We start from the raw sequence: 576716 nt of genomic DNA on the forward strand, positions 1-576716 counted from the left end.
AGTGATAGGAGCAGCTTTCTTATATTTAGAAACATAACTGAACATGATTAAATGTGTAAGTAAAACATGTTCACACTTATCTGGAGGTGTTGAAGGGCAGCAACTAGCTAGTGAATGATGATTTAGTCAATAACATGTTAATAGAACAAACAGCCAATAAAACATGCAGGTTTGGGTCACCAAAACAGTAATTGTGACATTATATAACAAGAGTACAAGTTCTCCAGTGGAGAACAAAAAGGCCACTCTTTGTTCTTAACAGGTCAAACTGAACCATCTTTGAACGTAATAAAAACAGCCTCCAGGTGACTGCTGTATAGTTCACTACACTCATCATACTAATTTAAACACAAGACATGTACAGTTGCTTACCGGACAGCAACTTGCCAGCACTGCATTATGGATCTTTGTGGTGAGTGTTCACCGGTACGTCCAATGCAAGAAAAACAAAGTCTTGAAATGAGGAGACATCAGGTCTGCACATACATGTTGTTTTTTTAAACTGAGGCTTGCTATTGTGCTGCATGTTCCAGCTAAAGATGTGTTTGCTGGTGTATGATGCTTATGGTTTGGTGTTGAATAACAAATGATACAATTCTGTCAGTGGAGACGTAGTGTGATTTGCTTGATCATTGCCAAGCGCCTGTTGACGATTGGTGAACTCATCCTAAAAGCACAACGACTCCTCTGAAGGTCCGCTGGCACCACAGAAAGTCCATAAATATGTGGTTCGAATGGATGTTATAAATCAGGGCTGCACATAACTGGTGCGCAGGTGCGCATGCGCACCTCCGCCAAAAAAAGAGCGAGAGAGAGATATATATATATTTGCGAGTTGCATATGAACCATGATATGAACTCAGGGCCGGCCCATAGCACTGGCTAGATCAGGCATCCTCAAAGTCCGGACTCTGGTCCGGATCCGGACCGAACCACAACTGTCTCTGGACTCTGAGCAAATTATACTTTTCATATGTATTATCTGTGTTATCTGCGAGACATCGCCACAACACAACGAGTCAAAATTCTCCGCTATGTCCACTGTAAACAGCGCTCTGCTGCATGTCCGACTGTTGCACTGTCTGTGTGTGTCTGTCATTTGTCCAATCACATTCAGCATCCCGTCAGCGTTTTTTCCCCCCACCAACAGTCTGCGAAGCAGAGGCACAGTTGGGCGGGTCTTCGCGGAATGCGAGTGGGAAACATGCGTGTGTCGTCTCTTTCAACCTGTCTGAGTCAGAGCGAGAGTTTAAAAAAAAAAAAGTCAGAGCGAGAGTTAACAGCTCATCTAGTTGCATCTGTACTGTAGCTAGTAGCCTATAGTTTCACCTACCGGGGTGGCATGGGGCAACTGCCACCCCAGTTGGCAGCTTTGTTTTGAAAGAAAAGTTGTGGCTCATCGGAAATGTATGAGAGAAAGTCTCTAATGTCCGAGTGCAAGTGAATGCAGCACAATATGCACGTCTTGTAACCCCTCCCCCGGCCCTGGCACAAGCGTGGAAATATGATTGACGGCGATTTCATTTGAACGGGACGGTGCAAAACGAGAAGCATTCGGACCCAAGCACTGAAGGAATGAGGTATTTTGCGGTCTACAATGACAGATAAGAGACTGTCAAGTTTGGCTGTACTCAGCATTGAATCAAAACTCACTAAAGCTGATCTTAATCAGTGTTGCTAGATGGTAATCGCCGCATTCAGCTGTAATAGACATGTCAACTTGATGCTCTGCTCACGGATGAGCATACAAAACTGTTAAGATGATGACCTTACGTGTGTAACTGTAAATATATTTTTTTCTTTGAGGGGGTCTGCCCCCAAAAAAACAGTTTTAAGTCCTGAGAAAGTCAAATAAGACGGTGTGTAAAACTACACTGCCCAGCCAAAAAAAGTAACCACTTTGATTGAACTAGGCCAGTAGGTAAGGACTTTCCACTGGATCATAACTGAAGTATAAAAGAATGCATGACTGAAGTGATGGAGACCATGTTGAAGGCAAACAAAAAGAGGAAATAACAGGTCAAATCAAGCAAATCCCCCTCTCAGATTCCACAGCAACCAGAAGAACACAAATACTGGCTGGTGATTTGATTCATCACTTTGTGATGGAATAGAAAATGCACAGTGCATTTCCTTAGCTGTGGGTGAGCACTGACACCACTGACAATGCTCAGTTGCTGGTGTTTGTGAGTTTTTATGATGAGGCAAAGTTGTTGAAGATGTGTTGGGCCTGACTAACCTCAGTGGACACTCAAGGGGGCAAGACATTTATAAAGCAATAATGGGAATGCTGAATGAAAGAAGGTGCAGCTGCCTTTATTCATAACTGTGCAGCTCTTACACTGCGACTCTGAGGGATCAAGCACAGACACAATAACAATGAAAACTGATGCATACAGATTACTTTTGTTTTTGCAACCTCGTGTTAAGAATCTTGTTGCAATTGTTTAAAAGTTTGAATGACCGTAATAAACCGACCTTTGTCTTCTTGAAAAAAATGGTTTGGACCTTTAACATTTGTATTTGAGTACCCCTGGGCTAGATGTTCGCCTAGGGCGCCAGATCTGGGGAGGTGCTGCGCTGGCAGTTGTGGGAGGGAAAACAACATTTTGACCGTTGGGGCTCATCCTAATTTTCGGCCTTGATGTAACAATATTCATAATTAAGTAAATGTAACACCCTTTTCACCCCGGTTACACGTTTCATTTGCCCTGTACGATGGGCGCTGTAAGTGATGAAAATGGGGGATGTTGGCTTATCTGGCACCCGCAGCTCACAGCCAAAATGCGAGTGAGCGAGGGAGAGAGGGAGGGTGCACCGGTACCGGCGCTGTTGTTATTCGAATCTGGTGCCGTGCTAGCTGCTCTAACGGAGATAAGAAGAAGATGTTTCTACAATAATGTGGAGAGAGAGTCCTCTCCAGTCAGACTGAGAGGCTGATGACTACAGCTCAGTGAGGTAAAGGACTCCCGAGTGTTTAGATAGTTAACTTTAGTTTAAGTTCAAACGGTTTGGTCACAATTTATGTAAACACATATTTTCAAGGCACTCCTTTATAATTATTGGGATAAACAGGTTTTAAATCATTCCAATGTATGCTATAGGACAGCAACCAAAAATATCCTTTAAAACTGGAGATACAAAAAAATGCATAAATAAATCAATGTTAAGGTAAAATAAGAACACAAATAAAATAAGTTACATTAATTTGTTAATGGCTATGGTAGGTTATTGGTTATGTTCACATACTTATTTGATTACATCCACTTGTCTAAGATGACAACAGAGACTTTCGACCCAAAACCAGCTGTTGACTTGTGGATGCAAGCAGCTAATCGCAGACTCAACCAGAGAGAAAGTAGGCCTACATCATCAGCTACCATGTCTGACAGTCAGGAGGGTAGTGATGACAGCTTGTAGGATTACTGGTCGTGCTAATGTTGTCTTGTGTTCACCTCTGCATGCGTGTTCTGTGTTCACCTCTGCACGTGTGTTCAGTGCCGTGTGTCTGGCAAATAAAGTCAAGACCCCCTCAAAAGTTACGGTTTATTTCATTTTAAGGATGAGCACCAAGCAACATCTCCAGGTGCTCTGTTGAGAACCAGGGCAAAAAAGTTATGTGCACCCCTGGTTATAATCAACAAGCCCCTTATGTAAGAGTAGACGTCACTAGACGTACCTTTTACTCTCAGGGCAAAAACCACTACATCTCTCAGACAATGTTCTGCATTTGTTCCCCATCTGATGCATCCACCTTCTGGCACTTACAAACTGGCTGCAGGCACTCTGTTCCACTCCAGGACCCTGCTTGTTTTGCTGCCCTAGCTTAAGCACATACCGAGATGAATACACGTGATGAGGCATACATTACTTAAGCGTGGATGCTAAGTCGTTAACAAGAGATGTGGTACTCAGGATATGCAGTAAGAGATGTGTAACTGGAGGTTCACAGCTGTTTTTGCTTCGTTCATTACGCTAACTTCCTCACTTACATCCTCAATCAATGCTCTTGGCATTACAGAGCCATTTTTGGCTTTCTTTAACCCTTAGATGCACAAGTGACTGGACCCTACACTCTTCCATAAGTGGGTCAAAAAGGATCCGTATTAGAATATGTGTTTTCATGCCATTTCTGTCATTTTGGTTAAGAAAAATCACTTTGATAGTCCTATACCCCCCACCCTAACCTTCCCTTATAGTGTAAAGTGATTTTGAATCCTTGAAAAGCCCTATAAAAATATAATGTATTATTATTATTATACTGACAGGTTTCAGATCTTGCTGTGTAAAATAATCTTCCTGAGAGGTGTCACTTGTGATTTAGTCTGTGTGGTCTACAGTGAATGTGTTCCTGACAGCAACAGGTGATAAGAATCAAAGGTTCCCATAGGATCCCATAGAAAATGCATGCTGGTCATTTTTGACCCACTTATGGAAGCTTGGGGTAGGAATACAAAAACTACAATTTCTTAAAATGTAAATTACAAATTTGAATGGCATGATATCCAAAACATGTTTTTTGAGGAATAGCTGGAATACTAAATGATTAAAAAATGTAATTACAAAGATACAAACCACCTCACGGGTCAAAAAAGACCCACTTATGAAAGCTTGGGGTAGTAATACAAAAACTACAATTTCTTAAAATGTATAAAATGTAAATTAAAAATGTGAAAGGCATGATATCCAAAACATATTTTTTGAGGAATAGCTGGAATATGAAATGATAAAAAAAATGTAATTACAATGATACTTCAATAAAACCACCTCACGGGGTCAAAAAAGACCCACTTCTGCATCCAAGGGTTAAAGAGCCTGTGACACGAGTTTCCCCCATCATCCAAACCCATCAATTTGAGTAAATATTGACGTCACAGCAGGCATAAGAACAGCCGGTGTTTCTCCTGAGAGTTTCCCCCGGGAAACAAATGCAAAAATACACAAACACACACGTACAGTATACACACACACACACACTCGCAAGCTTCCCCCAGACCAGTAATCCAAACGAAAATATCTTCCCTCCGTACTACTTTGATCATTTGCTCCGCTAATAATTAATCAGATCGATCCAGAGAAGAGGAAACTTTAAAGGCCTTTTTCTCAAAATGATGACTGTGACAGTCATTATATAATGTGACATATTTTGCATAATATTTGGAGTACAAAAACAATCCTGATATCATTAGAAAGCTAGGAATCTCCTCTTTCCAACAGTGTATAAAACTCAAAATGTGTCTTCGGATCAATGCGACTGATTTCGATGGAGCAGGTCACTTTGCATTAGGTAAAATACAGCAGGCACACATAACAGGAAGAATATGTACATTTTAATCCAATCAAATAGGACATTGTCACACCATGACAGGTGACGTGCAACAACATTAACATTAACCTTTCTGTTGGTCGCTTGTTAGCAGACCCTTCACGCGATGGCAGAGCGAACAGGTACAGGCAGGGCCCATAATGATAGCCCTATAGTTTAAATCTACTACCCGCACATGAACATATGGAAATGGGTTACTATTTAAAAAAATTAATGTATTTATTAATGTATTTAGGAACCTATCCATGTGATTTTTAGTGGGGGTGGACCTCAAATCCTCTAGGGGGGTCCAGGGGCATGATCCATGTATACATTACAACCTATAACAAAGCTTAGATGTGTTTATTCGTTACGTTGTTTACGTTATGTGTTACGTTGTTCAGTGTGTGTTACGTCCCCAGCTCGCTTAGGGTAAAAGGGAAGCAACACGAAACCAGGTGTTCTTGGTAAGAGGTTGATTTTAATAATAAACTCAAAATAAAGATGATATAACACAACTTCAGGCTCTTAAAACCAGCTGTCTGTTCAAAATAACGCTACACAAAACGAAGGCCACAGATTATCACAGTCATGGGCACTTACGGCTAAAATAGTGAGGCGCCTCGCACAAGTTTGACGCCGTCACAAATCACAGAATACACACATCCTAACTAACCACTATATCAGAACTAGCACAGTGCTACACAGAACATAAGGAGAGCACCGAGAGACGTCTGACACAGATTCAGACCTCTCCCGTCTAACTGAGATGCACACACTCTTGTAAGAGTCCCCGGAAGGTGTGGGCAGGGATTGGTGAGTCGGGCCCGACCTGCTCCAATCCAGATCTTCGGTCACGCCTACCGGAGGAGGGACAGGAAACTGGCATCCAATGGCGTCCGGGCAACGGCGCATCTCATATACATATTACATACACAGCTGAAAACAATCCTAGACAGGTTAACGAGCAGACAGCAGCAGCAGCAGCCGTGACAGTGTGTGTCAGCCGTTAACCTAGATAGATAAACTTGCAAACATGTCAGAAGAACCGGCGCATAAGAAAACAAAATACAGTCAAACTAAGCTGAAATTCAACAACTTGAATGTCGCATCCCTGACATCCACAACTCCGGAGCCTGGTCCTTCAACCATAGAACCAGCGCAGCCAGATGAACCCCAGCAGCAGCTCTGCGGCCGCAGAGGCTGTCAAAACCGCCGCCGCCGGCATCGTTGAAACCGAAACAGGCTGGTTCCGACTGCATGGAGGTTTGTTGTCGGGACATTGTGACGGGCAAATAAAAGCTTATTTGGGCAAAGAGAAAGTACTTCAATGCAGAATGGTACAAAAACAGAGAGTGGTTAATTATTTGCAAAACCACTAAACAAGCCTTCTGTGAAATATGCAGATGTGCTGCTGTCAAACGGCTTGTAACTTTCTCCAAATGTGGAGATGACAGCTTTGTAAATACCGAGTTAATAACTGGAACTTTTCACAGAGCTTACTTCAGTCAAACACCCGTCAACATTCAGCTTGTCAAACAAGAGCGTAGCAGGAAAAAAGAAGAGATGGAATGAGCAACTGCGCTGTCATATGTGTGGGCTGGTCTGTATAGTTTAATTTACAGGAAAGGAGTGAGCAGAGGGTCGAGTTGTCCATTCTTGTTCCGTTTTCTCTGACTATCTTCCTCCTGAAGACCCTCTCAGTCTTTCATTTGCTCGCGCTACTAAAGAGACACGTTACCATGGAAACCAAATAATGGTGTAGCTGTATTGAAGTCCGAGTGGAAACGGTAACATTTGGTGCGTTATGTTAGAATGAAACAAATCAGATTTAGTCAGAAATCGGGAGAAATGCGAGATAAATATGACCCCGGGAGGAAACCGGGAGTCTCCCGCGAAAATCGGGAGGGTTGGCAAGTAGGCTATGTCACATACACACGCACTTTTTGCCCCCCCCCACTTCTGAAATGAATCCGGCGCCGCTGCAGCCCAGCCCACGTAAACTGTCAACGGGGGAGCCTCGCTGCGGGGAAACGGTGGACCTAGTGTCCCGATCGGAGTGGGAATAATAATAATCCGTGCATTTTATCCATTAATTTCCCCAACATTGTGTTAAAAAAAAAAACACACGTTTAATCCATGTTGGTGTACTACAACTACAAAAAGCATCGGTTTGTTTTCTCATCAGGAAATTCAGACCGGCTCAAACAAACGATTTTTAAATCATCCTCCTCACGATCATTTAATGTATAATATGTTCGCCGAATTGACATGAAAGCACTAATAAATGTAGTTTCATCCACTTGAGTTTACAAATACAAAAATAATCGATTTGTTTTTATATCACATCCGACGGGAGGAAATTCAGCAGCTCCGATTTTAATCCTAATTTAATCATCTTCACCACGATAATTGATGTTTATGTTCGCCGAATTGACATGAAAGCACTGACAAATATGAATATACTGTAGTCAACTTCATTACAACGTTATTAACGTGCCTAAACCCAGTAATTCACCATTTATACGCATGACGACACACTTTGTCCGTGTTTGGCTCTCTCGCCGCACAGTGAAGCGTTCCCGCATTGACGTCACTTCCGGCTTCCCCCAAAACGAGTCGAAGGAATTTCCCCACGATGTTCGAAATGATTGATATTTATCGGAACGGTATTGCACCTTCTTTTTTAAACTGACGGTTCGAGATGACTAGTAGCCCAATATTTCATTGCACAACAGTTGTTGGGAGGCTGTCACAGGCTCTTTAAGTACTCTTGAAACATTATGTACACTTTGGGATAAATGATTCTACCTTAAGAAATACAGAGCAGCATAAATTAGTTTATTAACTATTGTAGTATAACGTTAGCCGTGATAGCTCTGTGACGTTATGGATGGCACTGATGGTCTGCCCACAACTTCAGTCTAAAATCAATCATAAATAGAGACACATTCAAGGGGAAAATGGAGTACACTATTTTGTTACACTTCCAGGATTAAACAACTTGTTTCCTCGAGTTGGTGTGCAGCAGGTTTGGAGGTTTGTTTTCACTTGTTTGGTGGGTGTGTAGGAGGTGTTACCCAATGGACAGTGATGTGTTTTGCTTGTCAGCCTGTCGTGAGAGGCACATGTTGAATGGCTATAATTAGGAATCAGTTTTCACATACACCTATATATGATTGTGCTGTTCTCTGCTATTCTTCTGAGAAAAAAAGGCTTAAAGATTGCTTGAATGTGTAGTGTTCAACACACATTTAAACCACTTTCATCAGTTACAACGCTTGTACAACACAACAGAGTGTTTACACTATATTTTACCTTTCACAAAACGTTTAGCCTTTTTGTCAGTGATAAACATTCACCTGGTCAATATTTGTCAAACACTGTAGTTAGTGACCAAATTCCTGCAAAACTAATTACATTCCCATCAGCCTCAGCTTTGTACTGCTGCTAATCAGCAAATGTTAGCATACTGACATGCTAGACTAATGAGGAACTGGGTAAACAAACCTGCTAAGTGACAGCATGCTGGCATTGCCATTGTGCATACAGTATGTTAGCATGCTGATGTCAACATTTACATCAAAGAGTACAGATTCACAGAGCCGCAAGCATGACTGAAGACTTGTTTTGAAAATGTGCTATTGCTACAAAACCGAAATGCATCAGATGGTACGTTGGCAATTGCCAAAATAACCTACAAACAATACAGTAATCTATTTACATGATGTGCAAACACAAACCATATGAAAGGTGTGGTCTAGTCCATCCCTCCATGGTTTGAAAAATACTTTGCTGTATAGATGCTAGGGCTGTAACATTTCGGTTCGGTACGTACCTCGGTTTTTAGGTCACGGTTCGGTACGTTTTCGGTACAGCAGAAAAAATTATCACAAAACATAACATATTTTTTAAAAATTATTATTAAACTGTGAATAATGTATTCACTCAAATAAATACAAAAAATATATAATAAAATAAACATTAAGGTGCAGCATTTCGATGAACTGAAATAATCTGTATTTGAACTTTACTGTAGTACTCACAAAACATAAACTATTAGTTTTGGGTTTTTAATTATTATTAAACTATGAATATTCACTCAAATAAATATAAAATATAATAAAATAAACATTAAGGTGCAGCTTTTCGATTAACTGAAATAATCTGTATTTGAACTGTACTGTACTAGTACGCAGCCAGTTTGACATTAGGACTTGCTTGTCATTGTATTTTCATGTTTTTTTAAAGAAAGATGAACTTGTCCACATTGCTTGCTGAAAGGGCAGATCTGCTGGCACTAACAATGTCTCCTGCTGTGGAGAACACCCTCTCGCTAGGGACAGAGGTAGTAGCAGATACAGCCAGGTAGCGCTTTGCTAACATGGCAACATAAGGATATTTGGCGTTTGTAATAGCTTTGGCTCGGTCTGAACTTTTTGCGAGTGGTGGAGGCTTAAATGCTAGTGGGAGTTGGGTTTGCACTTCAGTCTTTTGGTACCGGTGATATTCACGTTCGGGTGAGGCCTTTTCAAATGAGTGTGCAAGTTTGATGTATTGCCAGCCGCGTAACCAATGTTAGTTGAACAATGCCGACAAACAGCTTTGGTTCGGTCCACCTGTCTTTGTCCGTCATCCTTGTACGTAAGTGCGAAACCAAAATGTTCGCAAACCGGAGAGACTTCAATGATGCTGGAGGATTTCCGAGCTCAACTTTATCTGCGTTCGCCATTTAGAGAGTTCCTCAAATTACTGACTACATTTGAACGCATCCCTCTGACCAGCTCGTCCAATGAAATGACTTGCTCGCTCTATGACGCGTTGAACACAATGGGAGCAAATTACTCTGAATGCTGCGACGCAGCACCTGAGATTACTTCCAAGAAGTTGTTCACGTTCTCAATTTTTTACGTTTAACGTTATATTCGTTCGGTACACACGTACCGAACCGAAGGGCCCGTACCGAATAATTTCGGTACAGGTACGTGTACCGTTACACCCCTAATAGATGCACATGTTCCTGCCTGAGCTATTACCACAGTAATGACGTGCATTACTGTTGAGGGGAAATCTTTTGCACTTGCACAATGTGTGATAACAACAGGCAGAGCAGGTAGGGTTGTAGACAGTGAAGTGCTAATGTATCAAATTGAAGCTGCAGGGAGGATCAGGGATAAACACCCGTACATTTCTCAGATGAGCACACTTATCTTTCTCATTCCTTGGATTAAAGAGGCTTGTAGGAGGATAGCACACCGAGACTGAACAGTGGCAGAGGAGTCTGTGGTCAGAGGATGTGGCTCTGTGGAGAGGGAGAAATTACTTGTTTTATAAGCAGGGCTCTTTTTCTACAGTAGATGGATTACACATGGAATAAAAATAAACGGCTTGGAGGTGAATTGTTTTTTCCGCTGTCACACAAAAAGCTCCCTTGATTTCCCTTTTTGGATAAAACATTTGAGCCTTTGCTGTGTCAATATCAAGGATGCAACCTTAAGTAAAGAGAAACAACTCGTAAAGGCTAATCAAGCAGATTCAAAGAGGACGCTGGGTGCCAGATAAGCTGAGACATGTTTGGCCTTTCATATATTTTGTCTTCTAGTTTGATTGCAAACAATGTAATATAAATAGAATAAAAATAGTGGTGAAACTTTTTATGTCATTTTTTATTGAGAAACATCAATAATATATTTGTTAATACAAACATTAATGCATATTTATATTGATTTATATCAATAATCATAACTCATTATCATGCATTTGGCTGTAAACTAAATAATGACCACTTACAGTGACATGTAATTTATAGTTATATCCAGGGGTGCACATAACTTTTTTGCCCTGGTTCTCAAAGGAGCACCTGGAGATGTTGCTTGGTGCTCATCCATAAAATGAAATAAATCGTAACTTTTGAGGGGGTCTTGACTTTATTTGCCAGACACACGGCACTGAACACAAATGCAGAGGTGAACACAGAACACACATACAGAGGTGAACACAAGACAACATTAGCACGACCAGTAATCCTACAAGCTGTCATCACTACCCTCCTGACTGTTCTCCTCACTGTCTTCCTCTCTGCCAGACATGGTAGCTGATGATGTAGGCCTACTTTCTCTCTGGTTGAGTCTGCGATTAGCTGCTTGCATCCACAAGTCAACAGCTGGGTTTGGGTCGAAAGTCTCTGTTGTGATCATCTTAGACAAGTGGATGTAATCAAATAAGTATGTGAACATAACCAATCACCTACCATAGCCAATAACAAATTAATGTAACTTATTTTATTTGTGTTGTTCATTCATATCTTATTTTACCTTAACATTTATTTATTTATGCATTTTTTTTTATCTCCAGTTTTAAAGGATATTTTTGGTTACTGTCCTATAGCATACATTGGAATGATTTCCAACCTGTTGATCCCAATAATTATAAAAGGAGTGCCTTGGAAATATGTGTTTACATAAATTGTGACCAAACCGTTTGAACTTAGACTAAAGTGAACTATCTAAACACTCAAGAGTCCTTTACCTCACTGAGCTGTAGTATCAGCCTCTCAGTCTGACTGGAGAGGACTCTCCCTCCACATTATTGGAGACACATCTTCTTCTTATATCCGTTAGAGCTGCTAGCACCAGATTCTAACAACAGCGCCGGTACCGGTGCACCCTCCCTCTCTCCCTAGCTCACTCGCACTTTGGCTGTGAGCTGCGGGCGCCAGATAAGCCAACATCCCCCATTTTCATCACTTACAGCGCCCATCGTACAGGGCAAATGAAACGTGTAACCGGGGTGAAAAGGGTGTTACACAGGGTCGGCGTCATGGGGGGTCATTCGCGGGCCATGCCCCCCCAAATGAGTCACTGTGCCCCCCCAAAGCAGGGTGGGCAAGCCTTGCCACTTTGCCGTTTTTTTCTTTTTTTAATCATATAAGTGAAAACGTTTCCACTAAAGGTTTTTTGTGTGAAATACATCAGAAATAAAGAATACAAATATAAAACACAGCCTGATGTGCTCACTGCTGCTCTCTGATTGGTGTGTTGCTTGACCAATGACCCCCGACCTTTTTTTTGTTATCATTACGTGGCTGTGTGTTTAGATGAAAGCCCAGTGGCGATCTGTTCATCTGTTACACTGATTATACAGTAAAGCCATCGAAAATAATATGATACACTACAGTAGAAGTACATGGGTCTCTGTGTTTCATTCAAGCTCGGCTCTGTGTGTGTGTGTGTGGCACGAGCGCATTTTGTGAGTGCACAAGTGGTAACGCCGAATGTTGTTGTTAGCATCTGGTTAGCTAGCTATGCTAACGGATATAAAGGGCTGTTTCTACACCAAGGTGGAGGAGAGTCCTCTCCTGTCAGACTGAGAGGATCTTATAACTTCAGCTCAGTGAGGTAAGGACTCTCTCAGTGTTTAGATAGTTCACTTTAGTGTAAGTTATCTCAGTGGGTCTCAAACGGTTTGGTCACCATTTATGTAAACAAGTATTTGCGAGGAATACCTTTATAAGATCATTATAGTTATTAAAGAGAATAAATGAAAAATGGGTATGAAATACTATAGGACAGTAACACAAGAATACAGTTTAAAAGGGGAGTGATTAGTAAAATATCCATAAAGAAAAAGTAAATCTGTGTACAGTTCTGTTTCATATGGAATGCTGAGAGATGTAGGCTATCCATAGATCTCTTCATTTTGCTCTCAAAGTGCACCAGATAGATGCATTTAACTTCCATATTTAAAAAATAATCTTCCCGGGGAGCATGCCCCCAGACCCTCCTAGAGGAGGTTAGGTCCCCCCCCACCTAAAACATGTTCACATGGATAGGATACTAAATACATTTGCACACTTTTTATATGGTGGCCTATGTTCATATCAAATCAAATCAAGTTTTATTTATATAGCAAATTTGTCAACGATTTTTGGTCGAGCCAAAGTGCTGTATATACAGTATAATACAAAATAACCTACAGTAAAGACACTTTACAGCAAATACAACAGCACAGTTTGTGCAGAATATCAGTATGAGAAAACGACACCCTCTGTCCTTATATGTTTCTGTTTTTGTGGTCGTGCCACAACCGTGCATGTATGCACAAGTCATATGTGCGCTATACAATAGCACTACACCCCTGCAATGTGTGTGAAAGACAATAGACTTTACAGCATGTTTTTTGAAATTGAAGTTGCGTTGGTGTTTGTGTGTTGGTTGTTGACGGCAGTGTGTGCCCCCCCTTGGTAAATGATTTCCCCCCCCCATTCGATTTGTTCTAGAGCCGACCCTGGTGTTACATTTACTTAATTATGAATATTGTTACATCAAGGCCGAAAATTAGGATGAGCACCAACGGTCAAAAAAAATGTTTTCCCTCCCAGAACTGCCAGCGCAGCACCTCCACATATCTGGCGCCCTAGGCGAACATCTAAAACGCCAGTGCCACGGGCCGGCCCTGAGTTCATATGCAACTCGCAAATATCTTTCTCTCTTCTCCCTTCTCTCTCTCAATGTTGGTGCGCAAATGCGCCTTTTATCAAATGACCCGGTGCTCTTTTTTTGGCGGAGGTGCGCATGCGCACCTGCGCACCAGTTATGTGCAGCCCTGGTTATATCAGTGATTATAATGAATTATGAAATTATTATAATGCAAAACAACTATAGGAGTATTATTACACTTTTTCAGGGAAGATTATAAAGCATGGTGATACTTGAGCCTATGGTCATTATAAAAAACAACTTCATTTATTTTAACAGGGACAGTGCACATCAATCAACATTTCTGTTAATTTGCCAGAGTTAGCCAAGAGGCTATTTTTCATCTGTAGTCCCTGGACAGATTTTGTAAGTCACCCTAAAGACACATTTAATGGGGAATAATTATATTGATGAATTATTATGAATATGAGTGCTTATCACTATAATTATTGTCAAGTTCCACTGGTTTTTTGCAGACTCCCCACTTGAAAGGGACTCGAGGCATCTACTGGACGTTAATAACAGGATTCCACTCCGCAGCTTTTCTTTTAGACTTTTTATTTAGTAGATTATGCAGCAGCTTTCAGCTGCTTTAATCAGCAGTTTTATTTAGCAGCTTTAATCAGCTTCATTCAGCAGTTTTATTCAGCAGCTTTAATCAGCTTCATTCAGCAGTTTTATTCAGCAGCTTTAATCAGCTTCATTCAGCAGTTTTATTCAGCAGCTTTAATCAGCTTCATTCAGCAGTTTTATTCAGCAGCTTTAATCAGCTTCATTCAGCAGCTTTATTCAGGTGAAAAACCTTTAAACAAGAAAGGTGCATTTTAGTGATCAAAACAAACAAAACATGTAAATAAACCTCATTATCAAATGCTTCTAACAAACAAAATGAACATTAATGAATAACTTTCTCCCCTTTTTAGCAGGACTCTTCAGTGGGTCAAAACAACAGGATTCTAAGTCAATCAAAAATTAAACTTTCCAAATATAAATCCCTCTCTCCCACCTATCCCTCCGAAGATAACCAACAGAGCGTCCAAGCACAGAATGCCCCCCACAACCAGCGCACCACACTGAAACCTACTCTCTGAGCAATGCTGCGCAGAGTTTTGACAAGACACGTGACACACACGCAAACAATCCAAACAGAACATAACATCAGCAGCTCTGCGGAGCTCTTACACAACATTTTGATCTGCTCTTACACAACATTTTGATCTGCTCTTACCGGCTGCCTGTCCTGACTTAGTAGAAAAATGCCTCCCGTCTGCATGCTTCCGTCTCCCTGGATCGCACACAGCAACTATTTAAATACCTTCTTCCTACTGCAGCTGGGGCTCTCTGATTAGGGTGATTGCACCCAGCTTGCTAGAGGAGGCAGGACTGCCTGCGATCGTTTACACCTGTTGACTATCCCTACTAATTGGTGACTTGTTTTCTGACTACTTGTAGTCTGTTTTTACTCTTGTATTTATTAAAGCCTTAGGCTCTGTTTGACTTTACAATTATACAGTGAGCCTTATTTTCATGCTCATCATACAAAATATCATCAATATAATTGACTATTTTGGAGTATTTGAGCAAGTTCTACTTTTTTCACTTTGAATAAGGAGCTTATAATTGATTTTCTTCCATTCGCATGCTGCTTTTAAATGACCGAGGACAGCAGAAGGTAAATCCTGTTTGACTGGACACTAATGAAACGTCTGATTGAAATACAGAAACTGCAGGTGACTCTCGGTCTGGCTTTCACAGTCTGCAACACTCCTCAGCCCTGAAGCGAAGATTAGACACACTTGTAAACCCTTGTAATAGCAGCAGGGATTAATGAGCACATGTGAATTCAAAGCAGGCAAGTGTCTGTATTTTGCTTAAAACCACCTGCTTTGTTTATGAGCAGACAGTCCAACTCCCAGCAGGGTATCATACCTTGTTACTTATTTGTTGTACGTCTCGTAGGGCTTAGTGTTGCATCGAGCCTCAGTACTCGCACACCATGCAGGCTCAGGCTGCTGGGTAAATGCACGTGCAGAGAGCCGTGGAGACTTCATCTCCTGCAGCTTCTGTTCAGCAGACCTGTTTCCTGAGTGTGAAGCTGCAGCACGAAACAGAGCGGCGTGATGCTAACCTCTCACTCAACTGTCTCACTAAGTGTTATAAGGCCACACGGATATGACATGTATGTTCTCACTAACTCTTAGGTAGCAGCAGGTTATAATACCGTGAGCAGGAAGTTACATTTGGTGCTTCAGGCGAGGGGTGTATCCACGGATACTATAATAAAAAGGTCAGAGTACCATTAAGAAGGTCACACAGATGTCAAGCTGTTCACTTCAGGTCACGAGGCTAATCGATTTCAGTGGTTTGGAAAAATCTATTTTAGCCGGGGAGTCCATGCTCAATTTTGGGTGTTTATCCAATTATGATTTGCACTTCCACATTGAACACAACGCTTTTAATGATATAATCTTTGGTTCGGATGGAGCTGAAATTCAATACTCAACAATTATGATGATGCAACTTAATCTGGTTCCTAACTTATTGGTGGAAAAGCATCACGTCACCAGGCAAGCCAAGACAATGGCTAAAAAGTACTTCCACATGGATGAGCTATTGGCGTTGGGAGGGGGCTGCGCTCTCTGAGTGCCATTCTAGTTTTTTTAAATGGTGGTTATTTTTTTCATGTCACTTCCCTCTTAATAATTACACCCTCATCTTTTCCTTCATTGAAATGTCATTTTTGACAAGCTTTTGTATATAATTGTTTCGTTCTAATGAAAGGGTTTATGGGTTTCTCCATAAAACAACACAATGGTCAGTACTTTAATAGAGATGAATCAGAAACGTTCAGATGGAAACAAAATTGTCTTCTTTTTTCTGACTCTTCATTTCCTTATCTTTTGAATACGATTCATTTTGAACCCAAACCAGGTCAAATGTTTAAGACCATATAAATGTCAAAGTCTTATTTATGCTTATGTGGAGAGTAATGTGTCAGCGTGGGTAAGGTGACATACAGATCATATCTAATGTGATCAAATGTTTTCACTGTACTCTCGACAGTAAAGCATAACAAACAAACTGTAGCCTTTGGATGCTTAGAACTAACCTTATGTAAGCCACAATAAACATTTTAGCTGCACTATGTCCGCACTCTATTTGCATGCATTGGCGTTACGGGAATGTTTTAGCCGTACAAGTTACAACTGGTCCCTAGCTGACTTCTAGTAAAGGTCAGGACAGAATAAAGTGTATTTTGTGTCCTCCAAGTCTTTGAGGTACGATAGTTTCAGTGTCAGTCTCTCCAGGAAACTCTGCTCGGTTGCCCCATCAATTATGGCTACAGTCATTCCGCAGAAACCATGAAGAACAGTTGCGTGAGTTTAGCTTCCCACACTATATGGGATGTTTGCCATTCACCATAATTGCTCATTTCCTTGCAGCAAGGTTTTGTAATTCAGTGAAAAGCATTGTAATGATACCCCCAAATCTTTCTACATTGAAAAGTGATGAAAGGCTGTAAGCCATACTGTATAGTATAATATGATTTTTCCTGAAGTGTTTTGCCAAAATGAAATACATAAAGTACCTACTTGTTGAACATTATAAATAATGGATTTAATTTAAATATTTTATCAGGCTTGCTTCCCATCATCCAACCCGGGCACGGAAATCAGAGGAGAAAAACAAGTTTATATAACATCAGAATAGATATGGGACAATATAGTCATGATTGTCATGATAAACAAAACAAAAACCCGGTGACTTGAACCAGCTGTCCAGCATCACGGTAGAGTACTTCAAAATAGAGCATTACTTTAGAAATACGGGATTAAATGCAATACAATAATTTGACTCTTAACACAATACAAGGTGAAATGATGACAGTTTGTTTTGCTGCATTGGAGTTATTTAGGCCTGTACAATCTTGACAATAATCTTTTTATATCTTTCCCCATTAGATCATATTTTTTGATGGCCAACAACGATTTCCAAGTGTGGAAGTTTGCTAAGAAAAGTGAAGATTACTTCAGGAAGAAAGAAAACATTACTCTTCTCTAAGTCTCTTCCTGACCTCACCCTGCAGCCTCCGTTGAGAATCAACGTCGACAAATCTGACTCGTTGTTGCTGCTTGAGTTGCTGCTTCGACATCGATGGAACTCAGCAGATGTAAAGTGGTTTTCTGACCAAGAAATATGCACAAAGTTTATTGGGTAAAAAGTTGTGTCAAGTCAGTAAGTGGTGCCCTTGCAGTATCAGATGAGATTGTGTTGTCACTTTGAAACGTGGACAGCTTTAACCTAAAACAACACCTCAAAAGAGTGTTGGGTTGTTTGTTTCCACTCTGCAGGACAGGTCTCTTTTGAATCAAATGAATCAAATCTCTGGTCCACCACAGCTGAAACATACTGTATTCACTTACAAATACTGTAAGGCATATTAAACCTACTATTAAATGTATGATCATCATCATTATCATGTCTTTCAAAGTGAATTATTCGGTTAGTGGTCAGAAAAAAGCACAAAAAATTCATCATGGGTCAACTGCTGAATGCCCTTCATAGTGTATGCCAGTCACAAGCTGTTAAAAATAGAAAGTAATTTATCATCTAACAATTTGGTTGAACTGTTCATGGACAAATTATATAACACATTAAAGAAGATAATTATAGTAGTGTCTTTTGAGTAATAGCAAGATGAAAGCAATTGAAGGAACCGTTTATAGGATGTGAAATTGCCTCTTAGTAGAACCTGAATGAGGATTTCTGGCTGTACTTCACCTATAAACGTAACGTCATATCTTAATGTATACCCCAAATGTTCCCGGAGTTTTAACTTTCACCACAAAATTGCCTTTGTGTCACTGTCATTTTTGCCTGAGGCTATTACCAGTCAGTCATCATTTCCCCTGTCATTATATTCTGATTTCAGAGTCCGGCTTTCTTTTTTTATTATTCTAATCTCCTCTGAACACCGATAATTGAGAAGAGGTAGACAAAAACGTTTCCCGCTATTACATTGTCAATGACTTCTTGAATTAGGAAGTCTATTTCTTCTGAGTAATATGAGAAGATTGATGCCTCTTTCAATATATATCAGAGGCTAGTTAGCTAAGCTCTGCATAGAGAGGGAACCTTGCTCTGATGAAAGGTGGCAAAATCTTTCTTCCAAAACTCACTATTTCTTAAAATGTCAAACTAAGAATGACTAAAACTTGTATCAAAATATAACTATGGGATATTGTCAATGGCCTTTCATATAATTTGCTACTTCGCTAACACTACAGAGCACAACATGGTACCAGCTCTCCTTTTAATCTTCCACTGAGAGAAGCTTTTGGCTCTCAGACTCCCATCCAGGCCTGTGAGTTAACCCAGAGCCACGTCCCTCACTCAGTGCTTCCGCTCCCACCATCACACTGTCTGAGATATTGGATTTATTCGACCTATTCTGTGTTTGATGGGGATAATCTGATTGCACATGTAGTTGATTTAATTTGGCATGCTTGAGACCGGAGCGCGCAGGGCTGTTGACAGACTATTAGGCCGGTGAGGGGGGATTTCTCAGACGAGGCTGTGTGTGTTTGTGGTGTGTAAACTGAGAGGGTCTTCTTCATATTACATGGGGATGTAGTAGCTTTGGTAGATTGGGTTGCTTCGACGCAGAAAGTGTGTACCCAGGGGACTGTACTCAAAGATAATGAGCTCTAACAACCTGGCGGATGACGCTTGTGCATTAACCAAACCCCTAAATCCGGATTCTCTCTATCTCTGTGCTCGCCTCTTGTCTCTCCTGCTCTCCTCTACACTTTGTGTAACAGAGTGAATTATGCTAATGCATGTGAGCAGCAGAAAATGTTTTTGTTTAGGTTAGCTACACTTTTGTTCCTGTCATGTGTGTCAGCTTGGTTTGAAAGTGGATCCAAGCACAGCATATAGACAAAGAGGCAGGCTGGTATAGACAGGCATCCTGGAGCACAGGTAGCACAAGCAATATTAAAGGTCCCCTATTATACTGTTTTTCATCAATATATTATACTTCTCAGTTATATACAAAACATGTCTCTGAAGTGTTTTGCTAGAAATACCAAACTGATCATGCATTGTAGCATCCCATAATCCCCTCTGTTTCAGCCCTGTTTCAAAAGTGCTGATTCTCTGTCTGTTACTTTAGATGAAAGTAAGGAGCCAGCCATGCTCCCCACGCCCCTCTGCGAGATATTTGGTTAAAAAGAACACAATGGTGCTCTAGGAGGAGATTCAGGTGATGAGGAGGGGGGGGGGTACCTCTGTTTGATCCTGTAAAGCACTTTGAATTGCATTACTGTATGAATTGTGCTATACAAATAAATTGCCTTGCCTTGCCTTGCCTTACCTTGGTTGGTGATTGGCTAATGGTTACACAAGCCAAAAAACGTTATGACATCATAAAGTGGCCAAAATCTAATCAGTTCATTTTCAGACAGGTTTTTATATAAATGGATCAGGACAAAAAGTGAGCAAATCTTTTTTCCTGAAACTTTCAGAATCTCTTTACTCAGAGACATGTTGATGTATACAATACATGAAAAAGTGGATTTTGCACAATTGGTGACCTTTAACAAGAAACTCCAGGATTAGGGTTTGGGGAAACTCAATACATATTTTTGCCCTTAAAATAGAAACTCTGATAACAGCTAGCTTTTATTTGCATGAGCTGCTCGTTGATGGTTTAAAGACATTCTTTGTCATTCTTCACTTTACACTCTCTTTTGATGAACAGATGACATTGACAAGCATTTCTTACCCATATAGAAACTACATGCAACAACACTAAAATAAGATAAGATATACTTTATGAATCCCAAATTGAGAATTGTTTTCATTGCAGCAGCATGTAAAACAAAGTATTGCACATAATTAGATCAATGACAAGACGGAATTGTAGTTGTATTTATTTTCTTTAACTTTTTTCTAAGGGTTTTCAGCTGTATTGCTTCAATGTTTCAACCCCAAATCCGACATATTCTTTGTTGTCTTTCACTCAACATAGTTACTAGTTTCCTGGTCACTCTGAACATAAGGAATAAGAGTAACCTAATTATAGAGTCATTATTTTAGGAACTAGGAATGACTGCAATATTCAGTTAATAGATCATACAAAGAAACACACAAGTAGACTACCCCCAACTCCGAAGTATACCCATTTGAAAAAGAAATTCTGTAAACGCTAATGTAATCCGTAGTCCTGCAATGATTTCATATGGCCGGAGGCACATGTCACAGTTCACTCAGACTGTTAAGTAATTTGATATGATGCGCCGTGTTTAGACATATATAATTTGAGTAGCGTGTCGTGGTGACATGATGAGATATGTTGGTGTTAAATATGTATTCACAAACCCTGTGTGCACTGTGCCCTTCCAGCTGTGCCACGCTATGGGTCCTGGGAACTGATGATAGCACGGGCCTGTCAGGCAGAGTTGAGGGTGGAGGATAACACACCGCTTTATAGCCCAATCACACACAATCTGTTTAAGCACATCAGGGCTACACGTAGTTCTAAGGCCTCAGGGAGTAAACATAAACATTACATCCATTGACCCTTACCCCAAATATAATTACTTCATGGGCATTTTTGAGTGTGGAATATATGCCTTTGCCACCACTTGTAATCTTCTCATACACCCCCGAGAGCAATAAATTGTTCCGTGCTGAGAAAAGCGCCTTTGGTCTTCACATGTCTCAAATATATATATGCTAGGTATTTTTTGTTGGTTTGATTTTTGTTGGGGTTGCTATTACACAAGAAATGTGTCATTTGAGACATTTCTCTAGCATACATAAGTCTTATTTTGTTGTACATTAAAATGTCCAACCACATTTCATCAGTTTAAACATCTTCACCACGGTTAAATCAATTTCGTACACATTGATGCGCTATGGTCACACATTTACCTAAATAGGAAAGGTTTTGAGAGAGGGGCTTTCCAAAGTATTTTATTATTTCGACAAGCAGGCCTGGAAGATACCGGTAAATTTAAACTAGGTGGTTTTAATGAGTTGATGTGAGCTGACCTATCCAGTGGCCACAAAAGGAATAGCATGTGCTGTGAAAGGCAATAAGACATCATGGCATTCAGCCAGCAGGTCCAGCTAGCCACTGCAGTCACCAACAAGACAAGTAAATCCCCACATGCATTCTCTCTTTTATTTATGACACTTAAATGTGCACTGATACAAAATACACAGCAAAAATACTCTTTCACATACATTGTAGTTTATTCTTTCACTATTAGGACAACGTTTGATAAACGGACACAATATATGATTAACTGTATACACCTGGACACAGTTTACTGATTGGTTCCTCACTGCAAATATATTGTACACAACCAGCTTTAAGAGAAAATGAACATACTGATTTGGGCCCCTTATAGAATACATTCATACAGAACCACTTTGGTCCAGATAGGGGAGAGACTCAAGCTGCTGGCTTCAAAAACATACGTGGTCACAGCTTAAAATACATGTATTAATTTGAAATAAAATCAGCAATATATTTAGACCATACTTACATATAAATACTATTTTACTCAAGGTGCACAACATTCCTCTGTTACCGTATCTAATCATGTCTCCTGCTCTGGAAAACAAGAACACCACTGAGGATTAACTTCTGGGCAACAGCAGCACCAGATGTGTTTCATGCTCCCAGCTCAATTCTGACTACCTGCTCATTACTATCCTCAGCATCAACTCAACACCAGCTCCTGGCTGAAGTGTAAATGCACAGAGCTATTATCTGAATGACAAACATGCTGCATGTTGTGCTCTTATTTTGCTCTGAACTACACAATTCTTTACAGGAACCACAATGAGAGCAGCTCCCATAGTAAAACACAAAGCTCTGTTCTTGTTATTCCTTATACAGGCATTACTTTTTCATGTGACGCACACTGTTTATGCTAGAGTGGGACTTGCACTGACCACTGACCTCCGAGCTCTGTTTGAACGGGGTCATATCAACACATCACTTATCTGGCTGATGCCGCTGATTCATCTTTACTGCAGCACATCCACAAATCTGGAATATTTAAACCACACGCATTCATACCCACTTGAAAATATACAAACACGCACACGTAAGCCAAGAAACAATCAAATATTGACAGCTATCAAATAAATCACCTGTATAAACACATATATACACAGTATTTAGCAATTATAAATTAACATTGTGCAAATAGTCATACATACAACGTCAAGATGAAGCTCAAAAAAAATAAACGTTATGAAGGAGGCTTCCCTCTTTTGAAAAGAAATGCAATGTCTTCATAAGCGAATGTACCACTGCTAATTTAGCTTTTATTTGTCATTATAGGTTTTGTTCTACTTTTAGAGATTTGTCCACAGCCCCTGCACACACGGGGTAAGGCTGAATAGTAAACACTGTTTGTAGAGTAACTGGGCACAGAAAATTATGAACACAAACGGTTTTTCTTCTCTTTTTTGCATTTGCACAGTGGGGACACTAATGTGATGGCACTGTAATAACCTAAACTAAATCTGCCAAATCTGCATGCACGACAGCCTATATTTAAACCGGCAAAAACACCCCTGTGCCAGAAACGACAAGTTACTTTGAGTCACAGTGTTAGATGTATTCTTTATGCATGTGCCTCTACAGGCCATGTCTATATGCTGTTCTATATGCTGTGTATTTGTATCCTTGATTTGAGTGCACATTTTCCTCTATCAGCTTTCATCTCAAGGGTTGAGTGGGTTATTATGTTGAGGTTCAGGGCATGTGAGTCAGACAACATCTTGATGGCTAGGGGAAAAAAAACATTAACTTTCACAAAATTGAAAATACACCCCCTTGAAAACACACCTGGCACATTTACACAGTTACAACTTAAGCACTCGACAGAATCCATTGCTTAGACCTATATAAAAAAACACTTATTTTCTGTAAAACACCTAGTCAAGCCATTTTAACTGATTTATAATTCATCTCATACCATCACTTGGCTATATGTAAGCCAGGAATGATCTGGTGAGAGCAGCTGCCAATTTCCACGTCCCCCGGGACAGCACTGTGGTCACCGCATGAGGTACAGCAGAATGCTTATTCTCTTGTTAGACGATAAATCAGATATCAAAGCAAAGCAAAGAAGCATTTTGTTTCCTACCATTTGTTATGATGAACTTGTTTGGTCTTTTGGTGTATGCAGTTCAATGTCCAGTTTGTCTTTAGCCTCCAGTACCACAAAACACACATTTGATACACATCACAAAGTAAAGCAGAGGCGTTTTTTGTTTAGTTTCCATTGTTGCTATTTGAGGTTTTTGTCTTATTATTTTACATGGCTTATCTGCCTTGAGATGCTATTGTTCAAAATGCAGCAGTTTCTTCTGCTGTCCGACAAACATGTACAGAAATCAATTTACACGGCTCACAGCACATCTCAGTGTGGGAGGCTGCCGTATTATTCTGCGTTCTCAGGCTGTGGAGAGGGCTGTTCTCCGTTCAGTTTCACCAATCTCTGGGCAATCTCTGGGCAATCTCTGGGCAAAGACACTCAGACTCAGATGAGTTCATCAGCCCTGCTCTTCACAGCCACCCAGGGCAGTATGACAGAGCCAGAGGAGAGCTCAATAAGGTCTTGTTCCTGGTACCTTTCACAGGTGGCTCTCCACATTCTCTCTCTGACCCTCGTAACAATGCACCCTGTCCGTAAGGCTCATGTCCTCCAGTAGGGTGCAGTTTGTTCCCTCGTGAAGCGGGGAGGCACACTGGCCTGCCCCCTTACTGTTGACCATACCGTTGTGACATCCAGCCACAAGCATGTGCGTCTCCTCAGGGCTGCAGACCGGGGAGGAGGTCTTAGCGATGTCGGGGAGATGAGGCAGACGAGAGACGTGGTTCAGCAGGCTTGCTGTCTTGGTGTTGGGGGTATTGCTGTAGGTGTGCCGGTATTCCTCCTCTATGTTCCTCCCTAGCTTCCAGCGCTTCCACTTCTTCAAGATCTCCGATTGCACCTGAGGAGAGGAGGGAGAGACAAGCAGCTGTTATTAAAGTGATGATGGTAGGAAAGTCTGGGGCTGTCAAAGGGTTTCTGCTGTGCAAACGCAAATGAGGACGCCTACTTCTTTGTTGACAAAGCAGTACAAGATGGCCACCAAGAGACCCTGTGGAGAAAAAACGGAGTCAGTCTCCTATCTTTAATTCATGACAGATACAATATTTAGAGTACTTTGAAAATCCATTGTTTAAAACTATGAAAACATGTTTTGAACCATATTAATGCATGCACTTTTTTGTGTTTGTAAATGTGTTGCTCTATGACTAAATCAATCACAAGCACTGCACATCAGAGTATCTTCTGTCTTGATTGAACTTGTGCTCTTTGACTTTGTATTATTTTCCTCTCTCTTTCGCTTTCTTCATCAAGGCAATTCCCCTGGTTGTTGTCTGTTATCTCGACACACGTCATCGCTGTCCCCGTAGCAAAAAGGTCACTGTCATTATGTCACACTGTGACACAGCCAGTTAGAAGAACAGAGAGCACATTATGTTAATGTGATCCCTGCAGACAATACAGCACTTCTCAATTGTCTGGGGGAAGGGAAGCTCTGACATGCTGCGACTGATTAAGCTCATCTGGACTGACACTTAGACAAGATGAAAGGAAGATGTTTACTGATTTGGCGTAGCGTGAATTTTTTGATTTTGATTTGATAACATGAATGCTTTTCTCAGCTGCAGTTGTGTGCCTTCCATTTAATTCTGTATGTTTCTTTTTCAATGTTGTCTCAGCATTATGAACTACAAAATTCCTTAACTATGTTTCAACTCTCACTTGATCCCAGGTCAGTGTCGTTGTCGAGTAATTTCATAAATGGTGTCGTCTTAGTTTTAGAAAATTGCAGTAGCTGATGTTCTAGAAGTAATTTTTTCAGGGTCCGACCTGGAAGGAGGAGAAGAAGAGGTCGCTGAACAGCTTGGTGAGACGCAGTCCTATGGTGGCCTTGGTGGACTCATCTGTGACGAAGATGAAGACCACCTGATGGATGCCCAGCAGGGGGATCAGGGTTAGAGTCGACTTAGCCAACCTGAGAGGGATGAGAGACATAGAGAAAGAACAGATCTAATAAGTGGACTTTTTTTATGTGAATAGAAAAAAATACATTGTTAACGTTTAAACTCACCTGAATTTGTAATCTGTATACCTCATTTGGTGTGCTCTAAGTTTTGACACCAGAATTTTGATGATATGGATAAAGATAAGGAAGTTGATCTGTAAAAGACAGAGACATAACCGTTTTTAATGAAAGCCAAACAGATCTTAAACATTGTACACATTGGTGTATGACATTATGCTGCTCAAAGCATTGAACAATCATATTTGTGAAACTGAACAGCAAAATATGCTTTTTTAAAAACACAATATAAACCACATATTGCCATATTCATACAACAAATAAATTCCAATGAAAACTGTCAAATCCATTTGCAGTTGAAACCAAAATATTCTGAATGGATTAATATCAAAAATGCTACCGGTAATCACAAAACATATTTTTTTACTTGAGTAGCCTGCACCTTTAACCTTATTGCTCATAGCAGAAGCACATTGTGGACAGGGAAACCCTTTCACATTAGATGCCATCACAACAGCGGGTGTTTCTCTAATGAAAATCACTTATGATGTGACCTTTTCAGTGTATTTAAAAAGAGGGTTGTTAATTTGAAGGAGCCTGGACAAAGGAAGTGAAAAGGGCTCATTCGTAAACAGAGTCCATGCCAGATATCCATGCCTTTTTTGATCAGTACACGCACGTAGCAGATATTTTCAGTTTTTCCTGACACACGCCAAAAGTTTCATGATGGATGAGCTTCCTCCATTTCCTCTTCTTGAAGTGTATGTGGATTTCACTCCATACAGTACACTGCAAAGAGTACATACAGCACATGCTCTTTCTATATATGTGTGTCCTTCTGTGTTACCATATATTTTATTAGGGAAATCTGATTTTTGTTCACGTACACACGCATATTAGTGCTTACTGCTGAGCGTAGTTGTATACTCCTGAGCACCTTAAACATGGTGGGATTAGGACAAAGAGGGAAACACTGAAATGGGAAGCAGCCCTTCTGTCCCTGTGGCAATTCAAACACAGGAATTCCTGTGAGATACAGGCCACTTAGCTGGAAGATTAATTCATGGTAAATACCGTCTGTGTAACAGGCCTGACATAAGAGCCATGACAAATGGGACTTATATAAAAGCTCAGAACTGACCTTTGCAGTGCTCATCTACAATAATAAGGCAGGTTGCCGTATGGATAGGGGTTAGGTCAACTTTGCAGTATCAAAGAAAACACATCTCTTTAATCCAAAGCCTATGACTCTCAAGATGTCTCCCAGATGTTTGGCCTAAAGCGCCGACAGCCTTTTACACATCATGAATAAATGAAGTGTGTTTAATATTGTAGTGTATGAATGCAGGATGTAGAAATACAGTAGTGGTGGGTAAATGTGGAATTTTGATGGGCGAATGCACTTATTTCCCATGTATTTTCAAGGCAAAAATAATAAACTTCTTCGGCTTTTGTATTCAAATGTAGGATGTATGATGTGAACTAAAGAAACCTACTGGTTGAAAAAAAGCAGAAGACAGCAACAGAGATAACAAGGGGAATTACCACAACTGCTAGCAGTATGGGGGAACGGATGATCCACCAGTAATGCATGTTTATATTTTGTCCCCAGCACCTGAAAAGGAAAGTGTAAGAGGAACAATCAGTCAGAGATACCCAGACACACCTCATATGCTTTCAAACAAGGTTCACTGTGTAGCAAATGTTGTCACACTGCTTTGCAACTCTGCTAAAGTAGAAAGATGTCCTCTCCCTGGCTGTGTGAGTGACACACGGCAGCACCATCAAGGGTTTTTAAAGTTTGAAATAACAACACAATGTGTCCGTTCTTTAGAAAGTGTAGATTTAACCCCCAATTGCTGCTTAGACTAGAACCTATGAGATTGCATAGTAATGTTTGGGAAGTATTAAATAGCAAAAACGTGCCAAAGCATCTGCTGTTCTCAGAGATTTTCATATTCCCACAGAAGATTAAATGTGCCTGTGTGAAAAGTATAGTTGCAGCCAACGCATTGAGTCGTAATCATCATCAAATTGGCCTGCTGAGTATCAACATTCAAGAAAGAACACCATCTGCCAGTTTTTTTCTGATTTCTGAAAATGTTGTAGGCGAGTCTGATAGCAGCTAGGGAAGGTAGGAGTGAGGGAATAGAGTAAGAGAGGCGGAGGGCACTGTGGAAACTTACTCTTGGTTTTCATACAGGTATTTAGCTATCACCCAGGGCACGAGGAATATTAACGGGGTACCTGGAAAGAAATGAGAGCTGTCTAAATGCAAAACAGTCATGATGTACACCAGCGTTACAGTCCTTTTTTTCATTTATCTGCTCTCGTTTAATTTCCTTTCATGCAAAAAGTATAATTAAGCACATCATATTAATAACTTGCATCCCCTGAGTTTTTACTTCACATAGACACACACTCATATACACACTCGCAGACCCCCAGCTCACCCCAGCCAATGCACAGGTAGATTTTGAAGTAGTTCCTCTCTGTGAACACAGTGATGACCAGCAGGTTGTGGAGGTAGATGCCTTCCACCAGCAGCCAGTAGCTGTTGGCCATTATACTGTACTGCATCATCACCATGGCGATGCGACAGCCCACAGCAGTCTGTAAAACAACAGCAAGGTCTGTTTCACAAATGATAACACATCAAGCCGTCTGACGTTAAAACATTTTGTAGTGAGAGTGATGTGGACGGGGAGATCAGTGCCGCAGCAGATGGGAGTTCCTTCTGCCGCCAGGATTCAGATTGTGTGCCTACAGCCATGAGAGGAACTACAGCAGGAACTTCAACCCGAACGTCAGCCAGCTGTGATCCACAAACACAACAAACACACAACTATACTACACATCAGCACACGTGGTTCTGCCATCACTGATTTATGTTTTTTAGCTTCTACAATTATCTTTGTGGTAACCTTAACCCTTCACCATTATTTCTTTCACTACAAACAACACCTTTTTATTTCACTTATTGATCTTGTCAATGTAATATTATAATTATGTCAGCACTAACCAGGTTATATTTTGTGTACAGTCATTTACAGACTTTATGTTTAAGTACATGTTTTGTCTTTGAATATAAGTTTTTCAAATACAATCCTGCATCATGTGCCATGCAAAGTTATTTATCATTTTTATTTTTTATCTTTGATTTAATCCTTAATTGTATTAATCTGTGTGAATCTGTGCTGTCCTGTTTTTCAATCTTAGCCTGTTGCCGTTAAACTACTGAATTTCCCCACGGGATTAATAAAGGTACATCTTATCTTGTCTTTATTTTAATGATTAAGGTTGCAAAATGCCCCTTTGGAAATACATTTGCAAAACATCTCAAGGGCTGAAAACAAATATATATATATAAAGTATTCTTTTTAATATAAGAAATCCCTCTGTACTCATAAAAGACACATTTCACTCTGCTTTACTAATGGAAAAAGGACATAACACTGGTTATATATAATACATTACACTCCACTTTAAAGGTTGTTGTCTAACCACAGATCACTGACCTCATTGTTGACCAGGAGCTCCACTGGAGGCATGGACGCCTGCGGGAATCCCTGATCCTGGTCCCCCCCGAGGTCCTGCGATGTGAGGTTGGCCTCCATCAGAGCATCTTTAATGAGGATAGACATCGCTCGCAGGATGAAGGAGGCAAACAGATTCATGTGGATGTTGTTCCTCATGCAGTGCAGTTTCCTGATGAATAAGCAGCAACAACAACTAGATTATCCTTCTATAATTCACAAACACACTGCTAACTGCAATACAACTTTAAATAGGGGAATGATACGTTTAAGCATGCATTATCATCTCACTTTCAGCTGGTCTGCTCTTGTTATTGATGAAACTGATTTATTAGACACTGCTGTCTATCAAATTGTAATGATTGTATGTATTACTTCATGGATTTTACAGCCTGTACGTGCGTTGTCCTGTTTGTTTGTCATGCTTTGCTTTCTGTTATTTTGTTCATGTATGTCTGTAAGACGTTGCTTTTGTCGGGACCACCTTGAAAACAAGATGGTGCAAATCAAGAGGTTTAATAAATACATTTCTATATGATCCCACTCTTATGTCTGTATGTTAATAAAAAGCAACAAGTCTAAATGTTACTACTGATGCCTCTGATCTACATTAGAAGAGAGTTCATCAGCGATACATTTAGATAATGTAAAGATATAAAAGGATTTCAAATCAATACAATTTATATTTGTATTAAGGCCTATGGATTACATTGCTAAACACAATACGAAAGTTATTTGCAGTTACATTTCTTTATCTTTTACTTAACCTTTTAATGTGTATACATTCTGAAATGTAATAAAATAAATTCCCCGTTTTACCAGAGATAACGTGCCAGAATACATGTTTCATCTAGACGCTGTAACCAGCAGATTGCTCAGAGCCAAAATAGTCCAGCAATCGGATATTGCACTTTGATAACATGTGTTAATAGGGGAACTGTGGGGGTGCTGGTGGCAGATGGTGTTAGTTTTGGATGGAGGCAGGCTAGCTTTTCCCTGATGCTTCCAGTCTGTGTGCCAAGCTAAGTGGTTGCTGAGCCTTGTGTTTAAGGAACAGATATTTATGTGGTATCAATGTTTTTCTTCGTCTCCACCAGAGAGTGAATAAGCCCATTTCCTAAAATGTCTAACTATTACTTTAATGGGTTTCCCCTCCTCCCTGCTGTGTTTGATACACATTCTCTCCATTTCTTAGAGATGATTCAAACCACAAATCCTTCTTACCTAAAGAATATCAGGATGCCAAGCGCCAACACCAAAGCCACCAGTGATAAGGAATATCCCACTGTGTACATGATCCGAATATGGCCGTAGTACTGCTGCAAATTAAAACACAGAAAAACACACAGACTCAAAAATAGTTTCCCTATTTGAGGGGGTTCGTTAGTTTTCAAATCAAAAATATTTTTATTTAGTTTCGGCAATCAATAAGCAGTGTTTGTCATATAGTAATGGTAAACATAATATATGCCAATGCAAATGAGCGGTTGGTCTGTGCTGATTATATGTACAAAAGGAAAAAATAAAAAACAAAACAAGAAAACCACAGACAAACAATAACAACGACTAAAGTAATCCTCTATCACTGCCAGTGATCCTTATACACACAAATATATGCCAGACTATTGTTGGATGAGTATATATGCATGTAAAACAAAGCATATACACACATGCAACCTACACATACACATTTGCTGTATACATACACATACATACATACATACATACATACATACATACATACATACATACATACATACATACATACATACATACATACATACATACATACATACATACATACATACATACATACATACATACATACATACATACATACATACATACATACATATGCTGCACTTAAGCTAAACCAATAACAGAATGATTTATAGAGTTTGGAATGCATTTATAAAAGGTCCCCAGGCTTCCTGAAATGTGCTGTTTGAGTATAGAAGTGAGTATCTGATCTTTTCAAGTTTCATACAGGACATAACATCTGTCAACCACTGTAGATGAGTGGGCGGGAAATTGTCTATCCATCTAAGCAGGATGGCTCGACGAGCTAAGAGGAGAGCAAAAGACAGAGATCGCCGCCGTTCTGCAGTTAAACGCATCTCCTTTCCTATTACCCCAAATAGGGCAGCCAGAGGATTTGGATCCAGTTCAATACTGAACACTTGGGATAGAGTTTGGAAAATCTCCGTCCAGTACATGCTTAGGCGGGGACAGGACCATTACATATGAATGAGAGAGGCTTCATTAATTTGGCATGTATCAGGATACATTTTGGATAGTTTGACTTTTGAAATATGAGCTCTATGTACCACTTTGAAACTGAATTAAGCAGTGAGCACATAGAGAAGTTGAATTAACCAGTTTAAGTATAGCATTCCATTTATCTGCTGGAAGGGGAAGGCCCGTATCCGTCTCCCATGCTGCCCTGAGCTTATCTGTGGAGAGACACCTTAGATCTGACATCTTGTTATAGAGGGCTGAAATAAGTCTCTTCTGGAATGGATTTAAGGAGAGGACAGTATCAACAATGGTTGCATCGGTAGATGAGGGCCCTTTCTCATTTCTCTAACTCCCCTCCTCGACTCCCCTCCTCGAGACTTAGTCCCGCCCACAGGAGATGCGAACGGAGGAGTCGAGGAGGGGAGCCGAGGAGAGAGGAGGGGAAGCAGCAGGCGGTTAGAGAAATGAGAACTCCTCTCCTCTGAGCGGTCATTTTAAAGAGACGTCCATTAATGATGACAGGAGGTACAGCAGCCCTCTGTCTGATGGACAGATGTGTTCATGACGACTTATATATTTACTTTTAATTCATTCACAGTGCGGTATAATGAGACAATAACAGGCTACAGATGCGGACACACGCACACACACACACACACACATATATATATATACATATATACCATTTCAGAATCAAACAGAGCACTCTCATAATAACGTAACACTATCAGAGACTGGATATATACCCCCCCACCCCCCCCCCCTCTGGTCGCTACAATGAGGGAAATAAATTACGGGCCAAAAGTTTTATTTACAAGTATTAAAAGTAAGCAAACCAACTGAGACTTGTCTGTCCACTGCATCTACGCACTGTACAACACACACACCTACACACTGTACAACACACACACCTACACACTGCACCACACGCACCTACAGCTGCTAAAGCATATCAGGCTACAGCCGTTGTGTATTTTATTATGTGAAGCACTAAATGGTTTTAGAAAAATATCGACTCTTTGTTTGTAGTTATCTACTAAACTACAGCAAATAAAGAGAGTAGGCCTGTTATACTGAGTGATATATATTTTACACACTGCTCTGCTTTCTGCACGGACCTCACAGCTGTTCTCTCTGTAAACATCGCGTTGCGATAAGAGCAGTTAATAAAATAATATCCAGGGGATGCATGTAGAGCTGTCATTGGCTGAGATAAGTCCGGCCGTGCGTCACGACGCTTTGAAACATCTCTGTTCCCGGAAATGCATCCACGAAGGAGCCGTGGAGGACCGTGGAGGACCCATCAGTGTATCCTCGGTTATAGCTCCTCCAGAGAGCCTCCTCGACGCTCGATCCTCGGTCCTCGAAGTGCATTTAGAGAAATTAGATGTCCTTCAACATGGCGCGCTCAAATTCATTTCCGGGTCACTACCGGAGGACCGAGGAGTCGAGGAGTCGAGGAGGGGGATTTGATGAAATGAGAAAGGGCTATAGAAAGGCTGGGTGATTGAGAGAGCATATAATGCCTTGCCTGTAAATATCTAAAACAATCTGATTTGGGAAGATTAAATGTCCTGCTCAACTGCTCGAATTATGCCAGAGTGTTATCTATGAAAAGATCTTTAAAGCGAGTGACTCCTTTCCTGCGCCATTCTAAAAAGCCACAATCCAAAACGGATGGTTTAAATAAGTGATTTTCTGTTATGGGACTCAGATGAGAAAAGTCTGACAGGCCAAAGTACTTCCTAAATTGAGCCTGTATCCTTACAGAGTGTTTAACCACCGGGTTTCTGATAGATATGATTAATAGTGGAAGTTTGGATCCAAGCAGTGCAAGAATATATATATTACCCTCTGAGTGCAATTCCATGGCCACCCAGTTTGGGGGATCGAGGTGGCCGTGGAAGTGAGACCAAAATGCAGATTAATTGACCAGTAGTAGAAACAGAAGTTGGGAAGGGCCATACCACCATTAGCTTTGTTTTTTTGCAGGTGGGCCTTGTTGAGACGGGGACGCTTACCCTGCCATATATAGGAGGTAATAAGATAATCCAATTTGTCGAAAAATGATCTAGGGATAAAAAGCGGTAGGGCCTGAAAAAGATAAAGAAATTGAGGTAGGATGGTCATTTTGATTGAGTTGACACGGCCTACAAGGGACATTGATAGACCACTGTGTTAGGGTTTGTTTTACCTGATTTAAGAGAACCAGCAAGTTTTCTCTGAATAGGTCTTTGTATTTTGTAACTGAGACACCCAAATAAGAAAGTTTGTAGCTTTCAATTTTAAAAGGCAAGTAGGTGAAGTTCAAGGTTTGTGCTTTGTCATTGATATGAAAGAGCTCACTTTTTTGAAGGTTTTGTATCCTGACAGGTTCGTTAGTTTTGACAGCAACATTGCATCTAATATGTGTTGTTGAGATAAGTTAATGTAGACAAAATGTTAGTTTTGACTTTAATAAGAACATCGAGAGACATTTCTTACCAGACTTGGATCATTAGAATCACACTCGCTGGTATTCTTCATAGTCGCCCACTGGCCGCTTGCATCACATTCCTGATAAACCATGCCATGATGTACTAAAAAAACACAAAGACACACACAGTCTTTATAAGTTACTCTGCAGAATCTTTTGACAAGCTCTTCAACATACAGTGTATCTCTTAACCACATGTGTCTTACCTTTATTGTGCCACGGAAGATACCATGGACACGTCACACTGACTGTAGCGTTGGGGAGTCCATCAGGCCAACAGGCATAATTGTCAAATAGCCTGTTGCACACAAGACCTGGAGATAAAAAAAAGACATTATAAAATATGAATAATTGTCTCATATATCTAAAGTCCTTACATATCATGTCTATGGCGGAAGACGTCTATGTCATGTAGTCATGTCTTTGAAGTGATGGCTGCTGGTCAATTTGGCATCTCTACACTCCATGTTCTTTCATCTTGACGAAGTAAAGTGAAGTGCCCTATCAATGACCTTCTTCCCAAACCATACCTTTCATCTTCTCCACAAAGGATGTAAACCATGCTGGTGTATGGACAGTTAGAGCTTCATGTGAGTTTCATCTCCTCTACTGACCTAATAGGGTGACAGTGTGAGAGCATATATGAGTGGTGTGATTTTGTGTTCAGTGTAGGAAGCTGTCTTTTTGAAACTTGGAGCCTCGCTGTTCTCTAACAAGTTAACAGACCATAATGCAACTGAAGGGCAGCATTCGCCACGTAGTTAAACACTGCTGCTGGAGCAAACTGGGGCCACAAAGCAAAGAGTGGGATGCGGCAAATAGCACAAAGGTTTTAGCAGGGAGCGGAAATTGCTGTCGCTCCATCTGGTGACAGCGCAACCTCACCATTAACAGCTCTACAGCATTCGATAGTTCCCAATGTGCTACAAGGTGAAGGCAATTACTCTACTGCCAATTGTAAAAGTGCATCCCTTTTATATGTGTCTCCTCAGAAATGTTGTCAGAGCACTAATGGTGATTTAGGAATCAAACATTATTATAATGTTGCACTTCATTGTTTTTCTGTATAAGAAAATTAAAGTGAAAATGAATGTCAGTGTTGATTATAAATATAGCAATACATTCCTGAACTGAGCTCTAATATCTGCATTTTGCACCATTAGACGCTACAGTGACTGTACTGTAATTGAATGCAATAAAGAAGTACTTGAAAGATGTTGCGCCCAGTAACAAACCTACTTTTTTTGGTGGAAACAAAGGAAAATATCTTAAAGAACAGGTGGCTAGAATACTCCAAATAAATGTTGCTCTGTATCAGCTAGTTATGTAAAACTGGATGTCTTTTTAAACTATATCAACATTAGAAGATGATTTCATGCTAGTATTGTTTTTATGGTTAGTTTGCGCTGCACCCAGGTGGGCCAATAAAACTGTTCTTGTAAGTTTAAACATTGAAAACAGATACTTGTAAATCTCACCGGTGCTTGGCGGGTCTCGGCTGTTGTTGCGCTCACACTCGTCCATGTATAACTTCCAACTCTCCTTCAGCTTATCCAGAGAATCAGCAGGAGACACCTAAGGAAACATTGAATCATTGCAGCAATACTCCCAATAGCACGAGGAAGGTCTGTTATTCCTCGACTTGCTTGATGTAACACAACAGGTGGGCAAGAAAAATGTTGACTGTGTGCTTCATACAAACCTAGTAGACAAAATGGATTACTTTTCTAAATTGGCATTCATTTGTTTTACTTCACTTCATATACACAGCAGATTTAAACAACCCATTCTCGCAATGGGAATATTATCCATCAATGTGATGCAGAGTCCCACTTGAAAGTGTTTTTATAGAGGGTTTTGCTACTGTAAGGCTGATTTATTGTAGACTGCAACACTCACTGTTATTCAAACAAAACAAGGGCCGAAAGTTTGTTTGAGCTTCAACGTCACTACTCTCTGGTTTGTTTCAAAAGGCAGCAGAGTTTAAGGAACAAAACACCACCCCCACACTGTAAATAAAGCGAGTGACTAATGAAAGTTCACACATACATAGAGGCTGTATCTCTGGGGGGGAAAAAGCGAGGACATGTGTGTGTGTGTGCTCTTACTTACTTCAATGCTGCAGGAGACAATCAGCATTGCCGCAAAGAGGAACAGCCGTGACATCCCTTATTCCTGTTGTTGGTGCTGGGGGGGATACTGCAGGACAGGGGAGGGTGTTCACCTCATAAGGGGGCTTATCTACCCTCGCCACACTACCTGGATGACAAAGAGACACACGATTAATTAATGTGGATTGCAAACACACCACTTAGTACCTCATCTTGGCCTGCAAAAAAAAGGACCAAAACAATAAAAGGCAATGATTGATTTGAGATTTGCGCCAGGATGTGCAAGGTGTACATGGAGGGAGGGAATTCCCAGAACGAGACATGTCACAGGTGATCAAATGCTACGGGAAATGCTATTCATCCAAACAATACGACAGCTGTGGCTCAGCTTAGCAGTACCCACTGAGAAACCTACAGTTTGCTGCTGTCCACCTTCATCCAAAATCCTGTCAGTGCTCGGCCCAGCGTGGAGTCAGTGTGTGCCAGAGGTCACTCACCTGTGTGTCCGTCAGACTCTCAATTTCCTCGGAGAGATTTGGTTTGAAGCCGGAGAACGGAGCGAAATCTGAAACGTTTCTGCAAAAAACACCTTGACCATTGAAACATTTTTGGCGAAAACGTTTCAAATTCCATTCTGTTCCAGTCTCGTGGCAGGTAGGAGGATGCAGCTTGATGTGATATGTTTAGAATTATGGTGTTGTTCAAGAGATTTGAGCACAATGTGTCATGACAGATGTACAGTATGTAATGTGTGTACTCAAGAAAACCTTAAATTCAAGTGATTTGGTCTGCGTTTTGACTGAAGATGTCAACGAGCTGCTATAGTCTGGGTTGAAGTAGCCTCCGGGAGTTTCCAGACACAATGTAGATAACCACCCTATGTATTACAAAGCTCTACTGGAAGTCATGCTTTAGATACAATCTAAATCAAAGAGCCCTACTTGGTAAATGGCCTGCTCAGTGTAATGACTACAGGATGCAGTTAGCATTAGCTGTAGTACAGACTGACTGATTGCCCTCGGCGCCTGAGGGATCAGAGCTACTCTTGTCTGCTCTGACATCGGGTCAGGACCGGTCCAGCTGAGGTCTCAGCACTGACTCGTCAGCCATAACGCCATGAGACATGTTGCAGTCACAATTCAGTTTCCATTACTGTAGCACTTTATGACAGTTTTATATGAACACATGGGGCTTAAGACAAATATGTATCTCTGGTATGAAGGGATGGCTTTGATTCAATAACTCAACTCCATTACGTCTCATTAGAGAGTTAAAGGCAAATCTTCGTCATGCTTCACAAGCAAGAAGCAGCAGACAAGCTTAGGCATTCAAGCCAGAATATAAACTCTGCAATACAAAACATTCCTACTGTAGTGTAAGTTCCTAACAGAGAAAGATCTCAGGCATCATTCTGCGTGCGTATTGCATTTAACATTTAACCCATGATCTTGCTGACGGCAACTTAGCACCGACTGTAAGCAATGATTAACCAGACTCAGTGCTGTAGGATGACGAAAGAGAGGAAGGTCAAACTGAGAGAGCAACGCAGAGAAAAATGTTTCTGGCCCCAACCCAATGCCCCATCTCTTAAATATTTCTGAATGTGTCTGTCAACCAAAATGTAGAGCTCACATACGTTTCTCTAAAAATAAGGACCATATGTAATACATTGAAGCATGTCCTTTGATTACATGACTAACTAACGCCACATTAAATACCCCTCTCTATCTCATACTGTGTCTCTTATCCCCCTTCTTATTTTCATCTCTCACCTCACAGGTGAGCTATGTCTGCTTTTCTTAAAACGAACCTTCACTGCTTGAAATGCATTAAAAAAAAGGCAGAACACGAGAGGCAGGGTCGGCTCTAGAACAAATCGAATGGGGGGGCAATCATTTACCAAGGGGGGGGCACACACTGCCGTCAACAACCAACACACAAACACCAACTTCAATTTAAAAAAACATGCTGTAAAGTCTATTGTCTTTCACACACATTGCAGGGGTGTAGTGCTATTTTCTAGCGCACCTATACATAGGCCACCATATATAAAGTGTGCAAATGTATTTAGTATCCTATCCATGTGAAAATGTTTTAGGTGGGGGTGGACCTAACCTCCTCTAGGAGGGTCTGGGGGCATGCTCCCCCGGGAAGATTATTTTTAAAATATTGAAGTTAAAAGCATCAATCTGGTGCACTTTGAGAGCAAAATGAAGAGATCTATGGATAGCCTACATCTCTCAGCATCCATATGAAACAGAACTGTACACAGATTTACTTTTTCTAAATGGATATTTTACTAATCACTCCCCTTTTAAACTGTATTCTTGTGTTACTGTCCTATAGTATTTCATACCCGTTTTTCATTTATTCTCTTATTTTTTTAATAACTATAGGCTAATGATCATATAAATGTGTTCCTCGCAAATACTTGTTTACATAAATGGTGACCAAACCGTTTGAGACCCACTGAGATAACTTACACTAAAGTGAACTATCTAAACACTGAGAGAGTCCTTACCTCACTGAGCTGAGGTTATACAATCCTCTCAGTCTGACAGGAGAGGACTCTCCTCCACCTTGGTGTAGAAACAGCTCTTTATATCCGTTAGCATAGCTAGCTAACCAGATGCTAACAACAACATTCCACGTTACCGCTCGCGCACTCACAAAATGCGATCGTGCCACACACACACAGAGCCGAGCTTGAATGAAACACAGAGACCCAGAAGTAGGCTACTTGCACTGTATATCATATTATTTTCGATGGCTTTACTGTATAATCAGTGTAACAGATGAACAGATCGCCACTGGGCTTTCATCTAAACACACAGCCACGTAATGATAACAAAACAAAAGTCGGGGGTCATTGGTCAAGCAACACACCAATCAGAGAGCACACCTCAGGCTGTGTTTTATATTTGTATTCTTTATTTCTGATGTATTTCACACAAAAAACCTTTAGTGGAAACGTTTTAACTTATATGATTAAAAAAAAAAAACGGCAAAGTGGCAAGGCTTGCCCACCCTGCGTTGGGGGGGGCACAGTGACTCATTTGGGGGGGCATGGCCCGCGAATGACCCCCCATGACGCCGACCCTGACGAGAGGATTTCTTCCTGAGGACATATGTTAGTATGTATCTCATGCTTTATTTCTGCAGATTTGTCATGTACATGCTTGAATGCCTCTGATGCCGGGCAATGGGAATCACCCAGCCATTTTGTGGGAGCTGGGGTGGAACTAATGGACTTGAAGGCGGGAGGCTGATTCAGCTTGTATATGCTGCTGTTATGATATCGGGCTGGAGCTTCGGCTCTGGGCTCCCACTAAGCTGTGATACGCTCGCCCCGCTGTGGATCAAGACCAATCAAGTTCCTTTGTAACAAGTGTAAGCTCTCTGTTGCTGGAAATAACCTGGAGCTCTCATCACTCTTGTTACACGTCTGATTTAGGATGACTGAGGGACCTCTCTGCCAGTTAAGGCTTGTTTCTTTTGGTGTTTTTCATCCTGAAGTACAACCAAGATGTTTTCTGGCTGCCTGGCGATGAGTTTAATGTGTGAAAAATGCTGTGATGCTTAAGTTTCTTTTTTAGTGCAGACATGGCAAGTTTTAACGGAAATACTAAATGCTCATTTTGATTGCAAGGACATACAGCTATTTGCTTTGAATAAAGCCTGGTCATTTATATGATTTGTGTAAAAATACTGTATATTGACAATAACAAAGGAATGACGCAAACGCTGTGAATGTCCCAAACTGCTCTTTGTTCAAGTGCATTTTTGGAACGGCTCGGTACAATGGCCACTAACAATTACTGTTGTTTGTTTTGAGAGTACTTACCTTTCATTTGATTGCACTGTCCAACAAATAAAATTACAAAAGGGGTAATCAATGCGCAAATAAATGTAGGCTGAGGGGAGCAGCAAGCATGAAAAAAACAAACCTCTTGGGAAATACAATGACTGTCCGGTTCACAAAATGCCCCCGAGCAACAATCTGGCATGCTGCTTTACAAATGCGCAGGTGCTTGTGACAGTAAAGGCAAATCCCTCGTGCATCACCCATTTTATACAACTTTCCTTCGATTGATGAGACCTTTGTTCATGTACTAATGCTGAAGTCACATTCGAAGAAATATCTGAGACATTAACAAAGTAAATGCAAAACATCAAATAAGTTACCTCTTTGCGGATTCTTCGCGCTTCATGTGGTTTGACCAAGCGGCAAACTGTGGGGTAGAGCCGGGAAGCCAATACGGAAGTGCCACACACTGCAGTTCATATATTGGCCGATAGGCGATGGCTGCAGAAAGGAGCAATTTCCATAGACCCCCATGTTAAAATGCCCAACTTTACAGCAGAAAAAAACATGTTTCTACCCCTGGCTCCATACATGTTATTAGTGATATAGTTAGATTCCACCTTCATGATTATGGATCTGTGAGTGAATTGTTTTCTAACGCGACCCTTTTATTTATATTAGGTCTTAAAGTTTGTGCATAGATTAGGGCGTGGTCACATTGAGTGACGGCTCTGTCAAGTGCCTGCCGCTGTTAGCTTTTTGTCTGTCTGCTAGCTGCTCCGTGAAGCTAGCTACAGGGACTCTGCCTGCTCAGCTCATCCAGGAAACACAACTTGTAGCCGGCCGTGGTTGTTTGTTCTTCATGCTTATATATCGGACTATTGTGACTCGCTCTGCGGTTAAAACAGATGGTGCATGAATGCGGTAAGTGAAATTCGAGTGCTTTATTTATGTGTTAATGATTGTAATCGGCTACGTAATGAATGGTAAGGCTTGGGTTAGTTAGTGGCTAGTGGTAGCTACATCGGTGCTAACGATTGTAATCGTAGCCTCCAAGTTAAAATCATAGACTGTATATATAAAGGTTAAAACTAAATAGACAAGTGTTAAGTGGGATAATACTGTTGAACAAACGGCTTCTGTTTGAGGTTGATAAAATAAGGTTACATCCTTGTAACTTAGAGATATTTTATTATATAGGTAGAACTGTATGCATCTAAGGTTAATTTAAATTGGCTATGCTCAAGTATGTAGACAAGCTAATGTCGAAGTAGTGTATGTGAAATCAACCACACAATATATATATAGTAATATACACACATAAGATGTGTGTATATTACAATTATTAATGTCATATTTCAAGATGATTACTTAGATATTACAATATGGTTGGTTGAGCTGGAGTTCATTATCGAGTTTACACGTTAACGTCACAGTCATCTGAAGAACGAACCCAAACCTTGAAGTTTTTATTAATTGCATTACCAAATGGGTATCAAATAAACAGTAAGCATTGGTAACACAACTTCCAAAGTTACAGTAAAATAAAAAGGACCCTGACTCGTACAATACACAATCCAACATGTTCAACAGAAGAGAATCAGTTATATTGTTTGTACACATGGTACTTTACATATATATCTGTTTGTTTAAGGTGTCCAGGTGATGCAGACAGGCTGGACCAGAGAGTGAGAGACAGAACTGGACTCCTCACAGCAGTGAACTTCAGCACAGGTACAAAGACTCTTTTTTCATACTGTACAAAGAATCAAGAAAGATATTGGTTTAAATGAATGAAGTATTGACTTGAATACACTGATATACATTCCATTAAACAATACTAGATCACCTACACATCAGTGAAGTTGAGGGTTTTTTCCATGCAAAAAGTTACATTTAGATATTTAGCAATATGACTTTGTCAGCTTTCTAATTTAATGTATTGAAGGCAAAGATATTTAACACATAGTGAGAACTGCTGCTATTTATCTTTCAATATTGTCTGAAAAAAACGTGGTAAAAGTTATTCTTTCAGTGAGACAACAGAGCAAGCTTCTACAGTTGCACTACGTTTTGATAACAGTTAAATATTATTTTGATAATAACATATATTTCAATGTTGATGAACTTCATACTGTTCATTCATAATCTGATTGTCTTTGTAGCTCATTGTTGAAATAAAAAAAAACATTACAATTACAAAATAATTATATCTACAGCCCCTAAACACACAAGCACACTGCTTTCATAAATAACACACTAGTTCTGCAATAATATGTTTTATGTTTCCTGTCATTTTTGTTAGGAAAGGACATGCCTGAAAGACAGGACATTTTCTCCTTCTCTGAGGGTCAAGAAGAACATCCAAGAGGAACATTAAAAGCTGATGTTATGAGATTTCAAGACCAGTACAGGACATTCACTAAGAAACTACTTTTATTGTAAAAACAGTCAGCTGATCGAATGCAGCTATTTCCACATCTACACTCCATCAGCTGATTATTTATATTTGCCTCACTTTATGAGCTTCACAACATGTACCTTGTTTTGCAACGTCATAAATAAATGGGGCCAATCTTCAGTCAGATGTGAATGTGTAATCTAACATTTTCAGTAAGAATAATGGACAAAAGGAGTGCAAATACAAATACAATTTATTGAAATGTGAACCAAAAGCACATATGGACAGAAGGTGTAAACCTATTAAATGTATAAGTAAACACATTTAGTCAAATAAAGTGACAGACTAGGCCTGTGCAGTTTGGTATCAGCTTTGCCCAGCATGGGCTCCTCCATCAGGCCTGGTCCTCCTCGCAGAGGAAAGACCCTCAGTCCTCCTCGCTGAGGAAAGACCCTCAGTCCTCTCCAAACCAACAGACAGGACGTCCATCACACGGAGGTTTCTCCCTGAAGTCTCTGCAGCTCTCTGGACATCAGACTGTCTCAATCCGTCCACACTGAATATGAGATTGGGAAAATGAAAATAATAAATGCTTTAGACAATAAGAAACATAAAGTTGACTGTTGAGTTGCTCAGTTTTTTTAGATTGTCAATACTATTACTGTATAACTAATATCTCAGGTTAAGAGGCACATTCAAATAAAGATTGGTCTTTAAATACATTTTGTCTTTTGAATTGTTTGTCTAAAGTCAATGATCTAGAACTGGTACTTAGTTTTAATGATATAGTCTGGTTATTATGCTGTTTGGAGGAGGCCTCACAGGTAAGAGCACTAACTAGCTACCATCACATGTACCTTAGCTTGACTTAAATGTATTAAACGTATAGTTAAGTGATATCAAAATATAAATAACTAATGTCATGCAAACATATTAATATTTGCTTGATTCCAGTGTTGAATTTAGCACAATTGCATACAAACGTTAAGGGGTTTTAAGATTCTGAAGTATTATGCTAAAAACTCAATAACTTAGATTATTATTTATAGTTTCATGTCCGCTTACCTTAGAAACGTAAATGTTAGCTTAGCTTCAGCTAGCTCTGGAACTTTCAGCTCGGTGGCAGCAGGTGCCGCCTCGGCTCCGCCTCTTTGCCCTTATTTGGAGAAGGCGGGAGTTGAACTCTAACGTCACTGTCGAGCCGTTAGTGGCCGACTCCGCCTACTAAGGGCTTCACGGCAACTGCAGAATCCTATGGGTGACGTCACGGACCCTACATCCATTTATATATACAGTCTATGGGTTTGACTAAATAAGCCGAGAGAAGCATTCTACGCTCAGACCTTAGGGCGGTTCCACTGAGCATGACAGTTCCTCACTATCTGATAATGGGGTGATGCAGAGTTCAGAAGAGACGGTGTGTCCTCTGACTCTGCGAGGAAGACGGGACATCACTCAAATCCAGGCATTTCACTCTGCATGACTAACTTTGATTCGATTAGATATTACATTTATCTATTACTGTTAAAATATTCCATCAAATTCAGCTACTTCCCTTTTTGTCTCTAAGAGTCAAGTTCTTTTGTGCAGTAGATATAGGACCAGCGAACTAACCTCAGCCTTAGTGTAAAGCAATTATTAACAAATTGAAGATCATATCACCATGGATTCGATTTCTTTCAGAGCTTATCCGTTATTATGTTGTGCCTGATCTGCTATTACCTGTCTACTTTTACTTCAGTAAGTAGCCTACATATGAATATTCCAGAGAACATTTTTGAATATGTTTGAAAACCTCACAGAACATGCCTATAAATCCTTGCACAGTTTAGAGCCTTGTTTTTGATTTGGTCTTAAAGTTATATTTTTTTTGATTTTTAATTGGAGCTTTCTGAACAGATATGCGAGATAATAACTATTATCACCAAATGACAAAGACAAAAACAAAGTATATTTTAATGACAAACAGAACCTCGGTACAATCAAGGCAGAGTAATATCAGATCACTGTGACTCAAAATGAAATGTAAGCCAAAGAAAGCTTTGTGCTGATGTCCTGCTTTACCTAAAAACATATCAGCAAAAGCAGAACAGAAATGTGATTTGCAGTACAGCACCACTTTAAAAAGGTTACCCAAATAAAGCACCTGGGTTCTCCCAGGCAGCTTTTTGGAGCTGAAAGTCCTTCAGCCGTAAAGATTAGATTCACACAAATCAAAGAGAAAGATTTCCCTCAGCTGCTCGTTGAATTCAGACTCACTTTTTTCTGGAGTGTTTGATTGTCAAGGAGTGTCTTAAACATGCATCAACGCTGAGAGCAGCAGTCCAGTGTCATCCAAACACATATTATATTTGTTCTCTCTGCAGCCGCTTTCTGCCAAACATTACACAGTGTATAGAGAGGACAATAGAAAACACACAAAGGATGACTAACTAACTTGATTTGCTTTTAATGTTGTAACATCCCAGTTTGCATTTGATACGATCTGTTATTAGTTTAAGATGCAACAAAGGGACTAACACAGGCCCTCTTACAACACCCTCTGTACAGTTGAATGTGTGTGATGTTGCTCCACATAGACTTGCTGAATTATGAAAGAACCTGTGTGATTCATGCCCCATGTCTCCAAACCAACATGACTGTATTGTATGTTGAGCTCTTATGGATGCTTTGTTTACGTGCAGTAATCCCCTGAGCTCCTCAACATGGCTCCGTCAGAGCACTATAAGACTGGAATTTATCAAACTTGGTTTGTCAAACACAGTGGCAAAGCAGCACAGCATTATGAAACCCATACAGACACACTGAATCTCTTAAACCTCTGATTCTATGTGAATCTATAAAAAAAAAGGCTGCCATTGATTATAAGGACAGAAAGTTTAAAGTCTATTATCAATGTTTATATATCTTAAAATCTATTTTGCAGTCCATCTGCAGTTCTGCACCATACCTGTGGTTGAGAAGTGGGAAAGGCACCACCACACAGCAAAACTAGAAGGGCACTTAGCATAGACCTCTGCCAAGGCCGTATCTGTTAGTGAAAAATAATATGCGTTTCCAACCCATTATTCGGATCGGCTCCAAAATATAATTGTATCTACATTGGCATTTGCTACACACTTCTACCAAGATTCATTAAATTCAAGCTATAACTATTTCCAAGACCCCCAACAAAATATACACCATGGCTCACAGAGCTTAAGACTTTTTTATGTCTTACCAAGTCTACATACTTTAACGGTGTGCCAGTGGGATAGCCCCCTGTTAAATCAATGTGATAAACAGTCTTTACGACAAAGTAACCAGGCTCACAATGGTTATAGCCTAATTTGGTCAAACTGTCTGTTGGATTCTTTTGTCCGGTCTGTTGGATTTGTTAGAGGATATGAAATACACTGCTCTAGTTTCTCTGCTGAACGGTGTTTGGAACATGTGTCAAGTCTAACGTGTTGCTTGTCATCCATCTCTTACACAGGCTTGTACATTTTTCCTTTTCCATGCCTCTGCGAATATGATTATTTCAATGTGTGACAGTTTTTTCCACCCTGCTTAAAATATTCCATAACTGTGATTGAGCTGCTCTAACATGCATGCATTACAAAAAACGTATCATTGTACTTCACTGCAAGTCAAATGTGTCAGCAGGAACAGTTTTCAGTTTTGTAGGATCAACACATCCAAAAAAATGTGCTTTGTGTTTGCATACAAATGTAAAGAGAGGAAAATCTTCAGCTTTTTAAGGTTATTTTTAACTTTCTAATTCCTCCAACATCATCCAAGTTATAAAATGTGTACAAAAACCGACTCACTAAATGCTAATAGTAACACACAGTAGTAACACAAGTATTTGATTATTCATTCCCTGGCTCCTCTCCCCAGCTTCCAGGCATAAATAATGGAAAGCCTCCAGTCATGCAAAGGGTTTTTTCATTGGCAAACACCTAAACTATTTCCATAATTAAACATGGAATGGAAGATGTATCTTTCTCACAGGACAACGATAGTATGTGGGGTATATGGAGTGCTAAGCCTACAAATAAAACACATATATAAATAAAAACAGTGGTTCATATTTCAGCAGCTGTGGCTAACCTCTGAACTGCTCAAAATATCATCTGCGTAACATCTGTGTGCATCTGGGTCACGACTCCCCTGACCCGCAGCTGGGTGCGACGAGCCTCCTCTGTAAATCATTATCTGCATCGTTCACGGTCAGGTCTGATGAATGTGGGTGGGAAACAATGACGAACAGTTGGATAACACTCGAGGTGTACCTGTATTGTGTGAGTGAGGGGGGGCTCTTTTGTGTTGTACATGTGTGTAGGAAGCGTTGGATGTTGTTTCGTACATCCTTTGATGAGGTGCTGGATCTGTGATCGGTGCCTGCTGTGAAGCAACAACAATCCCACAAGGACCTTACTGTATGATCTGTTTCACCATCCTCCACTTTTTCTACTGTTCCATATACTGAGTCATTCAGTTTAAATGAGTTATGCCATCACTGCAGGGGATGAGCCCACATTGCACGTTTTAAAGATGCTGGAAAAGTTCAATGATTGCATAGCAGAGCTCTGTTGTGATATATAGACCATATTCATATGTTTTAATTGTAACAGTTTTTGACTATAACAGATGTTGTCTTTGGTTTGTCACACCTATGTGCCATACAGAGCGAGGGAAGGGGAAATATGTAAAGACAGTAAGGGTAAGAAAGAGCTCTGATGAAAACCATAATGCACATTGATAAACAACAATACATTTGTAGACTTAAGTTAAAATGATCCACATCCAGTATTACACGCAATGTAGATGCTTGTGACTTTCTTATGAAAAAGTATTGAAAAATACGACTTTGATCACAAAAAATGATGATATTAGCGTACTGAACATATATTATTAAGTTTAAAAAAATGCGGTACAAAAATAGTTTGAGGTAATTTAGCTTGGATGAAGTTCCTGCATTACTGTTTGCAGGCAGTTCATTCATCAGTAACTTGTTGACTGTAAAAACGTCCTGCTTGGTTTGAATCTTAGTAAATTATCTGCTGGGAAATGCAAATTATTCAAAAGTGTTTTGCATATGAGTGCAAGTTTGCAAACATATATTTCCAAACTATTTCTGGCACTGTTTGAAATGAACAAACAATAAAAAGGCCAATAGCAAAGTCCCCAAACCAATGACCTCATCCTCTCACTGCTCTGGCACTGATCTTGACAGAAAGCAGGAGTGTGTGCTGACAAATTGCTCTTTCTGTTGGCTGTGATTTTCTCTCCCTCTTTCCTGTTACCCACTGCGTAGTTTGGCAACTTTAACAATGAAGCCCATTACAGTGCAGCTTTGTTTTCAATGACAGTTTTCTTCTTGTATCAAGACAACATGGTGCCATCATACTTCCATGCTAGGAGAACGTGTTTTGAGCTTTTAATCCCAGGATTTTCATTACAAGAGGCACACTGATTATAAAAGTGGATTAATAGATCAATCACACCTCCTGACAACACAAGCAAACATGTTCTAACTGTGCCGCAGCCTTACACCACAAAAAGAACAGAGATTAGTTGTCTGAGATGGAAACCTGACCTCGAAACAACAGCATAATTACAGATCCACTATAGTTCCCAGTTTGAGCAAAGAGCATGACTCCCATCCTGTATTGTTTGTGGTAAAGCTTCAACAGCCCTTAGCTTGTTTGTGTCTGCCTGTGAACTCACTATATTCACTGACCTGGCTGGTACAGACAGTCAGGGGAAAAGACGTAGGTAATATCTACATCACATCTTGCATTTACTATTTCTGTGGTAAAAACCTCTCGTTCCAACAGCAAATTCAAAGTTCAATTCACATATCAACAGGTGTGAAAATTGATAGTCTTTACAATATATGCAAGAACAATATGTCATGAATCGAAATAAGGAAACAAATGTGTTTGCCACTGAAATATGCTTGTAATAGTCGAATTGAGAGACAGAAACACTTCATTGGTAAGATGTTACAAGTGCACTTAATTACCTTCAAACTCATCACAGGAGTCAAAGTACTATGTTCATGACAGTTCTCATTCATAACACTCCGTTCGATGTCTCACTATGGGATGCGCCTCATCGCGGCGCAAACAGAAGCATCAATCTCATTACGCCAATCCTGATTGGCTGGTGATCTTGACGTCAGCGTCAGGGAATTCACCCCCTATAAGTAGCTTGCGCCACGACGCATGCGTCATTCAAACACCTCTTCTCGCTTCAGAGCACATCTCTATAGTAGCCGGACAAGCTTAACGGTCCACAGACTGAACCCAAATATAACCATTTCGGTCGACGGGCGCTCGCCGGCTACTACTTTTGCTTCGCAAGAAGACGGTAATACTAACGCCAGTTAGTATTAAAATCGACTTCGCCGTTTCTTTCCCCGGAAAGTAAGGTGAGGTTTTGATTTTTCTCAAGCTAGCTACGCACCTGTTGCTAGCAAGCTTCCCCTTACTACCGACACCACGGTAGCGAGGACGCTTTTCTTTTTCTCTCTCACGGAGGAGAAAAGGATTAGAAGTATATTGACACACCAGTCAATATTCTTTGAGAACAAAGGACCCACACCGTCCCTTTTTCTCCAGATTAAGGACGGGTTGGTAACACTTTTTCTCTCAACGACGTACCTGTTACGAGCGGGTCCTCTCCACGCCACGAGGCGAACAAGATGGACGCCTCTCCCCCTCACACCAGAGGAGTCAGGGACTCGGAGGCTCGGTCATGCGGCTGCGGGTTGAAGATAGCAGGCACAGACTCACACCAGGTCTGCTCGTCCTGCCTCGGGCTGGAACACGCCCAGGAGGCTATCGACAACCTCGGCTCGTGCGGGCATTGTGCCCTTTTCACCCGAAAGAGCCTCCACCGACGGCTAGCACACCAAGCTAGCTTGTTGGAACAGGACTCCCTCATGTCCACTGATTCGCCGTTTGGCAATCAAGACACGGGGGCGTCCGCCGCAGAGACTGAGCCCCTCACTGTGTCGGTCTGGGGCTCACTAACAGCGGCAGCTGCGGAACCGGGATCCCACGCCGTGTCAGGCCGGGACCCGGTGGCGGCAAGAGACGCGGGAACGGAGCCCCACGCCTCGCCCATGGTCTCGCCCGCAGAGGCTCGGCCTGCTCCGCATACCGCCGATGGAACTGCTGGTGGCAGCCCACCTCCTACCGAGGATGGGCCCGTCACCAAGCAGGAACCCCACGCTGCCAGCGAAGGTGGACCGTTTCCAGTCGACCATGACTGAACGGTCCTACAGAGCCGCAGCGTTGTCCGCCAGGGCTCTGAATGTTTCCTCACTGCTAACCGCATACCAAGCGGAGCTCTGTGAGGATGTGTTGAGTAATCCTGGACCGGCCGTTCTGGATGAGTTGGCCGCGGTCACAGACATTTGTCTCCGTGTCCAACGCTGCGCCGTCCAGGCCACGGGCAAAACAATGGGGATCATGGTGGTGCAGGAAAGAGCTAGATGGCTCAACCTCACCAACCTCCCAGACCGGGAAAAGGAGGATGTGCTTGACATGCCCATCGTTCCCGAGGGGATTTTCGGCTCCGCTCTTGCCTCCATGCAGAGGAGATGCGAGTCGAAAAAGAAGGAGGACGAGGCCCTCCACCTCTGCCTCCCTCGAAGGGCCCAGCCGCTGCCTTCGCAGCGGCAGCCCTTCGTCCAAGCTGCTCCGAACCCTGCTCGGTTAAAAATACCGAAAACGCAGAGGTCGCAGTCCGCCCCGAGTCCCCAGCCCAGGCAGGGGACGAGGGCGAGCTGGCCTAGAAAATCTCCGGTTCCGGCTGCAGCCCAGGCGCAGCCAACCCAGAATTTCGGCCAGCAGTCGAGGAAGAAGAAGCGAGCGGCGTGACAGCCCCTCCTTCTCCCCTCTGTGACAGAGCTGGAAGTCTATACGGTTCCCCAGCTCTAAATGTGTTCCCCCGCCGCCTCGAGAGATGCCTCAACACCATCCTCAAGTCCGCGTAAACACATGTCACACACTTATTGATTTTTCTGTCATAAAACATTTTCCGCTGACGCATCCAGGCTTCGAGCCAAGGGCGCAGCTCGAAAAAATGAAAAGAAAAACAATAAAAACAATAAACAGTCCGTCAACTGTTCCCCTTCTGAGAGCAGCTACGGCCTCTCTCAAAGGGCGGACAATTGACGGGTCTCTGAAGGCACCACCGTCACCCGCATGCGCAGTGCCGGCTGGGGCTGTAAAGGCACCACCGTCACGCGCATGCGCAGTGCCGGCTGGGGTCGTGAAGGCACCACCGTCACGCACATGCGCAGTGCCGGCTGGAGCTGTAAAGGCACCACCGTCACGCACATGCGCAGTGCCGGCTGGAGCTGTAAAGGCACCACCGTCACGCGCATGCGCAGTGCCGGCTGGGGTCGTGAAGGCACCACCGTCACGCACATGCGCAGTGCCGGCTGGAGCTGTAAAGGCACCACCGTCACGCGCATGCGAAGTGCCGGCTGGGGTCGTGAAGGCACCACCGTCACGTGCATGCGCAGTGCCGGCTAGAGCTGTAAAGGCACCACCGTCACGCGCATGCGCAGTGCCGGCTGGGGTTGTGAAGGCACCACCGTCACGCGCATGCGCAGTGCCGGCTGGAGCCGTAAGGGCACCACCGCCACGCGCATGCGCTGTGTCGGTGGGGATTGTCGAAATGGGGCACCACAGTGCTCAGACACTGGAGGGCCCCATAACACAACAAATAGAGACTCAGAGGGGAAGAGACGTGACATCTCAGCTGGCTCTAAGGAGCATACAGCGGGAGATGCTCACGACATCTGCTTGGGTTTCTCAAGACAGTTACACGGAGCTACAGACTCCAAGTCACCGTCACCCCCCCCTCGCTTCTCGGGCATTCTGCATTCGCAGGCCCGAGGAGAGTCAGCCCATATTCTGGAGAGAGAGATTCTCTCTCTCCTAGAAAAGAGGGCTATATCTATTGTACCCGCCGAGCAGAGTCAGGGCGGCTTCTATTCCAAGTACTTCCTCGTTCCCAAACGGGGAGGGAACGGAATTCGGCCAATACTTGATTGAGGGCTCTGAACAAATATCTAAAAAGATATAAGTTCAGAATGCTCACTCACACATCTCTGCTGCGGCTCGTGCGACAAGACGACTGGTTTACATCAGTCGACCTGAAAGATGCGTATTTTCACATCCCAGTATATTACCCACACAGGAAATATCTGAGATTCGCATTTCAGGGGATCTGTTATGAATACAGAGTACTCCCCTTCGGTCTGTCTCTCAGTCCAAGGGTGTTTGTACGATGTACGGAAGCCGCGATAGCCCCGTTAAGACAACAGGGTATTCGCCTGGCGACCTACCTGGACGACTGGCTGCTTCTCGCACAGTCGGAGCAGGAGGCTGTTACGCAGACAAATGTCCTCGTAAAGCACCTGCTCAACCTGGGTTTCATAATAAACACAGAGAAGAGCATGTTGTGCCCCGCGCAGACTATACTCTTCCTGGGTTTACGCCTGAACTCGGTGCCCTTTTTAGCTCGCTTGTCAGCGGAAAGAGTGAAAGCTTTCAGAGCTTGTCTCGCTCTTTTCCAGCTGCGCAAACATGTTCTCTTCAGATCATGCCTGCGATTGCTGGGGCTCATGGCGTCAGCCATCCTGGTCGTACGACTGGGACGCTTACACATGAGGGAGTTTCAGCGCTAGGTGGCCGCCCTAAAACTAAACCCCGCACGCCATGGCGCGCGGAGAGTTATGGTTACTGTGAAATGCGTAATGGCACTGCGCCACTGGCTGCACCCGACTTTTCTAGTACGAGGTGTGCCTATGGGTGCTGTCCTTTCACGGAAAGTGGTCACCACGGACGCATGTCTGACAGGTTGGGGAGGTATTTATGAAGGTCGCCCGGTGAGGGGTCTCTGGAGCAGAGACCTCCAGCGGGCGCACATAAATTACCTGGAGCTTTTAGCGGTGTTTCTCACCCTAAAACGCTTTCTGCCTTTCCTCAGGGGACATCACGTCCTCGTGAGGACAGACAATACGACCACAATATCGTATATTAACCGCCAAGGGGGTTTGCGTTCTCTCCAGTTACACACACTGGCGCGCAAACTGATCCTATGGAGCAGTAGACGTCTCCTCTCTCTGAGAGCGACGCACGTACCGGGAGTGATGAACCTCGGGGCAGATCTACTGTCCAGAGGTATACCACTTTATGCAGACTGGACTCTACATCCAAGGATTGTGAGCCAGCTGTGGGTGCGTTACGGCAGAGCCGCGGTGGATCTGTTCGCATCGAAAGACAACGCTCAGTGTCAGCTGTTCTTTTCGATGCGCGATCTAAATGCACCGTTAGGCGTGGATGCACTCGCGCACGATTGGCCCCCGGGCCTTCTGTACGCGTTCCCACCCCTAGCTCTTATACCCCCAACTCTGGCCAGAGTGAGAGAGCAACGCCACACACTTATCCTGATAGCTCCGCACTGGCCAGCTATGTACTGGCTAGCGGAGATATATCAGCTGCTGTGCGGGCAGCCATGGCAGCTCCCACTACGCAGGGACATACTGTCCCAAGCAGGGGGGGCGATCTTTCACCCACACCCAGAGCGCTTGGCTCTATGGGCCTGGCCCGTGAGTGGTACAATCTGAATACAGTGTGACATGAAGCTGACCCTGGCAGCTGCCAAGCGAGCCAGTGGCACTCATGCACTATCTGTACAGTCTTCATGCACTCAGTTCGCCCCAGGGCAAACAGAGTGTGGTTGAAGCCCAACCCTGCCTTTATCTTAAGGCGGTTGGTTCAGGTACCACATTTGACATTGAGGCATCCTTCCCGCCACTGTATTCCTCCGGGGAACAGCGGCCGGATTTGCCGTGTCCAGCCCGTGCTTTACGCACGTACAGGGACAGATCAAGGGTGCTTCGTCATAATGACAAACCCCTTGTGTCCTGGGCTAACCCTTATAAGGGCAAGCCTGTTACTAAGCAACGGCTCTCCCACTGGTTTGTGGAAGCAATTGCTTTGGGGCTCATGCGAGTCAGAGTTCGCAGGCACCCTCGGGTCCGCGAGCTCTTTCGACTCAGGGTCTGGCTGCATCCTGGGCTCTGTCCAGGATGTCTCCCATCCAAGACATTGGTGCAGCGGCGAGCTGGTCCTCGCTGCTCACTTTTGTCCGCCTCTTAACAGGCTGGACGTTCTGCTCCCAGTGTGACTCAAGCAGTGCTGGGCACCTGGTTGAGTCAGAGCTCTACCTGTTAAGTTCTGGTTGGTTTGGTGATTTTCGAGATAAGCTCGTCTGACAATACGGGAGCTACAATTTCCCATAGTGAGACATCGAACGGAGTGTTATGAATGAGAACTATAGGTTACTTACGTAACCCCAGTTCTCAGAGTAACATGAAGTGAGATGTCTCACCAGACGGCCCTCCTTGCTATGGTGAAGCGAGAAGAGGTGCTTATTTTGAATGACGCATGCGTCGTGGCGCAAGCTACTTATAGGGGGTGTATTCCCTGACGCTGACGTCAAGATCACCAGCCAATCAGGATTGGCGTAATGAGATTGATGCTTCTGTTTGCTCCGCGATGAGGCGCATCCCATAGTGAGACATCGAACGGAGTGTTATGAATGAGAACTGGGGTTACGTAAGTAACCTATAGTTTTGAGTGTTTTGTCAGCTTTCATCACAAAAAAAACAGAAGACATAACATTGCATTGCATGTGCGACTGTATCATTCTACAAAAGCACAAAACAGCAATTCAGACGTGACATTCGATTTGTCGCAGTATAAATTGCCCTGTGCAATTTGCACCAATTACCTGAGTTTTGCACAAACAAGCGAGCAAGGAGTGAAGCAAACTGTTTCATGTGTCAACAGTTGCAAGTTAGCATGACACACTTGTTCAGCTGTCTTGGAATAAAGAAAATCTGTTCTTTGTGCAACATTTACTAAAAGCATTATCTGTGGCAAAACGGTGTTAAGCTGTTCAGTTTGTGGCGTCAACAGCCTTTAATGATCCAACAGCTGAGTGATTCAATGATGCTGCTGCTAATATTACATTACAGTGAAAGTCAGAACCAGGACTGAAACTAATTAAAGTCTGTGCTGCTTTAGACTTTAAGCATGACTGTCAAAGGCTTTCTTCTGATACTTTGACACTATACAAATTAGCTTAGTCCTAATAAGGGCTCCAGTTGAGAAACAAGAGCCACTCTTTAAATAAACAACAACTGTTAGAACCACTTGATGAAGCTGCCTAATTAATTCCAATGGGGACTGGGATCTGTTACGGAAATAAACAAACACAGATTTTAAAGAAAGAAAAAAATACCTTCACTGTCTCTGGGCACAGTTTGTCCCAAGGGAAATACAAAGTTTCTATGAAAGCAATACCCCACGCAAAAGAGTTAAATTAAAATTGGCAGAGTCGCAAAGCAGATCCGAAAATGTTAAAGAGCCACAATCAACACTTTGAGGAGGCACAAGGACACTAGTGGGGTCCTCGTGATAGATTATGTGCAAACAATACAATGATGAATGAGAAAATGACCCTCTCAAACAATAGAGGGAAAACATTACACAGTGTATAGAGAGGACAATAGAAAACACACAAAGGATGACTAACTAACTTGATTTGCTTTTAATGTTGCAACATCCCAGTTTGCATTTGATCCGATCTGTTATTAGTTTAAGATGCAACAAAGGGACTAACACAGGCCCTCTTACAACACCCTCTGTACAGTTGAATGTGTGTGATGTTGCTCCACATAGACTTGCTGAATTATGAAAGAACCTGTGTGATTCATGCCCCATGTCTCCAAACCAACATGACTCTATTGTATGTTGAGCTCTTATGGATGCTTTGTTTACGTGCAGTAATCCCCTGAGCTCCTCAACATGGCTCCGTCAGAGCGCTATAAGACTGGAATTTATCAAACTTGGTTTGTCAAACACAGTGGCAAAGCAGCACAGCATAATGAAACCCATACAGACACACTGAATCTCTTAAACCTTATTTAGAAAGGCAGAACAGCCCGAAAAGAAAACATAATTTACAAGGAAAAGGCTGCAGGGGATGAGGTCATACTGTGAGCTCAGAGGCTGCTTAATAGAAACACAGAATGTTTGTGTGGAGGTAATTAACCCTAAAACTGGTCTTTTTGACATTAGTGCAAAGGCAATATTGCTGAGAATTTTTGACTGAAAAACACATTTAGTTAAGGTCAAGTAAACAATAAGACAGCCAGTGCAGACTGAAGCAATCTATGGTTCATATTGAGGTCTAAACTGTTTAACTTTTCACTTTTGTAAACATACTACACTTCTCCTCCTGTGCAGCAGGGAAGAGGAAGCCTCTAAGAAGTTTTAAACCATCACTGTCGAAGCATTAATGAAGTGGATGTTGGATGAATCCCTACTGTGATAGAGGATAAGCCTGGTAATGTTTTATGTTCGAATCAACAATGCATGCTACTAACTCTGTGTAGTCTCTGTACAAGAACATTCATGCTATACGATTGTTGCCCTGCATGACACATTGCTTTGATACAATTAACATCATATGTTAAGCTTGATCGAAAATAACTCCACAAATGCATTTTCTAAATCTCCCGCTGAGAGGCAGAAACGAGAAAGTGAATTACTTAGTATACCTTCTTGTTATTTAAAATGATTAGAATTACATAGCCCTGATTGAAAAATAACAAGTTGCTAATACTCCTATCCTTTATGATATAATACCAAATATAGACTTATGTCACACACAACATTATGGCTGTACCATATGTTTTAAAAAATGTATACAGGTATAAATCAATAAGCCAAAACATAACATGTCGTATATCAGTCTTTGGCAAATGCACAATACCTATACAAGTTAAAGCCATTGTTGGTTCTGGTATTTCGTGGGATTTACTGATAATAACATAAAACAGCAGCAGTCTTATCTTTTCCAGGAAAAGGCTGTGAATTATTACTTTGCTTACCAAGATTTTCCCTAGAGGGTTAATTTCTCTCCCCGAGGCGGTCCTCTACAGTATTCAGTGAGAAACATAAATACTCTATAATGAATCCTTTTTAAGAAACAATCACCACCATTACCCCGCATAACCATAAGATCTTAAGGTTGTTAATCTTAATGTTTAATCTGTTGGTATAATATTCACAAATGTGAAATCACTGTGATCTGTCTCGGTTTCACTTGGCTTGACAAGCTCCCGCCCATCCTCTTCTTTATCACTGGTAATCGTCATCTGTGTTATCTCACTCCATTTCCCCTTCATCTGTATCATCCTCAATCTAAATGAACTCAATTCCTCACTTCTGCTTGTCAGAGAAAAGCAAATCGACATGTCTGCTGCTCCATCTTCTCTGTTACACACATTATGCTCTGCCATTCGCTCTCTTTGACCTCTGAAACACACCCACACAGACACACACTTACAGTAGATGCTTCAAGCCTTCATTATGTAAACTTTGCTTCAAGTGCACTGTAATGTTTCCAAATTAAATGTGGTTTTGCCAGAGGTGCCTCATTTGTGTTTCTCCATGCATAGCTAAGTTGTTGTTCTCTTGTTGACTCTAGCTGCTTGTTAGGAACAGAAAAAGAAAGATGCCTCTGTGTGTTTAAGTTTACAGAGCAGTCTGTGTGAGGACTGGAAGGCTATGCTAACCCTTTGGTTGTCGTCTGAGCTGCACTGCAGCAGGGAAGTCTAAATAGGCCTCAAGTGTCATTTATTCTCCCATGAAGAGCTTTGAATACATTTGCTACAACTGACCCCACTTATAAATGAATTACCAACACAAACAGTTGGGGTCACAGGAACAGACTGTACACGCAACAATCAGCCTGGAAAACAGTAAAACTCAAAGAGAGAGCTGATCCGTGAACTGTCCTCAAGTGCTTCTGGCCTGGTTTGTTTTCAGTCATTTAATAAGTCAGGCAAGGCCTTTGGCGTTATCGTTTCCCCCATCCTGCATCTCATCACAGTAGAAGGACTGACATGTGGTGCTCAGCGTCAACATCTTCAGTCAATCATGAGAAAGTGTGGGGCAAGGCAGACAAGATATTAACATGACATGGAACAGCGAGCAACAGCGTGGGCGAGGGATGCAGATCTGTGTAGATGTAATGTAGGTCAAGAATGTTAAGAATAAAGCCTCCTACACATAGGGGTTATGTGCTGCTATAATACAGTCAGGTCACTATAATATGTAACTGTTGTAAAGGACATACATATAATACTATTGTAAGTCGCTTTGGATAAAAGCGTCAGCTAAATGTAATGTAATGTACTGTACTATAGAAAGTAGGGTTGGAGTTTTAATTATTGTCATTATTCATCATTAATCATTTATTCTGTAAAATGTCAGCAAATAGAGGCAAATTGTAACAGTCCAAAATCAAAATGTATTCTGTGGCCTTTTATAGACAACAACAACATTTTTTACTGACTTGTCATTTAAACTTAATTCATATAAATATATATTTAACAAAATCTAAAGAGTTTAAGAGTATTTGCTTTTTACGATGATAGCAACAACAGAAAAAGCAATGAAGAACACTTCCATGGAAAATCTTACAATTAAAAAAAAGTATACAATTAGTTCACAAATGAGGTTTCTTACCTTCCCTGTGGAGTATTTTTCGCTTGTGTTTGACGTGTAATGTGCATACAAAACAAACATTCTACTAATCTTTTCTTCATGAATCTTTTTTGATAAAAAACTGATATAAAAAGGAAATGACGAGCATTGGATGTGGTGGTATGAATAAATCAGTCAGTTTACTGTCAACCGTTTCAGCTGCTGTTATGTCAGCCTGCTAAATCATGCCTATTACAAACGTTTGGGTGGTTCTGTAATACAGGTAATGTCATCGGCAAACAGAGACTAATTAGGCAGTAAACAGATGAGCACACCAAGATAAACACACACACACACACATTCTTGTGCGTATATCCTCATGCGGACCCATGCACTGGCAGGGCTTCACATGGATTCTTCCCACCAACACAATTCGTGTTTTACATATCAATGCTGTAGATGGATTGATCTACTTTATAGCTTCTTTGAGAAGTATTTAACCCTTTAGTGCATGTTAACCTAACAAACTAAAAAGAGCATACAAGGATAGGCAGATTGATTTTTTAAATACGTCGGCTTCCACTTCTGTCTGTGCTGTTGGATGGTTTTTATGTGAGGCTTTTCTTGAGCTCTTCAAAGACCCTGAGCAGTTCATAACAGGTATTTGGAGAGCCTGAATAATACTCCAAAGAAGTAGTGTGCCGGTGTGTTATGAATAGTTGATGTGTTTAGTTTACGTCAACGCAGCATAGCTGAGGAGATGAGGTTGGACAGGAGAGAGCTGCAGAGACGAGAGGAATGAATCACGGAGCAGCAAGAAGAAGCCAACAAGTCAATCAGCTATAGACAGGTGAGGGAGGGTCATGAAAGGTAAATACATCTCTGTATTACATATAGTGTTTAAACTCAGTACAGACCAGATGTACCTGCATTCAGGAAAGCTGCTGATTTGGAATGCATGGTGATTATGCTTCACTTACCTATAATATAACATTTTATAAAAGATGATAAATAATAATCTACGGATCTATTAAGGTGTTCACTTTTTTACTGCTTCTGTGTCACATCTTTGTTGTGCATGTATATCATGTGGTTTACGGAGTTGGTTTTCTTTGTACATCTGTTTTTAATTCAGCTTGGGGCCTAAAATAACTTGACAAACTTTCTTATTTTTGGCCTAATGTCTGCCACAGCTATTGAAAGAATTGTCATAAAATGTTAATAATTGTACCCAGAGAATTGCAATGTTGTGATCTGCTCTACCATTACATTTGTTCTTGTAGCTTTGAGTGAAATGACTCAATAACAATCGGATGGATCGCAATGAAATTTGATGCAGACATTTATATCACCCCTTTGAATTAATTGTCATCACTTTGGGGTACATGTAACAGTTTCCATTTTTGAAACTTAACTTTGTGTTCAGTACTGAAAATAAGAATATTTGCATGCTAACTTGCTAGACTAAGATGTCGATTGTGGTGAAAATCGTCTTTGATCGTGGACGTTTAGAAAAACAATAAAAACTCGATTTTTGATGAGGTTAAAGATATTCAACTTGAACTATATACTTATTTTTGAACTTAAATCAGCCTATTTGTCTCGTCCATCCACAATCAGAAACAAAAATGTGGGAGCAGGTTGTGAAATGACCATACATCTTACATGTAAACAGTAAAGAAAGAGTTTTATCACAGTACCTGTAATTTGCTGCGAGTGAGACATGCAAACATTTTGTCCTGTAAAAAGTTATCAAGATTTGTTTTGGTAAAGCATTAACAATATTACAATATTTGTTGGTGGCACTAAACCTTGTGGGTTTCTGCTGTGTTTTGTGATAGCTCTCAGCAAGGATTGTGTGTGTATTACATGCGTGATGGAGGTCAATGTCTCCCGCTGTGTACACAGCACGTGGAGCACAACCCGCCCCTTGGGTCTAAACACACTAACATCAGCAGTCTCTTTGATGACGCAGGAGGACATGTTGTTTTCTTAACTTCAGTAACTATCACCGCCACTAAAAACCAAAGAGAATTACTCCATTCATTCAACAGACAAAAACACTTTTCTCCAAGATATTAAACACCAATTGAAATATTTTCATTGATGTCTAGACCTCATGCCAAACAATTGACCTGATACAGCCCTTATGTACAAGCAGTACTGAAGGAACATTTGGAATTCCCTTTTAACCATTTATTCAGCTGATATCAAGAAACTAAGTCAACAAACAAAGTATCTATTTTTATGAAATACAATCAAAGTATAGTATTAGGCGTAAAAATTACTAGGTGGAATTCTTTGCCATGCTTTTGTTCTATTTCGAGGAGAGTTTCCATACTAGCTTTCAACTTGATACCTGTCATTTCTAGACTTGTTTAAAGATTAACTAAAAGTAATATCTTATATTCCTAGAATTTTTTTTGAATAAAAAAATGCCTAAAATATAGTAAGGAGTTTGCTCACAATGGCCAAGAACCAAATTCAGAAAATAACCCTTTAAGTCTTGTCTTATTTTTAAGGGTAGAATCTCAGGTCCCTACAAAATGCTTGTGCACAAACTATTCTAACTCAAATTCATCTCAAATAGTGCGACTAAATCTATCTTCCCGTGACAAAGTATTAATCCTTTGGTTGTATCCATTGGACCCTAATACAAAGAACATACTAAATCTCATACTCAAAATGTGTGACGTAGTATTGCCTATTTGTATTTACTGAACACATTTTTTCCTCAAAGCAGGAGAAAAGCCCAGTTTGCCTCTTTGGTTTCATCCTTTTTAAAGTGATTATTGGTAGTGATTAGATCTTTGCAGTCAGAGCCTATGAAACAAAGCTGCATTTACCAATGTTATACTATTTTGTTTGTGATTGAATTTTCAACTGTATTTCCTCTGTGCAAACCAAAACACTGTTGTTTAAAGAAATGCTTTATCTCTGACTTATAGAAGACATAATCAGCAGATAATGAATGTTTGTGACTTTTCTCTTCACTTTCTTTTGCCGGAAGCATTTTCTGAACTGCTCGTTGCACGAACACCTAATTTACAGCAACTAAAGTAATTTGATTCTTTCCACTCTTTCAGATGGAAACACAACAACATTAAGATGCCCGAGGACATGCAATCTGTGTGCAAATCTTTTACTGGCCGATTGATTCTAACTCTTCTGAACACTTTACTATGAATCTTATACCATTTTAGATGTATCCATTATATATACCTTTGAAAAGGTTCATATTTGAAGAGTGATTTTTATGATTTTTGTATATATTAGGTACTATTAGAGGTTTCCAATTGTGGGACAAAAGCACCTGAAAATTCACGATAGAGATAGTAGACATTTAAAAAATGCCAACGGCAAAGGCATGGTTGGGACATTTTCCAGTTGAGCTGCGGAGGACATAAAGCGACTGTTGTTTGTGCTCTGTACTGTGATAATAGGATGTGTTGGGGAGCAAAAGTAGCTACACTTGACCCTCGACCCATACACGTTGCGAGGGAGGAGGGGTTATTTTTAGTGCCTCACAGTGTTGATCTGAACAAACACAAAAAGGCTCAATACCGCTACCCCCTCCAGGGTTTACAAAGCAGTTCAGAGAAAAGCAAAACCTTTTTGTGCTCTTTGTTTCTTCCTCAGCTTTTATTGATTCTCATGCGTTAAATATTTTTGCTCCAGTCTGTCCCCTGCATAGAAATGTTACAGTGTGCACTGAGGAGGAATTCACTTCCCACAGGACAGGCAGGTTAAGTGAGATGTGCCAGAACGACAGGAACTCAAATGCAACCTTTCGATTCTGATCCACAACTCGACCAATAATAGTGACCTGTGAACAGCCACGTACACATGGCCTCTGTTCAGTCAACACTGGAGCGTGTCCATTGGTCATTAGTGAGTAATCATATAAGCCACATTGAGCCCGATTGTGTGATTCATCATAAAGCAAGACAGCACTAGTGATTTGTTTCTGTCTTCACAACCCACTGGCTGCTCTCAGGCCAACATGACTTATTGGAGACCTCTGCGATCCCAGTCATGACCTCTTGAGCATGAAGCTACAATTCTCAGTCCATGAAGACATACACTCAGATACACATTTGTAATGGGCATGTTGATTGTCTGTAGATTGATATTTACCAGAGACCCAAACATGTTAAGTATTAACCGATGGGAGGGAGCCTTAAATTATTATTGGTCCACATGTTTTGAAATCAAATATCAAAGAAAGTTGGCTCTCTACTCTCACTATCTACATTGTTCATTTTATATAAATCAAAGGCGTTGACAGTTTAATATTCGACTTCAAGATACTATCTATAAATTACAACATGTGCTGTTTTTACTATGCATCCAGTAAGAAACCCATAACCCAATGTCTTATTTCAGCCTAACTATGCCAAATTAGGCATTAAAGACAATGGAGCATGATGTCCTATAATAACACTTATCAGGTCTTTGTGTGAAGCAATCCTAAAAAAACGTTTTTAAACTTAAACAAAATACAATTATAAGAACTCAATATGTGGGTGTGAATTTGTGGTTGTGACTGACAATGCTGGTACTGTAATGTGATAGGTCTAATGTCTGTGTACTGTGCACTACAAATAGTTCATTCACTTCCTAAAGTTCAAACAGCCACACAAGCAGTGAACCAGCTGTGATTGTTGTGGTTGCTGCTGTTTTTTGGTGTGACTGTAGTACCATCTGTCATTTATGCAAAGTTACTCTGTGTGAAAGCTTGCATTTCCTGAGTGGAATACAGTCTAATCAGCACTATGGGTCCTCCGAAACATTTCATTTAGAGGGAAAACATTATTTACATCCCTTACAGTACACCAATCCTATGTGAGCTTGCTGAAAAAAGCAAGCCTGTCTTTTATCAGAATCTGAGAGCTATGACACACTTTAGTACAGAAACTGACAGCACATCTCACACACACGCCCTCAGCTGTCAGTTCTGTTGAGATGGTCACCCCTCAAATCGCGAATCCTGGTGAAACTCTCACAAGACTGATATAGTAATATTTAAAGTGTAAGGAAAAGGCAATGTTTTTATTAAAATAATAAAAGAATGCATTCTGCAAAAGACTCATCCCTCTAAGCTATTACATATTATACGTCATCAGAAAGGCATAAATACATTGGAATAATGGAACAAACCACCTGTGAGATACGACAGTAAGTAAAGCTCTGGGGTCTGCAGAATTAGTAGGATGATAAATACAGGATGAGCAGTTATTAATGGCACTGACATTAAAGGTGAGTGTATTGATTTAAAATAATGGATTAATTAATCCTTGTATCTGCTTTAACAGTGCCAGCTCCTAATATACGCTTTGAACCTCATACACTGGGACTCTGTAATCCTCAAACTATTCCTTTCAGGACTTTCTTGAATTTATTGAACTGATGGAGACTTTGATGTCTGACTTAAAGAAAGAAGGAATGTGGTAAATATTTGTGAAAAAAACAAGAATGAAATGATGCATTAGGTTTGCAATATTAGAATAGATTAATTCAATGTGTTTTAGAGTGGGAAAAATGAAGGACACAACGTTTTCTGACTTTAAACAAATTAAAAAACACTTTTGACCAGCGCTGTGAAAACAATTCAGCCTGTCTATCATGAGGGGACAATCGACTCTGACAGTTTGATTAATCTTGTCATTTTCCCACTGAAGAGCAGGCAAACTAAACATTGTCTGGATGAGCTCGCAGGGCAACCCAGTCTCACGGCATTTCGTGTTCACCAACACGATTTTGAATCTATTGATTCGTGTTCACCAACACGATTTGCCCCTTTTTTTCGTGTTGCACAGCACGATTTTAAAAGCAATGTATTTCTACTGCCTGCAGCACGTCTTTTTCTCCGGTCGGGTCGTGGGAGACCGGAAGCTGTGTGGTTCATAAAAACATGTTCTTACTCAATATCAAGCCACAATTATTGCTTTTATTTGAAATCGTATAATTTTGGACTTTTGTTGCCGTCTGTGAGGAAAATAAATGGGGCTCAGAGCCTCAGAATACGGAAATCTGTATTTTTAAATATTTTGTTCCTTCTAATTGGTTAATCTTTTCAAAATAACACACTGTTATTTACTCACCAATAACACACAATTATCCTTGCTTTTATTTATTGGATTAATTCCATAATCTCGGGCTTTTTTGGCGTCCGTCAGGAACTGAATTTCAAAATAAAAATAACCGGAAACATACGTAGGCCTATAAGGGACATTTCGAGCATCATTGCGATTGTCAACATTTCTGAGTTTAGGATGGCCTAAAAACAGGAAAATGTCAGCACCGAAAAAAAAAAAGCACTGAAACACCGGCTGTTGTTATGCCTGCCGTTCTCCGCTTGTAATTATGCCGAAGCTTCAAAGTTGTATTTCATCTGAATTTGCCGAAACAAGTTTAATATTCTGAAAGCCAAGACTTTGTTTAATTGAAATCAGATGAAAACAAACTGTATCAAAAAAAAAATCAAAATCAAAAATCAAACAAAACACCCGAACCCCGAAAAAATAGTTTTTTTTACGTAAATCCACGTTTATTTTTGAGAGATTCTGCTCTGACAACTAAGCTAAACTTTTACCTGTTAAGATTGTGCACGGCACAACAGAAAGTTACAGTAATTTTCAATGGACTTTTTTTCTGTGAAGAACCCAGAGAGGGTTATTTGGTTATTATTTATTTCATAAATAGTGTTATTTATTTCATTAATAGTGTTATTATTTATTTCCTGACTTTTTTTCTGTGAAGATCCCGGAAAGGGTTATTAATATTTGGTTATGTGTGGCTTTCTAGAAAACAATAAATGTTTACGTTTAGACACCCATGCGATCGTCACACTTTTTCTGTTACAAACTGACCCGGCCCCCATCAGAGAAGGGAAAAGTTATGTGGCCCTCACAGGAAAAAGTTTGGGGACCCCTGACTTAGAGTATCTTCTTGATTTTTTACATTCTATATTTATACTTTCCCCCTATGAAAGTATGTACTCTTAATATTTTTTTAATCAAATATAACAATAATTCAATAACGTGCTTTAACCACTAGGAGGTGCACACAAGGTACACACAGCCATAATAACTTTGTATTATAAATGTAGGACACTTATGTTTTCGTACAACATCTGAAGATGTGTAGTTTTATTCGTGCTTTCACATAATTTTACAGCATATTGCTATACTATTTCAGACTCAGTATTTACATTCTTACATTCAAAGAAAATCAGTAATATCTTTAAAAACTACAGTCCTTTTATATCAGCTGTGCACCGTTATGGTTTAAATATAACCTATCTGTGAATTAGATCAAATGTAAAAGTCAGCCGAATTAGTGTTGATACGGCAAGGAGACGTATTGTGTGAAGATAAATTGAAGATGTTGTTTAATTGTTGAATATATTTATGATCCACGTCAAGTATTCAGTTTCGGCGGCATTTTCTCAGTTTTTCCAAAGGTCTTCTCATCAGGGCTCTATAAATAAAGAACTACGGCAAATCTGTAATATACAATGCAGCCGAACCGTGTATTACAATGCCGTTATGTGATGACTTTCAAAGAGAAAAGCAAGAGCGCTCGGAATCAAGTATTATTTTATTCTTTTAAAATGTTTTCCGGATTTCATATCATATAAACACCAAATCCCAGCATGCATTGCGGCTAAAACATCCAATAAACGAGCTTAAAACCATAGCTGAGGATCTTGGGTAATCGCTCAAAATGCCTACGTCTGTTTCCGGTTATTTTTATTTTGAAATTCAGTTCCTGACGGACGCCAAAAAAGCCCGAGATTATGGAATTAAACCAATAAATAAAAGCAAGGATAATTGTGTGTTATTGGTGAGTAAATAACAGTGTGTTATTTTTGAAAAGAATAACAAATTAGAAGGAAAAAAAGATTTAAAAAATACAGATTTCAGTATCCTGAGGCTCTGAGCCCCATTAATTTTCCTCACAGACGGCAACAAAAGTCCGAAATTATACGATTTCAAATAAAAGCAATAACTGTGGCTTGATATTGAGTAAGAACATGTTTTTATGAACCACACAGCTTCCGGTCTCCCACGACCCGACCGGAGAAAAAGACGTGCTGCAGGCAGTAGAAATACATTGCTTTTAAAATCGTGCTGTGCAACACGAAAAAAGGGGCAAATCGTGTTGGTGAACACGAATCAATAGATTAAAAATCGTGTTGGTGAACACGAAATGGTGAGACTGGGTTGCGCAGGAGCAGGAAAGTAAGCTGTTGGCAGCCACACAGACCTAAGTAAGTGATGGAATGTGTTGTCCATTATATCTGATATCTGAGAACATGGAGGATAGACAACAGAAGCTACTCAGAGACTACCGAGCCCGTTAGAGCCCAATCTGCTCCGTGTTGAGCCTAACATGTTCAGCCTAAGGGTTATAGAAAAAAAATCATCTCTTAAAATCCCGACAATGTTGTAAGGAAACAACTTTGTGTGTCCTCCATGTTCACGAGTGGTTTGACGTTGCTATAGCAAGTGTGTCTTTTTATTGCTCTATAAACTAATTTGATTCTTCCCTAGAGAAGTGGAGAGGTTTCATTAAAGGAGCTGACAGTTGTTCTGAGACTGGCACACTGCTGGTTGTACTTGGGAAGATTTAATGAACCTGTAACTTATCCGTTTAATCCAGCACATGCCTGAAGGTTGAACAGTACACCAAAATCACCGATCAAATCGTGGCTCGAAGTAACATGGGAGTCGATGTCTATTCAATAAGCAGTAGATGTTTCCTGCCGCCAACAGGAAGGGATTGGCTCTGGTCCTTCCCATTCAATTGTGTATATAAACACTGTGTACCTGTACATATACAGTGTGTGTGTGTGTGCGTGCGTGTGTGTGCGTGTGTGTGTGTGTGTGTGTGTGTGTGTGTGTGTGCGTGTGTGTGTGTGTGCGTGCGTGCGTCACGTTTTCGAGAGAATGAGGGAAAGAAAGACTGCACATGTTGTTGGTTTTAAGACATGGGCGAAATGAATTGAAGAGAGACGCATCATCTTCAAAGGGATGTCTTATTTTGCCAGGCTTGTTTTATTACCACCTTAGTTTCATGCAGGCTGATCTGTAAAGTACGGTGCTCGACAGGTGCAAATGCGTTACAGCAGCCAAACACATTTGCATAAGAAGAAAATGATGCAGTTTAAAAAATGATGCAAACACAAATGTGACAAAACACATTCAAATGAAGAAACATCATTTTCACCAACATGACAACATATACAGCATTTAGAAAACATTCACTAACTTCTAGCACAAATATTTAGCATCATTAGCGACCGCAACTTTTAAAAACATTTATTCGACCCAGAAACTACACCTGACACAACGTACACTCCACTGTACAATACATACAATATCTCTGTTGAAATGATTTCACAGCTTTGCATTGGAGAAGGAAACAAAGAAAGGCTACTGGGAGAGTTGTACCATGCAGTGGAAAACAAGGCATTAGTGTGTTTAAATCTACGTGTTTACCAAGGTGTTAAGAGCTGGATGGCACACAGGGCTAAGTGGAGCCCAGCGGCAGTATCCGGATCGACCCTTATCGCCACTCTGTCACAATCCAGAGTGACAGCTCTTTGTAGTAGAAGCTAATTTTAGCCTTCCTGGGTTCATCACCGGAGACCGTTTGAACCGGAGTCTGTGGAGCAGCACAGGAAAGTCCATAGTCTCCAGACCTCTGCTAATACTTAGAATCCCCCTCACAAGTGTCCTCCGCACCACCACAGGCCTCCAGGCAGCTAAAGATCCCTGATCGTATCTCTCTTTGGTCTCTTTTGTTTGATCCCTCAGATTGTCTCTTTGTCGCGCCATAATTGTTTCAATCTTTTTCTCTTTCTTTCTTAGCTCTATTTTCTGCACCAAAGAAAAAGCAGAAGCAATAAATAGGCAAAGGCATTGTGTATCTCTCTTCTCATTTATACAACTTTCATTCACTCTCATCTTGTCATAAGCTACTGTTACGACCCTGGACAGTGGGGAGAGTGCATTTTATGCTGCGCCTAGGTTCCCCTAGGTCTGGGCGTAACACTACTGAGGAAATGTTGTTTGCCCTATCTTCCAGCAACAGCTCTAAATGTCCTTGACTTCTCTTTCCATTATTTCCATCAATACACCTTTATATACCGCCCAAATGCATTTTCTAGTGTTAGACAAACATATTTCTTCCTTCTTTTCAATTTGAAATACTTGACAGTCTAACAGAGGCAATCAACTGTGAATATGTACTGTAAACTTAAGTCTAGAGAATTCATTGATCTCTGCCATAAGTCAAACCATCTTTGATTTTATTCTCAATTAATGTCTTATATATTTCTCACAGCCACAGTTACCAGGGCAGAAAATAAGCTGAATGTTTACAGATAGGATAGCTCTTGTCTCTGCAGCCTGAGTACTAGACTCAGCGAGTTAAAGTTCAGAAACGTTCAAGACAAGCACATGTTTGTGAGGAAGGAAAGCGCTAAAGTGCTTTGGAGACAGATCTATGATATATGTGTGTCTGACCTGGATCTGCATTCAAAGGCTGTAGTTTAAAAAGTATGAAAACATCTCCATATGTTTCTTATTGTATCTTTTATCAGGGATTGTATGAACATTATCAAAGAGGAGAGCGGATCATAAGACGTGGAGGGTTTTTGCATTATTTCTGCTTGCTGAAAGCTAAATGAATATTTCATTTGCACATAGTGAAGGAAAACATGTGAAACCCTTGGGAGTCTTGCTTTTTTGCAATGTGAAACACAAGGTTTAGCCCCCCCTACACAATTATCTTCACACTGTCTCCTCAGTCTTTTAAGTTACACAAATGTACCTGCTTGGTAGGACTTTTTCATTTAACTCCAAAACAAATGTTCTTTATATAATAATGTTTATATATTTCAATGATTATTTCACTGTGATTGTTTTAGGTTTTAACACTAATGTCTACACAAAGTCCTGAAAAGTCAAAAAGGCTCAATGATTAAAAGACTTATTAAGACAGTTAAACTTTTAAGGACACCCTGTCCTCATGTAGGACATATAGGAGTAAACTATACCCACCTGTTTTCACTCATCTCAGTGGTGATAATAAATAATGTACTTGGATGTAGATATTGATTTGAGACCACAAAGCCTCGCTCTACAAACAACGATACATTCATTAAAAGTAACCATTATGAAAAGCAACGTTGACTGTTTTCGTGTACAGAAATGATCGACCTCATGACAAAATCGCAGCAGAGCTCACACTACAAGATACCAATGATGCTTTTAAAGGCAAAAAGTCACAGTTAGGAATTTAGGATGTATGTGCTTTTGTCCCATAAATCCAGTGCAATAGACCTCCAGAGGCTGGAGCTGAACAGTCTCAGATGCATACTCACAGAGCACTCTAAAGCGTGAAAGATCAGAAAGCACTCTCTGCTTTTAATTCTAGCCCCATAACGCAAATCACATTCTTATTCATTTAGCTGGCCATCTTTTCAAAAACGCGATGTGCGGCATGTATATGAGGGCCAAATGTATATGTGACAAATGCAACCCCTCACCCCTAATTGATCATCCTGCATTTTTCTCCACATACATAATGGAAACCGCGACTGAGAAAAGTTCACACTGATTGTAGTATAGCACTTAGAAAGAAGAACATTGCCTAATGCATTACAAAACTGCATTCATGTGTATTTTGTATGCATTAAAGCACCTGCACCACCTGCCAATGATTGCAAATGAGTATTAAAGACAACATACAGCGAGGCAGCACTCATTCATGAAGTGCATCTCGGGATGATGCTTTAGCAAGGAGTGCACATCTCTTATATCACTGCGTAAGGGTAGTAATTCATGTGTTTGTGTAGTAATGTGTGAAAGGTGTTTGCCTAACAATGTATTTATCATCAACACTGCAGTGGAATACAAGACGCACAAGGGACTGAGACAGGCTGTTCTCTCAATACGCTGCCCAAGTGAGTCTAATTAGGATCAACATCACTCCAACATAATTATCTCCACTAACAATTAAGTTCATATGCATTCTGTTTACATAAAGTGTACACATGAAAGCACTGAAGTGTTCAGTCTGCCGGTTCGATTATTAGACCTCATTTTCTGACGTACTGAACCAGATCCCAACGGTTAATTTGCCTGCCAAGTCCATTGTAAAACAAATGTATGTCATGTCACACATTTCTTGAATATGTTTTCACAATTCTGCATACGTATTGCAATTATTTGAATTATTTATTTGTTATTCCAAACAATATTTGTTTTGGTCCTTAATAATGTTACATTCCAGAAGTCCATTATATTCGTTTTGATTGATTCTATGTGGTCTGTAGAATGCATCGCAGCATTTCAACAAACAGTACACAAATAACAAAACAACTATTATGTTGGTATAATGCATCCAGTCCAAGTATTAAACTGATAGAATGAAGCGTGTTGTTTTTGTCCCTTTTTAAAAAAAAAATTAATAAATAAATGAATATTGCATTTCCACAGAAGTCAATGCAAAAAAGACACAATTAAACCTCAATATGAGTTTAATGTAAAGTTTGCCTCTAATAAAAATATATACCCTACCTTACATTTGCAAGCTTTTCTTTTAGATTTGTTGCTTTTCATTGAAAAAAAAAGGTTTCATAGACTCAGTGTAAAGACTTTTGTTTAATAAAATAATATATGTCACTTGTGCAGCAATAACTAATCTTGCATTTAAAATAATTTTAGAGATGTTGAACTGTGTGAACTGGTGATTAAAGCCCAGTCAAAACTCTTACGTGCAAACCACAATTTCTTTATATAAAATCCATAAATTAGGGAAAACTGCTTTGGTGGATTGGTGAACAGAGAATGTCACAGCTACCTCACGACAGAATCACCAGCCTACAGTGACCAATTATGTTTTAGCTGTTGAGGCTTTTATAAATAGATGTATGGGTAGTTAAAATTGCTTTTCGAACTAAATCACATTTGCATTCTCCCTAGTAGACTTGTCCATTGTATGACTTGAAAACGTATAATGTGTATCAAAGTAAGTGACATGTCTGCTCACTCAAGGCACACGTGGAAATATCATGAAACAAGATGAAATAAACAGACACTAATTACCGTTGACAGCCCGGGATTCCGCTGATTTCCCCGATCTGTACTTCGCTGCTGCTCATCTTCTGGGCAGCATCTGGCACACACTATTCCTCTCAGTTCAAGAGACTCCGCTGTATTCCAACTTTCAAAATAAATTACCGCATGACTTCAGCTTCGGAGAGAAGTCCTCTCTCCCATCAGCGTTAACGGCTTCTGGGATAATTATAGAAAGTGAATTTAAAATTTAAAAAAAGTAATCGGTTGGCTGAGTGAGCGCGAGCCGCACGGCTGCTAACTTGCGTTTCTTACACTTGTGACGTAACAGGGAGGGGGTACCAAAACCACGACCTGGTGTGTGTGTGTGTGTGTGTGTGTGTGTGTGTGTGTGTGTGTGTGTGTGTGTGTGTGTGTGTGTGTGTGTGTGTGTGTGTGTGTGTGTGTGTGTGTGTGTGTGTGTGTGTGTGTGCGTGTGCGTGTGTGTGCGTGTGCGTGTGCGTGTGTGTGTGTGTGTGTGTGTGTGTGTGTGTGTGTGTGTGTGTGTGTGTGTGTGTGTGTGTGTGTGTGTGTGTGCACTTCGTAACTTGGCATGTTTCTGTCCAAAGAAGGATAGACTTTAGGTTTTAATATTCTTTGTAGGCTCTGTCTATGTTTGTTTGATCTATATGATTTATAAATGATATGATGTATTGTCTGAGCAGAGTGAGGGGGCTATGTGTGTTGGATTTCTGCAGTATTTGTATAATATATATTTGGGCTCTGATAATGTTGGTAGCTTCTGAGAGTACCATAATGATTCAATTTACAAAAGCCAATAATAGATGTATTATTCGTGAAATAGTTGCGTGTGTTTCTAAGAAACTGAGATCTCTTTACTTCCCTCCAATTTACTAAGGAATAGGTTCCTGGTGCCTCATATCTCTGGTGTGCTCTCAGTTGTCATTTTAAGAAACGTTTGTGCATTGCTTCCCTCTGCAAAGCCATTTTCATTTTCTATACTCAGCAGAACTGATGCTTCTATTATGGGTCATTGGGGCAGGACTATATCTTTATTGCAAATTGGATTGAGTTTGGTCCATGTGGTCACCACCACAATCCCAAGCGGTACTAATCAATGAATGTGTTAGTGATATATCCATACTCAGCTGAATCTTAAATTACGTTTTGAAGCACGAATGAAATGTGGACTGTTGTACCAGGTGGTCAGATTAAAGTATTTACAAAGGATTAAATTGAGCAATCTACTCAAAAGGCATTAAAAGCTGTCAGCATTCTCAGAATGAATGGGGAAATGTTATAGTTTTCCAACTAATAAGGTATATTAACACTCAGTCTGGGGCATTATTGGACTCTTCACTAACAAATCAATTATTTGAGCCTGCACTGACTGCACAACACAAATAAAAATGAGGCATAGACCACTGCTGCTGCAGTAAATCCTTCAATAAAGCCCTGTGCTTCTTCTTGCAAAACACTCTCAAACCCACACACAACCCCCCCCCCCACACACACACACACACACACATTTAGTTTTAACATGAACTTTGCACATATAAAAGTTGAAGGACCTTCTACATGTGTCAATAAACTCTGCAGAGCAGGCGCATATAGAAAGAATTGACCCTCAAATGTTGTTATACTAACACACTTGTCATACATTAAGGCTCTACGGAAACGTGCACAATTATTTAAGTATTATCTAACTAATGTGCAAAAGTTCACAGAATGAAGGATAAAAAGAATGTGTTCTGTGACTTTTGTCCTGTTGATGGGAAACACAAGATAAGTAAGAAAATGCATGTGTCATGTGCGATAGCGTTCTCTTTAGCCAAGACCAGGATGTACCCCCCCCCGCAATGATCCTCCCAATGCCCGCTTATTTCCCCCCCATTAGATGTTATAAATAACGGCATCTCAATTAGCCCACTGCCCCATTTATAAACCCTAATTTACTTTTGAGTTAATTGTGGCAGTTTATGTATTCTTTATTCTGGAATTAATCCATACACAATTAAACTGAAATGTCTGATCATTAAATACAAACAACTGAAACATGTCTTAATTCTTGAAAACAGAACCTCAGGGCTCAAAATGGGGGAAAAAACACATTAAGTCTATTTTCTTATGCAAGAGAGTTCTGCCTAAAGATAGCAAAAGCCATGTAGTATTAGTGTGTGGACTGCTACTTGGAGAGGTCCCAGTTCACCTCCTGCCCTGCCGTGGTGCCGGACACCGCCCTTCCCCTATCACTCCCATTGCTCCCCGGGCGCTGTACAATAGCTCCCCACTGCTCCTAGTACCAGACTCCTGGTACTAGGATGGGTTAAATGCAGAGAACACATTTCACAGTGTGTGCTGTGTGCTCTGCATGTGTGACCATTAAAGAGGGTTTCATCCCTCCCAATTCTATTCTATTCTAATATGGAGAAGTGTGTGTGTGTGTGTGTGTGTGTGTGTGTGTGTGTGTGTGTGTGTGTGTGTGTGTGTGTGTGTGTGTGTGTGTGTGTGTGTGTGTGTGTGTGTGTGTGTGTGTGTGTGTGTGTGCAGCAGTCTCCAGACCATCCAAGAGAGGGAAGCAGTGAGTTAAAGCCAACACAGTGTGACACAAAGCTAAATTACCATAATTATAACAAAGATTCATATACCCTCATGAAATATTTAAACATGGCATACAAATATACAAAGATAATATACTCCCTTTTCCCAATATATCAACTATCTCCACATTTTCTGCACTAGTCACATTCACGAACAGCGCGCTTTGATATGTTTTCTGTTAATATTTGACGAGAGAGATTATGTAATGTAAACACGGGATGTATAGTGGAGATAATTATATTGTGGTCTGGTTTTGGAACAGGTTACAAAAACAAACTGTAGCCTGGATTAACCCAGAGCAGGTTTTATGTGGTTTTAAATTCAATTGCATTTATTGGCATAGTGAGGTGATGTGAGATGCAAGCACCTAATGCCACATAGTTTACCAAAATAGGCAACTTGATGCAACAAACAGATTTTCTGTGCATATTTCCTTCAAAGCCAGAGTAATCTCCAGCCATATCACCATCAGTAGTAATGGCAGGGTGTTCACAGAGGAGCTGATAGATGAACAGTCATGTTGAAAGGCTCTGATCTCACGCTGAAGCTACCTCTGTCAGACAGTTGGCCAGAGCGTGATCCCCTGGGGGGGGGGGGGTCTAAATGCAGGGTCATTGGCATTCATTGATAGAGAGGCTACACTAGTTCATATTTCAAACCAGCTAATAAACCGATATTTGTTGTGTGAAACGTACACACACTGGACTTTGAACCAGGACACTGCTGTTCGTCAATTATAAAAAGTGAATTGACCCAAACCATATTTTCCCGAGTACTATTGTTTGGATTTACCTGCATGAAGGAGTAGAAAAATATGCTAATGTACCAACTTATCTATTTAAGATCAAAATAAGGGAATTATTTGATTAATATATCCTTTCAGTTTCCATTTTAAACAATCCACTGCATTGCAGAGCATCTCTTCTAAGAATTACATTCCTATCTTATCTAGGGTCACTAAAGAAATGTGGCTTCTCTCCTGGATAGGGAGCTCTGAGAGGGTAGCTCAAACAGTGTGTATAATTATTCTGAGAACAGCAGCAGGTGTGTGTTCCTGCGGACTATGGAGGTACAATAGAGCCCAGCGGCTCCTGTCACAGAGTTGGACCATGTCCCTGAGTGTAAAAATAGCCATTTAGCATATGGCTTTATCTCACTTTTCCTATCTTTTACTCCCCCTTGTCGCTTTGATGGCAGGTTTCAATGACAAAATAAGTGAATTATCTGAATGGAGGTTAAGTGGTTTATTGGTCTACAGTAAATAAATATAAAACACAAGAAAGCCACATTTTCTTTCTTAATTTATTCCCCAAAAATGATGGCTACTTAGTTCACTTAGTACTTATTTCGGCAACAAAATATTTTTTCTAAATTCCATCTACAAATCACAAGCTCCCATGATGGATTTATTCAAGTATCTAGCAGCAGAGTGTGTTTTGTGTTCCCTCTGTTAAAGGGTGGGTTTATGAAAGGCGCTGTATACATTTAAGCTATTATTATTAGAATTACTATCAAGCAAAACCTTGGTTTGGTTAATTTGGGAATATGACAAAATTACAACAACATACAGATTAAAAATGAATAAGAAATGTTGCATAATTTACCGGTTAACAATGTTAACATGTTAAGAAATACCAAAACAGACTGCTGTTTGAAGCCACATACTTTTATGTTTCATCAATAACACATCTTGTATATGTCTGTCTAAATGCTTTTCTTAGTTCTGAAAATGGTGGCCTACCTTTTATACAAAATTATGCATGCCTTTATTCTTCTGACATAAATGAAATAACTGGGATACGTTTGAATACAATCCTGTTATTATAACACACTGAATCAAATTAGCATATTATGTATTTGAGCTTTTAATGGATTGGATAGACTTGAAAATGCTTATTCACATCCCTTAACTTCTATTAAGAGGAGATGCATTAAACTATTGTTTGTTTGTTTGTTCGTATCTTTGTTTGTTTGTTTGTTTGTTAATTGGTTGTGACAAGACTAAAGGGCCATAATTATGGTGATAACCACACATTTAGAGTAGCATAATTGTAATAATTGGTCGAAAGCTGGGTGGATGCCCATTCTTCCTATGTTGGCTACAGGCCATTAATTCCACAGTATGTAGAAAGTGAAATCCCATTCAAAGGAGTCGGTTTGGCTGCTATCCCCAAACAAATGCTTTTTCATTTTCTGTAGCTCGACACATTGTTAATGATCATGTTCATGTTCATAGCAGTATAGAAAGTAAAATGACAGCTGCACTGATTTATAGACTGGTGTAAATATACAATGATGAAAAATAATAACTAAAACCTTAGACCTTAATTAACATGTATTATATAAAAATAAGTATGTTGCCTTCTTTTTTTCACATTCTCTCTCTCTGCTGGGGTTCTGTGACAGTAGGGTTTTGATTAATGATAGGTTCTCCAGGGTGTGTGCTTTCACAGAAAACCTTCAGTCCTGTTTCTAATTCCAGCTCTCCTTCTCCGGGCTGCCATGACGCCCGTAGGTTTCTGTTACAGCCAATTTAATGTTTCGCAACCATTATAGAGAATGGCAGAAAAGGGGCTCAAAAAGTAGAGTGTACAATTGTTGCATATTTATATCTAACCATAAAACATCATTTATCTTTCACCTTTTAGTTCTTGGATTTGTTTTAACTTTCTGAGGTGTGATATTAATAAACACTGGAAGCTCCATAGATAAGCCCCATACATTAGCAATATTCTCTTACATTTTTTCAAGCTGCTTTTACTGCTATAATTTTTCTGATGAAAACTATTAAACCCAGATTTTCTACCAAATAAATTTAAAATAACATGTCAAATGATGGTGATTGTACATGTAAAACAATACAATCAAAATTAGAGTATGATAGGTGCTATGTTGCTGCATATGCATGCTAACATGCTAATGCAGACAAGTTTGCCACCTTAGTTTAAGTAGTGTTAGCATGCATAAAGTACAGTCCTTTTTTAAATTGACTAAAGTTTGAACATTGACCCACAAATGTTGTGAAGCCGCATTTTCTCGATCAATATTGTTACATTTTAATACCACACAATACATGATGTTGTTAGTGTCATGCTGTCCTTTCTGAACTAAAGATATCACTATGTGTGCTGATCCAATTTGTGCGGGTGATTTCTGCACTGTGTCAATAACTACACACACAGGCTTTACTTTTGGTTTTGGCATATTTACAGTCTGCAGTGAAATATATTCAAATTCTTGCTCATGACTGATACCAAATATGGTACTGCCTCCTGCTAACATTAATACATTAATCTAAGACAGAAATGAGAGAAAGATGTTTTATAACAGCATGACTTTCCAATGTGTTTATGTAATATGTGAATCAAATACTTCTCAACAATTATATGAACTACTGAAGCATATATCCTGTTCCAGTACATTTTGATATAAATAGATTGTATTTTGAATAAATTCTAAACATATCAAATTGAAGTTTATACTAGATTTAAACTAGATTCAATTAGAAAAAAGCGTGGAATACACAACACTGCAGGCGGCAAGAGTCCCACAGTTGAGCATTGCAAATTGAGAGGAAGTAAACATGACAGATCTCAGAAAATTTAATATTATGTTAAAATCATGTCGTGTCTTCAAAAGTTATGTTGGTTAAATACTGCTCTTCGCATTGAAAAATCGAGGTGCTCTACTGCCCCCTTAGTCCAAAAAGCGGTAAAGCAACCAAATGACAGCATGTCCTCTGAGATTCTCTTTCTATTTGGTAGTTCAGACATTGATTTGACAATAGATCAATGTGGGTTTGTCATTGTATTTCCATAAGGGAACAGAACATTGGGTTCCATTCACCAAAGCAGAGACTCAAATGCAATCACCACCCAGGAAACTACCCAATACACCCTGACACATACTCACACACTTTATACACTTATTGTGTCCTTTCCTTCCTAGTTGTTAAATGGTGGACACTTCAGCAGGAGTCTTTGATAGCTTTGATCGTTTTTTAAATTGTTCTTGTGCAGGGAAAAAAGGATGACGTGCTGTGAGGATTTAAACCCTCAGCAGCACCAGATCGGTCCCATGATGCCCCCTGAATACATTTATCAAGCCTAGATCGAGAAGCCAGGACACCAGGGAATAAGAGAGTGGCAAACATCAATAAGCCCTTGTCAATAACATTCTAAAAATCAAACAAATACATCTTTAGTTCGTTTGATGATAAAGGTAAAAATGGTATATTGTGTTTTTTTGTTGATTTGTTTTCTCAAGTCTTTCACCTTGGAAGAGTTCAAATTGCACTAAAACGTACAATAAGTTGACTCTCAAATGAAGTGGAATTGTAAAAAAATTGAAATAATCAAGTACAAGTGACTCAAAGCAAAATACCAGGTCTTCAGGATCAGGTCCTCAGCGTTGTAGGTTTACTGTAAATGGCCGCTGACAACACTTGGCACCTCAAGTAAGGCATCTTTATAAACAGTTAGGACTGGGAGAATCATTATTCCCTCATGAAATCAAAAACTCCAGGAGATCCTCCCCTCCTGGTCAGCGTCAAAGTCACGACACTTCGGATAACTTATAAATGAACCCTTGAAACACACACACGTCATCCTACATACAGAACAGAAGAATATTCAACACTGGTGAGTAAAAAAACATTTGAACTTTTAAAAACCTCCACGGGTCCTTTTGGTCACAAAGTTTTAGTCTAATCGAGGATCTTTAATCAATACATGGCATTAAAAGAGGCAAGACTTTCTAATTGATGAATTAATATAATATACATATATTTTAATGTGTTAATTACTACCTAGAAAAATGGTTATCTCCATTTTGCATGTCATTTTGGATTAAACAATGTAGATCAATTAAGTTTAAGTGGGTTTTCCCCTTTCATTGCTCCTGTTATTTCAAAATATACGGACTGGAAATATTTGAGACTTACTGATGATCATAGATCAATATGCATGGCATACTAAACTCAATAGCATCCTAGTTTTTGTAATGATACTCTAACTGTTGAAATGTTTGGCATTTTTAATCTTGAGTAGGAAAATGCGATCATTTGAATATTTTCTGAAATCTGCAAAGATAGTTACACTGAATTTATTCTCATATAGTTTTTTCCTATTGTTGCTGTCTGGCATTAGTTTGTACTTACAATAGGCAAAAGTGATATATGTATATTTCACTGTCATTAAATTGTATTTAAAAGTTAAAACTGTAACAAATATAAAAAACAAGTTACTTTTACCAAACAAAAAATTCCGGAGTGCATGTAAAACAGCATCTAATTAAATCCTCCAAAAAACATTACAATAATTCTGTTTTGTTTATTTCGTTTTCATTAGATATGCCTGAAGAAAAACACAATTGATTAAGTCTGCTATCTCCAGGGACGATTATCTTGGCAAATAACGTCTCCCTCCTCCATCAGAGTGATTAGCCCCACAGGAGTGTGTGTGGCCTGAGGTGGAGCCGGCAGCACGGGGAGGTGAGAAGCCCTGTCCACTGAGAGAAGGAGGGCACGAAAGGCCCACATTAAACCAGAATAGGCCCCTTGATGGCTGTACAAAGAACAATGACAGCCTCTGGCTCCAATAGTCCATTCAGTGGAAGGAGCTCAGGTGTACTGCATGTGCAAAAGACTAATGCAAATCAGCCTGACTCAGAGCAGCTGCACGAAGTCCCGGAACATGTAATGTTCCCGGAGCCTAGAACAAAACCTGACATTTAGGGATTTAAAAAAGCTCCCCAGATATGTGATCTTCCTGTAGGGGCCAAAGACAGAGACACTGAGCTCAAGGCCCAGTACACCTTTTAATGGTATCCTTCATATCTGACTCCTGTTATTATTCCATCAATCCAGCCATTATTGCATTCATCTTTCGTGTTACCATCCTTTTCTGGTCAGAAATTAGCTTTAGGAATAGCTAAATGTCAGAAACAGGCTTTCAAGAGCTCCAGGAAATGACTGCTCTTAAGAATCTTAAACAATTGTCTACGTGCAACATATGAACTCTGCCATTTTAATTTGAGTATAGCTGCCCTTTTATTCTGCAGTAAAAGGGTGGGGCTTTTAGTATGAGTCCCTTAAGTGAGTTAGATGTCCCTATATACGGGGAGTCAAGCTTCCCAGAGGAAGGTCCACACAGACACAATAACAAGATAACAGCCTGAGGAGAAGCCCTGACGCTGTTTGTAACATGTTTTTGTTGCTCTCTGGGAAATGTCTCATTTACTCTGTGGCGAGTTGAACTCTATTGAGAATTAACTTCTCAGCAAACTAGAAACAAGGCTTCTAATGTGCTTCAGAGCAAGAACACAAGATGAAATACAAGTTTCCATGATAAACACCTGGGCCCAGGAGTTCAAAACTTTTAATCTCAATCAGATCCGATCAGATTTTGAAATCCCATTTTTTGTAATCCAGGATCAGACAAATCGGCCAAATGTTGTCCCTGGAGTTCAAATCAATTCAGGATAGGATTACCCTGATCCAGATTACGACTTTTCAAGATGACTAGATCCTGAATATCAGTGCTTTAATCCTACCGAGCGCCATCTAGTGGATATGAAAAATACTACAAGGAAGACAAGAGACCACATTGCAGAGACATCTATAATGTCTAATTATATATTTTTATTTGAAAGGTGATGACAGATGATGGACTTTTTTTTTGTTGAAGATATTTTTACTTTAATCTAAATTACATTTGTGATTGACAATCTTTGCTGTGATAATTTTATGAGCATAAACATTTATGTCATCGACATTTGGTTGAAAACAAAATAGGCCACCACAAACGTGAGCAAAAATGGAAAAAATACAATGTATTTCCCATGAAGGCTAACAATTGTGTATTATTTCAGTTAACAAACTTTGCCATCTAATTTAAATTGAAACATATTTTAAAATAAATTGTACAGTACATTTTGCTCTGGTAATCCACTGGAAATCCACCCCTCTGGTGGGATCAGGATAATCCAGTTTTTTGGGATCAAATTGATCCCAAACCTGTGTTGTCGGTTTGAACTACCCGTTTTGAAGATGTGATCCAGATTAAAGCTTGGATTGGATTTCCTGATCCGATCGGATATCAAAGTGATCCTAATCCTGTTTTTTGGTTTTGAACTCCCCAAAATCCAAATCTGATCCGACCAGATAGGGATTAAAAGTTTTGAACTCCTGGGCCCTGGTGTTAATGGGAAATTGTATTGTAAGTGAGTGAATGATGTCTAGAAAATGGTAAACCCTAACCACTATTAATTTTCCTTTTTCCACCAGGGTCCTTTTGCAGTGACAAAATCATGGAGAGAAATTTTTCTTCAACCACTGTCCAGACTCTACTCCCTCTTAACACCACTGCTGGCACCAATGCCACAGCAGAACCCTTCAGTGTGTTTGACGGATGCGACCATCAGGTAGAGGGTATTCTCTTTGATCTGACCCTCCAGAGCATCAACGTTATCGTGGGATTCCCAGCCAACTTACTTGTCATTGCAATCCTCATCCGAAATCGCAAAGAACCCACAACTTCAGACATATTCTTGGGCTGCCTGGCTTTCATGGATGCCTATTTTAGTGCCATACCCCCTCTCATCTTCCTTAACCTGTACTACTGGCAGAGCAAAGAAGTTTGGTCAGCAGTCAAGTTTTCTTATGGTGTAAAAGACACTAGTGGGCCATTGTTTCTATCCTGTATCTGCCTAGATCGCTTTGTAGCTGTGATCTTTCCAGTAAGGTTTGGGCAGTTTAAACCCATCATTTATAGGTTAAGCCTCTCATTGCTGGTATTCTGCCTTACCTTTGCTTACTCTGCTGCCAAGGCTGTGGGAGGCCTCCCCAACTTTGAAAAGGTGTTCACTGGTGAAATGCTGGCAACATTTACTTGGATGGTCTTGTGTAATGTGAGCATACTGTGGGCCCTGAAGAAGTCCAGCAGGGCAGGAGGGAAAGATGAGATGCACCCCATGAAGAAGAAGGCCTTCAAGACAGTGCTGTCCATCCTTTGTATCATTGTGTTTAACTACCTGCCACCTGTAGCACTGTTTCCTTTTGAAGACGTCTACTCCCCTGATGTGTTCCGCTGCTACGTGCAGCCTGTGGGCTTCGCTTTCCTTAACATCAGCAGCACCATCCAGCCGCTTATCTATCTATGTCGTCTGGACAAGGTGCCTTTCTTCTCAGACACCTGCCTGAAAAAGTGCTGTATCTGTGTTAATGCAAAGAACAACAAAACCCCAGCTGCACAAATCCCACCTGCTTAGAAGAAATAATACACATATTGACCCTTGGTTTGATTATTTGATACATGTGTTTCACTGATTAGATTTATTTTATGTAGATTGAAAAAAGATAATCCTGAAAAAAGATGAACCTCATAAATAATGAGTCAACATTTTTACTATAATGTTTTCATAAACTAATCATGTTTAAGATACATTTTCAAAAACAGCACAATATTTATTTGTGTGATACAGTCGACTCTACACAATGAACACCTTTATTACTTTGGTTTTGGCGCCATCATGTGTACAAAAGTGACCAATAAACTCAACTGTAAAGTCTAATCCTTCCTTGTGTGAAGAATGTGATTTGTGTGAGTTTGTGTGTTTTTCTTAAAGTGCATTGTGCTAAAAGGGTTAGACACGTATCCTTCATTCAAAACCAACATAAAATAAAAATAATTACCAATAGAACAATCATAGAAAACATGTGCATCAGTATTATACAATCAGACATAAGGCCATTCAAAATGATTAAACATAAGGAAACTGCAGGCCACAAACCATAACCCACTTATGGATGGACTCAAACTTCATATTTATTCTTTTTCATTTTGTTTAGGAACTATACCTGAATGGTTCCCAAACTTAAAGTGCCGGTGGTGCTGCACCTCGTTTGGAGGCAGGACCAAACCAGCTGCAGCTTGTTTTAAAGGTTTGAGCTTTCATTTATCCAGCATTTTAGGATGTATGACATAAATTGTGATTGGAAGAGCCATATTGGCTGCTTGACCTTCCAGAGAATAACCTAAGCCAATTTTGACAACTTTTCCAATGGCAGTTGCTATAGCATCCACTCCCAAAGTTGCAAAATCTAGAGTGAAAGTTGTCAAGTTTCAGGCCTATATAAATGAGTGACGACAGCCACTAATATTATTTACTTTTTTTTGTTAAAGCTTTGATATATTGGTTGCTGTTTGAATGTAGCCTAATTATAATTACAACAAATAAAACAGAACATGTTTCTAAAGAACATTAACATTTCAGCCAGTAAATCACTAAATACAAATATCCCTGTCCTTCATCCGCTTATTGGCGCAACATTGTGATGAGTACTTTCTCTGGCATTATTGTCAATGGATGACTGTTTTGTGTATAGAAATATGGAAGTAAAGTTTCTGTGAACGTGTGTGTGAATGCATAAATGAGTGTGTCATCAGCAGGGTCAAAGAAAGACATTGTCCCTTTGTTGTAATCCAGTTGCATTTTGACCTGTTTTGGCACTCTTGTAAGTGTCAGGGGGGTCGGGGGGGAGGTCATTGCCCTGAACTCTCCGTCCCGTAAACACAAAGCCCAGAAGCCGTTTTCAGGCCGAGCGCAGACCTCAGAGTTTCTAGGTACAGACAAAGAGGCCACGCCCAGGAGCCAGTCCTGATTACTTCCTGTTTCCACGATCCAGTGGTGGCTTCCTGAGCCCAGTGCGTCCATGCCAACCACTTCTGCGCTCATGTGGAAGCGCTCTGGGTTGTCAGGGCAACCAGTGTGCTGCTTTGAGTAGTGGAGGGAAGTGAGGTCGTCTGACAGGATGAGGCAGGGGTGTGCTGTGTTTGGGTCCAAAATAACAGGGGCTAAAAGACAGGATATTAGCAGAAAAATTGATGAGGAAACACGGTCTGGGTTGAACAATTTTACTCTCTTGGCCTTGAAGCCTTATAGCTATGACATGTACTCACTATAGTCAATTTTGTCCAGCATTTTCTCCCATACTTTATATTTGAGGTTGCAGAGATGCTTTGTCACATCAATTAGTAACCCCGACAAGTTGTCTGAACCAAGAGGTATGCTTCTTTCTCTGTGATAGAAACACATATTTTGGACTGAGAATATGGCATTGTCAACTCAAAGAGTATAAACCCATAACTGTGCTGACCTACCTCTCCTGGGTGGCCTTGAAATTCTGGAAAACAGAAAGAATCACAGTCAAGGTGGGAGGTTTTGGGGAACAATATTAAAAGGTTGATTTATACCTGACTGTACAGACCTTCAACAAGATCATATCTTCTTCTTCCAGCTGCTCCTGTATGATTGAGATGGTCTCTGCGAGCGATAGCACTTCTGCTGACAGTTCTTTAATCTTATCCTTCAATCCTGCAATCTTTTCTTCTTCTTCTTTTTTAACAGCAGCTATTCTGGCTGACTCTTCCTCGTAGAGGATTTGATGCAGTTGCTTGAACTGGCTCTCGATCAATGTCTGGGTTTCTTGTGCTTGATTCTGAGGAAGATTAGGCAAATTCTGGTTTATTTGACCAAATTATTTTTCATTCAAAACCACACATCTGACATCTCATCACATTTACCTTGATAAACTTGAACATGTCTGCAGAGGTCGTCTGAATCCTTTGGAGGCTGTCCATTTTATCTTGTAAGTTCTTGAGTGATAAAGCAAGTTCATCCTGAAAGACAAGCAGGTGAGAGTCAGCAGAGATCATTTCATTTTATATAAGGATGTATCAGAATTATGAGTGCTTTGAATATCTGGGCCCTGGAGTTTTTTCACAATCAGGACAGACTTGCTGGGCAGCATTCTACCCTTGGGTGTTACCTTGAATACATCAGGTGGCCAAAAACAGCAGAGTCCGTTTAAAAGGTTGCTTTTACGATAAAGTCTGGAAACACATTGATTTTTTTCCCCCTTACCTTGCAGTCCAGCACTGCCTCTTCTATAGGCGAGCAGTCGTGACCCTTGTGCAGTTTGGAAGACTGACACACCACACAGATGGGTTGTTTGTCAACCAGACAGAAAAGTTTTAACTTCTCCCCGTGCAGAATACAATTCAAAGTTTCTTCCACCAACATTGAATTCTTTTTGGCCTGCAAAAGGGCTTCACAGACGTTTCTCAGAGCCAAATTGGTGTGAGGGCTGGCCGTAGAGGCTCTTTTCCTGCATACTGGACAGTCACGTACGCCTCTTTCCCAACAGCGCTTCACACAGCTCCTGCAGAAGCTGTGGCTACATGGCAGCAACACAGGGTCTGTAAAGATGTCACAGCAGATTGGACATGTGAGATCCTCCTCTGGGAGAGACATGATCAGTAGCTTGTCACGTACAATGCAGTTAATCCACAGTTCAAAACAGCACAAATCCTCCGGTTTAAGTCCTCATGTACTTATAATGGTTCCTCTGGCAGTAGCATAATAATTTAGCGTGCCTCGTTAAACTTGTCTCTCTAGCCCATGCTCTAGCCTCAGAGCACACTGACAGCCTATCTATTGTTCTTGACATGAAGTAGCAAAGGCTCTTGGTTTTCCTGTGCATGACTTTTGTGGGAGTAACTCAAATCATGCAGCACTGAGAAACAACCCAGTATGTAGCCAAGCTGGGAAACAGGAAATTAAACCCTATTGGCCAGTTGTGGGTGAGCTTAAAACGGGTTGTTACTGCATGTTTGAAATGTCGTGATTCAGGAAATGAACGGGAATGTGGCACAAATGTTTTTAGTCTAGTAAATAATTAATTGGGTAGTTAGCAATTCACCATTTGAAAATGGAATGACCAGGTCAAAACAAACAAGTCATTTCCTATACACCAGTGAACTTAGTGACGAGCATTGTTTCCTAAATGTGTTTACAGTGTGGTATCCATCTTTAAGACCCAGACTGGCTACGCCAGCTCCGAAAGAAACAGGATTTTAATGAACTAAAAACAAAACACTTGCTTCTTGTTAATATACTGTAATAGGTACTCAATTATATTGGCATTGATAGTACATTGTATGCGTCTTAAGCATGTGTGTTACATAATTGGTGAAGGTCTTGAAATAATAACAGAATATTTGCTGCAGGTGCTCACTGTTTAGGATCAGAGGATTGTAATCCTTTTTTATATTCTGAAAGACTGCAAAGAATGCAATCCAAAAAAGGCAGAATTTCAAATAGCAATAAAAATAGACTGATCAAAACAGTGAACATGTCTTCTGAAAGCCTACTTTTTCTAAGGTAAGTTGTAAAGTGGGATTGCAATTGGGGGTGCATGTTTAATTTTAGAGTTATCCTTGATTCTGTATGAAAAAAAACAACGTGCAGTATAGCATTTGTCTTTTAGTGCAAAGGTTTACAATTCAGTGTTCATATTCAGTGTTGGCCAGGGCCGGCCCTTGGCATAGGCAGTATAGGTGAATGCTAGGGGCGCATCAACCCATGGAGGGCGCCAAAAATTGGGGGAAAGAAAACATTTAAACATTTAAAAATGTTAGAAAATGTTTTATTTAAATGTCATAACAAAACAATTTCCCGATTTTGGATCAACAAAGTACATCTCATTATCTTATCTTAAAAGAACTACGCCTATATTGCGTACAGCGCCCATAAACTATGGTGCACCCCCCCCCCCCCCCCCCCCCCCCCCAAATCAGGTAAGTTGAACTGCCCCAGCCCAGCAGCCCCCGGGTCAGAAAGGCAAGGAGAGTCAGGCTAAGGTAAGGTGTTGAGGTGTGAGATTGAGGCCTTTAGTAGACAGTTGGAATGAATGTAAATAGTGGTAAAAACCAGTGGTTTCTGTAAAATCTATTTTTTTTTGTTAAATCGTTTTTGTGTCCAGTTATAAAAACACGGGCACCACAAAATTGAAACCACATTTTTTATGTGGAAGTAGATTACAGCCCTCTCTTCACTTGATTAGGACAGCTCCCTCTGCTGTAATTAATGTAAATTACAGTACAAACCAGAAGTTTATGTGAAATAGTTCTTATTTTGAAATAATGGTTTTTGTGTGCAATTATAGGTTTTAATTTTGTATTTGTGTTCATTTAAAAATAAATCAAACTACCAAAAAACGTAGGGGGGGGGGGGGGGGGGAGGGGGCCCCAGCAAAAATCTTGCCTAGGGCAGCAAATTGGTCAGGGCCGGCCCTGGTGTTGGCGTTCACATTAACTTAGAAACAACATCTAAGAACGTGGGATAATAAAAAAGTTGATACTTCAGAAGATGTTCTCAAACTCCAGTACAAATGTTACTATCTTTGTCCTTTCGAGCCAAGGCTGATTGATGCCATGCTTCAAAGTAATGAAATCATGGAGCCTTACAATCGGCTACACTGTTAACAATGCAAATGAGAGACCTTGTAGACCTCGCTCGCTACAATAGGCCGTGGGTGTGTGTTTGGCGCCGCCAGGGATTTTGGGCCCCATGAAAATATATCACATTGGTTACTTAAACATTCTTAATGTTCTAAAATAGTTTGAGCCCCTGTCAATCACGGGCCCTTAGAATCGTCCTAACTTTTCACCCCCTACGGCGCCCCGTGTGTGTTTGTTTTGTGTGTGCGTGTGCGTGCGTGTGTGTGTGTGTGTGTGTGTGTGTGTGTGTGTGTGTGTGTGTGTGTGTGTGTGTGTGTGTGTGTGTGTGTGTGTGTGTGTGTGTGTGTGTGTGTGTGTGTGTGTGTGTGTGTGTGTGTGTGTGTTGGGGAGGGGGTGTGAGTGAAGTAATTTTTGGAGAATAATGAGAATCTTCGATGGCTTATGTAGCTCGTATCCTAGCGCCCTATCCGCCATTTCCACGGTTCTTGGTCCCTCCCTCTCTCCTCCGTTCTTTGGTTACCATGGCGATGACATCAGGTTGCGCCACCGATTCAGCCCAGTAGACTTTATGAGAGGCGGTGCTGCGAGAAAATCCCGGACGATCGAGAGCAGCAGTCATCATCATCCTGTGAATTTCTGCTGCTCAGATTTCTCATCTCCTACTCGGCCATCCTCGTATTTGTCCAAAATGTGCGAAATTGTGCACTTGCAGTGCGGAAACCAGATCGGTGCCAAGGTATCTTTTGATTTACTTTCTGTGTTTGTTTCGTCAATTTGATGAGACTGGTGCAGGCGAGAGGACAGAGACGTCTAATCCATTCCATCCTCTGAGAATTTCCGAGAATAAATCAAATGCAGTGTCCTCTCTAGATTGACTCGTTGTGCAATGAGTACAAAATTAAAATGTTAGACGATTAGATCATTGATTTCTCTGCAGGGTTTACAGATGGTTTAAGATTCGTGCAACCGTTTAATTATGCCAAAGAAAATAAAAAAGTCAATGTTTATAATTAAATGCAAACTTTATATTTTACTTTTCTACTTTTTTTGTGGAATTCTGAAAGAAATTACATTAAGGATTTACGATAGATGTAAAGTTACAGTGTGCACTCGTCATAGCAGCCTCCTCCCCCCCAACCCCCCCCCCCCCCCATATGACCTATTTACATAATTATTTTGGTGCCAACCCCAGCCACAAAATATCTATTTTACAGCAATCCATGATGTTATTTTGTTGTTTTAACATTAAATAATGTTTTGTTTAGTAGTTTGGAGTGTGTGTGGTTGTCGAGAATGGAAGACACTGTTACTTATCAGATTATTGCCATCTGCTGATTACTCCTGAGACATTCTGCATCTCAGACTAATGGACTACTCTTTTGACCTGCATTTAATCTGATAATTAAACAGACATGTTAGCTTTGCATGTTTAAAAATAGCTTCGTATAAAGTAGCTATAGTATGTGCTATTTCAGTGAACTCAGCTACTTTTAGCTATATTCAGTTTGTACATTTTTATTTTTACCTTGGCCTATATTAACATCATTCTCTCTCTCCTTTCCTCCTACGTTTCTTTTTTCCTTAGTTCTGGGAGGTGATCAGCGATGAGCATGGCATTGATCCCACCGGTGCCTACCATGGAGACAGCGATCTACAGTTGGACAGAATCAGTGTTTATTACAATGAGGCCACAGGTAAGTTACATATTCAGCTTTAACACACATAGCATATTCAACAATCTATTTTCTTCCTTTACCTACCCAGCCCCAGATGCAAAATGATTTACATACACGTCTGAGTTTTACATTAAACACAGCATGCTTAACAAGCTTGTTAGATTGAGGAGTGACGTTGTCAACCAGATTTTAGGTGGAAAATATGTTCCACGAGCCGTCCTGGTGGATCTGGAGGCCGGCACAATGGACTCAGTCAGGTCGGGTCCCTTTGGGCAGATCTTCAGACCCGATAACTTCGTCTTTGGTAAGCTGTGTGAAGAATAAGTGAATATACACTGAGCTGATATTAAAACGAAGATTTTTTCTTCCATAAGAATAGCTTCCGTGTGTTTCCTCCAATAATTAACTGTATTCACTACATCAGGTCAGAGTGGAGCTGGAAACAACTGGGCCAAGGGCCACTACACTGAGGGAGCCGAGCTGGTGGACTCCGTCCTGGATGTCGTGAGGAAAGAGGCGGAGAGCTGTGATTGCCTCCAAGGCTTCCAGCTCACTCACTCCCTGGGTGGCGGTACTGGCTCTGGCATGGGCAAGATCCGCGAGGAGTACCCCGACCGCATCATGAACACCTTCAGCGTGGTGCCTTCTCCCAAGGTGTCCGACACCGTGGTGGAGCCCTACAACGCCACTCTCTCCGTCCACCAGCTGGTCGAGAACACAGATGAGACCTACTGCATTGACAATGAAGCTCTTTATGATATCTGTTTCCGTACACTCAAACTCACTGAAGAAACACACTCCTCAATGTCAGTTTCGGTACTTTAATGACAAGGGTGACGACACCCTGAAACAGAGCAATGCCGCAGGATAAGCTGACAAAGTACTACATACATGCATGTCATGACCAATACACATATATTCAATTACATAGAGTAAAGACACACCAAACAATAGTGAAAACAGTCTTACATGAGTGAGTGGATGAACGTCTCAACTCGAGGCGGAGTGAATGAACAACATGTGAACTAAAATGGCCGCTCGGCACTTCCGGGTCAAAGCACGGCATATCTGGACAGCGACAGCAGTGACGCTGCCCTCTAGTGGCCGGCGATAAACTCTTCATCCCCCCCCAGACCGGAAAACTATGGGCCGGAATAGATTAACGGTCTAAATCCAGCTGCCGGACTCGGGCTCGTAACATGCAGGCGGCCTCCTCACGCGGCCTGGCCGAGTAGGCTGGGGCAGCGTCGCCGGTGACTGCGGCACCGGTGCGCCCAGGAAGGCACCCGTAGGAACGGTGAGGTCAGAGGACGCCTCACCGGCAGGTGCCGGTGGGGAAGCGCCCATAGCTGAGTCGCGGGGTCCAACAGCCGGCCGCTGAGCAATCCCCTGGGGCGTCGCCCATCACGGGTGGATAGGTGGGGACTGATGGCCCAGAGCAGCGGGCGGCGGCAACGGCGCAGCCGGCTGCTCACGGGTGCAGGGTGTGTCCGGCGTATAGGCACGGAGGAAACGCCGGTTGCGCAGTGTCAAACGTCCCGAACCGTCAACCCTGACCCGAAACTGGTCGTGGCCCGGCGACTCCACCACGACCCCTGACCTGTCCCATTTGTGGGGGCTCGGGCCTTGCTGGTTCTGGAGGAATACCCTTTCGCCGAGTGCCAATGGGCAGAGCGGTCTTGAGTGAGTCCCCAGAGATTCGGTGGTACGGGACATACGGGTCCGAAGGGCGTCCTCCTTCGCCGCCCATGCCTCGCGCCATAGCAGGCGGATGTGCGGGTTCGAGAACTTCTCGAGGCGGTTCACGAAGGAGAGCGAGCCACGAAGGGGGCGGCCGAAGATGATCTGCGCTGGCGAGAGGTTGCAGTCGGGGTCAGGCGTGTTTCGCAACTGCAGCATAGCACGCAGGAAGCGGTCCTGATCAAGGCCGCCCGATGGGCCGGTGTTGGACATCAGGAGGCGCTTAGCGGTCTTAACCGCAACTTCCGCCCTCCCATTCGACTGCGGAAAGCTAACGGACGACACACGGTGTTTGACGTGCCATAAGCGGAGGAAGTCCTCAGTGTGGCTCGCCTTGAATTCTGGACCACCATCGCTCGAGAGCTCCTCCGGTACGCCGAAGGTGGCGAAGAACGAACGGAGGTGTTGGACCAGGCCAGCTGAGCCTGCCAGTACCCGCCGTAGAGCTCAGGACCTCTACCCAGCCCGAGAGACGGTCCCCGACAACTAGGTAGTGGCGGCACCCATAGTCGAAGAAGTCAGCAAACACCGCCTCGAATGGCGTGGACGGGGGTGAGGACGGCAGGGGGGGTGTAGCCGCCTGTGACGGAGCATTGCGGTTGCAGTCTGCACACCCGTCCCTGATGGCCTGAATGTCCCCGGACATCCCGGGCCAGTAAACTATGGCTCGGGCATGCTTCCCCATCGCTGAGGTCCCCTGGTGAGCGGCATGGAGAGGCCGAAGGACTCTCCCACGGAGGGATGGGGGGACCACGACGCGGTCCCGATAGAGCAGGACACCGTCCTGTGCGTAGACGGACTCACAGACCGATGACAGACTCGCCAGGGCAGGGTCATTTACGTAAATCCCACCCTCCTGCTCGATGAGTTGGAGGAGGTGGCCGAGGCATCCGTCAGCCGCTGTCTCCCGTGCGAGGAGGGGCCAAGAGACGGCTCCGAGCTCCCGTGGGTCGTCGCGGATGGAGGCCATGAGTGCTGACTCCACGGCGTCAGGCCCGCTCGGCAGCCCCAATGAGAGGCCGTTCGCTGAGCCCGAGGGGGAAGGATGCCTCAATGTGACATCAGCGGCATAGTTGCTCTTGCCAGGCAGATGCACAATGTCAAAGCACCATGGGAGGGTGCACTGCTTGAGTCTAAACAGACGCGAGTTTGTTATCTCATCCAGCGTACGGTCGCCAAAGATCTTCACCAACGGCTTATGGTCGGTGACCACGACGAGGTTGTCGGACCCCTGCGTGAAGTACCGCGTCTGTTCCAGACCCCAGGCCACAGCTAGGGCCTCTCCCTCGACGGCCGCATAGCGCTGCTCCGCGGTAGCCGTTCCAGGCGTCCGTGACGGTCTTCCAGGTGCCCTTCGGGACGCGGCGTGCAAGGTGGAACGGGGACTCAGTGGCGAAGGTCTCACGTTGGCAGAACTTGTTAAGGGGGGAGAGGTCCACGGTCCTGCGTGGGGAACCGTCGTGCTTCCGAGTGACTACCATACGATGGCACCACGTCACTGGCTCGCCGTATGGCACACGTTCAATGACCCCAAGGGCTTTGTCCCGCAGGAGGTCATCGTGGACCCTCCGCTGCCAGTGTAAAGGCACTGTAGCCGCTGTGTGACATGCCCTAGGTATAGCTGCGGGGTCCACGTGCATCTCGATAGGTGGCCCCTCCATGCATTGTAGTGCTCGATGGGGGCAAGTGTTGAACGTCGACGAGGCATATCTCCCGAGTAGCCAATCTTTCATCCTGTTATTGTTCTCTGGCTTACAAGGGAACGGCAGATACGGGGCGCGCCGGGGGGACCGTGCGCTGAGGACATGTGCACTGGGCGTCCCGGGGGTCACCTGGCCCCACGCAGCCGCCATTGGCTGACCTCGTCGCATTGACGGACAAGGGCTGGTCTGGCGTGTCAGCCGTGTCAGGGCTACACCTGTCCTTGTGCCCCCCTGCAACGTCGTCCAATGGGAAGTTCACGGGCAAGAGGCCGAGGTTGAGCAACGACTCGTAGGAGAGGTACATGGCCCGGACCGAGCTGCTCACATATACCATGGAACGGCAGGATGTGACACGCCCCCCGCTGCAGGTTGTCGAGAGCCTAGCGAAGAACGCTCCCTCGATGGTTATGGGGGAGTGGTTGGCGGCCGACAGGCTGAGGCTGACGGGTCGCAGGTCGTCCCGCGAGAAACCGCAGGCCAGGAACTCCTCCAGCGACCAAAGGTCCGACTGCGCGCCAGTGTCCGCGACGGCGGATATCCGAGCTCCATCGGCCGAGCCCCGGTTGCCGGTGCCATCCCTCAACCCGACTGGCATGTCCATCGAGATGGTGATTAATGCTCGGGGGTGGTCTCTCAGCCTGGCCCGTCTCCATTCGCCCTTGGAGAAGATGTGGTGCTCGAGTCTGATAGGTGCTTGCCTGTTGACACATCCGTGCGACGTAGGGGCGCGGAGTCGGCGATGGCTCCTGTGACGTCGGCCAGGGCGGGCCCCAGCTTGCACCGATGAGACCTGGGAGACCGGCTCCGACCCCATGGCGGCCTGTTGACTGTCGGACGACGGCTGTTAACGCCTCTGTCGTCGGCGGGCCCTGTAGCAGCCGATGCACACCTAGTGAAGCTTAGGATTCCACCCGCGAGGCCCCTCCGTGAAGACGTTAAAGACGCTCTTACATTCTGGGCACGAGGCACGTTTAGCCCCGTCCGCAGGGCTCAGGGCGGGGCTCGTCTGTGGAGTCGTCTTCAGGCGCCGGAATGACGACATGGCTGATAGGGAGGACGACGGGGGAGCGTTACGGGCCATCTCTCTGTTCTCGACGAGTGCAAATTACTTCATTAACTGGCTTAACCAGGATGTCAGGTGTCCCCAGCGTCTCGCGGCGTATGTCCGAGTCATAAATGCCATTGAGCAGAACATCACGGATGATGTGGTCTGTATAGTCCACGTCCTTACCACACTCGCATACCGCATTATATGCGCATGTCTCTGCTTTACCCCGCACTCTGGCAGCGAATGCACGGAATGCCTCATCGCGTTCCTGGCGGAACTGAAGTAGCTCGGTGCGCAGGACGCATGTAGCGACTGGGATGACAGCTAGGTAACGCATGACGGTGATTAGGTCTGGCAAGGGTCCGGAAGCGGCGTCGGGGGCGGCTTTCAACAGGCTGTCTCCAAGTACAGGCCCAGCGCATTGAAACAGCTGGAAGGGGGCCTGGGCATCCCCTATGCCTGAGCCGGCGCGGAATACGTCCCAACGACGGATGAACACGTTCCATTCCTCTATCGACACGCCCACATTAACTTTGGGCCGATCGAGTCTCGGGCCGTGAGGGGCTGGGGCCTGGGCTGGCGTGGCCATGACAGGCGCTGCGTGCTGGTGGCTAAATCCATGAATCGTCAATATAATAATGACGAGTGCTTCAGACAAGTCTTCGGATTCGAACTCGCAGCCGGGGACGGGGCATCCAACAACGACCATGGTGTCGTCATGAAGAAACACACTCCTCAATGTCAGTTTCGGTACTTTAATGACAAGGATGACGACACCCTGAAACAGAGCAATGCCGCAGGATAAGCTGACAAAGTACTACATACATGCATGTCATGACCAATACACATATATTCAATTACATAGAGTAAAGACACACCAAACAATAGTGGAAACAGTCTTACATGAGTGAGTGGATGAACGTCTCAACTCGAGGCGGAGTGAATGAACAACATGTGAACTAAAATGGCCGCTCGGCACTTCCGGGTCAAAACACGGCATATCTGGACAGCGACAGCAGTGACGCTGCCCTCTAGTGGCCGGTGATAAACTCTTCACTCACCACCCCCACCTATGGAGATCTCAACCATTTGGTGTCTGCCACCATGAGCGGGGTGACCACATGCCTGCGTTTTCCCGGCCAGCTCAATGCCGACATCCGTAAACTAGCCGTCAACATGGTGCCCTTCCCCCGTCTGCACTTCTTCATGCCAGGCTTCGCCCCCCTCACCAGCAGGGGCAGCCAGCAGTACCGCGCCCTGTCCGTGCCCGAGCTCACACAGCAGATGTTCGATGCCAAGAACATGATGGCTGCCTGTGACCCACGCCACGGACGCTACCTCACCGTGGCTGCCGTGTTCCGGGGACGCATGTCCATGAAGGAAGTGGACGAGCAGATGTTGAACGTGCAGAACAAGAACAGCAACTATTTCGTTGTATGGATCCCCAACAATGTGAAGACCGCCGTCTGTGACATCCCGCCCCGTGGCCTCAAAATGGCTGCCACGTTTATCGGCAACAGCACCGCCATTCAGGAGCTCTTCAAGCGCATCTCTGAGCAGTTCACCGCCATGTTCCGTCGTAAAGCCTTCCTCCACTGGTACACCGGGGAGGGCATGGATGAGATGGAGTTCATTGAGGCAGAAAGCAACATGAACGACCTGGTGTCCGAGTACCAACAGTACCAGGACGCCACCGCTGAGGAGGGCGAGTTTGAGGAAGACGGAGATGAGGAAGTCGCCTAAGAAATCTGCCATTAAGGCCTCCAAACTTCATTTTTCCTCAACTGTTCCTTACATCCCTTTCCATCAGGAATTTACATTCACACTCTGAAACATCATCTAATCCATCGCTCTAGTATTAGACATTGATGTGTACCAATACTAGTACATTTAATGCTTTAAATGTTTTTGAATGTTGTTTTTGCACTGAATTACTGCCATCCTTACATTTGTCCTGTCATTGCCTTGCAGAATTAAAAACCAAGTGATTTTAACTGTGAATCCTTGAATTTGGAGGGTAAATCAAATGTTAATAAAAGCCACTTTTACTGCCTCTGAGTATTTTATTGGTTCACTTAATCTGACATAAATCGAGAATTTACAGCACTTCAGTGTATGTTCTGCAACCCCCCCGACAAGTAAAGTAAATGTAAGTCACAACATGCCATGTTTTCAAATTATTATTCTATTTAACTACAGAACAGTATATGTAATTCTTTATAATTGTTTATTTGACAAAAGGCATAAATAAACATGTTACATTTTAAAACATCTGATTAATCATGACGCATTATGAAATGCATGGTTGATCCAATTTAATTTAACTACAGAGGGAATACTTATAATACGTAGTGTAAACAATTTCTTGATTTAGCTTAATATAATTTCTCAGCATAACTTTTTATTGTACAGCTGTCTATATAAAATATAATATACGTTTTTAAACTGTAATAAGATGTTGCATTGTTATTATTATTAGTCTGAAAATTATTTGTCTTGATTTAAAATGCAATGGACTCATCAGGACTAAAAATATATTGCTTTTCCCTGTATCAAATCAAAAAAAGCTACATAGTAAATGGCAGCCTTGATAAGAAAATACATCTCTAAACTAAAAGATTAGTGGAGATAAAATACTGAAAGTCTTAATTTGTGCGAAATAAATGTTCAAAAACCTCCTTGAAAATGTTCAAATCTGTGAGATCCATACTGTACATCCAGGTGCATTTTTTCATAATGCCACACAGGAACCATTCAATGCCCATTGAAATGAAAGCAGTAAGTAAATGCATCATGTGAATAGGCCTCAAACCTGGCAATAATGTCCTCTCTTTATCTATGCTATCCTGGCTCCAAAATGGTGGAATGAGCTCCCCATTGAAATCAGGACAGCAGATAGCTTGCACATCTTCCGGCGCAAACTGAAAACTCATCTCTTTCGACTCCACTTTGAGCGATAGAATTACTAACAAAGCACTTATATACTAATAAAACACTTATATACTAACAAAGGACTGGCTTATCTAAAGCCAGTTGAGTAGCACTTGAAATGTTTTAGCTCTATGAAACCTGATGTACTTATATGATTCTGTTTTCTTCAAGTTTGTATCTTGTTGGTCGAACGCACTTATTGTAAGTCGCTTTGGATAAAAGCGTCAGCTAAATGCAATGTAATGTCATTATCCTGGGAAGGTGTTTCTTTGATTGATCAGCTGAAGGTAGACACCACAAAAAAATGTCATCCTTGAAGGATTTTGTAAAAACACAAAGCTTAAGATCTCAAATGAGTCTTTCCTCCTTTGGTAACTTTAGAGCATCTGGTGCTGCCACACCATGTGCACCAGACTGTTCCTCAGCACTGGGTCTATACGTCCCTTCAGTCTGCCTCCTCTTTTTCACCACGCAGAGGAGCCAGCCAAGAACGGCCAGGACTATGGCCAGAACACCCAGTGTGACTGTAGGGGCCACGATGGCTGCAATGTTGGGTCCGTCCTAATAGAAAGATACAGAACATTTGAAAATCTGGTGACACTGGTTACTCTTGTTAAAGTCATTTAGTGGTCAAGATCATTTCTATTTACTTACATCGGTGGCATTAGAACGGGTCTCGCTTGCAAGCATAGTATAATTTCCTGTGAAAAGAAAAGAAATGTCAGAAACACTGCAGTTAAGCCTTTCTTTTCAAAACCTTTCAAAAAGTTCTACATGCTTGCCTGTTTATTGTACATACAACTGAAGATGGGCTTTCTCACTGCTGGATAACTGGTAACCTATTAACTAAAACAATCCCCCATTCACAATAATCTACGATGCATTTCAACAGTTGTTTAAATGCACAAGCATGTTAACTGGTGTTATTGAGTAAGGTTACTGCATTTGTATGGAGATGTTTTAAACTTCAGCCGTAACCTGGTTTCACCTAGTAATGTAGTCTAGTGGACTCAAAATAATTAATTCAGTTTTTCGGGAAATGTACTTTTTGGCCGAGACAATTTTCAGGCAACCGGCTCCAGGATGGGAAGTAGCTGCCTGTAAAACTGCAAATTGTTGTTTTTATTTTTCAGTTCTAATACAAGATGTAAAACATGCTTAAACCCTTTAGTGTGTAAACGCATTCACTGAAAAAAACTATCAATTCATGAAGAAAGGAATGTAGGCTAAAGAGGGATCCTTTAAAAGTAGTTGATATAAAGTGCAAAATGGATTTAAGTGAGGTGTGACTAACCTTTTTTAAAAAAAACTCATGTTCAAACTTACTAACAGGAGGCAGATATTGACCTACTTTGAACTGTTATCTAGTCACATGAATTTCATTTATTTTTAATGCAGGGTTAGAAAAAAATGGAACCAACAGCACAGTAGAAGTAGTTTCATGCCCACAGTGCAGCATATGATATCCAGACAGCCTATTGCTGTTCCCAGACATTTTCTCTATGACCAGCCATGTGATTAGTCAGTGACATCTCGAAACTACAAAGTTACTAAGTAGAGTGAATGAGGAGGAGGAGCTCAGGAATGCCGAGTGTACTGCGGTTTTACAGTCAGCTCAGTCAAGCAACATGCTAGTTTGAAATACAAGTAAAATACACACAAATAGCTCTTTCGTTTGTTTGTTTGTTTGTTTAGGGAAAAACTATTTAACATCATTTTCATTCAAGAACATTTTGTTTTGGAAACGTAAACCCTCCTTTGAAGTTTTTCGAGTCAATCATTCACTAGGGCAAATAGTAAACTTTGCAAGGTCACAAGTAGGCTAACTTGATTACAAGCAACAGGGGTTACAGCGGGGAGCCGAACACATTGTGAAATTGAATTATTTTGCATGTGTAATTGTGGATAAGATAACACCACATATACGTTAAGCTCATTCAAATATGGCAGTGTTTTTTTTAATGCATTACTTAGTCTAATACTCTTGCAAAAAGCTGACAAAACTGTGCATGTTCTAACTTTGTTCTGGAATGTAGGCTATCGTTTGTTTTTATTTATCATGGCAGGCTACAATGGTGAGTGTGAGTGCATGTGTTAAGGTGTGGTAAGATGCTCATTTGTGTGGGAGTTTTGAGGGTGAAGGGATGGTCACTGACTCACCCCTGACAGGATTACTGCTCAGGAGCAACAGTATAACACTCCTGACCACAACTCCAGGCCTGGCCAGCACATCCGGACACGCCGCCATCTCTACCCGTGACCAGCAGGGCAAAGTGAGGGCTGACATGGGACTCTGGGACATCAGCTTGGGTCCATCATTAGTTCCAACATTCACTGTGTGGATTTATCGCCCATCTGGAACAGCTGAAGGCACATTATTGTCAGTGGAGTAACGATATTTGTTCCTTTTATTCTATTTCTTAGTTCACTTTGACACTGACAAAACTTGTTCCTTTAAACTGTTGACTCATAAACACCATACAACTACTGAGTCACACATTCAGTCTGATGTTGAATCACCATTAAACCTGCTCAGACCACAGGGAAAGAATAAGATATAAATAGCATTTTAACTGAATACAGCCTAAATGTTTAACCCCTTCTCATTGGCAGCATTAGTATGGTATGTGCAACTAATAACAAAGAAAATATGTTGTAAAATTAATTTAGCAAAAGCTCTGTTAGACACATACCATTGATCCATTCAGGTGATCGAATCAAAACGGGAAACATCGAGCAGGTGTATTCCTCGCTTCCGCCCCACCTTGTCATAAACTGCAACAAATGGTTTAGTCCAACAGGTGAAATCTCGAGAAAAACACCGTGCTTCCAAAAAAAGCTTGTATAGATCAAAGATTGGACTACATCCTCGACTGTCTGCTCTACCAGTGGTGTTTTATGTAAAGCAGTTTTTTTGTCTACTCTTCAGATCGCCATTGGTCACATGGTTAAGTTTCGTATTACATTACCTGAGCGCAGTTATCCACCTGCAGCAGAGTGAACAACAGATACTCCTTTGTACAGAGTCAAAGAAAAGCGTAGTTTACTGAAGCACAGCAGACCCGATCACTCCTGTTGCCATGAAAACAAAACTCCTTGAAACACACATACTATCAAAAAGATCACTTTGATCACAGGTGTGTCAAATAATGCCAATTTACCTCCTGATTCTGGATTTAAACTGAAGCTTTTTTTGAATAGTATGATGCCAGGTCGCTCTCACTTGCTCCAACCTGCTTGAGTAGACAGTGTTTTACTGTATTCCCCTGCACAGCTTACCTAGCAACCTGGCTGCGGGTGGTGGGATGAAACAGCGCCTCCCTCAGGTTTGATCAGGTTACCCAACATGAGGAAGGATATCAACATTCCTGAAATATTTTAAGGATGAATTCTGCGGCCAGCTGGTCCAGTGGACTCTAATCCTCACCTAATCTCCCCCTTCTCATACTCAGAGGGGCAGGGAAAATGTAGGCTGCTTCAAGCCTAATCTGCATAGTTTTTCATTTGAACAGTGAGAGCAGCGAAGCGTTCTAGAAAAGCAGATAACTGCTATTGAAAATGACTCCCATATTACTGCAGTTTTTAGTATGAGAAGATGCCAAACCATTATTATGAAATGTCTTATACTGTGGTTTTATTTAAACTACCTATACTATTTGGTAATGACAATGGGCTGTGTCAGGCAGACAAAGTTACTTTATAACATAACCTTAATAGTGAGAGTTATTGTCTAACCACAGTATAGTAATGCCTAAGTATATGTGTTGGGGTGGTGGTGATATGGAGCTGAACATTTAGCTTGCTGAATAAGGCATGCATTATTATTTTTAAGTTTTTATTCACTTTCACAACAGCTTGTGGCCGTCTAATTTCATGAATGTGCATTACATTTAAAATATGGAAATACTAATTAATTGAAAATAAGGCATTAAACTCCCATCAGCAATTGTTTTGAATGTAGGAAAGATATGAACAAACTGTCGGACTTTGTTTTTTTCATTTCTTTTTACAAAGGCTTATTTATTTTTGGAACCAGCCTTTAGAAAGCCTGCTGTTGTCTGTTGTCCCGCATACAATTACTGCAGGCATGTGGTGTGTGGAACCATGACTAGTAGTACATTGACATGTGCCTGATCATGATGTAAGCCCATATTGAAACAAATGCAAGCTTTGTGAAGCTGTGACACATCAATTTGTGTTCTGAAGAGAACTGTTTCAATTAAAGTTTCCAAAGATGTATTGTGGCATTGTTTTTACTTGATTGCATTAATAGATATGTGTGAGGTGAGAAACCACATATTTTTATTTCCCTGCACCTCTCAGTCCAAGGTAAAGCAGTGGGCTTAATGTTTAACAGTTGGAAACCAAAACAGTAGCAAAACATATATGACCTTAAAGATGATCAATTCAAAGTTGAAGTTTCAATAAAGCTTCCAACTTGATTAAATTAACTTAGCTAGTCAGGAGATAATGAATGTTCTGTTTATTATCTGCTAAGAAATAATGCCACTGTGCCACTAGGGGCCGATTGAGGCACTTTGCTTTTCCTTTTATGGGTCGGCTCCTGTTTCACCTACCGCTTGCCGTAGGCGCGGTAGAGCCTACAGTAAAGCGGCGGGAGAACAGAATATCTGTCCTCAAATATAATAACAGTCCACATTTATACACAATAATAAGTAAATAGTGTGCATTGCGTCGTTTCAAGAAGGTTTTAGTTTGTTAAAACCCTTCAGTGTTTGGCAGATAATACCGTTGACCGCGTGCATTGTTGTACTGCATCTTTTTAAACCATTCGCCTGGAATCAGCTTTGGACGTTTGTTTTTATTAGCCCGTTTTAGCGCTCCAGCAATAATGGCGAAGGTACAGGTGTTAAATGTGGCTGTCCTAGATAACCCTAGTCCCTTTGGAAACCCCTTTCAGTTTGAAATAACTTTTGAGTGTATGGAGGACCTTCCTGAAGGTAGGTGTCGTTTCACAAAAGTTGTTATTTGAGGCTATTTGAAGCTTGAGCATGTTGCTAACGTTGCGTTGGTTCTGTGTTGGTCTGTACTAGAGATTGCTAACGGCTAAAGCTAGGTTAGCCACGTTAGCCAACTTAAGTCAGAGAGTCACATTTTTGAAAAGTAACCAAATGTTATAAGGTTGTAGCGAAGTAATATAACACAGCGTGACTTGATAGGTAACCTGTGGTTGACAGATCTCCAGTTTGTCTAGCATAGGTCAATTCTTTGAACAAACCTGAGTTTATTGTCCTAGTGTAGACTACTACAATTCAAATGGCCTTACAGTGAATTAATCTCATTCCAGTGATGTTAGTCAAATCCTTTGTTACTCCTCATTTACTTGTAAAAGTGTTATGCAAAGGTTACAGTGTAACTAAAGTAAATGTCACTAATAAGCTTTAGGGGATTTTAATTAAGGGTAGTTAAGCATTTTAGAGTTATCTAATAGATATTTTATTCTACTTTACAGCATAGTCAAATAATTGGGTGTCAGTAGTAGCTACAAGTGAAACACGTTTTTAAGTGTTCCATTCAGTACACCTTTATACTTTTATATTTGTTTTTTTCTCCTATAATTAGGATTATTAGTTATTTTTCAAATGGCTATAGTTTATAACATTAAAAAGAGGTTTGCAGAGATAATACTGACACATCTCTGAACTCAAGCTCCTGGTATAAACAATGAAAGCAAAAGCACAACATATGTGTCCTAACAATGTGAGAATCAGAAAATCATTTATATATTATTGACTATTTAAATATTGTAGTATTTCTACTAAATGAGTGATGCATATGATCAGTTAGTTAACAATAATGGCCAGCAACTTTCCTGTTCATCATCTATTTGATTAGTGATATCATTTTCCCAGCACACTCTTCTGTAACTTTGAGTGGTAAAGTGAACCTAACTTCATTTTCTTTTATTTGTTTGTTTTGACAGACCTTGAATGGAAGATCATCTATGTTGGCTCCGCAGAGAGTGAAGAGTATGACCAAGTCCTCGACTCCGTCTTGGTCGGCCCAGTACCTGCTGGGAGACACATGTTTGTGTTTCAGGTATGTTTGGCTAGGGAAAGAGGAAACTGTGACGGCACTTTGTGTTCCTTTAGCCATTTAGCATATACTGGGTACAGTCATTTTTTAAATAACATGTTATATTACTCAGTTCAACATCGTCAGTTGCATCCTCTTTGTCCTTGCATTTTTCCATTTCAAATGTTGGACATTTCTTTTTTCCAGCATAGCTTTTCTAATTGTTCATAGAGCCTTTTTAAAGATCAGCAAAATTGCAAACAGTCACTTTTACATATTTAGAAAAACGCAGTCCCTACACTACCTGCTCATCTTGTCATGTGACAATAATGCATCCCCACAGATTTGACATAATGTTATTGGATAGTCATAAAACCATGCCGGTTTTAGCTCATTGTAGATTTATCTGGACCTTTATTTACATGATGTTGTTTCACTGCATTATCTGTAACCTGATTAATCTATACGTTTTTTGGAAGCAGTTAAATGCCCATTTTCTGATTTAGGTAAACCATGTTCTAATCCTTTTATTGACAAATAGTGCAAGACTACTTATCATATCACAACCCTGTCGCCATAGTCTCCACTTGTCAAGTGGACATTTCAATTCCTCAAAGCATTGTACACCAAAATGTTGCCTTGTATTTTACACAACGACTTGTTGTGTTCCTTTTAACAGGCTGACGCTCCAAACACTGGACTGATTCCTGAAAGTGATGCTGTTGGTGTGACTGTAGTCCTGATCACATGCACATACCGTGGACAGGAGTTCATTCGCATTGGTTACTATGTGAACAATGAATACACAGAACCAGATCTTCGTGAAAATCCACCGATCAAGCCAAACTACACACAGGTCAGACAAATGGTTGACTCTGGATAAAGTTCTGTTTTCAATATGACTGTTTAATGCTTATTTGTTATATGAAATAATACTTTGGATAACGATCTTTTATCAACTTGAATGTGTAATGTAATTTCTGGTTGAAAAGCAGTTTTAAAATAATTCTGTGTGGGGGAAAAAGTGAACAAAAAAATATGTACAAACATTAGATGAAATACCGTATACACTACATCAGAGGTGCCCAGTACGTCGACCGCGGGGGCAATGCTGGTAGATCGCGAGTCATTCATAAAAAAATCCAGCTCCGTTAAAATAGACAAAACAGGTTTTGATCCCTCCTCCCTTGGCCTCCCTGCCACTTAATTCAGGAGTTTACTTGACAGAAAAAGCGACCTATCGCTTTCCAGTCTGTTAACCCAGAATGCAAAGCGATACAAAGTCAGTCAAGTGCTGGGAAAACTCAAATTAAGTTAAAGAGACAAACAAGAGACAAACCACAAAATGAGTGCGGGACCGAGCAAGAAGCTAAAGACAAACCACTTCCACCCAGAATGGGAGGAAGAATATTTGTTTGTGATGTCACATTCAAAGGTTATTTGCCTTAGTTATTTGTAAAGCAAGCGTCGCTTTGCCAAAGAAAGGTAACGTGGAGAGGCATTATCGGAGTGTTCACAAGGCATATGACAGCGACTTCCCTCCGAGTAGCGAGTTGAGAAAGAGAAAGGTCATGTATTATTGCTACACAAACATTATCTCGCAGTCTTAGTGTCGCCAACTCGTTTCTAACATGCAAAAAGACAAACAAATGCGTCTATGGTCGGTGTATTTTCGACCTTTCCAATCGAGACGAGATCTCTCTCCCCGTCTGTGTGCGAGGGGGCGGGGCAGTTTACACACACGCAGCTGCTACATGCAGCAACACACGGAGGAGATGGCGGAGAGAAGCGCTCCAAGGGCAAGGTATGGTTAAATGATGTGGACAATGCTCCATGTAAGGGCAGTAACACGAGCAATTTATCTAAACATTTAGCAAAAGTGCACCACATTCAGACGCAGGAATGCACCGGGTTCCACTGTCTTCTTTCTAGTAGCTCTGTAGCCCCCCCCATCCACGAGTAACGTTTCCACGTCAGGTGTTATGTATGCTAGCAGCACCACACAGAGTTAACACAATTATACAAGCATGGGTTAATGATGAGAGGAAACAGAGTTACTCTTTATTTTGTTAAAGTTTCAGCTATTCTGTTTACAGTTCTGTCATCAGATTATTTAATACCATTTGTTAAAACACTGTTGTTTCTTTTGATGTGAAATATTATTGATTTAATTAATAAAAAGCAATGTTAGTTTTGTTCACAATTTGTTTAGTTAATTTAATAATATATGTATTTTTGAATCAAGTATTCATCTTTATTGTCTTCATTGTTAGTTTCCACATGCCTAAAACAACCTCAAGCTAAATCTAAAAGTTGATGGCTAAATAAGAGCGTTTGAGAAATTGTGCAAGGCATAAAGTCCGAATAGTCGATTAATCGTTTCATTAATCGATAGATTAATCGATTATCAAATTAGTCGTTTGTTGCAGCCTAGTTATCCCATGTATAAATTAAACGTGTTATTCAGCAACCCTTGCAATTTGGGATTTTAATTTTGGTTGGTAGACCTCGGTGAGCTGGTCATTTCAAAAGTAGCTCACCAGCCAAAAAAGTGTGGGCACCCCTGCACTACATCATTCAATGTACATTTGTTTTATATATTAACCTTTAAAATATAATAAGAAGGCAGCATGGTGCACACATACTCTGCAGAAGTGAGGCTTTTCTTTCTGTTCAGCCTGTACTTTGTAACATCATTTTTTATCCTTAAAAAATGACTAGTAATCCTATCAAACTCCCTTTGTTATATAACTAGTTAAACAGAAATGTTACTACTGCAAGCAATGTTCTTCAGTGACAGGCCACTAGGGATGGGTATCGTTTGAAATGTATCGATTCCGGTTCTGCTTATCGATTCCGATTCTTATCGATTCCCCGTTTCGATTCCAAAATTGTAAAAGAAAGAGGTCAAACGTTTAGATAACAAAAATATCTTTATTTTTGTTAAGCTTTAACTGACATTTTTACAAATAAAAAATATACATGCGATACAAATGTATTGCACAATAGCTGTGCTTTATTTTAACTGAGCTATGCCTTTGTCAAGCTATTAGCAGGCATTACACTGTGCCTTGTCTTTTTCTTTTTTAGTGTAGTGGAGCCTCACTTTAGAGCGTTTACCGCGACCCATCTTTGGTGTTATGAAGTGACTGAGCTTGTGAACTGTCTACGGGAGGGCAGGGGGAGCCTTGCTGCGGGGAAACTGTGGACCTCTGTCGCCGCAACTTACATGATGCCGTTTAAAAAAATGAAGGGCGGTGCCGGCCGTCAGCGTGCCGAGCCGGCCGTCAACGTCCCGCTGACGACCGGCTGTTCTGTGATTCTCCAGAACACACAGATAGCCAGTCCTCCCTTACTCTGATGTATTCCACCGGGTCACCGCGGCGCAGATGGACCCGGTGGAATAGGGTCCACCGCGTTTAGGAACCGTTAAGCAGAACCGAAATTGTGTATTTTGTACGGGTACCCGGCATTTTCTTATTGGTTCTCACCTGGAACCGAGTTTCGGTTCCCAACCCTACAGGCCACTGAGTCTTTGAATGAAAACCATTTGGCACCTTTGTACGGATCTTATCAACAGAGTTCACCTTTTCTGTACTTGAGGCTGGATGCCAAACGAAGTGTGGTGATGTCTCATGAGTCTGCAGTGTGCTCATTAGCGAAAAGTACATGCAGCTAATGGATTAAGATTAAGGCTTCTGGGGAAAGGTTTTCCAATTGCTGTCAGATTGTTCCCATTTAAGTTGTAAATTGTGTAGGCAGACAATTTATATCTTTCCTACTCCCACTGGTGATTTGCATATTCTGTACTGTGCTGTGACCCAACTTAGATATGGTTTTACGGTCTGAAATCTCTTGTCAGTTTCTCATAGAAAACATATTAATATTCACAAGTCATTTAAATATTTACAAAATGTATATCTATTTTCTTTTTCAGCTTCAGAGAAACATTCTGGCATCGAACCCACGTGTGACGAGATTCCATATAAACTGGGAAGGCTGTGCAGAGCGGATGGAGGACTGTGAAAATGTGGATCCCTCATCAAACTCCATGCTCCCACCATCATGTCTCCCGGGCAAGGCCCCCCCTTTAGGGATACTACCAGATAACTCCATGGACTGCTTATAGAGCCCCAAAGTTAATACCTCGCAGCACAAGATCTTCTGAAGAATGCCTATGGACATTCGAGTGTGGATGTAAAGACATCTTTGCCTTGCAGCTTTCCTTATTTACCTGAAGCTTGTCAAAACGTAACTCTCATCTTGGGATTGAGATGATTGTTTGTTTTAAGGAGGATCAAGAACATCTTACTGGTATGTGCATCACTTATATATGTGAAATGTTCTTACCATAACATTTAAAACATTATTTAACTCATGGGAGGGTGACTGACATGAGCTGAACTGAAAGAGGAAAGAAAGCCGATGTGTGATTCACCTTCCTTCCTCTTGTAGATGCAGAACTGATTTGTACCAGTTTGGGAGGATTTCAGAGCTCATGCTATAAAACGCAGTGTTGTTGCTGTACAGGAATTTGATCATCTGCCATTATATTTGGGTTCAAATTTATTTTGCACTTAAACCTTTTTCTTTTGGAGTTTTGAATGGGATACATTACTTTTCCATGTTTTTTTGTTTTGTTTCCAACTTTGTGTTCAAATAAAAATTGATGTTATCTATCTGTGTACAAATGTCTGTAATGGTAAGATGTTGTTCTTATTTCTCTTCTTTTTTGCCTTTACTTATTTTATTTTGATTAAACAAGCAGGGGAAGAATATTGCTCCTTTTTAAATGTGTCTGTGCTGAAAACAAATGTTTTCTCTTTTGTTCTTGTTAAGAATGTCACAAAGAAGTAATTACAGTTTGAACATGGTCGTTTTAAACACAAGAGTGGCAACTCTGTAAAACAAATGTCACTGTGTGCATCCTCTTATATTTCCCCATTTGACTAAAAATAGCCTGTGTTAACGTCACACCCAATCACAGATCGCTCGGGTAAAAGGGGTGGTTAAGCTACAGAACAGACTTTGTTAAATACTGCTGTGCAAGTAGGATTATTGTTGCAAGATGCTAAAGCGGATGATTTGTGCCCTGCAAGAAACTCGTTCTTATAAATACAAACAGCTGATCATTTAAAGCAAAACGGAAAAAAACAGTCATAGTTATGGGCGTATTGGCTGCAAGCAAGTCCGGGAGGCGGGACAAAATAATTTGATGGACGAATCGCATCAATGCAATGATTGGATGTATTGACGCTCCTCCAATCAGCATCTGAATTGCGACGTCTCTCATGTAAGTGTATGTGCAATGAGCCAATCAGAGCCAGTGGAAGGAGGGACCCAGTGGATGGATGACTGGAGTTTCCCTTGCGGTCTGAAGATTAATGGAAGGGGTCTGTTGATCTTAGGAATCGACTATCAGATGGTCGGTCCATGGAAACCATTGCACTTGATGCCTGGTTTAGAAACGAATGGAGATAAATACAATTAAAATATCCAACAGCGGAAAAAACGACTAACCTGGACACCACTTTTGTTATTCACGTCTCAACTGAAAAGGCCTGCCTTCACAGAGATAGCACCTGGTTAGTTCAGGCCAGGATACTACTGCGAGTGACGCTAAAAGCTAACACTAGCTTGCTCGTACGATAGGCGGAAAGCGAATTTGACGATCTGTCTAACGGCACGGACTCGATTCTGGATAAACCAAGCTATCACTGGAAATAAAGGACAGTCGAGTGACATCTTGATTTGCCACTGCTCGCTTGGAAATTGACGAGCCAACACTCCGAGGCTAACATCCACTGGTTGCTAGAGTTAGCTTGTGTGCTAGCCTAGCCAGCCTACAGCGTCAGTGTTAGCTTCAGACTTGGATATACTCGCTCGGGTTGAGTTTCCGAACTCCCTAAGGAGGGGTATTGGAAGACATTTATTTACACACAGTCCAATAATGATTGCTGTTAGCTAGTAGCTAGCTGTCAGCGTCATTGAGCCCAGCGACAGCGTTAGCGGTGTAGCAACACTCAACGACTTGCAGAGGAGCCCACCATCAGCCTTCATCATGGGCAACACGCCCACCGCAAAGAAGGGCAATGAGATGGAGAGCGGTGAGTACCCTTTACCCGTAGCAGCAGAAGCTAGCTAGATCATGCTGCCTGGATCGTTTGCCTGTATTGTTATTTCCTGTTTCCGATAATGGGACTGAAATACAATTTATCACCTGTACAATACATCAAGGCCCAAAGACCCTCCACACTGACACCACATTATTTTGATTTCGACCCCCTGTTCTAATAATGACAATATGCTAAACTTTCCTGGGTTGTCAACTTCAGATGGAACATCATAAAAGATACCCGAGGCCATTGACTTCCACATATAAACTTCAAACAATCTGTGACACCATGATCATTTCAACTGAACAGCAGAGGATGTTATCCATTCTCTCCACTGATTTTGTGGGAAAGCTCGTGATTCAAAGCCCCAGGTTATATTCAGAGGAACTGATGGGGATGACAACAACTGGCCTTATACAACAGTCTTAGGTTTCTGTGTGGTTCACGTGTTTCAGATGTGTGTATTTCCTCCTATCAAAAGGTTATGAAAGCCTGCAGTAACATTGTTTGGAGTTTTCTTGTGCAGTTTTGATAATCCATTCAGGGCAGAATAATACTTAGTGCATAGTGCATACTTAAATTAAATGTTAAGAAATGCAGATATTAAAGCAAGAGTTAGAATGCAAATATTTGACATGTGTGTGTAAATGATGGGATCTTGTTAATATAAAGTGGACCTGAGCATTGATTCCCGCAGGTTACTTTAACAATGAGTAGAGGGGAGTTGGTTGTTTTCAGAGAAGGAAAAACCACCAGGATGGTGGTCATATGATGCATGAGGGTGATCCTCTCCAGGCAGAAACTTAGGAGTTCAGGAGTCTCTTGAATATCATGTGATGATCAGCATTTAGAACAAGGACTTGTATGTTTCACTTTTTGTGTTTGTGCGTGCATGTTTGGAGAGGACAAGACCCCTTTTAGAACTTTTTATTTTGTTGATGACCTTCATTAGATCTATTTATATAAGATATAACATAAATAGATACTCTTATCTACTACAATATGATCCTCAGGTTCCTTACTGATTGAGGGAAATTGTAATCCTAATCCTTTAACACACTTATTAACTAATAAAAGTGCTTTATATAGTGTTTCCAATTAAGGGTCACAGACCTTGGATACGACTTGGGAGGACACCGTTTTATGTTTTATCCATGACACCATAAATAACGCTCAAGTGTGCAACGTCTGAACAGGTATCTGCAAAATGAGTGTCAGCCCCTTGTTGCTGGTATAGAGTATGTGTGAAGAATGGCCTCCAGTCCTTCTGTAATATTAACCCACCAATAGAAAACCCCCTAACAAGGACTTTCCAGAGCACAGAGATTTGTTTTTTTAATAGAAATGTGAATTAGGGGATTACTTGGTTAGGGAAATGTGTTTACATGTCATGCTTCACATCCTTATCAACCTGATCGCAGAGGATCCACCCTGATCCCCAGAGACAGGTGGAGACCAGGGGTACAGAGCCCACACACAGGAGTGTCATTTTCCACAGAGCAGCATGAAATTAAGGAGAACATGGCAGCTTGTTTTGGTTTCAATTGAAAGAGAGAGTGTTGATAGCTTGCGCTGGTGTGCAGGGTCTCTTTCCCCTGAAGTTCCCAGGCTGCAGAGTACGAGCACAGAGCTGCTGCACAAGTAAAGCTGATATCTGGCCCGTAGGAGGAAGCAGGGCGGACAGACACTCAGTGAACTGCAACAGGAAGTGAAGGAGCAAGGAAGGTCCAGCCCAGGCTTTTCACAGTTGGTCATCGCCTCTCTATAAACTAAACACAGCTAACCAGGGTAGCTTGATGTTTTGACCCTTAAGAGGCTGTTGGTGATACATATTCTGGATTTCCAGCTTGTGAGAACCTCCGGACATACTGCAGTTTTGAGATTCTTTTCTGGCTATCAGCTGGTTTCCTCCTGCCTTGTAGGATGTCTGTTATTCACAGGCTGGCAGGAAGGCTTTTTCACCGAGCCGGGCCCGGCCTAGGAGACACGGGCAGTGGAGAAGGCAGACATTACCAACCACAGGAGGAGCTAGAGGCTTGCTGCTGGCGTGAGTTTTCATTGTGGACACGGACAGGAGTATGGGTTAGCAATGGAGCTGTAGTCCAAGCTTTGTCCTGCTTGCTTATAGCCAGTCACAGGCTGAGCTTTCTCGTATAGTTTACAAAAAAATATCAAACTGTGTTTTTCTTATGAATGTAACAAAATGCATATCTTGACCTGGTGAGTTGAGTGTCTGTTGGCATTGGTGGAGAGATCTTTAATACAAATAGACACACAGAGCAGCCTGTTGTTTGTCTCTGTTGCCTACAGCTTCTTCAGTTGCAGTTCAACGGAAAGCATTTCTCAGTTATTGTGGATTTGGGGGTTACGTTACACAGCATAACATTGTTAGCCTAAATCTGTTAGACAGTGTAATAACGAACCTTATCTAACCCGTATGTACTTAATGTTTTGTCTAAGCTCTGGTGTTATTGTCCTTCTCACTTGTAGGGCAATTGGCTGGCAGTATAAGTGTTTGAAAGCCTGGAAATCTGTTACTGAACTTCACTTTTTAATCATTTAAGCACTATACTATTGTTATGACCCATCCCATTCTGGTGCCATGTTATGACATGAAGGATTGTTGTATTGAATCTTTTGTGTTTTGAAATAAACCTCATATAATGAGGTGGCACCCTGTCAAAGTGCAACTCCCACTATCTATAAATATCTCTGTGCTCCATGTCCTGCCCCTGCTCTGCACGCAGCTGGTTTGTGTAACAGAGGCAGGTTTGTGTTTGGATCGGTCATCACTTCCTCCAGTTAAAGTGGCTTTGTTAAAAGCCTGCACTGATTACCAGTGGACCTTACTTTTGCAATGCCAATCAGCCACCTCCGATAAGCTTATCGCACTGAGTTGGCAAGTTTACATGCTTCCAGGGAACAATCCCAAGAGGCAAAATGGAGTTCAGTAAAACAGGAAAAGTAGTTTCCTTTTTGGATTTTCACAGCAACAACAGCAGTATTAGTAATCCTTGTGTCTGGTAATATGTTAAAGCTGCCGTCACATTTAAAGGCACTGATAGTCACTTGTTCTGTGCAACAAATAAAGCTATAGCATACTAATGGCATGCAAAAGAAAGGAGGTCTCCCACAAGATTACCCTCATGCTGAAACAATTTATTTATTATTGAGGTGACGTGCCTTTGTGACGTGCAACAACATTAAAGGAATGGTATGCTCATGACACTCATTTTTAAATAATTATCATCCGATAAAACAGACCAGTCTCTGCCAGTCTCTCTTTTTTTTTTTTTTTAATCCGATGACATTATCAGTGATTTTAAACTGATTAATTACCGAAATAACATCAACACTGTGGGCGGCGCCATTTTACCGGACGTGACGTAAACCATGCGTTTGGTTTGGAGGACACGTTGATGTTCATGTTATTTACTGTAGTTACTCTCTTCAAATATGCCTCATTGTATCGCGAAACATTGCCACAATTCTGATAGGAACAATCCACGGAATGCTCGGTTCCATCTGTTGCCAAAAGGTAAGCGTAGGAAGTACGTTTGGAGGCAGTGGCTAGCGAAATGTGGCCGGCCCGAACCGAAAGATCCACAGGCGCATGTATGCAGCGAACATTTCAAGTTTCCGGATGACTACTATGAGTATGATAAAACATAGCATGGGATTTATTGAACAACCATTACTTAATGGAGATGCAGTACCATCGGTCTTTCTGGTGTCATCACCGACCAGGACACCAGTTCGGCCAGTTGAGAAATCGCCCTCTGCAAGTGTGAAGCGACGGAGGACCAGAAGTAGTGCTCGGAGTAAGAATAAGGTATGTTATGGCGCATTTCCATTGCAGCGGGTAGCCCCGTTTAAACGTCCTTTATCGTCCAGTTCAGGCCAGTTTTTGGTGGCCTTTCCATATAGCGTAGTACCGGCTAGTGGGTATTTCCCCCCAGTTTTTCCGGCCCCATAAAATCGTGGTTCTAGGGCCAGGGACAACGAGGCTGAGTATGCTAAACTAGAGAGGGAATCGCTAGCAAGGGTGGTACTACATGCATACATATCTAGTAATCAAAATCATTGTATCTACTAAGTAGTACTAAGTAGGCTCGAACCTGTATGGCTGAATTCCCCCATCCAATCTCTTCATATTGCTCAAAACTTCGCCATGTTTTCGTGTGTTTACAAAGTGAACGCATGGATGACGTCACGACCATCACGTGACTACTGAAAATGGGCAAAATGGCAGCGGCCTGACGGAATATACAGGTTTTGATAAAAAAGAGCTATAAAATCATTATTTACCGGGGAATATAGCTGATTTCTTCAGGGTATGGTTTAAACATAATGTTTCACTAAATACTGAAGTTTTGATTAATTATCTAATGAGTGGAGCATTCCTTTAACATTAACCTTTCTGTTGGTCGCTTGTTAGCAGACCCTTCACGCAATGGCAGAGCGAACAGGTACAGGCAGGGCCCATAGTGATAGCCCTATAGTTGAAATCTACTACCCACAAATAAACATATGGACATGGGTTACTATTTAAAAAAAAAAAAAAAAAAAAAAATTGTAAATGTATTTAGGAACCTATCCATGTAATTTTAAATCCTCTAGGGGGGCCCGGGGGCATGCATGCACCAATATTTTGGAGTTAAATGCATCAATCTGGTGCATTTTGAGGGGAAAATAAAGAGACTAGATCTATTGGAACAGTGAACACCTATATGAAACGGAACTGTATACATTTTAATAATCATAACATTATGGCCATAACCAATAACATACCATTTCATGAATAAACATTGAAACTTGTATATTTATTTATTTTTGGTTCATTTATAGTTGTGAGTGTGTCTGACCTCCTGAAACAGTCTCACCTGTCTCCCTCCTCTCCTCCCTTCTCCTCTTTGAGGCAGCAGCAAAGACTAGTTTTAGCTCTCCACAAGTTTTAAAAGTGTATCTTACCTTTTTTCACCTAGTTAACTTTTTAAAATTGTATTCATGCATATTTTACTAATCACTACCCCCTCAAATGGAAATATGTGTTTACATAAATGGTGACCAAACCGTTTGAGACCCACTGAGAACTTAGACTAAGTTAACTATCTAAACACTCAGAGGGTCCTTAACCTCACCTGAGCTGAGGTCAGCGTTTCCACCAGGGGGGCGTCTTGCCGTCATTTGACGCCCTTATTCAGTTCGGGACGCCCTGAACGCGAGCCGAGAGCGTCCAAAAATATTAATAATTCGAGAGAAGATCGAGAGTTTTTATCGCTTGAAATGACGAAAAGGAAAAAGGACATCCCGCTGTTGGAGGGGCAAAGGAATCTGGTGGAATTATTTTCGGAGTATTGAAGATCGTTTCCCCGACATCGAAGGTGCCTGCTACAGGACAACACGGAACGTGCGCGATTTGGACGCGATGAGCGCGGGGGTTTTAGTGTAGCACGCGCGTGAGCTGCGACCGCCGGAGCCTCGCAGCGGCGAAACTGAGGCTCCGTGGTAAACTGTGGTAACATGAAGAGCCGAAACAGCCGGCTCTTTAAGAGAGCCGAGCCAAATGATCCGGCTCACTAACGTAAAAAGACAGTATCTATAAGGGACGGCTCAAGTCAAAATTCAAAACACCCCCCCCCCCCCCCCGCTCTCGGTGTGGACGCCCTCTCAGCCCTGGTCTGGTGGAAACACTGGCTGAGGTTATCCCGAGCTTGAATGACACACAGAGACCAATCAAGGGTTTTGATTTATGATCTGTATGACAGTGGCCATGTCGGCAGGCCACATCATGTAGACAGCCAAGTCACCCTGTGTGAGACAGACCCACATTTGCGCAGCGTTGCGTTCACTATACATAAACAAATAAATAAAATAATCCTCAGGCCAGCAGGCCACTTAACAGGCCAGGCCATCGGGAAACCCCCCGGTCCTCCCGATGGCCAGTCCGGGCCTTGGTACAGGAGGCGTAGAGCGAGGGATCATTGTCCACAAGTTAATCGATCACAGATGTGGTCACGGATGGAGAAAAAAACAAAGCTAAATGGGTCGCGAAATATACTTGGGCGGCCGTTAATATACCTGGGCGGCCCGCCCAAGTAAAGTCTATGTGTGGGAAACCCTGTAATCGCTTAGTGAGCTTATCGTAGATATATTTATGAGACAGATGGATGCATGCATCTAACTTGTTCTTCACATGCATGTGACTACAGGAGAATGGAACATAAAAGTGTGATGTGATCAGTGTTTCCGCCAGGGGAGCGCCTTGCCGTCATTTGACGGCCTTATTCAGCTCGGAACGCCCTGAACTTGAGCTGAGGGCGTCCAAAAAAAACCATCCTCTGTTGGAGGGGCAAAGGAGCCTGGTGGGATTATTTTCGGAGTATTGAAGATCGTTTCCCCGACATCGGCCTCTTTTCAGTTTTTCGTATCTTGGACCCACGGTGCCTGCCACAGGACAACACGGAACGTGCGCGATTTTGATGCGATGAGCGGCGGAGCACACGCATGAACTGCGAGCGCCGGAGCCTCGCAGCGGCGAAACTGAGGCTCCGTGGTAAAAAATAGTCGGCTCTTCTTCTTATGGGGGCGGTGTGTGGCGTGCTGCAGCAGCAGTCTGCTCTGCACTCAGGCTTCCTCCAAGTTTACAGTAAAACAAACTGGTGGTGTGACCAATGGCCATTTACAATTGTTAATACTATTACTATTATTAGCATTATTCTATATTTTGGTTGAAACTAAGCCATAAAAAATAAACATAAATAATAATAAAAAAAATATATAAATAAAATCGTTTTTTAAAAATAATATTCGATTATGGAGACTGTAACGATTAATCGAATAATTGCTGGCATCCCTACTACCAAGGCCGTACTAAGCCGTGCGAGGCCCTGCAGTGGAAATGCGCCATTAGTGAACCGAGCCAAATGATCCGGCTCACTAAAAAGAGCCGTAATTCCCATCAGTAACGTAAAGAGATATTATCTGTAAGGGTAGGCTCAATTCAAAATTCAAGTAACGTGACACAACGTGACGTCAGCCCCCCCCCCCCCCCCCCCCGCTCTCTCGGGGTGGACGCCCTCTCAGCCCTGGTCTGGCGGAAACACTGGAGGTGATAATTAATGTAGTTAGGGATTAGGGATGCACGATATTGGTTTTTTGAAACCGATACCGATAACTTCCTGCTTCTCAAGACCGATACCGATAACCGATAATACCATTTTTTTTTTTACGCCACTAATTATTTTAACGTGATTAACGCATGTGTATTTTTTTTCCTCGGCCGCCCCGTAGTTTCAGAGCGCATCGGGTTTAAAATACCATCTACAAGCTGATGCTGACAGCCGCTCCTGCCGCCCGCTTGTGGCAGACCACACTTCCACGCTCACCGGCAGGCACCGACTGGCCATCTGGAGGACCGGGAGGGTGTGTGTATGTGTGGTCCGAGCAAGCGAGAGAGAGACCTTACGTGCATTGTTGTTGTTAGCATCTGGTGCTAGCTAGCTGCGCTAATGGATATAAGGAGCTGTTTAAATAAAAACAGAGGAGCGACATTTCGCCACAACTGCGCCGAGCACTTGACTTTATGCAGGCAGCCAGACAGTGGGACATTGTACGAAAAGTCAGCACACTCAGCACGGATAGTGCGCAACATGATTGCAGCGTCCAGGCAGCTCCGGTTCGAGCATATGCCTTGAGTTGCACATAGCTCCAACGCCCATACCACCGACGACATGTTTGTTTACTGTCCTGGCTTCACGGCCGCACACCATTTACGTCACAGCCAGGCATGAGTTAGGGAACGCTGGATTTGTGAAGAACTCCCCTCTTCCTAAACCACTAATACAACACTACTGGCAAAACGGGAGGAGCCGAGTGAAAAACAAGCGCCCCTCATCCCAATCCACCCACACCGCAGTATTTTTTTCTTTTTTTTTACCCAAAAAATATATTTTATATTATCGGGGCTATTAATACTGGTATCGGGTTTATCGGGATGACGTCATAATTCCTAATATCGGACCGATAATTATCGTGCATCCCTAGTGGTGATTCTAGTAACTGCTTGCTAACATGTCAAATATCTACTGTCAGTATTGAGCCGATAAAAACGATTTTTTCTCACTTTCACACACATGACACACACAAAACACCATTCTAGTTTACATGCATCCCTGTTTTCCCTCTGACTGATTTATTATGTCCCACATGGGGATGTATGCTCTCCGAACAAGGCCCGGTGTAGTCTGGGACCCGATTGGGCGCACTTCACAGTTAAATGTCGGTCAGTTCGCCCTAATATAACCCCTCTGTTCCTGCGTCAGAGTGGGCCTGTGGGGCCCCGGGGACAGATGTAGCATTGATTTTTGTAGGATCGATGGAGCACTGGAACTACATAGACTCTCTGGTGCATTTTGGCACGGAAAAAAAGTTTCACTGTGGTTGGAGCGTTCTTCATTTGCTTGTCTCTTTTTTATGTTTTTGAAAACATCCAGATCAACTCCTAAAGCTTTCCATCTGTGACATCCAATTGGTTCTGTTAATTAGGATAAGTTTCTAGAATATTGATGTATCTAGTTCATCTCATGGTCTTCACTTAGGCCTAGTTTTCCATAGGACTTCCTCTCTGGGTCAGATAAATATGCCAGCTGGTGTTTTACGCCCCTCCCTTTGATGATTATGCCCCTGTTTTGATCAATATATAGCCTCTGTGTGTATGGTTGTGTCTGATATGGGAGGGAACGGCAGGGAGTACTTTGTGTACAGAATAAATATTGATACAAAGCAAAGCAAGGGTCCAATTGATCTGTGTGAGTGTAGGGGGAGGCAGTGCTGGTCTCCATGCTATGTTTGTGGATACTTTCTGAACTTTGGTGAAGTGACAGTCGCAGGAAAGACTGAAGACTCCCCACTGGCTGGGACACTTGGTTTCTGTGGATGAGGGGGGGTGCTGCTGATCTGACCACAGTGCTCTCAGAGGGGAAGGAAGGGTCATGATGAATCAGTGACTCTGAGGAGGAGGCCAAGGAAGAAGAACAGGGGAGACTTTGCTGGGCTAATGTGTGACAGGAAGAGCTCCAGAAGGCATGCAGGAAAGAGGGAGTCATCCTCGCGCTCAAGTGAATCAGGGTCACGCTCGGCAGATGCTGCTGCAGCACCAGAGGTACCCATAGTCATCCCAGATGGTAAGGAATTTGGGGTTACATGAGAGTTGAGGAGTCGATCAATTCACATAGTAGTTATACAAGCCTGGCTTCATAAAAGACAGAGATTTGGTCAAGATAGGTTTCCTCAAAGGCAGCCTTTCATGCGGCCATTAGGCTTCCAGCTACCTGAGCAGCAGCATTCACGTCTTTCCTCTGCAGCCGCTCCAACTTCTGACAGTAATCGCTTCATTTGTGGCTCTTGCTGCTCGGAAGTGGGAGTTGAGCAATTTTCACGGGAAATGTTTTCTCCCCTGTTGACCAGCCAGCCCCCAGCGCTCTTTGTGGGAGCAACAGTGCTCTCGACATGTTTATGCGAACTTTGGTCTCTGCCGTTCTCGCTGGCTTTCTCCCATCCTATTGTTGGAGCTGCTGGTCTTTGGAGAATTTGCAGGAAATCACATTAAGTGGATGAGGATTAAGCCTTTGTGTAGCTTTTCAAGTGTATGTGTGTATCGGATAAACACATTTGCATGAGACATTTCTAGTTACTATTTATATGTTTCATAATATTTATCTCAGTTTATCCAATTTAAACATATCTAAAAGCCCTTTTAGTTTAACGTTGGTGATAACATGCTCTTTCACTATAGACAGGCTGTGGCTTTATTAAGGCTTTGACCTTGGCTTTTTGTTTTGCATCGACTATCTTGGCAGATGGACATTTTAAATGATCCGGAATAGCTTAACGTAGTTTGTTTTTAGCTGTTTATATATAGATTAGTTTAATAACATTAGTATTGATGGATACATCCACTATTTCTACTTTGAACTCATTTATATTTATGAACTCTTCCATTCAAAATGTTTTCATATCATTTGAAGCATGTGCTCTTGCTTTAAACTTACTGTAATAATTCAATTACAAATATTGTCCATTTGTTAAATGTAGATCGTGTGTCCCAGGCCAATGGTAGAAGCTGTCCTAATTCATCTGCTATGGCAGTTTGTGTCCTCAACTAGTAAGGAGGAATGAGGAAGGACTGGTTATCTACATGTTCCCACAGAGCACTGTGATTAGCCTCATAAAGATAAGGTCAAGAAAAATGAATGGCTGCATATGATAGTGTGTGTGCCAAGCTGTCAAACTCAGTCCACTGGCCTATGTCTGTTAGTCTTCAGTGGCATGTATGCACTGTGTTGCCATGTCATAAACTGTGTTCAGAGCTCTCATGTGTAGGTGTATTCTGAAGGCATTGTAGCATCAACTGCTCTCTTAGCATAAACATGTATTTGTCCACTACATTACACCCCTGGCTGAAGTCCTCTTCTGAAGAAAAATCCTTATTTTACTAATTGAAATCAACTTGGATTATCTCAGAAGGAGGTTGTGCAGATCCTGCTGTTCTGTGTTGTGGGACAGTGGCTTCCTCCAGCTTATGTCCAAGGTTGTTTTTGGAAAACTGCTCAGTTGTGTCAAGCTGTATTGGCACCTCAAATGATAAGCAATATTAAAGTAACGTCCCAAACTCTTGATAGGAATGAGGTTTTGACTCCGGCACCGTCCCTCCTTGCTTGTTTTAGTCTTTCCTGTGCAGCCCATTGAACCTTCCTCCTGTCTCCAACATGCCTCCTGGCTAACATTAGCTGAGATATCACGCGCCACTTTCTTTTGGCCGCTCTCCAGTGAAGCTGAGACTCCAGAAGCAACTGTTGTTGTACGCCTTGCGTCTCGACTCCCTGTAGCTTCTTCAGAGTCGTAATTGTCCTCTAGTAGATAGATAATAGACCTGTTTTGCTGACGGTTTTTGGAGTATACTTTGCATCATTAATATTTAAAGCTGTGTCATTATTTATCCCTCAGAGTACAGCAAGGTCATTCATTTAAAAGAAATGGATTGGCAGTGCATTAGAAATGTGATGCACCCCTCCACTGATTGGTACTGCAGGGGACCAAATGATTTTGTTTGGAACTTCCTGTGTCCTCATACATTGTGGGTTTAGCAAGTAGATTGATTCACCACCAGATTGAGCTTGCACATACAGGTGTGTCGGAACATCTCCCGAGGGCCTCGCACTTATATTGTAAGAACAACAACATTGTGGTCTTCTCCGGGTCTTGGTGATTATGTCTGGTGACCTATTGTAGACACATACGCTCTCTATAATGAATATGCACATGTGTATTTAATTACAGTGAAGGAGTTTCTTGCCAAAGCCAAAGAAGATTTCCTGAAGAAATGGGAGAACCCAGCACAGGTGAGAGTGAAAGAGAATTACTTCTCTTTTAGATGATGTAAATCTTGTTATTTTGCAGTGGTATTGTACTTTTGCTAATTACGTTTGTATGTTGTGATTATGCATCTTATCAACTTTTCACAGACTAGTTCACTCTCAGACTCGTGAAAATAGTCCCGCTCATGAACAGAATGAGTCCTATTTATTTCGGAGGGGCAGTGCACCCTCTGCTGGGCTAATGTGAAATACATATATTTATGTTTTTAGTATGATATATCAACTCTAATGTAGAATCCAAATAAATTCAAACATTTCTAAATAACTTTAAAACGTTTTACTGACATTATGTTTATTTGATAGAAGGTATCATGAAACTGAAGTCAGGCTTTCCCCAGTATGTCGCTGTAATGTTGTTATTCACCCTTTCCTCTTCTTGCCATCTCTCCCACCCCTCAGCAAACTGCGGCATTGGACCAATTTGAGCGTTTGAAGACCTTAGGCACCGGGTCGTTTGGTCGAGTCATGCTGGTGAAACACAAAGAGTCGGGCCAGCATTTTGCCATGAAGATACTTGACAAACAGAAGGTAAATAACTTTTAGGCATAGAGAAACTTCCTGGTAAATAAATGTAAATGCTTCACATGCTCCAGCTTGTATTTCTGATATGAGGGCAATGTCTCTATGTAGATATTGTATAGGTAAGTGTACCAAGGCTTGGATATACATTTAGAAGACACTTACTGAGCACAGAGCCAATTATAATCTATAAGCACTGACAGCCTGGAGACTTTGTAGTCAGAAGTGTATCGAAGAAACCTAACCGAAAGACATCACCAGGGTTATTGTCTCAGTTATTTTTAATGTGCGACGCCACGTTGGCTAGCTGCTTCATGACTGGGACAATATCAAATATTTTTTTTTTAGCTCTCCAAGTGTTTCTTTGATCTCGAGGCATAAAGCTCACTTTGTTGTCAAAGTTAAAATGTCCTACAGTGCCGTGAACGTTCTCTCCAGTGTGTTTTCCCTGAAAGACTTCCTGGCTTGTTTATATAAGCGTTCATGTCTGACATGGATCAAACCTGGCGTTGGAGAGATTCATTGTTTTATGCTAGTTTGGTCATTTTAGCACATACAAATAACATGAAGTACTATTTCACAAGAAGTTATCATCTTTTTTGTTTGTATAATGGTGTGGAATGAGACCTTTTCCACCCTATTTTTTAAATGAGCCTCCATCCTGTTCCCTGTAGGTAGTGAAGCTGAAGCAGATAGAACACACACTGAACGAGAAACGCATCCTGCAAGCCGTCAGCTTCCCCTTTCTGGTGCGACTGGAGCACTCTTTTAAGGTATGTATTAAACACTTTATCTGGTTATCTACTATGAATGAGCACATTATATTTGCATGTACGTTTTGCATTTGGAGCTAAAATTGTTCTGATCTTTCTACAGGACAACAGTAATCTCTATATGATAATGGAGTATGTACCCGGTGGAGAAATGTTCTCGCACTTAAGGAGAATCGGTAGATTCAGGTGAGTTGATTTTTGTCAGCATTTATCAACTATTTGAGGATAGTTTTTGTTAATGACTACTGCTATAGTCTTCTAGTCCTGCGAAAATGTTTCCTTGTTTCTTTCTCAGAAAAATGAAATGTTGTCGTAACTTATCAAGTTAGTCTTATCCTCCTAAGGCGCATGCATCACAGGAAACATATTTTAACCTGTTCTTTGTTAATTAAAATAAAAAGGGATTTTGATGACGTTGTTATTTATTAATCTACACTTAGGTCATTTATTTCCCACTAAACATAATTGCACGTCACATTAGGTGTTTAATGATGTCAGTGCCATCTTGTCTTACGCGAAACGCTGACAAACATGTGCTCAGTTTTTGTTAACAAAATAATAACTGTTTTTAGAATAGAATGGAAGCATTTATTGTCAATATACAAGTACACCGAGAAGAGTAAAGCTACTCCTTTGAAGGTGCCATCAAAACATTCAGAAAAGACAACATACACAGAGATAGGCAGCATTCATACATACATAAAATATTAACAAAGTAAAGCGCAGTAAATAATTCAATTAGTATAGCATAATAAATGTGTGTGTGTGTATAATATTGCAGATGTATGGGTTATTGCAGAGGGGTGGTAATAGTGCAAGAGTTCAGTGCCATGATTGCTCTGGGGAAGAAACTGTCTTTGAGTCTGTTTTTCTTTGCTTTTAGGCTACTGAAATATTTAATCATATCACTGGTTCGCTGTAAATATCGCACCCCTGATGTGTTTTGCAGTGAACCGCACGCGCGCTTCTACGCAGCCCAGATTGTACTGACCTTTGAATACCTTCACTCGCTGGATCTCATCTACCGAGACCTTAAACCTGAGAACCTGCTCATTGACCAGCAAGGCTACATACAGGCAAGGAGTGCATGTCTGTTTTCTGATCCTCAACAATAGTTACGTTTGATCTGTCTCATGCTCACAGCTGTGCTTTCTGTACCCAGGTAACAGATTTTGGATTTGCAAAAAGGGTGAAGGGCCGAACCTGGACGCTTTGTGGGACCCCAGAGTACCTGGCACCGGAGATCATCCTCAGTAAAGTGAGTGCTCGGCTCGGCCACTTTCTTTCCATGTCACAAGGGCAGGGACGTTCTCCACATATACGTTAGGAAACCATTTTGTTGTCCCCAGCTTTTTGCCTATGGTTCCTCAGCGTGATGGCTATTGTCGACACTTTAAAGCAGAGGTGGGAGTAAGTCCTACATGTGCAAGTCATGAGCAAGTCTCAAGTCTTGACCTACAAGTATCAAGCAAGTCCCAAGTCACTGTGGTGAAAGTCAAGCAAGTCAAGTCATACGAAATTCTGATGAATAAGCCCAGTTTCCACATTTCCGCATCAGTTAAAAGACAGTGGTTATGAAAATGGATTTAACCCACACTATGATCTTCATTACATACACAGTTAATCATTTGAAATCTAATTTAGACCGATGACAATCATATTAGATTCATATTAACCCAAGAACTGCAGACAATATAGCTAGGACTCAAAAAGTCTGTTCAAAAAGGTAAGAAAATCATATATGGCATTTGCCATTACACATATTTAATTTAAATGTCTGTTAAAACTAGAACCGCCAACAGCGTCAGCACCTACATAGATATCATTTTCAAATCATTTAACTTGTTCCTCTTCATAATTTCCTTTAAGTAGGACGATTTAAAACTCACTTAATTGGGTTAATTTAGAAATTGCTTCAGTTTATCATCATAACAGATCAAAAAGTTCAGATTCATTTTACAATAAATCAAGGAATGATGCACTTCTACAAACAAAAACAACATAATTCAAACATTTAAACAAACTACTAAAAGTAGATGAACTACATTATTCAAAAGTTTACAGTAACTTCTGATAATAACACAGGGGAAATAAACGAGGCATCTCTTTTCCTCTCTCTCTCTCCCTCTCCTGGCAGCCCGTCAGTATCAGGGTTAGTCAAAATGAATCCCTTGGCGGTTCTAGTGTTCATTTACCGTGTTGTCTTCTCTTTGCAATGCTTAATCGATTTGAAACCAAGTCTAACGTAGCTTAAACTTAACGTTAGCTTTCTAGCTAACACAACACATGCACGCACCTTTCTCTGTGGGTTTTTTTGTAGTGACGAATGAAGTTGGATGTTGTGGTGGTCGTGTCACTGATCTTTATGCTGCAGACCCTGCATACCGCTGTTCTCTTCTTATTACTGTCATCGACAACATAATCCTTGAATCCAAACATCACTATTTTTGGAGTAACGCTAGCCGCTGCCATGTTAACTGACACTCCTGCCTTCTATCAACCAATCACATTTTTCGGAAAAACTAAACGTAATATCTCACTACAAAAAACAAACGCAAATATTTAATTTTAAACAGTCAAGTGTGTCAATGTTAGTCAAGCAAGTCTCAAGTCAAAAAATATGCGACTCGAGTCTGACTCGAGTCAAGTCATGTGACTCGAGTCCCCACCTCTGCTTTAAAGGTCACCTATTGTGCAAAATCCACTTCTTCAAGTCTTTGATACATAAACATGTGTCCCCTCTGTGTAAAGAGATTCTGAAAGTTTCAGGAAAAAAGACCCCCTCTCTTTTTGTCCTGATCCATTTATATACAAATCTGTCTGAAAATGAGCTGATCAGATTTTGGCCACTTTATGATGTCATAACGATTTTTTGGGTTTGTGTAACCATTCTAAAGTAACAGACCCAGAATCAGCACTTCTGAAACAGGTCTGAAACAGAGGGGATTGTGGGATGCTACAATGAGTGATCTGTTGGGTATTTCGAGCCAAACACTTCAGAGACATGTTTTGTATATATCTGAGACCTATAATATGTTGATGAAAAACAGTGTATTAGGGGACCTTTAATATGTGGGAGTTTATGTTTGAGGACACATCTGAACACCCTTTATCTCCTGTGTGTTTTCCAGGGTTACAATAAAGCCGTGGACTGGTGGGCTCTGGGAGTGCTGATATATGAGATGGCTGCCGGTTACCCTCCCTTCTTTGCTGACCAGCCTATTCAGATTTACGAGAAGATTGTATCAGGGAAGGTGAGTTGAGAGAAGCCAGAGGTGGGGGTTTAAAACCAAAGGTCCATGATTCGTTAGCTGTGCAAACCATTTTTCAGTGATGATATTTTCACAGTGCATCAATCTTTACTTATATGAAGAGGATCGTGGTGACTGTGTTAAACATTTGCAGCTAAATTGTAAATACATTGTAAGGATACACAACATGAAAGCATAACGTTTCTGATAAATGTTAGTTTATATTACAAATCACCTGGTTGTTTGTCTGTGGGGAAAAACGTATATCAAATGTCCTGATGACCTCACAGCACATGTTCAACCGCAATTTGTCACAGTTTTAGTATTGGGTACACTACATACACCAATGTCCTACAGCAGCGGTGTCCAAACTACAGCCGTTGTCCATTTTGAATTGGCCCTCAGCAAATTAAAAAAGTATAATGGAGTATGGCCCACACGTGAAACTTGTGCTTGTCTTATATTGTGTACTTCTTAAATATATATGAAAACATATATAACACGGTATTCATGTGTTAATAAGCCCACTTTTCAAATGAAATCAGTCAAATAAAGTTGAAAACCTTTCCAAACTAATCTTACTTGAAGTATTTGATTAACAAACTTTAAATATATCTTTCATATTTCCCCTTATTAAAAGCAATATGAGACTTCTGTTTTAATAGATGAGCTGCAAACACTTTTTGTAACAAAATAAATTAAACCCTATGGAAAGCTGTGATGTAGGCAATTTCCTGTCTTAAAGCATATTCAAGGATCAAGCATAATTGACTTACATTTGATTGATTTGTGCTAATGTATAACCTAACCTATGAGGCAATAAACCTAACCTAGCTGAGTGGCCCATTCCTTCAAATATTGTTATTTATGTGGCCCACAGTGAAAAGTGGTTGGACACCCCTGTCCTACAGCATGTATTATAAAACGTAGCACACCTTCACACTGTTCTCTTCTCTTCACTGCTTTCAGGTTCGCTTTCCCTCCCACTTCAGCTCAGATCTGAAGGATCTGTTGAGAAATTTGCTGCAGGTGGACCTTACCAAGCGCTTTGGCAACCTCAGGAATGGAGTCAACGATATCAAGGGCCACAAGTGGTTTGCCACCACCGATTGGATCGCCATCTACCAGAGGAAGGTGAGAAGGCCAGCCATTATTTGAGTGTTGTATGTTTTTGTAATAATGGACCAAGAGTCTCTTTAAATAAAGATGATGATGATTATACAGCAGTACTGTGTACAAATACAGCCCACCTCCCAAAGTAACAAGGAACGATTGCTTTAAGGGGTTTCGGTCAGAGGTGACCTAAGTCTGTAGCTACTGGACATTTAACACCATCAATTCTTTGCTTTTGGGGGAAAATGTCTAAAACACCCAAAGCATGTGTACTAGTAGTTTCTTTACTTTAAACTTCCAAATGTATAGGATTACCACAGCATTTCCACAACATACCAGAAGTGGAACCAAGTCTTTAACCATTTGACTTTAAAATCAGTAAACACACAGAACCAGATGATTTGGTCCACATAAACGTAGGTTTGTTCATATAAAAAGGGTCCATCGCGGTTGTCGGATGATTTCACGAGGGTCACTTAGTGAATAAAGAACAGGATGAAATGAGCCCTTCTTAGCCTTGGACTCATCAGGAAACTAGCGGAAACACAGAGGGACCCCCTCCAGTGCAGTCAGGCATGTAATGAGAACCGACAGTGGGCAAACAAAGGTTAGAATTGTATACTAGTACAGACTATATACAAACATACATACATTAATTATGAATACATTACTTACACATAACAATACACACTTTGAGAATGTGATTTACTGTAAAACATTTAATTATTTTTGTCTGGGAAGATAACCGCAACTAATTGAGTTGGCTTCAGACAAGTAAATGACAACACATGATCAAACATGCTGTCCTGCTATTCCTCTCAAGTATTCAATGAAATGCACAATGCACTTTACTCTAATTTAAGATTAGACTAATAAAACCAATATTTGTTTGTATTTTTCCTGCATTTGCTACTATTTTTATGAATTCATTTTATGGGATTGACTGAAAGTTTTGATCTCTTCTGTATCCCTGTTTGTTTGGTTGTATATTGTTTACCTAATAATAATAATAATTCCTTACATTTATTATAGCGCTTTTTCAATGACTGCTTTTACATATACACACATTACACATATATTATACATGCAATGGTCAGATACTGTGGACAATACCCACAGGAGCAAGTTCAGGTGAAGTGTCTTGCCCAAGGACACACCGGCTTTATAGACGCAGCAGCGGCGGGTTTCACCCCTTGATCTGATGATCATTGCACAGCGCACTGCGCCACACCGTCCATCTTCACGCCTCGAGGTCATCGAGGCGCTTTTACAAGTACACATTGGTATTATACATGTACTGTGGACAATACCCACAGGAGCAAATCCGGGTGAAGTGTCTTGCCCAAGGACACAACGGCCTGACGCAGTGGCGGCAGGAGCGGGTTTCGAACTGGAGTTCCCCAGCACTCCCCCTTGATCTGATGATCGGATGCACAGACCACTGCGCCACCCGTCCCCAATATACCTGAATATATTTTTTTTTTTTATCGTTGCTACTTTTGGGTTTTATTGTATGTAAAGCACTTTAGTAACATTATTATTGGAAGGTACTTTACTTAGTTAAAAGTTAGAACTATGTATGACTATACATGAATATTTATCTATTTGTAAATGTCTCAATCTACTGGAACCTATGTCATCCAGTTCTATATAATAATAATAATAATTAAAGCTGCAAGCAGCGTTGAGCGGGTCTTCGACGCTCTGCAGGCTGTTGTCCGCACGTCGACGTTTGTGTCTAGGTGTCTCGAGGACTCAGCCGTTGGCAAACGTGGGAAGTTTAAGGGTGATCGGACAATGTCATTGTATTTGATGGCGGGTGATCTGTTGCCATGGCAACGTCATTTGATGACACCCCATAATACGCCTAGATGTGTTGAGGGCTGCATCGTTATGCAACCTGTGAAGTTTGGAGCATGTTAACTGGAGTTATGAGAACCGTGTTTCATGGCGAGTGATCTGTCGCCATGGCAACGGCATTTGATGATACCCCATAATACGCCTAGATGTGTTGAGGGCTGTATCGTTATCAAACCTGTGAAGTTTTGTGCTGTTTGGAGCATGTTAACTGGAGTTATGAGAAAACCGTGTTTCACGGCGAGCATTGTGTTACCATAGCAACGATATTTGACGAAATCTCAAAACTGACACATATATGTCTCGAGGGCTTGACGGTTAGCACAAGTGAAATTTGAACACTTTTTTACCATTTACACAGGAGTTATAGCAATATCGTGCTTAACGGCGAGGGAATTGAGGTGTTGAGGGCCGGACCACTAACTGTCATCTGAAGTCCGGTGCAGTTTGGACCATTTTCCATTGACTTAAGACAACACTGTGTTTTAGGGCGAGGGATGCGTTGCCATGGAAACGGCATATGACGACATCCCATAATTGGCTTAGAGCTGTTGAGGGCCGGACCATTAGCCATCATATGAAGTCTGGTGCCGTTTGGACGATTTCCCATTGAATTACGAAAACACCATGTTTCATGGCGAGGGATCTGTCGCCATGGCAACGGCATATGATGACATCCCCTAATTGACATAGAGCTGTTGAGGGCCGGACCATTAATGATAGTCTGTAGTCTGGTGCTGTTTGGACGATTTTCCATTGAATTACAACAACATCGTATTTTTTGGCGAAGGATGCGTTGTCATGGAAACGACATATAGTGAGATCTCAGATTTCATGTAGAGCTGTTGAGGCATGGACCGGTGATATAAAAGTGAAGATTGGGGAACGATGGGACCGTGTCCATTGGAGTTACAGTGACATCGTGTTTACTGGCGAATGATCCGTTGCGATGGTAACGCCACATTAAGTAACATCAGATTTGACCTAGAGCTGTTCAGGGCCGCAGTGTTAACCATCATGTGAAGTTTGGTGGCGTTCTGAGTATGTCAGTTGGCGTTATGACATCATCGTGTTCCATGGCGAGGGATCGCCTAGCATCGAGCGAACGCGAACTTTGGCGCCAAATCACGGCTACGCCGTGCGAAAGAAAAACATTTCCGTGATACGCGACCGATTTCAATAGGGTCTTCGCCGACCTCAGGTCTCAGACCCTAATAATACACCTTTCATGCAAGGTGCAGCCCAAAGTGCTTTACAGAGTAAGACAAGATAGAACATAAAGATTTGAGAGTAACATAATTTAAAAACAAGTGATAAACAAACTGAAAGAGTTATATCACAGAACCATAAAACATAAACAGTGATGCCACTAAAAGTACCCTACATGAATAGCCACATTAAAAAGATAGGTCTTTTAATTTACTTCTAAAAAATCCAATGGAGTTTGCTGTTCTAAGATCCAATAAAGACACAAAGCAGCCTCCCCAGATTGCTTGTATATAGCACTCTCTGCCATGGCTCTGGTTCTCTCTATTAGTCAATTCTGCATCATTCTGATTATTTCATTGTCCTTTTGTTTCAGGTGGAAGCTCCCTTTATTCCTAAGTGCAAAGGCCCCGGTGACACGAGCAACTTTGACGACTACGAGGAAGAGGAAATCAGAGTCTCCTTCACAGAGAAGTGTGCAAAGGAGTTTGCCGAGTTCTAGATTCCATCCATGAGAAGCAGAGAGAGAGAGAGAGAGAGAGAGAGATTTTAGAAAGTAAAATGGGGTCTGAAGGAAAGAAGCGCTAGGGTGGACTGCTAACTTGCTTATTTGTAATGACGACAACAATGTAAAACCCCCCCTTCCCCAATGGAAAGGTAGGCAAAGTGAAGAAAGATCCAACAGAACCAGCAGTGTTGCCTTTTCTGATTGTTTCTCAACTGTTACCTATTGATTTTATTTATCCCTCTTGTGTTTGTGACGGGCTGGAAGAGAACAGGTATAGGTAGTGGCTGTCCAGCTGTACGTGTATCTTTCTGACGGTGTAATGACATGTTTTCAGTCTTTGCAGGTTGAGGCATTGATTTTCTTTTAGGTACTGAATCTGCTAGGCTCTTTTTTTTTTTCGAATGGACCCTCTCTACAAGCTTCTCAAAGAGTAATTGTTGTATCTTGTCACCCTGGTTCCCCCCCCCCCCTCCATCCCTCCATCCTGAATCTGTCCAAGCAATACCAAGTCCAACAGATGTGCCTATCATAATGCCAACTGGTTGGAAAACTTTGTCGAAAGCACTGGTGCAGAGCTTTGGCTACGGTGGCATCAGCCCTTGTGCCCGTTTGGTTTAAAGCTTGAAAACTCTCTGCACCTGCCTTTGTCTGCTAGATATGGCATGATTATTGGGTGGATGATGCGCTCACTGCTCGCAGTTGAAGCAGCGGTGACCTCTTTGATCGGAGTGAGAATGATTTATCACAGTAAACTTCATCTAGGTCTTACTCCTTTTGGGGACCTGTGAGAAATGGTAAACATGAGGTTTGCATTTAAGTCTGTCTTTCTCTTAGCTGAATTTATTAGAGCATTTTAAGAATCCTATTGGTGATCATGTGTCCTTCTGTCAATCTCTGTGCTTGTGTGTTATTTAGTGCTCAAGGGTGGGTTAAAAAGCTGTGATTTAGCAGCAACTAACATTGTGGTCACACTCCTGACTATTGTTTATTTAATTCATAGTACATTTGATTTATGATATATATATATAATATATATGATATATATGTATGATATATATATAATAGAGTACATGAACTATCCATCTTTTTCAACATTGTCTCATAGCTGTGAAACTGAAATTAAGATTTCATAAATAAACAAATATAAATTCTGCCAAATTTGCAAACTGAGAACATTGCAAAGTGTTCTGTATGTAACTACGACGGTGGTGGATTTTAATACGCAAAAAAAGTAGCAAAACGTTTCAACAAAATGTGCATGTTATTTTTGTACAATATCACTTTTAAAGAGAGATAGCATTATGGTTTTGTGCTGAGGTACACGAGCTCATGGATAACATGCTTAACTATTAAATGGACTCTCAGGAGCTCGATTTTAAAGATGGAACAAGACCAAGTCCAATGTGTCAGAAAGTTCTTCTAGGCTTCTCACCTTGATAATTATGATTTTTCCTTCCTCCCTTTTATCTTGTATATACCCTACATGTAACACCTTCAGATAGATTTGCAGTCCAACCAAACATTTTGGGACTGATGAGATTGGAGTGTTTTGTTTCAGTTTTCCAGCTTTCTATGTAACAAATTAAACTAAGGAAGCTCTCCTAAAGCTGTCCCCTTTTGCCAAGTTTATTTCTGTGGATGCAAGACAATCGCAGACCAATCTAATTGCTGGTTTGTTGACTGAACACTTGGTTTTGATGAAGGATGTTTGCTTTCGCCCCTCCTCCCCCTCCATAGGCCCTAGGTGCTAGACTTTGTCCATCTCACTGAAAAGCTTCTGTGAATTGTTAGATGTGCATCAATTTGTCATAAAGTCTTGTAACATGACATTTTTTTGAGAATGTTTTTCAACTCTAAATGATTTCAGTAGGCTTGAGTTATTATTTTGGCTGTCTCTTAATGTAATTGAGATCAAACACAGGATATATTTTTTTGAATGTCTTGATGGAGATGGTTCAACACTGTTTGGAAACATGATGTGTATTTTTTATAATACATGTTTCTCCAGTCAGCTTGGTTTTTCTTGCATGTGGTAAAGCAACCCAACGACAAGACATCTCCTGGACCTGGAACGTATTTGAGTATCATTGTTTCCACTGCCGACAGTCTCATCACTGTTTACCCATTTCTTTGAGCGTCACATTGAACAATGCAGTGGATCACCAACCAACTTGTCCAGTCCTTTGCAAATACTGAAGCACATGCCACATCCTTTCAAATCTCCTATTTAATTGATTTGTGCTAATTATTTGAAACTTTTAAGACACTATTTAATGCTTTGAAGAGAGCACATGTAATATCTTTATGTTCTGACAAATGACTAAATCAGAGTTGGTGGGTGGAAGGCAAAGCCATTCGATCCACTTCAGACACTGAGGCCATCACAATGCATACTTTTTGTTTCCCATACAAAACTTCTTGTGGATTGTCTTTAATTATCTTTTATCAGCTGAACACTATCAACTGCTCTGTGCTAATTTTAGGTTTTTTCTCCTGTGTTTGCCTTCTAATTTCATCAAGTTTCCACACTCTTCATTCAAACATAACACTTTTTACATCTGAGATGTTTTGCGTTCATATTTTCTAATTGTATTTTCAAAAAAAAGAAGCAAAAAAAGCAAAAACAGAACATTAATCTTTTCCTCATGACCTGGGTACAGTGATTGTGTAGTCTATTGTACCTTTTGGGAAACAATACTGTATATCCTTGCCTTCGACAGTCTTAACTATCTTACCCTCTGGAGAACTTGACAGATACCCTTAGAACACAATGAGTATGTTAAAAAAAATATACATAAAGTAATATTTTGCAAAATGTATCATTCCAATAAACTTTTACTTGTTAAGACTAATATGTCTGGGTTATATGTAAGCTCTCTTCACCATACACAATGTCACACTGATTTAGGATTGTCACATTTTAAAGTTGTATTTTTTTACATCCAGTATGTCAAGGAAGGTACTCGCAGCTTCAGGCTGCTCACCGGATCAGAAGAACATACTTATTAGTAGGGGGGGGGAACAACTGTATTGTCTTTCATGGTCAATGTGTTGGGAGGCTGGCAGCTGCAATTGAATAATGTAGTTGTGTTCATCCTGTCACATTATGGGATCAATTACTAGCTTTCAGCAACACTCAAAATGTATTCCCACCTTCAGGGTTCTCCTATTCAGGATTCACAAATGGGACATTTGAGATATACATGTTAAAGAGCAAGAATTTGAAAATATTAAAGCCACCTCATTATTGTAGACAACAAACAATAATGAAAAGTGATTTTGAGAGTATAATAGGATACATATATTTGATATGCATTATCCAGTTATTGACCAGAGACCTACGTGTTTATAAAAATGACTAAGGTAAATCATAAACTAATCTTGAAACGGCTTTTACTGTAAAAAAAAATCAGTTTCAATCAAAAAATCTAAAATATTTACAATTTTGTATTCAATCACTTATTGTATTTCATAATAAAAATGCATTATTATATATATATATATATATATATATATATATATATATATGCCGATATATACTGATTAATTAAGGTGTTGGCTTTTATGAACATATTTTATTGTCTACCTCCACAGCTTGATCTAGAGTAGGGCAACACATGGAGCCCAAAACACCAGCGCACACGCCTCTGGCTCTTTAACCCGATTTTGCGAAGCTCTACGTGAAAGAGATGGACCACATGTGCCCCACCTTCAGTCACTACTTCAAAGGCGTTACCACACTTTCTAACTCTTGAAATAAATGGCCACCTTTTGCACCCTTTATGGCGCACATGTATCCGGGTACGCGCGCTCGTCCTCGTCCAGGACAGCTATTCCACCTTAAAGCCCCTCAAGAGTGAAACTTTTCCCTGCAACTCTGTCGGTCCACCTTAAGCGCACACGCAAACGCAGGAGGCGTACAGCGAGGTTTCCGCTTCTCAGTTGGGCTCGGACCGCGGCTCACGAAAAACACCGTGTGTAACGTAGAAGGTTGACGCACTAAGGTAAGAAAAAAAGCAAGAAGCAAGCGAACCAACCGAGCACAAAAAAGATGTCTGAAGCCGAGTACCGCAAGTGGATCCTGGACACTATCGACTCGCTACGGTCGCGAAAAGCCCGGCCGGACTTGGAGAGGATTTGCCGAATGGTCCGGAGACGACACGGGTCCGAGCCCGACCGAACCTGTGCAGAACTGGAGAAACTGATTCAGGAACAAACCGTGCTCAAAGTTAATTACAAGGGCTCTATTTCATACCGGAACGCCGCCAAGGTTCAGCGAAGAAGCAGAAAAAAAGACGATGTAACCACGACTGCGAGAAGGAGCGCGGTGGAAGAAGCCAGTCATTCTGACCTGAGCAACGGGGACAGCGCTTTCGGTCCCGTGGACCAGGACGAGGAGGATTTGGAGGTACGTGGAGGTTGATGCGAGGAGGCACGAGCTCGCATCTCATTGTCATATCAAATTAACAGGTGGAAGAAAAAACCTAGGCACATATATTGTTTGGTTTGGCGAGAAAAACACGTATGTTTGTGTCTACACGGGGAGTGGTGAGGGGAGTGATTTGCAAGTGCACCCAAAACTGCCGCAGACGGGGAGCGGCGGTTCGAGCGCTGCCGAGGTGGAGACGAGAGAACAAGACAACAGAAGGTGCGCTTATCGTGAGAGTGTAGCATTGTTAAGCGGAAAAGCACTTTTAACGGGCGGGTCAGAAGTGTAATTTGTAGACAAGAAAAGTTGCACCGTCCTGCCCGTCTGCAACAACCCGAGCCACCATTATCGGCAGCAGAAAGCGCTTTTCGAGCCCCAAACTCGGCGTTGAGCGAAGGGGAGGAGGACTCTGCCAAGCTAGCGAGAGAGTAGCAGACGCACCCCGGAAGTTGTAAACATTCGCCTTCAAAACAAGAGCGTCAAATCATGTGCTTGCTAGTGAGGCTTTTATTTTGGAAGCCTGGGCAGGAAATACAGTTTTTCATTATTACCACCTTAGTATGTGGGAGTGAGAGAAGGAAAAAAGTCTCAAACACCGCGGATGTAGGAACCTGATGGGGGACGCTGGGACATTGTATGGTTGTTGACGAGGACATCCATTCCATGCAAAACATCAAATGTCACCAGAGCCATATCCTTGCCATGTCTGCCCGTGACGAAATCACCCCTACCGTCTGGACTTTAAAATATGCCCATCACTATGTTTTGCCCCGTAGAACAGCAACACAGTCTAATATTATCATTGTCAAAGTACTCACTATACAGCTATTGTATGTTTATGAATGCACATTGTGGCTGTATTTCAAGTAATGCACGATTGCAGACGCAGTGCTGCCAGTGCATAAAGTCGAACCCCTAGATCCACTGTCGGACACGCAGCCCAGCCCGGTCATGTCTAATGCTTGGTGCTGGATGTTTTTATGGCCTCTCTCGTCCCGCACACAATGGCATCACTTCTCAGTGTCTAGAAACGATGTTGCTGAGCATATTTAAGACGAGCCACATCACTGCAAAGTAATGATACACGTAGGAGCCGGTCACACTGTTGGGACCTGAACTAACGTGAAGCGACCGCAAACTGTTCGTCCAGCAGCGATGTAGAGCGGATCCGATTTGGGTTAAGCTGAGATCAAATTGACTTTGTTCTCTAAAAAGGCGTGTGCGTCGCTACCAAAAACGAGTACGATTACTTTAAAACAGGCTGCTACTCGGGGCTTGTAATGCAGAATTTACTTGAATACGAGGGTGAGATGTAGACAGTGACGTGTCCGATAACAGACTCCTTTACTCTACTGTAAATCGTTGACCCGGTGCAAAGTCAAAGTGCTTGGTAAACGAGGCGGTTGATGCTCGCTGCCCGTCGAGTTAAAGCTCGTGTTCTTCCTCCGGTGTGCTTTGCCGTGGCTCGGCCCCCGGGGAGCGCTCCGTTAAAGACCTCGGACACAATGGCGAGGTTTTTACCGCGGCTCGTAACTCCATGCGCACTTTGGAGGAAATTTGAGAAAAACCTATAACGCCTCCCATCGGCTCTTTATCTACTCCTTGTGTTAGAATAATCAATCAAGTAGGCCTCTAAAGATCGGAACGCACTGAGCATATATCGCCTGGTTTCATATGAGCCAGGATGAAAATCGTGCTGGGTTAAGATCCTACGGGGGGGCATGATGTGCTTTTGTGACCGTGTCTCCGTGAAAGTTATGTGAAATGCAGTGCGATGGGTGAACGCCATACAAGCGGCTCTTTTCTCAGGAGCGGGGCGGGCTTTAGTGCGCTCTTGTGCTCGACTGCTGGGTCTTGGACACGCAGTCGCAAACAAGGTATTTTTTTTTTCTTACTCAGGGCGCCGTCGACAAACCCCCCCCCCCCCTCCCCTCCCACATAACGAAAGGAATGAGTGCGTATGTTAAAAACTACTTGTATGCAACCAGACACCTACACATCCAAATGTTTAATTGCGTAGAAACGCGTTTGCGGTTGAAGGACAGTCAGTCTGCGGAGTGAACACTGCACCGCGGAGAGCCTTCAGGGGCAATCATTCACCAGAGCGGTCACATTGCGACATATGTATGGTGTTTTCATGTGACATTCGCAGCCTACAATTAGTGCTCAGGCACAGGCTTCACCAGCTTTTTAAGTTGTTGTCAAAATAATGAATTAATTGTTGAGTGTCTTTTCTCTCACTGGGTTAATGTTTTCTAATCCCCTCAAGCTGTTAGTCTTTGATTGAATCAATGGAGACAATCAGTCATGCCTGACTTGTAATTATTTAGGTTTTTGATGGTGTTTTTGTTATATAGATTATAAATACAACGGAATGAAAATCATATGTTGCACTTCTGCTGCTAGGCTGACACTTCAATGGCAATGGACACGGACAGTAATGCAGACGAGGAGGGGGCTGATGAGAGCCGGGATGGACAGGACGGACCCTCTCCTGGCCGCCCTGAGGCAGATACCAGCGTGCGCTGTGCCCCTGTGCGTGCCACCTCGGCCCCCTGCTCCCCCTCTGGCACTCGGCCTGGCCCCGGCTGTGGACCCGTCTCCGGCCTGGACAGTGCCTCTGTACAGAAGGCTGGTGAGAGGCCCAGCTCCTTGCCCCCCCCCAGCCCCAGGGCCCTCACACACAATGACTGGGCCTATCATTCTGCTGTGTGCCCAACGGAGCGCCAGCACCCAGGAATGCAGAGAGACAAAGGTATTCACACGGCTAGAGACTGTCTAATGTGCACACCCGGTATTATGGGGCTCTCAAATATTGCTTCATGTGCAAGACGTATGCTTAGTTGTGAATTTGGATGGTAGCTGGATGGGTGACATAGTTGTTTGTTTATGATACAAATGCCTCACTTAATGTTAGCAATACATTTCCCTGGCTAGGCAATCACTTCCTGCAGTAAGACAAGCAGTCATCCATCAGCATATTTTAACAACTTAATAAACAGTGTTAAAAAAATAAACACATTTAAGAAGTTTAAGATGCTTTAGCTTTTGATAGGCACTTACATTTGCATAGAATGTAAGTCAGGTGTGACAGTAATAATGATATCAGCATGTGCTTACTCTGTTGGCAGCAGCCACAAAGCCAGCCGTCCACTCTGCAGCTACCAGCCCCTGCGCTTTAAAGAACAACGTGAAGAAAGAAGATGGAGGCCAGGCGGTGGAAAGTGGCCTTTCATCCGACCAGTTGGTACCAGACTATGCAGCAGGGCTGGTAAATAACAACACCACTTCAAAGTCTGCTGCTCTTTTTACTTTCCTGCTTCAGACTTGACATTTCATGTATCTTTTTTTGTTCTGTTTTGTTTCACCAGCAGGAAGAAACCAGGAATGTATCGGATGGAAGACCACAGGCACTGTCTTTGCCATCTGACAACTGTGAGTAACATAGTGTCTCATGTTTTGTCTTTATAACTGCTGTGTAGTAGCATCTGTTTGGCCCAGAACAAATTGATCACTAGTTTGCTCTTTAATCTTTGGAAAAAACACACCTAAGGATTAAGGTAATGACAGCTTATGTTTCAAATACCATTCTGACTGGTTGGCCTTTTTGACTTGAGCTTGCCTTGAGGCTTGCTCAAGATTTTCTGAATGCCTCTCAAGCTTCTCCCACTACCTACTGATCCAGATGGTGCTTACTTTGACAGTTAAAGGTTGTTGCTCAAAACATGCAGCACCTCTCTGCAGTAATAGAAGCTATGCTAGTAGAGATGGCCTGTAGACACTTTTAGTCAATTAAGAAGATTAAAATGCTAAAAGCTTTAAATGGCTCTACGGCAATCAAAGTGCTTACAAATGGTTTACATTTAATAAAAAATACATACAAAAATAAAAATAACAACATGGATTGTTCCCTCCTTAGTGGGACATTACCAAGACAATTCATAGCAAAAAACTAGCATGCCATATAATAAAGTAAACTGCCATGCCACAGTACTTTTGAATCTTGAATCTAGAAGGATCTGCACTCACCTAAAAACGAGGCCTTCTTCCTTGTCATACATCACATGCATGCGGACAGTCCTGCCAGCATCTTGTGACGGTGGGCAGGTTCTGTACAGTAATGGTGCTGTATCAACTCCCATTCACTGTACCCTCATTGTACTGAACCGTGAACAAACTCTAATGGAAAAACATACTGTACCGTGAAGGGGAGGCCTCAGTGTGGGATACTAGTCCCATGGAAAAAGCATCACTTCCATTTCATCACAACTCTGCTGCTGTTTGTTTGCACCACTCAATAACAGGGATAGGAGGCTGCACATTTTAAACTTTTATCAACGGGGGCTCAGGGTTGGACTCTGGCCTGAGGGCCTTTCTGCATGTCATTCCTTTTCTCTCTCTCCCCTTTAAAATCTATTTATCTATATAAAGGAAAAATGCCCAAAAGATAATAACAAAAAAAATAACAACAAAAGTTACAAATATGGTTCCCATGTAGGCCATTGTCTTTGCTCCCATATCTTTTTCCAAGATTAATGTACGTATGCCGTTTTGGAAAAAACAGTAAAACCAGGTAAAATCAGGAAATAGACCCTATAAATAAATTATAATAACTGTTCAAATCCCTGTTGATTTGATATATAAACCTCAACAGGCGTCACCTTGCGTTAAAAATGATAATGTAATGTTTCCATCACTGCCTATCAGAAATGGAGCTGAACACAGCTTGGATTCAGAGGCCGAATGCACAGAAGATGTTGACTTGGATTTGATCATTTATTGGCAATGTTTTGTTCTCACTTTAATGTAATAATGTATACTTCTATTTTGTTTACAGGTACATTAAAGAACAAGTTAGATATAACGTCCTTCCCAGCAGAAGAAGTCAGTCTTCTGAATGGTGTTAAAGATGATGAAGTGTGAGTATCCTTTCACTAAGCAAATCATTACGTCCCCAACTGGAAATGCATTTTACCAAACAATAAGATAATGTCACTTATCTTTCTACAATGTGTTATACACTTTTGACTTTTATTCTTTGTTAGTTGAATCATTGATTTACATATTTCTTAGGCACAGTCATGTCAATAATTACGTGACCACACAGAAGGTCACGTAAAGGCTTGTACAAAAAACAGCAACAAAGTGAGACATTAGCTTTTGAAGAAAGCTCACTCTGTTGTCATGTCTCTTATTCCTTTGTCTCTGATCTAACTCCAGCTTTGTGAAGAAGGAGAACATGAGCCAGAACTTGATGCAGTGGACTGTGTCAGATGTGGCCAGCTACTTCTCAGCTGCAGGCTTTCCAGAGCAGGCTGTGGCGTTTCGAACACAGGTTAGTGCACCGCCTCAACGCTGCCACTGGGGGCGCTACATGTAAACTGAAAACCATGCATATCCCATCGGCCAGGGCATTTCTAGAGGCAGATTGTATTTAATGTTTCGCACGGTCCAATAGTAATGTATGCTGTGGCGAGTAACCATTTATTAGTGAGAAGAAAACTGGCTGTGGAGAAGTGACTAGGAACAATTCTAGCCATGATTTTATAAAACATGATTTTAGGGTTGAATTAGCTACTTTAGCTTTCTACACATTGTGTCCTGGCAGCTATTTAATAATGAAATGAGTTACATTAAAGCTGGAGTGCAGGGCTTTTCCATATAAATCAGCGTCTGTTACATTGAAGCCCTTGCCAAACAATTCTTGCTATGTTGATCAAGCCTATGCCCACCAGATGAATCTCTCTGTATTTGGTAGAACAATGGAGTTGTGGTGTCTGCCATCTGTGGCGACTTGGCCGTCCTGGCACTCGTATGCCTGCAGGGTTACTCGCAGCATCTCCCTAAACCTCCAGTAGAGTCTTCCAGTACAAATCTTTTGAATGGAATCCTTTCTCTAAACACCACATTTTCTTATTTTTGCTTGATCAACCTCTACATACACTTCTGCCACGCTCATATCTGCTGCTGCATCCTTTGGTCTCTCCCTTATGGTAATCACTTTCACAGCCAGAGGGAGGAGACAACACTCAAGGTTTAATAGATGTTAAGCCTTCAGAACATGCCTTTTAACCATATGCTCCCGATGCTAACTGAGCTCTCTCCCACAGGAAATTGATGGGAAGTCCCTTCTCCTAATGCAGCGCAGCGACGTTTTGACTGGCTTGTCTATCCGACTCGGCCCTGCCCTCAAAATCTATGAGCGACATGTGAAGGTGCTGCAGAGGACCCACTTCCTGGAATACGACGACGTCTGAAGTGGGATGCACATAAAAAACAGACAATGCTGCATCGACCCAAACATTCATGCAGTGCCCTCTCCCATCTATATACTACCACCCACCTTCATATACTGAATATGTAAAGGGTGAGTGGGGGGCGGCCTGCGGTGGAATGATCTTTCACTGTGAATGATCAGAAACTGAAAAACAGTCATCCTACCTCTCATTATGCCGTTTTAGTTTTCAAATGGTTTTAATTTCAACCGTGCCGTTGAATTGCATCGTCAAGGGAATGGACCGGTATGTTTAGATTCATCTTTGGAGGAGCAATGACTTTTTCTGCAAAAGATGGATAATGCAGCCATTGAGGCGGACTGAGACCTGCACCAAGTGGACCATCTATAGGTTAATATACCCACAGACATGCTGCACTGCACCGTGCTGCCAGCAAAGCGTTACAGCTTTTGGTTCACACAAAACTGTCGGTTTCTATCTGACTCTAAACCTGATCGATCTGTTATGATACCTTCTAGGAGTCCAGAAGCTCTTTTAAGTCACACAGATACACATAGTTGTGAGATTTCCTTCAAATCCGTTTGTGCTGGGGAAGTCAGACTATCCATATCTGCATCACAAGTCTGATTCCTGACTCATCATGCTACCAACAGCTGCTGATGTTAGACTATGTCATGTGTAACCAATATGATATACCACTGGGAAGGCAATATGTTTGTTTGTTTTCATCTATTTTTTGTTATCTTATTCAGATCTGACTGTGGTCCAACTATTAACATTTTGGGGAACAATTGCAGACCAGAGAAATGCGGGGCCTAATGGAGTTTGCTTACATACATGTTATTGTTATAATGAATATATTATTTGAAATGAAATACAGCTGCTTAGTGCCTGTTTACAGAGCAGGTATCTTGATCAAATGCAATATTTGAATGTATCATCCATTCATAAATTGCCCAGTGTCTCTTTTGTATGTAAGCTAGCCTCTTGAATTGTAACATTCCATAAGCTGTAGTCCACATGTCCGATGTGTTTTGTCCCCTTTTTATCTGTAACGAAACGCTTCTTCCAGATTCACGAATAAAGCTTGTCTGTCTGTTCAGTCAGTTATTTTCTTATTTATGACACTCCTCATATTAACAATATGCATAAATATATGGCTACAGTAGGTCAGAGTTGCCCTCAGACTGTGTAAGGGCACACTCAAATATTGTAGACAAACTTTAGATTCAAGTTGTGCTCAAAACGGAATACTCTCCTCACACAAACAATGCAGCAGGACACCAAATACAATAAATAAAAGTTCCTCATTTTATTTGAAGGTTCAGTCGGCGCAGCGCTCTGTCATGCACATTAAGTGAAAATGGAATTGCAAAGTAAACTATTTAGGATGTGTTTTCAATGACCTTATCCAATCTTGGAAAGCACCACCATACAAAGTTTAAGTCTTGTATTTTGGAAACTCTTTAGATCAGTTCAAAAATAAAAGAAAGGTGCAGCAACTTAATATTAAGTATGTCAAACTATGAAGATAATTTAATGACAGTAACTTTTCTTTTCACTACTTCTTAATGAACATTATAATCATCTGTCATCAGAGTTTTCTTACTAAATGAGATATGCACTTGTTCCTTTTACTTAAATACAGTTGTATCTTCAACCATGGTGGAAATGTGGTAATTGGCATACATTTTCTGGACCAGATAGCTCTAGTGTAAAGGTCACTTGAAACAGCAGAACTCTGCATGAGGCCACAAAGTTGTCAGCTCCAGGCTGCACACTAGTTTGACAATGCAGTTTAGCTCTGTGGGAAACTCCACTGATCAGGTTGTTATTCTTACAATAAAATGAAACAGCACATCAAACATGTTAAAACTTATCAAAGTAGCAAAACAAATGTTTCATCCTCTTTCTCTTCAAGATCACATTCAACATTAAATTAAGACTTTGTTGCATTTAACTCTGATGGCTTCTATTGCCTCTCAGTCCTGCATTCACCGTTTGAACACTCAGAGTAACCATAACAGTAAAATGGAGTCCAAATGACCAAAATCCTTCCGACCTCAGAAGACACTTTCTGGCATCCTGTGGATGGAAAGGCCTTCAAAAAGTAGCCCATCAGAGAGGGGTGGTTGTGGGTAGAACCTGTTGTTTTCTCTGGCAGGCTTTAGAGGATGAAGGGGAGTATGGAGGAGCGCAGGGTGGGATAATCTCTGTACTCCTTTAGGTAGCCGTAATGTTTGCCTTTGGCCCACACTGTCATCTGGATGAAGCCCACAATGGTGAAGAAAGCCACAGGCACACACTGGGTCATCAACGTGAAGCCGATCCAGGTGCCCAGCTGTGACACACACACACACACACACACACACATTGAGATTTCTAAAACAAGTGACAGGCATAACCAGTAGATGGCAGCAACAGTTCATTTTATAGGGCAGGATTTTGCTAGTTGTTGAACAGACAGGCAGACAACAGTTGCCATTAGTATTTCAGGGTTTGAATGTGCAATGCTACTCGCTGCAAAATACAAGAAATAACCTAACAGAGAGAGCGGGGAAAAAAACTGTGATAAAGAAATTATTACAAACAGATTCCTAGTTTTAAAGATGTTCAGAAGATAATACATTTTAAAAGCCATCATTTAGTATGGCATCAGGCCATCTTGTAGTTTTACTGCCTGAATGTGTTGGTTTGTGTATGTTGAGGTGGCTGTTGGTGTGCTTATAGATTTGTTTTTTCGTTAGTGTTATAAAGACATAAATTAATGTCATTTTTCCAGTCAGAGTATAGGCCTACTTTGCTTTACCTCATATGTGTAGTTTGGACAAGAGACCAGCCAAAACATCCATGTGAAGGGATTTTTCGTCGGGTAAGGAATCTTCTTTGTTTTTGAACCTGAGATGAAGCGTAAACACACAAAAAAACATTGAAGTGTTCTGTACAATCTGATGTTTTTTTTAATTAGAAAAATTACGTTTATGGCTAACCCCCATGTGCCTTGTCAGAAAAGACTTACCTGGTTGTTTGAGGTTACGAAGAGCCACATGGATGGAAAAGTTTCCTACTTGACAGAACTGTGGGAGTAAAGACATCCAAAGATGATCAGTTTAATGTTAGGAATATTATTAGAGACATAAATATATCAGATCTAAAACTTACCAAGAAAATATAAAGTCCTGTATTCACCTGCTGCTGCCCATAATCTGTGGATGTATAGCAGAACCATTGATGAACCCACCCATGGGCACCTGGGACTACTGTATTCTATACATATTTCATTGTGTTTCAGAAAAAATAAGTAGTGTAATGGGTCCAAAGACTAAATATAACATGATAACAGATGGCTGTACCTCAAAAACTTCAGAAACACAATGATCCAATTTGGTATCTATGCACTCATAACAAGATGAATATCTAAGACTTGCTGAGATTAATCTGGGCAATATTTAATAACTAAATGTTAGCATTTTCATTCATTTTTTTTTATTCTGATGTTTACTATTGACAAAAGTGGGATCTTTCGTGTAATCTAAAATTCCATTATGAACCGTTAGATACTTGCCCAAAGTATGGCTGTGCCCAAAGTATGGCTGTACCAGATTAAAGGACTGAAGGCCAATCAGAACACATGTTGCGGTATTTTCTTCTTATCATATCTGCACTTACAGGGAGTGGTGTAGAGAGGGTGGTTAATGTAGTACGCCATCCAAGCTGCGGTGCACCAGTAATAGCCACAGTTCTGAAATAGAGGGACAGACACTATTATAAGTCATACTGTTCCGCATATGGTCAGATCTCTGCGAATAAGAACAAAGCAAAACATTTTAACACACCACTAATCAGACATTCAGAGATCAAAATAAAACTATGGAGCTCGCTCACCTTGAATATGTTTCTGAGGGGCATGGTCCCATGGGAGATACGATGGACAAACATGGTCTCCAGGATCCTCTTGATGTAGTGGAAGGAGTGACACATGCAGGCCAAGCTGCAACAGGACACACATACATGATGAGCTGTGATTAATACATCGCCAAGCTGTACTCCATTACCCTGACTCAGCAATAACCTTTATAAGTGTTTGTCTTCTGTGATACACTGCAGCAACATCGAAACAAATCCCCCAAAGAAGCTGACACTCACTGTACGACCCAGTGCTTGCTGCTGGTGAAGTCATATTTGGGGGAGTAGATGAAGGGAAGGTGGAAGTAGAACATTAAGTAGATGATCAGTGGGCCAACACACTCTGTCAGGAACACCTGAAGTGAGCAAGAAAAGACAGAAAGGCTTTGAATAATCTAGCAACCAGTCGCATGAGAAGAAATACAAAAAAATGCAGAACTCATGAAAACAGTTACAATAAACGGCTGTAATGATTAAAAGCTCTTAAAAATACAGCTACTAGTGGAATTAAGTATGTTCTCCTTGTTAGATCAACACTCTTAACTCTCTGTCAAAGGGAAGAATGTGCACCTGACACCAGTATGGCTCAAGCTTCTCTAGTAACCCGCGTCATGACCAATGTCAAATCCGTCTTAAAACAAAAACAGTCTGTGTAGTTGTACGACCATTTAGTGCCATAATGCCCATGGAAAAAACAAGACACTAAGGCAGCTTGTAATACCAATTTTCCACAAATGATATGATCAAGCGCAGCAGCACAGCTGACAGTGAAATAGATCCCTGAATCAGCACCTCCAGCAGAGCCCTGGCTCAGCATGGCGCGGCCAATCGCTACTGGTTATCTCTGCGGGGGCACAGCAGGCTCCTCCACCCACAGTGGCACAAGTCGGCAGCCTGGCAGGGTGCAGGGTGCAGGGGGTTATATCAGTGTTGCTAAGCACAGGGAATGGATAGACTGGGTGGGCAAGAGTGTAAAGAGGCACAGTGAAACCCAAGTGAGAGGTCAGGGGGATAAACACCTTAGGGAGAAATAGAGCTGTGAGATTATATGTCCTGGGACAGAGGACAGGCACTGCGGCAGGAGGTGAGAGAAAAATGAACCACGGCAAATCACCTCTATCTGTCACTGTCTGTTGAGAGTTATTGAGTGGGTGAGAAAGTTTCTGTATATATTTAAAGTACAAGAATCTTAAAAGGCCATACCGGTGATTTTGCATGTTTGAGCCTGTTAAGTACAAATAGTGTATACTTTGCAGGCCATTACAAGCAAGCCTCTTCTGTGATACACTGAAAAAACTGAAACGTTGACTTTAATTAAGTGAATTATGTCAACAAATGTCACTTAACTGTATTTGGTTAGCTGAAAGCAATAATAGTAAGTTGAACCTAATATTTTGTATTTAAACTTCAAGCATTCTAATTCAGTGATACAAATAAAATGTTCATTTAATTTATTCACGTTGCTGTTCAGAGCATCAGATCATGAACATATCCAAGAGTAATTTCCACACTAAAATCTTGAAATATTTGTTTACAGAATCACAAAGGAAGGTTGAAGAACACAATGTACTTGAAAACAGCTGTTTTTACTGAAACAGCTTACAGTAATGTAAGGCATGCAGGACTTCATTCATTAACTTAAACACGCAACACATTTGTATGTTCACAAATATTGTGTCAGTGTGTACTCACAGTTCCCCATGTGAGCTGGGGTCCGAGGTCACTGAAGTAAAAGCTGGCTGTGGTTCCCACCGGAAGCGTCTGCAGAATTTCCTCATCCCTGAGACACTTGCCCTCTGAAAACATGGCAGTTGAGACAATGTCACAAAACGTCCCCACAACACTTTACAATCAATGTGGATTAATGAGGTAGTTATTGTAAAAAAAGCAGACGCACTTGCATCCAAACGCAGGGATTGTCTGGCTGGATACCACTTTGGATCTGTTCAAATGGAGAGGAACTTAACTCTTGGCGTGTTTAAGAGATTCAATAAAAAATACAAATTGGTAAAAATATTACTTTTTTTTCTTAAACTTACTCACATGATTTGTGAAACAAAGCTTTTATATCCAAAACAGTGGCAGTTGGCTCCACCTGCAATGTACAAAAACATACTTAGATAGTGTGACATTAGTAGACTACCAAGTTGACATTTACATCTCAATTCACAAGACATGGAGTTCTACAAATACAAAAGTATCTGCAATTCTGTCTTTACTGCAAACATTTGTATTCCCTTTAAAAATGTTCATACATGCATTTACATCTGCAATGAGATCCCTCACGTTTTTTGACAGGACTGTGCACATTTATACAAGGTTGCTAATCATGTGCGCCTGCCCTGCCTACTTTTGGCCCAGTGCAGCACAGGCATGTACTGTAGCAAGAACAGAAAATTCCTGTCAGTCGAAGAGGGAATTCTCACCTCCTAACTACAACCCTCGCTCAATAGTAACGTAACTGATAATGGCTGCACTTGACCGAGCCGTCTGTGAAGTACATGAATATCTGTACAATTACCCGTCAGCTCACAGTGACAACCGAGTAGTTATTGAGCTACAACAAACATGTTTCCTCTGACGTCCCTGCAAAGTAATCACAGTCTCTGCTTGAGCTACTTTTAGAACAGACATAAGATGTAACTTTAAAAGGAATGCACCGGGAGGTGATAAACCGTAGTAATTGATCATAAAATCTATGGCATGCACGTTTTTTTGAACTCATTGTGGCTTTGTCATGCACTAGTTGTAGTAAGTATTATCAGTCGTCGAAAATCATTACTCAGAAACCATTTTTAATCATCCTGACACTGACCTTATCGAGCAGCAGCAGTTTCTCTTTAGTCTTTAGGTCCACAATCTCCACCTCAAAATAAACAATCCTTTTGGCCTTTTTTGGAGGTTTTGGTTTTGGCCTCGAGGAAGACTTCTTATCAGAATCTCCTGCATTTCCAGTCTTTGCCTCTAAGGCGAGTACATCCATGTTACTGTTAAATCCCAAATGTCAGTAGGCTTGTGAAATATTCTCTGTTATGTCCAAGCACGCTGGCTGTCCTCTGGTATGAGAAGCAACTCCCTGCTCCCCCTCAGTGCAACTGTCAGCCCAACTCAAGCTTGTCTTCTGTGGTGCCTTTCGGACTCTCTGAATAGCCCTCCACCTCCAGAAGAAGTATGTGAGACCATAAAAACGTTTGCCCCCTAGAATGAGCGTATGTATTCAAAAGAGGAGGCAAACGAGCAGGGGGGAGAATTAGAAAAAGTGGAAGGAGAGCTGGTCTCAGAACATGAAGTGAACCTGCTCCTCACCTGAGTAGCAGCTTCTTCATGATCCACAGCCCCCCTTCACGCTGCAAAACGCACTGAAGACGAAACCGGATAGCACCAAGACATAATCCACAGAGCGCTATTTGCAAGGCTAAATATAAGTTGCCTGATTTGCTCTACACCAGCTTGGTAACCTTGGACAGACACATACTAGCCTACCCAGTGACAGATGCCAATGTGCTCTCATTAGACCTATAAGACACATCTCCTCTCTGCCCTGCTCCTCGCTTGGTTACAGTGACGGTCCCCATTAAAAGCCTGATCCATGGGATGAAAGACCTCCACATGCCAACACTTCGCCCCCTTCCCCCGGACCACCTGTGTTGGTGGTATTCTCTTCTCTTTCTGACCTCTCCCTGACAAAAGCAGACAGGTTTATTTCAGGGCCTGCGTGGTTCAAGGTTTGTGGGCTAAATGAACAACACCGCTTCTAAAATACTTCAAGGAGGTTTGTGGTAGGAGGAGGGCAAAGAAAATGCTGATTGTGAGAAGATCAAAGATGCCGTTAGTAGAACAGGGTCAACTGATCATCGCACATAGCCAACTGCATAATTCTGTGGTCTATGTATAGCCGGCAGGAGCTGTCAAATCCAGCAGCAAGCAGAGGTATCACTGTATGGATTCCAAGATAGTTTTTGAGTTTTGTATCAGAAATATCCCTGTGCTAAATACGTATTTCACTGATGATCAGAAACATCAATGTATGGGGAAAAAAACTCAAATGTTGAATCCTGACGTAAAGGTGGTATCACTAACATCTGATGTCAGAGGAATGCTGTGACATAAGACTCCATAGGATCACTTATCCTGAGACTGTCAGTCATTTTAATTCTCTTGCAGATACATTGTCACATTCTGCAAAATAGCCTCTTATTCCTACTGAAGATTTGACAATAAAACATTTGATGTGATCCAAGATTTTTTTAAGAATGTATGTGAATGGTTTATCCTCAGAGTGTAATCTCTCAATTTTCTTTGAGATTTTGTAAATTGTATTCTGTAACTTTATTGAACCTACCCATTTGCTGGTAAACTCAGTAACAGCAACAAGTGTAGAAAATAAAAAGCCACGTAAAAGATATTTACTTTGTTGAGGTTTATATTTGTTTGAATTGTGTCAGAAAGCTTCAGATTGTACAAATGATGCACATTTAGGATATCTGTAGTTGTGAATACAGAGAAGATAAATGATGCCAACCTGCCCTCCCCTTCCAGTCTGCGTACATTTCCTGAGTCAGGAAACAGGCTGTGAAAATCATTTCAGACCATTGACACTCAGGACATGACTTATTTTAACTAGCCCCCTCTGGTGGGTGCTACAAAGCATTTTACAAAAAGTGCATCCAGTGGACAACCATGGGCAGTTACTTTCCACAAACAAAGTTAATTTAGCCACGCCAGTCTCAGAAAGATCACTGTGCAATAACCCTGCAACACTAAACCGCCTCACTGAAGTAACACATTATTTATACACACTGACAGTGCAATCCCTTTAGTAAGCAGATTGCATGATCTGTATTCCCATCAACAGAGTTTACTCATGAACTACCTATAACTATTAATTAAAACATTAGCCCCACAATATTTATTTCAACATCATTTGAACAGCCATCCACTTCTTGAACAAAACCAAACATACAACTATCCTGTGTGTGCAATTCACAATATATGACAGTACACACTGTTTGTTGTATGTATGTTCATGCTGTATGTTTGTTTATTTGTGTTAAGCTTTGTTGATGTCTATGTTTAGCTTTGTTGATATCTATATTTGTTCAGGTGTACTTGTACTACTTGTGTACCAAGAGCCACTGGAAAAAGTGTCAAATTACTTGTTTGAACATTAACATACTTGCAAGAGTTGTTTGTGATAGGGCTTATAAGGATTTGTCAGAGGGAAAAAGCAGCTCGACGTTATGACCTGCGCATGCGTACAAAATCAATATATTACTAAAAGGGCCGATGCCAGATTCAGAAAGTAATGGATATATTCTAGACCCCCAAACAATGCCAGTATTAATCGGAAGAGTTGCTAGTGAGTGTTTTCGTGTCATTAACTTAAATGCAAAGACCAAACCTGAAACTTCTTGATCTCTGTTGTGGTTCAAGCGAAACCGGAAGTTGCTGGCAGTGAACCCTCTCGACTCGGTAGTGATGATGACACACATCATCATCAGCAGCACCAGCCTCTTCCAGAAGTTTCCTCGCACGGTTTCCACATCGGTGGGAACACATGGGTGCTGCTGTTTTGAAGGGGTGTGTTAGTTAATGTTAAGTTTGTGTAGTATAAGTTGAGTGACATCGTCTCGGTGAAGAGTAGGACGCTGTCTACGAACAGTGACTAGGGAAGCTAACCTTGACAGTTAGCTAGCAGCTAGTGTCCGCAGCAGGGACAGCTGTAACCTGGCCCTCAGTCGGTAGCAGTGGAGAGAAACTTAAGCGTCATGATGTTTTTTTGAAGTGAAAGAAGAAGTGACCGGTTGTTGACATGGGTAAAGATTACTATAAAGTGCTAGGAATAGCCAAAGGTGCCACCGAAGATGAGGTAAAAAAGGCATACAGAAAACAGGCCTTACGCTTTCATCCCGATAAAAACAAGTCTCCTGGAGCAGAAGACAAATTCAAGGAGATAGCTGAAGCCTATGATGTCCTCAGTGATGCCAAGAAAAAGGACGTTTATGATCGCTTTGGAGAAGAAGGTAACTGAACTCACCACACAGCTTGCAAGTGATGCTGCAGTTTATTTTATACAACTTGTGATGTTAAAACCCACATAAAAGCATGCATTTGCTCTTGATCAATGTGTATGTGATAATGTGTTCTGATAACTGGTCATTGCTGCTTCTGGCATCTTTCTCCAATCACCAGACTGTGTGTGTGTTTGTGTGTGTGTGTGTTTGTTTGTAGGCCTACAATAAGTTTGGCTGGAGAACATGCTGGAAACAACGAGTTCTTGCCTGTCAGTCTGTCACTGTAATGATAATGCTGGTTTATACATGGGTTTTTATTTATAGCAGCAAACAGTAGCTCTACTACTATTACTTTCTTGCAACTGTTTTCCCAACTGTCCAATCATTATTTTAACTTTTGGTTTTTAATTTAATAAAATGTCGTATGTAAGTTTGAGAAACCGGCTCGAGATCGCTAGAATTTGAAAATCTGCCACTTCCTTATAGAGCCCCTCCTCCAACACACGAACGCGCACATGACCAATGAGGGCACGAGATAAGTTTGTGCACAGATGGAAGGCTGACAGGCAGGTAGGCCATCCAGTTACTTTAGCCGGGTCGGCTAAAATGATTGGCCGTGCTTTTTACAGTAGGCCTATCTACTGTGGCTTCCACAGATGACATTTTTTAATGGATTTTTTGTCAAAGCACTTAAGATATTCGTTGTTAAGAGCATTCCATGGAATATAACAAAAAGTGTATCTCGAGCCGGTTTCTCAAACTTACATACCCTACCTTTAAGTTGCAAAAGTTACTTACTAATAACTTTTCTACTAGAACCTGGCTGATACTGGATTCATTTAAGCAGATTCGTATTTTTAAATATAGTTAAAAAAATCCTATGACATATTCCTATCCAATCTTCGATTTCAAACATAGACACATTTGTTGTGGTTCATGTGGTTATAAGAGAATCGTGGTAACGGTGACACCGCCTCTAAATGACACACTCCGAAATATTGGCCATTATCTTTTTTCTAACATAACCTCTATTTCCTCTGATGTTTGGTTCAGGATTAAAGGGTACACCTGCTAGTGGAGGACACACTGGTCAAAGCTACAACTACACCTTCCATGGAGACCCTCACGCAATGTTCGCTGAGTTCTTCGGTGGCCGCAGCCCTTTCGATCATTTTTTCCCACAAAATGGGCACAATGACATGGACATCGACGACCCTTTTGGGCAGTTTGGCATGGGAAGAATGGGAGGCATGGGTGGCATGGGTGGCTTCCAAAGATCCTTTAAATCCCAACAAGGTGGCCCCCGCAGAGCGCACGAGAAGAAGAAGGACCCGCCCGTCATGCACGAGCTGAAGGTGAGCCTGGAGGAGGTCTTCTCGGGCTGCACCAAAAAGATGAAGATTTCCCGCAAGAGACTGAATCCGGACGGCTGCACCATGCGCAACGAAGACAAGATTTTAACAGTCGACATCAAGCGCGGCTGGAAGGAGGGGACGAAGATCACCTTTCCTAAAGAGGGAGACGAAACTCCCAGCAACATTCCTGCAGATGTGGTGTTTGTAGTAAAAGATAAACCCCACCCGGTGTTCAGAAGAGAAGGCTCAGATATTATCTATCCTGCAAAGATATCCCTCAGAGAAGTAAGTGAACATTGATCGTATTAAATATCAAAGGCTTAGAGATACGCACAAACATTGCTTGCTAATTAAGATGTTGATTATGATACATTGTTTTTCTCCAGGCGCTGTGTGGATGCACAGTCAACGCCCCTACACTCGATGGAAGGACCATCACTGTGTCCTCCAGAGACGTTGTCAAACCTGGGATGAAAAAGCGAATTGCTGGAGAGGGGCTCCCTCTATCCAAGTGCCCCGAGAAGAGGGGCGACATGGTCCTGGACTTTACGGTGAAATTTCCTGAAAAACTGGGCCAAAGCACACGAGATGCACTCAAGCAGATCCTTCCACCGTAACAAGTGGACATTTCCAGCAACACACTCCTCTGCTTTTTAGACCGGACAACTGAGGCTCAGGGCAGATTTGGTTCGCTCTAATGAGCGTCTAAAGACTTGGAAACTGACAGAGCAGCTTACATAAGGGTTTGTGTGTGTGTTCAGTGGAGGTTGATTAACAGGTTTACATCAAAATATATCACACATTTCAAACAAATTTGCAAAATGAAACGTGAATGAAAACGAGTTCCATCCACTCCCGTTATGCAATTATGAGAAAATGGGTTCATAGAGATAAGCAGCGGAGCAGTCCGGAAACCATTTGACCTTTTCAGAAAAGGGTGCAACAGTAGGTCATTTAGAGCAGTGGTTCCCAACCTGGGGGGCGCCAAAGATCGCAGGGGGGGCGCCAGGCCTCATATGATTTGAGGCCAAATATCATATTTAGACTTTTTTTTTTTTTTAAGGCAATACATGATTGTCACTAAAAGCCTTGTCTCTACATTACAATAAAATATAAAAAAATATTGATGAATTAATTTTAATAAAAATTCAAGTTGCTATTAAAGGCATAAAAAGACAGAAATGTATAATTCTTTCTATAGAAATGTTTCTTCTGCCCGTAAAGTGTCCAAAGCGCATTTTTAAAACATAGTCATTGTCCATGCCGGTTTCAGTTGGATTATTTGTCAGTTGCTCCGATCAGATTGGTCTCCTCCATTTTGTAGATATTTACGACTTTTGAATCCACATAAACACATCGGCAAAATCCGGCTTACTTTGAGCATGTGTTTTAAACAGTTTAATCCCTTTGTGAATTGTTTCCACTTCCGCCGTCCTTTAATTTCTTCATACAGCGGGAATCCAAATGAATTAATCCAGAGTCCAATAAATCACTCCAATAGTGCTCCTTAATTACGCTTTCATCCTCCTTTAACAAAATACTTCACATTCATCCAGTTGTGACAGTAGTTGTAGCATTTTTGAGACTTTTAAACTTGAATTACCGCTGTTGCGCCCCCCCCCCCGTGTGTGTGTGTGTGTGGGGGGGGGAGGGGCGCGCAACTTCCAACAGGAGTCATTTGGGGGGGCTCTTGGGAAAAAAGGTTGGGAACCCTGATTTAGAGCACCAGTCAAAGCTGAAAAACAGTGTAGAAACTGGATGGAAATAACCCATTTCTGTTTGTGTCCTGTATTAACGTGAGGAGGCATTACACCTGGCCTGTGTGGAGCCATTACATTCAATCTGCCGCTCATTCTCAGCCCCTTTAGTGGATGTTGAACTTGCATGATTCATGTACGTCATCATTTATTTGCTAAATCTGTTTCCATTGCACTTTGTCAAATGTAGTTTTTATCTTCACACCATCTCTTTCAGCTGAGCCTAGCATTAAAATATTTGTTGCGGTAAATAGAGGAAGGTGTATATAGGATAAGTCTGTATAAAGATACTTAAAAAGTTGTCATGTCAGGTATGGTTGCAAGAAAGACACTCAGTGTTTTTAAAGTAACAGTAGCAGTTTTTTGGAGTGTTTTTAAAGGAGCACGGAGCCCGCTGATTAACAATACCTCAGGTGCAGTGACGCATGCTTTTATGTGATTTGAACTACATTACCCAACAAGACATGAGTTCTGGTTGCCTTAAGATCGAGTAAAGGCTAAAATACATCCTGAGAGGTGAAATCATTGGATCTGACCCTCGGTATTAGCACCAAAAAGTACTTTTTGAACTGATCAGTGTTAGCCAGATGTAACTGATTAACGTTAAATAATATACATTCTTTATCAATTTAGTGTTTTAGTTACTCTTTGTCACAGCAAACGGCAGTTTTTAGGGCCCGATCTCAAACTGACTTTAAAAACCCATACATTTTCAACCGCCTATCACGAGTTGGGTTGCGTGGGTTTAAATTCCAGCAGAGGGCCCCAAACTTCCCTTTCTAGAAACGTATAATAAAAAAATATGCACAACCTAAAAACGTGTTCAACATTATAAATGTTCATTTAAGATAAAAAGAACTGATAGGCTCTTTGTGTTTGGTATCAAACGGCTATTATGAAGGAAAAAATGTATCTCTAATGTTTACTTTAACAATACCTTGTTTATCCAGCTAATTAGTTATATAAAACATTTGTGGGAAGACTTTTTGTGCCAAATAAATGTCCATATGTAGTTAAAATATGTCTAAGTATGTTGAGAGCATGTGTATATCCTGTAACAGTATGTGTGACTGACAAAGCTTTACTGCACTCGTTCCCTTTGAGGATGCTTAATTTACAGTATGTATTATATTTTAGTTCCCTATGTTTGACTCCTACAGCCAGCGAACACATTAGTCGTGTCCCGGCTAAATATTGCAGAGAAAAAGATGTGAAAACAAACCCTCAAGGTTTAAAGGCCTGCATTAAATATTTGTGTTTGATTATTTTATCCCGTATCTTTGAATGATCCAGGATGTTTAGCTTCTGGAAATATGTAGTGAAATCCCCTAAACTCTGCATTATTCAGCCCTGTTCACCTGGACTGTCTGATGGTGGAAGTTAGTCAATCAGTGTTTATTTTCCACTTTCAGTGTTTCGGTGTGGCCTGCTCCTGTGGGAGTTGTATGTTTCTTACTTGTGGTTTAACATGAATGTAGAGATGTGTAATCTCTGTTTGTTTTTTCTTTGCACACTTTTTTCTTTTCAGAGGCAAACAAAATGTGTAAGCATCATCTTGTTTTACCTCCTGTTTATGTTGTTTTTAAAATGCCTCAGGTTGGAATTCAAGATATTTTTATGTTTAATGACAAAGCTTTTATGAATTGATATTGAGATAGACATTTTCGATAGATCCTTCCTATGCTGTGATGATTTGCATTTCCACATAAAAAAAACTGGCAAGTATCTAATCAATGATGGCCTACGTGTTGTTATTGAGAATGTTTTTGCATCTTTTAGCTGAAAGGTGAGATTTGAAGTTATTAAGCTCCAAATGTGTTTTAGTCAATATTGTCTTGTGGAAAAACCGGATTCCATTAAAAAAACAGACTCTGCTTGCACCATTTTTCAGCCATTTACTCAACATCTTCTATTGTTTAATATTTTCATAAAAACCCATCTAATAACATTATTCTTGTGTTTCACAAAGATAACTCGCAGCAAAACCCGCATTAAAATGTGAGCTTCATAAGCTACATTGGAGTTTGACTAAAGCAGTCATGTACCACTGCCCTCTGGTGTTCAAGATGTAAAACTACACTGACTCTTTTTACATGTATACAAACACATAATAAGGCAAGTTGTGCATCCTGAGGAGAATGGCCTTAACAAAAAATGGAGCTCGCATAATTGAATTTTAACCCAAAAAAGATTCCTAGTTCTCTAGTGGCAAAACACTTAGCTTGTAATCAACACTAAAACGTGTGAGAAAATATTGCTCAAAAGGAAGAAAGAAATATGAGAAATCTGTTGTTTATATTTCTTTATTACAGAATACCATAAACAGCTTTTGTGATACTGTGTCTTCAGAGGTGGGAAGTTACTAAGTACATTTACTCAAGTACACTCAAGTACAATGTTGAGTATTTCCATGTTATGCTACTTTGTGCTTCTACTCCACTACAATTCAGACGTAAATCGTGTACTTTTACTCCACTACATTTATTTTGTACATTTAGTTACTTTGGATTAATGATATAAAATTAAAAAGGACCTAAGTTACACCTGGAGCAACATTCACAAGCTACCCTGCAGTATACAAAGTCATTCAAACTAGCTGCACCTTTAACAGCTTTGATATGCATCAACAATAATAAGCAAAACATATGATATTGGGAAATTGACCAATTTGCATAATGAGTAAGCCTACTTTTGGTACTATAAGTATATTTTGATGCCAATACTTTTGTACTTTTACTTGATTAACCTTTTGAGTGCAGGACTTCTACTTGTAACAAAGTATTCCTACACCTGTACTTTTACTCAAGTACAAGATCTGAGTACCCTTCCCACCTCTGTGTATCTTGCATATTTCTTGATCTTGACAACTTGTATTCACGTTATAAGAACAATTCCTTTACTTGGAAACGGGGATTTACGAGTGAACCTGAATGCGGCATTGTTCCACCCCTGCTGGGCTGGCAGAAGCTACAATCCTCAGCAGCAGCATACCGACACTCAGACACCACACCGGGATACCTCCCTAAAACCTGCCCAGGCCGGGTCCACCTGTCAGCAGCGGAGCAGCAGAACACATTGGACTTCCTTTGCAAGAGGACATTTTTTCTGACAACTCGCCCTAACCCCGTTAGCAGGCTAAGCTAGCAGGAAGAGCTAACGACAGTTGGCTAAAACTCCGGTGAGAACCACCATGTTTACTCCCTTATGTTCACACTTAGCGACCACAGTGTAGCTAGCTAACAGTCCCCAGCTGTGCGAACAATTTAAGAAAATACCTCGCTTCTAAATGTGAAATTATCTGTCACTGATTTGATTAGTTTCCGTTTGTAGGAGCTACATGCTAAGTGGCTAGCTAATTGAGAGTTGTCAGTGTTTGTGTTACTAGAAGATGAGTGGGAAATGTGCCTCACAGCTAACAGCTAAGAGCTCTGTGTGATGTTCTGACTGGCCAAGCTGAGGAAACGTTTTAATCTTTAAAAAGAGCTAATGAGTGCTAATAAAAACCTACTTTATAAACTATGACAATGAGATGTAATGACACAGCGAGTTTGAATGAAATTGATGGGAAAACCCAGATGTAACTGCTTTGGTAAATGTATGAAAGTGAAGGGTTGCTGTCCCTAATATTGCATATTGGTGCACTAAAATACCACTTCTAAAACATGCACAGCTCACACATATTGCAAGCATGTTTAAGGTATTCTGTATAGCATAGTATTCAAATGATTGTTCCTCCTATATTCTAGTATTCTATGTGTCTTGGTTTTTGTGATGTTTTTTTTTCTTTCTAATTTCCCTTTCTGCAACCGTTTTTTTATATATACATATGCACCAATAGTGAAACTTACTTATAATTAAACCTGATTCTGTATCTCTTTGCAGCTGAAGCCCCCCCCCCCCCCCACATCAGGCTGTTGGACATGACAGGTCAGGCTATGTAAGCTGCTCTGATGTTTGGACTTGAACCTTCATTCAGAGCCTGGTTGAGACAGCTTTACAGCTTGTCTGGAGGACCACACTATAACTCTGACATAAATCACCCTACGGACCTGCAGCTGGTTTGGCTGTTGGTCTGGATTGTAGCAGAACTCTCCAGAGCAGCGCCTCCCCTCTCCCCCACCTGCTCTCCCTGTATCACTACGATGCCTCTGGGTCTGGGAAGAAGGAAGAAGGCGTCCCCGTTAGTTGAGAACGAGGAAGGGGAGCCTATCCGCGCAGGTCTCCATGTGCCGGGCATGGAAGATGGAGGTGTGTTGGGGTTGGGAGAAGGGGCCACCTCTGAAGGTCTGCCCCCCCCACACAGCAGCATGCGACCTCGCCTCATCTTCCACACTCAGCTCGCTCATGGCAGCCCCACCGGCCGTATAGAGGGCTTCAGTAATGTGCGGGAGCTCTATGCCAAAATTGGTGAGGCCTTTGGGATACCGCCTGCTGAGGTGAGTCCTTCTGCTGATGTGATGGGAGTATGGATATACAGGTTTGCTTAATTTGACCAAAAAGACATAATCTAATCTGACTCGTCTGTTGTGTTCCTCCACAGGTTATGTTTTGCACACTGAACACTCACAAGGTGGACATGGATAAACTGTTGGGAGGGCAGATTGGGCTAGAGGACTTTATTTTTGCCCACATTAAAGGACAGCGAAAGGAAATCGAGGTGTACAAAGGAGAGGATGCACTGGGTTTGACGATCACCGATAATGGAGCTGGCTACGCTTTCATCAAGGTGAGAAATGTTCAAATAGCCGAGAACATTGATTTGATTTCATTCAAAGATCCACAGGGGAAGGCATGAACCTGGACTATGTTAGGGAATGTTTTCTGCACAGAATATTGAATAGATTACACGAGACAGGGAGATAGTGCTGGACAGTGTATTGGATTTTGTATTCAAACTTTTATATATATCTTTTTTTAGAGAATCCGCGAGGGGAGCGTCATCCACCAGATACAGGTCATCAACGTGGGCGATATGATAGAGTCGATCAATGGCCATCGCCTGATTGGATGTCGACACTATGAGGTGGCCAAGATGCTGAAGGAGCTGCCCAAAGGGAAGGAGTTCACCATCAAGCTCACAGAGCCGCTCAAGGCCTTCGGTGGGTGGCTAACAAGCTCAGCACAACATGGGCCTTTCTTCAGGGCGTAGACTCTACGTAACAGAGGCAGCAAAAACGGTGATAAATACACTGATTGAGAAAACTCCAAATAATATTGGCATTACTCGCATGTTTTTATTGGAAAATGTGCATTTAAAATAAGGCCTAATTAACATTATCCAAATGGAATATCCTTTGATATGGACATTATGAGATTAACAATATTCATATTATAAGAATTATATATTTAGTCACCATACAATATTTGATAATAGAACAATTATTAAATGTATTTAAGTTATTGCATAGATTGCTTGACGTAGGGGCCCTTAATGCATATATAAAACAAAGTGATGCCTCTTGGGTCCATTTGCAAATAATCCTAAATGACTTGCGCTATATTTTTGGACTTACAGCTCCACTAACAATCGGCAATGTTCAGTGAGAGCAACATGAGATTAAGTTTAAAAAAAAGTATTAATTAATGGGGTGAGTAATGTGACGAGGCATGATGTTAAGCTCTGTACAAAGTGTTTAAGGGTCTCTTATGAATCATTATTCATAGATATGATCGGGCAGCGGTCTGGAGGGTCCAGGTCGGGATCCGGGGTTCAGCTGGGGACCGGCAGAGGAACCTTGCGGCTGCGATCTAAAGGTCCTGCTACTGTTGAGGAGCTGGTGAGGGTTTTAACTATAACTAGCTATAGACTGACACCAGCTCTCTGTGATGGTCAGAAAACAGAATCCTGTTGCATTGCCTGAGTCTCTGCTGTGTTTGTTTTCATCTCAGCCCAATGCATTTGAGGAAAAGGCCATTGAGAAGGTGGATGACCTGCTGGAGAGCTACATGGGCATCAGAGACAGCGAGCTGGGTGCGTGTGTGTTGTTGTCTCTACAGGTGTCGGCATGAGTTTGTCACTTGTGTGTGTGTTCACTAACTGTTGTCCTCTCTCCGTCTCCTCAGCGGCGACCATGGTGGAGCTAGGAAAAGACAAGAAGAACCCTGATGAGTTTGCAGAGGCTCTAGACGAAACCCTCGGAGACTTTGCATTCCCAGACGAATTTGTTTTTGACGTCTGGGGTGCCATCGGCGATGCTAAGGTTGGGAGAGTGTAACCTCCGGAGCAGAACAACCTTTGTGTGTGTGACACCCACAACATTCAGCACTACTAGGAAACACAACACTACCGTCATTTGTTTTTATTCCAGTGTATACTATTTTTAATTTAGAGTGCACTCTTTTGGGACTCTGCCTAGACAAAGAGGATAATGGGAGAAGAAGGACTGCAATGACTTCCCAAGTGCTTTTATTTGTCTTCCGGCTTTTTCCAGACAAAAGCATGATGATGAGCTTTCCCTTTGAGCGCATCACATGAACCTGCATGTTGTTGTTGTAGTCGCTGTCAGTGGAACAAGTACAGCACACGTCTCTAATATGGGAGCAATTAAAGACAACTAAGTAGATATTTGATACTTTAACAATTAGATTTTTGTTCACACTTTGCACTGTGTTGCACCGCGCTGAAAACCAACAACAGACGTGAATAGAAATTGCACTCTACAAGGAGTCCTAAGTTACAGTGTCCTCAACCACTCGCTGTTACTGTTGAGGGTCAGTTTTAAAAGCATGTTTTATTTTTATCTTCATAATGAATTCTGCTGGTTTTATGTCTGTTTTTTTTCTCGCAAAAAGGGTCATAGTGAGTAGCCGACTAAAAGACCATTGGTGTTCGTTCACCTTAACACACTCCATGCTGTAATGAAGCTAACTGCAGCAAACTACATTTTTATTTTAATACGTTTGACAATGTTACAGAAAATCAGTGTAACAACCTTTTTTATGAAGGTTTGTTGTGTCTACTTATTTCTTTTATAGCTAGTGTTTTTATATAAAGTGATGTCTATTTTAAAACAGGGTTTGTGTAATGAATGAACAATTTGATCTTGTGACGCAACTAGCTCATTCTGAAGCATTACAGAAGGCAGTATTAAAAACGTGTGAAATTGAGTAGTTGTTTAAAAATAGAATTTGGTAAAGATACAACTCACCCATGAATCAAAATACATTTTTCTTAACATCTTTCCTTAAGTGATATTTATCCATCTAGATTATTTGTGTGTGATTTGCCCAGTGTTTTAAGTATCAGAAAATTCTTTATTATGCTGAAAGCGCCAAATAATACATTTGGAAAAACTCACGAGCGATGGCTCTTTCCCGAAATATGACCTATCTATTTGAGGAAAATCTACAGACCTAGTTGGGAGCAGTTTCATCCGAGGACTTTTTTTGTTTTGTTGCAGAACTACACCAATATTTCCAAACACTGGGCATCTAGCACTTTTACATTCTGGATTGATAAATAGCGCGACAGTTAAGAGGGTAAATGTATATTTTTGATTGTGAGGTGACCTGACCCTTTTAAGAAAGAAAAGGCCTTAATTTCTTCTAATCTCGTGCAAGCTTTTGTTAGAAGTATCTATTCTGGTGCTGAAAAATGAAGTATCCCCTCATTGGAGCAGAATCATTCAAAAACGATTTCACCATGTAACTAGTGTGGTTTATAGAGTGAAAACAACAGGCAATGCAGCACCAACTACTCAGCGTAGGTAAACATGTCTTTCATTTTTTGTTGGTGTTAACCTTTTCAGTATTCCCAAATGTATGAAACAATTTTGTTATTTTTGTTCTACTCTTCAGAGTTAATGAATATCTAAATGTAATGAAACTGATGCTAGAACACTGAAACACTGACACATTATTTTGTTGGCTTTGTATAACACTGTTGTCAATGTTTAATTATAATGCAATAATAACATCGACATGGCGGTTTTCCTTCTTTTTGGTCTTTCCTAAGTACTGCTGCTTTATGCTGTCACAAAATAATGCTGTGTGTAAATGTTTTCACAACAGTCACAGAAACCTCCCCTCTTTGTTTGCACCGCTTCACTCCTTTCCTCCTGAAATATATATGACATGTAACTATGAATCTCTTTAGGTGTCAGCAGGCCATCAGAGGCAATGTAATAAAATACGCCTAAGTAAACCTGATCGGGCGGGTTCAACTCTAGGCCTCCGTCCCAGTTCAACACGAAATAACCTTTGCAGTAGATTATTGCAAGAAAGTTTATACTGCTATTTCCAGTTCCCATTACCCTCTGAAATCCCTGCTGCCCCACTGATATACCTTGTGTCTTTTATTCCCTTTTTCATGGATAAATAGAGCACTTTCAGCAGCATTCACCTTTTCATTTTTAGAAGAAAAACATGCCTTTTTGACTCAGCTGGAGACAGCCCAGTTATATAAAGCTCTGTTGTGGCTGGCAGCTGATTGGTCGGGACATGTCCTTTATTTATAATTGCAGAAAACCTGTTATTCGAGTCCCTGTTGATCTATAACCCTGGTTTTTCATAAACAGTGTCCAGATTACTCAGTGGACTCCCTGCAGAGAGGAGCACTTCTTTTTCCCCACAGTGCAGTCTACCAGGAACCCCCCCATACCACCAGGAACCAGCCATGGCGATGCGCCCACGTGCTTCCTCTCAGCCTGGAAAGCTTTCCTTCTTCCACAGTCCCAAGGCAGCTTCAGCCCTTCGACCGCGGGCCATGTCCTCGCGCTCGGGCTCCATGCTGGAAGAGGAGCTGTCCTGTCCTGTCTGCTGTGACATCTTCAGGGACCCCGTGGTCCTCAAGTGCAGCCACAGCTTCTGCCGAGACTGTCTGCAGCAGTTCTGGAACAAGAAGAAAGCCAGACGAGAGTGTCCCGTCTGTAGGAGGAAGTGCTCCCTGACGGAGCCCACGGTCAGCCTGGCCCTGAAGAACGTGGCCGACACCTTCCTGAGGGAGCAGGAGCGCAGGGCAGCTGGGACAGGAGGAGGGCCCGGGGGGACAGGGGAGCAGGAAGTGGAGGAGAGGTGTATCACACACGGGGAAGTTCTCAAGCTCTTCTGTCTGGATGACTTTGAAGCACTCTGCTGTGTGTGTCACACCTCCAAAAAGCACCAGGGGCACAGAGTGTGTCCTCTGGAAGAGGGAGCGCAGGATCTCAAGGTAATGTGTTCTTTTATTTTGTAGTTTGTTATGGGTTAAAGTATTGTGATCTGCCGCTTCATATTTCAAAAAATGGACCTCCCTTCTATGCTTTAGTCTGTGTAGACCAAATGGGATGGAACACCAAATGTCTTCTGAAACTTTGACCCTTTCTGTCCCCTCACCCTTAAGGCAGAACTAAAGAAAGATCTGATTCCTCTGAAGAAAAACCTGCGCTGCCTGTATGAAGCCAAGCAGGAGTGTGATGACACAACTGTGCACATCAAGGTATCAATAAACAAAGAGATCCAGGAAAAAGGAGAGGACCAGCATGACCGCTGATGTGACTGTAACTGGAGTTGAGGCGCGCACTGTTAATGTGTAAACATGTCAGCCTGGGTGTTAGAAAGCCGATCCTCCGCAATGAAACATTTTCTCAATTTGATTCCATTTCCTGCCTTTCTACAAATATATTAGGGACTAATACGTTTGCCGTTGTTAACAAATCCAAGAAAAATGTGTAGTGTATATAATGAGTGCGCAAACTTATCTATCCTATCCATGTGAACCTGTTTTATTTGTGATGACCTCACATCCTCTAGGGGGGTCTGGGGGCATGCACCCCGGGAAGATTTGTTTTCTTTAAATTGAAGTTGAATGCATCAATCTGGTGCACTTTGAGGGCAACATTAAGAGATTTATGGATACAGCTCTCAACACTCATATGAAACAGAACTGTATATATTTCAATAATCAAAACACCATTAGAATATGCTCACAACCAATAACAAATCATTGATAAACTCCTCTCTCCTATCTTTATCTTACCTAGTCTGCATTCTTTCTTTTTATTTATGCATATTTGACTAATCGCTCCCCTTTCAAACTGTGTTTTTTTATTTTTCTACTGACCTATAGTACACATTGGAAGGATTTCTTAACTTATTTTATATTACATAGATGGAAATATTTGTTTACATAGATGACCAAACCGTTTGAGACCCACTGAGATAACTTAGACTAAAGTTTACAATCTAATCACTCAGCGAGTCCTTTATCTCCCTGAGCTGTAGTCATCTCAGCCTCTCAGTCCGACAGGAGAGGACTCTCCCTCTCCTTATTGTTGAAACAGCTTCTAATCTCCGTTAGCTCCGAGCTAGCACCAGATGCTAACAACAACCCCTGTAAATCTCTCTCTCTCTCTCTCTCTCTCTCTCTCTCTCTCTCTCTCTCTCTCTCTCCTCTCTCTCTCTCTCTCTCTCTCTCTCTCTCTCTCTCTCTCTCTCTCTCTCTCCCCCTCTCTCTCAAAGTCTGACAGGAAAGAGCTCTCCCTCTCCTTATTGTTGAAACAGCTACTAATCTCCGTTAGCTCCGAGCTAGCACCAAATGCTAACAACAACCCCTGTAACTCTCTCTCTCTCTCTCTCTCTCTCTCACAAGATGCACTCGTGCCACACACACACACACACACACACACACACACACACACACACACACACACACACACACACACACACACACACACACACACACACACACACACACACACACACCTCCGTGACGATGAACGCTTGCGTAAAAAAATTATAATAAACACATTTAAAAAGTGGGGGGGACACAAATGGGATTTTGAAAAGTGGGGGGGACGTATCCCCCCTGTCCCCAGTGGAAATTACGCCCATGGGCAGAGCAGCCAATTAGCACTTAAAGAACATGCTTTTGAATATAATATATTTGAAAGGGATACTGTGAAAAAACATGGAAAATAAGATTAAATCCAACAGCTATTTCACAGTGATGCTTTTTAAGATGCCAAAAACAGGAAATAAGGAAATTCTTAATATGGTGTTATGGTGTTCATATTACTTTTGTATTGGCCAGATAAACATAAAATGTACAAGACACTTACTTTTCAAGGTGTACTTTGGTGAATAAAATCTAAGTAAAGGTAAATATAATTTGGACATGTAGTTAAACAAAGGCTTACATATAAAAGACAAGTACACTCCAGCCATATCATTGTACATTCACTTTATTTCTGTGTGCTAGAACCAGACTGAGGCCACAGAAAAGCAGATGAAAGAGGAGTTTGAGCAGCTGCGGGAGTTCCTGCAGAAGGAGGAGACGGCTCGGATGGCCGCCCTGCTGAAGGAGGATGAGGAGAAGAAGGAGCTGGCGAGGAAGAAGTCAGAGAACATCACCAGAAGTATCTTCACCTTTTCTCATGCTGTCATTGCCATTGAGAACGAGATTGGTTCCAGTGATGCTCTCTTCCTTAAGGTAATACATCTTTCTCTTTCAATTCATCCTATCATACAAACAGTTTCTAATCCCCTTTCTCTTGATTTCAGAATTACGCCAACACAAAGAAAAGGTCATTTTTATTGTCTTCTGCATCTTCTCTGTATATCAGATTCAGCTTACTATATATGTATTGGATTCCTGTGTGTTTTTTTCTTCCCACAGAGCACAGATCCCACCGAATATCCCAGAAAAGGTGTGGAAGGACGCTCTTATAAATGTGGCCGAGCATGTCGGTTCCCTCAAGTACCACGTGTGGGAGAAGATGGCGAAGCTGGTTCAGTACAGTAAGCACTTATTTGACTCTCTGCAGGATGTTTTGTAACATGAAAAACTGAATTTTGTTAAACAAGTCAGCACACTTGTTCAGTAGCAAGTGTTACTGAATAGTTTGACACTGAAGAAGGCAAGTGTGGAGTGAGTATGCTCTGCCATTTTTATTAAAAGGTAGATTCACCATGTTTTGTGTATTATGTGTATATGTTTTGTTGACCTTTTGTCTAATCAGTCAATTGAAGCAATAAACTCCTCAGTGCATCCCCAGAAAGCCTCCTGTTTCCGTTGTCATGCTGGCATTGCCTTCGTGTCCCAAGATGCATTGCGTGTGAGCTTCTGACGCCTGAAGGGTACCTGCTGGTCATATCCTCCTGAAATCCAAGCTGAAACAGCCTGTAGTTCTTCCTTTCATCAAAATAGGTCACTGTCACATCAAAGGATGCAGGGAGAACAAGAGATTTTGCAGCTTTCTCTGTCAATATAGCACTCACAGAGGAATGTATTGATTCAATTGACTATGTCATCCACATAAGAGGTGGCAGTGTTTCCCTTTAACCTGGTAGGCTTGTCTGTTAAAGTTCTGGAAAATGTTGTTTTTAAGCAAAGCAGTGTGCCTTGAAATTTGGGAGGAATTAATCACATTTTTTTCTAACTCACGTTTTTTTCAGCGCCCATCACCCTGGACCCCAACACCGCCTACCCCTGGTTGTCCCTCTCCTCAGACCTGACCTGCGTCACTAACAGCGGATGCCTCCAGAATGTCCCGGACAATCCTGAACGTTTCGGCCATTTTGTGTTCCTGCTGGGGTCAGAGGGCTTCACCTCGGGCCGCCACGCCTGGGAGGTGGAGGTGGGGGACAAGGCGGACTGGATGCTCGGGGTGGTCAAGGAGACCATCGACAGGAAAGGCCACATTTCAGGTTGTCCCGAAGGTGGCTTTTGGATGATTGCCCACTACGAGGGCGAGTACTCGGCCATGACGAGGCCCAGCACCCCGCTGCACCTGCAGGGGGAGCTGACCCGGGTCAGGGTGCAGCTGGACTTTGACTCCGGACAGGTGATCTTCTCCAACCCTGTGAGCATGATGCCCATCTACACCTTCAATGATTTCTTTACTGAGAAGATTTACCCCTTTTTCTGCCCTGGAGCCAACATTAATGGGAATAACCCCAACCCGCTGAAGATCTGCACCGCTAAGGTGGCTGTGTGGAACAGTGCTACATGGTGAATTTGAAAAAAAATCTAACCATATTACAACACAAATTTCCCAATTGTGTATCAAATCATTTGGGTGCATGTTTATGTGTAAAATGAGCATGATACAATCAGAGTAATTAGAACAAGTATTGGTTTATTTCATTTGGATTAATTCATTAGTTTATGAAGTGCTTTAAAGCTACCAAGGAATGGGATTTCCTTTGTAGTCCAGGAAGGCTCCGTTCTGCTTCTCAGTCAGGGAGGCCATCACGTCACACATACCCAGCACACTCTCCTGAACATCAATTTCCCCCTGGTGGTCAGAAACACACAGTTCACAAGAAGGAGTTAAAAAAACAAGACTGCAATTCTGTCATATTCATTCCTGACCTTGGACACCTTCATATTTGATCCAAGTATGATTTGTTTCAATATGACCTCAATGTGAACAGCTCATGAGATATGTCATTTGTATGTAATTCTTTGTTGTGTAAGCATGCAGAACAGCTGCAATCGTGGAGGTTCATTTTAAGGGAAAGTAAAATGTTGCAAAAATAATCTCAAGTGATTTTCTCACCATGAGAGTTGCGACATTTTATTAGTTTTTTTTCTGTGAATTCTCTTGATTCTCAATTATTTACATTACCCCTAAAAGAATGTGTGTGAAATATGAAATCATACAACATGATGTTAATGTCATACTTCTCTATTAATAAATTAAACTATCAATCAGAGCTGACTGGTTCCTGTACATTGTTACATTGTTTCCTGTTTCATTACAGCAGACTCACATCCTCTCCACCCATCTCAGTGCGCACCCAGCCTGGATGCAGCAGAGAAAACAGGATCTCGTCCTTCCTCAGTTCTTCTACAGCACACATAGTCAGCATGTTCAGAGCAGCCTGAGGAGAGAGGGAGGGAAAGGAGCTCCATTTATCAAGTTTAAGATGGAGGCTTTAAATAGCAGATCACTAAGTTGGCATGTTGTCACTCACCTTGCTGATGCGGTAGGAGACGGCGGGTATAAACTCATATGTTTGTTGAATACGTTGCATTGAAGCCAGAGTGGAGGAGATGTTGACGACGGCTGCTTTGCTGGTGGACATCCCTGGCGTCCCACAGGCCTTTGCCGCTGAACGCAGGTGAGGCAGGAACTCCTAATGATGACCAGAAGCAAAGAGAAAATAAAACCTTGAAAATACTATGACCCCATTTCTGTATTGCATTATAAACCTACACAAATGTGTTATTATCTGCCTATAGCAATGTATCATGGCAGTTGTAAGCACCCTTTAATATGTGTAATGCTTTATAACAATGATGTACAGCCTGTTATAAGGACTTGTAAGGTTAATTATCATACATTGTATTTTATAATTGTTAACCTACTAATATGTTGTGATGATGGAATTGCATATAGTATTTGATTATAAAAAGATTGTAATGTATGAATTTACAAGTAAGGAAATTATCATTTAAAAAAGTCTGTGTGACCAGCAACCAGTGGCGTAGCTGTGGGTGGGCCCGGGCCCACCCACATGCACGTCTGGCCCACCCACAGCCGATCAGCGCTTCATAGCGCAGAGCCGGGAAGCCCAGAAGGAAGTGCCACAAACTGCAGTTTATCTAGTGGCCGACAGGGGATGGATGCAAAAAGGAGCAATTCCCATAGACCCCCATGTTAAAATGCCCAACTTTACAGCAGAAATGTGTTTACAACATGTTTCTAGCCTGGATCTAATAAAACGTATTCTGGATATAGTTAGATTCCACCTTCATGACAATGGAATAGGGAGTGCATTTTTTTACCGTGAGTTTTTATAGCAAGTAAAGTAACTTTTGCCGTGAGTGAATGAGCGAGGAGGCGGGGCAGTTTACACACACGCAGCTGCTACATGCAGCAACACACACACACGGAGGAGATGGCGGAGAGGACGCGCTCCGAGGTGTGGTTAAACTATAGCCGTGTCGATGTGGACAATACTCGTTACCAAAAGTGGAATAAGAGTTTAGCATGTAAGGGCGGTAACACGAGCAATTTGTCTAAACATTTAGCAAAAGTGCTCCACATTCAGACGGAGAAATGCACCGGGTTCCACCGTCTCTCTAGTAGCTCTGTAGCCCCATCCACGAGTAACGTTTCCACGTCAGGTATGTTATGTATGCTAGCAGCAACACACAGAGTTAACTAGCCTACATTATACAAACATGGGTTAATGATTAGAGGTAACTGAGTTACTCTTTATTTTGTTAAAGTTTCAGCTATTCTGTTTACAATTCTGTCATCACATTATTTAATACGATTTGTTAAAAACATTGTTGTTTCTTTTGATGTGAAATATTATGTATTCAATTGAAATAAAAAGCAATGTTAGTTTTGTTCACAATTTGTTTAGTTAGTTTACCTTATTTTTTTCTCCAAAAGAACCGATAAAAGTAATGTTAAAGGACCGGATCGATAAGACATAGACATACTTTATTGTCATTTCAATAAGACACAGAGTGTACTATTAAAACGAAATTTCGTTGTACTGGCTTACAGGAACAGGATAATATAAAAACTTGCTAAAATTGTACATATAAATAAATAATAGTGACGTGGTGCTGATAAAATTAAAGATAAAGTGTGCGTTTAATATATAAAGACTTACTACATATAAATAAAATAGACATACTATATAACAAGTGCTCTTTACACAGCGTAATGTAATCTTTATGTTACTGGTCTACTTGCTGTTCAGCAGTCTGATGGCATGGGGGAAAAGCTATTACAGAATCTGGCTGTTTTGCTCTTAATGCTGCGGACCTCTTGCCGGAGTGCAGCAGGGAGAACAGAGCACCTCCTCCATGTAGGCCTGTTCGTTGTTGTCCCTGATGAGTCCCACCACTGTTGTATCGTCCGCGTACTTTATGATGTGGTTGGTACTGAACCTGGAGCATAAACATAAGCACTATCGATAAAAGTAGTAGTACCGTTAAAGCCTTAACGATACCCATCCCTATGTGGATGTCAGTTTTACACACATTTTGAGGCCGCCGTGCCTATTTTTTTTGTTTTCACTGCTAATTTATGCTTATGTTCTATTAGTGCATTAAAAAATCATTAATGAAGTTTCAGCTCAGACCCCACGCTTAATATGTCTCCCCCTGGCCCACCTACATTTCTCCAGGCCCACCCACACAATAATTCCTGGCTACGCCACTGCCAGCAACTAGTAGGGGAGAGTGGGGTAAGATGAGCCAGTGGGTTGACCCACCCCTTTAGCTCATGTGACCATAAATTCAGGAAGCACCCATCATTTATATTTGGCTGTGATAGAAAAAATCACATGGTTAAGTGGTAAATGTGTTTTCTTTCACAATAAACCATGTTTTGCTTGTCAAATTAAATATTCAACATGTCAGGTATAATTACTGTTAAGTCAAAGCGAATTTATCCAGGTCTGAAAATCTCAAGTTGAGCCACAACACCTCTTTTTTTGAGAAGTCATATTGTCATGGCCCTTTGTGATTGATTGACACAAGACATCCTGAAGTAAAGGTTGCTGTTGTCTTCTGACTTATATCTCATTTATCCTTGTCTAGAGGACAATACAAGTACAAATTGGCTCATCTTACCCCACTCTCCCTTACTAGTACTGAAGTATTATGACACTTGACCTTATCTGGTTATACCATTATTTAATAGTGTGTTATGTTTATAAGATAAGGTAAGATAAGAAGTACTTTATTGATCCCAGTTTGGGAATTTTTTCCGTTTAAAGCATTATGAGGATTGCTTATCATTTTAATTATACAGCAAGCACTGGTAATAATGCATTAAGGGTCTATGGACAGGGTACATATTGTAAAGCCCCCTGTCATTTGTGATATTGGGCTTGCAATAAAATGTAATTGATTGATATTTATAATGCATTATGGAATTGAGCCTCATACAAAGGGTTACAAAAACGTTCAGTGCTGTATTGAAATTCAGTGTTTCAGACTTCCCTCTATCTTACTTGAAGGATGCTCATCGGGCCTATGACGTTGGTGTTGAAGGTTTTCTGCATCTCCTCAGGACTTGTTTCCTGCAGGGTTTTTCTGAAGATGATGCCAGCGTTGTTAATCAGCAGGTTGAGACCCCCCGTCCCCACCAGAGAGCCCACATGCTGGGCGCACTGTTTTATGCTGCAAAGGTCATCTGCGTCTGACATAGAGGGAAAGAAAGTTGAGCATCAGTGGTTGTCAGATAAATATCAGAGCCCAGGGTTATTCATAAGCCATTGCATGCCGGGACATGGTAGCAGGACGGAGGGTTTAACAGAATCTAAGAGATCTTACCAAGGCGGACGACAGAGATGATGTCAGGATGCTTCTTTGCCAGTGTTTGCAGAGCCTGTAAATACACAGAGAAGAGACATTTGTAATCCATCACATTGTTGATCACTTTAAAGGGGACCATCATGCAAAATTCACTTTTTGAAGTCTTTTATACATAAATATGTGTCCGGTGGGAACTCATGCAGCGTCAGAAAATAAAACCCTCTCTCTCTCCATACCCAAATCTCTAAAAACGGGGGTACAACGGAGCTTATCCAGATTTGCGTCCGATATGACGTAAAATCGGAAATGTGGACCCACGTCACTATCAGAAAGTTGCTATCAGATTTTAAAGCATTATAAATCAGCAGTTTTGAAACAGGAAGTGAAATAAAGGGATATGAGCAGGGGTGCACATCACTTTTTTGCCCCGGTTCTCAAAGGAGCACCTGGAGATGTTGCTTGGTGCGCATCCTTAAAATAAAAAAAACCGGACCTTTTGCAGGGATTGGCAGACTCCACAGGAGAGCGAGAACATGTTGAAGTTTTCAAAAGTAAGAACTCAGCTCTGTCTGACCTGCTGGGGTTTTCTGCTCAGGGTGCTCTGGTCAGATCCCGGTTTCAGAACATCGTGAAAATGGATGCTCCCTCTCACTTTTTCTTTGGTCTCGAGCGTAAGAATGGTCAGAGGAGGCTGATGCACTCCCTGCGATCCAATGCTGGGCAACGTGACTCTAATTCGAGATGTTTTGGACCTCTCCGGTTCATTGGGCTGTGAGCTTGGTCTGATTTCTCTAGACCAAGAAAAGGCTTTTGACCGAGTTGAACACCAGTACTTGTGGCAGACGCTGGAAGCTTTTGGGTTCAGCTCTGGTCTCATAGCCAAGATCCAGGTCTTGTACAGGGACATTGAGAGTGTACTGAAGATAAACGGTAGTTTGTGTGCTCCTTTTGAAGCTCAGAGAGGAGTCCGACAGGGCTGCTCTTTGTCCGGGATGCTCTACTCCCTGGCCATAGAGCCCTTTTTACACCGGTTAAGGTCAAAGTTACAGGGTTTCTCTTTTCCTGGCTGTAGGGATGTTTTTAAATTGTCTGCGTATGCGGATGACATAATGGTCTTTGTTAAAAAACAAGATGACATCAATGTTTTAACTGAAACTGTGAGCAATTTTTGCAAAATCTCATCTGCTCGAGTCAACTGGGGAAAAGTGAGGCCTTAGCAGTAGGAGAGGGCAGTATTGACAGCTTGTTGTTACCTGGGGGCCTTGGTTGGAAAAGGGCAGGGTTAAAGTTCCTGGGTATTTATCTTGGTGATGACACGTTTTGTTTGAAAAACTGGGACGGGCTTATAGAGAAAGTGGAAGGCCGGTTAAAGAAGTGGAAGTGGATCCTTCCCAAACTTTCTTTTAAAGGGCGTATCCTTATTTTAAACAACCTTGTTTCCTCCATGCTGGCTTACCGACTGGCATGCACCAATTCACCCGTAAACCTGCTGTCCAGGGTGCAGGCTCTCATGGTGGACTTCTTCTGGAACCGCATGCACTGGGTCCCTCAGAGCATCCTGTTCCTGCCAAAGGAGGATGGGGGACATGGCCTGGTTCACCTGGCAAGCAGAGGGGCGGCCTTCAGGCTCCGGTTCGTCCAGAGGTTCCTGACTGGACCTGCTGACCTGGTCTGGAGACCCGTAGCTCGGGCCTTATTGGAGCGCTGTGGTGGGCTGGGTCTGGCTGAGTCGCTGTTCCTAATGGACCTGAAAGGATTACGCCTGAACAATCTCTCGGGTTTCTATGGAGGTCTCTTCAAGGTGTGGGGACTACTCAAAAAAGAGAAACCAGAGTGCTGTGGCTCACTGTTCTGGCTCCTCAGAGAGCCGGTGGTCCGTGGATCTCGGTTTGTGTGTGGAGTAGGGCCTTCTCTACAACAGAGACTCTGTGAGGAGAGGATCCTCACGCTGGGCCAGGTGGTGGAGGTGTGTGGCCCCCGTCTGGACAACGCTGCAGGCCTGGCCTCACGTCTGAGCCTCAGGTCAGTCCGGGTGGTCAGCCTCCTGCTGCAGAGCTGGAAGCAGCAGCTCAGCCAGTCAGAGCTGGCGCTGATCGCTGCTCACTGTAACGGACTGAAGTCTCCAAATGACAATGACTCTTTTCCAGAGACGCAATGTTTTCCTGATCTCAGTTGTGAGGGTTTTTTGTTAAAGTTGGACAATTTTACTGATTTTAGGTTTAGCAACATGTCCAACAAAACATTTTATTATTTGGTGACAAAGGTGCTGAATCAGAGCAGACTCCAGGAGCGAGTGGACACCCGGTGGAGAGCCCACCTGGGCCTGACGGAGGCTCAGAGGCCTGAGTGGAGAGCGCTCTACAAGCCTCCGCTGACTAAGAGGGGTGGGGACCTCCAGTGGAGGATTCTCCACGCTGCGGTAGCTGTAAATGCGTTTGTTTCAGTGATCAACCCTACAGTGTCTGACGCCTGTCCTTTCTGTGAACAGAGGGGAACCATTTTTCATTGCTTTACGGAATGTGGTCGACTCCTTTGTCTTTTTCAGTTACTCACTCAGTTGTTTATTTTGTTTAATGTGGTTTTTTCTAAGTCTATGTTCATTTTGGGTTGTAGGTACAGCCAGAAGCAAAAGTGCAAAAGTCAGCTTTTGAATTTTTTATTGGGGCAGGCTAAAATGGCCATTTACCTCAGCAGGAGGAATAAAGTTGCGTGATCATTGGATACCGATGCAGTTTCGATTTTCAAGCGGATGGTTAAAGCAAGACTGAAAGCGGACTACGGTTACTTTTGCTTAACAAAAAATGTGGGAGAATTTGAGGCCATGTGGTGCTTTAAAAATGCTTTGTGTTCTGTGGAGAATGAGGATCTTATTTTCAGTCGTTGTCTGAACTGACAATGTGTGTCAATGTGTCCGTTTGGTTATTTGCTTTGTGAATAAAAGTGGGGGGGGTGCAGGGGTACAGTGCTACCCCCTGCCTGGGGGTGGACCGAACATCCTTTAGGGGGGTCGTCGCCTCCTCTTGGGGGGTCCGGTGGCATGTGCCCCCGGGAAGATTTGTTTTTAAATATTGAAGTTGAAAGCATCAATCTGGTGCACTTTGAGAGCAACATTAACCCTACCTTAATAACACCTTAAAGCGGACAAAAGGCACTGGAGAACACTCATTAACACCCTTTAATGAAGCAAACTAATGCCTTCACTCACTCAAATAGTCGTTTACTTATTAAGGTGAAACGAATGTGCATAGAGTTTTAAAGGATGCGGATAGTCTCACCTTGATTCTGGCGCATTTCTTATCGTTTTATAGATCTATTCTCATCCACCATCTTTGTTTGTGACGTAAAACATTTGTAAGAGTCACGTTTCTGAATCGGACACTCTGAGTGGATGCAGTCACAGCCAATCGGAGTCTGATTCAGAGGGTTGCCTGTCAGTTCCGTTGTTATGTGTACTGAAACGAGAGCCGGTATAATTCCACGCGCGAAAACAAAATAAAAAATTGGAATACGTTATTTTAGTGTCTTAAAAGTAGACTGAGGTATGAAGGGTTAACGTTACATCTTAGGATAACTTTTAGTCATGTTCTGTATACATACTAACATATAAGGGTATACTTAGTGTAAGAGAATATTTTAATCCGATCTTGATTGTATAGAGTTTCTCAGCTTTTCTTAGAATCTGTCTTATTGCAAACATGCTTTTCGTTAGTCATATGATCATCTCTATAAGTTGAGGTCACAGGTCAAAAGCTTCTCTGCTTTTCCTGTGGGGGAGGGTTTCCTGTCCCCATGCATTTGCGAGACAAACAGACCTTTGTCCCGACATCTGGCATTGATTAGGTAAAGCGCGGGTTCTGTGGTTCCGCCTCTTCTCATGTTGGTGCGCGGTGTCTCCCCTTTTTGTTCAGAGATGACTTGGTGGCTGCACGGCGGCTGTATTAATTGTACTCTTTAATAAACTCTCAGTGTTTTGGCTAACGACGACCCAGACTCCATCATTTCACCTCAACATTGCTACACAGAAGTTTTCCTCACACTTAGTGTGGTTACTCCATGTTTACTAGCTATAACATTAACGTCACATCACTCTTTTTCACTTCTTACTCAGTCAGCCAGAGTGCAGATATCACCATTAGATTCACAAACCTGAAATATCATCAATTTCTTCACTGCTGGTGATGACATTGTTGTCAGCTGCTGATACTGCTGCAGCTTGTGGCGCCTGCTTCGATGACAATAACTTTCTAATATCCATAACTGTATAGGCCATTAGCTTAAAACTTGTTAGGCACTAGGAAGGTTCACTTCTACTTCAGGGCAGGCTACGCAGTACGCAGGCTAATGTCCCGCAGCGGATGCCTCTCTGGTGGACTCCGGTACTGCACATTACTCCCGAGACGTTTTTTTAATTTTTTTAAGTGAAACATCCGGGGCTTTTCAGAAAACATCCGGGGCTTGAGCCCAAGTAGCCACCCCCTAGCGCCGCCTCTGATGCAGACGTTCGGCAATGATTGAGAGGACGCCGCTGGATCCAGAGTGAATTTCTGTCGAACATTAAACCTAAAACTATGGGCATAGATATGTCTCATAATTATTTGTGTGAACATAAAAATAATTTGTGTGTAAATATGTGATTTGTAAATGTAAAACAACATCCACAAATGCATTTAAAAGATTTGCAAACTCACAAATACATTTGCAAGTGTAAAACGGATCTGCAAATACGCTAAATATGTTCACAAATTAAAAAAAGATCTGTGAATATCTCTTTAACATTTACACCTTTCGATCAGGCATTTGTGAATCCATTTTGTATTTGTGGACCAAAAATGCGCTTGCGGATCTCAAATCTCTGTTCACGGATCTCAAATCTCTGTTCGCGGATCGTCTTTTTACACACACGGAATTTTGAGACATATTTTCCGCCGGTCTCGGCTCAAATCTACTCGTGTCACTCGGTTATTTTCGGAAACCACGTGATGGCCTGCTGATGACGACATTTCCGCATGATTTCAAAGTAAGAGCATGATGGTTTGTTTAATGCTCTGTTTTTGTATTATAATGAACAGCGGAACGTTAGATGCATTCTTCATCACCATAACCCTGACCTAAATATGGTGCTTTTCTACAGATTACTTTATTACTGCACTGGTAAGGTAAAATTAGGCCGATTAATAAGATGTGAAGTGCTTTGTAACTTCGACCCGCTTGACTGAATACACAACAAACAATGAAGAAAGAGTTTTATCTGGGCTGTTTCGCTGCCAGCTGCTCCCCCGGGACCCGAAAGTGGCGTATAGCCTGCACTTCAACATCAACGAAAGTGCTCGATATATGCTATATTGAACCATTGAACCAAACTAACTGTATCACTATAACATGATGATGAAGAATGCATCTAACGTTCCGCTGTTCATCACGTGGTTTCCGAAAATAACCGAGTGACACGAGTAGATTTGAGCCGAGACCGGTGTCAGTACCAGATATGTTCGGGCTACCAGATATGTTCGGGTGTATTTCCGTCGCATCCGTCATATCCGTCATATACTCACCTCCCTCTGCTCCCAGCGCTCTGCTGCCACACACCGGCCGTCTGCGTAACTGCAGCCGGAGGAACTCGGGACAGCTTGTTATGTGTGGGGTGCTATGGTGGGGTCCCATGTACTTGTGCACATAAATAATGTTTCTAATTATTTACAATTAAAAAATATATATATTCTGCGTTACTTTAACCAACACTTTTATAAGGCCACTAGATTAGATAATTACGAAATGTGTAGATAGAATACATATATTTCAGATTGTTATTTTGTCATTATGTTTAATGTTTTATTTACCTTTTAGTATTTTTATATAGTATCTGAACTTTGGAAAGGAGTTGGGAGACACACGACACCTCAAATCACATCTACAGATCAAGGCGAAGCGAATGGATGTACTCCCATACTCCTAGCGTGAAAATGTTTGTGAAAACGTGTGCAAAGTCTCCGAAAATCCTAAAAATAAGCTCATATTTGAATTCCCCATAAAAAAACACATCATTCAGTAAAAACAAGGCCCCACTGATCATCTACTCTCTGAGACTATTCCATGGATGTCTGGCTTGAGTTTCGGCCACCAGGGAAAGTGGACAAAAGTGCCCGAGATCAGCCTCTTAATTTACCCAGGGCCTAGTGCTTGGCTTTGGGCATGAAAATTCAGGAAACTCCCCTGAGTATTTTATTAAATATCTGAACTTTGGAGAGGAGTTGGGGGACACACGACACATCAAATCACATCTACAGATCAAGACGAAGCTATTGGAAGTACTCCTAGCGTGTGAAAATGTTTGTGAAAAACGTGTGCAAAGTCTCCGAAAACGGAGCAGTGGCTGTGATGCTAGCTTTGCGGCTAGCGGTTAGTTGTTATTGTTTGAAGTTGTTGCTATGGAAACAACATGACGGAGAACAAATTAATATCTTCTACATATAATAACGGACAAAGTAAAGAATGAAGTGTAGGCTATGCCTGTTTGAAGTTGTTGCTATGGAAACAACATGACGGAGAAAAAGTATAATCTTCTACATATAATAACGGACAAAGTAAAGAATGAAGTGTCGGCTTTGTTTAAATGTTCGGAATTTGACCGTGTTTGTTGGCCCTCTTGAGTTGCCGTACAATCCGTCATATGACGGATAACGGATGCGACGGAAATACACCCGAACATATCTGGTAGCCCGAACATATCTGGTACTGACACCGGCGGAAAATATGTCTCAAAATTCCGTGTGTGTAAAAAGACGATCCGCGAACAGAGATTTGAGATCCATGAACAGAGATTTGAGATCCGCAAGCGCATTTTTGGTCCACAAATACAAAATGGATTCACAAATGCCTGATCGAAAGGTGTAAATGTTAAAGAGATATTCACAGATCTTTTTTTAATTTGTGAACATATTTAGCGTATTTGCAGATCCGTTTTACACTTGCAAATGTATTTGTGAGTTTGCAAATCTTTTAAATGCATTTGTGGATGTTGTTTTACATTTACAAATCACATATTACACACAAATTATTTTTATGTTCACACAAATAATTATGAGACATATCTATGCCCATATACAACTAACTTCACCGCGGTGTTATATATCCTTTATTTAACCAGGTAAAATACTAATTGAGATTAAAAATCTCTTTTCCAAGAGTGACCTGGCCAAGAAGGGCAGCATGCACGAAGTTACAACAGATAAAACACAGACAAGACAGGCAGACAAATACAGCTGTGTGTTGAGAACAACATCTCCCTTTAACTTGTTCAATTGAAGTTTTAGCATGTTTAGGTAACATGCACTCGCCTGTCCTGCTTTCATAACAGACATTTGAACTAACCACGGATTTATGCGGCTTCGTTGCAGTCATAATGAGTTCTGTAGTAGAGAAACACAGGAATGGATATGTGCCTGTATTTGTTGTTTTTACACACAATCACTGAACACTGCGTTAGAAAGTGCTGAGTCATGTTGGTGGCAGACATGTTCCGGTTATACAACGTTGGCGGAAATCTGCTCAAGCTCCTATTTATGTAATGTCTCGCTTTGGCACGTCTACCACCCAGAGACTTACATTTTTCTTGGAGTGTGGGAGTGTGAAGTGTTATCGATGTGTATGTAGCACATGACAACTCGCCTTTGCCACCTGTTGCTTGGCAAACGAGTTATAGCAGCGCTAAGCGGTTTGTTTACAAGAACCAGTTAGTTATAATCACCATCCACTCAACATTTAATTCATAAAAAAACATGTTATATGGCCACAATGGATCTGAAAAGGTCTTCCACCTTGTTATGTAAGCAGACTATTATTATTTGTCTCAGTCACTGATTTTTAAAAATGTTTTAGTTTGCAAGATAAGTTTTCTGTCATCATTAATTAATTGCAAGACCCACCTCAGCTCTTGGCCCATCTGGATCCCTGCAACAGGCAAACAGCTTCTTCAGTGGTCGGGGGGCCTCCACTATTTGCTTCACCATCTCCAGGCCCAGGCCTCGGTTGGCCCCTGTGATGAGCACGCTGACTGATAGAGCTGCCATTGCCTGCGACTCAGCTTGCACAATTCTCCCTCTGAGCGCGTGCATACACATCCCTACAAAAGTGTTGGTCTGGCCACACCCACTACATCCCCTTCTTGAAAAAGTGGGCGAGTAACTTTGATAATTCAGGCTTGTGTTAGCCTCACTTGGATGTAAAGCCTTGCCAGAAATAAACATATTTCCATCAGGCAATATTATACTCAATGAAAGCAAAGAAGCATAATGGGGAACATTGTGGAACGTTAAAAATGAAGCTACTGTAAGAGTGCAAAGCAACACAAAGAGCAAAGGGCCAAATAAAAACAAAGTGAGCACTCCCAACACCCAACAGTGTACACAGAGAGAGTGTTAGATCAGGGGTGTCCAAACTATGGCCCGGGGGCAAAATGTGGCCCGTTGTTGTAGTGGCAATTTCTTATGTTACCTGGTAAAACCAAATGCAACGCTTATATGATGACACTGTACTCAGTACATGTCCCTTGCTCGACCTTTTGTTATGCTTGGGTGTCAGACACCATCGCACCCAGATGTTTCCTGTCACTATCACACTTGTACAGTTCCTGTTCCACACACACACAGTTCCCTCTGTGTGCAACTTATGCAGACTGCTCTGTACTCTGTGTAACCTGTACCTTCAAGCTTGAATAAAGACCACAAAGACAACTCTGTTTGATTGCTGAAGACCATCTTTATTTTGATTATTATTATTATTACCATTACATCTCCGGATCGTTGACGAGTTAAAGTTTCCACAACATTGTCCATTTTGAATTGGCCCTCAGCGAATTCAAAAAGTATAATCGAATTATATGGCCCACACCTGAAACTTGTGTTCTTCTTGTATTATACGTCCTAAATATATATGTAGACATTCAGTCAATTACATTTAAATGTTCTAACAAATCTTAGTTGATACAAAAAAATCATTTGCACAACAAGTTTTAAACATAATGTCCCCTTATTATAATGGCTTCTGTTTTAAGGAACGAGCTGCTAACATTTTTGTAAGAAAATAAATGAAACCCTATGGACAGCTGGGATGTAAGCTGTTTTTTTTCTTAAAGTATAATCAAGTTTGGAGCATAATTTACCCACATTTGATTGATTTTTTTAACCTATAACTTAACTTAACATATGAGGCAATATACCTCACCTCAAATGAGTGGCCCAGCCTTTCATATTTCTGTGTGTGGCCCTCAGTGAAAAAAGTTTGGACCCCCTGTGTTAAGTCATTGATATAACACAACTGAAGAAATATGGATTAAAATGAGGAATGTGATATCACGTGCTTACCAGGGCCAGCGTTACCTTCCTGACCCACAACGCCTCTGGAAAAGCAATGTGAGAATCTTTTTCTTTGACTTCTCCAGTGCTTTCATCCAGCTGTCCCTCCTGCAGGGGAGAAGCTTCTGGCAATGTAGCTGCACACTGACAGTGTCATGGGTTCAGGAGTGGGCGGCCATGACTGATCCAAGCCACCCTAGAACTCATTTGACCCGCTCTACATCGAGCTGTGGCAGCACTTTCAGCTGGCGGCTCATTCCACTATGATGCAAAATGTAGAGCATCAGGCTCATTTGTGCACGGTCATCAGACGGCAGACAGCAGTGGAGACAGCAGCCTATCTTTTGTACTGATAATAAACCAATTTAACTTCATTTGGTTCTATAATCTTCTTAATCTATTTATCTGTATGCATTTCTATTTTTGTGCAGCAGCATCAATGGAAATTCCCCTCAGGGGTCAATAAAGCCTTATCTAGTCTTGTGTTGAAGTATTGTGTGGTCTTTGGTTAGCCTGGGGACATTACAATAAAGGAAATGGAGCCATTTGCGGTGAGTCATTCACAGTGTTGATATAACAGAGCAAAAATAGCTCAGAAACATGAGCTTTATGAACCAGACAAAAGACATATTGTGTCAGGTCAGTCAACTGATTCATTGAAAACTAAAAATGATGTAATTATGAAACTAATGAGTGAAATTGTGCAAAGACATTCAGGTTGAAGTGGCACAAATTGACACCCGAACTGCAATAAAGTGATGGCAAGCTATAATGACTGACTTTAATTTATACATATTTTCATCTGTTATACTGGCACTAAAGCTAGAGCAGTGAAGTTGGCGGGTTAGCAGGTTAGCATGCCCACCACATGGCTGCACCGTTTCTCTGAGAAACGGTACAATCTGAATTTCTGACAAAAAAGTAACATACCTTGGTAAACAAATGACTTAAATGTCAATTCTAACAAATGATGTATTTTGATTTAACATATGAATCACAGGTTATTTAAAAACATCTGATTCAAGGTATATAAAAAGCAGATTGATATCACTTGAATGGTATATTTTTTACTTGTTTTCAGAAAAAGGAAATTAAGTCTGAAAAAAAACAATTATTTCATTGATTTCAATTCTAATTAGAAAATAAATAACATGGACATTTATTATACAATAAATACAGCAACTATTGAATTGTAAAGCTTATAAATTGGCTTTAAAACATAGAACTTAAACACCTTTGCCACCGCCCCCCCCGCCCAAAAAAGTAACATTATAAGCTTCACAAAGAGGTATTTATTGCAGGGTTATTGTACTTAATGGCATTATGTTATGGTAGCCTATTTGTACCTGTGTTTCTATCCATCTCCTGCCTCTCTAACATGCATGTCAGGAAAAGCAAGCTGTTGGTAACGCTGACTCACAGAAGCAGGGAGGGTGGGACTTTGAGAAACAACAGGTAAACAAAAAACATAGGAAAAAGTATGTTTCAAGAGAACTCACATAACTGAAGTGAAAACATACTGAGGACAGCGATGTGTCTGAATGCCCTGCACTGACGACGCATGCTGACTATCTACTTAAGTCAGAGACTGGTGCTCTTTGGATTGCTCCGCTGCTGGTGAGTGTAAAACCTAGGTGTGCCTTTGACTGCGAAAGCGACAGGAAAAACGTTGCAAAAAGGCTTTATGAAGACCACAAAATAAAAAGGGGTTGTGTGCATTGTAGTGTCACTTTCAAATACGGCCAAACAGCATTACGTCTGACAAAACACACCTACGACACAGAAGGACACAAAAATATATCCCTTGACTTCCATTTGGCAGCAGTACCTCTCACATTGGCAGTATCTTGCTCTTGATCCATAAGCACACATACACATTCATTCACACACTGGCACATACATACAGTACACAGACACACTGCACATACATGATGCAGTACATTACATGCACATAAACAGATATAAATACATACAGTTTTTCATTAAATGCACTTCTGTGTCCGCAGCTTTCCACATTCAAAATAGAAAGGTGCATAAATAAAACATTCCAATCATTATAGAAAAGGTCCATGCAAGACTGGCACCTATCAGTCCACCGAGGCGGAAAATATGAGGGCTTCTCCATTCCCTCTCCATCTCTTGATTCTCTGTAAACTGTGTTGTTGTGTCTCCTCTCTCTGGCAGTGTTCGACACATTATTTGTTTGTTTTTGTCCCTCACAGATGGGTGCTGTCCTGCGTATCGAACCTGTCGCTCTCCGAGATCCCTGCGCTGCACTTCCTGCTACTACCCTGATTGGGTACGAGTGAGAGCGGGTCTGGTCTGATCAGGTATCTGCAGGTGGGGCACAGACAATTGAATCCTGTCACACTTCTCCTTCTGTGTTCATTTTACAGCACTTTCAATTACATTTGTGTACTTACACAACGTCGTGGAGCTCCAGTCTGGTGTCTGGAGAAGGGTTGATGAGGATGTAGGAATGTCTGTTCCCCTGGTCTGTCATCCCATCTGACACAGGAAAAAGAAGAGGTGAGTGATGCAGGAAATAAAATAGGAACAGGGTAAACAGCAAGCTGTGCACACATCCGTGACTCTTTTGTTACTGGTTTATTCAAAACACAGGAGGACACATTTAGGTAAACATTTACAAAAGCAGCAGCATTATCAGAGATGGAGGAAGTAGATCATTTCCTTAAGTAAAAGCACAAATACAACAATGTCAAAAATATTACATTTTTCAGTTTTGTTCTGAAATGTAGTAATATAAGGGAGCATGCTCAACTCTCTGACTGCTTTTTTCACAATTTTGCACAGCCCTCCACCTTAAGATATAATACACTGTAGTTTGCTTGTTTTAGTTTTTAGTTTTTTAAGCTGTTAAGGTTATTTGTATTGTTACATTTAAAGCTGGTGTGCATACTTGTCTTTAGCATCATTTTTTAATGCAAAATTATTTCTTAAAAATACTTTGTTTTTATTATCCTTTTATATTTCTTTTTTTTTTACCTACTTTGCAACTTATTTTTTCAGATTGTTTATGTTCGCACCACCAGACATCAAGCAAATTCCTTGTATGTGTAAACGTACCTGGCAATAAACTTGATTCTGATTCTGAAATACTCTGAACAATATTACGGTAAAATACCAGTCCCTCAAAATTGTGCTTAAGTACAATACCGGTGAACTTGAGATCAGGAGCAGGAAACTTTAATACACAAATATTGTCTTACTGTATCCGGTTGGAGAAAGGCCCAGGTGTTTCATCCTCGTCTTCACCAGAGCGTTGAGCTCCTGCCTCTCGGAGCGTCTGAACAGGGTCAGTCTCTGCTGGTTGATCCTCTCTGCCGCGCTGCCCGGACCCCCCTTGGCCCCACTGGAGCCCCGCCCCCCCTTTCTGCTCAGCCGCCGGGCCCACTGCATGCTTTTCCTCCTGAGCAGAGGGTGGTCTGAGGAGTGGGAGGAGGTGGAGACGGGCTCCGAGGAGGTGGAGTTACGGTGAGCGCTGGTCCGGGACAGCAGGGGCTCTCTGGGTTCCCTCGTATCTTCATAGTCCTCCACTGTGATGGATACCTGGGACTGGGACACACAAAAATAACTACATAGCAACATCACACACAACCAGACCTTTCATTTCCTTTCTCAAAAATAAAGATAAATGTAATTTCTTAAAGCCCTATTATGCTTTTGGGGGTTTTCCCTTTCGTGTAGTGTGGTGTATGGATGTGCAAGTTAATGGTCTTCAAAGGCTCAAACCCCAAAGTTCTCCCCCCACTGCCTGACATGCCTCGAATGTAGTCCTTTGTTTATTTCTGTAATATAGTGACATCACTATGTTGCACTTGCGCTTCTATTGGCTAGCGCTCCAACACATTGTCCATTATAGGCTAATCAGTTGACCAATCACAACAGAGATGGCAGCTAACCAATCAAATGCCATGCTTACTTTTTCTTTAAACAATGATCACGTTCCACGTGGAAAAAGTTGTGACCTTGTGACTTTAAGCCTAGCTTTTGGCAGGGTTAAATATTGTACCAAAATCATTAATGTTTTGTTTTGCACTCCAACTTAAGCTTGTTATTTTAAGTGTCTTGCTTAGCTGAGCAGCGGCGGTAGGTTCGGTGCCATTGGTCTGCTGCACCGCCCTCCCTGAGACAGAAAAGTAGGCCACACAACTAGTAATAGCAGCCCCTTACTTCAGAGACTGGAAGCTTGTGTGCCTCTGTGCGGTAGATGCCGATGGGAATGTCTCCAGTGGAGGAGCACAGTTTCTGGTAGAGCCTGCCGTAGGTGCGGATCCACAGGTCGTCCTCTGTGATTTTCATCTAAAAAAACAAACAAGACAATATTCTGCCTCAGAGACACTTCACAAACCAAACAAACAGAATCCAAGGCATTTGGGTGCCGGTACTTACAGCACAAAGGAAACCTGAGCCAGGCATGGAGTCCAAACCCAGCAGCAGCCTGGTGATGGAGATCATGTAGTCCTTCACAAATGACTTGCAGCACAAGTCAGAAGAAATAGATCAGATTTGGCATGCTCACACATTTAGTTTTTTTAGTCAGAGTCAGGGATTTTCTGTTTGAGATACCTGGTAAAGGAGAGTGTCCAGCATGCTGACACTGAACACCTTCCCTGCAGAGAAGGGCAGGCGGAACATAAACACCAGGTTGGAGCCCTTCTCCCTTTCCTTCTACAGATTAATCACACACACACACACACACACACACACACACCACACACACCCACCACACACACACACACACACACACACACACACACCACACACACACCACACACACACACACACACACACACACACACACACACACACACACAACACACACACACACACACACACACACACACAACACACACACACCACACACACACAACACACACAACACAACACACACACAAGATGTTCACCCGATTACACTAGTCATGGTTGAAGTTACTTAAAATCTGACATTTATTGTGAGACTTATAAAACATGTATCTTGTTAGAAGTAACTTACTAGCATTTTTTTTAAAGAGGGAAAATCCCAAGGGAAACTTAAACAAGCATGCACTGTTCAAACAGCAAGAAGAAAAAGCTGTAATTCACCGGATATCCTTTACGCTGTAGGGCAACACTGCTGGAAATCTAATAACATCTATTTATAATGATCCCAGAGTGAAATCCATTTTAATACTTGATGTCCTGCAAGGACACATTTACTCATTCTTTGATAAATGATATTGAGGCTTGGTGGGAAATTCATTAGCTGCCACACAGAGAGCAACATTAACAACAATTCGAAATTAAAAAGGCTATCAATCAATTAATAGGATACGGCTGTAATAGGCCTAAGGCCTTTTAGTCGCTCATAAATAAATAAATAGATCACTGATTCTTTATTTACTATGGATGCTGGCAACAGTCACATAGTCCAAAGTGAAGGTGATGTTTGACCAGTAATGGTCGAGGCGGGATTTGAGACAGTTAACCGTCTTGGATGTGACAACGCTTTCTGGCAGATCATTCCACAAGTCAACCACACGCAGGCTGAAAAAGTTGCTATAATCAGTAACAAATGTATACTGCAATACACTATCCTACTTTTTCTGAAGTCTGGGTCGAGGTAAATGAATAATAGTGCTTTAGAAAGTATTAAGCTTTTACCTTTTCCAGTTTGGACAGGGCCAGAGAGTAGTGGTCTTTGACTTTGAACTGCATAAATCGCATGTTGGCTGGGTGGGTTAGCTCTGTGATGATACTAAGAGCTGGGAACAGTCTGGAAGGTAAAAGCACAGACAGAGAGACAAAATGGATTAAAAAAAACACACAACAATATAAACACAGAATGTTAGATTGTAAAGCAAACAAAGCAGACCTGAACAGTGTCTGGACATTCACAATGGTCTTTGCATCAGCCATGTAATCCTCCTCTGCAATCATTGAGCTCTCCTTGTCTACCACTACCATCGTGTCAGCAAAAGTGACTCCGCATCGCAGCAAACTGTCCAGACTGTGGAGAGAAAATCAAAGAGTACAGGAAAGGCATTCGAGAGGTGAAAAGCACTTACATGAATAAAGATTAAGGAAATAGATCAGTGTGTAGCTTTGTCTCACTTGTCGATGGAGCCCACTGTGTAGAACACCATGGGGAACCAACAGATTGCCTCCAGGAAGTCTGCTTCAGGTCTGTAGCGATCAGAAAACAAATAGATTCGAGATTCCTAGAGATTTGTACGTGGCATGATGAAGAGCGAACGTCCCCTCAGAGACAGACCCCCGTCACTCAGACTGAGAAATACAACACAGCCTGCAGAGAGAGCTGAAGACAGTCTATAACAGCAGTAGACTGGAGTGACTCAGCATTTTATTGCCTTTTTATTGGATTCCACTCTCATTTGGCTGACGGTGTTTGTGTACCAGCCACAATACAAGACCCAGGTTTGCGAAGTGCATTGTCCTGAAGCATTCAGCATTTCACAAATCATGTTTACTATGAACCTAAATAGCTCAGTGTTTCTCCTGAACTGGCTATGTAAGCAGGAACTTTTCTTTTTCTATCCTGCACAACCTACATTTGTAGCTGTTGCAGTCACAGCAACAGTTTTGTGTAACTCGTTCATCATGGAACGCATTTAGTTTGAAGCTGTGGAACAACAGGGCAACTGTGGCTGCGAGGGAGTGCGGTCGTCTTTCAACCAGAAGGTTGTGGGTTCCATCCCAGCCCATGCAGTCAACATGTCGGTGTATCCTTGGGCAAGATACTTAACCCTGAGTTGCTCCCGATGGCATGGCCAACGGTGTGTGCATGTTGTATGCATGTTAGGTCCTAGAGTAACATACACTGCTCTGTATGACTGGGTGTGAATGGGTGAAAGACATGTAGTATGTAAAGCGCTTTGAGGGGTCTTAAAGACTGGATAAAGCGCTATATAAGTACAGTCCATTTACCAATTAATGACATAAATGTGATCTTACATGCTCTCCAGCAGCAGCACAATGGGGTTGAGCTCCTTCCTGGGTCGATAGTAGGCCCGTAGAGGCACAATGAAGTTGTACAGTCCGTTTCCTGCACTCTCCGCAGACACAATGATCAATTTGTTTTTGAAGCCATAGCAGCGGGCATCCTCAAAAAGGGTGTGGTGGCAAGCCTAGGAGAGAAGCAGAGTAGTCATGGGGGATAACAGCAATGTGAATTTAGATAGAAAGAAGATAGCAAGCCATGTAAATCCCACACTTTACAGGGAAAAATTCCTGCCGACTGCAATAAAACTGTATAACAAATCACCTCTGGCCGGCAGAGAACTCTCTGCTCCATGGCTTCTCTGGATAACTGGACTTAAACTCCCACTGTACATTTTACATTTATATTCAATCTGATATTTAATAATCCATTCCTTGCACAATTAATGTATATATAATATCCTGCTTTACATTTTGTTACTGTACATTTGTATTTCCACATGTATATTTTTTACTTTTTTAATACTATTTTACTTCTATTTGAGATGTTTACATTTTGGATTGTTTATTTCTAGTCTTTTAATGTACAATGCCTTGTCTTTTTATGCTGCTGCAACGCAAACATTTTCCAAATTGGGATCAACAAAGTACTTCTTATCTTATCTTCAGAATCAGAAACAGGTTTATTACCAGGTAGGTTTACTCGTACGAGGAATTTGACTTGATGTCGTGGTGCATACATAAAAGTAAAACAAGAATTAAAAACACAGGTAGAGAACTAGAAAAATATTAAAAGATATAGTAAAATATAACATTATTTACATTGCAATGGAATGGAATAAAAAGGAATAAAATATGGAATAGAAAAGAAAAATAAGAAAACAGATATTGTTGTACATTGTGTGCATTAATGTAATGCATACAGTCTATGGTCTTTATCTTACCTTGTCCATGCGCAGGCAGCAGAAAGGCATCTTTTCCTGAAGAAGGTGGCACAACGCAGGCGAGCTGCCGATGTACGGAGAGTTTAGGGGATATCCCTTCACCCACCTGTAGCACAAGCCCACAGTTACCTCCAAACTAGTTTACACTTCCCTGATGTAAATACAAACAGCATCTTCCTGACTTACTCGCAGTGTCGACCCCACCAGTGGGCGCTCTCGTCTCTGTCACTGTCCTCCTTGCCCTCTTCCCCTCCCTCGTCCTCTGACTGGTCTCCGAGCAGGTCGAAGGTGGGGTTGTTGACACCGTCCACAAGCTCCAGGACGGGGGCGATGCTGTGCCGCCTTTCCTCCGCTGACTCTCCCATGGCAGGCAGGGCCAAAGTGTTAGCACCACCCATCTCCGCCCTGCTTCTGCTTCCTCTCCCGCTTCCCAGCACGGTGCCCCCAGGATCCTGGCTCTCTGGGCTGCTGTCACTGGAGTCCTGCAGGTCGATGGCCACTGTGCCTGTAACACACACACACACACACACACACACACACACACACACACACACACACACACACACACACACACACACACACATCACACACACACACACACACACACACACACACACACACACACACACACACACACACACACACACCACACACACACACACACACACACACACACCACACACACACACACACACACACACACACACACACACACACACACACACACACACACACACACACACACACACTTTAATTAGATGGCGTTGTCATATGAAATTCTAAAAACATAGACCGTGCTTGTACCTGTTAAAATAAAGCGGAGCTCTTAACCCACTCAGAGTGTCACAAACACCCTTAGGAGGTAGAAGGGCGTTTGTGACGCTATACTGTTTTTAGAATTTCACCATGAAATAGCCATCTGGTTAGGAGCTTTTAAACATGTTGCTAGATGAGTGGATTTAAGGACCTTACTTCCTTTTCAAACCCTTCCCAACCAAAGCAAACCTTTATTATAATTCCAACATCAAGGACCCTTTTTTTCTACTATACATGATGTGTTTGCACAGTCCCTGATCGTGGATACTGTGGTGAGAGCATTGAGGAATAGTGAGCTATACAGTATCACTGTTGTCCACCAGGTGGTGTGTGTATACTGACAGTTCAGTTCATTTGGTTGTTGTTTTTTTAGATTATTATTTGGCCACCAGTGCCTTTATTATAGAAGCAGATTTAAAATGGGGAGAAAAAAGGAGATGACACTCTGAAATGGTCTGAGTGAATCCTAGGCCTTGAGCTCTGCTAGGTTAGCTATCAAGCGGCCCCATTTAGGGGTTCTTATCAAGTGACATATCAAGTGTTGCTTATGATCAGATACATGTGAATTCATCAGAAAAGCTGTGCATATATTTAACCAAGATAGCTTGTGTGAGAACTGCGTAATTCTGAAAGCTGTGAATGTGCTGCTGCAGCTGACAGTTTGATGACAGGTTTGCGTGTTTGACCAACACATACTGCAAACAGAAGGCCAGTGTGTAAACGTTACACAGTCTTTGCGGCGTGCATTTCAGACTGACCCATGCTGGCGATGATACTGTGGACTGGCAGGCGTGTGAGTCCGTGGTAGATGGATTGGTGCACCCCCCTGGGATTTCCTCGAGTTCTGCCCCACGATGGCTCCTTGTGGCCCCTGACGAATGCTGAGTTCTCCTCTTTGGAGATATTGATGTAGAAGCATGTGTCAGAGGCCCCCATGATGTGGCAGGGCCCAGGGTTCAGCAAGATGTTGGTGGTTTCCAATCTGCGAACTCCAATCAAACATACTCCATACCTATAAAAAAGACAAGGTCAGATCTGAACAGTGCGGGGGGGTTTTGAGTTCTCATTTTTGGGACTTTTCACAAAATATAACTTACTTTTTGTGAGCATGAAAGGAGGCAAAGGTGAAACTCTTGCCCTGGTATTCTCCAAAGAATTTACTTTCCTCTAGACGGATGTGATGCACCTCATTGGCTGAGCAGCGGCGGTAGGTTCGGTGCCATTGGTCTGCTGCACATGCACCGCCCTCCCTGAGACAGAAAAGTAGGATTGATTGGCCACGTGGGGAAAGAATGAACTTTAAAACTTGTAACACAAAGCGTCTAGCTCAGCACCAGGGCAACATGAGGAGATATTTCACCTGAGGTCTCAGAGGTAAGATCTTAAATCTCTGTCAGAGCTACTGATCAATACTTCAATCAGGACACACAAGGACAGCCAACCTGTCTAAACAATAGCTCCCAAATGTACACATTCACACAGTTAAGTGGACACATTTTTCTCCTAGGGATACATCTTTAGATGTGGAGGCTAAAAAGGTGATAGCATAAAGCAAGGGTGTGGGGGCAGTGTGAATGTGGGTGGCCTGCGACAAAGACGGCATTATATAAACAAGTGTTATAGCGATTTTGCAGTTTACAGGAACTACTGTAAGTGTAAGGCTGGAGAGGAGGAGGGAGCATCATGTAGCACTGTCACAGCCAATAAACCAAATGGCAACAAATCCAGATATAGAAGCATACTTATGAAATACATTGCTTTTGAAAGTACAACTCATCAGACACAAGAGTGCTTGACATTGAACTTCTTTAATATTCATATTTTTTTGATGCAATCAAAGAGATTGTCATTGTTATTTTGAAGATATCTACTGCACTCAAAGGAATACAAAAATATAATCTGTTTATCAATTACTCATCAAGGTTTTACCTTGAATATCTTGATGAAAGAAGTAAATTACCAAAACATTTCTTTGCATATTCAATGTAAAACCCACTGAGTTATTGAAATACAAACGGTGTTTAAATATTTTAAACTAGTACCATCATAATCACTTATCATCATATCACCCCATAATGATACAAATAAATTAAGTAAAATATTGTGTATTGAGCAATTTGCCCCTGATCACATTGGGATTTTTTTGTGCAGGATTTAAGCATTAAACTGTAACATATAAGAAAAAGTCAAAATACAACAACATGTTTCTTAATAACACAATTAACCTCCACGAAGTAAATCTCCTCATGGAATAACAAAAGACAATGTGCAAATCTATGGAAGTGGACAGATGATTGGGGTGAATACAGATCAGATGAATCCTACCTGTTGAGGGCTTGAAAGGCTCCGGCACGCTGCTTGAAGACCTCTTGGGGAGCCATTCTGGAAAGCAAACACCAAAGTTGAGTGACATTGAGGAGACAATAAGCAGCTCAGTTCTGTTCACTGTATCTACTGCATATTTTACTGTCAAGTTAACAAAAAAAGAGGGATCGGGAGTCAGAAAGCAAGGGAACTTACTGCCCTCTGGAGGAGTGGATCAATAGAGTGATGAGTGTTGATGTACCAGGGCACACGCAGTTTAAAGCCAGCATGGCGTACTTAAACTCTTCTTCACACACCACATGATCTGCAGACACAGGAAACAAAAAGGGAAACGTATCGGAGGTCGGAAAATACAACCCTCACACTCTACTTCCATGATAGTTTCAACTCTGAGTCCAACAACGCTGCCTTGAATACAACTGGCTGCTCAAATAAAGACATCCCTAGCATTTGTAAGTGTGTTCTTGATCCATGGTGATATTTAGCTTTGCAAATGTACATCACTGGAGATTATGCTTCCACCCTTCTCAAGAGAGTGAACTAAATGTCATCTTTAGCTCTAAGAAGGTCTCATCTATTATGTTTTATTTCCACCAGGCATAAACCGAGGCTAGGGGGACCATGTATTTGGGTTGTGTGTGCATGTCTGTCTGTAGCTTATCTTGCATACTCTTGGAGCCAGCGGTCTTATAATATCTGTGCTCTGTTTGCTCAAGAACCTCTCTCAGCTATTCACTCATTTTAGAAAACATATTTGATTGTTTTATGTCATCACTGTCTGCTGATTCTTCAGGGGAGAGGGAGAACCACAGCGTGGCTAAGTGCAATAGTTGGTTAAAATCTAAAGTGTTCCCAAGCGTGTTGCCTCTAAATTGATTGTTTCAATCAAAAATGAAAGACATATAAGTGTGTTCTGATATAAAACAAGAGACAGCAGCTCAAGTTTATTTATCATAATTGTTGTTCTGGTTATATTCCCTCTTATTTAATCACTAGCTCAAACACACTTAATAGTGACACATCTTTTTGGAAAGAACATCCTGGTTATTCCCAACTGTGAACAGTACAATGTGTAAATAGGGCTGAAGAGTACCACTTAAAGACAAAAGCACAAACAATCAAACAATATATTTTATGTTAAATGAAACGTAGAACAAATGAGTCAAGCAGACAGTCGTGTCATCATCCTCTTGTACCAGCTGCTTGTTTACTCCCATGGGATCTTCTTAATGTTACTGTTGTGGCCCAACGCTCAGTTTTTGGGGATTAGATAGAAGAACAAGCACAAGCCAGTGATTTAGTGTCAGCCTTAAACCCCCTTTCAATCACATCATCCAAGACTAAACGCCTGTGAGCAAACCAAACCAAACGGAACAAACACAGATGACACTCCTTTCGTTTACCTGTTGCCGCACAGCCTCCTCTATGAAAGGAAAAACCAATAGAGCGATTCATGTTTGTAGTGAGCCAATCAGCATGTCGGGCACAGAGAGCTCCCATTTCCCCTGATGGGTAATCCTTGATTGCATTTTCTTTGCTTCCTTGTTTACCAACAATGTTTAGCTGGGTCAGAAAAGCAAATTATGTGCCTTTAATTAAGAAATAATTGCTGAAGAACGTCGGAGCCTGACATGAAGCATGCAACTCAATCAGCTGCCAACCGGAGAAACCTGAGAGCCCGATGACATGTAAATGCAATTTTTTGTAAATTGTGTGCCTGAATCTGAGCAGGTGAGAGACAATTACAGCTGCTGATTGTGGATCTTCTGCTAAAGTACCAATGTGCCTTTGGTTCAGAACAGGACATCATAATGCAACTCACACACAAAGCTTTTCAGATTGTGAGAAAGCAGCTTATACAGACCAATGGGCATCTCTAAGCGTGCAGAGTAAAACAAAAACAAATGTATGTCTCATCTTTGAGGCAACAGTGTTCATTATTGTCACGCACATTCCAATCTCTAGGTCTGCTACCATACACACACATCTCTAACTCACAAAGCGCACACACAGTAGTCACACACAGTAGTCACACACAAAATTGAGTCTTTTCTGCAATATCCAATTTTCAACATCCCTCGTGTGTTTCTGTTAACCACTGTGATGCCTTCACTTCCCATCTTCTCCTCTGCTTACTGTTCAACGCCGCCCAGCATCCCATCCTCTATCCTTCAGATACCAGGACCCAGACCAGGAGAGAAACCAATTACAGACCTCGACATACTGTGCACACACACACCCACACACTCACATACATCCACAAGGTTTTAGTATACCCTCTTCAGAATCTCTTTCACAGACTGGTGTTAAAGGTGTGAGAAGATAAGTGTGGACATGCAGATGTTGGCCATTACAACTTGACCACAGGTCCAGTGGTTAAGTTAATTAATTCAGTTAGCTGTTATTGTTTGTACGAGTGTGCTGTTGTTGAACACGATGCCTGCTGCTGCAATAAGCCCACTTCAGGAGGGCAACAGGCTATTGTCATTCAGAACATAAACCGGGGAGACAATCGATTAACACCGCACCCCATTTTTTATGGTTAATCAAACGCCTCAGGGTTTCCTGCCCGGCTGCAACATTCTCCCGATCTTTCCCATTGAACGTTGAGCTGTTATTAAACCATTCCTGTGGATCAAATTAAATGTTTTTCCCTGGCTCATTAATGCCTCCCACACTAGCACTTAGCGGGTATATTCCAAGTGGTGTCAAAACATGGCATCCTTCTTAAAGTTATGTTCTAGTGACTACTTACATACTCGCTCCCAGAGTTTACTGAGATGACTTCAGGCTGAAGGTCAGTTGATTATAAACATTAGGTTTTGTGGTCTTAAAAGGAGTTACTTTTAACAGTCATGTATGGAATTTATCATCAGCACTGAAAGGCTGTTGGGGGCCACAAGGAGATGACTATTGACAATTTCATTAAAAAACACAATATTTCAAAATTCCTGCCCGACTTAACACATAAGCCTCAGTCTGGCTCTGGCAGTCAAGTGTGTAAAACAGCACTGCAGAGGCAAAGGAGGATTTCCTACGGGGAGAGCTCATCTGCCAGGTTAGCACAACAGCAGAACTCCCCCAAATAAGGGGATTGTCTTGGGCCGGGGAAGCAAAATGAAACGTTAATCATTGATAGAGACAGCTGGGAAGAGGGCGTCAAGCTAGAATTGGGTTCTCTAGGACTGTAGGCAGAGAGAGAGGAAACAGTGAGAGTGTGATTTCTTCTACGTGCCTTCAGATGATTGAATGGCTTCTTCTGTTGAGCAAGGGGGGGAATTCCAGCTGACAAACTCAGGCAGAAAAGAGGACATGACTAAATAAAAGAGCACACAGGACAACTTAGTTTCCAATGTTAACCTAATCACCCTTCTTTTAAAACACACAAACTGAGCAAAAGCACCTGTTGAACTGGGACAGGACACATTTGAGCATATGCATTATAATGCATTGAAATAACAGTAGTTGAATCCAAACAAGAATGGACATACTTTAAGCAAAGGAGTCACTGTCAGTGTTTGATTTCACACTCATGTGCCCACCTGCAAATTTGACGTGGAACTTGTTCTCCGGCTTGAGAATCTGGACGTACAAGGGGCAATTGGGAGCGAAGTCTTTCACCGCCCAGGCTCGGAGGATGGTCTGATGATCCTGAGAAAATGGGGATTGAGATGGATGGAGTGAAAAGTTGGGAGAGAGGAAAAGGGCAATGGAGAGTTAAAGAGTGGTAAACACACACAACTAACAGCATCGGATTCTTCCTAAAACACTGACTTCACAGAGCAACTCAACGGCCATTGTCAGATTTCAAAGTAATGCTATTCTAACATCTTTCTACAAAGAAGTGTTCAAGAATAGTGGCAAGCCCATAAAGAGTGAACTGAGTAACACTGGCCAGGATATAATTGTTGAGTATGTGTGAGGCTGTACTCTGTTATCTGAAAAGATAATGTCAGCACGCTATCATGCTCAAAGGGACAAGGATAACACGCTAATGTGTCTCTATGTTAACCATAGTCACATGCTGACAGTAATTACAATGTTTTCAAGGTTCTGAAGAATTGACACCTAATGTGGGTACAAGAAACAAAAATAAGGGGTCTCCAAAGGTATTACAATTCAGCTGCCAAATTATTCAGTGTACCAGGGTGTTAATTAAACCGTGTTAATTAAACCGTGTGATCACTATCATGGCAAGTAGTGTCGTGTAACATTGCACCTATAGATGTTTTTCACATGCATAGTGTGTATAGTTATGTCAAGCCTGTGTTTCCTTTACTCTCTGTTTCAGTCATTTTCACTCCAATAATCTTTTGGTAGAAAGCATCCAATGCAGAAGACTAAATCCAGTTGTTACCAAAGCTGCTTTAATGCGTAATTTTTTGTTTTCTAATTTATTTTAAGGCTTTTCTCAGGCAAGCAGCCCTACTATGGAAATGTTACATATAGGGAGTGATGGCAATACAGAGAAGCAGTGAGAAACGTACAGCAGCAATGCGGTCCACTTCAAACCGGTTGCTGAGGATAAAGCAGGCTTCAGCGTCGTCCATCCTGCAGGCAGTTAGAAAAAAGCATGTAGCCATGGGAGCGAGACATAGATAAATAGAGAGAAAGATAGAGAGAATTAGGGAAGCGTTGAGGAAAGAAGACATGGGAAGGAGGGAGTTGTCATGTTGTTGAGGGAGAGGACAAAAGAGAAAAAAGCAGGACAAAAGAACAACAAACAATCCAATCGATCTTTCAAGCCCACACTATTTAGGGTTGAGATGGAAGGAGGCAAGAAAACAGGGAGAGTCAAAAAACTAAACAATGTATTTTAGTCTTTCCCTATCACAAAGGTTCTGCTGCTGTATTACAAAAAGCCAGGAGGTAAACAATAAGCATTAGAACTCCAACTGTAATTAAAGCTATTATTATAAGGCTGTAGGCAATTAAGGCATTAATTATAAGCTCAAGCGTCTAAAAGTGGGGCCTTTTATTTCAAGGTAACAGGTCTGTTCTGGGGTTATTCAGTGCTTGTATTATTTGTCGTGATTGTTGTTGTTTTTGTCACAGTATCTCACTTGGCCCTCATCAGGTCTTGGTCTTTGAGGGCAGAACCCTGCAGGTAGATGACTCTCTGGGCCCACAGAGGGACATGGAGGACCCTCCTGACCTGGACATCCATCTCTGCTGGGCACAGGATCACCACATAGTAGTCCTACAAACACACAAAGAGAGGTTTAACCAACAGCTCACTTAATACTGAACTATGATTGGCTGCCAAACTAATTGTGATGTATAAATCATGCTTTAATGACCACATCCCATGTGAGATCTCCCACTTCGGCAGATTCATGTAAAACTTAATTAAATAACAATATGCAAAACACATTTTAAAGGGAGACGTTAACCATCACCTGCACCTCCTAATGGATACACATGAATGCAACCTCATGAAAACATCTGCTTCAACATGAATAATACAGCATTTTGATTATTGTTTTCGCTAAATGAAACATCTCCTTTAACCTCAGCTGTCTAGCCAACTGTAGATGATGACAGACAACAATCGCAAAACCCCTCCGACACCCTTTTTGTTTTGGCTTAAAACCGTTTTGAGAGACCTGTAATCGGGGGTGAGCGAAGAACTCATTGAGGAAGTCCATGAGGAGGTCGATTTTGAGGCAGCTGACACACAGCACCACGTGTTTCTCCGTCTGCGCCCTGTAGCGGCTGTAGTTCCCCCCGGACTTCTGCCGCTCCATCCACAGAAAGGCCAGCTGCTCGAACTACATTCAGAATGACATCAATCACATTCAACAGAGGGAAATTGGATTAGGTTTGATGGAATACAGGGAGGAGCCAGGTGGCTTAGGAAAAGAAAACAATGCCTTACAGAGAGTGTGTTTTGGTTTAATTAGGGACAGTCTTGGGGGAATTAAGAAAAGATGAGATTTGGTTAAGGATGGGGGCTGAATGAAACATGACAGCAGCAACAGAGGAAAGTAAGTTACAGAAATACCAGTAAGCCTGAGGGAAACAATTGTGTGTGTGTGGAGAGGGCCAGGTAGGTGGGTATATAGATGATGGGACTTTTTCTTAAAGCTTTCCAATAAAAATCCCCAAATAATTCACAATGAGCACAACTGTTGTAACTTATTCACAGATGAATGTGCAGCATAAAAGCAATATCCTCCTATAGCAAGAACGAAATTGACAACAATTCTACACATTTGGGCTGATTTGTGATGTTATGATGAGGCCACCGTGATTTGATCAAGGACTGTCTCCAAACTGAGAGACAAGGAAATTACCTAAAGGGTTAGTAATTTATCTTATTTTCAAATCAATATCCTTTCTAGGCTCAACATTACACACAATAAGAGGCACATTTCCTTTGGTGTGTGTTGGGCACAAAAACCAATAGAGGCTCCCCTGTGCAGACAAGAGAAGGGCACACAGGTCATGGCAGGACTCGGACACACACACACACACACACACACACACACACACACACACACACACACACACACACACACACACACACACACACACACACACACACACACACACACACACACACACACACACACACACACACACACACACACACACACACACACACACACACACACACACACACACACACACACACACACACACACACACACACACACACACACACACACACACACACACACACACACACACAGCGTAGGGCTTGGTGGGGGGGTTTCTAAATGTCAAAGGGTGTTTGTGGTTGAAAGATGGGGAGAGGGAGTAGGTAGGATGACGCAGCATCAATGTTGGTGATTCACAGATTGTCGTTATGAGTCTGTTCTAGTTAACAAAAGTTTCTTCATGTTTGTGTCTTTTGTTATTGTGAAGGTTTTGGTTGTCAAGACATTTGCTAACACCCGGTCCCAGCTGATGGGAAAAACAAAACAGTGTGAGTTTGTTCAACAGCCATTATGCTGCGTAGGATGCAGCCCTACACATACTGCTTATGTGACACGTTCAAAAACAGAAAAGCTATCAAAGACGTTTACCAAAGAAATCCAATTTGCAACAAATGAGGAATGTCAGTAGACCAAATCATTTGTGGATTGTTTCTCAGTATTATGTGAGTGTGGTTTCCCACCCTCATCTGACTGCACACAGAGGAAAGTCGTTCCATTAGCACCTCTACATCTTTTGGGAAGCAAGCAAGGAAGGAAGGAGGATACTCTTGCTGTTTCCAGAGTAAAAATAGTGCTGCATATCTACGTACAGTAGGATGCAATGAGTCATCACGTAATTGTACAAGGGGGAAAAAAGGAGAATTATGAATCTTAGGAAAAAACAGATAAACATTTCCTGTAAACAGACTATACCAAAACAGCTTTTTTTGGTTTCAAAGCAATCCCATTCATTTTAGGCATGATTTAAATAATTCACTAAAACACATCAGACACATACTTCTATATTACTTGGAGGAAAGCCCAGCAGAGCCCGGCTGGCTGCTCCTAAAGTTAAATTGAAATAAATATGAGATTGGATGAGGGCTTCTAAACTCATCAAATCACAACTTTACTAGATCACTTTTTAAAAACCTACCTTTCAAAGCTTTGTGTGTTAATTTCCGAAACTCTTTTTAATCTACTGCCTGTGATGTGTTAGTGGTTATCACCCTTGTTCTCACCTGGATGGGAAGCACAATGAGCGCCACGAAGATCATGATGACCACCAGGAGTTGTGAGGGCCAGATCTGGGGGGTGACATCTCCGAAGCCCACCGTGGAGAAGGTGACCACGCAGAAGTAGAGCGAGTCGAACAGGGTCAGGTTGTTGCCCGCTCGTTCCAGGTGTTGAATACCACAGATGCTGATGGAGGTTGGCAAGATGGAAAGAAATGAAGAAAGTGAAAAAAAAGGAAGTGAGTATTACTCAGACTTCACATGTTGGGTGAAGTATAGGTTCCTGTGGAGAGCTATCTTTCACGCCTGTGTGTGTATGTGTGATTGTGGAGATGGGGGTGGATGCATGCTTCAGTGGCTTTGTGGGACACTGTATATGCATACTGGCCTGCTATTTTGTTCTTTATGGGATAGATGAGTCAACTGTAAATGTCACCCCTGAAATGGTCAGAGAGCTTAATTCCTGCTGCTTGTAGCATCTTTTGGATTAGCAAGCTGTCACATCATCCACTGCACTGAAGCATTTCAGAGCACTATCTTATCTTCACAGTTACCAAGTAGGCTACCTTCCTTTTTATCTTTTATCTGGAAGAGGAGCATTTATTTCCCTATGTAACCCACATTAAAACATAGTCAGCATAAAGTCATTCAAAAGGGATTTCATTAAAGGTGGGGTAGGTAAGTTTCAGAAACCGGCTCGAGATACACTTTTTGTTATATTCCATGGAATGCTCTTAACATCCCGGTAGCAATGAATATCTTAAGTGCTTTGACAAAAAATCCATAAAAAAATGTCATCTGTGGAAGCCGTAATACTGTAAAAAGTACAACCAATCCGTTTAGCCGGCCCGGCTAAACGGATTGGTTGGCCTACCTGCCTGTCAGCCTTTCATCGGGGCACAAACTTATCTCGTGCCCTCATTGGTCATGTGCGCGTTCGTGTGTGTTGGAGGAGGGGCTCTATAAGGAAGTGGCAGATTTTCTCCGGTTGTGTATTTTCAAATTCTAGCGATCTCGAGCCGGTTTCTCAAATTTACCTACCCCACCTTTAAGGATACACGTTTACAATTGGTCAATGATAACATTGACCAATCCCTTTAAAAATATAATAAATAAAAGTAGTATGACAAATTACAAGGTACTGTTCCTTAAGGGATCTCTGCTCACCACCAGGCACGCGCAGCGTAGCAGGAGAAAAGAGAAAACGGAGCAAGACGCAGATGAGATGAGCGGAGTAAATTATATTAAAACTTTAAAAGTGATTCAAAGTTGATTTTAAAAAGATAAAAATACCATCCACACGGTCGGAAAACCCAGTAGACGGTATAGAACATTAACCAACGGTGTTTTGGTCAGGTTTTTTTGGACTGGATAAAAAAGTTGATCGCAAGTAAGAGGACAACACACACCCGCTCTGATACAAAATGGCGAGCCAGACCCACGGACTGCTTTGATCTTCGCTCCAGTGAGAGGACTTGCTGGTTTATCAAGAGACAATAGCTGAACTCACTGCCAGAGTGGTAGGAGTATTGAAGAAATTATAAGGTTGGAACTGGATTTAAGTTGTACCTGGATTTAAAGAGACACTATATATTGTACTCTAGGTTTTCATTTGTCATTTGATTTCATTGATGGTACGATTGTGTTTTTTTCATTGAATTAGATATATTTTACCTGTGAAAAGGGAAAAGAAAAAGAGTTAACTCAGGATATTGAAGAGATTAAAATAGGAAAAATCTATGAATAATACTTAGTAGACCGGTCTAAAATAAAATAGGCTATTTTATTTTGTTCATCCTATATGGATAACATTTACTAAGTCACAGAAATCAGAAAACAAGGGAAAGGTGAAATACTTACTTCTGATTATACTGCAGAAAATATTCATTGTCTATGTTTAATGTTTTGTCTATTTCGTCAGTAAATTGCCGGCTGTTCTATTCAAACCACCTGATCTCTGGTCTAATTACTTACCTGTCTATCCACTCTAGTAGAACCCAGAATCCTTCTAGTCAGATAGCATAGCCCAAGATAATAAGTGTTACAAATTGGCGAGCTAGCCAGGATTGAATACAAATAAAACAGATTTAAGATTAGCGATCAGAGACCATATAGAAGCCTTTTCATCAATATGGATGAAATTCAGGCATTAGGCGTCAAAATACCTAACTCGCTCTTAGTTAGTGGCCTAACAGACACAAAGACAGACGAAGAGCTTTATGACTTCTTAAACCAATATGGCTCGATTGAGAGAAGAATCCCAGTAGACCTGCCACAAGCTGGATCCAGCCTGCAAATGATTGTAGAGTTTACGTATGGCACAGCTGTACAGTCACTGTTGGACATTTTGCCATACAAACTTGCAAGCAAGACTCAGACAGATGTTGCTTTTAATATCAAAGCCTTAGCAGGTGTGTACATTTATACAGTTGGCCAATCCACTACACAAACGTACCTTGAGGAATTGAAGAAAATTGCAAAGCACAGTGGCAAAGACCTGGTAGAGGTGCTGAGAAAGGAGCTCCATCACATCAGTCAAACTGTTGAACAAGAGGATCGTGAGAGTCAACATGATGATGCTGAAACAAACCGTGAGGAAAGTTTCAACATTGTAACAGGTGAATCCACAGCCTAGTGTTCTTCCTCCACAAAGTGTTCATATCCCTGAGCCCAGGTTAGCATCATCTCAACAACACACCAAAGAAAAGACTCAGCCTACTCTGAGCTTCACTGATCTCTATCCATCTGATCTGCAGAAGGTTGTTATTGAACATATTGTCAAGCGTGAAGACTCTACAGCACAAATGCATGCTTCATTAAGACTCCGACCCTTCTCTGGACGCTGCCCCCGTCCAAACAACGAAGTTGACTATGAGACTTGGCGCTCTAACGCAGATTTCCTATTGAGAGATGCTCAACAGTCAGATCTTCACAAATCACGAAGAATACTAGAAAGCCTCTTGTCACCTGCAGTTGACATAGTGAAACATCTAACTCCTAACTCATCCCCATCACTCAACATTCTAGACTCAGCCTATGGCACAGTTGAAGATGGAGACGACCTCTATGCCATGTTTCTAAACACACTACAAAACAACAGCGAGAAATCTTCCGCCTACCTTCAACGACTACAAGTAATGCTGAACACCACCCTCAGGAGAGGTGGAGTAAAAGCAACTGATCTGGACAGCCAGCTCCTGAAACAATTTTGCAGAGGCTGCTGGGATAATGCTCTAATTTCAGAGCTGAAGTTAGAACAAAAGAATCAAACTCCACCTACCTTTGCAGAGCTCCTCTTGCTGCTTCGCACTGGGGAAGACAAACGCAACTCTAAAGAATGCCGAATGAAACAATACTTCGGTGTATCAAGACAGAAGGTGTCCTCACACTTCCAAGCTGCTTCTTCTGAGTGCACAGGAGAATGCAACTCATCACCACAAAGACACAATGAGTCAAGATCTGAAATGGAAGACCTGAAAAAACAAATAGCTCATTTGCAGTCTCAGCTGACACAGATTACTCAAAGATGACAAAACCAGCTCAAAGAAAGCAGATGCCACTACCAAATCTTCAACTGACAGGACTAAACAGAATAAAACACTGCCCAGCATCCATGATAACAATAATAACAGTCATAGTAAAGAGCCAAAACCCTGGTACTGTTTCAGGTGTGGCGAAGACAGACACATAAAGCCCCAATGTGAGGCTGAAGCAAACCCCTCTCTCGTAGCCTTCAAAAAGAAACAGTTGAAAGAGAAACAGATGGAATGGGAGATGAAAAATGGTCATTCACCATCAGATTATTTAAACTAACACCAGCCACTGTTGAGGGACAAATGGAGGTTGAGAAACAGATTAAGAGTCCCAAAGGGAAGCAACGTAAATGGTTAGCATTTTCTAACTCGAAACAGAGAGCAATGACCATACCAAAAGGGCTCATTGGAGCTAAAACTACTGCACATGTGACAATTGCTGAGAAAGACTGTAACTGTTTGTTAGACACAGGTTCGCAAGTAACCACAATTCCCAAATCATTCTACGAACAGAATCTATCCAACTGACCTATTAAGTCTTTAAACAACCTACTTGAAGTAGAAGCCGCTAATGGCCAAGATGTCCCCTATTTGGGATATGTTGAAGTTAATATCACATTCCCTAGGAGTTCCCTTGGCCTTGACTTTGAAGTGCCCACTTTAGCCTTGATCGTCCCTGACATGCAGTCAACCCTGTCAACAGTTTTGATAGGCACTAATACCCTTGACCCTCTTTATGAGTTGTACACAAGTGCTGCACTTCAGAAGTCCCAGTCATTGCCCTATGGGTACAGAGTGCTTCTCCAAACCCTCAAACTGAGACAAAGACAGGAAGTGGACTCCAGCCTAGGAGTTGTGAGACTGTCTGGAAAAGACCCCGAGACTCTTGGCCCTGGTCAGACCAAGGTGGTGGAAGGATCAGTCAGCTGCAAAATACCCAATGCAGGAAAGTGGGTGGTGATCGAATCATCAAAAACATCCTCTTTGCCAGGTGGCATAATGGTCACAAATGGGTTAGCAAGTCTCCCACCCAAACTACCTTGTTGTGTTGTTGTGTACCAGTGATCCTCAAAAATGAATCTGACCACGATATCACTATCTCCCCAAAGAGCGTGATAGCTGAAGTCAATGACATTCAAAGTGTCCAGCCTGTCACTCACAACAACTCAGATACTCAAACAAAACCTGACCAAAAACCAAAGAAAAGATTTGACTTTGGTGAGTCCTCAGTTCCCAATGAATGGAAAGAACGCATAACCGAAAAACTGAACTCGATGTCAGATGTTTTTGCACAGCATGATCTCGAATTTGGGCGCATTGCCAAATTAAAACACCACATAAAGCTCAGTGACGAAACCACATTCAAACACAAAGCGAGACCCATACACCCACAATACATCGAAGCTGTGCGTAAGCATCTCCAGGAACTTCTCAGTGCTGAAATCATTCGTGAATCAGAATCCCCCTTTTCTTCACCGATTGTGGTTGTCAGAAAGAAGAACGGTGATGTCCGACTCTGTATCGACTACAGAAAACTCAACCTCCAAACAGTGAAGGATTCATATGCCTTGCCAAATCTGGAAGAGTCCTTTTCAGTGTTGAACGGGTCCAAGTGGTTCTCAGTATTGGATCTAAAGTCTGGCTTTTACCAAATCGAGGTGGAAGAGTCAGACAAGCAAAAAACTGCATTTGTCTGCCCACTTGGATTCTTTGAATTCAACAGAATGCCTCAAGGGATAACAAATGCCCCTCGCACGTTTCAGAGGCTCATGGAGCGTTGCATGGGAGATTTGAATCTCAAACAAGCCCTTGTTTTCATTGATGACGTCATTGTCTTCTCGTCAACACTTGAGGAACATGAAGAAATGTTATTAAATGTACTCACAAGGTTGAGAGAGTATGGCCTGAAGTTGTCTCCTGAGAAGTGTAAATTCTTCCAGACGACTGTCAAATATCTGGGCCACATTGTGTCAGAAAAAGGCATTGAAACAGACCCTGAAAAGATCGCCTCACTCAAAACCTGGCCAAAACCAAACAACTTGAAGGAGCTAAGAACCTTTTTGGGATTGTGCGGTTATTATCGCCGGTTCATAAAAGACTACTCAAAGATTGTGAAACCTCTCAATTCACTCACTGCCGGGTATCCACCTGCACAGAAAAATCAGAAGCCCAATGTGAAAACAGAGAAATATCACAATCCTAAAGTCGAGGTATTTGGTGATAGATGGACAACAGAATGCCAATCTGCATTTGAAACTATCATTGACAAGTTAACAACAGCTCCAATCCTTGGTTTTGCTGATCCCAAGTCACCCTACATCCTACACACAGATGCAAGCACGATAGGACTAGGTGCTGTCCTGTACCAGGAACAGCAAGGACAGAAACGTGTCATTGCATATGCGAGTCGTGGCTTATCACCTTGTGAAGCCAGATACCCAGCACACAAATTGGAGTTCCTTGCCCTTAAATGGGCAGTCACAGAAAAACTCCAACACTATTTGTATGGAAGCCCATTCCTAGCTGTTACTGACAGCAATCCATTGACCTACGTCCTCACTTCTGCCAAGCTTGACGCCACAAGCTACAGATGGCTAGCTGCTGTGTCAACTTTCGACTTCCAACTGCAATACAGAGCAGGAAAGCAGAATCAGGACGCAGATGGGTTGTATAGAAGGCCACACAGTGGATTGGCAGATGATCATATCTCAGAAAAAGAGATGGAGAGGATACGGCAATTTGCTCAAAGGCACTTGTCTGAAAATGAAGAGTCATGCTTGATTGCTGAGAGCACAGTCAAGGCCATAAGCACCTTGTCCATAACACCATCAATGGTGAACATGCAGAGGAATTGTCTGGTACCATCTTAGTCCTATCTCTAGCACAAAATCCAAACGCCATACCAGCAAGCTATGAAGCTGAGGAACAGTTTGGTGGCTTACCAGTCATTCCTCATCTCACCGTTGCTGAGCTGGTTGAAAAGCAGAAAGCTGATACCTGCATCAGGGAAGTAATCCACCAAATGGAGTCTGGAGAAAAACCCCCACCCTCTATCAGAAAAGAACTTCCTGAAATCTGCCTGATGTTGAGGGAATGGAACCGACTTGAACTAATAAATGGTATATTGTACCGCAGAAGACAAGAAGGTGCACGCATGTCTTATCAACTTGTACTGCCGGAGGAGCTGAGGCCCTCTGTACTAAAGAACCTTCATGACGACCTTGGCCACATGGGCATTGAACGTACTCTGGACCTGGTCAGAGTGCGTTTCTATTGGCCTAAAATGTCAGCCGATGTGGAGCAAAAAATTAAAACTTGTAACCGTTGTGTACGACGGAAGTCTTTACCTGAAAGAGCAGCACCACTTGTGAACATCACTGCTACAAGGCCATTCGAACTTGTGTGTATGGATTTCCTCTCTGTAGAACCAGACTCGAGTAACACCAAAGATATTCTGGTCATCACAGACCATTTTACTAAGTACGCAGTGGCCATCCCAACCACAAATCAGAAAGCGCAAACTGTAGCTAAGTGCTTATGGGAACACTTCTTTGTGCACTATGGCATCCCTGAAAGACTTCACAGTGATCAAGGTCGGGACTTTGAGTCTCGAACAATAAAAGAACTGTGTGAGCTCATTGGTACCCAGAAAATCAGGACTACTCCATATCATCCAAGGGGCAATCCCGTTGAACGTTTCAACAGAACCCTACTTAACATGCTGGGAACTCTTGAGAATCAAAAGAAGTGCCATTGGCGAGAACATGTCAGACCTTTAGTATACGCCTATAACTGTACTAAAAATGACGTAACTGGGTTTAGCCCTTACGAGCTAATGTTTGGGGGACAGCCTAGATTGCCAGTCGATCTGGCATTTGGCTTACCTGTTCATCACCAACCAGGTTCACACTCTCAGCATGTTCAAAACCTGAGATCCCATCTCGAAACAAGCTACAGAGTTGCTTCTGAAAATGCAAAGAAAGTAGCAGATCGCAACAAAACAAGATTCGATAAACGTGCCGTTGAATCTACTCTAAAAGAAGGTGACAGAGTCTTGGTCAGAAACATTCGCCTTAGGGGTAAGCATAAGCTAGCGGACAAATGGGAGACAGACGTTTACATCGTCCTAAGACAATCTGGAAACGTTCCAGTATATGTTGTTGGCCTGAAAATGGAAAAGGTCCACAAAGAACCCTACACCGTGACCTTTTGCTGCCATGTGGTTTCCTTCCTTTAACCCCAGTGGAAGATGGAACTAACACACAAGGGCCCCCAAGACGGCCAAGAACTCGACAGTAACCAAGACAAGAAAGCTCTGATGGAGCTAATGAGAACGAATGCCAATCTGACCCAGATGAATATTATCACGATAGTCACAGATACCTAAGTGTGGAGGCTGTAGATTTCAATAACATCTCCGAAACTACAGAACAGCCCCTTAGTGAAATTGAACAAGAACCTCTTGAAATGGTATCTACTATTGAGCAAAAATCTTCAGATGTAGCCGAAGCTTTCCCTGAAGACGAGCCTGTGGAAACCTCTGATTGTGACTTATCTGCTAGAGACCCTGCAGAAAGCAACCTACCTGATCCCTGTGGAAACAGTCCACCTGCTGGACAGAAACCAGCATATCTACCTGAACAGGTCCTGAGTGAAGAAGAATGAAAATGAAAGCAATATCAATCAATCTGAAACGGAAATGGAGAAAGAAACCCTGAGAAGATCCATCAGAGACAGAAAGACCCCTAAAAGACTGACTTACCCTGAGCTGGGAAATCCATTAGCTATGATAGTACAGTCTTTATTTCAGAGCCTTACTGAAGTCATAACAGATTCACTCATACAACCTAAATTAAGAAACACAAAGAGTCCTGACAATATAGACTTCTAAAACAATGCACAGGGATGTGCATTAGGTAAAGTGGGGAGGATGTAACCCACATTAAAACATAGTAAGCATAAAGTCATTCAAAAGTGATTTCATTAAAGGATACGCGTTTATAATTGGTCAATGATGACATTGACCAATCCCTTTAAAAAATATAATAAATAAAAGTAGTATGACAAATTACAAGGTACTGTTCCTTTAAGGGATCTCTGCTCACCACCAGGCACGCACAGCGTAGCAGGAGAAAAGAGAAAACGGAGCAAGACGCAGATGAGACGAGCGGAGTAAATTATATTAAAAGTGATTCAAAGTTGATTTAAAAAAGATAAAAATACCATCCACACGGTCGGGAAACCCAGTAGACGGTATAGAACATTAACCAACAGTGTTTTGGTCAGTTTTTTTTGGACTGGATAAAAAAGTTGATCGCGAGTGAGAGGACAACACACACCCGCTCTGATACAAGATGGCGAGCCAGACCCACGGACTGCTTTGATCTTCGCGCCAGTGAGAGGACTTGCTGGTTTATCAAGAGACAAGTGCTGAACTCACTGGATTTAAGTTGTACCTGGATTTAAAGAGACACTATATTGTACTCTAGGTTTTCATTTGTCATTTGATTTAATTGATGATACAATTGTGTTTTTTTCATTGAATTACATATATTTTACCTGTGAAAATGAAAAAAAACTCAGTTAACTCAGGATATTGAAGAGATTAAAATAGGAAAAATCTATGAATAATACTTAGTAGACCGGTCTAAAATAAAATAGGCTATTTTATTTTGTTCATCCTATATGGATACCATTTACTAAGTCACAGAAATCAGAAAACAAGGGAAAGGTGAAATACTTACCTCTGATTATACTGCAGAAAATATTCATTGTCTATGTTTAATGTTTTGTCTATTTGTCTTTTTCGTCAGTAAATTGCCGGCTGTTCTATTCAAACCACCTGGTCTCTGGTCTAATTACTTACCTGTCTATCCTCTAGTAGAACCCAGAATCCTTCTAGTCAGATAGCATAGTCCAAGATAAGAAGTGTTACACCTATATCATATTTTTTACCTCTCTATCACGTCATTGTTTTGCCTCTCCCTATCCATCTCACCCCCTCCTTTCCTCACCCTGCCCACGGTCATGACAAAACCGACACTGTCTGTCGAACCCTGACCCTGTTTTTCTCCTAGTTGGCCCACTTTCAGTTGAGTGTCAGCTGGCGAGGGTACCCACCATGTGAACATGAGGCAGACCAGGGTGCTGATGAGTATCACCACCTGGTTAAACATGGCTGAGTGCGTCCGCTGGATCGCCCTGTGGAGATCATTCTGCAAAGAGATAGACACAGGTGTGAGTATGTGAACAGCCCATTGTTGCCCCAAGTGTGAAATTATGATAAATATCAGTTTATGGCTAGTATGAAAAATACATAGAACTAAGGAGGAAATATAAAATTGCACGAAAGCAGGAGATGAAAATGGCAAAGAGCAAGACAGCATATTCAAAAATGGGAAGCAAGCTCAGACGACATTGGACAGCAGGGAATATGAGAAACTTCTCCACCAAGCCCAGGGTGCAAGGTTAAATGTTTTTTTACGACTTATTTACCTTCATGGCAGAATGAGCTGGTGAGCTGTAATTGCACAGACAGAGAGGGGCAATCGCATGCCAACAAACAGAATATAACGGAGATTAAAGTAATGATGAAAATTGAGAAGGGAGGTGCTTGACTCACTATCATGTTCTCCAGAGCGTGTTTTGCCAGCCAGCAATTGAGAAATACAGGGATGAAGAGATTTCTGAAGGAGGGCAAAATCACCTGTCAAGAATGGAGAGTGTTAGTCTGCTTGGCTGTCTCCTCACATTGTTTCATATGTTGCATACAGTCACTGAATAACAGGCAAAGGAAAGGGGTTGTGTGAGCATGAGCCTGGTGTGATATTATATAATACATATATATGTGTTCCGCAGTGCTCGAGTGCGTTCGAGCATTTCCACTCACAGTGATCATGAAGGGGATGGCGCTGATCATCTCCAGAATGAAGGGGACACGTAATACTTGCTCCCAAACGTTGCCCTGGAAACACAAAACACATACAAGGGATCAGGAAACCCCATTGTCATGGCGGCCTTCAGGAATAACCATATAACAGACCCCCATTGCGGTGAGTTGGAGGGAACAAATTGACCGCCATAGAATTGATCTCAATGTATGAGTGTTATATAACGCCCTTGCATCGCTTTGAGATAAGAAGCAGCATTACTCAGTTTCCTCTTGGCTTAACTGTTCAATTAAGATGTCAGACATGGCTTTTTGTATGCGTCTCCCACCTGCATATAACTGACCTAAATCTGATTAGTGTAGGTGGACAGGCGCAGGGTATGTCCACAGGAATCAGTCAGTGCTAAATGTTAAAGGGCTTCTAGCCTTCAGAGTAATCTGCAGAGTGAGCCCTTTATAGGCTTATACTGTCAGGTACATCAAAAGCAGGGCAACCCGTTGATGGATCGGCCCCCTGCAACACAGGGGCCTCCCCTAAAGTCTCTCTGATGTGTCAATAACAGGCTGATGATAAGGAAGCCTCGACGCCCGCTGAGGGTCTTTCCAAATGCAAGGAGACGTGAGAAAACACACAGAGGAGTTCAGAGTGGACAAACGACACCCTCAGGCATTTTGCATGAATGTACGTCCCTGCACACACACACACACACACACACACACACACACACACACACACACACACACACACACACACACACACACACACACACACACACACACACACACACCACACACACACGTAGACATCAAAAGAACATCACAACAGGCTTCTGATTGGATTTTGGGGGACGTGAGTATCTCACCTTATAGCTGAGATACACGAGCAACATAGTTTCTGAAAAGCTGATGAAAGCCACAAGCACCTGCAAAAAGAGAGAGAGAGAGAGTTACAGAGAAAATGAGAGACGCTGACACAGAGAGGAGTCGGGGAGTGACCAGCGCAGAGAGAAATTAGGAGGCGCAGGGATGGAGGAGGAGAGCGTGGGTGGAAGCAGTAGGCTGGCTGATGATTGAGCTTCAGAGAGAACAGATTTAAGTGAAGCAAGAGACAGTCTGGTGTCTGAATGTGTATATGCCTTCATTGTAAATATGTGTCAGGTTAAATTATATAATTTATTTAAGCCGGAATTGACATGCAGTGTGATGCAGACAAACCCATAAAAGGAACGCACAAAAGACGACATGAAACCTGTGTTGGTGTGTTCATGCATTCAGACATTTGTGTAAACACCGATGTACGGAGGTCTCTCTGACCTGCAGCGCCCACAGCGGTAGAGGTCGATCCACCCAGATGATCAGTTTCCTGCAGAGCGAAAGAAAGGGAAAGAACAGAGAAAATAGGAGAGAGGAATTGAAAAAAAAAGGGCCAAGAATATTTTATTAAAAAGGACAAAACTAATTATGTTCTGTAACACAATGATACTCAATAGGGACCGATACATTTCACTTGTTAAATCTAATTTGGGCGTTTACAACTGAACAACAGAGGACTCCCCAGCTGCTAATGTGCTCATATTGTTGGAGAAAAAGCAATATTCACACAGCTTATTTGAAATGTACATCCTTATTGTGAGAGAAAAGGCAATTTCTTCCCCCCAAAGACCCCCTGGGGCTTATCATGGCTACTTGCCTGCCCGCTCTCTGATTTGCTCCTACGGTTCGGCTGCTCGGAGCAGGCAGCCCATCCCTTTCCTGAGCTCACCCTGTCAGCCTCCTTATTCATTTGGAGCCAGAGCTTAGCCAGTGTCACCCGCCACCAATTAGATCAATAGTCCCTGAGCAGGAGACATGGCCGCAGCCTCAGGTCTGTGCACACTTCCTGGTCTCTCTCCCTCTCTCTGCTATTGTAGATTATGTGCTTTATCTCCACTAGATCGCTGCTGATTAGGCTGCACACGCACTGCATGCATATTAGGTTGACAGGTAATCCATACAGTCCAATTGTGATCGATGAATGTGGATCTTAATGCTCAATATCAGCATTGTGCATTGATTGCATTATACGTTTCCGATGTTGGGGATGCCAGTCCTCCAGGGTGCACCATTTCATCCCTGCAGGCCGAAGCCATCACTCCCAATTAGAGACTCACATGCTTACCAGTCAAACCCACTCCAGGGATGCGATGATGTGTTTTGTTTGGTGCAGTTTGCTCCGTTTACGCTGCATTAGGAAACAAACACAAACATGACAATGAAAGTAAGTTCTTACTCCTTATCCCCTCAAAACCGGGACCTCAGTGTAGATATCAGTTTACTTTTTGGATTGCATCTCCACCCCCTCTCTTCGCCCGACAACATCTTACATACACTGCTTTTACGGGATACTCTACACACACAGTTATCTCAGCTATTGATCTGTTGCGCTATCAGGTCTCCACACACACACATACTTTGCTTCACCTCATTAAGCCCCTGTTATCTCCTTTTCACTCACCAGTCCTGTCTTCCGTCTTGCGGGTTGTCCAATAGGACTCTGACAATGTAGAGGAGACAGCTCAGCACTTTTAGAGAAAAGTTGAACATTCGCACTCGCAGACCTGCAATAGAAAGAAAGAGGACAATCAGTCATTTCTTATTTCAAAAAAAGATCTGTAGGATTCTTTGCTTCCCCTAAGATACAAATAACAGCATAAAAAAAACATCACACACACAAAAAAACCAGAATAGCTTTGGGGATTCAAAAGCAGTTTATAAGCCATTTATCATTACTACCAAAAGCTCAGTAGTGCATTAGATTTCCCTCCAAAGCACAATTCATTACATATTCCAATAAAGAAGGTGTAGCCTTGTCCAATAAAGCAGAATATGGTTTGCTAAAAGTTGAACAAATATCCTTTACACCCCAGTTAGTATTACATTATGTTGTTTAAGTATTTGTTAACCGCTTAATAGGAAGGGATGAACACTTTCATTACTTACTTAAATATACATAAATTACAAAATATACACATGTTTCTAATTTAAGTTAAGATTGTATTAATAGGCATGTGATTTGACTCTGTATGCAGGAAGGAATCAACATAAAAAGTGATCACATGTCCAGATATGAATCCACAGAGAACCTTCATCAAGACTACGAATTATAAAACAGTCCCAAAGAGTGGACAAGTTGAACAACTGGTGATGAAATGCAGAGCAAGAAAGGCTGCACATAGACAGACAGAGAGAGTGTGACCCCAAACACATGCAACTCACTTGATCTTTGGTTTTTGATGAAGAACAGCTTAAGGCGCTCCTTGAAAGTGTTCTCATTCACATAGAACTCCACCTGCACCCTGAGAGAGGGACGGAGAGACGGGCAGGGACAAAGATAGGGAGGGGAGAGATGATTAAAGAGGTCAAACAACCTCTTTTATAGAGTCAAGACAAGAGTCAGGAGAGAACAAAACAAGTAGAGGGCTGGGAGATCAAATAAAATAAAACAAGAGGATTACAATAAAGTGTTATACAATTGAGGTAAAAAGGGCGATAATGATTATTTGAACAGTGAAAAGTCTGGAAATAGGACTCTGTGACCAACTACATTAAAGACTAATGGGTTTGGGAGGAAATGGTGCTCATGCTTGTCCGCCTGCCCATAGGCCCAGACAGCTGCAGTCAGTCTCGTTATCTCCACTGATTAAATATAGAGCAACAAATTACTTCCCTCTGATGTTTCTGCTGAACATGGAAGGCCATAATTACTGCTCTTTCTCCCTTACCATTCACAACTACTGTACTCACACAGACCCGAGAACACACACCTGTGAGAGGGTCATTAAGATTATTTGGCCATTCACAAGCCCATCTGACACCTATGGGGAGGCATGATTACATGTACAAAAAGGCTCTCTTCAGACAGCTCTTACATGTGTGCAGGCACATTAGCAAACAGACTGACGGTGACTGTATTTCCTGTCGGACCACCTCAGGGGAGATTTCTCAGTGGCTCTCCTTTCATCCTATGGAGGGAAGCGTGGATGACTCAGGTCGGGGATGACAAACGGCGGGCTAGGCTCAATGGTGGTCTCCTCACAACACACAGACAGATGAAAGCGAGGGCAGAACAACTGCTCTATTCTGTCTGCAGGAAGAGGAAGGGATGGGGGGGGTTCTTCCCAGGGTTCCAGAGTGACGCTATAGCAGCATCCCACATGGTCAGACACGCAGAGACCAAAGCCAAAGCTGCACTTTCCCAGCTACATTAAGGGAGTGGGGGGTAACTTTCCTCTTTGTTGCTATGGCAACACAGGATTCGTTGTCTTTTCCCCTCCCTCTCACATGAGCAGATGTGAGCAAACACATACTTGTGAAGTGTGTGCAGCCATCTGAGCCGATACACCGCTCCAACTTGTTGACGGCCCTTTGCTCTGAGCAGCCTGCTGACAATAAGGCTTTCACACACACGCACGCACACACACACACACACACACACGCACGCACACACACGTGATGGAAAACAAGAGGACATGTAGACACGGCCAGCAGCTCCCTCACGGGTGTGTAAGGACACTTTAGGATTAAAAATACACTTTGAATGAATTACTGTCGAGATGGGACACCCTACAGTATTTTCAGTCAGTGTGGAGTGTAAGGAAACGTGTGTGTGTGTGTGTGTGTGTGTGTGTGTGTGTGTGTGTGTGTGTGTGTGTGTGTGTGTGTGTGTGTGTGTGTGTGTAAAAAGAGGCGTAATGAGCTAATAGACCATGTGACTGCACGAGTTATTTCATGCACAGAACAATCAAACAATCAATAGCTTGGTTGTAAGAAGCATAGACACATTTTCGCCACACATTTGAAAGTGAATATCATTAGTGCCATTAAAAGTTGGAGAAATTCATTATTTACATGATGTTCCAAGACTAAGAACAGCAAGTATCAAGAAAACTGTTTTCCAATGCTGCATAGCAGATCCTGTGATCAAAGGCTCCTAAAACTTCAAGGTAGGCAGATGTGATTGGTAAATTGTATTCTCCATAAGAAAACACTTAGTTAGAAACCTATTGGTTGAAACATATTAACAACAACTTACCAGTGAAGATGTTTGACTCACCCAGTGATTAACTGTTCCACACAACTACCACATGTTTTAATCTATACCATAAATCTGTCCTGCTAAAGTAACTGTAAGCCACAATCAACTTGTGTTCAGTTTACAGTACATTAACACTATTCTTGCACACATTTTATTAGAAAGAATGATTGATCCACTGTGTCAAGTTTTGGGTTATCTTCTGCATAAAAAACCCAAATTGTTCAGAGCTTAAAAGTCATTTTCCTTCAAGCTTAATGTCCTCTTTTACAACCAAATCCATCAGGCACTGCACCTATTTGTCTTGCAGTGACAGTGTTCTTCTAAACTTGCCAAACCTCCAGTATTTATTGACTGTTTGTTTTCCCCTTAAGACACTTAAAGTGACATACATTTCTTAATTCAACGGTATACCTGCATTTCTTCATTCATCAAAGTCCTTAAAGCCTCTCCACACTCTATATGACTAGGCTGTGATGACTTCCCAGGAGAAGAGGATCATTTCAGAGGTCCTTTTGCCCTTGATGTGTTTCTCTCTGAGTGAGGGCTTTTCCACTTGAGTGTACAACAGCGGATGAAAAGTAAAGTGGAAATATAGCCCAATAAAAGACTTGAGCTGAGGGATTGATTGAGAATCTGGATCTTTAATCTAAGGGGAGGATGGAGGAGAAAAACACATTAAAAACTCATAAGGACATTATTTCAAAACAAACGACACACAAACTCATCATGACTCATCACAACTTCTGGGCAACAGCCCCCTGAGGCCCTCAAAAAAGTACAAAAAAGAAATGATCAGATCACTGGAGAAAAACTGCTTTGGGATACTGTTGAGCAGAAATAAAACACATGTTGCTGGATAAACAACCATGTTAGTGTATCGCTTAGGATTCCCCATGGAGGTCCTACTTTCTGTCTCTCTGCTTCTTTCTTTAAATAAAGGTGTATTTAACAATTATTTAGAGGCAGACATCTAAGGTCCTCTTCCAGGCTTTAATAGATCAATAACAGCATGTTATAACAGCTGGAAACAAGAGAACAGGAAGCCTCCAGATTGAATTAAAAGTTGAACTGTGCAAGAAAGAGAGCTAGAGAGACTCATACAGACGGATAAATAGACGCAGACAGATGGACAGAAAGACAGAGGGGGACTTGCGGAGGAGGATCTCAGAGAGAGGGTGCAGCTGAACCTTGTCCTCCTGCTGTTTCCACCCATGCCTGTGCTCTGTAATGACAAAGCACTGGCCGTCTAATGACACAGTGCAAGAGGCTAAAGAAACCCAATTCTGTGCGTGCACAACAGCACAGAATTGGCTCATCACGACAAAACCCAGAAATAGTATTCATATCAGTTAAGCAACAGAAACTAAATAGGAAACCAAGTGAAACATTATGCAGGCAAATCTCAGATTAATGATATGAACATTTATTCTGTTCAATTGATAGAAAGACAACTATTCATATTTGGAGAATGCCTTTGGATAAAAAAGGAAAATGTTTTAAAAATTCAAGTAAGAAGAGAGGAGGGTTGAATCTGAATGGACACAGTTAGGAGAAAAATCTATCATAATTCAAATTCAGGGGAAGGCCGTCTGCCTATATGCTTCAATATGGAAATTAGGACTAATGATTGTTATGGCATTTATTTCATACATTTTAAAGGAAAATCTTAGTTCTTAAATTTTCAGATTTGAAAAGATGAGTATAGAAATATTTAAACCTAAAAAAGCATCAGTGAATATGTTATTTCTAAAGAAGCTCTTCCCGTTTATTGGAAGCAACATGTGTCTCCTTGAGAACTATTATATGGAGAAATGCTGATGGTCATAAAGCAGTTTGAGGTTTGTAACTCAACAAACAGTTTTCTTAAGATGAATGGGGGACCAAATGACATCCCACAATAATATATACTCGAAATAAGGGCAGGAGAAAATCAATGGGCTGACAATTAAAGTCAAATGAATTGCACATCACCACAGGAGCACTCTAACAGCTTTAAGAGAAGCAAGACATTGTTCCTGACCCATACACAATCATCCCACACAATGTGCTAATGGCAGGTGGAGACGAACAAAATAAAATAAAAAATGAAAATATGTGTAGCCTTCAACTCTCCTTGATCATTTTCTATGGTAATAGCATAAAGGCACATTTTTATTTTCACACTGACAATGCAGGTTCATGCTGCCTAAAAAGTGAGAAGAAAGAAATGTCAAATGTCTTTAATGCCACTGATTGCTGCCACAAAAACGATTTTAATACTCCAATGAGACAAGCAAGTGCACTCTCATAATAACTTAATGATGATTGAGACCTTTAAAGGGGCTCTTTATCTACATGCCTTTTAATATAACTGATGGAGAAAATCAACCTTTCTTTGTCGTGACCGATTTATCCAAAAATCCACTAGCTGTGGAAATGCACAGCAGGGAATGACAGCCATCATTTACAATACATGTGCACCCCACAGTATATTGACATTTATTAAGCGTGCACGGCAGCCTTTACTCAGAGCCATTTCCTGAACAACGCCTGGGTTCCAATAGATTCAAACTCTCCATACGTCATCAGTGGAAGTGCTCTAGCCATTCCTCCCGCTGCTCGCTGACAAAAACCAGCCTTGCTAATTCTTCCCTGATATGATCATCATTCCTTTTTAATTACTATTTACTACTTTCTCTTGCCAAAGAAAAAACAGAACACAACGGAGCCATTTAATATGTAGAAAATAAATACTTGGCTCCATGATTTGCCTAAATGCCATAATAATCCCTCTAATGTGAAATAAAAAATGGCGTAAAGTGCTGCACAACTCTATTAAAAGCCATCCAATGACATTCTATCCCTTCAGATTACATTAGCTTTGGATTTGCACGGTTATTTTACATTTGATCAAATCAGCGTGAGATATCAATCTGTTTCCAAGCCGTCTACAAATCACCTGTTTGACGATGAAATGTGCAACGCAAAAGTAGTGAAACATGAGATGAATCGTCTTTATTGCCTGTGTCTGGTGTCTCTGGGGCTGTTTGAATTTGAAGGTCCTGTGGTGTATTAAGCTAACACAGTTTGGGAATAGGGGATCTGCGATAAGTGGCAACTGTTTGTGATCCCCCACAGCTCTGATGCTACTGGGCCTTCAAGCAACACAGAACACAGCTACAGCCCAGAAGTGCTCCGACTCATGCTGGTCAGCCCCATGGCTGTGTTAGTGTCCACAGCAGGGAGCCTCTTATGTGTTGACAGTGCTCTCCTAACAGAAAGGCTGGTTAGGGAGTTCAATATCTAGCTAATTAAAGCCAGTGGAGGCAGACAAATCTCTAATAATAAAATAACTGTGTCTAGATGACCACCAGGGACACACCCTGCACTGTTATACAGCCTTGGGCTAATGCTAATCAGTGATAACAATGAAAAAGGATAAAGCTTTCAACATATAATGTATGTATATGAAATGATAGCCAAAGGATGAAGGGGTTGCTAGAGGATCAAAGAATACAATGTAATAAACTGATTGTACGACAAAACTAAAGTGTCTCCCATTGTCCATTCAGGTTATGCCTTCTCAGAAAGACAGCGACGAGGCTCATGATCACCAGGCAAAATGTGCAAAATATTCTCCATCCTCCAAACGTGCCCTCTTATTTGGACTCAAGACGGACCTATCTTTAATCTTCAATCCTAGTGGAAACCTTCCCTCTTCTCCATTAATAATTAGGATGATGTTTTCAGACACTTCTGTTAATTATGAGGAAGGGAAATGTGCCATGTTTGATGCTTTGGATTTTAATTTGCCTACTCCACTGCAGGACCCCAGCTCAAAATCGACTATGCAAACCCTCCCCCGTAAAAAATAGATTTCAATTAGCAACTGGTTGCTTTTTAGTTGGCTTTACTTCAGATGTTTACCAGAATAATTATGCATTTGGTGGTTTTGAGGTCTGCATGCTCCCACATCACACCTTGTATCTCATCCAGCCTCAAATCTGATTCTCCAAGTAATTCTTTCCATTATACAAGCCCTTTTGTATCTCTGATAACGTCTCTTTATGCCAGCTCTGGCTCTGCAGACATGATGCATAATAACATCCGTAATTCCAAAATCCTCAACAAAGAGCTGTCTAATCTTATAAATGATATGACTGAAACTACATGAGCTCTAAAAGGCTCACAACAGGACTTTGGCTTTCACTGGAAGTCAATATCTTGAATATTGACAATATTGATGGATCGTGCTTTACATTGGCTTTAATAGATTAAGGCTTGACAGAAAGAATTACGAAGGTGGCAAAGATAGAGAGAGCACGGGGATAAGAGAGATTTGACAGATGGAGCGAGAGAAGAGGCGACAGCCAATAAGAGATTGCTTAAAGGACAAAAGGCTGTCAGTTGATAATCCTGGACTCTGAGGGAAACTCCTCCTAAGGCTATTCTCTAATAGAGCACATGGAACCCCTGCTGTATGTAAATTCACTTGTGTGTGACATACAAGCAGAGTAGATCAAATGTGTATTTATAATATGTAAATAGTATGAAAGCCAGGATGTTCAACAGAAAGTGTGTGGCAAAGGAAGATGGGACTGTTTGGCAGACAGAAACAAAAAGCTAGCTTACTTCACAAATAGTTGAAGACTGCTGCTAATAATAAACAACCCTCCATTTCAGGGCAAGTTCAATGTTAAAAATATTCAAAATTCAGACCGCTTCTTTGACTTCTCCTAATCAGCCTGTAAAAGATCTCGATCTCATCGTTTGGTCTTCTGGCATTTCATCAAGACAGAAGCCTCTGATTCACTGCCAGAACATATAAATGGAGTCGGTGTAAACAGAACAGTAACACTAAAATGTTCCTACTTCTGGGTACTTGACACATTTCGGCAACAGCAGGACACACATTACCAATTAAGTATCAGGCACAACCTCGAGGTTATATGTTTTAGGAACGAAGCTAATAAAGGTAATTGGCAGTTGCAGCCACAATTTCAGCAGAACATTATTTAAATGTCTGGGAGAATAGGCTTGTTTCTGTGCAGAGTTAACAGAGCCAAAATAATATCTCTTTGTTCCAATTTGACATAAATAAGATACAGCCAGGAGAAGGTGTCTCTTAATTGCTTTTTTATGTTTAAGCAAAATCCTGCTTTGGGACCGAGACACTATATTACTAGTAATCACACAATCTGGAGGATCCTATGTGTCAAAAAACTGAAAATGGCCTCACTTAAGAGCCTTTCAGTGCTAAAGCTAAATGTATTGCACCGAGTTACAGGAGAGCTCTTGAAAGGGGAAAATGGCATGGTATCGAAGGCACTTCAATCGGAACTAAGATGTTGAGAAGCACAGGGAGTGTGTTGTGGTGGGGGTTGCATTTTAAAGAGGGCAACGTATGGACACGCATCGACAGGGATGCAGGCTAAGAGGAGAGAGCGAGTGAGAAGGCCCACAGAGGATGACAGAAGAGGGATTCAAAGGCTCAGTTATGTATGTTTTCCCTGCGCAGAGTGCCACCATTTGTGTGCGTATTGACATTTTGGTGTGTGAGAGTTTCTGTGCAGGGACGCGTTGATACTATGGAGCTATCTGTGCTCCTGCGCCCATTGGGGTCGTCTGGGTCTCTGAGGATGTTTGTTAAAGCTCCTAGATTAATGGACCACAGGAGACAAACTCTGTGTTATTCAACCCTAAACAAGCTTTTCTGTCACTATCAATCCCAGCTCTTCCTTCTAATCAATCCATTTTATAGCAGCTAATACTCCCTGGACACTGAGATCAACATCTTAATTCCTCTGTCAATAGCTTTCCCTCTCACAAGTGTTGTTTGTAAATGAAACACATAGAACATTTACAAAGACTTCTTTGCTAGACACTAATGCTCATAATAAATCCTAAAACAGGATGCATGAGTTCATTGGACATTCCAGCTCTGCATATGACAGACATAAATAATAAAGTGCTCTGTCCAGTATGTCTCAAATCAACCGAATCAATCACAACCACCAACAACACTTTCATACCTACATTGCAACTGAAATGATCCATGTTGTTGTCAACTGTTTTTATTGTTGTTGCCTCTTTAGGACGATGAAGAGCCTGGACTGTAGACAGTAAGGTTGTGTCTCATAGACTTCCAAGAAAGAAGCAGCAAACCTTCCTCACTAAACCTCTGTAATCAGGTGATGTCGCATTAAACTCTGGTTGGGAAACAGGTCCTTGGGCAATAGCTAAGACATTACAAAAGAGCAAACCAGTGAGTGATCTTCAAAAAGGACACAATTTAATGGTTCAATAATAAGATAATCGTTATTGACAGACCTCTATGGTAACATGCAGAAGTGACTCTTCATTGAAGTCTGGCAATGCCTGCAGGATTGATTTCTAAAAGGCAAGTGTCCCCAATTTTGCTGATTCAAAATCACCCACTCAAGTACAGAACCAAGTGTTTTGGTCGTCATATCGACCGAGCAACAAAATGCATCAAGCATGAAATTGAGGTTAAGGCTTTCCATTAGACTGCAGGATGAAATAGACAAATTAAGCAATGCATATCATATTGCATGTCAAATATTCTGCCCTGCAAACGTGGAATCAAAGGTTAATTGCCAGTGACAGAGGAAGCAGCCTGTCCAGGTTGCAGATTGTTCAATGCAAATCTCAGGAATTATGGCATGAGGAGAACATAAACAGGGAAACGCACTGTAGGTACCCATACTCGCTCCTTCTTCATTTGAAAGGATTTTTACACACATGTTGCAAATACATCATATTACTATAATGAATGAGTTTCTTAATTTCATTCCATGTCTCAATTTGTTCCTTTGGTTAATTAGTGTAATGCTTTTGGTGGGATTATATTAATTAGCAGCATTAGCAACACTATCCTCCGCGCACACTGGGGAAGGAGTAAACCTGTTGCAGCGACAGAGCTGCGCAGCTGGCAGTACAATACTACACCTGAATAAACGTGATAACAAGACAAACTTGCACACGGAAAACAAATGAGTACTTTATAGAGAAGGTGGCATGATGCTCTCAGATGCGCAGCGGATTCAGGGCGCTGTGCGTAAACGATGAAAGTCCTTACCTGTCGTCGGTCTGCCAGTCCCCGAGCAACAGGTCTCGGAACCGGTACCGAGGGGGCAGCGGGAGCACTTCCTTCTCCAGTTCGACCATGGTTCTTCCACAGAGCCCAGAGATAGAGGCAGATATCACCGCAAACCGCACCTCCACACCAAGGAGGTGCACCCCCCCAAAACCAACTCCGTTCCTCTTCCTTCTGCTATTCAAAACGTAGATTAATAATGAACACATGGATACATCTCATGGCATCGTCTTCGACCTCCTTTCTAAAGAGAAAAAAAACAACTTCTTTCTTGTTTGGCACCCGACAGAAAGCAGCTTCACTTTTATTCCCGACGAGGCAACAGGTCGAGGATGATCATCCGTCGGTGCGTAGTGGGGGAGGCTGCACTTTACTGAGACAGCTGGAGAGCAACTGGTTGACTCTCAGCAGCATCCTCCCTGCCTGAGCTCCGCATGAACGCACTGGCAACAAATGTGAACCCGACTGATAGGCACCATACGACTTTCTCTGTAGGACTGATAAATGATAAGAACAATTGCAAAAACAATACACGCAAAACCTATATCTGCCAAAAAGCTACCAACATGTTTGCAGCATTATGAGCACATCACTTCCCTATGTAAATCCGAATAATGATACAACTCATGGGTGACACGTGACTCTGAGAAATGTCTATATTTCTGGAAAACTGCGTGCACCTCCTAAATCTGAACAACGATGTGTTATTTTCTACATGGAGATCTCTTCATCATTATTATTTTATAAGAAGTAGGTAACAGTGTTTTTTTGAGTCCGTTTTTCGGTGGCACATGTGACATATTGGGAATTGTTATACTGAAATATACATGAGCACAAATCCAATGTATTTAGCTTGCCAACTGAGCTCTGAGCGCCGTTGTTCAATCACTAAGCCTCCATATGCTAAGTAAATCAAAAACATAGTCGAGGCAGAAGACATTCAGAAAGGACATCCTTTCTAAAGAGAATCAAACATAATCCTGCAAAACAAAAACAATAAAAAGTAGACATTCCTCTGAATGTGGGCTATTATTATATTAAATGACAAAAGGTCACTATAAACTCGCTATTATCATAGAAACATGAATGTTTCAGTTTGCCTCTTATTGTAATTAAACAACTTGTAAACTCCTATTATTCATTATGAGACTAGGGGATTATACAAATTACATGTTTAATCTGGGCCTGTGGTCATAACAAAAGCAGTAATGAAATTCAAATGTGGTGCTTAAGAGGACTGTTGACTCGGAGCCACAGACAACAGGTGTTATTTAAATCAAAACCAATGATTAATATTAATCAGCAACAACAGAGCCTCGATAGAGCAGCACCTCAGTAAACTCCCAACAAAACCGCCACTCAGGTTAAAAGGGATTATTGTCCAATGGAGGACAAAGTAGAGAATAGCATTGAATAATGACTTGATATTCAGATGGATGCTGACTGTGTTGTGATTTTTGGAATGTAATGTTTTTGTGCTTTCCTACTTTTCAGCTCATATTCCTACTGTAATTAAATGATTTGCATGAACTAGATTCAGCTGTACTGCTTTTAACTCTACAGGAAAGCTTAACATATTGCATGTTAGTCACACTGCTCTGGTTTTGTCTATGTTGCCCTCTGGTGGTCATATTGACACAAGCATACAATCTTTGTGAGCTTCAATTGAGCTTGAATTCATTCATATGTTCTAACAGGCATCTGACAACCACTAGTCTGTAGGGGTTTAGGTTAAAACACCAGAATACAAACACATTTATTTATCTCGTGCCTTTGGCAGAAACGAAACACCAGGTTGACAGGAAGGCAAAACATTTCATTACCAATGGGTGGGCCAACTTCGTAGCCATGGTAACAACCAAAAGTGTCGGCGCACATCAGAGGAGATAGTTCATGTGTTTCAAACCTCATTTAAACCCCATTCAGTCTCACATTACCATAATGTCTAGTATGAGGACAATTTGCAGAGGCTGAGTAAAGCAGAAGATAATCAGGCTTCATCTATCAGATCAAAAGCCATTTGCCTCATCGCCAAACAAACAGGCAATTTATAAACAAGTATAAACAAAGAGTAAAAAATAATCATCCATTAAAAAAGCCATTTAAAATCTTTCAGTCACTGTTTGACATCCCCATTGAGAGCATGACGGTTGTCTTCCAGGTTTTATTCCAGTGTAATGTTGACGGAGGCGAGAGCGTCCACGGCCCATCCCGGGTACTGGTCACGAGACGGGAACATGCGCTTCATGAACGTCCGTATAAACTCAGGGAAGCAGCCTTCCACAATGCTCTGTCTCACAGAGCACATCAGGTTGAGCTGCAAGGAGAAGTGATTGGTGGAAAATAATGTGATTATTGATCTCCAGCAGGTAATCATATTGTATTCTACATCATAAGAGTATACCGTAAGAAAGTTTACATGCTGCAACTCACCATGGCAACATTTCAGGGTACCATGTAAGCAAAATTCACAATGGCAAAATGTAAAAAGAACAAAATATGTGCAAAATTATAAAAATGTCTTGTTTTTATTTAACTTTAAAAATAAAGTATTCAAAATAGTGTGCCTAAAAATATATTATTAAGTTTGTCACACTACATGTTTGTGCTCGCATTTTAAAATTCATAATCACATAATGTCATTTTAATTTGATTGTTAAAGATGATTTTGTTATTTGATTTAATGTCATGCATTTTATTTAGTGGTTAAATGTGTTTGTTGATGTATAATCTTGATTCAATATCTAGTTATGATGTGGTTTTATCTAGAGACATTTCAGATACTGACCTGGTAGGCAATGTTGTGGATAGTGACGTGATGCATGGCTGCACTGTCACTCTTAAACAGAGCATGGAGGTAAGCTCGACTGTGTCTGAAAAAGAAAACAGATTTATTTAGTCTCCCAGGAATGCAGTTTCAAACAAATGCATTCAATAAGGTATTCCTGAATCGCTAACAAATCCCTCTTTTATACCAAATAGTGTACATTAGTGCTTTTTTAACTTCACCATCATATGACAGGATGATACAAAAATGTGTTGTTGGTTTAGTGACTTACCTTTTGCAGGTGGGACATTGGCAGTCTGAGTCTATGGGCTCGAAATCTTTGGCATACTGCTTATTTTTTATCTGGAGAGATCCCCAAGGAACCAAGGCTGAGCCAAACCTCTAAGGAAACAAGAACTTGACTGTCAGAAAATAGTTTTTCAATTGAAAAGAAAGCTGAATGATCAGTGCTAATCAGAGTGTGTGTGTGTGTGTGAGTAATAGAGAGCTTACCGCAGTGCGGGTGGGGAACACACAGTCAAACATATCACATCCCAGAGCAACACACACCACCAGATCCACAGCATACCTGCAGCACATGAATAAATCATCTGAATGATTTAATATTTAACTGAATATTTGTCAAAAGGCAAAATATGTACACACCATGATTATTTTTTTAATGAATATGAGAATAATGATGCAACTGCAGTTACCGGTAGATCTTTTTTCCAATCATTCAGCCCTACCATAAACACCACAATTCTCATGAAATATTTAAGCAAACGTACCCAACACCCATGAGGTATCGAGGCTTTTCCCGTGGCAGGTGGTCAGTGCTCAGGGTCACCATCCTCCAGAAGTCATCCTTCTCCTCTCCTCCACTCAGGCCTCCGATGGCAAAACCAGGAACATCACGTTGAGTCATTTCTGCAGGAAGGGGATAAGATGTCTCAAGCACTAAGTTCTGGACCTTATCATCAGTTTCAAACCGTTTAGGAAAGTACAATTTACAACAAGATCAGCCAGCTAGAGCATGCATTTCACTAAAGGTTACAGGGCTTCTGCAGCCAAGGCCTTTCAGCTCTGGGCCCCCTGTCTGAGGGTTTCAGAATTGCAGAATTAGAAACATATTTTTTAATTACTTCTCAACAATTATCTTAAAAGATGTAATGCGAGCACACTATTTTACTAGTTTCCACCGTGAAAAGTACTTAATAACTAAAATTGATGTATAAATATATATTACTATTATATTTCAGGCTGCCAATTTCCTTGCACAATATATTGTTTTTTTTATAAAAATCTCTAAATTGCAAATATATGATTGCTCTTGACCTCATGATATTGCCACTTGTATGATCCACACAGACTTTTTCATGAGATAAACATGTTAAAGCTTATGTACATCCATTTATACACATAATGTAGTAATAGAGCCCCTTTCCAAATTATTTCAAATAATGGAATTGTGGAGCCATTTCAACATATTCTCAGTCCCCCTCCGAATATGCAGATCCCATCCTCCAGCATCATTACAAGATATACAAAGACAGAGGTAGAAAATCAAAAGAAGATAAAAGGATCACAACAATGCAAGATCTTATTACCATCTAGACAGGCCTTGCGCAGCTCTGTATTTAGCCCTCCCTGGATGATGGCAAATAAGTTTTGTTTTTCTGGATTTTTATTGGCAGATATGCAGCGGTCCAGCCAGCGAATGGATCTGTGCATTGCCTCCTCCACCCGCGGCCCTGTCACCGTACTGCTGACCACATCATCAAGCTGCATCATGATGTCTGAACCTGGAGGGACACAAAGAAGCATGGGGAGACCATCTTTAAGTCACTGGGAAACTGACAGAAGGTACAAGTATTTGGTATTCGATACTCGTTACATTATTTTAGCACACCTAGACTGTTCTGTATGCTGATGGATTTCTCAGGAGTAAGGAGGATCTCTTTGCCATCATAGGGGGACTTGAACTTCACCCCCTCCTCTGTGATCTCTGAGAGCTCGACAAGAGACACCATCTGAAACCCCCCACTGTCCTGTAAGCAGAGGAAAGAAAACACAACATAGCAACACATCATCTACATTGTACTTTTGTGAACATTCATCATCTATGCAATCACAGTTAAAAGATAATCTATGCACTCACAGTTAAAAGATAATGTATGCACTCACAGTTAAAAGATTCCTCTTCCAATTCATGAACCCGTGTAAACCATTGGCTTTCTCGATCAAATCAGGCCCCTGCAGGCCAGTAAAGTTGAAATGGAGAAAAACAATACAAAGTTTCCATGAATTAATCAAGTCACTATTGAAGTCAATTGAGACATCATAACATCTGAAATGCTATTATTATTGTGCTGCCTACCGGTCTCATGCCCAGGTGGTATGTGTTTCCAAGACAAATCTGACAGCCAAGAGCGTCCAGCTGATCCACAGTGATTCCCTTCAGAGTGCCCTGAGTCCCGACAGGCATGAAGACCGGGGTGCTGACGGCCGAGTGGGGCAGGATTAGATCACAAGCTCTTGCTTTTGTGACAGGGCATTCAGCGACGATTCGCAGAGTGAGTGGAGAAGCTACGGATAAAGCTTTCTTGAGGGACATGATATTTTCAGAAGTGTTTGCAGCAGCTCCACACGCTCTGGTCGCAGCCATGTTGGAATGTGACGTAGGCGGATCGTCTTGACCAATCAGAGTTGAGATATTTTTTTTACACGCCTTTGGTATATCCAATAAGAATGTCAGTTTGACAGAAGGGCAGTGATGGTAGCCAATAAACTACCTGCTTTATTTGACAAGAGGCGGGTCTCTACTCGCCGGTTTCGGTCGGATGTCATCTCCTGTCTTACCGGATGGTGTGTTTTGTAGAGGAAGTTTTGTTTTGCGAGTTTTCCGTCCCTTTCGACTGACTGGGTACTTAGTTAATGCACTTAAAAGACCCCGAAATTATATAAGTGTGAATCGCATTACCGTTAACCGTTAAAGTGTTCAAGGTGAGGACAAAAACCGGTGTTGAAACGGCGGATCTCCACTCTTCAGAGTAACCCGAGAGCACCTTCCTGCTAAGCTAACGTTACCTAGCTAGTTAGCGCGGATAGCTTTTGGGTCTGGTTTGCGTCCTGTTTAAGGGGCTCTCCGAGCTAACGAAGCCATGGGGAACCGGGGCATGGAAGACCTGATTCCCCTGATCAACAAGCTTCAAGACGCGTTCAGCACCATTGGTCAGAGTTGTAATTTAGACCTTCCTCAGATTGCGGTGGTCGGTGGACAGAGCGCTGGGAAAAGCTCAGTCTTGGAGAATTTTGTCGGCAGGTAAGTGAAAGTGTCTCACTAAGTTAACATGTTCAATCATCTCCTGGTTTACAAAGTTCCGTGCGTGGTATCACGTTATCACACGGGTTTTAATTGTTTTATTTGACATAAAGCTAAGCCAGCATTACTTTCTCTAACAGCACGTAACGTCAATATGAAGTTACGCACTTGTCGTAAAACTGCCTTGAAAGTGGCTGCAGGTTCACCAACTTCACGTACATACGCTATTTACGTGGCTAAGCACCTGTTGACAACTTTTAATCAAGTTTTGTGAAACTAGTGCTCAAGTGTTGGCTTATATTCAACAACAGACAATATTCAAACTATAGTAGTTGGATAGACATGCTATTTTCTTCAGTGGGCTCTCAGGTTGTTTCCACCATTGCCAATATTTTTGCTACTTTGCTGTCAGTAAATGTTTTTGTACCTGGTTCCCTCTTTACACTCTGACACTTTTGCATGGCCAGAACAACTCATGTTGTTATGTGCATTGCAGGCATTGTTGTTTTGCAGTGGTTACCTGTTTCCTTCTATTTATGATTTAATATCACACCCAGAATGTCTCACAAGATTTGTATTTACCAATAATTGTTCTTTATCTGTAGCTCACAGCTGTTCATTAGAAGGTTTATTACGTTACATAACAGTTTGTTGTTTGATTAGTATGTTTATTATTTTCAATGTGGGAGAACACATATGTTATAGAGAAGGTCAGCAAGGTGAAGCTTGTCAGCCAATGCGAGCCACCTTCCTTCCCTTAGGGATGTGGATATTTGCAGCTGTATTTGTATCCATTGTATGTTATGTAATGCACTGCTTTTGACCTTAATGTACTCAGTCTTTCAACAAAACAAGCTCACATCTCTAGCAGACACAACTTCCCTCACCATCTTCCTCTTTTGTTATTGTGTCTGGCTAAACTTTAGAAATGAAGAGAATATGTCCCTCCATTCTCTGTGGTGTGAGGTTTGAGCTACAGAGCTCCTCAACAGGCCGCTCCTGTTGTTCTCTCCCACATCAGCAGTAAGTGAGATCACCCTGCAGATAAAGAAACAAAACAAAGTCAATCTGAAGCAGCTTGTTTAGCAGGTTTTCAGCCCATAGAGAGACACCCAGTGTGTCTGGGTGTAACCCAACCCGTACAGACTGCACAGCACACACATACTGCAGGCCATTCTACAGATAAGAGGAAGGAAGGCATGCAGACAGTCCTTTGCTTATTAACACACTGACAAGAGCATGGCGTAACTGCTCTCAGACAAGATCACACACAGGTTAGACTACCACTCAGCTCTCATTAATTCAGATGAGCAGGATTTTGCCCTATGAGTGCACTTGACACATATCAGCTGTAATTAACATGAGACAAAATCACCACTATCTCACTGCCTGTGTGTGTAGCACTAACATTCCGCCCAGCATACGTCACACACACAATTTGCATATATGCTATGGTATAAACCTTTGAACGTGCTTTGTCCTTTCATGAAGTATATGAGCGGTGGACTTGAGTCTTTAACAGCTTTGTATCCAACAGTGTAAAGTACAGCAGCTACTCTGTGTGCCTGTTGCTGCTGTGTAGGTAAACTCGAAGGCAGAAAGGGTGGAACAGTAAACTCATAGCTTCAAGGTCGAGTCTCACTTGAACCTGGAAGCATTTGGGAGGTGCTTCATATCACTATAACAACAGGTGTGCTAATGTAGGAGTGACTCATTGTTGATCTATGGGCTTGTTTAAGCCTAGGAGCAGCCAATACCTAATCCCAATAGCATGTGCAGTCATATGTTGCACAAAACTACGAGTGTTTAGAGTGGCAGCTATTTGATTAGCAATTCTCTACAGTAACACCAGTCTTTAAACACGAGGGTTGAGCTGCTGTTAACGCCAGTAATTATTGCTCTATGGTTTCCCTGGTGGCTGAGGTTTTTATTTTGGTGTTGTGTGTCAAAGGTTTGATTCTTACCGCCTTGTCCCCAAGCACGTAAATAATCCATCTTTTAATTTCTGAGGCACCAACAATAGCGGAAAGAGGGTCACTTAGTGCTAGGAACAGACTCATGGTCCTCTCCTTCTGTCTCTCACCTGATCATATTTAACACATCTGTGCTACGTGGCTTCATTTACTGCTGCTCTTTCTTTAACTGTTCAATGCTCTGCAATCATATTATGCATGTTTGTTGTTGCACCGTTTCTGCTTTACGTTTCCTAGCTCTGAGTGAGTAGAGAAAATAAGAGCTCATGTTTTGTGTGGTTTACTGTCTTTCCGTTGTCATAGTCCGTATTCCCGCCCCCAGCAGGTCAGGTGGGATTGTGATACCTCGTTGACCTGCGTGACCCATCTTGTGGATGTCATTTGGGCCTCCGGTCGCTCCAAGTTTGTGAGCGCAGAGAAGAACACATTGTCTGGTTGATTTGCGTTCTTTGCTGAGCAGAAGATTATCAAATCACTTTAGCTCAACTAACAGCCTCATGTACTCATGTACCGTATGGGCCTGTGTGATTATGTGTTGTTTACTGTCGGTTGGCATCAGGGCACCCTAATGAGGAACATTAAGTTCAGCTGACACATTAAAAGTATTTACACTTAAATCAGTTACACATTATCATAATATGATATTTGATTGGCTTGCCTACATCTTAATGGATGCTCTATTGGGCTTTAGGAATAATAATCAGGACCGTGTCTCAATTTCTGGCCGCGTTGTGTTATTGTCCTAGTGGCGAGTAAAGACGTCATATCTATGACAGCAAGCTGTCTGGGTGGAGGTTTTTATCAGATCTGTGGCAAGTAGTCTACTGAGAGACCAGGAGGTTTTAAAGCTCTTGAGTTGTTCTAACTTTATAGCTGTACTACATCATTTTGTTTGATTACCATCATTTTGTGCCACATTAACAACAATATGACCATGTTAGCATCATTAAAACCTTTAAATGAGTTGTTACCATCGCTATGAGTAGTAGGAGAGATGGTCTGGGTTGATGGCATGGATGCTAAGAGGAATTAGAACGGAAATGTTCTCCAGTGTAGAATCTTTTCAGAAGCACAGTGGATTTCCCTGTGAGGAAATAGAACAGACAGCCAAGGAACAGAAAGCAAAGGGATTTCCTACTAAGCAGTTGAGTTCTGGTTGTGCTTGAAAAGGCTTTGCTGCTTAGCGATGCTTCTTGGTATACCCACAGTGACAGACTGTGGTGCGGGACTGCGGATAGCCATAATGATACGTTCTTTGCCACACCAGAGAGCCATGGGATAACTCCCACTGAACCACAAACACAGTTTTGTGTACTTTGCCCTCCCGTGTGAGCGTAGCATGACATAAGAGTTTCACACACCGGTTTCCGTGTTTGAAAAGGAGCCCTGCCAGGCCTCTGTAGACTGGAGGGAAGCAGGATCAGCTGGAGGCTGTGGATCCTCAGAGTTTCTGTTAGTTTGTAGAGTCACAGGCTGGCAGGCTGGCTGGGGGAGGGGAGTTGGCTTTGCCCATCTCTCCCGGTCCTACTCTCTCGCTTTTTTTTTTTGTGCAAGAGGGAGGGTGGCTCACAGACTGATGCTCTTTGCTTGGCCATCCATAATGCATGAAATGATACACAATCTGCTCAGCCTTGTTTATTATTTACAGCCCATCAATAATGGAATCCCGGCCTTGTGCTTCTATTCAATATGCCACTGCTGTTTATCTAATTCTGTCTATGAAGACTGACTGGTTCAATTCTGCTCTTATGTTATGTCTTCTCAGAAGAACATTTGTGAAAAGAACATTTTGTTGTGTGTGAAGCATATCCTTTCCCTTGCTGTAGTTTTTGTCCTGAATCCTCCCTCCCTTGCTCCCATTCCTCGTCCAGGGCTTTCTATACCGTCCGCTGGCCGTGTGAACAAATGTCTGCATGCTCCACTTTATGTTCATGACACAGCACCAGCGCTGAACCACAGACCTGGGGATTTTTGCTGATGTAAGGAACATCCAGAACGTTCCCCTCTGTTCCACCACAGGACTGCATTATGTTGTATGTCAGCTCCTCTCGTTTCTCCTGCCCTGTGCCTGACACATTCACAGTCTGAAGTCGGCGCCATGGTACCATCAGGCCTGTGGGTCTGGCAGTAGAGAGGAAAAGGAGAATGGGTTGGTGACATGCTCAGCTCTGCAGATTGTTCAAGTTCTGGGTCTAGTGATTAGCCCCAGATGTAGTGAGTGGGCTCAGCAGCAGAGAGGCCTTCAGAATTTGGAGGAGAGTGCACTAGACTGGGTTGAGGAGCCTCAATTCAGTTATGACTAAGCAACTTTGGTCATGTGCCTGTTAAAAATTCTTCAGTAACCCTGTCACTTTAAAACAAGCCAACTGCGAGAGATTTCTCATTGTTTCCTACAGGTTGGTGACTCACGACCAATAGCAATTGCCCCTTGTTTGTTTACTGTTATTTCATGCTCAGTGCAGTTGCATTGCCTTGTGTTGTGTAATGAAGCAGCATGATGCAGGTTTGCAGCCGAGGATGTTCACACCGCAAGACAGTGTCAAGTCTCAGGCCCGAGCCTATTGTGGTTAAGGCGTTATCATGGTCCATAGGTCTTGTGTTGACACAGCCTGATCTTACACAAAAGCTAACAGCCAGAGGTCAGCTAGGCCTTGCCTTTAATTAAATGGGCAGCCAATTTATCAGCAGGGAGGGAGCAAGTTCATGGGTTAGGGTTAGAACATGAAAACAGCCACTTTACAAAATCTCCATCAAGAACCGGTAATCCACCCTAAAGCAGAATTTAGGTTTGGATATCCAACAATAAGAGAATTCAGTTTCAGCAACATTAAACTTGAGAGTGAGACCGCTCCTGTGTCAGCAATTACACAATGTTTTAATGTCACTCAGTGAAGAGTTATACAAATGTTTTCAGTTCTCTATGAAACTGTGACAGGATTTTTTTTTGTATTACCATGGATGCTTTCACAGTGTTGTAGGATTGGTTCCAATACTGTCACACTGTCTGTGGAGCAGCTCTACAATTTGTCTGAGCTACTGAAACCATACATTTAAAGTGAGGAATATTGTCAATATAACATCTGTAAATTACATTTTAGGGTGGATTCCCCCACTATCAGTGAGAGTGGGTGTGAATGAATTGATCTGTGAAGCTCTAATGATGAGAGAAAATGACTTTGTCACATTTGATTTGTTGTGAGACGAGTTGGGGGCGTGAAATACCTCATGCCCATCAATTTACGAGAGGCCCCGCTGCGAGGAAATGGACATTGGGTGTAATGAATAATTGAACGTCCTTTCCGTCGCTTTCTCTCTCTCCCTTTCTTACTTTCTGTCACTTTCTTGTACGATTTATTTTCTTTGGCTATGTGTGTCTCTCTGTCCTGACCTGCCCGTGTTTTACCCAACATGCCCCTCTCCTTTTTCGATTTCTTCCTTTTCATCCTTTGTACTCTTTACAATTCTGGCGTTAATGTTTCTTCCTCTGTCTGCCTCTCTCCCTCAGGGACTTTCTTCCACGTGGAAATGGCATTGTTACCCGAAGACCTCTCATTTTGCAGCTGGTCAATAATACCGCAGGTGAGTGTGCCGGCCACATCCCGTCTCCTTTCATCGCTGCCCTGCACATGGCCTCTCGGTCACTGTGCCTCCAGCTAGAGCTCACTGTCTGCTATTTGCTGCCTTCATCTCTTTAATTTAATATTCTCTCTCTCCCCTGTTCTCATTGTTTTTTCTCTCTCCCTCTATGCTCTCTTGTGTATGTCACTATTCCCCTGTGTATAGAATATGCTGAATTCCTGCACTGCAAATCGAAGAAGTTTGTGGATTTTGATGAAGTGCGATCGGAAATTGAAGCAGAGACCGAGAGGATAACAGGCGCCAACAAAGGCATCTCTCCCATCCCAATTAACCTGAGGGTCTACTCCCCCAACGGTAATGAGCACACATCTTGTTGAAAAACACACAGTGGTAACACTTTGTCATTTGGCTTACTAAATGTAAAGAACATTTGCATATTATTTGACAAGATAAATCGTATTACAATGTGATGTTGCCCACCATCATATATTTTCACATACTCCTTTTTAAACATATGGTTGTATAGGGTTATAATAACTGGATCGTATCAAATCAATATAGTTCAGTATCTTGATCTTTGAGGTATTTAAAGGGGACCTATCATGCAAAATGCACTTTTTGATGTCTTTTATACATAAACATGTGTCCCCGGTGTGTCAGGGAACTCACGCAGCGTCAGAAAATAAAACCCTCTCTCTTTTCCTCCGTACCCAAATCTCTAAAAACGGGGCTACAACGGAGCTGATCCAGATTTGCGTCCGATATGACGTAATATCGGAAATGTGGACCCACGGCACTATTAGAAACGTAGCTATCAGAAACAATGCCCAACTGTTTTGGACGTATATGGTCGGTGTTTACATTAGCATCGCTAACACTCAGAGCTAACCTATACTGCACAGAGCATGTGTGTGAAGAAGCAGGAAATAAAAAGGAACTCACCTTGTGGTATAACCGGCAAGAGAGAAAGCCTTTGAGCTCCAAACTGTTTCAGAACGAATCCTTGATAATCCATGATATGGTGTTTCATCACGGCAGTATTTAGTTTAGACAGTAGCGGCCGGGTCCCGCATGAGCTCAGCCCCCTCCTTTTTTATTTTGTTTAATTTATTTTTTAAAGCTTTATACCCAAAATCAGCACTCTTGAAACAGGAAGTGAAATAGAGGGATATGAGGCATGGCTAGAATGGGTGACACTTCATAGACATGTTTTTTATATTTTTTTATATATCTGAGACCTATGCTATTGCCGAAAAATAGCAAGATTGGTGCACTTTAAGTAATACGGTAAGCCAAATATCTATAATTTTTCTCAGTTCATTTTGTAAACATGATATATCTAATATACCTATTACTTTATAGCATGATAAAGTATCCGTATTTTACACCTAATGCCCGCCAAGCAATATTTAATTGTTGCCCCTCTCTGTCTACAGAGAGACCTTTAAGATATTCATAAAACAAACTTTAATGCCACTTTTGTAATGTTCTAAGGTTTTTTTGTAATACACATCACTGAATTGCTGTCACAAACTATAATCTATTTACCTCCCCATGGAAGCTGTCAAACTTGTTATTTTTCTGTTTATTTATTTCAGTAAATGCAACACTTAAAATAAAAACTAAGAGGGCGTTTATGTTTTTATGAAGTCGAGACTGTTTTACGACCGCAAATGCCTGCCTCCCCCAAGTGTCTCGTTCACAAGATGAAAGCTTCCCCTACAAACCACAGACACACAATAACATGTTAGATTGAGGCCGATTCTGTTTTTATGAAAAGGAAGGAAAATGCTGTTGTCACAGGAATACTATATTTATCTTGTCATGTAAATATAAACACCACTACGAATTCTTAACACAGTGGTTGTCTACTCCTAGTTAATTATCAAGTTAATTTGTCAAATCACACTAATTAACAGCTTTGTTCACAAAATTACAAGAAAAATATTTCTTGATTTATTAGTTTGTTTTTATTATGCCACTACATTCTGCACTCAGTCTTATTTACTTAATTTGAGCTGATGAAAAGCATTTCTCATCCCTACGACTTCTTTCCACGCCACTCAGTGCTGAACCTGACCCTGATCGACCTCCCGGGAATGACTAAGGTTGCCGTTGGAGACCAGCCCGTAGACATCGAGCACCAGATCAGAGACATGCTCCTGCAGTTCATCACCAAGGAGAGCTGTCTGATCCTGGCTGTCACTCCTGCCAACACCGACCTGGCCAACTCGGACGCTCTGAAGATCGCCAAGGAGGTCGACCCACAGGGTGAGTGCGTAGAGTCATTAAGAGGTCAAAGAGCAGGCCCATGAACACAACACTCACTCGAATACTTTTTTCTTAATGTCAACAAATATTGATTTACGGAGAATATTGTGTTAGTATAAATCATGCTGTGAATTTGAAAACCACTGACATTTTTTGGACATGACTTAGATCTTGAACATGTTTGGATTACACAAGTCTAACACAATACTACAAAGCTACTGCTGGAATCTAATTCTATAAACAAATTGTTGATATTGTAGCCTTATCTTTATAATGCAGAAATATCAGGTTTAATCAGAATGAATAGACATGAAAATCAGCTGTGCAGCAATCCAAAGCTGATTTTGAATTTGAATACCACTGTTCTGAATGAAGCTTTGAACTTTTGCTTTTGTTTATTATACATGCTAATGCTATTTGTCACGTTTCTCTAGTTACACAATCTTTCTAGCTGTTTGTTAGACAAGCCTCTGCTAGAAGAAAGGTTAAAGACACTCAGATCATTATTCTGTGTATCAGTCATTTCCCTCATTATTATAGAAGGGAACAATGTTATGATTTACAATTCATCAGTTTAAGTTGATGTAATAACACTTTATCATTTGCTGCAGGTCTGCGTACTATTGGTGTTATAACAAAACTGGACCTGATGGATGAAGGGACGGATGCTAAGGACATCCTAGAAAACAAACTCCTACCACTGCGTAGAGGTGAGTTTTATACACACAAAAACACATTCTCAGACTTAGTTTTTGACTCTAGAGTGACTCTTTGTGTTGTTGTGTGCAGGATACATTGGTGTGGTGAATCGTAGTCAGAAAGACATTGATGGGAAGAAGGACATTCGTGCTGCTCTGGCCGCAGAGAGAAAGTTCTTCCTGTCTCACCCCGGCTACAGACACATAGCAGAGCGTATGGGCACACCACATCTACAGAAGACACTCAACCAGGTTCCCCATCAATTGTTTGTTGTGCAATCGCAATGTGTACTTCACTTCCTTCCATGCCCTTTGATCTTTGAAATAACACTAGTTACTACCCTCTGTCTCTAGCAATTGACCAATCACATCCGGGACACTCTGCCTGGACTGCGCAGTAAATTGCAGAGTCAGCTACTCTCCCTGGAGAAGGAAGTGGAGGAGTACAAGAACTTCCGTCCAGACGACCCAACACGCAAGACCAAGGCCTTGTTGCAGTGAGTGTATCAGAATATTGCTACTTATAACAATGTAGCAACCATTAGGTCTTCTTAAACACCTAGCATAACGTGTTGAGTAGTTGGCGTACGATTCATGATGTTGAGATTAACTGTTCTGGAACAATTCACATTCACTGTTTTAGAGTTAAAGGTCACCTATTGTGCAAAATCCACTTTTTCATGTCTTTTATGCATAAACTTGTGTCCCCTCTGTGTGAAGAGATTCTGAAAGTTTCAGGAAAAGAGATTCTCTCTCTTTTTGTCCTGATCCATTTGTATAAAAACCTGTCTGAAAATGAGCTGATCAGATTTTGGCCACTTTATGATGTCATAACGATGTTTTGGCTTGTGTAACCATTAGCCAATAACCAACCAAGGTGACCCCCCCCCCCCACCTTATCACCTGAATATCCTCCTAGAGTACCATTGTGTTATTTTTAACCAAATATCTTGCAGAGGGGAGTGGCTCCTTATTTTCATCTAAAGTAATGGCGCTTTTCCACTGCAGGACCTAGCACGGCTTGGTACGGTATGGTTAGGCTTGGTAGGCCAGGCTCACTTTATGCTGCGTTTCAACACAGAGGTTTATGAGATGTTACAATGCACGATCTGTTTGGTATTTGGAGCCAAACACTTCAGAGACATGTTTTGTCTATAACTGAGAATTATAATATATTGAAAAACAGTATAATAGGGGACCTTTTTAAAGGAAGGGCTGTAATGATGAGATTGGTTAGCATTACTCTACAGAACAGGGTTTTTTGCTGGGATGTTCAAGAAGCCTCAAGCTATAGTTTGAATCTTTTGTGTTTGACTCTGATCAGGATGGTGCAGCAGTTTGGTGTGGACTTTGAGAAGTGCATTGAGGGCTCAGGGGACCAGGTGGACACCAACGAGCTGTCGGGGGGCGCAAAGATTAACCGCCTCTTCCACGAACGCTTCCCCTTCGAACTGGTCAAGGTAAGTCTGAAGGGCAGTTGTTACAGTGTTTTGGTTTTCACAAAGATTTCAGTATTGTAAGATTTGTTAAAATATAATCAGCATATTCTTCCCCTTTCTACCAGATTGTGTTTGATGAGAAGGAGCTAAGGCGAGAAATCAGTCACGCAATCAAGAACGTCCATGGTGTCAGGCAAGTGGAACAGCAACAAAAAAAAACTGCCTCACTTCCAAAGAAGCCCCCTACAGAGCTTAATATACATGACACTGCTGTGACCACACGCTTGGATTCTTTCCCCTCATACAAGTTTTTCTAATCAATCTTTGCCGTCACAGGCTAAAAGTACAAGTAAAAGTGTTTTATGTTATTTGTGCAATGTGTTTCCCCCTTTTCTTCTTTCTCCCGCTGTTAAATATATATACCCTTATCTCCCCAATTCAACACCACCCACCATCCTTTTCTGTTTGTTTGATGAGGCATTCATTTAAAATGAGGTTTTGTGTTACATGTGTCTTAGCGCTAATGTATTCTTCCCTGTCTGTTATCATATCTTGTTTGTGGTTGGCCTTATTTGGCACTTTTCTCCACCTGTTGTTGCTGTCGGTATGTTAATAGTCTCTTTGTCCATAACCTCAGACCTTTTCAGTCACCTATTTTTTTTGTACCTAATCATCAGTCTATTCATCCGTTTTGTCGGCTTACCCGTTTGTTAACTGTCCCATCTGTGTGCCGCTGTGCCTCTGTCTCTCTGTGCATCCTCAGAACGGGGCTGTTCACTCCAGACCTGGCGTTTGAGGTCATCGTGAAAAAGCAGATCGTTAAGCTGAAAACGCCCTGTCTCAAATGTATCGATCTGGTCATTCAGGAGCTCATCAACACAGTCAGGCAGTGCACCAACAAGGTACTGCAGGTGTCCGGCATCTCCCGACCCAGCCGAGACACGGGGCAGGGGGCGACATGGTGATGTGGGAGAGGGTACGCTGACCCAGAACTTAGCCAACAGCTTCCTACAATATCCCAGAAAGATCAGTTAATTAAAAACAAAAGAAGGTTCTGTGCGGTTTGCTCTCAGCCCAGCCCGGCTCCATTAGCCCCGTGCAGGCAGCGCTGTCGTGTTGTGGAGTGTTGTGACGGGTGACGTGTCCTCGTGGATACGAGATGTTTCAGGGACTCTACCTGTCTGAGCATCTCTGGTCTCTCCTGGACAAGCTGCAGGTCTCATAGCTCAGTACACATAGCCAGTAAAACATGGATTAGTCTTTAATTTGGTATTGAGTTGTAAATGACATCTCTGCCTTATTGACGCAGTTTTAGAGGAACTGTTTTTTCAGGGAAGAGGATGTGAAAGACCTGTGGCTTGTCCTTCTGCACTGCTTGATTTGTCTGTCTGCAACTATAAACCACTAACTAAACAAAGACTCTTTATTTCTTGTCTTTCTCTTTCTTGGCTGTCCTCTTTTTCCCCTTTCTGGATTTTCTCCCTTCTTTTTCTTTCCTCCCTTTTTTCTCTCTCTACCACCACAACAACATGCACTCTGAACCCCATGGCCTTTCAGAACGGGGCTCTTCACCCCTGACCTGGCTTTCGAGGCGATAGTCAAAAAGCAGATCCTCAAACTCAAAGAGCCCAGCCTCAAATGTGTGGACCTTGTGGTGTCCGAGCTGACCGCGCTCGTCATGAAGTGTGCTGTTAAGGTAACCGGGGACCCCCCCTGCTGGGATGATGGCATGACAAGAGAAGGAATTCCTTTTCTTTAGAAATGTCTACCTCTGTCATCCTAGTAAAAAGATCACCCCAGTGAAATCAGTCCCATTCCCACCCTTGCCATCCGTGCCCACTGCTTCCAATGTGTGTATTGTCCCATCTCCACTCTTCCCACCTCTGGAAGCTCCATACCATTCAGATTTAGTACTGACTTAAAAAAACACGATTTTAAATTTCAAACACAAAACATTCCATCAGACAGCTCCGCCATGTCGCCTGACCTCGGTATCATTGCTCATTAAAGCATTTAAATAATTACATTTCCACATTGCATCCTGGTCTGAAATCCAGCTCTGTGCTGAATGTGATAGAAAGGGAGTGATGTTAATAAAGAGATGTTGATACTAATAGCCAATGCATGCGGTGGCAGCTTGAATGAAGGGTTTCCATAGCAACGGTGCTTCACTGCCATCTTGTGGACCAATGGAGTCACTGCACACTATTGTATTATTGAACATACACATATGGATGTACATACACACTTTCCCCTGTTTATCTCTCCCTCACCCCATTCTGTCACTTCCCTTTCTCATCTTGTCTTCACTAATATCAATGTTATCAAAACTCTACCATCAGTTAGAGATGACGGTCCCGAATGTATTGCATACAATTAAGACATTACTCTGTTTGTTTGAATGGTTTCTACATTGATATTCTAAACAAAATGCTTCCTCAAAGTTACAATGAGTAGGGTTACAAAAATGTGTGAATGTAGAAACTCGTACATGTTCTTACATTCATCAATTGCGACCCCCTAGAAGTGTGCAGCCTGTGTAGTTCGCTTTTCTTTAGTCCTCAATCCTCCAACCTCAATGTAACAAACATCAGATTCCAGTCACCCATCCAAGAAGAAGTTACACAGCACTGAAAAAAAATGCAAATATAGTGAGGTGAAACGGCAAGCACACAACACTCGTTCCACATTGAGTCAATCTGTAATTGGCTTTCAATCCCTGGAGAGCTCTTTAAGCCCATGGCAAACTTGTAGCATTACGCTGTTGGTTTTTCATTCATGAAGTCATCCCTGGCTGATGGTAAAAACCTTATCACCTTGTAGAACAGACGGTCATTGTGTACGTAGAGTCTGTTTTATGTGTGTTGGTCTGTGGTTGTTTGAATATGTGTGACAATGAAATGTCACTTGACTATCTCTCTCCCTTTTCTTTGTTCTCTATTTATTCTCACTCCTGTTTCTCTCTGATTCTTATTGGTAAGTGTTACTAAGCTCAAGCTCACATGCAAGTGTGTGTGTTCTCGGTTCAACGCTGCAGTAATGTGGTATGTTGCTTTTTCAGCTCAATTCTTACCCAAGGCTGAGAGAGGAGACTGAGAGGATTGTCACCACCCACGTGAGAGAGAGAGAAGGAAAGACCAAGGACCAGGTGAGTCGCTGGGATGTTGAACAAATGGACTCTCAAGTGCCTTCAGGCCAGCCTTTCATGTTTATCTTTTTCATATGCACACAAAATACAGTAAGAGCTCCAATCTACAATTCATATATGGCCCTGCTAGAAATATTGTGCTGACAAGCTGGCGGGAGGAAGATACTTCCCCTCTTGTTGCCCCTTGGAAGGGGGAGGCAACACAAAGTTGACGTGGGCAAGCTTATTTATCCATATGCAAGCTGCCAGTGAAACATAACAAAAGAGATAACAAAATAAAGTGTTTAGTTTCTAGTGTCTGTATGTTAGCAGTCTCTTTAACTTAGTTTGTGCAGAGAACCAAATAAACCACAATTTAATTTTATAAGCTGTAAATTGGTTATTTGATCAACCTTAAGATAATTGTACTGCATTAGCACAGTTTGTATTAGTCTTTCAGTTTTCTTCAAATGAAAACATAAAGGTTTACACATTTAAATATCTAAATTAACATTTTGAAAGCATTTTTCTAGAACTCATTATTTAAACCAAAAATAAGGCAGGCAGGTAGATTCGTAGGGATTATAAACTGAGATTTATAGAATAAATCATATTCTCATCTGCAATTTAAAAAAAAAAATAAATAAAAAAAAAAAAAAAAAATATATATATATATGGGAATATCAGTCTATATTGGTATAGCTATGCATGTATCTTAAGTTGTATTAGTCGTGTGAACTTGCTCTCTCTTACTGTAAGTGACGTTTAAGTGAGAGCTCCATCCTAATCATGATTTTCTGGTCTCTAATCAAGGTTCTGCTGCTGATTGACATTGAGCTGTCCTACATCAACACCAATCATGAGGACTTCATAGGCTTTGCTAAGTATGTACACCCGCCTTCTTTAGTTCAACTTGCAGCGTGTTTCCAGAACCTGAAGTCTCAGTACAGGCATCGTGAATCCGATTAACTCCGGTTTGCCCGTTGTCTGAAGTGCACTTGTGATTCTGTATATTTAGAAAGGAAAAGAGCTGTTATCATGTCACTACTACTAGCCACAAATACATGTGGAACCCAGCTGCTGATTCAGAAACCAAACAGGTTCCCCACGGCATCACTTCTTCTGAATCAAAGTGTTGCTTATAATTAGCCACATGTTGTAAGCAGCCGTGCTACAGTGTGATGTAGTATGCTAATTAGTCGTCCAGCCACATCAGAGCATGAGGCTCCCTTGGGGATGTGGATGCCATAATGATAAAGGTCACATTAGTTGCCCACCTCTCCCCCCCTTTTCGCATGTAACAATAATACTCCTCTAAACAAAGCCATCATGTCATGCTCGATTACTTGCCTGATAAACTTCCTGTCTGCTGCCGACTGTGTGACCGCCATGATGAAGAATGCGTACTGTACAATGGAGAGTGTTGATGTTTTACTGCATTTGCTGATAGCTGCTGGTGTGCACTTGAAACACTGTAAAGCACTGTTTTTGTGGTATATCTCTGAGCGGTTTAGACTTTGTGCTTGCATTCTCGTAGTCTAGTGCAGTAGCATGTAGTTCCCCCCCCCCCCCCCCCCTGCGTGGGTCGTGCCGGTGACTGGGTAACAAAGGAAGCCGCTTGTATGTGTGCGGGTTCATGCTAGCCTCTGCATGGCGAGCGGATTGCAGTAATGTGTTGGAGGTTAGCCAGGGCTGTTTAACGGTTCTCATGACGTCACTTTCAGTCTTGACTACAGAAGGCTGGATGATGGTAGCCCCCCAGGGTTCAGCAGCAACAGGTGGGCTAACTGAAGGCATGTAGGGTGGTGTGTGAGTGAGAGGGACACTTTGACTCTCCATGTTGTTAGAAATCTTCTGCGGGCAATGTTCAACTTCCTGTATGTATGTGTGTAGCTGTATATATTAGGGATTTTAAGATATACATCGGCCCAGCGGTCATTTATTCCAATTATGAATTATGCTATCCAGTCTACCAGGAAACACACAGTAGAAGAACAAGAACAGCATGCCTAATAGAGTCAAATATGTCATTGTCAGTCTGGATGTTTTTGACAATGTCACAGGAAGACAAGACATTTATGTACATATTAAACCAAATAAATGTACATTGGAAGAGTCTGAATTGTTTTTGTTGCGTTTAAAAAAAAAAAAGTATAATTTTGTCTCGGCTTTGAAACATGAAATCCTCCATCTTTGGTCACGACACCTTAGTCTTTCTCCCCCCCAGGCGTGGCTTATATACAGGTTATTCACTTTTTTTTTAAATACACCAATGTGAAATTATTGGTTATCTGGTCATTATCACTCATGAGACGCAGATAAGTGTTGCAAGAAAAAAAATCTATTTTGTGCACGCCTTGTATATATTTTTAAATAACTTGAGACGGGTTGTGCTTTCATCAATCATATTTATTGTCTTTTCTGTCCATCTGTGTGTAATGACAGCGCCCAGCAGAGAAACACAGCTGCAAACAAGAAGAGGCCCATACCCAACCAGGTAAGTCCTATCACCCGGCTCTGGCCTTTTCACCAATCCCAGTTTTAATCTACCTTGACTGATGTCTCCCATTACCAGCCTATTAGTCACCCATGTGAATATATCTCACTTCAGAAGTGATTAAGCTCATCGCCATTAATCTATCGCAACCTATCAAACTGTTAAAGATACCTCCACTGTTAATCATTTTAACTACTGATTAATGCCAGTGCCTTTTATTTCTAATCCTCATGGAACGGGCTTGTCCACACAGCTGGTACTTCTTCTTTTCTGTTTTATACAGACTGATATTAAAGTATGTTGAATTTCGATGTGTGTTGCTAAGATCCTGAAACATGATTTTGAGACGGCTAACCAGCGTTAGAGATTCTAGTTTCAGTGAGGGGAGGGTTTCTTTAATGAAGTGAAAGAAGACGCAGCTTCCCTCCTTCAAGCAGTTTTTTTCCCACGACTATATTAATTGCTGTTTGCATCTGACCCAGGCATGTTGTTCTACTGCGAAGCAAAAACGTAATCACAGGATGCTGTTGGTTGTTTTGTTGCCTGGCCATTAACCCACAAGCATCTTTTGAATGGAGATTCAGAATCTGCATGGACACTGCATCGATCAACTGAGCAACAAATGACATAACCAAATGTTTGTATCCCTGAAGTAATTCTAATTGCATGTAACTCTCTTGCTCTGTCTCTCTGTCTCTCTCTCTCTTTTCTCTCCTGCCTCCACCATCTTGGATTACTGTTTTCTGTTTCCTCCTTTTTTTCGCTCCCCTCAAACATATCATTCCTTACCCCTTTTTTCCATCCTTATCTTGACCTCTTTTTCTCTACTTCCCCTTTTTCCTCTCTCCTTCCAACTCTCCACTTGCTCCCTTTTCCCTCTCCTCCCATCTCTCATCTCTTCCTTATCTTTGCCTGCCCCCCTTTGCTTGAATTTTCCCTCACCTTCCTTTTAACGGCAGGGTGAGATTCTGGTAAGTACCCGAAATATTCTAACCGCGCTCTGCCGGGGGCAGCAGGGGTAGGCCATGCAGGAGACTGAGGCCAACACACAGGTCAGCCAGTATGGTTAGGGTGGAGAAGACAGAATGCTGAGAGACAACTGGACAAACGGCTTCCTGCACATACAGGAATGTATACCTCACCATAATGAGTTGTTTTACCCCTCTGCAGCTTGGCGTACTAGGAGAGGTCCAAGAGGAGAAGGTAGAGTCTCCAGAGGAAATTCATATCAACATCAATTCTAGCTTTAGCTCGCAGTTACCAGTAATTTGGAACTGACTAAACAGTAACACACGGCAGGTTCACTCGTAATTTTTGGTTTCTTTTATTAAGACAGTAATTGTCTTTAATTGGACACATCTGGGTTGCTACTAACATTTAACTTTTTCTCCACCAAATATTTTTAAACAGGACATTATAATTCCAAGAGATTGTTGCACTTGGCAATGCTTTGTGTTTCCTGTTAAGGACCTCAGAGAGAAATCCTCCATCACTGACCGTGGAGTGGCGTCAGTTCTCATGTCTTAGGGTTTATACCTCTGCTGCTGCCTCGTGCATTGTGAAAGTGTGCCTCGTGAGACTCATCCCTAACATCGCTGGGGTCGAAACGGCGAGGGATGGGGGGGGGGGGGGGGGGGGGGATTCTTTGAAATCTTCTTTGCATTAATTTCCAATGATTTCTTTTTAAAGTAAATGTGTGTAAAAACCATTTCCCTCTAAAACGACATACATATCCAAAAACCCACCAGTCTCCACGTTCCTAATGAGTATTTCTGTATTTAGAGGGAATCAAATTAGTTTGTAATGTCGTATGGGGACTGGTCATGGCTTTGGGATACATTCCAATGATTTCAATGGGCTCGTTTCATTGTAATCATTCAAATGTTGTTTTCCTTTGGAGTTCATCTCAGAAGTCATCGTACACCTTAAACAAATACGTGTGACACATACATCTACAACCATCTTGGCAGTTGTCATCTACTAGCAAAAAGTATTCAAACTAAAGCATCTCATTATCTCCTCTTTCTTAATGTCAATTGGTTTAACATTTCCCTCTGACTTTAACAAAGTGGATTTAAAACTTTAACGTAGTTTTTCCCCTGCATATCTAATATGTTATTTCCTCCTCATGTTTATGTTGCTGTTTGAACTAATTAACATGTTTTAACGCCATCACTCACCCTAGTCCTCTGCTGGATGGAGAGGGAGTGCAGAAGAATAACATACTTTTCTCTTAGCAGTAGAACACAGATAGACATATTGTACTTTAAGTACATGGTGGTGTATGTGGGGAGAAAATGGAGGCACAGAGCTAAAAGGGCTCCTGCATGGCCTATGCTCTGAACTCGGCCTCTTAGTCTGGTGTATTTCCTGCCTCCATCTCCCATTTTATCGTTTCACTTTATGTCTCTTTATTAAGTCTGGGAGATTATCTAACTAGCCATCTCTCTATATTACTTTACCCCATTCTTCTGCACTCCTTTCTCCTCATTTTTACTGAAACAGTTGTCCTGTTAACCCCACTAATGCTGCTTTTTAGAAAACAACTAATACATAGTCTAGCTTTAAAAGTAATTCATGTTTTTTTAAAAACAACTAATACATAGCCTAGCTCTAACTGACCCGCTGACACCAACATACCACCGTCGACCTTTGCTCTTTGACTCTGAGTTGAGGCTCTGGACACCATCTGGTCCGGTTTGTTTGTTTGTTTAAAGATTTATTTTCTGTCGAAAAATAACCACATTTTAGGATCTTCAATCAAACAATTTGTTCCTTTTTGTATACATTTAGCAATGTAACACACAGTATGTATTACTCTGCATGCATTACTGTCCCTTTGATCACTCCATGCCGTTTACTCAATCATTTCTCCATTTAATCTTCACTATGATATGCATGTTTAATTAATACTAGACTCATAGACACATTACATGTTGAATATTAAGACAATAAGATAAAGTAATACCACGTATACAGTGAGCCAGCAGGTAAGAAGGTAAGGTTTTATTAGTGTCAGTCACATCCCAGTACACCTATGGGGCCCTTATGTCACCAATGAATAAACTTGATTGATAAAGCTGTTTTCCTTCGCCCTCCTGTTGTCCCTCTCCCCCCCATCACCCTTTGCTCTCCCCTATATCGTCTCCTCCCTGTGTAGGTGATCAGGAAAGGCTGGCTAACCATTAACATCAGCATCATGAAGGGAGGCTCCAAGGAGTACTGGTTTATCCTGACTGCAGAGTCCCTGTCCTGGTACAAAGACGAGGAGGTGAGAGGACTTTCTGTGTTCCACTGGAGATAATAAAGATAGTTCAGACAAGGTGACGTGATAAATAATGCATACAGATGAAGATGTAGCAGAATTAGAATACATTTTCCAAGGTGGCGATTTGGCGGCTGGAGGTGTGTGCGTCCCAGCCCAGCCTAACCAATGTGCAGACTACTGTTCAGCTGTAGCCTGATGAACAGGTAGTCTGAACACTGGGCAGGCGGGGGGGTTAGGATAACTCTGATGGGAGGAAAGACCCCGAGGTCATTGCAGCTGCAGGTCGCTACCCTAGGACAGTCGGACAGAGGGCACAGAGAGCAAACATTAGCCCAGTGGAGCAATCGCACATTTTGAAAAAGCCACGTACATAGAAAGTGACTGATAGTACCTGGAGCCATACTGCTGAATCATGGTTATACTTATTATGTTAATAAACGTTTAATATCTCAAAAATAACTTTATATAACAAATCTAGCCTGCACAATGTTTTCAACCAATTGAAGCAAAACAAATCAAGAGAAGGTTGGCTGCATTCCGTCTTCGCTAAATAACTACAGTATGTGCTTACTCGGCTCTACCATTTTTTGAAATTATTTATAGTATAGACATTTTCAAATAGTGTATGAAAGATCGATTAAGTTAACATGATTTAAATCAAATGGTCAGTTTAACTTAAGGCTACATTTAACATTTGAAAACAGTGGTTTAAAGTGCAATAGCATTTCTTTACTCACCGCTCTACCTTCTTCCCAAGGCCTCGGCCGTGTCATTCTTAAAGCAGAATAAAAAGACCACTAAAAGAAACCACTATTAACCACGGGTTAAGATGACCTCGAGTCCAGTGGCCTCGGTGTGTCCCAACACTAACCGACACGGAGCATTTTGCGTCGCTCGCCTTTTTGCGAAAGCGAAGAGAAAGAAAGAGAATAAGAGAGGGAGGATGGTGGAGGCAAACTGACGTGGCAGGCGGGCTGAAATGTTCCAGCCGGGATCTGACTTTGGAATTTGCAGGAAATCGTACTGGGTTACGGGGGCCGGGGGGGGGGGGGGTGATTGTGTGTGTGCAAGTGTGCGTGTGTGAAGGCGCTTGTCCACATCAGTCTGCCTGAATCTTTTAATATTAAGGCGGTTGGACATCAATGTGTGTATGCATGTCTTTACTCTCACTGAACTCCCATATATGTTTGTTCAATATGTTTGTTTGTCTCTGCACGTGCAGTTAAATATTGGACCATGTGTGTTGGGGGTGGGGGATTGTGTGGAGCTATGAGTGATGTAACTGTTGGGCCTGCGCCGCGCTCTGTGCAGATGTAAATGCTTCCAGATGTCTCTGCTCAACAGTGAAAGCTGGCACCCCATCCCCCCCAGAATTCCCTCATGCTCCTCGTCTTCCTCCTCTCCCCCATCATGCCTTTCTCCATCTCGCCAGCCTGGTGGTGGTCCACACCACACAGTCAAAAGTGCATTCCATCATGTCTACTCATTGGTGGAGATCTGCAATAACAATATATACAATGTATCACTTATAGGAGATGTCACTTCTTTGTGTTGTATATTCCAGGTTTCAGTTTTGCTCAACATATATTTTGTCCACCTCATGCTAGGAGAAAGAAAAGAAGTACATGCTGCCCCTCGATAACCTGAAGCTCCGAGATGTGGAGAAAGGCTTTATGTCCACGAAGCACGTCTTTGCAATCTTCAACACCGAACAGAGGTCAGACTTAGGTTGCAAATGAAAACCTGTGAATGCATATGTGCCTTAACTTTGGTGTGCATGAAGCTTGTCCTTGTGTATTATTATATTAGCCTTTCAAAGCCTCATGTTGTCTGTACAGAAACGTCTACAAGGATCTTCGCCAAGTTGAACTGGCATGTGATTCTCAAGAGGATGTGGACAGCTGGAAAGCCTCTTTCCTCAGGGCTGGAGTTTATCCGGAGAAGGACCAGGTGTGTGGGGGGGTTGGACAGGGGGCTTTCTGTTTTTATAAATTAATTGACATGGTTTTTAAACCTAGAGTGAGGAACATGTGTCTCCTTCCTGTGGCAGTGAGAATGATTACACACACACTGCAGCAGCTATGAAGATGTCTTTTTGATATATTTTGACGTGTGTGTTGTCAGACGGACAATGATGACGCTGCTCCTGCAGACACATTCTCTATGGACCCTCAGTTGGAGCGACAGGTGGAAACCATCCGTAACCTGGTGGATTCTTACATCGGCATCATCAATAAATCCACCAGAGACCTTGTGCCCAAAACCATCATGCATCTCATGATCAACAGCGTGAGTCCAACAGTCCTCAGCAGCACACACAAGTGCCTGCACATCTGGGAAAACAATGAGAAAGATCTACTGAGTTTATTACCATTACGATGTGCACTATTTATCACTTAAATGCACAGAAAAAAATACTATTCATTTATAACCACACCTTTTGTACAGTACAGCACAGCACAGCAAATGTGTTGTGTGTGAGTGTGTCCTCCCATACTTAAGGATTTTTGCTATGAAAAATGCAGCAGTTGACTATCCTCCCAAACAACAGGATGCCCATCTTGCAAGATTTTCTCACAAACTATATAAACCCTGAGGTTTCCATTAGCTATGTATCCTGACCAATACGCTGCTAGTCCAGCAGATGTAGCATCCCACATCCCTATTTTCTTCATAAAAGATATCAAGGCACCTGATAAACCACTGATCTGAGACCAAACAAAGAACTACTTCATGAAGTATACATTTCATTGCACCATAGAGCTCTGCAGAGTATCGTGTCGTTGCCTTGTTCATTTTAATAGCAACAGTGTTCATGCATTTCATGGGCTCACAGGGTCATAAACTTGAAGACACTAATTAACGGGATTTACGGCGTATGCTCACACTGACTTGTCCACTGTCCATTAATTAGGTTTTATTATTGTGGTGAGCTCACTTGATGGCTTCCAGCAAACCACCAGCTACACACACACACACACACACACACACACACACACACACACACACACACACACACACACACACACACACACACACACACACATACCCAACACATCCACCATTGCAGCTCCTTTCCCATGGTTTTCTAATATTTAGTTTTGAGGATCAAATCTCTCCAATCCATGCATTAATCCCCTCGCCGTTGTCGTAAATAAAATGCTCAGTTTTTACGACATGAGTTGCGCCCCCCCCCCCCCCCCCCCCCCCCCCCCCCCCCCCCCTCTGTTCTAACACTATTAATCTCCATTCAGGCGAAGGACTTCATCCACTCGGAGCTGCTGGCCTACCTCTACTCGTCTGGGGACCAGAACAGCCTGATGGAGGAGTCAGCTGACCAGGCCCAGCGCAGAGACGAATTGCTGCGCATGTATCACGCACTCAAGGAGGCCCTGGTCATTATCGGAGACATCAGCACCAGCACCATCACCACCCCAGTACCCCCACCCGCAAATAACAACTGGATCCAAGACGCCAGGTGAGATAAGGGTTAACTAGCATTTAGCTCTAGATTAGGGGTGTCCAAACACACCCGGGGGCCATTTTGAAACGGCTCTCAGCTAATTCAAATAGTATAATGAAATATGGCCCAAAAATGTAACTTGCGCTTGTCATACATTGTACTAATTAAATATATATGTACAAATATATATCACAGTATTCACGTGTGCCCACTTTTCAAATAACTTCAATCAATTAAAGTTGGCAACATTTTTAAACTAATCTTAGTTCATATTAGGTTTAGGATTTTTGCCCAATCACTTATTTGCATAACAAATCTTTGTATAAGCAATCTGAAGCTTCTGTTTTAAGGCATGAGCTGCAAACTAAATAAATGAAACCCTATAGAGAGCTGAGATTTAGGCTGTTGTGTTTCTTACAGCATATTCAAGTATCAAGCTTAATTTAGCTACATTTGATTGATTTTGCAAACGTATAACTTAGCATATGAGGCAAAATACCTCACCTCTAGTGAGGGGCCCAGACCTTCGTATATTTTTCTGTATGTGTCCCTCGTGAAAAATGTTTGGACACCCTGCTCTAGATCCTTAAACCGTATTTAATTTTGTCTTAATGTACATTATTTAATTTCATATTCTGTTATTTTACATATCATATTCTATTTACATGTATATAGACTTCTTGCACAATTTTTTAGTTGTATTTTTGTACTTTATTATATATATGATTATTATTATGCGAGATTTAATCATATCTCTCCCTCAGCCCCACCCCTCAGCGCAGACCCCCCCCAGCAGCCGCCCCGGCCCCCAGCCGTCCGCACGCTGCACGTGGCCCCACCCCGGGACAACCCATGAACCCTTCCCCTGCCTTCGGAGTGCCGCTCAACCCCTCTCCCGCCTTCGGAGCTCCACCCATCCCCTCGCGCCCGGGCCCACCCATCAACGCTTTCAACAACCACCAAGACCCCTTCAGCGCACCCCCACAGATCCCCTCCCGGCCCGCCCGCGTCCCACCTGGTGTACCTAGGTAAGATTTGCTGTTATGATGCAATTGTCAAAAACATTTATTTTTTAAAATGCATTTGTAACATTATGTCACTAACGGCATCATCCTCTGTCTTCCAAGAGTCACAGGCATGGTTTGTCATTCCTCAAGCTCAACAAGTTGTCCCATCTCAACATTTATTATTATTATATATCTTTGAATTATTCCTCCTCTCACTCTGTTTCTCCCTCTGTTTTCTCTGTCGGGTTGTTTTGGTTTCTCCACTGTCTCTTTGTGAGCGCGTCTCACTCCTTGTTGTATCTTCTCTCCCCGTTGCAGCCGAAGACCTCCCGGGGCTCCTTCTCACCGGCCCACCATTATCCGCCCTGCTGAGCCCTCCCTGCTAGACTAGAGCTGTGGCCAAGTGTGTGTTTGTGTGTGGGTGTGTGAATCTGCACACTGAAGGGCGGGGGCTCGAGGGGAGGGGCTGACTCATAGCGGTGCATAATGTGTGTCGTCAAGCCGTACAAATATGTCTCTTCAAGCAATGTAAAAAAGCTGCTAATACCATCTTTATCAGTGCACATGAAAGACAGAAATCCCTTTACCACTTGAATATTACTTTTGACTGCTGTGGAAATGGTGTTAAATGAAACCCAGCTGACCTGTGGGATGCATTTAGCCTCAGTAGTTAGGAGCTTATTTTTACTACAATAACTGGTATATTTCTTCTGACGAGGTTCCCAGCAGAAGCTCATTAAGTAACTTATTAACTGTCAAACGCTGGCTTTCTTCTCCCCTCCCTCAGCATTTTAGATTGGAAACGCCCAGCTCTAGATCTCTGTGTATTATTCACATTAACCTGTTGTTAATGTTGGACTGGGTTTTCATTTCCTAACTGATTCCTACTGAAAACAATAGCTTATTTTCACTGTTGTTATTTTGGTGGTGCACATTGCATTTCCCCTTCGCCCCTTTTGTTATTATATTTGAGTGTCGTTTTTATGACCATCAGAAAAGTAGCTTTAAAAAATGAAATCACAGAAAAGCAAAGCATGAAATGGGGCTGGGTTGTGTGAGAGTAGCTTCAGCCCCCCCCCTCCCTCTGTGATTTACTTTTACTTCCACAATGAAAAGATTGACCATTATAATCCAAGCACTTCTAGCCATGTAGCCTTACAGCAAACTTCTCATTACAGGATGTTGTAGTCCGTTACCAGAACACTATGCACGGAAACGCAGGAGAGAGACGTACAGGCTGAAGGCCGTCTGCACTTTGCGAGATGCTTTTGTCTCCAGTAATTCTACCTTTTTAAAGCCTTGAATTATAATCCCTTTAAATCTCAGTTGAACCCCAATGAGACCTTCAGCCTTCAGGGTAGACTTTGTTCATTCCTGGATTAACTGGTTTATATAGAGCAGAGCACACAGAACAGCTTCCTCTCAGAGGATCAAACTCAGAGAAGCGGTGGGGTGTGTAGTACCAGGACGTGATTTAGAGAATAAAGATGGTATTAAGCATTTAGGGGCTGGCACATCTCTTTCCGGGTTTAGCTGTCAAGGACATTTATTATTGCGATCAGTTCTGCTTCCATGCAATAAAGTATTGTATATAGCTGGCCTATACTGGGGAGTTAGCACTTGTATTTCATTTAATCGCAGGGCTGATAACAAAAACATGCTTGTAATTCTTATCAAATCCCAAACTGTTAAAATGCAACTGTAGTGGTTTAAAGGAAGCACTAATAAATTAGGCATGGCTGTTGGTAAAAAGAGATCTGTCATCTCCTGATGCATTATTTATAACCTGGGCATTGTCTTTTAATTTGATGTTTTTGGTTGCAATTGTATCAGCTCTGCACAACTCGGCTCCCCAGCTTCTCCTGGTCTTTTATTCAGGGTTCTGCTACAGGGATTAGCTGTGTAAATGCGTTGTATGTGGTGGGGTGGGGTGGGGTGGGGTGGGGGGGCACCTGGGGTTTGACACATAGCTGGGATTATTTGCGAATGAATTATCTATTGATTGCATTTTGAGTTTTTGATCATTTTAAAAACAAATGTAGGTGGTCAAGCTGGGAGTGACGTTGGGCTACTAGGATGTTTTCTGTTTTAGGTCTGATCAGTAGTAGTAGTGGTGGTGGGAGTTTTGGAAAATGAGGGCACACTCTGTCGACAGAAGCTGTAGTTATCCAACCTAACCTAACATGACATCAAAACTGTAAATTGAATCCTAAATATAGACCCTGAGACAGAGTGTGCTTTTTCTTCCTCCTGTATTTCTTGACAGGTCTGGCTTTCAGTGACAGTGCCCAAAGGATGAAAACAAGCTTGTAAAACAGACCAAAATCTATAAATTGAAAACTCTTCCCAAAAAAACACACTTAGTTCATGTGATAAAACTTCCTATTGGCCAAAGTCTGTTGAAGCGCCCTTTGTGCCTGTCACATCAGCCTGCCCTTGGGAAGCCCAGACTGTAATGCCCTGTAATACATCAGGGTGTATTAATACTGCCTTCCTTCCCAATGGATGTGCCCTGCCTCCCTTTTCCTCCCCCCTCCCCCTGTCTGTATCTGGTGGAAGGGGATGGAAACCAACCTGTACAAATCTCCTGTTTCTTTTTGTTTTGCAAACCCTTGTCAAGTGCCTCTGTAGCAATTAATTGATTTGACTAAACATGAACTGATTTTAGGATGCAGAGTCAATAAAGAGGTGTTGTGTACAATAAAGGGACTGGCTCTGGTGGTTGGTGTCTCCTTTTGTCTCGTGTGATCCACTTCCTCTTCTCTCTCTAGTGGCACTCCTGGTTTTCCTTTCATAACTTGCCCCTCTCTCTCTACATCCAGACCATTAAAGACTGACATAAGACCGCAAGCGTTACTATGGCAACCTTTTTACGAACAAAAAAATCCAACCATGCCATTTTTACAGCTATTATTTGTAACCCTGCGTATACAAGGATTTCACTTCCTTCTCGAAGTGTTTTGTTTTACAGCATTCAGTCAACTTAAATTGAATGTGTCTTTTTTGACAGGAAAATTCACTTTAATGTGAAAAACAGTTCTAATTTATTGTAAAACAATAAAACCCAAAGAACTTCCAAGTGGGTGGGAATATATTACATTTACCTAAAAAAATGCTGTTACGATGTTTTCAGACATCTTTTGATACAGTTCCCCGTTTAATCTTCTCCAATGTGACCCGGTACAAAAGATCAGCAGTCATTTTGATAATGCCCTTTCCTTTGCCCCCAGCATTAATTTAGAAATCCAGGTTAATGTGTCTGGTCATATCTTCCGATAACTCTGGAGGATGATCTCTCTAATCCCTCTGGCCAACAGTGCCTCCTCACAAATGCCGTTGGTGTTCCAGAGACTGGACCCTGCAGTATTACCTGTCACAGCATGTCACCAGGTTATGAGATTAATGTTGGCTGATTGTTCCTGAACAGGCGCCCGGCTCCCCGTCAAAACCAGCGGTGACATTGCCTGGCCAGAAGTGGAAATGAAATGACCGCCATGACAACAGCAGGACTACAGAAGAACTACATATCTCATTTTCAACTAACATAAAAAGAAAAGCTCAGACAAAGCTGTTACAGGTCTAAATAAATAATCTCAGGAGACATACATTTATAATTAGTCTTCAAGAAATGTCTAAAATAGTTCTGAGCACTAAACTGATGCTCAGAACCAGGTGATAAGAGTGTAAAATCTAATCAGATATTTTTGGTTACATATCTCTGCCAATTATTTATTTGAACATAAATTGTAACTTGAGGCCTACAGCATAAACAAAACACTATAAATTACCAAATTTAGTTCCAAGTCATAAAAACATTTTTCTTTTCTTGTATCATGTTTGTTTTGTTACCACAAAGTAAAACGCATTTCAAGTGGTTGAGCGAGACCACTGAATGTTTTATGACAGGAAATGTTAAAAATGAAGCTGAGCAGTCCCACGAAGTGTCAACAGTGATATATAGTAATTGAAATGGTCAATAAATATTGCATTATGTTTGGTTTTTTCAGTCAGTGTAATTGCAACCAAATGACTGCAATGCATCCAAATGATAGCAAGGAAATACATGTTTTCCTCAGTTATCTCGCAATCGACATGACATAAATATTTTACCTCCAGATGGAGGAACTGATCAGGGAGATTGACTGCTTCTTTTGAATGTGTGCATTGCTTTTTATCAGTAAAGATTTTATATATAGGCCTGAGAAAGAAAATGTAGGCTCCACATAGTAGGTGAGGTTTCTAATGTTATTTTGTTTGGCCATTGTTACAATAAAACATAGACTAGAGTATTACATGTCCATGTGAATTGTAGTCTGAAATGCAATAAAACTACCATATAGTGAGAACAGAGTGTTTTCTAGCTCACCAATGACAAGTATCTGTGTGTTTGTGTATTTATGTTTCTTTTATGTAGATATACGTATGCCTTTGTGTTTCTGTTTGAATATTACAGTACTATAAGTGTGTTTCCTTGTGACTGGAATTCAGAGTTTCACAAAACATCAATGGTGAAGCAGTTTCCCAAACAAGTGTACCCTCCCTTTAAATTCAGCTCATGTCAGATAAGGTCTTGGGGTCAAACTTTGCACTGTGAGCCTCAGCTTTGTTGCGGCTATGTGCACACCCGCTTGGTGTCATCAAACAGGCGTTTCAGGGTGTAAATCTGAGTGACAGCGACAACGAGCATGACCAGCAGGCTGAGGCAGGACCAGAAGGACACCCTCCACAGGTTGTCCTCCAGCAGGTAGCGGTCCCTCGCCTCTAGGGCCCGCAGCACAGCCAGGATCTGACGGCTCCTCTCCAGGTGCTGGTACACAGAGTCCATCTGAGCCTGGGACAGGAGGAACAGAGGATAAGGGGGAGGAAGTCAGTGCCTCTGTGTGGACTTAAAACAGAATAACATCTGATCATTCAAGTGATATCTGAAGATGTATAACACCACTGAGAGGCAATTCAGAAACAAATACTGTGATCCATCTGAGATAAAAACATATCTTCGGTGTTTATAATCAAGAATAGATTAACAGAGGTTTTGCTAGGATAATCTTTCTTCAGATGTGTTTATCTAGACGGGGGAAGGGTGTTGCCAGGATATTTTTTGTATCAGTTGTGGAAAACATCATTTTGGTCACAAGAGGCTGAAATGCACCACCCCCATGTTCTTAACTGGACTCAAATACATTGTTATATATGTATTGTTTTTTTTATTACAGTTGAGTATTTCTACAACACCTGTAACTTCCCTTTTCACCTGCTTCACACATTTCAAAAATAAGGAATTTAAAAGAAAATGTAAGTTTATATCAGATTTTTCTCCTGAATTGCCTCTCAGAGCTTCTGAAGCACATGCATAGCTTTAAGTTTTTCTTGCTCACCCTGATGTCCTCCATGTTGTACTCCCCCATGCTCTCTGTTATGGCCATGTTCTCCCACTCTTTTGAGCCTCCAACTGAACTGCTCTCACTGTTAATGTTCACCTCAAAGAACACCATCTTCTCTGAGAGTTTACTGAAGCTGTTGTCGAAACACAACCGGTAGTCTCCATCCTCTGTGGAATCCACCCTGAAGGAAACAAAAAGGTGTCAATTTGGAAAGTGACATTTGCTCTCAACAATATCAGAGTTTAAAGGTCCCCTATTATACTGTTTTTCATCAATATATTATAGGTCTCAGATATATACAAAACATATCTTTGGCTCCAAATACCAAACAGATCATGCATTGTAGCATCCCAAACCCCTCTGTTTCAGCCCTGTTTCAAAAGTGCTGATTCTCTGTCTGTTACTTTAGATGAAAATAAGGAGCCACTCCCCACGCCCCTCTGAGAGATATTTGGTTAAAAAGAACACAATGGTGCTCTAGGAGGAGATTCAGGTGATAAAGTGGGCCGGGGTTACCTTGGTTGGTTATTGGCTAATGGTTACACAAGCCAAAAAATCGTTATGACATCATAAAGTGGCCAAAATCTGATCGACAGGTTTTTATAGAAATGGATCAGGACAAAAAGTGAGCTAATCTTTTTTCCTGAAACTTTCAGAATCTCTTTACACAGAGGGGACACATGTTGATGTATAAAAGACATGAAAAAGTGGATGTTGCATAATAGATTACTTTTAAACTATTTGCTTTAATACCAAAAATAGTAGGAAATCAAGTCCTCTTTTTTATGAATTTGGCAGAATTAACTCTTGATTGAAAGATTATTACAGGGATTGAGCATCATATCAAAGGCAAGTGGTTGTTTGAGAGCGTTTAAGTTACCCACATGTGAATGCCATCAGACCTCCTGAAGTCAGACACCAGCCGGTATCCGGTGGGGGAGATGAGGGCAAAGCCGACATCCAGCCCTGACCCGGCTATCACCTTTGAAAGAAACAGTGGAGGTTGAGCTCAGCCATGCAGGACAGCTTTTCATCACACTAGCTGAGGAACTGCAATGTTATATTCAAATGAAGGCCCTCGTTGTACACTGAGCAACAACAAAGCTCACATTATGCCACACTGATAATGATGCTTAGGTATTTGTGTAGGCAAATCCTCTTTTTTGCAGCCTACTACTGCCTGCTTTTTTACCTCTAGTTAAAAAGAGCTCATACAAAGTTCAAAGGTCCTGCCAGGGTTTCATTGTTTTGGCTTCAAAATGTTGTAAATGATGTCATAGCACTGCGCCATATCATGCACCAATGACTGTAAGACTATTTTCCACCAGGCACCAAAGCAAATTCCTTATATGTGTAAACGTATCTGTCAATAAACTTCATTCGGATTCTGATGCATTAAGTTGTAACTGTAGATTGAAAGTTTATAAAGAGCAGCTGAATGTTAAAAAGAGCTCAACATCAACACTGTGTGAACTCTTCAGGTGAAGATCATTCTGACAGGCCTGGCCCTTTACACCACTACAGTCCTGCAGCTGAAGAGGGTGCAGCAGTGGTATGATGACTGTGGTGTGAAGCAACATAAAGGTCAGGGCCCTAAAATGACTGAGGTCATAACATGAGGACATTTTTACTATGAAGCCATGTTTAGTATGTTCAACAGATGCAACCCTCGCTGCACATATTTGTATACAGCATTTTAAATCTTATTATTGTGGCTATATATTTATCATGTAGGCATCATGTAAAAGCATGTCTGTGCTTGTTCAGGAGGCTTGTTTTCTGTAGTGTGTGGAGAGGCAGGGGCATCATTCTGACTTTTCTACCTCTTCACCTCTTCCTTATCTGTCTTCAACAACAGCAGCAGCTATTTCTTATCTCTCTGCATTCAAGATCAAAGTCCAAGGCTTCTTCGCTTGTTGTTCAGGAAGACATTATTCACAAACTTTAATAAAGCTATTCAAAACGTAACATACAACATTACACCACCACTGTGCCAGACACAATGGCAGGAAGATAGAGAGGATATTATATTTACCTGGTATCCAACTTCCATGCTGTCGCTCCTTGCCGTTGTTTGGTAAAAACACTCTGTGCTGCCAGCAGATAATAGAAATGTGAATTGCATGTCTTTGTTTGGCCCAAAACCCAAAGTTAAATCTACAGTCAGAATCAAACTTGTCAGCAAACAGAGCCCTGCAGACATCATCCTCCACTCACAGCCCATAGTCTATTAAATCCAGGTTCACCAACTCCACACATGTACAATAAAGCCACTTTACTGTAGATGTTCTGACTATCATACTCCCATGGTTGTAAAAAAGCCTCTCAGTAAAGTTCCTTGGTCGGAGCTGAATGAGTGGAGCCACTATCTGTGTCGCTTTGTAGTCTGGAGTGACTGCATGCAAAACTGAGATGGAGTGACAAGGTGCAGTACACTACACTAAACACCACGCACACTATAAGAGTGCATGGTGTGCTTGGAGCATGGTGATGCCTGGAGTATGAAGGCCTGTACTATTAGAGAAGGTCAACATGTAATATTTCTTGTACTGAATTCCGTTTGACCCCAAAAATCTCTACATTATTTTTGTTTCTTTTAACAAATGTTGTATTTGTGTATTTATGTAGGTTGTACACTTGTCTTGTCCTCTTATATTCTGTAGAGGGAGCCATGAGTATAACAAGAGGAACAGCTGACCACACAGTTTTAACATCACTGAAGCCTTGAGAATAATTTGGTATGAGTAAGCAAACAATTCGCAGATAATTGAGTATGTTGCAATTCACATTCTCATACTTAATCTAAAAAGAAAAGAAGATATAGAGAAACCACTCCAAAAAACACTTGTTGAGTTAATGTAGGCCTTGTAACTGATTCACCAGCACTTAGTCCTACTATGACTTTGCTTGAATTGAATATATCTGCACTTTCGTTTTTGTTGGGAGTTTGATTCTTTATGGTTTTTGCACATATTGTAAGTCGCTTTGGATAAAAGTGTCAGCTAAAAGAAATGTAATGTAATGTAATCTAAGAGTCATACATGGTCTACTCTAAACCTTCCCCGACTGTCTGAGTCTGATGGTGGTATTTAAAATATTGTTTCTCTTTGTACATGCTTATGCCTAAAAACTATTCTGCATCCTCTGCAACAAGGCAAAGGTTTTTCTTTGTCTGACTACAAGTGAGCCTCTCCATTTTAACCAACCACAAGTGAGCCCACCCATTTAGCTCTCTATCACCTCTCTCTGTCTCTCAAGTGTAACACTCTTTGAAGCAACACCCTCTGACAACTTCTAGGGGACATCTCCACACAGAAGCGTCTTTCAGTCACAGAGTGAGCACGATAGGTATGTCCACGGCTGGATATCCCTCTGTGTATGTGGTGGACACCCATGCCACTCGGCCTCCAGTGCCACCCAGGCTGAGCCAGAAGGGGCGACGGGGCGACAGGGTGCAGAACCTGCTGATCCTGCTGGTGAGCCTGGCCTTGTGCGGCATGGCCATTGAAGCCTGCTTCATCTACCACCTCTACCAACCTGCTAAAACTGTGAGTATCAACGCCATCTCTGAGTCCAAATCCCTCTGAATATGTCTTTAAAATCTCATTCAGCTTCAACACCTTTTTATACTTTCCGTTTTCTCTGACTTGCTCTCCGTCAGCCTTAAACCATTTTGTTGGGTTTTTGTCAATGACACAAAAAAACTTGGAAACTTTTTGATTTTCTTGAAATACTTCCGTATATTTGCACTCTAGTTTTTTTAAGCACACATTGAATTACTTGAATGAATTGAATATGAATGGAATTGAATGCATTTTTAAGGCTAAAAACGTTTGAAAAGCATTACAAAATACAAACATTAACATAAAACGGCATCATGAAATATCATAATCAATCAATCAATCAAAGTTTATTTAAATAGCCAAATATCACACATAGTATGTTTGTCACTTTACAGTTTGTACAATAGAAAACAAAAACATAAAGATACACTCTTCATGTGTTAATGACGAGAAAGTGTGACTCTCTATCCATTGGGAGTTTTATTAATTAAGTTGGACGATCACCATCGTTCACAGCTTTTTGTTTTATAAATGCATGCCAGAGAGTCACATGCTACGCATAGGAAACCGCCTGCTTTGGTCTCATAGGCCTGCCATAACCAAAGTGGAAACTTCCACCCTTCCAATAGTCAATTTCTGATTCAATATATTCCCATAGTGTCATGATGGAGTTATGGTGAGATTTTTTGTTTCTATACAAACATTTTCCTTTAACAATAGTTGAGTGTAGGGCTCTTATAAATAGTGAATTGAAGGACTGTCATGATAGAAACAGAACTGACCTTTCCTCCAATCATATGAATGATGATTTTTTGTCTCCCAAAACTGCTGACGGTGCAATAATTTCACTATTATGGGGAAGAGAGTAAAGATGGAGAAGTCCGGTTCAGTTATGAGAAAAACATTGACGTCCATGCTTGACAGGGGCATGTGGTCTTGATGTCCCGTGATGGTGGTTAGTATGTGTTTTAACTGAGTGGCTCAGTTTCCTGTCCTCGTCTTAAGACCTGCTTGTGGGCAGCGATCCCCGGGTGCATGGCAAGTATTTTTTATCATTAAATCAGTAGTGGTTAGAGATTATAAAGCGTAACAAGGGACAATGGAAAAGAAGTGGTCTATTTCCTGTAGCATGATTGTGGTCTATTTTACCAGAAATACAGACCTGTCCTACTTTGCTGTGACAACAACATACAAACACGAAAAGGAACCCTTTAACAAAATTCAAAATGCATGCTTCAGCGAGATAGCCATTTTTCTCAATGTATTATCACAACAGTGATTGCATCTGCTCACAATAGACAACAAGTATGCACACACAACTGAGAGGTAACACATTTGTATTTACATTGCAGGAGACCTCAGCATCGTTCTCTAGGCAGATTGCAGGTATGTTTTAGCACTTTTACCTCAACAGAGAGATCTCACTACAGTAACTTAATCCACATGAGTGACATTATGTATTTTCCTCGCACAGGTCAAGACGATACCTCTACTACTGAAATTCCCAGTCTTATCATTCCTCCTTCCAAACCGGTTGCACATCTGACAGGTGAGACCAGTGTGGATTTTGCAATTTATAAACAAGGCAGAAGAAAGATGCATATTTTCTCAGTGCTTTTGCATTTCAAAACGTATTCATAGTTTCAAACCACCTGTTTAAAATAATCGATACATTTTAAGGACATTATATGAATCAAATAAAGAATCAGACTTCACGTTGTTGCTGTTTTTACCCAGATGGATTAGATGCAGTCCATGGAAAGACTATCATGGCATGGAGCATGGAGGCAGACCCTCTCCTGCATGAAATGGACTACAGAGACATGAGTCTAATCATTCAGAAAGAAGGGTATTACTATATCTATTCCAAGGTTTCCTTCTTCGACACTGATTATTTTAACCACTCTATTCATCGGAATACCGAACTGTATTCTGGGAAAAGTATTCCCCTCCTGTTGTCCAAACAAAACGAGAGGCCCAAGAGAAGACGATCCAACAGTTATCTCGGTGGAGTGTTTCACCTCACCAAAAATGACGCCATTTATGTAGAAGTGAGCAATACCGCAAATGTTGTGAAACACAAATCCATTGAGAATGTCTTCGGTGCATACATGATATAAATATCACATTGATATCTCACCATGGATTAATGATTCTCTTTGTAAGGAAATAGAAGGTCGATAGCAGAAAGATTTGTGTGCCTTTTTGAGTGTTACAAGGGTCAGGACTGTGCTGGTTTCCGTACTGGGGGTTGAAGCTGTTTTATTTTTATGCGTGAATATGATTCAAAATTATTTTCTTATCAGAGATTTTTTATATGCTTATGTTATGCTTATTTTATATTTACTTCAAATGTAATCGTCTGAATGTTACCAAATGACTTGGATGTCATAGATAAAAAAATAAAGAAATAAAACATTCAAACATTTTAAAGTGTTACTGTTGTTCTTATTTTTGCTGAATATAAATGTAGTGTATTTGTCAAGTTAATGCTGAAATAAAAAAAATAGAAACTGTCTCCTCAGAAATGAATTCCGTTCTTGCTGTAACATAATGCACACTATTATCAGGGGTGCACATAACTTTTTTGCCCTGGTTCTCAAAGGAGCACCTGGAGATGTTGCTTGGTGCTCATCCTTAAAATGAAATAAACCGTAACTTTTGAGGGGGTCTTGACTTTATTTGCCAGACACACGGCACTGAACACACATGCAGAGGTGAACACAGAACACACATGCAGAGGTGAACACAAGACAACATTAGCACGACCAGTAATCCTACAAGCTGTCATCACTACCCTCCTGACTGTTCTCCTCACTGTCTTCCTCTCTGCCAGACATGGTAGCTGATGATGTAGGCCTACTACTTTCTCTCTGGTTGAGTCTGCGATTAGCTGCTTGCATCCACAAGTCAACAGCTGGTTTTGGGTCGAAAGTCTCTGTTGTCATCTTAGACAAGTGGATGTAATCAAATAAGTATGTGAACATAACCAATAGCCTACCATAGCCAATAACAAATTAATGTAACTTATTTTATTTGTGTTGTTCATTCATATCTTATTTTACCTTAACATTTATTTATTTATGCATTTTTTTTTTATCTCTCCAGTTTTAAAGGATATTTTTGGTTACTGTCCTATAGTATACATTGGAATGATTTAAAACCTGTTTATCCCAATAATTATAAAGGAGTGCCTTGGAAATATGTGTTTACATAAATTGTGACCAAACCGTTTGAACTTAGACTAAGAGTCCTTTACCTCACTGAGCTGTAGTTAACTTATCAGTCTCTCAGTCTGACTGGAGAGGACTCTCCCTCCACATTATTGTAGAAACATCTTCTTCTTATATCCGTTAGAGCAGCTAGCACGGCACCAGATTATAATAACAACAGCGCTGGTACCGGTGCACCCTCCCTCTCTCCCTCGCTCACTCGCATTTTGGCTGTGAGCTGCGGGCGCCAGATAAGCCAACATCCCCCATTTTCATCACTTACAGCGCCCATCGTACAGGGCAAATGAAAGGTGGAACCGGGGTGAAAAGGGTGTTACATTTACTTAATTATGAATATTGTTACATCAAGGCCCCCAAGGATGAGCCCCAACGGTCAAAATGTTTTTTTCCCTCCCAGAACTGCCAGCGCAGCACCTCCCCAGATCTGGCGCCTTAGGGCCTAGCGAACATCGAGCCAGCGCTACGGGCCGGCCCTGAGTTCATATCATGGTTCATATGCAACTCGCGCACCTGCGCACCAGTTATGTGCAGCCCTGACTATTATTCATCCCTTCAGTGGTTATTTGATTGAGATCATTTCTTATTTTCTGCCCTATATATGTCAAATTATGTAAACAACAATAAAGAGATAATGATTTAAAATGTTTTGAGTCTTTACTGAGGCCATCATGTAGCGAGTTGAACTTCCTGTGGTGGAGCCTTGCTGTCTTCAGTATCAACAGTTTCCCCCCACTCAGTTCAACCACACGACTCATACTGTGGAGAAAGTATTTTTTTAAATAGCACAATGACACATAACTGTGTCATCCACCTTCAACCAGAATGTGTTCATGCTGTAATAATGCTTCATCAGTCCAACATTATGACAGATATGACTGTGCTTGAGTTTAGCAGCTTGCAATGTACCTCATCTCTTATTTCAATCCAATAAGTAAAGTAAATGAAACAGAAACAACTAAGATACTAATATATCCCTTGTGTTCGGAGTAACGCAGGCTGCAAACTACCCTCAAAGTAGAATCCTACATTCCCCTTGAAGATTTCAAAGGTTACCCAAGTGTTTGTGTATACTGTACTTCACTTTCAGATCAGCACACTTATCTAATGTAAGGCCAATGAGGATCCTTTTCATGCTGACATGCCTTGTGCTAACAAAAGGCTTCATCACTCTCGGAAATGTTTAGTTTTTTTTCAATCTCTTTTTGTATCTCTCATACAGTTACACATTCCCTTCAGCTGTGTCTGTTCGAAGAAGCTGCTCTTGAAACACCCACAGAGTTGTGTATTTGTAAACTGAAGCGGAAGTGGTTGTAGGGCCAGGTGGGGGGAATTTGGTAGGGTGAGGGGGAACAGATTGCCTGACTCACTTTCCAACCCCAGAACCTGTGTGTGTGTGTGTGTGTGTGTGTGTGTGTGTGTGTGTGTGTGTGTGTGTGTGTGTGTGTGTGTGTGTGTGTGTGTGTGTGTGTGTGTGTGTGTGTGTGTGTGTGTGTGTGGGTTAGGTGAACCCAAATGAATTTCCCCTCAGGCATGTACAGTACAGTTTGGTTCTATTCGGTAATACACTTACTGTAGACTACTTACAGTGCTATAAAAATATTATTGGTCAAGTCATGGGTGGCCTCGGCTTCGACTTGTTGTACAGTCTCATTTCATGAATGCTTCTCAATGCATGTGTGAGTGATTATATTCCAGCGCTGGCTGACCTGTGAGGTGTGAGAGCCTGTGTAGGACCAAAGGAGGGGGAGTTGCGTCAGATGTGGTTGGGAATTAAGCAGTTTAGTTTTCTTTCATTTGGTCTAGACATGACTTTTAGGTAGAATGTGTGTGGGATGACATCACTCGTTATGTGCCTATGATCTCAAACTTATCATAACGAAGGTTTGTGGGATATCAATATGTTAAGAAATCATCAAAAATGTTTCACAATTTGCTTGGAAAACCACCTCTACTTATCCGTAACATAGATGACTTGTTTCCACACCGAACAATGTGTGATGCATAGAGCAACTTTTCTGAAAACGGAAAGGTGTTCAAGGTACACAGCAGAGCAAAACAGGTAAATACTGTCCCCTTGTGTTGGTCTGTAGATCAGAAATAAAACAGTAACCTCCCTTTGGGTTCTTCCATTTTTGTTCTCCCTGTTTATTGTGGTGTTTCTGTTGGGGATTTCTTACAGTCTGTAAAGCCCCCAGACACATGTGTAATTCTTTGCTATGGGGCTGTATACATAAATGATTGAATTTGAAAATAAGGCCAATTTTGAGCAAGGTTAAAATAAAGTTGTTGTATTTATGATGTTGTTCTCTATAAAAAAAAATGATGGTTTTTACAGAAGCTGCCGCACAGTTATACTTATATGTGGATAGACAACTCTTCTACGTCTGCTTGAGCATCGGGCAGTGGAAAGCAAATGTGGGAACAAAGCAAACCCATGACAATTATTCTAATAAACAAGACAGAGTGGGTGCTATATGAGACTGTTATGTAAATGTAATTCAACATCTCAACTCCCCGGTAATCGAAAGCTGTGGTAGCAACAGCTAATACAGATGTGGGACTCCTTTTTCAGATGAAAACCTCAGTAGCTTGGAAAATGTGTCTTGGCACAGACTTGATGACTATCGTCATGTTCCATTGACATTTTGTGTATCTCTTTTGTTGTGATGTCTATCAGATATAATATTGGATGTTTGTTTGAGGCGTAATGTTTTTTTCTATGCCAAGTCACCCAGAAGGCAATATTCTTCGACAGCACACACATCCCTCTCTCTTATTGACTGGGTCCCACTCTTAACTAATGACCTCTCACTTTCACTTTATATCTGGGGTCTTGAAAATGAGTCACAGGCAAAATCACTAAATCATCCTTGTGATTGTGTTTTGCTCCATGTTGGGGCGTTTAAACACATCAAGTTATAATTGACTTCTGTACATACAACAGTGTAATGAAAATATATATTTTTATTAAAAAGTTTGCAGCAATTTAAGTACAGGGTGATGAAACTGATGTCCACACACCTCCGGAGTGCAACCAGTTACATGTTGCATTAATAATACCTGCAAATCTTTGACAAAACCGAGAAATTCTCTGAAACTTTCCCCATAAACCACTACCAGTCGTGATTTCACATGTCATATTGTGTGATACAGGTAGGAGGAGATTTGGAGTTTATTTTTGGTCTTTTCTGTTTTCATTTTTCAGACCATGAAAATAGAATGAAAAAGTACATAAAGGTGGTTCTTGTTTTTACATTACCAGGTAACACGTTCATTTCTTTCAACTACAGATTATAAAATGGTATTTTTTTAAATACCATGTCGTAATTTTTAAATGACAAAAGTTATCATGGCACTTCCAGGCCATGTGAAGTTTGTATTATTGTAGCTTTATTAGTTCAATTATTAACAACGAAAACAATGTCATACATTCCAGTGACTCACTAACAATATATGCATGCCACACAAATGACATACTTAGCCACACAGTGACATGCATTCATTGGTTAATTGTTGACGGAAGCCCATGGAATTGTGTTAAATATAGAATATCGTATATATTTAAGGTCAAAACAATAAATAAATTCAACATAAATATATAATAGTTCAAAACATATCAAGAAATAAAAATCAGCAAGTCGCAAATAAAAGCTGTGGTGCAAATAACAAAGTCCAGCCAGTGGAGATTAAGAATAAAAAGTTGCTTTAAACTACTACACATTTTAGATATTAGAAACTCCTAAAAGGGGGGGGACAATGAAGTTGATAAAAACTCCTTCACTGACTAAACATTTCCTCCTTGGTGATCAAGGAGGAAATGTTTAGTCAGTGAAGGAGTTTTTGCTATTGGTAAAGCAATGACAATTATGCTTCATGGTCTAATCTATTAAATTACAAAAATACAAATGGTATACTTCATATTCTTTCTATAGTAACAGAGCTGAGTTTGGGTCTGGTGATACAAAAGCAAAGACAGAGGTCTGTGTTGTAACAAGAGAAGAGTACTTTCTGCCAGCTTTCCCACATCTCGACAGATTGATATTTATGATTAGAATATATCAATCTAATTCCTCGGAAAAAACACGATATCCAGGTGGGTACGATATTCGTTGTCATCAATGATATCATCCTCGTTTGGCCGTATGATTTTGACCTCCAGGCTGTCGTTTGCATTGAGCTCCTCCACCTTCCCGAGCAGGCCGGTGGTGCAGTTGTTAGTGTTGATCCCGCCCTGCAGGATGACTGTGTCCTTTGAATTCAGACTGACTGTGTACAGCGATCCCATTGTACGATTGCATGAAGACAGTGTCACCTGAAGATTTAGTAAGAAATATCCATCCTTGTTTATTTTAAGAACTGTTTCTCCTGGTTCTATTGAAACCAGGATTTGATCTTGATTCTTTGTTTCCCATGTGATTTTACTCTTGGCTGTGGGTGTCAGAAAGGAAATGCTGTCAATCGTGATGAAACTACATGAGATGCAGTCATGTCTGCAGCAATTACATAATTTCCAACAGCTTGTGAATGACTCATTTTGTACAAACTTGTCATAAAACTTGTTTTGTACAAACATGAGCTGGGTATGGAAATAGCCTTACCTTCAGTAGCCTTAAAGGTGAGCATTTCAACTTTTCCCATGAGCTCAGAGGGGGCCTGTTGAAAGGAAAGGGATCCATTATTCTCAAAATACAATTACGAAAGAAACAGTGCTCCTAAAGTGAAGAACCAATTACAGAAATAACATGTATGTGTGTGTTGATGAGACTAGTACCCCCATCTTAACAGCGAGAAGACATTAGACAGCTTGCTCTATCTTCAAAAGTAAATTAAAGAGACAGTTTATTTAGTGGCATTTCCCCGAATGTTGTAAAGACGTCACTCTGCTTCCTCCAAGAAGTGAGGAGAGTGGTTGCATGACAAAAGCACCTCAAGTAGAAACATGATTTGATAGAACAGCATGCTCTGCAAGATGTGTGTTTCTGAAATGAAGTAATGCAAACCCGAAAAGCACAATAGGATTACATTTTGATTGACAATAACGTGTGTTTTCAGAAGGTAGGAACATTCAGTTGAAAGGAGAGGTATAAACTCTGAAGCTGCAGTTGCCTTACCGAGGGCGTAATGTTAGCCTGAAATTGCATGGCTGGAGTTACAGTGCTACTGCTCAAAGCCTGGAAGAGAGAACAGAAATACAAAATATGCTCATAAATAATAAATAAAACAGCTCTAATTGTTGCAAAGAATAATGAAAAACTAAAGTGCCTTTAAATCAAGGTCAACCCAACTTGAGGGGCACAAAAACAGGCTCTTTAAATTACATTTTTGTATTTTTGAGTGCTTAATCAAATGTTTTAAAGCAGAGTTCATAAAAAGCATTAAACTGTCAATTGTTTACTCTAAACATTAACAGTAAATAGAGTTGCTTTGAAGGCTACCACCAGGATGCTAGCTAAGAACTATGCTCCACTACGGTTGTATTTGTGGTGTTGTTCTGATTAATATCTGGGATTGAGGTAGAGCAAACATTTTTATCTGAACATTATACAAAGCTTCCAGTGTTTAGGGGAAAGGATTCTGGGTATGCGTAACCAGCTGCAGACCACAAGCAGGGGTGTCTTTCTCACCAGCTGTTACGACCAAGACCACAAGAAAGTACAGCTGCACTGCACAGGTGCTTTAACATACCAGAGGTGAACCTATGCTCTGTTAATTCACTCAAATGTAAAAGGCTTTGGTAAAACTAGTGTACTAGTTTGCAACGTAAAGTAACTCATCATTAATGCCTAATAGATACTGTCACATTAAGTCAATCTTGGGATATTTGAAAAAAGTCTCACCCAGCTGTGATGTCCTGTTGTGAAGAACAGGGTGATGAACACAACCTGGACGATGGAAAGGATGGTGATCCACAAAAGGAGGACATGAGTGAGGGAATGCTGGGTAGTCTGTGGCATCGTCAGTCCGACGGCAGATCTCAGAGCGGCCTGAGCCTGGGGAGCGCAGGAAGAGAGATTTTAAGAGCTGACGACTGTGCAGGTCCTGAGTTTCCTCTGCTGTGCACCAGAGCAGTGTGTGTGGTTGCTTCCTGAGCTCAGAGTGTGCATGTGATGAGGACCTTTTGATGTCTGACAGTGTTCTGCTGTGCCCTGAGTATCTATAGAACACAGAGAAATCCAGATGGTACTTTCCCCTGTTTCTTACTGCAGGCAAACACAAGAGGCACAGATTGTTTTGTCGTCTTGGGGCTGGCCCTTCACTCTTACTTACCACATTTCACTCAAAAATAAGGAACACAACTCACTACTAGGAGGAGAAGTAAGCAGTCAAGAACTTTTACATACGTTTTTTCCAAAATGAATCATTCAGTTCCTTGTTTATGTTGAGACTTGTTGAGAGAAGAGGGTTTGGGTGGTGATCCTTTTTTAAATAGTTTGTCTGCCAACATTGAAAGTCGCAGCCTTGCAGTTTTTGCTTCATGTAACCCCTTTCTCTTTGTATGTCTTTAGATTTAATAAAGTAGAATAATAGTATTTAACATACTCAGAATAAAATACAGAATGTCAGGAAGGGTTAATCAGACAACAAATAATAAAAGAATAATACATTTGTTTTACTTTGAGTTATTGAAGATTTCAAACAGTAATGCCTGATTTCGGCAATGTATTCCCCCGTTCCTTGTTTTCCATTAGTTATTTAGGAAAAGTCTTATAAGACCAGGAACTGGAGATAATTCATTGTGAAGTACACAACAATAAACTATGATGAAATGTATGAGAAACCACTTTTCAGAATCTATATGTATTGCAATCCTGTGACAACATTACTAATGTAAAAGCTTTCGTATATTTCCAATTGACAATATGTAGTTAATAATGTCAAACAAATATCAAATTCAAATACGTGGGACTCACTAAATGTCATGTGTTGTTTACTCGTTGCACTTTGAAAATTACCACCAGCCTCTGAATTCTGGTTGAGGTCAGTTCACCTGGTTTCACTTTTTATGTTTGTACTCTGCTTGGGGAAAGTTTCCTGGCTGAAAAACAGGATGGGCTTTAGTTCAGGTATGTGTCATCATCAGACTGAGTGTAGGAGGACAAAGTGATACCTACATACAGTAGGGTACCTTTATGACTGGTGATGGTCAAGTAACACGGTTACAAACAACATGCCCAGACTTGTTACTGACTTTCACTGTAGATGAAGGCCTTGCTGTGCACTGTGGAGAAGTAGGATTGTACTTTAGTGAACTACAAACAGAACATATCACATGAACGGAAGAGGAATTGCGTAGTCAGCAGTATAAAGTTGTGCACATTTGAAACATAGTGTACATTTGAAACATAGTGACTTTGTTTCGGCCTTTGATGACCAACATGACAAAAATGAGAAAAGAAGGAAATGAGATTGTTTGAGCAATGTTTGTGGCTTAACCCTGCGTTTTCGAATGATGAAATACTACTCCCAGAAAAATGCTAAACCAAATGCCATAACCCTGAATGAATCAGAGTTGTTTGCACTGGCATGGAGGAACCCTGGCATAATTACTCTTTCAAAATGAAATTTCATCTAGGATTATCTCGGATTGAGTCCGGAAGAATAATTGTGATTACTGTATGATCTACACCTACAGCGGAAACCATGACTTGTAGTTGCTAAGTAGAATGGAAAACCAGCTTCAGTTACTACGACAATAGCATGATTATTGTCTGACTGACTTGCATTAAACAAAACACATCATGGAAATATTTAAAAGGAATAACAGTTAAAAATAATTGAATTGAAATTGAATTGAAATTAGCAGAGGAGGAACTACTGTCACTTCAGCCATTTTAGAGCCCTATTTAATTAACAACTGTTGATACAGTATAATAACTTCCTCTGATTTACCAGCCACTAAAAGTGGGTTTACAGCCATCTAGTGGACGTTAATAAACACAACATGGAAAGAAAGAATAGAAGATGTGAGAGGAATACGAATAATTACACTAAGTCACATGCTTTATCACTCTAATGTAAATGTAAAACTGTATTATCCTATGTATGTAAGGCAAGGCAAGGCAAGGCAAGGCAAGGCAAGGCAAGGCAAGGCAAGGCAAGGCAAGGCAAGGCAAGGCAAGGCAAGGCAAGGCAAGGCAAGGCAAGGCAAGGCAAGGCAAGGCAAGGCAAGGCAAGGCAAGGCAAGGCAAGGCAAGGCAAGGCAAGGCAAGGCAAGGCAAGGCAAGGCAAGGCAAGGCAAGGCAAGGCAAGGCAAGGCAAGGCAAGGCAAGGCAAGGCAAGGCAAGGCAAGGCAAGGCAAGGCAAGGCAAGGCAAGGCAAGGCAAGTTTATTTATATAGCACTTTTCAACACAAGGCAATTCAAAGTGCTTTACAAAAAATGAAAAAGGCATTTAAAATCAGTCATTAAAAAGAAAAGCTAATAAAATAAACATTAAAAGAAAAAATACATGGATAAAAGTTTCAGTGCAGTCTAAGATATGAATAGTTCAATAAAACGGGTTCAATGTTTCAATTTCTACTATACCAGTGAGGGATTCCACAAGTCACAGGTAGAAATGCAGCTGTGGCGAAGACACGTTTACAAAGATGATTTTATATGTGATTAACAATAATAAAAAATACACAATATCATTCATTATGAGAAGAACACCTCATCTCTTACCATTGGAAATAACACTATTATGTGTATCCAAAAACTGCAATGGAGAACGGAATACACATCCAGAGAAACATTGAAAATAACCTGCAATAAATGAAAATGGACTTCCTTACACCCCTCCCTCTTTTTCTTTTCCATTTGTCACTATCTTTTTCTGATTTGCAGGTTAGTGAACATATCAATACACCTTTTATCAGTTGTACACCAACATCAAAAAGAACCAAAAATACAACAATTTGACTAGTTGTTTCAAGGAAAGAATGGACTTGTTTTTAAAGGACAAAAGAGACATCAACGCTTATAATGTGTTTTAATTCTTAGTTTAATTGTTTGCCATGTCCTTTTCAATTTATTAGACCTTTCATTATGGACCAATTATTCTCACAGTGGCAGAAAACTAAATCTATATTTTTCTGTTTTCTCTCTTTATAAAAAAATACAGTATCAAATATAACAGAAACTCTGAGAAAACACAATCTTTTTTTGTCTTATGCCATATTATCGAATATTAACAATAAGTTACAACAAATTGAATAATTGACCAAGAAAATGATTGATATTTGCAGCCCGAATTCATGTGTCAAACAGTGTTCACAGTTTCTGAATGTAGTAAAACATTGAGAAGCCGAAGCAGCGGTGCTTCTGTCTTTACACCAGGTGGCAGGACACCATGTCTTTTCAAACCTTCTTGCTGACATTCCAATACCAGAAGAAATTAGGAATTTGGCTTGCTGCATAGAGACATTCCTTGTATGTGTTACTTGGCAATAAACCTGTTTCTGATTCTGAAATTATTGTAAAAAAATTAAACTTAACTGCTCTGATGCAATACACTTAATTCTATAAATGTAATTCATTCATTTTACATACATATTTTAACAGAAAATAAAGGTATTTTTTCCAATAGCTTCCATGTATCCGGCAACTAAACTAAGTAAAAGTTACTGTAATGTTTTTTTCAGATATGTCTTTATTTTTAAAGAAATGTTCCCTTTTACAAAGGCAGTACCTTGGGAACCCCCTAGTGGACGAGGACCGCCTGTTGAAGACCCATGGTCTCTGGTGTATTGGCATCAAAAAGAAGCAGTCAATATTGTGGAAAAATATATCAAATTGAAAGGCAACCTTGCCTGTATATGGCACACATGGTGCAATGAATAATCATCAATTTCGTACAATTCTATTTTCCACTTACAAACAACTTTTTTAGATTCTAGCTAAACTAGAATGGCATCCCGTCCCGATAATGTGTCCTATAGTACCAAGGCCACACTAACTGTTAGACTATATAGGATACCGATATCAGCAATTGAGCTTATTAAAAATAGCTGCTGATGTTTATTTTCAGCATGGTTTGTGCAAACGAAAACAAATCTCCTTATATCTGCGTTTATGATCTGGAGAAGGTCAGAAGCTGTATGTGGGGCGTCCTCACATGGGTAAGACAGTTTAATAGGACATATAGGACATCTCGTGAAGAGGGGCAGGCATCACACAGCTGTAGGTCAGCTGGATCGAACCTGTTGTGTGCGCCAGCCTCATCACAGTTACAAATTGATTTTGTTGGCTTTTACCGCGGACTCAAGTCGGACTGAATCACACCGGAAACGATATGATTTTCAACCAAAATTGACGCTTCACAGTCAGCCGACCAACGGCAGGGAGTAACATTCATCAAGAGGGCGTTTTATTTTGATAGGCTTAACCGGATGCCATGTTTTCCATTCATGATTGTCTGACACGCATGTGAACGCTGCTCTGTTCGGGAGGTAACACGCTCCCACTCAGAAGAAGTTTGTTGAGAGGTGTAACTGAGGTGAAATTTACTCGGTTTGTGTTCCCTAGTATTTCCAATTAGCCTCCATCTTTGTTTTCTCTGCACTTTCGCTTTTTGGTGACCAACGTTACCTCAACTAGCGGTCGGTTGGTTTAACCAGGGTGCTGCTGTCAAACTTTCGTTGACATGGATTTGTTGCACCAACTGCGGACGGACTGAAACGTTTGGGAATTACCATCTCACTACAGCGAGATACACCTAAACGAACCCATTGCAGCTACTTTTTAAACAAGTTGTCATTAACTGTTTTTAGCATAAGACATGCAGAAGTTCAATTCCACCGGTACGCACGGCAACACGCTGCCCCGGGACGCGGAGCTCCAGCTGCGGTTAGCGGACAGTGCAGGGGCCGGGGACGGGAAGGAGAACGGCCGGGGGAAGCATTTCCTCTCCCAGCCCGAGGAGGAAAGCTCGTTTTGCACCAAGAGGAGGATGCTTGTCTGTTTGGATGTAATATGCCTTTTTGTTGGTAAGAATATGTTATTACTTATTTGTAAATTAATGTTTTTGACAGGTTGTTGTTGTTGAACAACTGCAGTAATGTTATGTTAATAACACTGTATCACTTGTCCTTTTAAAGCTTAATTTAGACTAATTAATATTTTTGAAGAACACACACAGTCCTTGTCTGTTGATTGATGTGTCAACAGGAGCTTTGCAGATCTTTTTCAGAGGTTATGAGGAGGTTAAACGAAGTTGGCTTTGAGAAGGAAAAACACATTGCATGGGGATTTGAAAAAAGTTAACGAAGCTGCAAAGCATTTTTCCAGAAGTCAAATGGAAACTGTTCAAAACAGCTCGTTCCCCTCGGTGCATGTGGGGGCAGGAGGGAGGAGGAGGGGGGGGTTCAGCTGGCAAGCAGCACAGTTGTCCCGGGAATTCATCTGTTCCCATGGTAACTCAAAAGTTCCCGGGAGAAGAACGTGGGAATTGGGATAAAAACATGCTTGTGTTCTCGTGCCGCAAATTACCTCTGTTTGCTGAGCTCTTTAGACCCCCCCCCCCCCCCCCCCCCCCTGCAGCTTCACTGAATGTCAGACACACGTAATGTACAGTGCACAGATGGAAGTCAGGCTTATAATAAAAACAACTCAACCAGCAGTTTTCACAAGGAGAAACATCAGTAACAACATGTGGACTAAAACTCATATGACATAACCATAATAAAGGAGTGGTCAAAATGAGTTTCTCACTAAGACTTTAATAACTTTTAAATTACTGATAGATTCCAATTGACAATGGATTTGAAAAGATAATTGTGACAAATAATGATTTTTCGCCATGAGGTCAATCCTTTGTTGTGGTTGTTTTTTACATTTTACGTTTACCTTGAACATGTTGAAACTAAAGACTGATTTATATTACAACGTAGGGCTGTGCGATTATGGCAAAAATCATAATCACGATTATTTGGTCAATAATTGATATCACGATTATTTTGACGATTATTCATTGACCATTTATTGAACTTTAAAACAAATAATATGTTACCAATAAACAAGATCAATAAATGTGTTGGAGCGCACTTCCAAAACCATACTAAACATATATTAATATGATAAATAAAAATAAATTAGACCCAAATAAATGAAATCAAATATGTTGCAGTGCACTGTCACAACCTACTGAAAACTCCTTAACATAGCCAACATTTTGGTAAAACATATTCAACATATTCCACTCAGTTAAACGTTGAAGGCTGGCCAACCGTCATGGTCCAGAAGTAACAGGAAATAAATGTTGAACTACAATTTAAGACCAAATAAAAATGTTTTGGCCACCATGGCAAATGCTGGTAGGGCTGCTCATGTCATCTCTTGAAGATTTTTTGCAAGAAATACCAGGCTGTTTACATGGTCTGGTTTCAGAGATGAGCGCAGGCAGGTGACAATATTGCCACCTGTACTGAAGACCCTCTCTGAAGAGGAACTTGTGGCAGTGCTGCCACATATGACACAGGAAAAAAAGAAAAGACTCTGAAGAACCCTTTCTTTGCCATTATATAAAAATAGTGTTGCTACAAAAGTATAAATTAGGCTTACTAATAAGACAACTCAGATCTGAAGCTACACAGTAATCTGCTGCAGCAACAGTGCAATAAAAAAGACAACATTAATAGAATCAAACCCATTTTTTGTTGCATTTTATTAGAGTATAAAAAGAAATGCCTTTAAAATAGGATGCAAGCAACACTAGTTTCTGAACTGATAGACTATAATCAATTTAAACAGAACAGATCTTAATGTTTGCATTCTTATACCATTTTGTACAATAATTATCATGAATAAATTCAAACAAACTAAAACTTACAGCAGATTAATAACGGTATTTAAATTGAGTTTTTATTATATCAAAAACCTGTTGAAATGCTGCTGTTATTTTTACTGTCCCACAAAAGCGCGTCGCAGCCTCCAGGAATGCTTCTTTCACAACTTCGCCGTCTTTGAAAGACTTCATGTGTTTCGCAAGAACGTGACTGACCCGATAAGATGCTATGGTAGCAGCCTTGCTCTTGTTGTTGGGCCTGGTGAAAATGGACTGCTGTGCATTTAGCTGTCCTTTCAGGCCCCTCCCCTTTTGGGAGCCTAGGGCAGAATTAGGAGGGAATTCCGTCTCGTAGCGTTTGTGCACTGTTTTGAAATGCCGCTCCTAAATTACCCTTCTTCGATAAAGCCACGCTCGCATTGCAGATGAGACAGATGGACTTTGAATTGGAATAGATACAAAAATAATGATCCTCCCACTTGGAGTGAAAATTATATATTTTGGGCTTTTTTGCTTCTGCCATAATTGCGGTCTTGTGTGTGTGCGGACTGTCACTCCTGTTGACCATCCATGCTGTTGACACGGACAACGTCAGCGAACTAGTGCACTGCTCACCAGCCACGCCCGGACACATGGGGTGTGGCCGGCCAATCACAAAGCTTTGATGCGTTCAAGTGCATTATTCTGGCACGGGAACATTATGTTACAGGACATTAACGATAAAACAGAATATTGTTGTTCTATTTTTAGACACATCTCGCGATCGACTGGGAATCTCCCCGCGACCCTTCTTTTTAACTAGTTGCTGCTCTTGTTCTGACATCTTCGCTTGCGCTGAACACTCACAACACATGTCACTCCCACGTGGCCGAGTGGGCTTTTAGGGAGGGGCGAAAGCGCACCCAGCAAAATAATCGTATTTTGTCAATTATGCTGTTTTCCTAATCGTCGCAAGCCATAATCGTAATCGCGATTAAAATACGATTAATTGCACAGCCCTATTACAACGTGATGACTTTTTAGTTATTTTGTGTAACCATAAAAACACAAATTGTTTTGAACTCATAATGGAGGGAAACAACAAGCTTACATATGTTTTCTATTTTTACTTTATGTTTGGCAAACAAAATCCCATTCAAAAGTCAAAGTAATCATAATCAGCACTAAACACATGTCATATATCAGAGTCCTCTGTGTGAACATTTGGTGAAATGTAATCAAGTTATGATTCAATTTAGAGCAACATAATATTCATCATATAATTACAACAGTCGTCTGATTGGGATTTAATAGTGCCCTCACAGTTAATGTATTTCTTTAAAAGTGAGATAGAGCTTTTCAGTGAAAGATCACATTTTTCTGTTCCCCAAATGTGGCAAACCCACAGGATGTATTATGGGCATTTACATGCTTATAAGTGTCGAAAATACAAATTATTTTGTTATATTTGAATTTCTATGTATGTTCTTTGGTGCTCTGTTGTTTGTGCCTTGTAAAAAGTACAAACTTCAGAACTGCATCATATTATAGTTTCATCTTCCTACTCCGTTTTCTACTCCAGTGAAATGCCAGTACCTCAAAATTGTATTGGACTTTTACAAGGCTCGAGTAAAAGAAGGAGTACAAAAAAAGTACTTGTTCACGTTCCTCCTCTGTTGAGTTTAGCGGGGACATATCTAAAGTCCCCTGAAAGCCAACCTGAGGTACCTGCTGTACTTGATTGTGATATTCAGTGAAGAGTGAGATTGTCTAATGTCATGAGTTGCATGACATCACCTCACATGACTATATTAGCAAAGGGACTGTGCAAAGTGTTGTGCGAGTGGTAAAATAAAAAAAAGTGTTGTGTTTGTAGTAATCAGACTGGCAGTAAGCACGAGAGAGGTGGAACCCGTCCAGGCAGACTGACAGGTCTCTCCCTTGTTGGCAGTTAAATCATAGGAAGTAAGCCAGAAGACAAAACGACATTAGAGGCAGTCAGTTTCATTGGTGTGTTATTCTTAACCCCTGCAGGTATGCTATTAACCGTTAACTCTGCACACTTCTCTGCAGCGTTGAAGTGTGTTTAGGAAGTGGCCAGCATCAGTCAGCACAACAGAGGAAATGGTCTATCTCAGTTCTCCTCCTTACACACGCACTTTATCATGACAATTGCTTTAACGCAAAATTGCGTCTCCTGGCTCATTCTTATTCTTCCCTCTGACAAAATTAAAACACTGAGACTGACTCACTGAGCCTCATGGTCACAGCTGAGAGGACTTAGAGGGTCAGTTAGTCCTGTGACTGACATATTGTTTTGTAAAGTTAAAGGTAATCAACTTCTTGCTATGGGTGTATCAATTACTCAAGCACCAGATTCATTTAGTAGATGGGTACAGTTTCATAAATATACAATGTCTAACATTGTAAAAGTATAAAGGTACAGTTTGGTTTGCGGCAAGAATTAACACAAAACAAAGACTTTGCTTTACAGTTTTATCCAGCCCAGTCAGATGTGCTGACAAAAACATATCTACAGTATCTCAGATCAATAGCTGAAAAGCTTCCTGTTAACCATCACATGTGGTGAATTATTCCCTATGTGTACTGAAAGGAGAGCCTACTATTTAACAATATCATGTATTGTTAATGCTATTCTTGCTCGGTCGAGGTATAATTATCTAGATGACTTACAGATTTCTGACTGTCTGCATTCATCCTGCCTGTCTCTGTCTGTTAACCATCGTCTCAGTATAATCCTGACCTTGACTCATCTGTGGGCATAAAGCAGTGAATGCCTTCACTTAGTGGAGATGAAGTAAACCATTCATTTAGCTAAACCCTCTTATCTCTGACTAACCCAATTTTCCCTTAAAAATGCCATCATCAGATTCCCTCAGACGGTCGACCCGCCGGCATTATTCATCCTGTTAAAGGGGCTCATTCACTACTGTACTATGGAATGTACCCTGAAGCCTCCCATCCTCATTATGTTATCAGCTGAAGAGGGATTCCACAGTGATCTGAAGTTTTCACAGCATTTTCCTGTGTTTCAATACTTACTCAACATGTATTTTAGTGGCATGAAGTTAGAGGCATTATGAATACACTTGAATCCGTCTGCTGTTGGAATGCTAGGCTATAGAGGAAATTGACTGAGGCTTTGACTCAGGTTACCTGATCATGCTCTTACTCAGCATGAGGCTTGCCAAACATTGTCGTGTTTCAGTAATAAGGCAGTGTAGTTATGGCGCCGTGCTGACATGTACATAATGGATGCTGCACGGAGATGGATTGTTCTGGTTCAGCTCACTGTCAGTAAGTTCCATGCTGCAGAATGCAAGTGTTTGCTTGTAGTGTGCATGCACGCATTCCTGATGGGACTGTAGGGGTTGGACCGGGATGGAGCTGACAGAATCTACGCCCCGTGGCTGTTTCTAAGATCTAGTGTCCAACCACCCAGAGGTCAGGAGGTGTCGGCTGTTTGTCATATCTGCAGAGCATGCAGGGACAGGCCTCCCAGCCTGCACTGCAGTTTCCCTCCTGCACAGGTGGTCTTTACTCTGTCAACACCCCAATAAAGACAGTTATTGCCTCTCAAGAGTAATTGGGAAATGATTGGAAGTGGCACTTAAAACCCCACCATTAGCTTATACAGCCTTAGAGGATAGTAATGCTTGTCACAAGGTTTAACCTCCTGTAGAGGTTAATTGAGAAATATCTGTTTGGCTGGGTTACAATAATACAAAAGATAAACTGATGGTTGATGGACTGCATAGATGTGTCTATTTAAAACAAAAACGTTTTTGTTCTATAGTTAAAAAAAAAGAAGGGTGCTTGGATAATATAGAAAGAGAAAGGTGGAATGAGTTGAGCGCTGTTGTGTAAAAGTGTGTGTTGTTGTTCTAGACGTGAAGCAGCTTGCCAGGACGAGAGGGCCGGTATCTACCTGAGTGATCTGAATTTTAAACGTCTCCCTCTCCAGCTTATCTCTGCTTTTGCCTGCTTCTCTTTCCCTCCTTTTGGTGAGCAAGCTATAAAGTGAGTGTGTGTGTTTTACGTCTGCATGTGTGTTTTGGGCGGGGGCGGGTTTATGATTCCTGGTTCTTTTCTTTTGGCAGAGAAAGCTGCAAAGTGAGTGAGACAGCAATAGGCCAACATGTCACAGCATGTCGCTGTGTCTATAGGGCCAGGATTATTAAAATTGTATCTATGTTATTTGTGTGCGTACTTTTGAGTTATAGTGTGGGTGTGGGAGTTTGTTTGTATGTGTCATCGTAGCTGCTAAAGCGGACTTTCTACTACAGCGGCCATGTGCGTGCTGTTTGTTGACAAATTTGCCGGTCCTATTTTGCTGCACATTCTAGTCTGTGATCAAACACGCACTGAAGTTATGGAACACACTGGCGTCACTCTGCGGCTGACGGATGTAGGGCAATTAAAAATGCCTCAGTAACATCATTAGTGAGTGGAAGAAGTGATTTCACTTACTCTCTTGTTAGTGTACTAATGCATCTCCTTCCCATTTGACAGCACTGCAGAGTTTCAGGAATCCATTAGCTGCACCCTCTTTGGATAGACTATATGGGCACATTTACTTTGCTTTCAATACGTCTCCTTCACTCCTTCACTCATTAGCGCACCAGAGCCAGTTCAGGCCACAGAAATGTCTAAGATGCCTGAAGGCTGAGGAGCAAGTAAGAGCCTGAATGAATGTACCGCCCCGAGGTGGGAGAGTAAAGTGAGGCATGGAAGGGGTTGAGGATCTACAGTAGGGGTCGGAGGTCAGACCCTGGGGCGCCTGAGGGATCTTATCAACAGCTGTCTGTTTATGTCTTTATAGGATGGACAGCAAATAGCTTCAAATGTACTTTTAATGAGGCTGCTTCAAACTCTCCTCTATGATGGTTCCATAAGTGCCCAGGGTGTTCCATAGGCATTAGCCGTAACGACTAAACAAAGATGTGTATAGAACGCTAATGCTCAGTGCTCATTTGCTAGAATGGGTTTGGAGACGCTTACGATTGAGTTATGTACCTGCATCTGAATTCAGACTGTTGTCCCGCCTTTGCGTCTGTCAATACTAATGACTCGTCATCTTTTGTCTGTCCCTCCTTACGGAGACAGCTCCCCCTTGGCGCCATGGCATGGTTACCCATCATCGGGACCATTTTATCATTGTGTCAAATCTCACCTGTTGGAGCCTTCTCTTCCTTCGTCTCTCAAACTCCCCTCTGAAGTTGTGCCAACTGCATGTTCCCCCGAAACCAAACCAAAACACACTGACAAAGCAGCCCGACAGGCCTCAACTCTTGCCACACATTAAGTACAACGACAATCAGGGTGCTCCATGCCAAATGCCTCCTCTGCAGTCTCAATTAAAACCTTGTGTTGTTTCCAACATTGCAGACTGCCAGCCCTCATCTCCCTTACCTTCACAGCACCAAATCCCCTTTAAAGTTTTCCAAGGTACATACCAGAGTTGTGGGTCCTTATTTTCCTTCAGACAGACAGCCCACTTCAGACATCACCACTCTTGCCCTGAACTCCAGAGCCAGGCTCCAGGAAGCAGTTCAGTGAAGTGAGGAGAGAACACAAGCAGCTGTGGGAAGCATGTCTCCACTGGCCAGCTGTAACAGTAACAGAGAAAGAGCTCTCGTGGTGCATTGGTGAGACATAAAGCAGTTGAGCAGTTGGAGTACTTTGCTAACAAGAAACATTTTAGTTCACACAAACTCATTATGATAAACGAAGCAGTGGGTATTGAAATAAAGAGGTTATACTGAGTAGGGCTGCTCAATTAATCGTATTTTAATCGCAATTAGGATTTTGGCTTTCAACGATTATGAAAACAACATAATCGAAATAAAAACATTTTTTTTATAATTTAAAGTTATTTTAAAACAATTTTTTTATTAGTTTTTCAGTTGAATTATACTTAAAGTTCAGGGTAATCAACTGTTAAAAACATACTGTTCAACATTTTTTTTCAGTAAATGGATAATCGTTTTTAATAATCGTGATATCAATTATTGACCCAAATAATCGAGATTATGATTTTTGACATAATCGAGCAGCCCTAGTACAGACAGAGTCAGACAGAAGGAGATGCTTATGATAGCAGATGGTTAGAAAAGATAAAGACTGTTATGGTTTATTAGTCTCTCTTTGTTCGGCACTGATTAGTGTCTTTGTGCTCCGATCAGGGTAGACCAAACACTCTCAGAACAATCGAGCTAGTTCTAAAAAAAGAAAAATGGTGTGTGTGAGTGCAGGGGGCAACAACCCACCCTTATCCCACCTCTCCACTACCTGGATTGGGCCACCAAGGAGGAACAGGAATAACCACAATGTAGGGACTCTCACATACAAGCAAAGTACTTTCATTGGGTCTGTGACAGTTTATGGATCATAATCACAGCCTTAGTGCGGATGACTTCACCTCCTGTTTACGTGTTACCTGCCTGACTACAACCGTCTCTATTTTATAAGCTTGAGCCTGTTTGATGGAGCATACTGTCTCTTCTTGAACTGCCTCTTTAAGCCAAGACTTTCTTTTTTATATCAGATGAAACATAAAAGACTTGGCATTGCCCTCAAAGTACCTGACTCAAACAGAAAAGTGATTAGATGAAAGAACAGATCAAGACTTGCTCATGAAGACAGCTTTGTGCAGTTAAAGTCATTATAGCGCAAATAATTGCACAAGCCCACCCAACCCAACTGGAGATCACTATTTATGAGCATGTCAAGCAGGCCGTCACAGTGCCTGTTGTAATGTCGTTACCCGGGAAATATGCTAGCAAAGATTTAAATTACGACACTTCAGGGTTCAGTTAACAAGGCTGACTTGAAGGTAAACAAGCAGCTTAAACTTTAGATGGGAAACATTGGCACATGTAAGCTAGTGAGGGGCCCAGTAAGGGTTGACCACAGTGAAGGGGCTGTAGAAAACTGTACCACAGCCCGGGCCCAGCCCAGTCCCAAACTGCCGGCCAAATGGACCTGTGTTGACAGGTCACTCACTAATTGCCTGTCCTCTAGTTCTGTCAGAGGGCACATGTAGAACGAGGCCTGCACAGTCCAACGGTATTGAGTGTGATGAGGCAGATGGTCATTACTGTGGCTCAGATATAGCTTTAGGCTAAGTGTCATGCTAATCTATTAGGATGCACAGGCTGTTTCCGATAGCAGCAGCATCCCGCAGTTCATTTAGGTGTGATAGTGAATAGGCGGTTTGCCTCAGTGCATGTCTTTAGGATCGAATGTCTCTTGCGTGGTTAACTTGGTTAGTTTGGCTTTTTTTCTTTGGTTTTGGTGGGTTTGTTTGGTTGTTTGTTAGTCTATGTGGATGTGGGTTTGTATTTCTTTGCATCCCAGTGTGGTTTTTATGTAAGTGTGTTGAGTCTGTTTGTGTGTTGGGGATATTCTTCTGGTTGACGTGGGGTCGTGTTTACAGAGCGGGTCCCAACAGAGCCTAGATCTCTGACCCCCACATTCCAGAACCACCACTAATCGCCTCCGTCTGTTGTCCTCTGAGGAGAAACCCTTGCCACATCTCTCTTGGCTCCATCTCTCCAGTATTTTCTCACCCCAGTATTACCACCCTCACCCCCATTTAGTCATTTTTTCTAGCCTCTTGGCCATGCATCTTAGCTTAGTTTCAAATGTGACGCATGTCGATGTTGACGTAAAGCCTGTCCATATGAAAAACATGTCGCCTGCCTTGTTTTTCAACACTCTGTCTTAATAACGTTCTCAAAAAAAAATGTTTCTCGCTTTCGGTTGTTGTTGTTCTCCTCTCAGAGTGAGCTCATTCTGGGCTGTGGTCATAGATGTGTAAATTAGAACCAGAAGAGTTTCTCAGAATGAGGCACATATCCCCTCTGCTCTAATTCCTTCCCTTCTCCTCCCTCCTTCCCTCCCTCCCTCCCTCCTTCTCTTCTTTCTTTCTGGCCCTTTTGACTATTTGAAAGCATTCCTACTTTGAGTGTCAGGCACAGCGAGCAGCACATTTTGGCTCTGCTGTGTGAGCAGACCCACTCCTCCGCCTCCTTTTGGGTCCCCTCACAGCCCCTCTCTGGCTGGCTCTCTCTGGAGCATGTCTTGGCCAGGTGCAGAGGTTTGCTCACAGCTGCTTGACAGATGATGTGAGGGTCTCTGGAGTGTTTTCATGTCTTGTTGTGAAAACCGTTTTAATGTAGTTGTAAAGCATAGAGGTTGACTGTGACACAGGAGCTTGTAATTTGAATAGGATTGTGAAGATGCCGAATAGCTTTGCACATGGTTTCTACTTGCACCATTGCTTTGATTTGTATTTATTGAACAGCATTGATGATTGGCGAGGTACTTTTAGTGGATTGATTTTATTCAGAAGCTTTGCAAACAGATTTACTGCAGTGGAATGATCTTTGGTTCACAGCCATTAGTGCCGTGGCTGTCCACGACAAATATGCAAAATCATGAAAACAACACAAGCATAGGTCTTAGGTCATAACATATGCTGCTTTCTGCCTCAGCGCTTCATGGGTCCCATTAGACCTCCATATGTATTGAAAATGATCCATTAAAAAGTCAATGTTCCGACTGTAAACGCAGAGTGTGTGGTCTTTAATGGACAATCTGTCCATTACCTCTCTGCCAGAGCAGCAAAATATTGATTATTTAACTGTATGTGTTGTGGAATCTAATGAGGAAAAAGAGAAAACTGTTAATATGTGCTTTAAAATTGATATTGTTATATCAAAAGCAGTTAAGTTTGGCCAAATACATGTCAATGCTGTTATTGATGCTGCAGCATTAGGATAAAAACAAATCAAAGGTCAATAAGTGTTACTTTAAAAATGTAAATTAGAATGATGTATTTATTACAATACATACTGAGTTTTTTTTCATTCTGCTTCATCATACTCACACACACGGCACACAAAGAGTCAGCACTAAGAAAAACTTCAAGACCATTTATCCTATTATTAGTCTTGTAACATTTCAAGAACACTTACAACGATACCAGTGTCTACAAAGTTCAATATAATTACATTTTTAAAACTTAAGAAATAGCAGAGTATTATTTACATAAATTGCATTAAATGAAACCCAAAGAAATAATCCCTTTTTTTGACAAAAATCATTTGTCATAAAGGCAGGTATTCTGACAATACCAGATCTTCAAAATCAAGTTCAAATACCAGCACTAGATAACAGTGGATCCTACGTCTAAAAACAGATAGCACCTGTATGTGATCTGTAGATGTGTGTGTTGCATGAGGTAGCCTGTTGACGTGGCGACTGAATGAAAGATCGGGGGTCAGATGAGAGGTGTTTCCTATCACTCTTTCTCTTTGTTGGCATCACAGCCTCTGCTATCAGCCTGCAACGTGTTTCCCTCCCTCCCATTCTTACTAAGGCCCTTCTTAGTTTAAATGGCAGTGAGATGGCTTTTATCTGTGCTTTGTCTTACTGCTGGGGCAACATGACTTTGACTTCAGAGGTCACTAACACACTTTTCACTTCAGCATAACATTCTTAATCAGCTGTCGTCACAAAGCAGTTAAGAGTTGGAGCCTCACCCTTATAGATTATTCTTCTATGCTTTATCAGTTCAGTGAGGCTGAATCAGAGGCATGACTGGAAGGTTGTGATAGCAAACACAGTAATAAAACTCATATGTGAACGCATCTTAATGTCGACCCTTTACCATTCCCTGCCCAATGCAAGTAAAAAAAAAGTTTAGATGTGTATTTCTGTGTTGCTCCTTTCGCCTGATTTTGAGTGCTTACCGTGTGCAGTACACAGTCACGTAGTCAGAGAGATTCCCTGGCAGGAGCAATGTTTTTGGCCTGGGTGCGTTCCAGCTAACCAGCAGGCCTGGGATGACAGGAAGAGGCTAACAGAGGTTAATGATTAGTCCCATGTTAACGCTGCATTCCATGGGGTGACGAGGGGACATGGGATACGGGACAGAGAAATGGAGCAGGCTTATACAGGACTCATGGTTCATGCGTAGCTCGACTCCTGTTCCGATAGATTTAAACATACCGTCTCAGTTTTTGTCATGATTGAAACGTTGCACAACTTTTACTCATTAAACCTTCCCCATTATATTGTCACGTTTGTTTGCTTAACTGGCCAGACCTTGACCCATTTGTATACAGTGTTCTTATAATAAGTGACCAGCCATGACACATAGTCAACTTATTGGACAAACATAAATGTGAGATTAGACGGACTGAACTAAACTTTCCACTGGAACAAAGAGTCATTGTTAAATGAAACACCTTCCTCTTCCTACTGTGGGTTTATTGTCCTCTCTTGTCACACTGATATGTTCTGTGTTGCACGCCCTCATCTCCATCCTTACTTAATTCTCTACTGTCATGCCCATCGGCTCGTCTGTCTGTCATCTCTCCTTCCCTCTGCTCCTCTGATGGAAGCAGCTATGTGTGGAATCCTTCATCCCCCAGGAATCGGGGAAATCATGTCAGCAGATGACTGATGTTCTTTAAAGCTGCTTTTCTCATGCTCCTGTGAGACAGGAGACTGTACCAACTATCTAGTATCTATGTACCTTTCGATCTCAGTGTTCGTTGTTGCACAAACATGACCACATGCTCACAGACATTCATCAAGCCATCTTTTGTTGTCTCCCCTCTCCCTTTCTCTCCCACCTGTCATCAGCCTCCATCCCATTCTTTGCGTGTGAGTTGAAGGCAGTGACTCCGTACAAGCGAGGCTTCTTCTGTGGAGACACCAGCATCACCTATCCCTACGTGCCGAGTGAGGCCATTCCTGACAGCCTGCTCATTGCTGGTGGTATAGCCATCACTGGCCTAACGGTAAGAAAGTAATAACCTTTAAGTACATTACAGAACGCTGCAGGGATTACATATTTTTCTAGGCTAAGTTACCATCCCTCCGGTTCCCTTGACAAAAGCCCACTGGATCTTTCTATTGGGTTTTGAATTATCGCAGAAATTGAGCTCTGTGCGAAACAAAGTTTTCACATTTTGTTCAGACAGATAATCAAATAAAAAATGAACACCACATAACATTGCTGAAGCATAAATGTAATCAACAGAAGTAAAACCCTAATGTTAGGCTATAAAAAACCCACTTTTGCATGACTTCACATAACCACCACTTAGTTGATGAGTGTCTGTGTTTTCAGCGTAATTACTTTTAATGGCCCAGACAACCTCTGTAGCATGTAGCCACTTATTAGCAGCCACTTGCTTGCACATGCAAAAGCTTACAAATTGGGGTATTTACTGACATATTTGATGTCAGAGAAAAGATCATGAACATCTCTTGTTAACCTTAGACATTTATTCAGAAAACTAACCAAAAAAAACGATTTAAAACAAAAATATTCCATTTTAGGGGATGGAACAGGAAGTAGAAAAACGTATTACTGAGTTTTAGGTCTTGTTCATTTAGTTCTATTATTGGCACAGTGAGTTAATGTACTCTTCACTTTAAAAGACTACAACCTATATACTTTCGACTGTTTGTACAGCTCCACTGTATGTCTTATGTTAACCCCTTTCTCTTGTCTTATTTCCTTCTCAGATCGCACTGGGTGAATGTTACCGTGTGCGTTTCAGAGGTGTATACTCACAGGCTTTTGTCAGAAACTGCTATGTGTCGTGCCTGTACAAGGAGCTGGGAAGCTTCCTGTTTGGTTGCTGTGTGGGTCAGTCTCTCACTAATATGGCCAAACTAAGTGTGGGACGCCTGCGACCCAACTTCCTGTCTGTCTGTAATATTACCTATGCGTCCATCAACTGCACTCCGGGCAGCTACGTGTCCCAGGACTACTGCAAACAGCCTAATGGCAAGATGGTGGAGGAAGCAAGGTAAAATGATTTGGTTTATTTACTAAGGGTGGGGTATGAAACAGCTTTACTCATGGAGGGAATGTGTAACCTTCTGGTTCTTTAATTGATCTTCTCTTACAGGAAGTCTTTTTTTTCCGGCCATGCTTCCTTCGCAATGTACACCATGCTCTACTTGGCAGTAAGTCCCATCAGCTTTTGAAATACACACTACAGTAAACATATCTGGAATTTGACCTTCACATTCACCAGAGCTTGTGTTGCGTGATAACAGTATTTGGTGCTGTGTTTACAATGCTGGGGGAATTAAAGCTCTCAGTTTGACTTCAGTTATTAGAGAAAACACCAATCCCTAGAAGCCAAGAACACTTTGTGCAACTATTAACTACGTAGGCTTATTAAACATGCAAAAAAACACACCAACACATGTGTCGTTAAATACATTCACACTTCCTGATCGGGAGGGAGGAGATCTTTGAGAGCAGCAATTCTCCAAATGCATCCCGCTCCATCCCGCTCCAAGCTGAAAGAGCTGGGAAGACCGAGAGACAGGGAGGGAGGGTACTGAGGGGGAGTTAGAGAATGAGGGAGAATGTTTTTCCATGGGGAACATGAATAGATGAAGAGGCTACGCAGACAGAGGAGGCCTTGTTGTGGGTCTAATATAGAGGGGGGGGGGGGTGGAGGGCTGAATATGCCTGCTGAGAGATCGACAGGCTTCTTTCAGCAAGAGACACCCTCTCAACCCCCCCTCCTCCAATCTCTTCATCTTTCTCTTTCTCTCACACTGCACTGCCCAGTAGTCATGGGCGCATTGTGGGAGAAAAACGACAGTTAGAGGGAGACAAAAGCACATTATTAACCATAAAATGTCCACATTCCCAAACTATTACCCCCATTAACCCTTCAATTATAGCTTTAGAGACTTACATATCTTAATGTGAATAGATAAAATGAATGGAATGAAGTGAGGATGTTGCTTTGCATAATTCAAATAGGAGAGTAAAGAAAATCACTGCCTCCCTTATTTGCAGTTGTGCACTAAAGAAGTCCAATTGAAAAGCAGCTCCTCTCTGATAAGAAAGAGACTCACATTGATGAGTAGGGGGAGAGTGAATAAGAGGAATACAAAAGTAAAGAACTGAAGGGAAGAAGTGGTGTGAGAAAAAACGGTCTCAATGTTGGTTACCCCTATTCCTCTCCTCTCAACATCTCACTTCGTTGTAACACTGCAGGCACAAACTCATGCCAGTGTGCAGCAAGCAGACTGCAGACAACCTGGACATTGTGTCAAACCTGTAGCTACACGCCACCCGCACCGCCACCAGCTGCTAGTGTTTAAGGAGGTAACAGTGACACCTGCACTCAGCTGGGATAGGAGAGAGGGAAGGACCGGGTGAGCGCTGGCCTCACCGCTGGAATGTAGGCCACGTTCTCCCCAGCGGTTGACGGGTCCAGACAGACCTCCTTGTAAAGCTAGCCCTGTTTCTGCATCATGCTCGCCCTGTGACCCCATTTTTATAGACACAAACATCCATTCTGTACTGAGGCAGGAGATGAGGATGAACAAAAGGAGGAAATTGGGTTTCGACAGTGTTAATGGACTCGTGCCAAGCTCCTCTCTCCCCTCTGGGTAGCTCTGAGTGGATGTCCATGTTTGACACAAAGCCTTTGTCTGTGCTGAATTCTAAGATTATTTTATAGGCTTATGTTTCCAGGGCATTCATGATCATAGCACCAGCACACATGTATTCACTTTTCTGTAGTAATCATAAAGTCAGTTACAATATAATAACATTATTTATCTTCTCCTTGCAGTTCTACCTGCAGGCGCGGTTGTCGTGGCGAGGGGCTCGCCTGTTGCGCCCGTTAGTACAGTTCCTGTTAGTGATGATCGCCGTCTACACGGGCCTGAGCCGTATCTCTGACTACCGCCATCATCCTACTGATGTCCTCACAGGCTTCATCCAAGGAGGACTCACTGCATTCTGGGTGGTATGTCCAAAATCTATGTTGTCTAAATAGTCCAGAATAACAGTTATCTCCGTCTTCACAGGATTTGTTTCTCTCAGCTCTCTGTTGACTGAGTTGGCTTAAACAATAGCCGTATTTTCCTCACTCTGATCCCTCGTGGTGTTTATAAACAGTGAATGATTGACATCATGTGTGGTCTGTGTACATTTTCTGACATGTTTGTGTCTGTGTCTGCAGGCCTTCTACATCTCCTCCATGTTTAAGCCCTGCGCCCGTCCAGACCTGTCTCCCACAAGCATGTCCCTGGAGAGTCCACTGTCCAGCCAGCAAACTGTCTGTTAGCAGGCACCATCCCAGGAGTCAGAAGATAAGAGGGATTGCAGAAAGACAGGGAAAATGTTAGATAGGGAAACATTTTTAAAGAAAGGGAATCATTCTAAGAGAAGGATGTGATTAAAGAGTACAATCTAACAAATGGTATACTGATACACATACATTCACACAGTAATCTATCACACACTCACACGTGAAACACAAAAAAAGCACATTTGACTGTAAGTCAAACCCGTCCAGTGAAAATAACTGCATAGCAATATTACAGTTATTTTTTTATATATGAAAAAAAGTCTATTTTTAGGAGAACTTTTAGAAGCTGCTAATGTTAATAGTTTTCTTCTGTAATGGAATTTTTTTTAGTCAGTGCCGTTTGTAAGCTTTCAAAGCAAACCTGATCACTCTTTGGTCCTGGGTGAGAGGGGAGAAAAAAACGCGAGGCTTCTTTGGTTTATTTTCTTGGAAAACATCACCCAACAGCAGTGAACTGAGACCATTAGACTTCAGATGTGAAAACAGCTCTGTACCAAGTGATAAGGAACAAGCACTGGCTTCAACTTTTAACCATCTTTACCTTCTGATGATGCCCCACATCGCTATAATCAAGCAATAACCTGTACATTATCAGTGGGAAGAAAAGTATTTGAGCTTTGATACAACAATATCTTTCCTTTGTGTAACCAAGGTAGAGATACAGAGGAGTCTGACCCAATAACTTACCCTTCCCACCACTACTTCTCTGTACTAACCACTTTGGCTGTGTCTCAGAGGGTGGAGGTTTTGACTGAAATGTTGTAATCTTTGACCTTTGCCCCTGGACTCCAATCTCTGAGCTGCACCTTGATTTATGCCACTCTGACAGGAGAGCCGACATGGCTGCAACCTCAGCCGCCCTCCTGTGGATTTTTATTAATAGCACTTGAACGTACATAATGGAACCTTCTAATTATAATCCATATTATATATTTTATCACATGTTTGAATAATCAGTGTTTATTTTTTTGTTAATGTCAGACTCATACACTATATTTGTTTGTTTTTCTTGAAATGATAATTATTCAAATTGAATGTAAATAGCTATGTCCTTTTATAAACCACACAGAATTTCAAAAGTATTAGTTCCAGTTTTGGACAGTTTTACATGTTTATTAAGTGTTTGTATTTACATTTGTGTCAATCAGGTACGAAGAGTTACTATTGTATCTGTTGTAACTATACTAGACTGAGCCACAGATATTATCAGAAAGCTATATTTTATGTGTTCCCAGTTATTGTTGTTTGTTTTGTCTGTGAATGCCAGAAAGGCAGAAATAACCACTGTACTCAAAAAAGACCAAACCAATAAAATGAATGTTGAATGTTATTTACTTCTTCTGTCCTCTGTTCATTTTAGTTTCAGCAAAATTAAAAGTAAAGCCCAGCAGACACACACTTAATGTCAATGTCACAGTATATGTCATCTTGGATGGCTACTCACATGCACCAGAGATGGTGTTTTAGCTAGCCATTTAAAAGTCTCTCTCTCTCTCTCTCTCTCTCTCTCTCTCTCTCTCTCTCTCTCTCTCTCTCTCTCTCTCTCTCTCTCTCTCTCTCTCTCTCTCTCTCTCTCTCTCTCTCTCTCTCTCTCTCTCTCTCTCTCTCTCTCTCTCATATCCTTCTTCACTTTGCCCCTTCCCCGCTCTCAGTCCTTTTTGAGTGCAGTGGAGCATGATGGGCTGTTTCAGGGGGTCATGCTACCATGGAGATGCTTAGCTAGATACAGGTTGGTTCTTTTCATCCCTTCAATCCACTTCCAGGCTTAGAGGGGGAGAATAAAAAGCAGCCCAGATCAGACAGAGGGGGCTGAGAGAATGAGATAGAGCTTCAGTAATGAGCTTGCGCATAACGCTGAGGTGAGGTAGGACAGACGAGCAGGAAAAGTGATCCAGTAATGAAGGGAAGGAACAATGGAGCAGTTGGCAGAACAGATGGGGCGGTAGATATTGGAGAATGAGGGTGATGGGCGTGGGGTGTCAGAAAGGGAAGGAATGTGATTGCGGTTTTCAGGCCTGTTTTGTTTCATAATACTGTAACTAAGGAGACACGTTTAATTCCTGAGCAACGTATATGCCTGTGCTTGTGTGACAGGTTCCTGTCTATCTGTGTATCCCGTGCTCCTTGTTATTGTTTCATGTTTAGGTGTGTGTGACTGAGGTGAGTGAGAGGTAGACTGCTCCACTGAGCTGAGATTACACACCCTGTCAAACACGACATCTCGTTTACACTGTGACTGGTGTCCTCCTCACAAACCCTTTGGCCCTGATGGAAGTGAATGGGGATCGACAAGCAGAGGCACATTCTGTATGTTCAGATTACTGAGGTCCAGGCAAAAGGGCCTCACTATTTACTCTGCTGCGACTGTGCACACAGTAGTAACAGTAGCCCGGCACTGTGGACATTTAGAATTGGGGGCATTTGAACTCTTATCCCAACAGGTGAAAGCCATTACGGTCCACACACTTCACTGTGAATGAAACCCACTTCCTCCCTCATCCTTGCACTTAACTTTGGGGAATTCCTTGATAAGATTATGATTTATTTATTTTATCAAACAGGTGCAAAAATAGCAAGGGCGGATGCTCTTGAGCACTCATCCAAATCGACACACAGATAAAGTGTGCTGCGGTAGGCACGTAGCTTACCTATATCTCTTCATGTCTGTGGAAAGGACAGTTGTATCACACATCTTATTTGTCTGGCATTGATAACATCACCAAGGCATTTGCAGCTCAGCCAAATTCCATTCCTCTGCCCACATTTAAAGAAATAAAATAGTCCTTTTGATGTAGATGTAAACCTCTTTCCGCAGACCTCAAAAAATTAAACCTACAGTATCTCTGTTTACTACCAAGTATGAGCAGCTTAAGGCTGCCAATTCATTCAACTGCGAGGAGGAAAATATATTTCCTTGCAAATGATTTTTTTTTAAGTAAGAGCTTTTCACTGTGGGTCTCCAAGGTATTACAAACTTAGTCTCTGGAACTCTGATGGCCTCTTATCCAGCTGTAGTCCAATTCGTAATAGAATTAAAAAGGATTAATGTGCTCTTTAGTATGCTCAAGTTCAGGCTTGCTCCCCCAGCCTGAACTGCTATGCATATTTCTGAATTTCCCATAGTAATTACTTGGTGAATACACTAGCTGCAGCCATTAGGAGTGCAAGTGGGCACATTGTGTCCCGATATGAGGCTGTGAAAGACATTAGTTTGCATGTTCCTGGTTGGATAAATCTCACGCTTCCCCTGTTTTCTCACTCTGCTCTCCAGGGATTAGGATGTTTCAATACAGCCATACTGGCTCATAGAATTAGCAAAGAGATTAACCTCAAAACTGATGTGTAAAAAACTAATGGTACTACAGGTGGAGGGCCACAATTACTGCCAAATGACTTTGTTTACTATAGGTGTGCGATGTTTGTGCATACCCTCACAATCACATCAGTAAATGCATACTGTACCTCGTCTATCAGTCCAGTACATATTGTACAGATAAGTACATACTATCTGATGACGACTGTGTCATTGTTGTATCTGATGAAGATAGAATCACTTAGCAAATCAAGGCAGTTATGTGCTCCACCACATGTACTGGATAGCTGATGCTGCATAGTATTTGTTGTATTATATATTTAAAGTTTGTATAAATTGTTAATGAGTTGTAGAGAGAAAAAAGAAACCACAGACTTGCACTAGTCAGTCATTGTGTAAACATGCATCTGTTGAGAATACCTCCCTGAAAGAAATGTCTCTGCATCAATTTACACTTTTCTAAGAATCCAATTTTCAGTCTGCTTTGTAAAAGAACAATCAATTTCCAAATGCTTAAGGCTAAGATGTTCATTTGGAGACACATGTTTTAAACATATTTTTTTGGGTTTGTTGAAAACAATCCTGCATCTTGCTAATCTTTTGTTACTAGCCGTGTTTAGCCTGTAACAGCAAATTGAGCAGAAAACATTATTCACTATCTTGAAGGTCATATTGTTGTCTTTGTAAGGGTGAGGTGTTGTGAAAGTATAATATAATGGAAAAGGTTACCTGATAAGACCTGGCGCCACAATGTGTGGTGTGTTTACTTTAGTTTCAAGCACAACGTTTAAGGGTAGGGCGACCTTAGCTACTTGCGGGTTCTCTTTGTTGAGCACAAAGTGTTTTCCGACTCTCTCTGTCACCTGTAAAGCAAACCAGAAGTAAACACATTAAAATAGTCTGTGCAGACACAAAGATACAACTGACGGTTAAAGATTTAAACCAGCATCCTGACGAGTGAGTTAGACCTGGACATAACATTCTTCTATAAAACAGGCTTATCTAGCAGAACCAAGACAAGACACGCCGATAGAGATACAAAAACACTTTGCTTATATTGTTTAGGCTGAAGGATGAGAGATGTCTTGTGTGTGGGTGTGTGTTCATGTTTGCTCCATAACCCGCATGCCGCTGAGGGCAGACTGGAATGCAAAAACAAGATCCTGGGAATAAAAACAATAGTTCGGGCTTGTGAGGTGTTAGTGACGACTGCAGTGGAGAAGTGGGAGGACGATCCTGGGTTCCAAGGTCAACAAGCTGAGTCTCCCTCAAAACACACATTCACATGTAGTGGTAATGTTATAGTGACACGACACTCAGCCCATGTTAATACAAGCCGGGGAATCATGAAAACAGCCCATTCATCACTTAAGACACCACAAGTATCTTGCTCATGTGAACCTCATAAAGTGAGATGTATACACTGACCCCGCACTCACTCTGTAGCTCCAAGGAGAGAGAAAACACATCTCATATGTGTATAAAACCTTTTAGGTCAGTGTATGCCTGCATCTTCTTCTGTGTTTCAGCATTATTGGGTATGTTTATTCTGTGTTTTTGCCAACTAAAGTGTAGGTTTATAAGTTAAAAAGTGTGAAATTACATGAGTGTGTATTCAAGAGATTGTTTAGGCTACATATTTCGCCATTACCCTATGTGGGGCAAACAAGTATTTAGTCAGCCACCAATTGTGCAAGTTCTCCCACTTAAAAAGATGAGAGAGGCCTGTAATTTTCATCCTAGGTACACTTCAACTATGAGAGACAGAATGGGGGGAAATAATCCAGGAAATCACATTGTAGGATTTTCAATGAATTAATTGGTAAATTCCTCGGTAAAATAAGTATTTGGTCACCTACAAACAAACCAGATTTCTGGCTCTCACAGACCTGTAACTTCTTCTTTAAGAGCCTCCTCTGTCCTCCACTTGTTAACTGTATTAATGGCACCTCTTTGAACTCGTTATCAGTATAAAAGACACCTGTCCACAACCTCAAACAGTCACACTCCAAACTCCACTATGGCCAAGACCAAAGAGCTGTCAAAGGACACCAGAAACAAAATTGTAGACCTGCACCAGGCTGGGAAGACTGAATCGGTAAGGTAATAGGTAAGCAGCTTGGTGTGAAGAAATCAACTGTGGGAGCAATTATTAGAAAATGGAAGACATATAAGACCACTGATAATCTCCCTCGATCTGGGGCTCCATGCAAGATCTCACCCCGTGGGGTCAAAATGATCACAAGAACGGTGAGCAAAAATCCCAGAACCACACGGGGGGAGCTAGTCAATGACCTGCAGAGAGCTGGGACCAAAGTAACAAAGGCTACCATCAGTAACACACTACGCCGCCAGGGACTCAAATCCTGCAGTGCCAGACGTGTCCCCCTGCTTAAGCCAGTACATGTCCAGGCCCGTCTGAAGTTTGCTAGAGAGCATTTAGATGATCCAGAAGAGGATTGGGAGAATGTCATATGGTCAGATGAAACCAAAATAGAACTTTTTGGTAAAAACTCAACTAGACGTGTTTGGAGGAGAAAGAATGCTGAGTTGCATCCAAAGAACATACCTACTGTGAAACATGGGGGTGGAAACATCATGCTTTGGGGCTGTTTTTCTGCAAAGGGACCAGGACGACTGATCCGTGTAAAGGAAAGAAAGAATGGGGCCATGTATCGTGAGATTTTGAGTGACAACCTCCTTCCATCAGCAAGGGCATTGAAGATGAAACGTGGCTGGGTCTTTCAGCATGACAATGATCCCAAACACACCGCCCGGGCAACGAAGGAGTGGCTTCGTAAGAAGCATTTCAAGGTCCTGGAGTGGCCTAGCCAGTCTCCAGATCTCAACCCCATAGAAAATCTTTGGAGGGAGTTGAAAGTCTGTGTTGCCCAGCGACAGCCCCAAAACATCACTGCTCTAGAGGAGATCTGCATGGAGGAATGGGCCAAAATACCAGCAACAGTGTGTGAAAACCTTGTGAAGACTTACAGAAAACGTTTGACCTCTGTCATTGCCAACAAAGGGTATATAACAAAGTATTGAGATGAACTTTTGTTATTGACCAAATACTTATTTTCCACCATAATTTGCAAATAAATTCTTTAAAAATCCTACAATGTGATTTCCTGGATTCTTTCCCCCCATTCTGTCTCTCATAGTTGAGGTATACCTAGGATGAAAATTACAGGCCTCTCTCATCTTTTTAAGTGGGAGAACTTGCACAATTGGTGGCTGACTAAATACTTTTTTGCCCCACTGTACTAATAATTGTGACTACCCTGCTCTCTTTGTGAAACTTCATTATTAAAAGAGAATAGTTTTGTTGTGAGTGGGATTTGAAGAAAAAAAAAAGTAGAGAAAGGGAAACAATGTTAGTGATTGTGTGACAGAGGTCAGTGAGCTTTAATATAATGGTGTGTGTGTGTGGACAGTATGGTAATGACAAATGGTTTATGTGGGAATAAATGATGCGTTGGTATGTGAAAAACAGTATGACTGTTGTGATAAGTACTGAAGAACTATTTTTAAAACTCTCAGGGGTTTTCTCGTTGGAGTTGTGGGATGTTTGATATGACTGGAAGCTTAAAAGAGCTAACATTAGCAAACTGGATATTGTTGAACAAAGTCCTTCTATGAGTTTCTTAACTGTCTTTATTACCCTTCCCTTGTTGTGGTACATACATGTTATCATGTCATGGATACACACTTCAGTGGTGTCAATATAAAACAGAAGAAAGGACATTTGATATGCCATTTATCTGTAATTGCCCATCATGGTTCAGCTTTAGTTGCATATTCTCGCTTTAAAGCCAATTTGAAATGGACCATATTGAGAACATTTACCATACATTTTCGGATTATTTAATTTATCTCATAATGTTTAAGAATGTTGTCCAATATCAGTATAAAAGGAATGTGTGTGTAAGAGTAAGCATTTAAGAGTTTATAATGCAGTACTGTGTGTAGGACAGTGAAGTTATTGATGCACAGTGTGTGTCTGATGGTGATCGTCGTGCTGTCAGTGCAGCGGTGCTCCTAATTACAGTCCTCCCCAGGAAACAGCTTGAATAACACAGAGAATTTAAAAACCTGAGGCGCTGAGGTCACACTTACAACACTTCAACACATCAGAGATGTGCTCGTTTGATTCCAGGAAAATGTTAAACACAGTGCAGGCACCTCTCTTTCTACTGTGTTTACACATCCTTTTATCTGGGCTTTTCTAGTTGTAAGGGGGGTGATAGCTTAGAGCCAATAGTTTAATGAACATGCTCACAACAGACACCTGACAATATTCATGTCATTCCCAGTTATGAATGAGGTGAACTAGTGAGTAATTAGAGCAGTGTGTGTAATGCTGACCACTTACATCACTTGCAAATGAAAGCTTGTGTAATTGATACAGAAAGTACAGTACAGTAAGTAACATCATATTATCTTTAACAACTACCTTATCGTTAAATCCGTTGCACATGCTCAGCTTTTCTATTTGTAAACCTTGTGTCTTGGTATCTCTTCAAATACAATATGTATTCCTGGCACCATTGGGAAACAGGTGGACTACATCAGCTTTTACGATGTATTTTGTTACAGTCAGTGTGTGTAATTGTTGAACAATGTCAGTCTGGCAGTTGTTGCTGCTGGCTACCATTGCTATTAGTGATAACCCTAGGAGGTGAGTTATGGTTACCTCTGTCCTGTAATTATGGTTTCCCTTCCCCTTGGTTGTGGTGACAGATGATGCCGGCAGAGGGAAAAGCCGGTGAAGGAAACCTCCTGTTGGAAGATGAAGAATTATGGCAGTGACAAGAAGATAACACAAGGCCTGGAACCACGCAGGCATCCACCTGTCTAGACTAACAGCTGTCTTCAGATCTTACACGGCAAAAGAAAAGGTTCCACAAGTCAGTAACCACGTCTAAAAAATGAAAACATTATGAATAGCATAACATCGTCAACGTCATAGGATTTAACGCTTTCTGCTAGTGGTGATAGTATTCAGTTGAATGGTCAGCCTTACATCAGAGACTGGAGAGATAAAAGCACAACAAAGCAGCTATGTTGAATTTGATGGCAGGAAAAGCCTAGATGGAAAAATCAACCTAAAGGCTGGCTGTAGCCAATTTGTGTGTCCCAGTAAGGTACCACCGGCCTGTCCATGGCACATAGCCCTGTTAGTGTTGTTCATTTCTCCTACGCTGTTCATGTTTACAATTCAAAATTCCTGCTTTGCCCAGGTGGCTGAAAAACTGTACTACCTTTCGCCCCCTTTCACTTTTCCGTCTTCAGCTAAACTAACAAAGAGCAAAAGACATTCTGCTCTGTAAATGTTTCATTTTTGTATCTGTAATAATGACGTTTTTAGGTGTGCTAACGTGAACATTAACGGCGCTGTGCTGCTCTCCTGCTCTGTTCTCCTCTCCAAATTGTTCAGGTGAGTGCCTGATTGCCTCACTGATCCGCAGCACGACCAAACACAAGGCTTTGCTTATTTAACAATAGGGCTCAGCCAAGTGTGAACAGCAACAGAAAGGCTGCCTTAACCAAACATGACAGTGATAGATATACTGACTTAACTGACATTTTACAGCGCTGCAGCAACTCCCCATTTACAGATCCCTGTCCCCTAAAGCTCCCATGTCATGTTGACGTAGATGTAGGTGAGACAGTCTTGGATTCGGTTTAGAATGACAGAGAGTAGGATGCACAGAGACCAGCTTGTAAACAAAATTACCCAAAAGGATAATTTGATGTGAATTTCTTGCATACTTTCCCATGAGCCCACTAGTATGCAGTGCATGCTGGTGCTTGTACATGTACTTGTTTGTGTGTCAGATTCTCGTGTGTGTGTGTGTGTGTGTATGTGTGTGTGTGCTGTCTGCTTTTAATGTGTGAGGCAACAGGAATAACAGAGGGAACAATATAAAAATCCTGATTGTTTCTAAGGGATTATCCTCACAATGCGGGGCTTTATCAGAGGGCCCGGACTGCTGTAACAAGACACGCTCGCCCTGGCTTCGCCTAGCCAAATACTGAGACTTACGAATCGCAGGGGGGAACACAGGAAGAGAGTTAGGAATTGAGAGACAAAGGGGAAAGCAATAGCGAAAGAAGGGCAAAGAGCAGAGAGAGGGAGCAAAAAATGACACAGGAGGAAGAGTGGAAGGGTAAAGCTGGAGAGACAAATGTCTGTCAAATGTACAGAGGAAGGCAGAAGTTGAACACGTTTAACTGGAGGCCATGCTTCAAATAGAGAGGTTTGTTTTCTGACAGAGGTCCCTCTCTGGAGATTGAGCTGGAAAAAAGATGAATAGAGGCGGTCCGAGTTGCACAACTTGTGCCTCAGCAAGAGCTGCTGTACGTTAGTGCTTTAACATGGCGGTCTGTATTGCCTAATAATGTACATGATGCAGCCTTACAAAGCATTCATGTTCAAACTCTGATAGGCCCTCAGGCAGAGGTTGGTTTGTTTGCAGACATTTTTCTGATCTTTCACGTTTGGCTCTATGGAGGAGAGGTGTTGTCGATAGTGTTGTTTTATTTGCTTTATTTGATAAGACTTTCTCAGCAGTATCAGGTTGCCGTGCCCAGGCTAACCAAGCCCGGTAACAGGGAGCTGTGGTTTTGCAAATGATGGTGGGGTTAGCTGCAATGGAAGGGGTTTTATTATGTGTGTAGGAGGTGTAGGTGGGGTGTGGGTGTGCATGTTATTGTCTGAGGCCCTGTCATTTCATATATTCATATGTTCCCATAGCAGCTCAACTCCTACAACTCACAAAGAATATCCAATTTGCAAATTCAATTGTATTAGCTGAGCATTTCTTTGGCCATAATGTGACCACAGGATTGTATGTTTATGTATTACAGAACAGTTCACTATCCAGTGCGTGAAACAGCTGATGAATGTGACCACTGTGCATTTCTCTATGTGAGTTAGTACGTCAGTGTGTGTTGGTGGACTTCCTGTGCTGGCAGAGTGTAGATGTTTCTTAGTGATATCCAACTTGGGGGTGTCATGCTTCACAATGGGCAGGCTGGACAGGCCAAAGTGTTTGTAACATCCCCAGCACGATTAGCTGCTCACTAAACTCACTTCTTCCTTGCACTCAGAATGAGGGATTATGCTTATTACCATTTACTTGAAAGCATCCCTAGTGACTGGAAGCTTTTCCGAGCCACACTTCAATCGCTTCTACGGTTTGAGTTGAGGGGAAAAGGCCTTGTGATTGATGGTGACATTGCGGTCTGCCAAAATAATCTAACTGGGAAATGTGTTATCTATGAAAACAGTTGAAAAGACTCACAGGGTGAGAACTTGATACTATTGTGCTAAAAGGAGTCACTCCTGGCCTGAATGCTGCTTTGGTTATGGTCAGCTTTCTACCATGTGTATTTAGAAACCGTTAAGGAGCTATGCAAGTTCCAGCCAAGCAGGGTACCGAGCAGACAGCATTATTGTTTCAGAGCTACTCAGGATTCTCAGGGTGTTGCTTTGCCTCAGCTTTGACTCCACAACTCACACGCTCTGAATGGTGCACCAAGGTTTTGTTTTAACTTGGGTTCCCAAAAGAGAATTGAAAGAACTTTGTGGGGATTAATCTACCCCTGTCCTCGTTTTGTTCATTAAAATATCTTACAATTACCAGAGCCAGTACTCTTCGTGCTCTTAGTGCACTTATCCACACGGACAGAGAATGAGGGATTGGGGGGGTAGGCAGGGAGACGGGAAGATGGATGTTTATCTCTCATCGTCACTCTTGTGAGCAGAACAAGAAGGGAAGAGTTGAGACAGCTGGACAGAGGACTCAAAAGCAGCAGTATTGTAATTATTTATCTTAAAATTCCTGTTTAGACTAGCTGGAATTTACTCCGTTGAGAACTAGCTGCGTGGTGTTTGTGGGAGTTTGTGTTGTGGGACATGCATGTTCAGAGCTTTGTGTGTGTTTACAGCCTCTCCTGCGTCATCTCTGCTCTTTGCTTCTGCAGGGGCTCTGTGGATAGGAAGAGGAGATCCAAGCCTCCCACTGTCACTTGATATCATTGGAAAGATTAATCAAAAGATTGGACAAGTCCACTTCCCACCAGGGGAGGGATGAGCCAACTCCATTTACTCTCTCATTCATGCTTGTTGTGATGCTGTCATTTGTATTCATTACGGTTCTCGCCAAGTAGTGAGGAAGCAATCATGACTGATTCAAAGGTTATCTGGTTAGTCACAGCGCATTAGTTATAAATAAATCTACTTGTCATTAATGCTTTTCCTCATGCCAATGTGATAATTAAGGTGGAAACTTGAGAGTATGTTTGGGAGGCACATTTGTTTACTCACTACTGGTAAACGGTTGCAATGTAAGAGAGAAGGGCAAAGGAGAGGCAGAGAGGGACTGAGAGGAAGTAGATGGAGTTGTAGAGATAGAGAGGGGCCCATATTGAGTGACACAGGCCATGGTCTGTGTTTTCTCGGTGGACCAGAGAAGATGCAGTGCAAATGAAGCGTGCAGCAGCATGGCGGCTTCTGCTTCATCCTTGCACCGTGTGTGTGTGTTTGTGTGTGTGTGTGTGTGTGTGTGAAAGGGAAATGACAGAGGCCTCTTTGAGTACTCAGTTGCATCTGTTCTATCCTCTCATAGTTAGAATATTTCAGGGGCACTGCCAACCTCTGTCTACGACCTATCTCCAAAGAAAACTGGAGGATATACCGCAAACATGAACAGGGATTAATACAATTGAACTACCTGAGAGGTAAAAAGATCATGCCGCAATACAGAGTCATTACTGCACTGCAGGATGTGCTTATCTTATAATTCACTGATTTCGATATTTAAATCTAGAACATAATTAAAACCCTGTGGGTATTTTGTTTTTCTACACAACAGTGTGAAGAGGGGAGTCTCCTCAATGTGTGCATCTGACCTGTAGGACGAGGGCCTCCCCTTGTGTTGGCTGTGGAAACTACAAATGAGGAGGAAACCGTTGTTCAACCATTAACTTCTTTATTTCTGAATCCTATTAGATTTAGGTAACATGAACCTTCTTTATATTGCATGTTGTGATTGATAATTATGTTCGGCAAACTGCGAGAAAAGTCTAATAGTACGTCACTGTAACATTTCTGGAAAAATTCAACAAAGAATAGGTGGATGAGGATCTCTGCCTGACAGCGTACTTTTTCATGCATGTCTGTTACACTTTTTCTATAAGAGCACTGTAATACACCTAGCAGTTATGTCTCTTATACCTGTTCAATTGGTATATGGTTTATATTTAAATGTAATTTTGATTCAGCTTTCAACTTATGATTTTATCCTATTTTTAAAGAGGGAGCCAACATTTTGGATTTGGTTTTTCCAACAAGTAATAACTTGTTACCCAAGTCCCTATTAAGAAAGTAACTCAGCTTTCTGTTGATGGCGCTGCTGTATATATTGTCGAATAATTGGCAAACATTACAATTTTGGCCTTCTCTAGCACTAATGGGAAGTCATTTATGTATACAGAAAACAAAAGCGGTAACAAACAACTACCTTGAGGTACTCCAATTTTCCTAATCTTTGACAAACTTCCATTTAAGAAAACAGTTTGCCTTAGATGTTTCATGTAACTTTCTTTACCCCTTAGTGCATTCAAAGTAAAACCATATTGTTCCAGCTTGTGTAACAACAAAGAATGATTAATAACACCAAAAGCAGAACTAAAATCTAATAATACTGCACCCACTAACTTCCTATTGTCTTGTTCACTTTTCCAGTGATCCTTCATTTGCATCAGAGCATTGCATGTAGAAAGGCAAGGTCTGCAATGTAGAAGATGAGTGTCCAGCAGGGCCAGACAGGGACAATAAGTCAAATACACCCAGCTAGGCCACTACCAGTTTTTTTTTGTGCCATTTTGCTGGATTTATTTGTCAATATTTACAGCGTTGCTGCCCATAGTGATAGCCCTATAGTTTAAATCTACTATCCAAAAATAAACATATGGACATGGGTCACTATTTAAAAAAATGAGAAAATCTATTTAGGAATCTATTCATGTGAACATGGGGTGTACCTCAAATCCTCTAGGGCAGGGGTGTCAAACTCAAGGCCCGCGACTTCGTTTTATGTGGCTCCACAAGAGCTTGCAAAGAATATAATATGTTTATTATACAGTTACCTGCCACTTTACAGAAGCACATTGCCCATAAACTACATGTCCCACAATGCATCTCAAATATGCCTTTTTTCTTAGAATTTGCCCTTTTTTTTAATATGACTTTTTCTTTAAAATGTCACTTATTTTCTTTAAAATGTCACTTCTTTTCTTCAAAATGTCACTTCTTTTTTTAGATTGTGAGTTTTTTTCAGAATTTGGCTTTTCTTTTTAAAAAAATGTGTGACATTCTCACTGAAGAGACTTGCAATTATTTGCCCTAGACTTCTGCTTTTCAGACGTAGTTAATTATGAAGTTATTATAACCCTATCCATGAAAATCGAGTTTGACACCCCTGCTCTAGGGGGTCCGGGGGCATGCACCCCCGGTAAGATATTTTTTGTTAAATGTTGGAGTTAAATGCATCAATCTGGTGCATTTTGAGGGGGAAATAAAGAGACTATAGATCTATGGGAACACCTATATGAAACAGAACTGTATACATTTAAATAATCATAACATCATAAGAATATGGCCATAACCAATAACATACCATATCCAATATTTAAAAACATTTGAACTTTTTATTTATTTGTTTTTGGTTCATTTATAGTTGTGAGTGTGTCTGTGCTCCTGAACTAGCCTCTCCTGTCTCCCCCCTCTCCTCCCTGCTCCTCTTTGAGGCAGAAGCAAAGACTAGTTTTAGCTCTCAACAAGTTTTAAAAGTTTATCTTACCTTTTTTCACCTAGTTAACTTTTTTTAAATGTATTATTCATGCATATTTCACTAATCTCACTCCCCCCTCAAATCAAATATGTGTTTACATAAATGGTGACCAAACCGTTTGAGACCCACAGAGATAATTTAGACAAAGTTAACTATCTAAACACTCAGAGAGTCCTTTACCTCAGCTGAGCTGTAGTTATCAGTCTCTCAGTCTGACTGGACAGGACTCTCCTCCACCTTGTTGTTGAAACAGCTCCTTATATCTGTTAGCGCAGCTAGCTAGCACCAGATGCTAACAGCAACAATAGTAACCGGTGCTCTCTCTCTCTAAATACCGAGGTCCAAACATGTTAGGGGGGTTCGGGGGATACCCCCCGAGATTTTTGGGATTTTCATGATCTAGTTAGGTGCTTTTTAAGTCCTGGGGGGGGGTCACACATTGGATAATATATTGATTTCAAACCATGTCAGTGAGCTGACAATGTCAGCATCCATTATTTTGAAAGTGTAATACATAAGAATCAGTTGATTGTTACCATTAATGATCTGACATGCAGAAGAGGCTAAAATGATCACAAAATATTGTCAACATTCACTTTCCATGTCTCTCTCCTTTCCATAACCTGCAGCCTCTCTTCCATCTTCTTTAGTCTCTCTGTCTTCTTCCTGTTCATTACTCTCTCTCTCCTCTACTCTTTCTCTTTGTTCAAATATTTGGTACACGTTTATTTATAAAGCTTTGTTGGGTAAACTCCCGTATTATATCTGCTCTCTGATAACACAGAGAGTTGCAAGCAGCTATTGTCTGAGATCGCATGATGTAGTCTTGTTAGATGTGCCAAGAGCAAGGACTGTTTTAGGTAAGACAGCTTTTATGTGCGCAGCTCCACTTGCTTGGAACAATCTTCAGCAAGAATTGAAACTGAGCAATCTCATTCCTCTGCATGTTTTTAAAGCTAGGCTAAATGAAATGCTCGTTGATACTATGGGCACTTGTAAATGTCTATAACTATGTAAATGTACCTGTAAATATAATGTATGATGTATTTTATTGTTTTATGTTTCATGTGGAACCTCTATGCTGCAGGTCTCCCTTGAAAAAGAGATCTATGATCTCAAGGGACCAATCTGATTAAATAAAGGTTTGAAATTAAATGAATCTCTCCCTCCTTGTTCACTTTTTGCTCCTCCTCACTTGTCGCTCCTGCCAGTGAATTAAAAGCAATTCAGCCATTTAGTTTATTTCACTTGTTTGTTTGCATTTTTTTTTTTTTTTTAAATCTGTTTTGTTTGATTCTCAAAAGAGAACAAAGATGTAAGCAAATTGTGTTTTATACAATTGTATGTTATGACATCATAACTGCAATAGATGTATGTTGTTTTAAAATGATGCCTATTGTAAATGAACACTATTGTTATAGATAAACAGATAGATAAATAGATGGATGGGGGTTATAAGCCCTTACAATTCTTCTGTCTCGACTGTACCTGGCAGTTCCTCTCCTGACCTCTCTCTCTCTCTCTCCTCTTCTCTCCTCTCTCTCTCATCTCTCTCTCTCTCTCTCTCTCTCTCTCTCCTCTCATCTCTCTCTCTCTCTCTCTCGCTCTCCTCTCTCTCTCCTCTCTCTCTTCTCTCTCTCTCTCTCTCACACATGTGTTTAATCTTTAATGTCAGATATGTACTAAGTAAATACATTTGTTCCTGCTCAAGATTAGATTCAACTTTATTGTTATTGCACATATTACAGGTACTGAGACAACGAAATGCAGTTTAGCTTCTAACCAGGTGCAACAAGCAGTGAAGTGAAAAGCAATGTACACAATCTACAGAATAAAATATAGAATGAATTGAATGATGAATAAACAGTGAGGGGTATGAATACACTAGATATCAGCCTGTGAGCAGTATGAACAGTGTGTATGATATGCTAAGATATATAAAGTATGAAAACGGTAAGCAGTGCAAGTATAGTATAAAATATATGGATATTAATTTCATTATGATAAACATTGTGGAACAATGATGAAAATGGGAATGGATGTGGCGACGTAAAACTGACACAAAACACAACAAACTTTTGCCGAGCCAATTGGAGAGTTTCATCAGCAGCACGTGGTAAAACCACCAATGAGCGCTCAGCTCGAGATAAATGCTGAACTTTACCACAGAGCCGAGCAGTGACGGCTGTCAGTACCCAGATATGTTCGGCCCTACCAAATATGTTCGGGTGTATTTCCCGTCGCATCCGTCATCCGTCATATCCGTCATATACTCACCTCCCTCTGCTCCCAGCGCTATGCTGCCACACACCGGCCGTCTGCGGAACGCAGCCGGAGGAACTCGGTACAGCTGTTATGTGTGAACGATCTAGATCCCTCCGCTTCCCACATTAATTACCGCGACCATTTTAACTTTTCATGACAGAAAATGGAAGAGCTTTTTATGCTGAGATAAAGCAGTACGTGCTCAATGGTGGTTTACCACAATCTCACCATCGCCGCTGAAAAGCATGATAAAAGGAAGGCCGTTAATTCGGAGGGCATCCAAAACAATACCTGATCAAAGGTAAGTAACAGAATAAGACCATGGTTAAGTCACGAACATACGTTTTTATTATGAGGTATAAACCCCCTGTACATGTGACATCATCACCATCCCTTTACTTATAGGGATCAATAAAGTATATATCTATCTATCTATTTATCCTAATGGTGTTTTTTGGTGCAAAAGTGATCATACCTCTAATGGTTTATCATATTGCAATTCCAACATTTTTCAGTAAATCGCAAGGACTCCACAGCTTGTTTCTCCTTTTTCTTTTTATACACACCTTTACATTACTGTAGTTGTTACGTCTAAACCACATTTGCCACTGGATTTCTTGAACAGCTTTTAGTCATAATGTCATCTCTACACATGTCTAAATGATTGTTTTTGTTGTTCCTGTTGTGCCAGCTGGAGATTTGTACTACACATACAAGGACAATGAGAGGATGGTTGTGTGCACCAAGGACCAAATTATCAATGTCCTGAAGGAGGTGCCATGATAACCTGGGTTCCGGAGGTCATGCAGGGAGAAGGGCGCACCACGAGAAGGTTTTGGCAACGTACCACTGGTCCACTATGCGGGAGGACGTGAAGAAATGGGTGGGGAGTTTTTGACTGACTGACTGATTATTGATTCTACAGAAATGTGTTGTTATGTGTACAATTGAAACAGAGTGAGACATGTGTGGATCTCATTGGCCCACTTCCCTCCACTGCTAAGGGCAAAAGGTACTATCATGATGGGCTGAAGCATGTGTAACCTCCTTTAAGGGGACCTATCATGCAAAATGCACCTTTGGACGTCTTTTATACATGAATATATGTCCCCGGTGTTCCAGGGAACTCACCAAGTGTCAGAAAACACAACCCTCTCTATTTTCCTCCTTCGCCAAATCTCTAAAAAAGTGGCTGAAACGGATCTGAAAAAAACGGATCCAGATTTCAACACTTTCCTACGTCACAAAGAGACGTGCTCCGCTTATTGGTCAACTCTCCACCTATCAGGGGAATGAGCCACGGCCACGTGCATTGCCGGGATCAATACCAACCATCCGGGAGGTGTTTATGAACTTCTCTCAAGTCCAACACGGATATGCCTCCAAGCTAATGCTAAACCCGGGATCAATACCAACCATCCGGGAGCAGGCCAGTGAGGACACATCCAATTATGAAGCTGTAAGTTTTTATTTAGCGGTGTTTTTCCTGATAAAGCTATCTCTAGCTTGTAGTATGTAGCATGTAGCATGTAGCTTCGCCGTATCAATGTCGCCTCAAACCCAAATAGTAATCGGTTAGGTGTTTATATGTTTTTATAACATTTTATATTGTACGCTCCGCAGTCTTTGTTTGTCTTTTATTTTAATTATCAGGCATTTGCTAACATGTTCAGTCATACTGCCGTAATGGCGATCTGTGTGAAGGCTGTAAAGCCACGCCCTAGCCGATAACACAAGTATTTATTCTCCTATTTATTAGTATTTTGTATCCTCTAAAATCATATTGAGTAAGTTATAATAACAAACGTAATCTTCTGTAGGTAAGTGCCGTTTTTTGCAGCGTTATATGTAAAAGCTTTTGTGATTGTAGTCTGTAAGAACGATCAGATATCATCGATCTGTAAGCTAAGCGCTACGCTAATGAGACATGCCGTTTTTTGCAGCGTTATATGTAAAAGCTTTTGTGTTTAATTGTTTGCGCACATGAATATAAATGGGGGTGTGTGAGGATACAACACTGTGTGTATGTATGCGAGGGGGGACACACACCACGAGTAAAACGGAGCTAAAGCCCCGTTGGTCTGTTGTTGTTGACAAGGCCTTACCTAGCAACAGGCTAATTAGTGGCTATCATCTGTATTGAGTCGAAACACAGCATGCACGTTACGGTTCAAAACTAACTCAGATTGGAAAAGGCTAAGCAAAGAGCTTTGCTAAATAGAGAGTTTTAAGCCCCATCTTTTGGGATTTCAGACTATATTTATCCAAATAGTATTTTCTCATCCTGAATACTAAATTGAGATGATTTTGTTCTAACTATGTTTTCTTCTTTACAGGCCAGCACCTCACATACTTACTAATTAGTGACAATTTGTACATCCTTTGCTATTATTTACATTTTTTATCATGGCGGAAATGAAAGACTGTACCTGGCAGCCCTGCACTACAATGAAAACGCTGAGCGTGCACAAGCCAACATCCACTGGAAACCCTCTGTATAAACTGCAGTTCCCAAAGGCCAGGAAGGGAGAATGCAGAGCAAAACCAGTAAAGACTGACCCCACATTCCGTAAGTGTTTAAAATATTTATATACAACTATTTACAAATATAAAATTAGAAAGAACTTTCAGTTTTTTACATGCATATACTAATCTAAACCACATTTTTTGTTGTGCTTTTTTTTAACATTGCACAGGCTACGTGGCCAACTTGATGGACCTCATCTTCGACCAAGTCTTTGTGGACCCTGCACCATTATGAGCGACCTGACAGGGAGAGGTCATCGCCGGGTATGCTACACGGTTCAATTTGGCTGCTGTCTGAACCCAACATCGACATTTTGCGGATCAGGAAACTCCTGCCTCCTTGAGGACAACGCAGGCCGGAATCACCACTCTGATCCTGCGTCCAAGGAAGCCCCAGCACCAGCTCACAAAGCTTCTGTAGGCTAGATACCTGTGACGCCTGAAATCATTAAAAAATATATTTAGTGTAATTTATACAAAATACAAGTACATTTAATTTTTTTTTATGGGTTCAAAGAACCGTTGATTTTGACAATAAAGTTCCGAGTTGATATCAAATGTGTCGTGATTATTCATGTTTGGATGGGTAAAGAATATTCTGATTTCAAAAGCATAAGGTTGTGTGTGGACTTTTTTTGTCGTACACATGGGTGTGTTATGCCATTGCTGTGTAATAATATATATATATATATATATATATATAGTACATGTACAATGAAAGATTGCATAAAGCCATATACACCAGTATTTATTTCCATGAACAATATTAGCATTCGTTTTACAATTTCAGTCAAAACAAACAAACCACTCACTGCTCTATTTGCCTCAACTGTAGTCCACCATGTTCAGCTCTGTAAATATTCAATGCATTCTGCAGGGAGAACACATTCAGGCACACAGGCTCCAATCCAGGATGGTCCACCATACAGGTTACAGAGTCCTCAAGTTCCTGCATCCGTCTTGACACCTAGTGTGATAAACATATTGAATGACATGTTAAAAATGCATTCTCTAAACAGACAACTTAGTGAAGCTATCAAAAATGTTACCTGTGGTATCTCTATGCAGCACACATTCTCCGGTTCAGAAGGCATCGTGGCGCAATTTGCACATGTACACCTGTAGAAAGAAGTCAATAACTGAGCTTTTAAAAACACATGAAACTACACACACTGCTGACAACTGAGGTGTTGTTGGAGTTATACTTTTTATCACCCTAAGTTATTGAACTTTCCAACGGTTGTTGCCGATGTTGGAAGAAAAGGGCTGTAAACTATTAAAACGCAATGAGGCCATTGTATATATGCTGAAAATATGAATGTCTCCCTTTATAAATATATATATGTATCGCTGTTTTTGCGTTACAAGCTCTAAGTTATAAACTGTACACATAGCATTCTTGCTAATTAGCCAAAATTGAACGGTATAAGTAGCAATCATCGTAACAGAGTAAAATAATAGGAACAACAGCTTGTCAACTTACCATTCAGAAACGTCCTGCTGCAACCGAGATCTTTGCACCTCCACCAAAACCTCCGCTGCTTCAGGGTCAGTCTCTGGATCAAATTGATAATACGCTTGAACACATGCATTGCTCTGAGATGACATGTTTATTCCACACTCGTAATCACAGCAAGCATGTTAACGTGACTCTCACCGGCTCATGCCCCGCTCTTCTGCAGGGGGGCGTGGTCAGCTGCTGCTCAGAATTTTCAAAGACAGGCTTGGAAAAGAGCGAAAATGAGCGAAACGAGGCATGGCTAAAAAATGATCTGTTTGGTATTTTGAAAAATAAAATGTATAAATATACCTTATATAGGTATGGTCATACACTATATCATTTAAATATAGCATGATAGGTCTCCTTAAAGGTTCTAAACGTGAAGAATCTGGTTTAAAAAGAAAGGAAATCATTTACAGTGATTCTGTATGTATTTACAACATTCTGCATTTTATATTGCAGATACATTCTAACAGCGACTGATCTGTTCACGAAGTGGGTGGTAGCAAAAACGCTCTACCACAAAACAGCTGTTGAGGTCTCAAAAAAGATTGTGAATATTCTTCTCGATTTCGGTCTTGTCGAGAAGATCATTACCGACCAAGGACGGGAATTTGTCAATGAGGTACAATAATCTCTCTAATACAGTGTATGTGTTATGTGTAACAATGTAATACGATTTTTCAGGTAATTTGGTAATTGGTGTACACTAAACCATCTGCAGGTCAACCGTGGTGTTTTTGATGCACTGGGTGTAAAACACTGCATCACTTCAGCGTACCATCCCCAGTGCAATGGCCAAGATGAGCGTACAAACCAAAACATAAAAAAGCACTTGCAAAGTACTGTGGAGAGGACCAGAATGACTGGGATTTACATCTGAGGGGCATTGTGGCGAGCATTAACACCTCAAAGCAGGTACAATGTTGTAACAAATGCAGATGGAAACAATACTCAACAGAGATACTAAAAGGAATTTTTATGCTTTCAGAGGGTCAACCAAGTGCACGCCCCTATTTTGCCCAGTTTGGGAGGCACCCTCGCGTCCCGGGTGTTATAAATGCTACAGTCAATGACAGGGATGATACCTCTGTTTTGGTGCCTGCTGATGAGGCAGAACAGCAGCTTGAGGCAAAGGCTGCAACCATTGCAGATTTGCACTCGAAGGTGAGAATAAAATGGCAATATTTTAAAACATAATAACTCCTAAAAAATGCAAGCGTATGTTAAGGACTGTAAATGATAACTGTTACATATCTTTCTCAGATTTACCAGAACATCCAAATAGCACAACAGAGACAGAAAATCTCTTTGAAAAAACGCAAGGGAAAGAATGTGAAATCTTTCCTGATTAACGTTGGAGATGAGGTCCTAAGAGCGAATAAGAGGAAGGAGGGCCGAAAAGGTGGAAAACTGGAGTGCAACTGGTTTGGCCCTTATGTGGTTTCCTCAATCACCAACAAGGGTGTGGCAACCCTGCTGAGCTCCTGTTGAGCTCAACAGGGGCTCAGCTGAGACAGAGTGTGAATGTGTCTCAGCTGAAGCCCTTTATCAGGCCTATGTTGAGAGGTATTTTGATTATCAATACAAGGACACATTTTAGGTATACTTCATGTGTGGTACTTCAATAATACTGTTATTTTGTGTCTATCTAATAACAGCTGAACCGAAGTTGGATTCGGAGGGGTCAGTTGCTGACCACCAGTATGCCCTCTCTGGTGCGAAATACGCAAAGGATATACATCCGATTCAAGACAAGCTGGTAGATATATGTTTACTTCATGCACAGTGATGGAGGTGCATTGTTTTGATTTTAATTTTCTATGTTTTCTATTGGCTTGAAGTATGTTTTGCAATCTGTTATTTGCAGCTCAGCTATGTGCTAGACCACAATAGGCCTGGAGCAGAGGTCATTGTGAAGGAGGGTGATGTGTGCCTGACCAGAGAGGACTTTTGGAGCCTGGGTCTTCCTCAGTGCATGGAGTCAAATGTAGGTATACTTGAGCTTTCCTCCCAACTTCATCTTGTCTCAAATAAATGGCACAGGTAACTTACTGTTGTTACTGTTTCAGATTGGAAACACGTGCCTGAAGATGGTACAAGAAGCCACCCAAAGACATGTACGGTTTTCAACAGACATCATTGGCCTGCTTTTTTCTTTTGAATAACACATATTTTCTAAATAGCTGTTTAGTGGTGAAACTCCAATCTCGTGAAGTGTGGTTGTCTCTTGTTGTTGAACATACTTCTATGAAGATTTCATTTTTTTTTGAAAAACTATCAATATAGGGCAAAGATATATACATCGTGGATATGTATGTGGTTCCTACCTGGAAGTCCAAAACAGCTGACGTGTTTGCTTTGCGTGTTTAAAAATACTAGGCTGACCAATTGGCCACCAAGGACATGGTTTTCATCCCTGCTGGAGTCGGCAGCAAGAAGAAGGCAGATCACTATTTGCTTGCGTGAGTCTGTTCCAAATGATCTCACCAGCATGTACAAAATGAACATAAGTTGTGCTGTGTGGTTTTCTTCTGGTGTTTGATTATGTCTAATTTCAGTATTTTGTCAATGGTTGACAGGTGATCAAGCCAGCAAAGAGAGAGTATATTGCTCGACCCTCTTAAGCCAGATGGCTTGGGGACAATTCCTACAAGGACATATTTAGGTTTTGTAACATGATTACCCCCTCACCGTTCTGTGGCTTGTATGGGAGTTCTAAATAGTTATAGTATTCTAAACTGCAGTAACCATCTTGTAGGACCAGGGGTCTGAATCTGATCAAATTCATTTATAATATATCTCCATTTCCACAAAGTCGGAGTGTCCTTAGTGGAACCAAAAGAAAAAAGAGTCTGCAACAGGATGCTTATGAATTATAATATTCATTTTGTTAGAAGCCTTGTCAAAGGTGTTGTTTTCAAGTTCAGCTTTGTTCAGCGGCTGGTAAACGTATTTTTGTTTGTTTTTATTTTAGCCCCGTTCAGTGGCTTTCATAACTTTCCTCTTTTAAGGCATGCAATAGTTCAATGTAAGGAAATCCAAAAACATGAATTATATTGTGTATAGCGTTCCTTCACCAAATCAATTCCCATGTCTTATCATTTCTTTTGACAGTGACCTAGCGCACCGCATTGCTCCAGGTCAGTGGACAGTAAAGTTCGGCAGAGACGTCAAGGTACATTTCTCCACCATCTCATACACCTGCTTTCACATGTCTTTATTTTCCATTTGACCATGAACATCACTGTTATATTCCAAATTCTTACAGGGTTAGCCTCACCAAACCACGGGCAATGACTGTGGTGTCTTCATACTGATGGTAAATTCCTCCCTTGACACTTTTTTTTAAGGGGTTTTGTTAGTTTTTGAAACTCATAACTTAACAGATCTTTATCCTTTCACAGTATGCACTCAACTTCAGCACAGATGCTCTACTTTGGTTTACCGAGGTCAGTATTTATCCTCTGAGTTAGTATTTCAGGGGGAAGAGGGGGCTAACATTGAGTAGACAAATGATGAGGTTCCATTCATTTTCAACTTTATTATTGTTACATTTTCTTTTAGCGGGACATAGCACAGATCCGGAAATGGTGGTGCATTATGCTCATGGAACGGTACCAGATTGAAGGGTAAATCATACATTTTAAATGTTACTTTATAGACAACAGTTTCTTTGACACTGATTTACATTTTCATCCTGATATTATGTGATTTTTATAGCCACGGACAGATCCAGATTATTTAACACATGCATACATATTGATAATTGTATACACATGTAATTAAACAATCACATGACCCACACCTTATATTTTCCTTCAAAGGTCCAGTTTCAAAAGTCCGACATGTGCTTCATATTGGAGGTAATATCTTTTCAGTGAAGCAGTAACTGTTTTTTGTTTAAAAAACGACCTGTGATCACGGCAGAATTTCCAACTATTATGTCTCACTGCTTTTTTTAACTTTATTGATAGCTGTTTTTTACCTCAAGGAGAAGAATAACAAAACATAAGAAAAATGTGTGTGATATATTCAACATTAATATTAAAAATGTGTCTTTTTGCTACCTGAAGCCCAAAGAATCTTGGTATTTCGATTGTGCTGGCAACAGTCTAGTCAATGTGTTGTTAAATATGTTTGATCTAGTCTGACCAATACTCACAGCTGCCAAACTGTCTTCTCTCGGACCTTCTGATGGAAGTGGTTCTCCAGGAAGGTGACAAAGCGTACTCATCACTCACTCTAGTGTGTACCACCTTCAGAGACACAATGTCCACTGTGTCTTTCAGAAGAGGGGCCCACTTTCGCTGGCTTGAGAGTAAGTGATTCAGTGAAGGTGCAGCAGTATACGACAGCTGTGGTGTCTATGCATATTTTTAATGGCTCTATTGAAATGCTTGTTTTACACAGGTGTTGCTACATGGAGTTTGTTCTCTGCTTCATACAAGCAGGATTTCAACGTCATGTACACCATTGACACCTGCCGTGGATGCTTGGAGCCTTACAAAAACTGCAAACCAGGTAGACTTCTTATTCTGGATAATAATGTTTATGTGTCATTACATATTTAGTGTGTTGTGGTCCTAGTGTGATTCAATTACAATATTTTCTTTTTCTATTCATAGGATATGTTGGGAAAGGTAAAAGAGGAGAATTGCAGGGCATCTACTCTGATGACCAACATCCAGGCTATTGCAGTCCCTTCTGCAACCAGATATCATAGGTAAAGATTAACTCACACAAACAAATGTCAGAATAGACTAAATTGTCACTGCAATTAATGAAGATCATCCTTTGATATCTTACCTTCAAGTTTGGTTTTCCCGGACGCTGCCCGTCGTGGACTTCGGGTCGTGGACTTCGGGTCGTGGCTGAACCTGTCTCTGCAGTCCTGCCTTGGGTCATGCTGCTTCCCTGATGGCTTCCTCATATATTCTGAACAATCTGTGCTGTTTTCCTATCCACATGTAAAAGGAACTAGAAGGATTTCTTGATACTAAGGGCTGTAGAGAAAAGTTTGGAGCTTTTTCCATTAACGTTGAAGTTCAAATTCTCAATAAACACTTGAATGCTGTGCTGTCTTTCTATTTACTTGAATGTGTGAATTCATTCAGTTGGGTAGGTAAGCTTGGGATGGATATATGAAATATATACATACAAAAAATTAGAGACTCTTTCCAATGAAAGTAGCTAGCCGCAATAGCTCCAAGATTGCTATATCTAGTTTGTAGGTCGCCAAGTTGGCATCATTGACAGTTCGTCTCTTAAAGCCTCTAAAGCTCTGCAACAAAAAAGGATCATTATGAATGTAAATACTATACATGGTAATGCAGCAGGGCATAGTGCGATGAGGCAGGCAGGCAGAACCAGATTTATTTCTAAATATTTGTCGATCAATATTAGGCTACACTAATATAAGGCTACTAGTATTATGATATTACTGCAATAATATTCCAGTGGTGGCTGCTTAAGGTTGTTTCTGGCTCGTTTGATCCAAACATTGTCCAAAGCTCAAAATGTATTGTAATAGATGTAAGAATTCTCAAAATGTACAATATGTTTTGATCCAACACAATATTCTGATTCAATCCATATATGTTAGGGTTTTTTTTTTTCACCAAAATAAATAGACTGCCCTTCTCTCCAGCTCACCGCACACAAAGGGGGGGGGGGGGGGGGGGGGGGCATCTGTATTAACGGGTCAGTCTATAAGCACTCTAATAGCACCATAAATTACATTTAAATAACCACAAAAGACAATTATTGTTTCCGATATTGATTTAACGAGATGCTGTTATAACATGGAAACGGCTTAATTTAAAAAAATAAGCTTCAAAAATGTTTTATGAAGCACACTGGGTACAGCCCTGTAATACATGTGTTCCGTGTGTATATAGTCTTACGCAAGAAACACATAGCATGAACAGACTGCAACAAAACCAGTCTTACAAACAGACTTCTGCTAAACTGGTGCAGAAGCAAAGCATCTACCTTAGATGAAGTTCACACAGAACTGTGGAAAAGGGAGAACATCTGTACTTGCTTTCAACGACATGATCAGGCTTATATATTATAAAAGTGTTGGCTAAAGTAACGCAGAATATATATATTTTTTAATTGTAAATAATTAAGTACACACACATAACAAGCTGTACCGAGTTCCTCCGGCTGCAGTTCCGCAGACGGCCGGTGTGTGGCAGCATAGCGCTGGGAGCAGAGGGAGGTGAGTATATGACGGATATGACGGATGACGGATGCGACGGAAATACACCCGAACATATTTGGTAGGCCGAACATATCTGGTACTGACACCGGCAGCAAAATCTAGGTGCGTACAGCAGACAGTAGCTAGCAGTTTTCGACGGACACAGCCCACTGAAAAATATATTGTTTTATATCAAATTAATGTACATTACATTACATTACATTGCATTTAGCTGACGCTTGTATCCAAAGCGACTTACAATAAGTACATTCGACCAGGAAGACACAACCTTGAAGAAAACAGAATCATATATATATATATATATATATATTAGCTGTACACTTTACGAATATAATAGTTTTTTATGGACAACTTTACCATTCAATCTCGTCCAACTGATTTTGCTGCCGTCACTGCTCGGCTCTTGGCAGTTCAGGCATTTATCAAACCTGGCAACCCCGGTCAATCAAAGTCCAGTGGCTCCGCCCCAAAGTGACAGAAACTTTTCACGCGCGCGTAGACAGACTCCGCGAGGCTGACACTCCCGCGAGCAAGCAAGAGGGCTGTCTCTCTCGCGAGCGAGCGCAGAGCCTCTCGCGAGCGAGCGCAGAGCCGCTCGCGGGGGTTTAATCTGCGCGCGAGGGTCATTTTATGCGCGTGTAAAAGCACATTTTCCGCTCGTGAGTAGCTTGTTTTACGCGCGAGAATATTGACCCAAATCTGACTCCATACACACACCCTCCCGAGCTTGGATGACACACAGAGACCAATCGAGGGCTTTAGTGTATGATCTATATGAAAGTGGCCATGTCGGCAGGCCACATCATGTAGACAGCCAGTTACCCTCTGTGAGGCAGAGTAAGACCCACATTTGCGCAGCGTTGCGTTCACAATACATACATAAAAAAAAGAATCCTCAGGCCAGCAGGCCACTTAACAGGCCAGGCCATCGGGAAACCTCCCGGTCCTCCCGATGGCCAGTCCGGGCCTGGTGTTCAGGTTATTACCATAAAAGTAAGTTTGTATTTGATTACCTTTCCTAATGATGAAAACCAACTTAAAGGCGACTACAAAAAAATGGACATTATTTAACAATGTTCTTATTATTGACATACCAGAACTAAGAACGTATTACTCATTCCCAGCACACAAAACAGGAAAGTACTTATTTTCACAGATGGTCACTTGTTGCTTTAAAAGATATTCAGTACAATCATCTGTTCTTTTTTTCAGAATGTGTTAAGTGTATTGGTTGAAGAAATGACAACTAAATCAATAAATTGTCCAAAAAGTTGTTAGAGAAATAGTCAACCTCTCTCAGTTAGTCAATAGGTCTAGCACATAGCTAAACGTTTTGTTAAATATTATAGCAAAATGTACTTAGACACATTCATTGCAAGCCTGCACCATCTCCACAGACGGTGCAACTTTGAGTTTGTTCTATACCAAAGATGCTTTTTGCTTCAAATTCTTTCAATGGTGCGTTAATAGCCTATTAACCATGTGAAAGAATTGTATCTGTAGTAATGTAGTCCTCAATAGCCCTCAATGTTCTCACAATTATCTGTGAAAGATAAATAGGAACATTTACCCCAAAAAAGCTGCCAGATATGTTAAGTATTTCTTCATTATTAATTTTAATGTCATGGTTTCGTCTTTTGCCGTCATGATAAATATGACTTTGTATCCCCAAATTTGTTACCATGATTTAGCATTTCTTTGTATTGACTTTTTATCTCAAAATAATAACTTTATATCTTATAATTTCGACTTTTCTATCTCATAGTCATGACCTTTCCATGGGTATTACTTCCCATACTAACGAAACGGAAGCAAATAGCCTACACCCTCGTCTTTATCACGTTCTGTTTCTCCAACTGAAGTGCGTAGTTATTTGTATATCTCCGTGGTGGCTGTCTTCGACAAAATGTACCAATTTGCTATAGTTTTCACGTTGTTCTGTGTCGGGAAAACATTAGGTAAGAGACTGAACATTGTGATGATGTATTTTTGTATAGTTTAATTAGTTATTCGATAGTTCGATAGTTTGATCGCGTAAGCTTGTTTCTGTTACGCCCTTCCTGTTGCTATTTTACGAGGTTTAAAGAAAGCTTAACGTTTGTTATGATACATGTATAAATCGTATATCATTTAAAGCATGATGTATTCCAACTATTTACTTTAAACAGGGAAGCCGGATGAGCCTGCTCCCAAAATGTCCCAACTTATCCTCATCAGTAAGTTTATTCTGTAGTTATTCTACATGATAATGTATTTTTCTACAATGTATGAGCCCTGTAGGATGTTTATAGAGAGCTCAAAGTGTATTGTGATACATATCTATCGTCACACAGAGTGCCTCCATAGAAACATTTCCTGTAACTCAACAACGGCTGAGGGATACACTTTCCCATTCTCGTGTCCTGCGGAAGGAGATGTTAACGTATATCAAAATAAGGTATTTGTATTTACTTGTACACACTCTGGTAGTCAAATGTTTTCTTTATAACATGTTTACTTTGGTTATCCTTAACTAGGCCTTTGTAAAAAAGAAAAATACATTCAAGGTGACGGGACAAAGAGGAAGTGCGAGTTCGACACTGATGTTGATGTTTTTTGTTTAACTTGAGGTCATTTAAGGTGAACTTTTTATTATTTCCCAACAGTCTAAAATTGCTGTTTATGTTGATGGGACTCGACCTTATGATTATTCGGATGAAGTGAAGAGCATGACGTCTGATTCAGTCACTACAAGACACTGCAGAGACCTGCACATACAATGCTTTTTGACCGGAGTGAGTCTCCCTCTATCCGTCATTTATTAAATCAATAAAAGTAATATATTGATATATAATGATGTAAATAGAGAACATGTAAAAATACCCTCATAATATAGAATTTTATTTTACCTTTCAGGAGAAGTACCTTACCGAAATCTGTGTGGATTATAAAGTTACCGGTAAATCAATAAAGTGTTTGATTTATAAACAAACACACACACACATATATATATATATATATATATATATATATATCACATATACATTGCAAAAATGTGTACCTTTTTACCTTCAAACAGAGAAGCCAGAGGAGCCAGAGAAGCAGGATGAGCCTGATCCTACATTTCCCCCAAAGAACCTTATTGGTAAGTGGACGTTTTTCTGATGGAATTCATCTGTTGTAATATAACTCAAGTTAATATTTGATCATAACATGTTATTTTTTGGTTTGTTGTACAGTTGTTGTTGTGGGGCTCATTGTGGTCATTGTGGCGCTGCTCTGTTGGAAAAAGTGAGTTATATTCTATTTGCGCTCACAATTTACGGTTAGTTTTAATACACATTTACTAACACAGTATCCTGCATGAACTGAGAAACATTTGTTTGTGGTTTGTTTCTTGTGTCAGGAAGCAGTACTGTGCATGTAAAGTGTCGCAGTTTTCAACGTACCTACGCTCTTGTCTCAGAATAACAAAGAGGGAAGGGGCACAGGTAACTAGGTATGTATTTCTTTCAAATATATTACAGCTGGCACAGATGCACTTGAATACACTTCTGGCATTACGTTTCAAATGGTTAAACACAAACAAAAAGTTGGTCAAAGTCAAATGTCGCCATAGAGAAAGGGTGAATTAAAGTATAACATATATACAGTATAATAATAATAATAATAATCGTCTTGCTCAATTCAGCACATTAGGTCTACTTCTTTGTGTTTATTTAGTGCTGCTGAATGTAATTCTATGTTTGAATGTCTCTTTAAGACACCCTGCAGGAAGTGGGTTCCAGGAGAGCATAGCTGGTGATTTGGAAGGACAACAACTCAACGGTGATATAAGGTAAGGTTACATTAGAATACTTTTACCAGAGATATGTGAAGTTGAATAGATTTCCATCTTTTCTTTGTTATTACAGGCTGTGAGAAATAGTTGCCACCGATCTAGATGGAAGCGTTGAAAATGATATAGAGTACGATAAAACACTTGAAAGTGTGCATGTTCCCAGCTTAAGTTGTCATGTTATCAATATAACATCTTCATCCACAGATCTCTGTTGAGCCTTTGTCAAAACCGTTAAAGTGTTTTGTTAAATAGCAATTGGAAGTCTAGACTATAATTTTCTAAAAGCTACCATTGTCTCCATAGTATTGATCGTGAAGCTGATGGCAGGTCTGCTCCAGTCTCTAGTCTGGACCACAATTTGAGCTGTGAGGGTATCCAGCCCACTAAAAAGTGAGAAAGAGGGTTGTTCACTTTTTCTTGCGCCTGTTGCTTACTTTCCTTTTATGGCTTGAGCAGGTTTTGAATAACATTTCTCAGGTGAGATTCAATGCCATTTTATTTTAATTGTGTTTTGCAGTGGGAACATACATGCACCTGTCGTAATTAAAGACCCCAATCATCGAGCCATGAACGGGTAAGCTTTTGGTGTTGGATGGATTGTCAGTGTGTTTATTATTATTTGTTCTTTTTAAAGTTCAGTCAGCACTGTTATTTAACAACTGTTGTGTTTGTTTGCTTCAGAAGTGAGAGGGATGATCCAGGAGGAATTAATGACAACAATGGAGAACACTTCGTGAGGTAAGTCTGTATTCTAACAATTTAGGCTGCTCAACCACCACACATAATGCAATAACTGTAACCATTCTCACACATACACACACTTTTAATGCACTTTATATACTATTTTTATATCAATATTTTTAACAATTTATTCCCCCCTGTATGTTGTCTGTCCTATTGCCGTGTTTTTTAGTGTTATGTATTTGTTTGTATTTTTTGCACACCGGGACAGAGTTGCACTCTGAATCTCGTTATACTCTGTGTATAATGACAATAAAAGGCTTTAACTTAAATTAGATATTCGTAGATATACTGTAATTATATCTTGAAAATGTTTTATGTTTACCTTGTTATACTTTATGCCAACAAGGGGCTAATCACTTCTTATTAGCTTAGAAGGAAATACAGAATTTGTTGATTGCATTAAATATAATCATTTGCAGCAAGTAAAGTACTGTGATGCTAGGTGATGTATTGAATGTTCGCAAAATGATTAAACAAAAATCAAATAAAGTGAAAAAATATCCAGTGATACAATATGATAAAAACAAGAAGATTAATAAAAACATACAGTAATATAGAGCTTGTTAAACAGCATGCATATAAGGACTTATTTTTCACTTATAAAAGCTGACAAGCAAAACTGTGATGACTATATATTAATAATAAAATTAAGTTTGACTTTAATCGTGTAAACAGTGCAAATAAATGCAATGCAGCAGTGAAAATAACAAATGAGGGGAAGTACTCACCCTCAGGTTTTTCTATCCCCATCTCTTCATCTGTGAATACTTCTCTAGGATCGAGGAAACGCACAATGGATGTGCTCCTGGTTGTGGGGGTCCTGAAGCTTGTGAGAATGAAGGACACCGCCTGCTGCCTCCTGAGAGGTGAGACTTCTTCCTGCTCTCAGACACTCTGCACTCAGAACTGAGCCCAAAGACAAATCTCTGTCGCTTTGCAATTTCCAGTCTGCTTTTCAACAGCAGAACTTGTGTGTTGTCTGCTTGGAAAGTGAGCATTACCAAGTTATACTATTTCTGTCCAGAGGCTTATATCTCCATTCCTTGTTTCTGTCTCCAGCGCTGACAGGCAAGCCCTCCAACCTCCTGACATGACGGATGAAGCCAGAGCTTTGGTGAACAAGGCCGGCTTTGAGTCAAACCAGCCCAGAATGTGCTCCACTGCACCGGTAAGTAAAAGCTTTCTACTGTATATATCTTCTGTTTAAATGCTTGTATTATTTTGTTTTCGGTTTAACATGGTCATTGTTTGTTTTCTTTGCTTCAGGAAAATGGCGTGAAGTCAACCACCAACATGGGGAACTATCAATACTGATAACTATTATTATAGATAAAATAATAACCTATATATATATACACACTATAACTATATGTCTCACAAGGTATGTGGTACATTTACTGGCAGCTTCTTTGTAATCAAGCCCAGCACTTTCATTTAAATCATAACTTTCATCATCATCGTTGCTCTCTTTTCGAGCAGGCTGTCCTTTTTCACGATGTTCGAATATACGTTTTCTCTAAAAGCCATCTCTACCAAATTGTATACAATTGTATCCTATTCAAATCATTCTGTTGACATATGTGATCAGTCATAGATGGATACATCTTAATTTGGCTTATTACATTTAAACTAATATTAGTTATTACAACAACTAAGACACATGTGTGATTTGTTATTGAGATACATAGATAGTGCATGGCTTGACCAAAGTATGGGTGAACCAAATATCAGAAAATGTACCACATTCTCAGCTACGAGACTAAAAAATATAATAATACTTATACTATGTTTATAATCTATGGATGAAATACATTTGTATAAGCTATAGATATATCATATTATACAATGACTTGTTAAAATATTTCATTTTAATGAGACATGAATGGAAAACATTATAAAGAATGTTTCTTCTTTTTGATTGGAGTTGTAATATCTTATGTATCCATTCTGTTATAAGTAAGTCTGCTATTAATTCTTGTTTATCATATAACATGTATTCAAGTGCCTTCACTATTTTGTAATTATAAAGCATTTTACTCCGCATTTGCAAATTCAGATTCACATTATATTGAGATTGTTCTTTTCTTGCTTACGTGCTTTTATTATTAATCAATTTATATATAAATGAGAAAGAATACAATTGTAAGTGCATTACAAATTATGAATTTTTGTCTTTTAAATAAAATGCTATATCCACCCTGGATTTCACTGCCTGGTCTTTTTGTTAGAACTTGCTTTCTAAACTATTGGAAGTATCCTTTTTTTACCACAAGGGGGCAGTAAATGGTCATCGGTTTCTACCACCGAGGTATACAGGAAACATAATTACACCTCTTCTTACTTTAGTTAAGCGATTAACTTATATTTACGTATACATGGCAATAGCTTCAAAATTCCTGATTGTATCTTCACCCACAAAATATACATTCATATGCTGTATTTCTGTGATTAACCATTATGAGTGAGGATAAAAGGCTTTTGTTTTTGAAAATAAACCAAGTCCGCCCTTATAGAGCTGCTGATTGACTATTGTGTCACTCCCTTTTGCAATTAGTGGCTATGTTTCAGTTGATCTCTATTTTCCAGTATACCATTTCCATTTATTAGTCAACCAATGAATACACAGTAAATAAATTACACAGTACTTGTTCATTTAAATGTATCTTACAGTATTTAAAAGATGTGTTGCCTGCAAGGCTTGATGTATGGTAGTAATCACGGTTACACATAAACACACGGGGGTTCAGGCTGAATATAATCCATCTCTTTTCTCTATCTCTTAGGATCTGCTGATAGTTGTCGTTAGTCAATGTCTGATTCTATTTTAGGCTTCCCTAAATGTTCAATGACCTTGAAAGAGCCCCCTTTTTACCTCTCAGATGGGCTGAGTACGAAGAAAAAATGGTGTTAGAGGCTTTGTTGTTCATTCTTGGTGTGTTAGTGTGTTAAAGTGTTACTCTACTACCAGTGAAAACAGGGTGATTGAATGGTCATGCCTTCAGAGCCTCCCCTCTCAGGGAGTTTCACTGAGGGGACATGAGCGAGGTGGATGAGTAGGGGGCGGCTCAATACATGCCATCATACATGTACACAGTACAGTGTGACACGGGGGAAAAGGACATGGGAGAGGCTGTAATTATGGCTGAATGCTCTGATGCACATAATAATTAGATATCAGCTAATTAGTTACCAATCGCACTCCTCATTGAACGGTATTATGAGCAGTCAAGGAAACAAAAGTCGGTGGAACACTGATCAGCCCACATCAGGGATGAGAAGGCTTAAGGGAAGCTAGATGCTGCAACAACCCAGGCCTGCCTGACGCTGAGTTGTGTTATCCCTAACTGATCTCTAGTTGATCACAATCTTTACGCTTACTCTGGAGCGTACTAAAGGTCGCATACAGTTGTGTGCCGCTGCAGCTTTACAGACAGCATCAAACATTGCTTCAATCAGAAGCCAGTAAGCTGCACTCACGTGGCAGTTATTAAAAGATTACATCAGGGATCACACTACACTGTATGATTAATTAACCTTGACTGATGCTTGGTAAAGAAGAATCCAGCTGAGCAAGTATGCCCACAGGTCTGCATACATACAACATATGAGATGGTTGAAAGCACCATTGTAGCGGGTCTCGTCATACTGACTCAGGGTTACAGTGAAACGCGCGTAAAGCTCTTTAGCTCCTCTCAAAACAGGAAGATTTTTGGGTTTTCCCTCCTAAAGTGACAACTTGCTTTTTACTGAATCTCTTTGATCACTTTGTGTGGTAGCTTTGGACATAGACCAGTCTTTGACTCATCTGCATATGCATACTACAATTACAGTGTGTGGTTCAAAGGGGCGCTGACTCAGGAAGGGGCTTGGTTGCTTGGCTTCTGTCCCCTGCTTCCCATGGTATACAGAGGAGCAGCACAATGCTCTTGTAACCTGCAGGGCACCCCATGAATAAAACATAACCACTGTATTACTGCTTAAAGATGTCTTTTCATTTCCAGTTTGAATCCCAGCGTAGGTATATTTAAGTTAATATGCAAATGGCACAGCGAAAGATTGATTTTTTTAATAATCTCTGTGCGCAGTTATGCTTTTATTGCACCGACACATGCACAAGCAATTATGCTGCACAAGCATACAACCACAAAACAATTGAGCCTCTTTAAGATGTTGCCAGAGAAAGCCTGAAGCATGAACAGTGTATATTTTCAATAGTTTTTTATTAATATGTGCTGATACAAGGTCGCTCTGACCTGCAATGATGCAAACACTCACATAAAATCACCCCCCTTGGCCGGACAGCTGTCAAAGCAGTGGTCTTGAGAAAATAAACAAGAACATTATCCTTCAAACAAAAATAGAAACAGTATCAAGGTGTTATATATCCTCAGTTTACAAATGTTTCAGTGGTACATGACAAATTATTTATTTTATAGAAAAATCACAGAAAGCTCTGGAAATGGTGCTATAAGTAGAGCCCAACATGGCACAATGACAGTTCTTTCAATGCCTACAGCCTGTTATGTAAAACCATTAGCATCCAATAACTTATTCCCAGAAACAAAAGCATTTCAGGGATGTCCAATACTGACCAGGTTCCATTGTACTGAGTTAATAATACAGCCATTAGCTGATACTCAGAATATCCCATTCACGCCTGCTATAGCCAGCTACTTTTCCTCTGATGATGGACATCATCTTGGGCAACATTTACTGATTCGTCCCACAGACGATCATGGGATGGATATCACTACAGCCGTGGACAGGCACATGCAGGCACAGTTCAGCCCCTCCCTACTTTCAGAGACTCATTGGAGGAAGAGGAAGAAATAGAAAAAAACATGCCTACAGATCAAGCTGCTCCTGCTGTATGTGTATAAATGTTAACAAGTAAACAGCTGATACAAGTCTTCACTTCAGTGTATAAAACGACCTAACCTGATTGAAGATGGTTATTATATGTGTGTCAAAAGATATGTTTGTTTGGACCTGGGGGTTTCTATGTAGAATGTGCCTCACAGGTTTAACATTTGGAGAAGCTCATCCCACACAAAAGCCCCTCTGATGTCGGTCCCACCCTGTGCATCAAAGACGGCCCGAATTGCTGGCACAGCTCCACGAACACATATTCAACACCAAAGCGAAACAGCACAATCCTCATCACTGGGTTTATGCCATACCCCTACATACTGTTAAAACTACTCTATAAGTACTGTATTCAGTAGTCATGTGGACACACAACAAGAGACCAATAACAAAATAGTACTACTTTATCAGTGTTTACATTTGCTTTAAAAAAATCTGTATAGGAAAATCTTCTTGCGTTTGTTAGCACTCTAAAAATCCAGCAGTGGATTCATTTTTTCACATTTATTTATGGAAGCATCCATTAGACCAAAAAACAATCACGTCATCTATCTTCCTCTGCAGGCAGAATCGTTTAATTCAATGAACAAACTCAAAATATGACATGCCAGCTTGATCTAATAAAACAAATAAAGTGATAGGCTCTGGACTTCAAACCACCAACAGAAAAGGTCTCTCTCTCTCTCATCGGTAAAAAAAAGAAAGAACGGTCTGTGTGTTAAAGTGTGGACTGAGTAAACTGACTGTAGGCCTGCTGGGACCTCCGCTGTCTAACGACTGAGCAATAGTTCACTCTCCACTGACACAAAGCGGACAAAGGGTGCGCCACTACTGGGTCAAAGGTCGGGCATCCCACCTTTTAAGCAACTGGAGCACATGCATGTTAGGTTGCAACTGGCACAGAAGAGAAATGTTGTGAAACAGACGGAGATGGAAAAAGAAAGTAGAAAAAAAGAGAGCGAAGCCAGTTCACTGCAGCGAATTAGAAACCGCCGTGTTATTATTGTAATCACAGGTTGAGAGGACTTTGAATGGTGGAGAAACTCCTGTTGTGTGAGCCTCCGTCCCACAGCATGGGCTGCGGACCTTCTACTGTATAATCACCATCATTTACCACAGTACTGCACTCTGTTTTTATTGAGATATTAATCTGGGATAAACAAAGCTTTTGACAAAACAAATTAACACTCTCAAAGAAGTGCTGCACTAAAGGAGTCCATTGAGATTGATATTAAAATGTGGATGAGATGGGAGAGATAGGGAGGAAAAGAAAAGGAGGTAGGAGGTGCTGGAAAGGAGAGAAGCAGGCCCAAGGTGACGCACATTCCCCCTCTCATGGGGAAGGCCTGTCTGAACACTGCTTCTCCCCTGGCAAAGATCAGCATCAGCACATTATATCAAATTCAATGAGGGAGGGATGGAGTTAATGATGATGGTGATGAGAATGATGGAGATTAAGATGATGATGGCCGACTTGTGTTTCCTATTAACAGTTCCGCCCTGGAGGGAATTGTTTTATCTTTAGTCGTGCTTCTTAAAGTACATTCAGTTGTCCTCAGTTGACCAATGGGTGCTATCTGAGTACGGTGCCCAATCCTCAAGCCATTAGATCTGTGCTTCACATTGTCCAGCAGCGCCGCAAAACATGAGTATGTTGTCTTTAATTTGAAAACACAGGCAGCTCCCAGGTTCAAATCTAAGTCATGTACCATCAGCAGTATGTTCCCTCTATGGCTCAAGTTATGATTCCGGGGCCTCATCGCGCTCTGCAGCCTTTACAATGATACTTACAAAAGTGATTTGAATAACAAGAATACATGGTGGTAAATCCTTGTAATCCCTTTCCCTTATCTGTCTTTAACCCTCTCTCTCTTTCAGCCCCAGGAGACACCGCTAAAAGCTGTCCTTTGGGTTCTCTCTTAGAAGTGGGACAGTCGGGCCCAGCCAAATGTCACACTGCAGTGGATGCATCTGTTTTCTGCTCACGTCCTGTCCTCACAGCACACTCTCTCGCTCGTCACAGGTTTACAAGGAAGACATTTGAAATAAATAAAATAAATGACAATGCCATGAATAAATCGACGTGAATAAATATTCCAAAAACATACATAAAAACTGATAAATAAACCATAATAAATACCTATAAATACAGCATTTGAGAAGGTGAATTCTCAGTATTTTTAAAGGTCAGACAGCTGGATGAAAGGAGCCTCATGAGCAGCTCTCTCTTGACAGCTAATTTCTCAAATGTATAGCTTGCATAAGGTGGCATATTGGAAACATGTTCCTTCCGATCAGTCAACCCTGCTTGTCATTTTCATGGTGTATGGTTATCTCACGTCTCCCGAGGCGGTCTGATTTCTCCTGTCCTCCTTGTACCTCAACACCATAGCAATATAAACTCCTATTTGAGGCGAGGAAGTTAAGGTAGCTCTTTGAGATGAGTATCCCCCTTGTCTAATGTGCATTCAAGTCATGTCATGGAAAAATAGCTTTTCAAATGTTTGTGCACAGAAGTCTGGTGCACGGGACTCACACACACTCACAGACACACACAACCAGCCATTCAGACGCATTCATAATTACACACAAACACATGCACACAGGTAATCAATGAATTGTCACATTAAGCTTTTGAGAAGTGCTGAAACTACCTTTAAGAAACAGCTAAATGCTATTTTTCCAGATAGCGAAACAAATGTCATTATCATACATGCTAAAACCCATGTCGTAAGTAAGTGTTATCTGGTTACATCTTCCAAATAATACAAACAAAATCACTTTATGGATGCTGCCGTTACTCACAATGCTTTATCGTGCCCTTGAGGCACAGAATGACATTTGGCAACATCTATCTCGCTTTCCTCACACCTCCCGCTGCCTTTGGCAATCCCACCCAGGGAATGTCAAAGGTCAAACATTAACAACCTGGGTGTATTATATGACATCAAAATGGTGCCAGGATTTTTTCGTTTTCCGTTTTTCATATATTTATATATAAATAAAATCTACTAGACATTATAATCTGTCTCTCTCTCTGCATTTACATCTCCATTGGATCCCTAGATTTGTCACTGAATGGCACAGACAAGCAATAGATCACGCTACCGGGGAGAGAGACCATTATCATTCAGTTCACAAACTCCAAAACATTTTATTTTTTTCTTTCGTTGGTTTGTTGCAGTACAAGAAGTCATTTTTCATAGTATTTGTTAATTTTGTTGCTTTTGATCATCTGTTGTGTCTATTTACATAGTAGGAATAAAGTAGATTCATGTGTGGTTCCTATGTACACGGCTATACCAATTGGTCGACCAGTGCCTTCGCGGTGTTTATAGTCTTTCTTGTCACAACCACACACAGGAAACAAGTCCACTTCAACTGGCTAGGCTCTAACAGCAAAGTACAGGGGGCCCTCGCAGCCCCCAAAGGATGCAGACCAAAAGTCAACAAATTGAATACTCTCATAAAAACAATAGCAAGGCAGTCATTTAACTTTTCAAATGCCTAAAGCAAACAACCAGATAGAACAGTGGAGAGGAGTGGCCAGTCTTTAGGATGCAGATTCTTCTGCTCTGGAGGGGGTGGTGGGGGGGCGGGGGGGGGGGCAGCGTTTCAGTCTCTGCTTTTACTCCACTTCTGTACATAGTTGTCGATTCACAGCAAGAGAAAATGAAGGCAACTGAATCAGCTCCCACTGCCTGCTGGGAACAAAAAACAAAAGCGTGTTCCCTTTACTTAGATGAAGTACGATTTTGACTTTTGATGTTCAGTAATGAGCACTTCTGGATAAGTGAGCATAATGTGAATGTGTTTGTAAATGTTCTAGTTTCTGTTCTGGCTCAATAAAATATATTTTTGGCAACAATGAAGAGCTTTCTGTGAGACTTCTTTTTAGGTTATAATAGTGTATTATATTCCCTGTCTCCACAGCTAGCTACTCCTATCAAATGATGACATAAAAAAAGAACAATGGATGTTACGAAAGGGAAATGAGATAAAATACAAAATAATATTCCCATCTCCGGAGGCAGGTCTGATGAGTAATAACAATAAAAAAAACTTTTACAAAGTTTTAAAGTTTCTGAAATATCTGAAGGTAAACGGGGTAGATTGTGGTACATTCAGAGTGCTGGACTTGGCCTTAGGGTCACAAAAGAACTTTGGGGGGGAACAGAGTTAAAGAAAGCATAACGAATGCTATGCGACAAAACTCCCATCACTCATCTCCAGAAGACTGGGGAGGGTTTAAGATAAAGGCTGACTCAGCCATGACTCCCCCATGAAGGTCACTCTGTTTGCTCATCTGTTAGCTAAATAAAAGTCAAGTGAAAGAAAGGCAACCAAACAAGCAGAAAGTGGAGAGACGCAAAACGAGGCAGGCTAGGAGGCGGCTTTGGCCATCACATATGTCTCCAACTTCCTCCTTCAGCCTCCAGTCACAGGCTGGTGACCAGCTGCATCTGTCCGTCTCCCTCATTATGGGCGGGCTCTTGACCCTGGTGTCCCTCCCCACTCGGTCTCCGGTGTGTGGCCTGGTAGAAGGTCTGCATTGGGGCCCCGCGGGAGCCCAGTGCGGGCCTCCCAGAGCTGTAGTACAGCTCCTCGGGGGGCTGGGCTGAGCGGGGGACCACCTCCAGGGGTTCGGGGCTGCTGTCGGGGTATGGAGAGTCTCGCAGGTTGGTGATGCTGGTGTACAGGGAGTCACGGGCGGGGGAGTCTGGTGCTCTGCTGCCCGTCTGCCCCCCAGCACTCTGGCCGCTGTGGCCGCTGTGGCCCAGGCTCTCGGTGAGGTCGGCCGTGTAGCTCTCGGACTCCTCGGGGTCGCTCTGGTAGAGGACGGACTGCGCGCGCTGCAACAGCAGGGGCTCCTCCAGAGCTTTGTAGAGCAGCTCCACATCCTGTGGGGTGCGTTGCCGCCCCTCTCTCATATAGTCCTCCTCTTCATCCATGCTGATAGATGGTTCTGGCCCGGCCCCTGTTGTCCCCCGACCGACCCCTCCATGAGGACGTCCCCTGGCCAGGCTGCCACACACCCTGTCCCCTACGTCGCATCCTCCTCCACTCCCTCTCAGGTTGTTGTGCACAAGCTCAGAGATGATCATTTTCTCGAAGGCCGCGGCATCGGAGAGGTTTCGTCGGATGCCCCCGCCTCCAAGGGCCTCTGAGCTGCGAGGATTGAGGAGGGGTGGGGAACTTTCTCCTCCCCCACCACCAAGGAAGTCACAGCTGCCCCCGCCTACACCCCCTGGGCCGCTGCGCAGGGAGTAGCTGTTGTTGAAGTTACCATTCAAGGGCAGGGTTTCCATCCCACAGGGATCGCGGGCCTTTGATAACGTGCTTTCTGGACCATAACACAAAGAGAAGAGACACAGGGGACAGAGGGTTTTGGTATTATTATCATACAGTTAGATTAAAGCGCAAGATACAGAAGAACAATAAATATCAGATGGTAAAATGATGTGAACTGAGGTGAATTATACTTACTCGGGTCGCGGAAGGTTCCTGTGAGTCCCAGAGAAAGCCATGTGGAGTGAATAAAATGAAATACACCCGTCAGTAAGCGTTCTTTAATGGTGCAACATTAACTTGATGCATTATTTTTAAGACATTTGAAAGGGGAGCGATAACAGAATAAATTAAATCCTTGTCCACCTAACTGTTTTTATTTTCTCTCAGACTCAACATTGAACCCTCAACTCTTACCACACACTAACTCTGATTTATGCAGACTTGGTCCTGTTGGTTTGACATCATGTTCCTCCTACATTTACTTCTAAGCCACAGAAAATACTGGATATTTGTTTACTACTGTCACCGATACCTGGATCCATACATAATTCATATACAACTTTGCACAGCAGCCACAATTTGTATTTTACTACTTTCCTTCCACACAGCACAGATGTTGGGATTTTTCCCGAAAAAAAACATCAAGGAGCAAAGCAAAAGCCTCAGTATCTAAAAATGTGAAATGTTCATTTTTGAAATGTAATGCTTAGTGTGACTTTAATCAACGTTCTTCGGTGGTGGTGTGGGTAATTAGACATTATAATGAAGTGCTCTCCCTACTTCCTCTCCCACACTCTTCTAAAAATGTCTCGGCTGCCAGGCCTGTGGCCATCAGGCTTGACGTATTGTGCGGAAAGGCTTTAAAATATTTAATAGAAACGCCGCTTTAAATTTCAGTCCTCAGACACGAGGCCTGATACTCTGCGAATGCACACTCAGTCGGCAAGGAGACACACTCAGTCACCAAGTGAATATTGATACTGCAGTGGAGCAACACTCTGAACATGTCTAATACAGCAGCTATGCATCAAACTGTAAATGAAGAGGAATGTTTTAATATACCTACAGTTTGATTAAGTATACAAACACACACTGACACTCACACCTGACCATCCAAAAGCCAGATGGAACGTCCCCTGGCCACCGAGCTGTCGGATCCCTTTTTCTACGGTCGCCATGATTCAAGCCGACTACTTTCTCTACTTTGAAAATAGGAAAACTGTCCTGTCGATTTCTGGCAGTCACAGCTGTAGCTAAACTTCTAAATCAGTTTGTGGCTGTTATCATGAAGATTTAAGACCCAACCAGATGGCTGGTTAGGCTGTAAGCACTGTTTGGCTCGTTCCTGTTCAGCTTTGTGAATATGTCTGAAGGATAGAAAGTCTGAAAAAACCACACTCATGCACATAAACGCAGACACATGTGCAAAATCATTCAAAAACATTAATGAGTTTGTGTAAACCTTGTCTAAATAGTGACAGCAAGCTGCTTGAATACTGAATACACACATGTGCTGACATCACTGCACACACAGAGTATTAAAGAGGAGCTAACCAGTAGAGTTGAAGACGCCAGGTGAGGGGGGGGTGAAGCTCTCGGCCAGCAGCGTGTTGTAAGGAGAGGTGCCAGTGCGAGTCTGTAAAACTGGGTTTGTCAAAAGGTGGTTGCCCATGGTCGCTGTAAACATTTAAAAAATAAACAGAATCACACATAGGCTCTTATCTTCTCCTCAAATGTATGCAAAGCAATAACAAGCGAGCACACTGCACACGGTAGGTGTAGCGCTCTGAAATTCACATTGCCAGACTCAGTAATAACATCTGGAATCATAAAAATATTTACTGTTTATTCAGATGGGGTTATTTTTGTTATGCCGATGCTTTACGGAGTAATGCATTTCACAGTTCTCCTCAATGTTTATGACTACTGATTGTAACCTTTGAGTAAAAATACAATTGCATGGGAAAGGAACTGTTTGGAGCATTGCCATTATTTTTTATTTGTTTGGCTCCTGACAATGTAGTCAGATGAGGTAGAACAGTAATGCATGTCATTATGTAGTCGAGGGGTGCAGCCCTTGAAACACACTTAATTTCCCAGTGCAATGTGAATGCCACTACAAGACAAATATAATTCAAAGAAATGGCAGAGAGAATGTTGTATAATGCCCATGTATGGCTCCAGCCTGAGGCACCTCAAACAGAAATGCCATGAAATTAAAAATAGGACAGCATGACGGAGAGTAGTCCAAGGCAAAGCACAACCTTCAGGTCTCATGCCTGCCGTTCATCACACAGCAAGGGAGCAGGGAATTCAAAAAAAGTAAAATATGCACTCACACACAGCTTTTTATTTGCCATTTTCCCTCCTCTTTCTCGTCCCGTCCATCTATTTGGCATGCCACACAAACCCCTCTCTCTATGTTCTGGCTCGTTCTGCTGTGTCTTTACTCAACCACATTTCCACAGTTACTCACGCCAGAATTTAACAAACAACACCAAATTAGCTGGGATTAGATATGTGTGTGTAACTGTGTACTGTACCTCATAGGAATATCCTGTGGAGAAGGAAGTAAGCTTTAAGTGGTGAGATAAAGTAGGGCAAGAGGAATCATGGGAGGCTGTGTGTGTGTGTGTGTGTGTGTGTGTGTGTGTGTGTGTGTGTGTGTGTGTGTGTGTGTGTGTGTGTGTGTGTGTGTGCAGCACTCTTTGTGTTTTGGACACATTACTATTGTGCTTTAGTATGAGAGTTAGGTTCATAAAGAAATTAAGTGGAGGAATCAAAGAAATCCGAGATGCCAGTGATAAGGCTGCAGCGTCTTTTCTGCAGAATTGGCCTCTTTAATTACTCCTTCATGATAGAGCCTCTCTCTCTCTCTCACACTTTTTCCGCTCCCACTCTCCTTTTGTCTTTCATTTTCTGCCAACTGACAAACTTCACTTGGAGGCACAGAAAATAAAGGTTTCCCAGCACAGTTGTTTGTGTTTGACAGTGCATCATGGAATGATCTACATTATGTGTCTCCAACAGCCTTGGTGATAAGTCTGTCGTGAAAAAAAGCCACTTGAACTGCCTGTCCGCCCGCCGATCTCACACACACACACACACACACACACACACACACACACACACACACACACACACACACACACACACACACACACACACACACACACACACACACACACACACACACACACACACACACACACACACACACACACACGCACGCACGCAGCTCACTCGTAGCACCCTCTTCATCACCCCCTGCATTCCTCCTGTCACTCTCCTCAATTAGAATAATTACCCCTGTTCGCTCACACGCTAATCAGTTCATTAAAAACAAAATGGATGAAATTAGCATACAGAGTGACGGCTGATTTAGCAACTGCCTCTGTTGTCATCATCAACACCACACCCCTCTCAATCTAAACCTGAGCCAACCTCCATCGTCTCCGTGTTACTGACGGCTGCAGCGGTGACGCCAACAGTTGCTGACGCTGAGATAATCAGTGACTCAACGCATTTCTTTTACTTTTTAAATAACCTCTAAGTGCTGTGTGGAGTTCAGAGGGGACAGGATGCGTCACTGCATCCAAGAAATGTGGGTGCAATCGATCCGATGACTCTATAAAAATGATTCTGAGGTCATCTAGCAGTTTTTACAATAGGTTTTTTTCAAGTTTTCTCAATCGATTAAAATAATCACACACAGTTCATCACAGTAATACTCCTCGTCATATTATTAATCACACGTTTCAAACACAAGTATTCACTGGAAAGAGAAATCAGAGGGTTTATACTTTATAATAACAAGATTTCAGAAAAATTGCTGTCCGCCAATTCTCCGACACTTAGCTAAAGCCTCGACAAAGGCACAAAGAGCCGCTGTGCATCTCCTCTACTAAGAGCTTATTATCTCTGACGCTACTCCCACTCATGTGCAACTTCAAGACACTGGCTCATGCTTCAGTAAAATGCCTTTCCTCTATTTTCACCGCACCTAAAGCAAACAAGTGCAGTTGTGCCTTTAGGGCTCTTACTGATGTCCATCAATCTCCTGCCAGTGCTATACAGTGTACATGTCTCTCCGGATAATTCCTCGGCTTTCTTTGTCTTTTTACTACTTTTGGTTTATCGAAAACCTCCTCACTGGATGGGAGCAACTTAGGGTAACTGTGTAAAGGGATTACTTTGTGCTAAAAAGGTTTAACACATTTAGGTTTCCAGATTAATCTCAAACATTATCGCATTAATGTTCACGGGTTATAATAATGGGATCTCAACACATGCATCTCCGTGATATATTGCCATGTCAAGACTTCTTTGTAATTAATGGGGAAGATTATAAAAAACCGAAAAGGCAAAACCATATTAGTTTTATAGGTTTATTAGTTTTTCTAAACTGTCTGGTTTGGTGTTTACCTGATATTGTTATACTCGTCTCCATCCTTGCTCAAATACATTTTTTATTTAATTTAAAACTGGAAATCATTCACAAAATGAATAAATAAAGCAAAGACGGATGACTATTCTAACATTATTAAATATTTCACAGCAGCTGACTGCAAACAGTTATTCAAAGCTTTAAACTCTGTTCAAGAAGTGATTTATGATGTGATGAAGTAGCTACCCTACCCGTGGGCTCAAGTAAAATATTACTGACTATTTTCTGTATACTAAAGTATTAAAGATTCACTCAAATCAGCTTATGTGTAAGAGGAGTTAATTGCGATCAACCCACACACAGATTCACATATTAAATGGGTTGAGCTTCATATATTGGGTATAAGTGCTTTTAAAGACCAGCGGCTGCCACTGCACTGCAAACTGAAATTCACCAACCAGACATCAACTGTATGTTATTAAATGTACGCTATTACTGCTCTGACAGCTATTTGCCAGTAGCTGCAAGGCGATGTGAATCATTAGGTAACCTTTATACACCAGGCATGAACATATATTTCAACATCTTGTATACTGTCACATGTGCACATGTACCGCTGGGTAACAGCACCTTGCCTTGGCTATGTCCACCCTTCCCTTTGCTTTAGTTATTTCTGTTGAGTTTATCTAAATGTGTGTGCTATAGCCTATATGTTTGTGTGCATCAGAGCATGCATATCGTAACAGAGGGGGAGCAGAGCAGTGAAAGAGGGAGGCCTCACCGCGGTTGAGTGTTGGGGTGTTATTGATATCTCCCGCCATGAAAGAAGATTCCGTCTGCTTTCGAACCGTGTCGTTCCACATCCTGCGGATCCGACTCTGGAAGAAGGAGCAGAGCTCAGTGAGTGGCAGCAAACAGACAACACTCCGATCACTAACAACAAGTTAAATATAGAAACACGACGGGTAGACTTTGTATCTCAGTGGGACTCCTGTAATCAAAACGGTGGGGCTCGATCTAATCCGTAAAGAACAATAGGCAAACATGGCAGACAATGATAGAGAGGCGTGGGGTAAAGAGGCACAGTGCTATGTCATGTAATCATGAGGGGGGCTAATAATCTGGAGCTGTGTAGAACATGATTGCAGTAGCTGATACTATTGTTATCAAGAAGCCTCTCATTATAGTGTGGGAAAGCTGGTTTGTTGATTGTGTGGGCTGTCAATGTGTGTACAGTATGTGTCTGTGACAGTGAATATACCAGCATGCACAGCATTTTTGGGTGTGCTGTATGGTGCCTTGTTTAAATATAGCACATGGACTTCAAAGGAAATATGTATTAATGAGTCATTCTAGTAAGCATAGGCCTGCCAGTAATGTATGGAAACATGAAAGTAAAAACTTCACAAGAGAGGTGAGCACGGCAGATGATTAGAGCAGCTTCGCCACGACTAATGAATGCCTCATATATCATGATGTAACACACTCTTATCCTGATCTGTCACTGAGAACAAAATGTATTGTAACACCGGTGTTTCACTTGCTGCAAATATCTTTTTTTCAGGGCAGAAGAAAGAAACATGACTGTTGTGTGAAAAGTCAGTAAGTTAGTAAATCAATTCAAAGCTTTGCAAAGTAATCGCTGAATCATTGTTATTGATTAGCAGTCAAATCCTCACAGGCGCTCTCAACTCTAGAATCTTACATAACAGAGCTTTTAAAATGTCCCTTGTTTCCAAAGCTATTCCTTTTGTTTTGACACTCTTTTTGAAAGTGTTCAGATACTACCAAGGGAGTCATTTGATTCAAGAAAATAGATTTTTTGTTTCATTCCACCGAAACAAGCTGATTTTCACCGAAAGCTAAGGCAGATTTACTTTTCATTTGTTTGAAGAAAAATACTATTTTTAAATTCATTAGTGGTCTAGTTGTTGTGTAAAGATAAACAAACAAGTGAGCCTGCATCTAAGGGTACTGTTTTGCATGTGCCATCCTCTATGTGTGGGTCTGTCCTGTTCGCACCTGTCGGTGGGCCGCTGCGTGGCGGGCTTGGCTGCCGCTGTAGTAGCGGTTGTTGGCACGCAGGCCCGAGTTCTTCAGGGAGCCATGGGAGCTGGTGGTGGAGGTGCGGCTGCAGCAGTAGGAGTGACGCAGACACTTACTGTACTCCTTATGGACCTGTTAAGAAATAACACCAACGGCACAGCGGCAGGTTTCAAAGCCACTCATAAACACAAACACTTAGATTCAACAGCCTGGACCCAATGTAGAGCGGCACATGCTTTTAAAACACGGCAACATAAAGGTTCAAGCACTTTATGCTGAATATTAAAGGTCTCCTATTATACTATTTTCAGGCATATATTATAGGTCTCAGATATATAAAATATATTAAAAACATGTCTATGAAGTGTTTTGCTCAAAATACCAAACAGATCACCCATTCTAGCCATGCCTCATACCCCTCTATTTCCGTTATAGAGAAGTGCTGATTCTGGGTCCGTAGCTTTAAAAAAATATATATATTTGAAAATAAAATAAAAAGAGGGGGGGGGGAGCTTGTGCCTGCTCAGAATTATACCCAGATACTCAGCTAAATGCTGCCGTGATGAAACGCCATATCATGTTCAAAACCACATCAAGGATTATTTCTGAAACAGTATGGAGCTCAAATGCTTTTTCTCTTGCGGGTTTACCTCAAGGTGGGTGAGTACTTTTTTATATCCTGCTTTTTTACACATACTCTCTCCAGTAAAGGGTAGCTCTGAGTGTTAGCGATGCTTGCTAATGTAAACAAAGACCATATTACGTCCAAAACATGTTGCGCATTGTTTCTGATAGTGATGTTTCTGAAAGGGCCTTGGGTGTAAAGCCAGCCCACATTTCCGATATTACGTAATATCGGCAGCAAATCTGGATCAGCTCCGTTGTACCCCCGTTTTTAGAGATTTGGGTACGGAGGAAAAGTGTGTAAAAAAGTGCATTTTTTATGATAGGAGACCTTTAACAACGCATGCAAATCAATCTATTTATCTCCTCAAAAATACATCTGCTTATTCATATATATTACATCTATGATTTGAAGTAGGTCTTAAAGACTGGCATTGTGTTGCTACCTTCTTTTGCAGGGCACAGTGGAAGATGAAGATGAACATGCCCTGAAAGGCGTTGAAGGTGGTAAAGAGGTAAGCCATAATAACTGTGTTTTCATTGATGAAGAGGAGGCCGAACGCCCACGTCATCCCCAGCAGGAACAGCAGAGCAATGGCCCCCAGAGCCCATGACCTGATGACAGTGGAAAAGAAAATGTAAAAAAAACAGAATCAATTTAGAAATGAATCCAGCAGTGTGGTTTACTAATCATAAGCTTATGCTTTCAGAAAAAAACAACATTTATTTCCAGGAGTACAGTATGACTCCCATTTAAAGATTTTGAACTCACCTAATGTTATCCAGGCGGCTGGAGTCAGGTTTGAGTGCTGAAGAGTTGCGTACCATCTTGTGTAAAGTGATCATGAGGAAAATGAGGTTGAGCTAGGGACAGAAGATCAGAGGATAAATAAAACGTGCTGTGAATTTTACAGTCTGTACCAAAATAGTGACTTTGCACTGTGAATAACCTCATCAAGTGTGGTGAAATATTTTTGGTTCGTCTGGGTTAAATCAAAATGATGAGGGGAATAATACTGTCTGACAGTAATGCTAATACCATAATAACAAATGAAACAGGTCCAATGAAGCTCCAGATGAAGTAGTTATCCACTCGCAGCCAGCATCTGGAGTGGCACAAAGGAGAAGAGGGAGTTACACACAACCAAACTCAAACAGCCACACACAGCCACACACACACACACACGCGTACATGCACGCACACACACACACAATATTTCCCTGTCTCAGCGGATTATCTTATGAAGGCTAATCATCAGGCTTTGGCTAAGTGTGTTCAGAAAAGCCAGTCCGCAGGGAGGTGCAAGAGCTGTTCACACAGCACTGCATATTACATTTCCAGCTGGGGGAATAGCATAATCCTCCTTCTCAATCTGCAGGTGCAAAAGATCTGGCTTCACACGTACGCTTTCTTTGTCCCATAGCTCCTGTAGTCTATGGCCGCAGAGATGCCCACCACTAGTGCGGGGAAGCAGTAGCCGCACAGATAGTAGTACTTTTTGCGGGAGTATTCGCTTTCAAAGACTTCCACCAGCATGAGATAGAGTTGCACACCCTCCAGACACATCCAGGAGAAGGCAGCCAAGAAGAAGAAATGCAGAAGGCCAGCAAAGATGGGACAGGCAATCTGAGGATAGTAGCAAGGGAGGGAGAAGAAGAAGAAAAAGATGTGGAAACATTCAAATGAAGGAGAAGAAATAGTTAAGATCCAGACATGTAACTGACTGAAAAACAGGAGAGTATTAGGAAGTGGACATTTATAGAGGAACAATTATAAGCAGCCCCCCAGAGTGATTGTCTCTGTGAGTGGTAATTCATTACTTAGAGATTACTCAGTGCAGGGTATGTTTCATAGAGTAACGTAATGAGACACTATGGCAATTGTACTTTTACAGTCACTATTAATATAATAAAATTACCTCTGTCATTTTCAAGTTGAAAGTGAAGTTTTATAGGGGAGATGTAATGCAATTCTTTTTTTCAAAGTCAGCATGTATCGGACTGAATTGTGGAAATTAACCCACCTGGTATTCTGTCTTGTCGATGCCGATGAGGAAGAGCAGCTCTGCGATGAAGAGGTTGATGCAGAGGTTCTTGTGGATGGTGTTGCGGTCGGTCTGCAGGCCTCGCAGGAAGCAGAAGGTGGAGATGCAGATGGCTAGACACACTAGGGAGATGACAATCCCAACCCAGGTGATCACAAACAGGATCAGTTCATGCATTCGCCCCTGGTACTGAGGTCCGGGTGGTGGCACAGAAACAAAAATGGCGGGTTGGGAATGTGGAGGGGGACAGGATGAAAACAGAAGGCAGAAGAACACAGATACACAACAGTATCAGACAAATAAAAAGGGGAAAATATTGGACAAGAGGGGGGAGGAGTACGGAGATAGATGAGAACAATAGGGCGATAGATATACAAAACAAGGGGAGGGGAGAAAAGAGCAAAATTGTTTTGTTTATTATTTGTAAATATATGCAAGGAGCTAAAGTGTAGAGACAAGAGACAAGACGTCCTGAAAAAAAATAGATGACATTCAAATTCATGTGAATGTCAGCTCCAAGTAGCAGGACATGAATTTGTAAGCATGTGCCTCCCAGAATGTCGGAGTGAAAGGAGGAAAAGAGAAAATTCAAAACAAAGAGCTTGTCAGCCTTGAGTGGGTACATTAATGTGCATGTGTGTGTGTGAGGGTGTGTGACAGAGAGAGTGAGCGCTAATGCTCGCACGAACAAACGTCTGCATAAATTAAACAGCTTCTGTTTTAAACGCGAGTCTGCCACGCCCTGGTTTACTCACATCGGGCTCGTGATGAGCCATAAGCACGGCGAAGTTGGTGAGGTGGCTGCAGGAGCAGGTGGTGTGTGTGCTGTTGGTGTCCAGCAGCTTGCAGCCCTGCGACGACCACTGGCCCGTCATGGAGCGCTCAGAGTAGTTCCAGAAGGAGCAATTTGGAGAGTAATAATTGTCCAACTGCAGAGAAACAACAAAGAGAGGAATGACAGATAATGTTGATGGGAAGTTGTTAGAAAAATATCTCTCGTCACCGGCTTGAGCTTCAATAATCAGGATACATGTTTTTATTATCCTTGCAAGAATGGAAGTAGTCATCACAACTAGTTCCTGAACAGTGTCCTTCACATGCTTTATATACAAGAGAGAGTGTTACACAGTCACAAGATGGAGGAATACCGGTTCAAAGCAGTATACAAAGTTTTGTTTAGATTAGCTAAGACCCACGTCAGAAATGATCGTGCTTCTCATATGTCTATCTCCATAGAGGCTGATGTTAATCGTTGTCACATAGCTATCATATTCCTAAAACAGTGTGTCCTGACGCTCTTCTAGGTAATCATACATCCGGTTACCTACACAGCTACGTAGGGCCTTTGGTATCATGTGCTACTCTGATATTGGAAGAGTACATTCAGTATTTTACCAACAGAAGTCTCTGTGTCAGAATGTGTAATAAGCATGATAGCGCCTAAGTGAGGTCACCTGTAGGTGTTTGAGCGTGAAGACAACGGGCTCAATGAGAAACACTCGGCTGGACTCTTTGTTGATGGAGGCAGCGATCACATGGGAGTTGACTGCCAGGCGCTTCTTATCGTGGCTCAGCCCATCCACCTCCATCTTCACTGTGGCGTTCTCCGTGGACAGGAAGGATCCCACGTTTTTATATAAGATGAACACCACCTTGACTTGTCCTGCACATGAAGAGGAGAACAACATTGTGAGATGAAGAGGTAGAGAATAAAAGAGGGAGAATGTCAGAACAAGAGCAAAAAGAAAGAAAGAAAGCAACAAAAATAAAAAGGCAGACGGAGTGATAAAGGGGGGAGGAGGAGGATGGTTGGAAAAAAAGGGAATACAGAAATGGGAGCATAATATGGTTTAGACAGCACGAGTGGCAGAGATAGAGGGTGGGGAGTGACAGGGTGAGCGAGAGGGAGACAGAGAGAGAGAGTTAGTGAAGGTTAGAATGATGGTAAGGACCGTTTCATTTTGACTGGTGGAAGAGAGCGAGATTTAATGTGGAGGGCAATGGAACATTCATCCCTCAAGCATTCACAGATCTCTTATTATTCCATATGAATATTGCATGTGCGTTTGTTTCAATCATTCTAATCTCGTTCCCGATGCAGAGCCGAGCGGAGACAGAAAACAGAAAAGGGAATGGGATGAGGGGCCATGAAGGGAGGAGGGGAACGATGGAGAGGGGGATGACAGAGAGGGGGGGTAGAAACAGGAGAGATGAGAGAGGGGGATAAGATGGCAAAGAGACGGTGCGAGGGAATGGAATGGGGGAGAGAGGGAGTGCTGAGATTGCTCTGTCAGACTGGGGCCGATTGTAATCTACACGCCTCCCCAGCTATTCTATTAAGACTGCTGTTAAGAAACCATCAAGAAAAGAAATTGTCTCAGCACTTTTGTTAATCTGATTAGCCTATTATTATGAACCAATAACTTAGTCAACTGCATGCAGATTGTTTTAAGCGTGCGTGGAAATGCAAACGGAGACATAAGAGCGGGGCTGCACAGGACAGTAACATTCTTCAGGCCTCGGGGTGAGGATGGGGTGAGGAAGGGGGGCTGCTGACCGTTGCGACTGTACTGTTTGATGGTGGAGGCTGAGAGCTGGATGGTGCTGTCGCTGGCGTAGTTCTGTGGGAAGGATAAGTCCTGCTGGTCCATCTCTGTGTTTAAAACATGCACCTCCAGATCTGAAACACACAGCCGCACCAAATATATAAAATAAATAACAACATTAGTCCAAAACACGGTGGTTTATCAATAGATACAGAAAGTCATAATAATTACGTTATTGACTTACACTAACGAAATACAGGTAATGACATTTGTTCTAACATTTGATCTGATATTGATTGTTGTATTATGCATGTTTGTTTGTATCAGAATGACATCAACATTTTAGTCTACATAACGCTAGAATAAATAGCAGAATTTCCCTAGTACACAAAAGATGTAATCTATTGTTTTGGTTTTGTGGTTTTTAATACAAGTTTTAGAGAACTTGCACAATCCAATTGCAATATCTGAATATTCATTATTAAAATAAATAGAAGTGTATTGCTCATTTAAATTATGCTCTTATATTATCATTTTTAACAGTGGCATAAAATGGTCTTAAAATCGCATAATATAATTTGTTCGCATTTATTTCAGGGACAATTAATCGTCCAACAACATTAATAACCGTGACACGCCGTACCATACATCAATCATAATTAACACCATCAATACTGTTGTCTTACCAATGCTGGGCGCTCGATCAGAAAAGCGTAACCCGTACATGTTGTTGGCCAATAGGAAAGCTCCCTTCTCCAGGACGTCCAGTAGCATGGTGGCCGTGTGCGCCTGCTCTGTGGTGTTCATGTCCTGCCACGACTCCAGGGCTTCGGGACGCAGCAGGTTGTCCACCGTCTGCACCACCGCCTGGAAAACAAAGCATTCATTACTATAACAGAGAAAACTTCACAACAAGATGCACAAAATACTGAGTAGTTAAGTAACGGGTAACAAACAAATCAAGAACTACAGTAATAATGGATGAATCACTCATAGGAAGTCACAGCTTTAATGTAAATATATGAGTAAAATGCTTATGATATATTATTTGAGTATTTAGAGTATTATTTCTCGACTCTAGATGCACCAGCTCATTCCTTCTTTGTTATTAGAAGCCAAAGACACAAAAATATGTTAGCCGTAAGTTAACCATTGAGTACTGCACATGAGGGGACACACAATCACATGTTTCTAATGTTTGGGAAGTAAATATGTAGATTGTTCATCTTCAGTAGCAACTATTATTTATGTATTAGCTATTAAGTAATGATAAGTAAGTTCTTAATTTCTTTATAACCTGTTCGTTGGTAATTCATCTTGTTCCAACATATTACTTGACCACTTTAAACCAATGAGATTCAACTGTAATTTCTTAGAAACTCACCACTCTCCTGCACTGCCTTTATTACTGAGCTAGGTCAGACTTATTACCTTTCTATTTCACACTTACAATTCATTTAATGACAATTTTGATGGTTGTATCAGCTATCCAATTTATTAGAGTAGCCTGCTTGATGAATCATGTAATTCTCTTGCTCAGGCCTCTCAAAATGAAGGATTGACTGCTGTGTGGAATAAAGAGCGTCGCCGTTAACAGAATGAATTTACCATCACAATGCACTCTATGCGCTACTAAGAGAAAAAAAGACTAAGGATGTCTTTGTTGGATCATCTTAACAGTCCTGCGGTAACTTGCAACTAGTCACAAAATATAGTGGTCGGTTATATGCGACACAGCAGCCTTTAAATTCATCTTGCACCAGCAGAGATCAGAAGATGTGGCGTCATATTACAGTATGCTGCAGACAGGTCGAGATACACAAAAGACTGTGTGCTGCAGAGTGCCGCATTTCATCATTACAGAGAAGCGTACACAAGGCCTTTTTATGATATTAGATTACAGCTTTCTCAGAAGCAGAGATATTGCACAAATATTGGAAAAGAACAGAAGGGTGTAGTACGACAAAACTGTTGCCTTTCATACAGTACTATCGTCAAATGAAATTTTCTCAGAGCCGCAGATATAGTATCTTATTGTGCAACACAATGAGGGCAAGGCCAATATTACAGACTTAGGCTCAATCACAGTCCAACACAACTAAGATTACGTCAAGCACGATGACTTCCACATTTGCTAAACCCATATTTCAAACGCGTACACACCATGAGCAATTTAAAAATTACAAATGAGTTTTCCCTGCTGTGGGAAATACAATGTCTGCCAGGAGATGTACCGGAAATCTCACTGCTCTTCAAAAAAGACCCAGAAATTCTATAAGTGATTATTCCGAAGGCCAAATATATCATTTTACAGAGCATTGAGCCAAAGAATCTCATCCACAGTCCTAGTCTGCTCAAGGATTTATCTTCCCTCAGTTATTCTAAGTCGCAGAGCAGTCCTACTCCACAGGCATGTAAAGCAGGCAGATAAAAGAGAAAATCTACCTGGATGTAGGCCCGACAGGTCCGCTCTCGCTTCTGGAGCTGGAAGGGAGAAAACAAAGCATGGCGTTAAGCAGCAAAACAAAAAAGCTACAAATTAAAAACTCATTCATCCTTGCATGTTTAAGGGGGTAAAATCGCATTAACCTTAGCATCCTTTTCTTATGCTTGAATCAAATGTATACTTGGGCATGTGTGTGTGCTTGTGCGTGTGTTTATGCTTCTTTCTACCTTGTTGTAGTTCCGTGCAGCTGACTCCTTGTTTCCGGGCCTCAGGGCCTGGAGCTGGGCGTCCAGGATGTCCAGTAGTTGCTCGATCAGCCGCACGGACGAGCTGACATCGCCCGCCTGGATCCGGCTGCGCGTGTGGTTCACCAGCTCTCCTGCTATGTTGGCAGCATTCTCCCCGCTCTTTATCTGCACGTGAACACACGCAAACACAATTAAGTGAAAGTATCAGGATGATAAAACACATCTGCTCTAATTAGTTGAATCCTATTTTAAGTGTTTAGAAAACAGAAAAATGTGTTGAATTAGTCTCAATAGTAACAAAAACTTTTAAGGATCTTAATAATCAGCCCTTCTTACATCGTGGTAAACAAAGACGGACCTTGTAGAGCAGATTTTCTCCCTAGTGCTGTTTCACTTGCAAATCACACCCTTAGCAACCACTTTGCAATTGCAATTGATTTTTGCCAAAAGGAGAAGGTATAATAGATTTTTCCAATGATGTAACTATTCACTGGGATGCTGCTTTCCCTCCCAGACACACACTTAAAAACCTTTAAGAAAGCCAATCAGGGGCCTCTGCATATAATAGCTCAGTTTGTATAGATGGTGGAGGCTGAGTCCATGCTGCGGCGAACACATGTTTGAATCCGGCCTGCGATACCTTTACACGTCTATCTATCCTTCTTTTTCAAATCCATCACTCACATTTAGTATTGTATCTGGGTTTAGCAGGTTACTTATAATTCAAATTGATATGGACTGAAATCTGATTACTACCCAAATCAGGGTTGATCCGATCACTACAGTGTATATAATAACACAGTTTAGCGATTTAAATAGCAGTGAGCTTAGTAAAAATCATCTGCCTCATCTAAAGACCATGATGTTTAGCTACCGGAAAGGCATAATGCCTTATATAAAACTGAGGTGGAGAAATTGAACTGGCGGAGTACTTTGCAAGCTGAGAGGCACTAAGCCTGATTTTTTTTAAATGATTCAACCTAGCTGTGTATTACTGAAAATAATTTACTGAGTAAATTAAGTATCAAGAGCAGATGCCTTGTAACGAAAGGCCAGTTGAAATGAGTCTGTATTTTAATCAGGTCAGCCTTGGAGATATGTTAATGTGTGTGGAGGTGGACAGGGAGGAGGGTCGGGGCAGCGGGGCAGAGGGGCAGAGGAAGGGGACGGTCCAGCGGCCAGGGGGTACGGCTCCAGGTCTCACCTTCTGGGCCACCTGGTTGACCCACGGGGAGGTGCAGTTACTCAGGTCAGGACCCCGCGGGTTCCACATGACCTGCTCCGCCAAGCACTGGAACGAAGCGATGCCTGGAGACGAGCAAAAGGAAGAGGAAACAGATGAGGGGGATTAGTGGAGAGATAATAAGCATTTGGTGTCTGCAATTAAAGGGGGACAGTGTGCAGGAGAGGGATGAGCACTAAAAATGTTCTCAACCCAAGAAAAACTGAATAAAATGAATTTTAAAAATGTAATACGCAAAGTGTTTGAAGATGAGTGGGAAGACGGAGGGAGGAGGTAGAGTAAAAATGGGTCAGAAGTGGAAAAGGTTCAATAATGGAGGAACGGGCAGTGAGAAAGTGAGGCAAGAGAAAGTAAGGAAGAAGACGGCAGGGATGGAACAGGCTTTCATGCTCTGAATGAACCATTTTAAAAGGAATACATTCAGACGTACCACATACAATTTACCTTGTGCTCACAGACTAAAGACTTCAGGTTAGATGAGTAATCTTTAAAATAATAGGAACTCTCATTTCTAGCTAGCTTTTGGGTTCAGAGGAAGGACACCATGCAGGGATGTAACCAGAGAGTGGTCTATATACTGCTACTAACACAAATAACCAACGTCATGTCAAAGAGACGAGGAAATGAGAAGAGAGACGACAGATAGAGAGAAAGGGACAGCAGAGGGAAGCGAAAAACAGAGATGACAGAAACACTGCAGCAGCGCTTCACAGTTGTAGAAGGATCAGAGCAGATGTGGCGTGGCATTTTATAACCGCTTCTTCTCGCTCTCCCACCGATTGTTTTCCCTCTTTTCTCTATACTCTCCTCCATTGACCGCAGATTGGGTTTGATAGCTCTGCCAAGACGCGGCAATTAAGCTAGCTGCTAATTTAATGTTTCTGCCGCTCACAGAGAGAACATACAGAAAGGCGTAAGAGAATGGAGGAAGACCTTTTTTGTGACAAAAGTGCGCTACATGTTTGGAGGTATAGAAACTAGCATGAAGGGAGGTAAAGCCTGTGTTGTCTAGCCTTCCATTTCATTATTCGCTACTTTCAATCAGCTCTGTTTCCGTGGGAGATGAGCCTTTCATATGTGGAGGACGTGCTTTCATCTGTGAGTCCACAGGGAATGTGCCTGCTGGAGGGATCAACGCAGGGACAGAAGAAGACAACAGTGGAAAAAAACAAGCGCGAGAGCACAAACATGCTCATCACTTGGCTCAGGGTCGGCTCTAGAACAAATCGAATGGGGGGGGCAATCATTTACCAAGGGGGGGCACACACTGCCGTCAACAACCAACACACAAACACCAACGCAATTTCAATTTAAAAAAACATGCTGTAAAGTCTATTGTCTTTCACACATATTGAGGGGTGTATGTGCTATTTCCTAGCGCACCTATGACTTGTGCATACATGCACGGTTGTGGCACAACCACCAAAACAGAAACATATGGACATAGGCCACCATATAAAAAGTGTGCAAATGTATTTTGTATCCTATCCATGTGAACATGTTTTAGGTGGGGGTGGACCTAACCTCCTCTAGGAGGGTCTGGGGGCATGCTCCCCGGGGAAGATTATTTTTAAAATATTGAAGTTAAATGCATCAATCTGGTGCACTTTGAGAGCAACATGAATCTCTCAGCATTCATATGAAACAGAACTGTACACAGATTTACTTTTTCTTTATGGATATTTTACTAATCACTCCCCTTTTAAACTGTATTCTTGTGTTACTGTCCTATAGTATTTCATACCCGTTTTTCATTTATTCTCTTATTTTTTTAATAACTAGGCTATAGGCTAATGATCATATACATGTGTTCCTCGCAAATACTTGTTTACATAAATGGTGACCAAACCGTTTGAGACCCACTGAGATAACTTACACTAAAGTGAACTATCTAAACACTGAGAGAGTCCTTACCTCACTGAGCTGAGGTTATACGATCCTCTCAGTCTGACAGGAGAGGACTCTCCTCCACCTTGGTGTAGAAACAGCTCTTTATATCTGTTAGCATAGCTAGCTAACCGGATGCTAACAACAACATTCCACGTTACCGCTCGCGCACTCACAAAATGCGATCGTGCCACACACACAGAGAGCCGAGCTTGAATGAAACACAGAGACCCAGAAGTAGGCTACTTGTACTGTACTGTATATCATATTATTTTCGATGGCTTTACTGTATAATCAGTGTAACAGATGAACAGATTGCCACCGGCTTTCATCTAAAACACACAGCCACGTAATGATAACAAAACAAAAGTCGGGGGTCATTGGTCAAGCAACACACCAATCAGAGAGCAGCAGTGAGCACACCTCAGGCTGTGTTTTATATTTGTATTCTTTATTTCTGATGTATTTCACACAAAAAACCTTTAGTGGAAAGGTTTTCACTTCTATGATTACAACAAAAAAAAACGGCAAAGTGGCAAGGCTTGCCCACCCTGCGTTGGGGGGGCACAGTGACTCATTTGGGGGGGCATGGCCCTCGAATGACCCCCCATGACGCCGACCCTGACTTGGCTACATGCTGAAAGATACATTGCATGCACAAACACCCACATGCTTCAACATGAAACGCCCCTCTTTGTTTCATGAAGTGGAACAAATGCAAACACGTTTAAATATAAACACATGGACCTGTCCTCACCGAGAGACCCTTTGGGGCATGGGCGGTCTACAGTTTCTCCTCTCTGGGTGGTGGGCCACTGGACACCTCGCACCAGCTTGGACTCGCAGACATGTGGCTCCAGGTCTTGAGGAGGGAGGGGGGGCCGGCGGGTGACGGGCACAGTGGCTGTGATTGGTCGAAGATCAGGGTGCTTGTTGATTGAGCCGATTGGGCGCGAGGTGGGGGCCAGAGGGCGAGCCGTAGAGGGGCTGGCACTGGCAGGGGAAGGCCTGGCTGGAAGAGTGGTGGCCACTTGGGTAGTGGTCAGAGGGCCTGAGGAAACACAAGAGTAAAAGAGAGAGAACAGAAGAGTAAGAGGCCACCAATGAGACCCAGAGTGAGTGAGAGACATTTAGAGAGTAATAAAGGACGTAAGGGATTTGTGAGAGAGCAGCAGAGGCGGCGGCAGAAGCCAGAAACAGAGATCAAGAGAGTGAAGTACATAAGCATGTGAATTAAATATGTCTCTCCGAAGTTGAATTCAAAAGTTTGCCTGACAATAATTGGGGTGACAAATACTTTTTGGAGCCCCTCAAAGCGTGCTCTCCTAAGGGATGAGAGATGCGATTGAAGAGATGGAGAGAACGCATCGACACAAGTCAGGAAGAAGTAAATAATTGATCAAATGTATCAGAGAAGTCACCATCGCTAACAACCAAACTTAATGCCAAGATAAAAGAATCACATCACAACTACAAAATCCTTGCTGATCAAACGCAGAGGCAGCGTGCAAACTGTGAGTGCCGCGCCCCTGTGTCTCTGCCTCTTCTCTCTCTGGGCCTAATTCGAGCTTTATACCGGCCTTTATGCGGCTCAGATATACAATACATCCAAACTTCCCTTTTAAATTGATGGACTGCCAAAAGGCAGTGTGGGGTTCTCATTTCATCCTCCCCCTTATCATTTCAGAATGATGTTTTCATTATCCATGACACAGAGAAGTTGATAAGAAGTGCTTTAGCAGTCATACCTGAGAGGCTGCTCTTTACTGTAACTATGGCTGGATGGAATTACAATGATTTGAAATCCAAAGCTCCTAAATGTCAGACAAGAAGTAGTCACAAACCCTTTCTGCGTGGGCTGTTTAAAGTGTGCCTTGATCAGGAAAAACTAAATTTGCCAAACACTGCAAATGGTTCTTGGATATGAATATGAAATAAGCATAAATGGAAACTATAGTCATTGCAAGTACATACATAAATCTGTAAACCATATTAATTTATCCTGGAAGAGAAGATGGTGAGGTCTGTAGAGTCTATTCAGATAATACTTTTTAAATTTGTATTACACTGACCAAAAACAAGTATTCATTAAAACAATGTACGATAAATTATATTTCCCATAATACCTTATTATCAATTTATACATCTCAAGTATAATCTTGGCAAAACAATCGGTATACATTTTTGTGATTCGTTTTTTGTTTTTTCACAAGATGCTTTTTCCCACGCTGTGTTTCTGTGTCTCTTTGAGTGGGATGGCTCCTGACCTGTGGTGGGATCTGGGGGTCCAAACTCCAGCGAGTAGCGCAGCACGTTATAGTTGTTCCACACATAGAGCTGGTTGTCCCGAGGGTTGTAGTCCACAGAGGAAATATACTGATAGGGGTTGGGGAAAGGCATGTTGACGGATTCCTCACGGCCGTGGTTTGTGTTGTAGGCGTACATGATCAGGTCGCCGCCCGCCTCGCTGTCATCGTCCTGGTAGACGGACCGCATTGCGTACAGCACACCGCACGCCATGAAGGCATTGGATGCCATCCTCTTGTCAAAGGTGGTCTCCCAGGTGCCTTCAAAGCGCAGGGTGTAAGGATTCACCTAAAGGCAAGGAGGAAATAATGTTGAACTGGGGAAAGGCCTAGGTATAAATGATCATTCTCAGAAGCTTGAAGTGCCAGTTTGATTTTTGAGGGATTTTATTTGATTCCTTCTTATATTTACAGTTATAAGTTGATAAAGTTCAAATGTCCTCACGACTAAAAAAGCAGGTCTACTTTTATTTGATTTTTGATATCCTATAGTTATTTATCTGTGTGCAGTTGTATCTATCATTAAACTTTGAAAATGATTTGATGTAACATTTTTTATATTACCCATGTTTACATGAGCCCGCAGCGGCACAAATGGTACTTCTGTGCAATAATGTAAAGATTTATAAGAAGTTCAACAAATATTGAAAAAGTAATTAAACTCTCAGCTCTGGAGAAGAGATATTTCGTTGCTTTTATGCAAAGCTGCTTCTGCTCATTATACCTCCAAACTGTATATATAATAGAAACCTTGGTGTGTGTTGCACTCTAAAATAATAAAACTCCCCAGAACCCAAACAATTCCTTGATGATGAAAGTGATCACTTTTTTATTTATTACTTTGTTGCTCCATTATTCTACACCCTCATTGCTCATGCAGGGTTTGATATTTTAGATGGATAGTTTAACTCATACAGTTAGAAAAACAATTTCCTGGTTAGGTCAAGATAGTGATAATAAATGGGACCCGTCTCTCCGAACAGCACATTATTCAAACTCTTGTTTGTTTGGAAACTTGCTGCCTGATTGCAGTTTTGTTTGTTAAGAAACAACTTTTAAAATCGTGCTTTAAGTTTTTCAAGGAAGCATGGCAAAGTAATGTGATATGATTAACAGTATGCACAACATATGATTCTAAACAATTAATATACTAAAAAGACATATACATCAATGTTAGAATCAGGAAGACACTGGTTGTGAACCTAAAAAAAACAACTGCAATATTTAGTTTACGAGTGAAGATAGGATTTTGGATAGGACAGGATTTTAAAAATAGTTTTTTTTGTTGTTGTTTTGCAGATCATTTTCTTTACTCTTTTTAACATCTAATTTTTCAGTACAAATGTGTAATCTCTGTAGTAACTCAATCATTTGTGACATATGACCTTTTCCCTGACTAGTCTCATGTGATTTTGATATAATCTGTTTCTGCATTTATAATCCACATCTCATCCCCTGCTGTGCACCGCTGCTCTCCTACCTGGCTGACCACCAGTCGTCCGTTGTTGGACTCAGTGGCGTAGATCACCCACAGGCCGCTCTCATCCACAGCCAAGTCGATGTCCGATTTCCCTCCCCAGCGGTAAGGCGAGGTGTCATGGTAGTTAGCGTTTGTGATAATGGCCTCGCCGCTCTTGATGCGCGTCCTTAGGTCATACTTGACAATGTTTCGTGTGCGTTCTTTGTTGTAAAATACCGCACCATCGTACACAACAAACCCTGTGCCGTCAACTCTGTTGGGCAACCTGTAGAGAAAGAATCACATGGTATTCAGGAGAACAAGTCAATCCATCTACTCTGCATGACACAATCCTACAAGATGGCCTGATTGTGAGCCACCTGACGCCACAGTGGGATCATTCTGCTATCATGATCCATACACACACACACGAAAAGCCAATAAATCAATATAGCAACAGATGCTATTTGATCATCCAGGACAGTGGGAGGCGCCCTCACTTGTAGGTGGTGGTGGCTCGGTTCTGTTTGAAGTCTTCCCAGGAGGCATACTCAAACAGCATGTCGGTGCGATAGGGAGTCCAGGGCATGATGTACAGACGGTCTCCAGACTGCAGCGGGTCCTTACACCACGCGCCTGCCTGATGCTCTGCCTCCTGCAGAGAGCTGGCCGTCTGAATCCGCAGAAGTGTCCCCGGACACACAAAGACTGGAGCAGAAGAGGTGTGTTGGAGCAGAAGAGGGGAAAAAAGGAAGAGATTGAAAATGAAAACAAAGCATTGTAAAAATGAAAGATATCATGGAAATGGCAGGGGAGGGAGAGAGGAAATGGGAAAAGGCCAAAAACCATGGAATATAGATTAGGAGAGAGACATGTAGGAGACGGAGGAAAGATGTGAGTAGATACAAGTAAGTTGAGAATTGAAAAGGAGACAAAGAGTAGGAGGAGAATGGGAGAGAGGGGGATTGTCGGTAGTGAGGTGAGGTACAATATCAGATTTAAAATGAAGGAAAATATAAAAGCTCATTTGTAGAACATCAGCATTGTGGCCGGAAAGCGTCTGGATATGATAAATGGGAGATTTCTGGCTGCTGCCACGGCTTAGATGTAGTCTCTAATCTAATTTATCTTGGCCTACTTTTTATTTGATTGTGCATTTTATATTTCAAAGGCTTCTGCTTCTCTGCTCTGCCACTTGGTGGTAAAACAGTAATTGTACAGCTTGTTTTATTAGGACTCAAATTTGGCTCTCAGTCAAGAGTAATGCTTGAAAGAAAAAAGTATTCTGGGGTAAAGATGTGAGTTTGGCAGGGCCTCCCCTTCATTCGCAACTGATTCTTGGCTTCAACACACACAAACAACAGTCCTCATTCCAAACAGACATAGGCACACACACAAAAATACATGGGAACCCTTACAAACAATCTTTAAACTAAACAAGCGTACACACACAGGATGCTTTCTTTAGGCAGGTGTAGGTATCCTCTGGGGACTGATGTAAATTGGCTGTCTGATGCAGTGTGTCCCTGCCTGACACCCAGAGTGGCCTGGGACTACTGGATTTGTCAGGTGACATATGAGGAAAGCTGCTGGCATCCTCGCCACTCTGACATCATAAGGGTACCGGCGACAAAGAGAGAGAAAAGAGAGGGAGAGAGAGTTGGAAGCACTACAGAATAAAACAGCTGAGGAGTCCCCATGTCTCCTCTGCCAGTTTATTTATGTGGCTCTCTGGCTTGGGGTTGCGAAAGAATCAGGCACCTGCTGGTCACCTCGTGATTGAACGCATCTCTGAACTAATTGGACACTGCAGGGGCATTTGGACACAGATGACATACCACACACACACACACACACACACACACACACACACACACACACACACACACACACACACACACACACACACACACACACACACACACACACACACACTCACTCACTCACTCACTCACTCACTCACTCACTCACTCACTCACTCACTCACTCACTCACTCACTCACTCACTCACTCACTCACTCACTCACTCACTCACTCACTCACTCACTCACTCACTCACTGTCACACAGTGAATATTAGAGTGAAGGATCAGTGTTAGACTCGAACTGTCCTGAATATTGAATGGAGTCAGGAGGAGGAGGAGGAAAATCACAATAGAGAGATGGAGAGGCTTCAGGCTTGTCGTGTTGCTGTTGTGTTAGTAGCTGGTGATACTATAGAATTAGCCTCTTTTGTTTGAGGGGGTCCAACAGGGATTGAGACTGGCCACCAAAGAGGAATCTAATCAAACACTCTGAATACATAATCTTCACTAGGAGAAGGCTTGTCATGCTCCTTTGTCAAACCAAAAAGCTCCCTCAAAGGCAGAGGTGTTTGCTTTGCAAATATGAACCTGGGTGACGGAAATATGCAAAATAATGTTCAGAGAAATAGTTAAATCTGTCACTTTCAGACAGCTGCACAATTAATTTCTTGACATACATCAATGCCAGCTCTCCCTCATGCCACAATAAAATTATATTTTCATTATTTGCAAAATTCACTGCAAAATAACCGAACGTTGTGCTCCAACGCATTGCAAATAAAGGCCTTAAAGGAGGAGCAGAAAAGCAAAACAGTCAAAAAACAACTACTAAAAGTAGGACATTGCCTCAAAAGTACAATGCTACTGTAAATAGCTAAATAAACAGCACGCAGTGGCTCTCCATGTAGGTGACCCATAAACAAAGCCAGGAACTCTGCCTCGAGGTAGAATAAAGAACAAAGAAACATGAGCTGTTGGTGTGCCACTGCTGAACACGGAACCTATGGCTGATGGGATTGGCTGGATTTATCATAAAGGGTGTCACAGAAGGATCACTATGTGCCCAAAGTGTAATACTGCATGTGGCTGGTTTCAGTGTGTGAAGATACTCTATAAAACATAGTAGTGGTGTTTATCAAACTGTATCTTAAAACCTCAAGCCAACGCAGAAAAAAAACCTCCTAATTTTTTTACGATACAACACTGTAAATATTGTTGTATTACTTTAATTTTTAAATGCTAGATTATAAGCTATTGTAAACATTAAGATTTAGATCTGGAGCTTCAAAAGAGGGGTAATGCACTGAGTCATGACTATATAGGAAGTAAGTGACAAGAATGCACTACAATCTATCAACAAAATAGGTTGTTGCCTGCAAAACAACTTATTGGCACTACATTTTGCCCGCAACATTGTCCCCCCAAAAATACTATATGATTTTGTTCATTATTGCACCTAACCATCCGGCTCTTTCCTATTGGTAGCAGTCTGTACTGTATTGGACACACACTCCATTAGAACACATACATGTACAGACACACACGAACATATACTCAATGGGCCAAACCGAAACAGTGGTCTCGCTTCACACCCTGCCTAGGGGGCTTCATTAACTCTGACCTGCGCTCCCCAGCCTTCCCAACTGCCTTACTGTTTACGAGCTCACCCTTCCTTTCCTTTCCTTTGCCTCCCCCCCATCTGTGAAGGGTGATTGTAGCAGTGGGAAGCCGGAGCAGCTGAGCCCTAACAGGAGTCTACTGTACAAAAGGCTATTATGACCACCATATGAATGAGGTATTAGGCAATAGGCATTAAACCTATAAAAGATTGTCCCAATCTTGAAAAGATTGTCCCACTCTTGACCTAACAATCAACATCGGCACCTCAGTTGTTTCCCCGACTCAGACTGCAAGGAATCTGGGTGTGACCCTAGATAACAACCTGTCCTTCACTGCAAACATCGCTGCTACAACCCGTTGCTGCAGATACACGCTTTACAACATCAGGAAGATACGTCCCCAGCTGACACAGAAAGCGACTCAGGTTCTGGTCCAGGCTCTCGTCATCTCACGCCTAGACTTCTGCAACTCCCTCCTGGCTGGTCTACCTGCATGTGCCATCCGACCTCTGCAGCTCATCCAGAATGCAGCGGCTCGTCTGGTCTTCAACCTTCCTAAATTTTCCCACACTACTCCGCTCCTACGCTCCCTTCACTGGCTTCCGGCAACTGCTAGAATCCACTTCAAGACACTGGTACTTGCGTACCATGCTGCGAATGGATCTGGCCCTTCCTACATCCAGGACATGGTTAAACCGTACACCCCAGCGCGTGCACTACGCTCTGCATCAGCCAAACGACTTGCTGCGCCCTCGCTGCGAGGGGGACCCAAGTTCCCAACGGCGAAAACACGTGGGTTTGCTGTCCTGGCTCCAGGATGGTGGAATGAGCTCCCCATTGACATCAGGACGGCAGATAGCTTGCACATCTTCCGGCGCAAACTGAAAACTCATCTCTTTCGACTCCACTTCGAGCGATAGAACTATTAACGAAGCAGTTTTATACTAATAAAGGACTGGCTTTTCTAAAGCCAGTTGAGTAGCACTTGAAATGTTTTTGCTCTATGAAACCTGATGTACTTTTATGATTCTGTTTTCTTCAAGTTGTATTTTGTTGGACGAACACACTTATTGTAAGTCGCTTTGGATAAAAGCGTCAGCTAAATGCAATGTAATGTAATGTAAGCGTAAATCTTGAGATTAGGCATTATTCTAGTCTGGCTAGAGCAGGTTAGCAGGAGTAAGAGCCATCTGGGATTATGTGAGATCAATAGATTAATTTCTGTTTCGGTGCGGATGGAAATCTTGCAGTCATGATCACCCCAGTGAAGTCACTATAGGCAACGCAGGCAAAACACTTCCTTACCCGAAAAACTAGCCAGATGGCGAATGAAATGTACCTTATCAGGGATTAAAACCCAGGCTGTACTGTAGCTACCACACTCTAGCTTGCCAATTACTGCCACACATACAGGGAAATGCTGCTATAATAATTGACTATTTATCACCATAATCCCTTTCCCAGGCACAGGTCAGCTGTTACTTGTCAATATGAAGCAGCAGTATACAATGATTAAAGTGCCAGTACTTTTCTGAAAATGACAGCAAATATCTCCCATTAGTGTCTTCCAGCAATGTCTGATCGACTGGTCTCGCAATTCAAAGTCAGCGCTCACAGCTTTAGGCTAATTTTAGTCTCCTCATTTTGGTTGTCTTTCGCAATCCATGGTGTTTCTACGCTTGATGTGACAGCGCCATGGTGATAGTTAATGTACATCTTTGATGATCTAAACTCCCGCTGCCAATGGTTGGACAGCGGGAGTTAAAGTGGCGTCATTTTAAAAAAAAAATTTTTTAAACCTTATGCTACGAGGATCTGAAGGCTCTGCTGCCCCAAGCCTTTGCCCAGTCCTCAGTGATGGCCTGCTCACAGGATTGACTGCTGAGAACATGCTGCTGTAATTGAATCCCACACCTGTTACTGGCAGGTGCCGCACGCATGCAGCAGGGGGCAGAATGGAGCATGTCATGGTACCCCGCGTCCATTCTGGACAGTTAATGGGCTTAAAGGGTTAGTGTGTCTGCAGTGTGTTCTAATGGTATGTTGATGTGCATTCATCAGCCCATTAATGTGTGTAGCTGTGTGTGTGTTTGTGTGTGTAGGCATCCATGTGTGCAGTTCAGAGAGACATAGAGGCAGGGAGAGAGGAGAAGTCGTGAAATAGGATGTGAGTGTGTTCTGTGTGTGCAAACAAGAAGAGAGAAAGGAGTGGAGTAACAGAGAGTAAATAGGTTATTTCCTGTGAAATGAGAATTAGGAGTGAGTTAATCTGCTGAGGAGTGACATTTAAAGTGACAGAGAGAAGAGAGGAATGAGGAATAAGGACAGAGACAGTAGGGGCTCCCATTGAGTTTGTGCTTCCTTTTAGACTACAAGGGGGGTCAAGTCGTAGGAGTAAATACACAATACAAAACACACAACCGTGCACAGACATTTACACACAGACATACAACCTTAGGACACACACACACAGACTCTCAGACAGTGCATACACATACACTGTCCTGACAGTGGAAGAGGCAGGTGTCAAACTTGCACCCTTATCAACCCAGACATTCACCCCAGAGAATACCCTTCACTGAGACCAAAAGCTTGCAACAGCTAGAGATGGCGTCCATTGAAAGCAAAGTCTTATCTGCTTAGGAGTGGAGCTGACACTGAGTGACAGGAAAGTTGGTCAGGACATGGCTGCAAAGGCTATAGGCTGCAGATACAGTAGACTATACTGACTGAGGGTGAGATATGGGGAAACGTTACATCGCTGCAACGTTAGCCTAGCCTAGCCTACCACAGCCCTGACTGTTCCTACTCTGTATCAGGCGTCCCAGATGTGCTGTCTCTCCATAAAGGTCCTGTGATTTATATTCATGGCCAGTAGCCTTGCTCACTCACTCACCTCTGTTTCTTTCGCTCTAACAATGCAATGAGTTCTGCATGTTCAGTCAATCCCCACACTCTTACCTATCTCCCCTTGCCACTGAATAGTGTCTGCACTGCCTTGGTCACATGACAGTGCTCATGTGTGGTGGGTCATTCCTAATGAGGCAATGCAGCCTGACTCATCGTCTCTATGGCGACCGCACTCCCTCTCTTCCTCAATGCACAGCCATTCTTTGTGTTTTCCTGTCACACGATGCAGTGGTTTCTCACTCATTCCCTCTCACTTTTCTAAATCACAGGTATGGGAGCTGTTTGTGTGAGCGGTGGGTGTGTGAGTCTGCCTCCCGTCCATCTACCCACACTTTATAGAAATACCAGGATTGTTCGCCGGGGTTGCACTGCATCCTTCCCTTGCCTCTTCTCATTGAGAAGCAAACAGTCTTGATGTGTGAAATATATGGAGGACACTAGTGTGATCCTGTCAGCAGTGATAAAAGGAATACTGTAAAGATGTGGAATGCACTCTGCTAGACTGTCAGCAAAGGGTGAGAAAAGGGACAGAGGGAGTGATGGGAAGGAGACGCCAACATAGTCTTAAAATAGCCTAACAGTATGTTGGTTGACTGAGTGATGGACATTCATTGAACAGGATCTTCCACATGTGACATCACTGAGCGGTGCACATCATCCCATTCGAAATATGTCTATCAGCTGATCAATCAGTAAGGAATATTTTTGATGAAAACGCACAAGTCGCACAAGTGAGTTCAGCAGCAGTGGAGTAATGGATTAAGGTAGGAAAGGGCAGGAATGCAGACAGAGGAAAGGGGTATTCATCGTAGTGTTAGTGGGAGGAAGAGTAGTAAAAAAATAACCAGTTGGGTGAGATGGTAGCAGGAGAAGGAGGAGGCGGAGGAGGAGGAGGAGGAGGAGGATGGTTTTGTAGCTTGCTATTCAACGGCAAGCAAGAGAGTTAGCTACAGTAAAATGTCTGCTTGCGGTGGGAGAAATATGTGAGACAATGATCCATGTTAATGAAAAGACATGGACATGACGACGGACAAAGGGTCCATAAACCAGTTAATGGCAAACTCCATAGTAGTTAATTCCTCCAACATATGGATCCAGCCATGGAGCCAGACGGGGAAATGGCTGAGGCCGAAACAGATGTAAAGGCTCATTGGGACTCTGGCACTGATGGCCACTACTCTCACCCTGACCTTGGGTATGGGTAAGGTCTATCTCTCCTCTTCAAGAAGTGATTGAGGTGCCTGGCCATGCTGATTGTGGCTCTTTAGGAGTGCTTGTGACGAGGCCCTGCTGTATCAGAGAGGCCATTACAAGAAGCTGAAGTACTCCCTACAGGGGATACACCTCCCTTCCCCATTTCCTCCCATTTCCCCCCCTCCGGAGCCTCACTGAACACATAAGGAACCAGGATTGACTGATGTGGATAGGTATGGGGAGAGGGGGCACAAGTTCACAGTGCATGTGCAATAAAGAGAACAGAGACTCGGCAGTGACAAACTGTAGAAAGAGAGGCAGAGAGGAAGAGGAGATGAGGAGGAAGAGGAGTGTAAGAGATGCTCAAAAGAGCCTGCAGCTGCTTGTGATAACCAGATGTGATCTGAGAGATAAACCAATCAGAAGGAGGACCAGAGAAAGAGAGGATGAGAAACACAACAGAGGAATAGGAGACAGTGAGAGAAAAGGAGTTCAATGGAAGAATTATTCTTTTCAAAGGGAAGAGACAGAATGAGGGAAAGACACTGAAGCACCTGGAAATGGGATAATGTAAAAATAATACTGAGAGCATCTTTGGTGATTTACTGTGTTATACAGTAACACAAAGTTTGCTTCAAGATTACAGCAACAACAAACTTCGAATCTGTCCTGAGAAAAACAACAAAAGAGAGCCTATAGTATGGAGAAAAGTAAAAAGAGAGAGGATAACTTTTTTTAGAACTGGAGGGACAAATAAATCGCAATAGCCAAATGAGCTGGAATATATTTGAGAAATGTAATGACAAATGTGAATTGTCAGGTGTATGTGATGCAACAGTGTGACATACTTTTTGAAAGGGATGCAAAATGAGGATATTTGCCATTCATGAGATGATATGAATATATTTTTCTGTAAGTCAAAGCTACTTTGCACAAGAAAGGAATGAAGTTAGTTCTCGTTTATCTCTCTTAGATACTACTGGACTGTGTGTATGTGTGTGTGTGTGTGTGTGTGTGTGTGTGTGTGTGTGTGTGTGTGTGTGTGTGTGTGTGTGTGTGTGTGTGGTGTGTGTGTGTGTGTGTGTGTGTGTGTGTGTGTGTGTGTGTGTGTGTGTGTGTGTGTGTGAGTGCGTGCGTGCAGGTCAGGCTGGTGTCATCAGAACCAAGGAGGAAATCTAAAAGGATTTTAGAGTTTTGGTTATAGTTCAAAGAGAGATAGAAAGAAAAGGGCAGAGGAGGCGATTAGAGATTGAGAAAGAAAAAGGGAGGGAGATCAACATCAAACATGACCACTACTACACAAGGTGCTGGGTTAGGAGGGTATATGGGGGGAGGAAGGGAGACAAGGGAGGAGGAGAAGGGAGGAAGGGGCGAGCTGTGGTTGTTATGTTCATTGTGGTTTTTACCTTTTTGATCCACTTCTATTCAAGCATCGGAAAAAGGAGAAAGAAAGATAAAAGAGAAAGACAGTACGGAAGAGAGAGAGAGAGAGAGAGAGAGAGAGAGAGAGAGATAGAGAGAGAGAGAGAGAGAGAGAGAGAGAGAGAGAGAGAGAGAGAGAGAGGGAAAGTGAAGAGAACGAAAGAAAAACAGGTGCAGGAAAAAAGAGAAAATTGAGATTAAATAAAAAGCTGTCCTTTCTCTCTCTTTCTCTTTTCTTAAAGCAAGTTATCTGTCTGTGTTATGGTTGGCTACTCAGAGAAAGGATGGCTCAAATGGAAAATGAGAGGGGAAAATGGCCTGACTTGGGTTTGAATCCATTTCCATTTCATTTCGGCTTTATCAATAATCCCCCAACAACACAATCCTCCCCCAACCACATACTCTCGACCCCACCTCAACCCCTCTTATTGCCACATTCCTCCTTCTTTCCCTCGCGCCCAAACGTGCAGCTCCGGGGAACCTGTTGGAGAGAAACTGAGGGAGAGCCTCTTTGTGCTGTAGTCCTCTTCAGCTGTGGGAGTAAACAAAGATTGAGAAAGCGATGAGGGGATGGCAGATGGAAAGGTGGAGATGAGGATGACTCTATCTGTAGTTAGTTGTCTGCGGGAGCGATTGTTGATATTGTCTCTCTCATAGTACAGTCTGTGTTGACATTAGGAGTGGCCCCTTGATCTAAAGAAAGCGGTGCTTTTGGCTTTGCTCAATTTACAGAGTCAGGATGCTCGCTATAGAAGCCAGCGTAAACACTCAACCCATCGACCGTCCAATCAATGGGGAGCTGCTGGCTTGCCTGGCCGAGGCTGGCTCATCAAAGAACAAGAGAACAAACAACAGGGGAAAGGGAGGGCTTGACAGAGTGGAACGCCTCAGAAACACAGAAAGAAACCAAGAGACATGGTTCGGGGGGGGAGGGGAGAAAAAAAAACGGGTAGAGACAAAAGAGAGATGAGAGAAATGTCTGCAGCGGGCTCATCACACACAAATCAATAGGTTGGTGTGTTGTTGAGACACACCAAGGCCTCAGCTGACTCCAGCAGGTAAGCTCCCTCCACATCCATGACGCTGTTTTGCACCTGCTCGTGTCGCCGTGTCTGGGGAGGTCTGTGAGCAGCTGGAGACCCCAGGAGAAGATAGCAAGGATCTCAGCTCCGCCTTTGTCATTACAGCGCTGCTACACGCCTTGCTGAGGCAGAAGCGCTTCGCCATGTCTCTCGGGGACCACGCTCGTCAAATGGCGCATGGCTGGTGGATCTCTGCTGCGGGCGAGATTGTCATGTGTGTGTCACGCAAGTCTGATGTCCCCGGGGAGCCCTGTGAAATTGTCACGACTGCTTACGGTGTTGCCCATTAATAAAGAAAAAAAGGTGAGAGGGAGAGAGAGAGAGAGGGAGGGGGAGAGAGAGATGTAAGGAGGAATAGCGAGTAAAATAAAAAGTAAAAAGGGGGGAGTTAGCGGCAGTAGCTTGATCTGTGCGGGGGGTGGTCTTGCATCTTGGCAGCGATACAGCACAGACAGCATCAGGATCAGCAGCAACACTGATCATTTATCATCTAATGCCAAGATCAAAATGGACAAACAACCTCTATGAAGACCGGGGGAATGATAGCCTAGAGGAGTAAACATGGCAAAGCTATGACTGCGAGTCCTGTGAAGCTGGGGCAGGGGGCAAGAAAGCATTACATCCCCGCCACCAACTGCGTGTGCAATCATTCACTCCAAGGTTAGGGTAGGGGGAGACGGACCAGGGAGCATCAGAGCTTTCATCCTCACTGAAACAACTACGGGGGGCAGGGGTGCATGACCATACCAACATTCAGCAGAGCTCGAACATATGGACTTATTTTGACATTTACTGTCAGCAGAGCTTGCCCGCTTCACGCGAGTGTATCCTCAAAAGATGGTATTTCGAAATGTAATAAATTGACATTTGTGTATTTCCTAAAAAGGAGGAAAATGATGGGTGTGATGCACAGCAGTGACATGTAGAGAGATAGAGAGAGAAAAAAGAAAACGTCTTCAATGCTGCGGAGAGGGAGAAGAACAATAGGGTCGGTTGAAGACGGTTGACTTCCTTTCTTCTGCTCTTGGTTGTCCTGAAAAATAGACACCAATTACAGACACACACAGATCATCTAACACACACGCATAAACACAGAGAAAAGAGACACAAATTCAAAGATTGTTGTCACAGTGAGCAGGAGGTTAGTTTAAGGCCACCTTGGCTGTTTGTCTGATTCATTCAGCATTTCTGTTTCACGGCCCTTTTGAGAAATAAGCCGCTGCCCTCCATCCCCTTAATCACTCTGCTCAGCGCTCTCTACAACCCTATCAATTACTCCCACACTAATGAGTACAGCTAGTCAAACACACACACACACACACACACACACACACACACACACACACACACACACACACACACACACACACACACACACACACACACACACACACACACACACACACACACACACACACACACACACACTAGACTGCAGGACTACCGTGCCTTCCTTTCTCTTTTAAGCAGCCTAGAGATGTGTGTGTGTCCCTCTGCATCCGTCCTTCCCTCTTGTTCCGTCTCTCAATTTAAAATGTTCACGGAGCAAATTTGGCTGCTTCTCATTCACCAAACATTTATGAGCCCCGCCCGCGTCTAATGGTGCCCCTAAACATATTAATATCATTTCATTTTCAGCTACTTCAAAGTCTTTCCTTTTCTTCCCCTTGAAAACTTGACATATTACAATGCCATTATTCCTTCTACTGACAAACTCTCGCAACAAGTCAACTATAATTTCCAGCGGCTTAGTGTCCAAGACGCCAAGTCTTGTAATAAAAAGGCAGTGCTGAATACATTTATGGGGAGAAATACATTTTATAAAGTAAAACAGTGAGGCCAAAATATATGAATGTAAAAGTGGAGAATTTGGTGTTACCTAAGAAGCTCTGCGGAATCTCTTCTGTACAGCCCGAGTAGGCAATTTTAACCCTTTAACTAGCAGCGCCACTATTTGGTAGAGCACATTTTGTGTCTTGATATCTTGTTGAAAAATAAATAAAAAGGTTTAACTCCATCTGATTCAGCCAGCTCTACCATTTAGTTGACATGTTATGCATAAAACAACCTCTAGATGTCACTGTAGTTCAAACAGAATGCCCTTCAGCTAGCTTCCCCTGAGAAAGTTGGCATGCTAAAAATCACTGCTGAAGAAATCACTCTTTTTGGTCAACTTTTGGGTACCACTTTACAATAAGACTACCCTTATAAAGGATTCATAAAGGGTTTATAATTAGGTTATTAATTAGGTTGTAAACACTTTATTAATCATTAAGAACCATTTATAAACCAGTTCTAAATTAGTTTTCATATATCAACACAGGCTCACTATTTGGCAAGATGACTAAGCCTTATTCTTCTTCATCAGCCAGCTTGGTGTCTGTTGTTCACTGAGTTGATTCTCCCCCTTCCATCTTGTTTTTTCTTGGCATCTCTTTATGACCATTTATTTATGAGTTACTAACATTTATAGTTGCCAAAATGGAGCTTTGTTGTAAAGTGTAAAACACATTCCCATTTATTAATGAGTTACTACCATTTCTAATAATGCTTAGCAGTACAGATTAATGTGGGCTCACTATTTGGCAAGCAACCGGTCACAGTTGCCCTGTTTATCTCATGTCTTATAAAAGCTTATTAATGATTTATAAAGTGTTCACAACCTAATTAATAAATTAATGTCAGCCCAAAGTTGCACACAGATGAGCAAGCCAACACAGGATATATACATTTGCTGTTAGGCCAGTGGTTTCTTGCTAGGCCAATTCAGCATGTACAGTAAGATGTGCAAGTCTTTTTTTTTATTATGAAAAACACTTAACTTACTTTTTTCCATTTTATTTTTTTTTACAATTATTGTTTATTATCTTTTATGAATATATCTGGTTGTATTTATTGCTCATTTTCCATAAAAGAAAAAAATGTATTTGAGTTTGTGTTTTATTTGGGTTTGATGCATACAAATACTGTACTGTATATGATGATTGTTGAAAATGCACTTTTACCATAAAAGGCCAGCTCAAACATTTGGTAGAGGCTAATAAAAACAAAACTGTGTGGTCAGTCAAAATAAATAAAAATAGATTGTGGTTATTTGTGGCCCATTTGATAAAAAAAATGCAAACAAATAATTTTTCCATAGCATTTTTCTTGGTCTGGTAGTTAAAGGGTAGGCAGTTCTTCTGCTTACAGCACTGTGCATATCAACAAGATAAATCACAGCTGATGAAGTAGCAGAGCACAACACCAGGCCAGCATGGATGGCCCGAATGAAGAGCATTAGGAGTCAATAATGATGTACTACTGTGTCCTGGGGAAGGAGGGGGGGCAGGTAGAGTTCTCTCACAGGGCAGATTTACTCTGACTCAGTGTACATCTGGGCTAAAACTGCAGTGTTGGGTTCCACTGCAGTAAATGCATGCTGCAGCTGTGTGCATGGATTTGTTATGCCTTAATGGAACCCAGCCGTCTACAGCAGGCTGTGACAGTGCCAAATGAGGGTTCTGTTGAGCTGTTTTGTCTTGCTCTGTTCTGGCTGGCAAAAACAATGCTACATGGCAGGGAGGCCTCGCAGGGCTTTTTGGCTCGATGAGATATGATTTGACTTGTATTTATTTTTTTAAAGTGATCCCACGCGCAGCAACAAACACACACGTTCCGGACCCCTGCTTGAGCTCAGCTGACAAAAGCCTGTGTGTGTCAGTTTTGCTCTGGCTGTCACCTCGCTGTCTCAGGTGACTGGAAACATGATGTCTGTGTAACACGCACATAGAGGCCCCTGTCAGACGCTAGCCATCAATGTGGCTACACACGATCTCAACTGCTTTGACACACAACCTTAACATATCATCTCTCTGTTGTTAACCTTTTTGTAGGGACAGGCGATGAAAAACATGCGTCAGCCTTGGGTGATGCCCAGCATTCCCAGCCAGACGTGAACGATGGGGCATTACCAGAGCGATTAGAAGCAGCAAATTCAATTAATCTTGACAAATCTCTGCTGAGGCAGGACTGAAGAGAGCGGCGCGCCCCCTCTCCTGGTAATTAAAATTGGCCTAGTTGAGTGACGTGTGGTGCGATGGTGACTAGGTTTTGGGATGAACAGTTTCAGCTTTGAGTCTGAATGTGTCAGGTCGTATTTACTTCAGATCAGAACAAAAACAAAGACGGCCCGCAGTATAAGTTGTCTGCATACGCTCATGTGTAGCGTGGACGTGTTCTCCAGCCGAGAAGAGTGGCAGAGGACAGGGGTAATTAGCTCTTCTTTGTCACCTCAGACAGGCAGGACTTTTCATCAGAGAGGGATCAACTTCCAATTTTCTAAGCCGTGACGTACTTTACACACAATCAACAAACTTTTTTCCAAACACAGGGAGGAAAAATGCAAGTCAGCAGCTATTTAATCATCCCTTTGATTGCTTTGCAGAGAGAGAGTAAGCTCCCTTGTGCAGTCAGAGGGGGAGAAAACAAGGTTAGAATACATGAGGAAGGCAGGTACAACTTGGAAATGCTACCTCGACCCTCTATGAACTATAATACGGGACACCAGGCTACAGCATAGAACTTCTAGAGAATAACTAACAAAGTCACGCACCTTGAGAGGGGCAGTCTGACAGCAGCTAACATCAAATGACAGACGGACTGTACAGAAGGTAGAGGAGACTCGAGAAAAATATGTGTTGCCACTTTTAAGGCATTGAAGAAAAAAGACACCATAGAGAAACTCTAAACTTCTGCTTATCTGTGACCGTGGCTGAAAACTGACTCAACAAAGTCTCTCAAAAGCGAATTCAAGGGCAAAAATCACAGAGCAGAGGTAGGGCGAACAACTGAAAAAGGTGCATGGAAGTCCCTGAGTTTCTCCGAACCTCTCCATCTGGGCTGGAGAGTTGGGTATTTGAATATGTGTCCAACCTGTAAAAGAAAAAAACGACAGAGACAGCAGCAGAGACTGAAGAGAGTGGTAAGATACTGAGGCAGAGTGATGGACAGAGAGTACAAATAGAAGAATAAGAGAAATGCTGCGGTGGAAGAAGATTAAAGACATCCGACTATAGATGAGATGTGAAAGAGAGCAGAGTACAGAAAGAGAGACATGAATAAAGGTGACGCTGACTTTGAGAGATAATAAGCAAGAGGAAGACGAGAGAAGAGGGAAGAGATGAGAAGGAAGAAGGAGAGAGCATAGGAGGTTAGAATCTTGGCGCTGACTTAGATCCATGGCTCGCCTCAACAGAGCCTGAGGAAAAAGCAGAGAAAAACACCAAGTTTCCCCCCCCCCTCCTTATGCAATCAGCCCCAGAGGATCTATGTATCCCACCCCCCATTATCACCTCTTCCTGGACCCCAATTCTGCTTGTGTCTGGCAGAGGTGAGCGCCACTGCCCCTCCCCTCCAGACAAGAGTTCCTGCACAGTGAGGGGATCAATGCTGAGTGTAATAATTCATGAGAGGGAGGAGGGGAGGCTGAGCGGAGATTTTCACATGTACAATGATCAACACAACAAGATATAATCCTTTCTGTGTCTGCTCCTCTGGCTGTGTGAGGGACTGTGCTCATGTCCGTGTGTGCATGCTTGCTCAGGGGGAGAAAGAACGAGAGCAACTGTGTGTCCCCCTTTTGCGAGTGTGAGGTACACTTGAGTGTGTATGCAGACGTGTGTGTGTGCCATGGAGCTCTGAGCAGTGCCGTGAGGAAGTCAGCCGTTACCATGGGGACATTGAAATGTGTGCAGCTCCAGGTCATGTGGTCTAAAATAAGCCTTTTGCTGTTTGTGTTAACATTCCTATGTTCAGGTGCACACACACACACACACACACACACACACACACACACACACACACACACACACACACACACACACACACACACACACACACACACACACACACACACACACACACACACACACACACACACACACACACACACACACACACACACAGCCTGCTTGTCTCACTGCACCCAATTTTAATTTGTATTGGAAATCAGAGGGACAGCCAAGGTGTTTGTCACCTGATAAAGGCAGCGGAATGCCCCTGGGTCAATCAGTGTATGAGTGCAGGGGCGGTGTGTGTTACACTGCTGTGATCGCCAATAAGGGCAGACCCAATGTTTGCAGTAGGTGTGTGTGAAGTGCTTATCGGACCCCGTGCTTCCTTCCCCCATGTGAAAATCTCTCTCAGCCACTGTTGTGTTGCTCTGTCGATGAAGAAAAAAAGGGTTTAGAGGCTTGTGTGTGTTTGTGTGGATGCATGTGTGTGTCGGTGCATTGCAAGTGTATGAGAGAGAAAGAAAAGAGAGAGAGAGAGAGAGAGAAAGAGAGAGAGAGAGAGAAAGAAAGAGAGAGAGAGAGAGAGAGAGAGAGAGAGAGAGAGAGAGAGAGAGAGAGAGAGAGAGAGAGAGAGAGAGAAAGCATGGCGAGGATGACTGTGTGTGTGTGTGGTTTTGTTTGTGTTGAAAAAAGCCATAGGGAGCAGGTGAGCACGTGTCAGTGAGAATGTCATTTTTGTCGAGGGCTTTTGGGGGTTGATAAGGGGGTAGGAGGTTCAGGTGGGGGGAGGGGGGTAAAGAGAGGGAAGGGAGGGGACGAGGGACGGTGAGGGAGTTGGGAAGGTGGGAGGGAGTGAAAGGATCTCAGTACTCACTGTAGGGGACACACTCGTACTGGATCTCCAGGTACTTGTAGGTCCCTGGACAGGGGTCTGGGAACACGTCGGACCCCGCTACCACCACACACTGGGTGCGGTTATTACACCTGCGAGTGGAGACAGGCGGGGGAAGGGAGAAAAAGAGAGAAAATAGAGGAAGTAAGTGATAGAAAAATGAAGAAAGACAAAGAGACATCTTCAGGCTCTGAAAGATGGAAGGAACGGTTGGGAAGGGAGTAATTTCACACTAGACTAGATCATGTGACAGCTGCACCCGAGGGGAGGTGGGAAACAGAGAGGCAGGAAGAGACGGGAGAACGGAGTGGGGTGAAGGGTAGAGAGAAGGAGGGAGGGAGGGGAGAGGCAGAGAGAGGGCGAGTGACGTAAGAGGCTACTCTCTTGGGGGATTGTGAGTGGGAGCAATTAGAGGTGAGAGAACAGGGAAGGACGAGAGGGGCTAAGGCAAATACTCTACACTATACACACAAGGAAAACATTCATTTGCACATTATACCTCAATCTAAACCGCTCGCTGCATGCCGTCTCACGTCTGCACACCAGGAAACACACACATGAACGATATATGTCCACACACACATGCACTCATTCATTCTCAACACATCATCTCTATCCAGCTTTCAGCATTTCTCCCCTGTGCTGTTTCTCACTCCTTAACTCACTCATCCTATCCATTCTAGTAGTGTCTCTTTCCTTTACCCCTTCAATTCTCTCCCTCACCCCCTGCCATTTCCCTCCCTCCTTAGCTCTCTCCCCAAGCTTGCACCCTGTGCCTCCATTACATGCGTGATGGATAGCTGGGAGAGGGCTTCTATTGATCTGAGCTCGGAGGAAGCAGGCGCTCAGCGCAAACACAGAGCAGCTGTAGGAATCCCTATAAACACTCAAAAACCCCAAACCTCCGCATTCACATACTCGCACTCACGTACACGAAATGAACACGCACACATACACCACCATATACATGCACAGACACAGTGGTGTTCCACACAGAACTTCAGTATTTCACCAAGGTATCAACACCACAGGAGGAAAAGCAGGACATTCTGTTGTGAGAAAGGATTGTTCACCTGGCCAACAACAGGCTCTGGCTCACACTGAAAATCCAAACAGATCAATAGTTACCTTTGTGACATTATCTTGAAGGCGTCGGGCAGGTAGCACTGCACATTCTCCATCTGGAAGGGGTCTGCGTCACAGATCTTGTCATCAGTGCGGCCGTAGTTGGCCGTTTCGATCATGATGACATCGCTTCCAGGGCAGCGCAGCTCGATCGGGTAGCCTTCACACGCCAGCTCTCGACGCATCAAGCCGAAGGGCATCATTGACCGGCTCAGGGCTGGAATGGAAAGAGGGAGAGAGGCAAAGTTATTGATAATTCAATGAACCTTAATACTTTTAGGAGGCACTTTATTATTCGACCACATTGTAAATATGATGTGTAGTGACAAACGCAGGCGGAATGAAAGTGGTTCCTATTGTCCTTATGTAAAGCTCAAATAAGCTATTAATGACTCGCCTTCACAGATCAGTAATGTTTCAGATCCGTTGATGCCTGGCAGTGCAGTTTTCACATTGGAACATCACAGATCAAATATTGGCATGATGAATTGCAGCCATTACCAGTTTCTTCAATAAGATATTGCGGCACTTGTGAAGTAAACTGTGAGAGTTTCAAATGTTAACAAACTCCTACACACAGCCAGGCCTCAGCTTCTCATACTCATCCCCTCACCAGAGAAGAACTGAGTGTCCTTCCAAGCATCCTTTAGTGTTTTCCACCCCAACGAGGTGTCAGAGCAGCACCTTAAGATTCTCTCTGAATAGCAGAGGAAGTCATGGTAGAACAAGCAAAGAAAAGAGAACTAGTGGCTTTGTACACCTTCACCCCTGGTGTGTACACCATTTGCACACCCACTGCTGTTAATAAGCCGTCTGAGAGGAAAGTCAATGCACTGACGGGGCCAGCAGCGGGGCTCTGTGTGGGGGAGGTTCAGCAGGGACAGCGGGGTACTCGGGGTTAATCGCTGAGCCAGGCTGAGAGGCATGGAAGAGGGCTGCGAAGAGGCGCTGAGAGAGACACTTGTTGTCTTTCAAGCTCTCTCCATAACTGCATACCTATCCAACTTCTCCTCTATATTCAGTCTCACGCAAAAAATAAAATCAATACAAAATGGCAGCAGACTTTCTCTACAGCACAGGTGGAAGCAGGGACAAAGAAACAGAATTTAGGTAGAGACAGAGTGATTGATCTGGCAGTGAGGGTGTCCGTGGTGTTGAAGGACAGCCAGTGTGTGTCCGTGCTGAGACTTATGCCAGTGGCTGTGAGAGCTGCTGTCCATGGTCCTGAACTACAAAACTTATTCTGGGAAAATAACAAGTGTTGGAGCTTGGTAGGTGTGGAGCTGTCTGCTGTCCTGTAGGAGGGTGGGGTTTTGACTGAGCTCTCCTCTTCATTGTCAATGCAGAGGCCATGACACATATTAGGCTGGTGGGCATTCTGTTAAATCTAAACAGAGTAGTTCACTTAATCAGGCTGTAATTTAGCAGGTCTTTATAAACTGAGGCTTTCTCGCACAGTGCCAGATGGGCTCAGCAGCAGACTAAGGGCACTGAGTCAGCCCCTCTCTCCCACCTCTGTTAGTGCTGAAACCCACAGAGCGGGGCTGTTTTCCTTTCCTGACACTGAGCTAGCACTGCTTAGGTTTCAGCCGCTGTCCATTCAGGAGGAGTGCCCATCTGGGTCAATGTCAATGTCAGTCATCCCCGACATGCTCTGCAGTGGTGCGCTACATGATTCACTGCAATCAGACTTGCTCATATTTCCAAATGCCATCAATTTATGCAGCAGGGACTTGAGTTCAGTTGTGTAACTAACGCCATTAAGGCTGAATGACTAGTACAGACAGACTTCAAATCTTTTATGCCTCGCCAGCATGCAGTGCCAGTGCCAAATCACAAAGGCCTTGATACAAAAGCGCATACTAATTAAAGCACTTGGAGATGCAAACAGCAGGCGAGGCCAGACAAGTTACCCCACACACAAATGCAAAAACCCACAAGAGCAAATTAGCTCATACACGGACATACTGGGCAGGCGAGTGTGTGCGTTCATACTTGCGTTGCATACATACACCCATACACTCGCAGTGTCTTGTAGTCACAGTGGCAGTGCATAGTGTCAGTGTGTGGCCTTGTTCTTTTAACTACCCTGTGGTGTAAGTACACAGCAGCGTACAGCTGGCCAGCTATTAGAGCCACACAGTGAGCCAAGAGGAGTGTAAAACTGAAGGGGGCCACCAGGAGTGATCAAGCTCAGTCCACTTAGCCCCCATCAGAGGGGGCAGACTACAAGTTAAACATACTTTACATACCAAACATACCTTGTATAATAACTAATCCCAAATATTCATGGCCTTGTAATGCTGTGCCCCCTGAACGCTAATGGAAATAGCTACAGTGGAAGGGTTCATCTCTTTGAAAACAGCCAAAGGGGGCAGTTAAATTAATGTATGAGCTGTTGGTTTCATTAGGAGTCTGTTTCAACAGCAACAATTATTTCTGCATTGTTTTTGAGCGATAATTTCATTTCCAGTGGTTATGCTGATCAGCTTGTCTTTGTACAGATAATTTCTGCTTGTTACCATGACTGTCATGTCTGGTATTTAGCAAGGAGATCACTGACTAGATGTTGACACGCCAAGAGTTTATTTAGTCAAGCTGAACTTGATCTTATAAAGACAGATATGTTTTGGAGTAAAGGCTCAAAGTAAATGTAATTAGTGTTTTTGAATCAAAATGATGCAATTTCACAAGTCACATTTTAGAGAGATTGTGATGTATGAACCTTAATCCATTATGTTTTCAGGTTCTTTTTTTTCTGGCCCACTGTTGGAGTTTAGCCATAATTGAACACAGTCATTATTGAGCCAGTACACTTCAATAGTGACAGCGACCATGATAACTAGCCTATTTCTGGCAGCACTGCAACTCCCTACTTCTGCTATAATGGTAATAATCGTATTTCACCCCAACATATTTCAATGTTTGACAAGTTCCAGGTTTAAGGTAAATACAGCAGTTTATATACTGATAAATGGCAAGATTTTTGAATGATGCATTCACAAACAAGTGTGGAACTTAATTTCAGGGTGTGTGTGTGTGTGTGTGTGTGTGTGTGTGTGTGTGTGTGTGTGTGTGTGTGTGTGTGTGTGTGTGTGTGTGTGTGTGTGTGTGTGTGTGTGTGTGTGTGTGTGTGTGTGCCAGATGGCCTGAGGCCTAGCTGAAGCAGAGGCTGGCTTTGAGCTGCGATGAGATGAGCAGAGGATAAGCTTGGACTGGCCATGGGCTACGATTGTCCTTCACTCTGCAGGAATCCATTAAGGTTTCAGGGTTTCTTCGGCCAACAAACACAGACACACACGTGGCCATTTAGTCTTGCCTGTCAGACTCATAATTGCTGGATGACAAAGAGTCTTTCTCAGCAGACGCCATATGTATACACTGTAGGTGGATCTAATTTCTCACTGTGAGAATATGAATTATCTCCCGTGGTATATAAAACTGTGTTCATATATTTCATCCGCAAGAAATTGTTAACAATCCTCCCACATACTGATAATGGTATGAGCCAATTTGATAATTACACAAGCTGATATGAATATACGTGGCAGTGTGCAAGACACACACACACACACACACGGCCTGGTGTCACTCCAGGGCAGCTGGTGTGAGGGGCTGAAGCGGTTGGCTTCATAATAGAAGTTCCATACAAATTAAGAGCAAGAGAGAGAACTGATTGGATTTGACTCATTATCCTCACACAGTAATTAAAGCCTGAGGGTGGATAGTGGCTTGGACCCTCGGACAAGAACATATTTTGCAGAAGCTAAGCCAGTCTTTACACTTACTCGTTCTTTATTTGCCAATAAGAGTCTTCACATGCTCACACATAAAGATATACGCACAAATGTGTGCCAAGATAAACCGTAATTTGGAGATGAGGAGACGTGACCTGCAACTAAGAGCTGTGACCAGCACTTGAGGAAAGTGAAAAGTAAATCTTGTTTGTTATATCCATAAAATGTTTATTTTTACCGAAACGAAAGGCTCCATTAACTGCAGCATGCCTTCAAACATAACTGCACTTTGATTTCAATGTCTCTGACAGTTTGACCTTGGACTGTGTTATCGCAGACACTCTATAATGTGTTTTTTCAGAAATAATTGATTTAAAAGGCTTGGCCTTGCAGGTAGCAGAGACTGTGATAGTGACTTTGCAATTGAGTCACAATAAGAGATTATACTTGTGGAGCTCTGTGGGCCTAAGGCCGACTTATTAGCTGGATGGCTGACTGTCTTTCTGGGGCCGAAATGTGATCAGCCCCTTTTAGCCCTCTGTCTGTTCCAGGAGTCATCTCCTAATGCTACACATTAGCATAGCACTGAAGCAAGGTGCAAAACAGTATTCTCGCCAAACGGTAGTTGAGACACTGGGCATGCTTCTGACGAGGTGGGATTCTTGTTATAGCACCGTCTTTATAATGAACTTTAAGTGGCATTAAGGCTCATAGGTGAATATCTTCTTTTTGCCTGAAGATAGCAGTGGAATATTAAAAAGGATACTGCATTCATCTACATATGCCCTCAAATTCAGCTATGGCCAGTAGAGTCATCTCCCTCATGAGTTTCAGGTAAATCTGGCAAAGAAGAACAAGTCATTTTACAGTCATTAGACAGAACGGAGAGGTCTCAGTGATGGGAATCCATCTCCCACACAGAATAATACCGACCAATGTTTCCAGAACTTTATCAGTTTAGCGCTGTATCTTCTTATCGTCTCATTTAGCATTTCGAGTTAGCGTAATGACTCGCTGGAGCATGGCCTGTCAACCCAGACAAGCTGAGGCAGTGCGGCCAGAACTGTCACATCCAGGCAGCCTTCAAGCTGAAGAGTTGGACAAAGTGACATCCGAGACAAACCTAAATGCCTAACATGAGGGTGCAGGGGATGCGTGCTGCGTGAGTGAGCTTGTGGGACAGTGTGTGTTTGTGTGTAAATGGGTGGCAGTAACGCCGGCCTCAAAGCTAGGATGCTATCTCATCTCTTCTGACTCTTCCGCCTGTCTCCTACAGGCAAAGGAGACGGAGGAGATGAGATGAGGAGCGACTGTATAGGGAGTCACCAGCCAAGCTATACGGTCAGAACACAAAGCAGCGAAAAAATGACACACATCCACTGTGATAGAGCCAAGTCAAGCTAACACAGAGGGATATACATGGGAGGCAGAGCAAGTGAGACAGGGTTACAATGGAAAAAGAAACCATCAAACTAGATGCTGACAGAAGATCAACATCACAACTCTTCTTTTTGGAAGGTCACCAACATAAAAGGAGTGAGACAGACAAACATTTGTGGGAAAAAATACCTCCTTTTGTGCCCATCCAATCAGAACAGTTAGCCTTCCCTCCTCAGTGACCCAGTCCCCTAACTGAACTGAATTACAGCACATCTAATAACATTACATCATTTGTTGGAGAATTAAACATGCCCCCATTGGAAATGGGATATGCACAGACCCTCATGCAACCCATACTCATGCATTTGCGATGATCACCCCAAAAATATTGCCGTCAGAAACAAATAAGCACTAACCCTCATCCACCCTCAACCTCAAGAACTCTCAGTGTGTTGACAAACTTTGCTGTGGGGGGAACTAGCAGGCATAGCATAGAAATTAAGACAGGCGGTAAAAGGGCCAGAGACACAGAGCAACACACACACAAACTTTAGGAAGGAGGCGAGACGGGACGTGCTCATACTGTTAAACCACTTCATTGTCAGACCTGGCGTCTAATTATGCAATAAAAGCGCCTCAGCGGGGGGGAAACGGCATAGCCCAAAATGAAAATCAGCCTGCCTAAAAACTAGGAGATTCACCCGGTGTAAAATATCCTCAATCTCCCCAGGGGTAGGAGCTGTGCTGCAGGCCTAACACAACTCTATTGTGTTCTCTGTTTCCAGCACATATCACAAGAGGCAGGCCAGCAGCAGACAGTGAGTCAGACCTAGATTCACATAAACATTGTGATAGAGTAAAACTACAGGTGATGCAGGAAAACAGCCACAGGGATGAAGGGAGAAGAAGGGTAAGAGAAGTGGAGAGGAAAGTGAGTAAGATGTTGAGATACAGAAGAGAAGAAAGTGGTAAGAAAATGGAGGGAGAGTGAGAAAAAAGGTGTGAAGGAGAGAGGGCGGACTGAGGGAGTGAGTACCATGCAAGGCTTCCTGTCGGAAAGATACGTGTGCATTCAGAAGAGTTGCAAAGTCACATCCAGAGAGCAGTTAGGAAAGATGAGTGTCAAAGCCCAGCCAGTGCATTAGACACTTAATGAACCTTCTTATACGCTAAGGCTAAGGCTTGGACGTGTGCACTGAGTGTGTGTCTGTAGAGGTTTCTCAATACTCTAATTTCCCCTCTGCGACTCCTATCCTCGATACTTAGTCCCGCCCACAGGAGATGCGAGCGGAGGACTGAGGAGGGGAACCGAGGAGAGAGGAGGGAAGCAGCAGGCGGTTAGAGAAATGAGAACACCTCTCCTCTGAGCGGTCATTTTAAAGATAAGATAAGATAAGATGAACCTTTATTAATCCCTGAGGGGAAATTCAGTTGTACAAAGCAGCAACAGGGTAAGCGTGAAAAAAACAGTACAGCAAAGATTCACACAGATCAATAAAATCTAAAATAAATAATAAATAACATAAAATCAAGGAAAAAATAATAATGATAATAATAATAAAAGACTATGAAAATAGGAGATGAATAAAAAATAAGAGTAAAATAACTGTCAGCATATATACATATTTGGTCATCATCTAAGAAGTTATAAAGTGCGGAATAAGTTAAAGTGACAAGTTAACATGGGTTGTGGAAACAGTGTATATTTATGACCAGTGATTTAATTTTATTTATTTTTCATATTTAACCCCTTATTGTGCAGCCTGATGGCTACAGGCACAAAGGACTGTCCGAGGCGCTTGGTGCGTTGTTGTGGAGGGATGAGTCTGTGGCTGAACGTACTCCTCATCTTCACTAGAGACGTCCATTAATGATGACAGGAGGCACAGCAGCCCTCTGTCTGATGGACAGATGTGTTCATGACGACTTATATATTTACTTTGATTCATTGACATTGCGGTATAATGAGACAATAACAGGCTACAGATGCGTACACACACACACACACACACACACACACACACACACACACACACACACACACACACACACACACACACACACACACACACACACACACAGGGCCGCCCCTGGCCAACTTGGGGCCCCAAGCGACATTGTGAGATGAGGCCCCCCCCCAACCGACAGGAGTGAACTTTTTTTGTTTGGAAACAAAGTAGGCTACTTTGCAAATATAATTCCTGTTTATTATTATTATCAACGGTTACTTTTTTATACAGTGAGGTAAATGGTAAATGTGCATGTATGTCGCTCAGTATGCGTTTACAGGTGAATTTTGCATTTCCTGCCAAATACTAGTCTCAAAAAGATAAAAACATAATTAATGCAAATAAACTACTTCTACTAATAATAATAATCATAATCAATTCAATAATAAAAATACTATATTGTTTTATTATAATATAGTTGTAATATAGTCAAGACAAAACATGCTTATGACATGCTCAAAAACTGATATTTCTTAAATCTGTATTCTAGTTCCCTCTGTCAGCAATGTATCAACAACTACACACACATTTCTATCAGTATTTCTCTGTGTTGTGGTTGACATGATGATGACTGTTAGGAGTTAAGGGGAGAGGCTGAGCGTCACCATGAAATGTGCAAATTGACATAAAAATGAATAAAAGGGGAACAAATGCTCCATGTTTTTTAGGCTGTAAACTTTAACTGTTATGTAAGCCAAGTAGACAGACAGTATCACTCTTCCTCCTGTACATTAGCAGATACAAGGCATAACATACTTGAATGAATGGTAAATAAAGAATACTGTAAATAACTGCATCTCCATTAGCCTATATGCTCTGCAGAGACTGCCTTCTTCATGTCGTGAATAGCAGCTGATGTTTTAAGATGGCAATTGGCAATTTGACTTATACAACATTCGTAAGTTGTACATTTGACTCATACAATAACCCACCTTCGAGTGATGCGCTAGTTTCTTCATGTTTTGTTTTTTGCGCTGGACTGAAACTGTCTTTTCACCGACATCTCTTCACCTGCACTAGTGGCCGTATCAAAGCCGTGAGTGGTCAGATGTCGATTCATTGCAACGGTGTCGGGTTACAGACGTGCTCCTCTTATCACCTCTCACTCTCACTCTCGCGGGGGGTGCGGGGAGAACTGAGCGGAGAACTGCGCACAGCAGCTGAGGCCCTCTGGGCGGGGCCCCCTGCGCAAGGCGGGGCCCCATGCAGCCTGCGTGATTGGCCTGTAGGGAGGGGCGGCCCTGCATACACACACACACTCTCATAATAACGTAACACAATCAGAGACTGGATATCCCCCCCCCCCCCTCTCTCTTTGGTCGCTGAAATGGGGAATTTAAATGATTGGCCAAAAGTTGTATTTACAAGTATTAAAAGTTAGCAGAGGACACCAAACCAACTGAGACCCGTCTGTCCGCCGCATCTACGCACTGTACAACACGCACCTACAGCTCCTAAAGCATAATGCCGTTGTGTATTTTATTATGTGAAGCAAATGGTCTTAGAAAAATATCGACTCTTTGTTTGTATATATCTACTAAACTAAAGCAAGAGAGTATGCCTGTTATACTGAGTGATTATACTGCTCTGCTTTCTGCATGGACCTCACAGCTGTTCTCTCTGGAAACATCGCAACGCGATGAAAGCAGTTTGTAAAATAATATCCAGGGGATGCATGCAGAGCTGTCATTGACTGAGATAAATCCGGCCGTGCGTCACGCCTCCACCGAAATGCATCCGCGGAGGAGCCGTGGAGGAACCATCAGTGTATCCTCGGTTATAGCTCCTCTAGAGAGCCTCCTCGACGCTCGATCCTCGGTGTGCATTTAGAGAAATGAGATGTCCTTCAAAATGGCGCGCTGAAATTCATTTCCGGGTCACTACCGGAGGACCAAGGAGTCGAGGAGGGGAAATTTGAGTATTGAGAAACCTCATCTGTGTATTTGTACTGTGCATGTAGTGTGCTTCATTTGTGGTGCTGCTGTACCTACTATTTCTCACATATGAATTACAATTTAATTTGGCTATAAAACACAAATGTTATCCTCTTATCTTTAAAGGCCATCTTGTTCACCTGTAGCCTATACTGTATGCTTCCTCCACTCTGTGTTTTTATTTTTATTTTACCTCAGCAACATCCCACAATCGCTCATCCAATTCCATCCACCTGGAAACTGTCTCATTTACCCTCCCCGCCTGCTTCCTTCACTCTCCCCTTGTCCTGACCTTTCACCTCCTGTTTTCTGTCCTTCGCTTCCCATCCCTTACTCCTCCTTTATCTCCGCACACAGTTTTTTGAGCCTCTCCACTCATCCATCTCTCTCCCTGCGGTTCTCTATTTTCCCTTCTCTCCCCCCTCTCATCCCCCCTCTACTGCCCTTGGCTGCCAGCCGTAAGCTGCTGCTGGTAATTATAAATCTGCAGTCCACAAAACACACGAAAAAGCAAATGCACACAGATCTCGAGCACATGACATGCTTGACACATACACACAAACACATACACACAGAGACACGCACAAGCAGACACACACACACACACACACACACACACACACACACACACACACACACACACACACACACACACACACACACATAGGCTACAAAGCCTCAAAGTTACGCTGCTAGGCCCTGAGAGAAAAGAGGCAGTTATCACACGACTGCACAAACAGGAACACAATCCCCAGTCCTTAATGTAGGAGGTTGTTTGTGGCACACAAATCAATGTACCCAAATGAACACCCCGACACACACAACTACAAGCAAACACAAACGGAATGGGCTCACACACTCACAAACACGCGTACACCAACACTGTGAACAAATGAATAAACAAAAAAGGCACAGCCCCCGTATACAGGCACATGAGAGCAGTGTGCGTCATCTTCAAAGGAAGGTTTGAAAGAACACACCGCCACTCCGCCCAGGCCTCTCCCTCCGTCTCCTGCCCGCCCCCGACTACCAATATATGTTCAAAGGCCATCCATTAACCTTTCACTCACACAGGCCTCTCTGTGATCTACTGCTCTCAGCCAAGGGCTTTGAAGAGCACAGACACCCCCAGCACCAGGAAGGCAGCAGGGGAGGTGGCAAACAACCGAAAGACACAAAGAGGCAAAAGATGAGTGAAAGAAACAGGAAAGGAGGGAATGATAACAAAACAGATGTCGTGGTTATCATATATTAGGCAGAGGGTGAGAAAAGGCAAACAGAGCAGGGTTGGCTGGATAGAAAATGTAGCAAGGCTGAAGAGGACAGAGGTGAAAGAGAGTGTGCTAAGAGAGGAAGACATTTGAAGGGGTAAAAGGAACACGAAGAGAGAGGGAAGGGCAGCAAAAAGAGGAGAGTTTGGGCGAAGGACATCACGACGCAGGATGGAATAACAGCTCAGTTGTTGGAGGAGAAAAAACAGGGAGATTGGATGAGAGTAGGAGAAGTAAGAAACAAAGTGCTCTGCCAGATATATGCTCTGTCTGATAGCAGCAAAAGTTTAGAGCAAAGAGTTCACAAAACACACACATTAAACAATGTGCTTTACAAATTATACAACAATAAGCCGATAGCACATAGCAAGGTTAGCGGCACTATGGCTTTATTGCCTCCTCTAAATATATTATTGCTACAAGGCTGTCAAAGAATCAATTCTTATGAATTAGTGAGTAGTTTGCAGTTTTGAAATTATAATTTTAATATTATAGTATTGTGCGACTAAGCGTCTACTGTATGTGGAAAAATTCAATATGGGATATGGTTTCAGGTCAAGGTTCTTTTAAGATCTTAACTCAACACTTTGACCAACAATTTATGATAGCTCTGTTGTAAAAAAGCATCTGGCCTGCAATGGCATAGAGAATTCTTCATGTGGAAACCCATGAAATATAACTACCCGTCCCTGCTTTATAGAAAGAAAAATACTGCATTGAGATCAGTCCCCTATTACACATTGTCACCATCCAAGGACAGTCGAGAGACTAAAGCACTTTGTTGAGGAGATGTGTAAAAACGTCTAGCCCCCACCCTTAAATAATAACTTCTGTTCAGCGGAAAATGCACAGGAAAAAAAGGTAACGCTGAGAAGGGAAAGACAGATAAAAATGTCAGCGTGTGCTCTAGGACCAGGGGCCTTTCCACACGACTGATCTGAGAGCAAAGGCTTAAATCCAGGGGATATTTCTCCAGTCAGTTTGCTGGTGTCGTGATACAAGCTACACTCACATCAAATGCTAACACATACAATACAATAATGCAAACACAAAAACACACATGTACATACCGTGTACAAACTGTATGTACGTTAAGACAGCTCTCATGCATTACAAACTGAATGGACCCATACATAGCCTTGTTATGATCTGGCTTCCCCCACTGATGCACATAAATACAAACACAAGTACACACACATGCAGACGCCAATGCTTGCGCTATGCTAAATGAAAGCTCTGTGTCAGGGCTTCATCACATACGGAGCAGCTGCCTGCAATGCCTGCCACATTAAGCAAGCCTAATGGGCTTGCAATGCAACAACACCGCATATGAAGGGTTGTACATTTTTGAGCATTCTGTGGAATCAGCGGGACATTTAGTTTATCAGGGTTTGCATGTCACTCCGTCAGAGAGCCTGCCGTGCCAGGCTGGTGAAGCAGTTTTGTATATGCGTCGAGGAAAACATTACTTTTTTTTACCAAGGAAAGTATGAGTTTGCATACACCGATGGAAACACTGTCTTAGTTTAACACAGCCAAAGATAAATGGAGAATTGCATAGTTATTTTAAGAAATAATAAGGCAGGTGAGTGTGGTTGGCGGGACAGAGCTGGAAAAAAGTATGTGTACCGAGCTCATGCTGGTTAGGAACATTTGCATTTAAAGAGCTGGTTCCACCGAGGAATACATGTGTACGTTTAACGGATATATATTAGAATCTGCAGCCAGAAGTAAAGTGAGGTTAAAGCATGGCAGATCGTTGGGACACCACGAAGGAGCAAGGGTACACATTAGACTGTGAAGCCATGTGTGATGATCCTGCAGGTTTCCAAATGAGCTCTGATTAGCCTGAGAGTGATTTCAGCAGCTCTCGTCACATGAAAACCCTGCCCTCTTCCTTCCTGTTCTCCCTCCTTTGCTCTTCTCTCTTTTGTCCTGCTCCCCTGATTACACCACGGTAGAATAAAGAGAATAACACTTCAGCCAAACTTTGGCGGGCAAAATGAACAGCACCAAAACCGTGTTGGTGTACATGAGCATGTGTTTACGTGCCTGATAGAACAAGATTTCGTAATTTCATCAGATCAAATGTTGCGCTTAATACAGATAACAGTCAATTGATTATTAACGCATTATTAATAGTCCCAGGTGCCAGGTCACATAGATAGTTGGATTATTGTAACGCAAAACCAAAGCCACACGGTGCCAGAGGCAAATTGTGTCCGATTGTAACAAGTTGTATGCTGCTCAAATTGAATGTTACAAAAGAGGAAAAAAAAAAAACTGCACCTGGCCAATCAGAGCTTACACAGAGGGAAAGCTAAAAACCAATGCTGACACAGGCATACACAACACATTTAAATGTTGACCTTCCTCGCTCAGTTTATTTGGCTCCTCCTGCTCACTCATTGGCCCCTCCCTGTGACGGCCGTGTCTGGCCCTGATGCTCCTCCCCCTGCTCGTCCTTGCTGTCCGTCACCCAGCGGCTCGTTGGCAGAGAGCTGACCGAGAGCATAGAGCAGATGGTGTGCTGCTGTCTGTGTGGCAGGCCACTAGCAGGACACCCAACAGCCCCTCCTTCCCCCCTCGGCCCTCTGCCTCCCCATGCAATCCCTGCTCCTTTCCTTTCCACATCTTCCAACACACACACACACACACCCCCCAGCATCACTTCAGCCCATCCAGGTCACCTGCTGCCACGCTTACAACGACTAGCACACACATACCACACACACACAGTAAAACACAAAATGTAATATCTTATGGTACATGTCACATTCAAGGAGGTCACACATATGGCACTATTACATGCACGGATTCCCCCTTATATTCTTGCCACGCTCCAACTAACATCGAAATGACAAGAGATTTTATTGACATTCACACATACACGCTGTACCACACATAAAACCTCTCTCCGTCTCCTGTAGAGACAGTTTGGTTAATCAAGTGCAGTGTTTCTAGCCTGGTCAGCAAGTCAGTATACTTACAACCTTGATCACGTAGCTAACGTATAAATATTACATCCTCATTTGCAATAACCTGGTCAGGCCAGTTACAGAGCAGAGCCAACCCTTAGGAGCTTATGTTATTCATTACAAGCTGGCTTAGTGAAGCCAGCTTGTAATGGGACGTGAGAGACCAGGAGGAAAAATGGCACCAAAAAAAAAAAAAAAAATCATAAATTGAAATATTATTGATTCGAAAATAATATGATGCAGTACTATTATGTCTGGGTCTCTGTGTTTCATTAAAGCTTGGCTCTGTGTGTGTGTGTGTGTGTGTGTGTGTGTGTGTGTGTGTGTGTGTGTGTGTGTGTGTGTGTGTGTGTGTGTGTGTGTGTGTGTGTGTGTGTGTGTGTGTGTGTGTGCGCGAGCGAGAGAGAGAGAGAGAGAGAGAGAGAGAGAGAGAGAGAGAGAGAGAGAGAGAGAGAGAGAGAGAGAGAGAGAGAGAGAGAGAGAGAGAGCGCACCCGGTACCGCTACGCTAACGGATATAAGGAGTTTTTTCAACAACAAGTGAACTAAAGGACTCTCTCAGTGTTATCTCAGTGGGTGTCAAACGTTTTGGTCACCATTAATGAAAACAATTATTTCCGAGGCACACGTTTATAATGATCATTATATTATAAAAAAATAAGAGAATAAATGAAAAACAGGTATGAAATACTATATGACAGTAAAACAAGAATAAAGTTTAAAAGGGTGATTTGTAAAATATCCATAAAGAAATAGTAAATCTGTTTACAGTTCTGTTTCATATGGGTGTTGAGAGATGTATCCATAGATCTCTTCATTTAGCTCTCAAAGTGCACCAGATTGATGCTTTTAACTTCAATATTTAAAAATAAATCTTCCTAAATGTTTGAGCACCCTCTGTGAAACGTCAAGCTACCCCACAGCACCCAAAAATAAATATCTGACTTGTGTTGGGGGGGCCCGACTTTTTTTTCTTCTCCAAAGGGGGGGCCTGACAGAAAAAGAGAACCACTGACTTATTGGAAGGGTGTAGCTAAGGGTGTTGCACCAAATCCTGGGCTCTGTACACAAGTATCCCCCTTGAACTTTTTAAGAAAGCGAAAACCTATTGGTTACATATGAATCTTGAGATTGCGATATATCCAATAGTAAACATGAAATGCTAGTTTCCTAGAAAATAGGCAAAATATCGCAAAACATTTGTAGACTGTCTTTTAGGTTTGTGAGACCTCCATATGAAAGGATTCTCTTGTTTTGTAATAACTTTCAGTAGAAAAAAAAACAATTTATTTGACATGGGCAGTGTTCATAAGGAGTGCTCCAGGAAGCATCAGCTGTCACTAGGCTGCGTTTAGAGACAAATCCTAGTGCATAAGGACGGACTGATCCATTATGAGACTGTCGTAACAAGGGAGAGGGACCTCAGAAAGCCTCCACTATTTATTTATTTTTATCCAAAATTGGTGCCCTGGGTATTCAGTCCTACTATTCCCCCCACAATGACACCCCTGTGTGTAGCCTGAGCCAAGGAAGAGCCCATTAATACATTTTGGAGCAGATCCGGATTACGGAGAGAATACACCAATTAAAAGTAACTCTCGTTAACTTTGCAAGATAGGGCATCTACTGCATTCATGTGGTGATGGAATAATCAGGAAAACAAGTTGTTATATGCTCTGAGAAATAAGATAAAAAACATCCTTTAGTGTACAATGTTGTTTTCACATTACGACCTAAAACTCATAATCACACCAAAATCAGGAGAGCAACTTCCTGAACATCCCAGGAGAACCATTGGCTTGGCGGAGGTCGGCCATCTCCAAGTGCCATTCTAGTTTGAAATGCAATATTAAAATAAAATGTGTATTTGTTACACACCTGGTGAGGAAGGGGCGACATTGTTGAAAGCCACAGCACAAGCTAAGATGATCCACACTTCCAGAGCCATGGTGGAGGCTGAGCAGGGGGCAAGGCGAGGGGCGGGGGTAAAGCGTAGAGGCGGTCAGCAGGCACAGGTGAGCGGGGCGTCAGGTCCTCAGCTTACACCCTCCCTGAGGGTGATCCTGCAAGAAAAAGAGATTCAGAAAGGTAAGTGACACATAAACATTTGAATGTGACTGTACATCCATGCAGAGGAATTGTTCGACTGTGCTGCTTTTTCATTCTTCCCCCTCTCAGTATGGCATTTGAATTAGACAGTGTTGACTAATCTATCTGCATTAATCACTGGAATATGTGATAATAACTGCAGAAAACTGAGTGACTCACAAGTGGTATAGCATACTAAATGGTATCACAGCCGGCAAATGGGATAGGAGGAATAGAAGAGGAGAGGAGAAGAGAGGAGAGGCTCCCCCTGTGGTGGACAGGTATAATGATCAGACGGGGAGATCTGAGGCCATTTTGTGCAGGATGGCATAGCAACAGCTGTTACCACTACCAGCTCATCACTCCACAGTGTCTAACGCTTGATTGAATCAGACTACATATGTTTTGAGGCAGTTAAGGGGTTATATGAGACATGTGAAAATGACATGTCTTCTAAGTGTGTGTGTGTGTGTGTGTGTGTGTGTGTGTGTGTGTGTGTGTGTGTGTGTGTGTGTGTGTGTGTGTGTGTGTGTGTGTGTGTGTGTGTGTGTGTGTGTGTGTGTGTGTGCTTTGCGTACAGGCAAGCGCACTCAAAGCAAGACGGTAAAAAGTGGAGATTCAGTCAGCAGTGCCGTAGGGCTCAAACATCTCATTTGCCTAATGAAATAAATCATAATCTGGAACTATAGTTCTGATCTTTTGAAAGTAAAAACTGCTCTTCCCTGCAGTGGGTTCTAGACAGAAAACAGTAGAGATGGTATAGTTCAAGCTAATACTCCTCCTGCTGAGCTTGCTGATGAAACAGACAGATTGGACTGCATCTGTCTATATCTTTGTGTGTTCTGTTGTGTGTACACATTTTTATTTTTATTTTGAGGGAGTTTAGAGGATTAACTTTGATGTCTCTCTCTAACCCTTATTCCCTTTATATGATGGATGCTAACAACATATTCTGTAAAAGGACTATGTCAGCATATATGCCCTCTTTCACAAACAGACAAACACAGGTTCGAGTCAGCGCTAGACGTTTCCATATTATCATGTTTCAGCAACACAAAGTTATCAAATGTTAGACATCTTACAAATAATGGATATGTTGAAAAGTCAATCTAAAGGCCTTTATACACTCACTCATAAATCAATAACACAAAAGTGCAAAATACTTTCCTGACTATATTTTATATTTAAGGCTTTCTGTGAAATGTAAGAACCACTGGTATTTGGTATGCAGGGCCTTTGTCAAGGTTTAAAGCATTTATATATAGTTGCACTCTTTGCTTGGACTCAGTGTTGTTGTAATGTAATACATAGAAAATAAAAAAAATCATATAAATATAGATAAAACTTTCTGCACAAAGTGGTTGGCTGGAGCCTTATTTGGCACCACACAAGCTCAGAATAAAGAAAGTATTTTGGACAATAAGGTAAATGACTTAATGAACTAATTTTGAAATATATCTCAAATTGAAGTTAGAATGCCTTGCAGCCAAGATGGCTGATCCTGAGTGACTGGGTGGCTCCCGCCTGTCTTTATCACCACTGATTTGGCTTCCCCTCCACCTCTCCAGCCCCTCCCCTTCCTGACCTTCTCTGATATTTACCCTTCTCCCTAGTGGCAACGCCCGGCCCGCAGCCACTGTCTTGCCTGGGTGTCGCTGTGTGGATTAGTATGTTGGATGTCGTAGAGTACGAGTAAGACCGAGTGGGCGAGGAGAGGGCAAACAGTGAAAAGGGAGAAAGAATGCAATCAGGACACTGAGTACTGTACAAAGCATATCCGTAGCAGCCGTTCTTCACACCAGCATTTATTTATATTATGTGCACAAACACACAACCTCTTCACTATTGCTGCAGCCTGCGCCTTCATTTGAGTTTGTTTGCGACCACCCTCTATGACCAGAAGCTGAGAGAAAAAGGACACGCTCAGAGGGAGGGCAGGGGAGACAAAGAAAAAGTGGAAAAGCAGTAAACAAATAGCAATAGACATGTGATGTGGTACTGTAGAAGCCTTGGCGTCCGTGCTCCCTCTCATGGCCTTCCCCCCCCCCCCCCCCCTTCCATTCGTGCTCTATTATCAATGGTCAAAAAAAGCGATTCCCTCCTGTGTAGTGACCGGCCGTCTTTTTTTTCCATTTCTAACTTTTGTGGTTTTAATAAGAAAAATCTGTCTTTCCTCTCCTTTCCTCTGACTGTACTTCCATCTGTACTTTTTTAACAATAGCTCTCCTGTGGTCTCAGAAGATGAGGAGAGAGGAGGGAGGGCTGGTACGTGATTGAAGGAGGGAGGGAGAGAAAAAGTGCAGGGTGGATAAATTGATTTTATTTTGTGAGAAGAAAAAAAGCTAGCATTACAGAACAGTATTTCAATGTGATAAGCAAGGAGTACATGCAGAGAAAAGAAGGATGTAAAAAATGAAGGAAAACTGAAAAAAGAGAGGAATGCTTTATGCCGTCTGAGTGACTATTAAACAAGGAACAGAAGGAGCCAAAGAAGTATAGAACAAAGTAAGAGAAGGTTGGCTTTCTGTATAACGAGAAAAAATAAGAAAGAGTGGGAGGAGAAACAGCGGAAAATAGCCAAGTGAGAACAGCAAATGAATAGTAAGAAAACTGGAAGTAATGTCAAAGGAGAAAACATTGCTTCTGCCTGTGTTGAGTCAGTCTGCCTCTGGGTTGGGGAAGTTTAGGAGTCTATGGAGGGTGTGAGAAGAGTATCTTCACCCTCTGTGCTCTCCCTACTTGGAGAATGTTACGCGCCCGAGGCCAGATGCTGACCTTCTGCACTGATCACATCCGCCATTATTATCATCACTGTTTCTCTTGTAATAGAGCACAACATCAAACCCCTATGAGACCGGAGCCCACAAAATCTGCACTGGGGAAAAAGGTGACGAGGGCAGGAAGGCAGATTAACAGTCCGTTGTATTCAAATAAAATAAAACCCAGACATGCAGCTGTTCTAATGAAGCGGTGGCGGATATGGTTGGGGGATTGGACAAATATATAATTTGATGAGTAATTATGGATATGTTGTGGGTTTCTAAAGCATTTTTGGGGGTGTTAATTGATTTGACTAATTCAGATCATTTGCCACTGAAGAGCGAGTGAGAGCTGCTGTTCTGAAGGCAGAGAGAGAGAGAGAGAGAGAGAGAGAGAGAGAGAGAGAGAGAGAGAGAGCGAGAGCTAGGAGCAGAGAGGAGATAGATAGAGAGAGAGAGATCAGGATAAGAGATATATAGCGAGAGAGTATCTTACTCGATCCCTGCGTCTCGATCTATCTCTCTCTCTCTCTCTCTATATCAGAGAGAGACAGCGGGGGAAACAGAGTGTCGAGTCTGCACAATTTCATATGTAACTTTTTTGCGACCAAACCAGAGTTGGTGATTGTTGGAACCGAGAGAAAACTTTTTGGTGAAATGCTGTTGTGTATTGACCTTCTGGGCCACCGTACCCATCCCTAGTAGCAGAGCTACACTTAAGTGCACAGCTCAGTCATACTGTTTGGGATGCTTCCCTCAGTTACTTCGGCTATTCATTTCCATTCTGCCTTGATCCAAAGCAAATAACCTCATTATCCACTTCCATTGGATCATTAGGATAATCACCATGATCATTACGATCTGTTTGCTTTAGCAGAGATGCTCATCGAGAGGTGTCACTAGTCCTTTTTATACGGGTTGGGGGATACTGTTAAAAGCTGTGTGTGTTTGTCACGAGAACCATTCATGTTTACCCAATCACACACAATCATTTCTGTACAAAAGAAAGAGGCATTTAGGAACATTACCCAACCAGAATCAAAAGGAGGCAGAACAAAGAGTTCACATAGACAGTTTTTGCTGTAAAATTAGAAAAGGTGGTGCAACTCTCAGAGCTACCACAGCTTCAGACTTTCTCTCCTCTGTTTTTTCCCCCTCCTAGGGGAATCTGATATCAAGGTGGAAGAGTATGATAAGTGAGTCCACTCATGCATGTGTGCAAGTGTTTTACTAGTCAAAGGGCTATATATTTGCAACTGATTGAACACTGCATCTTCAAGTATATGTTCTACAAAGAGCTTTCCAAGGATTTGCATGTACTTAGCGTTATTATATATACAAATATGAGCTATGTTGTATGAACAAGTGAAAATCATGCAGGCCATTGGGGAGCAAAGCAGGGAACTCGAAAACACAAACCTACATTTATTTGGTTAGAACAACACTTTTTGATTGATTTAAAGATTTGACAGTCATAACTTCTGTCATTCTGTTGCTTCGTGAATAGAGAAGTCTTTGCATCCTATGATGAAGCACCAGCATTTCCCATGCTATTAGGATTGATGTTTATGCCTCATATGCTTCAACAACAAATAGTTGGTTCAGTAGCAAAGCTCCCGCTATGAAGGAAATGATTGCCTCCTAGCAACCGACACAGTAGAGCGTGTAAAAGTGAATGGCAATCACGTCTCTCTTACAAATCAGAAAGTGATGAAAACTGCTGCTTTAAATATTTGTAATCAAGTAAAGATTCAGTTGAAATAAACTTCCAACATCCACTTAGATTGGAATCAACTATAAACAGTACTTTTTTTACTCAGTGTTGGGATTTGGTGCCAGTCAGGTCTGAGAACGGCACTCTATTTCAGAGGAAAGTATCACTAGACTCAGTGAAGGCGAGCCATGTAGTATTACAGTTTGATGAGACTGCAGAGAACGACAAAAACGTATGCTTCGCCTGGGGGGCTCTAAGTAATTCTCCCTCTGACTCATCTGTGCTGAAGCTTTGTCACACTAGATACTCTTTTGTACTTTCTGGAGTTAAGCAGGAGGGAGCAATACACGGAAGTGTAACAATAAATGAGGATGAATTCATTAATTACTTCTTCACCTCCATAAAACTAATCACTCGCCAAACTGAATATAATTACCCTACCTTTCCTTTCGAAACGTTACAGACATACCATGAAATATCATTACCATCCCCATCTGTAATCGAGCTCTGCTGAGTGGGAGGCTGTGTTTTCCACTGTCAAACCTGCCTTCCAGGATGCCGAGGTATGACAGTCGAATTTAATTCAATGATTATTCAAATTTGTCAAAGAGATGATTTGGACACACTTTCACTCTCAGTGCGTGTGTGTGTGTGTGTATGAATGTGTGTTTATGTATGTGTGTGTGTTTCAAAAGGCCCCATTAACGCAGTGCATGGGATCAGTTCACTTTGATAACGAGAACGAGTCACTCAAGGGCAACAGCTTGCAAAATCTGACTCCATTATCTAAGAAATCAAAACAACATAAAGTATTTATTTTTAATATTGAATGCCCTAAAGCTCTAAACTCAGAGAATAACATTATTTTCTCCTCATTTTACAATCCCACCTCTGCACACTTATTACAAAACAAGATCGCATCAATGTCACTGCAAAAAACAGAAAGCAATCCAGCTTGTATAAACCACTGCCCTCCCTCCTGTTATTCTTATCTTCTAGTTGGGCCTATCACTAATCTCCCTAATCCTTTTTGGTGAGGCTATCACTATCAAAGACAACATAATAGCATTAGATATGATTATTTCACAACAACCTGATTATATTACAGTTGCACTAAACAGCCCACAAGGTCTCTGTCCTAGTGAGAACTATAATGTTAAGAATAGAGCATTAATTTGGGATGGGATAATGTTGTTAGGCTAGCAGCAACAACACAAGCACATTCAGGTCATATCATCCCAACACTTTCCCATTAACTGGGCTGGGTCAGTTAAGGCCAGAGCTCTGGTGTGGTAGTATCTGGCTGGCTGCAGCAGCAGGGCTGTTTATATAATGACACCATTGTGCCGGCTGTGTGCAGATGGAACATCAGAGCCCTTGTAATGGCCTGTGTATTAGGGCCAATGTGTTTGATTACTGACTCAGGGAGAGCGGGGATGGGCTGTGTAGTCAACAGGGAATAAGGCTCCTTCCAAAACAGCAACCAAGGGAGAAAAAAAACGATTTGAAGAAACAGAAGAAAAGAGGGAAGAGACGAAAAACAGGGAGAGACTTTAATGGAAGTGTGCTTTAAGGGAATGCAAATGAGACAAGGGAATCTGCAGAGCTGCAGAACACAGCGGAGGGGTATCAAACAGGGCTAGTGTGGCTGTCAAAGAGGTAAAGGAGAAGGAAGGGGGGGCTTTCACTTTATTCAATAGACACTCCTGTACCATATTTTCTTGCTCCAGTATCCACCCTCAGCTGAAGCTCTCTACAAACCCGACCCACATTCCTCCTCATCTCTAGAGTTTACACTTGAACTATTATATGTTTCCAAAACAGAAGTAGTTGTAAAAAATAAAATAAAATGCCTCAGTGCCTATAGAGCCCTGAGTAAGAGTTCAATATTCCTAAGTAATGGTTGCGCATGCTAACCAGAGCGCAGAAGTATCTGAAGGGTGTTGAGTGTGTGTGATAACAGGGCTTCATGTGTGAATGAGTGATAGAGATAGTCTGCCCCAAGCCAGCCAGTCAGTCTGTTCGTCAGCGATGACACGCCACAGCGGAGAGAGTGTGTTCCCCAGCCCGCTCTTCTGTGTCTCCAGTTTGGTTTGTGATTTATTGTGGCAGCAGAGGGCTTGTCACTGTTCATTATTACTGATGCAACAGGAGGCAATGCCACCACTCATCAATGCTGGCCCTGTGATGCCCGCCACAGCTGCCAGAGGAAGTGACCTCAGCACCCACCTGTCTTCTTACACTGGCTGCGGCCCCGCTCTAATGGGATCTAATATCTTCCATGGATAAAACCTCTGACCCAGGCAGTCTAACAAATCCCTAACCAGTGAAAACAAATATTCATTAATTCAGACTGAAAATTGTAATTCGGAAATGATAAATGTGCAATGTCATTTTCGTCATCCAAAAACATCTGTTTTAAAAACCAACTAAAATAAAGTTGAGCAGCCTAGTTTGTTCACATCCGCCTTGTTTCTGCCAGTTCACTTTGTCCTCTCTCACTTTCTCCTCCGTTTAATTTCCCCGACATCCCAACCTCACAGTCAAATTAGATAGACTCCATATCAGTCAACCTGCGCTGTCAACTTTGTCAGCATGAGTTGCGTTGCAAATCAATCGAAGGAAATGAATAATTCACTGTAACCATTAAGTCTACACAACAAGAGTGATAACTGCCGGCCCTGACATTAATCTCATGAGCCACCAACAATGGATTATGATATAACATGATAATGTTATGAAATTGTACTCTCTGGTGAATCTTGCTCCCTCCCGCCCTTTGCATTGAGCTGTTCCCAGATGTCACTTGGCTGTGACTGGCAGCCTGCCACCCTGAGTGCCTGTGCACCGCCAGGCCCGGCTAGATCCATCTTCATTAAGGGCAGAAGCGCTGTGAGTTGTGTGTGTTATTATCAATGTCTATTAATCTGGAAGCTCCAGCAGGGCAACCCCTGCCTCACTGTTGCGCTACGGTACACCATAGCCAAGCATACGCTATGTTGGAACACAATACGGATGCAAGCCACACAGACAGACACATGGAAAGTTTGTATGCACTTACACAAACACACACAATCCTTTTAGACTCCCGCCTATCCACAGCTCTCTCTAGTAATGAGCACAGCATATAGACTTAAACAATTTGCTGATAATACACGCTCGCTCCTACTGTAATTGGGGATGATAGACAATAATTACGTGTAGAAAAAACTCTATCGTTATTGTTTCGCTACCATTGGGACTCACTTGAGGCAAACTGTAAAGCCCCTCCTCAGTGTTGATGTCGGTGTACGGCAACACAACTCGTGCCTTGAGTCACATACATGTTCACACACATGCACACACACTCACAAATGTACACACACAGAAGGGCCCACCGGGGCGCCACATGTGATGTTGACCCAGTTTAGATCTGTGGCAAAAAGTAGAGCAGGGATTCAGAACAAAAAGAGACAGTGGCATTTAAAAATAGGTTGACATTCTTTTCATCTCATTGCTGGGACCCATACAATGAAAGCATCCTTCTTTTGAATCAGTGGAACCATCAACTAATTATTCTGTCACATCTTTAACCTGCCCATTTAGGGATCCACTCTCTATACAAGGTGGTTTCAGTGCAGCTAGTGAAGTCGGGAGGGTTTAACAGATCAAAAACGAAATGTCTTATTGTCGCTGTCGATCACAATGTATATCCTAAGTGTATAAAGTGAGCTTAGTAGTTGGAGCATCTACATGTAGATACTGATATTGTGTTATATGTCCGACTTAAATGAATTGTTTCTACCTCTTTCTTGGTTTCAAACATGCTTCATTCCTTTCAATTCATTTTATTTAAGGAGTGTGCTGTAGGCTGTTAGTGGAACACGAGGCTGACATTGTTATTGTGATGTGGTGCGTTCAGTGTTTGTAAGGACATTCAGGTTTTGAGTCTCGGCAGCCAGATGGTAGAGAGCTGCCTTTTTATTGAATATCTGACTATATTGATGTGATATTATTTTCTGTATTTTAATATTGTGTTCTCTATAACATTGTGCCATTTTTTTCATTTACGAGGTTTCAAGAGAGGCATCTGCCACTTCCTGCACTGATCATTTGTCCTCATTGTTATGTACGCGTACTTTAAATTGTGCAAATAAATTATACTAACTGATTCGTTTTCAGGTTTACGTTTGTTTTCAGGGTTTGAATTTCTGGCACGATAACATCAGAGTGCTGTTTATTAGCAATACCACTAATGTCAGAGCTTCACACTATGCAAATGACTCACATACACAGTCACAGAGCAGTTTGCAATCAGAGTGCCTCATGAGCGTATGCTTCTAGTCTTTAATGTGAGCGCAGAATAATTAAACCCCAGATGTGTATCTGGATTTTTATCAACCCAGTGCATTCTCTTATCGTGACAGCTGGGCATTAGAGAGCCCAATTTATGGTAATTTGAGCAAATCAGCAAAATGCCAACATTTAAGTGAATTTTCCTTGACCCTCTGTATCTGTCTGGAGCTTTATATATACAGTCTATGGTCTGGAGTTATCCAGATGATGTTGTCGAGCATCAAAAGAGCAGAGGAGGTTGCTTGTTTATCTTGATGCAAACATGTCTACCTTTTCCAAATGTCCAACCGATTTGTGTTGTGCAACGGTTTGTGTTTATGTCTGCCTGTGTGGGTGAGTGGGTGAGTGATGTATCTAATTTGATAGTAGTGACCCCAATCTGCCTGCCAAGGTTATCTAGCTTCAGGATGGAAACGGTGGGCATCAGGAGATTCTGACACAGCAGGCCTGGCTGACATGCCCCAATTCTAAAGCATCGCTGTCACTCACTTCCTCTCTTGCTTCCTCACTCTGTCTCCCTTTGTCACACACACATATCCAATCCCCCCCATACACACACACATATATACACACATGCATAAATGAACACTGACACTGTCCCACATACAGCCCAGCAGCCTTCATACCTACTCAAGAACAACAGGAAAAAAAGTCTCCACAAATGAGAGCATGCAGAAGAGCAAGCGTGCAACATTTTCATAAGCTAAATCTTAGCTAGCTGCTAAAAACTCCTGTTTAATTATCTATATCCTCAATTTGAAATAACTGAATAATTGCTTGTGTTTGTATAAAGAAGTCTGAACTAAAGAAGATAAGAATAAAAGAACACCGACATGTTCATACTAGAAAGGTCAAATATAGTCTGTGAGGGAGGTAGTTTAATCGTCGGACAGCAGCCGTTGCACTTGGCTGTGCTCAGCTGTAGGAACCAGACAGGTATATGTTTGACACTAGCATGCACATTTGCTAGAAATAACAATTGGAACCCCACAGAGAGCCTGAGGCTATGTCAGGAAATACTATTACTACTGAAATGATTGTCGAATCTCTCCCCCTTTGTTCCCACCTCCTCTTAATCTGCCTCTTTTTGTGTGCTTTTGAATAACACAAGTAATCACACAAACACACACAAGTGCATGCATCCATGCTGTGAGGTCTCAGAGGACTGATGGGCGGTGGTGGTCTGATTAAAGAGGAGCGGGGGGAGACACAGCCCAGAGCCCAGGGCCTCAGTCAGTCAGGCTGTAACAGGTGCTGCTTTCCACTGCATGCTTCTGTTAATTACCAACAGCGCCATGCTGGAAACGCTTTGCTGCCATCCACACCAGGTGAACACCCATTAGTGCATGGAAAGGATCCAGAGGGCCTGCGCAGACCACTACTGCTCATAGTGCGAAGCTAAGCAAGAACACACACACATGCTATAATCCCATGCACATGAAGATGTTTATTTTGGTGTTGTTGTAATGATTATGCCTCGAGACATGTTTGTACACCCAGACACACACCTTTAAATATGCACACACACACAGAGCTCTGCCTCGACCCAAACTTTTTCTTTCTTTTAAAATACTCATTTTTCCCTCCATCTCCTCCTGTCCCTGGGGGCCTGAGTAAATCAGTTCATCGACACATTTCGTTCTGGTCGGTGGTCTCCATGGAGCCTCCTGTTTCATGTGACCTTTTCCCCCATCGTACTGGGAGTCCCGGACGTCTGGTCACTCTGAATCACTCCCTCCGTCTGCTTTTGTTCTGGTAAAAAGGTACGGTAGAGAAAGGGAACCAAGCGCATAAAAGGAGATGAATCAACAGACATCTCCTGGCGCCTGCTGCTGCTATCCAAGTGAAGGATAGCACTGTTTGTACTCATCCACCTTATCACCCCTCCCCCTCTTCATATCTTTCTTCAGCTTCATGTCTCTGCCCCTCCATACCCCTCACCACCCCTGGTTTGTACTCTCATGCTCCTTCTATCCCTCTGCAGTTCTCATCCTTTTTTCACATCTCATCAGCAGATCCCAGATTGCCTCATTCCCATCAATAATGGAAGAGTTTTTGACTGAATGAAAATGAATAACTCTCAGCCAATCTTTACATTACGTGTCATTTGTTAGACGCTTTTATCCAAAGCGACTTACACACATTCAGTACTGTGGGCAATCCCCACAGGAGCAATTTGGGGTGAAGTGTCTTTGCCCAGGGACACAATGACCTACTGACTGCAGTGGGACTCGAACTTGCTATCCCCTGATTCAAAGTCCAGCACACTACCCACTGAGCCACAGCCTCCCTCCAATCAAAGGGCTTACGGGCATTCCACCAGCTTCTGGCAGCCAATGGAAAAGGAGGGCTGGTGGCTCAAATGAGATCAGATGTAAGTCGCTGCTCTGATCCCAATGAAAGGAAAAGTAAATTATTCAGGTGACACTCTTTTACTGCAAATGTCCCCTAAACTAGCACAACGATGCGCACTGAAGCAAACACCGTCATTTTTCCACACAGTGAAACATTTAAAATGCAAATAGGCATTTATTGACAACAGCTCTCCGTCATAAATTGAAACACCCTTAAAGATAACTAAACACATGCAAATTAGCTGATAAGTAGAAAATGCAAATTGGCTAATTATTTGCATTTATATGTTAATTGACATAGTGGTTTGCTGTAGATTAATAAAAAATATATATACTTTAAGTATAGAATAATCTATATCAATGGCTGCAGATAAAAGATAAGGATAGCAATTAGTTGCTGCTGCTACATATATGTCTCTCATTGATTTAACATGGCACTGACCCAGGATACAAATTGAAGAAATCTTATTCTAATGTTCATGAAGCTGAAATGAGCTTCTCTGATTATCCACGTCAAAGCAGAACGCTGGCTCCGCATTTAGAAAGCATGGGTGTGGGGGGAACACTTCTAGCTGTAAGCGCTGTAGGGTTCTCTCTCTCTCTTTTACTGTCTCTCACCCCTCCCGTCTCTTGGCCCTCTGACCTGTGCAGGGCTCACGTTCCTGACTCCTCTCTCAGCAAGCAGCCGATCGATAGATGGATCTGACTTTACCCTGACTCAATAACCCCTCATGCACATCCTCTTCCTCGGAGAAGTGTGTGTGCGTGTGTGAGTGTGTGTGCCAGTAGGGGAAGGGTTTGGGTCTGCATGTGTTTCCAAGGCATGGTTTTAGGGATTTTTGGCAGAGCTGCGCACGAGTGTGTATGTGTGGGTCTGTGTCTGCCAGCTCCAGTCTCTCACCCCAGGGCCTAGAAGTCACGGCAGTGAGAAAACAGATTGATTTCTCCCCTCCCACGCACAAACAATTAACTACACAGCGCTCAATTAGACACACGCTGGAGACGCCTTCAGACAAGCCTTTTCCTTGACCTGGGATCTGTTTCCTGCAAACTAACCTACAATGCTTGTTCCCCCAACCAAGCATAAGAGGTGTGAGAGTGGGGGAAGCCAGCAAGATTATAATAGGAAGGTGTTTATGTGCATTTCTCTGGCAAAATGATCTCTTCCTGTTGTTCATGGTACTTTCCTAGGATTATCTGTCCCAGCACAAAATGAGTGAAGATTATCTTTAATGATGTCGACGGTGTGCTGCTTCATTATCGCCAGTGTTCACACACTGCTCCACAGCTTGTGCTGCTAGCTGAGTAAGCGAAGTTAGGATGCTAATTTAAAGGCATGGGAATTCCAGTGGAGCGTAGATCACTCTGTATCAGCTGCCCTATGTCCACCTTGGGGACCCATATCCGCGTAACACATGTTGATCATCCAGCAAAGGACAAACAAGGCTGTCATCCCAACGTCAGCTTTCTGTCACTATTCATTTTTCTATGTGAAACACTCCAGTGAGCATGTCTTTCTCTGTTTCTCTCTCCATTTCCTTGAGCCAAGACATTTGTCAGAATTTCAACAGTGTCCTCATAATGCTTCAGTAAACTGACCTCTGTTAATTCTTAACCTAAGGTTAGTCCGATTATTCCAACTGTTAATGTAATTAATGTTTCCACCTTTATCACATCTTCCTTTTCAAAATACAGTCTTTAATAACTTATCCTTGCAATTCTAATGAAATAGCCAATGCAATGAAAAAAATAATAATCCTGCGTACAAGTAGATGTGAACTAAAATAAGTATTTCTTATTAAAAGTAGGAAAACAGGTCATCAGCACTTTAAATTGAGCTGTGACAATTATTTCCGCAGATGCTAGAGTTGACATTAATTGTGATCCACTGCTGCATGGCCAAGTCATTCCAGGCTTTAAGTGTGTCATTCATAACACGGGCTAAGGGAGATAATAGAATTCTAGGGTGTGTGTGTGTGTGTGTGTGTGTGTGTGTGTGTGTGTGTGTGTGTGTGTGTGTGTGTGTGTGTGTGTGTGTGTGTGGTGTGTGTGGTGTGTGTGTGTGTGGTGTGTGTGTGTGTGTGTGTGTGTGTGTGTGTGTGTGTTATGTATGTGTGTGTGTTTATGAAAGATAGACTGGAAATACCTAATGAGAGAGAGAGAGAGAGAGAGAGAGAGAGAGAGAGAGAGAGAGAGAGAGAGAGAGAGAGAGAGAGAGAGAGAGAGAGAAAGAAATTCATAGAAGTACAAGCTCCAGTGAGTGTTAACATTTCTAATTATCTCACTGTCAAGTCTGGAGGCTAAGAAGATAACACCTGAAGCCACCAGGGCGGCAAAGCGGGGACACACACACACACACACACACACACACACACACACACACACACACACTCACACACACACACACACACACACACACACACACACACACACACACACACACACTTCATGCACAGCGTTTAGATTTGTCTCTCTCTGCATGAATGCCTCCACCTCTCCCTTTCTTTTTCCCTCATTTTATTCTCTTTGTTGCACTCACATTCTCGGTGTGAAGTACATGTGAGGTCTGGCTTGTTGGCTCTCCCCTGTTTACCTACGTAAGTGCTGATGTCAGGACGCTGGCCTTATATAGACAGGCAGGGCCAGCAATACAGTTTGTTGCGTGTTCCTACTGATGTTTATCCTTGTCATGCTTATTGAACACGGCTTATGGCCTGTGTTTGATATTAAATCCCATGCTGAGGGGCTAGCTGGTTGCTTCACTGATCAGATAAGCACCAGAGGGAAGAAGGGTGGATTTAACTGGTTTTAGTAATCACAACAGAACATCCCCCCCCCCTCCTCTAGCACGCTACTGTACATCTGGTGTATTTGCATTAATATTGTATGGTAGTTTGGTTCTGCTACCATATCAATGTTATCCCCTTTTTCTATGTAGCCTTAGAAACACCAAAGTACTGCATTACTACTATAGCTTCACCAGCGTCGACAACCTGCTATATTCTACAACTCGCTTAAGGGCTGATGAAATATTCACAGACCTGAGTGTTACAGCAATATCTGGCACTGTGAAGCTTTTTAAGGTCAACTTTCACTGAGACTATCACCTTTTCCTGTTTCCCCTCTGATGCCCTGCAGAGGGCCTTTCGGTAGTGACAGCCGTTCTCCTGAGACTTCCTTCTCTCTGTCACCCAGCCGTTCTCCACCCCTCTGGCCTGCTAACCGCAAGTGGTGGAAAATGTTCCTAGCCAGGGTGAATAGTCAGGGTGACTCACTGGGTGTTGGAGAACTGGCTTGCGCTCTTTGAGACTACTTAACATTATAGAGGCATTTGCAAGGAGGAGATATTAAACACATTAGAGTTAACAGAGCTGTCAGTCATGCTGAATACAGCATTTGCCTCATGCCCTTACTGAGAGGGCTCCATTGTCAATGCCACAATCTGCAAAGTGGAACTACGACAGAGATTCAAAGTATCTACAGTACTGTAAACACACAAAAAGCAACGAATTGTGCAAGAGACTGTTCAAGCATGAATAAAAGGGAGCTTGTGTACAGGCCAACAGATCCTTCTTGTCAGTAAAGAAGCGTAAACACAATGCTTCCCACATAAGCAGGCACACAAATCACAACAGCCTGGTTTCAGTGACCCAGCATCCTGGTCAGCAGCACAGTTCACCCCCTCACACCGCTTCATCCAATCAGCTGCTAGCTAAAGCCTGATAGTGTGTTCTGTGCCACAACCAGCGCGCTTCACCAGCACAGAGGTCTGATGTGATTCATGGTATTTACCCCTCCCTGCTCCCATGGAACCCAGAGCTCTGTTGCTGTGACATCACAGCCAGGGCCCTGATTGGTCACCAGATGGCTGCCCTGATTGGATTCTGGCCCAAACTGTGCGGGCTGAATCACTGGCTCAGTGCTGCTCTGGATACTGATCCAGCCCACCTGCGCAGCGCAGCAAACACACACATAGAGCCCACACTTTGAGACATGGCCACATAAGTAAAGACGCACAACTATCAATGCTCATTCATAAAAATAAGTAACTTAACTGCCAACAACACCTTCTTTTCCTCTCAATCTGTCTTAACCTTTTATATGTATTGTCAATTGATTTTAAAGCGCCCCTTTTTGAAGATTATGGCCCTTTAAAATCTAAGTGCCCTTGTTTAACTTAGCTTAAACGATTCTCCCTCTTTGCTACGTGGGTTAGGCCCCATTTCAACATTTCTGAGCACTGTCCTGGGAGACATAAAGTGAATGAGAAAGCAAGGGCATTCGAAAAGAGAGAGAGAGAGGGAGAGAGAGAGAGAGAGAGAGAGAGAGAGAGAGAGAGAGAGAGAGAGAGAGAGAGAGAGAGAGAGAGAGAGAGAGAGAGATGTTTGCTGTGCTATGTGTCAGTCTTTGCGTACACGTACCAAGGCTTTTTACACATGTATCTACTTTCATTCACTGTCTCACTGTTTGGATATGTGAAGCAATAAGTAGACCTTAAGTGCAGACATTCTCTTTTAAATACACTACAAATGGACGTTAGCTTCTACTTGAGACTTGAGAGGCACTCCTGAAGCTTTCCTGATTGAGCCATGAAACCGGAGCACTTCTCTATTCCCTCCCCTTCTTGTGTTCCCAAAGGGATGCCTGCAGCATGCTGCTCTAAAGATACCCATGGCACGCACATCCGCACCAAAAACAGTCCCCTGAGGACAGCTGCAGGCACACTGCAGTGTCCGTACCTACATCCAGACCACTACCACTACTACTGAGACCAAGAGCTGCACAACACATGTGAAACTACCACACACTCATCTTTCTTATTTCCATAATGAATAATCCTCCTCAGTATTTCTTTCCAGTTTTTTCAATATCTTCGGTTTTCTTTATCCACGTTAGTCTCACTCTCTAGCCCGTTTCCTGTTGTACCAGCAAGCTGATCAAACACTTGCATCTGCAGCTTTTTCAATCCGCCCAGAAGCAAAAGAGAGAGCTGCACAACCCTCTCGTAAGCCTAAAGGAAACAGAAGCACAACATTTGGCAGTGGGACAAACCCCCTGCTGCACCTGTGCCCGTTCAAGCAGATCAGTCTTTAGCTGGGGCTGCCTGCTGCCCCGGGGACAATGAGAGGGGATGGACGGATGGACCGAGGATTTGAGAGGAGGACTTGGGCACCGTTCCCTAAACTGTGTGCCAGCGTTATGGGTCGAGTGGACCAAATGTCTACTCACTGGCACTAACACACAGCTGTTTGGTGATCTGCCTTTGGGCCAGCCCCACACACACTCGTGAAGAGGAACACATTCAACATCTTGTCCAACATTGCCATTTCCTCTTTTCTCTAGACTATAAAAGCAAAAAGGGAGAAAGGGAGGGTGAATAAGGAGGGTTCACCACAGTTTGCAAGCACAGACAGGGTTTGATTTAATATAGCTATAAACACGAAGTAACAAATTAGAAAACTACCACAACGCGACTGCACCTCCATATACACCGCCTTGCTTTGTATTTTAATGCATGCTGGCGAGGCTTCAGACCCATCTCGTGCTCTTTCCCCAAGGTCGTCATTAAAACAGAAAAAGCTTTGCTCTAAATTCAGAGAGAAAGCGTTCCCCCTGGTGCCAAACACCCGCTCCCCTTCCTTCTAATACTTAAGAAAGCTGTTGATCACACCTGTTCCCGCTTCATCCTTGGATGTGGGAATAGTGATGAAGGGAATGGCGCTGAATGTGTCATCTGCTTAGGAGCTGTGACGCTGCGTTTCTATGGCAACCCTCCGCCCGTTGTTACAGTCACTTTGCCGTCTTTTCTTTCCCTGCCAGCTTTTTCTCCGAGACAGTCTGGGTCCTGTGAACAGGGCCTACAGGAGTGGACTCTGGAAAGCAAGCCAAGAAAATAGGGCAGGCTCAGGTCTCTCATGTACGCACCTGATATTGATTTCTTTTTTCCCCTAATGTTTTTGTTCTCTCTCTGAACTTAGCTATTAAGGCTAACATGAAGAATGTTGGAAGCTCCTGTGCTATTCAATAACCAGACCTTGTTAATCACAAAGGAAGATTTCATTCATGACTACATTCTCTTATTGAATATGAGATATGTTTACCTAATTGTGCCCATGTTTCCTCTTTATTAAATGAACATAATAGCCGGTTGTGAGTCACACCGTCCCCAGGGAGCCGGTTGTCCTACAGGGACGTCGATCAGCATGGTGACAAACTATTGTTCCGATCGATAGGGGCCATTATCGATCATTCGTTGATGATCAATGTCTCCTTCTTGTCTGTATCATTTTTGCAACGGGTGACATTAATGAGCCCTTGTGCTCTCATTATCCCAGCCTATTTATACTCTCACTCTCTCACACCTTGTATTTGGCACTCACACATACTGTACTATAAGTGCTCAGGCACACAGAGGGATGTACAATACCTAATGTGTCATTTACTTGATTAGATCACACATAAGCGTGTGCATGTATGTGTCTGTTTGTGTGTGGATGTGTGTGTATGTGTGTGTGTGTGTGTGTGTGTGTGTGTGTGTGTGTGTGTGTGTGTGTGTGTGTGTGTGTGTGTGTGTGTGTGTGTGAATGGGTGTGTGAATGGGTGTGTGTGTGTGTGTGTGTGTGTGTGTGTGTGTGTGTGTGTGTGTGTGTGTTGTGTGGGTTCATATTCACAAATCCTAGAAAAGCAGAACTCTTGATGTGGAGTCTGCGGAATGATAAACCGGACCACAGTCCACACAGGGGAGAGATGGAGAGTAAGACGAGCAGCAGTAGGAGAGGAGAGATGAGAGGGGAGGCTAGAGAATAAGAGACCCCTCTGGCTCTGGAGCTTCACCGGTGAGAGGGGAAGGAGAACGGTGCAAGTAAGTGAGAGTCGGGGAAAAGAGACGGACCGGTCTGTGAGGCAAAAAGTGCGTAGGGGGAATGGCTGATGGAGTGAAAAGGCGAAGCTGGGCAGAGACGACCACCTTATTAAATCATTTACACCTATAACTCCATATATAGTTGCATACATAGACATACTGAGTGCTTAAAACCCACAGTAATAGAGACATGAGGAGAAAAGACGAGAGAGACAGCAGCGCAGAGGGGAGCCTGATGGGAAAAGACAACGATGAGGGGAGGGAGGGTGGATGAGGAGGGAGATCTAGCACATAAAAGAGTTGTAATTTGCCTATAGCGAAAGAGGAGAGTGACAGATAGTGGAAAACGAGTATGTTGAAGGGAGGAGAAAATGATGTGCTAAGGAACGTGCTGGTAGGTTAGAAAAGGTTGAAAAGGAAACAGGGAAGGGAAGAGATGAAATTGGGAGAAATGCAAATGTGGGAGGAGAAAAAGAAAGTGAGAAGAGTGTGTGAATGTGAGAGCTGCTAGGCCTTCAGGACATAACCAGGGGGATAGAAAGATAGCGGTGCAGAGTGAAAGGAGAGCTGATGAAGACGGAGGAGGGCCGGGGTGGGGAGGGTGGTCTTTAATCAAAATGTTTTTCAATTAATTTTACAATTAGGGTGCTGCTCGTTAGCTTTGGCACACATAAGAGATGACATTGCTAGCAGTGCTATGCGTGTCATTAATATAATGATGACAGATTGGCGCTCCTGTGGGACTGCCTCTGCTCCGTGACAGCTGGGCCCTGCAAACAACGTCACCTGACCGGCCTGACATCACCTAACCCTGATTCAACATGGCTGCCAATGGTACAAGGGACATGGCCATTACACAGCAGCTACTGCACACCCCCTTGGCTCTGCCAGGAAGGGCAACGACACAGACAGAGAAGCTGCTCCTTTCCGTCTCCCTCCCACCACCCCTTCCTCAGTCATTCATACAAGGACATAAGACCAAACAAACAGTGGAAGGAAATACACTGCCTCCCTCCTTTTTTACAAAAAATACCCAAGGTGCACTTGTGTTACGGTATCGTACTGTATATTGTCTCACAGACAATCAATCACTTGAGGAACAGAGCACGCGCACACACATCCACATACTCTGCTGGAGCCTGACTCTCTTATACACCGTTGTCATGGCAACCCCATTAAGGGAGGACACAGGCTGCAACTCTGGTGAAATCAGCCAGACTCTCTTCTACCTCTCTCTCTTTCACACACACACACACACACACACACCTTCCTTTTCTTTCACTGCCAGCCATTTGTCTCCCTCCATTACTTTCTCTTCCTCGCCCATTGTCCTTCTCCTCCTATCCTTGCATCACCCTTGGCGCACCTCTCTGCCCGCCTCTCTCCATTACCCTGCTACCTTTTCATCTTCTCACCTACCGCCTCCCACTGCCCAGGCACATGTAAATATGTAATTTCGAGCCACAAATCCTCATTGTGTTTATATGTCTCACCGTGTTTGGTCTGCACCCACACATTCTGAATACCTCTGTCTGTCTGTCTGTCTTTCTGTCTGATTGTCTGCCTGCCTTCCCCTCTCTCTCCCATCTATCCTTAGAGACCCAGAATACATTTGTGGTTGAGGATAGCACATCTTTTCTTGTGCCCTCTCCAATTAAAGTTGAGATTTACAGGGGGAATCAGTCAGAGGGCATACTTGGAGGACAGCTTTAATAAGGGCTCAATGCTGCACCCCTCTCTTTTTCATGCTCTCTCTTCCTTTCTCTCCTTAAGAAGATGGCTTGCCATTTAGCAGGTGCAGGAACAGGAGACAGGAGAACAGGTAACATGATAACCCTTCGTGATAGGAACATTAAACAGTGGCCCAGCCGTTAAAAGCCAGCCATCCAACAATAATCAATGCCAATTTGCAGGTGCTATAGCATAGTTAAAATAACCCCAGAAGAGAAAGCTGAGGAACTTAACTTCTAAATCGGATATTGTTCAAGCTCATGCTTTGAGACTCAGCTGCCACATTAGTTCCAGCAGCCATCCCATCCATCTTGTAGCTCACTAGCAGTTGGTGGGCAGCTTCACAACGTCATGATATTGATGGCTTGCTTTAACAAATAATTGCTTCTTGTTTAGAAACTATTCCAGTTCAGAAAAGATTGCTATAGAAACGCTGAAATTGTCCCTTTCCTTCGTACTAATCGCTGTTAGTGCTTATTCCTTTGAGCCACCTGTTTGCCACAAGCCAGAGCATCAAGCTTCAACCCCCACCCATTCTGATCCACTCCAACTCACTTGATGAGCTAGATAACACAGTATGGTGGAGAGCACACACAGGAGGCCCTCCTGAGAAATAATCTACAGATACAACGAGCGAATACTGAGGATAAGCAGCAGGGCCCAGGGCTAGCAGGCGGCCTGCATGATGAGAGGAGAGGGAGAATAAAAGAAAGAGGGCCATAGATAGAGAGAAAAAGAGAATTTGGAGCAACATAGGAAGTGAGTAAAGGAAGGGGAGGTGGCTGAATGAAAGGGAGATTGAGAGGGAAGGGAAGAACAAGTGGGGGGTGGTCTTCATTAAAGGAAAACGGAGATAGGAGGATTGGAGAAGTATTGAGGTGGTAGGATGTGAGGGCAAGAGAGTGGAGAGGAAGGAGCATTAGAGGGAGACGGAGGCATCTGCTGCTTCTCCACATGGATGTTTATGCAGCCTGTAGCTTCCTGGGAGACACATAGTAGTTTTCTCCACAGAAGCTCCCGCTGACATCACTCTTTGGGCCGGTGTGTTTGTGTGTGCAGAAAAAATCTGCATATATTACTGTTCTTAATAGTTTGTATTACATACTGGCCTAGCATGTGCACCTGTTGTGTGCCTGTACCAGTGTACCGGTCTAAGTATAGCATTGGTGTCCTTCTTGCATGTGTGCTTGTTTGCTCTTCCCAAGCTCAGGCAATGTTTCAGTGTACTGTAAAGCAGCAAGACCCCTTTAGCAGGCGGGTGGTTTTGCACAGAGGGGGATGGTTGGAAGTGGATGGAGAGAGAAAAGATCAGAGTTTATATTTAGCTCCATTCAGTTGGTAGGCCTCTAAAGATTCATCTCACGCCTAGACTACTGCTACTCCCTCCTGGCTGGTCTACCTGCATGTGCCATTCGACCTCTGCAGCTCATCCAGAATGCAGCGGCTCGTCTGGTCTTCAACCTTCCTACATTTTCCCACACCACTCCGCTCCTCCGCTCCCTTCACTGGCTTCCGGCAACTGCTATAATCCACTTCAAGACACTGGTACTTGCTTACCATGCTGCGAATGGATCTGGCCCTTCCTACATCCAGGACATGGTTAAACCGTACACCCCAGCGCGTGCACTACGCTCTGCATCAGCCAAACGACTCGCTGCGCCCTCGCTGCGAGGGGGACCCAAGTTCCCATCGGCAAAAACACGTGGGTTTGCTGTTCTGGCTCCAAGATGGTGGAATGAGCTCCCCATTGACATCAGGACGGCAGATAGCTTGCACATCTTCCGGTGCAAACTGAAAACTCATCTCTTTCGACTCCACTTCGAGCGTTAGAACTATTAACGAAGCACTTTTATACTAATAAAGGACTGGCTTACCTAAAGCCAGTTGAGTAGCACTTGAAATGTTTGGCTCTATGAAACCTGATGTACTTATATGATTCTGTTTTCTTCAAGGTTGTGTCTTCCTGGTCGAATGTACTTATTGTAAGTCGCTTTGGACAAAAGCGTCAGCTAAATGCAATGTAATGTAATGTAATTCAAAGCCCTGCTTAATACATATAGTACGCACTGTTAATACACACTAACCACAGAGTAGTTGAATCTGAGCACAGACACCGTGTTCAGGCTAACTGCAGCAACAGCCTGAGAACTGCCTCTCAAAATGGAGAGGCTGCTACACGGAGCAGAGAGCCTCGCGTTGCAGTGTGGCTGTTATGAATATTTGAAGCAGCCATATCGCTAGGCTCCTGGTTGTTGCTTGAGGGGGGAAACATGGGCGCGGGCACCGAGTGGTTGGCAGTGCAAAGAGGCGGGGACGGAGGGGGGTGGCGGGCAGTGGACGAGGCAGCGGCCCATCCTGAGGCTGGCAGCAGGCGCTCAGTGAATGAAAGCAGGGCAGGTCATGTGTGGGTGGGGAGGCGGGACTCTCCTGCTGCTGAGACAGATGCCACGGTTGTTTGGCTTAATTTCTTGTGCCAAGCACCACCCAGCACTGGCCAAAAACAAACTCAAATGCTTGTGGCCAGTGTATGTGCTTGTATGTGTGTCTGTTTATGTGTGTGTGTCAATAAAAAGAAAGAGCACTGTTTGATTCAGTATCAGGCTCTACCAGGAGCACACACAAGCACAGCAGTAATCGTTTACTGTTCAATCCTCGTCCACCTTCCTCTGTTCTCTGAGCGGCTTTCTCAGTCCTATCTCCGTTTCCCACCATCCATCTTCCTGACTCTTTCTAGTCTGTCTTTCTCTCCCTCTCCATCTTTACGCCATCTTTCCCTCTGCAGCAACACTGGCTCCCACTGCAGTAAAAAAGGGAAACAGCTATAGAGAGGGTGGGAGTGCAGGGACTGAAAGAAAGAGAAAGAGAAGTGAGAGATGTAGAAAGAGCAGTGTGGTATTAGGCTCAGTGTTGCATTATTGGCTCTGGTTGATCTGATCAGAGCAGATTACAGGAATACAATACTCACAAATCACCATTCTGCCTCTTGAGCTTCACTCCCTGTCACTTGCACATACACACTAACTCGCTTCTACACAGACACACACCCTTCCCTGATACGACACCCACACCTGTAGCCTGTCTAGCCATTCTGTATTTGCTGCTATTTATGCCCAACATTCCTTACTACTGCAACACTTGAGCATGCACGTCATTCAACACACCGCTGCCTTCCTTGACAATAATTATCACCAATGCAGCAAGACGTAATTACCTCTCAACTAATAATTAGTTGCAAAAATAACCATGCAACAAAAAGGTTCCTAAGGCTGAATGTATTCCAATATAGCCCTATAATAAAGTTCATTATGAATGAACACTTGTTTATTTTCCTCCACATGCTCTGTAGCTTTTTCTGTCTCTGCACTCCTCCCTTGACTTCTCTTCTCTCCCAGCTGTGGTGGAGGCTGTTGGGTGTGGGCGGGGCAGCAGCCTGTGCCAAGGCCAGTGCGACATGTTTTGACTATTACTTAGACATTAATTCAAGTATTGATCATGTTTGTGTTAAAAGTGAGGAAAAAGAGAGCAGGGAAGTCAGAAGAAATCCAAACAGAATTAATCAGAAACAGCAGCTACCATTGCCATTCAGGAAACAGAAATGTTGCTTGCCCACAAGCATGCACAAACACACACACTGCTCATGTCTTAAAGGACGAACACATAATACACACATATACAGCCAAGCTCCCAGCGCATCTTACTGGCAAACACACGCTGACACACACAGCCACCACTACATTCATTTCATCTGCAGCACAGCAGGTCTTTTTATGCCAATCCATAAACATCGATTCACACTTCGATAGCACTTATTCATTTATCTATTTACTCATTCAATCACTTATACATTTCACATCAAAGAAGTGCCATCTGCTGAGGCTGGAGTCTTGTAATTGATTTTTTTTTTATTTCACACTTATTTGTCACAAACATTCGAGCAAAGTTGATATTGTTTCTTACGGAAGGCTGTGTACTAGTTTGCCATCAATCAAAAGAAACTCTCCATCTCCTCCTATATTACGGACTGAAGCGTTGACATCTTGCAATCGTAACTGTATGTTGTCAATATAAGACTTTCTCAGAGAAAAATGAGCCAAACTAAAGCACAAATGCATTACGGTGCTATAAAAAAAAACTATAAACTTTTGCGTATGTGCATCGCATTACTGTCTGGCCATTGTGCAGCACACTTGAGTAATCACACACTCACTCACACACACACACACACACACACACACACACACACACACACACACACACACACACACACACACACACACACACACACACGCACACACACACACACACACACACACACACACACGATACAATGGTGAAAGCACTAATAAAGCGCATCATGGTGTCTGGGTGGTAGACAGGCTTCAGAGGCAACAACGGTAAAATATAAATTCCATTTAAGACTACAGTAATCCTATTTCCAACCTCTGCCGAGTCTCACTGCTATTGTCACAGTCAAGGGAATCTGTCTCAATTGTTCCATTGCAGGAATTGATGGTGAAACACGATATACAGCATAAATAATGGAGCTTGATCACCAAGAGACAGGCCCTGAAGGAGACTAGGACAGGGTCAGACAAGCATGCTGCAGCCAAGGGTGGTGGACAAGGCATGAGACAAGGCCCTGCCGGACAAGAAGGTGAGAGAGACAGGCGAGCAGAAAAAGTGAAAGGCTGGGATAGAAGAGGGAACGGTAAACAATCCGTCTGCATTTATGTTATGCTAATTCTCTTGACATTAAACAGGCAGTATTGTCTAGGTGCTGCCATTACTGACAGAGATGGGGTGAGCGGGGGGGAAGAATTTGAGTGTAGCACAGGCTTCAACACAGACAATAGCCTCATCCCAAATGTAAATCAACATGCCGCCAGTGTCACACACAAAAACAAACGTATACACATTATTTGGCGTTGAAAGTGAATCGCCATTGGCATCCCAAGAGAAAGAGAACAAGAATAAATGATGTTGCCGCTCTCTAGTAACAGCCTCTCTCTAATCGAGCACTGGTATCACTTAGCGTTCCTCTCCCTTCGAGAGTAAATATACTCATCTGTTACACGAAACAAAATGGTTCCTGCGTAGAGCGTGCCAGGGAATTTGGGATTCTTTAATATAATTAAATCGGAACTAAATATGCAAACCTTTATTTTGGTAGCGCAATGAAGACAAAAGGCCTCATGGAGGATGCTCCCTGGAAGAAGAAAAAATACAGCGCTATCCCACTCGCTATATTACACAGGATATGAAATGAGGCATTCAACTAAAGCTATATTTATGAGCCAAGACACTGAAAGCTGCTCATGTCCAGGACTCATCTCAAATGATGCAGAACTGACGGGAGACTGACACATAGATAGATGCGCAAACACCATCCACCTACTTTACAAATTTGCATTCATTTCACATCCAACTCGAAATTCACATCCAATTTTACAATCAGTTCACGTCCAAGCTGGCACTCAAATTCAGCCACTTGTGCATGCAGCCTGTAAACGCGGGTCAGTGTGGTAAAAGCTGACACTTTCTGTCAACACACCCATCACTAACCCCCATTACTCGCTCACTTAGTCTCTTCCATCAAGCCTCACTCATTCACTTGCCCGCACGCGCAGACCCGCACCAACGCCCCCGCAATCTCCAGAAACATACACAAACACACAGCTATCACTCGCTTGTTTGTTCAGCAATTTGTTCATTTGCTCAGGCTGTCACTTGATCACAATATTCTCACCCACTCATTCGACATTCATTCATTGTCACAGCCACTTGTGCCCTCATCTGGTCCCCCGATCTCTGCCACTACTTCTCAGTCACATGCTCGCTCTTGCTATCGCCCACTCCATCCTTCTTCTTCTCACCCATTGTTCCCGGTCACACACTTTTTCTCTCACTGTCTTTCTCTCGCACTATATCCATAACACAATGCACATCCAATCTGTCCCTCCTCTTCATTAACCCCCTGGATGATACAGTCCCTCACCTCACCGCACTGTTCATCCTCCATAACTCTCCCAAGCTGGAACTCCTGTCTCCCTCTCTGTATAGATAGCCTCTACCCATTCCAATAAAAGATTTAAGAGCTCCTTTAAGTGCTAATCAGGTTGTCATCCGTGCAGCCAAAATCAGAGGCTTGATAAATAAAGGCTTGTCTCTGTTGGCTAGCGGCTCACTGTGTTTAAATAGGTGACACCGAAGTGCATTCTGAGCACACCGGATCAATGCCAGAACCCCTGGGGTCCCCTGAAACGGTGAACAGAGACAAAGCTTAGCATTCGATAATAATGCAGGAAGAGGCCGCTTGCTGCCTATTCCAGAGGAGCTCTCCCTGGGCCTGTCCTCAACTTCCCAGACTTTTTTTTCCCTCATCATGACAGGCCTTTCCAATCCGGCAGTTTGCAGAATTGCATAAAAATAGAGACTCAAAACCCTTTATTTACTTACATTACATGAAAGGTTAAGCTGTTGCACTGAGGGAAGTGCATTAAAAAACAGACATAACAAGCACTCCTATCTCCAATCCCCAACCAGCACACTCTCTGCTGTCCAATCATCCCATCACCTCCCACTACGACCAATTTACCGCTATGCCCAATCTCTCCTTTGCAGTCAGACTGTTCCCCGTCACTTAAAATGGCACATCACCAGCTATCGCAGTCGCCCTCTACGCCATATCACCAAAACTCCCGCCCTCGTCCAATATATCCAGCATCGAGCCTGGCTTGACAGACATGTGCTATCACTGACCCATGCTAGGACAGTACTACAACCCGATGCTCCTCATTAACTCTCCTTAGGCCCCTACCTCCTCTCACCTTGCGTCCTTCCATTAAAGCTCTACACCCTATGATGGAAATATAAAAAGGTCCACCTCTCATTTGGTGGTTCTTTTCCCTCACTTTGATTTTCTGTCCATCAAGGGGGCGGGGATTAGCAGTCTCTTGTTTATCTGCTCGTCAGTTTTATCTATCTATTCACTAAGCCATCCACTGTGCTGCAGCGGCCTCAGCACTGCATTAATCCCCTATCAGCCAGCCAGCCATCCATCACCCTGCTGTCTATCACGTCAGATCCATCATCCGCCCATCTGTCTCATACTGCCCATGCTCAGAGATGATCTCTTTCGGAAAGCCCCACCGGCGAGTTCCAGAGGGTGGAGGGGATAGAATCGCAGGAGGAAATGAGGGGGAAATGCAAAAACAGAAGACAGAGGTGAGGGAGAGAAGATTATATGCTGCCCTTCCTCCCCTCCCCCTCTCTCAGTCTGCATCCAGCTGAAAACGTTCTCTTTATGTCACCACATGCTTATTAACTGGCGTGTTTGTTTCCTTGTAATTTGTTTGTTTTCCTCGCCTGCTAATTCCAGCCAGTGGGAGAAGTGCAAGTAGAGGGGGAGATAGCTGCTGGGGACGGGGGTCATAAATCCCCATGTAGTGAGAAACAAAAGCCCCATCCTTCTGCAGCACGTCAGAGCAAGGAAGGGATATTGTCTAAAGCCTGCAGCTTTTAAAACAGCTCAATATCTCAGTTCATCAGAGGTCATTTGTATTCCATCCATATCTGCTAGCATCGGAGGGTGAGTGAGGGGGGCACACGAGCAGGAAAGAAGGTGAGTGTAGGGTAAACGTTAGTACACTCACAGACGAAGAGGAGTCCACACAGAAGCATGTACAGGGGCAAAAGAGTGTAAACAGGCACATATTGGGAGAACTAGTGAGCACATAGACATTTAGTCTGTAAATGGCAAATGGTAGGTAAGCAAACAGGTATTTATGTGGGCTGAAGTCACATAATAATTTAGACTAGTTGACAATCTGTGAGGGCAGAATAAACTGTTACAGACAGAACTGGGCACAGTTAATGTGATTCATATTAAACCAATAAACAAGAGTTTATGGTGAGAGAGGGCTTTATGATATAAGTCTTGCAGATATTCAGTAGATTTGTGTGGAACTGTTTGTTTGAATAGACACAGACACATAACCTGTTTACCACCTCAAGGCGATTATGATTTGCATACACTCGATTTGCTGGGTAGCCAGTGTTTACATGGTTTGTTTGATGCAAAGTAGCCGAGCAAAACATTTTTTTAACAACAACAAAAACCAGAGGGAATGTATGTCTATGTTTTATTGGGATGATGAATTTACAGAGCCCTGTAACACAAGCTCTGTCACTTGCAGAGTTGGTTGTAACATAAAAGACGCTCCACTGTAGCCCAACATTCCCCTTTGTCTGCCTTTGTTTTACACCGCTAGCCATGTCGGTGTTTGTACAAAAACAAAATCCGAATACAGATGAATGCCAGAGTAGTGCAAAAGGTTGATTTTGGAGTCAAACAATTGAGTTATCCCTACTTCCGTTCTGGATTCAATTCTACTGAGATAATCATGTTAACACGTTAACATGACTGCTGCAATTATTTGAGTACTGCCTTAATGTGGTAATAATGAAGTTATTGGCATGCATGTCACCTTTGAAGTAGTTATAATTCATTTATAATCTAATTAATTATGTAAAAACGCTGCACAGTTCTGAAGGTTAATGTGTATCTTTAATTACATATATAGAATTTCAGGCATCCACAAAAGTATATTTCTTGCAATGCTACACCGCCAATACAAAACATAATCCAATATATTTCTTACAAAATGGGTAGACCTCCGTATCTAAGTCTCTTATTAATCCAAGGATAATCACTTTAGTATCTTAAGTCGTTTGTCTTATTAACTATATGATGTACACTGTAATATAATGCACAGCAGAAATGCCGGTAGAACAGAGTATTGCATTTATTTGAACTTGCATGTTAATCATGACCTGAGCTGCTATCCATGTTATATGATTAAATAAGCACATAGCGTAGCAGTCAACATTTCTGCAGTACAGTATATTATAACATGGCTGACTTTACCCTTCAGTTACTAACAACATAACACTGCATTGTTGGATCTATCAGGTTGTATAACACTTGTTTTAAAATAGCATACACTCTAAAGATGCTTCTGTAGACTTAGAGGCTTCAGAAAGTCATCAGTTTCTTTAGTGACAATCTCCTAATTCCAGGCATTTATTTGTACACCTTTGTACTTAAATACTATTGTAGTATTACAGGTAGGACAGCAAAAGGTCTTTAAGAATATGTGCCGCCAGAATTAATACTGAGATGTTCTACTGTGTAAAATCTCAGCAGTAATTTGGAAAAGGGGGGAAAAGATCTGAGTGATGCTTCTGCTTTTATCCATAATGAGCCTAAACAAACATCTTCAAACAAATGTTCTTCTTCCACATACAGCTGAATCAGATAAGACAGCTGTCAGAAAGCATCCATATCTATCCTTAGCTTTAATTGGAGAACTACTCTCCCTCCTCTGGCCCTTTTTGACAGATACTGCTCAATCATCACACCGGTGCTGGACGCTGCTGCAGACCTACATTATACAGCCTGCAATTATAGAGCATACTGCTGTTACACAACGATACCTCACACACTGCACACATCAAAGCGCAGTTATTGGACATACATATACCCATACTGTACGTTTATGTGTCGTGTGTTTATGTATGCGTGCATGTTCATTAATGCTGAACGGTACTGAGCCTGCTTGTCATCTGTAATTTTATAACGTTCAGTGGCAGCATGATTTCGCATGTGCAGAAAAGAAAAGGTAGAAATTGAAATGTTGCTATTTCAATACAAGGCTGAAATCTGCAGTCCATACCATATGCAATTACTAGTTCCGAAAATACACAAAGAGATAGGGAGACAAACGCTCACACAGCCTCATAAACACGTACCTACATCATTTCGTACACACTGAATTAATCAGCTCTAAGACAAATAGCTGAATAAATACTGTGGGTAACCAGATCAATACTGTACGCTCAATTCATCTGAGTTCACAGAGATGTCAAATTCTGCATAGTTCCATAGCACACTGATTAAACTGGCTCACATTAATTCAGTAAATCAATAAAACCAATCTTTCAAATAAATCAAGTCGCAGGGACAGCTTGAGCCAATTGGAGGCCAAGAACACATTAAAATGCCCTTGCTACAACTGCATATATCTATGTCGTGCAGGCAGCACTGATTTGCTATGTGGATTCCACAATTTGTGGAATGAAAATGATTAATCCATGAAACAATAACCAGGATGCCAAGAAGGCACATGGTAATTCTATAATGATCAAAGACTCAATTAAATCCTTTTCCTTTCTGTTCCCTAAACGCCTCATGTTCTCATCTGCCTTTGGTGGTCAGTTTATGGTTGTATGCGTGTGTGTGCGTGTATGTGTGTATGTGTGTGTGTGTGTGTGTGTGTGTGTATGTGTGTGTGTGTGTGTGTGTGTGTGTGGTGTGTGGTGTGTGTGTGTGTGTGTGTGTGTGTGTGTGCGTGTATGTGTGTATGTGTGTGTGTGTGTGTGTGTGTGTGTGGTGTGTGTGTATGTGTGTGTGTGTGGGTGTGTGTGGTGTGTGTGTGTGGTGTGTGTCGTGTATGTGTGTGTGTGTGGGTGTGTGTTGTGTGTGTGTGTGTGTGTGTGTGTGTGTGTGTGTGTGTGTGTGTGTGTGTGTGTTGGGTGTGTGTGTGTGTGTGTGTGTGTGTGTGTGTGTATGTATGTGTATGTGTGTGCATGCATGTGTGTGTGCGTGTGGGGACTGGCTTCCCTTATGGGGACAAATTGGAGGTCCCCATGAGGGGAATCATTCATTTTAGGGTGAAGACTTGGTTAGGTTTAGGATTAGGGTTAGGGTTAGGCATGTGTTGGTTATGGTTAAGGTTAGGATAAGTCTCCAGGAAATGCATGTAAGTCAATGTAATGTCCCCTGAAGTGATGTATACATGGTGTGTGTGTGTGTGTGTGTGTGTGTGTGTGTGTGTGTGTGTGTGTGTGTGTGTGTGTGTGTGTGTGTGTGTGTGTGTGTGTGTGTGTGTGTGTGTGTGTGTGTGTGTGTGTGTGTGTGTGTGTGTGTGTGTGTGTGTGTTGTCCTGGGGCTGTCAGATGACCAGAGGTTAAGCTGTGGTCTGGAAAGTGTCTTTTGTGGTCAGATGACATACAGTATGATGTGTGGTTTATGTTCATACTCTAATAGCACTAAAAGATGGGAGCAAGTGGTGTGATAGTAATCAGTATTGGATTATAAGCGCATTCATATCCTGACAGACATCACCATCCGTGTAGCCTTTTCATGTTGCCTATCATTTAAGATTATGTTTTGAGAAAACATTATCCCTTTTTTGCCATGCTTCAAATTGTGATGGCAAAAATGCTGCATTGCACTAGTTTTATTTAGAACCAAACAAAAAACAAACTTCAAAAAGGCCAGTGAAGATTTGCTGAGCATGCATGGTCATTTTTAGCAGCATCTTACTTCTCAGTGATACTGTTAAATGTACACCTGGATGCTAGTTGTTGAAAAAAAACACAGCTTTATCCCCTCATGGGATTGGAATATTACAATCTCAATCCTGTTTTTAAGGAGAAAATCTGACACCGTATTCTCTCTGCTGCCTCTGTCCCCAGAGCTAGCACTGCCCGTCTCTACAGCAGGGTCGGAGTCAGGCTGTGGTCCAGCTTGAATCACATGCTCTATTTATCTCATATTTAGTAGTCTGATCTCCAAGGGAGGTCCAAGATGTCCTGACAATTTGACGACAGAGAAATCATTCTTCCATCTTGTTTTTCACTAGTATTTGCAGGTAATACAGGTCATAGAGAATGTGCGTGATAGTAATATTCTAGAGCATACTGACTAAAATATTTATGTAACCTGTTTTTTTGTAGTAAAACATTTAGGGATAAAACAACAATGATGGATGCCCTGCGATTGATTCTACAACGTAAAGTGGATAAGAGTCATATATAGTGTTGTGTTTTTAGTTTTTAGTCTTAGTAGTATCGGACAATCATGTTTGAGCTGGCTTTGGTTAAATGCAGGTAAATAGTCCGTGTGGAGAGCAACAGAGGCAGAACCTATTGGCTGGAATGCAATCTCAAAACCCTTCGGCTATCTTCTAAAGATAAGGTTTTTATTATCTTAAAAATCTGCTTGTAAACTGTCTGCTGTATAAAAAATACAGTTCTAGCCACTGTCTCTCAACTCAAAGAGTTGCTAATCCGATTGATAACGATGAGCAGCGCACCAAAAAATAAGTCTTTGTCCAGAATTCTGATGGCAATATTTGCAGCTGCATGTGAAAATAAAGAGGTTTGAATATTAGGCTTATGTGAGTCACAAAGCCAGAAACATGTCTCCAGATAAATGCTATCGTGTTTATAAATGGGTAAATATGCCGGTTCACCATAACAACTTTAAAAGTTGGCTGCAAATTTAAGTTTGAAAATAAATGTGTGTAATTGCTCTTTAACACCAGTTTGTTTATAAGCCACTAACCTGATTTCCTTAAATGTTTGGGGATTTTAACAATTGTTTGTATGGTCACGAACCTACAAAAATACGAACCTACAAAAATAAACATATTTTTATACTCAGCACTTTAGCAGCACACCGATTAATTTGGCACATTTACAGCGTGAACACAAAGACTAAAATCAGTGTTGTAGTGGATTGATTAAAAATAGCAGCAAAAAAGGTTAATGCACTGTTTCTCTCTTTCACTTTACTGCACAGTGTCAGAGAGGTGAACCTCTGATACCACAAGTGTGGGTTGTATTTTCCTGTGGTTTGTGTCCATATGGGCAGAGGAGCAGAGGGCATGAGGATTGGAGAGGAGTGGCGCAGGGCAGTCTCAGGTGAGACATGCAAAGTCCCAACATAATTATAATCCTTAATTAATCCACTCTGGATACGTCTCTCTCTCTCTCTCTCTCTCTCTCTCTCTCTCTCTCTCTCTCTCTCTCTCTCTCTCTCTTCTCTCTCTCTCTCTCTCTCTCTCTCTCTCTCTCTCTCTCTCTCTCTCTCTCTCTCTCTCTCTCTCTCTCTCTCTCTCTCTCTCTCTCTCTCTCTCTCTCGAAGTTCCTTGCTCTATGTGTTTATGGACTTTTCCATCACAGTGCACCTCCCCCCTTTCTGTCTCATCTGGCATCTGCTTACTGCATGCATTATGCTCTAGGTGTTTTTGCAGCTGTTTATGAATATACGTGCCCTTTGACACCTCTGTGTAGGAGCTTCATCTCCCTTACCTCCCTTACCCTCCCCTAACGTCTCTTTTTTTTGCTACCTGCCACCATCCAACACCCGTATTGGCAGACGGGCAAACAAACAGCTTTCTTTGGTGCCAGTGTTGTTTCTTGGTGTTGCTTCTTTCACAGCACGGAAACACTGAGACGCACAAACACTGAGACGCACAAACACAAACATGCTCACTACAGTGAAACACCAGATACTCCAAGGGGAGTACAGCTGACACAAATACGAACCCACCAGATCTGTGGAAGACTCAGGTGAGTCTCAGGTGATCATCACTGCTTGTAAGGGCCAGACAGCCAGACACACACCTACACACAAACACACACAGACAGAGTCACTGTTTATGTACACGTCTTTCCTGATTCTGTTGCATGACTGAATGTGTTGATAGCCTAGACGATGTTGAGTAACTCCAATATTAGTCATTGAGTGTGAGGGATCAGTGACAAAAAGCGAGAAATGGATTGTGTAAACTGAGGTGTAATGAAGGAACATGGGAGTCCAGGAGCAGCAGATGAAAGGCCTGTACATGGCACTAAGCTGAAGGTAATGAGGACAAAGGTGTCAGTATTGACGCTGGAAGAGTGAGAGTGCCAGGTGTGAGGAGGGGCGACGACTACTCCTGCCATTACTACTCAGACTCCCACTCTGCCCGCTTTGGCCGAGCCAATTAGAGGGGTTCATCCGCCACTCTGGTCTGCACGCTGCGTCAAGCTATCAGAAAAACATAAGGATTGATTGGACAAGCTATTAGGTCAATTGATCCCTGTTTCCTTTCATCTGTGTGCTCCTCTTTTTTCAGATGGACAGATTGGATCTGGAAAGCTACTCCAATTACCCGAGGACAAGGATTTAACGAAGATGGCCTGATGGACCTTCTCAGCAGTGTTCTCTTTGTGTGTGAGGCTTCCTAGAGTTGTTCTTCTTTACTAAAACGTATGAACATGTTTTTGTGTTTCCTGTATCTCCAATGGCATATACCAGCAGTATTCATACTGCTACAGGTGCAGAAAGATCAAGTCCCTCTCATCTCTGATTTCCCAAAATGCCAGACAAGAAGCAGGGCAAACATTATATTGGCGCCTTAAAAATAGTATCGTGACACAGGGCCTTGAACACTCATTAAAAACATGTTAAGAAATGAAATCGGAAACACGTAGTGAGCTGATAACTTGTATTTAAAGTTGCTTTTAACAACATGAATATACAAATCAGGCAGGATCAAAAGGGCAATCAAAGCTGACCTTAATTAACAGCTAAAAAAACTGCAGTGACAAACTTTTTAAACACCAATTCACAGTCCCCTTCCCCCTGACAAATCTGTGTAAAACCGAATGAATTGCTGGTGAGGCTGATTGGTCACATTGATTGAGCATCACTGAGTCTTTTCACTGCTGAGCACCAAGTCGTCTTTCAGTCGATAGACACAACCCAAATACACCAGGCACTCAATCCAATGTGTTGCTACATGGGCCCATCCAGCTAATTTAACACCCACTCCATTTATGAAAAAGGGTCCTCATCGATTTGTTCTGTTCATGTGCTCTAGTTGCTCGTGCTCATTTTCGCCATGCAGGCGCCTACACGTGCTCAAGGCTGGCAGCAACTGAATTAAATTAGAGTGTGGTAGGGTTCCTATAAGATTGGCTTCTCAAAGCTCTCACCTTCAGTCTTTCTTCAGATTTAGCAGAGATCACAGTGACATGTAGTTACAGAATGCTGCAAAATGGACTGCTGCAAAATGGACTGCCCAACATTATAGCAACTCGGCACCACAGCAAAGACTATTTCTGCTTCGTACCAATCGCTCTCCCCTACTGCTACTACACTCTGTACTCTTCACCCTTTTTCTATTTTCTTTCTCTCTGTTGTCATCAATTATCTGTCTCTTTCCAATGTATTAATAGCTGTTCATGCTCCCAAAATGTAATCTAGCATTTAAGTGGAAAACAGTCAACACATTACAAAAAGTCTTAGAAAATATAATAGGGAATTTTTTATTTCAATAACTAGTGCAACAACAGAAAGCCATTTCCACTGTGTTTTATCGGCAATGGTAAAACACTGATCAACAATAACTGTCATTATAATCATAATGGCTTTCCTGTAAGGACAAGCCTTGTCATCTTGTGACAACCGCAGCTGCAACTGCCAGGTAAACAGTGCTCCATACGAAGGGAAGCAGAGAGGGAAAGCTACTAGTTCATTGAAAACAGCAAAAAATATTAGAAACACACGCCACATCTATCCCGGGATCCCTCCACTCTGCACACGGATCACCCACTCAAATGAAATGATATTAGAACATTTGAATCTAGAACCCATTCTGATAAAAGTATCAACCAAAGTGTATCCATTTTGTTTCAAATGTCAGCAAATATGAAATGATGGCGGGACAAATGCAGTACCAAAGTTATTGTGGTAAAGGTTGCAGCCAGTCGTCCAGTTATCAACATGATTTTGAGTGAAATGTCAAAATGACATTTTGAAAAGAAAAATACGTTCCAGATACAATGTTGCAGATCGTTGTTTTGAATGGATTATTATTAAAAATATGGATTATGAACGTGATTATTCAAAAATAAATTCCCCTGTACAATGTACCACGAGAAGCCGGGAATTGGCAAAGAAGCTTGGAAGGCTTGTACTTTAGTCCTAATCAGATATCATATCTGGGAGCTTTTTATCATCAAAAGGCAATGATGAGATTAAGTTTATCATCAGAATATACTGCCGTGCCAGCATCGAGGTAGCCTGTTCTGTATTGTCACTTAAGATTCTCCCATGATCCCCTACTGGAGGTTGAACAGGCAAACAGTGGCAGCATGTGTGTACAGCAAGTAATGGTGTACGACTGTGTTAAGCAAGTGTGTTACTACATCAGCAACCATCTTGGTATGATAAATATATATGGGTGTGTGTCAACCTTACCTTTGGATCACATTTTTTTTAATGTTTTATCTACTTGACTCTCAAACACACACAGGATAAATGCCAAAACTGTGTTTACGCGTTCAAGTTTACTCACAGGACGAACAAAAGGGAAACACAATGAGAGAACAAGTCTAATGGACATGTATTATGTGCTGTTAAGTTTAGCTAAATGTAAGCAGGTTTATATTCATTCATCATCCCTTTTTTTAGTGTGTACTAAAATTCAACAGCAGCATGTTTTCCCCTAAATGTACGTTTTGCCTGGTTGGGCAACAGAATTTTAGAAATACGTACAATTGAGTTGACTGAAATTAGTAGATCATTAGACAATCTCTTCATTTTGTTATCGACAGTGGTTTTGCGTATACTCTTATTTTTTTAATATATCGGAACAGATAAGGTAACAATAGAGGACACCATTTTGATTGTCTCTGGAGCTGGGGCAGAACATATTAAATTGAAGACTATTCTATTCTCAAAAATTGAAAATAAACTTAAATTGTGGGTTTGGTGAATTCTCAGAGCGGTCTAGATAATCAGTTATTTTCTCCCTTTTGAATTATGTTGTTTTTCAAGCCTGAAGCCAATTGCATCTGTACAATAATGTGCTATTGCTGAAAAACACGCTCATTTCCATTTCACACCATGCATGCATGAAAATACAAAGATGTCCGTGTCCTTCACAGGTTAAGGACACATTTCCATGCGGTGTCAAAATCAACAATCCTTTATTGACATGTAGTATTCAATAAGTGTCCCTTGCTGATATTAATAACCATGCAGGGGAAAACTGAGACATAGTCAAATGTTATTGTAACACCTTAAGCCCTCAGCATTTTTTTTTAATCCGGTTATTTTATTCTCACATTATTCTTTGAACCAGCATATATGCAATACATTTAACTGTCTTAAGGGAGTGAAACATCATAGGTCATTTTATGAAATTCATAGCAGAGCAGTATGTTTCTGCCTATTTGCTATTAACATATTCATTAGGTCAGCCTTGTCAAAGAGCTATAGGGTGACATACATATTGCATGAAGAAGAGAAAAAGAAAAGTGCAGAGAAAACATGAGTACTCACTCGACTATTGTGTGTGTATTCATGTGCTGGTGCGTGTTGCATACACATTAAAGCACGAGTCTATGCATTTGTACAAAAACTCATATTTGTTAACTAAATGCAGTTGACAAATACAAATAATTCAGGTTTCTGTTGACAGTATTTCCTTCACAACTAGTGCATTCATCTAAATAATATGCTCGTCAAATTCTGACCACAGTATCGCAGAGCCTCCCAAAACTATAAAAGAGTAAAAAGAGTCTAATTATGATTAGTGACTTATTAAAAGTCTGACTATCATTAATGCCATGCTAATGTATGACTATTATTCACCCATTGAAAGCTGAGAATAATTTTTCTGATGGTGATGTGACACACAGACAAGGGGGAAATAAATCCTTCTGTCTTCCCGGGGAGAGTGTTTGGCAGTAAACCAATTCCAAGTCCGGCTTCTTGAATGCCCAGATAACGCAATCAGACAGTTGCAATATTGCTGCTTTACCACCTGAAGAATTTGAATTTCATTCAGCCCCTTCAGAATAGTACATGCCAATTTTTCCCTAAGAATTGGCAGGACAAACACAATGCGCCCCGGTGAAATGAGGAAAAGGCTTACCAGCAGAAAATAACAGGTTTTTTTAGGGTCTTTCTTGTCTGCCCCCTCGGGTTTAATTTTATCATAATAACATAAAAAGAAAAAATGAGGGGGAAAAATACATCATACAATGTGATGCCTTTTATTAGATGTTTTATTATTAAATTGGGAATTATTTCACAATATTATTAATATAAGGGGGCCTCAGTTTTGATCATATGACCCCTAAATATGACTCACATTTGATTAAATTTGGTTATTGATACGAGAAGATTTTTCTTGCTGTGCCTTTTTGCTGTTGCGAGGTGATACATTTATTATTTAAGACATCATGGTGGCCAATTCTACACATTCTTTAAATTGGGATTTCAAATTATTAAAAGTTGAGGGGAATTAAACCATGTCTCATTTTGTTGGGGACACACTCAAACTATCCTGAATTCCTCCTGGGGCTCCACAGACACTTTTAGAGAACATGGCCTACAGGTAATCATTGTGTAAGTTACAGGAATAATGCTGCAAATAGGGAAATAGGGGACTACAAAGCATAGTTCACTTTAAGGCTGTTCATTTCGTTCTGATGCTTTTATTTATCGAATAATCAATTAAGTACCTATTTATTTCTGTATTTTAAGGAACTTGTGGTCGGATAGAAAAAAAGGAGAACCATGGAGAGGGTTGTTGTAAAAATGTGTAGTCCACATCCCAAAACATCTCCTTTTTTGTATAGCTTTTCTGGTGAACAATTAAATGAATCACTTATTATTGGCTATTTAACAACCTCAACATACGGCTGTTTTGTTCCAGTGTCACCTGCTCACATTTACTAAACCGAACATTTCTTCCACTGCTCTGCTTTTATGGGACAAGAAAAACGAACGATTTACTGTTGACGCGACAGTGAAATGCACAGGCCCATAAACTAGAGCCCTACTCTCAAATCCAACTAATTTAGGGTATCAAGCACGCATGTTTAATATGAGGCGACTGCTGTTGACGCACCGTAAACACGAACTCCGTATCTGTCAAAGCATAAAATATTAATAAATACATCGGCTTACATGCCTGAACACCTCATGCAGCTTGATGCTGGAAGCCTGCGTGGTGCACATTACATGATATTAGTGTCGCTCTGGTATTAAGAACATATAAAACGGTGCTTCGTTCCTACCTTGATTCCTCCAATCTCCTTTTCTTGATGCCTCAGTGTGTCTCATTCATTCTCGCTTCCCTCCTCACTTGCCTCCTTCCCCTTCTCTTCCCCTCTGGTTATCACTCGTTTTCTCCTCTCAGGTCCCGTCTTCGTGCGGATGCATAAGAATTAAAAATGAATAGCCTGCTATCTTAAAGACAAACCGACGAAAAACGAGAGAGGGGAAAAATCCTCCCGACTTCAAATATGATAAAGGCAGTATGGGGAAATCCTCATGGACAGAGCAGATTCTCGCGAAAATGCGCCTGTGTGGGCATTAAAATAAATAAAAGCGACGACACCATTGTCCTGCTTAACAACAGTAATAACATGGGAGTTTCTATGGCGTTACGTGGTCAAGGACATGTCAAACTGCGGTGGAATAATAACACAAATAAAGTTGTTATCGTGTTGTCCGTCCTTCGGTAAGCATGTGAGCAAATGTGCCTCCGTCGCAAAACGTCTGCGTAATATAAATCAGACTCTTGGAGGTCTGCTATGAATCTGCTCGCAGGACGCTTCCTTTTTCAAATTGTCGTCTATTCTTCACCTTTATGTGCTGCTGTAGTCTCAAAAAAGCTAAACGGTTGGAAATCACCCGTTCAAAGTCGGATAGTCTACACAGGCCATCAGCGGTTATGTTGTGCGTCCTGACGCACCGAGTGGATCACTATAGTCTATAGTTTCCCTCTTCGTCGGCAAGCAGCGCACACTCTCATCAGGACCATTTACACCGTATTTTTCAAACGCTGCAGTTCTGCATCAGGCCTATGCAACCTAGCGCATTCATTATTGCCTTGCACACACAGTTTGGTGGCCGAGAGACAGTTTCGAGACAGTTTTTATAACCAACCCATACGTAAAGCGGGAAAATGTGCCACTTCAGCCCGCCCACTACATTGCTTCCTCTCTATAACACTAAGTTATTTCTCATTTTTTAGGTTTCCAAACGCATGTGATTTCCCAAGTTGGGTCAGACTCATTTGTGGTTTCGCTGCCCCTAATTCATTGGGGTAATTCTACAGAAATACATAAAGTAAATATATAAAGTGCCTATCAAATTAAATGTTCTTAGATATGGTTTCTTATATGTTTTTGCATTCAAATAGCCTTCACTTATATTACATTTGCATCCACTGCATTGCTTTAAGATGTTTTTCAATGGGAGAAAAAGTAGACAGAATTTCATAAGACAGAAACCTCAGTTTTGTACATTGTATTTCAGAGAATATTTTAGGTGAGTGATGAATATTTGCTAGAAAAGACTGTACCCTTTTCATATGGATCCATCTACGCTCAGTTATTTGATAAACAAAGCTGTCATAACATGTTTGCGTTAATCTTACATGCACCTGTACAACAACAAAAAACTCATCTGTATTATAAGACTTGTGAATTATCCAGCGCACCATGTTGAATTTAAAAGCATCTCAATGGGATTTCCAGATTTGTTTTCCTTCGTTTTACAGCACTACACACCGTGTCAAAAGAATGATTCTGAGAAGGAATAAAATCATTCTAAGATTGTGTGTTGCCCCTGTGCACAGTTGAGGTTTTCTAAAGATTATACTTTTCCGGTACTTCCACTGACAGACAAGATGCTGAAGAACTAAGATGACCGGGCTGAAGGAATGTCATAACAGTTCAGGAGCTCGTCAGGATGCTCACAGGTGAGAATAAAAACTGTAAATAATCTGACCAACACAAAGTTAAGAACAATATAAAAACCTGTTACTGGAACTGTAAAAATGACTACAGCACATACCAACTACTCTATGGGGAAGAAGTGAGTGAGAGGGGATGACACTCAGCAACAGTTTTGAGCCATGTTAAAACTCTTGAAAGTACATGTTGTTCCTGAGCCTGCTGAACTACCACACCAAGCAGTCAGGTTTCTCATAGTTTTTCTCCTGGTATAAATAGAAAACTGGCCAGACGCCATAGTCTTATTCTACTGTGTGTTAAGAAACAGTGGCAGAGGTCGGTACTATTATACTGCACAAAGTAATTGACAAATCAATAACTCACTTACGTACAGTGTTTGTTTGTAATTAGCGACCTTGCCTTATTTCTCTTGCCATTTAAGTGATACATCAAAGGCCATATGTGTGATACATAGTAGGTACATCAGCCATGTACAACCACATAATAATATAAAATATACCCATTCTACAAACTGCATACCCTTTATGTCCACTGCATAATTTATTCCATATATTGTATCACATTTTATTATACCGCTTAGTTGAATACTAGATTCTGATTGGTCAATTGGGACAATCCAGAGGTTGAACATTTTTGTTTTTAGACCTCTGCTAAAAAGAAGAGACCGTTGCTAAGGATGATCAAGGGACTATGAGCATATCAATCCGCAGAAAAAATTCCAGGAAAATGAACATCAGCTGTGGACAACAAACATAAGACTACTTTTTGAATATTATTTGGTATAAATGTAGAGAGCACAAAACGTCATGTTGTTATTCTCATGATAACATGTCCCCAGTAGGAACGAGGCTAAAAGACAGAGCACTGGAAGTTAGAGAAATCAGCAGAAGAAGATAAACAGGAAGTAAACACTAACGGGAACACGGTGGGCTCTGGCAATGTTTAAAGTAATGGTTAATGGGTAAAATGTGAAGAGGACATTTACAGAGAAACTTGATCAGTGAATCACTTTAAGTTGCATTGCTGTCGTCCGTAGTTCCAAACGTTGCTACGCCGTGGAACAGACTATTATAGCGGAAGTAATCAATCATTTTTAAATCAATAAAATAATTTGTAATCAATATTGTAAGTCATTGTTTAATTTAGAAGGTAGCCGTTTAATGAATGCCTCACTGCACTTTATCCCTTACTTATCCATACAAGATAAACATCACAGCACAGAGGAATGTGTTGCAACAGGAGGAAGAAATATAGAGTTATGATCATATTTAAAAGTTATCTTCCTTAAGCCTTCATCACTATATATTTTCATTAGCTCCTTTAGTAGCCTGACTTAAATACTATATGAAAACATAGTGTAACAGTTGCTGTAAATGTTAAAAGCTGCAGGTATATATATGCTGCTACAGTATACTGTATAAAGAAATCTCATTCCTTGCCAGGAGTACTAGATATTGTGGATTTATAGCAGTGTTTGGTCTATGTGTGTCGGCTACACTACCAGATGAGATCCTCTAACCTACATATTCTTTGCAAAGATTGCACCAATCCGCAGTGCATTTTGCAACTAGCAGCTAATATTGGGCTCTACACGCCCTTACATGTTAGCCTTCTGTCACACAGTCCCCACTCTGTTATGCTGTTCTCCGATTCAGTCAATTGACCTTCATGGATCGCCTGACTCATTGTGGCAATAAACAGCATAATGTAGTTTGTGCTCTCTTGCAGTCATACACTCTATCAGGATTTCATTTTCAAGATCAGATGTTATTAATGCAAAGTCATAGTGCTTTGGGCAAGACTGTATGCAAACATCATCAACGCCGCTGTCCAGAAAGGACCACTGAGAACCAAATGTGGACAGATTTACAGCATCAGGGCATTCTTTGCACAGTCTAAGCAGTTATTCACCCCGGTCTCTTAGCAACAACAATAGTGAATGCACATAATTAAGTGCTGATTGACCAGCTCAACAGAAACAGTGGTCCCTTGTTACAAATACTGCACGCTGCACTGCTTGATCATTCAACTCCAAAATAATATAATCATTAGAAAGTCAAATGGTCAAAGAAAAATCTAAGCTTTGAATGTGGTTTATCAAACCTTGATAAAATGACATTAAGTTGTGAGCACAAATGTTATTTTCTAGTAATGCATGCTAAATATTTGCATATATGGTAGTTTTAACAATGAATATCTTTTTGTGAAACCTCTGCACATGTATACAAATACACTATAGGCCAACTGTTACTTGGCCTGTAGGGAAAACAAAATGTACATGAAGACATTTCCAAATATATGGATTGTCACTGTGCAAAGTTCCTTAGATATTAGTATCATCTACCTTTCCAGACTTCAGTTGTCCCTTTGCAGGTGCACATAATACGATATAAAGTGATTCAAAGTCAAAGTTAAGGATGACATTAAATTGCTCCTCATTTTAGTATTCAGAATGGTTGTATTGTCTGAAGAGGCTCTCAAATAAATGGATGCAACCCAGAAACATGAATAAAAAAACAGATTTTTTTTGGAGAGGATATACTGAATCAAAGTCCTGCTTTTTTTTTTAAAATTGAGACTACAGAATAATTGGTTTCCTACTTCTGCCTTAATAAGATAATCTAGACAAGTATTGATAAATGCAGTGGTTAAAATGCAGAGGATGGGAAAACATTGAATGAAGAGATAGGGGCCTGCGACTGAGTAGCTTTGTAGTGGTTGTGTGCTGGTGTGCAGGGACGTTCTGAATAAATTCATTCAGACTCGACCATGACTGTGAACATTTCCGTCATTGTTGATAATAATTCGTTTTATTCACTTGTGTTCCATGTTGCATTTATATTCTCAATAGAGCGATGTCTTGCATGATAACAGATACATTATCAACAAAGCATCAGTGGTCCTGGTTGCCTGAATATCTCATATTATTTTCTAAAGAAGGAGAAAATGGAGTCATACAGCTGGCATATTTTAATTTGTTCTAGCTCATGTTTGATTAATGCCATTTTTTTCTAGTCAGAGCTCATGTTTATGCAGCACCATTATTTACATAACACCTTGCCCTATTTGCAAATAGCTCCTATTTCCACAGTTGTGATCTTCTTTCACACAAAATATAAAAAAGTGTTTTTGTTGTAATGATACCTTGTTGAGAAAGAACCGTATCAAATAATCACTGCAATATTTTGAAATGAATATATATTTTTTGGGTTAGAATACAGTTGTTATAACTGGACTGATATGACTGACCATTTGTATACTCAAACCTAAATCCATAACTTTAAAACATTCAGTTCCATACAAATCCTTTTTATGCACTTTGATTGTATATAGGTGGCACACTATTCGCCAAAATACCTGCATTTGTTTTCGACACATTTCTATAATGTTGAATCATGGATGAAGATTAAGGTTTAGAAGAATCGATAATAGTCAGCTGCATATATGGTTTGACCCCAAAAAATTGCAAAAAAAGGTTTCTCTTATAAGGAACTTACTGGCGAACCAAAATATTAGATTTTAAAATTATGTATTCATATTATTGCAATTTGAACAAGTCCAATAGAAGTGTAGGCCCCCAAAACATAAGTTTTGACCAAAACATTACTTACCAGGAAGGCTTCTCAATTAGCTAATTTCCCCTCCTCGACTCCCCTCCTCGACTCCTATCCTTGAGTCTTAGTCCCGCCCACAGGAGATGCGAGCGGAGGAGTCGAGGAGGGGAACCGAGGAGAGAGGAGTGGAAGCAGCAGGCGTTTAGAGAAATGAGAAATCCTCTCCTCTGAGTGGTCATTTTAAAGAGAAGTCAATTAATGCAGCACTCTGTCTGATCAACAGATGTGTTCATGACGACTTATATATTTACTTTGAATTCATTCACAGTGCGGTATAATGAGACAATAACAGGTCGCTGAAATGAGGAATTGAAATTACGGTCCAAAAGTATTCAAAGTAAGCATAGGACACCAAACCAACTGAGACCTGTCTGTCCGCCGCATCTACGCACTGTACAATAGGGCTGCACGATTTGGGGAAATAATCTAATTGCGATTTTTCTGACAGATATTGCGATTGCGATTCGATTTGCGATATTTGTTTTTAAGCGACCCAACGGAAGTTTATTGTAAAATGCGGCAAAATTGGGTTGCTTTAAAGTCAAGCTTCAGTTTAAGATTCACCCTGTAATATATGTAAAACATGTGATGGAGCATTACTAACCTGACTCAGATGGTTTGTTTCACCAAACCATCTAGGAAAGCTCCATTGGAAGCCATTTGGAAAGGGCAGGCACTTTCAAAAATACTTGGAAGGTGATTGGATCAATCTGTCTATCACTTTCTATCATGGGCCACTTCTGATTGGCTGGTAGCCTACATGTAGAGAACAGCACTTCTGAAAAAGTTTTTTGCGATTTAATAATAGCATCATTTCAAATCTCGATTTAAAATCGATGAATCGTTCAGCCCTACCGTACAACACACACCTACACACTGTATAACACACACCTACACACTGTAGGCTACAACACACCTACCTACACACTGTACAACACGCACCTACAGTACAGCTCCTAAAGCATAATCAGGCTACAGCCGTTGTGTATTTTATTATGTGAAGCACTAAATGGTTTTAGAAAAATATCGACTCTTTGTTTGTAGATATCTACGGAGCCCCTAAAGGGACATGGAAAAAAAAAAAAAGAGAGAGAGAAAAAAAAAAAAGTCAGGAAAACGGATTTGTTTCTCCGTGCGCACGAGAAACAAATCAGTTTTTTTAGAAAGTTATCGATGCACCAAGGAGGAAGTGGAACACGAGACAACGCATTTCATTGCAGACTGTTATGTTTACGTGGGGAAATGACAGTGCATACATTATTTGAGATATATTTTGAAGTCAGACTTAATTTTATGGACATTTCGGCCAGGGGAGCTATTTGTTTAAGCACCGGATTGGCAAAACACTGGCGAGTCTGTAAACCAGTCTGCTTTGATCTATGAATTAATGTCCGTGACTCTCAGAGTACCTGCTGTCCGCAGCTGTTTTATAGGGAAACAAACACTCAGAACACACACACACACACACACACACACACACACACACACACACACACACACACACACACACACACACACACACACACACACACACACACACACACACACACACACACACACACACACACACACACACACAGAGCCAGTGGCGGACTGGCCATCGGGACGTTCGGGACGAATCCCATTGGGCCGGTACCAAAGTGGGCCGCCCGTCACTAGCCGTCTAAGTACGATATATATCTCAAATAATGTATGCACTGTCATTTCCCCACGTAAACATAACAGTCTGCAATGAAATGGTTGTCTCCTGTGCGCTTCACTTCCTCCTTGGCGCACCGGTAACTTTCTCAGCAAAAAAAAGTGCGCACGAGTTAGTAAAAAAAAAGTCAGGATAACGAGTTAAACGTTCTCGTGCGCACGAGATACTACCTCGTTATCCTGACTTTTTTTTTTCTCTCTGTTTTAAAAAAAAATTACATGTCCCTTTAGGGGCTCCGTAGTTATCTACTAAACTAAAGCAAATAAAGAGAGTAGGCCTGTTATACTGAGTGATATATATTATACACACTGCTCTGCTTTCTGCACGGACCTCACAGCTGTTCTCACTGTAAACATCATGAAAGCAATTAATAAAATAATATCCAGGGGATGCATGCAGAGCTGTCATTGGCTGAGATAAGTCCGGCCATGCTCGATGCTCGGTCCTCGATGTGCATTTAGAGAAATGAGATGTCCTCAACATGGCGCGCTGAAATCCATTTCCGGGTCACTACCGGAGGACCGAGGAGTCGAAGAGGGGAAATTAGAGAATTGAGAAGCCTTCCAGTTATGGTATTTTAAGGAATTTTCGGCCCTCTTGGATGCCATCTTGAACATTTAAAATCTCTAGTGATCAGATTTTGGTAGACTTTTAGTATGTTATTAGGGACACCTAATACTACACAAAACTGTAAAGAAACCTTTTGTTGCAATTTTTGGGGTAATGTGTTTTTTTTTTCATATATGCAGCCGCCTATAGCTTATTTGTGATCAAATGAAATAAACTACTACAGAACCATTATCACTGGAGGGAGTCTCTGTGGACTTTCATACAAGCCCTGTATCGCACATAAGTGTAGTGTAGTACAAGTCCTGTAGGCATAGATATGAACGCAGTGGCAGGAAAGGAAACTACGGCATTTCCAGTAGTGAAAGGGAAGAAACAAATGAAAAGGGTTTAAAGGTCCAACAAAGCCAAACAGACGTCAGTATTTGGAGCCAGCAAAGCGTTGGTGTAACACCTCAGCTTTTATATAGCAACCCTGTGACCGCCGAAGCGCTTTTCCCATCATGCTCTTTCCATTGGATGGATGTTCACAGCAAATGCAGCATTTCAACAATTTCAGAGACCACATCCATAAAGACACCCCAACCACCCCCCCCTCTCTCTCTCTCTCTCTCCCTTTTTCACTCACCCTCTCAATCTTGCTCTCTTTTTTCACTTTCCCTTTTGCAATATGACATAGTCCATTATCTGCTCTTAGTACTAATTGGTGTATTAACGCCATGCTGTGGGTGACACAGAGAGAGAGAGAGAGAGAGAGAGAGAGAGAGAGAGAGAGAGAGAGAGAGAGAGAGAGAGAGAGAGAGAGAGAGAGAGAGGAATACGCAAGATGAATATGGATGAGGCAGAAGCAGGGCGGGAGCGAGGCTCTGGGGGAGGCAAGTACAGAGTGATTCTGCGTGAGTGAGAGAGAATGTGAGGCCAAGGTAAATCTTTTCAGCTACACAAGTGGTTAAGAGCAGCACGGCAAAATGACGAGTGAAGGGGGGGAAAAAAGAGAACCATTCTGTAATGGCTTGTGTTTTTTTTTCAGTTGGCCTTCTCTGTATCCCTTTCTATCCTGCTCTCACCGTCACCACTTTCAACCCAATTATCCACTCTCTCTGGCGCCATTGGCAGCATATGGAAATGTAAATTGCAGGCAAAATGTTTTTTTTTCTTTCCAAAGCTGTGGAAGGTAAGCAGCTCTTGACGATAGGGAGAGTAGGAGGAAGAAAAGGAAGAGATGACAAACAACTGATACTGAGGGACCGCCTTTAGTCCCAATAGCTTGTCAGTATTGCTACTTTATCAGATTCACAAATCCACCCACGGAAGAAGATCTAATAGACTGGGGTTGATTTTATACTGCTGCACATATACAAACAGTGAAGACAGAATAAGGTTTGGGTGAAAGCGGATAGATAAGTCTTTATATTATATTTAGAGTGGACACTCTCAGAGTTGTGAAAATTGACATGTTCAAATATTCCATATACGGAAAAGCACACTCTCTGGCTCACACATGCAGTGCCGAATTCACACGTTTAATTATATGCAGAAGCTCCAACACAGTTGCACCAGAGGTACACTTCCTCTGTGCTTGAGAGGCTTTTCAGACTGGGGCCAGGATGTAAGCCCTCAGGCTGGTGAATAGCTGCTGAAGCTCAGGATGCAGAGATCAAAAGGTGCTCATCATCTCCCATGCATGTGACATTGAGACATGTACAGGCTGATTATTCCGATAAGCAGGTCTATCCTCAGGAGTGGAGGCAAAATGGAGGCGAGTGTTTTGTTCATTATCATTAAGATCTGGCTTTTTTCTCTGTTCACCTCTCTTCTCTCCACATGCTCATTCCACCCCCGCAGTGCTGATGAAGCCAACTTCTCAAATCCGCAATTTGCTCAATTATTTTCAATTATCCCGCCATCGCTGCTTCTATCATTCCCCTTAGATCAATTCTGAGCAGAAATCACTTGTTGATTGACAGCAAAGGCCAATTAGAGGCGGGAGGAAAGCTCAAACCCCTACGGTAATTAGTGCTGATTGGTGTCACACAGACGTTTTACAGGCCCTACCCACAGAGCAGGAACCCTTGTACTGATAGATATCCTTTTAACCATACAGTACATACACTCATGCCTTATCACCAGCATACTGTATATTTTAAATGGATTCCTGCTTGGGTAGCTTGTTTGCAGAATGGCATAATGATGTGCTATAAGGTTTCTTTACATGCCCAAGGAAAATGAAGTAGTGTGAGAGCTTTCAAAGTGTTGAGATGGTGTGAATTTCTGTCTACCAAGAGCACCATGTCTGTGTGCCTTTAGCACATTAACTTCAAGGTAGTGCTGTCTCAAGGCTTTAGAAAACTCTTCAGCAGTAGGCACAGGAATCAATGATGAACTGCTTTTGAGCATGACAGAGAAACTGGCAAATTCAATATACCTTCAGCGGTTTTAACCTTAATATAGGGTATTTCAGGCAAAATAGAAAATCAGTTACTTCATACATTTTCATTTAGCTGTGCATCTGTGCTTACTTAGGTTGTGTATGCAGTAATGTATTACATTTCTGTATTATGGAGGCTGTAATTAATGTTAATACTGTTATTACAGGAGTGACATGGTGTACTGTACAGTGTTATTGATTGTTTTTTATTTGAGGAATTATGGAGACAACTAACAGTTATGGTTCATTTATATACGAGTCAGTTTCTCAAAGAAGCACAGGGGATGGTCAATGCTTAACTAATGTGATGTTTAATTTTGTTTTATTTACTATCTTGTCATGACACTCCCGCAAATGTGCAATAATTCAAAACACTCATTCAATACAGCTTCATTTAGAGTCACCTTGGGTTACTTAAACTTTAGAAAATGCACCCCTCTCAGTTCCCATGTGTCAGCACTTTATTTGCATAATTTATTTAAAGCAGTGTATCTATTTTCTTCAAGACTAAAATGATGTTAAATAGATCATTTTATATGACCAACACCATGATGAATTCACAGAATCATCACTAATAAACACTGGAATTGTGTACTTCAAATGACACCAGTTTATTAAAGTATCTTAATGATGTTATTCTTGATTGTGAGATTTCCATAACCTATGTGCAACACTCATGTGAAAATCTGCATTAACAAACAAACATATTTCATGAGAATATGAATATACAAAGACTTACCCCATTCGTATTTCATGAATGATATGTAATGAACAGCAGGCAGCCCAGTCACCTGTTACTACCAGAGCATTTCCATTTGTATACCTGAATGAATGTAATCATGCACTCTTTTCACTTAATATCTTCGTTTTATAATCACAAGGTGACACATTGTACGAAGATAATGCCATTCTTCGGCTTCTTTAGCCAACATTCCCATTGTTGTAAGATGTTTTCGCAGATCTACGGTTGAGCTGTTGACCTTCTATAGTTTGACATTTCTTTACTAAACCAACTAAACAGTCTCTCTTTTGTGCTGCCCTTTAAGAAGCAGTTCACGTGGGCCACATACTGACTGGTGCTGTTGTTTGTGATGAGTGGGCCGCCTATGCAAGCAGTGGTTACTCAAGACTCCCCTGATGACATTATGGGCCTAATGAGTTTTAATTGGGAGGAGATCTTAACTTGCAGGCCTAATTGCATCTGATTAAAGACAATATTAGTTTTACTGCTGGCAAATTGGACAGGGAGGATGGTTGGAGGGGTTTTTGGAGGGATCGATGGTGTCCTTGTGGAAATATCCTAAATGTCCTCCAAATAATTATGAAGAAAGGGAACAAAAGCATAAGAGGAGGCAGGGCCAGGTGAAGAAATACTCAACATGCAGTGATAATGTGTTAAGGGGATCTGTGAAAGGGAAGGGATAAGATGGTTGGCTGAAGGTTAAGAACTCATCCAGAACAACTCTTTAGCTCTCACCTCTTCCGCGTTTGAGGACACATTCTGTGATTGTGTAAAAAGCACACTTTTTCATTGAAGTCTAAGGAAAAAAAAAAGAGAAAATAATATCATGGATGACTCCATTACACATTTCTTAGCTCTTGATTGCTCCACCTGCTTCCCAACTGCTCTAACGTTCACTCCCCAATAGCTGAACTGCTAGAGCCTCATACTTCTGTAATGTGTCTTTTTGACTCAGTCTAATTTGCCTTATTTCCTTAAAGCTAACTGAGTTATTATCATAATTATGCATTTGACTTGCACCATATGAAAACAGAATCATGCACGTTTGCCTGCATACATAAACACATACAGTGCTTGTTGCCTCTCCATGCCGTCATAAATATGTGCCCTGGCTCTGCGGTGATTTAATGCCAGACACAAGAGAGTATAGTAAATTATGCCTGTATGAGGCTTCATTTCCTCCTCTTCTTAAGCACTTGCTTAATTGCCATTCTCACCTGAGCAATTGTATAATTTCCTTTATTTTTCTCCTCCTCTGCCCAGAATATGAGTCTATAATGAGCTGTGGGTGTCCCCCAAAGCTAAGCCTAGCGCCTTGAAATAGGTTTCACTAATTTACCAATTAGTCATAAGATACAATTAGTGTGCAAGTTCCCTAAGTCCATGAGTGCCCCCACCAACGGCCTCCCCACTTTGATTGTTCAATCTCTGCAGTGATCATCACTCCATTACTTGGCTCGTGCTCTCGCCCTGCTTTTTTCAGCCTCGCTACCAAAGCAAGGTCCCACCTGCACTTTGGATATTACTCTAACCCTTTGTGCCTCAGAGGGAATCGGTGAGGGAGTGGGAGTGTGTGAATGTGTCTACGTCCGCAGCTCTGGGTTTCTGTTTAAGTGCAGCTGGGACCGGTTTCACTGACCAGGAGGATGAGAGTTGGCGAGGGATGGAGGGAGGGGGGGATCTGAAGACTAGAAAACTTATGAGAACCAAGATAAGTTACCAAGTAAAAAAGTGCATGTTTTCTGCTGGAGGTGCAACTCTAATTTATGGTTAGAGAATACTGTGTTGTTTCTCTCCTTGGTTTGCTTAGCCATTAAAACTAAACCTGAGGACAAATATAAAATATGGAAAGAACAACAAATATCAACGCTACTGTGCTCGCAGTTGGTTGTTATTATGCTGTGCGTGAAGGTCTGGGAAAAAAGCAATCAATACATGAGAGGTCATTTGTCAGTGCCTGTTTCTGTGCAAGGACGGTTCTTCTTTTACGGCAACAGAGTTCTTGTATTATAGCTACTGTACAGTAAATTCCCTCCTCTTTTCATCATATTAGAATGCATGTAAGTACTTTTAAAGAGAACATGAAAGGATACATGACTGCTGAGGGAAATATTGATTCGTTTTTTAAGGTTAGTAATAATCCTCACTGCGATGGAGCTTTGTCAGGTTAAAGGAAGTTTGTATCTATACAGAAAGAGACAGTCAAATGCATCAGATTGATGAGCCTTCGTGCACCTTTGGCCATCTCTATCTATCAAAGTAGTAGATATTAAGGTTTGTGAAAATAAGAAAAATATCAATAAGATTGTGTCTAAGGGTGAACATGTGAATCTATTGACAGGTTTACAAAGGGATGAAAGGTGTGTGTGCAAAATGTGTTTTGCTCAAGAATATGGATCATGAAATACAGTGATGATTTAGCTTCAGCCTCTTCTCAGTTATCAGAGACTGAGGCAAGAGTTTGTCAGTCAATTGCAGTCGCCATGAGGAGACACTTAGAGTGTGATCACACCAAACATGTTTGTAGCGGTCTGTTGGAATTGTGGAAACGTTGTATTTATCATTTGAATGGGCCAGAACAATGGCATTCACTCTCCAAATAACAGCAAATAACTATGCTGAGGCTGAGGGAGGGCTGAATATGTGATCGAAGGAGACACTCTCTCTATTAACTGTGCTTGCAAAGTAGTTTGCTTTCATAGTTGACTACAGACAAGCCACTTCCAACAGACATGTGTAAACCGAAGTACAGATTACAGACTTTTTATAGTCTTATTGGTAATGACTCACTTTGCATCACATAGTTAAGCTCTCTTTTATACCTTTTCCTTTTATCATTGCTGATGAATATAAGCCAAAAAGTTCAGATAGATTTTTCAACACCATGGTCATATCAGTAATCACTAATGTGTGCACAGCCAAAAGAACACACATAAACAAGTCAGATAATAATACAACCATGAATAGCTAATTTGAATACAGCTGGAAAATGGCAGGCTCCGGATCAGTGTAACAATTATATGGAGAGTTAAAGGTCCCCTATTATACCGTTTTTCATCAATATATTATAGTTCTCAGATACAACACATGCCTCTGAAGTGTTTGGCTGTAAATATCAAACAGAGCATGGTAGCATCCCATAAACCCCTCTGTTTCAGCCCTGTTTCAAAAGTGCTGATTCTCTGTCTGTTACTTTAGATGAAAATAAGGAGCCACTCCCCACGCCCCTCTGAGAGATATTTGGTTAAAAATAACACAATGGTGCTCTAGGAGGAGATTCAGGTGATAAGGTGGGGGGGGGGGGCGGGAGTTACCTTGGTTGGTTATTGGCTAATGGTTACACAAGCTAAAAAAACGTTATGACATCATAAAGTGGCCAAAATCTGATCAGCTCATTTTCAGGTTTTTATATGAATGGATCAGGACAAAAAGTGAGAGAATCTTTTTTCCTGAAACTTTCAGAATTCTTTATACAGAGGGTGTTACGGTGAGTGAAGCAAGCAGGACCCAAATGCAGATAACGCTGAAAAATGCCTTTATTTCAAGGATAAATAAAAATAACTTGGACAAAACAGAACACTCACCGGTGAACTCATTCACAAACAAAACCAACACTGAACACAGGACGAGACCAGACTAAATACAGGGAGGGGTAATCACAAGACGAGAAACAGCCGGGCAGGGGAGGAGAAACACAAGGGCGACAGGTGAACACAATCAGACAACTAGACACACCAGGGAAACTAACGACAGGGGAAAAACACAGGAAGAAGGACCAGACAATACACAAGGAGGAAAATACCCATAACCAGACATACAAAACTACAAATGTGAAAAATCATAAGAATCCTGACAGAGAGGACACATGTTGATGTATAAAAGACAAGAAGAAGTTGATTTTGCATAATAGGTGACCTTTCATGTAACACATTGAAGAAACGTGGACAATAATCTAATCCAAAACATAATTTAAACAATTTTAATATTATAACTTTTGGGAGTAATCATACAACCTCTGGAGAAGGCACAACTCTTGCTTGTAGATGCATCTAGTTTAGGTATTGTGTCCAACTAGATATATGGTATTGAATTGTTGATAGTTTTCTTTTGTTGCTAAAATCCATTTTTCATTAATACGAGAATTACTTTTTTTTGTTTAATCATAGGCCATGCCCAATGCACTCACTTGCAATACACTCTTGGTTACATGTGTTCTTTATTGTTAATCTCATTTTATTTTTTAAAAAGAAAATGTGTTCCTACTATCGGATATAATGATCCCACAATTCCCCACGGATCTCCCTGTTATATGATGACTCGTATCCGATGATTAGCATGGTTAGCTGGACTCACAGACTCACTACCTGTCAAGTCCGCTCTGGATCAACAATGGTTAATGTAACTCTATCCGTGAAGCTCTCGGACACCAGGAGTCATGGAGCCTTCTCGGTGAACTTGAATTTAAATATCCACCACATCCTCTCTAGATGCAGGAAAACAGGTGGGTGTTGCCACTGGCTCGTTACATAATGTATACATATATGTTTACTTGATTGTATAACATAAATGAGAAATAACAAGGACTCTTCATCTCTTAGAAGGAAGGGCCGAAGAGAATAAAAATAACCTGAATTTTGTAAAGTTATCAGGACAATCCTAAAGTAAATTCTGATTTGTGTACCTGGCCTGATTCAACTCCAGGTTTGAAAATGTTAAATATCAGTGAAAACCTGACACCCATGGGTAATCAAGTATAATTAAAGCAGATAATTTAGTCAATTAAGCTGCAACGCACTTTGAATTATAGGAACATTTTCTTTCCCATCGGTACTTATTGCATTTTGCATTTATTTACTTGTCATTCCCTCCACAGTGTCTCTGACAATGAGCAGGAGGAGAGAGTAGACGAGAGAGAGCCAGTCAGAGTAGAAGAGATGAAGATGAGCGAGAAGATGAGGAGAGACGAGCAGCGAGAGAGAACGAGAGAGGGGAGAGAGAGAGAGAGAGATTGCCTCTCAGAAGAGTCTCTCTCGAGTCTCGTATCGAGCTCTCTCTCTCTCTCTCTCTCTCTCTCTCTCTCTCTCTTTCAGTGTACCGTCCTCTCTCACTCACTTCCACTCAGAGGTTCATTCCCCACATGCTAATGGACCCCCCCCCCCCCCCCCGTCCTCATGTCTATCTAATCAAAAATCAATTAAAAACACCTCGCCGCCAAGTCTCCAGAGCTGAGACTAGGTTGAGGGTGGAACAGAAACGCTTCCCGCACTCTCTCTCTGTTTTCTCCCTCTCGTGATCTCTCTCTCCCTCCTTCTTCCTCCTATGGTCTCCCTCTCTCTCTCCCATAAGCTCCGCCCTCCCGTCTACTGGAAGTTGGCAACATGATTTACGAGAACGGAGAACTTAATTTATATATATTTTTTTCCTCTTGCATCCTCTCATTTATTTATTAGATTTTTCTCCCAGCCGCCTCTTCCTGTCTCTGGCGTGGAGGGGAGGCGGATGATAGAGCAAGAGAGAGGATAGGATTAGATGGAGAGTGGTCTCGGGGCAGACCAGTAGACTGGCAGGCCTGCAGACATGGAACAGATCTGTCCCACACTTAATGGCATTAGTGCCGTCCCTGAAAGGGGGAGGGGAGGCCAGCAGGGAGACAGGCTAACATATTAAAACTGCTTCTATACCAGACGCTTGTCTACTCCACTCAAACTCCAACTTCAACTCCAACTCTTTCTCTCTGTGTGTATTTGTGTGTTGTTTCACAATTGTGTCAATTGTGATGTTGAAACAAGGCCCTTAGCTGATACATGCCATTCTCTCTTAAAACATATTCAAACTGCGGATCCCATTTGAAATATTTGTATTATAAATATGCTCTCACTGCCCTCCCCCCACACACACAGCACACAAAATATAACCTTTATCCTTCACATGGGGATTCAGGCAGAAAGCTCGCTCTCCTATCGTGTCAGGTGCAAATGGACTTTAGCTGAAAAGCTAACATGGCCCTCGGTGGTAAATGACATCTCTGTCGACTCTGTCTATGTGGATAAAACTACAATCAGTTCTTTCACTGCACTCTATCCTTAACTCATTTACACTTACCCTTTTCCCACCAGGACTTTAGACGTCTTACCGATCTGTGTGACTTTGGTGTGATCAGTGCCGGATTGCTGACTGTCAGCACACCTTCCAAAACTAGATCCAAGCCCCAGAGCACCCTCAGAGGCTCAAATTACCCTCTCTAACCTGCTTGGACAGCACACTCATACTAAACACTACTACTGTTCCAGGGGCATTGGAAAATTGCATACAGGAGTTGGACAAGAAATGGAGATAATGAAAGGGAAGAAAAAGACAGTGAAAGGTGGCAGATTGGAGTCAGCAAGAAAAGACCAGGGACAGAAAATAGTCAGAGAACACAGAGAGGAGAGCACTCTCTTTAAACATGCACATATCAAGTGTAAGGGACCATGGAGTGGTCGGGGGAGAGGAAGTGGCCTGGGAATGTGAGAGGACACTGAGAGACAGGTGGAGCCAACATGCTGTGTCTTTTGATTAATGGAGCAGAGAGTTAGTAAATATACATGGGCCCCGCCCTTCAGCTCTTTCAGCTGTCTCAGCACACCACGGCGTGGATGGATAGGGGGGATTTCATTCCGCGCCTTTAAGGAAAGGTTAAGTCACGACAATATTGTTGTGGATCGTGAAGATATTAGCAATACTTCCCCTTCTGTCATGTGAGTTTGATTATCCGTCTTCCTCTGCGCAGATTGAGGAGGAAGAGGAGGAGGAGGAGGAGGAAAAGCAGGTCAGGCGGAGATGGGCAGACACTAACAGCCTGGGGAGTGTTTTCCCTTTATCTCTGTGTCAAAAAGGCCACCTCGGGTACTGCAGGTGTGTTAGGGAACAGCTTTAAAGAGAGCTATTGATCCGACAGAGTACTTCTACTGTATATAGCCGAGCTCTGCCCACAACCTCGCACCCTGAGGGAAACTATACAGGAACAGGCCATGCTAAAGGTCAGACTCTGATGGAGATAGGGAGCTGTAACGGGCTCTGCATACATATTTAGTGGCTTAACTGGCTTGAAACTTTATCATTAAGTCAATACACTTGCTCACACACTTCCAATTCAAAGCAGCAGTTGTGTATAGTGATTGGTAACATTGCTGTGGAATAAGGGAGAGTCAACAACAACACTAAGACTAAAGTCTTTTCAGATATAAGTTTATAAAAAGTTTTTTTTGCAGAATACTAAGGAGTTCAAATAACGTAGTGTTAATTAAGAAGTTACCTGCAGAGCCCAGTAATTATCATAAGCAATTATTGCCTGTTTCAGCTATTCATTTCATTTGATGCATAATCAAGGCGTTTCTGTCACTTAACCAGCATTCTATGTTCGCAAAGATTTTTCAATATGCTCTTCTAAAATGTACTTTCTTACAAACACTTTTTAGAAAAAAAAAACAGTTTCATTTTAAATTGAAGTGTTAAATTGAAGCAAATATTACAAGAATAGAGTCCTCCTTAAAAAGTAAGATAATATAAAACACAACTAAGTTCCAATCAAGGTCACAATATGGTAACAGTGGTACCTTTGTTTGAATACAATTCTCTGAGATTAAAAATATGAAACAGATATTTGAAAAAAATCTTAATTGACGATTAAATCTATTTTATTTAATTCAGCTGACGGTTCAGGCTATGTTGCTTATCGCTCAATAAAACTAATATTCACTGGAGATTTTATTGTGCAAATAGTGAGTAATTTCATTCAGGCGCATGTTTCTTATCTATTTTTTAAACACTGGATACAGAATCGGTTTGTTGGACGCTCTGTTTCACGCAGCTGTATGTGTTTAGCCTGCAGTTAATTCTGGATGCGAGTGAATGTCCATTAAATATAATCTTGTTTTTCAGTCCAGCGCTCAAACCACAACTTCAGAGAATTGGCCAATGATGAAGCCATCATCCATCATCCCACTGACGCTGTGCCAGAACACTTAGAGATAAATATGGAGGCTTTTCAAGTTGTGTACCTGTCTTTGAAAAACCACACAATCATAAACACACAGAGAAAGAATACAAAGAGTAACAAATGTATTTCTGCAAATCAAATGTGTAAAAACAAAAACCTATCTTTTGACTGCCTATTCATCATCTACCACTCACTCCGTCAGCAGCGGATTAGTCACTTTAACCCAGCATCATTATAAAATGTCTTGATGGCAGTGGATGTGCGCACGTAGTCATGCTTCGCTCCTAAAAAGGTATGAAGAAACCCAAAATGGTCTATTCGGAAATGTGAGTTCTTGGTTTAATGAAATAGTGCTTTCAGAGTTGATCTGAGGAACCCACTAGAACACTTATCTCAGCATCAACAGTGCTGCAGAAAAAAGAGCAGCCTTAATCGGATTGCTGGAGCTCTAAAAGGTTTTGTGCACATCGGTTCCTCTGCAGGCCGCTGGGCTCCAGGGCCCGGCTGGGCACTGAGGCCTGACTGCCAGCCGACTGCGTGGCTCGACTGGTTGATAAAGTCCAGAGACTCATTGGTGTCTTTGTTAGCCGCTGCGAGTAAGATGATACTAATTAGAGGCTTTGAATGATTCAATCAGAGAACACTGCAAACAGACGAATGCAGTAGCTCCCAGATACACGACACCCACACCTTTTCCACAGTAAAAAGATACAGTATGCAGATATCATTGTATGTGTACACGCACACATGCAGACACACACTTTAGATTAGCTTTTGTTCTATTTTACTCACTGTACACCTACACATCAGTCCACAGACTCACACAGTGGAATTCATTTATCAGTAGTTCACTGTGCCCTGAAGCTAGTGAGCGCTGCAGCAGACATTGATCAAACTGACTTCTAACATGAAGAAGTTCAAAATCACACTTTTCAAATCCCTTTACTGCCAGCAACCTTCCACTACCGAAATAAACGAAGTCACACACACACACACACACACACATTATTACACCATGTTGCATGTATTCTAGCAAAGCCCAGACGCACAGATTTCTCTTCACATACTGTAGCGTACTCTTACAAAATGCAACATACCCCGAGATGTTTAGCTCACATATATTCAAAAATGGCATCAACGCATTCCTCCACTGAATGACTGGGGAAATAATTCCGAAAATAGCAAAGGTATTTTAAAGGCGACAGTGAAAACAATGACTGGATTTTTTGCTTTTAAAAAGGAACAAGGTAGGTTATCACATTGTGCAGTTACAAATCATCCCCTCAAATTATTATTTTGTGCACTCCATATCCATTATCATGTCCTTAATTTTGTATTTTTCTTTTTTTAATGACTTCATTTGCTCCTTTGAGTTAATAATTCAAAATCAAACACTTAAATTCCTTCCAATTATTAACGTTATCACCTTCATTCCATTTGTCATTGTTACCCCGACAATCTTGCTATAGACGCTTCAATTTAATACTTTTGTATCAGTCTTTTTGGCTGAGTATTATATTATCTTTGGCATTACTTAAACATATTTAACAGGATAACAGATTAACTGAAAGTCAAGCATTGCAAGTGTGAAGGCAAACTAGTTTCAAACTCAACTCTTACAGTTTGCCATTGAGACTCCAGATCTCTCCTTAGGATTCAGATAATCGCTCTAAACTAAAGAAACCTATGTTCCTCCTGCAAACGATTCAAAAATCTCTTTTTGGCTTCCACACAAGTCAAGGAAATGTACCATCTTTTTGCACAGCAGCTCCAGAGTTATTAGCCTTTGTTCCAACTGTTTTGCATATTCAGCCTCCTTTCCAGCCCACATAGATGTTAATGCACTCCCACACAAACAGATCGGTGTGAACAGGGCAAACATATTTTCCATCTATCTCTCTGACACACACACACACACACACACACACACACACACACACACACACACACACACACACACACACACACACACACACACACACACTGTCTCAACTGTCTTTCACTGCTGTCTTTTCCCAAAACCCACTCTCTTCACATGCAACTGTAGGCACACACGTGTCCACGCACACACAAACACAGACATCCACAATGTGCACAAAGTACGTTTTTGTGTGAGTCTCTGGCAACCTAACAGTGTGCTGGATCAGCTGAAATAAGATCCATCCCTCAGATCCCGCTGTACCTCTCACACATACTGATGTAGCCTGATCTCCTGTCAGTGAGACGGCCTTCAGGGAGCGAGTCTGGGGCTCACAGCCTCCAGAGACAATCCTAGCCAGATGCTCAAAGAGCTGGAAAGCAAGGAAACAATCGCCACTACAAACAGCCAGAATATTATGAGGCCAGGGATGCTGCACCCGTGCTGCTTTTGGCTGCTTTTTTTACGACATCACAACACACTTCACTTCTAGCAAGTCACCAGTGTTTTGACGTGAGACGAGAGCAAGATAGAGAGACACCTCAGGCCACATGCTACTGCATGCCAACACGCTCATGCACACCTACTTACACTATACAAAAGGAGCACACACAGACTTATTGCCCTGTGGCATCTGTGTCACAACTGTGGCTGTGAAAACAGACTGTGTCAAAGCCAATCTGCAGTACAAAGCCTGTGTGTCACCGCATGATAGTGTTCAAAGAAAACCGTAGCCGTGGCTCGGATGTTGCAGTGGCTGGCTTGCAAGGTGTTTAAAGAAATGTTGTTTCTACAACTTGGGTCTTATTTTGGTTTGAATTGGCTAACAATATGGTGGCCACAGCAGTTTATTCAGCAGCTGTTTGTAGAGATCTAGACTTTTACATGTAGGTAATTACATTCTCCTTCTCTGTTTGCACCTTCAATTTGTTTTTGGATGCGTGTTATTAGCATGCATGCCTGTAACCGCTTGTGAATGAAGCCAATGTGGAGAATGGTGGAGAGAGATTATCATTATAAATAACAAGCAATAGCAAATATATAGTCATAATGAACTTTTATCAACAAATTAACTATTATTACTTTGTGGAGGGGAATCATCAATGAATATCAAAACTCATGAGTTGTGATTTGTTTTAAACACAGAGGAGCATGTCATGAAAATGAAACAGCAGACTTGCCTGGTTGTGGCAATGTTGCATTATTTCTCCCTGCAAAGGCTACTGTTTTATCAGAGTAGAGGTACATGCTCCACTCTTTACTATATGGTGTATTCCCCTCCTTTCCTCCCTTAACATGGAACGTGTAAATATGGAATTATTGAGAAATTGATCGTTACTTTCTTCTGTCCAGTGTGGCCGCCTCTCCCATTAATCTCTTGTGCCTGTAGAAGAAGCTTAAAACCCATCTTCATTGCAGACAATTGTCTGAAAGACCCGTTCCATCCAAATTGAATTAGAATCAATGTGGAGCATACACAAGCAAGAGCATCATTAGATCAAGAGACGTAAGTAAAGAGAGGGACAGTGAAGGGGGAGACAAGCAGCTGATTGCTCTCCTCCTTTTCAGTACATGTTATCAAGCTTTCAAAACGAGATCAGCGTGAATGAAATGTGCTTTTCCTTCTTCTCAGTTCTTGGACTGTTCTGTCTCACATCTGCCTGTCAGTTGCTTTCCTGCACTTTTACACACAAGCATGCACACACAAAGAAATAACAACTTTTCTAACTGAGCCCAGCCTTGAGCCGTCAAGTCTAGATGTAAGCGCTGCTCATATCTGCAGACAAGAAGAACAAAGAGAGTTAGAGTTGGAAGAGGAGGAGGAGCAGGTGGAGGATGGGAAGGAGGAGGAAAGCGCAGAAAAAGAAGAGAGGAAGCGACGGTGAGTCATGTGCAAAGACACAGCTGGTGTGACTGGGCTGCCTGAGTGAGAGCAAGATGGGTGACAGAGACTGAAAGAAAGATGAAAGGCTGTGGGAGGGTACAGTGGAAGAGGAAGAGGCGAATTACAGTCAAGCTGAAAGCAGGTCAGCGACAAATGGAAATACAAGGTGATTGATATGCCTGTCACAGTGGCAAAAGCCAGAGATATGAGTTAGGGAAAAAATGGTAGCGAACCTAAAGAGGAGTCAGCAGGAGATTAGTGAGTGTTAGATAGCGAGATTAAGTCACAGGGAGATGAAAAGATATTCCGGAGAGCAAAGCTAAAAAGCAAAGGAAGATAGAGTAGGTGGACGATTTAAGTAATTTTGAAACTGATACAGTTTGTAGGCAGACGAGAGTTGAGGGAGGGGGTTGAGACATGGAGAGAGTAGATATGGTGTGAAAAAGAGAGATACAGGGAAAGTACGATATTAGGGGAGTTAGATAGAGATAGATAAGTCGGCCTGGAGTGAGACAGAGTTATCGGCCATGATCGATCTGGCCGGCTGATGCCAAATGGGGGGTGTAATGATGGGTAATGATATGAGCCTGGAAAGGGAGCAGTATGTGTGTATATGTGTGCATCCGGCATCCATGACCACACAGTGGCTCACACTTTCATTAATAGAGCCGATTCATCGCAGCTCGCAGAAAGGGTTTAATACACACCCCCATAACAATATATATATATACTGTCCACGCATGTCACAACCCTAATCTCTCTATATCTCAACCCTTCTCTCTGTCTTTGTATCACTCTTTCTTGTGAGACTCTATCTTCTTCTTCTCTTCGTCCCTCGCACTCTTCTTCTCACCCTTCATTTGTTCGTTTCTTTCCACACCGTCTTTATTTTTTCATTTATTTTTCACCATGAATCTCATCTGATTCTTTCAAATGAATCCGTCAAACAAGTAGTATGCCAAGCCACACACACACACACACACACACACACACACACACACACACACACACACACACACACACACACACACACACACACACACACACACACACACACACACACGTTTATCTGCACACCCTGACCTGCTGACTCTTTAACAGTTTCCACAGCAACATAAAGTGGCTAAGAATAATGTATTCTGTTATGGCTGTGGATGATTAGCATCATTCTGTTTCACCATCAGCACTGGACTCCTTGTCTCACACCACTGTTTTAAAGGCACATCTGAAGTAACGGCAAAATGATTCAATTGAGAACAGTTTTGCTTGAATAATGATGACCCGGAGAGTGGAGGCAAAACTACAGACTGGCTGAATAGTCATAATAATATGTGTCCACTGGCAGCATTTGATGAATGGACTAGTCTGTGGCCATTACTATGGAAACAAAATCCAATCAAATTCAGAAATTTAGGCCAAGATGAAATCTTTCAAAAATGACTATTTTGCAGTAACATCTGACCATACTAAAAGTAAATCAAAAGCAGGCTGAATCATTGATGTGCAGAATAATAAATAGTTGTTCAGTCACTGGTAGACCAGTTGCCTTAACTCACTGAATGTCTGCATGTAATCTTGGTTCTAATTATGTATTACAATTTAACTGAAACTTGATGAGACTGATTTGCATTTTTCTAATTGTAAAACAAATCCATTTAACTTTTATACCTTTTACAGTATTTGATATAATACATTTGGACCGCTCTCTTCATTGAATTACTAACTTGTTTCATATAAAGAGCTCAAACAAAAAACGATTATAAGGCAAAGAGGGCAGAAGGTGAATGCAAAAACAAACACCCTGCTTAACTCAAGTCACACAAAACGAAAGAGACAAATTGCAGAGGAAAAATGGGATGACCTTCTAAAAAATCTATGTCAAATAATGAATTTAGGAGGATAGGTAAAGCTGCATGTTGAATTTTAAAAAGGCGGTGACTTTCGCTGAAACTCTCACATGTTAAAGATCCATCTCTTCTTCATGGTAGTGCAGACACAAGACAAATAAAGAATAAATACACAATTAACCCTCATAATGAACTGAATACAATGACTGTATGGCTTTCGGAGGTGAGATACTCATCAGCAGCTTAATCAGCACTGCCCACCTTACTGCTTGCTTGACAAAGATTTTTCTATTACAGGCTTTTTTGTATGACAGAGGTGAAATCGTGTTTCCCTACCAAATGGTGGGTGGGATGGATCGCTTATATTCAGTAATCCTTGCTCATACTGCTATTTAAAGGGCTACCGTGTTGTTGTAATAAAGGACTGGAAACGAGCTGAAGCCGATCTATTCTTCTTTACATTAATAAATGATGGACAAAATCATTTAATATGATAATACCAGGATAACTTTACCTTTCTTTAATTTGACATTTATGCACATTAAGTGCCTGAATTGACCAATGAAAGCATAAGTTATCAGCCCTCAAACACCCACATTATTGTTTTGTAATCCTGATTTATGTTTAAAAGGCTGAAGTGGAAACAGCTCCATTGAAACAGACATATCAATTAAAAAATATATTGGATTTAAAGTCACTGTAAATGATAAAGCCTTTTATAGTTTCTGAGAGATGGAGCCTAATTGTACGGTTGCTCACATAATTAAAAAAGATTTAGATTTATAGTTATAAATATTTTGAGTTATATTCCTATTGAAGTCAATATGAACCTTTGTCATTAAAAAGTAAAATATTGTTATCAAACCACTTGCTGTACACTTTCTGTCTGGTCGCAATTACTATTTATACCAAGCCAGGAAATGTCCAATTGAACAACCAAACTGGTCGTCTCATTGAAATGTAATTTATACAAACTTTTAACAGTCAGCTGATAATTCAAATGACGATCAGTTCCTGATTAAAGCCTGCTCAGAGCTGAATATAGGAAGCAGGAAGGAACGGACACCAAACGTCTGCCCAATATCTTTCTCTCGCAACTCCTCCTCACAACTTCACAAGCTGTGCCTAAAAAAACACTTGGACAAACTGGCAAGTGAGGATGAGGAAAATAAATGAGAGGGAAAGGCTGGTTAATGAGAAATGCTATTTTTACTGCTATGATGTCCCCCCATCCACATAAGCACACAGCTTAGACAAAAACAAATTAGAGATGTCGACTGCATCCCAAAGACATTAAAAACATATTAGCACAACAACCATTTGAGACTGTGTCCACACATATTCACATGTGTATGCGTCTGCATTTCAAATTCAGAAAAAGTATTCGCAGTGTATTTCTTAGCGCTTGTCCACACTGGCTGGCATTATGCATATCACTGTGAGCAGTTGTTCCTTAGAGCTAATAGTAGACAAAATATCAACATAATGACACCATAGTTTCTGCACGGCTAGATGACTCAGAGGCATAGTACCATGATTCATTTCCCTTCTGAGGAATGTATAGAATACAGATCAGCATCATCAACATAATGATGAACACATCCAGAAGGATCTAAAGCCACTTTGTCTAACTTTTCAAACTCATAATCATCATTTGTCTTTATGCTCCTCAGGTAGTGTCCATCTTCACAGCAAAGTGAACAGCAACAAGAAACTTTTTGGGGCCAAAAGAGGAAAATGGAAAGGATTTCAAGAGTTTTGCGATTACAAATTGCTTACATGTTTTTGCATTAATGTGGACACCCATCACCTCTGCTTTCTCTTGCTTCTTGCTGTGGGCGTGTCAACACTCGTAAAGTTGAGCAAACTTTGCTTGTTAGCACCCATTGAGTAAATAAACAACCCACCACTATCTCCAGGAATTTGTATGACTTTGTGCCAAGCAGCACTTCACTTTAGTTTTTCGTAGCAAAGGTCATAGAAACAAGGAATACCAGAAACTTAATGATCTCCTCCTGCGCAGATACGCTTTCATATCCGGGTAACATAAAACTTGCATCTTCGACTATTATTTGGCACATAAAAAAAACCTCTAAAAATGCTACAACTTGTTGGATGATGTTTTCTACACTTTTAAACATTTGAGCTAACATTGAGGACCAATTCTGGTTCACAGTGCCTTTAAGGACAATTCATTCCTTTACAAAAAAGATAGCAGCACAAATCTTTAATCTTTAATTAACGCTTAAACCCAAGGAATGCACTAATTAAACTTTTGTATCCTTCCTGATTCCAAACTGATTTCAATATTTAATTTAAGTATGGACCAAAAAAACGCCACACTATGGGACCAACAAACAACCGATACAGTATTTTTTCTACAGTTATTCTCATTATTCAAAGGAAAATCGTTCCAGACTCACTAATGTACACACTAATCTGTATGATCCTTATATAATGCACATTGCATAAAACAGAGAGAAGCATGAAGATAATTACGTGAAAAGATTATACACAGAAAGTCAACAAAAAGTATTCAGGGAGCGGTGATAAGTGACACTGAGATCTTGTGCTTTATCTCAGGGAAAACAGAGGAGACAGCAAAGAGGAGGCAATATTGCTTAAAACGAAGAAAATAGAAATGGCTGCAATAACTGACCACTGACTCTAGACCACAGTCAATATATCTAAGTGGATTTTGTACCGCGATGGAAGAAATGCTCCAGCACGCCCACAATGCACACACACCAAAAACGCACCAGCTCAGAATTGGTTTAATTCCACCAGCTGGGTTTGAATGTGAGAATAGAAAGTGACATTATACACACACACTGCTATGGTTTCGTGGCTGCCTGCAGCTTCATTGGGTAGGTGGGGGCAGCAAGGTTGCAGGCTGCAATATTAAACCATCAATCACCCCCCAAATTAGGCATTTTACATCACACAAGCACTTACAGCGCTCTCTCTCCTTCTCCCACAGGTGGGGTCCAAGCCAGGGGAAAAGAGATTACATCACAAAAGCAATGATGGTGTAGCAAGACCATGAATACATTACACCAACATATAAACGCAAAGCATGGGCGGGAGGTGGCAACCAAATCATAAATCATAATGAATAATATCAAATCAACTGCTTATTTCTTTACTCTGAGGTAGGCTACAAGAAGTATGTATGCAGGGCCTTTCAGAACGGTGATTGGCTTACACTAATCACAGAAAATTGGAACAAATGATTTGTATTAAGAGTTGCCGCACAGTATCTCATATCTGATTCATAACACAATGTGTTTTTTGTCTTGTGCCCATGTTAAACACAACAAACAGCTCATTTCAATCACCCGTGGAGGAAGAGACGGCACCGTGTCCACTCTGCCGTTTCCCATGTTTTGATTATAACAAACATCTGGGATATCAATGAGCCGGGAAGCTATTAACAAGCAGAAGCAGAGAGAGCAACAGAAGACATAGACAAGGGTAAAGACGAGGTTAAAGTAGAAGCGAAGGAGGAGGACGGAAACGTGAGGGGCAAAGACAGAAAGGAATAGAGAGGGTGAGGGTAAATGAAGCATGGAGTTGCATTTATCCCAATTAGCTACTGCAGGGGTCTTGGGTGAGAAGGGAGAGAGTGTCCACCCCCATTAACAGTGTTTACTGACATGCCTGCTGATTACAAGCTGGGGAGAGAAACTGATTGCACAGCTCCCCTCTCTAAGCAAACATGAAAAAGAAAACGGCGAAAATATGTCGACCATGTACAGAGACACAACCACACGATTACCCACGATTTTTTTACTTTTTTCTCAGGAACCTGCCTCTCTCCATGACCCTCTCGTTCTCTCTCAATCTGCCGGTGTGCCCACGCTGAAGCTAGATCTCATGTCAACTCTGTAAGTCCCCTCAACTCTCGTCTTCCTCGTCTCAGGCGCTCTGTGTTGTGTGGCGGTGATAATGGAAGTAATTGCACTGGCTCCATGTCTATTTCAGAGAACAGCGGAAGCAGCACAGGCAGGCTGTGGCACTCTGATGCCCGCTGCGTGGCCTAATCCTAACACACTCCTGAGAATCACCGTTGAAGGGCCTGCACACTGTCTCATGGAAACACGCTTACACCGGGGAGTAAGAGTAATAAATGTTTGCCTATGAGGTGATAGAAAGCCTATGGACATTTTTTTTGCTGTAGTTTTCATTCAGCAAGTATTTCCCCAAGCTCGAATATGTTATGCGGTTTCAGTGGGATTTGCTGGAATCTATCTTATGGCATTGCTGAGATAAGCTGCCCGTGGGCGAACATACTGCTGCACTTTTGACCCTCCAGTACAAAACGATGTAACCTCTGTAGCGCACGATTGCATTTGATACATGGAATTGGAAAGCTGAATAAAAGAGCGTAGAAAATATGTGAGTTCCTCTTAAAAAGGGGGGAAGGACAAAGGAATGGAAATGCACAGCAGCATATCGCAACTAAACCAGAGAGAAACAGAATTTGGCATAACTAAAGGCCTAGGGAGGTGAAAAAGGAAGATAAATAATACATACAAAGTACTTGTTGGGTAAATGAAAACATGAAAAAGGGACATTTCATTAACAGGCTTCAGGATTTTAAGAACATTTATCTCTGCAGAACCTACTGTGTAGACAACAGCTGTTCATTCTGTATTTTACATCACAAATTAGTTAAGGCAAATAGGTGAGCAGAATGCACCTTATTCTGAAAATAAAATGCATTGTTTGACAGTAAGCCACCAAGCTTGTATGGCTCTCCAGGCAATAGTCACGCCTGTGTACAAACAAGAGCACAAAGTGAAGCAGAGGACCAAGTAGTGTTGCTCTGGTCCCCCCCCCCTTCTCTGTGTCTGACCTCTCTCAGCCACTCTGTTAGCCCCCAGGTCTCCAGCCTATCTGAAGAGACACCTAGTGGTGTACAAACCCTCCACACCTGGACATGAAACACTCTCTATGCTGACTCACAGTAACTCCACATCAGCGTTACACATTATCATCTCTTAAAAAAAACTTTAATGTAGACATTTTGATCAAATTGAACCACTCACTAAAGAAATGATTGGTGTTATTTGCACATCCCTTGCTATCAGTCACAGACATCTTTCTAAAAAATACGTTGTTTTTTTGGTGTTGGCATGGGCTTTCTGTGAGGTAGGACAAAATGAAGATCAGTCGTTTATATATGAGGTGCCAGCTTTTGATGCTGCTTGGTGTGTGGTATATAGGAGGATTGAGACTCATATTACTGAGCAAGGATGATTAAAAGCCAGCCTTCAGGTAGGCAGTGTAATTAGAAATCAATTAAGTTCAGAATGCAAAAAAGATTGCTTTTGGAGTAGCCTGATAATTGCAGTGTTAAAAGGTAAGCATTCATTTTCACTTTTTGATGTTGTTCTCCGAGTAAACAGATTTTTCGAGGTTTTGGGTATCAGCTTAAAAAACTATAATCCCACCCTCTGTGTGGCAAAGTCTGTGCAAACACCATGCATATCCAACACCTTACATCACATGAACTGCAGGAAAGTGAGAATTAATCAATCACACCTCTCAAGCTTGAAGACGGTCTCTGGAGGGGTTAATAACACTGTCAAATGAATGTGACTGGTTGCATACAGCATGTCATTATTCTCCCAAAGATGGGGTAGACATGACAATTATGATTGGACGGTACCTTTAAAATACCTGTCTCACCTTATAGGTCCAACATTAAATCAGCCTATACATGAACATTACTCCCTTCCAGTCAAAAATCAGTTGAATCATAAAGCTCTTAAAAACCTCATCTGCCATACTCAATGGGCCCGGCTGATAAAGCTAGACACGGTGATATTACACTAGCAAGCCCCAATCAGAGGGGCTGCATCGATCTATCATGGTGTTATCTACGGAAGAGGTATATTACCTGGGGCCCAGACAGCCCTGGGCATGCGTGGATGTATGGGGCCGATAGCAGAGTTGGCTGTCATCCCTCTGGGCTGATTAATGAGGAGCTCGGCCCAGTGTTTAATGTGTTTAATATGGGCCGCTGACGAGGCCGTCACACTGACGAAACCCACCCGTCTCTCTGACTGATGAAGTCACCTGCGGCTCTCCCTTCCTCGCTCTCTCTCTTTCACAGTTACAGTGAAATAGAAACACGCACTGTAAACACAACCCAAAAACCTGCCTTCAAATGCATAAACTCTGCCCTGTTTACCAACATGCGAGCGTTCTTTTAAGGGATATTTTGATTTTTGTAAAGCAGGGTTATATAAACTGAAAAGCCAGTGTATTAACCGATGGAGGAGGATGTACTGTAGCTACTATTTCTGGTGGCTTTGAAAACAGCATAGATGGATAAAATAGCTTCTTACAAGGCAAAAGAGTGAAAATATTCTAAATGTAGTCCAATCTTAAGCTGATTTATTTTATTTTGGTAAGACTTTCTTCTAGTTAGCTCAAATATATGTTGCTGCTACCCCTGTAGACAGCAGTACTTCGCCTATCTTCCATGCCCCAACTCTGTTTCTCCAATATGCTGACCACCATCTACTCAATCAATCAATCAATCAATGTTTATTTATATAGCCCAATATCACAAATGTTACATTTGTCTCAGTGGTCTTCACAGTGTGTACAGAATATCAGTATGACAATACGACACCCTCTGTCTTTAGACCCTCACATCGTACAAGGAAAAACTTCCGGAGAAAACCCCACAGTTTAAAGGGAAAAATGGGAGAAACCTCAGGGAGAGCAACAGAGGAGGGATCCCTCTCCCAGGACGGACAGACGTGCAATAGATGCCATGTGTAAATTGAAAAGATAATACATTTGCAACATAGGTAGTCCAAATGTTTGGAAATGCATGTGTGTATAATAGGAAGATGAATCCACGAGGATATCCATCCAGGACCTATGATCCAGGACCACAGCCACGACTCAAGATCCAGGGCTCGCAATCCAGGACACAGGACCGCAGGATCATCCATGTCTCCGGATCCCGGCGTATATAGACACCAAAAAGAAAGAAATTTGGGGAAGCTGGGTTAATCGGAACATGAGAGTACACAGGTATAGACAGAGAGAAGGAAGAAGTAAGATGTCCCCCGACAAACTAAGCCTATATCAGCAAAACTAGGGGCTGAATCTAATCAGCCCTAACTATAAGCTTTATCAAAAAGGAAGGTCTTAAGCGCACTCTTAAAAACGGATAGGGTGTCTGCCGCCCGAACACAAACTGGAAGCTGATTCCACAAATGTGGAGCTTGATAAGAAAAGGCTCTGGCTCCCATTGTACTTTTAGAGACTCTAGGAACAACCAACAACCCTGCATTCTTGGAACGCAATGCCCTAATAGGACAGTAGGGTATAATGAGTTATTTAAGGTAAGATGGCGCCTGCCCATTAAGGGCTTTGTAGGCGAGAAGAAGAATTTTAAATTCTATCCTGTGTTCTATAGGGAGCCAATGTAAGGCAGCCAGAACAGGAGTAATGTGGTCCCTTTTCCTAACTCTGGTTAGTACACGAGCTGCAGCATTTTGAATCAGCTGAAGCGACTTGACTGACTTCTTGGTACACCCTGATAATAAGGAGTTACAATAATCCAGCCTTGAAGTAACAAATGCATGGACTAGTTTCTCTGCATCGTTTTGAGGCAAGATATGCCTGATTTTTGCAATGTTACGTAGACGGAAGTAGGCGGTCCTTGAAATTGATTTTATGTGGGCGTTAAAGGATAAATCCTGATCAAATATAACACCAAGATTCCTTACAGTCTCACTGGAGGCCAAATTAATGCCATCCATAGTTAGTATATCTCTAGATAATTTGTTTCGTAGATTCTTCGGGCCAAGTACAATAACTTCAGTTTTGGTCGTGTTTAACATCAAAAAATGTAAGGTCATCCACGTTTTGAAGTCCTTAAGGCAGTCTTGAATTTTATTTAGATGATTAATTTCATCAGGCTTGATTGATAAATATAGTTGAGTATCATCCGCATAACAATGAAAGTTTACAGAATGATTCCTTATAATATTGCCTAACGGAAGCATATATAATGTGAACAAAATAAGTCCGAGCACTGAACCCTGTGGCACTCCATGGCTAACTTTGATTTGCGTGGAAGATTCATCGTTAACACGTACAAACTGAGAGCGTTCAGATAGATAGGACCTAAACCAGCCTAAAGCAGTTCCCTGTATGCCAACTAAGTGCTCTAGTCTTTGCAATAAGATATCATGGTCGATAGTATCAAATGCAGCACTGAGATCGAGCAAAACAAGAATAGAGACACGTCCCTTGTCAGAGGCTATTAGAATGTCATTTGTGACTTTAACCAGAGCTGTCTCTGTGCTATGATGTGTTCTAAAGCCAGACTGAAAATCTTCAAATAAATCATTGTTTTTTAAGTAATCACACAGCTGTTTTGCGACCGCTTTCTCAAGAAGAGGAACGGAAGATTAGAAATAGGTCTATAGTTGGCTAAAACCTCTGGATCGAGGTTGTGCTTTTTAAGAAGCGGTTTTATCACTGCTACTTTGAATGATTGTGGAACATAGCCTGATAATAAAGACATATTCATAATATTTAATAAAGAAGTGCTAATTAATGGAAAAACTTCCTTCAACAGCTTAGTTGGAATTGGGTCTAACATGCACGTTGATGGTTTAGAAGAGAGAATCATTGAATTTAATTGTTCAAGGTTAATGGCTGAAAAGCATTCTAGTTTACTATCTAGTGTAATATTAGAACTTATGTTTCCGGGAGCTGTTGATAACACTATACTGGTCAAAGGCAAGAGGTCATTAATTTTGTTTCTAAGAGTAACAATTTTATCGTTAAAAAAAGCACAAAATCATTACTACTGAGTGCTATGGGAATAGAAGGCTCAATCGAGCTGTGGCTCTCTGTCAGCCTGGCTACAGTGCTGAAAAGAAATCTTGCATTATTCTTATTCTCATATATTAATGAAGAGTAGTAGGCTGCTCTCGCTTTACGCAGTGCTTTCTTATATTCATTGAGTGTAATATGCCAAATTAAACGAGATTCTTCAAGTTTAGTGGAACGCCATATCCTTTCAAGTTGTCTCGACTTTTGCGGGTTTCGGCATTATGCCATGGAGCTAATCTATGTTGTTTTATTTTCTTCTTTTCAAAGGAGCAACAGAGTCTAATTTTATTCGCAGCGCATCTATTAAATTAAATAAACAAAGTCTTTGCTTTCAGAATATGAAACTTTTATTTACAAAATCACACGATAAATACATTTTTGAAGCTTGTAAAGGGAAGAAGACAGCTCTCCCTCGCCACTCTGCTGTTCCCCTCCCTCCGCTGAAATTATGAATGTAAGGCGTATAGTAATCATAGATAACACGGCAGGGTCCGTTACAGTTTGTTTTCATCTGGTTTCAAATAAACAAAGTCTTGGCTTTCAGAATATTAAACTTGTTTCGGCAAATTCAGATGATAAATACAACTTTGAAGCTTAACGGCATAATTACAAGCGGAGAACGGAGTAACTTGACGCCACAGCAGGCATAACAACAGCCGGTGTTTCTCGTGAGTGTTTTCCCCGGGAAACACAATACACACAAACGCAAAAATACACAAGTATACACACGAGCTTCCCCCAGACCAGTAATCCAACCGAAAATATCTTCCCTCCGTAGTATTTTGATCATTTGCTCCGCTAATCAATCAGATCGATGGATTCCAGAGATTTTTCTCAAAAATGATGACTCCGTAACAGTCAGTGGGCACCACTTAACAGCCAGTCAGAATGAGAATATGTTTCACATGTGACGTATTCAAATTGTGAGTGATTGAGTGACAGATGAAGGTTGTTTAGGAGAAAATGTCGGAGAAGAAGAAGTTTGAGAGTGGCGCTCGGAAAAGGAAATTGTTGAGGGAAAAGGAGTTTCGAGACAAGCAGCTATTACAAAAAATGCCGAAGCTTGCAGGTTATTTTAAACCTGTAGGCCAGGATGAGGAGGAAGGACAGATGAGTTCTGTACCGAGCGGTAGCGGTGCCTGCCGCGGGGCCTCGGAGCCAAGGCCGTCTGGTTCTGATAGCGATGGAGTAGCTGGAGAGGAAAAACAGACGTGAGGGATGTTGGAGGAGATGGAGAGGACGACGAGGACTTGCTACGTGAAGGGGAGCCAACGGCAACCGGACAAATACATGAGGGAGGCCCGATACACCAGGCCACCAGGGCGGGCGGAGGGGGACCGGAGGAGGGACACAAAACTAGGGCCAACAGGGTGGGTGGAGGGGGTCTGGAGGACGGGCTTGGGCTGACAGCCCAGGGGCAAGGCAGAGCTTGAAAAGGGGGTTATGGAGGGGCGAAGGCAGTGGCAGGAAGAGTCAGGGGGCCGGGCCCGAGGGCGAGGACCGCGGCTCTCAGGGGGCCGGGCTCGAGGGCGAAGACCGCGGCTCACAGGGGGCCGGGCTCGAGGGCGAAGACCGCGGGCTCTCAGGGGGCCGGGCTCGAGAGCGAAGACCGCGGCTCTCAGGGGGCCGGGCTCGAGGGCGAAGACCGCGGCTCTCAGGGGGCCGGGCTCTCAGGGGGCCGGGCTCGAGGGCGAAGACCGCGGCTCTCAGGAGGCCGGGCAGAACCCGGTGTCGGCCGGACAGGAACCGGCGCTGGTGGGACAGGCCTTGGCAGGATCCCCCACGGAAGAGGACCAGGAGTTGGCAGGACCCCCACCAGGAGGGCAGTCGGCAGGACCCCCAACGGGACAGGACACAGGATTGGCAGGACCCCCGGCAGGAGAGCAGCCGGCGGAACCTCAAACAGGACAGGACACAGGGTTGACAGGACCCCCGGCAGAAGGGCAGTCGGTGGGACCCCCAACGGGACAGTACACAGGGTTGGCAGGACCCCCGGCAGGAGAGAAGTTCGCTGGACCTCCAACAGGACAGGACACAGGGTTGGCAGGACCCCCGGCAGAAGGGCAGTCGGCGGGACCCCCAACGGGACAGCACACAGGGCTGGCAGGACCCCCGGCAGGAGAGTAGTTCGCGGTACCTCCAACGGGACTGGACATGGAGCCGGAAGGACCCCCAGCGGAACCTCCATCGGCATAGGACATGGGATTGGCAGGACCCCCGGCAGGAGAGTAGACGGCGGGACCCCCAACGGCACAGGACATGGGATTGGCAGGACCCCCGGCAGGAGAGTAGACGGCGGGACCTCCAACGAGACAGACATGGAGTTGGCAGGACCCCCAGCGGAACCTCCAACGGACCAGGACATTGGGTAGGGACTTGAGATGTGACTCAAGAGGAGACTCGAGAGGGGAACCAAGGGGGAACTCGAGAGGGGAACCAAGGGGGGACTCGAGAGGAGACTCGAGAGGGGAACTAGAGAGGGGACTCCAGAGGGGACTAGAGGAGAGACTAGAGGAGGAACTAGAGAAGGGAAATCGAGAGGGGACTCGAGAGGGGAACTAGAGAGGGGACTCGAGGAGGGACTAGAGGAGGGACTAGAGGAGGGACTAGAGGAGGGAACTCGAGAGGGGAACTAGAGAGGGGACTCGAGGAGGGACTAGAGGAGGGACTAGAGGAGGGACTAGAGGAGGGACTAGAGGAGGGAACTCGAGAGGGGACTGGAGAGGGGACTAGAGGAGAGACTAGAGGAGAGACTAGAGGAGAGACTCGAGAGGGAACTGTTGCAGCTGGGGCCGGGACTGGGGCCGGGACCATGGCTGCTCGGGCCAGAACTGGGGCTGAAACCATGGCTGCTGGGGACTGTACTAGGTCTGGAACCATGGCCGGAAATATGGCTGTATGATCCAGTTCTGAAGCCGGAAACATGGCTGTATGGGCCGGCTCTGGAGCCGGAATTGAAGCCAGAATCATGGCTGTAATGTCCAGTTCTGAAGCCGGAAACATGGCTGTAAGGTCCGGTTCTGAAGCCGGAAACATGGCTGTAAGGTCCGGTTCTGAAGCCGGAAACATGGCTGTAAGGTCCGGTTCTGGAGCCGGAAACATGGCTGTAAGATCCCGTTCTGAAGCCGGAAACATGGCTGTAAGGTCCGGTTCTGAAGCCGGAAACATGGCTGTAAGGTCCCGTTCTGAAGCCGGAAACATGGCTGTATGGGCCGGCTCTGGAGCCGGAATCATGGCTGCTAGGACCGGTACCTGAGTACGAGCTGGCTTCCTGACCTTGCGTCTTTTAGAAGTCTTTTGGAGGCTCCGTGGACCTCCAAACGCCAGGCGGGATCCCAAGAAAGGGTCAGAGAATGGAGACTGGCACTCATGGCTGCGTGAGAAAACTCTGAGAAACTCAGGCAATGAGCCTCTCAACCATGGCATGTTGTCCACCTCCATTTGTGCCTTTTTGAGGACAGCCTCTTTGTCCCTTTTAGCCAAGGTTCTACTCCATTCAGCATAATGACACTGAAGAGTGTACTCTAGGGATAACAAGTCCAAATCAAAATAAAAATCCGCTGGGTCCATTGTTGGTCGGTTCGTAATGTTACAGTGTGCAGGAAGCAGGACCCAAATGCAGATTTAAGTGACAAAATAATTCCTTTATTTCAAGGCTACAATATTCAGAGACAGAACAGAACACTCACCGCAGTTTACTCACAACACAAGACGAACCGACACTGAACACAGGAAAAGACAAGACTAAATACAGGAAGGGGTAATCACAAGACGAGACACAGCCGGGCAGGGGAGGAGAAACACAAGGACCACAGGTGAAAACAATCAGACAACTAGACACACCAGGGAAACTAACGACGGGAGGAAAAACACAGGAAGAAGGACCAGACAATATACAAGGATGAAAATACCCATAACCAGACATACAAAACTACAACACAGACAGATCCTAACACAGACCTAGAACACTGCGTTCACAAACAGGCAGGACTGCTCCCCACTCTGTGACCCTGCTCTCGTGGTGAATAGGAGAGACAATTATGGACTATAGCAAACAGCTCTGTTCTGGGAGTATTTTGGTAGCCGTAGCTCTCTAATGGAAGATACTTATGTGTGCAGAGATTCAGAATCTCCTGTGTAATGAAACAGCTAATATTCTTGTACCTTCTCTGCCCAATAATCAGACTTTTCACTCTCTCTCTCTGTCCCCCACCTTATGATATATCTATTACTTAGCCTGCCTCACTCTTTTTCTTTATTTCAGCTATTCTACTCCCACCTGTTAATTTTCACTTCTTTCTGTCTTTCTCTCTTCCTTACTATCTGCAGCCTTCCCACTCCTTCCAATCACATTTCTATCTCTCTCTTTTCATCTAACACCTCCTCTGCAATGTTCTCATGTAATCATCCCCTCAAGAAATATATTCACCTCCGAACAACTGGGCTCCTATTAGATCATACTCTGTTGTTACAGCTGTTATCATAGCAATTCCTTTGCTCTCGGGGTGGCCAAGGGCTGCCATGTATACAGTCTGCTTCAGGTAATGCCCACACAAGAGGCCTTTGATAGGAAGTAACTAATGGATAATGACTGACAATTGTACACCTTGAGAGAGTGGCAGTTTCTTTGACTTAGCGACACATGTGCAAGACAGGCACAGACGTATTGACACCACAATGTTAACAACATGCTGTATATCGCCTTTTGCTTTACATACACACTATGTGAGTTTTCACAGAGTTTTATTTATGCAACAATTTCGACGAGATGAGTCTTAAACTATTTGATTTCGTTTTTCTGGCAAGCATGCGTTTAGTCAAAGTCAAAGTCAACTTTATTGTCAATCTTCAAGTTTGTGTGTACAGACAGAGATCGAAATACCGTTTCCCACAATCCCGAATATAAAACAAATGTATATAAAAATATGTGTGCAAATATGTATATATATATACACAGAATCAAAGACACATTTGTACATGTGCACACATTAAGACCTAAATAAAAACACAACAATCAATATATACAAAAGAACAGTCACTTCAATATTTGAGAATGTACATTAGTGCAAAATTGTACATAGAATGTGCAGATTGTCTACAGGATTCAAGTTGCTAAGTGTTTGTTGAGTCACCCTTCAATGTGTAGGTTGGACTGAAAATGCCTTTTTCCAATCCAGAGTCCAATGTGGAGCTGCACAGGGAGTCCCAGCTCTCCATGAGGCAGGTACAAGCCAAGGAGAAGAGGGGGGGGGGCCTATTCAGTCCCTGCAGGAAGGAGTAATGGAATATCAGCTCTCTGAGAGGGTTGTTCTGCCGTCAGGGTGGTTAGCTGAGACCCAGTTTAAGAAAGCATTATGGACAGAATCCTAATGATTCCTGGCTCTGTGTCCTACCGTGGGCTTTGCTGTTTTTAATATATATGTATATGCATTTTTAATTATCTTCATGTCATGTATGCTTCCTTTGCATCGCCTGTGAGGGGAAAGACATGCAAAGCATGGATGCTCCTCCTACTGCAGCCTTCCCTGCTCTAGCCACCCGAATCCCATCTGTGCATTTATTCACACAGGCACAATTTGCACAATAGCACACACACAAACAGCTGAAATAGGAACAAATGCACACTCTCACGTGAGCATACAACCACGCATAATTGCATATGCAAGAGCAGAGGAACATATGTAAATCAAATAAATATCTATTGTAGCTTATGCATGATAACCTGATGAACATAAGACAGGCACATTAAGCGTGTGAAGTGAACATGAACAAGGAGGACAGAATCTAGACAGGAGAAAGAAAGAGAAATCCCATACTCCAAACATGACTGTACCTACTGGTGGCTAACAGTGGCAAATGCAGATTTGTCTTAATACATCTATTATACGTTGCTTAGTAAGAATACAAACACACCACATGTAAATATGGTATGGTGCACTGTAAGGGATGTTTTCAGCCCTCAGTTCCCAGGTGATGTATCATAACAATAATCACTGTCAGGACCAGAATGAAGGTGTTTCTTTCAGAGAGGGGGATGACGGCAGAACTGTTGTAATTATGCAGCCGTAATGGAGTCGGTGTCTAGTGAGAGCCTAATGAGCTTACTGAAGTCCACCATTGAGAATTGATTCTTTGGAAAGAAAAAAAAGCAGTTGTGCTTGCAGGAGAGGGCCAGTGGAGGTGAGCTTGCCTCCATTGTTGTGCACTTAATTGACAGGAAGCCAACGTGCACCAAAATTCCCCAAGAGCAATTAATAATAATGAAAGCCCCACAAAATCTTTTCACATTAGAATATCCTGATCTGAAGCCTTTCATTCTTCTGTCAACTGTCGGAGGAGGGTGTCAAATCGCATTTTGTATAGTGTGAGTGTGTGTCAGTGTGTGTGAGTGAGTCACTGCCTTTTTTCCCTCTCTTCTATACTCTGACTTAATATACAAAATAAGATAAAACTGTCTACATCAGCAGGGGAAATTGAGATGTCTTTCCTGTGCAGCTAGAGCTGTCACAGACCTACTGCAGAAGAGGAGGAAAAGAGAAGCACTTAACCCTAAAAGCAAAGAAAATGACTCTGACCTCTTGGTGCCGCCCTGCTTGCCCTGACAGGTAGACACTTATTATTTAGCTGTGTGTTTATCTGTACGCATTTGTGTACGGTGTGTTTGTATGCGTGTGTGTGTAACTGCTGCCGTTTTATATGTATGTGCTTGCATAGAGTTTTTAGTTCCTACAGAGAATCACATCATCTGAATGTCATTTTGCAGCAATTAATACAAACATACTACAAAACAAGCCCACTTTATGGTGATAAATCTTATATAATATCCAAATATTTTACATGTTTGGGCTGGGACATGATCATGGCGTATTTTTCACCTTAACAAAAAACTGACTAATAAAAAAAAAAATTAAAAAAAAAGTTATCTTTCAACACATGCAGTAACCGACAAAGCTTTCAGACTCAATTTTCACACATACTTCACTCAATAAGTGCTCTCAGCTTTTTACACTTTTCCTTCATTGCCAGTATTTTCTCTTTGCCTCTCACTTGTCATGTCTTATCATCTCTCACCATGAGTGATTGTCCAATTAACTAACTATCATAGTAAAAAGAAATGTAAATATTTATTTTAATTAAGAAAACTATGTTACGAAGGGACTTATTTCGGATGGCAGGGACCATATGGACACTGGTGATACGATTCTGGCAAGTAGGCTGCTAACAGATGCCACAGCACAGACCAGTTTATTTTCCATGGTAGCAGAGATTCAAAGTAAACTTAGTCCATTCTTATGAGGGATTTGCTTAATTTTGAGAGACATTGTTGCAGTGGAAGAATTACTTCACTTAGGAAGAAATAACAGGTGTTGAGTGCCCAAACGGGAAAGAGTCCTAACGAGTCCCTTCACAGTTGTTTACTGAATTAGCTAACTTTGTTTGTCTCTGTGAACCAATGTGGGTATTTAAAAGTCAGAGTTGTATTGAGCCTCGTAATAGTTTTTTAGCCACCAAGCCTTATAAATGAATCCCAGATGTCATGTTTTGGGGTTAATGTGAAGCTTAGGAAGTATTTTAGTGGGTTTATCAGAAGCTTTGCCTTGCTGCACATTCACTCACCCAGATCTCTCCCCCCACATGCTCCCTGCCTAAAGCTCAGAAATTGCAAATATGCACAGCAGCAAAAATAACTTGATAAACGTGTGTGTGTGTGTGTGTGTGTGTGTGTGTGTGTGTGTGTGTGTGTGTGTGTGTGTGTGAGAGAGAGACATAATAGTTTGTGTGTAAAATCTGCCCATCTGCCATGAACAGACAATGCCTTTCTTAAAATGTTGTCATATTACGCATTCAAGGCATAGTACTGACCATGTGGCGGTGGGATGGTACATGCAGCAGCTAAAACATGCAAGCTGTCTAATGGGAATCTCATGAAACACATAGACAGCTTCACTGAAAAAACATCCTTCACTCTGAGCTCACACTAATACACACAGTGAGCGAATGTCTAACCGAACAGCTGAGCGTGTAAGGGTTTCGTTACTTTCCCACATTTTTCAGGGACAGTGGGTGCACTGTTATTCCTACTGTACATACAATCCAACGATAATACATATTGACACAAGGAGGTATATGGTTTTCTGATCAATACAAATCACTCACTTTTTAGCCCTCCCCCAGCTCATATCCTCTCTTGAAAAAGGGGCTCATGTTTGACTCATATATACTCGCAAATGAAATTGCTAAATGATGGAGGATGGGGCTATCTGCAAGCTTTGTTAAAAGTGTTTAAACATATCAGTTTCAAGGGATGGAAAGCCTCATGCTTAAGCCAAAAAAGCAAATGACACAGCAGTGTTATTATTGCAGTGTTTTTTATTTTGCATGGTGATATATCACCTTTTTACGGGCTATTTCTGTTGGATCTCATGTCACCTTAATCCTCTTACATGTAAAATTATGACTTAATTCTTTGTTTCCGTTACAGACCACCTTGGAGGGAAGGGAGCATGAGCAGTTGAGTTGGGGGGGGGGGGGGGGGGGCGTTGGCTGTGTAGGAGGAGATGAGTTCTATTAATGTTGTTGCAATTCCTGCTGGTTGCCAATAGAGGTCGATAGAGGTCATAGATTACTTAACAGACCTTAAAATCAGCCTACTGCTGCCTGCTGCCTGAAGGGAAAACATTTATCATAATACTGCAGAGTTTTCCAGTGTTTAAAAACGAATTCAAATGGTTGGATCTGTAAATGGGCAGATGGAAGTGAGTTTTAGCAAAAAACATAGCTTGCAAATTAGCTCTATAGCAAAAGCAGTGTTGGAATGAAATGACAACACTGCGGCTCAGGCACAATGGAGTGTTTTTAAATCTGTTCAGTGAAGGAGAGTGGGAACACTTGAGGATGGTGGCCATCACAAACATGCAAAGCTGAGTTTACACATTGGTGCATCCAGCCACAGAGGCGTGTTGCTATAGAAGCAGGGGCAGGTTTTACAAAGGGACATTACACACCTACACACTAAAGAACTGTTCACTTAATGTGCTCCTGAGGGACTAGCTCACTGCAGCACACACTGTTCATCCCTTCCCCCTCTGCCTTTCAATCACTGTCTTTCTCTCTGTGTCGCTCTTTTCTTTTTCACTCTCTTTTCAGGGTGCAAGTGTCTCATTCTGTGTATTAAAATCTGCCTGGGGTCCTTAACTGTTGAATATTGTATTTGAATATATTAATGCAATTTTTCCTGGGCACTTAAAGCAACTTTTACACTGTCTTTCTCTCCCTCCACCCTTATCTCTTTATTTCTCATCACTCAACAGTTATCTGCTGTTACTGTGGTAACATTTTCAGTATAGATGTGCGCCACATAATCATGATGAAATGAACCAAAAATAACGTTTTACATTGAATAATGTAGTCTAACAACAACACATTTCCTCCCACATGCTCTCCTTATCCTTTCAAATAAATCCCATTAGTGGCAAAATTGGGGACTTTGGAGCTGACAGCAATGACAGTGACATACTTTATCTTGGTGTTTCAAATCTATATTGAGGTTATTAAATAGTTGAATGGAAATCCCACAATGGCTTGACTGGACCGTTGAGGTTTGCTACGTGTGGGTGTGCCAAGGCCAAACATTCATAGCGACCAGAATGATTAAATGTGGAAGAGAACCAGCAATGAATATTAATCATACATAAGAATTGACACAGGACAGAACAGCATTTAGTCTATCCACAAGCTGCTTCAAGAAGACAAAATATACCAATCAAATGAAAGGCTTTAGAAAATGCAATTAAGCAGTGGCCTTGACTTAATTTGGTTCTCTGTAGATACCAATGGTTTTCATTAAGGATTTCATTGAATCTCTCCACCATTCTCATTTTGACACTGACCAATTGAAAGTGGACATTTTAACCTGCAGACTTTGTTCGCAGGTTAAGATGCTATTCATGAGCTGTTTCTCTTCTCCATTTATAGAAACACTTTGCCCTTTAGGTATACTACAGTCCAGCTCTTGGCTTCAATTCCACCCTTCCACTTCCATCAGGCTGTCAAGGAGGAGGAAGGAAGGGACAGCAAGGCGGGGAAAGAAGGATGCGGTCTGGATACAGCACTGTTGAGTCCAACAGGCTCAATCATTTCCAGGCATGCATCATGGGATTCTGCGGGACCACTGTGATTAGGACCTGAATGAGATGCGGGGGTTGTGGGTTGCAGTCAATCTCTTACAGGTCTCTGGGTCTCTCATTACTAATTGATTGGTCACCTGGAGCAGCAGCATCATTCTGCAAAGTGAGCTTCATAATTACACGGCAATAAATAACAATACTCAACAAACACAAAACTATATATATACTCATACACCCACAGGCGACACCTGGACTCTGGGGATTTCTTAAGACAGCATGGAGAATAAAAACACTGCGGTGAAGTGTTTGAATAAACTGCATCTGAATAGAAACAATGTGTTCCTCTGTGACAGTGAGTACCATTACAATGCTTCTCTTTTTTGTTTATTTACTAACTGTGTGTAGTGTTGTGGGTTTGATGGTGTAGATACATTGTTATAAGGAGGGTTTTTGAGGTTGTCACAGCCAACTGGGAAATTATAATTGAGGAACCTTGTGCTCTGGTGTTGTGTTTTTGAAAACACTAATTATTTTCTCATTAGAAGATAATCAAGGATAAACCAGGTATTTAGCTTAAATCAAACACTGATGGGGATACATCCAACACTTTAAACATACTATTACCATAATAAATACTGCTAACATTAGCCCTTTGAGTCAGCGAGCCCTTTTATTTAAAATGGCGCAAAGTCACACCAGATTTAAATTGTTATATAAGGGGGATTAAAAGAAGAAATCATTATATTGATGTCTATTTTTGTGGGATGAGTTGGATAATTTACACACAATTTTATTTTAATGTGTCTACAACTCTGGTGGATTTTCTCACTTTGCAGTTTGTGAGAATTTTAGAAGAGTTGACGCACATCCATTATTAATGATTGTGCTGTACAGCGACAATACATCACCTGTGGCCTTACATGGCTAATTACGCATTCATAGGCCACAAGTAAGCAGGACAAATGATCTGTCTGCACTTGCATTGCTTCATACTAATTACCTAAGCCAGATGCTAATTAGTTTCATTACCATCCATATGTTTAGTTTGAATGTATAAAAAACTGGAAAATCTGTGTTTTACCATTATGATTAACAGTTACAATATAAAAGTATATGATAATGGGATATAGTTTATGTGTAAGAAGCTGTTTCCAGCAACCTAAGGATTCAAATGCACAAATTAGAGGCCAGAAAGAAGAACTCTGATTTATGAAAATTCAATTAGGCCGGGGTCATGCAGTGGCTCTCATGGGCGGCTCCTGGTGGCGCAATAGACGTCAGCCTGAGACAGACTCCCAGACAAACATCTCTAAGAGCACACAACCTGCAGAGATAGAGGTCAGCCATGTTAACTGGATCCCTTAGAGAGCAGAACAGATCTATACCCCGCAGGCAAGCTGAGAGACCACCAGCTGCGATAGGACCCAAGTATTACAGCAGTCACCACAGGAACCTACAACAGACAATTCACTGGTGATGGACATGGAGGGGACGGTTGTTAAAGCATGTATAACCAACTCTTCCCAACACAAAACCAGTAAATTACTCTGACCATGTTGATCACAATCACCAATGGGGTGTTCTTTCCAGACAGTTTTTACTCCTTAGTCAATATGGCAGGTTGGGCACTGGCCATATGCTTCAAAATGTGATAGCAACATGCTAGGGAGATGTTTAGATGGATGGATCAGTTAAATCGGTGGATGGGCCCTCTTATCTGACAATGCAAGCAGGAAAGCAAACCAATTTTAGACCACAGTAAAGATGTTGTTTTTAAAAAGATAAAACACCAACAAATATGGATTGAAGCTGTTTTTGTTTGATGAAAAATGTTGTGAACTTCCAAAATAATCACATCTATCTTTGTTAAAAGAATGTCGACTTAACAATGCTCTTAGGTTATTTGAAATGTTAGGCTGACACAAGTCAGAAAAAAATCCTAGTCAGCCTGCACTGGAATTCTACAAATAGTTTAATACTTATAATATTATTGTAACCCTCATCTTCATCTGTAACTGTAAAGGAATATCAGGTTCAAACCCAATAATAGTAACTCATAAAGATAAATGTTCCATTTTGCTTATTCTAACAATTCAATGAGTGACTGGTGGGTGGTGGAGCGGGAGATAAAGCGATATGTTCTGCTCTGGTAGTAGTTATTGGACAACAGAGGATTTCTAGAGCAAGGAGGCAACAAAAACATCAAACTCTGGATATGCACACAACCTTCTTTTTTTCTAACAATGTAGTTTCAACCAATCTTTGTTTTTTAGAATACACCCTTAACATCCTTAATTGTTCTTAAAAGTATTTTAAACTTAAAACATAATATAGTATTAAAGTTAAGAGCTATAATAAAAAACAATTCATTCAATGCCTTCCAAAACCTTTTTTCATTTTTCCTTTGTAATATTTGTCCAACACTGAAATAAAAACTCATGCTCTAAAAGCTCAATTCTAAAGAGTCACTCAGAATGTGGCTTGCAGAGAGAATATGAGAATCACTCTGATGGATAATAGTGTAACATAGGGTTTTAGGCTATATACCATAGTGGATTTATCATGATTGGTTGTAGTGAAATGATTCTCTCCGGTAATATTGTTCTCTGTGTATTTATAGTAACTCCTCATTGAGCAAGACCAGCTGTTTCTTACACAAACAATTGAGGTCATTCAGGTTAGCAAGCTGGCATTGTTTTATGAAAACAGAATGCTAACAACATTCCTGACAATAAATACAACAGTTGTCAGGTTCAGAGTGTGCAGAATATTCTACACTTGAGCATGTGTGGTGGTGACACAAGAACAGCACACCTGACAAAAACAATTCAATATTAATCAAAGTTAGTACCACTAACAACTATAAAGGTGCTATGTTGGTTTGTTCTTACACAAAGCAATGGATTTTTTTTTTAAATGTGATCCCTAATCTAGTAAAAGCAATACAATTGAAATAAAATGGATGTCATGTCACATAACTTAACCTGAACAAAAAAAAAGATGATACAAACCCAAATCATGTTTTCTCTAGAAAATCCAACTCATCAGTAGAACTTAAGCTTCAACATCTAAATGAGCCTTACTGACAGGGCATAAAGTATAAGGCATACTGGAGTATGAAAAGGGCTGAAGCATATCTTCACGTGAATGAGGCAGTATGGTAAACGGCTCCGAGGGCCCCTGGTACTCTGCTCTGGTTCATCTCCCTGACGGAGCATAGGGTCCGAACACCAGCGCTCTAATGAAAGGTTATGCAGATTCCTCCACACCTGATCCAGTGAGCACGGCAGGACAACAGGGATTGATAAGCAACGAGCTACGGTAACTATGGTCTTCAGTATGCATGCAGTCATGAGGACAAGATTTTTGGAAAAGCATGGGGTATGTGGACTAGCCTATGTTAGTGAGAAAAAGGTGACTTTTATCCTCATTCCATTTACTTTTTTTTAATCTTTTTCATCTGTTTGCTCCAACATATAAGACAGTCCAGAACAAATCCAGCCCGAAAACTTAATAACTTGTGAATTTCAGTCAACATGAATGAAACCTAATAAGCATATCATTCAGTCCTGCTGCGTCACCGTGGCTGTTTTCTTTTTTCTTCTTCTGAGGTTATAGAAGTGTAAAAGTAGTTGCCTTTCCAGGGTTTAGGGTGCCTGTTAATCCCCTGCCTGTGTGGTTATGGAGGTAAAACACATTTCCGTGCTCATGCTCTGTAGCACGCTGCACTGGTGTGTGGCTTAAGCTCCAAGCAACAGAGTAGGAAAAATTCAGCTATTTCTTCCTTGGGAGAGTTTCTTTTTTTTGTTAGTGTCGTGCTGTTGGACGCGTGTATTTTGGGGATTAGTGGCTTAATCGACCTTGTAATGGGGAGATCAGAGTGGCATGCAGGCATGGAGAGAAGAGCACACACATATGCTGATACACACATATACTGTACTCTCTCATGCACAGAGTTATATTTAGGCAAACACACTTAAGCATACAAATCTGCGCATCCTTACTTTATTAAAAACTCCTTTATTTCATAGGCCAGTGCGCTGACTGAAGCCAACTACAACCTTCTACTTCTACAGAGAATTATGTACACGCTCACACTCACACTCACACACACACACACACACACTAATAACCTCTTACTTTTCTCCAACAGCCAGAAAAGATACACTTACACCATAATGTACCAGAGTATTGGACACCTTATCGCTGTTTCCACCCAGCGCTCCCTGTGTAATATGCTGCGGCTCTGTGGGTATATTGCGCTGCAGACCGAGGGCTCTCTGGGGGGTCAGTGTATTGTCTCAGTGAACAATGAGCACTCTGGCTAATGCTTCTGTGGACTTGAAGGGTCAGCCCTGAGTCACCTTCTCCGTCTATGAATTTCCCACAGTACATGTCCATCTCTCTCTCCCTTTCCCTGAGGCTTTGTTTGCCCAATCTGCCCGGGTCACTTCTCTTTTTGACTGGTGCAGTGGGGTGGTCTGAGTTGGGGGAATGCATGTGTTATCTCATATCAGCGGCAGTTGTGGAATCCAGTGTTGCGCGGCTGATAAGATGAACAAACAGTTGGGATCATTAGAGCGAAGACATTGTGTAATCACTGCTCTAATCTCCCGCTAATCCCAACATCTCCAACCAGCCAGGGCTCGGAAACCACACAGGCCCATACACCAGTCCAATAACCAGGCTTCTGTACACACACTCACATTGTACACATCCACACGTTATGCCACTCAGGCAACATAAACTCTCAGAACATAACAAAAACACATGCAAACAGTGCAGCCGTGTGCACACACACACACACACACACACACACACACACACACACACACACACACACACACACACACACACACACACCACACACACACACACACACACACACACACACACACACACACACACACACACACACACACACACACACACACACACACACACACACACACACAACGTTTTTTTGTTTCTAAACTAATAACAGGCAGTGCGCACATGGCCAACCCAGAGGAAAAAAATCAATACTCTCTCAGACAAAATCAAGATTTATTTTATCCTTCTATTTATTCTCTTTGGCTTCCCCCCCATTGCTTCGTTTCCCCTCTCTCTCCCTCCCTCTTTCCTCAATCGACATCAGCAACTTCTTGATCTCAGAGGAAGTCCTCCAGGCACTAGTCATTCACTCCACTGGCAGATCTTTGGTGGTACTCACCCTCTGAGGTTGATCAATTAAAATAATAAGATATTTTCCCAGGGTACTCAGCTTGTCTCCGTGACCCACACCACTGTCATCATGGCCCAGTTCATTTCCAGTCATCTGTGTGTTACAAAGTCCACCTTAACAACAGCAGGTCAAGCCTCCATGTACCGGCCTCTATATTTGTACGAATGAAGCCCCTGCATCTGCTTCAACTCGCTCATTGCCCCAGGACAAGCAAATCCAGTCACAAAAGATAAGCTGGGACTGAAGACCGCAGAAGATGGTGAAATACCCAACCTTCCTACTGTGCGCACACACACACACACACACACACACACACACACACACACACACACACACACACACACACACACACACACACACACACACACACACACACACACACACACACACACACACACACACACACACACACACACACACACACACACACACACACACACACACACACACACACACACACACACACACACACACACACACACACACACACACACACACACACACACACACACACACACACACACACACACACACACACACACACACACACACACACACACACACACACACACACACACACAAACAGAGAGAGAAAAGGAAAAAGGCCAGTGAGGTACCCAAGGGGTAACTAGAAGAGAATCAAGCAAAGATGTTGAAACAGCTTCCAAACCATCCATACTGCCATCTTTTCATCTCTAATGTGAAAGACAAATAGAACATCTCAGTTTGAGGTCTCTTACTGATGGACAATAACAGGAAAAAGTATCCAAACAGAGGAGCAGCTGAGAATGAGGGGCAAAGGAGGAAGGAGATAGGGTTTGCTTTCTTTTGGCTGCAGTGATTGCACACTGGCAGGGAGAGACGGAGAAGCGCTAAGGCTGCGAAGCGAGAAAGACATGGAGAGGCAGATATAATGCAGCATGTTTTTTTCCTCTTTTTCTGTGAAGCTTTGGCACCATCCATCAGAATGCCTCAGTCATGCCAATAAAGCCTGTTTTAAATTAATTGAATTGACAGAGGCAGCCAGTGAGACAAAGACGGTGAAGAGAGGGGAGAAAGGTGTCAAAACAGGGAAAAGGAAAACTCGTTACAACCCAGTTTTTTGTAATACATAGATCTCGCATTTTGTCTCTGCAGTTTGTTTTATTTATTTGAAGTTAGAGCTTAATGAGATCCCAGTGGTACTACGATATCTAAGAATGAGGGAAAAGAGAGAGAGCGAGATACAAGAGGGATGGGAGACAAATAATCTCGGGAAAAGAGGGAAAGAGGGGTGCAAGCAGGAAGAGAAACAGGAGAGAAAGACTAGGTTAGAACAACAGAGGAAGTGTAATGTTGGCAGAAGAGGACACAGGAAATGATACCACACTGCACCAGCTCACTGTGAAGTGCATTACAGCTCTCCTGTAGAGCTCAATAGTTGCTTTTTATCTTTGTTCTGCACCCATTCTGATAGATGTGACGGGACCCCCTTGAAAACGAGATGGTGCATCTCAAGGGGTTTATCCCAATCAATAAAGATGTCTATATATGTACATCCAAACTCCTGGGAAAAGGCAAAGGCATGTACAGCCAGGCTGGTGTAAGCTCAAATAAGATGAAGTCCAATGCAGATTGCATACCTCGACCCTGGCTGAGAGAGATTGGCCACAGAGGCGCGGCACCCGGCCAGCTCTTTGTGCCGAGCAAAAGAATGGAAAACAGATGCCACATAAAATGCCCTGGCATGGGGGCTGTATATTGATTCATTTGCTGTATTTTCTCTCTTTAAACAATGCTGCTTTATTACTTAGCTAAATATGCTGTATGGTTGCATGAGCATGCACACACTGTAGAGTGTGGACTGTGCGAGTGTGTGTGTGTGTGTGTGTGTGTGTGTGTGTGTGTGTGTGTGTGTGTGTGTGTGTGTGTGTGTGTGTGTGTGTGTGTGTGTGTGTGTGTGTGTGTGTGTGTGTGTGTGTGTGTGTGTGTGTGTGTGTGTGTGTGTGTGTGTGTGTGTGTGTGTGTGTGTGTGTGTGTGTGTGTGGATTTGTTACTAAGCTTCCTTGTGTACATACAGGAAGCCCGTTCCAAAAATGTTCTCTCCAGTTAAGCAATTCAAAAAGTTGAAAAACCAGCCCAGTAGCAGGAGCAGTTTTAAGTGTCTGTGATTAAACTGCATATTGCTCCTTTTAAGATCCATAGCTAGATATACTTCCTGTGTAATCTCTAAAAGAATTAATTCTTCTCTGCTACTTGGCAGCCTCTTGCTATCTGAAGTACAGGAAACAGGTGAAGGCCCTCCAGAGATATAAGATCAACTACTGAGCTCCATACTATAGACCTAGAGTGACTCATAAAAACAATCTGCCTGTATTTCTCATATAAAATACAGACCTACTTACACTTTTATTTTATAAGAGTCTGTCAATCTTAAGAGTCTGTCAATCTTAATCTTCTTTTTCTCACCTTAAGTAATGGCCTCACAAGTGGCTCTTAGATGATGTCCCCCTCTCTCTTATCGCCTGCTTCCACTCTTATACACTTGCTACCTTCAACATCAGCAAAGTCTCATAAATGTCAAGCTTTCACTTTTACAGAGTAGGATATTGCTTGACGTCCACCATCTCATGTCAATGCTAAGTCCCTGCGAAGGGAGGAGTTTGTGTAGGTTGTTTTTTTCTGTTTTGTTGCAATGTCAGAAAAGGCTGAAGGGGTAATGAAAAGGTATGTGTGACGAATTGAGGCAAAGGGCGAGGAGGCAAGCTGTGTGGCAATGAAGAGAGGAGAGGAGATGAGGGCAAGGCAGAGGGGGGAAAGTCTGTGAAAAAAATGCAGAGTTGAAGGGTTTGGAAGAGCAGAATCAGCACTTATGCAAACACTCTGAGGAGCTAGCCCCACACATACACATGCACACACACACAAACCTGTACACAGCAATCCAGCGGGTTCTGCTTTAGCACGGTTACGAATATCTTCAATATCAGGATGTCATACTGGGCAGAGTAGGCTCTTGGAACAGCGACTCCCTGTTGCGCTGTGAGGCTATTACATGGTCTAACAGAGCTTGACTAATAACATGGACCGGATCAGCTACTTCCCACTTCCTCCTCAGATCATCACGTATCACAAGAGTTGGTTGCATTTTTACCACCCACTCATGCCAGAAAGCTCTCTCAACCCTAATCCTACACACAGAAACACGCACACATCCATTCTTTATTTTTGTCTTGCAAACCTCCTAACTTCCCATACACTACATACAGCCAATAAAACATAAATCAATTGTTGCCAAAGGTCAGTTGGCCACCATCCACTGTCAGTGTTTTATTGTGCTTTGTTTGGCTGTTTGTTCCCGTTAATCTATTTGAATAGCTGTGGGGGCTTTCCAAAAGCATTTCCCGCTGAATTTACTGTCTTGGTGGCTGAGCACACATCTGTCTTTTCCTCAAACAGAATTCACAACCAAATTCACAGCCCAAATCCTACGCACATAAACACCTCCAAACCCCCAATCCCTGTTCAGTAATTGTGTGAGCATGCATTTGTATTGGTGCAGTGTGGGGTTGAGATGTTTGCTACTGTCACTGTGAAATATGTTTGCCACTGAATTGAGGATTTATTTTTTCCAGTTTTGTGCTGCTGATTGAATCAATTATATCGACTAACCTGAGCGATAAATAGAGATGACACGTGAAAATCATTGTATTAAACAGTAAAGTCTTATCGGATCTCATAATGTTGCAATTGCACCCTGCTGACATGTCTCCCTGATTAGGTTTAGTGCACTAATGCTGCTACCTTAGCTTTTAAAAGAGATCCTTAAGGTTTCGCTTTAGCGCTTTCTGTGGCACAAAATGAGTTTAGAACAACAAGGCAGGGAAAGGGAATAGAATTGGTCGCTTTCTTTCTACAAAGAGAACTATGCACTTCTTCCACAGCCAGGTAAAGGTGGTGATTTGGCAGTCGCTCGCAAAGTAAACATGAGATGCAGTACTGCAAACACTTGAATCACTACACTACAGATGTTCTATGTGTATAGGTAATGCCAGACAATGCACTTTGCTTCAGATGGCACAAGATTGCACAAGACAATGGAAATTGACACTGTGTGTAGAGAAGGAGGTCCTTTGGGAGATATAATGGAACGCCATTAAAAGAGTCACAAGCACCAGGCTGTATGGCTTTATTGCAAGGGGTGGCGCACTAACTGCCAAGTGTGTTTTCACCAAAATGAAGCATTTAACACAAGACATACCCGCAGGCATAATGTCTGTCGCTCCCCGTCTGTCTGTCTCTCTCTCCCCGTCCCTAATACCCACATGTCCACACACACATTAATTCACACACTCACACCCTCCTGTCAAGCCCCTCCCCTGCCTCAGTCCTCCATTTTTTCCCTCCATCAACTCAGTGACACCCAGCAGTGGGCCGTGTCATTACAGAAAAACAGAGCAGGGGATGGAGGGGAAAAGGAGGGAGGAACATTGCAGAAAAAGGAGGAATAGAAATTGCGAGGGTAAAAGGGATGGAATTAAAGTAGGGGTTAGGAGGGCAGGAGCATGAAAAAAGATTGAGAGGGAGCAAGTGGTAAAGTGAGTGAGAAGTAAGTGAGGGACATGTGAGTGATTTCCTCAATGTCATGAGGCAACATGGGGGCGGCTGCAGCTACGGGTGAAGGAGCGGTGAAGCAAGCTTGATGGCCTACACATCTGATGAGAGGAACTGGTCCCCAGAAAGAGCTTAATAATTCAAAGGGAGGTGGAAAGAAAGAGAGTGGAGGAGAAGGAGGTGACAGAATGGGAGCTGCTGGCTGACAGGTGTTTAGAATATACTGTGTATAGAGGGTTGGAGGGTGAGAGGGTGAGTGTTGATCGCCCACGGGTCAGAATTTATCAATCAACAGCAGCGCCACTTCTGCTGCATGTGGACGACAGACGTGACAGAAAACACCTTAACGTTGTGCCAGTGTTTGTGGTCCAGAGGCAGAATTCCTGGCGCAGATGCAGCGCAACGAAATCTGTCGTGCTTTGTTCCCAGGTAAGCTCTTTGTGCAGGACATCACTCTGGAACAATTCATTCACACTGGCAGCCGCGCAGTATGGCCACAATCAGAGCTGCCTACAGCCTGCAGTGCAGACACAAGCAGAGGAATTATATTCTTATGAAAACCACGGGGAGTCCATTCAGTGCCCCAATGCTCAATGCACAACTCCATTCTATATAGTAATTTGTCTGAGTCAGCCGGCACAGTATTCAGAATAAAAGTTAAAAGAATGTGCTGCCGATGTAGCAGTGAACTTCCATTTGCTTAGTGAAAGGTAAGACACCCAGCACTTACATAGCATGTAATGAGGGCGACACAGTAAGAAAAAGGAATGAAGGGACATTAATTCAGAGATTTTGCTTTAAGCTAAATTAATGTTGAGCAGGATGAGAATTAAAAAGGAGGTCACAGTGGGTGAAGCTGTGACAAGAGGACAAAGATTAGAATTATTCATAATGCAGTAGCTTTAAGTGTAATTCTAGGGGCCATATTCTATTCTCACCATGTTGAAAAGTTTAAGAAATCTGGAATTGTTATAAGTTGGATGATAATAGACAAGCTAATTAGAAGCTTACTTCAATTAAGCAATAAGCAACAAGATCATCTCAGCCATTTCTCCAACCTCTAATTTGAGCATAGACACTCATTTATGTGAAAAATGGTATTCATTTTCCCACACACATAAATATTCATGTTAGACTCGCTCAAATGGTGCTTTTCAGCTTGATCGTTTTCCTGACATTAAAGCTGGTGCGTGATGTGGCTGCAGTGCATCCTGCTGGTTGAGCACAAGCACAACAAGCCTCATATCCTCAACGGATGTATATGACCAACTGACCAACTCCTGCTTTGTATATAGTTTGTCATTTAAATCAGGAGCTCCCTGCAAACTCAACTCTGATTGAAGCTAAACTGGATGACCAGGCTGATTTCAAACAGGATTTATATAACTCTAAACTCGGTTACTTTCCCCAGCTCAGAGATTAAATGTAATCTTTGACTTTTAGAAATGGCAGATTTTGAATTATGACTAACCTCCCACTGCAGCGTGCTTAACTGATGAGACTTAAAAACGGTGCTATTGTTGTTCTTGAAGCAACTCCTGAAGCAATTCCTCTGGCAAGCGTTGATGTCTAAATGAATTATTGACTAGCCATTGTACACACACAAATACTTTTGCATGCAGTTCTTACTGTATATAGCAGTTGGGACAACCAAGACAAAGCATATGAAAATCCACATTTCTTCATGTTTCAGATGTGAGCTTGAGATTAATTTTAAAATGCAAACAGATGCACAAACAGCTCCCTAACTTGGATCTGGGATTTGAGAATGCAACCAATATAGGCTACCTAGCAATAGTAGTTTCTTCTCACAATATCTCACAATACTTAGTAATCCTTGATAATAGGTGTTTTATAAAGTAAATAATTATATTAAATTACCCACCAGTCTTTGGCATTTGCTTCTGTATGATTTAATTGTTATAGCTATTTGGCTTTCTTACTCAAGAGTCTTCCCAAAGTAATTCAAGTTTAAGAGAGTAAGCTTATTTCTCGAGCCTTAGATCTTAACTATTTTGCACCCATGACTCCTTAAAGACCTCTGGGTGCAACTTTGTGATATCCAAGCATGGACACAACTAATGACATGAACACCACACTACTCTATTGAGGATACTGCAATGCAATTTGTTCTAATGTTATCATGTATAAGGATTTGATCATTCATCCCTTGAGCAGCCCGGCATCTTTTTGTTTATAAATGATATTCAAAAAGCGAAAACACATTTACTTTTATACTGTAGGCCTAAACGCTCGCAATCAAATGAAGACATAATCAGGTTCAAATGCGTTTCATGCAATATGAAGTACATCAGTCAATGATTATTAATTTAGAAATGTTGTATGGGTCTGGAGGGCCTCACTTCAAGACAAATGGGCTATCTCGGATGTTGCTGACAGTAGTGAATGCTTAAATCCACATTAGCACAGACATCAGTGCTCTGTAGTGTGCAACTGCTGAGCTGTTAGTAGTCCAATCTGGCTTCAAATACAGTACTTATTCACAAAGTTTCCTGATAATATGAACATTATATTACATTATAATGACCACATCAATGTAATTAAGTTATGATAATTTATTTCATTGTCCGGACCGAATCTTAAAACTCCAACAATAATATATTTGATAAGGCTTAACCCTCTCCTGACAGACACTAGTTTATTAACACACAGCCATTACAGTGTTCAGATGGCTCAATAAGAACATAAATATCCTCATTATTAACCATTAAAAAGCCTTAAACTACAATCCGTCAACCACCGTTCATCAATTGGACGTTACATAGCATACATGTTTTAAAGTTAATCTGGCTAATAGCCTTAAAGACGTTAGTAAACAGTATTTTATGAAATATGTCCACAAATATATTGAAATACAATAAACTATGCATTACATATAAATCTGGGTGCAGCAATAGGATGTGATAGCTTTAATGGGGGTCTTATAATGTCTGAGAATGGGGCCATTAACATGATTACTGATGTATCCGACATAATGCACTATTTCAAACGAGAGTACTGTTGTCTAGAATATGCAAAAAGCATTGAGACTTACTGATATGCATGTACTTTTTACGAATCATAATCTGTACATCAACAGAGCAACAAGGAAAGGTTGAAGATAATTTCTCGTAAGAAGAACACTCATTTTAAAGTGTTGTAGTGCTGTGATGTACAATTTGAGAAATGAAAAAACGGTAACACCATGAAAACTATGTATTTAATACATTTTGTGATTCATCCTCAATATTAAATTAGACTGACACTTGTTTTTTACCAATATAAATTGAATGTTTTTGCTGAAACATTAGGATGTTTTGTCCTAAATGGGTTAATTGCTACATTTCTCCTCCTGAGGATCAATAATGTAGATCTGTAAAAGTCAATTTCCGGTCCTAGTATTATCTGAAGTAGCTATAGCTTTGGCATGCATTCCTGAGAGACTGGCCGAAACCTTAGGCAAGAGGAAAGTAGTCCATGTGGATAAAAGCTTTAGAGAGGAAACATTTTTCGCCGTTTTCTGAGCACATCAGGGACAGTGTAACCTCGGAGGCTTGTGCAACCTCTCTGTGATATACAAAAGTCATTGTGAATGAAGTTCACTAAGGCCAGGTACATTTTGCATTCCTATTCAAAGACCTGGGGAGGTGTTTAGATTTGAATAGGGATCCAAGAGTCTTATAAAAGTACTCTATGTTGCTGTTCACTCTCCATCTGCAAATGATCCAGCAGACCTGAGTCTGTTTTTTTTGTGAGTGACAAAAGACAGCCTCTCCTTGACTGCCCGGGTAATGACAGTGCAAGGCAGGATAATATATGTGTCTCTAATTCGGCGTCTGACTGAACTGATTATTCAGACCAGATTGCATTGGAAGATGATTCAAAATTAATCTATCAATTTTGGAGAGGGTGGGTTTGAGCCTTGGAGCAAATTAGACGAGTCCAGTTCAATCTCTCTGTGGGGAATTAAAAGGGCATCTGCCACTGCACATATCTCTATTAGCAGTAAAATTGCAGTCTTCCATGTAGGCTACAATCTAGACATGCATGAGCTCACGTCAAAAAGACTGTTGAAAAGACCAAAGTTCTATTTTTCAGATGATAGGTTGTTGAGGACTATTAACCAAGTAGGTATGTACAAAAGAAAATGACTTGCAAACAAAAATGAAATAACACATAGGGTCAGTTAAAATAGTAAAAAGAGTAAATATTACTGTGTTACATTTTGAAAAGAGATAAGTGTGTAAATAAAGTAAAATGATGATGAAGATGTACAGTATGCTAAAGAAATGCTACACAGTGAAGTGTATAAACATGTACAACACTGAATAAACAACATAATATTCAATTTTACTTTGCAGCCTGTGAATACAACTGATGATTAATCATAAATACACAACGACCTTCCTAACGGAGCCTACACACGGCGGCGTGCGTTGCCGCTTCAACGCTTCTGCCCATTCACTTTGAATGGGGTGACGTCACGATTCGCCGAACTGCATTGTGGGAGCAAAGCGTAGCTTCTCTCGCGGTGCTCGCTGCAAAAGTAGAGCAATGCTCTACTTTTGCCGCCTCGATGGAGGCGCCAGCCAATCAAATCCCGCGTATGCAAATCTGACATTACAAGCGCTAGCCAATCAAACTGCGTGTATGTTGGGAGAGCCAGACCGCAGTTATTTCCCATGTCAAAAAATGGAGGAGAAAATGATCGTGGCGGTACTATATGACCAGTCCCTCTTTACATACAGGGATACAAACCGGAGGAGCCAGGCATGGGGGGAGGTGGCAGAGACAGTGGGTGAAACTGGTAGGTGTTCACCTGTTTGGGGAGTTTATATCCAGTGTACTTCGTTTGAATGGACAGCTAGCAAGCATTGACAGTATATTTAGCCAGCATGGATGTAGCATGAATGCTTTGCTTTGTATGTCCGGGGCGGGACATTCATGTGATTGGTTGTTGGTCGCGTTGTTCGTAAAAAAAAAACAAGCTTCATACACGCCCACCGCCAAGCGGTAACGCACGCCGCCGTGTGTAGGGGCCGTCAGTGTAGAATAACACAAATTACCAACAATAAAACGGGTGCAAGAGGCCTTAACAAAAAGCCAAATGATAAATATCCTCATCATAAAAAAGTGTCACTGATGCAGACAGAAGATGTACAGACCAAGTCAATAAACAATAACAGCTCCAGCCCACTGAAAGAGGGCCTGCTATGACACATAACACAACGCTGTTATAAGGCAGTGGTTGTTTAACAAACTATCATTAAGGTTGTTGTACTCACTTGTCTTCGTTCAGCCATGTCCATGTGCATCGCGAACTCCTGCAGTCTGCCGTGGCTCCTTCGTTTTCCATGCGACACATATAACAATCCACTCAGGCCTCTGGTTCCCTCTGCGCTCCTAAAGTGTGGGGGTCAAAGAGGAGTTGGGAATCTTTGTCACGACTTTGACAAAGATTATTAAAATCAGCAGAAAGTCGAAGATCGTGGAAGTTAAAAATATGGATGCAAGAGGATTTTAGCTAGTTTCAGCATGCAGGCTACCTGTTGATTTGTGTCACTTCACTGGCTGGGAGGCACATCAAATCAGCACATGGCATGCAACCATTTTGTCCTGCCAAGGCACACTGCCTCACATGTCGGTGTGAACGCCTTGGTTATAATCGTAGACTGTTATTATAAATAGGCTTGTTTCTTCTACAAGAGCTTTTTGTACAGTTTTTCTCCTGCGCAGTGCGTATACCTTAAAAGGGGAGCGGCCTCAGCGATTGGAGCTTGAACACGATTTGGTACAGGAAACAAACTCTTTAATTGAATCTTATTTGCGCGCATGTTTTCCTGCTAGGCTCAAAAGTATTATTAAGAGAACCACACATACAACCTGAAATCGCATCGGTGGAAGTAGAACCCCAACCTCTTCGAGATTGAAAGGAAAATGAGCCCTTCTTGGGATGCAACTCTTCTGAAACTGATTTCTTAGTTATTTAACATGTGACTGATTAAGTATTTTCTACAAACTACAATGGAGCCTGCATGTTTTCTAGTTGCAATAGAACATGCAGTGGTGGTGCTTAACAGTGTGTTGATAGCAACAATAACAGAATAAACTGTACCATGTACTTTGTGAGAATTACAGTGCATACCATCTTTAATCCAGTGTAATATGATTACAACTGTACACTCTTAAATAGTCAGTTTTAGACTTTGGATGTTAGAGAAGGTACTGTAATGCAAGTATTATTCTGTTAACATTAAACATAGTTTGATAATTTGCCCTGGAGCAGCCCTCTGGCTTTGTTAATGTACACGTAAACCAGCATCGTGTTAAAAAACGTTCAAGTCAGCATCTTTAAGAGTTTTCCTTAAAATTGCTGAATTTGCTGAGTTAGTGCTTTGCCTTAATTTCCAACCCAATAACAGGAGGTAAATTGTTGTTCCACATTTCGCCTGATAAGAATTCTCCACACTGAAGGTATCATACATTACGGCCTCTACTGAGAGTTCCTCAGCCCTAATCTGCACCACCAAGTAGAATGTGTTTTTCAAATTAAAAAAATGGAAGATAAACAAACGGGCCCTTGATAGTTTAAAAGCATTGCATCCATAGCACATATTGTGAACGTTAAAAAGCAATGTTGTGTAGAAGGGACCTTCACGATGGAGATTACAATACAACAATTTGGATAAATTCACCCACTGGACATCCAATGTTTCCAACTTTTGCAATTCAATTCACAGGAGGATATCTTTGGGTGGTGGTGTAGTATTCCACTTTCTCCACTGGGATGTGCTATTTCATTTTGGCAAAACCTTCATAGTAAGTAGTAGATGCAGTCCACACACAGTCTTTCTTTTTGCACAAATGTAAACCTAATCTGAGCAGATTCTTAACAGCACATTGCAAAACAGCACATTTAACAACTTTAAGTGTTTTCTTTAGAAAGCAAAGGTGCAGAGATTGATATCTCTTGAAAATGGTTTTAATATATTTGCTTATTAGCTAACACTACTCCAACACTTAATCTCAGGGTTTAATGTTATTTTGATTCTGTAGAAATACAAAATGAAAAGATATTATTTCTAATAATCAAAAAAAGTCTTCAGGTATACAGTATATGAAGATACCTGTAATATATATCTGTCAGACAATACGCTTCCTGGTGTGTTTTTGCATTGTTAAACTTTGACAAAAAAGTGATTCTTTAACACAAAATGGTGCATTTATGAATGAGGGGGGGGGGGGGCTGTTGTCAAGATATGCAAATGTTTAAAGTCGTTTTTTCTCACCTATATAAGGGAAATGACATTTAGCACACATACAGTGTAGTGACATTTAGTCAGGGGGTGAGTGTCAGGGAGAATTGAAAAGCATATTCTAGATTATTGGTGGGAAAGAAAAACAACACAGAAAACTGAATTTGGTCCAATATAAACTGAAAACACGTCATAAATTATTCATAATGTTAATAAATAAATCATGTTAATAAATAAATGCTAATAATAAAAGATCATTGAAATTCTCAGTAGAAATGTCTATGAACCGACTTAAAAATAACTTGCAGGAAAAAAAGGAAGTTGCTAAACTTAAAAAAGCAGATATATATATATATATATATATATATGTGTTGTACTATGTTAATATAACTTGCACTGTAACATACAGTACTATGAGTTTCTGGAACACTGTCAAGGAGTTTTCTCTGATATAAAGTATGGTTCATAATAAGCTTTCATCTACTTTTACCTTCAAAGACGGGTAAAATGTTTCACAACAAAATCAAAAAACATAGACTGAAGAAAATAGAAAATAGCATAAATTAATAAAAGCTTTTGTATACAAAGTAGTTTCTGTTAAAATGCTAAAGCTGCTTAAATGTTTAGCAGTGGCTTTCTGAAACTACATTTCGGCAAATATAAAGCACTGTGCCTCCTTTCTGCTTTGGGTCTGTTAGGATCTGTCTGTGTTGTTGTTTTGTCTTGTCTTTTTCTATCTTTGGTTTCCTGTGTTATTTTGTAAAGTGTTCACCCCCCGTTTCCTGCCTGTTGCTTTTTGTCTGTTTCCCTCCCTGATTACCCGATTGTGTTCACCTGGTGCCTCTGTGTTTTCTCCTCCCTCCTCACCTGTCTCGTGTTTATGTGATTAGTCCTGGGTGTATTTAAGTTCTGGGTTTTCTGTCTCTCTTTGTCGGGTTGTCTTGTGTAATGACCAGTTCATCGGTGAGTGTTCCGTTCTGTCTCTGTTTGTTGTAGATTTGTAGCCTTGAAATAAAGGAGTTATTTTCGTTATATCTGCATTTGGGTCCTGATTCCTGCACACCGTAACATTACAACCCGACCAAAATATGGGCCCAGCAGATCCTTTTGAGCAGGAGCTATTGGAGTTTTCCTTTGCTTTGGATGACTGCGCAAAAGGGGAACCAGAAGGGGAAAATAAGGGAAATGAAATGTGTACACTAAAACAGTTTAATGGGTTTACTGACTAAGTTTTCACAGTAAAAAGGAAAAAAAGACAGTTTGACCTTCTGTATTTATTATACTATTCAGGCCATCTTTCTCTGTCTGCTTCCATATCCTAATAGGAACTTGCCGATGATCTGGCAGGATATAACAGCTCTGCCAGCCACTCCCTAGTGTGGTTGATAAGTTAAAAGGCTAGCATTTTGCTTAACCACCAGCCACCTACTGTATCGTCAATGTTTCACATATGGTGCAGTAGAGCAACAGGATCCAGTCCAACCGTATCCAAAACAATATAAAGAGCTTTTAAGGTATATTTTTCAAGGTAGAGGTTTAAAATATATTTAATATTTTAATATTTAAAACAGGCCTTTTTATTGTTGAGCGTGCTTCAATATGTTGCCTTGACTACAGTCCATTTCTTATTTGACCCCTTCCGAACACTTCTAGTTGTTCTGTAAATAAACAGTATTTTCTTGCCTTTTTATTTGATTTACGTATGTGATTGCAAACTGTGTATTTGATGGTAAACTGTGAGAATAAGTGTGTACCCCAATCCTGGATGATTTATTACCATTCCCATCACGACTGCACATTGTGTGCTGTGCGCTCAAGCTGTCACCAAAGAGCAGCTTTCATAGTTCATCATGTGCCGTAAGTGAGAATGCTACAGGGAAAATACCCTATCTGGTGCGTTAGCTCTAGTTCCACCTTTTGTGCTCAGAATAAATATTGACTTTATAAAAATGGTGGTTGGTGATAGTGATTTTGTGTTTTACCGTGTTTCATGTTTTTATTCAGCCAGTTCCAATTTCCTCTCTTCACAGTTTGCTTTTTGATTCACTCTTTGATTCATTTAGTTTTAACTCCACTCATCCAACAATGTATACATGAGCTAGCACCACTACACAGCTATAGGACTGAAAGCTACATTACTTATTCAAAACTATAACATACATACAAACATACATTGTTTTATATTTTTTGAAATAACTTATCAAGATGAAATATTTCAGAACTGGAACACATTTCTTGTAAAAAATAGATTCACTTTGAGTATGTAAATTACAAGCCTATTTGCAGGCAGTTCTTCTTATACTGTAGGTCATGCTGATGTCAGTACATTCAAGGCCTGTCAGTGAGCATCTAAGTAACAAACTGCACTGTCCCCTAAGGCCTGTTGCCTGTCACCTCCATTTTCCAAGCACACAAAGCCCAAAGTCCACCCAATTGTTTAGGAGTGTAAAAAAAGGCAGTGAACTTTGGGACAGTGTATTAAAACCTGAAAATGACCTTACCCCGAAGCTGGAAATCAGAAAGTTGCTGAAAGTGTAACAATTGATTTTGTTTTATTATGTGGCTCTTTTAAACGCTTCAGAATGTTGGGATTTCCTTCAGATTTGTTATCCCTGAGCCAATACAACCCATGAAAGACTGAAAAGGTAAAGTTACTTTTAGCAGGGGATACACCTCGCAGTCAACATCAAAAATGTGTGATGAAGGAAGGAACATTATGTTCCATTTCCTCTTCATTCATTTTTTCGAAACTCAAGAAAAGATAGGTTTGTAGCTTGCACTGTTTTTTGTTGTTCTTCAGTAACAATTAAACTGTTGCTTACATTTTATTTCTTAAATTATTAATAATTGAGTGCTCTAGGGCTGCCTTAAGGGAGTGGAGACTTATAAAAGAAGTAAGTGTCCTTTGTTCTCTTTTTCCAAATGGACATTACCATTGTCTCAAACAGATGCACTCAGAGGCAAACGCTATATACATGTCAATGCCATAGTACTGATTCTCTGCTTATGGGAGGGTGTACCCACCAGCAGGACAATGACCAGTGGCATAAACTCCCCTTGACCCTTGTCTGTCCCACAGTCCGAAAGACGGGAAATATACAGGTAGAGGAACAAAGACAGAGAGAAGAGAGATAGAAATTAACTTTGCAAAAAACCATAGCAGCTGTTTCCTCTCACCATCACCCAACCAAAATAGGAGTTACTTTTTATGAACTGTAGTTGCTGTGCCTGTACTCCCCTTCAAACCTCTGTGTGAGAGGCATGATTCAGAGAGAGAGAGAGAGAGAGAGAGAGAGAGAGAGAGAGAGAGAGAGAGAGAGAGAGAGAGAGAGAGAGAGAGAGAGAGAGAGAGAGAGAGAGAAAAAACCTCCCCAGAAAAAGTAGTCAACTCAGCATGTTACCCCATTAGAGAAGGCAGATGTCATGGAGAGTGAAAAGGGAGAGGTCATGTATAAGATGAGAGACTAGTGATTCCAGCTGTTTGATTTTTGTTGGTATCATACAGTATAGCTTTTTTCCTTGTCCATTAAAGGGACTGGTGGATTTCACTTCACATTTTGTCAGTCACAGAAACGAAAGGAGTATTGAGAAGTGAAGAGTAGGAGACGACAAGAGAGGAAAAAGAGCTGTTGGATCTACATGTAGAAGTTTCCAGTTTTGGATATCTGAACTTTTCTTATAGAGATCTGGACAGTGTTTCCCTTTTCACCATGGTGGGCAGGTGGAACCTCCTGATACTGGGTGAGTCACATCTGTCATCCATTTGCACAATGTTTGGATGGAAAATCATCTGCTGAGAGAGTTTTAAAATGTTCTGTGCTCCGAACTAACATTTTACAATGAGTGTTTATCTATGCTTTCTATTGAAATCCAAGATAACATTTCAGACAAAAAACGGATTTAATATGAAACTTATTCTATTCAACACACTTTATGCTGTAATTAAATAGTTATTTATGTTAACAATTGCTGCATTTTGTCAGGATATTCCTGTGTTCAGTGTTGGTTCGTCTTTTGTTGGTGACTGTGTTCCCCGGGGAGTGTTCCGTTTGTCTATATTATCCTTGAAATAAAGGCATTTTCAGCGTTATCTGCATTTGGGTCTTGCTTGCTTCACTCACCGTAACACATTTGTTCATAAAGCGTTTACAAATTGGTGTTGAAGAGCTTTAAAGGGAAATAAAAGTCACATGAGAACATAGACAAATCAGGAAATAACTGAAACAACAGACACACTTGTATTTCAACTTTTAGTTCAATGTTTTATTACTTTGTTTGAGAACTTTCCATCAAGACACAATCTGCCAGCAATTCTCCCTGCCTGGCATAAATGGTAAAAGTGAGAAACTCAAACTCTCCCAGTAAGGCTACTTATTGGAGCCTCTCTAGCAGTCAGAGCCTGAAGCCTGAGTGTGTGAAAGAGCCCGAATGAATAAGGAGAAAAGGAAAGACGTGTGACGCTTTTCTTCAACAACTTAAATTATCTGGGCCCCACGGCACAAAGGTCCTCTGTTGTTCTTCTTCTTATAAGTGATATTTTTACACTATGAGCTCATCGCATAGCAACCACAAGACTTGCTTCACAGTCACACAGGAAGAAACCGTGTTGCCTTGATACATCACAACACATCTGAAATGTCATGATCGCAATCGTGTCAAGCCACATTTTTAGATTAGATGTTTCCTGTCCCAGATATGAATGCAATTCTAATGTACATCATAAAATCCCCTGCCAAAGAGAAGGTGCAAAATCACTTACGGATGTTATTTGTGTGTTTGTGAATTTTATGTAAATGACTTCCTCCTTAAGTTACTTGGTAGTAAGTCTCTGTTCTCTAAAATTGCTAAGAACATGCTGTACTTCCCCACTTTCCAATACTATTTACTAGATTTAGCTTTAGAAACTACTTTCTTTCAAAGGTCTTCTTTCAGAGGTTTTTCCAAGTACAACATATTTTTTAACCTCTGTTTTACTAGTCCCGCAGTAAACACTTGAGCTCTTGAATAATACAAATAATTATTATTATTTATTACAGTTTCCATATGCTGTACATACCACCAATCTGGTGTAATTTAGGCGACTACAGAGAGCTCTGCACAGTTGGAGGATGTGATGCTTTTTTAGAGCTCGTCCCATGCCAGCTGATGTTTCCTCAAAGGAAGCTGAGTTCTCCTGACACCCACGTGTTGAATTTTAGGTTACAACGTTTTTGAGCAATCTGAGGAAATGAGAGTATAAATTAGGGAATAAACCTTTTTTGCAGTGCTGCTTTAAAAGTGACAACATTTCTGGGGTCAAAGTGGTCATTGGTGTCACCATATCTATACGGAAATATTGAGAAATGTTCGTTTTTCAAGGAGTGTAGATTAAACATGAGTAGCAGATGTTGCATAAATGCTCAGTTGGGTGTGAACTTGTACACTGACAGTCACCTATTCTCATTTCAGCTCTGAACCTCTCCATCGTCATCGTCCTGTCAAAAACGGAATGCCCTGACGGATTTAATTTCTCCAGAAAAAAATGCTTTGGTATACAAAAAAAACTTCTTTGAACACATAACTCACTATGTATAATAGTAAATGATTTATAATATTATGTATAAGAAATGCATTTTATATGTATGACCTTCTACACTTTTTTCTTAGGATAAAACGTATCTTGTTTGCATCAATCCTCTTATCAATTAATGTTTCCTTAATTAAGATATCGATGAATGTGAGTTTGATGAGGACAATTCTGAAGGGCTATGTGGAAATGATGCAGTCTGTCACAACACGTTTGGCAGCTTCTACTGCAGTTGTGAGGATGGTTACAGATCCACATCAGGAGCTGCAAATTTCTCCGCAGCAACATCTGTCAAATGTGAAGGTAAGTAATCATGTAGGTTCAATCGAGGACAACAGACACTCACTTTCAAATGTAACCGAAGTTTTACTGATGCAGTCATGTACCTAAAAAAAGTCCTGTATGCAATTTTTACTTTAAGATTTCAATGAGTGTTTGGAAGACGGAGGCCTCTGTGGACCTAATGCCTCATGTTTTAACGCAATCCCACAATATTCCTGCATTTGTGAGGCTGGATTCATTTCCACTACTGGAGTGGAAAGTTTTCGTAACGGTGACAACATTACATGTAGAGGTAAGATGAGTATCAGTAAGCTACCCTCACATAAAGATAATACTGTGGGTTATATATATATAACTGTTCTCTTATGTGTTTGAGGTGAAAACACATTGGTGATCTCACATCTTTTCTTGTCTCGTTCCTGCACACATAGATATGGATGAATGTCAAGAGGAAAATGTTTGTGGTCAGAATGCAACATGCATCAACACACAAGGCAGTTTTAACTGTGTCTGCAATGCTGGCTTTAAACTGAAATCTGGTCACCAGGAGCAATGTGAAGGTAAGAGCTGTAACATACTGCAAACATAACATTTTAAAATCCAGTAATGAGTCTCATTGTCCCACAAACATGGAACAAACATTTAAAGTAATGTTCAATTATTGATTTTGTTTATTGTTTTTTTTTAATTGTTTTTGATATGGACGTTCAGGTGGACCAGGATATTAATGTTCCATTAGAATTGACTAAAACAAAGTGCAAAAATGTTCCTCTCCCTGGTTTGTCTCCATTTTAGACATATGTATGATTGGCACGACAATCTGCGGAAATGGAACCTGCTACCATGGAGCCAGCGGGCATTACTGTACATGCCATGCAGGGTTCACTAACTATGGCCACAAAGGGTCTCGCTGTACTGGTAAGAACACAGCAGCTCTCATTTATTCCAACATCCATCACATAACTGGTGTTTGCTCAGTAAATATATAAAAATAACATTTTCCTTAGTATAGGCATTCTCAATGATAGTCATCAGCAAACGCATTTCATGATGCAAAACTTCCTGTTTCCTCAGAGTTAAACTGTGATGTATTCAACGATAAGATCAGTCTGACAGAGGTAATATCTGTTTTTATCACAGTTCCACTTGTATTTTTAAGGTCTATTTCCTGATACTATTGTTTAATTCTGCCAAAATTGCTTTCACAGGAATTTCATGTTGCACATGATTTCGTGAAGCTGTTGAAAGAAAGCTGTCTGGAGCTTACAGTGAGTGCAAATCCAAAAGAACTGGATGGAGAGGAAATACTCAAGGTATATTTCTGAGCATTTATAAATTGAATTTGACAATGCAAAAAAAGTATTTCGTTCTGCAGAAACAACGGAAACAGGAAGTTCTGCACCCGTTGAAGCCCTGTCACATGGTGTTCAGATGTCTGTGCTATGTGTAGACTGTTTATGTTGATCTGAGTTAGTGTGCAGCCTGAAAGTCTGGCTCGACCCGACTCTGTCTCCTGTTTCTCCCCGCACACACTAATGTTGCTCCCTCTACCCCTCCTCTCCTGTGGCTGCAGCAACTGTTGTCTGTGATCGACAACCTCTTGTCCGGTGGAGCCTTCAAAGATAAAAGGAAAGTCTCCATCTTTTTGACCATGGTGGAGGAAACTCTGAGGCTCATAGGACCTTTCATTAAGGCCCATTGGACAGCAATAACCTCCACTCACACAGGTACAAAGAAAACTCCATTAGGTTGACATATTTTCTGATGCCGTGTATTTCAACAGCTGGTAGATTTATTTTGTGCTCAACAGACAGTTGCAATGCATGTTCATAAACAATGTTATAATCCATCTGGATCCAGATTTGAAGCTGCTGGTAAAAAAGGGGGATGACTTTCCCCAGGGAACCAAGACTTTCTCATCCAAGGGAGCTCATCTGAATATATCATTGAAAACAGCTGCTGGAGATCCCTCCTATTACCCTGGTAATCATCATGCATATGATTAACAGAAATGTATCAAGTTGTAGATCATTTATGTAATGTGATGAATAACCACCTAATCCAGTTTGATCCTTTTATGCTTCTGAAAGGCTTTACAACAGTGTCACATCTGAGATATGAAAACCTGGAAGACTCTGCAGATGGTTTCTTTAGCGGAATGAAACGTCAAGAGGAACAAAGCTATAAGATCAACTCCAAAGTCGTGACTGTCACTGTCAGTAACAGAAACACAAGCCACCTCAAAGAGCCTGTCATATTGACCTTCGATCATCTCAAACAGGTAGAAACTAGTTCGCCAATAAGGATGATGATTAATCCTTGCGTGAAAATATTGTTTCTACAACAGTCATTAATCTACTTTGATTCACAGTCAAATGAATCGAGCCACACCTGTGTGTTCTGGGATTCTTCAAAAGAAGGAGGGTCATGGTCTGCTCGTGGCTGCAGTGTGCTGACGTCCAACCCTAATTACACCGTGTGCTCCTGCAACCATCTGAGCAGCTTTGCTGTGCTCATGGCACGAAATGAAATAGAGGTTAGCACTCTCATATTACAAAGCAAATCATGATGCCTATTATTCAGAGTCTACAAATGAAACATCAATCCATGTCTGTGTACTGTAATGTCTTCTCCGTCTCTCCCAACAGGACACGTTTGAGTTGCAGCTGATCACCTGGGTGGGTCTGTCCCTTTCACTTATTTGCCTGTTTATCTGCATCCTGACCTTTTCATTGATCCGCTCCATCAAAAGCCCAAGAACCACCATCCACCTGCACCTCTGCATCAGCCTCTTTATTGCCAACATCATCTTCCTGGCAGGCATCTCTCGTACTGAGAACCGGGTAAATACAAACAAAATAACAGCTTGTACTGTCAAGGTGGGTGCAGTAACATTTCTGATACCTTCGAAAACAGCAGAGTGATATGCACATAACAGCACAGCTATTGAAGGATTTATGTGGATACTGATCGCCAAGAAGTTTCTGCACTTTTTTTCTCCCCATTTCTCAGCATCCTATATGTCCTTTTTTTGTTGCTGTCATCATGATCTTCATCTCCTTCTGCATCAGGTTGGCTGCGCAGTGGTAGCAGGGCTGCTGCATTTCTTCTTCCTGGCAGCATTCTGCTGGATGTGTCTGGAGGGCATACAACTCTTCAGAATGGTGGTCCTGGTTTTCAACACCAGCTTTAAAACCCTCTACATGATGGCAGGGGGTTATGGAGTCCCAGCCGTTATTGTCGCTGTCTCTGCCTTAGCTAATGCCAAGGGATATGGTACCAAGAGACAGTAAGTTCCCTCCACTTGTTTGATTTTTTATTTATTCCCGAATACCAGGTTATGTTGACACCTCTGCTAAATAAACTCTCATTACTAATTGCAGCTGTTGGTTAAACCTGGAACTCATTTGGAGTTTCTTTGGTCCTGCCTGCGTCATCATTGTTGTAAGTAGAAATATTGAGTTGAAAGATGTCCTTAAAATTGTCAAAGGGCTTCTTCTAAAAAAATAACGTTGTTATTTGTTGCCTTTCAGGTAAACATTTTCTTCTTTCTCATCACTGTGTGGAAGTTGGCGCAGAAGTTCTCAAGTTTAAACCCTGACTTAAACAATCTGCAGAAAATAAAGTGAGTGTCTGTGTGTGTAGTGGTAGTGTGTATAAATATGGTAACATTTATTTGACATATATATTTGGAACAAAGTGCCCCAGATTTGAACCGTGTGTATCTTTGTTGCCTCCTGCAGGGTGTTCATCATCACTGCAGTGGCTCAGCTGACGCTGTTGGGCACCATGTGGATCTTTGGTTGTTTCCAATTTGAGGGGGCGCCAATAGTCATATCATACCTGTTCACCATCTTTAGCAGCTGTCAGGGGTTTTTGCTCTTTGTCATGCACTGTCTGCTTTCAAAACAGGTTTGTCAAGCCTCCTCCTCTCAGAAATCGAAAAAGTAAGCTCTGCTGGTTTTTCTGGTGTCAAAACTTGATTTGTATTATAATTTTAGGTGAGAGAAGAATATGGAAAGATCCTGTCCATATGCTGTGCACCTGGAAAGAAGAGTTACTCTGACTTAAACTCCTCACACACCAGCAAAGCTCGTGTAAGCAGTTAGTAATATTTTACTTCAGTGTGTCTCATTTACGTAGTATCCAGAATTTTGCAGTACAAACTTAGTAATTTTAACACAATGCAACATAGAAATGTTCATGTATGTGATAGTACAGTTTGATTTCTACTTAAAGTTTATTTTAATAAAAAGAAAGAAGTTCTGGAAAATAGTTGTACCATTTGATAAATAACCATAATTTCTCGCCAGGCAACCGTAAAATTAAGTCAAACATTTGCATGCATGTGGACAGCATAGTTCAACATTTGTTCCGTAATTAGATTGCTTAGGATACTTAATTTAGTTATCGGAAGGTTACTTGGAAAGCTTCCTAAAGGCAAACACATAGTATTTTCCCATGGTTTGAAGATGACATGGTATTTAAGGTAACATGAAGGGTGTCAGAACAGAGCTGTCCTGATAAAGAAAGAATATATACTGAAATGTCTGTTGTGACTCATCGGCATGTCTTTTTCCTATTACTCAGGCATCCAAGAGCACCCAGGACACGGGGGAGTCTCGCATCTGAGGAGTTAACAAGTCTGATTTATTTCAAGAAGACGGCCATCTTAGATGTATAGCTTACTTTTGCCCTGAAACGTGTAGTAGTCAATGCACCAGCTTCATTGCAAAATGATGTAAATGCTTCTTTACATTTTCATGACTTTTTTTTCTTTTTGTTATTGAGTGGGTATTGCATTTTAAGCTATTAAAAAAGGAAACGTTGACTAATTTATTTATTACAAATCAAGAAATAAGAAATTACATTCGACAGTCATAGAATTAAAAAAACTGGATGTTTTTTTTTCAAACAGCACTTTTAAGAGAGAATTGTTGAAAATTGTTTGAGAAAAATAATCTAAAAGTTATTTTAAAATGTTATCACTGCTAAAGAATTTACATAATGTTATCGATAGATATTTTGATCAACACCTGTTTTATCAGGTATATGTTGTATGGTACTTTATGCAACATGCGAAGACAATCTAAAAGGTTTTTCTAAGACAAGCACTTTTTACTATGGAACTTATCATCTAAATATGACCACCACAAAGAAGGACGAATATTAGATTTTTTATGTATTTTTTGTGTATATATTGCTACCAAATTTAGTATTTATAGTAAGTTACTGTATTTTATGCTCCATTTAGCGTGCTTTTACATGTTAAATGTCAACATTTTTATTTACTTAGTTCCAAAACCTGAATGTTCAGAGATAACTTTTGTATTTTTGTGTTTTACAATGTCATTTTCGTTTTAAGCACTGGTTTTAGCAGCAAGTTCTGATAGGTCAAAAAAATGCAATGCAAAAAAACATATATAGGCATGACTGGCCTTGAATCATTTGATGTAAAATATACAATAAAGATTTTGTGAACAAATAAAGGATTTCTTTCAAGTTTTTTTATGCAAGATTACAAATATTAACAAAATATCAACAAAATAAGAGCCATCCTTTATTCATATCATCTGACACTTTTACGTTTGCCAACTGCATTTGACTTGACTTGCACATACAGAGGAAATAGAAGATTATCTCCTCTTCCTTCCTGTTTGTGTGGAATACAGACAGGATGTTCTCAACAGCAACAACAACAAGTCTGAAATCTCCAAATTGATACTTGAATATTAATGTGCAAACCTTAATTAAGTGTACTCCTGAAAGAAGTATTTTGCTGTTAGTTTCAATGTATATAAAACAGATGAATCCCTCTTTAAACATCACAAACCTTGGTACTGACACAAGTATACCAGAAACCCTTGAGGCACCTAATCATCATCATGCGCTTTCGAACTCCTTTGATGTCCTTCGTTGTGCCTACTCTCTGTTTATGTGACAGACACTGGGTGATAATCATCATTGAGTAACAGACTCAAATTTCTTTATGCTTTGAGGGAAATACATTTGTCATTGCGAATTTGAGAAAGTAAATAAGAAAATGTTCGTAATAGCTGACTTTTGTAACTGTTGAATTATTCAGCTTGCACTGAATCAATACTACCCAAAGTAATGACTGAGATCCCCCCTGGTTCAAACGATCAGCAGAGAAGATGAATAGATGCAAGGACTACATCCAGGGAGGGAAAGAGGATGGAAAATGCAGATCCGGTATATGAAGATAAAATAGCTGCCATGTCTCTGGAGAGGGAGAAAGTCGGACCAGAGAGAAAGGGAATCTATCAGAGAGGCAGGGGAAAGAAAGGGAGGAGAACGAGAGCAAATGATTGTGAACAACAGTGATTACGGAACATAGTAAATTATGCAGATCTGTGGACAAGAGAAATACGTTTGTCATCTCTCATCAAGTGTTCAGTTGGAGTCATTTGAAGGTAAGTTTGATTTATAATTCATAACCATTTCTTGGTGATTTACCTCATGACATATATTCTTCTCAGGTGCAAATTACTCTCAAGGACGGTGAATGTTTAAGAAATCCAGGATTTCTCCCTGATTTAAAGTTAATCCACTTTTACTGTGAGTAGTATTTACATATTTGAGAGATGGATAATGCATAAAGGGCACTACCCCATTGTCCTGTGATTTCCTTTATTATAGCTTGGATGTTAAGACATGTTTTGTCTTGTTTAAAGAGCACAGTAAAAGAAGAATAACAAAATATTCTGTCTTTATGTTGAAGAAAAGATACAATATCCATTTGAATAATATCATGTTCAACACGACAGCTTTGTTTTGTTATACTCACTGCCAAACCCCAATACCAGAAATAACAAAAAGGAATTCAAGAACCTTTGAAGGTCTGGAAACTTAATAGATGATGTTGAGGTTTATGTAAACAGCAGATTACGGATTCTGTTCGCTGTGCTGTGTTTGCGAAAGATAGAAGAGTTTCTATCTATTCTTTTGCTGTGCCTCTGTGAAAAGGCTATGTCTGGAGAGTGAGAATCAATTAACCGGTTACAAATATCAAGCTAAGTGTCTGATGCCTGATGTATCAGGATGAAAATCGCTAATGCACATTGGAACATTCTGCAGGTTAAAGTTGAATGAGATCAAAATGATGGCAAAACAAAAACAAGACTTTTCAACAAGGATTGCAGTTTAAAATAATCCACACCTCTAGTTTCTCTTTAGCATTGTAATTGGTGAATAGCTCTAATAATGTGGGTGTGATTCTGTGTTATTGTGTAGCATATTCCAAATTTGAAACCGAAACCCTCTATTCCCAGCCTAGGCAATCTGATGCAGTCTGATGACATTATGACAGTTCATATGAACCGAAATGAAATGTAAACTGGGAATAATTAGTTAAGGAACCAACTAAGCAACTGGCTGTGGAAGAGTGGCAAAGATAACAATTAGCCAGGTAGGATTATAGCAGGTGAGCAATTTGAGCAGTGGAAACACATGTATTAAACTTTTTGTGAAACAGCAGATGATAAATTAAACTACACACATAAAATCAGCAGAAATAACATAAGTTCCCTATATTTCCACACCATAAATGACAGGAAAGTTTAGTAAATGTTGAACATTCTCTCCTCAGGGCAATTGGCATAGGTTGTTCTGTATTTGAGGCCTATGTCGTGTGTCTCGTTACAAATCTGTCCACCGTCTGTGACTGTCAACCAACAGTTATGAAGAAGTAATCACCCTGCAAAATTCTAAAAATATCCTACAAATATGACACATTGCCATAAACTCAATCCCTTATATTGATGGGTTTTTTTCTGTATCTTCTGTTGTGGTTTGAATTTGTTAGAATTTGTGAGAATCCATCAATGTATAAGCAAACACTACAACCTGCATGTGCTTGCACAGAAAAAAAGCTCAGGCTGTGTTTCATCCATTCCTCTTTATTATTTCCTTTGCAGTAGCTTCTCTTCTTATTATGGTCTAAATCTTTAGTGTCACTGGCAGACCACATTTATTTGAGTAGCTCAGAGAAGCATGTAGCATTCACTCATACACAACATTGCATTTAAGACCTCTCCTGTCTATGAATAACTCGAGACACATTTTAAAAGCAGAAATGCACTGCCTTTGTTTGAATTATTGGAAGCATTTATACGTTGCCTGCAATTTTTCCATAGGTAACACTGAAGATGAGAACAGCGTCTATGACTACATTTTCTACCTCTACGCCATCCATCCTTCTGCAGAACCTGAAGATGAACTCCTCTGAGCAGCCGGGTCCCTGGCTGAACAGCAGCACCTTGCTACCTGTGAAATCGTCAAGTTTGGGGATGTCCTGCTTCACTATGACATTTGGCGCCATCTCCAACCTCACAGCTCTGGGCATCCTGGCTAAGTCCCGTGTCCGATTCCGCCGCCCATCCAAATCCCCATTTCTGCTTCTTACAGTAGCTTTGCTTCTGGCTGATCTTGCAGGTCATGTTATCCCGGGCGCATTTGCTTTGTATCTGCACACGGATCAGATTAATCAAATGAAGGCCGTGAAGCCCACCAAAGTATTCTGCCAGATATTTGGGGCCAGCATGGTCTTTTTTGGCTTATGCCCTTTACTGTTGGGTTTTGCCATGGCAGTAGAGCGCTGTGTGGCCATCACCTGGCCCTTTTTCCACGCTGCTATGGTCACATTGGGTCATGTGTGGCGAGTTGTGTTATTGCTGTCCTCTCTTGCATTTGTGCTGGCAGTTCTACCTTTATTTGAGGTGGGCACCTATACTACCCAGTTTCCTGGTACATGGTGTTTCTTACCTATCCATGGTCCGAGGTCTACAGCCGACACCAATTTGGCTCTGGCCTTCTCATGTTTGGGTCTTACCGCGCTTACTTTTTCCCTACTCTGCAACATCCTGAGTGGTCTGGCATTGCTGCAAGCCAGGAAGAAGTCCCACAATGTAAATACAAAATCAGCAGCTCGCTGCACTCGTCGTGCATCATCCACATCTTCCACCTTTTCTCGTTCGTTGAATGTGGAGATGATGGTGCAACTGGCAGTAATCACCGTGGTTTCCTGTGTATGTTGGAGCCCCTTTCTTGTAAGTAGTACTCTTTTAGATTGTATCATTTGTTTCCAGAACCATTACACATTGGTCCGGTGTTTTTAAGAATATTGTTAATGATAATGTAATAGTATGACTGATTCTGTGTATCTTTCCAAATAGATCCATATTCTTGTGATGCAGTTCAAACAAAGAACCTCAACCCAAGAGAAAGATGGTTTCATTCTTCTGGGCTTACGTATGGCATCCTGGAATCAAATCTTGGACCCTTGGGTTTACATCTTACTGAGGAAAGCTGTGCTTATTAGAGTTTGCTGTGCCACAGTGACAGAAAATAGGTCCTTCGCAGACTCACACAGGCAAGCCTTCATGCTGCAATGACCATTTTGCTCTAACAAAAATAAATTATCTTTTCTTGTGTGTGGTGAAAAATATACAACTGGCTGTGTTTTTTCTTTCTAAAAGGCTTTGTGAGGTCAATATTCAGCAAGCCAGGCTTACAATGCAGCAGTGTGAATAAGGGATGCGAACAGACTTCCCCAACATTTCCCAACATTTAGTTAGTAGTCTGTGCTTGTGCTACTATCAACAGCAGCCACCTGCAAAACTGGTGGTTGGGAAATTGGAAGTGGGTTAGTATTGCCCAATCAAAATTGAGAAAACCTTGACAAGCGCCGAGTTTAGCAAATGGCTGAGCTGCTGGAGATTGCTCACACCCGGGATGGGCGGTGCTTCTTTGGCAATGACTGTTCAATATGGAGTACAGAAACTAGCCTGATTCGCTCTGCATTTCACTGCTCTCATTCAGTTTCGGATCACTTTAGCAATTCGGGCTCAAATTATGAACTTTCCCCCGTATATATCAGCCTACTGGACACTGTCACGTACGTTTGACATATTTCCAAATGTCGTTGGAATGTAAGTTGTTTACTAGCTTAGTTAACGATAACAAAAACCGCGCTGACGTAAACTGATCTGAAACTGTGGTAAAACACTTGAAAACTATTGATTGTTAGGCAAAATTGTATATTATCTCGACGTTTTCAACAACCGGAGGAAGATTTCTGGTACTCAATTGTTACCAAGTTGTGCACAGCGACTAGGTTATCGGGTGAAAGGTGACATCGCTTCAGTCTATTGACTCGTAGGTAAGTTATGTGCCATGCATGGATGAAGATATTGTTGACGATGATATATTATGTGACCTTGAGAGATATCAGTTTAAATACGAGTGGTGTGGCAACTTTATCCCTGCTCAAAGCTTTTATATTATTGTTTAAACCTTTCCTAACAACAAAGTTGTGTGTACCAGTTTGCACTAGCCTACATTAATCCAACCTCCTGAGTGTAGGCTTCAGTTTATGCCCATTATATCCTCAAAGCCCATCTTTTTCCCCTTCCTCCATGACAAGAATGCACAATGCGGCGAGTGTCTCAGCCTCTCTGGGGTCCATGGGACTGCTGCGCCTCTTTGGGGTCTCCTGGCCGTGGAGTCTGGCAGCAGGCCTCGGAGTTTATCTGGGCACAAGCAGCTGGAAATACTTCTACATCGCAGCACGCACCGCCAAGAGAGACCTCAAGTAAGTTAAACATGTACAAATATAGTTATGGTCATGCGTTTGGGTTTACATCCTAATTTATCAAATGTTCCCCCTCCCCAGTGGCCTGTATGTGCTGATGAGAGTGAAGGTGGCTCTATGGCGCTACATGCGTAATGGAAGTAACATTCCTTCCATATTCGCTCAGACAGTGAAACGGCACCCAAATAAACCAGCACTGATCTATGAGGCCACAGGGGAAATATGGACCTTCACTCAGCTGGACGAGATGTCTAATGCAGTGGCCCACTGGGCCAGAGGTCAGGGGTGGGTCTCGGGTGATGTGGTGGCCCTCTTCATGGAAAGCAGACCTTTGCAGGTGGCTCTTTGGCTGGGCTTGGCCAAGGTTGGGGTGGAAGCTGCACTCATCAACTTCAACCTGCGGAATGATTCCCTCGTGCACTGTGTTGGGGTGTCCGGGTCCCGGGCCATTGTGTTTGGAACTGAGCTTGCTGATGGTAAGAATGCATCAACAAGGTAGTTGGAAAGGTACATTGTAAAATGCTGTTCTGCAGGATAACATCTTATTTAGGGCAGAACAAGTCAGATGATTACTGGAATGAGTAACGTTTAATTCAATGTTCTTGTGTAACATCAAGGGAGGTGGTGTTGTCACCCTTTTATTTTGTGTGTGTAACATTATAACTGTGTCTCCTGAATATCATGCGGTCAGGACATGCTGTTGCTGATCACATTGCACAGTCATCCCTTTTTGAAGTTAGTCAAAATTCTATTGTGTTGGCTTTCTTTTGCAACATAAACACACCACTGATGTTTGTGTGTGTGTGACTACTTTATTTACTGTAAATAATGTTTTCATCATAGATATCAGTTTACTCTTCTTTAGTCTGTAGGCATCATGGCGTCAGAAAGGAAATTCTTAGATAGTTTGACTTAATAATTTCATATATACATTTCTACAAAATTGTATTTAATTGTCAGAAATATTTAGATTATGTTTTAATTTTAACTAGCATGCCTGAACTAACTTGATGTCCTCTCTTCTTCTCTCCTTTTCCTCTTACTGAATGGCAGCCATGTCGGAGGTCAGTTCCTCCATGAACCAGGCCATGGTACGGTTCAGTACAGGGGATCTCGGTGCAGAACATCTGGCCCTTCCGGGTGCCCAACCTCTGGACCCAATCTTAGCCTTGTCACCTAAACATCACCCCACACCTTGTGTTCCCCCCAAAGGCATGAATGGTGAGTACAGTCACTGAAATCAAGTGTACCTCTGTCTAAGACATCATATGTATCTTAATGAGAAGTTCCTTTTTGAAATACCCTATTCAAACTATGTCCAATATTCGGCTGGTAAACTGGGGTTATCACTAAAATACTTTTTTGAATAATATGTTGGTTCTTCTTTGGATTAATCAATTTGATGTTTGGTCTATAAAATGTCAGAAAATAGTGGAAAATGTTATGCTTACCAAAGACCTATTTGTTATTCTAAAATGTTATGTTTAGAGTCATTAGGAAATCTCAAAATATTCACATTTAACAAGCTGGAAAAATCATTTGGCAAATGTTTGAATAGGTATAGACTAGGGGTGTTGAAAATAATCGTTTCTACGATGCATTGCGATGCGGACGTGGACGATTCGGTCTCGATGCAGTGACGGAAGATAATCGGTTATACCGTAGTAACGTTGCTTCCTGATTTTCCGGCCGTGGCTTTACTATAACGTTTTTTTTTTCTGTCACTTTAATATCAAATCGGTCGGTGACGCAGAGATCAGGGAACAGACGTGACAGCGGCACAGCAACACCAAACACGGCGCAGTCTGCTTTATCCACCAACACAAGAACACCAGTCCAGAACCAACAGCAGAAGGACCCGCTCTGAATCACTCCGTGTCGCTGCGGCTCAGGGATTTATGTATTTCAAAAATAATCGCGTTACAATCATGTCAGGTTTTTGGTGGATTTAATTAAGTCTTGGATTGCAAAGTATGAATGTCCTCTAGCAATTTTCAGACGATATATACGTGTGTAAAGTTTGTGAAGGCAGGAGGAAAAAAGCTTCCGCGATCACCGTCTCCTCTCCGTTCCTCCAAACCCCGCCCTGAAAATAATGAGTGACAGGCTGATAGTGACCCGATAGAAACTTTATTATTCACTTAATCACTGAGATATAATGAAGCTAACTTAATCTCATACATTCATGGGATTTATGTAACAGTAAGACAGAGAATGTAAGTGTGCACCCACATGCAGTATTTTAGTTGTTATATGCTGTTGTAAATACTCCTGTTGTCTGCTGTGTTCAGACTCAAGTCCTGTGTGTGATGCCACATTCAGGACATTCAGTGTCCTTTTTTTAACAGAAGACTGCTGCTAGACTGCAGAAGCATTATTTTTTTGTTTTTGAGGATGGAACAACTTCACACACAGATATAGGGAGGCTAGACCTATACAATTCATTTGTTTTGGTTTATAAATGAATGTCAAGACATTTATGTTATTGATTTCTGAAGCACTTTCTAAATAATAAAAAGAGAGTTCATAGTATTTACTGCATGTATGCATTGATGAAAAATAAGCCATGTGCAGTAATATAGAAAATTGAGGATGCAACGCATTGGTATGAATCGGGATATCGAATTGAATCGAATCGTTGACAGGATAATCGTAATCGAATCGTGAGACCAGTGAAGATGCACAGCCCTAGTATAGACTAAAAGATTTGCAGCTTACTGTTAACTCTAGCGCTATACTAAATTCCCAAAGTTTGTGTCCTACATCAATTTATTTTTTTCACTCTGCTGTGTAGCTTCTGAAGTAAAATTGATTCCCAGTCATTATGTGACTCAGGTGGGATGAGGGGAATGCATGGCTGTGAAAAACCTTAAAAGTCATGAGTCATTTTGAATTCAAGACAGATATTGACAGTTTTCTCTGGGCAGCAGTCAGTAGTTGGTATGAATGACTCACTAAGATACTGTCTGAATAACAATTCATAACCCTGAATAATGGTAAATCTGTCTCAGATGAATATTATATAAAAGTCATCATTACAGGTCCTAGCTATAGATATACCCTTTCCAAACAAACTAGAGGTCTATGATGCCCAGGAAAAGCAAAGCCGAAAATTGCATTTCAGGTCCCATCATTCTTTAGGTTTACTGATGGCATTCCAACAGTAACTGAAATGCTGTGAACCTATATGTTTCTTTATTAATGCTCTATTGTATTTTTCTTCTGCAGACCGTCTATTTTACATTTACACCTCCGGTACCACAGGACTGCCAAAGGCTGCCATTGTTGTACACAGTCGGTACGTTGCTCTCAATAAAAGCACCACTCTCCAGAATTGTTACAGTTGCTGCGCAGTTAATGATAGATGTCTGAGAACCTCTCCTGTGTTCCCACTGCAGTTACTACAGAATTGCTGCTTTTGGATATTTCGCCTTTCGCATGAGCCCAGTTGACATCATCTATGACTGCCTGCCTCTCTATCACTCAGCAGGTATTTGATGGCAGGCTCCAGCTCTTGAACAATACACTTCACCTGTTTTAGGTGTGCATAACCAAAGTGTCAGCTCTTTCTTTTTCCCAGGTAATATCATGGGCGTCGGTCAATGTCTGATCCATGGCCTCACTGTGGTAGTGAAGAAGAAATTCTCTGCCAGCCGCTTCTGGGAAGATTGCATTAAGTACAACTGCACTGTAAGAGGTTTTCTCGGAAAATATCCAGAATTGTACTTAATCAATAAAACATTTATACTGAACAAGCCACAATAACAACTATGTTATCCCGTTGTAGGTGGTGCAGTATATTGGGGAGATCTGCCGCTACCTCCTGTCTCAGCCAGTACGGCCGTCAGAAAAAGGACACAAAGTTCGGCTGGCGGTGGGGAACGGGCTGCGCCCCAGTGTGTGGGAGGCCTTCACAGAGCGTTTTGGGGTGGCACAGATTGGCGAGTTCTATGGAGCAACAGAGTGCAACTGCAGCATCGCCAACATGGATGGCAAGGTCAGCAAACACTGCTTTTTTTTCACTTGTGTGACTTCCATGATAAAATGGGACTCGGATGAGAATTGAGTTTATTCTGTGATGCCAGGTGGGAGCCTGCGGATTCAACAGTCGCATTCTCCCCAATATTTACCCAATCCGTCTGGTGAGGGTGGACGAGGACAGCATGGAGCTGGTTCGAGACAGCCGGGGGCTCTGTGTGACTTGCCGCCCTGGTAAATAATATGAATACTACCATAATGATTTTTTTTCTAGATTTGGGATATGTTTTCAAATGTTTTAGTCTTCTGAAATCACGCCATTAAACGCCTTCATGTCTTGCAGGGGAGCCAGGGCTTCTGGTGGGTCGTATCAACCAGCAGGATCCATTACGGCGTTTTGATGGCTACGCTAACCAGGACGCTACTAAAAAGAAGATAGCTCACAATGTCTTCAAGAAAAATGATTCTGCATATTTATCAGGTTACCAATCTCTTTAAATATTTTTGTAAATCTGCAAAAAGTCGTGTTATTCTTCAAGATAAAGAAACACTAACAAATAATGTCAATGTTGTATTGCCAGGCTTCCTTTGTCTGTGCTGAGTAGGGGTAATTTGTATTTGACCAGACATGGAATATTTTTCAAATTTACTACCCATATGTCTTTTCCAGGTGACGTGCTGGTGATGGATGAATTTGGCTACATGTACTTCCGTGACCGTGGTGGTGACACGTTCCGCTGGCGAGGAGAAAATGTCTCCACCACAGAGGTAGAGGGCGTCCTCAGCAGTCTTCTGTGTCAGACTGATGTGGCAGTGTATGGAGTGACAGTGGCAGGTAATGGTTAACTCTGCCTGCTTAACAATTTCCTTCGGGATAAATAAAGTCTTATCTTAATGCTTTCAGCCTCACGTTGCAACCATAACTGTTATTTGTATTTGATGCATATAGCTTGTAACTGTGCTCACTACTTGACGAGCATGTATCTCCATGTGTCTTGCCAGGTGTGGAAGGTAAGGCCGGCATGGCTGCCATTGCAGACACAACAGGAACTTTTGACTGCAACAGCTTCCTGCAGAAAGTCCAGCATGCTCTTCCTTCGTATGCTCGCCCCGTGTTCCTGCGAATTTCACCACAGGTGGACACCACAGGTACAGTGTCCTGATATCCATTCTGAATGAAAGAAATATCAACCTCACTTTAGATTTGTATATCAACAAATCATAATCTATTTAATGTATCAACAGGTACATTTAAGATCCAGAAAACCAGGCTGCAGAGGGAGGGATACGACCCGCGTCGCAGCACTGACCAGATCTACTTTTTAAACACTAGAGCCGCGTGTTACGAGGCTGTAGACGAGGAGCTATATAATGCTATAGCCGAGGGAAGAATGTCTCTATGACATGGAGGCCGTTGCAGGGCAGTCGTGTTGCCTCAGAAAATAGATGCTGTAGAGAGAACATATGCATACGCTGGTGTAGGGATCAGTCGGTTTGGGTGCACCACTGACAGGATTATAACCTTTCAGGAAACAGATGAGAAGACTACTTACATAGGCAGAGTATTGTAACAGATGAAGTTTAAACCTTGTATGATTAACACACCAGGCAATAATGTAAGGGCATTTATTTCCTTTAATAATTTGTTGTGTAATAATTATACATGAACACCTCAAAAAGCCTTTAAGCATCACCGCACAGAGTGGGTATAGCACACAACCGATTTGAAGTAGGATACATGCGGTAGCATCAAGTCAAACTGTTACAGGGTATATTCCCATATATGAAGAAGGCTTAAAGAACAATTATGTGTAGGTTCAAGCAATACTTGAGTGTAGAGCTATGGAGTTACTGATGTGCGTTTGGATGAAGCTGAAGGCCAGACTTCCACATGCAGCTACTAGATAAAGCACTAACCGTAGTCTCTTTTTAAAGGAAAACTAATCGCACTTATGTCATATTTAAACCTCTGAACAAAACTGGCACTTGTTTGCAGATACACGAAGGTTGTGACAGTATGTGCCTTATGTGAAATATCAGATCTGTGTTTCAAATGTTTGTTTTTTTTAATTAGCTTTTCTTAGAAAGGAGCTCAACAGGTTGTGGTAATCACGAGTGATTTTTTGCCATGCAAAGCTGAGCCACAAGTGTCATTTTATAAAACAAATCTTATGAGTGTAATATATGGATATTTAAAGCTATTTACAATTTCACATCTCCAAGACTACATATTTTGTTGTAACTCAAATTAAATATTTTAAAACAAGTTTGTTTCATGTCATTAAGAACGTTTTTTTTGCTCACTTGGAAATGTAGTGCTGTAATTTTCCACAATCGTCTCTTTTTAAAATAGAAAAAAATATATTTCACATGCCTAAGCAGTCATTCTGTTTTTTTTTTGTATAACTTTATTAAAAACCTTTGGCAATGTCACCAAAATAAATGATTAATCCATTGACAATAATATTCTTGTGGGCAGGATTTTCAGCGGATGCTCTTTGCAGGCAGAGCAGAAGTAGGGAAAGGCTCTGAGTGATATGATCCCAGTGAAGGTGTAGAGCGGTGCTCTCTCTCGAGGGTCATAGAAGGTCACCTTGCCCCTGTCCATATCTAAAACTACTCTTATCACTTCTGGCACCTTAGTCATGTTCAGCGGCTCCCACGGTGCTGTGCAGGCCTTGTGCTCACTGTTGCGAAACCTTATAGTCCAGAATCCCTCTGCTGGTGTCAACACGTGCTTGCCCTTCCTGTTGATGGAGTCGCTGGCTACTCCCATCACCCAGTAGGTGTTGTTCTTCACCTCCACATCCCAGCTGTGGCGTCCAGAGGTATACCCCTCAGCAGCCAGCATCTCAGCACTGATGTCGAAGCGTTCTGGGTTGTCAGGCAGCTTGAAAATCTGGGTAGAGTTCTGCACAACTGTGAGATCCTCTGAGAGGATGAAGCAGCTGGCCGCTGTGTTTGGATCCAGAATCACAGGAGCTAGAGAGAAAAGGAAGAAAAAAAAAAGCAGAAGTTATGTTAAATAGTCTGGGAGAAGAGACGCTCAATAAAACATGGCTATTTATTTTTGGAAAAACTCACTATATTTAACTATATTCTTCATCTTCTCCCACACTCTAAACTTCAAAGAGCCCAAGTGCTTGGCCACATCAATTAGAGCATCAGGTACATTTTGGGGTTCAAGGGGAGATCGCCAGGTTCTGCAAAGATACTTCAGCAGTTAGTTGTTGAGAATTGTGTCTGTAGGGCTATATTATCATAAATATATTAGCTTAGCAGGATCCTTGTGGCATTAAAACTTACCTCCTTATTGTTTCCTTGTAATTCTGAAAAGAAAAAATAGAAGAAAACTGCTTAGGACCAATTTAGTTTAAGTTTGTCATTCAAATTGTCTGAAGAAACAGTCTCATCTACCTTAAGAAATGGAACATCTTTAGAGTTCATCTCCTTTTCCACTAATCTGATGGTGTTTGAGAGAGATGCAATTTCATGATTCATATCCTCAAACCTCTGGTTAACCTCCAGCTTCTTCAGTTCCTTCTCAGCTTTTAACGCAGAAAGTCTGGCAGCCTCCTGTTCCTTCAGGAAAATGTGCAGGGCTTCAAATTCATCCTTGATCTGTGTTTCGGTATGTTCAGCCTGGCTCTGGAAAGATACATGATTAATGGAGGATCATTGCCTCCTCACCTTGGCTCTCACAAAAAGTAGCATTTTGTACTTTTACCTTGATATGTTCTGCCATATCCTCACAAGCCGTTTTTGCTTTCTTATACACCTGCAACTTCTCTTTCAAAGGCAGCAGTGCACTCTTCAGTTCCTCCTACAAAGACAGTGACATGTCATGTACACATACAAATAAGGTCAGTGTGGCAAGTACCCCAGCTGTCAGCACAATGTCAGGCTTTCAGCTGCCACATACTCTTCCATTGCTAGATTCCCTGTTCACAAAAAGGCGCACAATACAGGTGCATAGATGAAAGGGGAAGAATGATCTTATGCCCTGTTGATATGTCACAATTGAGCTCATGCACCTCAGAGTTAAGGCAAGGACACAAAACGCCAAGAAGTTTATTTAATATTTTGTACCCATGGTTTCCCTTTCTCGAGAGAAGGCAGAGGAGGGTGGGAGTAGAACAGTGTCACAGAAACCTGGTGGGATCAAGTTTCAATCCTCTCGGGACCCCAATGGCAATGGCAAACCAAAAATATAATCTATTATTAGAATGTGAATGAACTCTGCCAAACACCTACACATATCAGCTTATCAGGCTTAGAGAGGCACAAACACACTTTTTTAGAAATTGTGAAAAATCAATGTTGACAAGCTATAAATTAAAACAATGTCCAGGTACAAAGAACCACTTGTATTTGTTTGAACTATTGATCTGAGATTTTAATTAGTACATTAGCAAATAACCAGTCAATCTGAAATGGTGTTACCCCTGTGAAATACTGGGGTGACCAACCCTGTAACTAACTTACCTTACAGTCATGAGCACCTTCACCAATGGGATAGAGTCTGTGCCCGGTGTGTGCGGCTCCTTTCCCACATAAACCACAGATTGGCTCCAAGTCCTCCAAACAGAACAATGTGAGCTTTTCTCCATGCTCCTCACAAGCCTCTGGGTCATTATTGCTCCTGTCCACCTTGAAGGATTCACAGGTCTTCTCCAGCACAGAGCTAACCACAATTTGATCCATGGAGGAACGGAGCCAGCAAAGAGGACAGTAATGTGAATCCCCGCTGCCCTGAGTCTCCCAGCTGTCTTTCAAACAGGCTTTGCAGAATCTGTACCTGCAAGTGAGCACCACTGAATATGACCACAAACTGGACAGGAAAGGTCATCCTCAAGATGAGCACGTCTGGCAGCCATTTTTCTAAACAGGGCTTTGATGAGAAGGCAGGATTAGAGGCCCCTCCCAGGTCTATGGAAGGCTGCCTCATCTTGACCTCAGAAATAAGTGTTGATACCTCAGCTCCCAAAGGCATATCCCGTGTTATCCTGTGCTTTGTGGAGCATGCACATTGCGCCTTCTCAAATAAACACCACACCCCAAAAAGATGAATTGGCTTAACATTTAAGAGGATATATCCATGTAGATCAGAGTGATGAGTACCCTGACTATAACACCACGATGACATAGGCCTATGGTATGCTATATTCACCACTAAGTTATGTGAGAGGTCTGTTGAAACATCCTGTCACTGTGTAATGAAAGAGTTTGAACAGACACAATGTCCAAAAAAAGACTCTGGGGGAGGGTATAAATAGAGAGAAGTAACTGATTTGGACTGACGCTATGTGGGTAAAGATATGTCCTCCGGCTGACCAGTAGAATATTTCCACTCTGAAGTTAGGCTTTGGCCTACACATTTTAAAAATTGACCCATGGTTATTTTTTTATAACACCCCATTTAAAACCTACTTGTGGTATAAAACACGAATGTGTTTTTGGGCAAATTGAGGGTATTTCAAAACAAGATGTGCACACAGTAGTGAAGGTTAATTTTAATAATTTTTAAATGTATGAAATACTGAATTACAGTTCAACCGAGGTCTTGCTAGACCTCGGTTGAACTGTAATTCAGTATTTTGTTGTGAGTATTAGTTAACATAAATGAGTGCTGTGCCAAAAATAGTACAAGAGTTTGTAGAGAGAGATGGAAAGGGAATACAGTCCTTCCATTAGGAAACACTGTGTTGCTTTAACTCTTGAGGTTTAACACACTGTATGGTAGACCATATACTTCCCACACAAGGCTTATTAACAGGCAGCTTTAAATCATAGTAAAGACTGTTATTAGAGTGCACATTGTATCTGTAGCAAGCCAACATTACAGGCTTTATCATATGTATTGACATTTTAGAATAATAAAGTCAGATATAATTACATTTTGATGTATAAAATCCCCTAAAGGCCTTCTAACATACAGGCAAAACTGTTCACATTTCAGGTTAGGAGTTTGATAAGAGTTATTTGGTTTGGATTGCGTTCTGTATAGTGTGAAGGTAAACTTCTGTTGTTGCAATGTTGAGGTAGAATGAAGGAGTCTGGAACCGTTGTTAGCCAAAAGCACCGAGAGTTTATTGATCACAGTACATTAATTACATACGGCCGGGGAGATCACTTAGTTGCACACCGTCCCGTGTTTCACCAGCGATCTCTGAACCAAAAGACACAAAACATCTAACCAACACGAGGAGAGGCGGGCTTCCAGAAAGCCCGCGTATAATCAATAGCCGATGCGAGACAATGGTCCGCTTGTCTCAAAGAGATGCTGCCAGGTCAACCCTCCCCCACGGACATAGGAGAAGCGTTTGACCTGTGACCTCAACCTACAGAGGAGTCTTTGAGTGACTACAAGCAGATGTTTGCAGTATCACAGACTCTAAGGAACCATAAAAGACTCTATAAACAGATCAGATGAAAATATTCTCTTACATATAGGACATTGACCCTGACCAATCCGACCAAATAAGTGAAATTTGAGATGCCAAATGGAAAATATTATTTGTTCAGCAGTTCAGTCACTGATAGTGTAACAGTGACCCGCCAAAAGAGTCAACAACAACCCCAACACGCTACAGCCTGCTAGATTACTGGGGGCTCTGCATGCGGTTACTGGACAGGTAACAGATGTTTATTTTATTTTGCATTTCTTTTTGTCAGTTGTAATGTTTTAAATATATAATAACTTTTATAAGATAGGCTTATCTAAAGTTGTGGCTAAGAAACAGTTATAGTGTTATTAGTTTGATTAATAGTATTAATTTAGCAAAAGTTTCTCTTTTAATCTTCAAATGAGTCAATTGAATGAACAAAATGTCTGATTAGTAAACATTAAAATAGGTGGGAAAAGCGCATTGGATAACCATGATGTGCACATGTTTACACACAGAAGTTTGTGGGTGTGTGTTTGGGTGTTAGTGTATTTGTGTGCAGACATATGAAGACATTACTACAGTGCACACTCTACTGAGCACATTGGGAGTAGCAGGAAGGCCATAGCTGTGAAACTTTGACAGTTTTCCACACACGTTTTCACACTACAAGACTGTTCAAGATGTACAGATGTCCAGCATTTAGTATCTTGATCATGGTTGTGAATATTCATATTCATTCTTTATGTTGAATTAACCCAGAATGTACACAGAAATCCACATACCACCTAGGAACAAGGACAACACAGCTGGACAGACATAAGGTATAGGCATGATTTGTGTACAGAAGCATTTTATAAAATAGATGTTTCTATTAATATAATCTAAATGCATATCTAAAAAGCACCAATAAACAATAAAATAAAAATGATGTTCTTACAATTGCAGTATTTCTGTAAGTTGTGTAACAACTAAATCAATAATGAATGGATGTATACCTGATCAGGATGGTTATGTTCAATATCATGTACATTTAAGGTTGACTATACAGTGTGCAGGGTTTGTATTTACTGAGACAGAGGTTTTGTTTGAAATCTCTTTCTATATATCTGTAAAGTTATAATCTATAATAGGAGAAGTGGACTTTATGGCGTTACAGGGTTCAGGGTATGGGTAGGAATGATTTAACTGACGGCCTGTAGAGACCTAGCTATAAAACATTATTCCCAAAACTATTAATTCATCTTACCTTATGATTAATGAAGGCTTCCTTTATGGAATACACTATATGATTCATGTGCCGGCCTGATCCGTGGCATGTTGAACAGACAGGTTCCAGATCAGCTACACAGATGCGAAAAAGTCGCCTTCCATGTACTTCACATGATCTAAATGGAAGTCCAGGGTTCGCTTTGAAGCAGAGAGGACACTCCTTAATACCATGTTGTATCCAGAATCGCTCCAAACAACAATTACAAAAACTATGATCGCATTCAATGCAGCAGAGGTCCATGGAAGACAGGAATATTTCCCCACACACGGTGCAGGAGGAATCGTCCAAAAACTCAACCTCCATCTGTGAATCTCAAGGCTACACTGGTGGGTCTCTACCAGGGCATAAAAACGATATTCCCTCTGAAAGTACAGTATGTACCATGAGTGTTCAAGTGTACATCAAGTCATGCAGCAGGAGAGAGAGGAGAGTCTAGACTAGAGAATCCGGCATCTCTAGTTTCACTAAGTTTAGTATCACCACATTCATAATCACTTTCAAACCATGCTACTAAAAAACTGAATCGATGCATGGGAGTTCAATTCAAATGTTCACAATGACAACAGAGTACTAGAACAAACAGAAAAACAACATAATAATTCACTCATAATGGGCTGGCTACCCCCAGGGGATCGAGGGAAAGCTTAATATAAGAAGTGATGACCTGCAGGGGGAAACTCCCTAAAGGTTAGGGGCCCCGGGAAATGGCAGCCACACGTAATATTAATACAAATAGACAAGAGGATAAGCATTTAGAAAAATAAAAGTCTCCTTTTTACTATACATACTCTAAAAAGGTAATTTATTGTTACTATTAATTTGCTTAACTGTCTGTATTACAAGCTCGTAATCACAATGGAAACCTAAAGGCAAAGTTAACACGATGCATTAACTCAATTATATTGATTTATTGGGGACATTTGGAGCTTGTTATATAATGAGACTTATTATAATAATAAATCCAGAGCAAAATATTGACATAGCCATTTTATAGCCATAGCCGGTTATGCAGGATTTAACACAGAAAGGAAAAATTTCATTAGTAGAAGCACTCATTTGTATGCTGCTTTCTTCTGCCCTTACTTCTTCTAGTATTTCTGATGCCTTTTTCTTTAATAAATAGAAAAATAAGTACATTTTTGAATCACATGGACCACTTTATTGATTTTCACACAGCAATGACAAAAGTGGGAACCTTTCGAGATTGCATGACAAAATTAAACTGTACAGAGAGAAAAACATATACAATTAATAATATATAAGACATAGAAAGTCACACTTCTTTAGCTTTTAGCTAAAGAAGTGTGACTTTTCTGGTCAGCTGCACCAACAAAAACAATGAGGTATCTCACCATGGGTCTACCCAGAATGTGTGTCAGAGTTCAGTCATCCATGGCTGCCTTGGTCTAAATCTGAGTTCAGCTGGGTCAATACTCTTCACGTGAGATTTATTTTCTGGCTGACAAGAGATTAAGGCAACTCTGAAGGCATGCTCTATATATATACTGCCCGGCAGGATACAAAGTGAAACACTGTGGTTCACTTGGACATTAAATGTGTTTATGTATTACTGTGTAATATGTGTAACATTGCTAATACTTAGTTTAATAAATCAATCTAGACTGCTGACAGGGCATAACAAAAGACAGGTTATGGCCAAATAATCACCACAAATGTTTGCGACATATGGGATTGTATATGTTCATTCACCAAATCTTCACAGAAAGTAATACAATGTAATTTACATGTGTATAGTCTGAAGTGTATTAAATGTGATTTCTATTTTAAAAAATTGTTATGTTACATTACATTCTTAATTTACAAACAAATCATTGTTTCCTGAAAATGTATATTCAGTGCTCTGAGACGTTTTTAATCATACTTAATACTTTTTGGCTTAAACATTAAAAACCTTTTCCAGAATTATTATATGTATATATTTTGCTGGTCCCTAGCATTTTTCTTAAACCCTCCTCTTGGTCACTATGGTACAATAACTTCACATGAGTTTCCTGTCTGGGTGATCAGAGGCACGTCCGGAGCGTTGGTGCCGGACCTCCAGGTGTTTGCTCTGAACGCGGTCAAAGTGCTGGAGCAGCTCATTGTAATCCACCTGAGTGTGAGAAGCACGTTTGGAGGCCACCTGCTGTTTCGAGTCCATATACTTTGACTCATCCACAGTCCTCATGAGCTCCGGGTTAGGGACACACCTTAAGCGGTGGGAGAGCAGCTGGAAGGCCTGGCTCTGCGGCAGCAGCATCAGCAGGCCGTACAGAGCCTTTATCAGGTAGGGGTTGTTCTCCACATCTAGCAGCTGCAGGCGCAGGTAGGTGAAAATCGGGCTTTCGATGAGCTGTACAAGCTTGTCGACCTCCATCAGGAAATCTACTGTGACCTCCAGGTCTCCAAACTTCTGGATGAGGTCATAAGCATGTTTGTAGTTCTGCGTAAGGAAACAGAGCGACACAGTGGCTACAGGGTTGTGGCACCAGGAGCGATACAGGCAGCAGAACAAAGCACAGCTCTCCTGAGTGTGCAGGTCTTTCAGCTGGTTGCGTAACTGGAAGAGCTCAGCCGAGGTGAGCAGGATGGTGTTGAGCGTCTGGACCATGGTGGAGGCGAATTTGAGGTCCTCTTCCTTCAGCAAGATGTCAGCCATAGAGTGGAAGATGTTTTCTGCGTGAAGCAACAGACAGAGCTGTCTGATAATAAAAGCTCCTCTGTTCTCCAGAAGCTTCCTCTCCAAACTGAAGCGTTTCAGCAGGTTGATCATGAACTTGTAAAAATAGGAGTTCATGCTGGGGGTGGACGGGGACGAGTCTGCTGCTTTGGAGCCTGTGATAGGCTGCTGACCTGGCTTGGCGCCCTCTGGGACCTTGAGCACCAGTTTGTTGTCAGCGCTGTCACGGGAGCCGCCTTGGTCTGATTGGCCAGCAGGAGATGATGCGATCTCAGCTAACACCTCCAGATCTTTCAGTATAACCTCGTCGGATTCATCAGACAGGGTTTTCAGCAGCATTGGAAACAGACTGTCTGTGTGGCGGAACATTTTGCGTGGCGTCTTAATGTAGAGGTGGTAGAGCCATTTGAGAACAGCGATGCGGGTCATCATGCCAGTGGAGGAGTCGTGGAGGTGCCGGCCCAACACCTGAACAATACCGTCCAGATCCAGAGTGACCTGAGGCCTGTCTGCACTGGCCGGAGTGAAGAAGCTGATGTTACTGAACCCAACAGATTCTTGTGATGCATTCAGCATATCATTGCTGTCTACCTCCGTCTTAGGCTGGCCATCCTTCTTTGTTGGCGACTCTGTACTTTCACTTTTCTCCTCCTCCTTGTCATCCTCAGGAGTCACCAGCTTCATCAGACTGTGATTACAGGCACTGGCTGCTTCTTTGGTATTCTTCTTTCTGTCGTCATAGGAAAGGCAAGGCAGCACTGCAGTCAGGATGCCAGAGGAGTAGGGGAGAACCGCTCTGCCTGCCAGCTGGATAAACTCTCTCATCCAGGTCATGGCGGTCAGCTGGATCAGGTCGTTAGTGAGTTTTGTTTCATCTGCAACCTGACAATGGATGACCAGGATGTTGGCCATCTCTGCAAATTTCACGTCTGAGGGTGTTTTCTTAATCTCCTTCAGAAACTCTCCAAGCACCACCTCACACGTCCTACGGATCTCCTTGCTGTTGTCTCCCAGGATCTGGAAGAGCCCATCCAGGATCTCAGGGAGGTAGTCCAACAGGTTGATGTTTGGCACAGACTCCAGAACATGGATCCAGGAAATAATAAACTGCCGAGCATATTGATTATTTGAATAGATTCTCTCTCTGAGCAAAGGGACAAACGCCACTAAGTCAAACTTGTTACTCTCTGTCACAATGTCTTTCAGCAGTCTGTCAAGAAGTTCAGACCCGCTTTTCACATTTGGGTCTGGGTCTGCTGCGAGCTTGCTAAGACCATCAAAGAGCAGGTTGAAGTGGGGAAGCACTGCTCCCCTGGCGACCTTCACTATATTATAGAGGGCCTCACAGGCATAGTAGCGCAGACGGCTGTCTGAGTCATTAAAGCACGTGAGCACAGGCTCTATAAGCTCCTTCAGATACAGACCTGAGTCTTTGCCGAGGGCGATGGAGCAGGCTGCCAGTCCAATGAGACCCCCCTTTCGGCTGTGGGGGTGCTGGGAAAGCGCAAATTCCGAGGCCAGGATCTGGATAACATGTCTGATTTGAGTGGAGTTGTTCTGAGCCACAAACTCCCGCACCAGTTTCTCAATCTCGAGAGCTGCGACTTTCCTCTTCTCGTACAGTTTATCATTCAGAGCCCTGACAATGTTGGGCGTCAGAGGCGAAAAGTCCTTCTCCGTGTTCATGTTTGCAGCTGTAGTTGTAGCGGATCCCGTCTACTCAAAATGTAAGTTATTATGTGCAAAAGCGGTCTGCATTTATGACAGTTTATAACAGAAATACAGCGGTTTCACTCGCAAACCAGGAAGCCCTGTGATACAACACAGCTGACTGGATGCAGCTGACCGGTTACATCCGCCGGACACACGTCATGTGTGTTACATTTATTTAGGTCCCACGTTGCGAGTACCGTTAGCTCAAATTAGCTTCGGACACAGTTCATTATTGTTATACCGTTTGGCGTTTGAATCGTATTCATACTTTTTATTGTGAATAGTTGTTACAGCCAGGAGCTACCATGGCGAGCCGCGTCTCTTTACACTCGCAGCTCACCTCCATCATGGAAACATTGGCCATGTCCGCCCTGAAGCAGGTCTGTAAGGTGGTGGATGAAGACTCTGCGGAGCTCCATGTGGGGTTCTCTCTGCTCATGGCGGCGAATTCAGCCCTGAAAGAGAAAGTCAACAGTCTGGAGTGCGAGCTGGCCACTATGAGAAGTGTGTTGTGTAAAAGTAAGCGCAGCGTCGGCGTGCAAACTGTCTGCCATAAGGACGGGGACGCTCATGGTAGGCCTACTTATGTTTCACACTTAAAATAGCTCAGATAAGAACATACATCTTCTGCATTGTTTCTGTGTTTACTAATGTGTCTTCCATGTCCTACTTTTATGGCTTGACTTTCCAGTGTCTGGGTCGCCCATCATAGAGGGGATCTTTGGAAAAGATTGGTGTATGAATCTGTGGAAAGACACAGACCCATGCAGTCTGGGGGGAGACTCACCAAAGTGCTCTGACGTAAGTGGGTGATTCAATAGCTATTAAATGTGTGAAACCTGTAGAGTCTTGAAAAATAAACAACTGTGGATAGTGCAGCTGTAATTGTGAATCATACAAACTTCATAATATGTAGGTTATAAATGTGTATAGCCATGGTTGTGTAATAAATTATTAAATGTAAACAGTACCTTCGAATAATGAAGAACAAATACCATGAATGTGAACACAACAACCTTCACAACCATCATTATTATTCATATTATCTTAAAGTTAGGAAAAATGTCCATCGGAATTTCCCAAATCCCAACATTCGAAATGTGTTGGTTTTTCGTCACCAGTCCAAAACTGAAACTTTAAAAACAAATATATTTTGATTATGAGAGAAACAGCAAATCACAACATTTAAAGAAGCTACATTTTCCATTATTATTAACGTAAATACTTTTTCAAATATCAACAACTCAACTGATAATGTGAACTTTAGTCTGGCAAAGCATTGCTGTCATTAAAATAGTTTAACATTTAGACTTTTTTTTTATTTGCAGTCTGTGGATACACAATCCAACCAGATTACTGTAACTGAAATCAAAGAGGAGGATTGTGTGGAGGAAGCTGCCAGCAGCTGCCAGCAGGAAACACTTTGTAAAGAAGGTAAGAGAGTGTAGGAGCATTGACATAAAGAATACAAAACCGATTCAGCAGCTTTTGAAGCATTTTGAGTGCTTCACTTTGTATTTTTTCATGCAACAGATCATGAAGAAAGCTCAGCAGAGGAACCAGAGTCAGTCGGTAAATCGGCCCATGGCAGCACTTGCAGCCTGTCCTTAGATCAGGATGGAGAACAGGTTGTGTGTGCAGGGGGTATGGAAGAACCAATCATGAAGCTGACATCCATCAATGACACAGAGGAGGCCTTCAGCACTCTTAATATTCCAATTGAAGAGGAGGACGATATACCTCTCCCTGAAGAGAGTCAGCAAGAGCTTATGAAAAACACTAAAGGTGGTCGCAGAAACTCTGAAAACATCCCTGCTGTGGCTGATGAGTTACTTAATGACTTCAATATGTTTAGTGTACAAACTGCCGGAGTTCAAGACAAGGACATATTTACGTGCCAAATATGTAACAGGACTTTCTTCCACAAGCGCACTCTAACAATACACATGAAGTCCCACAAGTCAAACTTTTGCAATATTTGTAAGCAGAATATAACTCGCAAATACAAATGCAAGTCGCACATCTGCATACCTCCGGTTCAACCTAACGGAGACGGTAGATCATGTGAGTTCTGTGGGAAGACCTTTGCAACCCCATCAGCTGTGAGGATTCACAATCGAGTCCACACTGGAGAGAAACCACACAGGTGTAGTTTTTGTGGAAAAGGGTTCGCCCAGAAAAACAATCTGACAACTCACCTACGTGTCCATACTGGATATTAACCGGACTGTATTATAATGTAATAGTTGGCCAACGAACGAATATTCGAATAGTCGAATATTCGGGTACAGCCCTAGTATGTAGACTTGTAGTATCTATAGGAGTCTTTAAAAACAAACAAGTATTAAGCAAGTCACTGTTTAGTGACAAGTGAAGGAGTTCACTTGAAGATGGATGGATGGACTGTTTAGTTATTTCTGTTTTTACAATGAATGTTCATTTTATTAAACTTTTATTTGACAGAACTTTCCTTTTTAAAATATGAATTATGTTATGTCTAATCTAAACTTCACTTCAACTTGAATATTCGGTTTTATCAGTGGTGTCTTGCCATTTTTTATTTCGTACTTTTATAACCTGAAAAGTACACATCTGATGCAGCTCTGAGGCATGCAGTTAGTGAAAAGGGGGGGTAACCGCAGCATCCGGACTAATACCGCTGATGCACTGGTAGAAAGAACATAATTGCGAGGCCTGGTCTCCTGAAAAGCAGGTGCAGCCTACAAACAAGAGCAGGGAGGAGGAGACACATGTTGGCACAGTCATGCATTACAATCATAAAGCAGAACAACAAAAACAGTTAGCCAAAAGCAAAGCAGCATGAGCAGAACACTGAGAACACGCTGTGGTGTCTCATAGCAACGCGGTGCAAATCATTTATGACTGGATCATTTATTAATCGCTGTTAAAGCATAAACAGTTAGAATGCTTTAGTAAGTTTTGCTTTAACTTTAATAAAATGATCCTGTGAGGATAATAAGTTAATTTGAAGCAGACTCAGTGTCAGGGTTAGGGAAAAATAGGACCCAAATGCAGTAAAAGGACTAAAAGGTCAGGTAACAAAAAGCGAGCTTTATTTTCCTGAATGACAAAAGAAAACAAGAAACAACTTAACCAAAACCGGGGGAGTACGAGGAAGGATCAGGACAAAAGACCTCAGGAACAAACATGGAGCATGGACAAGAGCAAAGAGACTAACAGGTATCATAGACGAGAAACGACGACGAACAGACATGGAGCACAGGGGAAAACACGACTAAATACACAGAAGGGTAATCACGGGACAAGACACATATGGGCAGGGGAGGCAGAAACCCAAGGGCAGCAGGTGAACACAATCAGACACTCCAGGGAAACTAAAGACAGGAAGTAGGACCAGACAAGACACAAGGAGGAAAACATTTCAAAATTAAAGGTGGAAAATGAAAACAACAATCCAAAACCATGACACTCAGTCCAGTATGCAGCTGTGAAAGGGTCTCCATCCTTTAATATCTGAGCAGAGGCCTTTTTCACAGACACATGTAGTTCAGCTGTCGCTGGACTCCACTCAGGTTTTCACAGAGCTGAAACTCAATCCCATCTACAATCAGAGAGCAGACTACGTTTAGTTTATTTAAATCCCAACTCAAAACATGGTTAGTGAGGAATCAGCTCTGAAACACTGACACAATCTTCTGCTCCTTACAACCCAATGTCTGTGTTTTAACATGTTCTTTTGTTTTGTTTATTTGTTTTGTTTTATTGTTCTGTCTTTTTATTTAAGTATTCCAGTAATGTATGTTGCATGTTTTAATTTGATTGTATTTACTTGTTTAAAGTAAATGTGTTTTAGGTTGACTTATAATATCTGTCCAGGGACAACAGATGAAAAATAGCCTCTTGGCTAACCTCTGGCACATTTACAGGAATGTTAATTAATGTGCACTGTCCTGTCCCTGTTAAACAAATGAATAAATAAATAAAAATAAGTGTATGCTCCTCATTTAGGTGATAATTATTTAGCTAAAAAGTTTTCGGATCTTAAATACTGTTTCATAGCAAACAAAAAAATGAATAGAATAGAAATAGAATAAAGGTTTCACAAATCTCAAACTGTGTTATAAAGAATCTTTAGCCTCTCTGGGATAATCCAGTCCAAATAAATCGGCTATGCAGCGATTTAAGAGGTACAAAAAAATAAATGTATACAGATAATTGCTTTGTTAGGTATGATGATAGTTCAGTATAGAATATAATAGCATTTCTTGAAAATAGTTCACATTTAAAACCAAAACAACACAATTTGACTCGACTGACACCATTTGTCTTTCTGCAAACATACTGCAGCCCAACAAATACATTTATTTCAAACAGTAACACCATTTGAGCCAGAACTCAAGGTTGTAGTTAAGTACTTGAAGAATCGCATGCACAAAACAATCTAGATAGATAAAGAAATCACTACAAGTAATACGAAAAATATTATTTCTGATTTTAGGGTGTACTTTAAAAACCTTGTTAAGGGAATAACATATTTAACAATGAAAACCCTAAGCCATCAAATAAACAACAACAAAAAAACATTTAAAACTGCAAACTAACGACAGTCTTCTGTTATTTGGATTCTGCAATATTTCTCTTAGCAATAAATCTTAAAATACATCGAACAAACTACTATTTTCTCAGCAGCATCATTTCCCATACAGGCTATTAAATTGGCCTTATAGATAGGAGTTTTTTTATATTAATCTTACATCTAAATTGTAGTTTAATTTCAAATTGGCACGTTAAGCCACTGAGCGTGACAGAGAGCACTTTAGCAGAAGTGATTTGATCGGTTAATTGAAACACTGGTGTTGATTTAAACCATACTTGTATGCATAACATTTCCGACAGTCCACACAGCTGTAAGGTTTTTTGCCGGTGTGTGTTCGAATCTATGGTTCGAATATGTATGTTCAGAGAGCTTTTCTGGGAGAAACTTTTGCCACATTCTGGACAGTTTATAAGGAATACAGCGGTTTCACTCGCAATTTCAAGGTGAAATCCGAAAACACTCGCCCCGCCCCCTTACTGTGTATCGCTCACTGATTGGACGATGCAGCGCATGCACTGGCGCTGGCACTGATCTGATGCTTCTTGACATGAGAGCAGTTTTATGGAAGCAAACAAGAGACAGAAGTATTTGAATTTGATCAGACACCGAATTTATAGCATTGAAAATAAATACTTTGAAAATCAAGTATCTGAATTTTTTTTGCTCCGAATTTACCTATGTGAAATAAAAATGTAAAAATTCAAGTTAAAAAAATTAGAATGTTCAAATTCAGATCCCAAAAATTCAAGTGAAAAAAATTCGACGTCAAATATTTCGGTGTTTAAAATTCGATGTCCAAAATTGCGATGCAGCATCATCCGGGCTACTCAGACAGGATAAGAAATCGAGCCCTAATGCAATCAAACCGACTTCTGGCCTATCAGAGTACGGCTTTGTCAGTCATGTGATCACAACAACCCGGGAGAAAAATGACGGAGAACAGCGGGGCTCGCCGCTCGGGTAAGTAGTCAGTTTGTGCTCTTTATTTTACTTGCTCGACAGTATTTGTATCTTACATTAGCTAGCTAAATGAGTGAAGTAGCCTTGTGCCTTGCTGTTAGCAAGCTCCGTTACCATTAATTGAAGTGAATCACGTTACCGTGTGTGTGTGTGTGTGTGTGTGGGGGGGGGGGGGGGGGGTGACGGTTTGCAAAGTAACGTAACGATCACTTCGGTTAGATAAGTCAAGTAGACCATGCTACACTATACGAAATACACTCTTACAAAAGCCCTGCATTTAAACATGTTAATGTTACTTTAGTAAAAGTATGCTAGTATAAGTAGGAAAGTGTTGTTAAAGTATTTAAAGTAGACACAAGTTATACTATTATATTATTTGATTTATTGTTATTACCGATGCACGAGTTGACTTAACTGTTGTAGTTGGAGCTCATTTTGAACAATGAGCTAACTAATTATTAATTTCATAATGGTTTAATGTGCTGACTATTTTCTACATTAATAGATTAAGGTCTGGTTTGTTCAAAGTCTCAAAATAGTAGGACATGCTGTCATAATTACCCAGAGTCCGAAGTGACACCTTTACAATGTTAAAGCTGTTAGATAAATGTAGTGATGTAAAAACTAAAGTATTCAAGATAGTGTAGTGGAAAAGAGATGTTTTTTTTGTTTTTTTAACGTTACCAAAACAAAATCTCTTGTTTTGGACTGACAGTAATAATTCAAGAAATAGTAGATAAATAAATACACATCAATTTGTTGTGGATGGAACACAACAAATGGTGCTCTTACCTGTGATGCCTCCTCCAAACATTATAACCAGAAAGTATCATTAAAACTATAAGTAACAGTTCTAGCTACTTGACTTCAGACAAACAATTCAAAAGACAAAATCAACACAATTTATTGAAAGACCAATCTTTATTTCTCTCCTTTTGTTTGTGTTATTAAACCCTGTCAATCTAAAAAACTGAGCAACTCAACAGTTAACTTTATATTTCTTATCGTCCAAAGCATCTATTACACTATTTGTTCCCCTCTCATATTCACAGGATGGATGATTAGAGACTTTGGGGTAAACCTCAGCTTCATGAACGTCCTGTCTGTTGGTTTGGCCAGAGAGGGCTGAGGGTCTTTCCCTCCTCGCAGGGAAAGACCCTGCAGGCCTGAGGGAGGAGGACCAGACCTGATGGAGGAGGACCTGCACCAGCTGCACCTACAGAACTTAGCCCATGCTGGGCATAGCTGTTACCACCTGCACAGGCCTAGCCTGTCAATGAACAGATTAACATTGGGTGTAACTTATATATATTATTTCGTTTTTATTTATTTTTTAAATGGTGATGGTTCATGCTCGATAACTTTTAGTTCACATTTCAATAAATTGTATTTGCACTCCTTTTGTCAGTTATTCTTACTGAAAATGTTAGATTTCACATCTGAATGAAGATTGGCCCCATTTATTTATGACGTTGCAAACTCGGCGGCACAAGTATTGTGAAACTCATAAAGTGAGGCGAATGCATTTGATCAGCTGACTTTTATCACATCAGCTTCTCCTTTCCCTCTTGGATGTTCTTCTGGACCCTCAGAGAAAGAGAACATGGTGAAGCAGTCCTGTCTCTCAGGCATGTCCTTTCCTAACAGAAATATCAAAAAACATATTATTGCAGAGCAAGTGTGTTATTTAAGAAAGAGGTGTGTTTGTTTGTTCATAAATATAATGATTTTCTTATTTGAATGTGTTTTTTAAATCCAACAGTGTACTACAAAGATAATCAGATTATGAATAAACCGTTCTAAATGCATCAACATTTAAATAAATGTATTATTAAAATAATATTTAACTGTTATCAAAACTTAGTGCAACTGTAGAAGCTTGCTCCGTCCGGTTGTCTCACTGAAAGACAAAGGGTCGCAGCTCTCACTATGTTCAATAATATTTGCCTTAAATACATTGAAATGTGAAAGTTGAACAAAAAAGTGATGTTGCTTGGTAAAATGTAAATGTAACCTTTTTCTAAGAAAGTACACTCAACATCACTGATGTGTGGGTGATCTAGTATTCAGTCATGTTTAATGGCATTTATATCAGTGTATTAAGAGTCATTACTTTATGCATTCTTTGTAAAGCATGAAAAAGGTGTACCTTGGAATCCGTGCTGAAGTTCTCTGCTGCTAGGAGTCCAGATCTGTCTCTCCTCCTCTGGTCCAGCCTGTCTGGATCACCTTGAGGACACTGAACAAACAGATGTAAAGTTACATGCGTGGGTTACAGACTTCTTTACATGCAAACTACTTTTTATCTTCTTTTAAAAACAGGTCATAATCTTATTGTTATACTTCAGAAATTGCTGGATATCACAGTCCTTATACTGTATCAGTTTGATTGAGTATTATTGTGTAGGTCCTTTTTATTTTACTGTTACTTTGGATGAGGTTTTCATGAGTCAGTCAAATTAATTTGTTTTCATATGCCATATTCATATGTATCACACACGTAAGGGTAAGACACAAACCTATTGAACAAATGCAATGCAATGGATAAGCTTAATTTCCACTGAAGTCACAGATAACGTCATATATCATATTTAAACAAATAATTTCCTTGTCACTAAAGCATTGACTACGCTATTCATCGTCCTTAAATGCAGGCATTAAGTTACATGTTTCGTTGTACAGCCACGATGAGGCTGTTTCTCAAGTGTGATGATAATACAATTAAAAGAGGCATTGGTAATAATATTAAAAACAACAATGTTTGGGTCGTTCGTCGGATAGGCGGTTAGCTGCAATAAATAACTCCAGTTCAACAAACCATATTACAATATCTAAGGGAGCGTTATTATCTTGAAATGTGACATTCATATTTTAAAGATACACACATTTCATTGTGAGGTTGATTTAATATACACTAAGCCTCTCTTCAACAATACGTTGACGTTAGCTAGTCTATGTTATGCTATAGTAGAGCATAGCGAATTTAAATGAACCTTAACAATGCATACAGTAACCTAACTAGCAAACTAACTATCTAACGTACAAGGATGACCTTATTTTAGCAACCTCGCACAGAAGCCTTTTGGTATACAGTAGCATCCCACTTAATGTTTTACACTCTTGGATGCTACGCATAGCATCGTTAGCACAGATGGAGCTACGATTGCTCAAATGCTAACCCAACTCTAAACATTCATTAACGTTAGCTTGATAAAAACACCAGTAACATAACATAAAGTACGCAGGGTTGACTTACCGAAGAAACTGCATTCATGGACGGTCTGTTTTAACCGCAGATAAATCTTATATTTGCAGGACGAATAGTCCACCAGGAACCAACACAACAAACATGGCCGAGTTCAAGTAGTGTTCTCCTCATGAGCTGAGCCCCTGTTGCATCACGGAGCTAAAGGAGCTAGCAGAGAGGAGCTAGGAGCAGCAGTCCCGTTGTCATGAAGGGGGAATCTAGCTATATACAGAATATGTTTGTGTGGATCCAGGCTAGAAACATGTTCATTTTCTGATGTTAAGTTGGACATTTCAACATAGGGTCTACGGGAATTGCTCCCATCTGCATCCATCGCCTACAGTTTGCAGCATTGGGCTTCACCGCACTGTCCCGGGGTTTGCCGCTTGGCTCTGATAGGCCAGAAGTCGGTTTGATTGCATTCGGACTCGATTGCTTATCCTGTCTGAGTAGCCCGGATGAGGCTGCATCGCAATTTTTGACGTCGAATTTTATACACCGAATTTGTTGACATCGAATTTTAAACACCGAAATATTTGACGTCGAATTTTTTTCACTTGAATTTTTGGGATCTGAATTTGAACATTCAATTTTTTTTAACTTGAATTTTTACATTTTTATTTCACATAGGTAAATTCGGAGCAAAAAAAATTCAGATACATGATTTTCAAAGTAATTATTTTCAATGCTATAAATTCGGTGTCTGATAAAATTCAAATACTTCTGTCTCTTGTTTGCTTCCATAATGCAGCATCATCCGGGCTACTCAGACAGGATAAGCAATCGAGCCCGAATGCAATCAAACCGACTTCTGCCAAGCGGCGAACCCCGGGACAGTCCGGTGAAGCCCAATGCTGCAAATTGTAGGGGATGGATGCAGATGGGAGCAATTCCCGGCGTATACCCTATGTTAAAATGTCCAACTTAACATCAGAAAATGAACATGTTTATAGCCTGGATCCACAAAAACATATTCTGTATATAGTTAGATTCCCCCTTCATGACAACGGGACTGCTGCTCCTAGCTCCTCTGTCTCACTGCTAGCTCCGTTAGCTCCATTGGCTCCGTGATGCAACAGGGGCTCAGCTCATGAGGAGAACACTACTTGAACTCGGCCGTGTTTGTTGTGTTGGTTCCTGGTGGACTATTCGTCATGCAAATATAGGATGTGTCTGCGGTTAAAACAGACCGTCCATGAATGCAGTTGATTTGGTAAGTGAACCCTGCGTACTTTATGTTACTGGTGTTTTTATTAAGCTAACGGTAATGGATGTTTAGAGTTGGGTTAGCATTTGAGCAATTGTAGCTCCATCTGTGCTAACGATGCTATGCGTAGCATCCAAGAGTGTAAAACATTAAGTGGGACGTTACTGTATACCAAAAGACTTTTGTGCGAGGTTGCTAAAATAAGGCCATCCTTGTACGTTATATAGTTAGTTTGCTAGTTAGGTTACTGTATGCATTGTTAAGGTTCGTTTAAATTCGCTATGCTCTACTATAGCATAAAATAGACTAGCTAACGTCAACGTATTGTTGAAGAGGCTTAGTGTATATGAAATCAACCTCACAATGAAATGTGTGTATCTTTAAAATATGAACGTCACATTTCAAGATGGTCCAGAAATAACGCTCCCTTAGATATTGTAATATTATGGAAGCCCATTTCCTCTCGAAATTATGAGATAAAAAGTCATTATGAGATAAGAAAGTCATAATAATGAGATAAAAAGTAATAATTATGAGATAGAAAGTCATAATAATGAGATAAGAAAGTCGAAATAATGAGATAAAAAGTAATAATTATGAGATAAGAAGTGTGCATGCGCTGCAGTGGCGCTGTCTTCAAAGGTCCCTTCATCACCTTGCTGCTCTCCACCATGCAAACGGCATCTAGTCCTAAATAAGGTAACTATTACATGTGACTTTTGTAAATGTTAGATGTTACATATAGCCAGTGCTGGAATTGGGCCGGTACTCACCGGTACGCAGTACCGGCACTTCTGGTTCTGACCCATGGAGTACCGGTGTTACCGTTTAACTGGTTACACCGGGGAACTCGTTACGTTACGTTAACGGTAGAAATGGGGCGTGTACTTTGAGGAGCCATTGTCGAATAACCAGGAAATACACATTTCGATCGCTTCTTTTGTTGTTTACATTTATCTTTTGGTATATTTGGCTCCATAGGAACACTTTGATGCACATCCAGTACCAGTGTGTGAGGTTGTGGTTGCGATGCCGATATCCGGACGCGTACAGCGAGGACTACAAAATGACAATGAGGTGACTGGGGATGTCTGTTCAAAACATTGCAAACGTGAATAAATCATTTCAAATATGTATTTGTCTCCGACTTTCATTTGTACATCGTTGTTAATGTGATGTTTAGTAGCTTTGATAGCTGTCCATACCTCTAGACAGCCTAAAAGTAAGACACAAGTTGTTTACTCACAGCCCGAATGCAGCATCGAGATCCGTGGCCAGCTGTGATCCTCTCCGATTAACTTGTGACAGGACTTCTTTAGCTATTCTCCAGCGAGCAAGGTTTTTATTAAATACCTCCATTCCTCTCATCACAAGACTCTACACTGTGCAGAAAAAAACCAACATAAATGAAAATAACCTTGCTGGATAGCTTGACATCAAGCATGCTCATTTCTGATGTGGAGCTAATCTGAAGTAAACATTGAATACTGCTTTCTATTCCTCCATCCTGTGACTGTGTAACTCCCTCTCTTGGATATCAGCATGTGAAGGACACTGTTCAGGAACTAGTTGATGCTCTGTATGTGATGACTACTTCCATTCTGGAGAGGATCACAGATACATGGATCCTGAGGTTGAAGCTCAAACTGGTGAAAACTGATATTTTTCCAACAATTTCCAATAAATGTTATTCTGAAACATAACTATCACTGTTGTCTTTCCTTCTATAACACTGATGTAGGCCAAGAAAAACGTTGCATTGCATAATATCTAAACTTACATTTGGCACTTTAAATGTAGCCAAAAATATGTGAAGCTTGCGCTTAGCCCACCAAAAAGTGCATAGTTGCAACTTAGGCAGTTAAGCATCTTATATCAGTGGGTCCTAATGGTGCAAGATGGGGAAGGCAGACATAATTGCTTAAACATATAGGCTTAACCCTTTAATTGGCAGACCAAGAAATAAATCTATGGAAAAAGTATTTGTTTGCATTTTTTTATCAAATGGGACACAAACTACTTTTTTTTTTACTGTCTACACAGTTTTGTTTTTATGAGCCTCAACCAACTGGTCGTGCTGGCATTTTATGGTAAAAGTGCATTTTCAACAATCATCATCAGTATTTGTATGCATCAAACTCAAATAAATGTTTTTCTTTTATGTAAAATGAGCAATATACCAGATATATTCATACAAGATAATAAAGGATAATTGTCAACAATTTTCTTTTTTTCAAGCCATCAGCATAAATATCGTGGATCATAAAATCCATCAGTTGTTTAACAACTCCTGAATCCATCCCCTCTTGGTTAGCCCTACAGCTATTCTCTCCCACACACACACACACACACAGCCGATCTTTCTCTATGTCTATCTCTACAGTATCTCTATCTATGTCTCTGTCGCTATCTATCTCTCTGTCGCTATCTCTCTCTCTCTATAATCACAAACCAAGAAAGTTGTGACACTTCCGCCGGTTTATATAATGTACAATGTAGGATAGATGTACAATGTACAATGTAGGATATAAATAAATATAAATATATATAGCATGTATATATATATATATATATGTATATACATATAAAATAACAATTTCATTATATGGATTCAACTTGTGCCCCCCCCCCCGCTGGACTTGTCTGTGGTTTAGCCGTTACTGTGACATCAGTATCAGCCATGGAAGATAGTTTGTTTGTTTCATTCTAAGCTATCCAGCAAGGTTATTTTCATTTATGTTGTTTTTTTTCTGCACAGTGTAGAGTCTTGTTGTGATGAGAGGGATGTTGGTATTTAATAAAAACCTTGCTCGCTGGAGAATAGCTAAAGAAGTCCTGTCACAAGTTAATCGGAGAGGATCACAGCTGGCCACGGATCTCGATGCTGCATTCGGGCTGTGAGTAAACAACTTGTGTCTTACTTTTAGGCTGTCTAGAGGTATGGACAGCTATCAAAGCTACTAAACATCACATTAACAACGATGTACAAATGAAAGTCGGAGACAAATACATATTTGAAATGATTTATTCACGTTTGCAATGTTTTGAACAGACATCCCCAGTCACCTCATTGTCATTTTGTAGTCCTCGCTGTACGCGTCCGGATATCGGCATCGCAACCACAACCTCACACACTGGTACTGGATGTGCATCAAAGTGTTCCTATGGAGCCAAATATACCAAAAGATAAATGTAAACAACAAAAGAAGCGATCGAAATGTGTATTTCCTGGTTATTCGACAATGGCTCCTCAAAGTACACGCCCCATTCCTACCGTTAACGTAACGTAACGAGTTCCCCGGTGTAACCAGTTAAACGGTAACACCGGCACTTCTTGCTCAGTACCGGCATGCTGGCGGTACTCCGATACTCATGCACCGTGCCAGTACTCAACACTCTCCCGCCGTTCTTATTATACATCCATATATATATATATACAGCCGCCCGGTACTCAGTAGATGCGTCATGAGGTGCCGAACGGACATTCTCATCGCTCTAACCGCTGGAGTTTCACAGCGGCTGTCAGCTGTTTACTCCTGTCATTCAAACAGAACGTGCTGGAGAGGGGGCGGGGCTTATCTTCTCCATGTAAATACTGTGGTGGAAACGACTATGTCAAAATTAACCTATTTGACCGTGATTTAATAGTAATACACGTTTCAAAATAATAATAATAATAATAATAATAATGCCGAAGTAACAACATACTGAAAACTGTTAGTAAAACCATGTTTTAATGCTTTACAATTTACATACCTAGATGCACGTGTGTTGTGTTTATGCAGTGCAACTCCCACCCAGTGGGTGGCTATGTAGAGTGATAGAACAGAGCAGGCACGCCCCCGAGAGAAGGAAAGCAAGTCACGTCACAAATTAGCATTTCTAAAATGTTAGCGTGGATTAATAAAAGTGCAAAAAGACAGCGGTTGTCGCCGGAAGAAACTTCAAATACAGAGAATGCTGTGCCTGTGTTGGAAATTGTGTCTGATGGGGAGCTTTCTTTGGTTGATCCTCCTGCTCCAAGTTCTAGTGCATTAGCATTAGCACTAGCTCCGCCGCCTCCTCCAGAGCCTCTAACGTTAGCTGCTGCTGGCGCAACTGCCACCACCAACACCGGGCAAAGCGATGCACCTGACTGCTGGACAACGGACCAGGTGCAATATGTTTGCAAGACCAATGCATGGCTCCTTCTTAAAGATAAGAAGCTAGGATGTCGGATATGCAGAGATGTCAAATCTTTGGGAATACACACTGGACAAGGACTGAAACTGTCAACTGAATGGGGTGAGTGTGCAGTGTCTCATTTCGGTGTTGACAAGGGCAAACAACAAGCTAGCCTGAGAAAAAAAATCAAAGAACATAAAGAATCACAAGCCCATGTAAAAGCTGCTGACATCCTTACATCTGCTTCACGTGAAACTATTCAACATCAAGTGCAGTCTATGCATAAATCTGAATTAGACACCACTATCAGAGTTTTTCGAACGGCATATAAAATTGGCAAACATAGCCGGCCATTCACAGACATGCCAATTGATTTGAATGTACAGAAACTGAATGGGCTGAACGTGGGCAGGGTTTTGCACTCCAATAAAACCTGTGGCGAAATCATCGACCACATAGCTCATGAGCTGAAGAAAAAAATGGCAAAAGACATTACAGAAAACCAAAGAAAACTCTGTGTTTTGGTCGATGAATCTACCACTATTAGTGGTAAAACGGTGCTTGTTGTGTGTCTACGCTCAGCATTAGCTGATGCTGAGCCCGAAACGTTTTTTTGGGAGCTGATCGAGTTGGATGGAACAACGGCTGATGACATCACAAAGGCGTTAATGGAGTGTCTTGGAAGAGATTTTAACGAGGACTTTTTAGGTCAGTGTTTTGTTTCTTTTGCATGTGATGGGGCTTCAGTCATGCTAGGGATGAGAACAGGCGTTGCTACCCAGTTGTGTAGTAAATTCCCAAGCCTGTTTGTGTGGCACTGCTCCAATCATCGTCTAGAGCTGGCAGTTGGGGATGTGGTCAAGGAGGTCTCAGGGCTCAATCATTTCCAGATCTTTTTTGACAAACTCTATTCCTTGTTCCATGCCTCCCCCAAAAATCAGAGGCAGTTAGCGCAGTGTGCGCAAGCAGTCGGACAGCGTCTCCTGGTGATAGGGCGTGTTTTGTCCATCCGCTGGGTGGCTTCAAGTGAAAGGAGCGTCAGAGCAGTCTGGGAAAACTACCGAGTGCTTCATGATCACTTCACAAATGCTGCAAACGACACGAGCAGGGATTCCAGAGACAGAGCAAAGTACAAGGGCCTGGATGATGTGCTCACATCTGCAACGTTTGTCAGCAATCTGGGACTGATGTACGATGCGCTCACAGAGCTCAGCGACCTCTCTCGGCAACTCCAAAAAAGAGAGATGACACTGCCTACAGCAGATAGGCTCTTAACTCGAGAAATACGAGTTTTTGAATCCATGGTCACCATGCCTGGCCCACACATGACTACAGTTCATACAGCTCTAGCTGAGAAGTCCTTCAAGGGTGTTGCCCTGCGTGAGAATGGCAGGCTTGTACAGATTCATGCAGGTCAGTTTTTCCGCAGTATGGTAGAGAATCTGAGACACAGAATGACTTCCACAACCTCCTCTCATGTCAGCACAAGAGAAATCCCATTACATGGCCGGGAGGCCCGGGACAATCAGCTAATCCAGGACATGAAAGTTATCCATCCTGGAAGTTGGCCTGAAGAGGAGTTAGACGTACAGTATGGGGACGTAGAGGTGCTACGTTTGTGCGAAGTGCTGAAAGTGGACAGAAGAGAGACTGTTCAGGGCTTTTGCGGATACAAGGAAACCAGGGCATCCCGTACACCTGCTGCCATGGAGCCTCTACTGAAAGCAGTCCGAACCATCGCTGTCTCCACTAGTGAGTGTGAGCGGGCATTCAGCTGCATGAACGATATCCTTACTGCAAAAAGGAATGCTCTCTCTGTCAGCCGACTGTCCAGCCTGGTTTTCATTAAATGTAATGGACCATCACTAGGACAGTTCAATCCGGAACAGTATGTGAGGTCCTGGCTGGCAAAGGGAAGGAGAAGTGCTGATGAAAGAGCCTGTCCAGCTCCAGCCCCTGATACTGATGTCCCCAAGGCCTTCTGGAGCCTTTTCTAACAATGTGAAGTATATTGCAAAGCAGCTCACCCAGTGAGAAGACTTTTGGCATAATGTGCCGATTTGTACAGATCCTGGAGATAGAAGGACTTCAGACCAACCAGGGAGTTATCTGATCAGCTTGGTGTTCAATGTAACTCTTTACCATGGCTCAGACTTTGTTACTTGCAGTTACAGTTTCTCATTTTAGATTGTGCAAATTTTGCATTTGTTTTTACATGTTCTTTGTTCATGCTCTTTATCATTTTTCTGAGTTGGAAAGTTAGATTGCATCATAGTTTACTTTATACATATTTGTATTCTTCAGTGGTGAAGTATATTGCAAAGCAGCTCAGCCATGTGAGAAGACTTTTGGCACTTTTTTCGTTTTTCGTTTTCTGAGTTGGAAAGTTAGATTGCATTCAAAATGTACAGAAATACTTAATTTTGTTAAAGCTTTTTATAAAAAATGCTTCTGACCAGAGCTTTGTTTCCTTGTCATTAATGTTGAACACCACCAGAGGGGCTCTCACCTGAAAGGTCTCTGCTTCATGTGTCTTCAGCAGAAGATCTAGACTTTGATTGCTATATTTTCAGTTAATATTGACCTTACTGGGCTTTAGCCATATCCGCTGCCTATCATAAAAAATGTTACAGTAGTAAAGAGACAAACCCACCAGCATTATAGTAGCCAAATTCTTGTTTGTGGGCTGTATATATAAAATTGACTTGAAAAAGTTGCTGATTTTAGAGTACTGGCACCTTTTTCATTCCAATTCAAGCACTGCATATAGCCTATATTGCAGCTAAACTACAACAATGCAGTTCATAGCTTTGACATTACCTGTTATGAACTATAATATATATGCCTATAGTTTTGTGGTAACGTTCACGCCACTAATGACAATAGTGTAGGCATACTGCTGCTGTGAGTTGCTAGCCTAACTCTAACCCGTAAATGTTATCTCAGCTACGGTACACCACTAATTATAGTAGCCTACATGTAACGCAGTGGTTAAAAAGTAATGCGTTAATTGTACATTGCACTGTCGTTCTTTATCGCTTTTCAGTTTGCTATTCTGGGGGAAATGCTAATGCCATAGCGATTATTCAGTAACATCACCAAACCGAAGTGGTACAGTCAGATAGCATGGATAGCATTCATTATGCATGTGTTGAACTTTCCTGTCGGCTCCCAGACCGTAGTCGAGGAAACAGGGGATTACTCTGTGGTCTCCCAGGGCCGAAGCAACAAGCTTCAGGTTCAATAATATCGAAATTACTGGAGAGAGGCGAGCTCTTCTTTGGAGGCCGTTGCATTTATTTAGTTCTTCTTGTTACACAAAATACTTCACAGACCTATATTTTCTGCTGCTCCGTTTTACTTCCAGAAACATAAAAACGCTCGCTCACTCTCGCACCATGCACGCACACACACACACACACATGCACGAGCCACACCCCTCTCAGTTACGACCACTACCCAGATTTACGACATGAAATTAACAAAGTCTTAGATAGCAACGTGTGGGTAATGGATATTGTCTAAGATACAAAGATTTCAGTTTACAGCAACTAGACAGAGGTTCACGTTTAGGATTTGTAGGTTTTCCAGATTATTGTGAAGGAAGTAATACAGCTTGTTTAACTTTACTGAGTGCCACCGCATCAACATCTTGTCAATATTTCTTTACTGCTTTTAGCCACTTTTGTTGAACATTGTATTCAGTTTAAGAACATGTTTACGTTTCAATGCAGATAACTTTCTGTGAATACCTCAGTTAAGGAAGTAGTTTAAGATTGATAGACTTCACTAATAACCTGAGTCTAAATCAGTTATTTCAGACAACAATGTATATATTCCTTTGTTAAGCACTATTATATTCAGGTGCTGTTCTTGTTATTTACCAAAAGACAGTTTGGCATTTAAACCACTCATAAACGTATCGATGGATTACGATTAAAGGCTGCTGATGCTGTAGCAAGTTAGATTAAAATGCAGTCAAAATGAAAACAGCAATTTTGGTTTCAGAGGTTTATTGAAGTCACTCGCGCTGTCTCACTCTCTTTGCTGCCTGCTCTTCCCTGGCTTAGCACACCATTCACCATCGTGAAAGCAGTGGGAGGATGGAGGGATGCAGAAGGAGAGAGGATGAAAGGGAAACAGCTGCTGCCTTTAAACTGATGTTCTTTTTATCGTGATATGATACAGGACATGGTCAGTGACTCAGCCATCAAAGAGCTGCTTGGAAACAATTATATCCAGTCAAAATGAAAACAGCAATTTTGTATGCTATCTGTTTAAATAATTTAATAAATAATTCTATTAATACATGTGTGTATTTTGCATTTGTATCCTGTTTTTACACAGTCAATCTAAGGGCAACACATGACTTTGTTTGTGTGTACATAAAAATATATGTACTGAGAATATTTGGTACATCTTTGACGTGTCTCAAACAGCTACAATTATATGTTCATTCATCACAGGTTAAAGTATATTATAATTCTGACAATTGCAATCAGTATATATATTTCAATTTGTCCTGGAATGAAACAGGAAACAAATACATATTTCTGAAATATAAATTGTGACACTGCCCCAGGAAAGTTAATGATCCAGTTCATTGTTCATCAGTTGTCTGAGTTTGATATACAGGTTAACAGTTTCAAACACATCATTTGTTAATTTCAGATTATACTCTGACATTAGATCCACACAGATATGGAACACATCTTCATCACATGGGAAGTCCTTGAACACACACTCATCAAGGCAGACTTGAACTTTCTCCAGGTCCACGTGGTGCAAACAATCTCTGAATCCATACAGATGAGGGACTGCATGCAATATGGAGAGGCGTCCATGGGGTGATCGTGAGTTATGGACTTGACGGACTCTGTGATTGTTCCAAGTCAATACAACCTCATTAAGTTCTTCCTAGGAGGCAAATAATATTCAGTCAAATAGAATGTATAAAATTACTGGGCAGTGGTGATTACTGCCTTAGTCAAGTTTAGTCTTGACCCATGGTTTGTTATATTTGTGAGATTTGTCTTCTAGTTGTACTATGGTAGGTTGGCACAATCATATTAATACCTGTAAAATGTAAACTGCAGCAGTGCAACTAATGTTATATCTTAACCGCTATAAAAATGTGGTGGATAAACCCAAAAATAAAAATTCTTAAATACCTACTTATTTGACACAGCTACTCTGAATACCCACATATTTTTGTTAGCCATAAATAATAACTTATTATTCACTCTCTCCACGGAAAACAGGCAATTTATATTTTACACATGGTCATTTGTGGCTCTTAAAAAATATTAACCCAGGGGCGGATCTACGGGGGGGGGCAAGGGGGGCAGCTGCCCCCCCCCACTGTAGAGCCTTGCCCCCCCAGCTGCCCCCCTAACTTGTTTCCCTAAAACTGTACTAAAACAAACCTACACTATTTCCACAAGCAACGAAACAAGCATTACATTAGTTAAAAGTGAATCATTTTAAATATCATTTTAGGCCCGTTAAAAACGCAGCTACGGCCCTGCATTAAACTGTGGAGCGGCGTTCACACAGACCGCGGCTCACAGAGCTGCAGAGAGGGAGCGAGCTGTCCCAGCGCCTATGGGTCAGCTACCCCTGGGAGCATTTCCCCTTCCACTAGTTTTGTTTTTACTAAGGACGATAGCTTGAAACTAAATATTAATAAAACGCTGCCGTTTGAATCGATAGCGTTTAACAGATGGGCGCTGTTTGGGGCGTTACGTTACAAAATACTACGCAGACAGCGTTAGCTGGGAGATCGATCACTTTGCTAAACTATGCGGTAGCCTACTATTAAATCCACCTAAACTACACATCACAGCAATGAGCAGGGCCGGCCCTCGGCATAGGCAGTATAGGCGAATGCTAAGGGCGCATCAACCCATAGGGGGCGCCGAAAATTGAAAAAAATACAAAGTTAGAAATTAAAAAAATATTTTTTTTTTTATTTCATAACACAATTTCCCGATTTTGGATCAACAAAGTACATCTTATTATCTTATACTAACAGAACTACGCCTATATTGCATACAGCGCCCATAAACTATGGCACACACCCCCCCCCAAAATCAAGTTGAACTGCCCCAGTCCCAGTAAAAACCAGAGGTTTATGTGAAATTGTTCTTTTTTTAAAATAATGGTTTTAGTGTGCAATTATAGGTTTTAATTTTGTATTTGTATTCATTTAAAAATAAATCAAACTCCCAAAAAACGTACACAGCTTCTGTGTGTTTTTATTAACATTGGAATTTACTGTGTAAGTGGCCGCGGTGGGGAGAGCTTTAGAGAGCTCTCTCCTGAAAGACTGAGAGGCTCTGATAAGCTCAGCTCAGTGAGGTAAAGGCACACCTTTATATGATCATTATAGTTATAAAAAAATAAGAGAATAGGTGAAAAACAGGTATAAAATACTGACAGTACAAAAAAGTTGTTATTAATAAACAAGAATACAGTTTGAAAGGGGAGTGATTTGTAAAACATCCATAAAGAAAAAGAAAATCTGCTTACAGTTCTGTTTCATATGGGTGTTGAGAGATGTATCCATAGATCTCCTAATGTTGCTCTCAAAGTGCACCAGATTGCCCCCCCCACTTAAATCATGTTCAAATGGATAGGAAACTAAATACAGTTGAACACATCTTGTGTCAATATCTTTGTTTTGGTGGTCATGCCACAACCGTGCACGCGCGAATCATAGTGAGTGTCTGCATTTTTGGGGGTGGGGGGGGCTAAAATCTTGCCTAGGGCGGCAAATTGGTCAGGGCCGGCCCTGGCAATGAGGCCAGATCAATGAAACCAGGATACATCCTTTACCATAAAAACTGGATCTAAACACAGCTGCCTGTGTGCGTTTGATAAATACTTTCTGATGATATGCTACTTATTAGCTAGGCTACATGGCCCTAACGTGTAAAGTTATACAAGTTACCAGTGCTTTTCACAAGTAGACTCTTGCAGGCCAGAGTATGAGTGATTCAACAACAACAAAAAGACATATCTGAGAAGAGATCAGGACGAACAGAAAGAGGAAAAGGAAAAGAGAGTTCACTGAAGAGACCAGGAGGGTCAGAGCAGGAGGAAGAGGAGGAGATGAAGACATTAGTGAAGAAGAAGAAGAAATATATGTGAGGAATAAAGATGAAGTGTCAGAAAGAGGGACAGAGGCAGGGATCAGGAGGCAGATGAAACTCCAGCTGGACCACAGTATGTTCTTATTCTCCTTACATATTCCATTACAGCAGCACAATCTAGCAGCTCTTAGTATTGACAATTATTGATTGAAATGTGTTGCTGCACAGGTCACCTTTAGCTCTCTGAAGAGATGGGTCATGTCATTTGTGTACTTAATTATAACTAAGTACTTACAGTATGCAGAATTAGAGTATTCTCTGAATCGGGTGCCTTTTGGGTCTTTATATCTTTGAAAAATGAAACCAAAATGTTTGGTCATAACATCTGGTAGTGGACTACTTACATTTTCCCACCGCAGGCACAAAATATAAATAATTACTAGGAATTTACTTGAAAAAAATGTAACAGGGTTGAAGTTTTTGACAAAAAGTAGCCATGATACCTTTTTTAGCTAAGATATGGCACCACATGGAAATCAAGGACATTACAAAATTGTAATATTTTGCAAAACTATTGTTTATTTTGTAATAAACTATTATTAATTCATATAACAGAGTTGAAATGTTGAGCTTGTCAATCTTAATCTGAAAATACAAAAACTGAAATATAGGTAAGAGAAGAAACTGACACTTTTGTGATGTAATTCCCTCAATGCAGATCACACATGGACTGATCCATTATTTTTAATAGGAGGGTAAATGGTATGGCGTGACAGGGTTGAAACAAACTGAGGGACGTGTGTCAATATTGCAATTTCATAGATAATTCAAGTATTTTTTCAGAATTAATTTTTGATCAGTTAAAGTTGACAAGCATATGATTATATTAGCAACATTTTTGGAATAATTGGCCATTTTGATTTGTTTAATATTAAATGAATATGTAATAATGCTTAGTGAGCACATGCAAATATGTCTGTCTAATACTAAGACAACACATTTTTTGTAATGCAAAACAACCTGTTCCATTAATTGCTTTAAAATACATTTTGTAGTTTCCTTTCATTTAAAATTATTGAAGTAAGCTTGGGGGACTCAAAGGGCACCCGATTGTTTGTCTGAACACCTTGTTTCTCTTGTGCATTAAGAACACTTGTGTTAGTGCATGAATTAACAATAAATAGGTTATATACAGTGTAAAATACCACGTACTGTCCGCCCTCCCATGCCACCCTGGCATGACCTCTTGCCCCCCCTTTGCCACCCCATGTAAAATTTTCTAGAACCGCCACTGTATTCACCACATTCAACATTTATTTATTTCATAATGTGACAAGTACCTGTATTTAGTATTATTTGTAGAAAGCAGAACTGGATCAAGGACTTGTCCAAGAAGTTGTCTGAGAAGTAGCCATCTACACTCAGTAGAGGTTTCTCAATACTCAAATTTCCCCTCCTCGACTCCTCGGTCCTCCGGTAGTGACCCGGAAATGAATTTCAGCGCGCCATGTTGAAGGACATCTCATTTCTCTTAATGCACTTCGAGGACCGAGCATCGAGGAGGCTCTCTGGAGGAGCTCTAACCGAGGAGACACTGATGGATCCTCCACGGCTCCTCCGCGGATGCGGTGGAGGCGGCCGGACTTCTCTCAGCCAATGACAGCTCTGCGTTTGTAGCAGTGGCCGCAGAATAAATATATGAATTTAACAGTTTGGTTAAACCACTAAGTCCGACAACGCCACCCCGGGAATTTCACCCAGGGAAATGTGACAAGTTTTAAGTCACTAGGACACACAGGTTCGGTTACTCATGGAACAAGAGACGTGGTTCAATTAACAAAAATAGAACAGTTTATTTGTATACAATAGTAAAAATACAATTTATAAAAACAGTCACACAGGGCTATATCCAAAAGGGAGAACGGACAAGGGGGCTGAGGCTTACCAGTGGGGGAGAGGGTCAACGAATGAGTAGCGGGATCCCACAAAAACAAACTTAAGTCACCCCGGTCACACGTGTTCCACACTCACACAATCACACGGAGAAAAGATCCAAAAACCCGGGGGAAGCACAGCACACGGAAAGGGGGAAGCCACCACCTCGGACACCAATACCACCACCTTCAGCTCTCAGTAACTAAAACAGGAAAACAAGGGAAAACACAATAAGTGGGGGACAAAAACACAGAATGAAATAAACCAAAATAAGCCGCAATCATGCGGCATAAACAAAACTATGCAAAAAGCAAAGAAAGAAAACCTAAACCAAAATCATATAAACAAACAATGATTTGACCAAAGATATATCGACACTAATTAAGTATAAAATAAGCCAAAAGAAAGAAAATAACAAAAGAAAATAGGAATAAACTAAAATAAACTATTAATGAAAAGGAACAAAGTAAACAAAATAGTTGAAATTGGTGAAGGAAAGAATAACTAAACAGAAGGAGTTAGCCCAGCAGTCCAGTCACTAAAACACCACTAGGGGAGCGGACCTCTAGTACAGAGTAGGCCACGCTAAACCGGCCCAACCACAGTAGCCAAAAGCGAACAATCTAAGTAGTGTCCAGTAGCACAGGATCGGTCGGGCAGGTGATGATACTGCCGTAGGCAATGCCAAACCGGACCAGACACGTTAGCCAGACGCAGACAATCAACTAGCACTTAGCAGCACACAGGATCAGCAGTACGGGTGATGACCCTGCGCCAGAAACCCGTCTCTTTTCGGTGCAGCAAAACAGCAGCGGTTCTTTAAAGCCTTAGCTTGGCCCTAGATTAACAATAAACACACAAGTATAATATTAATGTTCAGGAAAGGTGTGGTAAATGGACTGAACAAATCGCCGTACATACCGATTAGGCAGAGAGGAGAGAGTTTCATGCTCTCTAAGTTACGGCTACTTGACGGGCATCGCCAGGAAGACCCTCCGCTATACAAAACAAAACGTGACTACACGTAAGTATGATAAATTGCGAAACTTTACCTGAAGCCAACTATTCTCCTACAACATACCTACGCCGGTGGCGGAAGCAAAACACGGCAAGAACGGAAGTGGGTTGGTCTGGGCACCAGCGAACAAGAGGCCGCCAGCTAGAAGCCTCTGCTCCTTTATAGGGTGCCCCCTGGCGGTGATAGGCTAAAAATAATATGCCTTACAACACTATTTACTGCTCATCCTGCCACACATGCATCCCCTTGATATTATTTTAGAAACTGCTTTCATCGCGACGCGATGTTTCCAGAGAGAACAGCTGTGAGGTCCATGCAGAAAGCAGAACAGTGTGTAAAATGTATATCACTCAGTATAACAGGCCTACATTACTCTCTGTATTTGTATGCTTTAGTTTAGTAGATATCTACAAACAAAGAGTCGATATTTTTCTAAGACCATTTAGTGCTTCACATAATAAAATACACAACGGCTGTAGCCTGATTATGCTTTAGGAGCTAGGTGTGTGTGTTGTAGCCTACAATGTGTAGATATGGCGGACAGACGGGTCTCAGTTGGTTTGGTGTCCTATGCTTACTTTTAATACTTGTAAATACAACTTTTGGCCCGTAATTTCAATTCCACATTTCAGAAACCAGAGAGAGGGGGGGATATATCCAGTCTCTGATTGTGTTACGTTATTATGAGAGTGCTCTCTCATACTTGTTTGATTCTGAAATTGTATATATTTATATAAATATATGTGTGTGTGTATATGTCCGCATCTGTAGCCTGTTATTGTCTCATTATACCGCACTGTCAATGAATTAAAAGTAAATATATAAGTCGTCATGAACACATCTGTCCATCAGACAAAGGGCTGTTGTGCCTCCTGTCATCATTAATGGACGTCTCCTTAAAATGACCGCTCAGAGGAAAGGAATTCTCATTTCTCTAACCGCCTGCTGCTTCCCCTCCTCTCTCCTCGGTTCCCCTCCTCAGTCCTCCGCTCGCATCTCCTGTGGGCGGCACCAAGTCTCGAGGATAGGAGTCGAGGAGGGGAAATTTGAGTATTGAGAAACCTCTACTTTGTCAAAAAGGTCCATCCAAAACTGGACACACTCACTTTGCAAGGTCAGCCACCATCGTTCAATACGCTGGTTTACAGCGCTTGGACCAAAGGTTACATTGTCTGTTTCAGCTTGGTTCTCAGAAAAATGCAAAAACTGCTGCATTTCAGCCATATGGCCATTTTCTGTTCCTAAATCAAGTCTGAGTCTGGCAGGGCACCCACCAGCATCAATAAAGTAGCCAGCGATGATCTTCGGGTCTTTGTTTGTTTTGTAAGCTTCAAGCCATATCATCTTTCTGGAAAACCCGTCAATGCCACTGATTGCAATTCCAAATGGCTTAAGCTTGTCGTAACATCAATGTGCCATACATAGTTTGGACCACAGCTGTGGTAGATGCGCCTTTGCAGTCTGTTTCTTGACCTCAGATCAACACCTTCACCATCCAATAACTGTAGCAGTATTCGCACTATTTCTCTGTCAGTCACAATTCCATGTAACCAACATTTTTGGTGCATCCATCTGTAACCATGACACTGACCAGATGTTTCCAGTTGCTGTTCAATGAAGATTGCCACATCGGTTTTATTCTTTCGATGCCAGAGCTGCTTCTTATGGAAGCCCATTTCCACCACTCATAATAATGAGATAAAAAGTCATAACTATGAGATAAGAAAGTCGATATTATGAGATAAAAACATTACCTGTTATGAACTATAATATATATGCCTATAGTTTTGTGGTAACATTCACGGTTTAGAGTTAGGCTAGCAACTCACAGCAGCAGTATGCCCACACTATTGTCATTAGTGGCGTGAACGTTGCCACAAAACTATAGGCATATATATTATAGTTCATCAACAGGTAATGTCAAAGCTATGAACTGCATTGTTGTAGTTTAGCTGCAATATAGGTTATATGTAACATCTAACATTTACAAAAGTCACCTGTAATAGTTACCTTATTTAGGACTAGATGCCGTTTGCATGGTGGAGAGCAGCAAGGTGATGGAGGGACCTTTGAAGACAGCGCCACTGCAGCATAATTATGACTTTTTATCTCATTATTTCGACTTTCTTATCTCATAATTATGACTTTTTATCTCATGATTATGACTTTTATCTCATTATTATGACTTTCTTATCTCATGATTATGACTTTTTATCTCATTATTATGACTTTCTTATCTCATAATTATGACTTTCTTATCTCATAATTTCGACTTTTTTATTTTCATAATTATGACTTTTCATGGGGATTTTAATTGTTTTAAATGGTGGAAATGGGCTTCCATATATTATCATCACACTTGAGAAACAGCCTTATCGTGGCTGTATACGGAACATGTAACTTAATTCCTGCATTTAAGGACGATGAATAGCGTAGTCCAGTGGTTCCCAACCTTTTTTCCCAAGAGCCCCCCCAAATGACTGCTGTTGGAAGCAGTCATTTTACATTTTAATTACTTTTACATTTTAATTACCCCCCCCCCCCCCCCCCCGTGGGGGGGGGGGTAATTAAAATGTCTCAAAAAAATGTCTCTAAAAGTCTCAAAAATGCTACAACTACTGTCACAAACTAGATTAATGTGAAGTATTTTGTTAAAGGAGGATGAAAGCGTAATTAAGGAGCACTATCGGAGTGACTTTGATGGTTATTGGACTCAGGATTAATTCATTTGGATTCCCGCTGTATGAAGAAATTAAAGGACGGCGCGGAAGTGCAAACAATTCAGAGGGATTCAACTGTTTAAAACACATGCTCAAAGTAAGCCGGATTTTGCCGATGTGTTTATGTGGATTCAAAAGTCGGAAATAATCTACAAAATGGAGGAGACCAATCTGATCGGAGCAACTGTGACAAATAATCCAACTGAAACCGGCAAGGACAATGACTATGTTTTAAAAATGCGCTTATCCAGACAAGCCTGGTTTGGACAATTTACGGGCAGAAGAAACATTTCTATTAAAGAAAGAATTATACATTTCTGTCTTTTTATGCCTTTAATAGCTACTAACTTGAATTGTTATTCTAATTAATCAATTATTTTTTATATTTTATTGTATTGTAGAGACAAGGCTTTTAGTGACAATCATGTATTGCTTTACAATTATATGTAAAAAAAAAAAGAAAAGTCTAAATATGATATTTGGCCTCAAATCATCTGAGGCCTGATGCCCCCCCCTGCGATCTTTGGCAGAGAAGTTAAATCCATTTCTCACTTATTCTGACAATGTACTTAACCCCAAATAAAAGAACCCAATATATAGAGTTGTTAAATAATAATGAAGTCACGTTGTAATAAGAATAACTCATCGATCTCTCGTTTTATTTTTGAGCTTTGCCAAAAGCCACTGTGTCAATGTTGTCCTACTTGGGTTGCCGTCCGGAGTTGTCCAATATGGCGGACCATCTCGCACATGCGCACTGCAGATCGGGCAGAGCTGCAGATCGGGGCTGCTTCTCAGGTCGATTAAATGAAATCCTTGCTTCCCTCACTTGCGTCGTTTCCCTGCGTTTAGTCCCTCCCACCAGGGAAGCATGGAGGGACTCAAGGAAACCACGAGAAGCAGGGAAATGAGTTTTAAGAGCAATGGGACGTCCTTTCCTCCGGAGCGTCACGTGAAGCGACGTCCGTTTGTGATGACGCTGCACAGCTGTTCGTCTGGCAGCAGCCAGCTCTGTACCTGTACCCGTTATTTCCAAACACCCCCGCCTCTGTTAGTGCACATGTACTGACATAAACATTAGTATCATCTGTTGTAGATCCAAATACATGAAATAAAATAAGAAGTCATTCTCAAAAAAGATAAACGCCATTCTTAAAATGTATTTAAACGAACAATAGTTTGATTAATATTGATTAGAGTGCACAATAGGAATACAATTATTCAGAGAACAAAAACAGATATGTTATCTATCAAAACCCAGTTAGATTAACATTCATTGGACTGCACACTTTGTTTGTTTGTGTGGAGCAAATTAACATTTTAAATAGGACTTAATGACTGCGGTTTGGCAGCTGAATTAAAAGCTAAGCAGGTCAGTGAAAAACTACAAGCTGAAACCCATTAAGGTAATTTAGGAAGAAGGTTCCAATATACATGTTGGATAGAAAGAGGTTTAACCTTTCCAAACACAACATGTCTGATGCAGGAGCAGTCCAGGCGCCGTCGGGCACGACTACAACAGGCTATTGGTTTCATGGAGGTAAGCATCACTAGTCTGTTGCAGTATGAATGGTTTCACCAACAACAGCAATTTCATGTAAGATCAATTAATTGTCAGTTTAATAAAAGCTAGGTGCTGAAGGTAACATGTATCTTTATTTTGCAGACGGATGTCGATCCCATAGCCATTTTAAACCCTCATGTGCCAGTCCTTGCGGCGTTCTTTGATGGCCAGAAGGACCTCATGCAGGACTACAGACTGGGGCGCCAGTCTCTGGAGGCCCTGCTGAGGATCCTGCCATCAAAGAACACACAAGGCTGGTCACATGAGGTGAATATTTTAATTACCCTTTATTGTTTGGCACACGGCTTGTCATACAGTGTGGTGTCCCGAGCCTTTGATGTCCCCAAGTCGACCGTCTGCAGACTGGTGCACACTGGAGTACAAAAATTGCAGTCCTTCGGAGAACTGGAGGAGGTTGGCCAAGAGTTTGCAAGGCTGGCCAACAGCCCAGTATTCTCCAGGTGTGTGGGGGCCATTGATGGCTGCCATGTCCGCATAAAGACCCCCCCAGGACCTCTGGGCCAGGATTACCTCAACAGAAAGCTCTTCCCATCCATACAATTGCAGGCAGTGTGTGATGGGAAGGGCTTCTTTCTCAACACCTTTGTTGGGTATCCTGGCTCAGTCCATGACACCAGAGCCCTGAAGAACAGCGCCATTTACAAACAGGCTCTGTATCCTCCCTCAGGTGACACCAAATATTCTTGTTAATACATCAAAATCCATCAATGACTTTTAGTATACTAAATATGTTCTCTCTCTTTTTAGGATTCTTCCTTTTGGGTGATGGTGGCTACCCCTGCATAGAAGGACCTGTGGCCCTCATCACCCCATATAGAGAACCACTGCAAGGGAGGGTGCAGAGCCGCTTCAACCAGCATCATGCCAGGGCTCGCTCCATCATAGAGCGGGCCTTTGGCAGGATGAAAAGCAGGTGGAGATCGCTGTTCTTCAAGGCTCTGGAGGTCCACCACACCTTTGTCCCCTCAGTCATCACCGCCTGTGCAGTGCTCCATAACATCTGCCTCACAGCGGGGGACATCCTGGAGCCTGAAGAGGATGTTGGGGACATTGGTGTGGTTCCACCACGTCTGGTGAGGGGGGATCGAGGCGGACATGGCCAGCGAGACCGACTGGCAGGGCTGCTCTCTGCTCCATGTGTGCAACCAGTTGAACTACAAGAACATGATTATTTGTAGGACTTGGGGACACGAAGGCCTTGGACACCACACTGTGTGAAAAGCTGTGTGCCTTCATTTACGGTTTATTGCGTTGTGATGTTTATAATTTAACAAATAAAGGAACAATGTTTTGACAAACAAAGTGTATCTCAATGGAACAATAACAACGTTGCAAAAACTTAGAAACAAAATCATTTATTTACCAATTTCTCAAATAAATCCAAAAATCTTTTTGTGTTAGCCTGATTGGCCTCAAAGCGTTCCTGCTCTCGTTGGGCCTCCTCTTTCAGAAACTCTAATAGGGCCCCCCTACTTGCCCTCTTCTTCTTGGCAGGCGGGGGACTGAGAGAGGTGGATGGCTCTTCATCCAGTGTAGTGGTGCTGCTACTTTTGCCAGGCTGCCCAGGATCCTCCTCTTCCTCCATTGCCTGGCCACAAGGAGCAGCCCCAGCTCCACTGGATGAAGAGCCAATCCCACTGGGGGCCACGTCAGCCGAGTCCATCAGGACTGGAGGCTCCATGGAAGGCCGACTCCCAATGGCTTCATGCATCAGGGAAAACCACGACCATGTGGCTGCCGTGGCCTCCCCCGCATCTGTCCCCGTCCCTGTAGGGGGGGTTTTCAGCTCCTGAGGGAGAACAAGGAATGTATGAGTCAGATGAAGACACAATAGAAATAGCTGCATTGTATGCATCTATAAATACAATATCTCACCTTATATTCTCTTTTCAGGTTGTCCCACTTTTTTTGCCAGTTGGGTGGGAGTGAGCAACTCCTCCAACTCCATCTTCTGCAGAACCTCTCTGTGGAGTAAACCATTTCTTAAATTATAGCATCCAGGCATGCAAAGTCTGATTACTTCTGACAATATGCTTCATGCATAATAATTCCATGACACACTCAGGTTCACTGTGGTTCATTCACAGTAGTGGTTACATTGATTATCATACCATGCACCAAAACAACATTGTCAAACAACTCATGTAGAACTGTAGCTCACCCCCAGGCCTTCTTGGCTGTGAACCTCTTTCCTGTAAACAGGTGCTCATTGTCAGTCCTCTGTTGAATGAGTGCTCTGGTTTGGGCCTCCGTCCCTGTTTAAGGAGAATTATGTTATACATACATCAGCAAAAGGAAACCTTAAGCCATTAACATTTCACTCACATAATGCTGCATATAAATGATTTGAATGTATTGAATTATTTATTACAAATACATTGTTACTGCCAGCCAAATGAATGATGGTACCTTAGTTACGTCTGTATGTGGCAGGTAGCCTAGTTAAATGAAGAAACAAGTGGTTTCCAACCGAAATATGTCCGATAAATAACGAATGCTGCGTGTGTATACGCACGTTATGTAGCCTATTGCAAATATTGCCTTTAGTTGGGCATTTCACATGAACATTGTTGAGAAAATATAAAGCGTTCAATAACAGAAATATATGAGTTGTGGGTTAAATACATGTGAACAGATGTTGCATTATCGTAACGGTATCGTTGTAGGCATACAAATAACATGAAGTAATAGGTACACTACTTACACTTGTGTAGTTTTTCTGCCGCCATGTCTTTCAAATGTGCCAGCTGCATGCTGGAGGCAGGGCTTTTAAACCGAGTGAAATCAAGGATTCATGCCTCAGCTGTGATTGAATGGAAATGACAATAAATGAAACTGTAAAACGAAAAAAGCGATCATGAAAATGTTTCCAATAATGATTTTTGACCACTTTTGTTTAGATCACATATTTGTAACTAAATGATACATTAATTGAAACAAAACACGGTATAAACTGAGGAGTGAGTCCCGTGAGGTTCATGTATTTTCTTCACTCCGCTGGGGTATTGCTCTCATGTCAAGAAGCATCAGATCAGTGCATGCACTGCCTCGTCCAATCAGTGAGCGATACACAGTAAGGGGGCGGGGTGAGTATCTGAGGATGGTCTGGTGGTTCCTCGGTTATCGCTCCTCGCTCCTCGATCCTCGGTCCTCCGGCAGAAATAAGAGCCATGGGAAAGAGCCATATGAGGAAATGAACTGCGGTCTGGCTCTCCCAGCTTGCACGCGGTTTGATTGGCTAGCGCTTGTACTAGCGGGAATTGCAAAAACGGGATTTGATTGGCTGACGGCCCGTCTACACTACAGGCGTCAAAAAATGCTTTCAACGCTTCGTCCATTCATTTGAATGGGGTGACGTAGGATATTTTCAAACTTCGCCGAACTGCATTGTGGGTAGCATGGCAAGGCGTTGCAAGCATCGCGAACGTCTATCGGCGTCAAAAGTTGAACAATGTTCAACTTTAGAGGCTCGATGCTTGCTCGAAGCTGGCGTCAGCCAATCAAATCCCGTTTTTGCAATTCCCGCCAGTACAAGCGCTAGCCAATCAAACCGCGTGCAAGCTGGGAGAGCCAGACCGCAGTTCATTTCCTCATATTCCAAACGAGAAATTACGGTAGCAAATCACCCGGTTCTTTCCGACCAGAACTATTTACCGGGATACAAACCGGAGGAACCAGGCATGGAGGGAGGTGGCAGAGGCAAAGTTGAACATTGTTCAACTTTTGACGCCGATAGACGTTCGCGATGCTTGCAACGCCTTGCCATGCTACCCACAATGCAGTTCGGCGAAGTTTGAAAATATCCTACGTCACCCCATTCAAATGAATGGGCGAAGCGTTGAAAGCATTTTTTGACGCCTGTAGTGTAGACAGGCTTCTCAATACTCAAATGTCCCCTCCTCGACTCCCCTCCTCGGTTCCCCTCCTCGAGACTTAGACCCGCCCACAGGAGATGCGAGCGGAGGACCGAGGAGAGAGGAGGGGAAGCAGCAGACGTTTAAAGAAATGAGAACTCCTCTCCTCTGAGCGGTCATTTTAAAGAGACGTCCGTTCATTATTACGTGGCAACAGCTGCATCAGCTGTCGAGTGTTTTGTCATAGCGCTGTATCTCTGTTAGATCAGCTGAACATTATTCCCCCACATATTTACTTTGAATTCATTGAGAGTGCGGTATAATGAGACAATAACAGGCTACAGATGCGGACACACACACACAAATATATTTATATAAATATATACAATTTAAAGTATGAGAGCACTCTCATAATAACGTAACACAATCAGAGACTGAATATATCCCCCCCTCTCTCTGGTCGCTGAAATGGGGAATTGAAATTACGGGCCAAAAGTTGTATTTACAAGTAGGCCTATTAAAAGTAAGCAGAGGACACCAAACCAACTGAGACCCGTCTGTCCGCCGCATTTACGCACTGTACAACACACAGGGCCGCCCCTGGCCAACTTGGGGCCCCAAGCGACATTGTGAGATGAGGCCCCCCCCAACCGACAGGAGTGAAAAAAAATTGTTTGGAAACAAAGTAGGCTACTTTGCAAATATAATTCCTGTTTATTATTATTATCAACGGTTACTTTTTTATACAGTGAGGTAAATGGTAAATGTTCGTTCAGTATGGGTTTACAGGTGAATTTTGCATTTCCTGCCAAATACTAGCCTCAAAAAGATAAAAACATAATTAATGCAAATAAACTACTTCTACTAATAATCATAATCATAATCAATTCAATAATAAAAATACTATATTGTTTTATTATAATATAGTTGTATAGTCAAGACAAAACATGCTTATGACATGCTCAAAAACTGATATTTCTTCAATCTGTATTCTAGTTCCCTCTGTCAGCAATGTATCAACAACTACACACACATTTCTATCAGTATTTCTCTGTGTTGTGGTTGACATGATGATGACTGTTAGGAGTTAAGGGGAGAGGCTGAGCATCACCATGAAATGTGCAAATTGACATAAAAATGAATAAAAGGGGAAAAAATGCTCCATGTTTTTTAGGCTGTAAACTTGAACTGTTATGTAAGCCAACTAGACAGACAGTGTATCACTCTTCCTCCTGTACATTAGCAGATAAAAGGCATAACATAATGAATGAATGGTAAATAAAGATTGCTGGAAATAACTGCATCTCCATTAGCCTACAGCAGAGGTGCCCAGTACGTCGACCGCGGGCGACCGGTCGCCCGCGGGGGCAATGCTGGTAGATCACGAGTCATTCTTAAAAAAAAAAATCCAGCTCCGTTAAAATAGACAAAACAGGTTTTGATCCCTCCTCCCTTGGCCTCCCTGCCACTTAATTCAGGAGTTTACTTGATTGACAGAAAAAGCGACCTATCGCTTTCCAGTCTGTTAACCCAGAATGCAAAGCGATACAAAATCAGTCAAGTGCCGGGAAAACTCAAATTAAGTTAAAGATACTAACAAGAGACAAACAACCAAATGAGTGCGGGACCGAGCAAGAAGCTAAAGACAAACCACTTCCACACAGAATGGGAGGAAGAGTATTTGTTTGTGATGTCACATTCAAAGGTTATTTGCCTTATTTGTAAAGCAAGCGTCGCTCTGCCAAAGAAAGGTAACGTGGAGAGGCATTATCGGAGTGTTCACAAGGCATATGACAGCGACTTCCCTCCGAGTAGCGAGTTGAGAAAGAGAAAGGTCATGTATTATTGCTACACAAATATTATCTCGCAGTCTTAGTGTCGCCAACTCGTTTCTAACATGCAAAAAGACAAACAAATGCGTCTATGGTCGGTGTATTTTCGACCTTTCCGATCCAGACGAGATCTCTCTCCCCCGTCTGTGCGCGAGGGGGCGGGGCAGTTTACACACTCGGCTGCTAGATGCAGAAACACACGGAGGGGATGGCGGAAAGAAGCGCTCCAAGGTGTGGTTAAATGTTACCCGTCTTGAAGTGGACAATGCTCGTTGCCAAGAGAGTTTAGCATGTGAGGGCGGGAACACGAGCAATGTGTCTAAACATTTATCAAAAGTGCACCACATTCAGACGGAGAAATGCACCGGGTTCGACTGTCTTTCTAGCAGCTCTGTAGCCCCCCCATCCACGAGTAACGTTTCCACGTCAGGTGTTATGCTAGCAGCACCACACGGAGTTAACACCATGATACAAACACGGGTTAATGATTAGAGGTAACTGAGTTACTCTTTATTTTGTTAAAGTTTCAGCTATTCTGTTCACAGTTGTCATCAGATTATTTAATAGGATTTGTTAAAACATTGTTGTTTCTTTTGATGCGAAATATTATTTATTTTATTTAAATAAAAAGCAATGTTAATTTTGTAAACAATTTGTTAATTTAATAATATATGTATTTTTGAATCAAGTATTCATCTTTATTGTCTTCATTGTTAGTTTCCACATGCCTAAAACAACCTCAAGCTAAATCTAAAAGTTGATGGCTAAATAAGAGCGTTTGAGAAATTGTGCAAGGCATACAGTAATAGTCTGAATAGTCGATTAGTCGTTTCATTAATCGATAGATTAATCGATTATCAAATTAGTCGTTGCAGCCCTATTATCCCATGTATAAATAAAACGTGTTATTCAGCAACCCTTGCAATTTGGGATTTTATTTTTGGTTGGTAGACCTCGGTGAGCTGGTCATTTCAAAAGTAGCTCACCAGCCCAAAAAGTGTGGGCACCCCTGGCCTACAGTATATGCTCTGCAGAGACTGCCTTCTTCATGTCGTGAATAGCAGCTGATGTTTTAAGATGGCAATTGGCAATTTGACTTATACAACATTCGCAAGTTGTACATTTGACTCATACAATAACCCACCTTCGAGTGATGCGCTAGTTTCTTCATGTTTTGTTTTTTGCGCCGGACTGAAACTGTCTTTTCACCGACATCTCTTCACCTGCACTAGTGGCCGTATCAAAGCCGTGATTGGTCAGATGTCGATTCATTGCAACGGTGTCGGGTTACAAACGTGCTCCTCTTGTCACCTCTCACGGCCCGTCCACACAGCGGCGTGCGCCGCACTCTCACTCTCGCGGGGGAACTGAGCGGAGAACTGCGCACAGCAGCTGAGGCCCTCTGGGCGGGGCCCCCTGCGCAAGGCGGGGCCCCATGCAGCCTGCGTGATTGGCCTGTAGGGAGGGGCGGCCCTGACAACACACACCTACACACTGTACCACACACACACCTACACACTGTACCACACACACCTACAGCTCCTAAAGCATAAGCCGTTGTGTATTTTATTATGTGAAGCAATGGTCTTAGAAAAATATCGACTCTTTGTTTGTAGATATCTACTAAACTAAAGCAAATAAAGAGAGTAGGCCTGTTATACTGAGTGATATATATTATACACACTGCTCTGCTTTCTGCATGGACCTTACAGCTGTTCTCTCTGGAAACATCGCGACGTGATGAAAGCAGTTTCTAAAATAATATCCAGGGGATGCATGCATAGCTGTCATTGGCTGAGATAAGTCCGGCCGTGCGTCACGCCTCCACCGTTCCCGGAAATGCATCCGTGGAGGAGCCGTGGAGGAACCATCAGTGTATCCTCGGTTAGAGCTCCTCCAGAGAGCCTCCTCGACGCTCGATCCTCGGTCCTCGGTGTGCATTTAGAGAAATTAGATGTCCTTCAAAATGGCGCGCTGAAATTCATTTCCGGGTCACTACCGGAGGACCGAGGAGGGGACATTTGAGTATTGAGAAGCCTCTAGGGAGAATGAAAAAACATGGATAAAAATCAAAGAAAACGAAAATAAAAAGGTGGGGCCGAGAAGGCAAGAAAAAAAAGGTGAAGTCACTCGCAGGTGAAGCATATAAATGTCGCAAATTGACAGACCTTGTTGGCAGTAGCGCTGCTACAAGCACTATCAGCAGCAGCTTAGAACAAGTGCAAGATGATGAAGAGAATGATGAGGGCGCGAGTTGAGGGGGGATGGCATCCCCCCTGAAATAAAAACGGTCAAAATCATCCCCCTTCTAAAACTGCCATTCCCCCTTTCCATCCCTTATGTAATTTTATCAATGAACATGGCACTGGTATTACTGCTATTTCAACATTCATTTGGCGCATTTTGAGTAAAATACTGTGAGCGAGGGAGCACGCACACACGAAATGACATGTTTACCAAGTCGCTGACGCTATACTATGCGAGTGCCCTAGAGGGCGCCAGAGCGCCGTGATGCGCCTGTTTGATCGATGCCAGAAGCGCAGGTAACGGTCATCACAATGGCCAAGCGACCAGGAGGACAACACGATCTGAGAGACTTCATATTTAAAAATACTAAAAATAACATTTCAGGTAAGTCAAGAGTCAGTCATCTTAGTCATTACTAATTACTTTAGTCACCAAAGGTGGAATCTATGGACATAAGCAGCAATAACAACTTAGTTTGGAATTTAGCTACATTTTTCTCTCGTGTTAGCTAGCTGGTAAGACTCAAAACTGTTGATGAAATGATACCACCAGCACCAGTAGAGCTGAAACCCCTCCTTCAAGCAGTGCACACTCTGGTCATCTCCACAGCTGAGTGTGAACGTGGGTTTAGTCATATGAACATTTTAACCACAACTAGAAGCTCCCAGAGGTAAAAAGCATGTCAGCCTTGCTTTTCATCAAGTGTGTTGGCCCTCCACTGAATAAGTTCAGACCAGAGGTATACATCAAGACTTGGCTTCAAAGCCATTGCTAACAATCCGAAAGCAAGAGCCAGAGAAATTGAGACCAAAAAGCATGATTATGAACATCTTTGGAAACTTCTATGAGATGGGAGAGAGTGGAGTAGGCAGCCATTGACAACATTGGTCCTATTTTGTATTATCTGTATACTTTTTTTATATATTTTAATATTTTGTAAACAATTTCAATTTGCACTTAATGCCCTGTTAAAAAAAGTAATATTGGGAATGTTAACATAAAATATTTGTATTTGAACTGCAATAAAATTATGACGGATCAACATTTTTCTAATTTTTTTCCTCAAATGTTTTATGAAGTGTTTAATTTAAATAATGATTTAATTAATTACGATACAAATGTAACCCTTTAGATACCAGTTTTGATCGTATACCAGTAACTGCTTTTTTGAAAAAATACACTATAATTCAATATTCTAAAAACTATTTTGACTTTATTATTAGTAATCAGTTGATCCATCTGAATAATAAATGAGGGACTGTTAACCTACAAGATTTGTACCATAGACTTCCATTATAACCACATTTTTGTATTCCCTCCCCCCCTTTAAATTAAAGTGAAACAAATATTTTGCACTAATTGTCCTCTGCATTTGACCCTAAATGTTAGTGGTGCCATGGCAGCCCGGGGACCGACTCTAATTCTGAGGTGCCTTGGTCAAGAGCAATGAAAGGAGTATCTGAACATCCATAACATGCATGTTGTTTTAGGAGTATAATAATTATCTTTATGCTGGTTGGTCTCCCACCCTCGGCGGGTTATCAGCACAAATGATGTCCTCATATGATAAAATCCACCATCCCCCCTGATTTTTTTTTACAACTTGAGTACTGGATATACAGCCAGCCTCCTGCGTTCATGATGAGGGACAGAGTTGAGCTGGTGGAAGAACCAGCTCAACTGGCACAGCCAGAACGACCTATCTTTCTCATGGCTTGCTCTATAATGATACTACAATTCAAATGCAATACCGACAACAACTCAACAGCAACAACGCAAACTACGACAACCCACATTGCGCATTGTTTAGAGCGGTCATAAAGTGTTGAAGCGCTCAAATTCGAAACAGTTTCAACCTGTCACCTGTCAGAATCGAGACGAGGCAGTGCATTGAATTGCGTGAATGGACCGCAATTATACATTATACATCCATGCCGCAAACCAGTCAAGTGATTCATTCAGGAAATGAAGCAGTTACTGGTTCGGACGTCACATCTCACGTGATTTGAAGCTGTTGCTGCTTCTGGCGTCATATGTCACGTGATTTGAAGCAAGCTTCGAAGCACTAGGCTTGTTTGAGACGCGTTGCGGCTCGCCTCGAAAGTAGACGAGAGTAGCCCATCGCAGCCGGGGGAGGTCTCAAAAAGCTTGCCTGAAGTCGGACAGCTCGGAGTCGGCTTCTTCTTCTTCTCTCGGTTTTTTGGCGGATTGCAAACAACTTTAAGGTGCATACCGCCACCTCCGGAGTCGGCTTGACTCGGTTTGCATTTATAAAGAATGCACACATGTGTTTAATCGTTAATGTCAGATATGTACTAAGTAAATACATTTGTTCCTGCTCAAGATTAGATTCAACTTTATTGTTATTGCACATATTACAGGTACTGAGACAACGAAATGCACTTTAGCTTCTAACCAGGAGTGCAACAAGCAGTAAAGTGAAAAGTAATGTACACAATCTACAGAATAAAATATAGAATGAATTGAATGATGAATAAACAGTGAGGGGTATGAATACACTAGATATACACAGCAGCCTGAGAGCAGTATGAACAGTGTGTATGAATATGCTAAGATATATAAAGTATGAAAACGGTAAGCAGTGCAAGTATAGAAAATATATGGATATTAATTTAATGATGATAAATATTGTGGAACAATGATGAAAAATGGGAATGGATGTGGCGACGTAAAACTGACACAAAACAACAGCAAACTTTTGCCGAGCCAATTGGAGAGTTTCATCACCAGCACGTGGTAAAAACCACCAATGAGCGCTCAGCTCGAGATACTAGCGAGTCGTTTCCCATCAAGCATTTCGCTTCCGCAGCCCGTGGAGAGGAACTGCGCCGCCTCGCTGCGCCTCGCTGTCAAGGCTGCGGGCGTCTTTGTCCCGCGAGATTTCAACGTCTCATGTAGGCGGGCCTCCAGAGCAAGTCGGACAAAATGACTAACCATCATGCAACGCACGAGCAAGACGTTGATCGAATTTGCGCAGGTCTGCGCAGGTCTCGCTTGTCTCAAACAAGCCTACTGCTTCTATGGAATAGGAAGTCCAGGGTTGAAGCTCTGTTCGAAGCTTCAGTGTCAAACTGCCATCACTAGTTGTTACAGCCAGGAGCTACCATGGCGAGCCGCGTCTCTTTACACTCGCAGCTCACCTCCATCATGGAAACATTGGCCATGTCCGCCCTGAAGCAGGTCTGTAAGCTGGTGGATGAAGACTATGCGGAGCTCCGTGTGGGGTTGTCTCAGCTCCTGGCGGCTAATTCAGCCCAGGAAGAGAAAGTCAACAGTCTGGAGTGCGAGCTGGCCACTATGAGAAGCGAAGCTCCTGTGTTGTGTAAAAGTAATCACAGCGAAGGCGTGCAAACTGTCTGCCATAAGGACGGGGACGCTCAGGGTACTTATGTTTTGTACTGAAAATAGCTCAGATAAGAACATACATCTTATGCATTGTTTACTGATGTGTCCTCCATGTCTTACTTTTATGGTTTGACTTTCCAGTGTCTGGGTCGCCCATCATAGAGGGGATCTTTGGAAAAGATTGGTGTATGAATCTGTGGAAAGACACAGACCCATGCAGTCTGGGGGGAGACTCACCAAAGTGCTCTGACGTAAGTGGGTGATTCAATTCAAAAGCTTTATTAGCATGACCATATTTACATACAGTATTGAAAGCTATGTATAGTTGTAACATCTATACAAAAATACATACAAATAAACAAATGAACAGTTATAAACAAACTGCTAAGAAAATGTTTTTTTGTTGTTGTTTTTTTACAAGGAATACAGATTAATTTCATTCATAGAATACATGAATACAAAATAGAATATGATATATATACTTATGATGTGAGACCTGGTGTATCTGCTCATTCCGGTTCCCTCAGACTGTGGCAGGCAGAGACAAACTGTCCTGCAACAATGCAGCTCTCTTTATATTCCCCGAGAAGTATTTATAGTTTTTCATTTTCATTTTTAAATATTTGAGGATGCTTATGGTTGAGTTTTGGGAAGAATTGTTTCCGTACCGGTTCAAAAGTTGAACATTGTGTGAGGAAGTGCTGCTCTGTCTCCACAGCAGTTCCTCCACACTGTTGGCATGATCGCTCCTCTTTTGGCAGCCATGTTTTCTTGTACCTGCCTGTTTCTATGGCCAGGCTGTGAGCACTCAGTCTGTACTTTGTCAACAACTTCCTGTGTTTAACATCAGTCACTGTGCTCAGGTAGGCTGCCACAGTGTACTGTCTTTTTAGGGCCAGATAGCATTGCATTTTACTTTGTGTTTGGGATTTAGTGTTCCAATAAGCGAGATCGTTTTGTTATAATTTGGTTGATTCTAATAGATGTGGGCTCAGCCTGGACCTGATCACAGTTTGAACCGGTTTGTGAACAGAGTGTCAGGACCAGCTGAGAGAGGGGACTCTTGTTTATCTCTTGATGCTGCAGGGCTTTGTGGTGGTAGGAGTGGGGGTCATTTTCTTTTAGATGTAGCCAATATTTAATTGACCGTTTCTGGATTTTTATTAATAATGGAAATGTGCCTAATTCCGCTCTGCAGGCGTTGTTAGTTGTTCTCCTGTGAACCTGTAGGATGTGTTTGCAAAACTCATTGTGAGCATTTTCTATTGGATGATTTTCCCATTTGTCAAATGTTTGGTTTGTTTGTGGGCCCCACACTTCGCTTCCATAGAGTAGGATGGGTTGTATTACTGATTGAAGTAATTTAAGCCGAATTTGAATGTGGATTTGTCTTTTTATTGCATAAAATGCCCTGCATGCTTTCTCTCTGTTCCTTGACAGCTTGATTAAAGCTTCCAGTGGAACTTATTTAAGGCCTAAATAATTATATTCTGAGCAATTTTCTATTGTCTGTGTCCCAATTGTAAAGTCAATATTGTTTGCCTGACATCTGGATCTTTTTTGAAATATCATTGTTTTTGTCTTTTTTATGTTAATTGCCATGGCCCAGGTCTGACAGTAACCTTCGAGTATATTTAAACTCTGTTGAAGTCCTTCTTTTGTCGGGCTTAACAGGATTAAATAATCTGCATACAGCAGGAATTTGATCTCTGTTTTGTGAAGTGTGAGCCCAGGGGCCTGTACTAGGAAGCTGGTTCAACCTAACCTGGATATGTTTGAGTTAGCCGGTTGGCCTAACCCAAAACATACGCGCTCTCGCTAAACTGTACTACGATGCTGGTTATCAAGTGGATCGCTCAAACCAGCCGTGTCCTATCTAGTTAGGTGCGCGTTCACATGAAAGGGGTGGTATCTGGAGCATTCCACCAATCACAAACATGGAGAAGCATACTGACAGCGCAGCGTCATACTTCCTGAATGAAAAGTCAACTATAATATTAGACATATGAAGAAGTTAAACTTTAAACATCCATGATTCAAACACTTTATCCAGGATAAAATCCACATAGTTGCACCTGCAAGGTGAATACAGCTGGTAAAAGAAAAAGTGTTTGAATGCGTACATTAACAGGTTTATGATATCAATGCCCCGTCTAAGACACGAGTGGATCTGACTTTAATTACATTTCAAACCGGAGAGACGTGATGTAAGGAATACATATTTATTGTTACACGTCATATGAATGAAATGATTGCCATGATAATACAACAGGAGAATGGAATGGTGTTTGGCGATTAGGCCCCGGTTTGCAGGATAATCATTCAGGAGGGAAAGAACCGCTCCGATTAAATCCCCGGGGTCTAGACACTGGTGGTGGTGATAAGTAGGTGGGACCGGTCTGAAGAAGGAAGGTTTAGCTTTGTCCTGGAGGAGACAGGAGGCGAGAGGGGTGGAGGCGGGTTGCGTGAGGTCACCTGAAATGACAACTGACAGGGAGGAAGAGCAGGCATTTAAGGAATTTAACATGTGCAGCAATTGGCTGCTGAGGGGTGACGCCCTCGTATTTAATGAGGGGGAAGAGAGCAATCTCTCTCTCTCTCTCTCTCTCTCTCTCTATCTCTCTATCTCTCTATCTCTCTATCTCTCTCTCTCTCTCTCTGACACAGGTATTTCCAGTTACTTTACATTCAGTATAAAATCACAGACACACATATACATAGGCTACATCTGATTACAAAAAATCTGTACAGGACGGTAAAATAATCACAGGCACACATATAAATAAATCTATGACAAAGTCTCATCTGTACAGAACAGTATGATAAAATAATCGATGGCAAAAACATGTCACTGTAAATGTCTCCGTTGTGGGACGAATAAATGATTAATTGAATCATCTACACATGTAATCTCACTTTTACACACCAAAATAACCTTAACACAGAGTAAACGTTTGCTAATGGAGTCTATTTTGTCCCAAGAAAATGTCATGACTATCGATAAAAAATATATCAATAAACCTATTGTTACTTTTCGCGGTATTCCCCACACATTGCCAGTACACTATTACTGTAATATTTACACTTACCCATGTCCAAATGGATCCTTGTTGTTGTCTTTGTATTCTTCTTCTTCAGAAGAGTCGAAGACTTCAGGTTCTGAGGCTCTATCTTCACTGCTGCTAGCGAAAAAAATCTCTAGCGAAGTCGGCAACTGTAAAGTTTTTTTTAGCCATTTTCTCTGTCTCTCTCCTCACAGATGTAAACTGATGGGAGACACGTGGTTTATGTTTTTTTTTACTTGGTGGGTAGGTCCTTAGTGATTTCTCGATGTCCATTGGTCATTTCAGACCATGATGGCTGCCGGCCGAGATTTCCTTGACGGACACACAAATCCACCAATCCCTCACAGTGTAAAGTCAAGCTGCTTTGAGCGGCCATATTGGCTGCTGTGCCCTGGTTACAGTCTCACAGGAGATACTGCTGGAAAGCTACACTTTCAGCGATTCCGCGGATATCTGAATCATATTTCTACTTCTTATAATCGAAAATATATTATTCATTTACCTAAATTATGCGCACTTGGACTCCAGAGGGTTAATTAAACTGTAGCTTGATTTTGGCAAGCTCAACTTGGTGTCCTACATTAATTGTTGATGTAATCACTAATTACACTAAGAGTGTGAGTAATGTGAATCGTGTTGTTTGTTTAAAGTTAACTGCAATACAAGCAACACGTGCTAAATGTGAGTCTGACAGGGAATCAGTAATCTGTTAGCCTCTGCCCTATGATGACTCGCTGCAAAACCAACTGTTAGCCTTTTTGTTTATTTGTTTAATGAAACCGTATGTTATGGTTATGTTACTTCGCAGAGGCTTTTATTTAAAGTGACTCACAAAAAAAATAAAAGACCCATAATTAACATTAGAATATCAATACAAATAGTTACATTACTTATTACATTTTTAACAGGGTAATTAGTCATCTGTCATCTACATTTCAAAAGTAAACTTCCCAACCCTGTTCATTAATTATAGTCAGCTAATTAATTAAACTTCAAAGGATGACAAAAGCATGTCAATATGATCTGTCTGTCCACTACATTAAATCAGCAGTAGCCTAAGTTCTGTCGTCAGTGTAAATGCATCTTTAATTGTATTACTATTTGAATTCATTGTAAATAATCTTAACTGTGCTGACTGCCTGTTTACTCCACACTACGTGTTATCAGACAGTCTCATCATTTTGACATGTTTTGTAATATTGCATGTGGTGTTTTAGTCAGTTATGTCGGCCTATTCTGTAGGTTAGAATCTGTCGTGTCAGAATCTAACAATTAGGCCTAATTTATGTCTGTCTGTGAAATTATTTCAAAATGTTCAGTTTGACCAATTAGGCTCTCTCTCTTTTTCAAGATGCATATTACAATCCGAGAGGGGAGATCCTTACCCGACTTACAGCGATGTACTACATGCTGCAAAGACTTTCACTGCCCGTTATGTGCCTCAAATGTGTTCCACCCAGCCAAATTGAGCAAGGTCCAAGCCCATTTAGAGAGCCACTTCAACCGTGCAGTTCTCCATGAAGGTAACGTTTGAAAACATTCTCTTGTGAAATGCAAATGGAGTTGCAATGTGTCTGCTTTAAAAGCAGCCTGAATGTTATGATCAGTTCCATTTGAGCAATACATCAAAACAAGTCCTTCTATGATTTGTTTGTGGTGACCAGTTACTTGATTCAGATGTTTGGTATTCATAATTTACACTTTAAAATAATATGATCACAAAATAATAATACTACAATTCTATGTTCTTATTTTTAAGGGTATACCATTCACAGATGTGCATTAAATTGCCGACCACAATGTCATTTCCACTGCTTCTACTGCCAGTCAACGCTGATGCGCAAAGCAGACTTCATCAAACACCTGGCTTTGTGCAAGGCAAAGCACACTGCCATAACCCCCATCATCCCAGATCCAGCTACCGCCATCATCCCAGATCCAGCTACCGCCATCATCTCAGATCCAGCAACCGCCATCATCCCAGATCCAGCTACCGCCATCATACCAGATCCAACTACCGCCATCATCTCAGATCCAGCTACCGCCATCATCCCAGATCCAGCTATCGCCATCATCCCAGATCCAGCAACCCCCATCATCCCAGATCCAGCAACCGCCATCATCCCAGATCCAGCAACCGCCATCATCCCAGATCCAGCCACCCCCATCATCCCAGATCCAGCAACCGCCATCATCCCAGATCCAGCGACCCCCATCATCCCAGAGGGAAAGATGAAAAGGGTCTATGTAGTGCCTGTACTGAAGAAGAAATGTCCCATATGCCATGTTCTCATAAATAAAAATCTTTTTAAAAAGCACATGGAAAGAAAGCACTCTGCCAAACAAAAGGACATAACCGCATGTTCACACCTACAGAGTGAATGCATAGATCCTGAAAATGGAGTCTGCTGTCCACAAAGCCTTCCATGGAACAAGTATTCCTCTGCATGTTCAGAATAAAGTATCAAATTGATGAACTAAATATTATTGACTTACAAATGATCTACCCAATTACACATCCGAAAAGGCGTGGGAAGAAGTTTACCACCCCTTCTCCCAAAAACTAAATTAACATTTTTGTTTTCTTTTAACAAAATATACATCTAAATGTATGTCTACATACAATATACAATTACAATTATAAATAGATTATATACAGTTGCAAGAAAAAGTATGTGAACCCTTTGGATTCTCCACACATAGCGTTGTGTGTTCCTTCCAAACAACTCAACTTTGGTTTCATCTGTCCACAGAATATGTTGCCAGTAGTGCTGTGGAACATCCAGATGCTCTTTTGCAAACTTCAAACGTGCAGCAATGTTTTTTCTGGACAGCAGTGGCTTCCTCCGTGGTGTCCTCCCATGAACTCCATTCTTGTTCAGTGTTTTACGTATCGTAGATTCGTCAACAGAGATGTTAGCATGTGCCAGAGATTTCTTTAAGTCTCTAGCTGACACTCTAGGATTCTTCTTCATCTCATTGAGCATTCTCCGCTGTGCTCTTGCAGTCATCTTTACAGGACGGCCACTCCTAGGGAGAGTAGCAACAGTGCTGAACTTTCTCCATTTATAGACAATTTGTCTTACCGTGGACTGATGAACATCAAGGCTTTGAGATACTTTTGTAACCCTTTCCAGCTTTATGCAAGTCAACAATTCTTAATCGTAGGTCTTCTGAGAGCTCTTTTGTGCGAGGCATGGTTCTTATCTGGCAATGCTTCTTAAGAATAGCAAATTCAAAACTGGTGTGTATTTTTTATAGGGCAGGGCAGCTTTAACCAACACCTCCAATCTCGTCTCATTGATTGGACTCCAGGTTGGCTGACTCCTGACTCCAATTAGCTCTTGAAGAAGTCTTTAGCCTAGGGGTTCACATACTTTTTCCACCCTGCACTGTGAATGTTTACATGGTGTGTTCAATGAAAACATATAATTGTTTGTGTGGTATTAGTTTAAGCAGACTGTGTTTGTCTATTGTTGTGACTTAGATGAAGATCAGAACACATTTTATGACCAACTTATGCAGAAATCCAGGTAATTCCAAAGGGTTCACATACTTTTTCTTGCAACTGTAATTCTTACTACTATCTATATATATATATATACTCAATACTAATATTCCAAGTTCCAGGGGCGTGGGTTTGGATGGAAAAATAAGGACATACAGTGGGGCAAAAAAGTATTTAGTCAGCCACCAATTGTGCAAGTTCTCCCACTTAAAAAGATGAGAGGCCTGTAATTTTCACCATACCTCAACTATGAGAGACAAAATGAGAAAAAAAAATGTAAAGAATTTATTTGCAAATTATGGTGGAAATTATTAAATTATTTGGTCAATAACAAAAGTTCATCTCAATACTTTGTTATATACCCTTTGTTGGCAATGACAGAGGTCAAACGTTTTCTGTAAGTCTTCACAAGGTTTTCACACACTGTTGCTGGTATTTTGGCCCATTCCTCCATGCAGATCTCCTCTAGAGCAGCGATGTTTTGGGGCTGTCGCTGGGCAACACAGACTTTCAACTCCCTCCAAAGATTTTCTATGGGGTTGAGATCTGGAGACTGGCTAGGCCACTCCAGGACCTTGAAACGCTTCTTACGAGGCCACTCCTTCGTTGCCCGGGCGGTGTGTTTGGGATCATTGTCATGCTGAAAGACCCAGCCACGTTTCATCTTCAATGCCCTTGCTGATGGAAGGAGGTTGTCACTCAAAATCTCACGATACATGGCCCCATTCATTCTTTCCTTTACACGGATCAGTCGTCCTGGTCCCTTTGCAGAAAAACAGCCCCAAAGCATGATGTTTCCACCCCCATGTTTCACAGTAGGTATGTTCTTTGGATGCAACTCAGCATTCTTTCTCCTCCAAACACGTCTAGTTGAGTTTTTACCAAAAAGTTATATTTTGGTTTCATCTGACCATATGACATTCTCCCAATCCTCTTCTGGATCATCTAAATGCTCTCTAGCAAACTACAGACGGGCCTGGACATGTACTGGCTTAAGCAGGGGGACACGTCTGGCACTGCAGGATTTGAGTCCCTGGCGGCGTAGTGTGTTACTGATGGTAGCCTTTGTTACTTTGGTCCCAGCTCTCTGCAGGTCATTGACTAGCTCCCCCCGTGTGGTTCTGGGATTTTTGCTCACCGTTCTTGTGATCATTTTGACCCCACAGGGTGAGATCTTGCATGGACCCCCAGATCGAAGGAGATTATCAGTGGTCTTGTATGTCTTCCATTTTCTAATAATTGCTCCCACAGTTGATTTCTTCACACCAAGGTGCTTACCTATTGCAGATTCAGTCTTCCCAGCCTGGTGCAGGTCTACAATTTTGTTTCTGGTGTCCTTTGACAGCTCTTTGGTCTTGGCCATAGTGGAGTTTGTAGGTGACCAAATACTTATTTTACCGAGGAATTTACCAATTAATTCATTAAAAATCCTACAATGTGATTTCCTGGATTCTTTCCCCCCATTCTGTCTCTCATAGTTGAAGTGTACCTAGGATGAAAATTACAGGCCTCTCTCATCTTTTTAAGTGGGAGAACTTGCACAATTGGTGGCTGACTAAATACTTTTTTGCCCCACTGTATGTATGAGTTAGAGTTTTCACCATCAAATCCATTCAGTAGTGTTCCCCCATGGCTTTTCCCAATGGTAAATATAGATATGAGTATTGTAGAAAAGAAAAGAGAGTGGCAAATAAATGAAGTAGGATTCCAAACAAGTATGTACCTCAGGAATAATTATCACAACTACCTCAAAATATACACAGATAGTTCTAAGAACAAGGAAGAGTGTGTCGGAATTGGTATATATATATCCCAGAATGAGGGGGTGAAAGGGAACGAGTGCGCATGAGGGGGTGAAATGGAACGAGTGTGCATGAGGGGGTGAAAGGAAACGAGTGTGCACGAGGGGGTGAAAGGGAACGAGTGTGCTGATAAATTAGCAAAAAGTGCATTACAAAAGGAAATAACATTACCAGTTCAACTAAGGAGAAGGAACAGCTGTAATTAAGAAGAAAGGGATGGAGATGGAGAAAGAACAGAAAGGCAAATAGTATAATAAAGTTCAAAAGACAATCAATATTTATAAAGAAAGAAACAGAAGGGAGGAAATCATGATAGCTAGACTCAGACTAAATCACACAGCATTGAATGGTACTCTGTATGTCATGGGGGAAAGTAACAGTGACAAGTGTGCGAACTGTGGAGGTAAGGGAAATGTGGAACATGTTTTATTAAATTGTGTCACCTATAAAGCTGAAAGAAAAACTAAAAGATAAAGTGATAGAGGCAGAGAGGGAGTGTGGTTGGTATTCTGGGAACAGAAGGAGACGGAGTGAGAGCTACCAGAAAGGCACTGTTTACATTTCTGAGAGATACTGGGATAGGTAAAATAATCTAAAAGTAGGTTAGAATAAATTATGGATGATTGTTTTATTTATTTTATGGTTTCTTATTCTAGTTTTCGTTATTTAGTTTATTAGAGATGGAATGACATGTTGATACACACTCATGTACAGTAGGTGGCGGTATGCAACTAAAAGCTGTTTGCGATCCGCCATTAAAAAAGAGAAGAAGGGTCCAGAAACTGCAGTCTGCGACGCCGCAGCTTCATACTATTGGATTCAATATCTATTAAATGTGTGAAACCTGTAGAGTCTTGAAAAATAAACAACTGTGGATAGTGCAGCTGTAATTGTGAATCAGACAAACGTCATAATATATAGGTTATAATGTGTATAGCCATGGTTGTGTAATCAATTATTAAATATAAAACCAGTCCCTTCGAATAATGAAGAACAAATACCATGAATGTGAACACAACAACCTTCACAACCATCATTATTATTCATATTATCTTAAAGTTGGGAAAAATGCCCATCGGAATTTCCCAAATCCCAACATTTGAAATGTGTTGGTTTTTCGTCACCAGTCCAAAACTGAAACTTTAAAAACAAATATATTTTGATGATGAGGGAAACAGCAAATCACAACATTTAAAGAAGCTACATTCTCCATGATTATTAATGTAAAGTCTTTTTCAAATATCAACAACTCGACTGATAATGTGAACTTTAGTCTGGCAAAGCATTGCTGCCATTAAAATACTACAGTTTTTTAACATTTAGACTTTTTTTTAATTTGCAGCCTGTGGAGACACAATCCAACCAGATTAACTGAAATCAAAGAGGAGGATTGTGTGGAGGAAGCTGCCAGAAACTGCCAGCAGGAAACACTTTGTAAAGAAGGAGAGTGAAGACTGAGCATTGACATAAAGAATACAAAACCGATTCAGCAGCTTTTGAAGCATTTTGAGTGCTTCACTTTGTATTTTTTCATGCAACAGATCATGAAGAAAGCTCAGCAGAGGAACCAGAGTCAGTTGGTAAATCGGCCCATGGCAGCACTTGCAGCCTGTCATTAGATCAGGATGGAGAACAGGTTGTGTGTGCAGGGGGTATGGAAGAACCAATCATGCAGCTGACATCCATCAATGACACAGAGGAGGCCTTCAGCACTCTTAATATTCCAATTGAAGAGGAGGACGATATACCTCTCCCTGAAGAGAGTCAGCAAGAGCTTATGAAAAACACTAAAGGTGGTCGCAGAAACTCTGAAAACATCCCTGCTGTGGCTGATGAGTTACTTAATGACTTCAATATGGTTAGTGTAGAAACTGCCGGAGTTCAAGACAAGGACATATTTACGTGCCAAATATGTAACAGGACTTTCTTCCACAAGCGCACTCTAACAATACACATGAAGTCCCACAAGTCAAACTTTTGCAATATTTGTAAGCAGAACATTCCTCGCAAATACAAGTGCAAGTCGCACATCTGCATACCTCCGGTTCAACCTAACGGAGACGGTAGATCATGTGAGTTCTGTGGGAAGACCTTTGCAACCCCATCAGCTGTGAGGATTCACAATCGAGTCCACACTGGAGAGAAACCACACAGGTGTAGTTTTTGTGGAAAAGGGTTCACCCAGAAAAGCAATCTGAGATCTCACCTACGTGTGCATACTGGAGATTAACCGGACTGTATTACATGTGGGAAGATATTCACCCAAAAGGTCCTCCTCAGCAATCATTTAAATGCAAACAAAGATCATAGTCTGATAGTCTGGACACATCTTAAAGGTATAACGCCTTGATTGTGGTGTGAGGACAACATTATTTTTTAATACATTATGTTCTACTTCTCACGTTAGTGATGTGAGATAATGTCATGTATGTAGACTTGTAGTATATATAGGAGTCTTTCAAAACAAACAAGTATTAAGCAAGTCACTGTTTAGTGTCAAGTGAAGGAGTTCACTTGAAGATGGATGGATGGACTGGTTAGTTATTTCTGTTTTTGCAATGAATTTTCATTTTATTAAACTTTTATTTGACACAACTCTCCTTTTTAAAATATGAATTATGTTATGTCTAATCTAAACTTCAACTTGAATATTCGGTTTTATGAGTGGTGTCTTGCCATTTTTCATTTCGTACTTTTATAACCTGAAAAGTGCACATCTGATGCAGCTCTTTAAGAGGCATGCAGTTAGTGAAAAAGGGGGGTAACCGCAGCATCCGGACCAGAGGCCTCATTTATAAAGCGATATACGCACGCCAGTTTCTACGCAAAGTTTGCGATTTATAAAATACTAACTTGACGGGAAAATGTGCTCTAACCCATGCGTACGCACTAAGCACAACAACGGGAGAGACGAGAAACTGCGACACCGTTGGCAGAAGGAAGAATGGAGAGAAATATGTGGAAATAATACCATAAATAAAATGTTACCTCTCATTTATCATATATGAAGAATTCATTTTCAAACATTGATTAAAGCCAATCTTAAAATGATTAAACAAACGCCTGTTTGAGACTCCTCAGTGCACACAAAAACATAACTTGGAGAAATAAATAAATACGGATATGTTATTGAAAACCATCTCGAATATGTTGTGTTAATGTTATGAAATGTTTTCTCATAAATGATGCGGTAAGCAGGAGGACAGCATTACTTTAAACTGACGCCTTGTTGCATTTCTATAGGTTGTACGAGCATGGTTTTATATACTATCACGTTTAATCGTGTTTTATGCCGTTTGCCAAGACTTGATAAGTCGCTCGTAAAACACAGGAAGCTAAGAACACCATATGTGGTAAATTGTACAGCTGATAACACATTAGTTGTATTTCCTTTAACTGGTGGATATAGGGTTGCTGCGGGGGGGTTGAGACGCACAGGCTGCAGTGGAGATCGACAGCTGGAACACAAACCACCTAATACAAAAACATAATTCAGATCCAGTCCTCATGACTCCACTCCGGAGCGATTCCCCGATCACTTCTTACAGTCTCTCATCAAGGGGGGCTCTCCTGTCCCCGGTGTCAGTACCAGATATGTTCGGGCTACCAGATATGTTCGGGTGTATTTCCGTCGCATCCGTCATCCGTCATATTCGTCATATTTTACGGCAGCTCAAGAGGGCCATCACGGTCAAATTCCGAACATTTAAACATAGCCGACACTTCATTCTTTACTTTGTCCGTTATTATATGTAGAAGATTATACTTTTTCTCCGTCATGTTGTTTCCTTAGCAACAACTTAAAACAGGCATAGCCTACACTTCATTCTTTACTTTGTCCGTTATTATATGTAGAAGATATTAATTTGTTCTCCGTCATGTTGTTTCCATAGCAACAACTTCAAACAATAACAACTAACCGCTAGCCGCAAAGCTAGCATCACAGCCACTGCTCCGTTTTCGGAGACTTTGCACACGTTTTTCACAAACATTTTCACACGCTAGGATTACTTCCAATAGCTTCGTCTTGATCTGTAGATGTGATTTGATGTGTCGTGTGTCCCCCAACTCCTCTCCAAAGTTCAGATATTTAATAAAATACTCAGGGGAGTTTCCTGAATTTTCATGCCAAGCACTAGGCCCTGGGTAAATTACGAGGCTGATCTCGGGCACTTTTGTCCACTTTCCCTGGTGGCCGAAACTCAAGCCAGACATCCATGGAATCGTCTCAGAGAGTAGATGATCAGTGGGGCCTTGTTTTTACTGAATGATGTGTTTTTTTATGGGGAATTCAAATATGAGCTTATTTTTAGGATTTTCGGAGACTTTGCACACGTTTTCACAAACATTTTCACGCTAGGAGTATGGGAGTACATCCATTCGCTTCGCCTTGATCTGTAGATGTGATTTGATGTGTCCTGTGTCTCCCAACTCCTTTCCAAAGTTCAGATACTATATAAAAATACTAAAAGGTAAATAAAACATTAAACATAATGACAAAATAACAAACTGAAATATATGTATTCTATCTACACATTTCGTAATTATCTAATCTAGTGGCCTTATAAAAGTGTTGGCTAAAGTAACGCAGAATATATATATTTTTTAATTGTAAATAATTAGAAACATTATTTATGTGCACAAGTACATGGGACCCCACACATAACAAGCTGTCCCGAGTTCCTCCGGCTGCAGTTCCGCAGACGGCCGGTGTGTGGCAGCAGAGCGCTGGGAGCAGAGGGAGGTGAGTATATGACGGATATGTTGGATGACGGATGCGACGGAAATACACCCGAACATATCTGGTAGCCCGAACATATCTGGTACTGACACTGGTACAAACACACTAGAGGCTTCTCAATACTCAAATTTCCCCTCCTCGACTCCCCTCCTCGGTTCCCCTCCTCGAGACTTAGACCCGCCCACAGGAGATGCGAGCGGAGGACCGAGGAGGGGAACCGAGGAGAGGCTTCTCAATACTCAAATGTCCCCTCCTCGACTCCTCGGTCCTCCGGTAGTGACCCGGAAATGAATTTCAGCGCGCCATTTTGCGGAGGACCGAGGAGGGGAACCGAGGAGAGAGGAGGGGAAGCAGCAGACGTTTAAAGAAATGAGAACTCCTCTCCTCTGAGCGGTCATTTTAAAGAGACGTCCGTTCATTATTACGTGGCAACAGCTGCATCAGCTGTCGAGTGTTTTGTCATAGCGCTGTATCTCTGTTAGATCAGCTGAACATTGTTCCCCCACATATTTACTTTGAATTCATTGAGAGTGCGGTATAATGAGACAATAACAGGCTACAGATGCGGACACACACACACAAATATATTTATATAAATATATATAATTTAAAGTATGAGAGCACTCTCATAATAACGTAACACAATCAGAGACTGGATATATCCCCCCCTCTCTCTGGTCGCTGAAATGGGGAATTGAAATTACGGGCCAAAAGTTGTATTTACAAGTAGGCCTATTAAAAGTAAGCAGAGGACACCAAACCAACTGAGACCCGTCTGTCCGCCGCATTTACGCACTGTACAACACACACCTACACACTGTACCACACACACCTACAGCTCCAAAAGCATAAGCCGTTGTGTATTTTATTATGTGAAGCAATGGTCTTAGAAAAATATCGACTCTTTGTTTGTAGATATCTACTAAACTAAAGCAAATAAAGAGAGTAGGCCTGTTATACTGAGTGATATATATTATACACACTGCTCTGTTTCTGCATGGACCGTACAGCTGTTCTCTCTGGAAACATCGCGACGCGATGAAAGCAGTTTCTAAAATAATATCCAGGGGATGCATGCATAGCTGTCATTGGCTGAGATAAGTCCGGCCGTGCGTCACGCCTCCACCGTTCCCGGAAATGCATCCGTGGAGGAGCCGTGGAGGAACCATCAGTGTATCCTCGGTTATAGCTCCTCCAGAGAGCCTCCTCGAAGCTCGATGCTCGGTCCTCGGTGTGCATTTAGAGAAATGAGACGTCCTTCAAAATGGCGCGCTGAAATTCATTTCCGGGTCACTACCGGAGGACCGAGGAGTCGAGGAGGGCAAATTTGAGTATTGAGAAGCCTCTATAAAGTCAGTCAGAATGAATGAATGAATGGGCGTTTCTTTGACTATTTATAGGCAAATGTGGGCGTTACGTGAAGCCCGCAAAAGCTGCACCGCATTTCGAGTCGGTTGTGATTTATAAAGGGAAACCGGCGTAGGAAGTGCCATACGCACTTTCCTTGCCGGTACGCAATATTTGGTGAATCGGGAAGTGGCGGAAAATGTATGGACCTATTTTTCGGATTTCTACTACGTAAGCAACCTTCCCACGTGAATCCTACGCACGGCGTTACATGAGGCCCCTGAACCCATGGCTTGTGTCAAGTTGTGTGAGTAACTAAAGTGAACTTATTGTGAGCTAATTATCAATTGAAAATAAACTCATAATCAACTCAAATTCAAACTCGTCAGGTTTATTGTGCTCCCTTCCAACTTCTCTAAGTACAAATGTAAAAAAAACACTTTTTGCCACTTAGTCTACAAATGACTTATGACAGCAACTACAGTGAACTACTACAAAGTTCAAACATGTATTTCATTTACCAAACTAAAGTAACCAAACAGTCCCTGAGCTGACTGAGCCTAAATCCCTAAAACTTTGCTGAAAGTAGAGTGTATAGAGCAGTAGACTATACCCATTACACTGTTACACACAGTGCTTGAATTGGAATGAAAAAGGTGCCAGTACTCTAAAATCAGCAACTTTTTCAAGTCAATTTTATATATACAGCCCACAAACAAGAATGTGGCTACTATAATGCTGGTGGGTTTGTCTCTTTACTACTGTATATTTTAGAAAGGTTCACTGTACTTAACATTTTTTATGATAGGCAGCGGATATGGCTAAAGCTCAGTAAGGTCAATATTAACTGAAAATATAGCAATCAAAGTCTAGATCTTCTGCTGAAGACACAGGTGAGAGCCCCTCTGGTGGTGTTCAACATTAATGACAAGGAAACAAAGCTCTGGTCAGAAGCATTTTTTATAAAAAGCTTTAACAAAATTAAGTATTTCTGTACATTTTGAATGCAATCTAACTTTCCAACTCAGAAAACGAAAAACGAAAAAGTGCCAAAAGTCTTCTCACATGGCTGAGCTGCTTTGCAATATACTTCACCACTGAAGAATACAAATATGTATAAAGTAAACTATGATGCAATCTAACTTTCCAACTCAGAAAAATGATAAAGAGCATGAACAAAGAACATGTAAAAACAAATGCAAAATTTGCACAATCTAAAATGAGAAACTGTAACTGCAAGTAACAAAGTCTGAGCCATGGTAAAGAGTTACATTGAACACCAAGCTGATCAGATAACTCCCTGGTTGGTCTGAAGTCCTTCTATCTCCAGGATCTGTACAAATCAGCACATTATGCCAAAAGTCTTCTCACTGGGTGAGCTGCTTTGCAATATACTTCACATTGTTAGAAAAGGCTCCAGAAGGCCTTGGGGACATCAGTATCAGGGGCTGGAGCTGGACAGGCTCTTTCATCAGCACTTCTCCTTCCCTTTGCCAGCCAGGACCTCACATACTGTTCCGGATTGAACTGTCCTAGTGATGGTCCATTACATTTAATGAAAACCAGGCTGGACAGTCGGCTGACAGAGAGAGCATTCCTTTTTGCAGTAAGGATATCGTTCATGCAGCTGAATGCCCGCTCACACTCACTAGTGGAGACAGCGATGGTTCGGACTGCTTTCAGTAGAGGCTCCATGGCAGCAGGTGTACGGGATGCCCTGGTTTCCTTGTATTCGCGAAAGCCCTGAACAGTCTCTCTTCTGTCCACTTTCAGCACTTCGCACAAACGTAGCACCTCTACGTCCCCATACTGTACGTCTAACTCCTCTTCAGGCCAACTTCCAGGATGGATAACTTTCATGTCCTGGATTAGCTGATTGTCCCGGGCCTCCCGGCCATGTAATGGGATTTCTCTTGTGCTGACATGAGAGGAGGTTGTGGAAGTCATTCTGTGTCTCAGATTCTCTACCATACTGCGGAAAAACTGACCTGCATGAATCTGTACAAGCCTGCCATTCTCACGCAGGGCAACACCCTTGAAGGACTTCTCAGCTAGAGCTGTATGAACTGTAGTCATGTGTGGGCCAGGCATGGTGACCATGGATTCAAAAACTCGTATTTCTCGAGTTAAGAGCCTATCTGCTGTAGGCAGTGTCATCTCTCTTTTTTGGAGTTGCCGAGAGAGGTCGCTGAGCTCTGTGAGCGCATCGTACATCAGTCCCAGATTGCTGACAAACGTTGCAGATGTGAGCACATCATCCAGGCCCTTGTACTTTGCTCTGTCTCTGGAATCCCTGCTCGTGTCGTTTGCAGCATTTGTGAAGTGATCATGAAGCACTCGGTAGTTTTCCCAGACTGCTCTGACGCTCCTTTCACTTGAAGCCACCCAGCGGATGGACAAAACACGCCCTATCACCAGGAGACGCTGTCCGACTGCTTGCGCACACTGCGCTAACTGCCTCTGATTTTTGGGGGAGGCATGGAACAAGGAATAGAGTTTGTCAAAAAAAGATCTGGAAATGATTGAGCCCTGAGACCTCCTTGACCACATCCCCAACTGCCAGCTCTAGACGATGATTGGAGCAGTGCCACACAAACAGGCTTGGGAATTTACTACACAACTGGGTAGCAACGCCTGTTCTCTTCCCTAGCATGACTGAAGCCCCATCACATGCAAAAGAAACGAAACACTGACCTAAAAAGTCCTCGTTAAAATCTCTTCCAAGACACTCCATTAACGCCTTTGTGATGTCATCAGCCGTTGTTCCATCCAACTCGATCAGCTCCCAAAACAACGTTTCGGGTAAGCATCAGCTAATGCTGAGCGTAGACACACAACAAGCATCGTTTTACCACTAATAGTGGTAGATTCATCGACCAAAACACAGAGTTTTCTTTGGTTTTCTGTAATGTCTTTTGCCATTTTTTTCTTCAGCTCATGAGCTATGTGGTCGATGATTTCGCCACAGGTTTTATTGGAGTGCAAAACCCTGCCCACGTTCAGCCCATTCAGTTTCTGTACATTCAAATCAATTGGCATGTCTGTGAATGGCCGGCTATGTTTGCCAATTTTACATGCCGTTCGAAAAACTCTGATAGTGGTGTCTAATTCAGATTTATGCATAGACTGCACTTGATGTTGAATAGTTTCACGTGAAGCAGATGTAAGGATGTCAGCAGCTTTTACATGGGCTTGTGATTCTTTATGTTCTTTGATTTTTTTTCTCAGGCTAGCTTGTTGTTTGCCCTTGTCAACACCGAAATGAGACACTGCACACTCACCCCATTCAGTTGACAGTTTCAGTCCTTGTCCAGTGTGTATTCCCAAAGATTTGACATCTCTGCATATCCGACATCCTAGCTTCTTATCTTTAAGAAGGAGCCATGCATTGGTCTTGCAAAAATATTGCACCTTGTCCGTTGTCCAGCAGTCAGGTGCATCGCTTTGCCCGGTGTTGGTGGTGGCAGTTGAGCCAGCAGCAGCTAACGTTAGAGGCTCTGGAGGAGGCGGCGGAGCTAGTGCTAATGCTAATGCACTAGAACCTGGAGCAGGAGGATCAACCAAAGAAAGCTCCCCATCAGACACAATTTCCAACACAGGCACAGCATTCTCTGTATTTGAAGTTTCTTCCGGCGACAACCGCTGTCTTTTTGCACTTTTATTAATCCACGCTAACATTTTAGAAATGCTAATTTGTGACGTGACTTGCTTTCCTTCTCTCGGGGGCGTGCCTGCTCTGTTCTATCACTCTACATAGCCACCCACTGGGTGGGAGTTGCACTGCATAAACACAACACACGTGCATCTAGGTATGTAAATTGTAAAGCATTAAAACATGGTTTTACTAACAGTTTTCAGTATGTTGTTACTTCGGCATTATTATTATTATTATTTTGAAACGTGTATTACTATTAAATCACGGTCAAATAGGTTAATTTTGACATAGTCGTTTCCACCACAGTATTTACATGGAGAAGATAAGCCCCTCCCCCTCTCCAGCACGTTCTGTTTGAATGACAGGAGTAAACAGCTGACAGCCGCTGTGAAACTCCAGCGGTTAGAGCGATGAGAATGTCCGTTCGGCACCTCATGACGCATCTACTGAGTACCGGGCGGCTGTATATATATATATGGATGTATAATAAGAACGGCGGGAGAGTGTTGAGTACTGGCACGGTGCATGAGTACCGGAGTACCGCCAGCATGCCGGTACTGAGCAAGAAGTGCCGGTACTCCATGGGTCAGAACCAGAAGTGCCGGTACTGCGTACCGGTGAGTACCGGCCCAATTCCAGCACTGGTTACACACCTATACAGTATACACTGTAATGCAGGGTTGCCAACTTTGGGTACCTGGCTGGAGTGAAATTTTGATATCATGGGTTTAATTACACATATGCGCACTAAATGACTGCTATCGTGTCAGTAGCGGGACCTTAGCATACATATAGGATATACACAATATTGGACACAGACTATAAAGAGCACACAGTTTCATTCACTAATGAAAGTCAAACACATGTTTGTTTCCACTGTTTTATTGGGTACCTGTCGCGATAAGCAATTAATTGACTTATCGGCTCCGGAGTATTTTTGTTGGGTAATGGTAGGGCTAACCCATACAGTGGTGGGGCTCAAGTCAGTATTTGCATTGTAATTACATACACGCTCCCCTTGACAGTGAAACGCCACGCGTGAGGTTTAGATTATTTCCCTGTCTCAATCCAAATTGAACTGTATGAAACAAAAAGGCACATTTGTCTTGTAGTAAATAAAAAGAGTGACCTGGAGCCAATTCCTGCAACTTCCCCAATCCCCACAGGTGAAAGAGTAGACATGCTGAAAACCCAACCCCTGCACACATTCTGGTACTCTCTTGAGAAGAAAAATAAATAAATCTATTACTACACATTTAAAAAATGAATGCCATTTTAGTTTTGTGTTACTTTGTTCTGAAAGCTGAACCTGCTGCTCCTCAGAGAGAGAAGAGGGAGAGGCTGTGAATTACTTTACATTGTGGATAGCCCCCATTGTTCTGTGTGTCAAAATGAAAGACAGCCCACACACCTCATCAAACCGTGGGGTCTTATTTCACGTAATGTTGTATCGATGTATATAGAGATGTACTACAGCAAAAGTATTCTCCGTCGGGACTTCCTGCAACAACACCTCGCCGTTATCTTGATTCTGATTGGCCAGAAGACATTATCAAAGATGTTCTATTGAGAAGACGATCACTACGTGACAACAGTTTTCAAAACCGTTTCTTGTCTTCGGTATTCTTGTGTTGGCGTGAGAATAGTTTGGGCAGCGTGAGAGCGTGAGATTGAGAGTGAAAGCGTGTGTCACACGCCAGATGCGTGAGAGTTGGCAACCCTGCTGTAGTGACTGTACAGTGAGAGTGTACTGTACTGTCTGTACACCATGTATTTTCTACAACACTACATGTGTACATTATACAGTACATACTACATACATAGTGATGCACATACATACTGTTAGAAATTAAAATCAATGTTGATATGGCGTAATTTGAATTAAATACACTATTTAATTTAAATTAGTTTTATTCTGAAAAAACGGAAGTTCACACTAATTTAATACTTTTATTCTGAAAATGATTCACTTCCGGTTAGCATCAGCATGTGTCGAAATGCTACGTTTTCAAACCGTGAATCGAAGGTGAAATGACATGTGATGTTGTACACTGAGCACACTGGGATTAACACTCATTTATTGACGCTGAATAACGTTTATCAGGGAATGTTTAAATAACCACAGACACCAACCTGGGCTGACGGGAGATGAGGAGAGCGCATCCTTTTGCAATTTAATTTGTACACCACCGCATCTTTTGTGTAATTAAATACCGTTAACTTTTATAAGCTTCCCTTGACTCTTTTCAGTCTCTCCTGCCTTCAGGGAGGTTTTAGATGGTTT

At 41.7% G+C, this 576716-nt stretch overlaps 29 protein-coding genes and 4 long non-coding RNA genes across 55 annotated transcripts; 20 read left to right on the forward strand and 13 right to left on the reverse strand.

Annotated features, from left to right (window-relative positions):
• Positions 1 to 21959: 21959 nt before the first annotated feature.
• gcgra (glucagon receptor a) lies at positions 21960 to 71466 on the reverse strand. 2 transcript variants are annotated; one of them, XM_034220268.1, is made up of 14 exons: positions 71190 to 71466; positions 36292 to 36438; positions 35658 to 35754; positions 34386 to 34493; positions 34188 to 34282; positions 30690 to 30784; positions 29448 to 29637; positions 28383 to 28542; positions 28116 to 28176; positions 27475 to 27544; positions 25999 to 26066; positions 25737 to 25881; positions 24916 to 24957; positions 21960 to 24807 (listed from the first exon to the last, which is right to left on the reverse strand). In XM_034220268.1, the coding sequence occupies exons 2-14, from the start codon at positions 36343 to 36345 to the stop codon at positions 24448 to 24450; spliced, it is 1545 nt and encodes a 514-aa protein (XP_034076159.1). In that variant the 5' UTR covers positions 36346 to 36438; positions 71190 to 71466; the 3' UTR covers positions 21960 to 24447. The 2 variants fall into 2 exon arrangements, with proteins under 2 accessions (XP_034076159.1, XP_034076158.1); XM_034220267.1 differs by having other exon boundaries at positions 25978 to 26066.
• A 9602-nt stretch (positions 71467 to 81068) lies between these two features.
• LOC117548600 (G-protein coupled receptor 183-like) lies at positions 81069 to 82028 on the forward strand. Its single transcript, XM_034219963.1, has one exon. It carries the CDS (start codon positions 81069 to 81071, stop codon positions 82026 to 82028), a length of 960 nt encoding a protein of 319 aa, XP_034075854.1.
• A 614-nt stretch (positions 82029 to 82642) lies between these two features.
• On the reverse strand, positions 82643 to 85295 carry LOC117548752 (nuclear factor 7, brain). Its single transcript, XM_034220191.1, has 6 exons — positions 84684 to 85295; positions 84344 to 84439; positions 84028 to 84258; positions 83921 to 83943; positions 83720 to 83838; positions 82643 to 83614 (listed from the first exon to the last, which is right to left on the reverse strand). The coding sequence occupies exons 1-6, from the start codon at positions 85071 to 85073 to the stop codon at positions 83076 to 83078; spliced, it is 1398 nt and encodes a 465-aa protein (XP_034076082.1). The 5' UTR covers positions 85074 to 85295; the 3' UTR covers positions 82643 to 83075.
• A 2336-nt stretch (positions 85296 to 87631) lies between these two features.
• tubb4bl (tubulin, beta 4B class IVb-like) lies at positions 87632 to 95281 on the forward strand. The gene is made up of 5 exons (XM_034219726.1): positions 87632 to 87797; positions 88647 to 88755; positions 88931 to 89041; positions 89162 to 89516; positions 94284 to 95281. Exons 1-5 carry the CDS (start codon positions 87750 to 87752, stop codon positions 94969 to 94971), a joined length of 1311 nt encoding a protein of 436 aa, XP_034075617.1. The 5' UTR covers positions 87632 to 87749; the 3' UTR covers positions 94972 to 95281.
• A 221-nt stretch (positions 95282 to 95502) lies between these two features.
• On the reverse strand, positions 95503 to 99449 carry crb3a (crumbs homolog 3a). 2 transcript variants are annotated; one of them, XM_034219723.1, is made up of 5 exons: positions 99129 to 99449; positions 98853 to 98934; positions 98320 to 98523; positions 96814 to 96860; positions 95503 to 96720 (listed from the first exon to the last, which is right to left on the reverse strand). In XM_034219723.1, the coding sequence occupies exons 3-5, from the start codon at positions 98459 to 98461 to the stop codon at positions 96508 to 96510; spliced, it is 402 nt and encodes a 133-aa protein (XP_034075614.1). In that variant the 5' UTR covers positions 98462 to 98523; positions 98853 to 98934; positions 99129 to 99449; the 3' UTR covers positions 95503 to 96507. The 2 variants fall into 2 exon arrangements, with proteins under 2 accessions (XP_034075614.1, XP_034075616.1); XM_034219725.1 differs by having other exon boundaries at positions 99321 to 99434.
• A 1282-nt stretch (positions 99450 to 100731) lies between these two features.
• Positions 100732 to 106890, forward strand: asf1ba (anti-silencing function 1Ba histone chaperone). The gene is made up of 4 exons (XM_034219722.1): positions 100732 to 101120; positions 102104 to 102219; positions 102875 to 103051; positions 106133 to 106890. The coding sequence occupies exons 1-4, from the start codon at positions 101012 to 101014 to the stop codon at positions 106322 to 106324; spliced, it is 594 nt and encodes a 197-aa protein (XP_034075613.1). The 5' UTR covers positions 100732 to 101011; the 3' UTR covers positions 106325 to 106890.
• A 617-nt stretch (positions 106891 to 107507) lies between these two features.
• Positions 107508 to 131828, forward strand: LOC117548428 (cAMP-dependent protein kinase catalytic subunit alpha-like). Of its 4 annotated transcripts, none has more exons than XM_034219729.1 (10): positions 107508 to 108302; positions 119652 to 119713; positions 120149 to 120277; positions 120943 to 121041; positions 121145 to 121227; positions 121925 to 122117; positions 122204 to 122299; positions 124173 to 124295; positions 125262 to 125426; positions 128845 to 131828. In XM_034219729.1, exons 1-10 carry the CDS (start codon positions 108257 to 108259, stop codon positions 128968 to 128970), a joined length of 1122 nt encoding a protein of 373 aa, XP_034075620.1. In that variant the 5' UTR covers positions 107508 to 108256; the 3' UTR covers positions 128971 to 131828. The 4 variants fall into 4 exon arrangements, with proteins under 4 accessions (XP_034075620.1, XP_034075618.1, XP_034075619.1 ...); XM_034219727.1 differs by lacking the exon at positions 107508 to 108302 and adding an exon at positions 110061 to 110358; XM_034219728.1 differs by lacking the exon at positions 107508 to 108302 and adding an exon at positions 110066 to 110358 and having other exon boundaries at positions 121991 to 122117.
• A 1037-nt stretch (positions 131829 to 132865) lies between these two features.
• Positions 132866 to 140747, forward strand: samd1a (sterile alpha motif domain containing 1a). 3 transcript variants are annotated; one of them, XM_034219702.1, is made up of 7 exons: positions 132866 to 133384; positions 135812 to 136160; positions 136540 to 136676; positions 136777 to 136840; positions 138243 to 138324; positions 138626 to 138740; positions 139516 to 140747. In XM_034219702.1, the coding sequence occupies exons 1-7, from the start codon at positions 133028 to 133030 to the stop codon at positions 139660 to 139662; spliced, it is 1251 nt and encodes a 416-aa protein (XP_034075593.1). In that variant the 5' UTR covers positions 132866 to 133027; the 3' UTR covers positions 139663 to 140747. The 3 variants fall into 3 exon arrangements, with proteins under 3 accessions (XP_034075593.1, XP_034075594.1, XP_034075592.1); XM_034219703.1 differs by having other exon boundaries at positions 132867 to 133384; positions 136537 to 136676; positions 136780 to 136840; XM_034219701.1 differs by having other exon boundaries at positions 132868 to 133384; positions 136537 to 136676.
• Positions 140748 to 140929: 182 nt separating this feature from the next.
• Positions 140930 to 147936, reverse strand: tecra (trans-2,3-enoyl-CoA reductase a). 2 transcript variants are annotated; one of them, XM_034219705.1, is made up of 12 exons: positions 146854 to 147936; positions 146363 to 146745; positions 145591 to 145642; positions 145445 to 145489; positions 145240 to 145343; positions 143788 to 143903; positions 143527 to 143632; positions 143311 to 143383; positions 142804 to 142847; positions 142661 to 142718; positions 142451 to 142539; positions 140930 to 141982 (listed from the first exon to the last, which is right to left on the reverse strand). In XM_034219705.1, exons 2-12 carry the CDS (start codon positions 146528 to 146530, stop codon positions 141809 to 141811), a joined length of 1029 nt encoding a protein of 342 aa, XP_034075596.1. In that variant the 5' UTR covers positions 146531 to 146745; positions 146854 to 147936; the 3' UTR covers positions 140930 to 141808. The 2 variants fall into 2 exon arrangements, with proteins under 2 accessions (XP_034075596.1, XP_034075595.1); XM_034219704.1 differs by having other exon boundaries at positions 146363 to 147936.
• A 1073-nt stretch (positions 147937 to 149009) lies between these two features.
• dnajb1a (DnaJ heat shock protein family (Hsp40) member B1a) lies at positions 149010 to 151991 on the forward strand. The gene is made up of 3 exons (XM_034219706.1): positions 149010 to 149570; positions 150615 to 151201; positions 151303 to 151991. Exons 1-3 carry the CDS (start codon positions 149360 to 149362, stop codon positions 151531 to 151533), a joined length of 1029 nt encoding a protein of 342 aa, XP_034075597.1. The 5' UTR covers positions 149010 to 149359; the 3' UTR covers positions 151534 to 151991.
• Positions 151992 to 155604: 3613 nt separating this feature from the next.
• On the forward strand, positions 155605 to 160611 carry gipc1 (GIPC PDZ domain containing family, member 1). Its single transcript, XM_034219856.1, has 7 exons — positions 155605 to 155851; positions 156556 to 157109; positions 157214 to 157399; positions 157592 to 157772; positions 158338 to 158450; positions 158563 to 158644; positions 158737 to 160611. The coding sequence occupies exons 2-7, from the start codon at positions 156624 to 156626 to the stop codon at positions 158886 to 158888; spliced, it is 1200 nt and encodes a 399-aa protein (XP_034075747.1). The 5' UTR covers positions 155605 to 155851; positions 156556 to 156623; the 3' UTR covers positions 158889 to 160611.
• Positions 160612 to 161166: 555 nt separating this feature from the next.
• trim35-12 (tripartite motif containing 35-12) lies at positions 161167 to 165629 on the forward strand. The gene is made up of 6 exons (XM_034219855.1): positions 161167 to 161821; positions 161993 to 162088; positions 163850 to 164080; positions 164152 to 164174; positions 164267 to 164388; positions 165046 to 165629. Exons 1-6 carry the CDS (start codon positions 161288 to 161290, stop codon positions 165603 to 165605), a joined length of 1566 nt encoding a protein of 521 aa, XP_034075746.1. The 5' UTR covers positions 161167 to 161287; the 3' UTR covers positions 165606 to 165629.
• A 79-nt stretch (positions 165630 to 165708) lies between these two features.
• On the reverse strand, positions 165709 to 177986 carry LOC117548511 (C-factor-like). Of its 3 annotated transcripts, none has more exons than XR_004569343.1 (7): positions 177802 to 177986; positions 169898 to 169952; positions 169576 to 169763; positions 168388 to 168505; positions 166570 to 166731; positions 166366 to 166476; positions 165718 to 165887 (listed from the first exon to the last, which is right to left on the reverse strand). XR_004569343.1 is itself a non-coding variant. In XM_034219857.1 (6 exons), the coding sequence occupies exons 1-6, from the start codon at positions 177943 to 177945 to the stop codon at positions 165774 to 165776; spliced, it is 774 nt and encodes a 257-aa protein (XP_034075748.1). In that variant the 5' UTR covers positions 177946 to 177986; the 3' UTR covers positions 165709 to 165773. The 3 variants fall into 3 exon arrangements, 1 of the variants encoding a protein (XP_034075748.1); XR_004569342.1 differs by having other exon boundaries at positions 168381 to 168505; XM_034219857.1 differs by lacking the exon at positions 168388 to 168505 and having other exon boundaries at positions 165709 to 165887.
• A 3455-nt stretch (positions 177987 to 181441) lies between these two features.
• Positions 181442 to 221106, reverse strand: LOC117548673 (potassium channel subfamily T member 2). 3 transcript variants are annotated; one of them, XM_034220072.1, is made up of 30 exons: positions 220506 to 221106; positions 211609 to 211688; positions 210848 to 210950; positions 210512 to 210574; positions 209668 to 209716; positions 209217 to 209276; positions 208354 to 208428; positions 208087 to 208170; positions 207585 to 207679; positions 197938 to 198118; positions 195881 to 196045; positions 195338 to 195474; positions 194762 to 194825; positions 193817 to 193925; positions 190470 to 190578; positions 190275 to 190331; positions 189047 to 189199; positions 188708 to 188961; positions 187320 to 187638; positions 187134 to 187239; positions 186205 to 186377; positions 185344 to 185415; positions 185105 to 185239; positions 184894 to 185005; positions 183820 to 183918; positions 183643 to 183726; positions 183424 to 183552; positions 182460 to 182805; positions 181653 to 181737; positions 181442 to 181563 (listed from the first exon to the last, which is right to left on the reverse strand). In XM_034220072.1, exons 1-30 carry the CDS (start codon positions 220730 to 220732, stop codon positions 181446 to 181448), a joined length of 3843 nt encoding a protein of 1280 aa, XP_034075963.1. In that variant the 5' UTR covers positions 220733 to 221106; the 3' UTR covers positions 181442 to 181445. The 3 variants fall into 3 exon arrangements, with proteins under 3 accessions (XP_034075963.1, XP_034075962.1, XP_034075964.1); XM_034220071.1 differs by having other exon boundaries at positions 183820 to 183921; XM_034220073.1 differs by lacking the exon at positions 209217 to 209276 and having other exon boundaries at positions 183820 to 183921.
• Positions 221107 to 222242: 1136 nt separating this feature from the next.
• Positions 222243 to 226108, reverse strand: qtrt1 (queuine tRNA-ribosyltransferase 1). Its single transcript, XM_034220053.1, has 9 exons — positions 225671 to 226108; positions 225478 to 225546; positions 225203 to 225341; positions 224901 to 225095; positions 224082 to 224220; positions 223804 to 223879; positions 223583 to 223692; positions 223312 to 223396; positions 222243 to 222840 (listed from the first exon to the last, which is right to left on the reverse strand). Exons 1-9 carry the CDS (start codon positions 225956 to 225958, stop codon positions 222688 to 222690), a joined length of 1254 nt encoding a protein of 417 aa, XP_034075944.1. The 5' UTR covers positions 225959 to 226108; the 3' UTR covers positions 222243 to 222687.
• A 21-nt stretch (positions 226109 to 226129) lies between these two features.
• dnm2a (dynamin 2a) lies at positions 226130 to 254306 on the forward strand. Of its 7 annotated transcripts, none has more exons than XM_034220048.1 (21): positions 226131 to 226615; positions 232094 to 232167; positions 232372 to 232521; positions 234235 to 234438; positions 235050 to 235148; positions 235228 to 235388; positions 235491 to 235633; positions 236461 to 236596; positions 236701 to 236768; positions 237339 to 237477; positions 239637 to 239723; positions 240516 to 240586; positions 242148 to 242199; positions 243370 to 243402; positions 245360 to 245470; positions 247075 to 247184; positions 247306 to 247417; positions 247592 to 247756; positions 248722 to 248945; positions 249695 to 249958; positions 253365 to 254306. In XM_034220048.1, exons 1-21 carry the CDS (start codon positions 226455 to 226457, stop codon positions 253393 to 253395), a joined length of 2595 nt encoding a protein of 864 aa, XP_034075939.1. In that variant the 5' UTR covers positions 226131 to 226454; the 3' UTR covers positions 253396 to 254306. The 7 variants fall into 7 exon arrangements, with proteins under 7 accessions (XP_034075942.1, XP_034075939.1, XP_034075943.1 ...); XM_034220046.1 differs by lacking the exons at positions 243370 to 243402; positions 253365 to 254306 and adding exons at positions 243159 to 243170; positions 250256 to 252657 and having other exon boundaries at positions 226132 to 226615; XM_034220045.1 differs by lacking the exon at positions 253365 to 254306 and adding an exon at positions 250256 to 252657 and having other exon boundaries at positions 226132 to 226615.
• LOC117548662 lies at positions 245191 to 246475 on the reverse strand. The gene is made up of 2 exons (XR_004569359.1): positions 246205 to 246475; positions 245191 to 245758 (listed from the first exon to the last, which is right to left on the reverse strand). It is a non-coding gene; the product is annotated as an uncharacterized LOC117548662 (long non-coding RNA).
• On the reverse strand, positions 253646 to 257646 carry tmed1a (transmembrane p24 trafficking protein 1a). Its single transcript, XM_034220054.1, has 4 exons — positions 257354 to 257646; positions 256203 to 256300; positions 255313 to 255499; positions 253646 to 254768 (listed from the first exon to the last, which is right to left on the reverse strand). Exons 1-4 carry the CDS (start codon positions 257540 to 257542, stop codon positions 254550 to 254552), a joined length of 693 nt encoding a protein of 230 aa, XP_034075945.1. The 5' UTR covers positions 257543 to 257646; the 3' UTR covers positions 253646 to 254549.
• A 943-nt stretch (positions 257647 to 258589) lies between these two features.
• tnfsf14 (TNF superfamily member 14) lies at positions 258590 to 261309 on the forward strand. The gene is made up of 4 exons (XM_034220056.1): positions 258590 to 258866; positions 260234 to 260267; positions 260356 to 260430; positions 260619 to 261309. The coding sequence occupies exons 1-4, from the start codon at positions 258669 to 258671 to the stop codon at positions 260999 to 261001; spliced, it is 690 nt and encodes a 229-aa protein (XP_034075947.1). The 5' UTR covers positions 258590 to 258668; the 3' UTR covers positions 261002 to 261309.
• Positions 261310 to 272515: 11206 nt separating this feature from the next.
• ppap2d (phosphatidic acid phosphatase type 2D) lies at positions 272516 to 290359 on the forward strand. Its single transcript, XM_034220258.1, has 6 exons — positions 272516 to 273080; positions 285533 to 285690; positions 286424 to 286710; positions 286813 to 286870; positions 288508 to 288684; positions 288901 to 290359. Exons 1-6 carry the CDS (start codon positions 272873 to 272875, stop codon positions 289003 to 289005), a joined length of 993 nt encoding a protein of 330 aa, XP_034076149.1. The 5' UTR covers positions 272516 to 272872; the 3' UTR covers positions 289006 to 290359.
• Positions 290360 to 306288: 15929 nt separating this feature from the next.
• On the forward strand, positions 306289 to 310281 carry LOC117548365. The gene is made up of 3 exons (XR_004569326.1): positions 306289 to 306349; positions 309956 to 310118; positions 310218 to 310281. It is a non-coding gene; the product is annotated as an uncharacterized LOC117548365 (long non-coding RNA).
• A 3712-nt stretch (positions 310282 to 313993) lies between these two features.
• On the forward strand, positions 313994 to 314570 carry LOC117548261. Its single transcript, XR_004569308.1, has 3 exons — positions 313994 to 314017; positions 314122 to 314219; positions 314310 to 314570. It is a non-coding gene; the product is annotated as an uncharacterized LOC117548261 (long non-coding RNA).
• Positions 314571 to 316683: 2113 nt separating this feature from the next.
• Positions 316684 to 322494, forward strand: LOC117548310. Of its 3 annotated transcripts, XM_034219486.1 has the most exons (15): positions 316687 to 317680; positions 317891 to 317938; positions 318056 to 318159; positions 318368 to 318496; positions 318618 to 318660; positions 318781 to 318846; positions 318941 to 318992; positions 319108 to 319200; positions 319465 to 319539; positions 319846 to 319932; positions 320060 to 320116; positions 320224 to 320280; positions 321063 to 321152; positions 321346 to 321454; positions 321553 to 322494. In XM_034219486.1, exons 1-15 carry the CDS (start codon positions 317629 to 317631, stop codon positions 321598 to 321600), a joined length of 1110 nt encoding a protein of 369 aa, XP_034075377.1. In that variant the 5' UTR covers positions 316687 to 317628; the 3' UTR covers positions 321601 to 322494. The 3 variants fall into 3 exon arrangements, with proteins under 3 accessions (XP_034075376.1, XP_034075378.1, XP_034075377.1); XM_034219485.1 differs by having other exon boundaries at positions 316684 to 317680; positions 318618 to 318846; XM_034219487.1 differs by lacking the exon at positions 318056 to 318159 and having other exon boundaries at positions 316684 to 317680; positions 318618 to 318846.
• Positions 322495 to 324487: 1993 nt separating this feature from the next.
• adgrl1a (adhesion G protein-coupled receptor L1a) lies at positions 324488 to 424387 on the reverse strand. 3 transcript variants are annotated; one of them, XM_034219589.1, is made up of 27 exons: positions 423582 to 424387; positions 418054 to 418127; positions 384690 to 384874; positions 369507 to 369720; positions 368361 to 368470; positions 360615 to 360629; positions 352182 to 352389; positions 351703 to 351967; positions 350184 to 350511; positions 348674 to 348967; positions 345991 to 346094; positions 344766 to 344951; positions 344538 to 344576; positions 342779 to 342959; positions 342104 to 342226; positions 341001 to 341209; positions 340302 to 340475; positions 339526 to 339735; positions 338908 to 339128; positions 338541 to 338607; positions 338274 to 338365; positions 337948 to 338116; positions 336854 to 337009; positions 335613 to 335709; positions 331999 to 332121; positions 330640 to 330657; positions 329592 to 330496 (listed from the first exon to the last, which is right to left on the reverse strand). In XM_034219589.1, exons 3-27 carry the CDS (start codon positions 384757 to 384759, stop codon positions 329592 to 329594), a joined length of 4578 nt encoding a protein of 1525 aa, XP_034075480.1. In that variant the 5' UTR covers positions 384760 to 384874; positions 418054 to 418127; positions 423582 to 424387. The 3 variants fall into 3 exon arrangements, with proteins under 3 accessions (XP_034075481.1, XP_034075480.1, XP_034075482.1); XM_034219590.1 differs by lacking the exon at positions 418054 to 418127 and having other exon boundaries at positions 324488 to 330496; positions 423582 to 424386; XM_034219591.1 differs by lacking the exons at positions 360615 to 360629; positions 418054 to 418127 and having other exon boundaries at positions 423582 to 424386.
• Positions 424388 to 487422: 63035 nt separating this feature from the next.
• Positions 487423 to 495349, forward strand: LOC117548309 (adhesion G protein-coupled receptor E5). Its single transcript, XM_034219484.1, has 19 exons — positions 487423 to 487757; positions 489465 to 489545; positions 489721 to 489885; positions 490004 to 490156; positions 490296 to 490424; positions 490660 to 490782; positions 490939 to 490982; positions 491073 to 491177; positions 491438 to 491591; positions 491725 to 491847; positions 491955 to 492145; positions 492236 to 492400; positions 492513 to 492707; positions 492936 to 493153; positions 493248 to 493308; positions 493398 to 493489; positions 493608 to 493776; positions 493866 to 493961; positions 494455 to 495349. The coding sequence occupies exons 1-19, from the start codon at positions 487727 to 487729 to the stop codon at positions 494494 to 494496; spliced, it is 2337 nt and encodes a 778-aa protein (XP_034075375.1). The 5' UTR covers positions 487423 to 487726; the 3' UTR covers positions 494497 to 495349.
• An 825-nt stretch (positions 495350 to 496174) lies between these two features.
• ptger1c (prostaglandin E receptor 1c (subtype EP1)) lies at positions 496175 to 499417 on the forward strand. The gene is made up of 3 exons (XM_034220133.1): positions 496175 to 496298; positions 498021 to 498932; positions 499059 to 499417. Exons 2-3 carry the CDS (start codon positions 498033 to 498035, stop codon positions 499275 to 499277), a joined length of 1119 nt encoding a protein of 372 aa, XP_034076024.1. The 5' UTR covers positions 496175 to 496298; positions 498021 to 498032; the 3' UTR covers positions 499278 to 499417.
• Positions 499418 to 499643: 226 nt separating this feature from the next.
• slc27a1a (solute carrier family 27 member 1a) lies at positions 499644 to 506720 on the forward strand. The gene is made up of 13 exons (XM_034220131.1): positions 499644 to 500044; positions 500309 to 500476; positions 500558 to 500952; positions 501530 to 501697; positions 503705 to 503774; positions 503875 to 503966; positions 504057 to 504166; positions 504264 to 504473; positions 504562 to 504688; positions 504798 to 504935; positions 505125 to 505289; positions 505457 to 505603; positions 505700 to 506720. Exons 2-13 carry the CDS (start codon positions 500310 to 500312, stop codon positions 505855 to 505857), a joined length of 1947 nt encoding a protein of 648 aa, XP_034076022.1. The 5' UTR covers positions 499644 to 500044; position 500309; the 3' UTR covers positions 505858 to 506720.
• A 125-nt stretch (positions 506721 to 506845) lies between these two features.
• On the reverse strand, positions 506846 to 509331 carry trim35-13 (tripartite motif containing 35-13). The gene is given in 7 exon segments (XM_034220132.1): positions 506846 to 507436; positions 507539 to 507657; positions 507761 to 507783; positions 507872 to 508102; positions 508182 to 508277; positions 508940 to 509271; positions 509274 to 509331. Coding segments are annotated over 7 exon segments (1395 nt in total). The 3' UTR covers positions 506846 to 506900.
• Positions 509332 to 513245: 3914 nt separating this feature from the next.
• vac14 (vac14 homolog (S. cerevisiae)) lies at positions 513246 to 516640 on the reverse strand. Its single transcript, XM_034219733.1, has one exon. The coding sequence runs from the start codon at positions 516477 to 516479 to the stop codon at positions 514113 to 514115; it is 2367 nt and encodes a 788-aa protein (XP_034075624.1). The 5' UTR covers positions 516480 to 516640; the 3' UTR covers positions 513246 to 514112.
• Positions 516588 to 520477, forward strand: LOC117548434 (zinc finger protein 567-like). The gene is made up of 4 exons (XM_034219738.1): positions 516588 to 517079; positions 517198 to 517307; positions 517835 to 517940; positions 518040 to 520477. Exons 1-4 carry the CDS (start codon positions 516812 to 516814, stop codon positions 518726 to 518728), a joined length of 1173 nt encoding a protein of 390 aa, XP_034075629.1. The 5' UTR covers positions 516588 to 516811; the 3' UTR covers positions 518729 to 520477.
• A 19108-nt stretch (positions 520478 to 539585) lies between these two features.
• On the reverse strand, positions 539586 to 540869 carry LOC117548439. Its single transcript, XR_004569331.1, has 2 exons — positions 540614 to 540869; positions 539586 to 540530 (listed from the first exon to the last, which is right to left on the reverse strand). It is a non-coding gene; the product is annotated as an uncharacterized LOC117548439 (long non-coding RNA).
• A 3960-nt stretch (positions 540870 to 544829) lies between these two features.
• On the forward strand, positions 544830 to 546213 carry LOC117548437 (protein ALP1-like). The gene is made up of 4 exons (XM_034219741.1): positions 544830 to 544836; positions 544917 to 544970; positions 545097 to 545682; positions 545763 to 546213. Exons 2-4 carry the CDS (start codon positions 544965 to 544967, stop codon positions 546191 to 546193), a joined length of 1023 nt encoding a protein of 340 aa, XP_034075632.1. The 5' UTR covers positions 544830 to 544836; positions 544917 to 544964; the 3' UTR covers positions 546194 to 546213.
• Positions 546214 to 555932: 9719 nt separating this feature from the next.
• Positions 555933 to 561852, forward strand: zgc:113210 (uncharacterized protein LOC541387 homolog). Its single transcript, XM_034219736.1, has 4 exons — positions 555933 to 556351; positions 556456 to 556565; positions 560731 to 560902; positions 561139 to 561852. The coding sequence occupies exons 1-4, from the start codon at positions 556075 to 556077 to the stop codon at positions 561837 to 561839; spliced, it is 1260 nt and encodes a 419-aa protein (XP_034075627.1). The 5' UTR covers positions 555933 to 556074; the 3' UTR covers positions 561840 to 561852.
• The last annotated feature ends 14864 nt before the right edge of the window (positions 561853 to 576716 follow it).

Source organism: Gymnodraco acuticeps, unplaced genomic scaffold (genome assembly GCF_902827175.1).
Source record: "Gymnodraco acuticeps unplaced genomic scaffold, fGymAcu1.1, whole genome shotgun sequence".
Taxonomy (NCBI): domain Eukaryota; kingdom Metazoa; phylum Chordata; class Actinopteri; order Perciformes; family Bathydraconidae; genus Gymnodraco; species Gymnodraco acuticeps.

Bases quoted from the DNA above. Each gene is read 5' to 3' on its own strand.
- tnfsf14 (XM_034220056.1), top strand. From the start codon at position 258,669: ATGTCCACGGCTGGATATCCCTCTGTGTATGTGGTGGACACCCATGCC. The intron at 260,268-260,355 runs GTATGTTTTAGC...TTCCTCGCACAG, and splicing joins GTTCTCTAGGCAGATTGCAG to GTCAAGACGATACCTCTACT. The intron at 260,431-260,618 runs GTGAGACCAGTG...GTTTTTACCCAG, and splicing joins ACCGGTTGCACATCTGACAG to ATGGATTAGATGCAGTCCAT.
- dnm2a (XM_034220045.1), top strand. From the start codon at position 226,455: ATGGGGAACCGGGGCATGGAAGACCTGATTCCCCTGATCAACAAGCTT. The intron at 245,471-247,074 runs GTGAGAGGACTT...ACCTCATGCTAG, and splicing joins CCTGGTACAAAGACGAGGAG to GAGAAAGAAAAGAAGTACAT. The intron at 247,185-247,305 runs GTCAGACTTAGG...TTGTCTGTACAG, and splicing joins ATCTTCAACACCGAACAGAG to AAACGTCTACAAGGATCTTC.
- LOC117548752 (XM_034220191.1), bottom strand. From the start codon at position 85,073: ATGTCTCTCCCAGAGGAGGATCTCACATGTCCAATCTGCTGTGACATC. The intron at 84,259-84,343 runs GTAAATGTGATG...AATCTTCCTCAG, and splicing joins ACATGTTCAAGTTTATCAAG to AATCAAGCACAAGAAACCCA. The intron at 83,839-83,920 runs GTAGGTCAGCAC...TTTCTATCACAG, and splicing joins TTCAAGGCCACCCAGGAGAG to AGAAAGAAGCATACCTCTTG.
- LOC117548437 (XM_034219741.1), top strand. The intron at 545,683-545,762 runs GTGACACCAAAT...CTCTCTTTTTAG, and splicing joins GGCTCTGTATCCTCCCTCAG to GATTCTTCCTTTTGGGTGAT.
- tmed1a (XM_034220054.1), bottom strand. From the start codon at position 257,542: ATGGGCTGTGAGTGGAGGATGATGTCTGCAGGGCTCTGTTTGCTGACA. The intron at 256,301-257,353 runs GTAAATATAATA...TTTCTTTCAAAG, and splicing joins GCATGGAAGTTGGATACCAG to GTGATAGCCGGGTCAGGGCT. The intron at 255,500-256,202 runs GTGGGTAACTTA...TGTTTCCTTCAG, and splicing joins AGGTCTGATGGCATTCACAT to GGTGGATTCCACAGAGGATG.
- ppap2d (XM_034220258.1), top strand. From the start codon at position 272,873: ATGCAGAAGTTCAATTCCACCGGTACGCACGGCAACACGCTGCCCCGG. The intron at 285,691-286,423 runs GTAAGAAAGTAA...TTTCCTTCTCAG, and splicing joins TAGCCATCACTGGCCTAACG to ATCGCACTGGGTGAATGTTA. The intron at 288,685-288,900 runs GTATGTCCAAAA...CTGTGTCTGCAG, and splicing joins GACTCACTGCATTCTGGGTG to GCCTTCTACATCTCCTCCAT.
- slc27a1a (XM_034220131.1), top strand. From the start codon at position 500,310: ATGCACAATGCGGCGAGTGTCTCAGCCTCTCTGGGGTCCATGGGACTG. The intron at 504,689-504,797 runs GTAAATAATATG...CATGTCTTGCAG, and splicing joins CTGTGTGACTTGCCGCCCTG to GGGAGCCAGGGCTTCTGGTG. The intron at 505,290-505,456 runs GTAATGGTTAAC...GTGTCTTGCCAG, and splicing joins GTATGGAGTGACAGTGGCAG to GTGTGGAAGGTAAGGCCGGC.
- ptger1c (XM_034220133.1), top strand. From the start codon at position 498,033: ATGAGAACAGCGTCTATGACTACATTTTCTACCTCTACGCCATCCATC. The intron at 498,933-499,058 runs GTAAGTAGTACT...CTTTCCAAATAG, and splicing joins TATGTTGGAGCCCCTTTCTT to ATCCATATTCTTGTGATGCA.
- qtrt1 (XM_034220053.1), bottom strand. From the start codon at position 225,958: ATGGCTGCGACCAGAGCGTGTGGAGCTGCTGCAAACACTTCTGAAAAT. The intron at 223,693-223,803 runs GTAAGCTCTCTA...TTGTTTCCTTAG, and splicing joins TGTTCCCCACCCGCACTGCG to AGGTTTGGCTCAGCCTTGGT. The intron at 222,841-223,311 runs GTCAGTATCTGA...TTCTCCTTGCAG, and splicing joins TCCACAACATTGCCTACCAG to CTCAACCTGATGTGCTCTGT.
- LOC117548428 (XM_034219727.1), top strand. From the start codon at position 110,235: ATGTCTGTTATTCACAGGCTGGCAGGAAGGCTTTTTCACCGAGCCGGG. The intron at 119,714-120,148 runs GTGAGAGTGAAA...CCCACCCCTCAG, and splicing joins AATGGGAGAACCCAGCACAG to CAAACTGCGGCATTGGACCA. The intron at 121,228-121,924 runs GTGAGTTGATTT...CTTTGCTTTTAG, and splicing joins AGGAGAATCGGTAGATTCAG to GCTACTGAAATATTTAATCA.
- vac14 (XM_034219733.1), bottom strand. From the start codon at position 516,479: ATGAACACGGAGAAGGACTTTTCGCCTCTGACGCCCAACATTGTCAGG.
- zgc:113210 (XM_034219736.1), top strand. From the start codon at position 556,075: ATGGCGAGCCGCGTCTCTTTACACTCGCAGCTCACCTCCATCATGGAA. The intron at 556,566-560,730 runs GTAAGTGGGTGA...CTCTTTTTCAAG, and splicing joins ACTCACCAAAGTGCTCTGAC to ATGCATATTACAATCCGAGA. The intron at 560,903-561,138 runs GTAACGTTTGAA...CTTATTTTTAAG, and splicing joins CCGTGCAGTTCTCCATGAAG to GGTATACCATTCACAGATGT.
- LOC117548600 (XM_034219963.1), top strand. From the start codon at position 81,069: ATGGAGAGAAATTTTTCTTCAACCACTGTCCAGACTCTACTCCCTCTT.
- LOC117548511 (XM_034219857.1), bottom strand. From the start codon at position 177,945: ATGGCAGCTCTATCAGTCAGCGTGCTCATCACAGGGGCCAACCGAGGC. The intron at 169,953-177,801 runs GTGGGTCTTGCA...GTGTATTTACAG, and splicing joins CAGATGGGCCAAGAGCTGAG to GCTCTGCAAACACTGGCAAA. The intron at 166,477-166,569 runs GTGAGTGACAAC...CTCTCTCCTCAG, and splicing joins TCTCCTACCGCATCAGCAAG to GCTGCTCTGAACATGCTGAC.
- dnajb1a (XM_034219706.1), top strand. From the start codon at position 149,360: ATGGGTAAAGATTACTATAAAGTGCTAGGAATAGCCAAAGGTGCCACC. The intron at 149,571-150,614 runs GTAACTGAACTC...TGTTTGGTTCAG, and splicing joins TGATCGCTTTGGAGAAGAAG to GATTAAAGGGTACACCTGCT. The intron at 151,202-151,302 runs GTAAGTGAACAT...GTTTTTCTCCAG, and splicing joins CAAAGATATCCCTCAGAGAA to GCGCTGTGTGGATGCACAGT.
- tecra (XM_034219705.1), bottom strand. From the start codon at position 146,530: ATGGATGTACTCGCCTTAGAGGCAAAGACTGGAAATGCAGGAGATTCT. The intron at 143,384-143,526 runs GTGAGCGAGCTC...CCTCTATTTCAG, and splicing joins CCCTCAGAAACATATTCAAG to AACTGTGGCTATTACTGGTG. The intron at 141,983-142,450 runs GTAAAGCAAAGT...TGTGTGTCACAG, and splicing joins GTCCAAACTACACATATGAG to CTGGGCACCTGGATCGGCTT.
- LOC117548673 (XM_034220071.1), bottom strand. From the start codon at position 220,732: ATGTGTTCATTATTAATCTACGTTTTGAATAGCAGAAGGAAGAGGAAC. The intron at 190,579-193,816 runs GTGGGCACATGA...CTGTGTCTGCAG, and splicing joins GTTCCACGTCAAATTTGCAG to ATCATGTGGTGTGTGAAGAA. The intron at 182,806-183,423 runs GTAAGGGGCTGC...TGTGTGTCCCAG, and splicing joins ACAAGCTTCCAGTCTCTGAA to TCCCAGGTATCCATCACAGT.
- LOC117548310 (XM_034219485.1), top strand. From the start codon at position 317,629: ATGTACCAATTTGCTATAGTTTTCACGTTGTTCTGTGTCGGGAAAACA. The intron at 317,681-317,890 runs GTAAGAGACTGA...TACTTTAAACAG, and splicing joins CTGTGTCGGGAAAACATTAG to GGAAGCCGGATGAGCCTGCT. The intron at 318,847-318,940 runs GTAAGTGGACGT...TTTGTTGTACAG, and splicing joins TCCCCCAAAGAACCTTATTG to TTGTTGTTGTGGGGCTCATT.
- samd1a (XM_034219701.1), top strand. From the start codon at position 133,028: ATGTCTGAAGCCGAGTACCGCAAGTGGATCCTGGACACTATCGACTCG. The intron at 133,385-135,811 runs GTACGTGGAGGT...TTCTGCTGCTAG, and splicing joins AGGACGAGGAGGATTTGGAG to GCTGACACTTCAATGGCAAT. The intron at 136,677-136,776 runs GTAAATAACAAC...TTGTTTCACCAG, and splicing joins CAGACTATGCAGCAGGGCTG to CAGGAAGAAACCAGGAATGT.
- LOC117548434 (XM_034219738.1), top strand. From the start codon at position 516,812: ATGGCGAGCCGCGTCTCTTTACACTCGCAGCTCACCTCCATCATGGAA. The intron at 517,080-517,197 runs GTAGGCCTACTT...TTGACTTTCCAG, and splicing joins TAAGGACGGGGACGCTCATG to TGTCTGGGTCGCCCATCATA. The intron at 517,941-518,039 runs GTAAGAGAGTGT...TTCATGCAACAG, and splicing joins GGAAACACTTTGTAAAGAAG to ATCATGAAGAAAGCTCAGCA.
- LOC117548309 (XM_034219484.1), top strand. From the start codon at position 487,727: ATGGTGGGCAGGTGGAACCTCCTGATACTGG. The intron at 489,546-489,720 runs GTATACAAAAAA...TCCTTAATTAAG, and splicing joins CTCCAGAAAAAAATGCTTTG to ATATCGATGAATGTGAGTTT. The intron at 493,490-493,607 runs GTGAGTGTCTGT...TGCCTCCTGCAG, and splicing joins AACAATCTGCAGAAAATAAA to GGTGTTCATCATCACTGCAG.
- gipc1 (XM_034219856.1), top strand. From the start codon at position 156,624: ATGTTTGGACTTGAACCTTCATTCAGAGCCTGGTTGAGACAGCTTTAC. The intron at 157,400-157,591 runs GTGAGAAATGTT...ATCTTTTTTTAG, and splicing joins CTGGCTACGCTTTCATCAAG to AGAATCCGCGAGGGGAGCGT. The intron at 157,773-158,337 runs GTGGGTGGCTAA...CATTATTCATAG, and splicing joins AGAGCCGCTCAAGGCCTTCG to ATATGATCGGGCAGCGGTCT.
- gcgra (XM_034220267.1), bottom strand. From the start codon at position 36,345: ATGTCACGGCTGTTCCTCTTTGCGGCAATGCTGATTGTCTCCTGCAGC. The intron at 35,755-36,291 runs GTAAGTAAGAGC...ATGTTTCCTTAG, and splicing joins TTGTCTCCTGCAGCATTGAA to GTGTCTCCTGCTGATTCTCT. The intron at 29,638-30,689 runs GTAAGAAGGATT...CTTATTCATCAG, and splicing joins GGCATCCTGATATTCTTTAG to GAAACTGCACTGCATGAGGA.
- trim35-12 (XM_034219855.1), top strand. From the start codon at position 161,288: ATGGCGATGCGCCCACGTGCTTCCTCTCAGCCTGGAAAGCTTTCCTTC. The intron at 164,081-164,151 runs GTAATACATCTT...TCTTGATTTCAG, and splicing joins GTGATGCTCTCTTCCTTAAG to AATTACGCCAACACAAAGAA. The intron at 164,389-165,045 runs GTAAGCACTTAT...CGTTTTTTTCAG, and splicing joins GGCGAAGCTGGTTCAGTACA to CGCCCATCACCCTGGACCCC.
- crb3a (XM_034219723.1), bottom strand. From the start codon at position 98,461: ATGTCCCAGAGTCCCATGTCAGCCCTCACTTTGCCCTGCTGGTCACGG. The intron at 96,861-98,319 runs GTGAGTCAGTGA...TTCTTTTCACAG, and splicing joins GAGCAGTAATCCTGTCAGGG to GAAATTATACTATGCTTGCA. The intron at 96,721-96,813 runs GTAAGTAAATAG...TCTTTCTATTAG, and splicing joins CCCGTTCTAATGCCACCGAT to GACGGACCCAACATTGCAGC.
- tubb4bl (XM_034219726.1), top strand. From the start codon at position 87,750: ATGTGCGAAATTGTGCACTTGCAGTGCGGAAACCAGATCGGTGCCAAG. The intron at 87,798-88,646 runs GTATCTTTTGAT...TTTTTTCCTTAG, and splicing joins GAAACCAGATCGGTGCCAAG to TTCTGGGAGGTGATCAGCGA. The intron at 89,042-89,161 runs GTAAGCTGTGTG...TCACTACATCAG, and splicing joins ACCCGATAACTTCGTCTTTG to GTCAGAGTGGAGCTGGAAAC.
- asf1ba (XM_034219722.1), top strand. From the start codon at position 101,012: ATGGCGAAGGTACAGGTGTTAAATGTGGCTGTCCTAGATAACCCTAGT. The intron at 101,121-102,103 runs GTAGGTGTCGTT...TTGTTTTGACAG, and splicing joins TATGGAGGACCTTCCTGAAG to ACCTTGAATGGAAGATCATC. The intron at 102,220-102,874 runs GTATGTTTGGCT...TCCTTTTAACAG, and splicing joins GACACATGTTTGTGTTTCAG to GCTGACGCTCCAAACACTGG.
- adgrl1a (XM_034219590.1), bottom strand. From the start codon at position 384,759: ATGGCTCTGGAAGTGTGGATCATCTTAGCTTGTGCTGTGGCTTTCAAC. The intron at 350,512-351,702 runs GTAGGAGAGCAG...CCTTGCCTTTAG, and splicing joins GACGACTGGTGGTCAGCCAG to GTGAATCCTTACACCCTGCG. The intron at 335,710-336,853 runs GTGCGAACAGGA...TCCTTCTTCCAG, and splicing joins ACGCAGCGGCCCACCGACAG to AGTCGGATCCGCAGGATGTG.